This window comes from Coloeus monedula (assembly GCF_965178545.1).
Source record: "Coloeus monedula genome assembly, chromosome: 7".
Taxonomy (NCBI): domain Eukaryota; kingdom Metazoa; phylum Chordata; class Aves; order Passeriformes; family Corvidae; genus Coloeus; species Coloeus monedula.
The window spans coordinates 22930784-23396116 of NC_138787.1; the positions used below are offsets into that span (position 1 = coordinate 22930784).

The 465333-nt window shown below is 37.0% G+C and overlaps 3 protein-coding genes across 5 annotated transcripts; all 3 read left to right on the top strand.

Moving 5' to 3' along the window:
* The first annotated feature begins 164248 nt into the window (after positions 1-164248).
* On the top strand, positions 164249-381927 carry KCNH7 (potassium voltage-gated channel subfamily H member 7). Of its 3 annotated transcripts, XM_082285190.1 has the most exons (16): positions 164249-164685; positions 166672-166902; positions 293908-294063; positions 302036-302068; positions 309018-309446; positions 317062-317276; positions 336510-336935; positions 341564-341963; positions 342435-342634; positions 352227-352479; positions 355875-356080; positions 358783-358882; positions 371369-371632; positions 376327-376492; positions 379777-379969; positions 380622-381927. In XM_082285190.1, exons 1-16 carry the CDS (start codon positions 164610-164612, stop codon positions 380886-380888), a joined length of 3615 nt encoding a protein of 1204 aa, XP_082141316.1. In that variant the 5' UTR covers positions 164249-164609; the 3' UTR covers positions 380889-381927. The 3 variants fall into 3 exon arrangements, with proteins under 3 accessions (XP_082141316.1, XP_082141317.1, XP_082141318.1); XM_082285191.1 differs by lacking the exon at positions 302036-302068; XM_082285192.1 differs by lacking the exons at positions 164249-164685; positions 166672-166902 and adding an exon at positions 293563-293700.
* Positions 381928-388237: 6310 nt separating this feature from the next.
* IFIH1 (interferon induced with helicase C domain 1) lies at positions 388238-415297 on the top strand. Its single transcript, XM_082284582.1, has 16 exons — positions 388238-388761; positions 390528-390684; positions 393364-393540; positions 397589-397669; positions 401112-401332; positions 402082-402292; positions 405334-405551; positions 407053-407169; positions 407641-407764; positions 407853-408089; positions 410169-410425; positions 411859-412008; positions 412754-412915; positions 413246-413436; positions 414224-414317; positions 414416-415297. The coding sequence occupies exons 1-16, from the start codon at positions 388312-388314 to the stop codon at positions 414596-414598; spliced, it is 3030 nt and encodes a 1009-aa protein (XP_082140708.1). The 5' UTR covers positions 388238-388311; the 3' UTR covers positions 414599-415297.
* Positions 415298-420834: 5537 nt separating this feature from the next.
* FAP (fibroblast activation protein alpha) lies at positions 420835-456948 on the top strand (the record flags this gene model as incomplete). Its single annotated transcript, XM_082285563.1, has 25 exons — positions 420835-420862; positions 426842-426937; positions 428821-428915; positions 429023-429097; positions 429288-429340; positions 430425-430497; positions 431088-431208; positions 431723-431877; positions 432954-433057; positions 433385-433520; positions 436379-436423; positions 438077-438181; positions 438267-438337; positions 438935-438988; positions 439320-439444; positions 440643-440690; positions 443507-443605; positions 444318-444387; positions 445576-445770; positions 448083-448137; positions 450546-450645; positions 453618-453682; positions 455630-455702; positions 455959-456032; positions 456874-456948. The coding sequence occupies 25 exons, from the start codon at positions 420835-420837 to the stop codon at positions 456946-456948; spliced, it is 2190 nt and encodes a 729-aa protein (XP_082141689.1).
* Between the last annotated feature and the right edge of the window lie 8385 nt (positions 456949-465333).

Consider the following 465333-nt stretch of genomic DNA (forward strand, 5'->3'; position numbering starts at 1 on the left):
GAATGCCTATAAACTGTCAGTACAGTTATTATTAAATAATTTTTAGCTGTGCAATGACTTCCAGCAAAGACAGTAAAATACTTTGGTGTTAAGAGAACACTCAATGTTTTCTGAAGAAAGAACTATTTCTGGTCAGGTTCTATCTCCTGTGGGGAGATATTGCTGCCATTTGGTTTTCTCTTGTCTTGCTTCGTTCAATTCCCAGTCACACTTTTTTGTCTTTTATTATTATGATTATTACTTTTATCACAGAAAAATACACAGTGAAGAGCCTGAGTTATTTTTGAGGCACTCTCTCTTCTACCCACTACTTTTAATGTCCCAGAGTAAAAGAGCATAACTTTTGCTCATTTGCTGAATGCAAGCCATCTTTATGGGAAACAGGATCTTAGGTATAGATCTGAAATATAGATCTGATTTTTCTTTTTTCTTTTTCTTTTTTTTTCCTCCTAAAAGTGCTTTTTATAAAAGAAAGATGACAAAGTACATTCATACTCAAAGATTCTGAGAAATTGACTCATCCTATATGCTATGGGAAGGGATTTAAGGGTATGGCCCCAAAACCTGTGCTCTGACCATCAGTCAAAAGCTCTGCTTCTTATGGTGATTTGTTTTTAAACCAACAGTACCTGAGAGATGTGTTAGGAAAATTAAGATTGCATATTGATGGAAAAAATGTAAAATACTCTGAAATATAGGAGATAGGGTGATGGAGACTGACCCCAGTCACCTATTATTTGTGTAATTTTAATTACTCTCCCTTTAATTTAAGCAGCTGACACACACTTTCAGTGGTGTTCAGAAAGTTAATAGGGCAGCTGAGTAAGGATTTTAAGGTCATATTCTTGTCCTTTGGTGCTTATTTTATTTATTAGCTGCTGCATTAATATTGTTATGATTACAGAAATGATCATTTATGTATATAGTGCATCTTACAATAGTATACAATGATGAATATTGTAATATCTATCTCTTAATATGTCTTCTCATTCTTGATTCTTTAGCACTAAACTCACAAAAATACAACAGCATTCAGATCAAGCTGCTTCTTTCCTTACATTATTTCTTAATTATGGTATGTAGTCATCAGTTTGCTGACAACAATTTTCCTGGATGTCACTCTTTCTTTGATTCCACCCCTCCCGACTGAAATTAAAATATTGACATAAATAATTTTGCATGAGCAGTGGAAAATTCAAAGAGGCATTTAAAGTAGAGGAGCCTCTAAATTTATTGCTTCTATGTACATGCATTTGTCTGTGGTTTCCAGGTATATAAACAGTAATTTAAGCAAAATTAGTCTGCTTTCATCCATGCCTTGCATGTACATAAATGATGACACTTACCTGCAGTTAATTTTTTTAACTCAAAACCCCCATGATTTAAGTTAGAAAACTAGAGGGAATGTGGTGGGTCTGGGCCTTTTTACCTTTATAGGCAAAAGGAATGGGGATTATTAGACTACCAATGTACACAGAGTGGTCTGCTCATTTCTATAAATTCCTCACCCATTTATCTGCTCCCTCCTTTACACAGCTCTGTGCCTTGTGATCAGCAAGAAAAGACAGACAAAAATGGATCGTGGAATTGGCTGAGGACCTAGCTGCAAGTCACAGCAATGGCTTTCAAAAATAAAGGCAGGCAAGGAAAGCATCCTCCAAGCACTTGGTTGTCAAGCTGGAGATGATGGTGCTTTTCACTCAGGAAGAAATGGTGATGTGGAGACAGTGCGGCTCTGGGGCAGCTCTGCTGAGCCCATTGCAGCAGGGACAGAGGGAGCTGCCTAAGTCATTTTTCTTGCACATTTCTGCCCCTCCAGACAGGTTCTGCTCATCCACTGCTTGGCCAGGCATGCATCCTTCCAAGGGGAGCTCCCTGCTCCCAGGCAGAGATGTGCCTCCATACAACGCCAGGCCTCTCCCAGTGAGGTTGGTGATCACAGTATAAGGCAATGGGCATACTAATGAAATTGGTCAGAAAAATTTAAGCTAGATTGATGACTGTTAAATATTGTAATTCTTTGTGAGTTTTCAGGAATACTGAGGGGTTTTTACTGAATAGGCACAAATCATTGCTTTTCTGTTCAAGAGGTTATCTTATGATGGACCTTGCAAAACCTTGTAGGTTTTATAAACAACAGTGTGTATGTGATGTAGTGACACACGTCAGTAAGTATTCTCTGTTTTAAATTCATTGCAGTGAATTGATCTCATAATGCTAACAAATCTTTTTACATATCCTCCTGAAATGTCTATTCGACTTAAACAGCAAGGTTTAGACATTGAGCAATGGCTAATGAGATCATGGTCACCATTAGGATCTGAAGAGTTATTGAGATATGAGGGGGAGTATGTTTTCCTGTTGTCAATAAATGTTGTAAATCCTAAATCAGACAACACTGCAGTAATATCAAGACCCAGAAATCTAAAGAGGGCATAAAAAATTCAAGAGCAGGAAAGGGACAAACTACTAAGAGTCAGAACTGTTTAGTACTTCACAAAATGTGCCTGTGTGGTCAAGGCAAATTTCAAATATGATGTACTGTCATCCTTCTATATTTACTTGCACAACTGAGTGAAAATTCAATGTTCAGCCCATAATACAGATAGGCCTGTGGAAACACTCATCATTTTAATCCCAACATGCTAATGCCCCCATGTGAATATAGATTTCTCAATTAAACTGAAGTAATTTGATCAAAGAACAAATCTCACAGATGCAAGTAAAGGTTTCAGTAACAACAGCCTCAGCTATTCATTGCTGGAGAAGTGTTTTCCAGTGAATGGTGCATGGCTGAGGCTTAGAGCTGTACATGGCATTGGACTCAGAAGCACTCAAAAATGCGCGTGTTTCAGTGGGAAAGCCATGAAACAGTCCACAACTTGGCTATGCTATTGAGAATGCATCTCTAGATCCCACAGAGCTAAATTTCTGAGGCTCCCTAGCACAGTGACATGAACCTCTGATGCTTTTTCTGGGATCTCCTTTGATCCTGTGCCAATTTCTTTCTAAGAAATCTCCAGACCCACAGACTATTTTAAGGAATAGGACAAAATGTGAGTCTCCAGCTAAAAAAATAGGAATCATAAATGGGTGAAATGATCGCCCATTAATACAACCCTTGTAGCCTTATCTACTTACAGCATTTTATATTTTTAACTACTGGATATTTGTAAAAAGTCACCATCTCTATTGGCATTTGACAAAGGACACAGTTAAATAGACCTGGCATTTTCTTATTCATGTTGTTGAGCTACTTGAATTAAGGTTCAGTCTCCATATGATACAATGCATTTCATGGATTAAAAAAGACCTAATTTCCATGTAGACACCAAGATCTAACATTTCTTCCTGAGAAGTTTGACTTCATTCTTTTTTATAATTAGAAAAATAGTTTTGCCAACTCTTCAGTGATGACCTTAATTTTAGTGCATTGTCTCACACATGTGCCTTGCTTGCACATCTTTACAGATGCACTTTCTGGAATACATGAGAATTTTATTTTAATTACATTTTTCTCTGAGTTGTACCATGTAATTTACTCACTTTCTTTAGTTTGTTCATTTTTAGGCCATAAATATTATTAACCCACAGAGATTTGTTTCTGCTTCCTTTAGTTAATTAAACACAACGTTAGATTTATCTTGTGCTACCACCAGGAGGGCACAACAAGTGAAATACTGTATCAGTAGATGTTAGTAGATTCATTAGCATAAAATAATCAGTGCTTTTGAATACCTGCACTTCAATGTCTCAGGTTTAGGTTTTTTTGTGATTGCATCAGGGAAGCAACAACATCAGTAAAGGGATAAAGTAGAGAGATACAGAGAAAGAAAAGAAAGAGGGAAAGAGAGAAAGAGAGTGAGATAGAAAGAGTGAAGGAGAGAAAGAGAAAAAGAGAAAGAGAAATAAAGAAAGAGGAAAAGGAAGAAGGAAAGAGAGAAAGAGAGAAGGAAGGAAGAGAGGGAGGAAGAGAGGGAGGAAGGGAAGAAGGAAGGCAGGAAGGCAGGAAGGCAGGAAGGAAGGAATTCGGAAGGAATTCGGAAGGAAGGAAGGAATTCGGAAGGAAAAGAAAGAAGCCCAGCTGTTAAAATTAGCAGGTTTCCTTAAGAAAAGAAACAGGGAATTTGACAAAAAAGGAAAGTCCACAAGCTTGCCTGGAGGCAGATCTAACTGGCACCTAGAACATAACATGGGAGTAATCTAAAGTAATTCCCTACTCTGCTACTAACAGAGATTGAATAATTACAAATGCATTCTTTCTATCAAACGACTTCTTCCTTTGGGGGAAAAAAATCCCTAACTAACATATGGTCCTGACAAATATTTCTACTGATTCTACCTAATGTTTATCAATGCAAAGTAATGTTATTTTTCCAAAAAGAACAATGCCCCAGGATAACATACATAAATACATAATGACACATGCAGATATTTAATACATCTTGCACCTACTTCGAGAGAGCTTATCACAGAATGTCAGAGAATACAGATTTCTTCAGAAGCTGTTCATGGTCCCCCTTATTCCTCTGGGGTCACAGTCTCATTTGCCTTCATCCTGGGACATAAGTCTACTGTTTGCCTAGACTTGATGGAAGACTTTGGATCACCTGTATAGGCAGCACACGCCTAGGCATTACCTTGGGCCTCCTTCAAAACCCTTCTCCCTAGGTATTTCTCCACCCTTTCTCTCAGGTTTTCATGACTGTATAAAAAATTAATAGGGCTCTGATCCGTATTGCCTTTTCTCCCTAATTGCATCAGAATGTAGGAAGGAGAAGCAATAATATAAGAGGGTAGGCTGAGGCTCCCTGCCCAAACTAGGGAAATCCACTTACAGAGAGGACCCCTCTGTGTACAGGTGTAGTTGGTGTGACCTATTTCTGGGACCTTTTTCCATTTTTGGAAGAGACACTATTAATTCATTCTTTCCTTCTGAGGAATAAAATAAGAACCCAGACACATTGATTATTAATCATTCATTTGGGGACTCTCCTCCCTCTTGACCAATGACATAATCTTCAGTGAACAATATGTATACTGCAATTGACATTTGCACAAAAAAAAAATCAGGTTATATTGTATGCATCTGCACTAATAAAAATAGTCATCTTTCAAATCCTCCTTTTCAAACTCTCACTGAACAGACTTCGATATCTATATAGTATTTATTCTGACCTTCGCCTCTCTGGTCTTCCTGCACTGGGGAAATGTACAGCAATACAATAAAATAGAAGCATACTTTATGAGAAGACACATTTAGACTGCAGTCTTCAGAAGCTCCAAAGTCAGGTGTGCAGGAACCATTGCATCCATTTGGAGGTTCAGCCTCTTTAGGCCTCGCATAAATGCCAAGTATAAATGTCACTCTGAAAGTCTGTTGCATAATTATCTTCCAAACAGCACTGCTGATGTGTTGTGTGACTGCAGCAACTCCAAGATTCATCCCAAACTGAGTCTACACTTCTGCTTGTTTAAGATCCCTATTTTTGATATCATAGGTGATTTAATGCCCTCTGTTGTGGTGATGAAGAATCATAGACAAAGATCAGTCACTCCTACTGGCACATGAGTCATTCTTTCAGCATGTCCTACTTCTAGAATTTTTTTTTTTTTTGCTTCAGTTTGCTTTGCTTTGAGGGAGAATGAGGATATATAACAGTTTCTACTTCAATTGCATAAGCTCTTGTATTCAATCATAAAAGACATCCAGATGCATATGAACATTTGAGTAATTAGGAGACAGATATGTTCACTATTGTTAGATCAGTTCAAGTAGAGATTCTGTTTTGGTTTTAGCAATTGTAATGAAAAACATCCAGGCTTAGAGCAACCAATAAGCTCATGAAAATTCAGGCTTTTGTAAAATTAGCCACTAGATGTAAATCTCAGTATTCATGTTAAAAGAACAACATTTAATTTGTGTTCAGGTGTGCTAAATAAAGCAACTATCTTTGAGGCTGATGGAGTAATCATGGAGAAAGCAACATAGGCCATTGAAAGATGAAGGGCAGTGGGAAATAGAACTCTTCTGATAATAGGAAGGGCTCTGTGACATCAGTATGTATTTTCACAAGTGCAGGAATCACAATAGAAAGTGCTGCATTTTGTTTTTAAAATAGCGTCTTTAAAAGAATGCTGTTGCAAAAATTCACTTTATTTTAAAGTTATTCTCTTGGATGATGAATCATCAAGTGCTGTTACTTTAAGCAGTGACTCCCTGCAGAAACAATTGTTGAAATGTATGAGAAAGTATTAGTCCCAATGATTTTTCTTGGAAAATATTGCTCATATAGTATTTTTAATTAAGGAATAATTTAGAACTTTTATATTTTGTATTCCCAATGTCAAACTCTTTTGTTCTCACACTTACACCTCTGTTATTAATGTAAGCCATGGTTTGCAAAAGAGGAAAAGCTAGTTATCAATGAATAATTCAGGCTCCATAACTGTCAGACCTCATTATTTTAAATAAGGCCTGGTAGTTCCAGTTGTAACTGGCTAATTGCATCATTTAAACTTAAACTGTTAGAATATTTCATATAATTAACAATTTTTAAAACTTTTAATACATTCAAAACTACTGTAGTACATAGGGCAATTTCCTTTAAATCAGGCTGAAAGAACAAAGGGACATTTGAGTTGTGATATGAGTCCTCAAGTTGTTAAAATAGAAAGAAGAAAATCTGTGCTGAAACTGATGTATCCAGTAGTTAAAACAAAACCCTATCATTAGAATGAAATTATGAAAAATACTTTAAAAAGGGGAAGTCGAAAAAATTAAAACACATGAAACTAATTAAAATTTAAAAATTTAAACACCTGAATCTTATGAACTAAGTTGTAACCTGATACCTGATGGAGTTCTTGGTGGCAAGATTGTTCCAGCACTATCAGTGAAATTGTTTCCTTTTGTGTGGCCATATTCTCTACTCTGTTTTGTTTTCTGACAGTAAATGTAATTCCCAAAGCAGCTACAAATAGATGCCATGACAAACTTTTAAAAAGCCAAACCAATGTTTTTCCAAGAGGATCCAGGGAATTTTTTTTTTTTGTTAATAATTTTAATTTGTTGTTAGAAATTTGTAACAATATTTTAATTTTGAATCAATATTTACCCTTAATAATACAGACTTGATAAAGTGAGAAGAACATTACATACACATTTGTTCAGAGTGTAGGCCAAGAAGGAAGAGTCAAGGGCTATTCATAAATGAAACTAATCTTAAAATGTTGTTTTATTTTTTTCCTTTAGCCTCATTCTCAGATTACATCCAGCAGATTTTTATATGTAGCCAGCAACTGTAAAATGAGGGAGGTTAATACATACTTTTAAATGGACCTATTAAAAAAAGACAATACAACTTGGGCTTGTCCTGAAAAGTACTTGTATGTAGTACATTAAGACTTGCACAGTAAAGATTATCCCCATTTTCTAGATGAGACATTCAAGTTCAAGCTAAGCTATATATGGTTTCTGCAGTCTCTGTCTTCCCTTCCCCATACTTCTCAAACAAAGTGAGTTTATCTGGGCTTCAGAGTCTGGCTTACAGCTTTAATGGGAGGCTGTAAGAAAATATGGTAGACTACCTGAGTGCTGTAAAAAAGAAAAAAGCTGTATCTGCTGTCTCTGGAATCACTCCAGCAAATTATTTCTTTCTTTATCTAATGAAAAAAAACCCCAAACCACCACAACTTTAAGCTCTCACATTGAAACTATAAATTTCAGCCCACATAGCCATTAAGAACACCATTAAGGCTGTGGAAGTTACACAGCAAGGGCTTGGATCTTACCCGATATGTAGCAGCCTTGCATTGCTGGATATCTTGTAAAAGCCACCCCTACATTTCTGCATCATACTGGAGGTCATTACAGAATACATACAGAAACTGTGTGTGTTCTTGTGCCTGAGAGCAGAATTGGTGCACCACACAGATTAGTTTCCTAGGTTTTCCACATGCTGAAACAGAGCCATTTCTACTTGTGCAAAAACCACATCTAGCAATAATTGGTCCCCACAGAGATACAGACTATCATATTTTCACATTCTTCTGAGATCTTAAACTCAAAGTTGAGGTTTCTTGGGAGATGTATCTCTTAAGAAGACAGGCAGCATCAGGTTGAGTTTTGCAAATCTTTGCTTAAGGCAGATTTAAGGACTAAAAACATTCTCTTCCCACCCCTCAATTCTAAACTCCCTCTTCATGGGAGATTTTCACCCCCTGGGCAGGAGTCAGCATGAGGTTTCTGAAGGCAAGTCAATTAGCATTGAAATTTTCCATGGTACCTGTATTTGGATTGGAAACATTACAAGCAAGCTACCAAAATTGTAGGCTTGGAATGGCTTATTTTGACAATTGCTATATTTTTTGGGGGTAATCACAAAGACAATAATTATCCCTTCTCAGAATGTAACAAAGTGATAAGACATAAAATGCTAAATAATTCCTGCAGTTAATACTTTGAGTACCAAAGAGAAGTCATGTAATACCTGCTATGGTCAGGTAATATATGGTAAGGAAGGTGGTAGGAGAGACCAAAGATGACGTATCACACAAAATCTGGATGTATACAGCTGACTGTAAACCTTTATCATATCCTTATGGATACTTCAACACCATCAACTCCAAAGTCCTAAGATGTCCATGGCTAGAGAGCACTTTCTGCTGCTGGTGGTTAAGACTAGCACTTTGTCAGATTTTAGGTTGGCATTCTGAGGTGGAGGTGCCCCAAGAGGGTCACAGCTTTGGCACTCAAATCCTGTAAACCCCTTTCATTTCTGTGGTTTTTATCACCATGGCTCTGGTTTGGTTCATTGGAGAATTTTTATGAGGTACGTGCCTCACATTTAACTGTTTGGGAAGCCACATAGTCAACATTTGGAGACAACAGAGTAGAAGAGATGAAATGGTAAATAATGGAGCTGAGATTATGTGTATTTTGAATTATATATATTTTGTATCATAGTATGCCATTACATAGAATAATATTCACAACGCTATACAGGCAAGACAAAATAATCTAACAATACTCAAAGAAGCTAATTTTGTAAGGTTCAATAATAAGACCATTAATATCATAAAAATTTTGAAAGTTATAATGTTACAATGATATTACAATTTTAAATCCATAGTGATACCCCTTCATAGTCTTACTAGTATATTTTTCCCTGTATAATTTCATATCATCGGGACACAGTCAAATAAAAATTAGTAAAACAAGTTGCATTTCAGAGAAAGAAAATATTTGCTCATCTTGTCTTGCAGTGTCTGGAGACTTCTGCAATTGTTTACTTGTTCACTTTCTGTAAGCTGTTGTCAGCTCAGCTGTCTGAACTATAGCTTCATTTTTAAATATTTTTCACTGAAAAAATACCAACTAAGTCTCTGAATGTTTTATGTCTACAGCCACATCAGATATCACAACAAAAAGGAGGCTTATGTCTTGAAATTACTCAGTGTTGGCTTCACCCTTGTCAAGGGCTGGCTCCCCATACGGAAGCTGACAGTCAGGTTTAGGGTACAGTAGATATGTTTCATCAGTGAGAGGAATCAAGTTGTGTGTGTGTACAGAGCATGATCTTAAAGTCAGTGATTTCACTGACAAAAACCAAAAGACATCTTTTTCCTTCAGAGCTGCAGACACCTGACTGAAGGTACCTGGAGAGACACCATAAGCGGGAGGCGCAAAGACAGCGGGCAGAGTGTTCCTACTGAGCATATTCATTCTGAAGGGTCATTCAAACGCCTCTCTACAAAAAAGCCTCAATGTAAATAATGTCAACCGTCTATGAAAGCAGGTGATTTAGGTCACTGAGCAGTGTACCTTGGTTAAATTATATTATTCTTTCAAATACTTAATGTACATCTGAGCTATTCACTTTGCTTGTCTGTAAAATTTTCAGTAAGGAGAACCATCCACTGCTTTAGAAAGGAAAGCAAACAAATGGAGGCGTGCAGTGCCATTGGATATTGGAAAAAATCTTGGGTAAGGAAGACCACACATGATCTGTCCAAAGGAGATTTGAAACTAACTGCAAGTGATGAGAAGATACTGAAATTCATGTGAGCATGCCTGAGAACTGTGAAAGAAAGGGGCAAATTTTTATTATTGGGATAAAAATATCGCCAAATGTCTCATCATTCTTAGATCCATTCTTATTGCAAGGAGAAGAAAGATTGGGGGGAGGAGGGTGCAGGAAGAAGTAAAACCTTTAAAGAGTGTATAAATGCTGGAAATTCAGTTAAATTTCAAGTTTAAAAGCTCATATTTCACTCTTTGGATTGAAATCAGGCAAAAGCTTTGCTCAAGGAACTTGAAAATCTCTTGTGTCTTTTCTCCACAGTGACTGGCTGTTACATCTGCACAACTGGGCCAAGGAAGCTTCTGAAATATTGACTATTGCCAGCCTTTGAAGGAGAAAAGAATGTGGAACAAGCAACCTCCTCCTCCTCCTCCTATGTTTTGTATTTGACAATCAGATCCAGTTGCAGACTGTCCTCAGGGGCCCAGGAACTGTGATCTTAGCTCTTTCAGGAGGTCTGCATAGGAAACAGCTCCCCAGAACCACATTGACCCACCAATTAGCAGAATCTTGCACAGCACTCCAGCCACGGAGGAAGGCTTCCCTCGTTACAGACAGCTACTTGGGGCGTCAAGGTGGGGCAGCAGCTACCAGTCAGTGTGGCATCTGTTGTGCAATGTGGCTGCTTATGAGCTTAGAAATCCTGCAATCAACTGTATTTCAGCATGGCAAGATGCTGTTACTTTTCTCTGTTTTAGTGGAAATGAGAGAGAACTCAGCTGTGGCTAAATACTTACTGCTTTTTACTATGTTTTCAACACAATCCTTTTATGTGTATGTACATCTCGCCTGCAAACATTCCTACACACTCAACAACAGATGCATTGAGGATAATTCTGCCAATTACAAAGCTACTAGGAGTGCTGTAGTTGAACTCTGAGTATAGAGCAGCCAGCTGAAGTAGACAACAACAATTTTTGACACAGCTGGTCACAGCTGACATTTCTGTTCTTGATCCACTGAGTCATCTGAATCCTGTAAGAACATTCATCATGGAAATAGTCTGAAACAGAGAAATAGCCTGAGCTCTCCTGCAGAATCTATTCTTGACCCAATCTGCAATGTTAAGAAAGGGCTCTGATAGCTGCGTATTTTCTCTTCACTCATAAGTAATAGGGGTGCACTGCTTGCTGGTCCTAGTCCTTGTGGTCACAGTGGGATTGTCACTGTTTTATTAGTTACTTTTGCACTTTCTGATGTTCCTGTAAAACAACATTCTGTTTCAGGAGATGTGCCTGTCAAGGAAGCGGGGAGAAGGTGGATGACATGATAAGTGGCTTCCAACACTTTGTTTATGTCTCCATGGGGTGGAAGCATTTTGTTAACTCTGCACTCTCAATGTGGATCAGTCACTGCTGCCAACATAAATAATTTCAAATATTTCACTGAGAATTGCTGCAAAGCTACAGGAGATTTTCTGCCTATATGACTGAGATTGTGTCTCCTTTGATTTCAACTTGATTTAATTTTGTAGAAGGAGAGGCAAATACAGGATGAGTGATAGTGCAGCCCTCCAACTTGCATTATTGATACTTCCAAAGTGTCCAGTTCAAATGGGGGCAGAATGTTAACAGAACTGAGAGTATCAGTCTAGTGGCTGAAGGACAAAAATAAGCTGCCTTTTTGATCTTTGCTGGTCAACAAAAGCATGCTTTGCTAGCTCCAGAAGTCTTTCATGTGAGAGAAAATGGACAGAGATGAAAACCTGTGTCTGATCTAACACTTTGGCAAGCTTTATTTTCTTACACCCACAGGAGAAGATTTCTGGCCTTGCAGAAAAATGGACAGAAGTAAATCAGAAGTCCCTTTCTGCAATGTAGAAAGTCACTGGTAAAGTTTATTCTGTGTATAAAACACGCTCTGTATCATGCTTAAAACTTTGGCCTCCACTGAAATTAGACTGGTCAGAAAACTGGAGCCTCTGGGCATAAACCAGACCCTCAGTTCTCTAAATGGACCACAGTGCAAGATTTAGAAAAAATGTTTACTATACTTGTCATCACTTTTCTGGCATATTTTGTTTGGAGAAGCTGGATCAGGCAGAGCTAGAAGCTCGATAGATTTCTCTAACTTGGAGTACATATACCTGAAACTGAGCAAGTAATTCAAAATAATTTTTCAGATAAATTCATTTTCTTATTTATTTTCTGAATGTAAAAAACCTGTGAGAAAGTAATGAGTTCCATTAATTCACTAATTGTTTGAATCTACTCCACATACTCTAAGTGATATTTTTATTACCTTAGAATGGAGTGATTGGAAATAATTTGTTATTTGCATTAAATGTCTGTCCCTGCTTCGATGAGCATTGCTGTGATTGTGAAGATAAAAAGATGGGAAATCTCTGAGGCTTTTGTGTTTTCAGACAATGAGAACAGATTAGGGACAAGGAAAAAAAAATGAAGATTAGGGGATTTTCGAAAAATAAACCTGGGTATTGCTGGTGGTTTTCATGTCAGAAAAAGATGGAGTTTTTTTGATTGTGGTACATTTATTTCTCTCAAGTTTAGAACCCATGTAATGGTCTATTATTCTCAGTGGGTCACTCAGGTAAGGCTGACCTGGACTGCAGCACAGTGCACAGAGCAGGTGAGAGAGTTTCATGGCAAAGGAGATGTTCAACTCAAGCTTCTCCTCTGTGAGTTTTACCATTTTCATCCTGCTTGACATTTCTCAGAGTAAGCTGTATTACAGATTAGTAGCCCTTGGCAGTAGGCTGGAGAAAGATGAGATTTTAGTGTGATATGCTACACAGGCATGGAGGGGAGGGAAACAAAGAATATGTGTGAAAAATTGAAATGACAAGGTCATGTTGATAGCTTGGTTGTGGGAGCTGCCACGGTAGTTTGTTGCATTATGATTAGAGATGGGCCAACTAGCATGAATGAGATGAAAGCTGGTTTGAACTCCTCTAACCAGACTGAAGAGGAGCCCATGGTAAGGCTAAAACCCATCTAGCACTGGTAGGCTTGGTTTCTCAACTTTAATGTGAACTTCTGCTTCTAATAATTTAGCTCAGAATAGAAAGCAGGAATCTAGAAAAATATTCAGGACACTCATCTGGTCTAAAATCCTTCAATCTGGAAAACTTGATTATATAAAAACATATAAAGACATTTTCATATCATTCCCAGCCTTCCATCTATGACAAAGAGCTCCATATCCTTGTTAATAACCATCCTGTTAACAAAATGAAACAAAGTCTGCAAAGCTTTCAAATTTCAGCACAAGGTCTTTTTAATTATGAAGCACTCAGCTGAGATGCCAAGCTTCTGTCAAAGTGTGAGTGTGAGAGAGTAGTCTGCGTACGAGGACTTGCAGTGGGAACTGCACTGAGGTAAGCCTACAATCCCTCTGTCAGCTGTCTCTCTTCTCTTTGGCTTTATCCTGTGGGAAGTAGCTTTACATTCAGATTCAGACTACAAGGGATTCTGCGAAAGCTGAATTTCTGCACTGGCCGTGCTTATTCTGCAGTGTATGTCACACTCCCTGTGGTGAGGGCTAAGTTCTCCCTATTTTGTGCAGCCTCTGTCTAATGCAGACAAAATTCCTCCTTCTCACAAAGATTCCAGGAGAAAGCAAAGGCAGAGAGCAAGGGCAAGTGGAGACAAGCATTGCAGTTTACCTTGGACTCCCGGTTTTGAAACACTTGCCAAGCTCACTGGGGTAATAGCTGTGATTTGGTTGAATAACAAAATCCATATCCAGCCCATTTCTGAAAAGTGCAGTCAGCAGTGTAGGATTCTTCTCTTCCTTTTGCCTTAATAATGTCACTCCTTAGTTCTTGGTTGCAGATATTCATGATGATACAGTGGGGCAGAAATACACAGGAGCCCAGATTGTTTTGAAGTGGCTCTAGAAGTCCCTGAAACAATGACCTATATTGGTATAGGAAACTTTTTTCCTGACCATTTTCATCCTCAGTGTGCTTTACAGACCTGAGAGCTCCATCTCTTTGAACTGTGCAATGCAGAGCAGAAAGCAGCTTCTCAGCTGAGGCTGCAGGGAACATTCTGCTACATGAGGACTGGAAGGATAAGCAGAGCTTCTCACCCATATCTGGATAAAGGATTACCCCTTAACACGTTTTCCCTTTCTTCCCCTCCGTTCCATTCCCCTCCCAAAAGTATACAGCAATGAAAGGTAACAGGTCTGTCAGGCTCCTTTTCTCTTTTACTTGGAGGTAAATGAATCTGACCTAACATTTAATGAAATCTGCTTTAAACAGGATGAAGACAGCAGCTTGGAAAAACAGAAAAATAAAAGAAAAAGAAAGCTTTCTTCTTCATATGTAAATTTTCTGCAAAGAAAATAAAACTTGAAATTAAGCTTACTTGTGATTTTGAAATGTATAGTTTATTATTTACCCCCAATTATTTTCTTAATGGCTGGGTTTCCATAGTCTAGTAAAGTCACTGCACTTAAAAGGACCCTCTAAGAGAGGTGTTTGGGTTTTTTAACAAATTATTGTCCATTTCTGCAGATTAAATAATGCTTCTGAAAACATGATGCAAGGCCTCAGAATACTGTCCATTGATACCTGCAAAGTCCAATGAACTCCTTACTAGATACTTTTTTGACTTTGTAGTTACCACAGTCTGATTTATTATTGTAACAGAGTTACTTGTATGGAAAATTAACAGGCATTATATGGCTCTCTATATAATCCATAAATAATGCTTTCTTCTTCGGGGAGTTTAAAGACACATGACTTCGATGTTACTGAAGATTGTGTCATAATCATCAAATGGAGCTGGTGCCAAATAAACCAGATGGAGCTTTCACTCAAAAACCTGCATTTATTTTTGATATCTGTGGCGTATTTTTAATCCATGCAACTTTTAATAGGATAAGGTAAGAAGAAAGATCTGCTCCCAGAGAAAAAAGAGAACCATTAGAAGTTCTCATCTTATTATCTGACCTGACAGCACAAATAGATGATGGGAAAAAGTCAAAGTACAATACCCAACTCCAAGAGGAAGGGATTCATTTGATGCTTTCTGCTGGAGCAGAAGATGGCATGAATGATTATTTCATCCTCCTATACTATGAAAAAATTCAGAGTATTTTAATTTATCTGTGCACATATTACTCCTTAATTATACTTGATTACATTGCTATACTAGCACATTTCTTTTTCTGTCTCTTTGCAAGAATATATATAATTTTATTGAATACATAGCTTTGCCTCTATCTCAAATTGCTTTTATATGCATCTTTGTCTACACTGTATTATATTCTGCCTGTAGTACAAAAGAGACAAAAATAAGAAGTTTGATAAATAACCAATATGTGTCATTTTTTTGTAAGAGGTATGACATAAAAAAGCCCTACAGCTATAACTCACTTTGGCCTTCTAGAGACATGGGGAGACATAGGGAATATATATATATAAAGAAAAAATAAACTCTTATTTAATTGCTTTTGCTTTGTTTTTTTCCAAATGCCTCTTTTTTTCTCTGTTTTTTTTCTTTTTGTAGTGGTAGTCCCTGTCTTTTCTGCTAAGTGAACATGGATAATCCGAAATAATACTCCACTAAGTTTCTTTTAGCATTTGAATGTGTGAAGACTATTGTATGAAAAATTACATTGCTTCTCTGAAAGCTGTTCAGCCTTATGTGTAATTTCCTCTTATCTTCTCTTTATTCACGTGTGTTCTCCTAAGAGAAAAAAATAACTGTTTGTGGCCTAGGATGTATTTTTTTGTTATTGAGACAGATGAAAATTCTGTATGCCAAATGCTCTCATGTTTATAGAGAACGAACAATCTTACACATTCCTTCCCTGTGCCTGTACAGCTCCCTTTCAATCAGTTCCCTGAACTCCTATAACATTGGAGACTTTCTGCCCCACTTGCAGAGACTGCAGGCATAGATTGGAGCCTACTTCCTTTGCCCTTCAGAATATAAAGAATATAGAACACAGAAACCAGGATTTTGCCATTTAATTTTAATTTTTATATTTTGATTTCCCAGACAAAATTTTTGAACAAGATCTGAATTTTGCCTTACTGTGTGCAATGTTAGTAGAATTTCATGGTAATGAGCTGAATGAATTGTAAGGGGAGGTTTTCATACTGGATGCTGTAAATACATAACATATTATTGCAATTCATATCATATGTGATTTTCCAATTAAATTTCTGACAGATGAAAGGCTGGGTTTAAGACTGACATATGAGGACTCTTCCATAGAATTCAGGTTATGCAAGAGAAGTTAATATCTGAGTATGGGAGAGTCACCTCTGAGGATTGAGCTGGTGGGCTCAGTCCTGTGCCACTCACCTCTCCACGCCCAGCACTGTAATCAGCAAGTCTCTACACAGAGGAGAAGAGTTAAGCAATCAGGGTGACTTAACCATCAACTTGACCTTTAAGATCCCTTCAGAACAGGTTTGATCCACACTGATTTACTTTATCCTTCAGACCATCAGATCTGTATAAAAACCCTGATTGACCAGAAGTAATTATTTGATGCCTTATGTTAGCAAGGTCTCAAGGCCCAACATGGAAACTGGGGGTGAAAGTCACACCTTATTGAAGTCAAAGGGAGGATTGCTTTCAGTGGAACTGGGATTTCACCCAGCAAACCATACCAACAGTGTTTGGGTCCTACCTATGTCTGAAGGCATGTGAATCTTTCTGTGGTGCCCATCATACTACATAAAGGTATTTTGCAAGCTAGTCTGATATCTTCATCTAAAAATAGGAGATTCCATTTTTAAAAATGTATAGTGATGGCATAAATTATGTACTGGATTATTACAAAATGCTGTGTCACGTGGTATGATAATTATATTGTTCTGTCATTCCTTTGGTAATGAAAGACTTCACTTATTTGTGTGTTATTGTTTTACTGAGCATGAGGAATACAGCACATTGGGGGGGGGGGGGGAAATGCAAAAACCAACATTAGGCAGTTATCTTACAGACATAGGAGCAAATAACATAGACATTTGTGTTAATCACCAAAATTTATCCTTGGATTTCCGTAACTACTTCTTAGTAACTTTAGTAACTTTGTTTCCTCCCTTACAGCTCCTGCAGAGGTTATTTCCATAACCTGCCCCTTTCTGGGGCAGATGAATCAGCTGCCTTTGTAACTCCCTGTTTTGTCTCTAGGGGTAGTTTTCTACTATATCTTGATCCAAATATGTTGGATTCTTTCCAAAAACTGCTGAGAAACTAGACTTCTCTCAGTCTTGTAGCTGAAGAGCTGATATGCAGATGCCTCAGTAAACATCAACTATTATGTAACAAGATTGCTAGGCCAGTGTTAAAAATATATTTTGCTTATTCTGATTTGACTCTAATTATGTCATGCATGAAGTTCTATTTGCTTAGGAGACAGTCTGTAAACAATTTAAATTACTCTCACCTATGTACCTACTCCAGACATTGAGGATGGGCTGCTACAGAGTACTAGGACATGTATGGACATAAATTCCTAAAAATCACAGAATAATACCGAACTCAATAAAATTGTAGAAGACAAAGTTCTGAGAACACCTTTCCCAAAGCATTGGCATATCCTACATATGACTTTGTTACTGAGTTTTACACTAACATGGTGCTCCAAGTATGGCATTAAGTGGGTTTATTCACAGACATGACACTTTCTCCAAGGCCAATTCCTATTTGTGACATGCAAAACCAGAGATCCTTCTTCGCATATGATTTATTCTTATCCACCCATAAACATAAAGAAGTACAATCTAACTTCTGCTGGAAGAAAGAGAGAAACTTTTAAATTTAAATAGTCGGCTTGAAATAGTATACAACTTACAATTGGTCTTGAAAATGAAATAACTTAAATATTTTATAATTTCTTATTTTCTATATTAGGTATACAAACATATACACTACAATATGTCATAATTACACATTGCATTATATTAATACAATATACAATATATTAATTTACATGTTTTTCTATACTATACAAATAATATATAGAAAATATTTCATATTCATAGATATATATTTTACAGAGGATGTTATATAAACTAGAAATAAGTTATTAAATACAGTTATATATATGAATATGGTATATTCATTTATATAATATATTCCCACATTCCCTGATGAATGATTCACTCTCTCTCCTGGGCAGGATTTCTAGGATAATATTACACGGTTCTAGCATGGATACATTCTGCAGCCACTGAAGATACTAATCACAGAAGAAAGTGGTATAGAAACTCATATTGATGTTTTGCCTTTCCAAAGGAAGTAATTGACAGCAAAGCAAATTTCAAGGTCTGGTTGCCAACATACTCAATTAAGCAGAATTTGGAGGAGGAAGAGAAGGAGGAGGGAGATGGCTGGAAACTCCCAGTCATACTACAAATGTCAGCTATCTGTTGTCAGAGACCTGGTGACGTTGAACCAAACTGTGAAATATGTGTAATTCTTCAAACATTGCTGATGATGTAGCACCAGATTTTTATTTTTTTGTGTGTGCATGTGACTGCTTTTGACCATGACAGGTTTTCATAAATCTGGTGTCATTACAGAACACATGACTTGTGTCACCACTGCTACAACAAGAGAAATCCATCACAGACCAAAGTGCCAGGAAAAGTCCTATTCACTATATAAGCCCCACTTAAGCTTTCCAAATACAGCTTGACTGGAATTTAAGTGGGCCATAGGCCATGTTTTGCCTCCTATACAAAGGCATGCATTTTAGACTGTGAAAACAAATTAAAATATAAAGCATTTTCTACTGTAACATGAAGCTATGTGAAGTCACAAGGCCATTCAGAGCTAGACATCTTTGCTAGTATTTTACCATGAAGGCCATGTTAATTTTTGTAGAATATGAAAATAAACAATAAAACTGTCCAGTATTATTTTAATACTTTTATTATTAGACCTTCAACCTACAGACATATTAGATCTATCTGAACAGAGTTGTCTGTATCCTTCTCAGACCACAATCTCTTTGAGCAAGGATCATGCCTGTCTACCTGTTTATACGTTCCCTAGATTGTTACAGGCTACAAAAAAAACTTTTCTACTGTGAGACGTGTTGAACTCTGAAAAAACCCCACATTTATTCATCTCTATATGTAGCATGCATATATATATATATATACACACTTATATAGACACACACATAAATATAGAAACCAATAAATACATATATTTGCTTACAGGAAAGTGATTGGCTACTTCACTGGAATGCTTCCTGACTTAGGCAGCCTCTTCATATAATACTACATTCTTTTTTTTCCTTTCCCAATATTTAAATGTAATGCTAGCTGCTATTTTTAATGTGCTTTTTATAATAAGCAAAAGTCTAGGACACTTTAAAATAATTACACAGTGATAAAAACATGTAATGAGCAATTTAAAGCCTATAGAGATATTTATGTCATCCCATTCTTTGCAATGAGCAAAGTCCTTTTTGTGATTGATTTCAGTAGATTCCAGCATCTGCTTTCTTTCTTGAATTTTAAACATGTTGATTTTACTAAGCCGTGCAGCCTTTTATACCTACTTGTCTTAATGCAGTAAAGTAGGAAACTCTGTACCTCTAGAGACGCAACTATCCCCACTGAGGTGCTTTGAATTGGCTGTGTGATCCTAAAGATCATTTTTATTCCACTGATATTAATTTCTCCCTATTTCAATAAAACAATAGAAAATAAAATATTCTGTTCATCAAGGCACATGTACCTAATTTCATATAATATTTCATTTGAAATTGTCTCATATTATTCTCTCTGATTCTGTTAAAAAAATCACTATAGTGGGAGAAAGTCAAACTAGAGATTATATTAGGCTGAGGCAAATGGTATTCACCTTTTATAGTCCCTATGTTTTATAATGAAGATACTTCATTGAAACAATGATGCATACTTCAACAGTTCCCTGGAGAGCAGTGAATCCTGTTTGGAGAGATTCATGAATATGTGCATTAGCACAATCCAACTGGAACTTGCCCTTAAAAACGAACCACAAGAGAAGCTGATCAGTTCCCGCTTATGTATATAATCAGAAGGTTATCATATTATCTCCCCCTCCCCAGGGAAAAGCAGATGCATATTCTTCTACCACTACAAGAAGAGAAATGCCAAAGGAAACAACAATCTCCCCCTTCTATGCTTTCAGCAACATTTACTCTATGAATCCAGAAAGACCTTTTAGAACAAGAGGAGGAGCCTCTCTAAATGAGGATTTATTTTGCATACAATTAGTCAGAGTGTAAACCTTTTAAAAAAAATTACATCTGCATTAATTTAGTCAAGGCCATCAATAAACCAGAAGTGAGTTCAAAGACTGCTATAAATGGCAGAGAGATGAGACAAACACTTCACAGAGTCAAGGTTTGCGAAGATATACATGAAGCTCTGTGTCCTGAAGATGAATGAGGAACACTTGGCAGTTCTTGAAGCAGTAGTTTATTTAAAGTACAAAAAATTCAGTGAAAAATACTTCTGGCCAGCAGTTGGTGCCCAGCTTTCAAGAAAAATGGCAGACCACCACCAAGCTAGTGACAATGATAAAGAATAGTCACAAAGATTTGCAGATTTATCTTTAGGTTTGTAGCAACCTCAGCTCCGTGAAAAAGCGTGTAGCGGTGAGACTCCTTACCACCTTTGAAAACAAACTAAAAAGAGCTACTGCTGTGTCTTGGTGCACATTATTAAGTAGTCATTACACATACCAGACAGTAGCAATAAACTTTATCATCCAAAATGAGCAATCATTTGATCTAAGCTTGGAAAGATTAAACAGTGCAACGAAACCAGAAAGAAAAAACGAAATTATCAATCACCTTCTGGATAAAGCATACCACTGCCTTATTACCACCTCTTCTATACCCTCTCAGTCTGTAACATTTGTACCATTTATATTAGTAGGTAACAGTGCTAAATACAATGTAGATTTTGCTTAAAAAGATCCCTCCAATTTTATTACAGTCAAGAAAAATTCTGATGCCACTGACTGACATGTCTAATTTAAGTTTTCAAAAAGTCATTGCTAAGACATCTGTGAAAATGAATTTGGAAAAATTCTTGCAAGATGTAGCTTCATCTCACCGAAAGCCACAAAGATCGTAGTTTTTTTATTTTTAGGAATTTTTTCAGGTAAGTATCAGGAGTCCAGCCTTGTTTTTTGCAGCCCTAAGATCCTGCATTCAAAAGCTTTCTGGATGTCTATGGTATTTTGTGTGCTGGAAGCAAAAAACACTGCATTTCTCTGTACTAGTTTTTCCACTATTAGGGGAGAAGCATTATGCCTTCTAAATAAGATATATAGAGATGGCATAATTATACCCTCTAAAGAGGATATAATCTCATAATTGTGCAGTTGAGTTATCCTCAGATTGCACCACAAACCATTCTTGTATGCCTGATAGACTAACACTGGGCTCAGCCTCTAGTTTGAGGGTATTATTTTTACTTAAAAGCTTTAGTATCGAACACGCGTATTCGTATGTTGGTTTGTGTGTATGAAGTACCCTATTTACTAATACAGATCTGCCTATCTGGTTAGCTTTTATTCACATGCACACAGATATACACAAACCAAGCACTTGAGACACCCAACTGTTACTTTTTTTTTTCCACAGCTAATAATGACTCTTCACCACAAAAAAGAAAAACACTTTTTTTAAAATGCAGTGGTGGGGGGAAAGGCTAGCAGGTTTATTTTGTTTAACTTGCTGTGGTGTGTCACATTCAGCTCTAACACTGCAGCTATTACCATATGTCATCAAATAACCAGCATAAGCAGCTGTGTTGTTCCTCCACATTGACCCCATCGAGAAGTTTAGAGACCAGGAGCAGGGTGATACCTATTTCTAGCCCCACACAGTCATGCACATGCTTATGCACAGCTCAAGGAAGTTTTAAAATGAAAAGAAATATTTCACCCTACTGAATAGTTCCCCGCTTCTATCTCTTGTTTCTGCAGACGCATCGTTGCACAGAAATATTTGCCAAATATATGGCAAAACCCATTAAATTCTGATGTTTCTCTGGGTGCAGTAAAGATACAACACAGCAACTACATGTATGTTTTTGCATCTATATATGCTTTTGTCCCTGCTGTTTGCTGAGTTTTTGAACTTGTGCAAAAAGCAGTTTTCACCAGTGTAACAGTGATGTTTAGTGAAGACAAAGCTTGTTCATCACAGCAGGGGGATAAAGGGGAGGGGGACGAAGGTCAAAGGGTAAATTCCAATTGCTGAGACATGTTTTTATGAGTTGAATCTTAACCATGTGATAAGCAGCATTCAGAGTCTGAGCAAAATGGAGTAGGGAATCTTACTTATCTGGGGGAACATTAACAGACCATTGTTCAGGTTTGATACCTGGCTGACAAGAGCTGGGTTCTTACTTTCCAGTGGTTGCTTTCTCCTATTGTTCTAGTTGTCAAATGGAGTGTTCTTAGGTAATTAACATGTTCCTTCAGCCTCTGGAAATGGAGAGGAAAATGAGTGCTTGGTTTCTGCTGTATGCATGGCAATTACTTCTGTTTCACAGAGAGCCTTTGATTCCCAAGATACACAAAAGGTGCTCGTGCTACCTTTTTGGTAGAAACAACAAGCAAGAAGGAAGTGGTTTCCCTTATGTAGGTACAGAAACACTGTGGGAACTGCAACCACTGGGTGTGAAGGGGTAACAGCAGCAGCTGTTCCAAGGACAGGTGTAGCAGATTTTCCACTACCTCTTACACAAATAGGATAGGATAAACCTTTGCCCTCTTGGCAGATCCTTTTCCCAGTGGTGAGCAATGCTACTTCTCCTCTTTGTCCGTTTTCTTGACAGCTACATTGGTAGGAGTGCACGAATCCTGCATCCAGGTAAATGGTATTGGTAATATCCTCTTAGAGGATGGGGACACTGATTGTAGCTGTGCTGCTACTGAACTGATGAAGATCTGCTAACCACTATCTCTGCACTATCTATTAGTAGCTGAGCCTAAAGGACCTGAAAGATGGGATTTTGGTAAGCAGAGACACCACCCCTGCTGAAACTCCCTAAAGATGTGTCATTAGAAGAATTCAATGAACTGAGTGGGAAAAGTTAGCTGGTAGCTCTATATCTGGCCTTGCTAAACCGATTTCTCAGCTATTATTGTTTGATGTAAATGAGTGCATCCACACCAGTTTATCCTTGCAAAGATATTAATCTGTTGGTTTTGTACAAGTTGTAGGAGTACCGCCAGTGATACCACAAATTAGGCCAAACAAAAATAATGAGCCACTTAAATGTTGTGTTACTATATATGAAAGAAGGTTTAGAAAACAAGGTCCTCTCCTTGTCCTGTTCTTAAAGCTCTGTGAACACTGACAGTAATTTAATATAACCAGAACCCACCCACACTCTTTGATTCCTGTGTTTTGACAGACAATTTACCAGTTCCTCAGTTGCTCTAAATCTGCAGTTTCATTTCAGTCACTGGAGCTACATCAGTTTATTCCACTTATGGACCTGATCCAACACCTTCAAATAGCTACAGGAGGAGAAGATTTCTGCCTATTTTGTCCTGCTTCACAGTATCTGCTCCCTATGTTTTCTCATATAGCAAATATGACATAATTTTCTCACCAATTACTGTTACAACTACCATAAGTGGTGGAAAATATGTCATGCAAGCCTGATCCTAAAATAAGCACCTCAAATGAGTAAATGCTACTGACTTTTAAGGACAATTCCCTTGAGTTTAAGTTTATAGGATTATTGCTGGAGTTTGTACAGTACAGTCCACTTCAACAGTACAATTTATTAATGGGAGTAATTGAAATGTATCTTCTGCCTATGAACAGAGCTGTAACATTCACATCCAAATACTGATGATGTCACATATCCCCTGAAGGTCCAAATCTTTCTAAGTGCTTCAGGGGAGATAAGAGATTAACAGCCTGAAGAAATAGTACTACTATGAGCTCTCGTGTAAGCTTCATATTTGTCCTAGAAGAATCAAAATGTAGTAATGGGGCATATTTTTCCACTTCTTAGGTTTCCATTGCAATATCTTTCTTCTCTACCACTTGTATAATTGAGTTTCCCTATTTTGGAATGGGTTCACTTGACCCCAGAATAACCTAAAATATTACTAAATTATTTTCATCATTTTCTAAGGAAAAAATGATTTCCTTTACTCCTAGTGTCAGCAAATAATAAAATATTGTTGCTTTGCTGATAGCACAGCAGACAAAACCCATAAACCTAAACAGACTATTTGCAATGCTAAAAATTGACTCAAACAGAAAGCAAAATTAACTTTTTAATTTTGTTTAAAGCAGAGATAATAAATAATCTCCAAAGCCAAACACTGTTAAAAATCTTATTTTAAACTAGGGAACATTTGACAGCATTGAAGGTTTCACACAGCTAAACAAAAGCTTTCTGAGGGAAGTTTCAGAAGGCATTTCTTTATGCTTTGTCCATATTCTAAGTGCCCTCTACTGCCAAAAGAGCCGTACTACAGAGAAAACCAGCTCGGCTGCGAGAGCAAGTAGGAACCCACCCAGGGACTGCTGGAAAGGAAGAATTTAATACTTCCCGGTACTGCTTTTCAGCCTATATGGAGCTGGACTTGAAAGCTATCAGTAATAAGATGTTGCATTTTTTATAAGAAGAAAAAGGAAAATTAATCCAGTGGTGAATGGAAGTATGTAATCATTTATTTCTCCTGGCAATGTGACTTGTTCCTTTCTGCAGCTTGCTGTCCTCCATTGGTTTCTCTACCTATTTGTGATGTCTATTTCGGCATTTGAGAGAAATATTTCCCGAGACCAGCTGTGCCCGTGCCTAACATGCAGGCAAGTTTTACACTTGTGCCCAAGTACAAAGCCCAGTCAGGCAGAGGAGGAAGGGAAGCCCCTCCCTATGGAGCTGATGGGGTGCAGTGGCTGGGGAAGTTGAAGAAATGTAATCAACACTGCATGCACTCTCACCACAGAGGAAATTCTTTCTCGGGCACAGGGAGGTGTCTGAGCCAGGACTTGCTCCCCTGGGAAGGAGCTCTCCTCCTTCCAAGTTAGAGCCACTTGCTGTGCACAGCCCAGTCCTCAGTGAGTTGCTGTGCATTCCCTGTGTGCTTTGCACTGCATTTCTCAGCAGAATTACTTTCATTTTTTTTACTAAGCTTATATTGTTCAACAGGGACCAAAAGTGGCTTAGGAGTTTCTGGGTGTTATTTCCATACAAAGCAGTCAGACAGAGAAAATGCAGGTCTGCACTATGTGTAGCTGCAGATCCGATCATGAAAGTCACTTCTGAAAGCAGCAGGAAAAAAAGACTCACCTATAACTCAACTTTGGCCTTTTTTAAGTTAGAAGTGCATGTTTGTGTATTCTAGATAGTGCATTTGAAAATCTGTATTGTACGTAGTGTAAGAACATGCACATATAGTAGTGCATGTATGTGTGTACATATATATACACATATATGTATGTGTATGTCTGTGTTGTGTATTTGTGGTGATGGATAGTCCAATCACACTGGCCAAGCTGTGAACAAACATAAACCCTAATACTGAAGTCCCTGGTCAGATTAACCCTTCATCTCCCAGCACACCTGGCAGTGCACTGAAAAATTCCCTCACAGTTTCCTGTCTCCTGCAGAGGTCATTTTGAGTTCAGGTACAGCGTCGGCATTTGAAATATACAGGAATCCTTGAAAAGTGGGAATTATGGCCATTTGTTGGTGGTGGGAAGGCCTTGCTGGTTGCTGAAGTGACCAATGCTGTGGGTCCAGCTCCATCTTGGGGACTATTGAAGCTGCTGGGAGTTCCCAGTGCTGCAACAGCCAGCACTTCATTATAAAGAAGTATCTGAGAAATTACTTTTTTTTTGCTTTTTTCTTCCTTTTCTGATTTACAATATGAAAGACATTCCATAGACCTGTGTGACCTCAGGGTGATATTGAAAAACTATAAAAGCAAGAGCTCAGCTATATTCTCTGCTCTTCCTCATGAACGTACAGGATTATTTTTTACAGGATATTCTGAAGTGCCATGTCCAACCTTGTTTAAATAAGGAAAACTACAGGAATGAGTTTGCTACCTTTGGGAAAGGCTTTGAAACCAATTTCCCTTGCAAAATACGGGATAACACTTTTTAATGATTTTTGCTAGGACTTAGCAGAATTCTGAAAAACAAACAAAAAAATTAAATTAAGTCTATAGATTAATCAGATTGTGAAGTCAGTTCTTAGACTTGCTAGATGAGATTCCTCAATAAGCAGTTCATATTGAAAGTGAACAAATTTATACACTGAACATAAGGAGGCAGGTGTTTTCAAGAATCTTTTGCTTCTAGAAATACTCTCATGTTTTACCATGTAATTAAAATTATACCAGCCATATGAGATAGAGCTGAATTATCTTCCACAATATATATATACATATAGATATATATATATTTATATGACGCTTCTGTGCATGTAAGACTTATGAGGCTGCCTCCACTTGAAAGTGAGGCACTTTGTTTCAGTAACAGTAAATTTCAGCATGATTTTGATCCTTCAAGCTTTCCAAGGGCAGGACATCAGCCCTCAGTGCAGATGCTCAACAGATTTTATTGTTTGAAGCTCATGCTTAATTTGTCTTTTGTCCTCTGCTGAGTGTGGAGACAAAGGTGTTGATCATTTCTTACCTCTATGGATGGATTTTGTTCTGGATGCAATAGTTTGAGGTGACAAATTTGAGTACAGGGAGAAAACCAGACACTAAAGAGCTCTTCAATGTAGTATAGGCAGACTGAACAAGAAGCTGTGGTTTCAAGTGGAAGTGAGCAAAGTCAACTAAGCAAGAACTGTGTATAAAACAAAACCCCACAACTCTTCTCCAAGTTATACAAGCTCCTAGTATCTTCAGATAAAAACTGGATATTTTCAAGCAAGTTACACTCTTGTCAAGCAGAAGTTATTTGCTTTACTACAGAGGTAACTGGGTGGAATTCAGTGGCTTCTGATGCCCCGGTAGTATGTTGGATTACATTGGTGGATGGCAAAAATCAGAACTGATGATATTCAGTAGACCCCTCTAGCCAGAGTTCTAGGAACATTTGCACATGGAGATGCACTAGATATTAATGACATTGGCTTCTCACAGCCTGTGTCAGATTTGATTCAGGGAATAGATATGAAAGGTACGTGAAATGAGATATAAAAGTAGCTGCAAGCAATTTACTCCATCTTGAATTCTGCTAGTTTAAGTGGGTCAGTCTCCAGTGGTGAAGTTCGATTTGCCAAGTATGGCACAGTTCCTGTCCTAGAGTGCTGACCAAATCACCACAGGTGGCTGCAGAAATCCAGGACTCGTCAAACTAGTTAGCAGGAGACTGAGGCCACTGCTAAAAAGGAGAATGAAACCATACAGCAAGACCTAGCAGTATGAGAGGAGTGGAAAAGCGTCAAACCCTGGTACTCCTGAGCTATTGTCTCAATGTTTCTCAGCTGCTCAGGTCAAGCATTCACAGTAAAGGATTCAGAAGATGAGGATGAATGGTCAGACATGCCTTCTCATGCCTTTTCCTTGACTGTGGGAGCTACAATCTTTACAGCTCCCTAGTAAAAAAAGGGGCACAGTGCACATGTTGTTTATGGCAGCTCTCTCCTAGAAGACCATGAAGTTTTATAAGCTCCAGTTGTTTGAATCCAAGATATCACATTCCCTACTCCTCTATGCTGGTGGCCAGCACTTCCCAGAGACACAGCCTGATTAACAGAGTGGCCCAGCTCCTCTCTCCTGGCCGAGGACTATGCTGTGCTTTGCCTCCCTCTTTGGCTTACACCCACTGCTCTCCTGCTGGGTCTTGCTCATACACATGCACAAACTCTCTCTCCATGTGTATGATGTTATGGATACATGTGGTAAGTCATACACATTCCAGTAATATGCATTCCTTCGAGTATTCTTGCACTGCATAAATATTCTGTACATGCAAATACATGGCTATCACTAATATTCCCTTACAACCCCCTCCATTCCACTTAAGAGCTCAACCTTCAAGACACCAAGAAAATCTCAGCAAAGGATATTTTATTTAAATTTTATTTAAAAGATACACTACTTTCACTATATTGGAGAGAGCCATAAAAACCTTAAAGTCAGATTATTAGAAAGTATTTAACAAGACAAGTATTTAGAAGCTTCATCTCAGGCTGGTTGCAGAAGATCTCAATAATTCCTAGCTCAGACTTAAATAAGTGTTAGTAAAGTTTGACATTACTATGATGAAAAATCATACACAAAATCTACAAGCGACAGTCTTGCTTATATCAAGCAGTAATGGTGTGAACCTTCTCTTATTTTGAAGAATTAAACAAGATAATTTAATTAGTATTGATCAACTGCAGTTATTGACAGGAAGATTTTATCAAACTATCTGATGAAAACAAAATTTTGCTTGGTAAAAACAATACTGTTGATGCAATAAGATCTATGAAGCATTTGCTGTGCTTTTTGAAGATTTGAATTGGGGATCTAGAACTGTATAACTGTTTTACATATTATATAAGTTAGCCATCATCTCATGGCTCTTGGAATCTAATTCAAGTGGGAAATTATCTGAGTAGGATCTCACTAGAATTTTTCCCAACCTTGTCATATTTTTATTAATAACCCATAGAAATCATCTAATCATATCACTTCTGATGAAGTTTCCATATAAAGGAAAGACTGAAAAGTGATAAATAAGGATAAAACCAGATCACTAATATAAAAGGATCTGCACTGCATAGAGACCTAGAACAAACACACACTTCAATACCTATGAAAAAAGGCTCTTTATCTAAAAGAAAATATGTGTCAGAAATTCCAGACTGTAGGATTATCAGGCAGTATTTCCAATAAAGGAAGAAGTAGAACTCATGGCAGACACCTGAGTATGTGTCGCTTCTAGTAGCCATTGTGGTTTCTATGGGTAAGGATATAATTTAATGAAATAAAAAGCAAAACACTTGAGGGTTATAGTGTCTTGATATTGGAGCATCTGCTGTTAAGAGTCCAACACTGCTGTCCACACTTTAAGGAAGATGGTAAAAAAAACTCTGAGAGGCTTCAGAAAAGAGGTAGGAAACAAATAGAAAAGCTGCAAAGATGACTGTAAAGATTAAAAACAGTGGTAAAATTATGTTAACTTGATCACTAGATCAGTTCACACCTGAATATGGAGTCTTGATCATCCAAGCCATATTTCAACTCACTTTCTGTGTATAGTTTGGGATAAATCTACTGCTTACTCTGATGCAATAACTTCTTCTTGTGGTGGTTTAGAAGATCTGATATTCTTGAGCTTCACCACTACTGACTGTATAACTGCAATTTTCCCCCTCTCAATATTCTTGTGAAAAAGACAGAAAAAGAGTAAGCCCAAAGTCTAGGTGCAGATAAAAACTTGGGAAATATCACCTTAGCTATTAAAGCCATCTACACAATTAGGGCCTGAAATTTGCTGTATTTTATGCACATGTTGAGGAATGAACAATATAGCTATTTCCCCCTTGCCTTCAGAAGCATGTCTGTACACAAGTCTGTCTCTGTGCAAACATCCCTGGTGTGAGAAAGGATGGCTGGACAGTTGGGCAGGCTTGTGTTTGCCTCTGCCCTAATGAAGCATGGAGGTAAGTAACAAGAAGCAGAGGCAATGAAAGGCCCTGTACAGCACTACCAACTTGGCTTGAGCTACTTGCTCAAATCTGAATCTGGGCATTGCTACCAAGCTGCAGAGGTAACACTTTGAACTCATCAGAAAGAAGGTCAAAAGAGCAGATTTTCTCAAATCTGTGGTTATCGACATGGAGAAGAGTACTTTGAAGAATGCACAGTTGTTCAGTTCAGCAGAAAGATATGATAAGATCCAACACCTGGAAACAGATGTGAGAATAATTCAGACTAGACATAAGGCTTGCATTTTAAACACTGTGGGTAATTAGGCATTGTGAACTAGCAAGTCAGGACTGCAGTGGGTTTTTTATCACAAGAAAATATTAAGATCGGGTATTTCTCAAAAAGATATATTCAGCTCAACTGTAACTGTAAGACTAGAAACAGGAATTAATTCAGGGATGTTCTTTGGCTTATGTTATGTGGAAAAGGAGGAGAATAGAATAGATAATCACAGTGTGGCATTTTGCCTTAAAATGTGCATAATTGTGAGTTTGAACAGAGAAGAGAAAATGCAAAAGATTTGTGGAAAAGATAGTTCAGTGAAGTAAACATAGTGAGAAATTCTAATCTGTGTATGCACTTCTCTCTCTTTTGTGCAGCCAAGACTCTACCCAGTATATTGGAGCAGACTTGCACCAGTACTGACCAGATTTATTCAGGAGCTGGAAGATTATACCTCAGCTGAGCTTCCACTGTGGATCCACTGTACTTCCCTGAGTGACTGCACAAAGTTTCAGCTATAAAAAAATTGCCTGTACTCTCCAGGGCTGGCAATAAAACACAAAATAACTGAGAATGCAAACAGCTAGCTTAAGTAGATGGGAGAGGACTAAACATCTACTTAGACCTGTAAGTTACATGATGGCTCCACACTTCAAAGCAGTAACTTAACCCACAACCGACAAGTCTGTCTGCTTGATTCTCTGCTTGCCCAAGCACTGAAATGCCAGTTCAGCTGATGACCTGAACCTCTCATTCCTATTCCGTGTTGACCAAAATCTAAATTATATTTCCAGAAATGTCATATTCTTTGAGTCATTTTCCCCTTTCCAACAGTTCTTGCAAATCTCTCAGACACCTGGAACTCTCGACCAAGGACCAAATCCTTCATCTCCCACAATGGCAATAAACTATCAGAATTTAGGAATAGAAATAGGTTGCAGCTGCCACATATAATGCCACAGATAACGCAGAATGGAAAAATTCAGCTTTTACTGCTTCCCTAAGAAAAGAAAAATTAACCCTTGACTTGCAGTTCTATAGTTACCTCTTATTTGAAGCATTTTTTCTTCCAGTTATTTCCAGGAACAAAAACTCAGAACTAGAGTCTGCTCATGCTTGCTGCCAGTTAAACTTTTAGGGGTAGTTTTAGAACTTCTGAAAAAGAGAAGTTCATCTTCCTTGAACCTGTGCATTGCCTAACAATGTCCATAATCATTTGCTCCTCATTTCATCAATTTCTACATTTATTATAGTTTCATCACGTGTTAGAGATAGTTAACATTTTTTTGCATGGTCGCTAGACCCTCTCTAATGTCAGAATGAATCTGGGTACTTAAAGATTTCACAGATTAGGATCACTGCATGGCTAGTACGGTCCTATTTATTGCTAAGATATTGTAGCAGCTGAGATCAGATGAGGTATTTGGGCCAGTAGGTCAAGTTTCACTGGGAAAGAGGATGGTGCTGTCTGTGAGGGATCCTATGCCCAAGCAAACCAGGCAGTATATCACACTGCAAAGTCTCCCAAACTTCTTTCAGGGGATACAGAGGTGACCATCAGAAATCTTAGTTCTACCAGAGCTGGCTTTTAAAACCAGAAATATTAAATTATATTGCAGCTCCAAATGTGCATATAGACAAGCTGAAATAATAATTTTCATCAAGACACTCAAGTGTTATTAACATCCTTACTAAGCTTCAGATAATGTTCTGTTTGGAAAATACTCTATATCAGCAACATCTGTTCACATGTGAAATGGCAAAAGATGGAAAAATACCTTATGCCACAACTCACAAGTTTTTCCTGAATCACTGACTTCATCAGCAGTCCAGAGCAGGTGCTTTGCAGAGCCTTCTCCAGCAAGTCCCTGTTTTTCCCAGCTCTGTCTTTTGGGGACTCATGTCCACACGCTGCACTTTTTCCAGCCACTGCCAACAATGGCTCCATTCTACGAGACAGGAAGACCACTCACACACTGAAATGGCAACTGTCTGGACAGCATCCTCTGAGGCAACTCAATGAATGTCAGCCTTGTCTTGGACTCTGTTTCTCATATAATTTCTGCTTTATTTTAATTGTACCTTAGCTACACATACATAACTCTTTGAAACACAACATTTTAATTCCAGTTTTGGACCCTCTTTCTAGAGTCATGCAGTCGATTCCTCATATAGACTTGCCTAGCTTGTGAGTCGATTTAACCAAGGAAGCTTCCCAAGCTGTAGAGTCATGCAGAGGGCAGAGTCACAACTTGGTGCTCTGTGAAAATGCAAATCTTCCTGGCACATCTATGTTTTTTGTGCACCCTCTGCTCAAATTTCTGTTGTACTCAGCAATGTGATAAGGCCTTCACCAAAAAAGTAAAGCAGTTCCTGAGATTACAAGCTTGGGTTATGGCATAGAGAGGATGTCATCTGAGAAAAAGTACTAAGAAAAAAAAAGAAAAGCCACAGCTTTCATGAAGAAAGAACAAGCAACCTTCAAACCTTGAAAAAAGTGCAAGAAAATCACTGTCCGTTGCTGTCCCACTTATTTTGGGTGTCAAGGACAGAGCAGGTCTGGGTTCCTCACCCAGAATAGGGTGAGAAAACTGCAGACCAGTACAGGAGATGCAGCTGCAGAGATGAATTGTTAAGACACAGCAGAAAGGAATAAGTCAAAGCAAGCTAATCTGGGAGTCGAAAACCACTGATTTCCTCACTTTAACAAACCTTTTTCTGCCAAAGCACCTAGACAGCAAATTTTATCCTGGAGAAATCTTTCCCCCATTTCTCACTGATGTTTTTTTCTTCTTGCCCTTTTTCCCAAATAAGAGACCTTGTATTCAACAAGATCTTGGTACATACTAGTGCATATTAAGGAAAGACCAGATTCAGTTTAAATTTTTCTTGTTTACAATTTCAGGCTGAATTCTGCCCTCCAGTCCTGACTCCAACGGGAGTAACACTTGTGTAATTGAATACAGAATGCAACCCTTAGGGTTTTGGTCTGACCAGTAACAGAACTTTATGTGTGTTTAATTCATTTTTAGGTTTAGGCATTTTTTCAAATTGGGGCATAAGTTCTGCTCTCGTGTTAGGAATGAAAATAATAAAAAAAGCCAGAAACTTACATTTGGTTTCAGTACAGTCATGCATCCATGCATACATCCATATATAACATGTAGAGAGAAAGAGAGGAAGGAATGTCTGGAAGATATTATTTTTAGAGGTATATAACCATTAGACATCCTTCATTACTGTTGAAAAAGTCTTCAAATCAATGCAGTAACAAAACATTCACTTGTTTATTGATGAGGATGCTCTCACACCCGGCTGTAACAGGGTCCTGTTGTAAGGGAGAGAGCCTGCAGCAAACTCCCTTGGCTGCACTGGGAGCAGGATCAGGCCTTGCTGGTTTGAAGGTCACTGCATAATGCATTCATATTTACAGTAGTGAGCACAGAATGGCCTTTTCTGTAGATTTTTACTTTCCTGTAGGTTTTGTATTGTGAAAATATGACAATATTTAGGATGGGATAAAATATACCTGAAGAAAGACATTACTGTGGTCATAAGGAAGGATATTTTCAGTAAGGAACTTGGCCTACTTAAGTCTATGCATGAATCAGTAATAACCAACCTCCTCCTGGAATGCTGAATTAATTCCCAAAGCTACAGTAACCCCTAAATTATCAAAGTTTTGCCAGGCCAAGGGAAAGTGATTACTGTACCAAATCTGAAAGCATAATTGAGGGAGAGAGATAAAAAAGGGCAGAGATAATGTAAAAAGAGAACTCAGAGACAAATAATAATTTAAAACAAAAACCAAAATAACACTATTTTGATTTTTACTCTAAAAACACATCAGAAAGCTTGCACAAGTACTAGTCTGGAGAGACAAGGAACTGGGAAGTTTTTGCAAATTATGGTATGAGTACAACAGACAAAATGTTAGGGCATTTTAGCAGATGGGGAGGAGAAGAAATTGCCCAGGTGAGATGATATTTACCTGAGTTGTCTGAGAGCTCATATGTGAAATCAAACAGTAATGGTGCTTTGGTTTAAAGCATCCACAGAGGCAGAGAAACAAAATGTGATTAATGCAACATTGATCTTCACTGAAGTTCCTATGGTGCTAGTTATGTCAGGCCTGGAAATTTATTTCTGCGTCAGGTAAACAAGTGGAGACTGTAGGAAAATATCAGTATCATGTGGGAAGATGGGCAAGATTAACTTTGATACAGCAGTCATGCCCCAAAATCTTTCATAGTTTTTAGACCACATCAATGTGTATACGGATAGCACAGCCAGTTGATACAGTGTGACTGGATTTTCAACAGACTTTCAACAAAATCCCTCACCAAAGACTCTTAGAGAAACAAAAACTTGAAGATTAGTCATGGGCTAAATGGAAGGTATTCCTCAGGATTAGCAACTGGTGAAAAGAAGGGAAACAAAGGGAAACAGTAAGTGGTCAGTTTTCACAGAGAAGGACAATTACTGACAGAATCCTCTGGAGAGCTCTCTTGGGATTCTGCTGTTCAACGTATTCATAAATTATCTGGAAAATTTTAAGTAGCAAGTTATCACTTTACAGTTTATGAGAATGATTCAGTATTAAATCCATGATGCAAAGTGTAACAGAAAGGTCTTATGAATGATTCAACAATAAAAATAACAGATGGAATAAAGGGTAAAAACTTGGAGGTAAACAGCGTAATATATGCAGGAGGAGACATTTTCATCTCAGGAGATTTTAGATGACTGTGAGCCTATTGGCAGTGCCAGTACAATGCTATTGACAACAAAAGGCAAGGAGGAAGTTAGGAGTTTCCAGAAGAAGAAGAAAATATAGAAAATATCATTGTGCTTGTGTGTAAGTCTCTGGTACATGCATACCCAGAGCTCCATGTGCAGATGGGGTGAACAGCGTTGAGGAACAAATGGTTTCTGAGAGAGAAAGACTGAACATGCTTTCAAGAACCTCAAATACGTCTTTTGTGCACCTGCTGGCAACTTCACAGCCTGCAAACTGAGCCTAGTGTAAAACCACTCATCTTATGTATACTTCCTGTAGAGATTCCGAGCAGCACAGCCAACATGATATGCTCAGGACGTATCTCTTCCCATGAGGAATAACCATCAAGTGTGTGATCTATCAACTAACTAATCCTTTCTGGAAAGAGCTGGCTTTATTCTGTGTGTGTTGTATGGGTGGTTTGTGTAAGCAGAGCTACTCTTACTGCTACTGCTGCTCTCACTGCTGAGCCGTGTATAACTACACATTGCTGTCCAGGAAAATTGTGCTGTCAGCATGGTGATACTGCCAAGTTCCTGGGGGGATCCCCTTGCATCTCCTCATGTTTCCAGGGCATCCCTTTGGCTCCATGTCAGGAAAATCTAAACAGTAGCTAGAGTGGACTCCCTGACATCTATTTGTTCGAGGCAGGAATTGCTAAAAAGCTTTTCTGCAGCAGATGCTGTACAGTTTTACAGACTCCTACTCTACATATTCCTACACATATGTGAGCGTGTCCACCGAGGTGTGCATGTGTGTTGATACCCCTATACGGCCGATAAAGATGTTTGATACTAGATAGATTTATAGTTGTCTAATTGTGAAAATTATACCATGTGTAGTAAATCCTTTTGCTAAGTCAGATTAAAGGTGCTGTTACTCATGGCAATGTAATACTATCTATAATTTCTGTGTTAAACTTGACATTATAAATCCTTTAATCTGAGTATTTAAAAGCTGTTCTATGGCTCATCTTTCAAACAGCATTCCAGTTAACACATTTACTGCTAATGAACCACTAACTTGTTCTCTCTTTCTTGGATAAATGCTGTTGACCAACATTATTATTTGCTCGTCAAATAATAATTTTTTTTGCTTTTTAATTTAATTGCTTCAATAAAAATATACACCAATAATGCATTTTTAATTACACTCCCCAGGTGACCTATGCAAAAAGAGGTTTTATAATGAAGCCACAATAATTAGCCTGTCACAGTCCAGTTTGGGGCTATTGTGTAGTTGTCCTTTCCATGGTTCACCTTAGCCTGACTGGAATTCTAAAAGCCTTATATATTATCTCCCGTAACACTTAGAAAGGTATTAAAAATGTGCTCAGTATTGGCAGAAGCAGGCTTTCTAATTATTGTCAACTATTTCCAGTGTGACGTGGTAGATTCCCCTGAGAACTGAAACAACAGCCCACTCCAGGATTTGTAATAGGCCCTAGAGCCTAAGTAGTTGTAGACAGAGCTGTTTCCCTCAGGATAGATAATTGGTTTACATAGCAGCTCAACATCTGAACTAAATCTGTTTTTCCTATTGTCATTTCCCTGTTAAATATACATAACAATTTGGGGGTATTAAATACAATGTGGCTGACTATTTAATAGCAGAATAATTTGCATGAGCTACTTTACCTGGAATGCTAATAACTGTTATCACCCTACATTTCCATGCATAAATGATAAATACTATTAAGGTGAAATTCTGTAGTCCTTAATCAAGAACACCTTTCACTGAAGCCACTGGGAGTTTTGCTCAATTAAATATTGCAAAACATATCTCTCAGTTTGTTGAAAGTAAGATATCATCATTAAGATATTCTACCCAATGTTACTATTGGTCAGCTTATTAAATGAGTATTAATGTTGTGTACAGGTATAACCAACACTGTAGGGTGCTGATCTTTTATCATCAGTTTATAAACCACTTTTATGAAATGCTCAATTAACAGAATTAATGGTTAAGATGTAAATATATTTGCTGTCAGTGGCAATAACCTAATTCTATCAACTAAATGTCCTGAGTCTGAGCTGCTATAAAGAGAAGAGAGATAGTGAGAGATAGTTATTTTTAAAATACATTTTACTCTAAGTTTGCAAATCTAGGAGCAGTACATACAAAAAAATTGTAAAAGAAATCAAGGCACTGTAATAGTTGTGGTCTCTTTCTTTAACAAAGGATATCTTACTATTTCATGTAAGGAAGAAAACAACTGTAGATCATTTTAACAAAACTTATTTGCTCGCAGCTTTTCAAGGAACACAAAATCCTGAGCCTGCAAGTACGAAGTACTTCAGAAATTCAGGATGTTCAGAAATCACAGGATTACATCCTAATCCTTGTGGTTAAATGTGATACCCAGTTGTGCAATGCAGTTAGAGATTTCATGTCTTTGACACTAAATTTGGTCATGTTGGAGTTGAAGGACCCTAATAACAAGATTCATCCTGCATTTCCTATTTTTCCCCTCATTTTAGTGAGTATCCGGGGTGCATAAAAATTATTATTGTGCCTATAGGTTTTTATCTGACCACATATATTTCTAGTGTCCATCATTCTGCACCAGCTCAAAATCACATGGATGTCATGATTTCAAAAGCACTGCTTTGTCATTCTTTTTGTCTGATATTAAAATGTTGTTGCTAGACACTTTCTGTCCCCAAAAGAAAAAATTTTAGAAAAAGAAACAGTAGGAAATCAATTCTTAAGAGTGGTCAAAAATGTGATACCCTGAAGTTTACAATTCTTTGTAGAAATACCTAGAGATATTTCATCTCATAAGAGGTACAGGTCAGACCCTGCACACCATGACCATTGCCATTGATTTCAGTGTATAGAGCCAGTGGCTCCAATTCTACAAAATACTTGAGTCCTTGTAAAAAGCTACTAAAGCATAGCAAAACCATTAAGCATGGGCTTAGCTTTAAATTTATGCTTAAGCTAAATGGAAGGCAGGAGGATCTAAGTCGGCATTTGCCCACTACCAAGAAGTTCTTGTGCCCAAAACAAAGCACTGTATTGTGCTGGGAGAGGCAGCTCCTCTCCACCAAGACTGATGTGGCTCGTTCCAGAGATACAGCTGTCAAACTTAAGTATTTTAATGAACAGCAAACAATATTGTTAAAACAAACCTTAGACTAAAACTAATATGCCTAACATGCACAAATATGACATGGCATATGTTTTGTGTGTAAGAAGACTGAATTTCTTAGAGGAGGAGAAAGGATAAGTAAAAAAATCAGTCATGTGAGTTGTCAAATATAACCTTTTGGCATTCTAATAAACTGTTGCTTGGATAGAAATATCAAGCTATTACTAATGGCTATTAATGTGTACATGCTTCATGTAATTTTATAGTATCTTATTTTAATATCTGTAATTGTAATGAATTGCAATTTAGGAAGGAAACAATTTTCATTTACTTTATATAATATAATTATGGACCAAATTAACCTCACACTAGTCTTAATTACATTTAGTTTCATTTGGCTGATCAAGCAATTAATGTGCCACTGTATTTTGGAAGTAAAAACCAAGTTGTTATGGTCTGTCTTCAAAAAACATGTACTCATCTCAAATGTAGCACTGTGTAAAACTGTCCTTTGGAATATTTTTTTTTTTTTGGTTTACCGTACATCTGTATGTTGCAGCACAAGAATGTGAGTATAATGAGGCCCTTCTGCACCTGGGGTCCTGTTATACTATGCTGCTTAATAATCTTCACTTCATGCCACCCTTTATCTTCTGTTCTCAGATTGTACTTGTGCTTTTCTCTTTTAATTGGGAACTAATTTTAATTTTGCCATTAGAGATGATAAAAAAGCCCACATATAAACTTGTGATTTCCTCAAGCCTCTGTACTGTCACTCAGCCTTTTTTTTTGAAGTCAGGGCTGGAACTAGCTCTTTTTGCTCTTCTGGCTAAAGAATAGCAGAGGGAGAATATTTTTAAAAGCCAAGACTAGAAAACCCATAAAATATTGAGCTGCATACTGATGTTCATATTCGGGCTTTCCTCAGCACTCCAGTGAAATCAATGCCAGCAGAATGCAGCACGAAAACAGTGTAATGGCTTTAGGATCTGACCCATTAGCATTTAGTACTATCTATCAGTGTGTCTAATCCTTTTCAACTAATTGAGAATGAAAACAGCCTTTTGCAATATAGGGATGTTGTGAATCTAATTGGGGTAGTACAAGGTAATTTAAGCACAGTTCATAAGCAGGGACATTCTCACAACAGAGGCACTGTATTATCTATTTATGAAGATTTGGAGGTGCTTCCAGAATTCAAGTGACTCATGTCATAGCAATCTCTTTATTTTCAAAATTTGAAGAAGCAATGACTATTCCCACGGCCTTCACATTTCTCAGTGGAAAACAGCAGTACATTTAATAAAATAGCATTTTATTTATGCTGCTTTTTCTAGATAATTTGTGTAGTTTGGTGATTTAGATGGAGGTAATTTCCAGCAACTTTCTTCCAGTTAGAGGGTGGATGAAGCACCAGTCTGCACGGGAGCACACTATTTGCCTTGAGAATGCATGGTGTTACTACTGGGATTAAGGCTTTGCTGGACCTCAGGAAAATCTGGGTCTTAATGTACTCTTCAGCTACTTCAGTCAAACTCTAGCACTTTTTAAACTGAAGCAATTCAAAGCCATTTTTAAATCTTTTTTTAGTGTCCTTAACAGCAATTCTGAGAAAGCAATGGCTTTACGTTTTCTTTTGCTCCAGATAATGCTCAAAGCTAAATTTCTCCCCCTGAAGAACATTAGTCAAACTGACTTTGTAGGGTTCTTTACATGACTAAAATGAATTGGATTTGACCTTTCATTTTTGACTGGTCTGGATGACAATCATGAAGAATATCATATTATATTCATGTCAAAAGCTAAAAGATATTCCCCCCCTCATTCTTAGTAGTAGGAAAGACAGCTCTCTTTTTCCCCTCTCCCCCCCCCCCCCCATCTGTCCACTGTAAATTCTCCACTTAACAGTTGTACAGAGTCAATGAAAATTTGGGCAGAAGGAACTTTGAAACATCTGTAGCCATACATTTCATCAAGATTTTCCTGCATTTCCCCCATTGGAACTGGCCCATCAGTCACTGCTTCCACTCAACAGTGCGAGCAAAGCTGTTCCCAGCTGATGTGAGTGATCACGCACCCAGACAGGGGAACAGGCTGCACATATCACAGCTTGCAGCAGTTTGTCCTTTTCATGCAAATAGTCTAACCAGGGTCACCTCATTGGTGGTTAGCTGATAAAGCTCAAAGGCTGATGTGGACAATGCTTAGCAAATGATAAAAGTAAATCTGGCATAAAGTCACTCATGACTTCTCAACTGTAGGAGAAACCAATCTCTCCAAGATAGAGATAAACTCTGTATCAATTGGATGACACAGTAGATTTTTGAGAATCAGGGGTCAGAAGAAGTATATCTTTCTGCACGCTGATTTGGGTCAGATCATGTGGAGTATGCAAATGAAGGTGGAGAAATCTGGTGCTACAGGAGTAGCCTGTTCAGTTGGGATAAACGCAAAAGGAATTTCACTGTTGATTTCACCAGTATGGGAATTTTACTCGCACGTGAAGCTTCAAGCAGTTAGAAGCAGATGTTAAAGATGGAATTGATCATACCAAGTTTTCCCCTAAATTCTCTGTAGTAATATTTCAAAACCATAAGAAGGCAGCATTTTATAATGTTGCTATATACTACATTTAAGGGAAAATTATATGGTGAAGTGATACATTCTGAGGTCTAAGCACACTCATTTTCAGAAAAAAACACAGGATAATGAATTGCGATTGGTGCCGTGTATTTTCTCTATGAAAAGAAAACGTACTGACTACTGAGAGAAGAGCATTTCTTTTCATTTCTAATGCAAACAGCTGAATCCCTGTCCCATACCACTCACCGAAATAAGCAGTCCAGGTGTGGAAGTGTATAGGATTTTTAACTGCATTTTCCAGCTGGTTAGAAAACTTTGGCATGTTTACAGTGATTTAATTTTCAAAGCACTACTCTGTAGTTTTTAACTTATTAACTGCAATGAAGCACAGGCTTGGCACTTCCTGCAAAGCCTGTTGGACACAGAGATGATTTCAGAAAGAGGAAAGCACAGAGTGGCAGGTGAAGAGTCCAAGTGCAATCTAGCCTTGAGCTCAAAGATGGGGTTATGTCTCTATGTGGCAGACTGAATGTGCCTCCCCAGTTTTTCCACAGCATGTAGAACATATATCAGTAACCATTCAAACCTTTAATAAATGAGTCCAGCTTCCTTTGTAACAATTGGTGAAGCTGCAATACCCCTCCTGCACTGCCACCAGCTCTATCATGGAGTGATGGCAGTGGGAACGCCACGATGCCACACTGCTTTCAGGCTCTCTTTGCTACCCAGAGCTATCAGGGAGTCGACATATAGGGACTGGATTGACTCCCCTCTATTGTAGCAAAAAAAAAACCAAACACCAGAGGTAATAAAGGAGAAAAACTAACACAGAACAATAAAGCCATTCTGAAAAATTGCTGCTAACATGCTAAAAAAGATAACACAATCAAATTCTGTTTTAGACCTGACTCCTAATATTCTTCCAAGCAAGAAAGTATCTTTATGTCTGTTAGTGAAAACTGAGCAGCATGTTGTCAACTACCTTCTCTTATTTGCAAGATGTCATTCTAGCACAGCCTCCTACTGTTTATTTCAGAGGAGATTGAAGAGCATCCTAAATAGTATTAAACTACAACTGGCAAAACAAGGATTACACACATTTAATTCTACTTTATTCTTGATTTTTTCAAATTCTAGTTCTAGTTTACACATTGTACATCATAGCTTTGTTCATTAGTTTGCAGAAGTCAGTCATTCAGTTTGATTCCTCCAGTCAGTCATTGGTGAAAATTATCCAATGTTCTACTCTATTTCACACTCAAAGCACTTCCATTATGGTTGGATAATGGTTGTACCATCAATAAAGAGTATGAATCCAGTTATGTGGAGACCTTGGCTTAACCTTTCCATATGCTATTGATATTTATAGAGCTTCTGACATAATCAATTAGTCAGAAAACTGGCACTCGTGGAAGGTAAACCCATATAAAGGAACCATTGTATCTGCATTTTCATTAACCTTTCAGATAAGTATGTAGAAAATAAAGACAAATATATACCATATATAATGAACACTAATCCCCCAAATTTTCTAATGATATTGCAGATCAAGAATAAACTTGTTTAGTACTATCGTGATTGCTTAGTTCTGTAGCTGCTTTCATGCGTGTTTTAATCTTCAGCCAGACATCTAGAAACACTCTGAAAGTGAAATGAGATTAGCTGACTCTTGTATGATACTCCTCTGAAACTAGTGCTGAATTTAAAGTCAGATGCAAATCCCAGTTTTGCACGGTAGTAAATTGTATTTGAAGTCAGTTGTTAAATAGCTGACATAGCATAGACATGATCTAGGAAATATTAGATACACTACATACAAGTTTCAGGGTAATATAAGCTGGTTCTGTCTGGAGATATCTGGCCCTGGAAAAGGAGCTGGAATAACTGAGCTGGCCTTATTGTGGTTCATGAGAATTCGTACTCTCTTTCCACTGACATACTGCAGAAGTACACTTTTGCTTTGTTGGAAGACTTACTCTGTTAAACACCTGATTTTCGTACTCTCTTGATGGTTCAGAACACAAATCATGATATTTTAGTCCTTTTCTAGAAGAAGGATTTAGGCATAATGGAAATATTTTCATCTTGAGAGAACAAGCTGTATCTAATTATTAATTAAAACATTACTACAGTAGATTAATTTTCCCAGTCTCTATGTTTCACTCTATTAATGCAAGTCAGAAGGAAGAGATTTGTGAAGAAATGAGTAGAAGAGCTGAAAAGGAAAGCAAGTCCTTGGCATTATCACTGCCAAATCCACAGGACTGGTTCTGGGCACCTCAGTAATGACAGCCATGCCTAGTTGGGCTAGCCTTGAAAGGAGCCAAAAGGATCGCCTCCCCAAATAATGCAAATTCTCCCCTACTCTAAGAAGAGTTGGGGGAGGTACAGCAGAAGAGAAATACAGAAGTGTCTAGGTAGGCTCGAGGAAAGGACCATATGAGCAGTTACGACCATATCTGCTGTCACCTTTGGGGATTTACCACTGGACCAGTTTTAGTAACCAGTGAGGTTACCATTCACCATTGAACACGGTACTCACCTCTTTTTGGACCCAAGCCATGTGAATTACTTAGGGAGACTTAGACAGATGGGGTGAGGTTCCCCCTGCTGCAGCTGAAAAGGAAAATTCACATAGACTTCAAAGGGGCCAGATTTTCCTCAGTCATCAAAGGATGTTGGGTCCTTCGTAATAATACCTTTACATATGCATAAGTACAGGCTAAAGAAAAACGGAATAGATCATATGTAAGGAAGAAAATGTCCTCAGAGCCTGATTATTTAGCACAAATTGTTTGGTGTGAGTGGGCTGTTTGCAACAGCAATTACTTTGGTTGAAGGACTACATGGCAAGACATGCTGGTGAAAGGAGTGAAATTTGTTCATTAATTAAAGAGATATATGGCTTTTACATTTGAATAGTAGGGCTAGAAAATGTAGTAGGTGGAAGGCTTTTTAACTCATAAGATGGTGTGCTGTAACCTTGTTCTAGCAGCCTGATAGGTTTTTGTTTCAAATCCCATTTTATGCACTTAGTGCAGCTCTAGCCTTTTATTAAAATGGGAAAATATATTGTTTATAAAGGCTACTCTTGACAAATAGTAACCAAAGAAAGGTGCAAAAAATGTATTGTTTCCATAATCAGAGACACACTGTAAAACAGAATAAAGTGATAAGTACAGAGTGCCATTGTTTGTTGTTGCTATCTGTCTGTGCCCAGTGGCAAGAAAGTCCAAATGAATTACAAAGAAATTTTTAATAAAAGAACCAAAAAAAAAATATATAATGGACTCTATAACCTGGAAGAACTTTGAATAAAAAATATCCCCTGAAACCAAAAGTCCCTTTAAAATCTCCACACTTTCTCACCGTTTTCTGAGTTTTTCTTTCCCCTGCTCTTACTTAAAAGCCTCTGGGTGATTTGTCCTATTCCCTGCCCAATAACAGCCAAACCATTATTTTAGAGGAGATATTTTTAATGTTGTATATTTTAGTTTTTTGTTGCTGTTTTTTTACTTTTCCTTGGACATTTCATCCACACACTGCAGAAAATGTGAACATAAGCAGCTGCAATATGAGATGAACTCTGAACACCAAATAGGTAGGCCCTAGAGGGGAGGAACTGAAATATGAGCTGCTTATTCTTGGAGCCCTTTAAACCCTCCAATCTGTTTTAAATTATTTTGGTGCCTCTATTTAAAGGTTAAATTTTTGTTGTTGTTGTGAGCCATAGTTTAGTAATACAAAACCTGGGCAACATCAGCATAGAGTCAATTCAGAGATTACACACCCAGGGTCTTTCCTGATCCGGCCTAAAGTGAAGCAGCATGTTTATACTTAGCAACACATTTTGACATGAATGAACTTTTCACGTCTCTGCTCATAAAATAAGCACATACATTCAGCAGGAAAAAAAATCATCTCACTCAACGATCCAGCTTACATATGTTATTTACAGACCATATGTCGAAATCTAAATATGGTTATGTATATGCACAAATTATAGATATAAAACACTGACTTCAGAGTTGTGCATTAAACATCAAATCTTTTACATCTATCGCTAAATCCTTTTTTTGTGCTAAGTCTTTAGTACATTAGATTTCACTAAAAAAAACCCAAACTTATTTTCTCCTCTACCCCTTTCAACTGAAATCTTGGCACCTAAAGCATTTATGCTTTGTTTTTCCTTCTACGGTATTTTGTTTCAAGGCACTCATAATTTGAGCACTAGGGCTTAGATGTCAGCATGAACACAGTTTCGATGGCTGCTTTTTGCCATTGCCACTTTGAGTTCAGCTCTACTAAGTGCCAATGGGAAATTCCTAAAGGCCAAGGCATTTTCAATAAATTAGCATCAAGACACTGAGTCTTTGTGAAGCACTTAGGTGAAACTTGATTCAAAATGCATATTTGGGGATTTCTGACAATGCTTTCTTTGTTTTTTATGCAAATAGAAAAAGCCTTGGAATCTCTTGAATTTATATGATCAAAGATGACCACCATGAATGTGGAAGCATTACCAAATGACAGAAATACCAGAGACAGTTATACTATGAAGATTAAAATAGACATCTTTTAAAAACTGTGCCTTCTAAAGGACACTGGTTTTTTGACAATTCATTAACTTTACGTATTTTTAATCAAACTAATTTTGAAGCATCACATTTGACATGATACACATCAAACGGTTACCGCTGGCCAGGGACTCAGAGACTTCTAGAATGTAGAAATTAAAGGGTTTATGTTCCTCTCAATGGGCAAACTAAACTCCATTACAATTAATTAGAGAGAGATTTACAGATTCTTTAAAAGACGTGAGTATGGTTTCAAAGATATTAAGTAGCATGGCATACACTCCTTCCACTGTAGTCACTGCGAGACAAACTTGGTGCATGAATCTTTTTATTCAAACAATGATAGGAATGCTTTGTGTTTTATTCTGCTGGGCTATTTTCTTTCAAAAACTGCAACCAGCTAAGGAAGAAAGGGTTTCCTGCAAAGATATTTCAGTTACATAGGTCCACTTCTCTATGTAAAGATCGAAAATACACTATAAAAATGCTAAATAACTGACTGGTTTGGTAGTCCAGATGAATAAAAAGGTACATTTTGCCACAGGAAGAAAAAATGTTATCTAAGTAAAAAGTAGTTACCTTATCTGCCCCTCTAGATGGAAGATTTTTTCTTTTTATTTTATGTTAACACAAGCAACAGAGTGAAATGAAAATGCAGACTGAAGAGAATTGACATTTGTAAGGTTCTTAGAATTGTTTGAAAACAATTTCTTTTGAGCAATCATTTACTTTTTTTCTGCCATAGTCATGTCCCATAGGTGAAGCATTCAAGCTTCACCTCTTACCAGCATTTGTAGCGCACTTCAGCCCCAAGCTGTGCTGTCTGCTATCACGACAGAGAATCATGGAATAATTTAGGTTGGAAAAGACCATCGAGGTCATTGTGCCTAACCCTTAAACTGATGCCTTTTCCTGGTCTTAAAATCAAGAGTCATACAAGGTTAGAAGGGGAAAAGGGATTTTACCTTGGTATTTATTTTAAGGATCCTTAGGTGCAAACATCCAGGTCACATGCATTGAGATGCACCCCACCGAATCTGCCCCAAAAGATCTGGTATATCACTATAGGTCTTACTAATTAGCATATCTATCAAAGATTCCCTAATGAGAGGCTCAAGTGAGCCCCCCCTCCCCAAGGAGCCTTCCCCTGGATGGTTCTATCTTAGTTTACAGAATGTGTTCTGGAGAGGACCTTGGGGTCTGGGGCACACTGATCCCTAGCTACGAAGCTTCTAAAATGTTTAGTCTTAGCTTGACAAACAAGTCCAAGAATGTAGGCAAAAAGCACTAGGAATACAGAAGTTGTAAAAAGGTATAACAGGGGTATAAAAGAAAAGGCAAAAAATCTTCATGGCATCAAAACTAACACTGTGGAGTCCAACACTAAACTACTTTCCTTAGCACCAGATCTACAGGTTTTTTAAATACCAACAGGGATGGTGACTCAACCATTTCCCTTGAAGTCTGTTCCAATGGCTGAGACTTTCAAAGAATTCTGCCGATCTATGAACTGTTTAAAGGACAGTGACAACGTTTCCAATCAGAAATTATAGCTGCAAAGAAAGCCACTGTGAGGAATCAGAAAATCTCTAATGCAGGAAGATTTGAAAAGATTGTAAATAGCTACCTATTTTTTGTTCGGTAGACTGAAATTTTCTAAGTTCTGATGATATCACAAGAAGGATTTAAGGGCTTCTATTGCCCAAATAGAGTTTTGCAAAGGTCAGATATATAGTTTACCTTCTGGTTTATGGCCACATGTTTAACACAGCACTAAGAATAAGAAATTGTCTTATTGCCCTGTGGCAACAACCCTCAGTCCAATGGGACTGAATCTTCTACAAAGAACTTCTAGAAAGAGCTACTAAGTTGAAGTGAAGATGACAAGTAAGAAAAGGAGATGGAAAGCTATCCATAGCAAGCACAAGAAATATACTCTTGACAATTAAGGAACGTGAGATTTGATATAATTTACAAAAAAAACCTCTGTGTTGCTCAGCTCACTTGCAGGATGTATTCCGAAATTCTGTTCCTCATGATGCTTCTACTAAAATACATATATTCTTACTGTTTTTAGGAAAAAACTCTCTGTTGCACCATTTATGGGTCTCCATTAAAAAAAAAAATATATATTTTCTATATAATAACCCAAAGGGTTTTTTCCTAAAAATTATTGCCAAAAGTCTGCTTCCAGAATATTGAAATTATACAAATTGGAATTGCAGTGAACAAGGATTGAGACAATGGGCTATTCACTACTGCTGGATCAATTTTCTAACTGACATTAAGCTCTGTGAAGGATATTTCTGAGAATCTCACCAAAAATACATCATGGTTGATCTAAGTCTCAGGGCTAATACAGCTCATTCCTTGACTGATTCTGATAAGGAGAGGTTATCATCCAAGCAGAGTTTACTGCAAGTTCCTGAAGAAACTGAAAAATTGAAGCTTTTCAATTAAATTTAAGTTCCTTTCATTTAGTTATTCACTTTCTGTGAAAAAAAAAAAAAATTGTTTTCCCCACCCCAATCATAGGACTCAATACATTGGAAGATTTTGAAGGTACAAATTGCCACTTACTTGCTACATTATTTATGGTGCCAGCTTGGACACTGTGGATGAAAATGGAATCTTTTTCTCTTGACTTCACTGGGACATGGAACAAGCTCAATATCCACAGCAGCTAGAGAAAAGTTTGCTTCATTTAAGTTTTTCAGTGTTTTTTATTCACACATACGCTGTGTCATGGTTTTTTAAATTGTTTACCATAATTATGTCTTTACTTGAAATTCATATTTAAACCATTGCATGGTTGTCATGGAATTGTTGGTAATGTGTGATGATTACATTATGCTGTCTTTTGCCAGGACACTTGTAAATGAGACATTATCCTTGGAGATTTTCTTGGCTGAAAATGTGAGTAATTAAAAATGTAAACAAATATTATCCATTACATATGCCACAATAATAAATACTTCAATATAATGCAAGTTAATGACTCTTTAGGGATCCAAACTAATCCTGTTACAGAGTGTTTCATAGGTGTACAAACAAACAGTTAATAATTTAATATTTTAACATGCTTATTATATTTATGTAATATAGTTCTTAATTGCAAAAAAAGCATCACTACCTAATAATTATAGATCATGAAGTGTAGGAGAGGCAAATGGAGATGGAAACACAAAAGGTGTTCAGGACAGCTCTTGGTCTGCTCTTCAAACAGACATTGGGTAAGGAGGATGGATATGAAAATTGGGGCATTTCTTTTTCTTTCTTTCAGAAGAGAAGTTATTAAATCTCTGGTAAGGATATGTATATCTGGAGTCTGAAGGGACATGACCCAGGAGGGATGTGTCAGTTGCAGCCAGCCCTGCCCAGGCTGCTGCTGAGCCGGGCACGGGAGCGGAGCACCCCTCTGGCCACACAGCAGCATGGGAGAGGAGCATGGATCTGTTAGAAAGGGAGCTGGGATTCACCAGAACCTTTTGAAAGAAGGTGGTTCATTTCTGTCTTTCAGATCTTGCTCTCCGAATCAAAAAGCAAACTGATGAATCCAGATGAAGAAAATCCTCCAAGCACTGGGAGGACATTTGCAAAGGAGTTAAGTGAGAGCTGGTGTTGGCAGCATGTGCTGCACTTTTGGCAGAGGAAGAGTGCAGTTCAGAATGGTTCCATCAATAATGGAATTACAGGGGAGCTGGAGAGCTGGGATGTGCAGGGGAGGTCCTGGAGGAGAAGCAGTGGATCCTGGCTGGGTGCTGGCTCTGGAATGTGCACAGAGCTGCACGTGGTCCATGACCCACCATGGCCCCCGTGGATGCCGTGGCACACACTAGAAGGATGGATGAGCTACTGAGTACTTGGGCAGCTTCACTCAGTCTCTTCTTGGAGCTTCCAGTGGAGTGACCCATGCCATCCCTGTGCAGGTGGACCAGCTGATCATGTGGGTGCCCTGTATCCTGACATCAGGGACTTGGCTTTACTGGGATGCCAAATAGCACAGTACCTTTCCTGTTAAGGTAGTGCTTTACAGATGACAACCAGTACATCCCATTTCCCTGGGAGATAAGCTGGCAGATGCTGCAACAGGCTGGCAGTGGCAGGCGGGCTGCCATGGCCACAGTGTCCATGGCCATGGTGTGCCACAGGGGCCATAGTGTGTATTAATTGATTATCTAATTCCTATTCAGATGAAATATCATTTAATGTCAAATTCCCCCTGGCTACGAATCTTCATCCTGATAGTGACTTCATTTGTCACCTCTGTGAAATCACTAAAACTATTTGCTTCTCTCCCCCCATTTGTACAATAGGAGCTGAAGTTCTTATTTCCACATCTACTTAAGCTCTTTTTAAACTTGCTGTTCACCAGTTCCTAATTTTCATGCCTTTTGTAATGCTTTAAATAATAGCTTGGCAAAATTTGCTAAATTACCTCTTTGAATAGATCCTGAAATTACTGAAACACTCAGTAAATCTCAGAAACTTTTCAATAATCAGTTGCTGTAAAAGGACAATGATCCTAAGAATCTGCATAAGGACACTGCTGAGTCATCCTTAAACCGGGCTCTTAAGCCTTGTATGGAAATGCTCTTTAATAACTTTGAAGTCATATTAACAGGTAGGTCTTATTAACTGCTCTAAGGATTTGAAGGCTCTTCTGGAGGACAAAGCTTATAGCAAAAGTCCAGGGGTCAGTTTTGGAGAAGAAACAAAGACTCTTGTTTCTTTGATGCCTCATTCTTTTTCCACCTTTTCTCTTCTGGGATGCATGTCTAATAAAGCCAAACCACCCAGGACCAGGAAAGAGGAAAACAGCCTGTGTTCATTTAGTGGGCTTTTGCAGGAGGCCAAGATCAGCTCTCTGACAGCTGAAGATATTGTAGGTGTGGGCACTTTGTAGCTATCTTCTGCTTACATTGCTCTGAGAGCACCAGCTGACATACAAAAGCTGATTTGAGGACAGGCAGGCAGCAATCCCACCTGCCCAATTTAGCAATGGAGATTTTTAGTCAAATCAAGCCAAATAATCCCAGAATGACACAGCCATGCCTAACTAGCATATCTCTTTTACATTATTCACAGAAAACCCTATCTCCAGTTTTTGGAATGCCTCCTAAATAGAACCTCTTTTCCCTCTAAGTTTCATCTTTCCAAATTTACATTACCCATTGCCTTTTATAAGCTGCTTTGGTTTATCTATTGGAATATGTCTGTTTTTTCATCCCTAAGACGTTAAGTCTCTCCTGTGGTTCACAGCAAATTCACAATTTTTACAATGAAGGACTTACTTCTCCCTAGGTTTGAGGTGGTTTCACTCTGATTCTTTGATTTACGTCTGTTACATGATGGCACTCCTATCACAAAATGTGAGGGAAGGCTTAGTACAGATAATTGATAACACTGCCTTGAGCTTCATTACATCTGCATAGATACATAGAGATTCCACAAATCCTAACCAATAAAACTAAGGATCAGTTATTCCCTTTTTCTAATCAGTAGTTTATCAATAACACATATTTCACATGTTCAGGAGTAAAGATACTGGAGTACAACCCACAGTGTGCCCTGCACAGCATGGTAAAGGAAATTCCTGAAGACAGTTAATATGTTGCAGTCTGAAGTCAGCTAATATCAGATGTTTGATGCCTCATTTATTTTGATTAATTGCTTCGGTGGGGGTGGACCAAAAGGTAAGCCAAAAATCCACGTCAGGGAAGAGAGATCTGTGTTTCACCATCTCAGTTCTTAAGAAGTAAATATGCTATGAAGTTTTGTTTATTGACTCACTTTATCTCTCACAATTTACAAGGAAGATGCATCATACTGTTAAGGGTAACACCAAAAAACCTGACAGAACCATGGTCTCATTTGTTTTGTGCTGGTGCCTTTTTTGGAGAAAGACTTGGAACTTCTGGCACCAGTGATCTGGGATCACTTGGTTGTTTCAGAGAGGTATGATCATTCCAAGTCTCTCTGGTTTTTTCTCCCAGACTTTTTCTTTTGCTGTCAACTCTACTACAGAGTTCCTGGAGCTATTTTCAGGCGTCATGTCAATCACAACTTCTCTTCCTACCATCAATACTTTAATTTCATCCTCTGTCCCTTCCTGCTACCTCCTGTGAGTGACGTGGCTGCACAGGGACCATGGTGGAGGCAAAGGACAGTGGGAGAGACATATGCCTACCTCTCAGCTGAAATCACAGATCTTTCCAATTCAGCACCTGCTAAGCCTGTGGGCATGGAGCCCTGGGTAGTGATTTCAGCCATAAATTTCTGGTTTTTGGTGTTTACCTTTGCTATCCCCCATGACAGGTTTCTCTTCTGAGCAGTAGCCTATGGCACTCGGCTGGGGCATCGCGACTCCTGTGCGATGCAGTATACAAAGAGTGACAAATTAAAATGACAGGGCTGTCTTACAGGATTGGGATCTAGTGAAATGAAATATTTCTGGTCCAGGTAACAAAGGCAGTGCTACATGGTAATATGTGGGAAAAGCCAGTGCCATTTTCAAGTGTCTGTAACATAACTGAGTTTGTCACCGTCCCAGCACTATCATGTCGCATCTTCCCCAGGTGCAGCTGAAAGTGTGGCTGGGGGGACTGTGTTTGCAGAACTACCTCTATTTATAATAGAAACATTTCTCATTTTTATCACCTCTAGCTGTATTAATGGCAGCGGTAAAATGAATCCAAAGAGCCATCATGAGCTTAGAAAATCATATGGTAAAAACTTCTTTACTATGAAATTCCACATATTATCTGACACAGTTTCCCCCTCTTCATTTCAAACTGAATAAATAAGTTAATCAAGCAAACATACACACAATGCTGCCCTCTGATTTTCCAATTCCTATTGTCCTATTTAATTAATAAAAAGAGAAAATGTTGATCTTCTGCTACCAGCATTTCATAATCCCAAGTTTTAAATTCATTGTTCTGCATTTTAAATAAAGGCTTGAAAATTACTTTGAAGAGCTCTTTTCTCCCAATGGGTCTTCAGTGAATACACACAAATATTTTGTATTCTTAAACACAGCACTGATGTACACAAATGGGTAATTGCCTCTACAACTTAGGTATCTAAATCTCTGCCTTTCAAGTGACATTTTGCATACTCAGTTATGTGTAAGATTACAATGAGGCTTCAAGTGTCCAGACTGCATCAAAATCATTCCTGAAATGCTTATGCCTCTGTTTAATTAAGTTGAAGTGAAATTCATGTTATTCAAGCACTGTTAAATCAGGCTGAAGTTAGTGAATCTGAATGACATGCTGCAGCATGATTTTAAACTAACGAAAATATGTGGTGTTTTAAGGTGCTTTCTTTTTTGTTTGAGAAGCAAACCCCAGGTGTTTTGCAGAGCAACCCATGGAAAATTAAAGCCTGTTTTTCATATAACTGAAAGGCAAGAAATTCTGTGTCCATAGAAGAAACAGAAATTCCTCTCAGAAATAAAGACAATTCATGCCTTGCACTAAATTGGTAAATAGAATTCATAATCTCTGAAGCACTGTAGTAACTGAAAGATGCTTCTTGAGTGAAGTAATACCCAACCAGAAGTGCAATGGTATCTAAGTAGGATACAAATTGCAGCCCCCCTGCCTTCTCATTTAATTTCAACTTTAGAACAATTTCAGTCCATCACTGAACATGTTGAAAGGGATCTCATTATTAAAAATTCAAAATATATTCTCCATGATCTTTTATTCTAAGAACTCCCAAATGCCTCAATGTACAGAAACACACATTTTTAATGAACCAAATGGACTTGTTTTTATAACTGACAGGAGGTGCTGGGAATTGGAATTGGAGGGGGGGAATCAGCTAATTAAGTCTAAATCACCAACAGTGAACATAATTTCCTTGTCCAGTCACTTCCAGTTTCACCAGCTTCCTTGTACCAGTCTCATACTTTATTTCCTTCTCTAGTTTGGCTTTGTTACCTCTGACTTTTAATTAGACAGCTTCCTCCATGCTGCCCGGGTGCCACTCAGTAATGCATGTCATGGTGTGTGAACACAGCACTGACAGGCTCATTGCTGTCAGCTCCTGTGCCCTAGCCCAACTCCCCATGCTGGGAATGCCTTCCTGAGGAGGATCCAGCTCTGCTCCAGTAGCCCTGGGCTGCTGCCAGCTGCAGGGACCACACCGGCAGGATCGGGTCACGGAACACAAAAGCACGTGCGATGTGACGGGACCCTCCAGGACTTTTAGCAGCTAAAATGGAGGAAGTCTCCCATCATGTGCAACTGAAACTCCTCAAGGCTTACAGCACGGCCAGATTTTCACAGGGATAGGGAAGGCTGCCTCCCTGCCAAATTTCAAGTTGCTATTCTAAAATATGAGGTTGACGGATCTGCTAGGAAAGGAACTTGCCAGATTTCACCAGCATTTTTGTTCTTTTTTTTTTTCCTAACAATATTCTTGAAACATCCAAATCTTCTGAGATGTTGTCATAGCTAAATGCACCTCAGATGGTTCAAATTTGGCAAACACTTGGGAAACAGAGTTTTAGATAGGGGCTGCTGGGAAACCTTAATAAGAAACAGAGCTAACAACCCAGTCAATGTTTACACTGAAAGAACAAACAAATAAACAATTGTGCACTTTAGTTGCCTTGACAGTAAATCTAATCAACATAACAGATTGCAAAAGATCTTTTTCCCATTAAAATGAGAGCTCTGAGTAAGAGTTAAGAAAGGTAGACCTTAATTTTTTACTAGCTGAAGAATAGTATATACAACAATATTCCAGATTTAAATGGAGAGTAAAAAACTGTTTCGCAGAACACACAAATGTGTTAGGATATGTATTCTTTGGAGAGAATCACTTCCAAATTGGACTCCTATTATGCACTATGCCATGATCCACCCTGGCATCTGCATGACTAGAAACCTGCATATTAGATCTGCAAGAACTTTGTTCCTGCCCAGGGTTTTCCCAGATTAGAGTAAGACACTATGTCTAGCATTTAGGCAGTTGCTGGAAGTACACTTTAGGTAGCGTTGCCAGAGGAATCCTTCTCTGGGAGGCAGAAGATAGGAGAGACACAGGGAAGACCTGGGGGGAAGCTTTTACGAAGCTCCACTGATCAGCATAAATAGAAAAGGGGCATTGCTGCAGCCATAGTCACTCAGCTGCAGAGAGTCATTTTTCAGTGGGATGGAGAATTTAGGGGCTGTTCTTCCACTCTCCAGTTTAACCCAGTGTGCAGGATACCAAATATTACTCCCACATTTCCCTTCAACATCAGTCACATTAAACAAAAATCAACCTGGCCTTTTGAGTTTGTTATAAGCTATCTGGAGGATGAGGCATATTTTCCTTTTTTGTAAGAATTGGGGGAAATATGAAGCAATATAATAAAACAACGAAACTAAGAAGCCACTGCTTAATTCAATTCAATATGGCCACAAAATAGCTCAATCCAATTAAAATTGAGTAAACATTTTTATATAAATTCAATTAATTGGAGTGGTCTTACGCGTGCCTTCTACGTCGTGAAATTATGACCAATAACTTGTTCTTCCAGCACTGCTAAATAATTGCCTGAAGTCAGAGGATAAAGAATAGAGAAAGCTGAAAATCCATTATGCTCTGTAACAGTCTGACTAAAACTAATTAGCTGCTATCTAAATTTTCACACCTCTATTTCATGATCATCTTCTCTTGTAAAAATAAACACATGCACTCTGAAACGAGGTAAACATAAATGGTATTCAAAACATGAACATAGCAGGTCCAATTTTTAACTCTACTCTGGCTCCCTGGTACGTAGCAGAGACACTGGAGGGGTCAGGGGTTTTAGGAGGGGGATCCTCCCTGAAGGCAGACAAGAAGGGGAGTCCCCAAAACAGCCCACTACATTGATGCTCCAAACGTTCCCTCAGAGCTTTATATGTTCACAAATACAATGATTATTTAAAAACCCCAATGTGTTTTGCATGTTGAAATGTATGGATTGTTGCTAAGTATAAATAGGTGTTGAAAGTTTGAATGATGTCATGCTGGTGCACAAGAGCAGCTAATAATAACTCTTATTGCTGTGGGTTATGTAAAGCACTTGAACAATTTGGGAAGGGTAGTGCTTGCAGGGAGAGGAAACTGTTTAAAATGGGTTCAGACTATCTCCAACTTTTGCAGACTCACAGGGTCAGTGTCAGGCATGTACAGAGACACTTACTGTGGAAAAACTATTATCAAAATACTAATCTTTTTATACGTAATTTTAATCTCTTCAGGAAGCGCACTCTTACACATTATGAAAACATCCACTGGGTAGAGTTGTGATCCTATAACTTCATTTACCCATCAGGAAATGCCATCTACTGTGAAGAGACAAATAAGTAGTACTTATCTTGGTTTTGTATGCTGATACAGCAAAGTTTGATCAAGTTTTTCTCTAATACTATTATTTATAGGTTCACATAAGCAGAGGTTTTAACATACACTGGTTTATCCACCAGAACTCAAAAGCAACTCATTCAGCTGGTCGGGCTTGATTAGATGGGGAAACAGAGGATCACTCTATAGCTAAACTCTTTATTAATTTCCACTATGAAGTTCCTAACCTTAAAATCAGAGGCATTTAAAACACCAATGCCTTATAGAGAGAGGATAATACAGGCTGTGAACTTAGTAGAAGGAAGGCCTTTAGGGTATTTCCTCTGGACACATTACTCCCAGGAGATGTGAATGAAGAACTCTACCTAAACTATTTTTATTTAAGAATCATTTGTACAAGAGAGTTCATCTCATTGGCTTCTTCAGCTCATTATAAATGAAAGTCTTAAAAGTGCTTTCAAAAACCTGTCCATTTTCTTGGAAGCAATCAGTGAGTGCAGACAATAGTAGAACAGAGCACAGAAACATTTTATCCTTCAGCAAGATTAAGAACTACCTTGCTTATTTATCAGCTGAATAGCACTTTGGCTGCCCATGAGACTGAGAAGAAGTCACTATATTGGTAATTACTAGACCAGGGCATTCTCCAGCTCTTCTGGCAAAGGTTTGGCCTTTATTTCCTCACTTTACAGACCAGGAAACTCAATGGAAAATTGAGTAATAATCACTCCCTGTCCAGGACATGATCCTGTCGCACCCCCAAGCTGCCTTTACACAATGCTAGAGCTTGTTTTATGTTCTTCTTTTGTCTTGTAACACATAAATTTTATGTGTTATTTTATTTTATGTAACACATAAAGTAGCATAGGTACAGCACTGGACTAGACAGCTTTCCAGGTTCAGCCCTGCCTAGAATGGAGTAATGTAGACATTCATGCTGAAAGATGCTCACATGCAGGCTTAGACACTCACCCCAATGAGGCTCTGCAACCTAAAAATTCCACATAGTGAGTGTTCCTCTACCTCTGCATTTTTCTTTGAATGGTAGGTACCATCCTCCCCTCCAGCAGAGCCATGTTGTGTCCCAACCCTGTGTCTAGAGGTGCCCTCCAGAGCCGGGCACAGCCCAAGCACAGTGTTTCCCTTCACTACCCAGCCAGCGAGGGAGGAACATGCCAGAGACAGGCACCCACCGTCACTCCTCAGAGGGTGCCTCCAAGAGAGGAGGGATTTCTCCCTATGGGACTACTTCTGTAACGTTTTGCTCTTATCTGTCCAACAGTCAAGCCAGTGGCTTTTTGCCAAGCCAAGAGCCTGCCTTGGCTATCAGATCTCATTTATGTCAGTGAGCAACGGTCTCAGTAAAAGAAAATGTTCGCAGTCAAAACTATTCTCAGTGAAATCAAAATAGTCAATGCATTGTCAGGGAAGAGTGGCGCTGCCCTACCAAATAAATGTCACTTTGGAAGCAAGTATATTAACAAAAAATATATGTGTAGGCAAAGTCCAGACACTTGTTTTGACAGTGTATGTTTAGAGTGTATGATTTTGCTCCCTTGTCAAACTTCTCTTATTACACATGGAATCACACACTCATTTTCAACAAGTACATGACGATGCAGGAGATTACCAGTATATCACAGCATGTATTGGCCTTTGGATTGGCTTAGTGTATTTTTAGGCTTATCCAGCTGGATTGGAGAATACATTTGAACCAAATTCAAGCACTGCTTATGCTTTAATTACAAAGGTTTATGCTGGACCTACACTCTGCATCTCCTCTTTCCACCGGGATACGTTTCTGCAGAGTGATTTAGATACTTTATGTGCCACAATGGATCTCCTTGTTGTAAACATGCAACTTTATTTAAAACATGAATTTTTGAATTAGATGCAAATAAAATGTTAAATAAGAGATTTTCATCAGTAATTATCTACCAACAAAAATAGTTTTATATGCTTAATAATGAATATAATTGGAATTTTTTATGCACATTACTGTGTAAGTATTTGCAATTATTGGTTTACATTATTTTTCTATCAATCTTTATATCTCTATGGAATAAAAATTCAGAACATTTTTAACCTAAGCATATACATTTGTAAACCAGATAAATGTTGTGATTATCTCTTCCTGTATATAATTCCTCATGAGGGATTCAGTTAATTGAACATACCTTTCAAAACATAATCTATGGCTTAATTAAGCTCAGCAAATATAAAATTTGAAACCACATACCCTCTATTGGCAGCAAAGTTAGGGACTTTTTTTATTCCTTTTTATCCAGTGCTACTAATAATTGCTTTGCACAGGCACATAATACATGCAGGTAGCATGACTATATCCAAAACAGAAGTTAAGTTTTTGATTTCACTGCAGGGATCAAAAGTCTTTTTTTTTTATACATACATCAACTCTTTCAATAACAAAATAAGAACTTATTGACGTTGAGTAGATTTCATAGCTTGTAGAAAAGACACATATCATTGTAATGTGTGAAATTTTAATCAGAAATGTTGTGAAGGATAAAGGTAAACTGACTGCTATAATTAATGTGTTCTGCCACAGATATTTAGCTGACACATTTGAGAAGTGTGGTTTATGTTAACTATTCCACTGCTTGAATTCTGTCCTCACTAAATGATGGTACTGTTTGGCAGCTTTATGTTACGATGCTTTCCTGCCTTCAGTAAAGTTTTTCTTCATCTAGGGTATGATCCTGTAAACCAGAAACTTGCAGTAGTGCAGTGGTAGGTGGACAATGGGCATGCTGACGTAGATAAGGCTGTACTTGGTAACATATGTTAAACCTGCCAGTAAAAGTTGTCAGGCTTGAACCACTTGAATATTGCCTTTTGTGTCCCTCCCTCTTTTAGCACTTCAAACATTCTATTTATTTTATCATTCAGTTTATGGTAACTTGTACCCACAGCCATAGTCTCTTGAATAAAAAAAAAGATTATGTTACCCATGGAATGCAAATTACTAAAATCTATTAGCACAACAATAACAAGGATAGAGTTATAAGAAGATTATTGTTCTCCAAACAAAATGCCTATCTGTTACATCTAATGCATTTTTGGAAAAAGCCCAAGGCCCTGATTCTGCCACTGTTCCTTGCATTGAGTAGAACCATATGGTCCCATTGGATTTGATCTAACTGCCTTTGGAGTATGCTACCACTCAACATAAATAAGAGTGGCAGGATCTGGCCCTGAATGAGCACATGGGCTCTGCACCCTGCCCTAAAGGTTAACAAACTGGGTAAGAAAATTCCAGGGCTGAAGGGGATTCAGCTGAGAAGGCCCTCTCTGATAAAAGCTCCCACCCCTCCAGATGTAGGGCCTCTTAAGGGAAATACTCGTTCAACATACATTCACTTTAGTAGGTTTTGTAAGAAGATATATTCTTTTTACATGTAATTTATATATTGTTCTATTTCCAGAAGCAATGAGCTGCCTGAGAAACTAATTGCCTTAATGATGGAATGACAAACCTGGGACAGACAGGAAATAACAGCTTCAGAACTGCATTTGTCATTCTGAAGTCTGGTGCAGGTAATATTTGGTCTCACAACCAACAGAAGTCATTTTGCAGTCCTTAGGCACCCAGCTTCTCCCTGCCCAGTAAAGACTACCCTAAATGCATATTTTATTTTCCAAGCAAATAACATCTTTAAAAAGTTGCCCTTGCAAATAGAAAAAATTGTTAACTTTTGCTGCATCATAAACCCCACATCAGTACAGCACAGTACAGGGCATATTTTCAAAGGGTACTGGGTTATGAGTATGCAAAATAAATCACTATGATCTGTCTGAATAGATGATTAAAATGATTTTCTCAGAGTGCAAATAGAGAGAAAAGTATCATTTACGAAAAATCCCATACTAAAAGTCAGGGATTCTGATTCTTTATTTTGCTTCTGCCTCGGATATATCAGTCTTACCTGAAAAGATCTACTGCAGGCGCCTCTTGCCATGCCAGTATGGGTGTGCAGCAGACAAAAGACATACCAGAAAAGGGAAGACAGATATGCCACTTAAATTAAATAGGAAATGAATTGGCCAGCAAGTTGGCATGTCTGCTGAGACAAATCATAGACAACATGTCTCTCAACAACAGAACTTATTTGTTTTCTCTTGCCAACAGATTCATCACTGCCCAGGCAAAACAGGCAAAATACATTAGTGTCATGGTAAACTGATAAAGAGAAGTGCTTCAATCTAGCATCCTCAATGGCGAAAGTCTTAGGGCTGTATTGATCTGTGTTATATAAATCTTGTTTTCTGTCTGCAGAAGTGAATCAGGAATGACCCTTAAGGTTAACAAACATTGTAATGTCTTTCAGCTGGGGCAGATGCCTATGTGCTCCACACATTGTATTTGGTCAAGTCCCATCTTGTCATTTGACTGCCAAGGAGCTTAACTAATTGCTGGCAATCATAAGACAGTTTGATGGAAGCAAAGAATTCCTACAATTGTTGCCCCTCTCTCTTTTTTTTCTCAGCCTTAACAAGCACTCAAAGCCATGTAGCGGAAAACAATCAACACTGAATTAGTCAGCAGGAGTCTTAGCTGAGCTGGAACTTTATGTAATTGGCATGTCATGTTCGTACATACCCAGAAGCAGGCCTGATTAAGCTGATGTATTTTGTTTCAGTAAACTTTTACAAAAGCCACTTTACCTCTTCTTGTTTGGTTGCATGTCATCACATGTGCTTAACATGAGATTTTTCTGCAGAGCAAAGGCACTAGACAGTCACCACAGGCGTTTTGGATTGGAGAAGTATTGTCATACTGGCATGAGCAATATTACATAACAATTGAGTGTCTAGAAAAGCCAGCAACAAAAGAAGCAAATTCATCATCAAAGCATAACTCTTACACCAAAGTTCTTTGGTTTCTGTGCACAACTTCATTTTCTACAGCCTATTTAAGCAGGTTTGAGAAAACAAGATGATAGTTACAGTTTTCTGTTAGAACTATTTCCAATTAAACTTGCATAGTTATCTTAGGGTTTGGTAAAATGATTCCCATGCAACAAGGAATTCTTCCAGCGGAGATACTACTCACGGCACTTAAGCAGTCCACCATATCTGATCCAATAAAATTTTACTGTGTATTTTACTTTGCCCAACAGATAGATTTAGTCTTAAAATGCTAAAAATGCCTGTCTGCATGGAAAAAGAAAGTAGCTAATGCTTATTGCTTAAAGTAAATCATAAAGCTTAAGGCATGCCAGCTGTATTCTTTTGTAGCAGTGTCCTTTTTGTCATAACCTTAAATCAAAAGATATAGTTGAACTTGGCATAGATTATTAAAGCTAAAAGAGTGAGTATTCCGTGCTTCTATTACGTCATAGTTGACAATATAAAGACAAGATTCAGGGAACTAATGGAGCTTTTTTCCTTTTGTCATAGAAAGGTCAAGCTAGTTTTCCACATTTTATATGTGTGTCATTCTCAATATAGCAACAGAATCTCTTATAGAAAACAATGTAAGTAAATGTCTCTACGAAGCTACTAGTCACCTGATCAAAAGCCAATGTTGAAAAACACTTCTAATGACTTTCTCTTATGCATCAGTGCACCTACTAATGAGCTGCCAGAAAAGGCTTTGCAAAGCTTTGCTAAGATAGAGCAGGAATGTGAGAAGCCTGAGATCTAACTTCCCTGCTGTGATCCCTGCCTTTCTACTAACAGGGAGCCCAGGCGCAGAGCTACTAATGAGCATGCTGGAGAGAGTGTCCAGCCCAGCTCCGGCTAGAGACAATCCACCTGTCTGCTCTCCGACGCAGGGTATGGTGCATGACAGTAAGACACCCTGTTGTATTTTGTACTTAAATAATTTAGGTATTTATTGATTTTCTTCACATTTTTATTTTGGGGCTTTTTCTTATTGGTTTGGTTTGGTGTATTTTTTTTTGCATTGACCTTGCTCTCAGTAGCAACTCTCACTGTCTTTGGAAGAAAGTAGGCAAGTTTCAAAAGCAGGTTTTCCTTCCATAACTATTATTTGATTTGATCTAATGAAAACAGTGCTGTTATAGCACATACTGCTCTCCAGAATTTCAAGTTTATTCCTCCTATAACATAATTATGCATCCTTAGCTTAATATTACAAAAATGGTAAACCAATATTAACAACTTGAAAAAAAAAATCCCAAATGTCTTTGATTTGAAGAGGAAAAAAAAGATATAACAGCTGCCTGACACTAAAAATAGTGCCAATTGCATAAATTAGAGCCCATATTTCAAAGGCACCACACTCAACATCTTTATCTACAGTCAAAAGCCAGCAGGATACTGGTATGAAACATTTACTTAACTCTGTTTGCAGAAATTCTATATAAATGGAATAGTTACTGCAGGATACCTTTCAACTCCAAGCTGCTCACATAACACATCATGACCATACCTAGCTCCCTTTGGGCTTTTCTTGAGGCTACCCTGCCATTTAATATTTTGTTAGCCAAAGAGACAGGTTTGCGGAACAGACACTAGATAACATTGCCAGTTAGCAGTAGGATGTCACAATTACTCTGAAAGAAATACAAAAACGTAGTAACAGGAATCGGTGATAAACTTCTAGTCTTATGCTTCAGACTGTCATTGGGGAAGGCTATTCAGCTCAAACAAGCCAGCCAAATGATTTGCTATTTCCACTTGTTGTTGCCTCTGTTTCCTATCTGAGTTTTGACATTAGAAAACCTCTAGTATGTCACATCTAGGAAGAAAATGTGTCCTCAGTGCATTATTGATCTCCCATAGTTTCTTCAACTAAGTCTTCACCATTATGAAAAAGTATCTCAGGGATCTATAGTCTCCTGTTGATTCTAATTCTTACTGACATTAATGGGACTTGTGTGTGCACAGGGAAAAGAAAACACACTATTGATGTTCAGGACTAATACTTGGAAAATGCAGTATTAAAGTACAGTAGTATTATAAGCACATTTCCCTCCACACTTGTAGGCTAGTCATTCTGAGTAGGAGCTTTAATTTTCAATTCAGTAAGTTCTCCTTCTGAGAATATTTCAAAAATATTTATTTTTTTCAATTTCCTTTTTTAGCTAACACCTCGGCTTTCCATTCTTAGAAGACTTTAAAATAGTTTCTACTTCTTTGATGAAAAGAAAACTTAACAATTTTAAAAACTTTCCTAATTTCCACCATTTCAGCTGAATTTACAGGGGCACATTGAATATGAAATATTTGGAGTAAATTTTGTGCATGACGAAATAAATTATTCAGGTGTATAAGAGTTTGAGAATGCCAGTAAACTTGCTTGGGCCAGATTTTTCTGAATATGTGTAATGCATTTAATGAAAGATCTCATATAAATACTTCACTATTCTCTTGATACTTGGCCTTAATAAATACCTAAATTGTACCTTGTACAGTTTTTATTTAAGGCAGTCTAAGCATCCTTTAAAGATGGTGGAGAGAGTGACCAGATTTGTGGAAGAAAAAAGTGCTGATCGGGGCTCCTGACCAGTAAATAACCACCTTCTAGGGGGAAATTCTGGGCTGTCCAGTGCTTCTGTAAACACTTTTTGGCTGCTAAAGAAATCCTGCGGCATGGAACTCTCATCCTTCATGTTTCTACCATACTGCAAACTCCTCTCAGATCAGTGAGAAACGGTGACCTTGTTATGCTGAACTGGTTATGTTGGCTTTGTACTATCACTCCCTCTTGTTGGGGAGCTCTTTAACACTGTTGTAACATTCAGCCTTGCACACTGAATGAGCCTGAGACAGATCTGCTCTGTGGTGAGGTACAGCTTACAGACCAGAATAACTCAGTAGAAAGAAATCAAACACATAAAGGAAATTGGGTGCAGCTTCTGGAAACACACACCTTCAGACAAGGTCCAGGGAAGGGAGGAACATTCCTACTCCTCTGTTCTTCTTCTGCCCTATTCTGTTCTTCCAAACTCCCAGGATGAACAAAGTTGCCCATATCTAACACAACTCATTTCATTTCCTAGGAACATTAGGTTACAAAGAACATGTAAAATCTACCCCTCTTGTTAGACTGCAAAGCCTAGCTCACACATGAGATAACTCATATAAACTCTTTTGCTGTATTTTTCTGTAAAGCGTTCTGTGCCCATTAGTGCATCATCCCTATTCTCGGAGGATATATGGTATAATAGAATTAAAAGTGCTTTGAAATTGCCAATCATCTTTCAGTCTGTGCAATGAAGGAGATATGTGAGAGAATGGAGCTTTTCTAGCTCTATATCTTCAAAAATTAGTTTATCAAAAATTTACTGTGAAACATTTTCCCTGTGAATGCACAGATTTTTCAGAATTTCAAATAGAAAACTTCAAAGTATGTTGATAAAAATGTATTATTATACTGTTGTAAATATTTTTTATTTTATTTATTTGTATAAAAATACAGTAATATTACAAACAGAACAGAGTATGTTGTTGGAACAGATTACTTTTCAAAACATTCCTTTTATCTAAGTTTTTAACTACAGGAAATATTCTTAAAAATAATTTCTTACTCCTTCAGAATGAGGGAAAATGTTAAAATGTGAGAATTTGTATTGTTTGATCAACTCTGATTTATCATAAGCTCACACTTTTACTGGTGATTTGACAACTGAATTTTCCCTCTCACATAATCCTGGCATGAAATAAATATCCCTTTTAATAATTTTGATTCATTAGCAGGAAAGGTTGGTTTCCCCAAAGTAGCCGAAATATATGTGGATTTATGAGTCAGGGCAGAAGACCTCTCTAAATGATAGCAACAATTTACAGAGAGTTCCGAGAAGACTAATAGAAATGGTTATGAGGCTGGAAGACATGTATACACATAATTTCACAGAGTCATAAGTAAGACATATGGGGAGAATGATAACAGTCTAAATTTTTAAAGCATATTAGCAAGAGGCGATAGAGAAAAAATTAGACTGAATATTAGAAAAAAATTTCCTGAAAATGAGCTGAGTTAGGCAGTTGAATAGTCTCCAAAGGATGATGGGAACCCAACTGCAAGATACATTACAACTAGACTAAGAGGGCCATCGGGGTGACCTGCCAGGTTTTACTTTTTTCCATGCTGGTCTTCAAAGAATTGAAATACTAGAAAGACAGAAGAAAACAGAATGGAGAAGTATCAGATCCAAGGCTGCCTTGATATGATTATTTTATATCTTAACTGAGATTTGCAATTTCCTGTCATCTTATCTAGGTTCCTTGGTCAACTCTGGGTGTTAAGTTAATGAGATGCTGAATGACTTACCTTGGCTGCTGGTAAAGTTAATGTGTTATAACAGATTTTATACGTGATGATTTATATATTTAGGATTTTTATGTCAAGAATTACTGTACATGTTATACGACCATCTCATAAAATTACACATCACCATAAAATAACTGTATATGGCATATTTAATTTTGAACTTCCAAAGACAAAAAATGGAAGTAGTTACAATAATCATTATTTTCAATTTTATGTAGTTAAGTGGTTTTACAAAAAAAAATTAGCCTTCCAAATTACATAGTTATAATGTGTTAATGGTAGCATAACATGTCATTACATTATGCAGCTTAATTTCATAGATATTATATATAGTTGGATATTTTAGACTCTTTTATCCTTACAGTTATTACAAGGCAGTGATTTCTTTCAAACCATATTCTGCTTAACTCTTACGCAGTATAACCTTTGATGATCCAATTCATTTGGACACTTGGATCACAAAAGAAATTGGTGCTATTGCCTTTACTTCTTATTATGAAATGGGAACAGTACTTCAGCTCCTTGCAGTTTTCTCTGTTAACCTTTCCTTTTTTATTTTTCATTCTTATAAAACACGTTCTTCCAAGATGGCTGATGGGACAAGAGCGCTGCTCAGAGAGATGATGATGATGAAAGTCACCTTGTCTGTGCTCTTCTAATGGTCACCAGTGAGGCTTGGATTCATCCTACCTAACTTTTATAATGGGACACCTAATCTAGGTACTTCAGTTAAAATCTTGGTGTCAGGTGGGATGGATCTGGGACTAAAAATCCATATATACCCCTAAGGTATCTAGGCTACTCAGACCTTTAAATGATGTCATTGCACCATATTGTCCTGTTGTTCTTTATGTGTGACTGCAGGGGACTCAAGGGCAAAGAGTGGTCTTATGTCAAAAAAATGGAAGAACAGATGGTGCAAAAATCCACCAAAACTCTCTGATGCTTACAGCAAAAAAGAATTTCAAATACTCCTTCTGATGTTTTGCCTTGATTTCTTCACATAAACTTCATCTTTTTTGATCCACCCTCAAAGCATTTATACCCCTTTGGATTTTTAATTTACCATCTTCTTTATTTACTCTTCCTTTAAGGTGTGCTGTCTAAAACTTTTAATCAGTATGGAAATCATTTTGTCCTCAAGGTCACTAATGAATATATTGAATAATGCTGATTCCAGTTCCTGACCCCTAAGTACTCCCATCAACACAGCCTCCCAGTCACTTGCAGCTACATTTGCAATATCTCTTTACCTGCTATTTGTCATTTCTTTCTTCAGCCATCTATAATTATGGCTCTACAGGAGCATGCATCATCAGTGCTTAAAAGAATTCTCCTTGGCCAACCTGCACAACTGGAAAGGTAACTTCATGTCTGCACACTCTCTTGTCTCTGTCTAGCCAGTCAGGCTGGAAGATGGTGTACAGAGAAGAGAAGCTATTCTGATCAGTCTTCCCCACACTTCCCATTAGGAATGATTTATGACACATCAAGTCCTTCAAACATTGCTCAGGTGTTTTCTTGGAAAATGAAATCAGAATAGTCCATAAATGGGCTGGGAATTACGCAGTGTAACCAACAGTCTCTCCCATGCCTAGCCCCTCTTTCAGTTAGCATATCCAAAGCATGGTCACAGACTGCTTCCTCATGGAATAAAGTATGACTGGAAATGTTGGGCCATAGATGGTAACATAATCCACAGTACTGCAGATTTCTTCTTCTATTGATTTTTTTTTTTTTTTTTTTTTGAGAATTAGCAGCCTCTTTCACAAAAGCAATAGTTTTAGAAGAGACTACAGTTACAAGAAATTAATTACTTCAAACCTGTAAAGGAAAGCATTTCAATGTACAAAAAGAAAGCAGAAGAGAGTAAAGCATCACACAGTACACATAAGAAAACAAGATCATTGCCTAAGGACCTTCCCCTTGCAGCAGAGTAAAACAGGTATTTTAGCTGTTGTGTCAGTGTTGTGTCATCTCAGTCTTCCTCCATGCTCTTCTTGCATTGTAGTTAAAGCTGTATCAGTCTGGGATTCCTATACACCCTTTCAATATATAAAATAATTGTTTATATCTAAGTTACTCCACTAGGCCCTCTTGGACAGCCAGAATTTGCAAACAATAATTAGTTATGATTTGACAGTTTCCTTATAGATTCTCTGCTTCATGATGGAACTATGGCAGCAACCTCTGCTGAAGGCTACTTCTTCTTGGGTTTTGGCAGTATAAGACTGAATTTCCTATGGCTACTTTACACCTTAACCACCATGTCTGCAGAGTCAAACTGACCCATAAATCCCTCAACAGGTTGTAGAGTTGCTGTGCTAATGGACTCTAATAGCAAAGCCTTATACAGCAACAATTCAAACATAAAGAGAAATCTAGTCAAGTATGTCTTTTTTTATCAAAATGCATTCCTTTGATTTGCTAGTATAAAGTGATGCTTCATGAACACATCATCTAAACATTAATAAAATACACATAACTCTGGTGTCTGTCTTCAGACTGGGACTGTGCATAGGCTACTATGTGATATATAATATCAAAGGAATAAACTCATCTCTAAATTCATTATTAAAGCCCAGGTAATATTCTGTGGTTTTCCATCATCTGAAAAGTTGGCAAATGTATGCTCGGTATCATCAGTATAACAATCTTCACCTAACATTGTAATACATATTTCCATAGTACTTGTACTACATACCAACAGAAATTGTTCTACTTGACACTCAGCAGTATAGGTGTTTTTTAACAACTCTAACTAATCCCAACATTTCTGCAAGTGATTTTAATGCAGATCACAAATGAAAAAATAATATATATGCAGAACTGAATGAACACACAGCTATATTTTGAACAAATACACACTTTAAATCAACTGGGATTGATCAAAAATTGTTCTTCCAAAATAGAGGCTGTACCCTGGGCAGTTGTACTATGAAGTTCTGAATGGGAAAGTTTCATTACTGAGGTTTTTTATATTGACATTTTTCATATTCTGTTTTGTATTTTAGGGATTTTGCACAATATATTCCAAAGCAATCCAAATTAAGAATACCTTTCCGTTTTCCTTAAAATCTTTGCTGACTCAGAAGACAGATCTACTGCTTTCCCACTCCATTTAATATGTTCCAGAAAATATGCAATGTCCAGATAAAGCAAATTCAATAGAAGTACTGTCAAAACAACAAAAAATGGATCTCTTTGACTGCCAGCAAGCTGAATGGTCCATAGAGATCCTTGGCAGAGGTCCTTGTTTTTCTCAACAATTTCTTCTGAGATAAGTATTAATAACTGAGTGTTCTGTTCAAATGGATGCTCAGACATCCTCAGTCAGGACTTGTCTGATTCTCATACCAGATGTAGTGGCTTGGTTAGTCCGCAGTGTCTGCAGATTCGCCTCTTCCCAAATCCTACTCTTACGCTTCCTCCCAGAAAGGGTGGTTTGCTCACCAGGGTAACATCATGCACTTGTTTTCAGTGATAAAGCTCCGTGTCAGGCTATTACACATCACAAATATTTCCAGCTACGTAAATTCAAGGAAATCAGCACTTCAGGAATTTTCTAGGATTTGGGGTGTCTTCTTGGATGTTGTACTAAGAATCTTCACACTTCAAGATCTACTGCTACCATTGCCAAATCAGTGCAACTGTTGATTAATTGAAGATCACGACTAGTACTTGAAAAAATTTTTTACAACAATCACACGTTGACTTAGCCATTATAGTAGAAGATAAAAAGGGCAAATGTTCAACTGAAAAGTAAGTTTACAAGTATTGCTGCCTCATATATTTTTTTCTAATGTGGTGCAGGAACACTAGCCCCTTGTCTCCCCTACAAGGCAATGTGCACCCCTCTGGGTCCTGCTGTGCATACAACTGCAGACTTCTGTATACAAGTGCTATAGATACAGGTTTTCAGCTGTAGCTCTGAGGATAATCTTAACAACAACAAACCCAAAAAGGTTTGTACAAAACCAGAAGAGATTATCTTTCAATGTTTTGCTCCACAGAATTACATGACCTATGGGTTTTATGAGTATCAGCTGTTCAATTACTTTCCTTTGGAAAAGTTTTTCCCTCTTACTCCAAACTGCATATAAAGCTGCATCTTCTGGTATGTGTTTGTACATCATACATTTCCCTTCAACTCTAACTCTTCTAAAAGAGTAATTACACAATTCAAGTCTTCAGAATAAGCCAGAAATTCCAGGCTTTAGTCATTTGCCAGTCAGCAAAAGTTACTGTGACTATGACTGTCAACTACTCAGGAGCATGTTCATTTTCTTAGATATTCAGCCACTTTTCATCTTGCAAGGCCATTGAAATGTTGTTAGCACCTATCTTTCCCATAACATTTTTCATCAAAACTCATGTGCGAACCCTTCATAGAGGAGGTAAATGTCTCATCGTATTTAAGAGAGAGAGAAAAATGAAGATATAAGGAGGCTGAGTATTTTCCCCAAAGTTTTTCAGTGGATGAGTAGCAGCAGTACAGTCTAGCCTTCTTGGTGTTCTGCCCAAATAACACTACATGATGATAGCCATACCTTACTCCTTGCTAAGAATCCAGTAAAACTAGAATACCATCAGAGTTGTAGAGGGAATCAACACTTTCTTGAGACAGGTTTTAAGTAGTAGTCCCTAACATCTTGCTTGGTTGGTTCGTTTTTCATACAGTGACAACACATCACCTAAAGCACACAAGCACCCATTGGTATGATTTTCTAGCACTCGCCCTAAAAGCAGGACAAACATCAGTAAAGCAGCAAGTATCAGTAGTTGGTGAATCTAAATCTTGCTCAGGAGCAATGTTGCACTAAATAGAATTTTACCCTTTCAGGTCAACAGCAAGCTTAGTTTTACAACAGCTTAAGAAAAAGAAATATTTTATTGAATATTTTAGATGTGAAACCAAATACAGTAGTGGAAATAGCTGCTATACTTGTTAGCTCTTATACTGATATAACAGGGTCTTAAGGCCCATTTGTTTTAAATGGTGATCAATATTCTTCCAATTGCCACAGCCATTGAATTGGCAGAAACAATCCAAACAAAGCTAGGGCATGTGTCAGATGGGTCATTTAAATTTTGCTGTGAAAGAAATTAATAATATTCCCATTTCAATAATCACCTATGAGTTTCAGAATTACCAAGCCAATGAGAAAAAAAAGGGCCATTCAGATTTTCCAGGTTTTCTTTTGGCTAATGAAATGCAACAGTATTAATTTACACTTGAAATGCATTGGCAAGGTTTTACTTCTGTTTTAAAACAAAGAGCATCATCTTAGAAAAATTTTTTATGGTAGTAAAATGTGAATCATGCATATCCTATACAGATAAGACCCTACTTTTCAGTGATTAGCAAGAGTGCATTCAGTAGAAAGAAGATTTCTACTCAGATATTTTCTCTCAATTCAGCATTTAAAAAGAAGCCCAGGCATATCTGGCACACCAGTTCTTCCAGGGAAAACTCATCTAGGTCTACACAGTCATAATTTAAACATTCAGTCGCATCAAATTAAACAATAAAAAAAAAGAATTTACCCATTTTGGCAAGATTACCAGAATTCTCATTTTTAAGTACTGCATTTTTTTCATAGCACCTAATAAGTGTTTTCTTTTATTACAATCACATGCTAATACTTTTGAAAAGAGTCCGACAAAAATTTCCTCTTTTAAACTGAAATAAACTCAAGCCCAATATGCTCATGGGGAGAACCTGTCTCTTTTGGCTTTTTACCTTTAAATATAAATGCTTTCCTATAAGCACAGCCTAGCAGGGAGGCAATGCCACTTAGCAAAAAAAGTTATAATAAGTGCACTTGCTGGAACTGTTTATACTTTGTTCCTGAGAAATAGATTGAGTACTTGATAGTATAACACAATGAGAGGTACGGGTGGTGGAGATTGGATCGGATGCTTGGGCGGGGGGAGCGGAGAAGTGTTGCTACCCCAGGAATTTATTTTTAAAGTGTCTGCTATTTCATGCAATCTGGTCTATTTCAAAGGCAAACAATTTGCTCTTCAGAAGTATCTTTATGAGCCCCAAGGGATGAAACTCATCCCTGGCAGAAATGATTTAGCAGTATCCAGAGAGGGGGTGAACTCCTTGAGAGGCAAGGGAATAATTTTTTGAAGGGTGGCAGAATTTTAACAAGGGCCTCTAGTGAGTTCTTGTGAACCCCTTTCAGCACATCACTGTTTTATTAAAATATTCTTCTCAAAATACTGAAACTCTGACAGCTCCTGTAAGCTTGCCAAAAATTGAGTAAGGAATAAAAATAAAATGTTAACTTGACATGTGTGAATAATTTTGATTTGATGATAACACCTTTTGGAATTGAGGCCATATTCAAAGCTGACTCGTAACACATTCACATTTCTAACTTACATGAAATAACTCAAACTTTTCAGGCATTGTTATGGTGTGGTGAAAGAAGGAGATGGTAGGAGCCGAGCTCAAGCTTCCCTCTGAGTTAAGTGAAGATTAAAAATATTTTAGGCCTTTCTGTCTGAACCTAGAGGGGCCAAGGTCATATCTGGTATGCGCAAAACAGGTTGGTTAATGCATGTTGGCTGGTTAAAGTAACAAACTGCAATCAAACTGAGTAAACATCAAAAGAAGGAGGTAATTTTGAGATAATTGATTTCTGAATCTGGACAAAGTACTGAGAAGGTATTGTAAGGAACATCCATATTCTGATAGGATCCGGCATTGTGTGGTCTTGTGTGGGTCTGTTCCACCTCTGGGTCTCACCTGGGCCTCTCCACACAGTGAGAGGCCAGGCAAAGAGGAAGCTCAAATGAACTATAAGAACCTCTTTGGACAAACCCTTGACGTAATGATTTCTCTAAGACCAGCACCATGCACTGTTTTCCACTCCCTACCACATTAGAACCAGCAGGGTAACACTGAACTGAATTTATTTTTCCCCTCTGTCCAACCACACTGTTTTCTCTGCTCCTGAACTCTTGACAAGTAGTCGCCACTTAATGACAGCAAGGCTGGCAGGGGAATGGCTGTCAGTAGTGTTAATTTATCTATAAATCTCTGATCAAATGCTGTGGTCAGGAAACAAGGGGAGCAAAGTTGAAGGTGAACAGAAAAATTTTAAATGGATGAGCTATGAATAAGTTCTACCACAGTCAGATGTGCCTCCTCACAGCTGTAATGATAGAAACACCCCTCTTACAGAAAAAGGGCTGCAGGTTTCTACTAGGTACAAGAGTACTTGTACTCAAAAGTCATTCTCTATTTTCTTAGTGCAAAAAGAGTGTTCTTAGGCATTATATTTTTAGACATTCCTAAGGGCTTTTCAAGGGACTCTGACCTCCTTTGGGACAGTTTCTCAGCTAGACAGGGCTGCTGCATGTTGTCTTGGGGGCAGAGTGGCATTTATCTCTAACTCATGTGACTTTCTCTTGGCTCCAGTTTATAAGTCAAAGTGATTAATCAAGTTCTCCGAGCTCAGTTGATTGTGTAAAAACGTACATGACACAAACCCACCATCCCTTATTTGGCTACTGACTCAGCCAACGTGTGGATCCCTCAGCATGGCTGAGTTATGCAGTCTGCCTTGTGTTTGTGAATAGATTTAAATGCCGCTTAGGACAAAAACACAGATGAACTTGGCATATTTCCATTATTTCACTGACTCCTGTATGTATCTAATTCACTGTGGATTTGAGATGTAACATTAAAGCAAATAGTATTACTAACATGGCATAGGCCATTTTTAGGTCCTCCCAAAGGCATGAGATAACATTGATAAAGACTGGAAAACGTAACATGCAAGCAATGACTCGTATGTGAACCACCATTTAATGAGTCCAGAAAAGTTTGTTTACCAGAAACCAAGTTCAAGGGCTTTGTTTTCAAAAAGAGCATTAGATCAGACTGGTAAAAGTAAGGAAATGGGTAAATTACATGTTTTGGACCACACTTTTCTGTCATTTGGTGAACACACAAGATCAATGTTAATACATTTTAAATAGAGCTGGCTCCTACTTTAAATGGTTTCTACCTAGGTATTCTTCTCCTTCATATAAGTGCAGATTTTGTATTTGTCCTGCTACTATAGAGAGCACAGAACACACAAAACAGGTGAGGAGTGAATGAGGAAGATTCAGGTGGGCTCAATGAACAACTTATGCCACCTCTCTTTTCCCAAGTATAGAAAGTTTCTTTACATTATATGCATGAAAGCAGGTTAATAACATATTACAGCTAAAATGCTGGTCTCACTAAAGTTAGCAAATTGGACTTCAAACTCCACTGCAGATTAAACTCAGTCCTGTTAAATTACCAAAGGATCTCCGAATGTATGAAGGCATAATTTACAGACATTACAGAAATAGATGTCTTTTGACTGTATATTTAGAAAATATGTGCTAGAAGATCTATATGCTGAGGAAAGATTTAAAACTTCTATTAGGAAATTATTCATCAGTAATTCTGACAACAGGAATATTTGCCCTGATTTGCTATTATACAGTCTCTTAATTTATTATCTAATTAGTTTTCCCAAATGCCATATTCATCTGAAGTTCTCTCATCAAGTAATCCATCCTGATTAAATTTTGCTCTCACTCGCTATAATAAACACTGGTTTTTTTCTTCTTGGATGTGTCTTCTCAACTGCTAATTTATAACTTCTGTTTTTTCTTTTTCTGTGATGAGTCTTCCTTTTGTCTTTTTTCCATTATATTCTGGCACAGCCTTTTCTCAACTGCAGCCTTCCAACTAGCTGTCTCTATGTACTCACCATGACTCTCCAAAATCCTGTTTCTCTTAAAATGGAGCAACTAGTCCTGATCAGCTTTTCCCTAGAACTAAAAAGTCCAATATCCAGCAAGGTGCTACACATAGGACTAGTTTCAGTGCACAACAGTCATCTTGACAGGCTTACCTAAAAATAAAGCCAAGCACACAGCCAAGGACGGGCATGGCTCAGAACTTGCCCACATAGTCCTCAAGCCACAGAGCACTGCACAGAGAGCTCTTGTGTTGTTTCCAACACAGATTACAGGAGACATTCACAGAAAGGAATCCACTTTCAGCCTTTGGGAATGAAGCACATACAACAGCAGCAGAAGTAAGGTCAGAGGGGATGAAAGACAATAGTCAGCAGGTGGTAGGAGGGCACGAGTTTGAGTCTGCCATGGTATTATGGAAAAGCTGTAAAATTTTAGTAGGAAGGTGAATGACAGAGTTGGGCAGTGCTTCCTGTCATTTCCCAGAAAACAGTGTCCTAAATGTATTTCCCATACCTTCTCAGAAAATTGGGGCTATCCTCTCATACTTATTTTACCTAAAAAAAATAAAGTTGTGCTAGGTTCCCAGTCTGCTCTTCCAACCTCTCCAGATTTTGAGCATAAATGAAAAGGATATCAAAGATATTGAAATGAAGAGCTGCAGTGTGCCAGCACACTAGGGCAGAAAGGAACCTGGTCCCAATAAAGGGTCACTGCACAAACCCAGCTCTGTTTTGCTGCCACAGGACATCTTTGGTCTACCAGCAGAGCTGCATGAATGCCTTGTGATTTTGCCATGTGGTTGCTCAGATCATGGCAACCTGTAATCTCCCAGCAGTCTGACACTCAGGACAGAACAGCCAAGTCTTTTTTCATCCTAAGTGTTGACCCCTAAAGGGCACCTAGAAAAACAGTAGCATGTTTATGGGCTAGGGAGAGTGAGCTGTGTATCTTGTTTCCACCTGCTCAGACTTGGAAGACATCACCTCCCTTTAACAGCTCATCTGGCTGCTTCAGGCTCTGGCTTCAGGCCACCTCATGATGGTACATGCGCACAATTATGTTATCATTTCAAATGACAATTCATGACAAGCTGCTAGTAGGGTGATAGTCCTTCTTGCATGGTCCGCGTCTGCAGATTATTATAAACACTGACTGTGAGACAGGGCTCAGTGCTTCTCTCAGTCTTATCTGTCCAAATGTACCAACTTCTATGGTCTTTATCAGTGTAACTCACAGATTTTGACCCACTGCTTTTAGACATCAGAAAAACAAAATTGGATGCTATGGTATAATATGTTTCAGTTAAAAGTACTGTTTTTGCTGCTTCGCCTTAAAGTGAATTTGCCGAGGCAAGTGTCTCTGAAAGATCTATTTGTGAACTATCTTCTAGCTTGACATACTATATGAGACTAATTGAGCAATAGTGTTGCCAGTCATTGCTACTTAATTGTGTGATTGCTGTGGAATGCACAGCCCTGCAGCAAGGTTACACTTCTAGCCAGCTATGTGGGGATCCCAAACACACCTGGACTGGAAGGCCAGGGACTAATGAAGGGACCATTTTTAAACTGTGATTCATCTTGTTTACACTCACTTGTCAGTGTTTCCAACAGCTATTCACATAGAAGAAATTAGTTAGGGAAACTATGGATTTTTAATACCCTTTCTGAAGTGAATTTTGACAGCTAAGAAGTTGAACCTTGCACATTTTTTTCCCATTGCATGCTTTTTTTCCACAGAGTAGTGATTATGAACAAAGCTTCTAAAATAATATGTGCCCTTCTTGCTAGAACATCCACATTTCCATTTTAATTTCATTTCTGAAAGGCAGTAACAGAAAGAGAAATTATTTTTATGGTGAGGTCTTATATACACTGTTGTGTACTCTCACATTTGTCAGTATTACAATCATTACAGCACATATTTAAGCAAAATACACTCCTGGCCTCTGCACTGGAAATCAGATATCCTAACCTCAAACTGAGGCACAAAAACCTAAATAATATCTCTGTTTTGCTAGGAAGTCTCTAAGAGTTAAAAAAAGGGAATAATACTTTAAAGATTTGTGGTTTAGAGCAAAAGGAAAGGCTCTCACACTGGTGTTGAAAGAGGCTGTAAGATGCAGGACTTCCTCTGAGAGCATTTCTTTAAGAGAGGAGCCAGTGGCATGGTGCAAAACAAGGAGCCCTTCTCAGCACAGTGTGCTCGCAAGCACAACCAGTGCCAGCAGTATCTCTGAGACAGAAATTTTGTTCATCTGAAAATATGTCTCACTAACTATTTTTGGTAACTCAAAGAAAAGAACAGATTTGTAACACCTGTGCTTGCTGCAGGCCATGAGGCAAAAGGTTTGGAAGGCTTCCCTGAGAGGCTGGTCCCTGGTGCCATCTTGTGTCGAGACCAGATCTATCCCCAGCAGTGAGAGGCCAGTGGCAGATTTGGCTCCACTGCAGCCGCATCTCCATCTCTCTACCTTGGGGAAAAAACCCAAAATATCTCCATGCCTTCAAGAGTGAATACTGACTGATTGCTGCAGGGCGTATCTCTGCTGCCACTGCCCTGCAAGAGCTATCACTGAGCTCAAGGGTTCCTAAAGATTGGGTTTTTTTATTTTAAATTAAATGACAGTCAATGTGAGTATTCTTTTTCCCTAAATTACTCTGGTTACGTCATCAGACTGATACTGGCTCAAGTGACAAGCCTGAATTTGTAGAATTCCTTTCAGTGTGTCAGTCAGTGGTCAGTTGAATTTTTATCATTGTCCTTTAAGGCTGTTTAGAGGACAAGGTTTGAGAGCCCACCACTATTTAATACAGGTGACAACTGAGAAATATGTATCCTTTCTGTAACAAAAACACACAGCAGAAAAAAGATCAATGCCAATCACTTGAAATTTGGTGTATTTAAAAGCCAGTTATCTAATTTGCTTGTTTGCAAAGGTGCTGAGTGTTTTCTGGGAGCATTCTGAGTGCCTTGATGCTAAAAAAACCTCCCAACATACATATATAAAAATACCGAAACTTATTTAGGTTTTATGAATTTAGATACCTAACTTTGGCCACAAGCTTTATAAGGCATGGATCTTTCCATGAAAATGGGCCTCTGCCTGACCCATTTAGGAATCAGTAAAGCGATAAAAGAGTGTGTCTCGATTTTCTTTGTGTACTTGAAATGATTATATTGTATGTGACACTGTTCTAAAGCATGAAAAAATCTGGCTTTATTTAAGTATTCTATGTCTATGTGTTTCTAATATCTGTATACCTCCTAGCTTTAACTAGGCTAGCAAGCAGAAACACTGTAGTGCCAGCAGAGCTGTTCTTCTTGTCCTTTAATCTGACCCAGATGAGAAACTACTAAAGATCTCACAAGGAAATCCAATCTTTGGAAATTACCAGCATGAATTCTCAATCAAATAGGCTGAGGTAACTTCTGATAAGCCTCTGAACCCAGCCTCCAAGGCTTTTGATGTTCATTCACAGTATATAGTACCATCTATAGCATTTGCTACTTCTACTCCCTACAAGCATGCTTCACCTCTCTCACTGCATTGGTTATTAATCCTATTTTTCCCCTTTTTGAGCACATAGCTGTGGCTCACCTCTGATTTTGTTACATTGCTTTATTTTTAATCACATTTGCTGTTCGTGGTGTTACATTGACGGTGCAGGAAACTAAAGTCCTCCCTTTATTGAAAGGACAAGTGCAATACATGCATCAATGGAATAAACGAGCCCCTAGACTACCTCAGCTGTAGTTAGGTTAGTGCAAACCAGAGATGGTACCTGTTCAGACATAGGTGCCTTTGGTTTAGGAAAATCAGTGTCAAATAATACGGTGAAAATAAACCTGCTGCCTCGGAATACAACAAAAATTATTCAGATCCTAACTGTCTGTGCACCAACCCCAGGATTTAATATATTGAGTTCTCCCCTAATGCTGGAAGAAAAGTTGTGCCCACACCTGCCTCCTTTGCTGTGACTACAAGCATGTACCCATTCAGATCAACTGCAGTGTCTGAGGTGAACAACTTTATACTACATCCACCCTGCATTTCACTGAGGTTTTCTAATAAGCACTTTCTTTTGTGAGGGTATATCTAGCAAGTTTTAGCATATTAACCTAGAGAAGTTTTCTGAATTATTTTTTGTCTTTCCAGTCTCTTTGCTATACACTTCTGAAGCTGTTTCATACACGTACACACTTAAGTACAGCTGGGATTGAATGTAAAGTGTCATTATGGTGTTCTCCACAATCCCACTACTGCAGAAGGCACTAAGTACACCCTTGTGCCTAGTGCATCCCAGTGGCCTGATTCTTCACTGTCTTGCACCTGCAGGAGTTATTTAAACCACTACAAAATGGGCATAAATCACTACTGAGCCTGAATGGCAGGATTTCACACTCTGCAGAGGCAATAATGGCTAGATGAAAGGGTAAAGCAGTGGAAATATTAGAGAGGATTTTTCCCCCCCTTCTGTTCCTGCCATTTGAGTGACCAGCTCAGGGGAATTGCTCTGGTCTCATGAAATATATCCTAACGCTGTGGGTGGGCAGGTGGTGAGCAGAGGGGCCGAGGGCAGCCCTGGGAGACAGCTCTAAGTCCAGGCGTGCAGCATTGCAGTGAGGTGCTGCCACTCTGCCCCAAGTTTGAGTATATCCAGAGGGGTCTGAGTACTTCAATACTATGTTGTTGCAAATAGCTTGGCAGCTGACAAGTGGCCTTCAGCCACACACCATCTCTGTATACTGGGGCTGGCGCCAATACTTATTTCTACCTTAATGCCACCAGGAGACATCAGATCCACCAGAGCCTCTGCTTCTCACAGCAAATCACAAATATGCAAAAACAGGTACACAAGGACACGGGGGTACCCTAACACTACTCCTAGATACAAAGTTCTGAAAAAAACCCATAACCTTTAAGACAATGAAATTTGTCAATGATATACACTGTGCTTTTGCCCCTGTAGCCTGAGGAGCCCTTTAGGGCCTGATCCAAACCAAACCGAAATCACCATAATCTGTTTGCTTCAGTGTACTTTGGATCAGTCCCTGGAGATATCCAACAATAACCGACCTATAGGGAAAGCATCTTTCTAATCAGGAAATGGCTAGGATTTACATACAGAGACATTTCCAGCCTTGTACATAAACCTGTGCTTTTCTCCTTTAACTAAGCTAAGAAAACTTGTGTTCTGGATTTTGTGAAAAGTAATTAGCATTTCATGCACTTAGAAGAAACTGAAAGTACGTTTAATTATAATCAGTTACAAGATGTTATTCACCAAGTGTTTCCATGCTTTTATTCATCTTTCAAGCATAGCAAACAAGAAATTAATTAGTAAAGGTCTTTCAACTATTCCAAGCTATATCTTAAATCGTAGTAAAGAATATAACATTCCTCTGATTTCAAATACATAATTTCTAGTGAAATACTGGAATAAGGACTGAGCTGGCCAGCACTGGAAGTCCTTCACTCTAAGCCAGCCACATCTAATTATAAAAGATGAAGGCTTTGAAAATTTACATAATTGCTGGCTCTGGTAGGGGTCGGTAACATATTTGCATTAGCTACTTATGCTTCATACCAACACTTTTAAGCACCACTTATCAAAAATAAGTCTACCAAGTCAGAGGTGCGTAGGTGGCTAAATAAAACCTGCTAAATATGGGTAGCACCACCTCTTTACGTCATGAAGAGATATATACGCTTTGACACACAGGGTCTTTTCTTTGTCTTGTTTGTCACTTACACATTAGAGTAATAGGTGCATTAGAAATGCTCTTGATAGGAATTAATACCTTCTGCTCCTTTAGTGTGCATTTGTTATAGCTATTTACTGTGTTTTTATACACAGAATTTATTTGGTTTAATTTGCACTCTAGAATTTCCCTCTGTTCCACTCTCTGGCTCATTTCTCAAGCCATCAGTCTAGATGGTAGCATGGCACCTCAACACAGCAGGATAAAAACCCTGTAGTCTAAATATATGTCTCTAATTCTTCCATTATTATTTCTCTTTTTCATATCATATAAAAATTCTTCCAGGCATATAAATATATGATGCAAGAACTATACAACAGAAAATGACAGACCAGTACATATATTTCAAAGGCTGTATTAGGAAAGAGTCACATTATGTTACAAACAGGTCTTTTTCTTATTATGTTTGATGTCAGCAAGTGAGCTTTAAGGAACCTGACACTGTTTGAACTTCTTTTTTAATTTATTTTTTTGTATACGTTGATTTGATGGTTTTTGAACTCTGGATCAATTTGGTGACATTGTGGCTGATCCATTTTATCCTTGCTTTGCTGGGCCACTGTTTCGTTCTGAGGCTCCAGTCTCCCATTTTCCTCGAAAGGCTCATTAGGCCTGATCTCTTTTAGCCTTTTTGCTTTTTTTCCTTTCTTCCCCACACTGGACTCTGGTTTGCTTTATTCCTTAGGTCCCCCTATAGGTTAAGCCTAAGCTCTTATCCCCTATTCTCTTTAACTCACAGCCAGCATTTGATTCTGGTTTTTTAACCCTCTCCATGAATTACCCAGCCTGGGCACAGCCCCATCATGTTGGAGGCTCTGTCTGTGTGAGTCACGGCTTAATTTGCACAATGAAGGGTAATGATTTTATTCATAGATGCCTGACACAGAAACAAAATTGAACAACTTCCAGAGAGGCTGTTGAACAAAAAATAATCTTCTTGGTTGATACAGGCTTCTATACAGTGAATAAAATGCCTACGGTCAAAAGTTTAAGTAGTTAAGTATTTTAAAGAATTATGTGTAGAAAGACTACAAATAAATCACTCTTGCATGAATCTGGGGACATAGATTTGGCTATTGTTCTAGCACATTGTCTTGTTTTCTAACTACATCTCACACAGAGAAGATGAAGTTCCTGCATTATTTGTTCTGTACTGATGGATACATAGACATGAGGTTATACTTTTCAGAGCACACAGATGAAATACAAACAATCACATGCTGTTCCTCAAGCAGTGATAAAAAGATGTAGGGAAATTAATCCACTTACCTGATTTTGTAGAAAACCAAAACATTTTAGACTTTGTTACTGTTTTGTTGTGAGGAAAAATACAGATTTAAATTTCTGTCTGCTTTATATTTGGCAAAGTCTCTCTGCTGAATCTACTTTGCTCCTTGGCCACATTTCAATCACTTCCATCTTCTCATGTGCTGAATGATGAAAGGATCAGTAATTTGGAGGACATGTTTACTTTTAAGACAGTTAACAAGTTAACCATATCTGATATTGTTTCTTTAAGATTGGCCTGTGTGGTTTTTGTTTTGTTTTTCCTCAAAGAAAGCAGTTTGCTGTAGGAGATCAAACTATCCCCTTCACAATGACCTGTGAAAGAATCTTAAATTCCCTGTGATTGTATAGAGTAATATGATTAATAGATTAGATTAACACAACTATGAGATAACAGAAATGTTCAGAAAAAAATCTAGAAATAATTTACAAATAAAAATCTGATGTTGCCATATATTCATGTGAAAAATGCTTCGAAAAAGTTTCATCTGAAGGACATGCAAATGATCTCTGAAGAGGCCTTAAAAATCTTGCATTTCACTGATTTTTACAATACATTTCCAATCAGTGTCCAGTGTTGCAAAGCAACAATTCATGAAGTTAAATGTAGGCTTGTGGGTTTCTGTGATCTGTTGTCTTTACACAGCACAGCCTTTACAGATGGGAATCGTGACATAAAACTCCTGGCCAGGTAGCTCACAGGATGTCAAAACTCACTTTGGCTTTTCTTAGATTCTGGTAGCAGTACAACAATAACTCTTAGAAATATATTTTTCAAAAGAGATACAATATTAGTGATAAAAGGTCCAAATTAAAATAGAAGAAATCTTTTTTATTTTTAATGATGGATCAATTAATGAGGAGTACAAATTATGAGAATTTTCAGTCTTATATAATTGATTCCTTTGAAGGCTTAGCCTGCTTTTCATTCTCTGAGCAACCACATGTGTGTATATACACACACACACGGAAGAATTTGCCAAAAGCATCATACAGAGGAAGACTTCACAAACATCTTCAAAAGAACTTACATTTAAGACATTTATTTATAAAGGTTTCTATTGCTCAGCACAGCAGATGCCAGAGATGGGAACCTTCTCCCTTGGAGAGCAGAAAATGAGGAATGAGCCACCTTCAGAGTTCAAGTTTTTGAAGTTTAGTTACTCTTATTTAATGAGGGTTTTTTTTATTCCCTAGAAATAGTGTTTTCCTGCTATTGCAATTTTGTTCTATCACTTCTTCAGGAAATTATGCATTTAACCTATTTCATGAGGTAATTCTCAAGAATTTTCAATTGATCTAACTAATCTCTCTTTACATACAATTTTACATTTCTCTTTATTTTAACTGAAATTCTATATTTCGTGGCAAGCTTCTTACACAGGGAAGAATTTATAATGGAAGTGACAATACCTATGAATATAATTCTTTTTCTCTAAATGTCTGCAAAGGAGGAACTCCAGTGCTACAAAATACAAGACTGAATTTTAGGAAAAATTAACACTGTTGTGGCTCTCCATAGACTGTGTGACACTCACTGTAGTAATAAAATATATCCCTTATCTTTTAAAGCTATGTCAGAGACACCTTGTTCACTTCCATCTCCCAGAAGCAGTAGATGAGACCTTGTTCTCACAGAAATGATTGGAAAGCTCTGATTAACTTTAACAGGGACAGGACTCTCCCCACTGTGGATAAATAGCTACTAGTGGGCCCTTTGTAAGGTCCCAGCCTGCCCATTAAGCGCACAGCAGCCTCTTTGGCATACCCAGCCCTGTGGCTCTGAAGGATGATGTGGCTCCTGTGCTAGGAAGGTCAGGCAGGTTGAGGCTGGAAGAAAGAAGGGAGGAGAGCAGAGGGACAAAGAATAGACATAGGAGGAATTCAGGTGTTTTGTACCTCTCTAAAATTCAAATTGACTGTCTGTATGATGGGGAAATTAGTCTCAACCTCACTCAAGTCTTAATTAATGTTTATGAAGTTAACTATGATCTTCGGATGAAAGGCTTTTCAAAATGACAAGGGATTTGTATAACTCACAGAGTGATAGAAGCTTGCACTTCTGTAATACCAGCTCTAAAACCAGAGGTCAGAAGTTGATCCAGGAATAACTTCATTTCCCATTCACAACTAAACAGGAAAATGTATTTTGGCAGGAGCATGTCCCTTCTCCAAAGTCCCATTCTCAAGTTGCTCTCACCATCACCCCTCTGCCCACGCAGCTCATCATCACCACAGAGCTACCCTGAGTGACAGCAGCGAGACTGCAAGTAAAAGCAGGCCTTATTGTCCATCTAAAACATTTTTTACAGTTTTGTTCAGTGGTATCAGTCTTTATCTGGCACACAGTGCAAACCATAGAACACATCGATCACAGCAGCTTCTCCCTGCACAAAACAATCTGTTTTCAGCTGTTGCTTTGTGGTGCAGGACTAAGTTCCAGGTACTTTAAATCTCTTTTATTGAATAAGCCTGTGTTGCTATGATTTAGCCAGGGTGTATTATTGCATATGAATGATAAACTGTAGTTCATGACCTGAGTCTAATGGTTACTTTATCAGTTGCAGTGGACAATTAAGTGACTGAGTAGTGCAACTGACGGTGAAGAACAGATTTTGCCTCCGAGCTGCTTTCAGGAGTTAGATTTCGCTGTATCATGTTCAGAAAGGTCAGAGCTCTGGCCAGATGACCAGTATAGCAGTGCAGATGGCACTGTATGTCACCTGGCCACTCTGGGCCTCTGCAACCTGCTGCAGAGGGCTGGGGTTCAGGGAAAGGTTATGGCCATATGCAACTGCAGCACATTACCAGCTCATGAGGAAAATGGCCTTTTTTGCAAAGGAGATGAAAAATCAGTTCAGCAGCTATGTCCACAACATCACAGAAGATCATGGCCATTTTCAGCTGCTACAGAAGCAAAGGCAAAACCTTTGAATCTCTAATTGTGATCACCTTGCAAAATGTGATGGAAATATTAATAAAAATACTTATAAAAAATAACAGTGCTCTCTTCCACTGTGATACCATTGCCCTCCTTTTTCCTTCTTTAAGCATTCAAAATATTAAGGTTCAAATTTAAATGGTCAAACTAAGAAAGCATATTTGCACTACAAGAACCTGGTTAACACACGTAGTTCTGGATTTTCATGTCCAAAGCAAGTCACAGAGAACCATTGGCCTTAAGCCTCAGTGCTCTTTTTCCTTAGGAATTACCTAAACTGTATTCGTGGCTCAGCTACAGTGTAAGTTTTGCAAATAAAAGCTAGTGTACGGACAGTGAAAAAAAAAAGGAAGGCTGTCATGACTGTCTGGGCTTCCAAGAAAGTTTGGTGCAATGTAACCTATTTCATTCTGAAAAGGGATTAAGGTGTTCCCTAACCAAATGGAAAAGTTATTCTTGGCTGCAATGGTTTCTACAAAGAGCCTGAAGAGGAGACACGACCATCTTTTGGAAGTTTTCTATACTAACTAACTTCTTATACTGTTAATTATCGTATTCCAGGTGATTTAGATCTGACAGTGTTTGGATGGAGAAAACAATCTGAATTTTAAAAAAATCAAAAGAAGAAAAAAGGACTGTTCCAGCTAAAACAGATAATTCAGAAGCATGCTTTTGATGCAACAGAAGTGTGGAACCAATAGCATTTACTGATGATAGTCAGAGTAGGCAACCAAAAAGCAATTTTTTGTGTTGAACAAAGATGGGGAAGTGTTGTTTCTAATAGCAAAATAAAAATTTCTAAAATACAGCTCAGATTGACTAAAAATGTCAATGTGGACCTGGTTTGAAAAGCTTAGGTTTTAATTGTTGCTGTTTAATCCTTCCTATGCATTTAAAAACAAACAAACAAACAAAAATATCCCAAAACCAAACCAAACAGAAAAAAAATAAGAAAAAAAAGAAAAATTCAATGAAGCATTCTGAAAGTGTCAGCTTGATATTTTTCTGCTTATGATGAAATATTTTTGTGCAACTTAGTAAAAAAATTAAGCCTTCTAAACCGCATTTTTCCAAGATGAAAGATGCTATTTACCTTCCTCCTCTAATGAACAGCTTATTTTTTCAGGATTTTAGATTGGAGGGCAAAGGAACAATGCAAATTATTAATATGGGATTCAATTCTGTGTTCCTTAAGTCAAGCAACAGAACCAACTGAAATTCTCAGGAGTTTTGGTCTATGAAAGCAAGGCCACAGATTACCCAAATGACCCTAAAAATTATCATTTCTATTAATAATTCTTAGACTCTTTTGATGCTATCAATGCACCTACTACTAGATAACTATTTCTGGTTCCCTCATTCATGATGAGGATCAGTTGGCTCAAGGTTGAAATCTTGTTTTCAGCAAGATAGTTTGTGCTGGAAGACATACTAGTCGTCATGACTGTCAGTTAGAAAAACTACTTTCACATTTTACAGCAAGCCGTAGTTGTTCTCAATTAAATGCATGGAGTATGGTGACATCTATAGGACACTCCAAGTCTCTACATTTAAGTCACCTTTTCAATGTTCTCGTGTGTGCGTGTGTATATATATTCCATATATACATATATATATACACACACAATATATACACGCACCTCAGAGATCATTGCGATAATTTGTATGAAATATCAGAAAGTAAATTAATCACCAAGATTTTAACTTAGTTACTGCCTCTCCAGAGAGTTAAAGAGAACTAGAATGCATTCTGCAAAATAAATGCTCTCAAATGCAGCTGGAAAAGCTGAAGGGAGCAGGAACAATTGCTATGGTAACCATGTTATGGGATTAAAAAAATCATGGAAAGTAGGAAGACAGTGAGAGCAAGAGCATGGAACCAAATTGTAATAGTAAATGAACGTTGGAATCACCACTGAAACTTCTGTATCAAACATTGTTTATTCCAGTAAATAAGAAAGTCAAAAACACAAATCAAAACCTAGCAAATTATCTGACTGAACCTCACACAGAGACAACACATTGCTCCTTTCTCTGTGTGCGCTGCACAATACAGTAATGTCCCACTGCAGCAAACAAAGCGTCAGAAGCCAAAGGAGAGAATGTCCCCAATGTTCCTTCCCAGAAACAGTCTGGTTGGAAATATGAAAGGTAGTGTGGACCCTCAAACCTCACGGATCAGGATAAGTAACTGGGAGACCCTGGTTCATGCAGTTGTACAATAATGCTCCTCCAAACACCAGCTGAATGGCCTGGAGGGTTTCCTTAAGCTAACAGGACTCTTGCACTTGGTGATGGCCTCAAGAATATTTCGTTCAAGGGTCAGTACATTTATTCTGTATTTTCAGTTGTGTAATTGAGTATGGAAAATAACTGCAGATCCTTTTTGATTTTAGGACAAAAATACAGATACTTTTATTCTGCTTAAATAAGATAATCATGTTTATCCCTGAGAAACACTTCTGGTTCTGGTTATATCTTCATCTTTAGTTAATGTCTTTCAATTTTTCGAATTCAGGTGGACGGCTTCCAAATAGCTCTAAATGACTGAGGAAGTTTTCCGTACAAATGCTTGGTTCTGACTGCCAAAATTAGTCTTGGTGTAAAAAGAAAACCATTGACAAAGGTTTTAAAGTTCTATGTAAAGATCTTTCATCATAGAAATATAAGATACAACAGTTTTCAGAATTTTTTTTAAGTAAACAGTGGTAAAAAAAGCTGAAATAGGGTTAAGCACTGGCAAAGAGAAAAATCTAGGCAAAAAGTTCTCCTGGTCTGAAAATTTCATCCAACACTTCATCTCCAAAGCAAGAGTGGAACTGGGACACAGCTTATTCCTTTAAAAGTAGGAACCTCCACATCTCCTGGTATTTGGTGTCCACCTATTCCAAAGCAAGTCACAGTAAGAGTACTTAATTGTGGTCTCACTACTACAAATACAAACAATTTTTTTCAGGTCTTCCTACTCAAATAAAGCCCTAGTCATATTTTCACCAATTTTCTACACTCCTTTTGGAGCTTCCCAAATTTCTACTCAAATGATCGCTCTAAGCCCCAGATTCATCCTCCACTGTCTGATACATAAAATTGCAAAGACATCCTTTAGACCTCTGCAAAACTGCATGTTTACTGTAGCTGCTCTCCAAACACACCTCATATATGAGGTACATCACTGCCATTTCTGTCATACTGTGGCATCTCGAACTATTCCTACCTTCCCCCTTCAGAGGTCAGTGCTAAATATAACAGGGGAGTGTGAGGCAACAGAGAAGGAAGATAATAAACATAATTATTGTTCAAAAAGAAAAGAGAATGATTCAGGTATCTACAAGCCAGAAATCGATGTGAAAGACTGAGACATAATGGTGAATCTCAGGGATACTTCCTCTTGATGAGGGCACTTGTTCCTTTACAGGACTAGCAGATTTTGCAAAACCAAAATTTTGGTAGGTTTTGTTCTCTGCTAATACTGATTAATAAAGTGGTAAAGACCTAAAATTCCGTCACCTCAGGGAAATTCTACATTTCAGTCAGGCTTGGAATTAAAATATTCCTACATTTCTCCTCTTAAAAAAAAAAAAAAATCATTTCTGTTAATTTGAAAACCTTTTTATTTTGGGGTTTTTTTCAAAAATTCAACCCAGCATTCTAGGTTTCTAAGTTTCCTTGATTGACAGCTAAAAAGAAAAAAAGATACTATGAGAATTGGAACTCCCAGCAGTGACTGAGTAGATTCTGAGTGGCTGCTGCTTACTTCCTACCAAAGGTTTCAAAGTAAGCTGACACAAGTTTGATTTAATCAAGTCAGTGTGCTCTGACAGAAGAATCTCCTGTGATACATCTTGACACACCACAGAAATGCTGTCTCACTGAAATTATTGTCACATGGGTCCTCAGCTGGTTGGAAAAGCTTCAATTAAAATGTTATCATCACTACATCTACCCTGTCTCTACCACTGCAAGGAATCCTTGCAAATAACACTCAGCAAATAATACTCACTGAAGGAAACACCAACAGGACAAGTTGGTGCTTGGAGGATGTAACTAGAATGAAAGATCATGTTGATAAATTGAAGAAATTATTTGAAATGCATAAGATAATTCAGTAAAGATTGATGCAAAATGTTGTAGTGAAGAAAAATAAATGGAATGACTGCAGCAGACCACAAAATGAATAGAGACCCAGAAAGAAAATGTAATTTGGAGAAGGATTAGTCAGACTGCAAGAAACAAGACAGAGTGGGTGATTATTCAAATCTATTCAGCACTGGGAGGTCACAGCTGGAATCCTGTGCCCAGTTTTGGACACTGCACTTGAAAGAAAATGTAAGGAGGGTAGAGATAATCCGCAAGAAAACAGTAACAATACATTGTTAGAGGAATGGCCGAAAGGATTAGCTTTGATTACTCAAGGTGTGATAGAAGGGCTTGTAACAGCCACCTTCAGGTAAACAAAGTAGTGTTGAGGATGATGGCTTAATGAGATTAATTTGCAGATCTATTAGTTAGTGCACAACATTAAATTATACTTACACAGACATGAGCAAACTGTTTGTAACATCCTTGTTACGGGAGCTATACAAGAATGTTATAAAATTATCTGTGAGCAATGGCCTTCGAGTATCCTAGTTCAGTTCAAGAGTATTAGACTAGCTAATGTCTTCTGTTTACTCAAAACAAAATTTCTTTGATTTCGGTGAATATTTTCAGCACACTACACTGCTACTGGTTATTGCATGTCATATTGCATGCAATGAATCCCATTGGTGCAGCAAAAGAAGCAGCAGTCTCTGTATAACTGCATCTCACTGAGCAGCTAGACCTGTTCAAGCAAAAAGCTCCATCATTAGGTCTCCTGACTGCAGTAAGACTGATGTTTGTTGAACGAGCAAGAGCTGAAGGTTCTGGCCATAAGCCTACACCAGGTTGATTTTCTTTTATTTTAGGATCTGTGCTCAAGCAATACTAACTCCATGAGACAAGAAATGGACTAATAATAGACAAAAGTACTTTTGCTCCAAAGAAGATCTCAGCTTAGTACTTGCATGGAAATGCTTTGTTAGGCTACATAGACTGCTGGTCTTTTTGCATTGTCAAATTAGTAGGCAAAATACCATATTGGAGATCACTTACAAATTAATCTCCCCTCTTTCAGCCTACATCCATATTCAAATTCTGTAACTGTTCATAAAACTAGTCTACCTAGCCTATCATAAAAAGGGGGCATTTTAGCTTCTGCTTTACTGGAGTCACTGCTTTACCCCAGGGAAGTCAAAGGAAGCAGGTGGGAGTGGAGCAAAAATATCTTACATCAACTACCAAGTCCCCATATTTGCTATTCAAATATGTTCCCACTCCTTAGACATCCAATTCTCTTTTGTCCATTACGCACCTAAGCCTGTTTCTCTGAGAAATTATTTTCCACCCCGTATCTTTGCCCTGTTGAGGTTCTTGGAAGACTTCATTTAAAAGGAAGAAGACAAACTACATTTTAATACACGAATGTAGCAGTCACTGCAAGAAAGATATAAAGGTATATAATTTTCTGCTACAAAATAAAAGAAAATTGCACAATGTGCAACTGTTTTAAGGCTCTTGTTATTAAAAGGAAATGCAACTAAATCCCATGGCAATAAATACCATTTGAGTGGTAGTTGCTATGGTAACTTATTAAGTAGGAAAAAAACCTAAAAGAAATACACTTTGTTGGTATGTAAGTTAAGGATGCCTCAGGGCAGCCTAAAGAACATTGGCGGGCCATCAAAAAAGCATTTAAAAAATTGAAAACAGGTGAAACATGATGATGTCAAACCACATATATTTTAGATTTACACTTTTAAATAAGAGAAGGGGGTATATGATAGAGCAGCTGCCTAGCCCACTGTGGGTTTCAATTATTACAAAAGAAATCTGGGTTTAAGTCTCTTTAGAGGAGTTTGGGAATGAACAAACTACAGTATCTTGTTCCCTGAAGCTAAACTGGCATTAAGGTACCAGTAAAGTGGAATTCACTTGTTCTAGGGGCCTTATTAAAGCACTGTGACTTTTCACACCCAACCTACATCCCTCAGGTCCCCTACCCCAAAAGCCTTGCTGACAAATTTGCCAAGAAAGAACTCTCCGCTATCACAATGAAAAGACCCCACAGAAATTTTATCATAGCCTATAATACCTGCAGAAGATACATATGTATTATTAAAGTAGCCAGCCACTGGATGTCATTGTTATTCCACAGAAATATAACGAAGAAAAATCTCCTCAACTGCAAAAATCTTTCAAGCCACTAAAAAAGAGAGGTAACATACAACCTAGCTTCAAGCATGTACTGTTCAAGCTAGTCTCAGCATCCTGCTTCCCAAACACAGTTTATCTATTTTTAAACAGATGAATAAGCCATGTGTCCTATATATGGGATTTAAAATAGCTGGTTAAACATCACATGAAAGTACAGTCAGTGGGTCCTGTATATTATCTGCGTGTCAAAGCCTTTTTACTTAATTTTATAAAGCATTTTGCTTTGATTTGGATTTGAAGTGTTTGGAAGTGCATATACTTGCAGCAGAGAATTTCTGCCCCATTTTGGGACACAGAAAAGGACAATTTTTACCCATGCTTATAGATGTTGGCTTGCTATGTCTGCCACATTTCTATCTCTATGCCTAAGACTCAGAATGCATATTTCTCACCCCGTTTTCAGAAAGGATTAGTTGGAAATACTCATTATTTTAGCTCACATGTCCCTTCTCTCAGAGTGTGAACAAAACCAGCAGCCCTGTATTTGCATGGCTGTGTGTAGACCTGGATTTCCATTCCTGTCCTGCACTGCCAGCATTTGGCAGCAAATGACTTTTTGCGCTATAATGTTGAAAACTCTTTGCCCTGATGAACTGGGATCTAGCCAGCTAGATTTCTGCACCATCCTCCACCACTTCCAGGATAAGTCTGTGCAATGCACGTGTGGCTCAGGATATTATCAAACCAGACACAGAACCATGCAGGTGAAGAGAGGTTTGGGAATCAGTGCTTGCTCCAGTGACTAGTACTGCGGACACTAGTTCCCATCTTCAGACAGCTCCAGTTACAACACCTCATACTACAGCTTGTAGCCATGCACTGCACTGAAAAGGCACCTCTAAGTCACACTAGTTACAAGATCCCTGTCAGACTGGCTTCCTATTACACCTGAGCCTATTTGCATCCTGTATCTCATTGCCTAGCCTGATTCTGTCACGTGTCCAACACTTAAACTGGTCTCAGTGTCATGCTATCCTTCTTAGAGTTGCATGTGTGCTCAAATTATTGAGAGATGGACTGAAACGAAAAGGTAATTAAGTCTGGAATGAGTGAGCCCTTACTCTTCTATTCAAGTTTCTCTATGGGATCTTTAGGTTCAACTCAGGACTGTTTCTCATTGTACTTAGAAGATGGTATTAAGAATCTGCTTCCTGGTCCTTTTCTGTACCAATAGCGTCCCCTTGAGACGTGTCAGAGGGGATGTAAGGAATGTCTAGGTCAAAAAGCAGGTACCGTCTTCAGCTGCTTGTCTAGTAACTAAGTAGTTGCTAACAGATTTCTGCAACTGGTGGTGTAAACTCCCACAGAAGTTGCACAGAGTAGTCCATTAACCCTTGGCTTTTTTCCTTGCTCATCCCAGTACTCAGAAGGGTAACTTAGAGGCAGATGTGAAAGCTAGGAAGTTTTTCAGTTTCCTCTTTTAGAAAGAAGTGTTTTGCACTGTGGGCAGTCAGATCTTTACAGTCTTTTCTCATAGCCACAGGCATCACCACAAGAAACTCACTGGGTGGTTAAGTAACTTGGTTTACTAAGGCTTGCATCTCAGCTCGATCTAACAGACATATGTTCAGTTAAGCCCACTCAAATTTTCCTGCAATAAAAGTAGGTTTGGATAGGAGAAAATGAGTCTGAAGGCTAGGATGCATTTGGAAATTGGCAAGAAAGGGTTGATATCAGTAAGTTAGTACTCGGCTTTGTGAATAAAAATAGGAGATAAAGAGAGATTTCATGCCTGATAGATAAGAGGTTAAAAGACTAGTTTCTCAGAAGTCAGCAGGAAAAACCTATACAAGAAAAATAAGAACACACATTATGTTCTCATACCCACAGAGATGAACCATGGCTGACCCAATCCTAGTAATTCAACCAAATTTGAGGGATATGATTAATCTAAAATCACACCCCAAAAAACTAGCAGATCATGAGTTCCTTTCTAGTGACTTAGATTTGGATTCAGGGAAAGTGTGGCACATTAGCTGCCCTGTAGAAGTCAATAAAAATTTACCCTCAAGTCATTTCTCGTGTTGATCAGTGGCATTTATCTTTGCACTCATACATCAGCTTTTTTTTTGGTGTGTGTGTTTGTTGGAACTTCTTTTTCCACTATTCCTACTTGTTGCCACTACAGACCTGACCTGCAATCTGCAGTATGTGAGAAAAAGGTTTTGTTTCCCCTGATATGTATCCAGTGGAAGAAGGCTGCCTGCCTGAAAAACAAATAAATTGCTTGATATATCCAAGGTAATTGGCACTGAAAGGACCTGTCTTTAGCTTCTCTTTCAATTAACAGAAAACAGCACCTCAGGGCATTTCTAGTACCACTGGAGAAAACAAATAAACAAACAAAAAACCTTAAGCACTGAAAGTCTGAAAAAAATGAGTGGCAAGATGTTATTATATGAGCTGCTTTCAGAAAGAGAGCAAGGATCTGCTTGGATGACTTTTAAGGCCTTTAGTGTTGGCAGCATTTTCTCCCTCTGAATCAACTGGCTTCATAGAGAAATGAGAACTTGAATTTATGCTATCTCAAAAACATATAAAAACAGTTCCCCCCTAAAGATACATGGGTCATTAAATTAAACTATGCACTGTACTGTGAGGCTTTGAGATGAGAGTCAGGTTTGCCATTCAGAAGTAAGAGACCACTCCTGACACATGTAATGAAATCTGGGTACTCTATCATATCATCATCTGGTGTTTTATCTAGCAATTTAGGATATCCTGGCCAATAAATTAAGCCATTGCTACTGAAGGCCACCATACCATGTGATGACTTTTGGAAGGCTATAGATCTTCATTTGAAAACCATTTTCTGCTTTGTTCCCACTACTGATAATGCATTTTGACTTCATATTCTCTTCCAGTGAAATTCATCTTCTAGTTTCTAGGTTGCGTGTATGTTCTATATCCATCCTTACTCCCTGGAACTCATACAGAGATACACAATTTACCCAACCTGTAAAGTGACTAAAATCCTGATGTCAAATACTACAGCTGAGCAGGAGCAGCAGTGAATTGCTGCAGTTGTTAGATGAAGTGCTCATGAATAAGTGTCAAATATCCATATGACTGAATAAATACATCCATGTATGCTGGATGTTCTCAACCCATAGCCTCAAACTGCAGGGCCAGTTTCCAGTTTGGATAGTGACTTCGCTGTGCTATTTTGAATTACTCACACTTTGTAACTCAGTTCTCTACCTATGAATAAGCAACGGAGTTTGGTATCTAATTTCCTTCTGCATCTTGTGAATTCCTCAGGGCAGGGATATTTCTGGTGGTTCAAGACACACAGGCACTTAAGGGCAGAACAAACCAGAAACCTCTGTCACGGATAAGTAATGGATAGTTACTCTTGTCACAGGAAATGGACTCAGATTTCCCAACACCTTTGCACATAACCTTTGTAGGCAACATAAAGTATAGGTCTATGTTTGCCGCTGGGAGGTTCTCTCTGCACTTTGGAGACATCATAACCACATCTGGGATCACAACGGAGGAAGGAGAAGGCAGACATGGGCAGCCTCAAAGGGTTTACCCACCCTATGACCAAATATCCCGTGGAAGAGACGTTCACAGAGACAGTGACCAGGAGCTGGAACACACACCCAAAGACAGCAAACTTTGCACTCCAATTAGTGCTTGGCATGTTTGCACAAGCAATGATGGTAAGGTCCACAAGCACTCAGCAAACAATACCTACCCTGTACCTTTGACAGTTTAACTTGGACTCTAGCCACTTACATTCCTTGAGTTTGCCCTTTTCAAGGCATTAAATTTCCTTGTTTTTCTGGATTTCACACAGGATCTGGCCCATCCTAGGAAAAGCATCTAATAATTTTTAGCTGTCCATGTGGATGCTTCATTATCAGCTGCTTCATCCTTTCCTACTGCAAAGAAAGTTCATACCACACTGTCTGTAAAAAGCTCATTCAGCAAGATGTTCTTTTGGTATTTATTTGCTGCCATTTTCTATGCTACAACTTTCACACAGAGAACTGTAAAGCAGAAAGTTAGACCCAAGCCCATCAGCCCCCAAAAGAAAAGACTTTCAAATTCACTTCTTGCTCTAGAAAATACTCATATACCGTGTATTTGAAAAATGACAGCTGAAATCTCTGGTGGAAAAATCTCATGAATTTAGGTTTTTTTTTTGTTTTGGTTCTTAGATTTTGTTTGTTTCCTTTTTATTTGACTTCTAGCTGGTCAGACTAGAAATAATTGGAATTTGGCATATTTCAGCAAGGAGAGAGGCAGTCCCTCTTGGAAATTGCTGCTTGATTTAGCACTATTCCCTTTAACAATGCAGTGTCTGGAGGTTTTTAGGCTGATTTCATAGGCAAAAATGAAATAAGGTTCCTTTGAAACTGGGCTGTGGCACTCTAGAAAGACAGTTCCATATAAAGACCCCAAAATAGCACAAAGTAAAGTGCAACGATTCTTTAGCACTCTCTCCCTGCCATATACACACATGGGGTTGGGCACTGGCAGTGGTTGGTCGTTTGTATGTGGTGCCTTCACATTTGTCTGTAGGAGAACCTACTATTTAATTTGCACTAGAAATTTTTAAAAATGGATGCTATCTTTTTTCCAAAGAATGTACATGATTTATGAACAGAAATTGTCAATAGGCTCATAGCATTATATCACATAGATAATATTGGAAATGTCACTTTCTTTGACAATTCTATTAATATTTTATCCTGAAAAAGGCAATTATATATTATTAATACTTAATTAGTCTAATTTGTTTAAAAGTAATAGATTTAATCTTTCAGCAAGTGTGGTTAGGCTTAAAGAAGTCATTCTCTACCTTCAAATTGCTTGGTACTTTCATCTTCTGACATTTTATGTAATTCTTATAGAAATTTGGCAGGTTTTCTAGGAGTATAAACCATAACCTAAACTATAAGTATCACTACTTGTGGCAGGCCTGGGGCAAAGTGGTTAAGAAGGCAAAAGTACTGAAAAAACCTCATGTATATTCAGCCAGAAACTTTAGGAAATTAACCTGTGGAGTTTCCTAAGTAGTGCTGCTGGTTAGATTTCCACATCCACGTTAGTGATGGGCCGAAGCGTTAAAAACACAACGTACACTGGCGAACAACAGGTTCTGGCTTTTACGAAGCTGCTGCTGCCGCCTTTCCACAGTGCCACTAGATGGCATCAAATATCCTTTATTTTGTGCAAGGGCTGTTTACACTCCTGTGCAGTGCTAGGTCAATGTTCTTTTGACCATAGCGATGGGCTTAGAGTTAGGTTTCTAGCTAGCTGGTTTTATTATAACATTTTCTCGTGTTGGTTACAAATTTTACCTTGTAAGCGAAAAAAATTTTTCAGTTATCCTCCAGATACCCTTGTATTTTACCTACTTTTCTCACCAGTGGCTGCTTTTGAATTCATAAAACTTTTGAGAATTATGGAACCTTTAAAAAAGAGACAGATCCCCACTACTTAGACTGAACACCACTGCACTGAAAAGATTACTCTACATGTACCCTCGTGTTTAATCCTGTTACTGTTTCAGGATACACCTCCTCCATAATGAAAATGTCAAGTTCCTTAAAATAAACTGTCTTTAAAGTGTCTGCTTTCTCCACTACGTATTTATGAACTTGATCAACCTGATTTACAAAATAGGTGCACTTAAACCTCACCAATTTTCCTATGGCATATCTGGAGGGTAGAGTACCAACAAAGAACCCCTCAACAAAACAAAACAAAACCAAACAAACAAAACCACAAACCCCACCACAGTTAATTAAATCACTAGAGGTGTAGGAACTTATAATAAAAAAAATGCATAAATGTGTGGAAAGATATTACGTTAATATATTTAATTTTAAATAAACCAATATTCTCTTGAAATTAGTCTTTTCTGTAATTAGGAAGAGGGGTATATCTACACTGAGAAATGGACCTTTGAATGTCCCTTCCCAAATTATTCTATGACTCTGTGACTGGGTGCTAAGGATAACACAAGCTCCCTTTGAACACATTCGTTTGTAAGCAGCAGAGCACCACCGCTGTGCCATCAAGCATGAGTCTCCAAATCCATTATGTCTACTAACACAGCCTTTAGGCTTGTGGATTCAGAGTTAGCTTGTTTGAAATGGGGCACTACACCCTGGGAAGCCCTGTGTTAGATACACTGGAAGAGTTGGTGAAAATGGTCTCTGGAGAAACTGGTGACTTTAAGCACTTGTATAACTGATGGAGCTAACTATTCTTGGAAATTGGTACGTTTGAACAAAGCACTATTCTTCAAACCTCAGAGAGCAGTGGCAGAGACAGCTTGAGACCTGCAGTGCTATCCAGGCTGCAGGAGGGCTCAGAGCTTCAGAGAAACCTATGTGAACATGGCTGCGTTTGTCTGGAGAGGAGCCACTCTTGCAAACACCGGATCAAAGACGCCCAGAGTGGGGCTGTGTAGTCCACCTGAAGGAACCTCTGCACCTTGGTAGGGTTAATCCACTCTGCAGCATCAAGCCTGGAAACTTTGCCCATTGATCACGTAGAATTGACTCCATCTGAACAGAAATTCTTATGCCTATTATTTTGATAAATTTCCCTTCTCTATTTAATCTGGAGAGATGCAAATACTGAAGTGCCTCCATAAACACTTGTCAATAAAAATATTTTCTCTGTCTTCTTATTTAGTTATGAAAGAAATAGCTTAACTACAAAGTCTGATTCAACTGTAGACTCTACTTATTAGGTTAATTGAGAGCATGAACTGATTTGAAGACATCCTTTCAAGTGGCTAAGAGAGTTTTGTCCCATACAAATCTAAGTCTCACCAGGAGGAGGACTCAGGGATTCAGAAAATGAGAAGGATCACTTCTCTTATTCCCTATTCCTATTCCCCTAAAAACATGCGCAAAATCAGGATTGTGACCAAATAGTATTCCACAGGACATTTCCTCATAAAGTCTCTCAATAACAAAGCACGCCTAAGTAACAATTGCACTCGTGCTACCTCTTATCATCCCACTATTAAAGGAAAGTCTTCCTGTGAGTTTGTTCTTAAACCATTCCTCTATCTTAGTTGTTACAATTTATTGCTGCAGCTTGGAAAACCTTTAGTAACCTCCTGTTTTCATGTTATCCTGAAAGTGTTTTGCAGCATATCAAACTGATACTGCCACTCTCCTAAGACTAGGTTTTCACTGTAAAACAAATATACTAAAGAAAATTTAAAATTCAGTGGATCTAAAGATATCTAGCATCGTGTTTAAGCCTTATCTACCATTATTCACCAGCATAAAAGGTAACACCTATCTTCTTCCACTCTCTAGGGAAGAAAGTGGTATTTCTAAAATAGGGAATTAAAAATTACTGTCTTCATTTTTTGAGCTTTAGAATACTTATCAGAACCAACTGGCCAGCTTCATTCTCTGGTTTATTGTCCAGAAAAAGGTTGTCAAGATAATGTTATATATAGATGCACAAACACCTTTTTTTTAATTGCCTTATTTCAACTAATGTATATGATGAGTACATGGCCTGGAAACACTCACTTTCACCCTTAAAATCTTATCACTCTTTCAAGTACCTGGTACTTAAGAAAATGTGTCTTCCCTCTCCTGGCATCCACCAATTCCACCATAATTCTGGTTCAGCTGACTTGCACTTAGTATCCTGCTCTATTTGCAGAACTTACACTTTCTGCTTGGCCTCATTAATTTATTTACTTTTGCATTTTCTTTCATCACATGGAAGTACCTTTGAGTTCTGAGTTTTGCAGTTTGGATTTCAGATTTTTTTTTTTACCCATTTCCCTTGTCTATTCTTTTCTAAATATCTATCTGCCTTAGGTCTTCTGAGTAAGCTGTTGTGGCATCTTTTATCTTTCACAATTATAAACGACTCTGTTTGACTGCTTGCTTGAAAACTACACCCAGCATGAACATACACTCACAAAAACAAAGCAGTGATAGAAAAGTGCCAGAGGAAAAACGTATCACAAGTCATAGAATTGCACCTAAAAAGAGGGTATCAGCAAAGAAGTTAAGGTTTAATTAGACCTCATTTCAAACCAGCATCTTTTCTCTGTGCAACACTTAATGTAGAAACAGCTTGGAGCTCAAACTGGATTTTAACTTCTTCCTGTAAACAGCCAAATTCAAAACCAAGATGATGTTTGATATATTTCTTTTTTTCTCTTTACACTTTGATTTTGCTCTTCATTGCATAGTTTTGACTAAAACCAAGGAACATTTTGTCACAAAAATGTGTGTCCTAACCACTATTAGGCTGTTGTGTTTTGGTTTTCGTTTTGTGAAAAGGCTCCTTTATAAATCCTTGACAATGCAAGGACTAAGGATCTGTGTCACCTATTCAAAATACCTGATTAAGAAATATTAATATGAAGGCTCCTCCTCCTTGAGAGGACCCAGAAAATACAGCCTTTCTACATAATTTTTGCTCTTTGCTTCCGTTTCAGCTCTACCAATGAAACATACACTATTTCCTCTCATCTTTTCCAGTGTAACTTCTGCCTTCAATGAACTAAAGACTTGCTGACATTTGCTGTCATGAGTGCAGCGCCAAGTACTCTGATGATCTCAGCTGTGGCCTGCAGTTCAAATAATAATAGTAGTAGATATGACAATGTTAGCATATGACCAAGAACAAAGACATCCCACAAAACACACAAGCCAAATTGGGGGAACATACCAAAGAACAGTAAATGCTAACTCAGAAAGAGACATTCAAATATTTCCAAAAATTAATGACGTTTGCCAAACCTATGTCTAGCATTTCCCTAAGATAGCAAGCTTATGGACAGTAGGAATTCAAATGACTCATATGCTATGATGTGACTGCTTAACATGGCTTATTAAATCAGCTCTCCTAAGTGTCCAGTACAATGACTATCAAATATCAAAGCATAGGAAATAGGGTCCTATTTTTTTCATTGGTGTGTGCACAAGCAGAATGCAAATTAATTGGAATTCATGCAACTCACCTAAGACTTATTTCTTACAGAATCTCTGCTGAGAATACCTTTAAGTGCAGCACTCAGTTCAGTAATACTTCATTGCTATGACAAAACACAGAGCTGTTACCAGAGTGAAGTAAAGAGGCAGAAGCTTCAAAAATAAAACCAAAAAAGTTCTCTGGACAGAGCACTTTAATCTCTATATCAGATTGTTCAGCAGGTGGCCTGAAGAGATCCCAGAGATTTTGACAATAGAATCAGCAAGAGGGCCACATACTGCCTCACAGACTTTGAGGTTCCTTTGGACTTTTAATTAAACAAATGTAAAACAAGTCAGAAGTAAATGTTCTCTTTCAATTTGCATCTGTTCATTGAAGCATTTATGTCCTTTGTTACCTTAGTGCTGGTACAGACTGCAAATATTTGTGAATTTTGTTTTACTTTTAGGTTAGGGAACTATTATAATTCAATTTTATGGTTAAGAGTAACTTTCAGACTGAATGCCGTTGCACAAGCATGTAACCCAGTCCTCTCTAGACCATATATTAGTTTTCAATCGTTTTGAATACATAAAAAAAAAGACAAAGTATGCTAAACTTTAAGCCCTCCTAGGAACATCTAGAACAAGTAAGCATAATGACCCAGATAGAGGGTATAAAAAGAAAATTTGGTCTTGTGCAGATTGCACCTTGGCATAACTATATCAGAACAAAACTTAAGTTGACGATTTTGAACAGCAGCGATATGGCACAAAGCAGAAAACCATGAAAAAAACCTAAACAAAACAGTAGCAATACCAAACAACCTTTCCACATCTCTGTTAACATGTACAGAAATAGAATAAAGTGAGAATGGCTCCACAGTTAAGCTGAAGTCTGCTGTAACTGTTTTTAAAGTCAAAGCCCCAGATATCTTGATAAAACCCCTTTTGGGTCAAGTTGTGTTCTTAATATAAATCATATAAATTGCCTTAAATAAAGGCTTTCTCAGCCCTCAGCTACACAATTCTTGGATATCTTCCATTAGCCTTCTGATCTTGATTCCTAGATTACCTTTTCTGGGATCAGACTGGACCCAGGGAACTGTCTATTGGGTCCTTCAAAGAACTAACACAAGTCTCTTACAAAGAAATGCACATAAAACCCAGGAGAGCTTCATCTGCAAAATGATTCACAGACATGGGAACATACATATCTCGGTCAGAGGAAACTAAATTAGAAAATCCCTACATGTGCAAGCATATACTCAGTGAAATCAGATTTTTACTACTGTTCATCCACATTAAGTAGAACTGTGCTGCCTCAGTAGCTGGGTGTGAGGCCACATCCCACAGGCAACAGGGCCAGATAACTTTCTGAGATGTCAGGGGAACAACCCTGTCATGGTAGTTGGTTTGCTGAGGTGACTGAACAGGTCCTCCACATCCCAGATTTTATGGTACAAAATAGTTAATTATGTATATTTAAGACTACTTTAGGTCAAATTTAATACTTTACCTGTCATGGAAGTTTCATGTGGGGATGGAGCAAGAAGTATGACCTAACATAGTTGTGTCTTCTGTAGCTCTGCCATTTGAAGAGCTCAATTCTTCAGAAACAGCACAGTTCACCCCACACAAATAAAAAAATAATTTTTGACACAATTATTTCCTATCATTTCCATTAGCTTTATTTCTTTTTTATCATTATTTGCATCAAAATTTTGCATCTTTTCTTTATGAACATTTTCAAAATTTGAGAAATTTGAGTAGAAGCCCAGCCAGTGAAATGCCAGGCAAAATTTTACTTATTATGTTTATCAATGGTACTTCATAATATTTTCACAGCTATTTCTCCATGAACCAATAACCATTAAGGCAGTACCATTATTCAGGTAATAACATTAGGAGGTATTTCTCTATTGCTAAAGCAAAAGATGAATAATTTTTGTCCTGAACAATACATGCAAAGAAGACAAAGTGAGTGAATTCAAAGTCTTAGTAATAAATCTCTTGAAAGCTCTCTTGGTATTAAAGTACAGTTAACCATGGAGCAGGGAAAGTCTAACATATTTGCACTATTTCTGACATTAATGCCCTGAAATATGCTTATTAATAACATAAATTTGATTCCAGACAGCAGTCTTATTCTTTGGAAAAAAACAGAGGCAGATCAGATTCTGAAAGAGCAAAAGGCAGGAATCACCTGAAATAGCTCTCCAGAAAGTGATGCCCATTGAAAAATAAGAACATTTTCTCTGAGCAAACTCTTGGATGATGACTACACATAGTATGGGGAGAAGAAAGGTCAGAGAGATAATCTATAATAATATCTATTTATACTGTCCCTTCCCCTTTGTGCAAATGTCCAGGAGGGACAAATGAAAAAGGGAAAAAGCAGAAAGGGGTGTCACACAGACAACCTGAGTTCAACACAGCAGATCAAGGAATCAAATATTTTCGAGGTATGGATAAATAAAATGAGGGTTGGCATGATTTGGCTGCTGGAGACACAGCTGAGAGCTGCATCTCTGCAGCTCAGGCAAGCCCTGCCAAGGTTCGCCTGAGGAGCAGGAAATCAGAGATAACTCCAGGTACCTTCAAGCTTCATCAGACTCCTGCTGTCCCCCAAGGGAGAATGGAAAACAACAGATACTGTTCTGCAAAGAGAAACCATTTCAAGAAAGAACATTCTGAGGTGGAAATTCACCACCAGCTGAGAGCAAGAAAGCAGCAAAGAGCAAAAGAGAAAACGTGGTTTCAAATAGCATGTGTCTCAAAATAGAGCAAATGTGTGCAAGAACGACGAGCTTTCTGTGAGTTGTGCTGGAAGCACAGCCCAGGGCCAGTGCATCTCCACTCATATTTGGGCAGCTGGCCAGAGACTACAGAATAGACTTTCCTCCCATTATTTTCTCATTTTCATTAAACTGCATTTTAGGGCATCACAAAACAAATCTACTTTCTCTACATTTTTCTCAGGCACATACCCTTTGCTCCCAGCATAAGAATAATCTCTCCTGGCAAATAAAGCAAGTCCCCATTAATTATCTCTCTCTCTCCACTCTTGCAGCTTTACTTGTAGGAATACTGCCACAACCGTGGACTGTTTGCCAAGAGGCTTTACACATGCTTTTTTCATTATTAGACTACTATAAAATTTAACCATATAAGTCTCCTGCACTGTACCCTCCTGGCAATGCCAACAGCCATTCTAAAATAGACTAATTCAGAGGGCGAAGAGACCAGGCCTTTTTGCAACTCATTAAACTGAGGTTTATTTTTGCCTTGTTAGTAGATGTGATTCTGCTCCCGCTGATGGGCGCTGCAGCAGCCTCAGCTCTCACATGAGCATTTCAAAAAACATCAGACCTTGTCATGCTCAGCAGTTATACAAAACTTCATTTAAGTAAGTGAGAAGTTTGCATGTCAGGGCTGCAACACAGCAAGGGCCGGATTTTGCCATTTAGCATTAAAAGATTTTGATTCTAAATTGCTGGGGAAATAATGGTGTATGAGAATAGAGCTTGTTTTTCATTTTCTCCTCAAATCACAGAGCCTAACTGGTTCTACAAATACAGAACTGTAAGCAAAATAAATGGATTCTGAAATAATACTTTTTATCAATAGGTAACAGAGTACTTTGCAGTGGAACGTGATACCATTTTCCCCTTGTAAAATGATCTCTTGAAGCAAAAATTACTTGCATATCCAGGGGCTCACAGCAGACTAGAAGTATGGAAGCAAATAACTTGCAGACTTTGATCACTTTAGCTAATCCTAACAAGCAATAGTTTACTTGCTATCATTAATTTCCCATCAATGGTAAAGAATCTGCCTCAGAAGGACACAGCCTCTTTTTCCAGTATGTGAAGACAACACACATGGTAGAGACTCTGGAATTTATTCTCTCAGTGCAGCAAAAGACAGAGTAAATAACACTGTCCCTAATTCAACTTTCAGGAATGTCAGCCAGAGCAGTCAGGGAAGGGCACCAGCTGCCTGTCCTCTCATTCTGATCTATTGCAGCAGCAAGGCAATAGTATCTTAACAGAAAGGGAAAACTCAAAACTCTCACACACCACAGCAAACACCCATCAAGATAAAGACTCAAGCTTTGCACCAATAATAAAAAAACCCCAAAGAGTAACATTGTAAACAGGACTGATGAAATCAGAAGAATGATGCTTCACATATGCTTGCTAGCATGTCACTCCTTTATTTTCACGTCACTTAATATCTAGGATATAATGTGTTTAACCGCTTTAAAAATACGATCAAGAGCCACCATCCTTGTTTTGAGAAGCTTGTATCTACAGCAAGCTCCTAGTGATGTTTACATATGCAGAGGCATAAGTACCAGGGAAGAAATGAAGAAACACAAGCCAGTGCCCCTTTAGCAAACCAGCAGCGTCTGCACTATCCTGAGCATCACGCAGAAGCTCTGCACAACACCCTTCATCAAACAAAATGTTTTCTGGTGGAATGAAGGAAAATAACTTGAAGAGTTGTTTGTTCACTCTCTTTTTGGAAGTGGTACAAGAACCTGGTAACTTGAGGTTGAAGAGAGCATAAAAAGAAAGAGACCATAACTGCACAAGAGCACAGACACCCTGTGCCCAATCCCTGTGCTGTCCCATCATGCTTGCATTGCCTAAGGATGTAAAGCCCAGCACAGATGGCCCTGCATGATTGTCTGAATGCGCTGATAGAGTCATTCTTTCAATGTCACTGAGATTTATTTTTCTGTCTTAAATCCCTGCTGAAAAATACCCCCAGTTTCATGAAGTTGCCCACAGCTTCCCACAAATTCCAGCCCAGCTAAGCAAAGCAGGACATAGCTCAGTCCTGGAGGCTTGTAAGGAAGGCAGCTAAGTTCCAGATTTCCTGAAAACCTTTGACGTTAGTAATTTCTTTCACCCAAGGTGTTTTATCCTTAAAAAACAAGCAAACACCCTTCTAAAAACAAAAGCAGACAGTTGGGGATTTTTTTCCCATTCCACCAATAAAATCCATGAATCCCACATTTTCAGCTTTACTCTCTTACAATTTTGCTCAAGGCAAATCAAGCTCCACTCCAGTGCCCCCAGAACTCCATAGGTGAGCATGGTATACCCTGCAAGACAAAGCTAGGACTTTTCTACTGAGAAAAATGGTCACAGTGAGATGAAGATGTCCTTGCTGCACTAACAGAAAAGGATTGCTGGTGGCTGTCACACTGTCACACACCCATAACTCTTCCTCTCCATGTTAAAAAAAAACAAAAAAAACAAAAAAACCCCAAACCTGGAAGACTTCAAAAGGTATTGAAGGGTGTTAAAAGAGCAGTAGATTGACAGGAGAAGCAAAGAACAGTCCAGACTCTGGCCCTCACCCTGGGAGCAGCCAGCAGCGCTGGAGGTGCTGCACCCAGAGCTCTTTACTGAGCCATGCTCCCTCTGAGCTCACACACCTGGCAGGGATGGGTGACAGCTTCCAACACCTCCCGCTGTCCCCATCACCTCTCAGCAGCAGCAGGGCCAGTGAGAGCAATCTCCACACAGCTCCCCACGAGGGACGGCGGGGCCAGGGCCAGCCTTGATGGGCATGTCTGCCCTTGCAGGGTGACACAAACTGTTTCTGTGCTAAAGGGCTGGGACAACAGGACCAGGCTGTGACCTGGTTTTCTGTTTAGGCTTGTAAGAAGACTGTGTCTATCTCAACAGGATGGTCTAACAGACAACATCACTGATTAGGAATGACTCCCTCAACAATATTTTTTCATTCCAAAGCTATATAAATACATGCAGTAGCCCCTACTTATCTGGCTACACAGGTCCCCGCTAGCAAACAGGTAAATGGGGATTGGACTGAATTCTTCCACTGAATTTTGGTAGCATTTCAAGACCCTAGTTATCCCATTGGCCCAAATAGTCTGTTTAAATTCACAGTAGAAGAATTAGCCAGCTTGGCTTTTAGGCCACAGTATGCTGTACCATCTACATAGACAGACACACACCAAAGAAATATTTTTCCCCTGTTGATTTATTAGCAACAGATTTAGTTGCATCTAAAAAAAAAAAAAATGAAACAAAAACCTCCCCAAAAGTCAAACCAACACAAACACTCTCTACCTCCCCAAAAGGAGGAGCCACCTGTGCAACTTCAGCCACAATATCTCAAGCAGCATCTTTCCATAAGAATTTAAGGAAAAACAATACTGTTACCCTTGCATGCCTTGAGCAAAATCTGTTATGTGAGAAGGACCATTAATGTCAGCAGGGATACAAAGCAAGCAGGATTTGCTCCATGCTCAGTAATAAAGTCTTCTCAAGGAGATGAAATCGGACTCAGTGTAATGTAACAGGAGTGACTGGAAGCCACAGTGGAACTATGTGGACAGTTTGTACCACACTATTCTTCAAGGACTATGAAGCAGGTAGTAGATCTGTTGTAAGATATTTCTGGAGATGATATTAATGAGCAGTGACTGTCTGGTGCCAGTGTTACTTCAAATTGCTATTTTAATACAACTCACATCAACAGTAGCACTGACAAACATAATCAAAATGGCAGTCCATTCAATACAAGGTAAGAATACTGTTCTCACTAGGAAATGAAAAATAAAGCAAGAGAGATGGAACACTGGAAAAGGAGGAAAAATGCTAAAGGAAGAAACAACCAGTACCATTTGGAGTTAAATCACTATGCACAGCTACAGTCTGACAATCCAAATGTGGACTTCATGTGCAATAACAGGGATACAGTCATTAGAATTATATTTTTTTTTTTTGTATAGAAATGAGATCAATGTATGCCACAACATATGGAAAGCACTGCCACAAATGAGTTCCTGCTGTATATTTTTGGAGAGTATGGGCCTGATTTTGAGCACAGCATTTATTCAGTTTTCCCCTCCCTCCCAATCAGGTTATCATTATGTCGTCTAAAACCTTGATTCAGCCAAGCACTTCTGTATGTGCTTTGTTGGAACATGTAATTACTTCCCATTAAAGTCAACGGGACTAAGCAGCATGGTTAAGTGCTTTGCTGAATCAGAGCCTAAATGACATCAGCTGTGCCAGTAAGTTACAGGTGTAAAAAGAACACAAACAAAACTATCCGCCCCTCCCCCTGAAAAAAAAAAAGCCACCAACATATAAAAACAAAACAAACAAACAAAAAAAAAATCCAACCCCATGTTTTAAAAATTTGACCTTTTTCTAAGTAAACTTTTACAATAGGCACATTTGTGATTTTTTTTGTGGCTTTGACTTAGTTGACTGATGATATACTACTTCGTACCTTTTACCTCTCTCAAATTTTGCTATGCTCATCCTTGCTGATTCTCTAGAAAATAGGGTAATTTTTAGAGAAGAGAAAAATAGAGTACTGAGGTGACAAACATTACTCTGGCTTGTCAAAACTGAACAGAGAAATAGAAGGAAAGTACATAGAGTTATTTGCCCTTGAAATCTCTTACTGTGACAGATTTAGACAAAGGTGCATTAGTCTTTGAAAAAAGACACCAAACACACACACACAAAAGCAAAACCCACAGTAGCCCACAAAAAGCTTCCTGAGCCAGTTTATTCAGGAAAAGATTATGCAGGGTTTGCATCTCTCCTTCACCAGTAACAGATTTAAAGATAGCTGCATGCGGCCTGAACAGCAATGAGGAGCACTTAACAGCCCCACCTAAGACACAAACAATTCAGATCTGTCCCAAAGTCCTCCCTTAAAAACATGCAACCCTTAAAACTGTTCACCCAAATGACGCTTTTCCAGGGACAGGTTCACAATGTCATGGTATCTGAAGCAAGGATATCTTAGACACACAACTAAGGATGTGTTACTCAGTGTTCTGGTTAAAGTCTTGTTTTGTGACTCTCAGCATGAGGTCTGCCTGCATTTGCAGCAGCGGTTCTGAAGCATAGCAAAAACACAGTCATGAGTTAATTGGGTAGAACTCGTATCAGATAAAAATGTGTTTAACTGGGAAAAAAGTACTGCTAACAGCTCCTGAAAGACTTTGAGAAGTTGTGGGAAAATACATCAAAGAAAAAAATTCATACAAATTCATCATTTGTAACTGTCATCAAAAACAGGCTTACTTTGTTCTATTTGAGTTGTGATGCTGTGAACACGGCCTCGGTATCTGAATACCTAGATGTCATATTCAGGAGTCTAACATGGAAAATCTTATCTGTGAGGAAGCAACATCATGAGTTCCACATGACACAAAACTGATGGATGCACTCACATCACAGAGGTGACAGAGGGGACACACTGAAATGCAAAGGAGTGGATCAATGGGAACAAAATGACGTCTCAAAGTGGACAAATAGCTCTTGGCAAACAGCCAGTAGTGGCATAACAATAGGAATGCCTATAAGAAATTAACTATCACCCCAAAATTTCAGTCACAAGCTGCACAGACATAACAGGCAGCATGAGAACTAGTACCTTAAAAACACCCAAGCAAACACAAAAGTAATATTACAACAGAGGTTAACCTTTAATCACTGTTTCCAGACCAAAATAATTTAAGTGGCTTCTCAAAAAAAGCCTCCAGTTGAAGAATTTAACATATATCCTATTATTTATTCTATTTAGTTCTTTAGATTTTAAAATGTGCCTCTCCAAAGGTCTAGGGAAAATATACAGAAAAAATATACATTTAAAATTACACAAAAAATTCCAGCTAAACCACTGGTCAAAATAAAAAAACTTCCCAGAACCCTGACCCTAACCCTTCTCAAAAAAGAATCCCACCTTTTGAACCTAGTAACTATCACTCAGTCATTTTCCTAAGAAAAAGCTTGGGAAAATAGTTGGGTTCTCCCTCTACCAACCAGGAGGTTCACAATTGGCCCATGTCTAACATCTTAGACCATGACATGCAGTGACAAAAATTATTCCTGACACTCAACTTTCCCTTCTCATCCTCTCTTTGGTATTTCTGCTGTATGTGCAAGTTTATTTTAACAAATGATTTTTATCAGCTGTTTATCTTCACCCCTTGGTACTCTTTGAGACGTCCAAAATATGTCCCTGGAGGTAAGACGACCACCATTCTTTTTCCATCTCTACTCCTTCCCTTTCTTTTTTTTGGCTTCTTTTATCCTCAGAGATGGTCACCCGACATAATGAACTAAACAGAAGTACAGAATATCAGTTTTTCTCAAAGCCATAATTAAAATTGCTCTGTTTCTTTCAGCTTGTAGAGTGCCCTTTTGTAGATGCACAGAGACAGAATAAGAGTCAGACAGAAATAGAGTCAGCAGAAGAGCTGGGAACATAATGCAGATCTCATTTCCCTTTGCCTTGGTTGAGGAGTTGAACTAAACAATAGGGACAGTCTATTTCAGCCTATTTTCAGGTACAGTATCTCCAAGAGCTATTTTCATACCAAAGGTAAAACCAGGTCTATAAATCTCAAGAATTTTTTTTGTCCTTCAGTCAGTGGAAAAGAGACAGGAGCACTTAAGACCTAACACATTAAAATGAAGGGGGAGGGTCAGCTTTTTTCTGTGCTGAGCAGCAGAAATGTTGCTGTCACGCTCAGATGAGCTATCATAGCCGTTCTGGATGACAAGTTGCAGATAATTAGAAAAAGAACTCTTTAACTGAATGTTATAATCCCATTATTAATTTATAATTCATAATCTGTACCTTATTGAATGGAGCAGCCATGCTATAAATTTGAAACACATTGCATGATAGCCCACTCTTTCCAAAACTTCATTTGTAATGGGAGCTGCGGTTCTTAGCTGCAGTAATTCACAATAATCATCAGTAAATATTGCACATAATTGATGCTATTTGCCTTGTGCAAAACAGGAGTATCATACTTTAGGCCAGAATCAGTCACACTTTTCACAGAAAATGATTTATTCTTTACACAAACCTGACAGGAGTAGAAAGATACTGAAGGCAGAATTTTGTCACAAAAGGCAGCAGGCAGGTCTGCGTATTGAAGGAAGCCTTAACTTACTGCAGGCAGCAGTTCAAGGTCTGTACATTGCCTTGAGGAGAGAAAACTAATTCAAGACTTCCCTATTCTCATCTCTAAAGTTAGATCTTTTTCCACCCTATTTCTATAGATTTACTGAAGCAAATTACCAGCTGGACATTTTCATTGTTATGTGCTTATTATGCCCTTACTGATGATGCTTTTGATTTCACTAGAAGTTGACTTTTTCTTGAATGCAGATTCTACCACCTAAGAATGAATGCAAATGTCTCCCACTTGGTCTTATAATGAGTGCTATTAATTTTATTTTGATTTATCAGCAAATAAATAGTAGGCCTGCAAGTGGGAACAGTAGTCCTCAAATCAACCAACAGACCAACCAAAAAATGCTGGAGCATCAAGGAATTGACAGTCAAATATTCTAAAGAAGTTAATGGTTTGGAGACTCAGACTATGCAGAGCAAGAGCAACTGCAAGTCAAGTTTAGACACTTTAAGCCATTTTCCAATATTACTCAGATCACAGTGATAATGACTGTGTGTTGGTATAGCAGAGCCCAAAGATCATTAGAAAAGTGTTCTTCAGCACTCAGAATTTGTTGCACAGATGAAAAAAAAACATAAAAATGTGTCAACCCAACGTCAAATGAAAAGCCTTGGCAATCTGACCCAGGGAGTCCTTAGAGCTGAGTGCATTTCCATGTAAACAGGGACAGAAATACATCATTTTCATGTTCAAAATTGCATGCATCTTTCAGGACAAAACAAACAAAAACATGCAACTACATGAGATATGTCAGAAAAAGCAACATTCCCATGGCAATGTGACCACTCAAAATAGAGCTGCAACAGCTCAGCTTGGAAACCACCTCGCTGATTTGGAGAGGTTCTAGCAGACTACTTGGTGCAAATCAATGGCTACAATACACAGGAACACCTTCTCAGCCTGCATGGAGTTGGCATTGGGCTGTATTTCTCTCTCTGCTCCAAATCCTTTCTAAACACATCTGAAGACACATACAGTACAGGCTGTAAACCCAGTTAATGCATGCTCATTTTTTGCAGTTTATTCCAAATTCTTCAACACTTCAAAATGTGTGCCCAGCATTGATTAAAGACACAAAAAAATTCTGCTACCAACTTCTGCAGAACTCTACAGATCTCTTGTGATTTACAGAGCACAATTTACTTTTCCTCCTTCTTCAGAGGTCTTCCATTAACTAACTTTGAGCCTGAAATACATAAATTACATGGATTTTCTTTAGGTGCAGTTTCCATTGCAATGAATCCTAGAGATTTTGGTTCCAAGGCAGCAGTTTCCTGTTGTCCTTCTTCTGCCATTGGGACTGGCTGCACCCTGCATTGATAAGTGCTTATATCTTATTCAAGGAACAACCACAATCCTTGGGAAATATTAAATTTTACACGTATTTCACAGTAAATCGTCATCAGATAAAAACCAGAAGATGACTTTGGAAGAGGGAGTATTCTGCCTGTGAAATAAGAATGCTTTAAGCAATAGGGTAAAACAGCACATGTTTGTTCACTTTATCTCGCTCCCTCTCTTCCTTGCTGCACTTTGACTGTTTTTCCACATGCAAATTCCTCCATATTTATTGCCCAGAGTTCAGGGCAAGTTAAAGCAGGCTTTCTGTTTTCTCAGCACGTTCTCTGACCACTGGGCTATGATAAAGGTAGAAGCAAATTCTCTCCCACTCTCCCACGCTTATTGCTAAGGCCACCAACAGGCACAGGTATAAACAGGGAATTTGGTTGATGCTTCTGGAACTTAGAACTATCTGTTTGATCCCTATTTGTGAAAGGGCCTAGATGAAAAGGCACTCTCCTTTCTAAGTCAGTATGCATGCACATGCAACCTCTTGTGTCAGTGGAAGGCTATTCTTGGGGTTCAGTTACAGTGCTCCCTGTAATTTAGGAGCTCAAACCTTGCCCAATCCTCAAGTTGCACAGACCTGAATGCCTCTGAATCTTGTCCTGAGCTCTCGAATTGCAAGTTCAGTAGATGCAACAGCAGTGGCTTATGCTAACTGTGAGGCACCATGGTCTCAATGATCAAGTCATAGGCAAATAGCTGTAAAAACCTGAACTAAAATGAAGTAATCTCTAGTCCATAGGGATTACACAAAGCAGCTGTTGCATTATTCTCTGGAGTTTTCTGTAGCCTCCTAGAGCATAGGTGCAGTTTGCAAAAGCACATTAAGCTCTTGCAATTAAATGTGTAAATATGAGGGATATTTTTTCAATATGAACCAGAGTCCTGTGCTTCCCAGATGCAAGTGTTGCTATATTCAATAGTTTAGACAGAGATCTTCATTAAGGGGGTTAATGCATTTAATATGAATAACCCAAGGGGTTGTCTTCTACTAAATTAACCACATTTTAAGCTTTCTTGATAAAGAATTCATTTTTTAAATGCCTAGAAATTAAGGTCTTTTAATTTCATACTTGAGGTTATTGGCACTTCTTCGTCTGAACAGTGTTCTAGAAAGATTCAACAGTGAATTTTGAATCCATGAGAACTTCTGTTCATACCTTATGAACCACTGCATAGTGCACATTTATCTGCAAACCCAAGGCGGGTTCCCATGGCCACTGCATATGACATTCAGATGCATCAGTCTTGCTGCCTTTATGCTTTCCAGTTAAGATTTTTAGACTTGGTTAAGCTTGACTTAGCTTTTGGCATCATGAGCACTGCTCATGAGCCTTAATGCCATGCTCAGTTTGGCCACACACTCCTGCATGCACTAGGGTTGTTCATCCCAGTTCGGCATCTGCTGCTGCTGCCCCTACTTCCACCCTTTATTCCAGGTGAGAAGTTGCAAAGGGCTCTTTCCAGAAATGTAGATAAAGTTCATACTTGTAAGATCCTTCACACTGACCCTGAGCAAGATAACCCTCAGCTGGAGAGCAGGACAGGATTCCCAGGATGCTCAAATCTTTATACTGGCTTGAACTACTTGCTGTCTTCCACGCTGAGAATTTGCAGGCTCCATTTCTAGGTATGTGCTATAACTTCACACAGACAGAAAGTTATCTTAAATCTCCGGTCCTTACTAACTGCTGTGCTGGCTGCAAGGCAGTTGTTGTGGTCTGTGCTTGAGATAACATAACCTGGCAGCAGCAATATGGCAATAGCTCAGGCACAGGGCAGTGCTCTCTCCTAAACCAAGCTTAGGAAGGCAGTTCTGCCTGGGCCAGACTGTACTGTCATATCCTGCTTCTCCCCACATACTGCGTGAAGTCTGCTGCACTCCAACTTGGGTGTTTAAATCCTTCCCTTAATCTCTTCCTACAAGTCTAAAAAGTTTTTCCACAGATGTTACCTAACAGTTACAGAAATGCTCACACTGGTGGCTTTTAAAGGTATTTAAGTGAGTTACTAGGTTCAAATTCAGTGTCTCATTAGGTAGAGATTATTTTTTCCATCTGAGTAAAAAGTACAAGCAGAGAGAGTAAGATCATACATTAAATTCCAACTGGAGAATGGTGCTAGGAGGGCCAAAAAGCCCAACATACCAGTAACATTTACAGTAATACCCTCTCTGTATATGCTGAAAGATGTTCCAGACATCCCAGATTATAGAAATATAAAGCCTGAAAATATTTTTCATGAAAAGCACAAAGGACTCCTTAGTACAAATGTTTCTCCTCCCTTGTCTCAAAATTGAGAACTGCTGAAGTCCTTCCAGCACCTGGTCAATGGCTAGGTGCAGTTTCAAATACATGTCACACAGTAGGTGGTCTTGGGGGAAAATACTCAGTTTATCATTATAGCACATGAACATAAGAAAAGTAAACAACTATTTCTCCTCACTGCAGATAGAAATGAGACTAGAGAGCTGGTAGAGTGCTACTGCAAAACAGCGTCCTGAGGATTCTTGACTGTCAAATAAAGACAGCAATTGCACCTAAAAAAGTGAATACTTCCCATGAAGACACAGTACTTTTAAGAACAAATTTTCAAAGTGCAGGGCAGTGTGTATCTGCACTTGTTAGAATAAAAAACTGATTAAACAGATCTGCATTCAGCTGCAGCAGAAACATCAAAATAGGTTCAGTTCTCACTCTCTCGTTATAGTCAGTAATTATTTATTAACTAATGATTTGCATAATGTTTTATCTCTCCAATTATCAAAGGACAGTGAAAATAAAGTGATGCACAAAGTCTTTACAAACTGTCTTCATCAAAGAACTCTGTCCCTCAAGATTTACCGTCCCCAGAGAAAAACCATAAGCTTCATGACCATGATCAATCTGTGTCAGACTTAAAGTCCATCTAGCTGAGAATTTAATTGCTCCTACTGGCTAGGAGCAGATGCTCAAGAAGTGTAAAAATAATCAGTTAGTGCTTCAGTACATTGAATGCAAGGATCACATCTAAACCATACTTTCAGCAGCCACTAATAGACGTATCCTTTATGAATTTGTCCAAATTCTTTCTCAGCCCATTAACACTCTTGTCTATCACTGCTTCCTGTAAAAGGATATTCCATTTTAATTCTATGTTGCCCAACAAGTACTTAGTTTTAAAGTTGCTGCTGGATATTTTTATTCTATTTCTGTCAAAAAAAAGTGAACATTTCCTTCCTCATCCCCATACCCCCATCTTCACTAGGACACTCAAAATTTTATACACCACAGTTCTCCTTCAATCATCTCTTTTCAAAGGTGATATACTTATTTAGCCTGTCCTTACAGAGGCTTCATTCCACGTCTTATCAACACTGTCTTTTTTTTTTTTTTTTTAAATTCAGCTCTGTTTTAGCCTTTTCATATAAGGAAATCAGAATTGTTTGTAGTTATAAATATGTGGGAGCACCACAGATTTATTTTGTTGCATAATAATCCTTTTATATTTTGTTATCAGTCTCCTTTCTAATAATTCTTAGCATTCAATTTGGTTTGGGTTTTTTTTCCTGCTGTGAACAACGATCTAATGTTCATTGAAATCTCTTCTGCAATGTCAGGTTAGAGCCCATATGCATTCATAAATGTTATTTTCCAAGTGTCTCACTTTGCATTTATCAAAACTGATCTCCCCCATCAGCTTAACATCAATTATGAGAATTTTCTGCAATACTTTACAGTTAGACTTTCCTATTAGGCTTCTGTTTATTCTTTTCATATTATAAATGGAATGTGTGAAAACACTGAATATGCAACAAAATTTTCAACGGGATCACATATCTAATATTTCTTTTAGAAAAAACTAACCATTTATTCCCACCCTCTATTTTCTAGCTTTTAACTGGGAATGAATCCACAAAAGGACCTTTCCTCTTATCCCACAACTCTTTAATTGCCTGAAAAATCTGTTCTTGTTGAATCTGCATGTGCTATTTTGAGCAGGTGATCCACAAATCAACTTATTAGGACACTAACAGGAGCTGATTTCACACAAAAATCCATAAATAAATTGCAAGTAATTATGTAGATTTTGTTCTGAAACTCAAACTCTTCATTAACTTTGTGCTAGCCAGAACACTAAGGAAGGTTTACTGGAGTGAACAGGAGCTGCACAGATAACTGAAATGGGGGAAAAGGCAGCAGTGCTTTGAATCACTGTCATTAACACTCTCATTATAAGCTCGTTATGCATGTGCTAGGAGTCTAACTCTCATGGGCAATATCTGAAAAACATCATGGTATGTTTCTGCTGTGAATGGGAGAGGACAGCTCAGCTCTGCACCTGGTAGCCCAACCACCACTGTCAATGACTGATGCGAGTGCAAATGGAGCTTCACTGTCCTCCATACCTAATTAAATTAGGTGTCCACTACACTCTTCAACACACTTACCTTTCTTTAGTTCTCCAATAACTTACAAGTCCCTGAGCCCCATTTTTCACTGCAGAAGAATGAAAACAAACATAAGCATACACCTAAGTACTGATGGCATAAGGTGCTGCTTACCATATTGACATTTTTAGTGGGCTTCCCAATATTTCCATGCATTATTTGCCCTATATCAAGATTCCTCAACACTCAAATTCTCTTTTTACATAGTCTAAACTGTTATTTAGATAGAAGACCATTGTGTTTAAAATTACCTGCGATATCTCACAGGATCAAGTCTTAGCTTTATCTATTCAGTAGATGTTTTTTAAAAGCTTAGAGAACACACATCATTCAAAATACAAAGGAAAACAAAACTACAACTACTATGAAACAAGAGCTATGCTGTAAACAACACCCTCTACAGAAAAAAAAGCAACAAATAAACAGCATAAAGGGTTGAACTCCAGCTGAACAGTGACCTAATTTTTTTTCAACGTTTGTGTAATAGCAGCAGCTAAAAATCTTCTGTGCAAAATGTGGGAGGGGAATTTTGATATAAAGATGAACTTGGAGAGGCAGTATGGAAATACACCTTTCTCAAGGTTATTAATTTTATTGCAAAGAAATTCATCAATACAAGAAGATCAACAGAACTGGTTGATCTAGCACTCACAAATATGTTTCTCTTGTGGCCTTATGTCTGAGTGTTTTAACACTGTGGTCTGAGTCTTGTTGCTAACCAAAAGTTAGAAAAAGGAAATTACTAAGGATAGCAAGTTATTAAAATGAGAAGATGTTAATGTGCCTGCTTGTGTCCCTCAAGAAAATAAAAGGAAGCCTTATTTCTTGGCCTGCTTTTCCTGTGCCACAGGCTAATCTGAATATGTTCAAAACTCACTATGGATCAGTCAGTAAACTATTTTATTGCTACTTTATTATATCTAAAATATAGATTTCTTCTTTAAGGGACACCATCTAAAACCAGAACAAAATCCTATCTAAATCCTCACACTTTAATTCTTTAATTCTAGCAAATAAATAGCATTTTCAGGGGCTTGTTCCGTCCTTGGCATGTTGAACAGAGTTCTAGCTATATTTACCACATTAGTATATAAAACTATTCTGTCATCACTCTCCTTTTATGCTTTTAAATAAAGCTTACATAAAGTACTGCCACTTTATAATTTTGGCAGATCAATAAAGTCAAGAAAACAGCAGCCACATCTTTCTGGTAGCAATTACTAAGATTATATTAGTGGTATTTCGTGCATTTAGGCTATTAGAACAGCAATACTTATATTTTATATAGGTGGGGCTGGTAATACCAGCTATTAGCAAGATTGCTTAACCGTTCCTATTTTAAGATCCTGTCTTTGTTTTAGTTGCTTATAACTTTGGAAGCTTTTCTGTAGACTGAACTGGAATTTTCCATCCTAAGTAGAAGAAATATCAAATGCAGAAATATCAAAATAATTTCCCTGCCTCAAAAAGCAAGGTAAACTCTTCTGTCCATGTTTAAAAAACTAACTCACCAGCCCCCAGCTTGATGTACTTGTCTAAGAAATGTTCTGGTGTCTCCAAGATTTTGAAGAGTGACTTGAAATTTCATAAGAAAAAGCTTCATAAATTCTGCTCCTATTCAGTAGAGATTTCTTCGGTTTTGGTAGAAGTTGTCCATGGAAGATGTCTCCTGCAACACTAAGGCCAGATGTAGAAATTTAAGAGCACATGCCCTGTGTCTCCATGGATCTCAGTGAGCCATTGCTATAATCAGATACAGAAAAGACAAGAGAAAGGGGAAAGAAGATGAGACTACAGAGAAATGGGATTGGAATCCATTAAAAGGAAAATTGAGATTGATGTGCTGCACACAGACTGAGGCTAGCCCTTGGGAAAAAAGTAGGAAAAGACCAAGAATGCAAAAAGCAGGAGGCATGAGAAGAGATATATCAGATAAGACACTTGTGTGCAAAAGAACTGAAAGTTATTGGGGCAAAAAAAAAGGTACCAGAGAAAGGGCCAGAGTTCCAGAGGCTGCAGGAGGTTCCTTAGGCAAATTTAAGTTTAACTGAGGAATCAGCTGGGATTTGGACCTAGTATTTAAAATGTATTGAATAACCCAGTCACCAGAGCAGGGTTTGAGTTCACAAAGAATGCCGGCACAGGGTGGACAGCGTGGGAGGAAACAGAATACCATTTAACAGCTGCCTTCACAGGCACCATCCTGCCTGTGGCCTGGCTGGTGTCAGACACCCATAAAATTAGAGGCCAGATCAAAACAGCACAGGATGCTTCCAGAGATCAGTTTTGCATTCTTCGGATTGTTCTTTGATTAAAACTTATGTGAGTGCACATGTCTGTATGTTGTTAAGTGCACACACTTAAGAATAGTTTTTTTCTCTCTTAAAAAGGGAGTAAAACAAACCCCATAATATTCATCTTTCTGATAGAAAGGTATTTTCCTCCCCAGCATCCTTGAAACCTCACTGGAAGCATCAGAAACAAAAAAATATACCAAATCAATCTCGCAAAACTTTCCATCCATGTTGCTGATTCAAGAACCCTTCCCAACCCATTAAATCAATCCCACTCACTTTCAGAACACAAAGATGGAAAATATCTGAGATTACTTTCCTGTGCAACCTCTACTGAGGCTTGGTCAAGAACATTGAGACAGAAAGAGATCAATTCATGTCCCAGGCTATATAGACCCTAGCTATAGAGCAGATGAGTAAATACCACTGATGAAGTCACTATTGGCTTTGACAATGGGTTAAAAGCATCTCCACTTTCAAAGCTGTTCCATTACTGAGTGAGACATGGCAAAAGAGAAGAGAAATTCTAAATTTGTATTTTATTATTTTCCATTCTCTGTCTACTCTGATACAAAAAATGAAAACACACACTTTTTTTTCCTGAGGAGTATTACTGTTATCCATAGCCCATCATACATTAAACTCTCAGACTGCCGTGTCAAAGTAAATGAACAAGACTGACATGTTTAAACAAATCAGAGGTTACTCTTAGAGGCTCTGTACAGATTACCCATACTGCATCAATTCTGCAAATGAGTATACATGGACAGGGATTTATATTCTACTAGTTTCTGTATAACCAAAACTGAATAAAAAGAAAACCCTTAGTTTTGCCAGCATTTTGCTTCTCGTTTCTTAGCTGAGGTCACATTCCACATTTGGTATTTTATCCTTGACTTTTTCCTTTGACTTTCTGTTCCAGGTGCAGGAGGATAAGGGTGAGAATCATTAAACTTGTTCTGGAGCTTATGAGGTTTGACCACTACTTCCATTTAGGAAAAGTACACTTGCATAAAATAGCAATAGCATTTACATTAAATAACAGAATAGAGCACTAAGGTTTAGTTTTCTTATGTTGAACATCAGCACTGCTGTTAATTAACGTTGCAGAAAATTGGTATCTATCACATTCGGAACATTACATTATTTATCAATAAATAAAGCAAATACATGGAGTTAATTTCCAAAGAATCTCATAAACTATGAGGTTTTAGAATCAAACAATGGAGAGGTGCTGAAATAAGCAAGGAATTTATAGTTCATAGACAAATTAAAGATTCATAAAGGATACCAACCCTTATTTTTTTAAGATAGAGACTGGTTCCTAATGTCAGAAGAAAAATAAAAGGAACTATTTCAAGTTAACTCTGTGAGAGTGACTGACACAAAGTTAAATTATAAAACCAGTGAAACTTTGTCAGAAGGAAGTTATCAGATAACTGCCAGTCCAGTTTTGGAGAGGTAAAGTGCTATTTAGTTTTTTTCTTTCCCTAAAGATCTGTAAAAAGATAAGACACATATATGAGAAGAATATCATCTTGTCTGGACCATAAATCTCCACTCTGAAAAATCCAATGTCTTTCAGGCCTTAAATGAATATTCTTGTCTGCATCTTTGAGATTTCAAGGATGATGTGTTTGAGGACTTCAGTTGGAAAGATGTCTAGTTCTTCATTATTTTCCCTAAAATCTTGAAGGGTCTGCCATATAATAAAGCTTAGAAAAAAACAAACAAGAAGTCAACCAACCAACCAAAAAAAATTAGTGAGAGAGGTATGCTCATCAAGTATTGAAATCTTTGCTTTCAACTTCTTGCCTTCTAGAGTTCATGGAGAGAGCAATGTATTTCTGTTCAAGATTTCTGAGACAGCCACCTGCATTAGAAGGGTAACTCAGTACACTGTATTACACAAGGACAGTGAATCCACACCAGCCAGCACAAACCACTCACGTGTGAAGCAGCCATTTGCACTGGCACTCCAAATTTCTGGAGGTACCAAATAAACTGACCAAGTCCTCTATTTTCTGCTTGGAGAAAGCTTCTGGTGGAACGACAACTCAATTAGATTGACAACCAGCCAGGAAGACAATCCACCAAAATATCTTCACTCAGGAGGAGACTTGCAGAACTAGGCATATATGACTATTCAGTAAGCAAATCCTTCCCTTATTTCTCTCACGGTGCTTTTTTTTGCTTGGTTGGCTGGGTTTGGGGTTTTAGGTGAGTTATTTTTTCCTCTCCTCCCTTTTGAGGCAAAAAGGAATAGAGTTGAGACAGGGCTGAATTTTGTGATCAATAGGTCCAGTTGTCTGCAGGCATCCTCTTTACTAGCAGTGTTTTGGGAATATTAGCATTTGTCTAGCAGAGAGGCACCCAGTCTCTTTCCAGGCAGCATTTCTAGAATTTTGAGTTATGTGAGGGTGGGATGGGGATCTGAAAATCATGAATTTAGAGAGATTCCAGCATGTGGAAGACAACACGAGTCAAGAGTTCTCATAATTTTTAATTAGGCACCTAAACTCCATTTGTATCTTGTTTTAAGGGCCTATGTCCTTTTCAGACTATGAAGTTATTAAAAAGTACTTATGTTTTCATCTTTAACAAATATGATTTCAAACCCTGATCCTGAAATTATTTTAATGGATCTCTTAAACCTAAGCTAGATTTGGAAATTCCTCCTTGAGTTATGCCTTCTTCACTCTTCTCTAATTAGCAGTGCAGTCAGGCTATTGATGAAAAGCAGGTTGTTTCTTCATGTGAAGACCATCTTCCAGCACATCACTACTCCTACCCCAGATGGCAACTCCTTGGTAAAGCTAAGAGGTGCAATTATTCAATTGTTCTATAATCAGACACACACTTCCATTAGCTACTGATTATTACGATTCAACAGTATTTCTGCTACTTACTGTTCCATTTGTCGAGATATTGTGTGATTTTTGCAATCATTGCAGTGTTAATATTCAACAAGTTTACCATGTTTAAGCATTTTAAAAGACAAAGTGCTTAAAGGGTTTGTCAACTCAGAAAGAAAACGTAATTTAATTCTGCCTAAACATGAACTAGCTCCAGTATAATGGCAAGCACTTGAATGTCTGTAACTAGGATTAGGGCCAGAATTCTCTGAAAGGATGTGTGTCCTGAGAAGAGATATATAATGCAGCTGAGCAAACATTTTTGCAAGTCACACAACTGAGAAAATGAAGCAGATCCAAGTAGGTCTAGAAGCAGTAAAAGCATTTGTAATTCAAATTGAATCCACTCTAGCATCACTCTCACCCAGTCACAGCATTTAGCTGATACATTTATGAGAGGGGGGAAAAATAGCCTTTGTGTTATTAACTGTAATGGTCTCCTCTATGCCCTCCCTTTGCAGTCAGCCTGAGCTGCAATTTGGACTTTTCTGTGAGTTGGGAGAGACAGCCACATCCCTGCTCCGAGCTACAGCAAAGGGCCATGTGTGCACCAGGACTCTGTAACTCATTTAAACTCTTATGAGGAAAAGAAAGAAAAAACCCTGAAGCTCTAGAGACTTAGTACACTGCTACAAGTTTGTAGGAGGTTTGCAATCGAGCAGCTATGAACAGCACTGCCTTGGTGTTTGCCACCTCACAACACTGGTGAGACAGAAAAGCACAGAAGCATTTGAGAGAAGTTTTTAAAGTTCTGGTGAAGACAGATCATTCCACCCCCTGGATAAGAACTGCCATAAACACACAGATGCAGCTCTGAGGAATTTCTCCCATTATGGTAAGTTAGGGTATTTTGTGCAACTTATTGCAACACATATTTTTCCTTATTTTAGAATTACCATTATTTTATTCTAAAAACCCTGATATTATTCCTATTTTGAGGCTCCAGATGTTTTCCATCTATTTCATTTTCGTGGGGTAACAAAGAGAATGCATCCTTAGGTGACTAATAGGTCTTTCAGCCCATACAGTCTGTGCTCAGACAGATCTGCAGTGCTATAATGGATTTTAGTGAGGGCTGCTGGGTGTAGCTGAAGATAAAAGCATGTCATATGAACACCAGGAAAGGGCTAAGATTACCTTGTGCAGATTTGCTAAGACATGAGAGTAGAGAGCTGAGCTCTCCACCAGTCCTCTCATCAGCTACCCAGCATGTGTGGCCACATCTAGTGACACAGTAGTACAGCTCATTTGTTCACACTGGAACTGAATTTTCCCTGGCAGCTATGGGAACAGTAACTCGTTCATTTTTCAAGTGACAGCCTTTTACATACTAAAAAAACTCCCAACAATTTCATTGTAATAATAATTATACACTATATTAACCTTACCGTAGATTTCCATATAAAATATAGGTGAATTTATAGCTACACATTCATTTATTCAAACACAGAACAAAGAATATTAAGGCTGAGGTATATTGAGCCACAGTGCCCCAAAGGAGAGATTGGTAAACCTGAAATTACCAACATAACCTTAATTCTTGTGCTTCTCTTTATGATACAGTCTCTGAGTGAACGGTTTTACAACAGTTTTTACAGTACAAAGTACTTTATTCAGGTCATCACTGCTGACCATTTCTTTCTGTTCCACTGTGGGCTGTGCTACTCATTGCATACTATCCAAATGCCGGTTTGGCTACAGAATTTGGGAGTTTCCCCTGGTTTTCCACAGGGAACATATTCCCCTGAGAGAAGAAAACAGATCAGAAAAAAATTGCATTTCTATGCTTACTCTCAAAATCCAAAAAAAAACACAAAAAAGCCCCAAAAAAACTAGTACTACCACTTTGTGTGGTTGAAGATCACGGTACAAAGATAGTCTTAAATTTCAAACCTGGGACTCATCCATTTTTTTTAAATGTGGGTGGTGGGTTATACACAAACTTGAAAGAAAATAAACTTAAGAGTGAACAGTAGTTTTATCCCACAGAAGAATACACAAAACCTACACAATCCTAACTACTGGAATTAAAATCTACCTCAAAGATATACACACAAATAATGCATCTAGATTTACAGCAGTAACTTTGTGTTTTAAAGCTTTATATAGCCAAACATATAGTTTACATTATGAAACCCTCAGATTATTCCTCAGTAGAATCTCAAAGTCTTAAATCAATAAACATTATAGCCATTTTTAGGAGCTACCAATACTTATTAAACCTCCCAGTGGGAGAGAATATATATTTGTGATGGCTCCTCTGAGTCTGTGCACTATTTATACTGCTAATGGACACTGAAGACCGGCAGAAATTTCAGTCAGCTGAAACAAGTTTTCTTTTTACTATTTGTTGATTACCCTCAACCAAGCCTGTGATTTGTTTTTAGGTACTAGACCCAGATGCTGAATTGGACAGCCTCTGGGTCTTGTGGCACTCTTTTGCTTGCCTCTTGTAAGTCATCCCTCGCTGCTTTCTTGGGCTGCCAGTTACAATAGGTTTTGTCCCCCTCTTCTCTAAAAGAGTTTGTCCTGATGACCATCATGAGACAAGCTCTCTTACATCCTGATACATTATTTCTGGCATAGGGGCCACACAACACCAGTGCTTTGGGAGAAATCACCAGAGAAACCTCAAGGACGGATCACTGAATCCAAATTCCTTCTACAGTTGTTTAGACTTCTCAAGGGAGTATATGTGATCTAACTGATCCCTGAGTTCTTTTCCAGGTGCTCTCCTGGAGAGATATTTTTATCTGTACAAACGTGGGTTTTTCTGCAGAGATACTCAATTGTCAGATGCCCTTGATATATTTTAGTATCCACATATACTCAAGTTTATACCATGGGGACTTTAAATGATCTTGGTATTATAAAGACCACTATAAAGTCCTTTGATCTTAGTATTATAAAGATACAACTGACCCATGTGGACAGATTTGCTGATCCCTTATAAGAACAAAGTCTGACATATACTTGTGATAATTTTAAACAAATATTTCCTGTATAGGTTTGCCTTTCAAATCCACCAGGCAATGCTAGAAATTGTTCCATACTTTTGCAGGATGGAATTTCAGTGGCAGTTTAGAAGACACTCAGCAATGCTTTAGGAGTTGGGCTCCACAGTGCTGTACAGTTAATGCTAATGAATACCCTGAATCTACTGGAAAGTCAGAGTTTTCAAAAATTATCTTAGTATATTGGCAGCAACATATTCTTAATGTTTGAAGGCTTCTGAGAGTAATAATAATAATAATAATAATAAAATCTCCAGTGAATGGCTGATCACCCTTTCCTTCAAGAATGAGAATTCAAGCAAACAGAGCTCTGCACAGCTCATGGGCTCCTTTTCTCCAAACCCAGTCTCTCCAGTCATGAAATAGCTGGACCTGACTACGAAGTAGAGATAACAGGACAAAACAAAAGACTGTTCATTGCCAAAACCCCACTAAATCATGATGTCAGATGAAATAGAAACAAGATGACCATAGGTATTCCCATCCATAAATGTCAACACACTGTAAAATATATTTTTTAAATTAATCACTTGGTTGTCTCCTAAAAATGAGGCCCAGAAAAATGCAGGGACTATCTGTGTCCTACTGCAGTGTGTTGATGGGGAGGAAGGGGAAAGCAGTCTCCCTGCTCTGTGAGTTTGGACTTGGAGACAGAAAGCAGCTTTCATCCTGCTGAGCTCAGCTGCTGCAACAGCAGAAAGTTGTTCTAGACAGAGTGTGTACTCATAATTTATTGTTTCTGTCTCCTAAATGCATTACTTGTTGCTCTTTCAATTTTTCCTTTAATAATCCTTTCAGATATTGACCTTCCCTCCAGCAACCATGATCTTGTGCGATCTTTCTCACTTGTATAGAGTGAGTATAAAACACTATTCCATGAAATTGGCATTATTTTTCAGCCCTTATTGCTGGGTACCAGAGAAAAGAGAGGGACAAATTAAGATTTTTGTCATGTTTTTAAAGCAGGAACACAGAAAGATACAAAACTGAAAAGACAGTAAAACTCCTGTTACCCCAGCATGCCACGAGTTTATAAGGAAAGCCAGAGCCTTTAGGCTGTCAGGTAGGAGCGGTATTATATGTGACACTTTGTTGTCTCTGCAATGTATCTCTGAAAGCCTGAACCATCAGGATAATTCCTATTGCCAAAATCCATAACAAGGTCAGTGAACCAGACTTTCAGCCTCTATTTTCCTCCACTAAATTCAGAGACCCACAGTCTAAGGCTGAGATTAGACCAGATTTAGACAAGTGTAAGCAACAGTTCACACTGCAGGGCAAACTGCCTCCATCAGAAAATCCAAGCAGAAATAAGGGTTCTAATTTAAATAAGTTCAACTGCTGCTTTTCCACACAGTGGTTTTTTTAATTCTTCCTTCCTTTAATAGATGCTTGGTGGCTTATAGCAGGTAGCTGAGTCTGAACATGTTGTTTTTGAAGTTTGTTTACTGTGAGGAAGCCAAATAACCAGGAAAAGCTGTACCTTGCTCACCTACTCCAGTCCTGTATCTGTTCTAGCACACTTATACCTTTTATTTCTTCCCCTCCCCATTTCAATCACTGCCAAGTGCCTATCTCTGTAAAACCATCCTTGGTCTATATTTGTCTGTACTGAAGTGTCATTGTCCTCTATTGATTTTAAGTAAGTCTGTAAATAGCTGGCAATTGTGTTCTTCATTACTTACAGTTTCATTCATTTATAGTATCATCCATCTGTGATTTTTGTTTTTCCCTTACTTTCTTTCCTATTTTTTACTTCCCTGAGCCAATTTTCTTCTTATTCTATAAACCCACAGAACTCTGCTAAAGCAACAATCTGAAGTTAAAATAGCATCAACAAATTTGCACTCAGCATTTGAAGTATTCCTTATGCACTCTCTACAGTTGCAGAAATTGCAAAAAACCTGGAAGAACTTTCTACAGATCATATAGAGTATTTATTATTAAGTTGATTGCAGTAACAAGACACACACACTGTTTCTCTTTTGCTCAAGCCACAAAGTTATCATGATATGAGACAGAAATCAAGATAGTTTGTCTCAAGCATAGATATAATCCTTGACTCTTACCTCATGCAGGTCTGTCAGGCAGTACTCTGTTGTATTCATCAGATTTTTTCACCTGTAAAATATCCCCAGTAAGACATGATTTTGAAATGTTCCCACTTTTTAAAACAAAATACATAATACTTATTTACAGCTACAAATATGTAAAAAACCAAATTTACTCCTATACAGTTTTTACAGACAGATGAGAGGATCACAAGTTTATCAGTGGTTGCAAAGTATCTGTCTTGATCTACTTTATAAGGAGCTCCCCAATAAGACCAAGAGGCTTAAAATCAATTAAAGAAACCAAGGAATCAGGTTCTTCAGTGCAGGAGCTCTAATGATGACTTCATCACTAGAAAAAGGAACTATTGAGCAATGACAAAATAACAACAAACACCTGTCTGACACTCCTCACCCCTCAACCATGTTTCATCCAGCTCCAGTGACTGTTGGGATCTAAGCAAGTCTTGCCATGGCTCCAGGTGGATTCCTCTCCACCACACCTGGGACTCTGGCTTCATCTTTCCCATGAACTGCCTGCAAAGGGAGCCCTCAGCCCCAGGCCGCTCTTGGCCATACAGCAGCTGCTCTCCAGCACCACTTCAGCCTTTCCTTAGAGCAAAACAACAAAATTGCAACCATAAAAGGAAAAATAAAAATCCTATCTCTCCAAAAGGAGAGAGATGGCTTCAGTGTTTTGAAAATGAAACTTTTTTTTTTTTTTTTTTTTAATTTCAAGAGATTTCATCACTTTCTTTTACAGAAACCATGAGTATATTAGAATGCCTTGAAAGGAAAAACAGTACAGTTTTGCCACTTGTAGAAGTATTAAAGCATTTCAGTCCAAGCAAGGTACAAAATTTTATACAAATCTATGTTCAGGAGCTTAAATAAGGAACAGGAAGGAAAAATGGGAAAAGAATTTTTAACTTCTCAAAATATTCAATAGAAACTTCATTAAGAAATTATTTGCCAAAAACTTAATTTGTACATTAAAGACTCACAGGAGAAGATCTGCAGATGTAGATCCTCATCCACAAGAGGTCTAGCTATGCAGGAGGGCTGGCCCATTTACTGATTACTTACACGACAAAACAGAAATCTTTGCCCACGCTTTCTCTGGAGGTTGCCTTGCTTCTGCCCAAGACACACACACAAATATTTTGGCACTGGGGTTACAGCTAATAAGGCCCACATCCTTCACCTCCTGTTTAAACCAGGCTGGCTCTGCAGATCAGCACCCTGCAAAGACTAACACCTGAGCAGAGGCACAGCACTGAGCACAGCCTTGACCTATTTTCCAGGGCAGCTCAGCTTGTTTGAAAATCGTGTGAAGAACAGGGGGAAAGGTATAGCTCATGTAGGCTTTACAATAACGAGTTTCATGTACAGGAAGGGGAAATACTAAAATTATTTATATGGTTTTACTAATAAGATGCAGGTTTGGAGGTTGAAGGAAGTTATTTTCTTTCGTAGAATAAATTCCTTATGGTCATAGAAAGTAAACAAGTAAATAAACCAATATCCCTGAGTGTTTAAATAAAAATGGAAAACAAAACACACCAAAGTCATGCCTCAGCAATTACTTTGTTCTCATTATGTGCAAAGCAGGTTAATTTCCACATAATTTATAAAAGCCATAAGTTTTGCCAAGCTTTCACAAGTGCTATGGAATAACTTTCTGGAAACCAAATAAATCAGTCCAATCAATACCAAATAAGTTCCTTAGTTCTCCATGATCAGGGATGAGTAGAGGAGGATGACTTGGATGCCGGAAAAGTAGGCAGTGGGTGCAGAGATGGGCAGGCCAGGCAGCGTGGGCTTCCCAGAGCTTGGAGTCTGGTGAGTAACCCTGGCTCTCCCAAGCGGGCTCTGTGACTCACCCCACTGCTGGTAGATCCCCCTGTGCTGGGATGAGTAGGGAAACAGGGCTGAGATTGCTCTGCAGGAGCTGCTCCCAGTCTGGAAGCAGCAGTCTTATCTATTATTCAGATAATGGGCAGCCTGCTAAAGAGTAGAGCAACCAGAAGAGCACTGGTCCATCAGCACTTTGAATTGGTTTTTCACTATTGAGCTGTAACAAAAAGTTATTTTTGGAAGACAGAATTTTACTCCTTACCTTTACTTGAAATGAATTTTCACTGCTGTGCTGTAACAAAAAGTTATTTTTGGAAGCAAGAACTTTACTGCTTACCTTTACCTGTTGTTTTAAGAAATGTGCAGCACAGTTTTATTTTGTTTGTACTGACCCCAAACTGTCTTCTGTTTAAAAAGAATGATATTTTAATAGATATTTATATAATAGTTATATAAAGCCAAAATGGCAGTAAACAGATAAATTATAAATGAATTTTAATCATTAATATTCACTCAACTAAATGGATCAGTATTCTGAGAACATCGTTATTTTGTGTTCAGCATTTGTATATGACAGGTTTTATTTACTTGTGTACTTGTGTCTACAAACCCCAGCTGAGTCATGGGGTTTTTATTACCCTAGGGAATGAATAAACACAGGAAAAGATGGTCTCTCAGGGACGTTACAATCTGAGAAAACACATCAAGTGCAGAGCAGAGGTGCCTAGTGCACTCTCAGGCCTTTCCAGCATATGAAGAGTAGCTAGAAATTCAGCTGAAAAGCAGTGCAAACCCCCAGAACACATCCAGTGTAGCATGGGGTACATTTCTGCAAGACACCTGCCCAACAAAAACTTGTAGCAACCAGGAGAGCGAACGATTATAACTGCAACACTTCTGCAGATCTGTCCCATGTCCCTTGTTCAGGACCTGTTGCTGGGACCCAGTTGGATCTATGGCCAGAACAAAGTGTGGAGGATGCTGTAATAATTAAATGGAGACAGAATTTCTCATGGAAGTCATGGTTACTGATGTAATTTAAAATACATCAATAGTTATCCTGCAGGCTTTTGGAGAAAGTAAGTGACTCAGATGACTTTATTTTCCAGAAATGACCTTTCTCATCTCAAATAAATACATATCATTTTATATACCTAACCAGTACTTTTAATTACATTTGTTACATATAATTCCATTCAAGGCTTCATCTTTTTAATAAAATACGTTTTTTCCTTTCTAAACCATAGTTTACACATTGTTGTATTCATGCTTAGTTCTAGTTGTCCTGGAATTCTATTAAATGCAACATGAAATTAATGTTATTAAGAACAAACATCAAGGTGTTTTCTTGGTCATTGAAACAATATTTCAAGGTAGCTTTGCCAAAATTTTTAGCAACTCTCTATTCAGTAACCTTTAAATTGCAAAATAATGGTAAAAGCAGCATTAGCAGAGACATAAATGGTCTCAAAAAGGGCACACTACAGAAAAAAAATCTAAGTGCAACTCCAAATTTCTTGATGCTTGTTCATTCAAACTCTAAAAGTCCCAAAACTCAAAAACTGATACTAGTGTCTATATTCAGAATGCTAACGAAGAGAATAATACTCTCCTCCTATGCTTTTACTTGCACAGACATTTTGTGAATATAAACCAGTTCTCCATTTTTCCACCTCTATGTTTTTAGCATCACTTTTTAAAAACAAAATGGAAAGTAAAAATAACCTTGGCTACATTATGCAGCAAATGTAGGCAAACCTTTAGCTTCAGCATGACTCCATAACAGAAGCTGTCCACTGGTGTCCCTACAAAGACCTTTTTGCACAATCAGCTTAAATTAGTAAAGACATATGATGCATTAAGCCATGCACATTACACTGAACAGTGGTTCAGGCTTGAAAGTGCCTAATGTTGAATAAAGTTTCCCACCAGCTGTTTTTGTGTTCTTTTGTGCTCTCATTTGAGCTATTACATAATGTGTTGAGATGAAAAATTTGCATATAAAGGTATAAAGGTTTGTTTTCTAGAGACAAAGCAGTTTATAATTTTAGTTCATATTCACAGAATAAAGCAGACATTTAGATCAAATCAAAAGCAAAGAAAGGTATGGCAAATGACATTACAGACCAACACTTTCAGGAAGTATTCTTATAATATGAAGACATATTTTCATCATTTAAGAGTCATAACTTATGATAGATCGAAATGAACATTCTTCTGCCTGAATTATCATAGTCTAAAGCCATTATGTACACTGACTTACTGCAACACATGAAAAGGAGGGGAGAAAAATGATAACTGATATATTGCACACCATTTTTTACTCCAAAAATACCCAGTGAATGATACAAAGTGTGTGCAATATTGAATCAGATAAATTAAATGAGTGTGAATGCACACACACAAGATTTATTGCAACAGCACTAACATTTTGTCCATTGTATACTTGTGCACACAGAATGCAATCTACTCTGAGGTGGAAAAAGGAAACACAACAATTAGAAGGCATGGCAAGTGCCCCAATGATTAGAATCTCACTGAGTTATTACAGAAATGGGCTGCAGTTTTGAAAAGCTTTGCTGCTGATTAGGAAAAGGACTGAATGTCTCCTTCCAGGAGAAAACCTGGGGATAAGGGTGCATCAGTAATCCCATTAATCTTCTGGGAAAAAGTCTTACCTCTCCTTTCCATGAACTACATCAAATGGTCTCCTCCATGCTATGCTGGATTCTGTGGATCCCATGTCTTTGCAGTGGAAAGGGAAGAGGAGCATCTAACTTTGACGGTTAGACTTAACGATCTTAAAGGTGTTTTCCAGCCTTAATGACTCCATGATTCCATGATCTAACTTCTGTGTTGCAAAATTCGCTAGTGGCCCAACCTCATGAGGTCTGTCATGGTTTAACTCCAGCTGGTAATTAAGCCCCACACAGGAACTCACTCATTTCCACCACACCAGGATGGGAGACAATCAGAAGGGTAAAAATGAGAAAACTTGTGGGTTGAGGAAAAGGCAGTTCAGTAGGTAAAGGAAAAGCCACTCACACAAGCAAAGCCAAACAAGGCACTCATCCACCAGTTCCCATGGGCAGGCAGCTGTTCAGCCATCTGCAGGACAGCCAGGGCTCCACCACACATAACAGCGACTTGGGAAGACAAACACTGTCACTCCAAACATCCCCCCTTCCTCCTTCTTCCCCCAGGTTTGTATGCTGAGTATGACACCATATGGTGTGGGGATATCCCTGTTGTCAGCTAGGGGCAGCTCTCCCAGCTGTGTCCCCTTCTAACTCCTTGTGCATTCCCATTCTCCTCAGTGGTGGGACGTGTGAGGAGCAGAAAAGACTCAGCAATAATGAAAATAGTCCAGAATTACCAATATTGTTTCCAAAAACATCCAAAACATAGCCCCATGCTACATACTGTGAAGAAAATTAACTCTATCCCAGGCATATATAACCAGCACATAGTAGCAGATTTTCATATCAGAAAGTTTTGGCTACACAACTCACTCACAACATAAATTGTTCAACTTCCACAGTGGTCAAACCATAAAAGATGAAAACAAAATCTTCAGTGGGCATTAACTGAGCCTTTTATTGGGAAGACACAAGAGATTTCAGCCTTTAGTCCCCATTGCAATGGGACTTGCGCCACTATATACTTTCATTACTGTAATGTCCATGGGAGACATATTACATTCAGAATGAAAACCAAATCTATTTTTGATAAGAGGTAAGTCCAAGGGCTAGAACCCTTAGTAAGTAGAAAGGTCCAAGAGGATGAATCTGCCATGATAAATTAATCTTACCATGAGGCAGCTGAAAAAACTTATTCTTCATGCTACCTAATCTCAGGATATAAGTGTTTTTGCTAGAGATGATTTTGGGCTCAGTCTCAGAATCTGTCACTGCACACACATAACACGGGCTTTTGGGATAGGGAGAGGCAGAGAAGCCCAGAATTTACAGTGGGGTTTAATTTAAGCACAAAGCAATTTTAATGGGACTCTTGGAACTGGTTATCCCTCTGGCAAAATAGCAGCAGCAGGAAAGATTAATACACACCTAAGCGTAGATTTGAAAGTGAAACAAAACCAGTGGTTTGATTTCTCTTCCTCCCAGATAAGAAGTCCAAATGATCTGCATGACCCATACTTGTGCCTAAGTGGTACCAAGTTTCAGTACAGCTAAAAGTTACCACTGGCAGAAAGCTTGCACCCAGAATCAATGGAGAAACACTATCCAAGTAGAGACTATCCATAACCTCATTTCCAGGGAGTTATAATTTGTTTCAAGTCTTTGAGCACTGATAGGGGTGAGAACACCCAGAGTCAAGCAGAGTGAGATGACACTTTTTCAAAATAAAGAGGTCAGAAATTCTTCAACATCAATTTCTCTGTACTCAACACCCTGTTTTCTATTTTTAAGCACTAGGCAGACAGGCATTTTGCTGGTAACACATCCACACAGGTTTCCTTGGCATCCCTCAAATCCTCACAGCACTATTACATGTGAATGCTGCAATTTTCCATCAATGGAGAAACTACTCTGTTTCCACTCCCTGTAATTTTACACCCTCAGAAGACACTTTTGTTGACTGACACATATCTCTTCCTCCTTCCTTTTGCTGCACTGGGATTGGAAGCCTGTTCCTCATAAGAGTTACTATACCTGGCTTTCCCACTTACATAATTAAAATGCAGTAACACGGAAGAACAACTTTGTGCAAGGGAGGACTGGTTTTAAAATACAAAATCCCAGGAAAGAGAAATATGGAGAAGTACTTCAGCATCTTAGTTTAAAGTCGGCCCTGTAAAAGCTCACATGAAATATTCATACTTTAATGTCGACAAAGTAGTTTAATCTGATCTGCAGAATCACAACAGGCAGTATAATATGTCCCATGGCCATACAAAATGCTGAAGTGAGCGGAATACATCCGTTTTCCTCTGCCAGAAAAATTCTGACCTGCAGGCTCTGGTGCAAAGCACTCACTAAATACCCTGTATAACTATTTAATATATGTGCCCTCTGGAAATGCTGAAGGCTTTTCTCCTTAGGTGTCTGCCTCTGATCCTAGCAACAGACACTGTTTCTTTGTTCAGTGACCTTATGAACAGAACTGCTAAGAGCCAGATAAATTGCTAGCAGCATCACAGTCTTTAGTGAAGGCCAGTGATTTCCAAATTTCATCCTAAACATAATTATGTGGAGAAATCTATCTACAGAACTTATGGGTTCCTCAAAACACTTAATCTGTCATCACCCCATTGAACCAACCCTATTTATTTGCTTTCTAAAGGAACTCTAATTGATTTATCTGTTACTTGGAATAACACCGTGATAAATAAATTATCACTTAAACACGATGGATTACTAACATTTCCTTTTCTAATTATACTTATGACATATTACCAGGTCTTGCTTCATTTAAAAGCTTGCATATGTTTTCCTTATCCCTGTAATCTAATCTAAGGTGCAAAACCTGGATTTGTGCCAGTGAACCCCTTTGTTAATATACTGCTGCGCTACCAGAGTCCATCTGGAGTTACTGTTCTGCTTGATGTCACACGGCAGATCCTACCTGCATGGAAGATGAAAGGACATTCAAGGCACGTATCTAGGGATGACAGTTTTCTTTGTGATGAACCACAGAGTCACAGCTTGTTAAGTAAGACTGTGACAGTGATAAAAGACAAAGCCATCATTTTATAGCAGAATATGGCCTATCGGTACATGACAAGCCATACTATCTCTGCTCACACATGCTGACATCTCATAATGCATTCTCCCAAGTGCTGGACAGAAATAGTCCCTGAAGACAGCACCACTAGAGAGTCATAGCATACTGCTTATCTGGGAGCAAATGAATGGAAAAAAACTGAAGTGTACAATGTGTCCCTACTAAAATCACAGATAAAGGGAGCTTTCAGCTGAAAGTATTTTCTGATTTCATTAGAAGTTCAATAGCTTTAGAATCAAACAATAAGGACAGTTATTATATCTTCACTGTCAACTATTTTCACCCTTGACACTGCGATTTTTTTTTTTTAAATGTTGAAGGTAAATTTACAAAAATCTGTTGGGAGACTTCTTTTTTTGAGGGCTGTGCATCCATACTGTGCATACACTCCTGCACTGTACTTAACATTCTTCACACTCGACATCTTCCCAGCCTGTCCAAATATCACTAGCTGGTGCTTACAGGTTCCTAAGCTGCCCTGCAGGGTGAGAGCCCATGGGAATGTAGGTTATGGTAAGAGGTTAACAGCCAGACACCCCCCAGAGCAGGCGGCATAGAGGGACAGGGAGGGGACACTGTCAGCAGAGGTGGCAGTAGGGAACTTGAAGCTGGTACCTTGATGGAGGGAATAGGAAGACCTAGTGGTTTCCTGGGGAGAAAAAACCCTGAAAGGAACATCAAGAAAGAAAATATTTAGCTTGAAAGAATAGGGAAATATGCAAAAGGGCAACAGACCAGCAGGGGAGTACAAGGAAAGAGAAAATACCTTTTACCTCTAAGGATACTTCTCAGTTAAGTCAGGCTCTTCTCTTGGTTTTAGCCCAAGTCTTTTGATAGACCCCACACAAAAGTTTTCATTATATATTTACGTTGCTATTGGAAGAAATTGCAATCCACCTGAATGGAAGAAATGAATCCATCTGCTCTAGTGATTCCTATGAAACCTCTGGCTCCTTACACTCCCACAAGGACACAGCAACTCTTCTGCAAGTGCAGCTCATGGAGAGGGGCAGGGAACACCAATGCAATAAAAAAATAAAATTATGTTCACAGAGGTAACCCTGTGTGACTGCAAAATTAATGGTGTTGTGTTGATGTAAGTGCTGTTTATCAGCAAGAAGCTGTCGATGTGGTTAACAGGGGTGTTCAGGCTGAGCACTAGTCACATGGGCAACCTGAGAAGTTCTCCTGGTGCTGTTGTACATTTGAGATGCGTTGGCTGCATTGACTGGGGGTTGTAAGTTTTCAAAAGTGACAGTGAAAACCTGTCTGGCACTCTCCTCTCAAGCTGCATAGTGCACAGATGTCCCCTTCCTACTGCACATGCAGTCATCCCCTCATAGAGCCTGCCCATCTAGCACAGCCAAGCATCCTGTTCTCACTTGCCCTGTAACCAATCCATAAATACCTGCAAAATTCACTGGTTAATCACCTGCAAAATTTTCCTCTGTGACACCTATAAAATGTTAGTCACAAAGGTGAAACAGCCCATGACTTGAGTGGTGCCTGCCATACTGACCAGCATGTACTGTTTGCTTGTGCCCTTCCCATCTGTTGACTGAATGTCTCTTTATCTTCACACATAGATATTAAATTCTTTGGTATAGTTGTAATACAGTAAGCACAATAAATAGCAGTGATGTTAACCAATGTATTTAATAGTAAGACTCTTGATGATCATTTATGTCACTACTATAGTTAGCTCACCATTTCTGATCTGTGTCACAGCTTTTGTTAAATAGATTAATCGATTTTTTTTTCAATAGTTGTTGACATAATTGAATAGACACTTTTTAAATTTCCCCTCATCTGTGTTCTGGACTTTTAAACCTATATTGGCACTCAGGTTTTAGCACCTTTATCTCCATTTCTATATTTAGAGTACCTTCCTCACTTACCCTTCTTCCATTCTCATCTTCATGTCTTCCTTTTATGGGAATTCTCAGACCTGAAACTGCTCTCTACCTCCTCTGATGTTGTTTTGCAGGAAGCTCTCTTTGTTAAATGAAATGAAACAGAAAAATTATATTCAAAACCAAGATATTTCAGAATTAAACACTGAAAACATTTCAGGCACTACATCTGAAATTTGACTGTCACAGACTCATTAAGAACCAGGTTGGAAGGGACCTTAAGGATAAACTGGTCTAACCTTTCTTGGCAAAAGCTTAGTCAAGACAAGATGGGCTCTGCACTCTGTTCAGCTGCATGTTAGAAGTGCCCAGTGTTGCGAAAGGTGTCCAGTATTGGGGAAGCATCTATATTTGAGTCATACAGAACATGTATACATGACCACAATGTGGCACATAGAGTTGTCTTGATAACAGATTTAGAAAGCTCAAATAATACAGTGCTTTTGCAGATGGAGTCCCACCATCTGCTACATCTCAGCTAATAAATCCTATGCCTCAGCTTCATATGAGCTCGGACAGATTGCTTCCCATTCCAGACCAACCACTCACAACAAATTTGTTGTCTCCACTCCTTCACTGGTGCAGTACAGACTGAGTCATAGTTAGTCAGAGGCAGGTCTCCATCCTGTAAAATCTTAGGTATGCATTTACCTGGCTATAAAGGATATGCAACGTTTTATCTCTTCTAATTTTACTATGCCCATGTCTTTGAAAGCTCTTAATCCTGAAGTTGTGTGATTATGTGAGAGTTCCAGTATTCATTTGAAGAGAAACTCTTTAAAATTTAAAGAATATTCAAAAATCTGAATTCATAGAGAGAAAAATCACTTTTTCTTGTTTTTAATTTTTTCCTGACTTTTCAGCCATTCTAATGATTTTCGCATATTCTGTTCTAGATGATTTACAATTGGAATTAACTCTACTAAAATACTTCATTGACTTGAACCAGACTGAAGTTTTCGTTTGTAAGCTCATTACAAAGATCATGCTTTTTCACACATTCTGACATATGCATAAATTTAAAAAGAGTATCAACATTAAATTCTCAAGAAATGTATAGCATCTCTTTCTTCTAGCCAAGCCACCACATGATTTTGAAATTGGAAAGGACAAGTCGTTTTATGAAGACAATCACCACTTCACCTGAAAAAAGACTTTATTTTTAGAAATTCATAAAGCATAGCTAGCTTTTTGCTAGAGTTTTTATGCTTTATGCACACTGCAGTTCCAATAGGGACTACAAGTGCCAAAATGCCACAAAAAAAGATTATTTCCTCAATACTTTCACCTAAGTGAGGGACAGAAAGTGCTGGAAATAGTGTAAGAAGAGAAGCCACAGTGAGAATTACCACTCAGCTTTTAGATCAAAAAGGCTGATTAAGCACTGGAGGTTTGGGGAAGATTTTCAAACACAACTGATTCCATAAATAATCAGAATTTTGCTGATTAATTTGGTAAATTGATTGAATATTGTCTCATGTGGGATTGCTTTTAATATTCAGGGGGGCGCTTCATATATATTCAGAAAGAGAGAGCCTACAGCCTAAACCTGCCCCTGGTGACCATTGCTATTGGGTAAATATGAAAACACAGAAAATATGTATGTTGATGACTGAACCCCACCACTGCCGTTTTTGTTAGCTCTTCATTGTTTATCTTATTAAGAAGCTCCTAGAATGACACGGGAGAGTGTCAACAATTCAAGATGTTTCCCACGCAGGGCAGGAGCTCTAGACTCTTTCTGCAGCTCTTGAGGAGGCAGAGGCTGCCAGAGTGGTCAGGCTGCACTCTGCCAGCCATAGCCTAGGACCTAGGGGGCTGCATTTACCACACATTCTGTGGCAGGTTGCAAAGAAGCAATCTGTAATACCAGAACAGTTCCTTTAACAGAGCCATGGGATGGAAAAACACATACTAGAAGCCATGAAGGACTAGGGTTAGATGCCAAATGACTAAAATATCCCAATTTCCTGTTGTTTCTCTGCACAAGTTTGTTTGGGGTCACTGGTGTCTTGAAACAGGAGCAATAATGAATGTCAGGAGGACTTTCTTCATGACTCAGGAACAACCACTGGAATATATTTGAGACATCTGGTCATTCCTTTACCTTGGCCTTGATCATGTCTGAATATTCAAAAATGTACGAGGGGTTTTCATGCAGCAACTCTGATCAGAGGTTTTGGATTTGCAATGCACAAGGAACTCATGTAAGGCATGAAATGCACAGTGAATATGAGATAACCTCCTCCTTCTCAAAGATAAGGTGTGAACTTACTGATGCTTTTCGGAAGTGGAGTAAATTACTTCACACATTGCTAGCTAAGAGAATTTGCAAAAGGAGTTAGTGTGGAGTAGTTTATGAGCTTAAATTCACACTTCCATTTTTTTCTTCATGGTAACTTTTAATGTAGAGAAGCATTTAGCCATCTTAATTCTGAGAGTCTTAGTTCAAAAAATGACCAGTGGTTTAAAAAATTTAATGTAATGTTCTTGTATTTTCTTCTTCAATCCCACTCCTCCACAAGCTGTTACACACTTTTCAGTTAGTTCTGATTTCAAAAGTGATAGTATGATATATTTTTCTTGAAAAATAAATTTAGTGTTAACACGGAGTGTTGACATATGTTACAGACACCTGAAATAAGAAGAAATTCTAGGGTTAGTAGACTAATAGTACTGAAAGTCTTATGTAACTTCTTATACTTTAGGTCTTGCATCTTGCCCAGCATCTTGCCTGGCTTAATAAATTCAAAACTGAGGGAATCCTGCCTCTTGTAAAACTGGAACTTCTGAATCCAGACCTCTTTGGCACATGAGGAAGAACCCAGCAAGAGAAGCACTTCCCACCAAATCCTGCTGTCATTCCAAATGCACAAGGATTTTTAAAAGCAAGAATCTTGCTCAGGGCTTTATGCAGTCTGATTTTGACACCCTCTAAGGATGGCAACTGCACAAAACCATCTGCAAAGAAGCAGGCTTTTAGCCACATTTTTAATTGTTTTGTTCAAATTCGCACTTCATTTAAAATGCTCATGGAGGTGGTGTGCTAGTGAACTTGCCAACCTTTTTGAAATGTGCTGAATCACAAGAAAAGTGAGGATGCTTACTTAGAGAAGGTGTCCTGGGCTACAAAGCTTGATAATATTAAACTAGGTAAAACAAGATTCTTTCAGAGTCCTCATAGGATCACCATCATCACTTTCCACAGGGTCCTAATTCAAAGCATTTTATCCAAAATTCTAGGCTTTTCAACCTAGTAATAACATACCTGCAAAAACTAATTTCTATGACCACAGAATGTGGTTAAAAATAAAAAGTCAGTCAATTGGATAGAACTCAGTGACTCTAAGCAGAAAATGAGAAAAAAACAGTAAAAAATAATACCTTGACTTTAATTCTTTCAATTTCAGTGCTCTATTAGACTGCTTTAGGTAGGACTTCCTTTAAATATCCCATACAGCACAATTTGAGGTGTTTAACTGATTATTAATCAACTGGTACTCTTCTTAAAAACTGTTCTTTGCAAGTTCAGCTTTATTACTTGATACCTGATTTTCCAAAATGCTGAGCACCTGCAGCTCCCAGTGGCTTCACTTTCACAGTAACCACAGTAACCCAGGAAATCAGGTCAGAGCACACTTGTACTCACGTGGCAAGGCCCCAGGTTTCAGTGGAAAACTATACATTTTGAAGACTAAGGCATTTTTTTATTTTGCTACACCTTCTACTAAGAAGTGTCTATTTTTCCACAGCAGATGCTGGAGCCCCGTCCATTTGAGCTGCCAACATCCCAGATCTGTTTCCAAGCGTGTCTATTTAAAGAGTGAGGGTTGTCATGCTGGAAAGTACCTTAAAAATAGGGGTCTGGTGCAGGACCTAGCCCCAGCTCCCCATTTATTCCATTCTGTATGCCAATAGCAAGGAAAAATAAATTATGAACAGACACCTGCTTCTGCCCTGCTCTGGATTCTGGCCAGACTATCTGAAAAGGTGTAATACAAGCAGCTGCTGCTTTCTAAAGGTAGATATTTATTCACAGGAACAAGAGAACTGTGATGAAAAAGGTAAAAGAAATAGGACTCTGGAAAATGCAATTTCTTAGAGATACCTACAAGGTGACACAACTTTCCACCTCTCCATATGCAGAGGGACCTTCTACAAATCCATCCTTGTGCTACATAATCTGAGGCACCTGGACAAATCAGGTTAACCCAGGGTTCCTTGTTTCAGTGACTCTGCAGAGCACAACTGGAGATTAGGAAAATAATTATTCACTGTAAAAAAAGAGTGTATATGACATTAATCGAGATTATAAAAAGCTAACGGCATCTGGGGCTAAAAAATGGTGTTATCCCAAATCCTCATTAATAGCATCCAATTACTGTCTGTGGTTATGTAACTGTTCATCTCACTATGTGGCCACTTACTGCTGGAGTCTGTTGCTGCTCAGCATAAATTGCACAGAGCACAGTGTGTAAAGGCACTAATGGCATTTGCTTTGCATTTTGCAGGACAAGGATAAACAAAAATATATTCTGAAACAAAATTGCAATTTGGGGGGAGAGGTCTTCCCAAGCACATTTTTAAATTTTTTTATGTTTTAAAATTAGTTCAGCTGGAGGGGTTGGGGGAATTTTGTTTGGTTGGTTCGGGTTTTTTTGGTAGCAAAAACATATGATTGTCATGGGTTATAAAAGAAAGTAAATGTTTTCTCTTTCAAATACATAATAAAAACTAGTACACTATCACATAAAACATACCATTAATTTTAGAGGGTTTATATCCCTGAATGCTACATAGATATTTCAGATCTCAAAGCGCACATCATTAGAATATGGGAACTTTTACTGAGCAGTCTGTGTATGGGCACTGACCAAACAAAATGTCAATGAGCCTCTACTGATAAGAACAAGCAGAGATAAAGTGGACGGAAAGATCTGTGAGTCAGTAAATACTGCAAACGACAATCATAACAGGTCAGGCAATTACCACAAGAAGAAAAAAACAGTGATAAGTCCAGCAAATAAAATGTGATCCCCTCATAAGCCACGAACATGAGAGAGAATGACAGCAGACTAAAGCTGGGGTTCACAGGACATTAACCTTTCTGAATGGAGAGCTGACTATTGCTGTGGCATCAAATCCAACAGCCAATCTGTTTGTATAGCAAATAACCTATTTCCTTTGTAGAAGGGAAAACTGTTTGAGTAGTAAAGCTACTGTGAGAACCAAGGAAACAAAATCAATGAGCCAAAACATGAGGGAACAGTTGCAAACTGAAACAATAAACAAAAGAGTTATGAAAGATAAAAGCCATAGACTGAAGCAGCAGGAGAAAAAAAGAATAGGCTGCAATGATTTCTGAGGGGATAGTTTTTCATTTTCTTCATGGTTAATGGCGAGATTTCATTGACCCCTGCTGGAGCAGGGTCATGATTCTTAAGATGGAAACAAAAATGGCTGAAAAAGGACAAAAAGCAGCACAAGTAGTGAATGCATTCAGTGTGAAAAAAATCCAATAAATACTAAATCCTCCCCCATTACAAGCTTAATTTCTGCCTATGTTGGAATGGAGATGTCAATTTGCTGCTATCTACTGAAAAATAATAATTTAGCAAGCAGTCACCACAGGGTTTTTTTTGCCATAAAGAACAAAACATTCAACAACTCATTGTCACAATAATAACATTTCTTAATCCTCAGCATACTGTCTGGGGTCTGAAATCACACAGCTGATTCTCAGCTCCTTCGGAAGTGCCCGCAAAATATCCTTCCTAGAATATAGTGCATAAAGGTAATCCTAAGGAAATAGAAATTATAGTATAATGGTGGTATCTGCTGGTATTGAGCTTAACTTCTGAAATTTTCTACACAAGGAAAAAAAAAATGCCTTCCGCTTTATATAAATGAGTATATATAAAGTTACAATGTGAGTTGATAGACACAATCATGAATTGACAGGTAGTCAAACTTATTTTTGGAAATAACCCAGACACTCTATTTTATTCCAAATATATATTTTTACTAGCCCTGAAAAATGAATAACACCGTTTTCTGGAAAAAAAGCAGTATTGTAAAATCAGAATTAAGCCTTGTAAGTTAGCTAATATTCTGCTCTATCCAGCAGAGCTCCAGTGCATAGGTCTAATATCAGATATTCAATACATTTCTTTCAAAACACATATTAGCTTAACAAGGATCTATGTTATAAGCCATATTAATCATGTGTTTGCAAACAACAGCTTTTATCGACATTGATTATTTTCTTGATAGAACTACAAAATCAATAGGGGAAAGTGAGACAGTAGATTTAATATATTAAAAATTATGATGTATTTATGTTTAAATTTCAAAATTAAACTTTAAAGAGCTTGCATGAAATTATTTTGATAGATTAAAGTCATAAATGAGGGATATCAATATGTGTAAATGCATCAGAATAGTGTAAGAGCCTAGCCAGAAAGAGAAATCATTAATAAGAAAACAAGTATGATGAAATAAAAAAAATTAAAGATCATAGCTTCAAGAAAACTATTTCATATATACATATAAGTAAGAAAAGGAAAAAATCTGTGAGGACAGACATCTGTGACAAAAGTGAGCAACAATTAAAATGTAAGTATTCAGTGTAATATAAGGACAAATTAAACAGGTGCATGTTGCTCCATTTTTCAAGCAATGTAAAAACGCAATACCAGATAGATGTACAAACAAGAAATGGCCCAGAAAAAGATCCCTACCATGATCAAAGGCTCAAAAAGAAATAACCAACGTGTAATGCTAACTGCAATGTTCAGGGAAAAAAAATAAATGCAGCAAAGAATTAAAAAGAAAAGAACAAGAATGTTTCTCATATGAATTTCCCCCAGACTTAAAAATACCTTCTTGAAATCTGAGATATTTCCAGAGCAGAAGTAAAGTAAGTATGGGTAAGGAAATAGACTAATGTGAGTGCAGAGACTGACCACATGGGTATCAAATATACATTTTGAGCATCCAAAACTAATAATGAACCCCCAAATCCACATATTGCATCCCTTGACTTCTGCACTTATCAGGTCAGGATGATTTGTAGATGCTTTATCTGGAACACTGCAGGCTGCAGCGTGGCAGGACCTCTGTGGCCAGAGACCCTGGCACTCCCTGCCACAGGGCAGCACAGATGCAACCAAAGGTGTAAAGGTTTTCTCCTCTCTTTTTCAAAAATGCAGCTGAAATCATGATTAGTGGTGAAGGCACTTTCCTTTGAGACAGAATCTGCGTGTTTACTGCTTTCTGAGGAAGAAACTGAACTCACATCCTAATTTGTGAACTGATGAACTCTAGAATCTGACAGAAAAGGTGAACAGCACCGTCATTTTCTTCATTAACTTAAAGAAAGGGAGACTGCAGAAAAATGCAGCCTGTTTTTGCAGATATGCTTTTGGCACTCTGCAAAGAAACTTCTTAGGTTAAGTCTCAGAGTCAGTTAAAGTGAAGGAATGTCTGCTTCTGGGGTTCCAGTCACATTTAGAAGGAAAATAAGTAATAAGATGGCTACATAGATATCATCTGCTCTGGGCATCTACAGAAGCACAAGCCTATGTGCTTAGGGATTTTAAGATGGAACAGGGAGTTCCTTATTGAATTTAGGCTCCACAAAGGTTAAATAGTGGCTGAATAGATTTAGATAATTTGTATCTACTCAGCTGTTGTCTTAGGTGCCTAAATCCTTTCCTGGAACTGGACCAGGAGAGAGCAGAGCACTGTGCTGTTAAGTGCTCTGCTTTTACGGAAAATCAATGCTGAACTACCATACTTTCATTTCGAAGATCCTCCCCCAGCATTTGTATAGCTTGCCATTATACAACTAATTGGACACATTATAAACGCTTAAAGATATTGAAGGGCTTTACCAAGGAGAGAAAAACAATTATTTAGTTTAGTACAAGAGTATGAAAATCAGAAGAAAATTCATGTGTGTAGGAATTACTGAGAATTAACTGTATTCAGATGAGGAACTACTATAAACTTTAAAAAATAGCAGAAACTTCAGCATTTCTACTATTTAAAAAGAGAATAAACATATCACTGATAAGTAGAAGGAACATGGTATTGCCAGGCAGCTGATGTTGTGTGTCATCTCTTCTTCTTAATGATGTGACTCGATAGAATCAGCTGTCTTTTCCATTTTGAATATGTGATTTTGAAGCAATTAGTGATTATCAGAGAAACCTGTGGGAACATGACCTGGCTGCTGTTCTCTTGCCAACGACTTCTGAATTATCAGGTTTTACTCATTTGATCCAGGACAGTAAATCCATGCCTGGGACCTTCTGAAGATCATATTTTTCTCAGAAGTAAATAAAGTAATGAACATAGAACTAGGTGAGGTAACGCTTTTTGTAAAAGTGATAAAGCCTATTACACAATCAATAGCATAATGCTTTAAAAAGGGAACATCCATTATCCTGTCTTAAGATCCAAGGGAGAGGAAATGTTGAACTCCATTGTTCTCCAGATACATTTCTCCATACTTTGGGAACATTTTACAGTACAGAAGGTTGACCAACAAGCACTAAACTCTGAGAACTCATCTTTGCTCAGAAGGTCAGGATCAGAGCCACACCTCATGAAAAGAAAATCACCCAAGTCTGGGCCACTATGGAATCTCATTTTCCTTACTTCTTTGTAAGATGATTGGGTTGGTCCCAAAAGCCAACCATATCCTGGGCTGCATCTAAAGCAGCATGGGCTGTAACTCAAGGGAGGTGATTCTGCCCCTCTAACCTGCTCTGGTGAGACCCCACCTGGAGCACAGCATACAGCTCTTGGGTCCCCAACATAAGAAGGACATGGAAGTATGGGAGCAAGTCCACAGGAGGCCATGAAGATGAGCAGGGCTCTAGAACACCTCTCCTGTGAAGACAGGCTGAGAAAATTGGGATTTTTCAGCCTGGAGAAGACAAGGGTCTGGGCAGACCTTATTGCACCTTCCAGTACCTGAAGGGAACCAACCAGAAAGATGGAGTGTGACTTTTTCAAGGGCATGTGAAAATAGGATGAAGGAGGATGAGTTCAAGCTGAAGGAAGGTAGGTTTAGGTCATATATTAGGAAGGAATTCTTTATTCAGAGGGTGATGAGTCACTGAAAGAGGTTGCCCAGAGCAGCTGTGGATGCCCCATCCCTGGAAGTGTTCAAGGCCAGGTTGGATTGGGCTCTGAGTAACCTGGCCTAGCAGATGTCCCTGTCCATGGAAGAGGGTTGGAACTGGATGATTTTTAAGGTCCCTTCCAACCCAAAACATTCTATGCTTCGATGGTTCTGTGAAACACAGGACAGAAAAACTATCATGCAATTAGAGAAAGTCACTGACCTCTGGAGATACAAAGTCTTTTCTTCAGGGTAACTTCTTTGGTTAAGGGAGTTATCCATTGGCCAGTTTGTCCAGCAAAGCAAAAAACTTTTAGAAAAATATATTCATATATTTCAATACAAATATTAACAAGAATTTAAGCAAACACATAATTGGCAGGCATTATATACAAACTTGGTTAACTTATTTCACTGAAAATATATTTCCTAACAAATAAAATTTTTATTAAAAAAAAAAATTAGAAGTTATTCGTATTATTAACACTTTTCCACTTCACATTTTTTCTACATATATTTAAAATTTTTATTTATTAAAGTCTTATCTTTTTACTGAAATACATGGATTTTCATAAAATGAAAATTAAAAATGTGAAATTCATATTGCTAAAATATAAACTGGAAAGAAAAATGGGAAATAGGTCAGTCTTGAACTCTATTGAATGGGAAGAGCTTTAAAACGTCAGAACACCAGATGCATTTTGACAGGTAAATGTAGTTAACCATATCAATAGTGAAAAGTTCACTCTATAGGCTTCCGAAAAGATAAATAAACAAAAGAAACAATAACCTTTTTTCCTCCTAATTTCTCTTTTTTTAAGCCAAGCTTACCTTTTCTTGCATCCTGACTTAGTAGTTTTAAATGCTTGGAGATGGGCAAGCTGTAATCAGTTTGCATTTAAGATGTAGAGTGCACTGTGAGTCTGATAATAAATTATTTAAATGAAAATTACTTCCATTTCCAGGAGATCTTAGGAATCTGTGAATATAAGCCTACTCAGGAGCATTTTAAAGTCTCTATTTATTCACAGCAAAGGCTTTTAAAAACATTGAATAATAAGAGTCAAAAATGTTGATTCTCTGTCCTTCTATATTTATTATATTAATGGTTTACTAAGCAGTATAAAGGAAGGTATTTTCTTTGTATAGCCCACTGTAAGTCATCAGAATAACTTCCTGAAGGCAATACACATTCATTTTCAGACAGGGAATATTCCCCTTTAAAGATACTTCATTAATTTTCCAAGTAATCACCAAGCTTTTAAGAAAAAAATTCAAACAATCTCCAGGATTTGCACAGCCTTTTTAACAAGGATATCTGGATGACTCCTTACTTTTTAAATATATTTATTTTACTAATAGGAAATAGAGACTCACAGAAACATAACTGGCCTTTGGCTGCATTGGCTGCAGACTGCCAAGTACACTCGGTCAAATCCAAGCCACATCCTAAAAGGCCAGGACAAAGCTGCAATGCAAGTGGAGGATGCACAGCAGCACAGCCTCTCTCCCCACATTCCATGTTGTGAGCTCTGTTGGAAAATTTTAGGTATGAGGGCTGCATCTTCTTCACCCATGCCACACCACCTTTCTCCTTCTGAAGGCAGTGGCTATCCTAAGCAGTCTCCTGCTCTGTAGAGGCAGAAGAGCATTTGACACAAAGGTGACAGGCAGACCTCACAGTAAATACACGAGTTATATATAAAGGAATTAACTCAGCCTGTTTCTTGTCTTCATAACAGTTCTTTTTCAGTAATAACAGGAGAAGGACTGAGAGGAGCACTGTGCCTACAGTGTTGTTTTCTGATCTGCCATGCTATTCTGAAACAACAATTTCCCAACAAAATATTAGATGGCAAATGGCTGGTATAGATAAATTTACATTATCCCTTCTTCATTCTTAAAACACAATAAAATAGAGCAAGCTCGTTATGAGCTGGCAGAACATGTATGGCTGCAGAACCTCTGCTCAGGTGCTTCTGTGCTCAGAGGCCCAAGGGAGCTGGAATTAGAAAAGTCCCAGGCAATGAAAACATAAAATTCCACCAGGAGAACAATTTATGTCTTCTAGAGGACTGTTGTAATCAAAAGCACATGACTTGTTCATGCTCTTTACTGCTGAATAAATGTAATTCCTAAACAGTTTTGAATATATTACATACATTGACATGAACTCTGGGAAATCTTAGGGCTTTCTATTTACTGTATTATCACACATCTCATGACAGATATAATATTCCTCCTAAAATATACATTATTTGAACTACTGCCCTGTGGAGAAAGAGGCAGTCACAGGCTTCTTTACATTAAAACCCAACATTTGAGGTTTACACCTGAATACGTTTTTGTTTTCAAGGCTACAAGCGGTTAATTCTATGTTAGTGATAACCAAGACCACTGAATGATTATTCATTATCTCTCAGAACTAGTCAAATAAAAATGTCCATTAATATAATCAATAATTATATCCCACATCAATCACCAAGCGAACTATTCAACTTTTGTCCCTGTTCCACAAATTTTCTGTACATAATAGTCACCAAACAAAAATAGAATCTTCTTCTGAAAATCTCAGATAAATTATCCATAAATATTTGTTTAATTAACCAACCTTATCACTTGTCATGTCTCCAAGCAGATGTTAAGTATTTCCCTGACTCCTTTCCTAAGTTAATGAATATCTGGTTACAGACCTTTTTTCCTGTGTGCCACAGCAACATGATTTTAACGTCACTTTCTTACCTGTGGTGAGGTATCAGTTCAGAGTAAATGACATCCAGTCACAGGTCTTTATGGCCATCCAAATAAAGTTTCTCCAACCATGACCAAAGAACACTTTTTGTTCTTTCCTTAGCACTCTTCCAGCTTCATTTGGATTAAAAATACTGTTGTATAAATACCTTGCAAGGCAAACAAAAAGGCCAGAAACCTGATCTGTTTAATTACCTTCTGTCTGATGGGTTATTCACTTTCTCTGCTCAAAAGTGTTTAAATGTGTTTTCCAACCAGCAGTATGGTTATCTTATATGCTGGTCTTTAAAGAGAATATCCTAAAATCTATTTTCAAGTCTAAGACAATCAGGGCTGGGTCGAGTTAGCTCAGGATATTTCCAACTCCTAGCCTTGGCAGCATCTCTTTGCCCTATTGAAGTGATAAAGGCAGAAAGACTTCATCGTTTCCCACAAATACACAGGTATTTTTATTGCTTCTAAAAGAATATGAAACCTTCTTTTTTAAGTAACTGGGAGAAGAAATGAGTGTTTCTAGTTCCAACACTTAGCCTAAGCAGCTACAGCAGCTCAGGGGCTCAGAGAAACAGGAGGACAGGTGATGAGACAGTTCCTGTTCTTGAAATTCAGCAGAGAGGACCCTCTGTTGGGCTGGTAATAGCAGAGTTCCCCCAGTGCCTTACTCAGATTTCTTAAGTAGCATCACTGGTTTAAGCATACATTACTTGGGGTTCCTGCTAAAAGAGAAAGTTTTGTCCTCCACCAATTTTTTTTCTAGGTTGATTTCAACCTGAACTGTGAGTACATGAACACTTGTTCTGGCATACGGGAGTAGGCGGCACAGGAGCAAAACAAGAAGACAGAGATGGGAAAGGATAGATTTTTTGGAAACATACATAATTAGTGCCAGCTTCTGAAGCCATGATGTTAAAGTCAGCACCCCAAGACAGCGGTGCCCTGGAATCATCTCTCTTAGAGCTACTAGGTAAGATGTCAACAAACTCAATAACCGAGATTTGTTTAGCTATCACGACAAAGTAATATTTATGTTGATTTATGAAGGACAAGGCACTTAAGTCCTGTTAGATAATTCCAAAATCTGATGGCCATGCAAAAAATCTAAAATTGTTTTGCCTTAATCCAAAGCTGGATATTATAAAGTCACTGTTCTAATGATCTGTGTGGAATCACTTATAGAATCATAATCATTAAGGTTGGAAAAAACTGCTGAGTTCATTGAGCCCAACCAACACTGAAACTGTTGTGTTTCAGTGTTAATACAGAGTCATAGATTTCTATCTTCTGATGCTTTATATGAGGGGTATCTTAGTCCACGGACTTTTTTTAGTGTCTTTCTGAAGGTCAACATGAGCTTTCATGTGGTCATATTTCCAAAGTTTTATTTTTCAATAAACATTAAAGAATTCGGCCAGGTATCTGAGTAACATAAAATGGCACAGCTCTGATGAAATCAGCACATCCGTGGTCATTTATTCCAGAGAAGGATGCACTTTGTAAAAATATTCTTTAATTATCTTGTGACATTTAGGGATTTAATGTAGAAGGAAATAGATTTTCCATCATATTGGTGGCCACTGAAGAAAAAAAAGCATGAATAATGTTTATAATCCCTTCATATCCCTAACTGGTCACAGTTTTCAATTGATGTTATATTCTTGGATGTTTCAGCGATATCTGACACCACTGAATAACACTGAATTGCTCAGAAGTTATGCCAAGCTGATACAAAAATTCATTAATTTTCTTACCTGCCCATGTACATGACGTTTCTTCTGGCAATTTTTATTCTTTTTTCCCCCATATTCTTTTCACGTATCCAGGGAATTATCATTTTGTCTGTTGTTATCCATTGTTTCTATGCTTCCTCTGTGTGAAATGCTCTAATTGCACAGTTTTGATTTCACTTATTCAATTGCCCCATTTTGTGATCAAAGTTGAAGTCTATTTATCTTGCCTATATTTTTAATCTAAAGCTAGCTAATATTTAACTCTACAGGTCAGGTAAAACTTTCCTGTTTAATGCTGTCTCACTGTGACAAAGTTCAGATGATAATTAGGGAATAGGCATTTATAAGGAGTGTCATATTTATATTCTACTTTGCTATTTGCCATAGTATTTTCATAGTGCTTGGCATGATTTAACTGGCAGCTCTGTGAACTCTTAGTTATCTAACTGAAATTGATCCATTTCTTTAAAAATAAAGCATGATCAATGTCACAGAACATCACTTTCACAGATGTAATGGTACTCTACCTAGCAATGTGTAACCATACCTCAGAAATAATTTCCAAGTTCTTGCCTATTTAAATACCAAATTATTTGTTTATTCAGAAATAAATTTTAAAAAAGGAGAAGAATTATTTTCTAGTTTGCTCTATGATAATGTGAATCAAGAACAAAAGCAGTACTAACATAAAGAGAAGAAATCTGGGTCATACATAAACATATGGCAACAAGTATCTGAAAAATTTAATTTATGTTCATCCAAGTAAATAGTAGAAATAACCTGGCTATCCCTATCAGCTTGCTGGTTTTTTTCTGTTGGCAGTTTACATAATGAAAATTATGACATGAAATTTAAACTGTACACATCCTACAAAGCCACACCCTTTTTTTTGCTGCCATTTCACAGAATCACAGAATATGCTGATTTGGAAGGGACCCACAAGCATCATCCAGTCCAACTCCCTGCCCTGCACAGGGTCATTCCCAAGAGTAACACCATGTGCCTGAGAGCATTGTCCAGATGCTTCCTGAACTCTCTCAGGCTTGGTGCTGTGACAACTTCCTAGGGAGCCTGTTCCAGTGCCCAGCCACCCTCTGGGTGAAGAACCTGAGTCTGTTCCAAGCAAGGTATCAGAAACAGTGTAGCCTAAAGGACTATGGCTGTCCCTCTGTACTCAGAACTGGTGAGGCCACACCTCAAATCCTGCGCCAGTTTTATGCCCCTCTCTCCTAGAAAGACACTGAGATGCTGGAACTTATCCAGAAAAAGGCAACAAAGCTGGTGAAGTGACTGGAGCACAAGTCTCATGAGGTACAGCTGAGGGAGCTGGAGTTGTTTAGCCTGGAAAAAAAATACAGGTTCAGGGGGCTTCGTTGCTCTCTGCAACTCCCTGAAAGGAGGTTGTAGCGAGGTGGGGGTCAGCCTTTTCTCCAGGTAACCAATGATAGGATGAGAGTAAATGGACACAAGTTGCTCCAGAAGAGGTTAAGGTTGGATATTGGGAAAAATCTCTTCACTGATGGGCTGTCAGGCATTGAAATTGGCTGCCCAGGGAAGTGGTTGAGTCACCATCCCAGGAGTCATTTAAAGGACATGTGGTTGTAGCACTTGGGGACATGATTTAGTCGTGAACTTGATAGGTTAACAGCTGGACTCTGTGACCTTAAAGGTTTTTTCCAAACTAAATGATTCTATGATTTTAAAATTAATTTAAAATTAAAATTCTTGTTTATTTCTAATGCCTTTGGTTGGTGACTGACTTGACTGGCAATAGCCTTGCTTTAAAGTGTAGATCTTATGTACTTCCAAAGTGCTAAATTATCACTGCTTGGTTTCTTTTCAGATTCCTGGGTACATGCCATTTAAGAATGTAAACACCCTGCAGACACGATGTAAACATGTAAGGATTTTAGTCAACACACTGTTTGAGATTCCTCTCACATTAGCAAGGACAGCACAGACAGCTACCAGCTCCAGGTGTTTAGATCTTTTAAAATATGTAACACATATGCAGGTAAACTATGTTTCTCTTTAAATAAATATTTTCTATCAGAGCTTTCTTACTCAGACTTGCATAGCACATTTATTTCCCTGGGTCATTTTCCATTTTACAGCAAATAGACTATAGACAGAGCATAGCAATCTGACAGCAGCTTTTCCCTCCATCAATAGTATTTCTATTTAAAGATGAGGATTCAAAATCAGTATTGAAGATACATGCTCTCTCTCCTAAGGGGAGTCAGTGTACCTGTACATAATTCACCTCTTCTGTTAGTTTAGTAAGGACAAGTTTAAAATTCAAGGAAGACCTGGCACTAAGTCTTTTCATTTAAATGTCTGTTGCTCTGCAGGTGTGAGTTCATATCTTCACTTAAAGCCAGCTTTACTCTCTGACCATATTACTTGTCTACAGGAATGCTGTTGGCACCACCACTGCTGGTTTAACCAGTATCCAAGAAGACGGTCATCCCCACCATACCTTGAGAATACAAGGATCTTCCATGACATTGTTGAGCTTGAGTCATCAAAAATCTAACAAAAGTAGACAAAAAAAGAAGGACTCACATAAAGCTTCTGCATCCATTGAGTTCGCCTGAGCCCTAGATATTCCTGGAAGGCATTCTGGTATTGTTGCTATCAAACTTCTTTTGCCTCTCTTCTCTTTCCCATTTTCTTATTCTCCCACTTTGTCCTTGTGTTCTCTGTTAAAAAAAAAAGAGCTCAGTTAAACTGTTTAACAGGTATGGCCACATAGATAACAGTATTACAACAAATTAGTCAAGCATGAGCTGGTATCAAAACCAGAAAGTGAAGGAAATTTTCTCTTCTTATAAGAAAGTAAATTTTCATACAATGAAACTAAAGAAAGAATATATGAATCCCAAAATGCTACCATCACACCTGGCTAATGCTATCATGCAGTTTGCTGCTGCTTCTCAGCGTGAGAATACAGAAACCTGCTACAGTTATTAAGTTGTGAAATGGAGACTTACCATAAAATACATATAAAGTGCAATTACTATCATAAAACATGCTGGAGTGCAATTTAATTTCTCTGATAAAAGTTCATATTCTGCTTCCTGACATTCTTGACTGATTGATTTAAGCAATGCAGCCTTCACACTATTTTAAGAGATTAAGCTCAAACAAATAGCCTGGCCAGCCATGATCCGTGACCTTCAGTACCTGCCACGGGCCTTCATGGATGATTTCTGATGAACACAGCCCAGAGTAAATACACTCTTGTAGATTGCTTGTTCCTGTGATCATAATTATAGGCACACTGTCTTTCAAGGATTAATTACAGTGTAACTTGCAGGTTTTTTGCTTTTATAATATAGTTAGCTTGGAAGAAAATACAAATATAATAGTGACATTGTGATCACAGGGACATTGAAGAGCCATGTGTTTCTATGTCCAAAAGTAGGCAGAATTTTCACAAAAAAAATACTGTCCTTGAGGCAGACATCTGTATCTAATTATAAGGTTAAATGTTTGGGCTGTGAAGGTAGAGGACCACCCCTGCTCTTAATAACCTACTTATTTGTTTTAAGTATTTGTAAAAGAAAATATCACAATAGCAGCAAGTGGAACAGTACCTAATTTATAAGAAAAAATGAAAACAGAATTAGGCATTTTAATGAGCCTCTTACTGGATTCTTTCACTGTTTCCTCCATCTCATTTTAAAGAAATAGAATTCCCTTGGAAATTCTAATTTTAAAGATAGAAATAGTATTCAAATTGATTTTGCTTCCTTTGCTCAACACTTAAGAGGTATCTAAACTCAGCTATCAAGACCCTGTACAAAACTGTCTGGTGCTTTACCTTTAAAGGGCAAAGTTTTAGAAACTGGTCTAACAGATATCAGAAAAACTCACTTTTTGTAAACTCAGTTGCCTAATTACAGCTGTAGACTAAAACAAAACGTTTTTGGTATCTTTTTATTAACTTGGGTATGTATAAACCAGTTAATTTCTAATCCCATGGCACCTTTTCTTTTCACCGGAGGATCAGGAAACAACTGGTCCCCTTTATGACTCTAGTTCTGTCCTATATGGCAGTACTGACTTCAGTGGAATAACTCTTAATTTACAGAACTCTCTGGAGAGAAACAGTATAATTAGATCCCTTAAAATTATTAGAAGTGGGAGAGTAATACGAGCCCTAAAGAGCTGTTTTTCTATATTGAAATGTTTTAGTAGCAGTAGGTTGCAGGGAAGTCTATTGTCATGTGCTGCCTGTTTTTGGCATTATTCTGCTTAAAATGCATACTTGCTGGGGATTTTGTTACTAGGGAAGTATAAGTTACTAATACATATATAAAAAACAGGATAGCGTTTAATAAAAAGAATGAGAAAAAATTTATATCAAGAAAATCATGTAAATACCTCCCATCTAAAAATAAACACAGACTGCAAAATGTTTCATGAACACAAGCTGGAAAAGTGCCTATTAGAATCTGACTGATGCATCAACCTGTGGGAAGAGGGGGAGAGGAGGGATATTTGTCTGTGAAAAGCTAAGAGTTCTGGAGACATTTATAATAGGTTAGGACCCCCTGAAAAAAAGTACATCTTTCCTCTTCCTTTATAAAAATCCAAGCCCTATAATTTCCTTTTGTTTTACTGAATCACCCTTGAAGTGATTTGCCTAACAGAAACAAAGGAAAAAAATTCATCTTTAAAGGTTGAATCCCTTGCTACCTTTCAGAAATTTCTTACTATTGAAGAATATCCTAAATATTTATATCTGAATCTCAGCTATCCAATCAAACATTGGAAAAATAGCAACAGTACAGAGACATTATATAGCATAGAGAGCAAAACTAAGGTAAAATAAATTGGCTAGTAGTTATAAGACAGAAGATGCTAAAACGTCTTGTAATCACTAAACACACAAGTGATTGACAATTTGTTATTTATCCAGAAATAGTAAAAGTTTTAAAACTAAATAAGGTGTAAAATACAATTATTGACATAACTGATTATATATAATGCTAGACATTTTTAATTCTATATATTTTTAGGCAAAAATAATTATTATTTTCCCCCTTAATCTAACTTCCTTTCATGTTCTCAAATAAGCTAATTTGGCTTGAACGAGATGTGCTGTTAAGCAGTGATTGTCACATATCACTATAATGTTGCCATCTTTCCTGAGGTATTTTCACACAGGAAAAGCAGATGGCATTATAGCCAGGGTTCCACTACCATATTATCATATGCCATGATCTGTCTCAAGTGTGAACTATTTTGGAAGAATTTCAATGCTGTATAGATTCTTAGATTCATAAATTGATAAAGTGTTCCAAGATCCACCGCTGTTCACGTCCTTGTGGATTAAAAATACATGCAATATTTTTGGCTGATCAGGTATGTTCTACCTACTGATACCTACTGGCTTGTCTGAAATTCACCCATGAACGTGTGTGTGTTCAAGCAGCAGGAGATGTAATTCTATTGATATAAAACAGAATATTGATAATTTCTTTTCCTTTTTCACTTTCAGAATTCTTTCTGGCAGTAAAATATTCACTTAGAAGATCAACAGGAAAGATTAGAACATATGAAACAGAGTCCTGAGGTTATTCATACCTAAAGTAAATTACACAAATGGGACACCCATCTTGGAATCTTCTGGGTGACAAAACATGGTTCACAAGTTAGTTTATGAGAACTGAGATGAATAAATCATTCTCTTATGACTATTTAGTCTTTTGAACATGACTATTCCAATCCAAATTATTCTGACGTGCACACTTTGGCTATTGCTTGTCCATACACCCATCTCCTTTGAGCGCTGGCTGGTGCACCCGCCTTCGCTACTTCTCATGGAAACTGAACTAGAACTAAGTGAGTTTATGATCCTTTTTCAGAATTCATCAAGAGCAGCACGTATTTTTTTTAACTCTAAGATGGAGAAGGCCAAGTAAAGCTATAGAAAGCAGACAGTTTTCAATTATTCCAGGTAATAAGATCTACCTAACACTTGTCATCTGCACAGTGATTCTACTACTCCCTATCAGATTACATTTCATTTACTAACATTTAAACAAAATTAAATCAGACCCCTTGTGTCTTTACCTCTACAGCAGTTATTCAAATTACCCTGCTCACTTGACTACTGAAAAGGCAAACATGTCAGTGCTGAGGATAGAGAGACACAATAGAGGGAAATCTGGTAACCAAGCAATGTAGTCATGAGCTTCCATCTGTGAGAAGGATCAGCAAAGTTCCTGTGCTATGTCAGCACAGGGAGAAGTGGAAGAAATAAATGTCTTATCCCTGAACGTAAAGAAAGAATTATAGAACTGGAAGTACTTTATGGTAGATTAACAAATATTACTAAAAGACATCTAACTCTCATGAGAGAAAAGCAGTACTAACGCAAAGGAGCTGTGAGAGTTGGGAGAAATGTCACTTTTGTCTAGATAGTTAAGAAAGAAGAATAAAGGGTACAAGCAAGTACTCTGGATTTATATTTAATGTTTAGTCTGAAAAGGTTTCAGGTATCACCGACAAGTATCCCGCTAGCATACATGTGTATGACAGCCTTTTAAAATGTAAATCAATTATGTATCACTTATGGAACATCTCAAGCCTAGGGAATGCTATTCATACCATTGATGATTTCAGCTAATGGTAGAAATGGAACCACGTACTTCAGGGAGCCATATGAGGCCAGCACATAGATATTAGAGAGAGAAAGAAGTGGCATAATTAAAACCTCATCTGCACATTCTGGATAACCAGAAACCAAATCTCAGTATATCTGAAAATATCAAACATACCATCATGGAATCATATGACAATACAGTTGTGAAAAACCTCAGAAGGTTCAATTTCCTGCCCAAAACAGTGTCAGGGAAACTGTGAGACCTGGTGGTTTAGGAGTTTATCCAGCTCAGTCTTGAGAATGTCCAAGGAAGGAGAATGCATGGCTTCTTTGGGCAATCATCATGACTATGTGAGATTAGCAGAGAAAGGACTATTGAAGCACTAAATGGGATTAAATTTTTGTCCTAAACTGAAGATGTATTTGGTACCCCTTAGCCTCAAAGGATGTATAGCCCTAGACTGGGATACTTTACAAGGTCTGAAAACTGATATTCACTTTCAGGTGAACCACAGCAGTCTTGACTTTTCAGGTGCCAGTACAATGAAATCACTATTTGAGATTATCACAAATTCTCCCTCAGAACAGTCCTCTGATTTGGAAAGTTCACTTCCCATAATGTCAGTATTTGCTGGGGATAAAAATCATCTTTTCCTGAGAAAAAGTAAAAATGCCTTTAGGAAATATTTTCTCTCAATATTCAATATGACTTCATGAATTTATTTTTTTCATGATGAATTGGATTAAAAACAAGGCCTATGTTTTCAGCAGTACAGTTCTGTGTCTGAATCTGCCCATGGATCTGTCAGGATGTGGAAGTCTGGAGGCAAGTTTGAACAGGAAGTCATCTGAATTGTGCATTATTGTCCTAACCTGACACAAAAACGTGGTGGTTTCTAAAATCCTGGATGTGCTTTCTTTCCCGCTATTGACACAGCATATGAGTAAATCAGTAAATGAATATTTATCTAGCTCAAATCACATAAAAATTAATGTCTGCCTATATCGATTTTTTTTCAAGAGTTGTGAAACCAGACTTTCAAAATCACCTGTGAGTAGCCTGATTACTGAGCTAAAGGACAGATTCTGAGTGATTGCTTCAGGTGCTACAGCATGTACAGAGGAACTCCTCTTTCAAAAAGCATATCTGGATAGTTAGGCTGTGAAAATTAGTATAAAGTGTAAAAATAGTTAAAATTATCATAATCATCAACAGAATTAATGTCTCTACTGTGATACATCTATCTTAAATAACTTAACAAAGAACAATAAAAAGAAAAATTAAAAATAAATGGATGTGTAATAATGAGATAATCTTGCTATTTCTGAATATATATTTCAGTATAGCAGTGCTTTTATTACTCTTTACCAGCAGAAAAGTTGACTTTCATCTGAAACTATTATTCATGCTGATGAATAAATTGAACTGGATGGAAGACAAGAGCTAGAAAAACTAGACTGAAAATATACATCTGACTTGTATTGCAATCAAATAGACATAATGGCAGAGATGGGAAATACAGGAGAGATTATTTAAATAAATTCTGTGTTAGGCAGCAGAAGACTTTCACAAAACAACATACATCATCGATTATCTCTCTCTCTCATCACAGATCAGGAGCAAAACGCTCACTTGCCAAAGAACTGCCATTCATATTGGCTTCAGTAGGGTTATTAAATACAGTATTTAGCACTGATGAAAAATCTCCAGATTCAATTGCAGCTGTATCAATACAACTCTGGAGACGTTAGCTCCAAACAGGCACCTGGGTTTGGAAATGTGGCCCATATTACATGTATTTTAGCTGCACCGACAGCAGATCAGCTGACTACCTTTGCAGAGGAAAATGCTGTTTCAGGATATGGGTATCTCTTCAAATGAATTAGACAAATGCTGATTTTTTTCATATAATTAGACATGATCTCATGCTATGATATTATGAAAGAAGAGTGGAAATATTGAAAAAGAAATATGGGAACTGGATATTTGCAGATTATTTTTGACAGCAATTTGAACAAAAGCACTGGTAAGTACAGTGTCAGGAAGAATTAGTCTACATGATTCTGGACTCTACACAGTTTCAGAAAAATATTATTACTGTGAGAATAACACTGAAAAAATAAATGTGGAAAAATACAGTTGTAGGGAGAAAATATACATGCCAGGTGGAGAAAGCTTCGCCTACAGGACTGAGTGTTAGAATATGCTAATAATAAAATCGTTAATGACTAAGTGAGCACAGTGTAGAAACTGCAGTTACCTTATTTAGATGAAGTGACTGTGTAAAGTATGTTAACAGAATGCAGAAAGAGCAAAGAAGGTATGGAATACTAAAAATGAAACACCAAACTCTGATTGCAGGGGCTTTCTAATTAACATAGAAACACAATACACTACTACTGAGATATTTAGGAAAAATAAATTCGCCTTCATCAAGACTGTATGGAACCATTGACACTAAAGCCTTGTACTATTTGGGTGCAGTTTATTTCTTATGAGTGAAATAGGAATTTGCTATGCTGTGTTCTGGGACACATATCCAAATTTCTCAAGCTTACTGCACTTTGACTGAGGTCTACAGGGTCTTTGGGGATATATAACAAACATCCTTACAAATAGCAAAAACATTCTCAAGCTGGAATAAACATCTGAAACTGTATTTAGAGTTGATGGAAGTTATTTTTTTCCCCCTGAACTGTTTGAATTTATATTAAATTTTGACTACTAAATTTCAGTGCATGTTATAATTTCAGACCAGTTTCAGGTCAGTTTCTGATTAGTTTCTGGTCCATCTATACTTCCATCTCTCTGTTCCCTCTATTCCTCTGCCTTCGAGGCTGAAAAACACAAATAACTGACTATAACTAGTAGGTAGAGTAGTAGTATTGATAGTAGTCAAGCAGTGAAGACAGAAATCTGAAACCAAGGGCAAACATGACACAAAAGGCAAAAAGGAACAAAATTTATGCAAAACCGTATCATAGCAGATCAGCCCAAGAAAAGGGAACAAAAGAACCCCATATTTATCTATTAAAATAATTTTTTCTCAATCTGCTTAGATTATTTGTACTACCAGGACACCAGTGTCCAAAAGGAACCACTTACATGCTTCAAATCTGTATTTTATTGACCTTAAAGTTTATCTTTGCTGGAAAGAAATTTGTACACGATTACTGATTGAAAGTACATCCAATTTGATATTGTCCAAACGAGATAAAAGGTCTCACTGCCTCTTGGTCACTCTCAGGAAGAGTGTTACCATGAACCAAGTTCAGAGCAGCTGCTGTCCTTTTTCGCCCCTACAGCTGCTCAGCAATGCCTCACTGCCAATTGCTTCAGGGCAGAGGAAGGGAAAACTGGAGTTCTGGCTATCTACTGCTTGCTAAACCAGCAGCATATGGAAACATTATCCAAGGAGGAATTCAGCTCCTATATGCTGATCTGAGGAAAAAGGCTGAAGAGCAGAAATAATCTTCTTCATCTTGTGACCTCTCTTGAAGCTAACCTTGCCAGTAGAGAGGGGCATCTACAAAACCGCTTGGGAACAGTAATTTCATTTTGTGAAAGATTTTGATACAGCCCATTTTTATTTATTATTGCTTAGAAACTAAACTGTTTGAAATTTGTGAAAGGAAATTGGGCCAGCACAGAATGTGCTGGGGCTACTCACTTTAGCAGACCTGGTTCAGGCTACTTTTCCCTGAGGACACACACGCCAGAACCCTGCTGCAACTGAGCTGGGAGGAACTTCAGGCAAAACCAGAAACCTTGTAACCTCAGGAAGGTCTAGGCCATTGCTGTACTTTTCATTGGCATCAGGGTGAGAGCCAGAAATCACCACAAATCTGCTCCAAATGCAAGGTGCAGTCTTTTATTATTATTGATAAAAACACATTCAGAACATGCAGATGTAGAAGAAGGAATTCTAACCGCAGTTTATTCAAGTGAGAAGCTAAGAAAAGGAATGTGCCTCACCTGACAGATGGCAGTCCTAACACTTAATATTTGAATACACTGTGGAGAAGGCAATGGGAATTTGAGTACAAAGATAATTAATTTTAGAAATGGATCTAGCTCAATTAGTAACTTACAGATAATAACTTAATTTTTTTATGCTTTAGCAATTAATTTTTTCCCTCTCCCAGCTCATTTGGTATTTTCCAGGCATACACTTCTGAAGAGATTAAAACTTAAGATTTGTGATATAATAATAATAAGCATGATAGTTCTTACATGAGTTTGCATGAAGTATTACTATAAAATATCATACCTGAATTTATGTTATGATGGAAGACAGATTATGGAGAATGCATATATTTATCTTCACGTACATTTCCTGTGGTACAGAATTACTCACAAATATATGGAGCAGCATACTGGCTTTGTATACCATTAAAATTCTTCTATATATAGTAGGAGGAAACAAATAAATTAATAGAAGTATGTTTCATGTCTAGCCTAATTACAATCAACGTTCTTTCTGGACTGACAGCTGTCAGAATCATAGAGTCATAGCACTGTAATCCAACTAGAAACTCTTGAAGAGGATCAGCACATGCTAGGGTCATTCCTGATGCTCTAAACTGGCCAGAGAAGGTCAGCACAGAGTAGACCGAAGCACCCATTGCAGGCCAAGAACCCAGGGAAACACAGTGTGCATCTAAATGCTGTAAACCCCCAAGGCAAGAGCCCACACCAAAATTGTGGCTTAATATGAGGGAACAAAGCCCTGTGGTGAGACAGAGAGATACTGAAAGAGTCTCTCAGAGGAAGAAGTGCAAACCTCATTGCTTTAATAATTCAAATCCTAAATGAATAATACAAATGCAAATATACTAAAGGGAACGATCCACTGGCAGGGTATTGAGTAGATGGATATATTGATGGTTTTTGTAATTCTCTTTTCATACCCGTACCTGCTAAATCCAAAATGATCCTAAGTCATGAAGTTCTGAATGCCTAGGCATTCTCATATAGCACATAATAATAGCAATGGATACTGTAGAATAACTAACAACTTCTTGTGAATCCTTACAGAAGAAAGTTAAGTTGCTTGCTGTCCTACTGTTTTCACATGTGATGTTATCTTTAATAGACTAGGAAATTCAGCTTACAGAAGTTCTGCTCTTATGGATTTTGCATTTATAATTCATATTCTTGTCATTAAATTCCTGTCTCTCACAGTGAATTACATGTAAAATATACATTGAATGAAATCCAAAAAATAACTTTTTTTTTATTACTGATTAAACTAGCTGTAAGATTAAATAGAAATTTTTATTCACTTTTTAGACTGTAATTTTGTGCAGACACTTCTTTTGTCATCCTAAAAACCTGACAATCTTTCTCCCATGTATATATCTGATGTCCTGAATACTAATAAGACCCATATGCAGATGCAATGATGACGTATGCCTTAAGGCCAAATACAATAATTGCCTCTGTGCAATCTCATTGACATTAGGGGTCTTGCCAGGAATAGGAGCCTTTTTTTCTTAGATAGAAAAAGTGAAACACAAAATAACCATAATCAGACCTAATTCGAGGTGAATTTTGTAACACCAATAATAAAGCATTCCCATTTTCCTATGTAGGTAGCTGTGTAGATCATGTGGCTTTAGAATTAAGAATGACCTGGTGTCCTGGGGCATCAGCACAGCGCAAGCGAAGACAAAGTACTGCTTGAAGGAGCCAGCTCTGGCAGCAGCAATTGCCACCACACTCACCCTGTGCCTTTCTAAGCAGCATCAACAGAGATTTGCTGTTTGGATGTTCATGATGTTCAAGAAGCTGATTTCTATCTTCTCCAACAGAAGTAGTTTGGCAGTCTGTTGTCCCAGGCAACTGCATACTTTTCCTGTGCATAAAGTGCAGACAGTCATAATCTAAATGATGGTCATTATTATTGTGAAGGATTAAAACAAAATCTAGTGCTATAACTTGAAATTCTGGAGAGACATTAAAGAGATGAGAAAGCAAGACTGATAAAAACTAAAGGAGATGATAAGAGACATCAACCTGTCAGGGAGTCACAAAGGCCATCTTAGCACAAAATGGGATTAAAAATAAAGTTTTGGTATTTCTCTTGACAGCTCTGAAGACAATTCCAGCCTTATTTAAAATTCTGAGTATATGTAACATAGATGGATGAATAAATTACAGGGGCATGCAGGATATACATGGTAAAAGCAACACAAATATCCTATGCTATCTGGAACAATGGCAGGGTAGGGCGGAAGGAAGGAAGGAAGGAAGGAATTAGGAAGGAAGGAAGGAAGGAAGGAAGGAAGGAAGGAATTCGGAAGGAAGGAAGGAATTCGGAAGGAATTCGGAAGGAATTCGGAAGGAAGGAAGGAATTCGGAAGGAAGGAAGGAATTCGGAAGGAAGGAAGGAAGGAAGGAAGGAAGGAAGGAAGGAAGGAAGGAAGGAAGGAAGGAAGGAAGGAAGGAAGGAAGGAAGGAAGGAAGGATTAACTGTATTTTGCTCCAGTACAAAAAGTGTTTACTCAACTAGGAATGCACTTATAAACTGTGTACAGGAGAGCAAACACAGGATTTTGAAAAGTCGAATATGATAAGAATGCTGGACTAAATCTGTGTCCTTTTTTTCCCACCAAAAATATGAGGGGAAATATGATTAGACCATTTGCCCAAAGATATCTTTTCCTGACTATACCAGGTTTAATTGCTAACTGCCAAGATGTTGAAACAGATCAGTAACATGTCTTTAGGCATATACTCGTCTAAATTCTCTTAAGGAACTTGAGAAGGAAGCAGTTAAAAGTGAAAACCTTGTAACCACTATTTCAAAATCAGCTGCTCTCCTTGAGGCCAGGAAATGCCATATATAGTTCTGCTGAGGAGCAGCAGCGCTCTCTGCGGAGCTATCCTTGGGCTGTGGCGAGGGTGGTGCCACAAGGGCCAATGCCACAAGGGGGCAGAGGACACGGGATCGGCCACGCCGGATGGACTTGAGCTCCGCAGACACTCTCCCTCGGTATTTTGGTCTCTTGCAAAGTTAGCAACTGTACAACTTTACAGATAAAACATATATCTCTATGGCATTCTCCATTTCTTTAATCACACTGGAGACGCATTTTTATAATGAATTCAAACTTCCCCACTTGCCTGCATATTTTCCCAATCAAATGCAAATTCTTCCACATTACTTTCTCTGTGTTTGTTGTTAGCTGTCCAATTTTAATATATTTTCCTCTCACACTTTTCTCACTATTGGCTTGCTGCATAAAATTATCAAGCAATATGCACTAGGAGTATTAAGCACTCCAAGGGCAATAGATCATCTACAAGACTGCAGGAGTGTAAATCACCACAACGAAAGATTTTCTGATGTCACCTATTGCTCCTGTAGTTATTACAACCCATCATTCTTGTGAATTCATTCCCTGCTAAAAACCACATCTCAGATCTTGTCTTTCAGCAGCAGTTATCTTGCTTTGACTGGGGTTATCTTGATCAGCTCCAAAACAACCAACCAACCAAGGTGGATAAAAAGGGGAAAAAAAGAAGACTCTAATATGCATTCACATAATCAACACCAAAGTTCAAGCTACATAGGGAGACAGAACAAAAAGGGTTCTCCAGAATCATGGAGTTCTGGTGCCTTCAGTTTTCAGGCAAGCATAGTGTGCCTCTCAAATTTAACATGAAAAGATGGGGCTTCAGTGAAATTTGAATTCTTAAAAGTATTTTATATTTTTTATTTCTTGGTTTTTTTCCAGACAGGCATCTAACCCACTGGACTCTGGACTCTACTGGCCTCTGCTTGATCTAGTTTGCTACTAACTGTTAAATACTAGAAACAAACACTGATTGTTCAGTAAAGGTCACCGTTTTATTGTGATTATTTCTATTGCTGTTATAGAAGTATCAAAGTGACATTTTTACTGTAAAAATGAGAATGGCATCACTGCTGGCCATTATGACTTGACTAGATGCTAGGTGCTATAGAAAGTTAAAATAAATATGGTCCTCTTCACTCTTTCTACTACTGTCTTTGGGAACTTGAGTACATTTTCAGATAAATATATGTTCTTCATCAAGACAAAGAGCAATACGAGAAAAAGTCAACTTGAAGACTCATCCACTGTCCACAGGAAAAGTATTTAAAAATATTTTAAGAGATTTTTTTTCTCTAGTGTTTATCAGAATCAAAAAAATGGCTTCCAAATATTATTGCAAAAAAGTACATGGCTGTTTTTCCTTTGATTCATACCTCTGAATATAGAGATTTAAACATTTGCTTCTGGAAATAAGCAATGTTCACTTCCTAAGATTGGTTATGTATCTCATTACATATCACTTAATGTAGCTGAGGCTTTGTAATTAGTATAGAGTCATTAGTGTATGAAGCATAAATACAGTTTATGTATATATAAATTATATTTTCAGACATCATTCACAGTTGTGATCCAGGATGATTCCACTGAGATTAAATTAAACTAGTGCAGAAATGCACCTTCATACTCAATAGACTGTGCCCCACCTCTGATAAATGTAGAGAATGACACACGGTAACAGTGAAACAAAGGCCACACCTGAGAAAAGCTCACGGGAATAAGGAAACACCTGTTCATGCCGTGGAAGAACAGGTGGGAAGCGGTGGCTTGCCGGCTCAATATCCTGTGCTTGTCATTACAAAGACCGGTGCTCAGGTGCCTCTCTTTCTTGGCCCTATGAGTTTATTAAGAAGCCGGCGGTGCTTTGCACTACCCTAGAGATGCCTTTCCAGCATCGCATGGCTGCCCCCCAGCTCCTTCCCCATGTCACCTCGCCGAGCTGTGCTGAACGCACACCGTTCTGCCTGCTGGGTAGCGCAGGAAGCCTTAATTACAGCCTGAAAATAATACCCGCTCCCCCCGGGAGCCTCCCCAGCTATTCCTGTGGGATGGGAGAAGCCGAGAGGATCCAGGTGGGGGAAGGCTGGCGCTCCCGGGGCCCGAGCGCGGGCAGCGGCGCCTCCGTGCGAGCCGGCGAGGCGGCCCCAGCACCACGGCCAGCTCCGAGCGGGCGGCGCGCCCCGGCCCCGGCCCCGGCCCCGGCCCCGGCCCCGGGGCGGAGCGCGGTGCCGGGCAGCGGCTCAGCGACGGGGCGGCCTCGGCACCCGCTCGGTGCCGCCGCGGCCCGGGCGAGCGCTCCCTGCCGCGTTCAGCCCCCGCACCCGCGGGACCCGGCGCGCCCTCCGCGCTGCTCGCTCGGCCCCGAGCGGAGGCTTGCACCTGCTCGGCAAGCGGGGGGCAGCCTTCGGCGCCGGGGGAATCCCGCTTCCTCCCAGGAGGGGGTCGTGCTGCGAGGGAAAGCCCTCGCCTTGGTCACACTGCGGTAGGAGGGGGCTATCCCTTCCACCGGGGAGAGGAAAGATGCCGAGGGCTCTGGTGGTCCCTTCCCCCGCTTCCCCATCGCTCAACATCGACCCCTACTCGCGCCGCCCCCCGCCCCAGACGGGGCGTGTACCAACTTCCCTCCCTCCCCCGGCCCTGCCAGCGCCTGGGGCTCCCCGGCGGGCCACGCTCAGGGGCCGCGAAAGGGCTGGCGGTGCAGGGAGGGCGGGGACGCCGGGGCTACCGGAGGTGGCGGGGCCCCCCCGCCGCCAGCGCCCTCGGTCCCCGCTGACCCCTGCAGCCGCCGCGGCGGGGGACGTGGCACGTCGCGGTGCTGCTGGGGTGTAGCTCATTCCTGATGTCGCTGTTTGTCGCTGAGTTTTGAAGAGATTTATTGGCTGGCTCTTGCTAAACCACGCTTGAGTAATCCGAGCTGCTGCGCGCCGTGGTGAAGCCCGGAGGGGGGGAACGTCACTCCCTCTGGCAGCGGAGCAACATTAGTCTTCCAGCCCTCAAACCACCACTACAGCGTCGGAAACTGCCGGGTCACAGCCATTTGCTTTGGAAAATTGGCGATGTTTGGTGCTAGAGATTGATTACCCTTGTAATCTTTCCCCACCCGCCACCTCCTCCTGCTTACCCCACCCCTACCCGCCCCAGACAATAGCGTCCGAGCTCCTCCAGGAAAAAAAAAATAGAAAAGAAAGCAAGGAGAGAAAGAAAGAAACTGGGGGATGAATCTGACTCCAATAGGAAAAGCGTGTCTCTAGAAGTGGTGCTAATGGGAAGAGATTTCCGAGCTCCAGAGGACGATGATTTGTCACAAAGGGTAGCTGGCTCGGTGCTTTGGGCTGGAGCCGTGTAGGAGATCCTTGGAGAAGTCATTGTGCACAGAAAACCGAAGACTTGTACAAACATGCCTGTTCGCAGAGGTCATGTGGCACCACAAAATACATTTTTGGGTACAATCATACGAAAATTTGAAGGGCAAAGTAAGTTCTCGCTTTCTATCTATTTTGCTATAGTAGTTTTATTCTGCTTGTGACTAAATGGACAGCAGCTCCAGACTATTTTTAAGTTTGTAGCTTGTAAAGAAAACCCCGGAGGTAAGGAGGGGATCCCTGGCAGAAGTAGCAATGTTTTTGATCTCGAATACAGATTACCAACTTGAATTATTGGCTTGTGGGCTTGGGGCCGGGGGAGACTTGGGAGGGGGACGGGAGGGGTTGGGGCTATTTTCCCACACTATTTCAAGTTTTTATCATTGACTGTATCCGTATTATATAGCTGTAGAAGTTACATCTCTTACCTTCTTCTGAACCAGTGAGATGGCTCTAAAAGCAGAATGTAGGATCTTGCTGTCTGTGCAATATCTAAAAAATAAGCTAGATTTATTATGATGATGATTGTTAATGCTGTTAATTATAATTGCCTTTTCAAATTAAAGCAGAATTTCAGACTTTGATTTAGAGGAAACAGAAAATATGCAGAAGAGTTATTAAAGAGGAAATACTCTCTTACCTTGTTGTCATGACTGCATTTTAATATAGCTGTCAAATTTCTCTCTTTTGTTTATGTAAGTCTAAAATATCTATCAAACCAGTGCAAATGCATCCTCAGGGAGAGTCTGTGAGATCTTTTCCAATGCAGCAGTTTACTACCTGTCGAGGAGGCTGAAGCTGAAGTGTTTTTTCCTGGCCAGAATTCTAGTTTCCTATTAGCTGTAAGAAGGAACACTTGATGCTTAAAATGAATTTCATTTAGAAGCAGTAGTTTGATATATGTACATTGATTTAAATATTTAGCATAATTTTAGTATCAGCCTGGTATGAATACTTACAGCTAATTCCAGTTCATATACTTCCTTATACTTAAACCCATATTAGCATTTATAATATTTATATTATTTGAGAAAAAAATAAAGATAGTGCTGCTCTATATGCTAAGTCAGTATTGCTACTCATAGTTTTTATCTAGTGACGTGTATATTTTTTGACGGTAATAAAACACCAGGTACTAAAAAGGCAAGTGATAGTGAAAGTTCAGCATGATTGAAAGACAGCAGAAAAAGTAAGAATGAAATCTCCAAATATGTCACTGTGTTCAAAAACCATATTTAAAATTTTGAAGACTTGGACTGTTTACTTGGTGTCATGTAAGAAATCTTTTATAAAGCAAGCAACCTCCTAGTACATCTAAGTAAGTAAAAATTAATGTTATTAGCAGTAAGTGTATCAAAATTGCACATTTATAATTACAATGAGAATAGTGTGTTGTAAAGGTAAACAGAAACAAACCAATAAGAGTTGAAAACTTTTGAAACTTTTTGAGATGAGAGTTTGGGAAAGGAGGATGGATGAAAGCACAGAAGTTCAGTGAAATGTGTAAAATGTTTCCAACATAACTATAATTTCCTGTGCCCCCTTTTTTTGTTTCTAGGAACTTCTTTTTCTTCTGTTATTTTCTAGATAGAAGTTTTAAAATACTGACTATAAATTTCCTGTCATTCACCTCAACAAAAATCCATACAGAGTAGATTGAGATGATTGAACCTTACACCAGGAAGTCCTTCACTTGAGTAGAACCCCCCTTCCCTGAGGCTCTTCTTCTCCCCAAAAGAAGCTACTAACTTTTCAAGGACTTTCCTGGAGTTGCGGCTGACAGGATGGTGCTCATCACTTGGGCTTCAGTGAAGCCTGAAACAGACAAAATTTTGAAGTCAAAAAGAGATTTACAGAGACTTGCTGAATGTGGTTTTATTTCCTAAAAAAAAATCTATATTCATCTTTAATGTATTCTAAATTAATTCAAGTTTCCTTAAAAGCTATGGATCAACTTATCTTCATGAAATTACTGAAAATCTCTGTATTTCAGGCATTCTCATGAAAAGAAGGGTTGTTCAGCATTCATCCCTTCAATCGACCCTATAAGAAATGTTGAAAGAGTACTAAAAAATGCATCACTTTCTTTTATTGCAGATAAAAAATTCATCATTGCTAATGCTAGAGTGCAGAATTGTGCTATCATCTACTGCAATGATGGGTTCTGTGAGATGACCGGGTTCTCCAGGCCAGATGTCATGCAGAAACCTTGCACCTGTGATTTTCTTCATGGGCCAGAGACCAAAAGACATCATATTGCCCAAATTGCTCAAGCCCTGCTGGGGTCAGAGGAGAGGAAAGTAGAAGTCACCTATTATCACAAAGATGGTAATGTCTGGTTTTATTTTCAAAACTTTTTGTGTGTTTGGTTAGCAGTTGATTGGTAAAAGAAGTGTGTATGTTGTGCTGGCCAGCCCCTTTGCTGGAGGTGTTGTAATTTCTCTGAAGTCCAGTGAAATACATTTGTGTGTATCAGTAAGGGAATCTGCCCTGAGAGTAGTGGGTGTATGGAGTATATCACTGTACGCTCACTCTACCAGCTGAATGAAGCCAGCACAGTGTTTGCAACTCTGGAATAGAAGTTCTCCTCTTGGTTGGTTTAAAGATGTAAATCATGTAAAGTAATCAGCATAGAGAAAGCCTAACTTGCTTTAAATGCAGTATTTTACCACAAAGTTAAAAGTAGAAAAAACCAGCCTATCATAAAGAAAGCATTCGCTTATAAAGAAAGGGACAAGTCTTTTTCAAAGCTGATATATTGTGAAGTACTTGCAATTGAACTACCAGTATTGTCCTAGTATTGCCAGAGTCAAAATTCAGGGTTGCCTAGACTATGAACAGTTTCCCTGTTATTCAGTAAAGACTCAGTACATGCAGAATGGCTGAATCTGCTGACACTTTTTTTCCTGTTCAGACCACAGAATGAATAAATGTATTTGTAGATTTAAAGATGCATACGCATGAGAAGTAATTATGATACATAATAGTGATATGTAGTGTTTTGTTGTTGGTTGGTTTGTTGTTTTTTTTAATTGCCCAGAGATATTTACAGAAACACCCATCTTTCAAATGAATTCAAGTAATTGATAATTGTGGTGTACCTTGTTTTGTCTCTTGCTGTGTACACTCTTGGGAGAAGGAAAAGGAAATTCATATTCAAATGCTGAGCTTAAATTAGTTCTGGAGAAGTGCCAGTGTGTTGTTTACATCAATTTTAGAATCACATGCAATGTGCTCTCTCATTTTAAAGTCACAGAGTTAAATCCTGTTCTCAATAATTCTGTTGTTATCTTGGAGCGACTTAAGTAATATTATTTTTAGCTTAGGCTGGTATAATTCAGATAGGACTCAGGCCAACCATTCTACCCACGCTACCAATATTTAAGCATACTCTTTGTAGCAGATTCTCAGTAGAGTCCTTTATTCTTAGATCTGGTTTGGTGGTCTGGAGCAGATTTTGGTCAAGGTTTGTTGTTGTAGCTGTGCCTTGGACGTAGATTTCTCAGGACACTGTGTGTCTTTTACACATCTATCCTGTGTTTGTATTAACTTGGCATGTGTTAAAAATAATACTGCAAAAGGAGAATGTCATTGCTAACTTTCACAGCCATCGGCCTGGAGCACTGTTTTGAGATGTGGTAGTTTAAAAGTCCTAAAGTCTCCCAAAACATTAGGAGGGAGGGAATGGCACTTAAAAAAACTGCTTATCTGTCAATTACCAGAGAGAGAGAGAGATCCTTTTCTAAAATGCTGAATTCTGGCATCATGCAATACAAACCAAAGTAATACTGTCCATAAAAATTGCTGTATCTTTCATAGTTTAGAATGCTGAGTTACAGATTATTCAATGTAAACAATCTTATACATAAGAGTTTTCAGTAACTTCACTTCTGTGAGTAGTTTCTTTATTTGCCTCAATATTTTACTTGTCTAAATGTGAACAGGATTTGCCATGTGCACTATATGATCTGCTAAATTTAAACAAACACAGGTGAATCAGGAAAAAATTGTCAAAATAAAAGATAGGTCTGACACTCAAATGCATGGCTATCAACTTGATTGTTTGTATATATAGATTTTTTTTGGTTTGCTCCACCTAATGTTCAATTTATTTTCAATATGTGATAGAAAATCTGAAGTCTGTTTGGTGTCATGAAGTTGAAACTACCCCTATGATGAATGTAATGAATGTTAGTAAACATATTCTATAGTTATTCTAAATAACTCAAAATTATATACCTCACTTTTCATCTTCACTTTTGCAAATTTTCAAATTTGATTTTTCAATACATAGCATATACACATATAGCTATATATAACATAGTCTGTGTATTATAATAATATACAGAATAGTGATACCTAACAAGAACTTCCTCCAAGTTGTGGAACAAAGTAAATATCAACAGTTTTCTAAAAATGTGAGAGTCTAGTGCCTGGTTAGTGGCTTATTTTGCATGTGTTCTGTGACTAAGTATGAGACTTGAGGTAAATTTCAGCAATTTTCAATTTTAGAGGTGAATTCTAGCACAGTCAGAAATGTAACTTTCTCCATGTGAGTAACCCAAGTTACTCCAATGAACTATCCACTGCTTAAAAGTTTGATTTGACACTTTATTTCATAGCAAGCCATTGTATAATATTTAACGTAATAATAAGCATATGGAGGAGGAAGACACCTCAAGAAGGTGTGAATTTCTTGAGGTTCCACTGATAAGAGGTTCTGAAGACCATATTACACACTCCTGACTAAATGGCCAGTGAATTGCAAATAAAACCTTACCCCACATCACACTATCATTTACTCTACATAAGCCACTGATTATATTAAAAATTATTTTACTATTTTGAAGTAAAGCAAAGGTCAGTGGGATCACTTATAAAGCTAACCTGTCATCAGAATTCCAGCAATGCAGATATCAGAAAGGGAATCACTCTATAAATAATGCTTTTTCTTTTTGATTCTAAATACCACCTCATATAATTTTAAAATGTCACAGCTTTGAAGTTCAGCTTAAAAGAAAATTCTTGCTATAGAAAAATGGTGTTGCACACATACATGGGAATTAGGATTCTGATGTTCTTTACTGCTCTGTAGTCTACTTTTCTCCATGAAAGTGCAAGATCTTGAGTTTTAAACATCTTGATGATGCAAGACTGAAAGCTGCTGTTTGTTCACTGCTTTAATCTTTTGGCCAAATTACACACTCAAAGAAGATGGGACAGAAGGATGGGAAAAAATTTTGTAGCAAGTTGATATTCAGAAAACGGCAACTGTTTGAATTTACACTGCCTTAAATATGACAGACAGAAGACAGAGTGGTCAAAGGAGAAAAAAATGCTCTGCATCGTGGTTTTATAAAGGAGTAAGCAGGATGGAGCCTGTTGCCCTTTTCACTGTGCAGTGTGGGGAGGGTGCAGAGCAGCGTTGAATGCCTGTGATAGCTTTGTGTAACTGTGTAGATGTCCTGCACTTGGGCACCCAGTAGGCCCTGTCCCAACGACACCAGTGCTGTCTCCACAGCAGTTTTTAATATCTGCAGCTAAAAGCCTTACTAGCTACTCTTGGAGTATTTCTATCAGAATTAGACTCTTAATATAGCTTACTTTTGGTTTAAATTTCTTCTTACTCTTTTTCATTCTAGAAGGGTATCTGTGCAATCCAAGCAAAGTTCTAGTTCTCTGTCCTGTTCAAATAGTGCCACAATAGGCAATTACATAGCTACCAAAAGAATTAATTACTGAGAAAAATGGTTAATGGGAACAGATGGTGCCAAAACTAAAGGTCCAAGTTTACAGGTTCTTATAGCACAAGTAGCTCCACAATGGATGTACTCAGGGACTAAAGACACAGTAAATTTCTTTTTTATGTAAATATCCCTTTTAAAAAAGAGGAGTAGATAAACACACACAAGTCACAAGAACTATTATTTTTTAACAGATTTTTTACTGAGGATTGCCCATTAGGCATTAGCATCTGCTTAATTAAAAAATTATACTCTAATATCAAAGCAGTAATAGCATATATTCCTTACTATCTCACAATTCTTTTTCACTAATCTTATAGCTATATGATCTGAATGATACTTGAAGGCAAGATATTGTTTATACAGGATATCAGTTCTTATTTTAATAAAGTTATTTATGGTGAAAATATTTGACAGCTCTTCCTTTGAGGACTCCATTTTGCAGTTTAAGCCATTATTGCATAAATCATTCTTGACAGATGTAAAATATTGCTTGAGGTGGTAAAGCTGTAAAACTTTTGAGATAAAAAGTATAATTATTTTGGGATTGAGAATGGATATATAATAATCAGAAAGTATTGTACTATACAGCACACATTTTTAGTTCTTACTGTATGCTTTGTGGGCAATGATGGGATATGGCTAAGCTTGCAGATGATACCTGTTAAAGGAAAGTAGGATCATTTAAGCTTAGCCTATATGCATCAGATATTCTAGGGCTGAGAAGAACTGTGGTGGAGTACAGCTTTGAGCAGAGATAAAATCAAGCATTTATTTGCAGAGTGTGTACAAACCTCACAAACTACTTGCCGTTTACCCAGTTTCAAAAAAATAATTTGCTATGACTGACTGCAAATTAAACATATTTGCATTTTCAAAGCACATGTCCAAACAAATATTTTAAGGCCTTTTCTGCTCTTTTTTGAGGATAAGAAAATAAAAATTGCGCAAACATACTGACAAAATAAAGTGAAAAAGGTATTAAGTGTTCTTAAATAGAAAGATCAGGAGTTCATTTAGACTTCAGTCAGCACAGGCGTTTTACCACCTGTTTGTGTGAACCTACCAGTCAATAAGAAATACAGCTGAAAAGAAAGCTGCTTACATGTGTGTCAAGTCCCCTTAGGTTTGCTCTAGCATGACGGTCAGCAACTGCAGCCTTGACCATAATTTCAATGCCTTATCTAGAGCTGTTAAGAAAGGTCAATGAATCAAATCTCTCTGATACCCTACTGGTGTAGGACTCCTTGATACAAGAAATACTGTCTGACTGCATTTTGATAAAGAAAGTGTTACCCCCCACAAAATCCTGTCAAAAACCCCTTCCTTAAAGCAGGGGTTTTTTCCAGGCATTCTTAAAATAGCCCTTGAAGGAAATCCAGAATGTTACTGAAGGTGTTGAACTATTGGAAATGAATGAGGACATCCATTCTTATGTCTGTAGTGCAGTGTTTCTACCTTAGGCTTTAGTACTTGTTGAGAAAACACCATCCCTTGCCCCATTCAGTAGTGCTGATTTTGCAGCAAGGAGAACTGTCAGCAGTGAGATAATACCTCAGCAATCTCATTTACCCATCCCCATTCTGATACGGCTCCTATGTCTGCCCAGAACTGTGGGTCACTTCTTATTCACATTTCATGTAGGATACCTAAAGATTATGATAAAGAACCTCTTAGATATCCTAAGAAAGCTTATTTATGGGTCAATTTCACTCCTATTTTTCAACTCTTTGACTTTCCAATATATTCCTTTTTCTTCCCAGGTAAAGATGAATTGATTTTAAACAAGGAGGGGACTTTTATAATGAGAGATAGTATCTGAATAAATAGGGCAATTAAATTGACTTCTAAATTATTCTCTTTGTCAGTGTTTAGGGTCAAAAAGGTATGAGCAGATACATATAATTTTAATAAGTAATGAAGAATACAATTGCTATTATTATAGGTACTGCATCTTTAACAGAAAAAAAATCTTAATTTGGAAAAATACATTCTGACAGTTTTGAGTTCCTCCATGGCACAAATAAAAAACCTGCAGGCTAGTGGATCAGGAGTCTTTCATTTCAGTACAGTGTTAAGACAGAACTCTTCTTCCACTGGACTTCCATAGCACAATTTAATGTCAGGATTCAGAATGTCACAGGGCCAACCTATACCAGTCAAGGGGCCCAAATTTCCCTAGTCTGATCTAAAAAGAAAAAAATGATTGCTGACTTTCAAAAAGTGTGCTGTAGAGGTAAGAAAGGTGACACATTCTAGAGTGAAATGGTACTATAAGGTTATGATATGATACACATACTCAAAAGAGTTTCATTTTTTAATTAGGCATTCCCGACAAAATTTTTTATCTGATTTGAATATGCTCCTTTTAGTTGTAGTGAAAGCTATTTTGGTTTTGGGTTATGAGACAAAAAGAACAGATGCTGTCAGTCTATTTTTGGTGTGGTTTCACATGATTTATTGTGTCCTCTTTCCATCTTCATAGTGCATCCTTTCTAATGTTACATTATGAGAAGAGAGTTATTGCATACTCCTAATTCATGTTATTGATTGGTTCTTTCCCTTTGCCACTGAATTGGCCCATATATCAAAAAGAGATGCAGAGAGAAAATCAGACATCATACCTTACAATAGACATGGGGGAAGAGCCACTGCTTTTCTAATAGCAGCCTTTTGCATATTTGATATGAAACAAATTTCCAAACTTGGCACTTCGAGTAACACCAATGTTGACATCAGTGCTGTTCCCTCTGGTTCCAAGCAGTGGAAAGAGGACAGTGGTGTGGGTTAGGTTTTATGTTAGTGGTTTCAAGTCCAGTTTTAAAGTGTTTCCTACATATGTGACTTAGCGTATGACTCAGTCTATGTGCTAGGTAACTCTTCCCTAGTATGGAAAAAGCTTAATCAGGCAATATAGGATTCAGAGTAGGAAGACAAAGCTGACTATGGAAATTGCTAATTGACTCTGGAAACCGCATATCTCAAAAGCAATCAGAACTGTAGCTGTGAACCTCAGTCCCGGCAGAGCGGATAAATGACAATGACAGTGGGGTATTGTGGCTCTATAGTTACTAGCTTGTTTCACATTGTCTGCAACTCTGAAAGTTCACATCTCTGAGGCGGGAACTATTTGTCTTATGATTTTGTACAGCCTGAACTTTTTAGTCTGGTATACTGGGGGTTTTTTAAAGGAAGTAACATACATATTTGAATAATTTCTTGGATATTAAACTGAAATTTCATTTTGAAAGCAGAATTATAGCCATAACTAGTTAAAAATGCTTTTTGACCTCCAGAATTTCCACAGATACTCAGTTTTAAGCTTCCTCACCAACTTTCTCAATATAGCCTTTTCATTTCTAATTTCCTTAATTCTTTAATACTAAAACCACAGTGAAATCTTATCAGGAAAGATCACCACAAAGGATTCCAAAATTCAATCTGAAAAAATGTCAGAGTAAACAGTGTAAAGGGAAGGTCTTGTCTTTTTCTGTTTCATTAACTGGATTCCAGTTATAGATCTTACTATACCTAGTTTTGATACTGCCTTCAATTATAGCATTGAAATGTTATCCACACAAAGAGTATAGTCCGGCTTATCTGTTAGCAAAGAGCCATCATATCATGAAAACCTAAAGATGGTATTTAAGTGTCAACATTATTAACTATTTCATTACTGATAGTGAGTGGAAATGACCAGAAGAAAGCATAGGCCAGAAATCACAGCTGCATTCAGTACTTGCCTACCTGCTGAAATTTCTTGTTTTCCTGTCCTTGTTCCTCCATAATAGCACAGTCAATAAAAATATTTTCACTTACATTTTGCCATTACCTCATTTAAATCTCTGATTTGTCAAATTAGACCGCAGTGGAAACCAGAAGGTCTTGCCTAAATGGTCAGTTCAGAGAAGCACAACAACCAGTTTTCCTCAAATACTAGGAAATTATTTCTATCACAAAATCTGAATACTGATCCTTGACAGCTTATGAAATCTTGGCCTTTTTTTGAGCAAATGCACAGGACTATATGGCAACTGATTGTTTCTGTGGCCAGAAACACTCCTCCTAAAGGTCTGACAGCAAGATATCAATACCTACTGACACAGGACTTAGCTTGTACACCAACAGCTTTCATAGAATTAAATTGCAAAGTTTAAGTTTTGTAACACTAAGGAATCCTGATCTTTAGGCATTGGAACACTGCTCGTACAGACACAGAGTAGATCTTTGCTAATTAGTTTTAGCTGGATCTCTGTTGCTGCATAAAAAGACAACAAATTATGAAGAAGACATGCAAAACACAGACAAAACTTTCCTCCATTTTTATCCACACGATAGACAGGCAGAGAGAACTTCAGAACAAGGTCTTATACCTAGGCTGCTTGAAAAGCTGTTAATCATCACATAAATGTGTTTCATCACTAACATGCATGTGCTAAAGCACTTACTCCCAGCTGTTCTCAGACTTTGGCGTCTGTGCCCTTTTGAGATTATTTCTTAGAGCATTATTTGCTGATTTTCATTCAAATCAATGCAAGTGTATCTCTGAAAATAGCTTGCAAATTTCCTCCTTTCAAAACTCATTTATGCCAATCTGCTTTACTCCTTCCTCTCTGGGAAAAAATGCCAGATAATCTCATTAGTATTTTGTGTTTATGGCATTTCTTTTTATACTTTCAAAAGAACATGAAACTCGGTAGTCCATAAATCCTATTGTCATGGTATTTAAGGTAAAATACTGTTGCAATTCTGTCTACTTGCTTTAAAAATGTCTTCCAATTCAGAAAGAAAGAAAGAAAACCTAAAGTCCATGCCATTTTAAATAGTGAAAATAAAAAAAAGGAAAATGTGTTCAATTTTTTTCATTTTAAGTGCCCAGTGTTATTTTTGCTTGATAAAATATACCAGGAATCAATTTAACACCAAAGTCTATCCAACAGGAAAAACAACACTTCCCAGAAGGACTATTTCCAGAGTCATGGACAGCATAACCATATTATGTGAGAGAGTAGTAGCAGCCTTGAAGTACAAAACTATTTATAAATCAACATCTGAGCCTTCTGTGTGGATTAATGGAGCAGGTCACAAACTTGTATGAAAGCCTGTGTATAATGTCAGTCCTGAGCCTGGCCATGCTGGTTCACCATTCAGAGCATCCTTTGCAGAGCATCCTTAGTCTTTCTGTAAGTTACACTGTTTATGGCAACAAAAATGTGGGTACATAATGCACAGAAGCATCTTTAGTGTTTTACTCACAGAGTTTTAAAGAAAAGTTTTGTAGAGGGATAAAGAAGAGTTTGAGTACTGTTTGTGGATAACCACAAAACGTAATAAAACCGTGTTCCTCTTTATCCTGAAACTTACAAATCACTTCTCATGTCAGTATTAGAAGTAGGATCTAACAGTGCTCCCAAATGCCTAAAAAGTTAATTAAAAACTACTCACTGCTACTGCAGCTGCAAGCAGAATTAGTGTCTGATTTGTGTGATGTTTGTAGATCAGGAGCTGGGTGCACGTGGCTTCCCCCTCCTATGTTCACGGTAACTTAAAGAGGGGAAAAGAGGAAGGAATGCATGTTTCACAGACAACTCTTCTTCCTAGCTGATGGGTATGCAAGGCTATTTTATAGAAACAGCTACACAAACTAAGAACATTACAGCTAAGGGAGCTATTCCATAGACCGTGCAGATCTCTTTACATGCATTTCTGGTTGTCTTTTGACCTCATTTGTAAAAAGCCAGATCCTGCAGTAGCAGAATTACCAGTAGCATCACTGTCTCTGCAGAACTCGACATTTGCAAAACATAATTATTAGCCCAACAAATACATTGTGTGGCTGCTTGCATTTCAAACATAATCTCTTTAACATCTGAATGTGCAAGAGCATTTGTCCCTGCTTTGTGGGAATAGATTGAATTGCTTCCTTTTTAAATAATATTTAATTCTTATCCTTTTTCACCTTGGGATCATTTTCCTGTAAATAAAAAACAAAAAAATAGGATTTTATTTTCACTTTCTGAGGAGTATCTGAAGAAAAGATGTCAACTCATTTTTGAAATTATGGAGAAAAAAATTCTACACATTTAATCTCAACTGTTACTGGAAAGTAGATGATCTAAATGTTGGGGAGGGGTGTGGCCAATTGCCCCTTAGATCTCACAGGCACTAAAATATCAGATATAGCTAAGTTATTGTAGCTATGAAGAGCACACTGAGGTTCAGTTGCTGCAAGAGAAATCACTGACCTGAAGTTTTACATGGAAAATCAAATTTAGGACTAGATTTTCAATTATTTGTATATATTATAATATATGCTATAGAAGTGCATTTCTTCTTCTCAAAAGGTTTGAAAATCACTTTGAGGAGCTGCCAAAATGACCTCCTACCCCATCATAGAATACAAACTGATATTCTATAGTTCACAACAGTTTTGCTAATAAAGCATTTTCTTCTTAAATACATTCAATCACAGGAAGTTTGAACTGAACAGCGAATTAAAGTGGCTCCTAATGAGCTGACTGACTAATGTAGTCTTTTACCTCCAAAGATGTATTATTCTGGGAAAGCTCACAGTTCCAAACCATCCTTCTCTACTGCATTTTTGCACTAACCTCTTCTCTTTTCCAATACAGTACACCAAAGTTGCATTGTAGCATTTCCCAGTGTACATATATATAAAAATGCCACAGAAAAGCCCCAAAATGATCAAGTCTAAAAATGGATAACAGAGTGAAAGTATAAAATATATTCAACAGGGGATAAGATAGTTCTGTAAAACTACCTTTAATAGGAATTGCATTTAATAGGGATTATTCTTATATGAGCCTCTCAGACTACAGGTCAGGTCCAAGACAACACCCTAGGTAGTGCAGTTGGGTACATGTCTGTCCTGTCATAATAAACAATAATTTCCAGAGAAATGACTTCTTCTTGTAGAGAGGACACACATGACCCTGAAGTGCCAGAATGGGGTTAGAGACAGCTGGGGGTTGTACTGAATGGCAAAAGTGTCCAAACGGTGTCCTTCTCTTGACATAGGGTTAAAAGAACACAAAGGTGGAATCAAGTCCTCTGTCAGCTTCAGCCCTCAATTTTTCCAAATCTGATACAGAAAACAGAGCTGCCAAATAAATGACAAAGAAAAAATTCAGGGGGCATGGTTAAGAAAGTCCAGTGGCTGCTAAGCTCATGCTTTTTTCAAACAGAAAAAAATTATCATTTCCCTGTCTCACATTGAACTTTGTTGTGATAATCATAGCACTTATTCAGGTGCTACAACAAATCAGTCATACAGAGACTGTACATTATTATTTCAAAAAAAGCAAAATTTACCTAAGTATTATTTGTTTTTAACTGTTGCTGCATGTATTATGCAACAAACAGGGCTTTATTTCCTCCTCAAAACAAAAAACTTCCACTTTTCAAACAATCAAAGGATTGAAATTTTATCAGACTCTAGCTTGATTCAGCTTTTTAGGTGTCTATAATGGATTCTGATCTTCATGATCCTGAATACTTGTGAGATCTACGTAAAGTTACCAATGGAAAAAATTACATTTCTGCAGGATATAATACATCTGTTTAGATTCAACTAACATCTCTAAAATTTATTATTGACCAGGGATATCCTCATAACCTAGTTTAGATTGTAACTTTTTCCTCTCCTGGACTTCAGTCTTTGTTTGTATCTTGTTTTTTAGAAAGTGGCACAATCTGTATGACAAGTAATGCTTTGTTTCACATGGGAATCATTAAATAGCAATCACTCAGATGTATTTGCTTTCTGAAGGCATTCTGTTGGCATGGCACATACTCTAATATGTAGCATTTTACCACTCCAGTATAGCAGAGAATCCTTTTCTTAGATTGGTCTTTTATAACCATCATATTTTCATAGAATCCTGAAGCATTTAGGTCAGGAGGAAACCTGGGAAGTCGTCCAGTCTCCTGCTGAAAGCAGGAGCAACCCAGAATTCAGAGTAGATTGCTTAGGACTTGTCCGATTGGATGCCAGGAAGGAGTCTCTCTGGGCAACCTGTCCCAGTACCCTCATATTGAAACTGTTTTTTCTTTATACCAATTTAAAGCATTGTCTATCATTCTTTTGCTATGTACCTCAATAAAAACCTGCCTCCATCTCCTGGTAATTTCCTCACATCTATTGAAAGACTATTATTAAGTCCCTCAGAGCTGTCACTACTCTAGGGTCACAGCCAAGGCCAATTTTCTCAACCACTCCTCAAAGAACATGTGCACTAAGTCCACATACATCTTGGTGGCCTCTGCTGGCCTCATTTATCAGCATTTCTCTTGTAGTAGGGTTCCAAAGCTGGATTAATTATTCCAGGTGTGATCAACTGAGTACTGAGTAAAGGGGAAGTATCACTTTCCTCAATCTACTGGCAAAGCTCCTGATGGTACAACCTGGTATGCTTTATCCTGGACACAGCTGGACTCAAATTTCTCAACAGATCACTGTCTCAGTCCTCTTCCACTACCTCAAGATTCAAACCTTTCCCAGACTGAGGTGGTTAATGTTTAAGGTACATCAGCTTATCTGCATCCACTGCCTCTAAGTCACCCTCCCCACTCATCAGCAGACTCAAGTTATACTTGTTCATTCTTTTACTGCTAACATACTAGAAACACAAGCTCTTCTTGTTGCCCTTGATATCCCAGGAGTTTCAAATCTAGCTCGGCCTTTCCTTTTCCGAAACGATCCCAGCACACCTGGGCAGTGTTTCAGTGTTCCTCTCCTGTAGCCTGCCCTTGCTCCCACCTCTTTGAAGTATAATTTTTGTTGGGGGTGCTTGGTTTTGTTTTTTTTTTCCACTGGAGCTCAGTCATGAGTTTAATGCTGAGCCAAATGTATTTGAATACATTTACTAATTTTTCAGAGTATTTGAATGGACTGCTATTATGCTTGAGAAAGCATTCGAGCTATACCCTCTGTGATGCTTGAAGAACTGATGAATTAGACAACATACTTCTTTCATTTTTCCTCTCAATTCAGTAACCCATATGTGGATATTTTACATATATTTTATTATACTAAGTGCCATCTGTGCTACTTTTATACATTACTCTTACTTTTTCTTCAATGGTTCAGTATCATGTGAAGTTTCAGACATTAAATTTTACGTAACTTAGATACACTTATTGATGCATTAGGAAATCATTTTACATTACACATTAAAGATGGTTGAAATTGCTACCTAGGTATTTTTTGATGGAAGACCTTTTGAAATATCATAACTGATGTGCTACATTGTATAAATTCCATGTTGGTACACATTTTGTTACGAAGAACTCAGTATTTTCCTGTAACAGAGGCCAGTTCACCTGGCTGTTAGGCAGTTGCCTGGTTTTCTTTGGCAGATTTTTTACAGAAAAGTGTTTGAGTTTAGAAGAGAACAAACATCCTGATGCTTATTTTGCTGTGGAGTACAGTCATCCAAACCAGCTTAATGCTAAAGAAAGTTGCGATGGAGTACTTCTAAGTTTTAGAAGCAGCTGATCAATTGTCTTACTCTAGGAGATAAATGCAACTGCACTGGCAACTATCCAGTGTCCCTGGGACACATTATTGAGCACTTCATGCTCATCATTAAAGATATGAAAAGTCAGATCTTCTGAGAGAGAAATATTTTTCACACTGTCTAATTTCAGAGACTTTAAGTAGTGAGGTAGCATTATTGAAAAACTGTCTTATCTCAGAAGAAAAAGTTTGTTGCTAACATTTCCTTATCTAGGTCCTGCAAAAGACATTTTCTTCTCCATTTCTCTTCTGTGACTTTTAATTTCACATTTTCTTCAAAAAATGATAGATTTGTCCTATACTCTTTCTTCCAGGTTAGTGACTAAGGGAGATAGAAGTCTGCTGTTTTCTTCAAGGGTTAATACTGGCTTTTTCCTTTAGGACAATGCCAGCTACCCTTCTCCTACCCTGTGGGACACCACAATCAGTATGGAAGTGTGTTACCTCCTCAGGAGCTCAGCACATCTGCCTGCTGGCACTGATGGCACCCAGTGTCCTGCTGGAGCTGGCCCCTAACACAGAGCACAGCAGCAGAACATTGGGAATCCTACACTTTGTGTGCCACTGCAGGGATGTCAGACCCATGGGTTTAAGCAGTACCTCTTCAAATACCCATCATTTAGGGATGCGATTCCATCTGAGCATATTAAAAAAGATAACTGAGACATAATCCTACTTGTTTAAGTCACCCCAGCTGGGGAGCCTGACAGCCTATTGCGATTTGTAACTCATTTCATATTATCTTTATCTATAGACAAGGACTGTTAAACAAGCACAATGTGACAAAGCATATTTAATGAATATTATTAATGATGAATTCAATTGCTGCTTGAAGGTGCTGATAAGCTTCATCAAATACACTTCCACTGACTAAACCAGCACTGACAATATTTTTAATTTTATTACTAAAATAATTTTTCTCCATATTGCATACATATTTAACACTTGCAGATCTCTCTGTTTCACGCTGGATTTTATTTTTAATCATACTAATGCGATGTTTAAAAGTTCATCAAACCTGCTTTACTAACTGCCTGGTAGGAACTGTCTTTTACTCTCTTCCCATGCGACAGATAAAAGCATCTTGAGGGTATACAGCAGCAGTTCCTGGCATTACATTTGAAATGCTGGCTGGTTGCCCCTACATCAGTTAATTTGTTGATGCAGGAGAGAACACATCTAAAATATGCATTAAAATATAGTATTATGCAAGGGTTTTTCAATTTGTAACTTTTTATTTAAGTGTGTTTTTATTTCAGCTCAGATGCAAAGCCATTCCTATATCTAAGGCAGTCGGTGAGGGATTTACAGACTGATGTTTTATTTGCACCCATTTCTGCATGTAAACAATACAGTGTAGTGTTCAGGGTAGCTACTTGTACGTGCTTTATTTCTGCACAGCGTTAATTTAGTGTGCATAGTACTGGGACGTGTGCCTTATTTTTAATTTAAAGGAATGAGATTATACAAATAATTTCTCATTCTTGGACTGGACCAAATACTCCTTGTCAGATTGCCCATGACAAGCCAATTGCAAATGTTGACTTGTTTTTGTCAAGAACGGTTAAAGATACTTGGCCCTACAAGGCTCGACTAAAGTCAGAATGTGAGCAAGAGCCAAAAGGATGGCTTTTCTATCCTTGTTTCTGATATTGTGTTTTTCAGAGAAACACAGTTATCTTTACACACAGGTATTACAAAACAACTTTACTTTGTGAATAACATAACTTTCAAAACTCTGTTTACATCCCATTTATTTATGACCTTTATCTAGAAACAAAAGAAATGTAAACCAAACCTTCCAAAGAAATTGAGTTTCATTTCTAAGGTTTTTGAATAACTGAAAAGATTTTATTTTTTTATCTGGATTTGAAATGCTTGAAAATATTCAGTAGTTACATATTTGATAAAGGCTTTACAAATATATGCTTTTTTGCAACTCTTTTGAACAGATCACCTTTTTAATGATCAGCAAGGCATTGTTTTTTAGATACACAATATATTATAATGTACAGTTTGCTATCAATTATGAGAGCAAAATAGCATGCAGGTATTTTAAAACTGAAGTATTTTCATACTAACTTCAGCCCTAATATATAGGGTTATGGCATATTTATTCTTTGAAATTACATTTTTAATTCTGGTACCCAAAATAGTCATAGGAAACTTTAGAGATCAGGGCAGTGAGTTCAACCACCGAACTGCCCAGATCTATTGGCTGGGGAAAAAAAAGGGTCTTATTTTAAAAAAGTGTTAAAGCTAAACACTTTTAAAGTGTTAAAGCTAAATAGAAGCCTTTTTTGAGTACAGGATTGACAATTCCATTAAGTCTACCTAAGCAGCCTTTCTGAAGTGCAACAAAAAAGGTAAGCAGAACCTCTGTCTAAAGAGGTACCTTGCATCACCTCAAACTGCTTTTTCTAAAGCCTGCAATGGTAAATTCAGCTTTCCTTTCAATATTTTAGGCAGTATAGAGGCCTTCATGCATATCTTTGTTGGAGTTTGATAGCGTTTTACATTTTACAGGAATAAAATACCAGAAATGTATGTGATGCTGAACTGAGATCAGCAAACAAAGTTAACATTCTATCTCTGAGATATTATCTGTAAAAGGAAACTTTCCGAAAGGAATTGAAGAATTGTAAAGAAAGCTCATTATTACCTGTTGTGGACATATCATCTATATATTGTAAAAGAAAAAAAAAATTACTAAAGAAAAGCCAAACAATCAAACAAGCAAAAAACCAAAACCCAAAAACAAAATGAAAGGTTTTGGAGTCTGTCCTGTACTACCAATACTTTGAGCAAACTGATAATATTCTTATGCAACAGCAGTGTACAAAGGAAAACTTTGCTAGGATTGAATCAAGTTAAAATCTGTTTTAGTTGTGCCAAGTGTATCAGTCTTCAATCAGTGATGGTCAAATCAAAACTATTTTGAGAAATTTTAGACTCTCAGGGCTACAGTCCTAGGGTCTCTGAGAAGTCTGAGTTTAAGCAAGTGAGAGACAAGCATGCAAAAACCTGCTGAAGAGGTGTCCCATTAGCTCCATGCATAAAGCTCATTTCACCTTTAATATTACTGTAATTTTCAGTGGGGAGAAGAAGGGAAATGTGAATTCTCAAGAGTACCTAGAATTACATTTTTTCTTCTATTGAAATTATCCTTCAACTCAAGTAAAGCATCTGGTACGGTCACATGCTGAACATGAATCAGATGAGTACACCTAACAAGTAGCTGTTTACTCAGTTCTGTGGTTTGCCAGTTAGCAAGAATCCCAGTCTTTCTTTACAAAGGTGCCCATACATTTAACCCTCTAATTTTTTTTTCAAATTATAAGATATCTTCACCTTTCCTTCAGATTTTCAAGAAAAGTGTACTGATTCAGTTATTTGTGAGGATTTTGATTATTTATTGGGTGTGACATTATGGCCTGCGTTCTATCCCTAAATAAGAACCTTTCTGAAAATCTAGTCTGAGCTACAGATTTAGGAAAGTGATAACTCCGATTTGTTTAATAGCTCACGGATGGTTTTCTTATTATATCATAGAGGATCTATCTTCTAAAATAAATATCAGAGTATGGGACACAGAAGGGACAAATTACAAATTCACTACTATTACACACCTTTTTCCTTCAGAGAAACTAGCAAAATCCAGCAGTGAATATTCATTGGTTTTGGTACCAATGTTGATTTTTAGCTTCAATACAGTTTATGGGAAATACAGTAAATAGCTTCAGATATATTTACTATGGTGGTTGTAATCACTTGTAATTATATAATTGGATGCCTAACACTGTTTATCAGAGATATAGTCAATATTACATATTAAATTGGCTTTGCTCTGTATTAAAGTGAAAAAGTCAAACAGAAAGCTTGATGTACTCCTTGAAGTGGAGTCCTGTTCAGACTTCAGGAATGAGGATCCTCTGGAGAAGCTGTATATTACAGGCCACTCCAAAAGGAAAGAAAGCAAATCTAGGTTCTGTAAGAAACATATAAGCACAATAAGAAAACTTGTGCATAAATGACTGTACAAGACAGCATGAAATATTTTGGTTCTTGGCCAAACTGGGGAATAAACACAATAGAACTAATTTTTATCAAGCTCTACCCTACTAACTTTTCAGGTCATGATTCAACTCAATCATTTTTGCAAATGCTGAATTTCTCTGTGAAAGCTTGGGAAAAAGTGAGCATTATTTCAAGGCACAGAGAATGTTGCGATATCTACTAAGCCAAAAAGCTTGGCTTCAAACTGCCAAAACAAAATTGAGTATGACTGAAATTTAAAAAACTTAGGATGAAAGCTTTTACTTAAACTTTGATCTTCTGGGCAGGAAAAAAACCAATCAAACAAACAATGGAGAAAGACGGACATATATATTATTAAAATATTACTTTAATTTCATTAACTATTAATGAAAAAATGTGACTAGTCCCATTGTATGTCTCATTAATATCAACAATTAATAAGGCTTTATGAAATGTTCAAAGAGGAGTGTAAATAACTCAAACACTGATCCCAAACATCCTGTAATCAAAAAAAAATGGGCATTGAGTTTCTTAAACAAAACATTCTTAAAAAATCTCAAGTTTCAAACTTACAATAGCTTTGAAATCTGAAATGTTGTTGAAAGTGAGTTCTCCTTAAGATCTATGTTATATTCTTAAAATGTTCACTCTAAAGCAATTGAAGCATTTTTGTGAGTGACTGATGAAAACTGGTAAAAAAAGCTTTTGACCTAAAATGTTTAGCTTCAGATTATCTGAAATTCAGTAAATTATAATGGCTGATATATAATTAGAGATAAAATTTGCATTTTTGATCTTTATTTTTTACACACAATGTAGTATCTTCATATGATTTTTAATATATCTTACAGGGAATATTAAAAATACTTACAAAAATAGGTCTATGACATACTTATTGTAAGATCCTGTAGTATCCTTTGTATTACATAGAAATCAAGAAGAAACAGTCTATGGTGGTTTTTTTTTAATACATATATTTATAAAGTGGGCAGAAAAATTAAAAAATTATTATTTAGCTATCCATCATTATTTTATGATATAATTCTAAAAAATTTATAACTACTTTTTGAAAATTTCAGAAAACTTAAATGTCTGCCTTGTTTACCAGAGACACCATTCTGGTTTTGTATTACCTCAATGTCTAGGCCATACTTTAAATTTCTGTTTATCTAAGTGAAGGTACTGATACCTAATATATCTAAAGATATTGTTTGTGCTGCAAACAGGAGACCAATTTCCAACTACCTTTCCTAGTTCCCTCTCTCTGTTTAATGCTCTCCTCTCCAACCTATCACGTATTCCTGTAATTTGTTTAGTTGCCCTTCAATTTAATCCAGCCAGAAAAAACAAGATTTTCCTAATTGTAGAGCCATACAGGCAAATAGATATTTGATCGTTTCATGGAAAACTGGATTACAATTCCCATTTAAAAATTAGGTTTTATTACTTAAAGCACTATTTCTGCCACTGCCCCTGAACTCTATGCTCCCAGGTGCAGTATACATTAGTCTATAAGGGAAACATCATCTCAGGACAAATCTCTGACCTTTTAATAGATACTGAAGACATCAATTGGTCATTGCAGAGCTTTTATGAGTGAGCTGCAGAAACAGAACAGGTCAAGACCAAAAATTAAGTCATGATCAGCTGTAGTACTTATTTCAAGGTTATATACAGAAACCAAAGATTGAGCACATATTCTTATGGGGAAGCTTTTCATCAGAACTTACAAGAACAGTCACTTTTTGGAAAACATAAAATAGCCACTGTTTTTACATATTCTTCCTATTACAAAATTTCAGACACAATTTTTCACTAACTAAAACAAGGTAAATTGTAGTTCCAAATATAAATTTCCTTAGAAATAATCTATCCATTATGTCTTAAATTATTTCACTGACTAAAATTATTCCATGCCATACTTAGGCAAATAAGCAGGTGGTGGAAGTTGAGCAGACAACAGATTAAGAACAAGATCTGCATGAAGCATTCAGATACTTTAGGGACAAGGACGAAATCTAACTAGGTACCCATATATATGTTAATTGATTTTCCAGTCTTCCACTCATGTAAAATGAGTAGATGGAAAATTCAAGAATCTTTATCCTTTGTATCCTTATGCAAGAGTTGGTGGATGGTAATACAAGCTTGCCTATTTATCAACACAGTGCTACATTTTTACCAATTTCAAAGATGGCAGGACTTTTACTGCCATGCCCCAGATCACCAGAACTCTTCAGTCACTTCAGTGCACAATTTTTCTTAAAAACACTACAGCCCAGAGAAAGTGTTGGAAGTGCAAAACCAGAATGTGACCTGATACATTTATCCTCATCTCAGAGTACTTCCCAAAATAGGGACATACCTATCAGATGTGTAAAAGAACAACTACTGTGTGCTCACTAACAGCTTGTAAGAGAATTTTTGAATACTGAGTAGGAGGAGAAATGACAGTTGACCAGGAAATAGGGTTATTATATGTTCTTTTTCAAAAGCATCATTTTGAAACATTTCCACAAAACCACTGCTCAAGGTTAATGAAGCAAACACAAACTTAGCTTTCATCCTAAAGAACGAACATCAAATGCAGTATTGTCTCTAATACTGCATTGCGGTATCACTTCTGGGTTTCTGTCCAAGTCTTGATGTGGGACTTGAACTCATGGTTTTCTGGCCAGGTTAAAAAACCTACTGTGAGCTCAACCATAAAGGCGTTCACCCTACTTTGAATTATGCAGCAAAATACTTACTGTTGTAGCACAAATAGTAGGAATCTGATACAAATAATTGAAATTTTATAAAAATAGTAATAAAAAATAAAAGTAAACAAGGGCCTAAATATTACAGAAAGGCAATTTAAAGACTAAGATGTACTGCACTGAGTATTATTGTTTCTCTTAGAAATATTTGCTGTATTGCTGCAATAGGATAAATAGATGCTAAATTACAGTGCACAGTGTTGTTACATCACTTAAGAAATTTCTTCCAGCCTATTGCAGAAATAGGACTAGACCCATTAAGCTAATCATCTTACTGAAATTGCATTACTAATATTTAATTTAATGCTTCTTTTAAAATTTAGCTCCTTCAAGAGCTAAATATTCATGTGGATGGCACAACTAATATGTTATCTTAGGACTTCACTTGTAGCATGTGGCTTATTTGTAGTACTCTATTTGCAGTAAAGGTGACTAGTTTTAAATTCTACTGAGATTGTTATGACTGCTAACAGCTACCTAAATCCAGAGGTACAATTTAGCTCTGCATCCCAGCACACAAATGCAAATAAGAGAAGACAACTGAGGAATGAAATTTTGACTAAGGGTACAGATACCATAATGGCTTATTTCACGACAGTGTTAGAACATACAGGGAGCAGCCATAATTAGTGTTGTTTCTATCAAAAGCTACCACTGGCAACTCTCATCATCATTCTTTTCTGAAAGCTGCCCCAGAAGTAGAAGCCACAGACAAAAATTCCCTGATATATACAGCATTACTCAGAGAGAGACACCCTAGTACCTCTGGATCCCAGTAAAATGTTAACCACTCAGGTTGGGAATGGATGAGTGTGAGCTACTCATATTATGAATGAGTATGAGAGTGATGTGAACCACTATTTGGTGGTTCTTTTATTTGGTGAACTGAAAACTGGAGAGAAAAAAAAGCTGAGTCAAACGAAAGAGCAGAGTTGGGCTGGGAGAAAGATAGTGAGTGACAAGGAAAGGTAAAGTCAGTGAGACAAAAAAGATCCAGAACTTCTGCTACAAGGTGGAAAAGTTGTCAAAAAGAACCTTTTTAGCCACAAAAGGTTTCATCAATGGTGCGATTTACAATTGCATACCATGAAGCTGTCTCAAGAAAATGTACTCACCTTCTAAAATTCACATCCACTTTCTTTGGCTGAAAATTTCCCCAAATCAATGCAAAGTCATAAATAGTTTCTGGGTTTGTTCTGCATTTACTATTCATTTTTGTTTAAAATAATAAATGTCACAAATTAAATTTAAAAGCTTCTTACATTGAACTTTAGAAACATTTTTGGCTTAAGTGATATATATTATCATTCTTAGTAATAATACATATATATTTATATATGTATGTACACACAATAATACCAAAACAAAGAGCCTAATAGTATTCCTGATTTTGAAGGTCTCTGTGCAACAAAGAATTAAGGCAATTGCCTTCTCCTCCAATGTATTTGGTAAAAATAAAATTATAAAGCCATTTATAATGCTGTTATAATTGACAGGATCCCTTAGGACAACAAAGCTGCCTAGATTCTCTGTAAGCACCTTGTATTATGCTTGTAGAAAGTGCTGGCCAAAAGAGGAGGTGGAAAGAGTTTGTACAGCTGGATGCCAGGTTTCTGGCAGCTCTTGAGTGTCAGAGCAGTCTCTGATATAGCCCTGATACAAGATTAAAGCTGTGCTTCAAAGGTCTGTAGGTATAACACATTTGTACACATGCACAAAAACAAGTAGTTCAATTCCTGACTTAACTGTCTTTGTTTTCTTGCTAATCCATATCAATACTTTTTAAGTAGGTCTTTAGATATGAGGATTATAAACACAAAATGTTCGGGATGCTATGCCAGCAGGCAGTCAGGAAGATCAGAGGAATAACAAACAGCAAAACCCACATCCACAGAAAAGTTTGGTTCCTTACTAATTAACTACAACTGTGATTGAAATTACTTGTCTTGAACAAATCTATTCACATTTCTTCTTTCAAATTTCCTAGAAAAACTGTTTCATAACAGACTTTGTTAGGTGCAGAAATGTGCAACTGAGGCCTAATGAAAGGATTAGTCTCATACAACGCAGATTGAAGTCACTTAGGCCTTTTACTGTGACAGGATAAACTGAGAATAAAACTTAATGCCATTCAAGCTGTTAGGCAAGAGCTCAAAAGCACTTTCTACAAGTTCCAATCAAAGCCTGCAAAGTTCTGATCCCTTTAATGCAATAGTAGAATGTATTTTAAAATATTATTCTGCAATCTAACCCCAAAACTAAAGATATCCAAATTTCATTTGGCCTTTTTCAGTCAGCATTTCTCTGATTTGAATGTATCTTTGCAGAAACTCCACTTAACTAAAATTGTCTCAGATGTGTGCATCGGTTTAACTGGATTTAGAACTGGGCTTAAAAACTGCATGCAAGTACATATTAAGCTAACTTGGATTGGTATTTAAAAATCAAAAAGACAGGCCAGGAGAGGGCTTGTCAGAACTGACACTGATGCGTTTCTTCCTTGCTTTTAACTTTGGCATTAGAAAAATGAAAGAGATGCTTAGCTTTGGAATTGGCCTATTTGCTTTTGCTTATTAGTGAGGTGAAGATCAAAATGTACCTCACCCTCTTATGGTATCAAAGCTGCTTTACTTTGCTGATGTTGCTGGATGATCTTTAACTAGGTTAGTCCTTACTTGTATCCTTGTGTAAGTTTGCAGTATAGTGCACTGTTGAAATATTTTCTGGTTTTAACAAGAATTGTGCTTTACATTGCAGTGAAGGATTTGGGGGCAATGAAAATAAATTGCTACAGTAAACTTTTAGCACCTGCAACTATGAAAGAAAAGAAACACATTGATGGAGATACTCAAATATTCAAGACAGCTTCAATTCAATGAAATTGTAGCAAGAAAGCCCTAATTCACCTTCCCTTTTAATGGCATAAGTTTCTAGCTGTATCATCTGTAATAATTTATTCTGCTGTTGTAAAAAGAATAGCTGTATATTTTCCTTTATGTTGCTCAGTTACAGAATTTTTTTTTTTTTAAACTGCAGCGTAATTGTGTTGCCTAATGAATAAATTATGTAACACGTTTAATCCTGATTGATATTGCAGTAAAGCTCAAATTATTCCTGCTACTAATTAAGGAGCACTTCTGTATCTGCAAAAGATGATTTAACTAATCCAATGTATAGATTTTCTTGAGGCTAATTGTTAAGTTTAATGAACCAGATATCTCCCACTGAAGCAAGTGTCATGTGTCCTTACACCAAGCAGCTAAAAGAGTTGTAAATCCCCTTGCACAATAGCAGTAGTTATGGACCAAAGCTTGTTCTGAACTGTCTTCTTCTGGGATGCTTATGCAGTGTCCTTGACTTTAATGGGAATGTGCAAGCAGAACACAGTTTTCCACTCTGTTTTGACTTCAAATGTGATTCTCTTTTCCTAAGTTGTGTTCTGTTTAACTTTAGATCATTTTAAGTACCAAAACTAAAATAAATGCAGTGAGGAAACTCAGATATGAAATTGAGTCTGTCTGAAAAAAAAACCCAGACAGGGAGGCATTGGTGAGGATCTGTTACAGGGAATGCATGGATTACTGACTAGCAAGCACAAACCACAATAAAAGCCTTTTCAATACACAGTTTCTGTGGAACTTTCACATTTAAAGCCACGGGCAAATTTAGCAGGAAGGAAATCTATCAGTAGAACAAAATGCAGCAAACAATTGCACACAACCAGAGTCCCAGACAGAGCTGCTCTCAGCTGCCATTACTGGCTTGCAGCACAGGATAAGTTAGAGACGGCTGACAGTGAATTATAATGACATGGGGAAATGGGGTAGAACCTCTCAGCCATGAACAGCAGGGCACACACAAGATTAAAAGAGCCATTATTTGCTTAGTCACTTTTTTGCTTCTCCTTGTGGACTGCAGTGCCAGATCATCCCCATCCAGAGGTTACTTAGGATGTTGACTTTTTTTCTATAACTTAGTCAAAATGTCAGATACCTGGAAAGGAAAAAAACCCAACCAAAAGAAAAACAACAAACCAACAAAACCTAACAACATCAAAACCAAAAACCAAAACAAAAAAGCAAACTGATTTGAAATAAAACATCATGTCTGGAAAAGTGGCAAGTTAGAAATTTGATGTTACCTAATTAGTGATTTATCACAACAGGCATGTTTAGAGGGTTCTCTGTCGTCTCACAAAGATATTGCCAAAAAACTTCTCATCTGTGCCACTATCATCAGCAATAGCATTAACAGGAAGGGACTATAATGAACGTTTTTTCTTAGGTCTTTGACTAAAAACCATGTTGATATATATAGATTCTATTTATATTTTTCAAACTATAACTTGGATAATATATTTTGGTTTTTTCGTTTCAGTACTCCTAATTTTTTTTTTTAATTGCAAGCTACATTTGAAAGACATTTCCATAACCATGAAATTTACTTTTGGCTAAAATCTTGCCGTGAACTGCAGTATCAAGTTATCTATAAACTGTCCCTCTAGAATTATATTAATTATTATAATTTTTTACTGTTTACCATGAGGCCCCTTGAAGTGGACTGAATAAAGGGAGTGAACCTTCCCTGTTAGACTTCAATGACAATTTTTGTTTCTCCCTGGCAGTCTTCCTTAATCCATTTGGAAAGGACTGAAAACACTTAAGTCAGGGAATAAAGAGAATATTCTTTAATTTTTTTTAAAAATTATTCCTCTAACTCTCAAGCAGTATTTAATTCAGTCAACTTATACATAAGACTTACTTTTAACTATGTTTTCCTCATTTGCCAACTTAGATACACCAGTTTATTTTCACTCTCTTTTTGAGGTCTAGGCTCTGAAACATTATTCTCGCATACCTTAATCTTGGCTATATTCAGATCTTTTATATTTTCACTTTCACATTATGCAACACCAAGCACAACAGGCACCAAGTACTCTATTACAGCCAGAGGATTACTGCTTCTGTGCCACATAAAAAATTATGTAAAAAGCAGATTACTACCTAACTGTATGTTTCATAATATGGCAGTGTTGCCAATATTTCTGTGCCTGGGTATTTAAGAGGTATCTAAATGATTCTTAGAAGCCATTTCTGTCTGTGTCAAGGAACATGGTTTCTTTAGTACAGGAATTCTTTTCTCAGCTTTTGCTTCAGGGTATGGTTGGGCATACCCAAGCACAAGGATAAGCTGAGGAGAAATTAGAAATAAAGCACATCTGTATTTTCCTGATCTTTTGGGAGGTTGACTCTTAAAATCAAAGAACAATGTCAAAATTGTAGGACTGTATCACAGTAGTACATCATTCAGCTCATCAGCCCTCTATGTAATGGTGAAGTTATATATACAAAATTGGAAGGAAAAGTCTGACAGATTTTAGCACATTTGAACTCATGTGGAAAGGGCCTCAGGACAAACTCTGTAAAAGAATCCAGAAGCATAAAGAGTAGTAACTGCAGCATGTGTATTGAACTTTGCTTGATACCTGCCATCCAAGAATCTTGGTTAACTTTTGTATATTAGCCTGATTTATCTGACTCCTCTTAACCAGATGGAAAAATATAACCAATGTATTCTTACTCTTGAAACAGTTTTCTCCCTTAACCTATATATGTATAACCTATATATAACCCTATTAATGATATTTCCTGATTATCCAGCAGTAGCTTTGCACGCATAAAACTTCTCTTTCCAGCAATGTGAAGTAAAGATCTTTCCTTAAATCTATGTGCTTTCAAAAATTTTCTCCCTCTTTTTTTCCTCTCTCTTCTCTTGATTATGGAGCTTTAATAAATGATTGAAAAATGGGTGAAGAGTTCTACATTTAACAACTGACATAACAGCCAGTGGTCTTTGCTACAGTCACTGAGAACATTTTTAATGAACAGGCATGACAATTTTCTTTTTCAACACCAGCGTCAATAATAATAATAAGCTCAAGACAGAGAACCTGGGAGGTAAGCCACAATTTGTGGTTGTATAAAAACAAGGAAACTCAGGAATGCAAAATCTAACTTTATTACCAAAAGTTACTGGACAGTAAGTTAACCAAATGCATTTTCTCAGTAACAGCTGATGAATTTTGGTAATCATATACTGTGTCTGCAGTGCTTTCCCCTCTCATCTGTGTATAGTTCCATGAGATAATTTGCCTTTTCCCGTAATATATAGTTTAACACTGATGAATCCAGCCCATCTACCACCTTCATCCTGAGTAGCAGCTGTCTTGTGCCACAGTCCACCTTCCCAAGAACTTGGTCTATGATACAGTCAACTGAGATACCAACAGGTGTTAATGAAAGATTTGAGCTGTGCCAGCACCAATGGTTACTATGACTTCTTGGAACAATGTTGGGCCAGCAGGCTGGATTGTTCTGAGTTTAGAGTATTTTCACTCAGTTCAAAAGGCTGCTCTGACCTACCTTCTCTACTATTAACAGATTTTTAATGCGACCTGGCAATGTCTGCTAGTTTTCTCTAGCAAAATACACACTTCCCATGTCCTCTGTTGCATTCAAATAACCATATTGCAGTGGGTGAATTGCTTGTAAATAGCACTTTAGGGTGGGCGTGAGAAGATTGGTTCCAGGCTGCTGTGCCATACTGTTTCCTTGCAAACAGCTTTTTGGTATCTACGTGTAGCAAACTTCACCTCTCAGATCCCAACTACTTCACAGCAAGTGGCTTTCCATAAATTAAGTGGCAGAAGAGCTATTCCTATGGTCCACTGCTTGTCATTGCTTTCCTGTGGAAGGTGCATTTTGAAACTGTGCTGCTCTTCCTAAAATTTCTATGTGTTTGTTGCTCCAGCATTACTCTTCGTTTTTCCCTATCACCCATTTTTCCCTAGCAGGATTATAGTTATTCCTCCCATAGTCTCAATATTATCTTGCCTTAATTGCAAAACTTAAATTCTTGACTGATCATATCAATGGTTAAACTAACTAGCAAGGCTCACTTGGGTGGCATTTAGAAAAGTTTTGCATGCTTACTTATCCCCAACTTCAGCATTAGTGGATGTTATTTTTGGTCACAGAGGTTATTTTCTCCTTCCCTCACCCATCTATTCTTCCCTGAACCTTCAGTAATAGTGTCAGCCATTTCCCTGTTTTAGCTCAATTTTCAGTGCATTTGTTTTGAGCCAAGTGGAAATTAGAAGAGTAGGAGTAGTACTGTTTAAAATATGTAAGATATGATCTTTTCAATGGGCCACTAATTTATTTTACAAATACTGCAGTGAAATATACTTCCCTGTGTAAAAATAAATTTAATTCAGACAATTGCTGTAGCACTTATAAATATTTCATGAAACTCCTGAAAGCTCTTTCTTATGTATTTGAGTTTGTGCTTGACAAAATAAAAAAAAGAGAGAGTTCTTTCAGTGATCTTGTCATACTCTACAAGTAGGATTGGGTATAAACAACCAGCAAATTGTCATGTGAAAAACCCCGAACACATCTATGTCTGTTATATGTCAAGGGGAGAAAAACAATGTTACAATTTGGTTTTCAAGTGTTTTCTTCTCTACAACTTCAGTGCCTTAAAAGATAGTGACACAAAAGATAAGATCAGACTTGGTAACTCCCCCAGATTTTTTTCATGCATTTCCTTATTTACCCTGGCAACAGCTTTTCAGACAGAGGTTGCTCTGCAGGCAGAATCAGGAAAAAAAAAAAAAAAAGCATTTTGACGAATTATAGAAGGGTGATATATTTGGCATTCTTATCTGAAGTCTTCACTTTGAGGAAAGGCAATGTGAGCAGGTGGTTTCCCCATACTACTTCAAACACAGGTGAAACAAATTAAAATAGGTCAAAACACTTACACTATGCACATCTACACTAGAAGGTTTTTTTTTTTTTTCCAAGCAAACACTTAGTCTCCATCCCCTACTGTCCTTTTATAAGGATTGCTAGGACAACAGCCTAGTTACAGCCAGCTGTGTAAAACAAACTCTTCTGCCTATGCTAAGTGTTATTTAAGATATTGTCCATTGTGGGTGGAGATAACGCCTGTGTCTCCTGGGAATTGTACAGCAAATTATGTACATCTGAAATTGCCTGGGTCCCCAGCTCACTGTAACAAGTCCCAAATTGATTGGTGATTGTGGCATCCACATATTTAAAGTCAAAATTGGGCAGAAAATTGAGAAATTGCCAGTGCACGTTTTCTTTTCTCTGTGGTGATACACTATCTGATTTTTCCATCAAGGCATTAATTAGCATTACCTTTGCACATAAAGTAAGGAGATAAAGGCAAGAGAAATAAGAAAGTCCTGATGTTCCTTCAGGATAAGAAATTCAACCTTTTAACCAATGAAATATGTATAAAACAGTCTTTGAACATTGTAACCTTTCCTTGTGACGTGATCACAATGGCATCTGATCAGTTGCTACTTTTTCCAGTCATCAAACCATTCAGAAAATTAGTCAGAGCTAGCCTTGCTTAGGAGTGGGGATGCCAAGTGGATTTCTAGAAGGTCACAGTACCCAGCACTGCCCCCTCCTCATCCTAAACTAGAACTATAAAGCTCAAAACCTCTTTACAACAGAGGCATTATCAAGGCTATTTCAAGCATGTGCGCATGGGCTGCAGCACGCCAGGGAAACTCTGTGCTTTATATGTCTTCATTATCTATTTTCAGATATTTGTATGATTACTGCAAAGACCTCACTATTTTTCCTTGTTAAATATTTGTTTATGCAACCTTCCCCCTGCAGGCAACTGTGTTCATGGGATCCTTACTTTATAAGGAATTTCAGTCCCATATGTTGCTCCTGGCGCTTTTTGCTGCTCTACTGGCACCTCTGCTGCTTGCCCTTTAACTGAAGTGACAATTAAATCATAGAAAAACAAATCTTAAGCTGTAACAGAAATCTCTCCAAGCCTGAGGCTAAAGCAACCAAGACCCGTTTTAGATTGTATTTAAAAGTTATGGACTGAATCTGGCCACATGACAGCAATGACATAAATCCATACATTCCATGAGTATTTCAAGACTGACTTTCTTCAGCTCACAGAAAGCAAGTTTTGCCTGATGTACAGAACTGCTTTGATGTTAGCAGGAGTAAAAAACATTCAAGATTAATTAGAGCTCAAAGTATAAATGCAACAAAGGGAATTCCCTTCCCTTCTGTTCTTTCCCAATGGAGAGAGGGAATTCCCTTCCCCTTCTGTCTTCTCTCTGAGCAGGGAGGGAATCCCTTTGCTATTCTTACTCATGATGACGATTCTTTTCTCTTCCTAAAAGCAATGGGTGGTTTGGGTTTTTTTTCTTTGTTTCCCCTTTCCCGATAAGAGGGTTGAGAACTCCCAGCGTTCCCTTCATTTCTCTCTCAGAGGTGAAGAGGGATTCAGACACTCACTGTACCAGTTTTCTGCTTTAATATTTCAGTACAGGAATTACTTTTATGTGGGGTGGGGGTGTTTTACTTTTTTTCCACCCCTCTGAGTGCAACATTTTATCCTACAAAAATATGAAACCAGAAAACCACTTGAAATTTGGTTACTGGCAGCTGCAATCTAAATATAACTGCATCCACTTCAGTATGGCTACTTAATAATTAATACAGGGAATGGGGTTTAAAAACAAGGCTGAGCACCAGAATCCATATTTCATTAAAGAGGCTTCTCCTCCAGTCTAAAGCACACACAAACTACAGCTTCTAATATAAGAATTTAGTTATTCTCACTAGAACTGACTAAAATAACCTGTCTCCCCACACGCCCAGGAATTACAGAATACCATAAACTAACAAATTATTTCAAGTTCACTTTGATGTAGGTTGATGGCCCAAAGAAACCACCACTAATGCACAGATTAAGTTCCGTTTCAGTTGTACACCACTGAAGCGAGCTTTGTGTTTCCCTTCACAGGGTAGTGAGTTTCACCTGTGTGATTAAAACCAAAGAATAATGGATGATGATGTGAACTTAGTTCATTTACCATAGTACTTGTTGTTGGGTTTTAATAATTTAAAATATTGCAGATCATAGATGGAGCTATTCTATGATACCTTTGCTAAAAAATAATGAGGTAATAATAATGTGAAACCTCATTGTAATTTATGTCCTGGGCTAATTTCTCTTTGTTAGGATGGGGCCAGTAGATTTGCCTGGAGAATTCTCTGCTGTCCTTGCCAAAACATGAAGTGAGCTGCTAAAGGCTGAATTTCTAATGAAGAATGCATTTTCTCCAGTTTTAAATGAAATGCTCTTTTTTTCTCCCTAACTGGTTTTCAACATCAAGGATGCAGTCAACAAATTTTAAATGTCAATTTCTAAAAAATGAAGCCAAGTATAGTAATAATTAAAATAAAAGAAGTAATACAGGAAAATAATTTAAACCCCATAGAATATCTGCAGGAAAAGACAGCCTTTACTCCTCAAACCTATCTTCTCCTGATTGACTGTTCACTGTTTCTTTCTTTAGCCATGGCCGTGATAGTACTAAAAATATCATTAATATTTCACTATAAATGTTCATAGGAAAAGATTGTCTTTTAGGAGCAAATTCTTGTGCAAGAAAAATTACAGGCCTGTTGATTCTATCCACTTTCTGCCCAGATTAGTTGACTAGGGTTTCCATTCTCATAGACAAAGCACCACTATTGACACAAAACCCCTGCTTACACTTTAAGGATTTTCCACAGAAACAAATAAAAATTTGTGATAATGTCACCTTTAGCTATATTGTCATCAGCTATTCACTCATATCTTTAGAAAGATACAGAAAATCACTGTAGGATATCACAAATATGGTAAGAACAGGTTGATAAAACAAGTGAAGTGAGTATAATCAGACAATTTTCAACACTTTTATTTTAAAAATATATAATATTTTACTTGCCTCTTGTGAGGGTAAATAGATATAAATCTTGTACTGCTGAAGTCTGCATCCTCTACGCAAAAAAAAAAAAAAAATTGGTCAGTCATGTTCAGGGAAACCAGTAATCTCAAAGTGGCAGCAAGCACCATCAAAGAACTGAGAGCAAGACAGGAGCCAGATACATCTGAGTGGTAGCTTACTAGTTTTGACTTTCACAGTCTCAGTTCCTTCTCTTGAGACAGGGTTCGCTATGAGATCCTCAATACATTTTAAGCATCTCTCTCAGCCAGTCTCAGCTGGCTAGAGTTTAAGGCTCAAATGATCTCATTGGTGACTAGACTAGGTATCTGAGTAATGTGTTACTCATAAAAGTTGGGATTTTCAAGTGAAACCTCAGCCAAATTATAATCCTTCGCTATGCTGTTACCTTCACATCTGTGAGGTCACAAGCATTGTTACAGCTGGAACAGTATCACTTCAGTAGAGTGGTACACTATCCTCCTCTCCATACATGATTGTAATAAAATCATAATCAGGAACATTCAATGTAATTTTAATTTGGTTTGGTTTTGTTTTTGAAAATTACAAGAATCCCAGAAGTTATCATTAGGCTTTTCATTTACTGCTAAATTACCATGGCTTTGAAAGCCTTTTATTTAAAGAAACACTCATAATCTGTATTTCTTTTAGTATCACATCCTCAGAATTTCCCCCAGTTGTCTCCAGCTCTTAAAACTGAGTAAAATCAACAAACCTTCTTCTTTTTTTGGTGCTTCATGCAGTGAAGAAAAGGTAAAAATATGTGAAGGTCACATGAAGGTTATGTCTCCAGGGAACTCTTGTTAAAGGTGTGCAAATACTGTGCATGCAAATGTGCATGCAAATAGTCAACAAATTTTCAATCTGGTTATTCAATTATTGTCAGCCCTCTGAGGGCTGCTGAACTAACCCTACTGTCTCTGACTTACAACAATTGTTACATGAAAAAGACAGTGTTGTCTGAGAACTAATTTGCTGTGAGCTTCTTTGCTCCTTCAAATATATGTTTATCCAGTCACATTTTCGAAAAGAATGTTCTGGCCACTGATACAGGTTTGCATGTTATTGAAAGGGCACTCAACTTTGTGATGACCATCTTCAAATCTGTTTTGAAAATCAGCTCTCCAAGGCCTACACCAATAAAAATGTGATGAATTTTCATCTTTCATGAACAAATATTAGTGGGTTTTGCTTTCTATTGATCTGTTCTTAAATTATGTGAATGGTAAGGTAAAAAGGACTGGATTAAAGACAGTATCTTCAAAGATGCTTGCAGAATGAGGAAATTCCCTATTACATTCTGCTGTTAGCCTGTAATACTGCTGGTCCTCAGGCATAAGTTTTAGTTACATTCTCTGCCTTGAAATGGGATGGGCCACTAACCCAAACCTTCTGGTACACAAATACCCAAACAAATTACAAATACAAAAAACAAATACACAGATAGCACAATACCAGAAGGAGTGCTACTGTTTCAGATGGCAGCCTTTTTCTTTCAGTAGGACTTGATCTCTCCAAGCACCGGACACATCCTTGCGGTCTAATGTCCCGCTGCGCAGTGCCCTGCCAAGGAACGCCCCGCGGCGGAGGGAGCGGCCGGCCCGGCCCTGCCGCAGCCGAGCGGGGCGGGAGGGAGGGAGGCAGCTGCTCCCGCTATGTACAAACAAAGCCCCGGTTGCTGTAGCAACCCGGCAGCCCTGAGCGAGCTCCCCGGCACGGCACGGCCCGGCATCCTCCCCCGCGCCGCCCGCGGGGCTTCTCGCACGCTTCATCCCCTTTTGGACAACACGCTTCGGGATCTGCGCTGAACAGCCCTCCAAGGTGAACGGCGTCGGACGCGCTTCAGCTCCGGCAGATGATAGATGTGTGCGGCTCTGCGGGCTTGTCACGGCCCCAGCTCTGCAAGAGCCGTCATAAAATACCTACCAGTAGGACGTGCTTAAATACATATATTGCGTGTGTGCATTGGTAACGTAAATGGTAATCTATTTGGTGAAACTGAATTTTAAAAAATACATAGCCTCTGAAAAGGGAGATGGACTGTATACAACAGCATGCTGTGAATTCTAATGCTTTCTTTTTAAAATTCAGCATCTGCGAATTAGGTTCTGTCACCAAGCTTGTTTCATTCCTCAATTATCAAGACAGCATTCCTGGATCCACAATACCTAATATTTGTGTCAGCTTTTACTGGCAAGAAGCCAGAATAAAGAAACACACAATTTTTTTTTTCTCTTTGACAAATATATAGGACCTAAATAACAGACCAAACTTAAAAAAAAATCATTAGACTCATTATAATGACATTATTTAGATTGTTATTATAATTAGCATTAGGTATTTCAAACATTAAATGTATGTTTGCATTAATCATGCTAAAAACCAGAAGAATGTCCCTCCCTTGATGAGCTTGGAACATAATGCTTTGAGCAAGATGATCGAGAGAGATTTCATGTGCTCAATTGGATACTCACAGCTATGTGGAAATCCCACACTGTACTTTCAGTTCATTGTGAACAGTTAATCTTTTCATGTCTCTGACAAGGAGTATTTTAATTCATTGTCTCCTTTCAATTGATGGCTCCTATCAGTGACAAACTCATGTAAAAATATTCAGAATCCAAGTTCACCGTATGTTACTTCATTATAATATTGTTAGCACATGGGAGGAATTGTAGCTTTTACTGAACATTTTTTTCACAACAGATCAGGATAGAAACACTGCACTGGCTAAAAAAAAAAAAAAATATATATATATATATATATATAGTAACACTTTCACTGATATCTGAAAGTGTCCAGCCTGTCATGAGAGAGCTATTGGCAGGAAGAATGCTAATAAAACATCAAAACTTGGCATATAGGAAAACTGATAGTCTGGGCAACATACATATTTTCATTATGCTTATTTGGACTAGCTCTTTGATAGCTGGATCTGCATATCAGGAGGGACCAAAATAAAAATTGATATTTTCAACTGAGTATTGGTGAGACCTTCTCTGTACCAACATTGTTCAAAAAGTTCTCCTGTATTCAGTCATGATTTTTTTAGACATTCATTGTGTCTGATATCTTGAGCTAGAAATTAGATGCCTAACCTCTAATGAAAGGCAACAGTAGATGGATGTCTTACTTTTAAGTACCGGCCTTTGCTGGGACTTATAAAATACATCCTCAAATGTAATTAGTTCCAATTTATTTAAACAGTACTCAGTTCAACAGCAAATGCTTCCACCGTTAAATTTTTAACATGAATTGCTCATCAAAATTTCCTTCAACCCCCTGACATTTCTTCTCAACAAACAGTAAGATAAAATTTAGATAATTGAGTATCCTTACCATCAGGATCAGTTTCAGCAATTTGAGCTCCTGTAACCAAAATGTTCTCAGTTGTGTAACAAACAATATCCTAGCCTGTCTCTCTGCATCACTAGAAAGCATCCAGCTCTACTAATGCCTTACATCGAAGAGAAGAGTTTGTTCTTAAAATCAAGATATATAACACACAGCCTGGCTACCCCCAAAAATTATGAGACTCCATAAAAGCTTCATTATTATTAGAATTGGTGTTAGTATTAGTATGCATCAGTACATTTAATATAAGGGGGTCATTGACCTGTTTCCTTTAAAAGCATTTTACAGTGCTTATGGAAAGTGACACTGAGTTCAAATCCTTTCAGTGCATTTGAAGACCTGGATGAAACAGATCTGCAGGAACAAAGAAATCTTTAACTTATTTAACATAGATTAGCAAATAGTCATTAAATTATACGGAAAAAGCACTATTACCATCCTGACCAGATGTAAACCAATGAACTAGAAGTGAATGCACCAATTTTCCATTACTATTCTCCTGAGCTAAGTGACCACACTGTTAATGTATAAAACTTTGAGGGATCTGATGAAATTAATTTCATGCTCAGGCTTTCCAATAGTTGCTTTTCAGAGAAATCTTTGTAGGCTGAAAAACTCTTCTAAACTTTCAGTTAGAGTAGGATTCAATGGCAAAGTGGAATCAGAGCTAGTGTTTGCATTCAGGTCAAATACTATCAAACAGTAGCTTCACCTAGAAATAGTGATAAACATTGACTTTGCACTTAACTACGACTGATACGTAAATAACATATGTACCTACATGGAAAATACAATAGAGAGACCGTGATTTTAATGACCCTATTAAATAGAGAGTATTACCTTCTCTGTCATCATCTTGAATTTAGAACAGATCTGAGTCTGTTCTAAATTACAGAAATGTAATTTTAGAGAACACTAAGGTTATGAAGCCTCCTGGGCACCACACCTCAAAAAACAGTTCCAAGATTCAATGTGTGGCCTCAGCTTTGGGATCTGTGAATACACAAGCACCAGTCACCCTTTTTGAGCATGACATCAGCGATGGCATCTCTAGCTAGGTATCAAAGCTTGCTTTTCAGTGAGATACATTTCTAACTTTAGACTCTATATCAGCAAGTTCTCTAAAAATATGACATATTTCAAACACACAGAGTATGAATAAAGAAGTGTAAAGTGCATATAGAAAAGTAGCATAATCATAAAGGAAAAATCTTAAGCCTTGCATCAGTACTTCTGCTGCTGTAAACTGTACCAGATGTAGGTGTCTTGTGGCCCCAAAACTGTACTTTCCCCCAAAAAAGACCATTATGTAATTTATTCTTATTTATTGTTCTAATACCTTCTTGTCCAGACTTAAAAAATATACAACAGCTTCCTGCAGCAAAACCTACAATGTGTAGGAGACCAGAGTCACCCTCCCATTCACACCCTGTAACTGGCCAACCAAACAGGTCACAGATGCTTTGACAGTGCTGTGGCTGGATCAGGAAGTTTGACTGTGGCCAAGTCCTCACTTGAAGTCAAGTATAAAACAGACCCAAACCACTAAGACATTACTATTATCCAAATTAAAGGTAGTAAGGAGTCTTAGATGGATTAACTGAGCTTCTGAAGAGCTTCCTAACACTTGTCCTGTCACACTATAGCAGACTGCACTACCAAGGAAGCATTTATTTTTAAAAATCAAAAGTACTAGTACTTTTTACAGTTTACTTTCACATATTTTACTTCCATGATAAGTATCATAAAGGATCACTTCAGCTGAAAAGACGGGATGTCCCCTTGATATACCAAGAGACAGAACGGCTTGTCTGTGCACCCACTCCCTGGGCTCATGGGAGCATTGCTCACAAGTATGCCTCATTACATTGAGGAGAATCTCTTGCATTTCTAGTTTTAAGGCACTATAACTATGAAAAGATCAGGGACCACATTCTGCTCTTGTTTACACTCCTTTTGGTGCTAGGTTGGTATCAAAGTCATGGTGAGCTCCATCTCTCATGCTAAGGTAAATTGAACATTTTTAATGAGTCTTGTAATGCCTAATCCTAATCCCTCTATGGAAGCTTCTCTCTCTGGAGACATTTCAAATGTGTTTATTAGGAAGACCATATTTATATCTTCAGGGAAGCCTGTATATAAAATGGAAAAACCTTGTAGGGCAGATGTTGCAATTGGCTAAAAGATTGAAACTGAGCTGTTTTCTGCAAACTAGAGCGTGAACATTTATCATGTAAGTAGGATTTAAAGGAACAGAATGAAAAAATAAGAGGATAAAATTTGAATGCCTCTTTACACTCCTGTGCTACATTATGAAAGCATTAAGAATGTAGCAATTGACATTTTATTCTTGCTGGTCAATGACAGGTTTTAGAAGCTACTCCAAAAGCTGGTTCAGCAAACTATATTTAAACTTATTATTCTATGGCACACACCAACACTCCACCTATATTAAATGTCATTAAACTGTACTTTGTCCAGCATAACTAGAATAATCAATCATATTCATTCAGCTAGCATGGCTTGCAGGGCAGTGGGGACTCTGCTGTTGGAACTTAAGGTACACATGAATAAAACATAAAATGCTAACATGTCACTAATGTGCTCAGATAATCTAATGTTATACCCCATATTGCATGACAGACTTTTGGAACCTTCACTCTTGGAAACAGCAATGACCCATTAGACTCCAAAGCCTGGAAAAGAAATTGAATTCCTTGTTAAGAGTTTAACATAAAAGGGTAAACTTCTGAATTTCAGAAATCAGTCATTTTGCAGATATTCTGGACACATCTATTAGTAATGGCTAGCATTAAAAAAAAACCCACCAAAAAAACAAACAACCAACAACAACCAAACAAACAAAAACAAAGAAACAGAATTCCCCAAACAACAATAACAAAAAACCCCAGCACACTACCAACCAACCAACCCACCAACCAACCAACAAACCCAGCTTTCTTACATTTGTGATTGGGAGCATCCAGATGGCCTGTCACAGCATGTTTATACCCAAGTTCCAAGATCTTCTGTGATCTTGTTGAGATTATTTTGGGGTGAGGGAAGAATGAAGAAAAAACAAGGTGAAAAGAAGTGTTTGCCACAGAACAAACCCCCTGGACAAGATCAGCAAGATTTTTCAGAGTTGTGGCTGCACAGGTTTCACTTCAGTGAAAGGAAAAGTGAAAATAAAATGCAGGATTCTCTGAATACACAAGACCTGAGACAGAAAGACCCACACAACCACTACTAGCTCAGAGTGAGTTTCATGTTTACCCCATGGAGAAAAACTGTTAAACATTAACACCAATCAACATACTAGATTGATCACTGTAAACCATATAGAACCATACAGCTCATATTTAGGTCAGAGCACCTGCTCTTAACTTCCTATCCCTGTTTCTGGACTTTTGAAAGGCCTTTTCTTCATCGGTGAGATAGAGGGAAAGATTGTTTTTATTATTCTGTCATCATTCATCACACCCTAGCTGTGTAGGCAGTTGATGCTTTATTTTTTACTAATCTAAGCAAAGAGAAAAATCTGGTGTTTCTGCTTTTGATTTGCCCACAGGTGAAGTACAAAGGGCCAAACTGACACTCAACATTTAAGTCATAGTTATATTGCAAGAGTGTTTACAGCAGCAAGGACTGCCAGCACTCAAAAATCACAGAACTGATGATAACTGAGTAAACAGTTTTGGGAACACTGGGTCATCCAAAAGTCATTATTTGGCATATCAATACATCTCATTACCTCTCATGTACTACTTCAACTCGACATGAAGACAACTATAGAACACATAGTTTTATTGCATGAACAATGCAAACAGTTTGGATCATGGTCCTGCTATTCATTATTTAAGAAAGTCTCAACTCCTCTACCAAAACTTCTTACGGGCTTTTCAGAATGGAAGTCACTTGTGATATTGCTGTGGTGCATCATAAAACACAAGATTAATTTTCTCTCTTTAAATGTCAGTGCTGTGTAAGTAAATTAAGTTTCCATGCTTTAGCATGATGCCACCTGATGGTTTAGTTCTGTTGAGTGGCATATAGCTAAAATTTTTCACAGGACTATCTGTTCAGGGGCAGCACTGGCAAAAGCTGAGATTATATTGTTAAATTTGACAGTCAGGAAGATAAGAAAATAACATACTTAATATATAAAATATATGTGCTATGTTTAACAAATGTACTAAAGTGAAAGAATAATGGCTGGAAATAGACATTCTCGGTATTTATATTCTAGTAAAAGAGTCATATTAAAGTCATTTTGGTTTCTAATAAAAAATCCTAAATATTAGAGTAGTAACATAGATGACAGCAAAATGACTTTTTTTGGCCCGTTAGATGATTTTGATGGTGTGTATTCAAGTCAGCAATGCTCAGACCAGGACATCTTCACAGGAGATACCTTTTAGGACAATTGTTGACCCTTTTTAATTACATGCCAAACAATGAAATCGGTACTGTGGATGAATCATGAAGGACAAGGACCAAGCTATATGACATTGACATATAAGTTTGTAATTCAGTTATTTACATTGAAACTCCTCTACAGAGATTCAAGGCTGCCAAGCTCTATCAGTTCAGCAGGTAGTACTCAGAAGCAAATAAGAAAATAAAGTAAACAAGGTGTAATCAGAGGAAATAGAGGAAAAGTGTGCCAAGTTTCTTGGTTTTTTAAACTGTGAAACACATCAAAGAAACTTTCACTTCAGTCTGATTTCTCTGATGATCACCTTTAACCCTATTGTTATTAATATCTTGCAGAAAAATTGAGAATAACCAATAAGAATCACAGAAATTAAATTATTCTACCAGTGTACTTTAAAAACAGATCGAAAAGGAGACAAAACCTTTGGTTAAAAAAGGAAAGATACACTACTGAGCATAAACTTAGTTGGCTTTTGACATACTTTCATGCACTGAGTTGGACAGATGAGGGAGCTGTATTCCATAATTTAAAGCTGGACAGTGCGTTTAACATACAATTTTTATATAGAAAAAGTGTGAAGCATCATTACTCCATGGGAAAAATATATGGCTGTACTAAAGAGAATTAAATTGTTCTTTCCAGTTTCATCAAGATACGTTTCTTACACGACCCTTCAGTTCTGCGAGCCTGCACAGGAATATAAAAGAGTAGACTTTAGCCAACTGGCCACCATTCCACAACTTGTTCCTGAAAGAATACTAGGACATGACATTCTTGGAACAAAATGCACAGAAGAGCTGGGAGAAGACATAGTCAAACTCTACAGGACACTGTTTTAGATCTTAAAGCCAAACTCTAGTTGTCTATGGAGTGATGCCTATAAAGAGCATTACAAACTCATCCTTACTTGAGGCAGTGGATGCTCCCTTCTTAGATGTTTATATGCTTGCATTTTTGTCCTCCCCCAAAACTCTATATCTATCAACGCCTCAGGTTATTAATTTGTAGGGTCTATCATAAAAAATAAAGCTGCCTCTAACTAAACAAAATATTTCTGGCCAGTTCAAATATTAACAGTACTTTACCTTTGTAAACAACAAAATGAAGGTATTTGCTAGATTGCCAGTGAAAATTCCTTAAAAACTTATTTAATGCCATCTCTATGGAAAGGAGCCTTTGGTTCATTATAGGTTCACACCAACACACTCCATTTTGAATGGATAATTTGTTACCGTATACTTCAGTATCAGATGCTGTTTTCAGGCCAATATAGTATGCTCTTACTCTTCTTTTTTTCCAAGGGAGCAGCAGATAAACCATTCTGGCACTAAAAGAACCATCTTCTTAGCTGAAATATTCTACAGAGGACTTGTGCTACCTTGGAAGAAATATGTATTAGTCCATACTGCAGAGACTGACTTTATTCTTTTCTCTGAAACTGTTCCTCTGCAACTGTGCAGATCCCACACAGCTAAAGAGTGTACACACTTACAGTCAGTGTGTACTGCTCACCAGTTTGGGATTTTTGTTTTCTTTTAAGACATCAGAAGAGAAAGAAGAACTATTCTCTTGTTAAATTGCTAGTAGTTAAGCTGGGTGATAAATGCACTTTTTTACTGTCTTTTTCCCTGTTTCATTTATGTTTATTATCTGAGTACTCAGGTAATATTGAAGTTACTGTTACTTTGGGAAAAACTTCAAAGTAAAAGGAAAACAAGTGCTTTCCTTACTATGAGTCATGATCCATACGTGTTTTCATCTCGAATATTTTCTTTTACACAACTGATTTTTTTTCCATCGTATTGAAAAAGAGTATCATCTTTTAAAATGCTGTCTCAAGGGAATCTTAACTCTTGACTGTATTGTGTCTCAGCCTAGCAAGAGACCATTAAATTTACCAACTCAAACTCTCAATGTACATAGGGGGGAATTTAAATAATTAATACAGAATATTTTATATAATACAAAATCCTCATAGTATATAAGTCAAGTAGCACCCACCTAACTCTAAGAAAATACAAGTTTCTCTTTATGCTGACACTCAAATATGTAGGAATGATATTCTGTCTATTATTACCTGGACCCAATCATAGTCAAAGCATCTTAAGAATTTGCTTCAGATTGCATTCCTTGGCCATTGACAGGTTTCTGTTTGTTCTGTTTCTCAACCCACAAGTATCACTGAGTTCAATTTAAATCTTACCAGTTACAGCAGATGCTATCTGAACTGCCTTCCAGTCAGTTGCCTTCATTCTAGGGTTCAGTTTTGTATCTACAGAGTACAGACAATCCTGAGAAGTTAGAGCAGCCTCAGGCAGCACTTCCAAGGATGTGGCTGACTTTTCTCAGAATAATCTTATTTACTTTTCTTTGAATCATTTCAGTAGTCCAATATTTTGATTCCAAATAGATGTTAGTTTTCTACATTTATGTTTTATTCTCATTATCATCTCCACTTGCCTTTTAAAAGTGAACAAATACAGCAGAGTGTGATTCAAATGAAAAATAGTGATTACATGTGTTCCCTGTGCAGTCCTTCCACTATATAATTATCCTCATCTTCAAAAACTTTTCCCAGCACAGCTAAGCTAAATCTTTCAAGCCACAGATCTTGTATTTTTGGACATAGCGACGGGTTTATTAATGTCCTTTATTCCATCGCATGTCACATGTGTAAGCAATTGGTTCCTTTTAGTGCTCCAGATTAACAAACTCAGTTTGCTGTATCTTCAGAAGTCATGCTTCTGTACCTCTAATTATCTTTAACCTGTCTCATCTCAACTATCTTCAGTTCATCCACATCGGGTGTTCTGCAGCCCTTACCAGCCTGCTATCATCTACAAATTGAAGTGGACTTTTCAAACCATTAATGAACTAAGTTAGATAGATTATTCATATATTATTAATAATAAGGCATGTTAACTTCTCATCTGACTAGATAAGAGATCATTTTGCATATAACCAAAATTTTCCTCTGTAATTTATTTGAAAATTTTTGTCATTTTTGATGACCTTGAAGTTGTGCAAATCCTAATATTCTGTTGCAGTTTAAAAAGCTTCATGTGAAAAACTTCTACCATAATGAGATCTTTTTTTCCCCCTTTTCAGCCCTTGAATGACAGTATAAGTTTAGGATCAAATGACAGCTTAGCTGGGTTTCAAAGTTTGTGGGATTGGGTAATTTTCCTCTATATTTAAACACTTACATACTCACTTTTGAGTTCCCTTATGATATATACATATGCTTGCCTCTATAAGGCAGTAATGTAATATTAATGAAATGACAATTCTCCAAATGACAGCTGAAGAATTTGACACATTTAAAGTACTTTCTATATGCATTCTATTTTCTGTAAAAGTTCCTTGACTATTTGTGTATTTTAGTTAATTTTCATTGTTTATTTGTTATCTAGTCTTGATGCCAGTAATTGGTCCCATCAGTCACATGGCATAGCTCTTAGCTGCACATCTTAATGGCCACAACTTCGAAAACAGGCAAGTCATGAATAACCGGTAGGGAATGCTGATGAATGAGGACCTGCTGAATTATTGCATAAATATACTGCATTTGAAACAAATACGGGAATTCCTAAGGCCTAGCTATTTTTGAAGTATTGCTACAAATATCTTTTGGTAAGTAAGTGAAAATATACAAGCCCAGAGGTAAAACATCATGACTGAGCCATCCAGCTAGTTGGATTTTGAATTCATACTTGCAAGTAGTAAGCTTCAACCAGCTTCCCCTAGCTCTAAAACCTAACACCTGGACTATCAATATTAAAAAACGTAAGGTTCTAGAAAGTATTGTAGCTGCTTTAGTAAGTGAACAAGTAGTTAGTTAATTAAAAAAATAAAAATTCAGAAAGATTCATCATGAAAGCATCATTAATCTGAAGCATACTACTCCCAGCCTTGAGTTATTGATGGAAGTTCAAATACCACTCTAGCTATCACAATCAAAACCTGGTTCTTTTAAGTTTGAACAACTCAAAGATTAGCATGAACATTTGTTGGGGCCCTCCCCCTGCCATGTGGTCCTGAGAGAGGGGCCCTGGGGGGACAGACACGGGGTTTCCCTGCCCCTGCTCAGCCTCGTTCCCCATTGGATGTTTTGTGTTCCCCTGCACGGGCAGAAGGACCCTCGGGTCCGTGATTGCCTCAGTTCCTCGGCAGATCCCGGCCATGTGGCTGAGAAATGAACATCTCTGAAACATCTGTCAAGAATCCGTCCATAGATATTTCTTTCCACGGGCCTCGTTGTCTGATACACGTGTTGCAGTATCCCCACTGTAACAAACATTTACTACTTAGCTATGCAAATCATGCTTTATTGGGAATAAGGGGCCAGTATGAAAAAACAATAAAGGTAGTGTTCCAGTAAGAAGACCTAAATTCTAAGTATGCTTTTCCCATTACTCATAGGAGATAAGGTTAAAATGAATATTCTAGCATTCCAGACAAGTATAATAATGGATTTCACATATTTTTTTTCTCTCCACCTTAGCTTGCATCTACTCACTTTAGTGAGGGTGACAAAACTCTTGTCAAGTTTTACAGGTACAGGAACAGACCCACTTTTTTGCAAATGTCACTCAGACCAACTAGAGAAAAAAGAAAAAAAAAGCCACTACAAATCCCACAAAACTCACCACTCTCAGAGTACTCTAAGGAATCTATTAAATAAGTATCAGAGCAAATGATTGTTGGCTTGGGTTTAAGTTGTAATTTTTGTCTCATGAAAAGCTTCTTTATTTCATACCTTGTACAATACAGGGGAACTAAACATTTTTTGGATTTTAATCTTTGGTGGCAGACAGACAATAAGACACATCTAAGGACAGAAGTGTAATGAGTAAAACCTCAAAGCTATTTTGAAAAGTAGTTAGGCTTACCTTCTAGTTTTATATCCAGAAAAAAACCCAACATACAAACAGTCAAAGTAGGGAGATGTAACAAAAAAGTTAAATCTTCCTCTCTTTGCTCTTCCTTACCTGCTCCAGGGCGTAAGTCAGTCATTCAAAACTTAGCCAAATGAGGTCAGGGTTCAAAAGGATTTTAAAAGTTGTCAGGTCCAGACCTTGTTGATACAGGTGTTGCTGCATATAGACTGGTTGTTTGCTTTGAATTGTTTTAGAAAACTGTTATTCTGTGGTCTAGAAGATGTCAAAGAACATTTCTAGATGTATCCACTGTTGGAATAAAGTGATGGAAAAAGAACATCCCAGAGCATGAGAGTAGAGAAAAGCAGATTTGAGTGAAAAAGTGATAAAATATACTGGATGTTAGAAATAGAAACACATACCAGGAAGAATGAAAATTAATGAAATATTCCCATAAACAAACAGTCTGCATAAACTGTAAAATCCCATAAGGGAGAACTTACCCATGGGAAACAAGAAAGCTGTTCTTATCTTATGAAATCTTTGTTAAAGATAAAATTCAATAGAGAATTCCAGGCATTCATGAATACCAAAGCATATAATTTCCTACAACATTGTCTGTCTATTTAGACAGAGAATTTATAGCAAGCTCCAGGCAATACAGTCAGGGTGGAGTGAAAAAAAATAATGTCAGAGTTTCTCTGATTTCTCTTTGTTCCAGGTATGAAGAGTTACCATTGTCCTTTCTGTTGTTTAATTTCAGTCCTTGACAAATTCAGAAGAGATGATCCAATACAAAGCAGAAAGCAATTGCTATTTGCCAGCAAATAATACTTTGGGATTTCTTATCATGAGGCTGATTATCTGAGAAGTGGAGTCTTTAAAACTTCTGCTAAACAAAAGAAGCTGTCTCCACAGTTGGGTGCTTCTTGATATTCAGTGCAAACTGATACTTTGGGGGTTTTTTTAATTTTAAGTTTTAGTAACGTATGAAATAATGTTTAAAATACAAAACAGGCTTCATGACTACATTTTCTCATCAAATATAGCAAGAATTCAACTCTCTGCCTGCACGTTATTTTTATGGTATGTTTGTTCCATTGAAAACAGATCTAAAAATACAGTGTCTGTAAAAGGCAGCAGAGCGAGATGCAACTATGTTAATTGAAACGCAAAAAGAATGGATGGATTTGGTTTAAGTAATACACTTTCATGGATAATATATTTCTCAGCTTAAGGAATACATTTTTGGGGATAATATATTTAATTATTTTAGTAATATATTCTGAAATGCTGCTTTCATTTCACAGTCTTTAGTTATTACAGAGCTATAAAGGCATCCCTAATCCATTTTAACAGGGCTCTGTTAGAGAACTGGATTTGTAAAAAGAAAGCCAAGGTATTTAGATCAAGGTACATGACATTCTGAATGGAACAATAACAATAACAGCAACAAAACAAATAACAAAAAAAACCCCAAAAACCCTAGAAGACAGCTGTGCCAGTGTAATATTAGATACTTCTGGGAATGGACCAGAAATGAGTTTCAAGTGGGATTATGAGAGTGTCATGGGGCAGAAGGAAGGTTGGCTCAAAGATTAGTCATTAGTTCAAATGGCTTTTAGTATCTGGTGATGAAAAGGCTGTGTTTGTCTAACAGTCTGGATTATTCAGCTTCTTAATGTGACATAATTATCCAATGGACTGCAATCTTCAAGAAAAAAATATTATATTACTGTCTGTATTAATAATTTGTAGCTTGTCTCTCCACAAGGACAAAAGATCAATGAGGATTATGAACCTCCCCACATCCTTAAAATTATATGACAAAATTAAAGAGGTGATTTGATACTCTTGGGTACATAACACTCATGCATCACTTAATCTTTTTAACCTAGAGTGACTCTGTTGGTCCCTGAACAGGTCTAATTCCAAATCTTTATCAGTTGTTGGTGGAGGATCATTATTTTCCTCAGAGAAAGGGAAGTAAAAATCTAGAATATCAAAAGATAACACTGGACTTTTTTTCAAAATAAGAGATACTTTTCTTCTTTTATGTTCCCTTGCCCTTTCTCCAACTATCAACACAAACTTAGCTTATTTTTAAAATTAAATTCTATCCATATATTGAAATGAGAGAATATTTTCACTTTCACGTTTTCTCACAATGAGCTACAATAATTAATTATATCCTTAGCACAGTTCCCACTGATCTTGAAAGGAGCAAAATATTGTTAGTGAGACACAGAAGGCACTGAAAACTACTGCTAGTTAAATAATACACTGCAATTGCACGTCCAAGTTTGTAGTACATATTCAAACTCATACTTAGCTGTAAAGGCCTGAATGAACATTTTCATTCAAATAAAGCACAGCATTTTGTGGTTAAAACACATCATACTATTTATCCACTTGGAGTATTTTTTTAAGTTAAAACTGAATACTAACATGAATGTATTTCCTAGGTAGAAAAGTAACTACCTGTAAGACAGCTTAAAACAATGAAATGATGTTCAGATGCTCACATGAATGAGTACCCAGCCAGCCTAGAAAGGTCAGATGTGGTTAGAGTACAATCCACAAAGTGTAGTTTGTTTCAGCAAGATTTGGTGTGTTTGACTCAAATATTTGACTGGCTCATTAGCATTAGTGCAAATGCAAGGACAAGTCTTTGTATTTAAATAACCAAGGAAGATGCACAGCCTAGTTCCTCATATATTTTCCTGATTTATACAATTACCCCAGACTTTCTGGTGCATTTTCTCAAGTAACCTGTTCAGATCTCAAATCTAAGCACATACTCTAAGCACTTGAGCACATAATACATTTCCTTACATGATAATAAGGCAATGATATTGTTCTAGTGAAACCGTATGTTCTTGAATCCTTATATGCTTAAAGACTTGAGTGATTTTCCACCCTATTCAACGTATGGTTTTTAAACTACAGCCCAGATAGCAATATGAAATAACAAAATTTTTAAATCAAGCAGAAAATACCAGCAAAAGCCAGAAAAGAAATGTGAAAGGCAAATCTATTGACAGCTGTATTACAGAAGGCTGAAGTCTTCCACCGTGGGCTTTGAGTACAACTAGTGACATAAACACAGTTTTTTAGTCTATTTTGACAATCATTTCTTCCATCATAAAAAGGAATATTTTGATCACTCTTGCAGTAATGTGTAATATCATATTGAACTTGGTCTGTCATATGATACACTTCAGTTCCCCAAGCCAGGGTACATCCCTCTTAAGAGAATTGCCATGATGCTGCACACATTTGTCAAACAACAATCCATTGTATATTGTAAAAAACTTAACTCTTAAGGATGATGACTTCCAAGTCCCATCTTCACTTGGTAACTCCTGTAAAGATCAGGAGATATATGGCTTTTTTTAAACCAAACTGAAAGTTATATGTGGTAAACTTTGACTGAAATGCAAAAGAAAGAGTTTATCTTTAGTCAAAGTATATTAAATTTAAAACCAGAAAACCCATTCACAAAGAAGAGTTTTATATGGAAATTCTCAAATCCTCTGCTTGTAAAGTTACCAAAATGGAAACAGGTTCAGTAACCACTTATACCATCTAGCTTCTTGCTCTCTCTACAATCTCCATAAAACTACAACATGCTCTGATGGTCCTTTTCTTCTTGATTTGCATAATCCCACCAATTCCTCCAGGATGAATTCCTGGTTTACATGAGTAAAACAAGCAAACAAACAGACAAAAAATCATTAGAAATATCAAAATGTTGACTGAAGTATTTGAGAATCATCTGACCAGGCAAATTTTTGATCATTAGATCATTAAAGGATCTAACTGGGGTTATTTACAAGTTTCCTGCCCTCCCAGTTCCCTCTTTCCCCCTTAGCAAAAATGCTCACCTTATAGATGGGTATAGAAGGTTCCTAATGTCTGCCATGCCTAGCCTAGAAGAAAATCTTGAATATGGTATTCTATGGTACTGAATACCTTCACTACTACTGTAATTAGTTTTTCTGCAGTGGATTTCCCTTGCTTCAATCCTTCCCCCACATTTTTCTTTCAGAAGCATCAGTGCATTCAAGTTCCTACTCTATAGAAATGCCCCTCCACAGGGAGCTTTTTGAAGTGAAAACATTGCAGGACAAATATATTGTTTTCTTAGCTAAGAGGTCTATGTTTTTCTCAGGGATACTCTCATTTGGTTTTTGCTTTCCTCCTGATAATGCCTTCTTACATTGTAGCAGCATTTCTGAGTCTAGATTTTTGTCAGCTTGACCTTTCCAGCTTACTGGGTCCAACTGTTTTTGTAATAAATCACTTGGCTTTTCAACATCTTCCTTACTTACAAGGCTTTTCACTGGCTTTATTAAAAGTTGCAGAAGGTCAGTCTGAACCATTGGTTCTTAATACTAAATCACACAGTGTACAAAAGATATTTTTACAATCAGCATTTGTAGGAGAAGAAAGCTTACTAGAAAGTTTTTTTTTTCAAATTTCCATGTAACTCTAAAAAGTATCAGCATTTGAAAACATATAATCAAACCATAAGGCTGCACAAAACAGGGAAAAACAGAATTTGAGGAGTTATAGCATTGGTAAAAGTCAAGTTTTGCCTACGTGAATTACATACAGTCTACAAGTCCTTTGGGTTCTTATCACCATGTATATGCTGACATATCAGTAATAGAGCTAGTGGTAAGTGAATTATCTCAGTGTGCATCTCTTAGTCAGCAAGTCACTGTGGATTTACTCAAGTGAACTCACTTTTGATGTACTCGCTCTACTTACAGAGGTATTCCAGCTTTCAATACACCTGCTTGTGCAGCATATCTTTTCTAGTCCAGCTACCATCCTAGACAATCCTGCTACACAGTAGAAGATACCTACAACTGTAGCTTTATATCCTGAAGTGTAGATACCCTTTCTCCTGGCAAAGACAGTTTCCCATAAAGAAGTTTTAGCCAGTGTCACAAATAAACAAAAGTTAACACAGCAAAACTCTTTTGAGCCCCATAAGTACAGCCATACAAGGCCTTCTGCCAGCATGGAATTATGCAATCAAAAGCCTAACCTATAATTCTTGTAGCAAAAAAATCTAACACAGGTTTGACCTAAGAAAAACATCAAGTTTCTGTTCTCAAGAACAGAAGGCACAATGCTTTAAATTTTCTAAAAAATGGAAGATAAAATTTCAATAAATGAAGTCCCAGAATCTCAGTAAGGAGAAGTGGTACACAAAGGCCAGCAAGGAAAAAACATTCTTCCCCAAACCCTGCTATTTATGTACCACATATATCATTAGAAGGGTATATTACAGTATATTCCTCCAAACATGCATGAGATGAATAAACTGATCAGCACAAACTTGGACTACTGAGCTGTGGTCCAAATTGGGGAAAGCATGCAGGAGACCTAAGCTGTCATTCACTCCCTCCACCACCACCGTTGCCAGTTCCTGGCATACAGAGGAGAAATGGGCAGATGACACTTATTTCTAGCTGAGTCTTTAGGTATTCAGTTACTGAGGAAATTGCACAACAATCCAGACAGTACAGATTTAACCCTTAGTCCTTCCATACAGGCTCAGAAACACAAGGCTGAGAATTGTCACTTGGCTGGGAACTTGACTTTGATGCTGGGTTAGCTAAGGCTGCTTTATCAGCTTCTCTCTGCTAGTCTATGAATGACAGTTTGAAAAGTCTACATTACCAACATAAGATTAGCATACACAAATCTCAGATTTATTTCAAGTTATTTAGATTAACATTCATGTGTCCTACGTGTAGGATTTTAGAATGGCAAGTTGATCTAAACCATTTTTCTTCCTGCCTCCAAATGTGAAATGTGTATCTGTCAAGAAATTAAGATAAAAATGCAGGTCAGTATTGGTATATTAGGAAATTTTTAAAAAATGCAAAATGCATACATTTCCCTAAGGGAACTACAGAATTAAGAAATGCAGAAAAATGTATGTAAAAAGCCAACAACAGTAATTGAGACTAAGAATAAATCTTAGATGCGCTGAAGTTATGTTGAACGCACCTAAAAATAATTCAGAGTTTATTCAAAAGAAGGTCTTAAGACTTATGTTCACAGTGCTTACAACATAATGTGTAAATATTAAAATTGTAGTGGGAGTTGAAAAAGAGTGAAAACTCTTAAAACCCAAAGGCATTTTAGGTGTAGAAGGAAGAGTCTCCAAAAGAAACAAGATAATTAACATGTGAAATTCAGAATAAATGACTCACAAGGGAGCACTGCTGACCTAGGAAGAGTTTAAATACAAAGTATGGGAAAATTGGCACAACAAGAAACTTCCCCCATGAAAATATTAGAGAAAGCAGCTGTTTGTAACTGTAATGCTACCACTGTTCTCTGTGACATCTTTCTTCTAACCTGTTGTAAAGGTACACTGATGGTTTTCTTTGACTCCAAAGTTTCTTGTCTACAGACAAGAGCAACAGAAACCCCAAGCAGTTACTATCTTGAGATGATGCTTTATATACTGGAATGGAACCCAACTGTAAAATGAACGGCAGTGTTAACTCTCAGTTCATGGATGTTGGAATTGATTTTGATGATTTGCAAAGCATAGCTGTCTGGGGGGCCCTATCTGATTTGATTCCATTGCCAGTGATGCAGGCTACAAATATTTAAAACTGTTCACCTCCTTTCAAGAACTGAAAGCATGGAAACATGCCCTACAATATTCTGTAACTGTCAGAAATGTGGTAGGATACAAGGAAATTAGATTTATACATAAAGATTAACTACTGTAATATTTAAGATAATGGCAATATGAGTCCAAATATTCATCAGTATTTCATTAACTTTCCAATTAGAAATCTGTCTATAAATCTGATGGTAATACTTGCACAAAACATAAGCTGCCTGTAGTATTTGTGAATCACAAAATTCACCCTGAAGGCGTTCATTTCATCATTCTTCCCCATCCTCATTTCAAGATTTCAAGATAGTACCATAGAACTGTCCAGGTTAGAAGAGACTTTTAAGATCATCAAATCTAACTATCAATCCCCACCACTACCACTTTGATAGAAAGCCCAAACATATCATCACCAAGAAAGATTAAACAGAACATACACTAAGAGCTAGACATGCAAAATCCATCACAAATATTAGAGTTTAGGAGAGAAACAAGTATTAAGTGAACAGGCAGACAGTTCCATGACAACCACTCTGCAGATAGCTGGCCAGCTGCAGGTCTGGTTAATTTAGGGCATACAGATGTTTGATTATGTTTGTTATGTAGGAGACCATCATGCAGCGAGGTGTTCACAAGGTCAGGTAATGAAGCATTGTTTGATTATGAAGAATTCATGAAGTGTTATTATCACAGTGTTAAGGAAACTAGCATTATTCTTTATTTCTACTTGTATGACTAATTTGAGATCATTTTCCTTGAATTGTCACCATCACAATAATCAAAATTCTGTTGAAATGTTGCAACACAAGCATATTTCACACACTGAACCTACTATACATTCTTATTACATAGTGTTTGTAATCACTATGGAGGAGACAGAGAAAGAATGAGAGTTTAGTGACATTAAGCAAGAGCTTTTGCTTCTGATCAGCTCAGAATGGGAGGTCACCTTGGTGAAGGCTTTTCTGTAAGCTGCTTAATTCTTCAGGGACAAATATGTAATAGCATCACACTTCACATCTCAGACTCTCCATATGAAAATCAATTGATGAGTCAGGGAACTAAGGCCCTCACGGTATTTATGGTTTGAGCTTTCCCTTTTTTTTCAACATTTAATCTTTCAATCTTGATTGAAAGAGACAAGTATGAGCCAAGAGCATTAAGAAAGACATTTCCTGGAGATTTACAAAAGCATATGAAAAACTGCCACTCTAAGACTTCATTAGTGGGCTACAGACACAACACAGAAATGAAATTCACATTTCAGTTGATTTCTAGACAATAAAATGAACAACTGCAGTAAAGTATGGTTAGCAGTAAGTAGCTCTAGAAATTTAACACAGTAGACATAATGCTTCCTTATGAGTAGGCATTGTGCAGCCTTCAGGATCTTCTGCCCAGCAAAACTGAAAACCAAACAAATATTGTAAATACTGTTGAGCCCTAACATTAAATACAGACTTTTCCCCTATTCTAGATTCCTTTTTCCCTTGAAATCTCCCATTATCTGCTGGGCCTTCTCCCTGAAAGCACTTGCCAATGGATTTTCCAATGCTACACATCCAAAGAAATTTCTATTTACTCAATAAATTTTAACCTTTTGCCTATATATGGCTTTCATCTTCATCTTGAATATTTCCCAAACTTGCTGACACTCTTCAAGAGCAGCAAAGCTTACTCCCTCACATGCTGTCCTCTTCAGGAAGGTCCCACTAAACATACTCTTCCTCTGTAATCAAAACTTTTACTGCCTGCCCAAAACTTAAATAGGACCCTTCTGTGGTCTTCTAAACAAAATCCTGTGTCTTTTCCAGGTCATCCCAATAACCAGATTTAATGGCAGAGATCCAGGTGCACTTGTCAAGACTTACTAAGTCTTTTAGTTTCTTGTATTCTCCAGTTATAAGTAGAAATTTATTCCTCTTAATACTGAAGTTGCTATTTAGAAACACTATTGGCTCCCTAAAATGAGAGACAGGAAAGAATTACAAAAGGAATCAAGCAGTAAATAAAGTAGTAAAAATTGGTGATCTCCTATAATACCTCAACTTGTCAGTTTACACACAGTGCATGGCATAACTTTTTTTTTTATTAGGCCATTATGTCATGACGATTATTTTATTTCCATAAAACGTATGTTAATGTCTGTTAATGTGCATACATATCAATGTGTACCTGACAGGTGGAGTAAAGGTCATCAAGCACAGCAACCCAGAGGCTGTGGAGTTTCCTTCTCCTTTGGAGAACTGGGCAGTGTCCTGAGTAACCTGCTCTTAGTGACTCTGCTCAAGGAGACGAGTGGGATTAGATGATCCCATGTGCTACTTTCCAACCTTAACTGTTCTGTGATTCTGTGGCTTTGTCACTCTCTGATCATGTCCTACTGAACACTGAGAGGCTGTGGAGGGTTTTCTCCAGAATCACCACCTTTTTAAGTAGATACAGCCCTTCCAAGCTTTTCCTCTAAATATAAACACTTTTCACACAGTGACTATACACATACACTATTATCTAGCTATTATCTAGCTCTTCACAGTGACTATTTCTGCTGGCATTTCAAGTCATGCTGAATGATCCACTGAAGTCATGACCTACTGGAGCACCAGAGACTCTCATGTGTGAGATAAGCTTGTGGGCTGCTGTGCCTAGGGCAACGAGAAAAACAGTGAGCTATTGGAAATTCATGTTAGTGCATTTTTTTCCATTATCTTCTCTTTACTTGTTATACCTATGCACTTATGTGAAATCTAAGTTAAAACACTGCATCTAACAAAAACAACATTCATGTCCATAAGATAATATATAATAAATATAAGCATCTCACATGCAACTCAAATACAGCTTCAAGAACAAAAGCACCTGTTTGTTGTCCTAAGGATTCAAAGGCATTTAGGTAATCCATTTTGAACCAAACTTTTAATTTCTCTAGTCTGTCTGATAAAAAAGTCACTGATCCAAAGTCCACTGAAATAATTTCTTTTGATTTGATTCCAGGACGTGTTTTCAGAAATATCTTTTAAAAGTGTACAAATTACTACCATAAGTGGCCAGAGGAAGTGCTAAGAGAAATTAGAAATTCTCCAAACTCTCTGCAAAGCAACCTTTGTAATCATTGCACTACTTCTATTTCAAGGGTCGCTCAGTGACATATATAAGACATAATTACAAAATTAATAAAAATGCTCTCAAATAAATACATCGGTAGTGTAAGGTACATGAGGTAGAAGAAAAACTAAAATATAACCATTAAAAAGATCAATGCGCTATCTTCCATTGACCTAAGACTCTGTCATTTTTTATGACACCGAAATAGTTTAATCATACATTAACTTACTGATCTCATAACCTGTTGATTTCCACCACCTCTAGAATCATGAAGATGGGAAAAAAAAGGCTTAAAAGAAATTGCCCAGTGGAAAAACATAAAGCCTATAAATAGAGTGCATATTACTAGTTGTGTAATGTAAGGATGCTTGGTTTTGATACTAAATTTATTATGTAACCTAACTAACTTAGTAACCTAAAACTCACTGCAACTGTCAAAGCCTATTAAGTAATTTGAGGTGGGTTTAAGGATCTCATGAGATGGGGTATTGTGAATGATGAGATGTGTGAGAGATGGTGAGAAAATCATGATACTCCTGATTTCAATAAGAGAATGAACTATAAAGACTTTTTTTCTTGACAGAACTGCTTTGCATTTTCCTGTCAGTGTATAGACCAAAATTAGAAGTGAAAATTAATTTACAGATACATGAAGAATTGAAAGGTTTGATGTTCAGATATTTTAAGAATTTTTTTTTTTTAAAAGGTGATTCCTGGGACACTGGAAGGGCAGTACTTTATAATATTCTGTATTCCATGTCTTTAGTTCTATTTTGGTACTAGAACTGCTTTTTTTGTGATAAAGATCAGAAGGCATTTGCTTTCAGATCTCTCTAACTTTGCAGAATATAATCAAGCTTAGCGAATGAGAATTAACTAGCTGACTGATTTGAAGTCAGCTAGTTGCAGCCAGCCATTTTATGTATCTAGGATGATCTGGAAGCCAGCTGCTTTCACGTGGTTTCCACAGATTCTCAATGTGGAATAAAGGGTTGTCTGAACATATCTGCTTTAAGGTACTCATAAGAAAAGCTTTTATCAGCATGTCAAGAGTAGTGAAATGGTTTAAATGATTCAAATTTTTGATTAAATTACTTTGTTATTTCTTTCTAAGGTCTTTCTTGGGTCTATTGGTCTATGAAAGTAAAATAGGGACAACTTTGTTGAGCAGTTTATCACAGTTTATCATTCCAATACAGCAATTCTGTGCATTACAGAGTATTACCAGTTTTCAGCTCACCTCTCTAATCTCATCTTACGAACTAGAACAATAAATAAATCTGACCATTTCATTGCAATTTATGAGTTTGAAATTTAAGCTCTGGGTCTATTTCTTTATGTTCTGTTGGCTGGTATACAATCTGCCTCCTGTTACAATAAACTGTACTAACAGCCTTCAAATCAGTGAAATCACCTGTACACCATTCATTTCAGATTACTTTCTTCCATGAAGACTAGGAAAACTTTCTTCTTGTACAGAAACTGTGTTAGACTGAACTGGGCTCCATAGGGAATCACTGGAGACATTATGGGATATGCTGTTCTATCACTCCAAAAGTGAGCAGCACATGCCTTTGGCAAGCTTGTGCTGCCAGTTGTGGGATTGGATAGATCTCATGGCCAAGAAAGCTGCTGAGTGTTAGGTTTTATTTTTGAACACTAAAGAGTGTCTCCCCTGCAAGACAAAGGGAAATACTCTATACAGGCATAACTCTTGTGTAAGCAATTGGTTCAATTGCTCTAGGCTAGATATGATTTTAAGTTGGAAATTGGGATAAGCGCAAAATTGGGCAGGATAATATTTTCAGTTATTTGGTCCAGTGCCTATGATCATGCTCCTATTACTACCATTATTGATCCCCTTTCCTAAAATCAGTAGTACTCTTTCTAGAGTAGTTACCTGTTCACTGCTCTGTAGTTTGCTATCCTCTGGATATGTTTGGATAAGCACAGAAAAGATTTCATAGCTTACATATCAGTTTTTCTGAAAAGCCCAAGGGTTATGATTAGTGTGAATGTGCTATGAATAATGAATCTCCATTCTTTTTTTTCCCATTTTTATGCAAGTAATTTAAACTACATTACAACCTTCCTGATAGTTGTCAAGAGCAGCAGTGAGGCCCTGTCAATCAGTGCATAACTTGTGACTGTTTCCTAAGCAGCAGCAGACAAAGCAAACCCTACAGTGAGAGTATTCTCTGCTTACTTATCTTGGCAGTAGCCAACAGCTCTTAGTATTTTAAACATGACTAAAAATATCCACCAATTCAGAGAATTATATAAATGGCCTTGCAATAGACCACATAAGGCAACATTATTTATCAGCAGCAGGTATAGAGGGGAAGCACTGAAAGCAAATTCAGGAAAGATGTATCTCCAAGCTCAGTTATAAATAAGCAAATAATTAAAAATAGCAGACTGCCTTAATGTTTTGTTATTAAGTAAAAAACCCACAGTTTCCTATTTAAAAATAAACCCTGCAAACATTTGGTTAATGGCTGTCCTCTGGGCAATTCTGCTTGTCTCTTTAAGGGGTATGCTTAGCTATAATTGTCAGGAAAGATTTATTTTAAAAACCTTCACTGCAATTCTACGTTCTCTAAATTAGGGAGAGTTTATTCTTTCATATAAATCAGAAAGAAAGCATACTCATATTCACCTCATTTGAGGATTTTACAAGGAAACAAGAAAAGGTTCCACAGTATCCACAGTGAGTTTCATACCTTGGTTAACATTTTGCTTTCTGAAACCAGTCTTAGATTACAATATCGCGTACACAAAGGGATCCCAGGAGTTTGCAATTAGGACAAGAAAGATACACATCTAATTTATATTCCTGAAGCTTGGGAAGACTAAAATAGCAATATGGAATTATATAATGCAATCAAGAGTAAACCATGTAAAATTCATCCCCAGTATTGGTATAGTACAAAAATGTGAGAATGTGGGGGCAAAACGCAGTCAAAAACTCTTTCTGCTGCATTTTCCCAGAAAAGACAAACAGTAAAGGCAGTTGACTATGAAAATTTACTGTAAAAAGAAGTAAGGAATAAGGAGATATTCAGAAAAAATATTTTCTTTATTTTTCAATTTATTCTCCATATGGGATTTTAATAGTTTTTTACCAGCATAACACTTAAGAATTACATTAAAATCAAATTGCTTCATCTTCACTCCTTTCATCCTCTATGCAGACGCATTCAATATTGTCCCCATTTCAAAGGTGAGGAAATGAGACTAAAGGGTGAACATGCACATAGTTATTCTAAAGACCTGATATATTAAAAGGACTAGCACTGGATTTTGTCCCCACCATCCTTTATGCTCTTTCATAAAAATCTGTTTCTCTGGCTTTTGAACTGCTCTGAACATCGCGCTCTTGTCAGGTGATAAAATGAGCTAAGAGTTTTATTAGAAGCCTGGCTTTTCTCTGGACACTGTTCAGGACACTGTGGGAGGCTTGATTTCAAGCAATTCATCCAACCTCATAAAAGGGACCTACTGCAGTGATAGGAAGCTCCCATCACTGATTGCAGAAATTTAACCACAAGATAATCTGCCTAATTTTCTATAATAACTTGCCAGGCAGAGACAAGACTACTTTCTGCTGTTGATATGGCTGACACAATAAAATACTGGCTATTTTCCTCACCACCTAAAGAACTTGTTAGGAGGAAAACAGAGCAATAACACACATAAATCTGTAATGCTATAAAATATTACTTTTGCAAAACAGAATGAAGTGCAGTAGAAAACTTTAAGTTAGTGGTCATCATGCACATTCTTAATATTGTTGTTAGCATGGCCAGTGTACACTGACGACTCATGGTAAGAGAGAGCTCTGTTCTACATAATTTTATAATAAAAATTCTACTTGTCAAGCTACTGTTTCAATTCAACTAGATCTTGCTTCTGGCTAAGCTCTTACATGACCAGTTATTGATGAAGTTATGTCTCTTATATCAAGAATCATTAAAATTACAGGAGCAGTATAAGACAGAAATATTTTCATGATACTGTACCTAAAATACAGGTTTACAGCCGAAGCTGTAACTTGTCATTAAGGACCATTTTGTGCATTTGGGGTTTTTTAAGGTAATAGCAGTGTAAAGTGTGAGAGATGAAGGTTGGAAACTTGCTCTGTTTGTTGCTTTGAAAATAGAAGATACAGGAGGAACACAGCATTCTTTTTAAACTGGCAACATTACTGCTTTGTTCAGTCAAGGCACAATCAAAATGTTTGCTTTGCTTTTTGAATAAACTGTACTTCAGTCAGTTTTGCTTTTGGAATAGACTTTAGGGAAAGAGAAGTATTTCAAATATACACCACCCTTTAGGCTTAAAAACTTCTGTTTTGAAGCAGCAGGAAATACTATTTTTTGTAGCATGCTTATTTAATTATTTTACATAAATACCTGAAAATTATGTCATCTTTTTCTCTAGTAAGCATCTTTCTTATTCCTCTGTTCACTCAAGTCACTCAGTATAGTAGTTGTCAAAGATGCACACATTATCACTGAATGAGGCACTTTTGTAATTAGGAGCAGGGTCACTGTTTTAGTGTGGTTCTCTGCCCACACTTATTTACCTTGCTGAATGAGTAAATGAGTGCATGCTCCTGATAAAATCACAGCTGGATATATGCTTACCCTAATTACAAGTCCTCTTTCCATTCTTCTGCAATTTTTTTTACTAGTTACTATATTTGCTAGTTTCCTATTTATGCATATATCTATTCTGACAATATCTTTCAGATTATAAAGACATCAGTAGCTATTACTACTTTCAGTATTTCAAACTGAAAATTCAAAATTGTTGGTTTTTTATAAAGATTCAAGTCAGAATCTTCCAGTAAACTTGCCAGTTTCTCACTCCAGTTCCATCCCCAGACTAAAATCTTACCAGACTTGCTTAGATTTTTCATTAGAGTGTTTGTATAAACTCATTTTCACTTTGTATACTTAGGAAATTAGGATAATGAGTTATCTGTCTCTTTCGTATTATCATTTTATGCAGACTGTGTTTTTATAACAATATAACTTCACAGTCATCTTCCTTGCCAAGGCTAACTGAAAAACATGAAACTCATTAAACTCTATTATAAACTAAGACTACCTTCAGTTTTTCTGGTACACTCTGTCTGAAAATAGAGAATGACAGTGCTGTCTAAATTTCTTTACATTGGTTTCTCATATCTAGAGTTCAAATATGATCTCCTACATTTAGAGTTTCTTGGGAGTTTTTATCTCTTCCATTCTTTCTCCCAGGTTATTTTCTTCAGCCTGGATTTATTCCTGGTAATATGTGCTATCCAGTTATAAGGTTGTACCAAAGAGAACAAAAGGCTGAAGCAGTTCTAATGGCTTCACCTTTCTATGGTCTCTGTAGTGTTCTTTCTGAGTCTGCCTGGATATTAAACCAGTTGCACGTGAATCACTGTCACCATGATGTGTAGAAGACATTTCCCTATGTTCCTGTACTATCTACTTCGGTGCTGCCAAGATCACTAGGAAAGTTAAACTCATGGTGCTGCACTCCGTAACTTGAACGAGACTCAGACGAGGCTCATGGGGCATGTTGCCTGTGTTTCCTTTGTCAGTGTACTTGTAAAAAGAAGGGGCAGTTCTCAGCTGCAGGATAAAGCAAAGGTGCTAAATCAGCACAAGTGGACTTCAGCAACAGCAACTTTTAAATAATACAAATTCTTAAAAGCATCCTACAAAATTCCCTACAGGGAGTCATATCCGAAAGAGTCAGTGGGCTATTAGATACATTGTGAATTTGTAGCATTAATTAGAAAAAGAGAAATAATAAGCAAATCCCAAACTCATCATAAGATCTGAGAACATGAGCTGAGCACATGTCTTAAAGGTTGAAGAACAGTGGAAAAAGGACATAACATTGAGAACTTATTTTGCATTTGAAAACTGTCTTTTCCAGGGTGTGAAGTGAATCACGTACCCAACCTGTCTACCTATCACCCGCTAACTAATAGGGCATCACAGATTTGGGCTAATTCAGTATGTTCTTCCTGCTCTCAAATATAAGAAACTAAGTCAATAATTACTCTGCCTCTGTGTATTTTTCTCGTTCACAGAAGACTGAATCCATGTAGCTGCATCAATATCAGTGTTACCACTAAACCCTTAATCTCTGTATATTCATTTTGTTTCATGCAATGCCAAAGAGATCAGCCCTGCAACCAGTTCCCTGGTGTGTAGGTGCAGACTTTTCATTAGGGCCCAGGCCCCAGCTCTGGCCTTTCCCTCTTTTTTCTGGCTGAGCTGTACTTATTTGGCAGCTGTCAAAGTCCTTAGCAATCTCAGCCAAGAAAAGCTGGATTGACACATTTCAAAATACTCATGGTATCTCTAAGGAATATTTTGCAGACTAGCAAGTAGGATTTGATTTTTTCCAGACATGACTGTCTTACAAGTGGTAGATACCATTGTCATCTTAAAATCTCTTGTTTTCCATTTTTAAAGGCAGCTGTGCAGTAAGTCAACACTGCTATCATTCAGCAGAAACCTGGACTCAGAGTGTGGGAGACATGAAGGAAATTTACAAGGGGAGAACAGAGTGGCAAAAGAATAATCTTCCTTCCCTTTCATCTAGTTTTTCAAAAGTTTGAACATGTGCCAAAGTCAACAGAAAAGCCATCATACTTGGAGAATGTTTCATTTGATCTGTGGGAATGTTGTATTGAAAGACATTCTGTCTGTGTCAATATTCTGTAAATGTTAGGAAAGTTTTGGTCAAAACATCTGTCCAATTCTGCTAGGAATATGTGATCTTTTCTTGCCTTTGTACTCAAAACAGTGACTTTGCCATGAAGCTCTTCGGGATGACTAATCTTAGGCACCAGTACCTGCTGGGGACTGACCAGCTTGAAAATGGCTCTGTAGAGAAGCACCCTGGGCTCTTGGTGAAGAACAAGCTGAGCATGAGTCAGCAATGCATCTTCACAGCAAAAAAGTCCAACTGCATTAGGAAAAGCATTTGCTGAAAGGTCAAGGTGGGTGATCCTTCCCCTCCACTCAGCATTCACACTTGAGACAAGTTTGGAGCACTGTCTTCAGTTCTGGGCTCCCCAGTAAAAGGAAGATAGGGGCTTACTGGAATGAAATGGGCCAGAAAGCTAAATAAGGGACTGCAGTAACTAACATGCAAGGAGAGGCTGAGAAAGTTGACTAGCCCTCTAGAGAGAAGGCTTGGGTGTGTCTTAAAGAGCCGGCAAAGAACAGCCACCCAAGACACTCAGAACCATGGAGATACTGAAAATGACTTGGACACAGTCCTTGGAAACCTGCTTTAGCTGACCCAGCTTGAGCAGAGGACTTGGGTTAAATGCCCTCATGAGGTCCCTTCCAACCTCAACAATTCTGTGACTCAGTAAAACTCATGAGGGTCTCCCTCAAGGCACCTGTCACTGGATACTTCTACTTGTACCAGAATCCAAAAGGCAGCACGAGCTCCGGGGAGCTTCCATGAGACAGCTTTGGTTCTGTACTGCTTTGCTTAACTTCAGCTTGACTCCAGACTTGATAAGAAGGCTAAGCATCATCCATAGGTGATGGATGAAGACCTCTTTAAAAACATAATTGTCATCTGTTGCTATGACAAGTGTTAGACTCATCAGCCAAGACTTTACCTAAAATACTGCTATCTGATTTATGGGTCCAGTTGTCTAAATAGAAATACCTACTTTACTGAAGTATCACTGAAAACATGATTTTATTCTCTTTTTAGTATTTTAAATTTTAGGAATTTAGTTTTAATTTTATACAAATGCTGTGCTAGAGAATAACAAAAATAATTTCTTCAAAAACTGAAAGGTGAACTTTACTAGAACATGGAAATAGTTTTCTTTTGCTCTCTATATAGCTGTTAAAGTTTTTCCATTGGTCGTTCAATTTTCTGATACAGATTTAAAGAAATAATGCTTATATCGAAGCAGACAATATGCATTCTGAAGTAAATAAAGATGCAATTAAAGAAAATTTTTGGAAACCAGATGCATATAGATTAAGACTAAATTAAGAGACACAAGAATGGTAAAGAAAAGAATTTCAGAACAGAAGTTAAAACCTTTATAATTGTTTCCTTTTAGATTTTCCTACATGTTTTTCTCATATCTCTGCTTTGTGTGTGTGTTTACAGTTTGATGACCTTTATTCATGTAGAATAATTCATCTCTCAGCTTTGTTATTACCTTGAAGTTTTTGATTTCTGGATTGTGTAATATCTATGAGTACCAAGATCACAGTTTTCTAACTGAAGTTCATTACCGTATCATTTGTCTGTTTTAAGGAAATAGCTTTGCTTTAGATACAGCATCAAATCCATGCAGATTCATTTAGGTTTTGTGAGTAGCAACCTGAATCTTCATGCAAAATTGCAGAACACAATGTTTAAATTTGTATCCAGTTTCTGTCTGTTTTATAATTTGGCTCCAAACCCATGTTTGGTACCAAGATCACAGTTTTCTAACTGAAGTTCATTACCGTATCATTTGTCTGTTTTAAGGAAATAGCTTTGCTTTAGATACAGCATCAAATCCATGCAGATTCATTTAGGTTTTGTGAGTAGCAACCTGAATCTTCATGCAAAATTGCAGAACACAATGTTTAAATTTGTATCCAGTTTCTGTCTGTTTTATAATTTGGCTCCAAACCCATGTTTGGTACTTCAGAATGTAAATCTCTTCCTTCTGTGAAAGGAATGGCGTCCCCCTCAATAATAACATAGCTCTTGTTAGACGTGTCAGTGGATGTTTCAAGAAGTTTTAGATGGGAGCTTGGAGGCATTCTAGAAGTGGTGGCAAGTGTAAGAAACCCCACACCAGAGTGACCATTCCTTGGCATGTGCTTAGAAATTGCAAATGTGATAAGCAAGTGTTACCTGTGCCACTGCACAACATCATTGCAAGAGGGAGGTAGCGGCAGTAGAAGTCACATAGAACTAGAAGAAAATGAGACTGGCTAGCACAGCACAAAGTGTAGAGCAAGGTTCTGTGTCCATGTGGAAGGATCTTTCCTAATGGTGGTTCTACTACAAGGAGTAGAATTTTCATCTAGGTTTGATTATTAATTAATAATTAATTTCTGAACTTCATAAATTGCAGTGTTTCTTTAACTGAAAGATATTTTTCCTAACTGGCTATACAGTTGGATAAAACAAACTATACACTAAAATATAGCTACTGTTGGTAGCTTTCAGAAGAGTTTTTATGTGACAGCTACAAAGAGAATGATGCTGAACTTTTTGAAGCTTCAAAAGGACAGGCCAGAGATGGAACTGCTTGCAATTAGTGTTCTGTCTTCTTTCTTCAGTCCTCCCTCACTAACCCATAAATAAGACTTCCTGAGTACTATGAAAGTCTAACTGTACAGATTAAGGAGAATTAAAATAAAAATATTAAGGTTCAATTTTAATTTATTGTTTGTGTTATGTCATATTTTTTGTAAAAATTGGTCTCATACTATGCTAGAACTGTATACTATGCTTTCTTAAACTACTTTTTTTTCTTACAATTTATACCACAATCCATCAAGTTTGTTTCCATCTAGCTCTGTAAATTCATGAATTTTAAAGAGCTCCTTTAGCCTAGTTCCTCCATAAATGTACCCCCATGTGTTCAAAGAACAAAAACAATGTTGCATGAAAAGCTAAGTGGAAAGAAGAGTCTTCAAGATGGGATCATGTTTTTTCTTTCAGTTGTGGCAGAGGTTATAGCCAAGGTTTTGGTATGGTGACAGGATACTTGCTCAGGAATGGTAAAACTTTCCTGCACAGACTGTAGTGGTGCAAGCTTCAAAACAAAATACAAACCAGAATATTCCCAGTCTCAGAAACCATCCTAGACTTATGGTACAGAAATTCTAAATGTAACAAAGAAAATGTCAAATCAGAACTGATTCTCCATTTACTTGCAGTGTTTACACCAGGGTATTTTAACTGATTACAACAGTGTTAATATTTTATTTTCACATTTACAAGTCAGAAATCAACACAGTGGCCTGAAAAATAAGATTCCATAGATAAAACTATCTTTTCTCTATAAGCCACAATAAATGGAAACATACTGTCATCAGTTCTAGTCAAATAGAGAACAAAGTGATCTTTTTTAACTAGTCCTGGGCAAATGACACATAAATAATTCATTATTCCAGAAATCTCTCTCCAAAACTACTGTTTGGTGCTTTGAGAGATTCTAAGACAAACTTCAGTATCTTCTTTTGGTCTAAAGATTTCTTACCAATGAAATTGTCTGTACTCAGAACCACAGACCCACACATAAATGTATCAGTCTGTCTTTCTACACCTGGACATTTGCATGATTTTTTGGGGTTAAAAAATAAAAAATACCATAATTTAAAAGCATTTTAATACTTTTTTATTTTATAATTGCAGGGTAGATTGCACAACATAGGTGGACCCCACAGCAAATGTTTGTAACTGTCAAAGGAAACAGAACATTCCTAGGAAACACCACAATACAATCTCAAGATTCAGCACTATTTAAGCCTCAAAATGCTCTATGCTCATTATCCTTAAAATTTTTATGAGACCCTTGGCTGAGCAGGTCTACAATTATTCTGTTCTGAGTTTAAAAATGAAATAAGATTTCTTCAAATAAACTGTCAAACATTGCTTCTAGCTGGAGCATTCATGATGTGATAAAATTAGAATGCTAAGAAAACACACTCAACACAAATAGGATTGATTTAAAAGTCAGACAACACATTTCAGCATCTCTGATGATATCAGCTGTGTTCTGCTCGGTGATATCTGCATGCAGCAAAGCCTGCTTGGAATTGTGAAACTGCACCGAGCAGAAAACCCTTGTGAGGGGCAGGATGGGCCCAACAATAAATGCCTGGTGTTTCCTCAAGCTCTTTCAGCATTTCCTAGGTTCATGCTAGGCTATAGGAGCTTGGGCAAATGTCTGTGGTGAAACTTCAATGAATCAAAAAATGAAATCAGCAAGAAAAACAAACACAGACATTAAAACCATTAAATTATAACAAATTTACACCCTCTGTGAGGAAGAGGAGGGCTGATTCTTCTCTCTGACTCAAAATCTATTATCTCACTCTTTAAATATGTAAAAGGCTGTGACAAAGAGAAATATAGACCAGGAATAGTCTAATACGTAATAGTAGAAGGTACAATAGTAGTAAGAAAAAATTAGGTTAGACATAAATAAAACCCCAAAAAACCAATCCATGAGAAAAAAAAACCCCCAAACCCCTAACAACACCATTAGTGATAAATACCCTGTGAAAGAAACTCCTTGTGAGACTGTAAATCCCTTATCACTGGTGCATCTCCCAAACAGATTATACAAACAATTGTCAGGAATGATTTGATACATCTGAATCTGCCCTCAGCAGTGAGCTTGACGAGACAAGCTCTTACATACCCTTAGACTGTACTTTTATGAATAACATATGAAAACAGGGACAAACAAAAATATTTACGTAAGATCTCCTGGTTTAGTATATAAGCCCACATACAAATAAGGCAAGTTTTTAAAAATATTTTTTCTCCTACTAGAAACATATAAACAGCTGGAATTTGGTAGAATATGGCATGAGCAATGAATCTTCTGAAAATCCAGAGCTAATTTATTGGACACGAGACCTTAAAAAATATGATTACTAGAGACTAACTCCATTTCAATGGAGGGAGGGCAATTCAATTTCCAGCATTAATCCTTACCAACATGAAGCTTAAGCCTAAAAGGATCTTAGCACTGCTTATAAGGGTAGCATAAGTAATTTTAATTTCATAGGGTATGATTCTCAGCAATGTGTCTTAAATAATTACAGGGGAAATCTCTGGGCTTTCATGGTTTGAAGCAAGTCACTGTCATGCCAGTGGATGAACAAATCAGAAATTATCAGCTTCCAAAACCAAATTGAATTCATTTTAATAAATGACACCGAACCCCAACATACACTAAATTCTTAGTCAATAATTGGCAGACAGGGACACATCTTGGGGGAAGTGGAGGGGGAGGGAAGAGTATAAAAGTTCACTTTAAAATTTTAAAATAATAAGGTGTATTTCTCATAGTAGGCCAGTAACCTAGGATACTGAAGATTTAGTGTCACTGGGCAGCCCTAAGAAGTGCTTATCTGAGTCTTCATATATTTGAAGTTCCTCTGTCATGGTCTTATGCCACAATGACTTGCTCAAAAATAAATGAAAAATCTAAATAAGACTAAAGGCCCATTTATTAGAGTGTTTGTAAAAATTTTTATTTTTTCAAACTTTAAAAATTTTTGACAACTGACTAGTGCAATACTAAGACTGAAATCCAGTCTCCTGTGTACTTCTAGAGTACAGCAGTGTCAAAACTCTCAAAGACTTCAGTGTGACTGACACTGGAATGTTGCTCCTAAATCCTTCTTCTTGAGTCCACTTTTCATTTTATATCAGTGTTTCTCATAAGGAGAAAACTGTTCCAGTTAGCAGACATGGCAGGCAGTGAGAAGGTACTAGCTGGTACACTACGGTCTGCCCGCCTCCTGGAGCCCCTCTTTGATTATCTCTCAGTAAAAAATGGGAGAGAGACTCTTCCAGTTTCCTGCCTGGAAGTCAAAGATTCTTGTATAACTTGTTCTGCCAATGCCAATAATCAGCTTTAGCTAAGTGAGACAATCCTGACCAAGCATATTCTGAAAGAACAGTGTTTAGTCATCAGGTCTAGGTTTCCCTGGTGTATCACACTTTCTTATACATGTGAGAAAGTCAGCATATTTTAAAATAGAAATTAGAAACAAATATTGGAAGAAAGAAAGTGCTTTTACATGAAATGTATAAATTTGGTAACCAGCCTTTCACATGGTTTCCATATGGGTGTATATGGTTTTATTTGCCAACTATCTTCAAGGTTTTTCCTGAAGTACAAGTTTTGTTGATAAATTCAACTGGTAACTTTGAACATTTTATTCTTTACAAAGAGAGGAATTTTGAGCCCCCCCAAAATATTACCATGTGCACTAGATAGTAAAGTGAGTGTTTTTATAGATGGCTTTAATGTATTTATGAAATGGATGGGGTTTCTGCTTACTAAACAGAAACCCAAAATCCTGTTAAAAATCATTTCACGGCACTTAAAAGCAAATTCTATATTAAAGCTACTGCACTGGATTATTATCACAGAAATGCACGGAGTGATCTGTACTTCAAAAATTAACTTTGTTCAAACTCTGAATGTTCATGAGTGATGATCAGACATGCATATATTTTGAAAGATTTCTTTTCAGTGATTTTGTCCAATGAAGAAATTTGTAATGCCTCAGAACCCAAATGATAATGTTCATGTATATTAGGAAAAAATATGTACTAATAGATGATCACACAAAGTTTTAAATCTCTTAAGTAGTTTTTTCAGTGAGCTTAAAGAGAGCAACAGATCTTTGAGCATTTTGACAAGGAAACCCACCATTATGAAAGAGAGGAACAGATTTGTTTGAATTTATACAACCCATAAAAAAATGAAACCTACTTAGATGAGCAGGAGTCTAATTTATTTTCTTCCCCAAAGTCTTTGACAGAGTTAAAAAAGAAACAGACTTTCAAATGTTAGGAAAAAAAATTGAGAGCAACAGTTATCTTTTTTTATGCTTAAATATTTCAGATACAACCAGGAAACAGATTTCTCTAGCTTAAAAAGAGAAGCTGGAAAGATTTGCTTGCTCTGTCACTCAGATACACAAAGACAAACTAACAATCAAAAGAGCCAGAGTTTGTGTTTAGTATTTTACATTCCTTAACCAAATTTTTCTGTCTTAACTCTGCCACAAGTAAATACTCACTGGCTTTCTGAAGCAGAAAGTGACACTGAATCCAACTGGATTGATGGAGGTACAGTAGTATTATCTATTTCATACAAGCTGGTTTTTAACCTCTTAGTACTCACAACTACAGCCACAAAACCCAGAACAGCTGCTCTAATATAAGAGCCCCATTGTGTCCCAATCCTACAACCCTGACTGAAGATACTCAGCAATTTCTTCAATTCACCAGTGAAGTGACTCTGTACCTGTATCTTTCTTCCCACTGTGTGAAGTTAATTCCAAAAGCTTCAGAGAGGAGCTAGGCCAGGGATCTGCTTTGTTTAACAATCATTTCAGAAAGCACCCAACTCAATCCAAGGAACAAAGGACACTTCAGTCCTCTCTGGCCAATGGGGTTCACTGGCTGTGAATTTATTCTTATTCATATCGTTTTCTGGTGCACTTATACAAGAGCCAGGCATTTTAGGAACTTAAGGTAGGTTACCCTGATTTTACTGTTGGCAAAGCACTCAGACAGAGTAGGTTTGAAAGCAAAACCCACTCAAACATGCTATTATTAGAACCAGGTGGGAAATAATTTTCCCAATATGGGAACACTTTTGAAATTAAGAAAAGAAACTTCTTTCCACTATAAATTGGGACTAAAAGCCAAAATATTCACAAAATCTGCAAATTGGAAATCAGTGGAAATCAGTAGAAAGAATTTGGCTGACTAGAAACTACTAAAAGTTTGGGGTGAAAAGTGATCAAATTTGGAAAAAGTATTCAGAAGATACATATATGGTAGAAAACACACTGTCGGAGAAAGGAATTGGTAAAAACATTGTCCTTAAAATTTTGGTCATTAATAATTACTCAGAAGGTTAAATAAATATATTGGTGAAGAGCATCTACATTTCTTGAAAACATTAAACTCATAGAGTTTTAATTTTCTTTTCCCTTTAAATTCATATGCTTGCTCACAGAAGTCAGTCATGAATTTATATGCTCCCAACATGGTGTAGATTTGGGTTTAGAAATAGCAACATCTGAATCTTCAGTATTTTGAACTCAAATTCTTTCATAAAGCCCCTGAACTAAAACATTGAGACTGTATAGGTTCGTATGCCTGCTTTTCAGCTTCAAACAGAGGTACAATATACCACAAAGACTATGAGACACTGGAAAGAAATATCACCTTCAAAATATGTCTGCAAATGCAGGAATATGAAGAATTTCACTTCACAGAATCAGATGTCATGTTAATCCCATAGTATGGGTGAGTATTTCCCCATAAGCATCCCTTTCTGTGTTAGGCAACTTTAAAAATTTGAGTAAAAAAACATACAAATAAAACAACTTCCATTAAAAAAACCAACCTCTGAAAGCTGTGTAACAAAAACTCAACATGGCTGTCTACATGCATTTCATGATTATTTGTTTGGCTGCACAAGGTCACACACTGAATGCAAGGTCAAATTCATCTGTGACACTGGAGGAAAAACTTAACTGAGATCAGTAGATTATGATCACCTATTGTAGTGGTAAAACTAAACTCCCATTTCCTGCACTTCCACATAACAGAAAAGACACAGATATTCTAAAACTCAAGGTTTGTAGTTTCTGCAGGTTTTGTGTTGTTCTTCCAATACCCCACAGATGTTTATGAGATGTATGTTTAACAACAGTATATTTAACTAGGCAACAAAGCTCCATTGTCAAGAAAGGATGGCCTTATGGCAGAAATTGTAACATGCTTTCAAGTCTGGTGATGTGTTTTCCAGTTTCATGATGAATCTTGTTTACATTTCTCTAGTTCTTTGTAATGCCACTGCAAGAGCAGCAGAGCAGGATACCTAACTCAACTTTCAGTGATACTGGGATTGACTAGGTGTGTGATCCAATTTTAAATTGATTTTTTTGCTCTAAGAATGTGGTATTGATGTCAAGAATAGAGTTAGAGCAAAAAAGTTGGAATCAAGAGCAAAATTACCCCCATAAATTCAAAGGTAGGTACTACCTAAACCAGCTAAAATAAAACGTGTTGCCTCATTTTTAGTACTATTTCTCTTTTGTGTTCAGTAAAGGAAAACAGAAAGGTTAATATAATCTCAGGGTAAGAAATCTTCTTTTTAAAAATCATTTTCTGAACATTTTGCCATTAGACATTTCTAAGATGGTAAAAGGTTTCACAACAGCAGATGATAAGCAACAAAATAGATATTCTTCAGCATAATTATTTTAAACTGATGGCTGTAAATATTCTAAGAAAAGACAAGTGAATCCAATATGACACAAGAAATATCATCATTTCTGTCCTTGAATCTTAAAATATTTTCTAGGCAGCTACCTCCTTGTTTTGGAAAGTCTACACTGTTTTAAGCAACAAAATATTCTGGATTTATATGCAGCAACTCTAACATGGTTCTTCACTGTATTTTGCTAACATCCTGATTTTTATGTGCTGCAATAATCAATCATTCCCTGCTAGAGAGAAACGTGCTATTTCTAACGTTTTATTTTTAACAGCATGTTTCATAATAGATCACATTCAATTCCATTTGTGAGTTCCCCAAAGCCCAAAATAGCTGTAAAAGATGGACAGTTTCTGGGTAAGAAAAATATTTTGGCTGAGGATATTTACAACCTGGAAATGTTTAATCCTTAATAAAATAAAGGTTAGCTGCTCTGAAACTGATAATTAGAGCTCAGAAACACTGAGGCTGCCTAATAAATTCTGGTATGTAGGTACAGAAGTTCCATCTATGCTTTGATAAATCTTATTCTGTTCTCCAAATGCTGACTTGAACCAGGAGGCTCGGGCTGAAAGCATGAAAAGCTATTTTTAGCTCTCATTCCCTGTGTGAGGATCTAAATGGGCTACATATAGACCCCAGTGAATGGTGCTTATAAAACATTTGCATGGATAGTCATGAAAGCCAGAAGTACAAATCTAGCAGAGAAACCTCTGTCCAGTAGACATATAGTTCTTAAATTGTCCTAAGTAGCTTAGATGCCTACTGCAATGATCCTAAATTACACGGAATGTACTGTGAGAATAAGCAAAGAGGAAATAATACTATTTGAGATTGCCAAAAGTTCAGCAACAGGAGAGGCCATATTCACATTTTCTATGTGTTTAATAATACCAGAGAGATGATTCAATATACCTTGACTGTCTAGGATTCAGTGACCCTTTGATCTGTGTGGTCATGCTGTATTTTAGTACATTTCGTGACAAAATAAAGAGTCAAACAATTAACTACTCAAACTTCAGAGTCAGTTTCAAGTCTTCATACTTGAAAACTGGTTCAGGTTTTCAAAAATGCTCACTCTTTCTGGGAGCTGAATACTTTTGAAGTCTGATTGCTTAATCTGGTGCTAAAAGTGAGTTGAACAGAGTTGTATTGATAAATGATTAGTGATTAAACCTACTTATTAATGATTAAACCAGAAAAAGAAAAATGAGAGCATGTGGAAAATTATATCTAAAGAACTGATAGTATTTATGTTCAAATAAAGTCTTTAAGTTCAAATAATAATGTTCAAAGAAATGTGTCCTTCCACCAGAACATATTACAATTATAGAAAAGGTGGACAATTACATAGAAATGCTGAAATTAATCTATTGATCCAGAATGGTAGTAAGTTGGAATAATAAAAAAGAGGATGACATCTTGAATCCTCTCTTAGAATTGAAGAACCAAATTACACTCTGCACGAGCTTCTAAAACACTAAAATAAGCATGTGTCTGCTGGAAGCAGGTAGAGTTTTGAGAATCTGTACTGCAGCCCCACCAGATAACTAAAGAAATTTACACTGTGTCTAGAATTAAAGAGAAAAAATTGTCCTTTTAAAGATATTTGTAATGCGTAATTAGATACTTTATTTTTTACTTTCTCTGATGCTTTCTTAAGGATGTTTGATAGGATTCACCTCTATTTTCATTGGCTAGCCCATAGCAATCCTTTGGGGACTTGGGTAGCAGAGTCTATGAAGAATATTTGAAAATCTCATCTCCAAAATTTATAGTCAAGGAGATGAATTTCTTGTTACTCTTATATGCAGCTCTTTCAAATGTGTACTTGGGCATGTATTTTCTTACTGCTTAACACCACTGAAATGCTTTGTTTGCTTGGCAGGGTAATCAGATATTTTACAGAAGTACTTTAGCAGAGTAAAGCAAACTGGTTTCCCTACAGCTGTCTGATAGATTTGCCAATGGCAAAGTGTCATGTTATTAGCAATTATTTCCAAGTTATCATAACATCTCTACAGCATTTAGCAAGCCACTGTCTTCATTTACATTTTTAAATGAAGCAGATTTTTTAGATACATTTTAGATACATGAGTGTGTTTGATAAAGCTTTTGGACATTTACTGCAGTGTTAAAAGTGCTTCTGGGTTTTTTAAGTGACTGTATAGATCTGGAAAATTCTCTTGAGAAAGTCAAGATTTGAGCATTTTAATAAAACAGAAAATCTAGACTTTTTATTTCTCTCTGACAAAGGGAAGAAAAGGATATTCGTGCCTCCCTGTTTTATACACGATGACATTGCAAATTGTATGTATCCAACCAGGAGAGGCTGTCAGAGCAAAGAGTGGGTTTATTTATGCTATATGTGAGCTGAGGCATATGATGATCAGCCAAAAGCTCAATGGATTCTGAAAACTAGAATATTTCAATTGAACGGTGTTTAAATGAGTAAGTGCAGACTCTCTCATCCTTTCTACTGTGATAACAATGGAATTTAAGGCTTTTCTAGAAAGGACGTAGAACATACCTGCTCCTTTTACCCCTCTGAGCATTATGGCAAATAGGTTAGAAGGAATCATCACTTGGATCATTTTACCAGTCATGCAAGTGAAATTACACAGTAAGTGTGTGATCTGGTGGGAAGGCTCTAGATTGTGTTTCACTGGTTTCAAATACATTGCACCACTGCAGGAACACACAACATGTCCATTGGAAAGTCAAGCTGATGTACGTTTGATTGAGTATGAATGTGTGTTTATGGCAAGATTTCCTTGCAGGAAAACACATTGGCCTCACCTGACTCACAGCTTCTAATTCCAGTATTTTGATAATAGTAGCCATTCATAACATGTGGCCTTTTCATGCCAAATGTAAAAGTTTTTCTTACATTTCCATGAATACATGTCTGTTCCAGGATTTCTCTTACGCTTTTTTCAGACAATGTAATGAACTTCTATTTTGATTTTTTGCTGACATTTTCTTTCCAGTGACCATAGTTAAATGTCTTCTAATTTCACAGCATGATATAAAAGACAAGGAAACTTCTGCATAACTAAAAAAAATTTAGTTTGTATTGACATTAGCCTAATATAAATTTTATGCATAAATAATATTAATATAATATAAATTTAGTACATGAAATTTCATAGATTACATAAACATTCTTTATATTGTAGCATTGCTGGGAGGAGGACATCAAATGTAGTGAATTGATCTGTTTTACTTTTTAATTGATAACCTTGGCCATAGGATATCAATTTAATGGAGTTACTTCTGAAACGAATCCAGGACTCCACATAACTCCAGGATTGCAGACCTCTATTCCAGTGAGTTCTCTCTAGCTTCCTGGTGTTATCCTGTGTGGTATGTGTTAACATATCAATAGTTTTAAGATCTAAAAAAATCTTTGTACTGACTTCCCCATTCTGGACCATCTGTTGTCCTCAAATCACATATGCAGTTTACTTTTCCCTCCAGCTCTACATTTGTTTCTACAGTCAGCTTGGGCAACAAATTCAGAAGCAAGGTATAGGGTATATGTACTTAAGTATCTGATTTTTGTTGAATTAATTATATGATTGTATTTTGCCAATGATGCAAACAGAATTCTCAGTCAGAATGAAAATCATATTTTAATCCTTTTGTCCAGTGCATCAATTTAGTTTCAAATACAACAGGTTTACAATATGACTCTTCCTTTTTTTTTTCCCTGTTTTTTTCTTCTTTTTTTTGTTGTTGTTTTTTGTTTTTTAAATGCTGAATAATCTGATTAACACAGACCTAAGGAAAATACTTTTAAGCTCTTTAAAGATAAATTGCAAAATCATGATCAGAATTATGCTTATACTCCCACAACACTGCAACATACACAATGGCAGTGCGTAGGTAAAAGCACAGTCATTATACACTTTGTAACCTTTTCTTGGTTTAGAAAATACAGATTAACAAGTAAGGAAAAGAGGAAAAGAGCAGGCACAGCAGTTTCCTCTTTCGTTCATTCACTGCCATTACTGAGTCAGGTTCTTTATTTTTGAAGACTGCCTTTTTCCAGCAAAGTGAAATGCTAAATTGCTCAAACCACAAGAAATAATCAGAAAGAACTACATTCATCTCAGAGCACTGAGTCAATTTGTAGTGGAAAGTGAGTAAAAGGGGTGACCTGTTCCCTCTCCAATATAAATAATATGCCTGATTTTGATCTCATTTATATTGCTAAGAGAAAGGGTAAGTTCTGCTGAAAACTTCCACACCATCAGTTATGTGTCACTTTCCTGGGAGCAAGAAGACAAAATGCAAACACATTTTATTTTTGTATTATTGGAAGAATAAAGTTGTCTTCATGGTTTCATATATAGCAATAATCCTAAACTGAAGTATATATTTAGTGCTACCAAAGTTTCTGTGAGAGAAATGTATTAATGTCCTCTTATATGGTGAGCAGTTATATACTTATAGTGGTACAATATTACTAGTAAGAAGTTTGGATATTTCTACGGCTCCGCTTTGAAAATGGCAAAAGACAAGTTCAACAATCCACTTGACAATCAAGCAATATTCTTTCCAGTTTAGTTCACCCAAACTCTGAAAATAAATGTGCTAGGGAAAAAAGGGTTTGTATGGGAAATTTAGTAAGTTTGAGGAACTGTGGATATGTTTATCTTCAAAGTGAAAAGAAAAAAAAATAGCATCAATTTAAGAAGAAATTCTGATTCATGATGTAAACAATAAGAGTGACCACACAGATAACATGTGCCACCTTCAGCATGTGAAACTAGTTGTAACCAAGATTGTCTGATAAAAGATTGGTCTATTGGTTTACCTATCTCCATAAAAAAAAAAAAATTACCCAATCTTAACAGCTCAGGTCTCCAATTTTTAATTTAAGACTCCTGTAGGAGGAAAACAGCACTGATTTAAAAGGCAGGAAAGAGAAATTCTCTTTCTGAGAAAACCGTATCAAAGCAGAAAACTACAAAGCCACCTCCCATTCCTTCTCAAATTTTTTTTCACAACAACCTTGCTTTTTTTGCTGCTAGAATGCCTTTGAAGGGCAGGAATTTTTTTTTTTTTTTTTTTTTTGGTTGTGATGGATTTGCCTGTTTCATAAGGCAAATCAGTTTCTGGACTCCTGCTCTGCCTGTATCTCACAACTCAAGACTTTTCAGCAGGGAAGCTGAGTTTCTACAAAGTAGAAATTGAATATAAATCTGTAAAGTGGCAGGGTAGAACACTCAAAACTAATGCTTTTTTTTTCCCACTCTAGCAAATTTGCATTTGTTTACAACCTAGTTTAAATCAATCTGATTAAATAAGAACATAGCGATGACTCAGATGAACATAACCTACATAACCTTGTCTGGAACACTTACATTGTTATTTTTGCAGCTGAAGCATCAGCTGCAAAAATTTGACAAATTAATACCTTAGCTAAATCTGTATGGCTTTTAATGTTAATGAAGACTTTACCGTTCTTATTTCTTCTCACTAAAGTGTCTGTATTATCTCATGAGTATACATCAATTAACCATAAGGATGTAATTCAGAATAAAATCTTCTTGACAGTGAGTGTAATCCTGCCTAATATCAATTCTCCTCTTGGTTAAAGCTATTTCCTGTCCTGGACTTGCCACTGTGCAAACAATCCTAATCAATACCACAAGAAGTCTTAGCCAGAGAAGTCAACCTCCCACAGAAAAAAAATGCAGCACTAATTATTGCTGAGAATGATTTTCCTTTAAATGCTTTATTTCCATTCAACCTTGAAAAGAATTGGATCCAAAATTAATCTAGAAAAACAGTTGCTTACATCACAAAAGCATTATTATTTATTTGGAAATTATATCAGCAGAAAGAAATTATAAACTAAAAATCTTGTAATGTTGGTGAAAGTGAGATTTCCTAGCCCTTTGGATCAAGATAAATTTTGAGAAGGTCTGTAAGTGAAATACTGTATCACTGCACTGTGGTTCTCCTTAACTCTTAATATTCAAGCTGCTGATTTCACAATACATCATAAAATGTATATTTTTTAAATGCGAATTTTTAAACTAGAATCTAAAATTTCAAAGCATTATAGATAGTATTCATGGCCTAATATTTGTACTGTGCAGGTAGGACCTCAGACTGACATTATTCCTGATGGTTTCAAAAAGATTTTTTGGCTTCTCTGTCCGCAGTTTCAAGGTACAGCCTGGATGCTGAACAGAGCTAATCTTCAAGGCCATCCAAAATACAAATGAATTGTGCAGCTTCAACTGTATATCTACAGTGAAAGAAGAGTGTAAGGACAGTGTGCCTTCCAACCTGCCTAGCCATAACAATCATTCCCATATAGTGCCACTATCCATCTTGATTTCATTCATTTAGGTAAAATTGATATGGAGAGTAAGAGCTCTTGTTCACTTACTTAGTTTCAGTGCCCATAATTACTATTTGAAGAATTTTTTGCCCAGCCTCTGGAAATCATACTATTATTACACGTAACAGCTGGCTATATCTTCATTATTTCTCACAGTGGATTATGCTGATGCCACTCTTTTCCAAGCAGCTCCATTCACTTGGTTTCCTCAGGTAGCCTTTTTTTCTCTCTAGCACTAAAGCAACAGGAGAACATCAGTTTCAAGATATTGCAGATCACCTGCTTAACTTATTCCATGTGCACTGGTACAGCTGGTGAAAACAGGGAGCAAGTAGGTACCTTCCTGAGTAAACAAGTTCAGTAATGGTGTCCTGTTTGGTGTTAGATCCAAAGAAGGACTAAGACAAATGAGCAGAGAAACTTTTTTTAAAAATCTAATAATATAACCATTACTTTCACTAAGGAACAATCAATTCTTGAATTGCCCATAAATCTCCAGAGAATAATATGCAAGTTTTTCAGTATTTCATAGCTGTATTATTCCCTCAGAGTATGTGGGCAGCTCTATTCAATTACAAAGGATGCAGATGAAGGGTATGATATGTCCTGAAGTGATGACAATTTGATGATTATTGTGTTTGATTTGAAACTCTACCCTTACCATTGAACTTATATTTCTTTTATAAGGCCTATTTTAATGTGGTTATAGAAACCTTTGTCTCATTGCACCCAAGGCAGAAAATAGCATATAAGCCTAAAAGAAGTATTTTCCTTTTTTCCACCAAAATTAGAGACAGAACATAAGAAAAAACCAAACATGTCTACTCTGACCTCCATTTTCTATTAAGGCCTTGTTTTCTGAGATTTTGACACTTCAGTTTAATAAATCAGGAAATAAGTAGCCTGATGTGATCCTTTTCAGCCTTAAAAGATGCTTCATGAGTGTAGCTAATTTTTCACAAAAAATGTTTTGTCAGCAGTATATTTTGAAATCAGCTATGAAGGATTGATACATCAATTTGAAGAAATTCTGTTCATTTGAGGAAAGAGAAACATCCTTCCATATTCCTCCAAATCTGAAAGTTTGAGTTTCATCTTTGAAGTCAAATATTTGGTTCCTCCAGTTTGCAACAGCATTTAATTTCATATTTCACATAGTTTTAACACATGAAATAACCCCCAAATATTTTCTTAGATTCAATAACAATATATGGTTCAATATTAAGACAATCTTTCTTTCTGTTTCTGACTCTTTGAAATTTGTAGTGATTGGATGCTCCTTTTTCCCAAAATTTCTACAAAAGATTCAGAATTTAGCCATAAAATCCTAAAAGGCAAATGTTCTAAAAAGCTATTTGGTTTGCTGTTTGCACACACCTACCTTTTGGGTTTAGTTTTGAAAACATATATGTAGCTAACCATATTAAATATTTCCAAAACATAAATACTCTCTTCTGGGTTGAAAAATAACTTTGCATTTGCGCAAGATGTTTATTGTTGCCACCATACATTCAGCCAGAGAACCCCATATCAAAAAAACCAAGCTACACCTTGTCAGTGAAATATGACTGTCTATGGTCAGTGATGTTGACTTTCAATTTAACATGTACTTCCTAGCCATGAAGAGGTGAGCTTAATTGTTCTCACTATGCATGGAAAACATTTACTGAGTATTATGTCTAATCAGTGTTTTAAGGAAGCACATGCACATAGGGGATCTGTCTTCTGTATGACACAATGATTCCTATCTGAATAATTTAATAGAGTATAGCAAAATTTAGACATCATGCAAAGCAATAAATTGACAATTCCCATCAAAATAAAATGTAATTTAAACTAAAGCAGAAGCTATAGCTGATTTCCTGGCATGAATACAGTGGCATCAAAGTCTTCTTTAAAAATAAAGCAAAACAAACCACAACAAAGTATCTGTAATTTTCAATCTTATCAGCACAGACTTATCTAATTAACTTTTTTCTTTAAATTATGAGGCAAATTTTGGATAACTGAACTTTGGTAGTCTTGTAAAGAAAAAGATTGCACTAAAAATAGAAAAGCTGGATGTTAAAAAGGGAAATATTTATATATTGCATTTCATTGGGAAACTTCAAAAAATGTACGATTGAGAAGTAAGTAGCATTATGGTGTATACAAAAAAAAATCTGGACCTATTGTTAATTTCTTTCTACAACCCTTACATGTACTTTCTTGCTTTACAGTGAGCTTCTGATTTAATTACCAGCTCTGAGTCTTTTTTTTTAATGTATGATGTTTAGTCACGTTACATCCAACAGACCTGATATTTTTGGATGTGTACAAACAAAAAAGATAAACAGAGCAGACAGTAGAATTCAAGCATTGTTTGCTAAACTTCATTATAATAAACTGGTTTTATTTACCTCAGCAAAATTTCACATAGACTTGAAGTCTAAAAAATTCCACCTTTCCTTTGGGTAAGAAGTAGCTTTCATAGGTAATCAGTGCATTTTAAGAGAATTCACCATTCAATCAGTGGTTTACCAGGAAAATTACATAAAATAGTAAACCTCTATGAGCTTATGTAGGAAGTGTTGAAAGGAGAACCCTCTTCTTCACATATTTACAAACTCAAGGCCAAGAACTTACTGGTTTAAAATGTTTTCTAAAGGAACTGGCAGCTTGGGATCTTCCATTTTTTCAATGTTCAGTTTTAGAAACTTATGGGCTCATTAAATCCCACAGTAGTAAGTACTTATCTCATTAAAATCCTTCACAGAGATACTCATAATTGCATGTGCTTATAAGAATTAGTTGTCTATAAATGTTAAGTGTTAAATTATAGAACATTCCCCAGTAAAGATCAGATGTTTGGATATGAATGCTCATTTTTTTCTTCTCAAATCATAAGGGGTTTTTTATGCATATACAAATCACTATCCAGTGGTTATTAAAAATCTTTAAGAATATAGAGAATCAGGAATTCTAAATCTCAAATAACACAGGAAAGTATTGAGATGATTTAGGATTTTTTTTAATTTAACTTGGCTTTAGCAGCTGGACAACTCTCAGAGATTTTTTTCAGGTCTTTCAGTTTCTCTGGTCTTTTCTTCCTACATATGTTTGCATAATTATAGGGAAATTGTCAATTGTTTCATAGGTTTAAATGCAGAACAGAAAATTGCTTGGATTTTTTTTTTTTCCTTTTTAATTTGCTTGAGCATTCATTTGATATCATTTTCTGGTCCCTATCATCTATTTTTATTTTCTTCAACACAGAAAATATTTCTGTTTCTAGATGTCTTCCTTTGTTCAGTAGGTTCTCTGACAAATATGTATCATAATGTTCTTTTAATTTTCTTCCATTTATATTCTGGAAATTGGTCTTTTAATAGCCTTCAAGATTTTCCAAGCTGTGCCAATAATTTGCCACTTAACAGTGGAAGTGCAGCAACTGATCTTTCATCATTCTCCTGTAGAGGAATCATTTTTGCTAGTCAAAACTGCCTTTCAGTTATTAGAAACTAAAGTTGTGATATGCATTCAGAGACATGAGGATAAAGAATTGCAGAATAAAATGAGAGTTAAATTCCAGCTTAATGAATCATTTAGAAACAATACATCTTTCCCAAATAATCAGCAATCCTCCCTGTCAAAACATAACTTTGCCAGACTTTTCATCTGACATGCTGTTTAAAAGGAGACAAAAGTCTTATAGTCTAATTTTCTAGTTCTTTTGAACACTTCTCATTTTACAAAGGGAATATAAGTCATTCACAATTTTCTAATCCATAAGTGATTGGAGAAGTAAAAATGAAAGTAGAAACTGAGTATGTTGCTTGGTTATAGAAAACACCAACTACTTTGGTAAGTGGCTAAGTGAACACTCTCCTGTTTTCACTTGGTGCATACATGGTTTGATGTAACAGAGCAGACCATTCCTGCAGTCACCTTCATTATAAACTGAACCCAATTGTATCAAAAGTACAGTTAACATTATTTTGGTCTGTATCACCTTATTTTCTTGAATGGGTAATAGCCTGTTAAGACAAGCTCAGAATTCAGCTTTTTCATAAGCAGTTACGGTTAACCAAGGGTCTGAAAGTAACAATGATTATTTTTAAAAAAAAATACTAAGTTCCAAAAAGAGTATACAGACTAGCTCAATTATAAGTCATTTTCCTTGAGCAGTTACTCCATTTTCCTTCATCTGAGTGCTCTGTTCACTTGGCAGTGATAGTATCTTTCTCCTAGAGTGGCTTGAGAACATGATTTTCCTCAATTTCCTTATGTAAAACCATAGAAAATAACCAATGCACATTTCTTCCAATACAGACACTTTACTCAGAGAAGCATGGATAGAGGATAAATCCAGAACAGAACAGATGTGATGGATGACAATCTTGCTCTGCTAAGTCACATCAACATACTAACAATGTGTAATATATAATGATGAAATGGGAGAAGAAGCAGGATAATTAACATCCAGCCAAATCAGCTAAAATGTTCCCATTGACTTCAGATGTGATTACAGTCACGAAATGTCTGATCCTTGTCATTTTCCAGCCAATAAAAGAGATGTGAGATAAAGACAAATTTCTAGCACCCCAAAATAATCTTTCAATGGGTAGTGTTATTGAGAAAATTGAATAGTGGATGTATAATGAGACTGTAAACTGATTAATGGTAGACAGGATTTTATTACTAAATATAAGCCTTTACCCACTTGGAAAACAGGGATTTGATTTTTGCAGTTAAAGATATAAGACCAGAGATCTCTGCCACATTTATTAATCACAACTTAAAATCATCTTAGCAATTCATTATAGCACCATATATCAAAAAACTTCAACATGGTCCCAGCTCATTTCATGATAAAATTGAAAACTACCTGAAGATTACACTGGAATTCTTCAAAAAGACAAAGTGTCATGGTTTAAACCCAGCTGGCAACTATGAACCATACAGCTGCTCACTCTCTCTCCCCAGCAGCAGGATAGAGAGAAGAGAATTAGAAGGGTAAAAATGAGAAAACTATTGGGTTAGGATATGAATAGTTAAATAATTGAAATTAAAAAAAAATAATTAATAGTAACAATAATAATAAATTGAAAGGAGAAGGAAAGAGAGAAAACAGACCCAGGAAAGGCAAGTCATGCACATGAAAACAATTTCTCACCACCATCCAACTGATACCCAGCCTGTTCCTGAGCAGTTGCCCCCTGGCTAAACTGCCCCCTAGTTTTATTGCTGAGCCTGCTGCCACATGGTCTTGAATAACCTTATGGTCAGTTGGGATCAGCTGTACCAGATAGGTCCCCTGCCAACTCCCTGAGCACCCCCAGCTTCCTTGCTGGTGGGGCCACCTGAGGAGCAGAAAAGGCCTGGATGCTCTGTAAACAGTGCTCAGCAAGAACAAAAACATCCCTGCATTGTTAACACAGTTTCCAGCACAAATCCAAAACAGAGCCCTACACTAGCTACTATGGAGAAAAGCTGAGACAGTTCAGACTGACATATTTGATGAATGTTACAATAGAGGGCAGTCCTAAGATGCTAGTCCCATCCCTGTTTCTTCCTGCTGAAAAGATCCTCAGTGTGACTGGTGAGCTTTTGCAAATGTAGATCTCCATCTATCACCTACACATTTTTTTGCAACTTCACAGACAGCTCAAAAGGTTTTACAGTCACAGGATTTCCCACTCTGTTATACAAACTTTTAACCCTTCAGTCCAGAATGTCAGAACAAAGTGGAGTCCAGCACAAGAGCAAATGTATGAGCAGAACTGTGTTCAGCTCCTCATCCCAAATCAATCTATGCCTAGTTCTAGTTGATGTAGCCAGTTCCACTGGTTTCTAGAAGTTTCAGTCAATTGTTATGTTAAGGAGAGAGGGAGAGGAAGGAAAGGTCACCAAGGAAAGTTATCTATTGACATAAGCATATGTTCAGTATGTCAGAGAAGGAACAGCAAACTGGACATTTCCCATCTATGGCTTTTTTTCTAGATTGTTTCTTAAAACTCTATTCCCAAATAGCAACAGTCTTGGTAGCATTAGTGACCTTTGGCAACAGCCTTTCTGTCTTTTGGGATTAGATTGATCTTTTTTTCCTCTGGCTCCCATAGAGCAATTTGGCATCTTATTGACCCAGATCTACAAAGTGGGCAGTATCACTAGCAGCAAGGGAGTTTGAGAGATTTTTTTAGTACAACAAATTAGAACATGAGCTGGCACAGGCTGCAGTGAAAAAGCCTTGATAGTACTCTCGATTGAGGCAGCTCTAGTGGACTGACAGCCGTGTTTGGTGGATGTAGCATTGGCTGATTTGTCTCAAGATTAGTTTGTTAGCCACACACAGTACTTGGCTTGCTGGTCTTCCAGAGTGTGTCTAGGCCTCAAAGGCTTTAGCTTCAGTTTGCAAAACTCCCAAGTGAGTAAAGGCTTACGTGCTTGTATAGTGTATTAATATATTAACACATAAGAGCACAGAAATTACGAGAAACCTCTCAACTTCTCGTCTTTTCTTGTAATTATTGAAACATTCCTAGGGATTTCTTTTATAGACAATGGGACTTGTACATCCTCTATATTTTTCAGGGTTTTTTTAGTAAAGGTTAATGCATATGCCATCTCCCTGTAGAATACAAAAATTCTGTCAGCAGTAAATGTTTGGAATCCTTATATGGATTTATTCTCATAGTGAAATTAGCCAGTATTCCTATTTAAAACTCTGTGCAATGTACCAACTTACTAAACACTTGAAATTCATTGCTTTGAGCTACATCTTGTGGAGGACAGTCTGCAGCTATCCAGCCTAGTTTATTTTAATCCTACTCAACACTATTACTCAGTAATTACAAATTAAGTTGGTCTAAAACTGACTGGTTCTATCTCCTTCCAAAGACCCACACTGATGCTTCCCAAGAGAATATTATTCCCCAAGTACTGTTTGAAGGTTCTCTTATTATTATTCTGTTAGAGGAAACCAAGGCTGTTTTGTAGACTATTTATGAGAAAACGTTCTGTTTAGCTTTACAGTGTTGTAAAGAACAGCATGGGTCATGCACAAATCACAACTTTGAGATTAGATTCTTGCCATCACAGCAAGCAATGGGCTCAATCCTAGGGCAACTTTTCTTTCTTTCACAGCTGTTTTTTTTTTTACAGTTACATCAGCTATACAGTTCTCTCCATATTCAAACAAGTGTACTGCAAAAAAACCCTCAAAAAAACCCCCAAAAAACAAAAAACCTCAAAAAACCCCCAAAAAAACCCCAGAAAAATAAGAAACAGAATGACCAGCCTCAATGAGAAAATAAAAATGTGAGCTATCTTTGAAAATAGTGACTTATTCCAACTAAAAAATGTGTAGGTTTGCGTATTTCAGTTGAGGATACATTTTCATTCAGAACAAGGCTGTTTTGAAGTCTGTGTATGGATCAAGCTAAAGGAAGATAGAACATAAAGGACATAGGTTCTAAGTATTACACAGAAAGTATCTGAAAGTTTATGTTAGTGTTAATATTCTCCTTTCAAATTATGCAGATAAATTGTTGGAACACCTACTATCAGAGACTGATACATTTTTTAAATCCCCAATTTTACACTCTTTACTCAGTTGCAATTTTTCCAGATGTCTGCCTGAGGGTTTAAAAATTCACTACTCCCTGCTATCCATTTTCCAACTCTTCTTTGTATGTTTAATACAGTTCTGCACTCCTTTGAAATCAGTTCATTCCTGAAAAGCATAAGCATCTGACACATAATTTTAGTGAGGTACTCCAGGAAATACCCTTGGCACAAAAGGGATATAATACCTCTTATTTCCAAATCTGCTCATGCATAACCAGGGTTAGCATACACTTCCTCAGAGTATATTTGTCTTCAGTAAGGCAAGAAAGGAAAAGACTCCAGTGAATTTATTTAATAATTGATAGTGGAAATAGACTCTAATGAAATTTCCATCATCCAGAAACATGAACTCTACTTCATATATACTGTCATTCATTTGTCAGCTAATAGCTCACTTGGCAGCTTTCTTGAATTCCCTACTTGGATACTAACAGCCAGTCCAGTCCTCTGATGATAAAGCTCTTCAAATCTCAAGGGAACCAGAGAACTGTTAGGGCTGTATCCATAGAGGCTGTGCACCTCCACAGCAGCACAGATCTGCGAGGGAAGCCACATTATAGAGATGAACCTGAATGTTTCAAAGTGTATTTATCTTTTTCTTTGTAAATCCTTTAGGGGGTGGAGCTAACAGATGACCTTCCAGACAAACACTGAACCCAGTCCTTTTTCCAGTCCAGATTCCAAGTCCTCTTAATCCCTATTATTTACACATGGAAAATTTGTGGGCTGGAAAGTGGATATATTGAAACAGAAACTCCCAAAATATGACAAACTAATTTTCTCCATAGCACCCATCCTTTATCTTTTTGTATCAGGTGGAAAGTCTGTAGCTGCTGTGACTTCTTAAGACACCAGCAGGCACTGTGTAGGTATTAAATGCTGTATTTGCATAAAGCTTTAATATTTATATAACTTCCTGTGAATAAAAGTGCATGTATTGTGTATATGCCATGAGAAGGATGAAAAATACATGCTTCCAACTGTAAAGAGCCAAAGTATTTGGAGACAGTGATACTACCTGAGACTTAATGGCTGCCTAATGAAATATATTTTACAGGAATCACTGGTCTTAAATTTCCTATTTGATAACGTTTAAAATTCTAAGACTTCCACTCTTTCCATGATTGAAAGAGATGAAAACTATACAAAAGACAATACTTCACTAAAATAAAAAAAAATATTATTACCACTATTTTTTCTTTTAATCAAATATTTCTTATCTCAGCATTCCACTAGTGTCCCATCTTACTATAAATAGTTTAACTAAAATGTACAAAGTAGAAAAATGAGTCTGTTGTTTTCTCACAGAGTATTTTTCATCTAGGTTCAGGCCTCAAACATGTCATCTTCTTACTGCTCATACAGATTTCCTCTTTGATTTCAGTAGGACTAATCTTCTGCAGGTGTCTGCAGAACCAGGTCTTTTAAAGCAGTCATATCAAATACCTACAAAAGACAGTCTAACTATAAACTTGTATCAGCTTTGTCATACAATAAGTAATCAAAGATCTATCTGTGACTACAGATACCAAATTTATGGTGAATATTTAAATCTCTGCCAGCAGGTGTTCAATACAAGCTTTATACACCTCCTTAGTCAGAGAGATTTCAGGGCTTAGCTTAATTTTCCATGACAGCTAAGCTCTTCCATGGCTGACTACACAAGGTTGCTATTAAAATATGTTTTCACCTGTTACACTCAGTAGTCAATAGTCTGCTCTAATATTTATACTGTCAAATACCTCAGCTCATTATTGTAGCTTTTGTATTACCTGTATGTCAACAACATGTACATGTGCATGTAAAAACTCAAAAAATGATACTTTTTGTAATCTCTAGTCATTCAGTCTATTTAAATAATGCTTTGGAAGCACTTTTAAGACTTCCTAAGATCAGAAGGTCCTGAGGAATATCCAAAATTCTTAAACTGTAATTAGAAACCCTAGAGGAGCATTTCATGCGAAAAATACACTTTGCATCTACTGCAATAGGTCAGGTTCATAGCAAGCACCTTGAGGTCAGAAGCAAAGTGAGCAAATTGAAAATGTGAGTATTATGAGACAAAAGAAAAAACCTTAGTAATGCATTAAAGAAATAGAAATACAGCAAAACCAAAAAGAATTTAATAGCCTCCATATAGTCAAACAAATGTATGTTGATCTGGTTGTCTTCCTTTTAAAGCCTTTAAGGAAAGCTTTAATTATTAAAAAATGTTACAGACTGAAAACAGAAATACCTCATTTTTTCCTTGTACATACCAATTTTAAATAATTTCAAATAAAATGTGATAAGAACAGTAGCTCTGATCTACAAGGAAAAAATTATAAAATCTATTACCACTGACTGCACAGAGTAAAAGTGGGAGAGGACATGAAAAAGCTAGTGCTCAGCTAATATAATTATGCTTTTTCTGTAAAGAAAACAGAAACCTTGCCCTATAGAAATTTTTGTCTACTTCTCTTCAACGTTGTAGTATCCTAGATACCAAAATTATTGCCAACTTTTGTCATATATGCAACAGCTCTGAAGCACTTTAATAGTCTTTAAAAGATGTATAATTTAGATATGATACTGAAAGGTAAAGATGTACACAAAGCAAACATGGATGAGCTAGGTATTATGAAGGTGGAATGCAAGACTTAGTGATGTATGGTATCATGAAGATCAGGAAAATTAACTGAAGGCTGAGCAAACAGAATGTTTGAGTGACAGAGGAGACAGCAGCCTTCAATATACAAGTGGATTTGCAAGTGACAGACACCAAGCAGCAGATGCAACAGATATCTTATGAGCTGACAGTATGATCCAGGTGAAATTTTCCACACTTCATTGGAGCATTTAATTCAGTCAATGCTCTCAGCAAAACAGCAGAAGAAAATCAGAAAAGAAATAAAATACAGGAAATTTAAGCACAAATAGAAGTGATAACAAACTTATTTGCAGTGAATATTTTAGAATTTTTCTGTAGCCAATGGTAAATCAAGTTCAGTATGTGCAGCATAAACATTTTATTTTGACACGAGGCAAATACATTTTGGAGTCACTGAATCTTCACTAAGAGAAAGAGGACTTCAGGCACAGACAAAGTTCTATCCCTTATTGTCATTCCTAAATGGAAATCTTTATTTAATCAGGAGCTCTGCTAGTATAAGTCAGACTACCACCATTGATAATAATGCCATTATTATGATTTACTTATCAAGAAATTGATGCATTGAATATTTAAAAATGCTAGAAAAATAATGTTTCCCTAGACATATGCATGACTTAGTGGTTCCAGCACTTCCAGATCCCACATGTGAAACTGTCTACATGTCTGCAGATACTCTGAGAGTCCCTGTGCAGTGTAACTGGAGTGAGGAATTAAACAGTGAAGAACACAGAGGCTGTGGTTACATACCTCTGGTTGGTGCATATCCACTTTAAGGACTGTATTTCTTTCTCTCTTCAAATCATAACCAAATCAGCTGACAAGCCAGCTATCTGTCAAGAATACATACAGAGAGTGGTGAACACTGTGACATGCTCTTATGGAAATAGGATTAAGTTTCTGAACACTCTGCAAGGCATGCTCTGGATTTTGCCAGCCAGGGCTTTCCACTTGGCATTGACTGCCTCTGTGTAGCTGGATTTTGTCTCATAGCCTGACAGCCAAGCTTTGAGTGTTACTGAGCATAAGGGAACCATTGCAAATACTTTCAATTTGTTGGTAAAGTCACGAAAGTCCATACATTTCTGAAATACATAGGCGCAGGACAGGATCTGCAGACTCAGAAACAAGGCAGAACCTGCAATAGAACTAGAATGGACCAAATGTTCAGCAGCTGATAAAACCAGATATAGTCTTTTGGCCAAACATAGCAAAGCAGAATATGTTTGTCAATATATAGTAGCAGCTAAAAGGCCAGAGAGGATGTATCCCCAAAAAGAAGGAAAAGAGAGTAGATGCATTTTACTCAAATAAAAACAAACAAAAAACCCCTAGGCTTAACTCACAGCTCCCACTGATGATATCATGACAAAGAAAAAGGCAGAGCCAGGAACCCATTCAGGAGCTATTTGGTTGCACTCATTAGATCAGGAAAGGTGATGCTAAAAATTAAGTATCAGATCAATATAGATGTATCTTTATATCCAAGAAAGTGTAAATCACATTCAGATGCTTGAACGGGCTGGTAGAAATTGGAATTAACACTTTCCAAACTAAGTGTTCGGGGCTGAATTAAAGTCTAAAAATTACAATAGAATCTGCAGCGATTTGGGGTTATCCAGGGCAGGAATTTCAGCTAAAAATGCTAGTTAAAGCAGCATGAAGATTAAGCAGTTAATGCTTGTAGAAAACTTAAAAGAAATAATAAACAATCTACTGTTTTATGTGGTTCTTATAGAAGGTGTAACAATGGATATTTAATCTTACTATAACATCATGTAATCAAATTGTCAAAAACATATTTTTTTATATTTAGCCAAAAATTTTTAAAAATTTACATAGATAAAAAACTACTAAGAGTTTAAATTAAATGCAATAATTTTTACTATATAACATTCAGATCAAGCATACATTCCTAATCCTAATTCTCTGTTTATATCCTGGGCATGGATAATTTCCTGGTCTGGTATTATGTTGAATAAACACTAATTTCACCACCAAAACCAAGAATTTCCTAGCACTTCTTACAGAGAACTGTACTAGAACAAACATGGGTAGCCCTTTGTAAACACTGTTTTTAACATCTGGTTTGTTAGCAATGTGACTCTTAATATAGATTTACACTCAAAGTCTTTTGTTAGTTTAGCTGCTAACACCCAATCATCTTTTGAATACACAGTCATTACTGACCATATCTGCACTTAGAAATCTCCAATTTTCACTAAAAGATGGTAATGTGGTTTGTAACAGAGCAAGGAATGAAATGTTTCTTTATAAATTTCAATTTATAAAGAAACATTTCATTTTTTAATGGCTGATTTTAATGGCTTTTTCCATAGTACGTAAGGCACTTTTAGTAGTGGTAGTTCCATGGGGAAACACCAGTACAATATGTATCAGTTCCTATAGTCCTGGACTCTTGCTTGTGCTGTATAAAACACATGGGCATCTGTTATGATTAAGGTACACATTTCTCCTATTTAACATTCAGTAATCTTTCAGTATTTTCCTTCATAATTTCAGAAGGAATAATGCAACCTGAACCAGCACTTTCGCCTCAGTGTCCCCATCCACACACAGTAAAGCAGATGGTTAAAACAATCCCTTTTTAATTATAAGTTTTCCCAACACTGGGTAAAAATCATGGTTGTAGGTCAGTGTTAGACAGTAAGAAGGGAACCATTTTAGGTTTCCTGCAAGAGTTAGTATTTATGCTTTATGAGTAAGTCAAAATACAGTGAAATAATATTATTTACCCATACTTAATAACAAAATACAAACTCACCCCTATTATCACATTATTTGAGTTATTGCATCCAAAGTGTCCATGGCAGAGCATTTTATCAGAAGTGGGAAAAGTGTTTGCAGTGAGTTAAAACAGGGCTCAAATTTGTAGGATAAGAAATATCACTGAAAAAAAAAAATGCTCTGTGTTAATATCTGCATCTGAAATGATAGGTACTTTACTATATATTTCAGAAAGAACAAAGAGGGGGTTTTTAATGTTAATATGTAAAGTGCAAAATTCCAGTCTTGTATCTAAAAGGAATTTTAAAGGTATATTTAAAGTTCACAGAATGGAAACTGTGACAGAATAAAACCAAAACTGACATTTTTTGCAATGTGAAAATTATTTTTATAGTCATTTGTCCATTTATTCCCCTTATCCATCTAAATAGTATGGCAGAGTGAATATATTTATCATACTATGTGATTCAGAAAAGATTGCTATTTGCACAGAAGTGATATCTGGCTGAGTAGCTAAGCACCTGAAACAGTGCTGTGTTTATTATTTATTTATTTATTTATTATAATCCTTTAAGGATGATCATAATCATTCTTCAAAGGGAGTGATTAACCAGAAGTACCACTCAAACATACATGGAATCATAAGAGTGGGCTTTTTATTATATATTGCTATTATAATAAGCAAACTTGCTTTATTCCCAACTAACATTTGGAAAATTTTTGTTTTCTACAAATAGTTGCATTAGTATAAGCCAGTACTGATATTTGGTTTCAGATAAGAACACAATATTATTCATTGTTCATTAATCTCTATTTGCTGTTTGTAATTCATTATTTTCTAAAGCTAATGATTAATTTCATTTAAGCAGGAAGGGAAGAAAGTAATACTATACAACATCATTCACTCATGAGAAATAAGAATTATTCAATAGGCTAAACAAGTAGTTCATCATCTGTTAATTTAGAGATAATTTACTTGTCAATATTAAAGAGTTAAACGTGCATCTTCCAAAACATAAAACTAAAAGAAAGATAAAATCAGAAGTTCACATACTAAAAAAAAAAAGGGAATTGATGTTTCTTGCTAGATTTACTGTGATATCAACTGAGATGACAAGCTGAGAAACAGATTTCTATTCCAATTCCAAAATCTAGATAGTAGAAGTATAAAGAGGAAGTGTTTAAAAAAAAAGGGAACATTTTTGAGGCAGAAATAAAAGTAGGAAGTTCCATAACTTTTTAAATTTTTTTGAATAAACATTCCACATGGGTTTAAAAAAAAAAAAAAGTTAAAAAAGGAAAAAAAAAAGGTGGGTTATTTAATTTGATAGCTTCATGTCCAGATATTGGTCAGAAAGTAGCATTTAAGTGTTTTAAATAGTTACATTTTTAAATGCTTTACCCGTTCAACAATCCTTTTATAGTTTATGCATATGTTTGTCTATACCAGATCCTTTTCAGCTAACCAAAATGTAAGCCAGAAGAAACACAAAAAATAAATCATGTACTCAGAACCTCTCTGACCCCTGCTACTCCCTCCACTGTTACTAAATATTTCTACCTTACTTTCCCTGGTATTCATTAGTTACTCAGCCAGTGCTGATTGGCTTCCATGGGTCTTTTGCTTATGAATTAATAGCAAAGAGACCCCCTGTGTGGAGCCATGACTGACTGTACATAAGAGTTCCATAAGCAGAGATAAATTAGACAATGACATTGCTTTGCTTTTGTCATGCTCCATCTGTTCAGGTCTGTTTATTTAGCCAAAAGCAAAAGGCAATTTCCACCAGCAAAAGTGCTGTAACTTTAAGAAACAAATGGGAAGCCCGCAGTGGTAGGTAAAAGCAGAACACTCAGCTGGCTCTGTAGGACACTTGCCCAGACACCATATGCATCAGCTCTTAAGCTTCTGCTGTACAAACACAATCTCCCATTGTTGAACTTTATTATGTTTTTTCTATGAGCTTTAGATCCTTAGCAAAAACTCTTTTCTTCAGCATTTCAGCATGACTGGAGGGAGTTTTACACTGCAGCACATCTTTTCTTTCACATGTATTTCCCCACTGGAGCAAGGATCTTCCTGAATTCTAATGAGAACTACATTTCAGAATTTATCCATGTTATTTTCCTTTATTTGGGATAACTCTGGACAACAAAAAGTCTTCTTAGTGGTTCCCATGACAACAACCTTTCAGTTACTAATCCTGAACATATGCCTGGAGTAAAAGAATATTTCAGGAAGCTGTACCACTACTTACAGGAAGTCAAGTAAACCTTAGGGGTGGCTTAAAAAGCCCCTCCAATCAGTGGAATGTCCCTAAGTCTGAAGGAAATTCAAGCAATTACTGCAAACACTTCTCCCACTTAGTCTAGTTGAGAGATTATTTCAAAACTATTTTCTACCTGCCAGAAATTGGTGTTGGTTCAGTTGACTCCCTGAATAAATAGAGCAGAGAGTAAGGTGCTAGGAATTTTTGCAAAGGGGCTGGCTAAAAAAACATGTTTCAGGAATGACTAATACAATTTTTGTCACAGAAACTTCACCTAAAGATACAAGCAAATCACGGTTTGCTTGGAAAGCATGGAAAGGAAATACCATGTATTAGAACAACTACTGTAGCTGGAAAAAGAAAAGTCTTTTGTGCACAAAATCGTTTAGAAAATGAAACTGATTCTGTTTTAAGTATGCAACAGGTCCTGGCCCTGTGATTCACTAGTCCATAAACCTACGACTCTGCAGTCCATATGCCTTAAAAAAATGTTTCATAAAATTACTCCTTTCTCATTATCAATATTTCATCTGCACATAGACTGCAAGGCTGAACAAGGTGGTTATTAAAATACAACTTGTTAAGCTTGAAATAAAATATCCTGGGGTTTAGCCAAGAATTTTAGCAGAGCAGTAACCTCAGTGATTCAGGCAACTAACATTGATCAACCAGCTACATAAGCTAATCTTTATCTAAAGGATTTGGTGATTAAATGCGTGAGTGAAAGGTGACTTGAAGTTGAATTTAAAAAAAAAAACCAGTACTCGTAAGAAAACATTTTATTCAGATTTTAAATGTGTATCAAGGGAATATAAATACAGTTACTCTCGGATTATTTTCTAATTAATGATCATCACTTGTGATTCATAGTAATATTCTTGTCGATAAAAAGGTTTAGCATCTCAGACTTGGCTCTGAAGCAGTGCAAGCTTTGAAATGCTATTGAATTAAATGCTTTTCCTGGATTTCTCATGATCATCCAAACTTCCATTGTGATGAAATACCTGAATACACAGCACATTCCTGCAATCAGCATTGCATTAAATCTTTCAAATAATGGACACAAAGGAACTGTATATAGAAAACTTTGGCCAAGGACACAGTTAATTGTGTTAATTAATTTATACTTTTTGTATTCTTTTTTCCTTAATTTAAGGGGGAGCAGGCATAAAGCGTAATATTCTCCATGTATATTTTTTGTTGCAGAAATAAAACTGCAACGCACTTTTGTCAATGAAGTCTGGAACCCAACTTGCAAAGATGAACATAAGCAATAAAAAGAAGAATAGCGCATGACTTCCTGCAGGGCCAGCAAGTTGCAATGGTGATGCAAGAGGCCCTTCCAAATCTGTCTTAAATTTATTTATGCTAACTTAAGCATCTTAATTACATAAAACTGCCTCTATTTCATTCAAAATAGGAAATAGTGAGTAGTTATCTACATCAGTGTATTTACATACAAAACATGAAATACTTTATCTTGTTGCCTCAGTTTCACACTAGTTAAAGAAAATGGAAGCTTCTTTTATTGTCTTTGAATGTGGTATGTTCACCCTTTAAGTACAAAGAGCTGGTGCCAGTGGTACAGAGTCAACAGAGAGGCTTGGTAAGTTATACAAGCCTATTGCAAAATATTATCACACTGAATTTCTATTATGCCTATGAACTAAATCTATTCCAACATTTGTATTTAATCATCTCCAGTTCCAGACAGGATAGGTACTATGGATTATCATTATGACTTAGGTAAAACAGAACCTAATGACAGAAGGTCTCTGTTAGAATTCAAAGCCAGCACATGCACTCACGTATCTGTATCAGTTGCTTTTGCCTAACTTTCAATACAAACCCACCTTTAGCTGAACTCTGACAAGGTACCTGATATAACCCCAGTTGAATGGATCCCTTATTTACAAAGCATTCATGGGATTTAATAATTAGAAATATTATTTATTTTTATATGAGCCCTTTGAAGCTAATTTATCTATAAGAAAATTTTGAAAACTTTTTCCTGTCCAATGTAATTTCCAAAGTTTGAAGAACAGAGATCTATACAGTTGAGTAGGATTGAAAAGAATGGTTGAGCCTCTGCTTCCTAGGCTCATAAGACTTTTTTTTCTTTTACAATGCATCCTGACTGTAAATTATGTGATTATGTGATTCCTAAATCCACAGAAGTATAAAGTAATAGCCAGGAGAGTAAACTAATCCAAATTACTTCAGCAAGTATTGACACAGAGGCCAGAGATAATTTAAATGCCATCATTCATCCAAGAACACATTGCAAAAAAGGGAAAATATTGCAGACAACTACACAAAAGCTAAAGATCGTCCTAGATTACAGCACAGAGAACACCAGATTTATCAGTCTGAATATTGATTAATCATATTCCATCAGATTAAGCTAACTCAGATGAGCTATGATTGAAAAACACATCCAATGCTAACTATTAACACAAAAAAAATAGGTAAGTCCATTGTAAGCATTAATTTTGAGCAGCTTTTTAATATTATCTAATTTATCACACATACAGTAAAGTGGCATAATGGGTTTGTTTTCCTGAAGGACAAAGCAGGTTGTCAGATTTGAGGCAGTAGAGCTGAATAGAAATTAACTAATAAAATCTGGTATTTATTACTGCAATTGCCTTTGGTGGAGTAGGTTTTTCATGTTCCAGAGTAAAATTTTGAAGAATTTGCACTATAGTCAATTGGGAAACAATGCCAAAATGGCTTTGCATTCAAGTTACCATAAAGTGCATACAGACAAGATTTGTCAAAACATTTTTAAATCTATGATGATGTCTTTAATGCATGTCAAAGAGGTATTGAACTATGACAAATAAAGTTAAAAAACATGAGCTGTGCTTGATGTGCTAAAATGCTGCATACATATCTAAATAGATCTTTGTATTAGGCTGATTCTCTGCCAGACTGTCACAACCAAATATAATATAAACAGCAATTATAAAAATATCTTCAAAAATAAAATCAGGATGCTGGGATTTAAAAGTATCATCTCTTTTTCTTCAGTCACAAATTTCCCCATTTAAGAAGACTAAAGTGAATTAAAATTGTAGTTCACAGAGCTAACTTGGAAACTGAGGGCATCATCTTTGTTATTTAACATTTCCTTGCTCATAGTGTTGTCTTTTTAAGGTGACAAGATACATTAACAGTGTCTGAATGCCTTGTCTTTTACATCTAGTCTTAATTCACAATTATGAATAATGTTCTATGACTATTTTCAGAATGTGCATTTGTCATGTTTGACTAATCCTTTTCATTCTCTTTTGTAGTCAGAAAGGTCACTACTGTGTAATGGTGTCTTTTCTACCACCAAGATAGAATGCAGTTGGAAGAGCTATAACTTTTTTTTTTTTTCTTTTCTGGAACTATAAAAGCACATCCAATTGCAAATTATTTCTTTCTATGATGAAGAATTTAGACTGTTTACTGCATATAAACAGTGAAACAAGAATATTAATACATCACATAGCAGGAAAAAATTCTACATTTTGTATAATACTTCCAAAAAAATTAGAAGTCTATAGGGGATCAGAGTCTCTGAGGATGTAATGCTATTTTTTTAATGGAAAAAGTAGAAAATTTAACTCAAGACTGACTTGCATATGACCATTGCATAATGGCCAGAGTAGGAATGTATTTATAAACAGACATTAAAATAATCTTGAGCATACTCTTGATCAATCAAGAACATACTGAGGCTACATTCCTAAAGAGACCCTCCAGGAGAAATTGTACCTCTGATATCTTAGTGTCAGTCCCCAGAACTCAAGGGGTCTGCTTGCTCTGCCCCAATATGATAAAAAAATGATATAAACTATTATATTCCTGAAGACTATGACTCTTGCTATGCATACAGTGGGACAGACGGAACTGTTGACTGTTGTTTTATTACTATTTCAGACTATTTTCCTCATGGTCTCTATTTCTGCATCTCTCTTGTATGCATCCTGGTATAGTATTACATCATGAGTTCTTGAGGGCAGTCCTCAGCCACAAAATTTTTTAAGCTCTTGTAGCTGGCAGGAAATAAATCAGATTAGAAGGGAAACTATAGCTTTCCTCTTGTACAAGAAATTTTTGAGTATCATAAAAGCCAGGTGAGTACTCAACCTCCATTAATTCAAAATAAAACACATGAATACACCATTCCAAGAGCAAATATAACTGATTGCACATTTGACTTTGAACACACAGCTGGTTTTCCATACTACTTAGTGCATGGGGGCTTCATATACTACTTAGGTCTGTGTTGCCTATTACAGATATGATCAACTGAATCCAGATGAGAAACTATGTTTTGAAGTTTAAAGCAGACATTTAATTCTGAATGTGTCTTTTGTGCTGCGATGTTGCTGATGCATATACACTTGACTGAATTTTTGTAGTAATTCTGAATTTCTGACTTGTTCATTTTGAATCACTTCACTGCAGCTGGATTTCATAGAAAGCAGACACAAGACTTTCTTTTGAACTCAGATATTTCCTAATAACTGTTTTCATGAAAATTTATTATTGAAGAAAACCTTAATTCAACATTCTACTTTTCGTTTAATTTTACTCACATTTCATTATGTTTTACATTACTAAACCACCAGATATTTGTTTTTACATACTCATCAACTTTTCAAAGACTACCAGAAGGCATTTAGTACTGGGTCTTTTTTAATTCTCCCACTTTAGCCATAAAGAAGAGAATGACATGAGAAACCAAGATGAAATTTAAAAAAATATTTTAAAAGGCTAGCAGTATTGCAAAGAGAAATCTGGTCCCACTGATAGAAGCATCAAAATGTCTCCTTACCCAAATGAAGCCAGAATTTTGTATTTTCTATCCTGCATAGTCTATTTTTGACCTTATTGGTCAAATACATAGAAAGCATAACTGGATCTCTATTAATGTCTTTTCAAGGTATAAATGGGAATACAACAGATAGTACAAATAGATTTTAAACTCCAGAAAACTTAGACACCTGATTCCTTCATGAACAAGACCTACTGAAGCTTTCTGGGATAAATATTTCCTTAGCAATTTGGACTGGTTTTAAATAAAGTCAGAATTATGAAAAATTTGGTTAGAATTATTTGCCCAAGCTTGTCTACAGCATTGCTGGACAATCTGTAACTAAAACAAAGAATCCTGTTAAGTCCTTGATATGTCCTTTAGGAATCTTGGGAAAACCTTAAAGCAAATTTCATTTTAAAAATAAGATTCTTTAGGGAAGTGTGTAACTGAATATTCCTGTTATCAGAGTAGTCAGACACATCTCTACTGATCTTCAGGAAACAGACATTTTTGATTAAGGTATCACTGTCTCTTGGAGGAGCTGGGGTCTGGATCTTGCCATAAACCATGTTTTATGTTAGTCCAATTGTTTAAATAATGTTTTCATATATACTAATATTAATTTGCCGTGGAAATTTCAAGATGATTGGACAGAAATTTCTTTGAAAACAAATCTGCATGTGATTAGATCATGAGAATGTTTAATCACCTGTAAGTGTTTTCAATTCAAACTGGGCTAGAATCTGGCCATAATTGTTACATGATTCTCCTTAAGGTATAATTGGAAGTCTGTACTGAAGCTGACTGAAACCACTTGAGAACTACAATAAATTATTAACAAAGCAAGGAGCTGCCAAAGAACACATAAACCACCTTGGCCATAGAGGCAAATCCTCAGGCTTTGAAGACAGCCATGCTTGTCAGCTGAGTCCCACAAGCCATATATTTTTAATGGAAATGCAAAATTCTTTTGTGTACAGGGTCAGGAAAGTGTAGTGTCTGCCTATCTTATTTTCAAGTAACGTCTTTTCTAATAAAAGATATTTTGCTTTGACAAGAGAAGCATTTTCAGAAGACAGAGGAAGTCGTTTTAGTAGGCAAGTCTGTATTTTCCACTTCCTTATATTTTTCACAGGTAAATATACGTGAGCAACTGCAGCTGCTCTGTGTACTGTAAATATGGCTTTATTCTTGTAAAATATCCAATCACAACAAAATTCAGATTTGTAATTTTTTTTGAGCCTTTGAAAGATAACAAGAGTTTATTCCTAATTTGTAATTAATTAAATAATCTTATAATTTATTTTGTCTAAATTTATAACTCTGGATCCAAAACCTGGCTCAGGACTATCTTCAGCTTCTTCTCTGTCAAATTACAGTCAAAATACTGGATGAAAGAGCAATGATTTAAGATAGGTGATTTTATCCAGAAAATTTTGCAATACTTTTAAAGCAAATACATTCTGTGCTGATTCACTGTTAAAAGTTTTAAAGACTGTCACAAAATTATAACCAGGTGATGAAGCTACTGATAGGAAAGTGAAAATTTGTACTTAACTCTTACCATAGAGCTTTGTTTCTCTTCCTTCTAAGCTTTTAAACAGTTATGGAGGTATGGCACATTTACAGCAAGCAAGCTTGGCACATAGGTCAAGTCAGCCCTAGAGGCAAGTATATGTTGCTGCTTATGATGTACTAAATCTATGAAAGCAAATATGTTTGGAGCCTTTTTGATGATTAATGCTTCTTGCCTTTCTCAATTAGAACAATGCTGCATAGCTGAAGGAGAGTGGTATTCACTTACTGTAGAGAATATGCAAAAAAGTATACACCCAAGCAGGCATATACCATTTGGGGAGAAGCAGAAAAATAGGCACTTAAGGAAGATGACTTCTTCCTAAATCCAAGAAATGTATGGAATATAAGATGAGGAGTGGATTCCTTTTAGATCTACTTGCGAGCAAAGTAAGCTTTTCCACATCTGCAACTTTTTTGTTTAATAAGAACAAGGAGACCAAGGACCTGAAGCTCTTTTATGAAGGCATGTCCAGTTAAATACTATATATAGGTCTGATTATTGAGGAGTAAAGGTCAGGCTTTGCACTACCTTCTGGCTGTCCTCCCAAAGCTAAAAATACAAGCAACCCCAAGTGACAGAATAGATTTTCAATCATGATACTCATTTATGTCTTCTGAGCCTGTGATATTTTCTTCAAATCAATAAATCTTTATTTAGTATCTTAACAGGAGAGAACAAAAGGTGTGTTTACTGGAAAACAGTTGTGTTCGAATGTTTAGCTAAAAGTGTCAAACAGATACATTCAAACTAGCATCAAGATAACACACATACAGGAGCATGAGTCTATTTCTCTGCAGAATGACCTTCCTAGCCTCACTTAACATTACAGGTAATTTAGGATATGACATAATGACTCTTAATGACACATAGGTACTGTTACAGTTCTTGACAAGTTTTCAGTAGAGGGCATAGCTAACGGTTAATGACTGTCTATCCCTTGCCCACTAGCAACTTCTGCCAGCAAATATTCTTAATGTATAATGCAAAAATCTACAGAAACATCATTTTTTCAATGGCAGTACTATTTGTGAAAGATTTGTTAATAAATTTGACTGCAGAAGTTCTCAAGTACTGTATTATCCACTTATTCAAAGATTGTTTTATAAAATTATCTCCATATTCCATAGGTATGGTTTGGTGACTAAGAAACCATTTCTTAAATAAAAATGGCACTTCAAAAATTGTAAAGATGTGACTAGCAATTCAAAATATACTATTCTGAGGAAAAACAGATCTAAAAAAGATAAAATAAGTTTACAAATCAGAACCTTCATACAATATTATCTCACAGTCCACAGATGGAGAGTTCACTCTGGACTTCAAGAAAAAAAATGTACAATTCCTTTCTGTGTGTCAGAGGAACTAATTGATAACTATTGTGTGTCAGCAGCAGCTCACATCTATTTATTCCCTTCTAAATGGTGCCATGGTTTTAGCTACTCTTATGCCTTTATTTGTATAAAGGAAATCTGTGGACTTTGAGAGGCTGTCCTTCTATTCATATATAAACTGAAGCTTCTAAATAACAGCAGATTTTCCATGGTACTCCCAAAAATGGTAGACATGGAAAGAACTTACTTCTCAATTTTTCAATTATTTTCATTTTTTTAGTCAAATTGTTGCAGCAGGAAAGAAAACTCTAGTCTGAACAGTAATGACAGTGCATAATGTAATGCAGGTATATTTAATCATCATTAAGACACTGATGAAGAGGTAGATGGAAATAACCATTGACTTGCTATTAATACCATTGCAAAGGATAGAAATAATCCTATGAGTTTATAAAAAGTATTTGAAGGGATTGGAAAGCTAACTGAAAAGCAGATTTAAGAAGGTATTTCAGTTGCAACAGGAATGTTAAGGCTGAAAGTACTTCAATGCGACCAGTGACAGGACTCAAGGAAATGGCAGGAAGCTGAGTCAGGAGAGGTTTAGGTTGGATATCAGGAGAAGGTTTCTCACCCAGAGGGTGGCTGGGCACTGGAACAGACTTCCCAAGGAAGTGGTTACAGGACCACCCCTGACAGAGTTCAGGAAGCATTTGGACAATACTTTTGGGCACATGGTGTGACTCTTGGGGTGTCCTGTACAGGGCCAGGAGTTGAACTCGATGATCCTGATGGCTCTGTTCCAACTCAGCATATTCTCTGATTCTATGATTCTATGAAGTCCAACCGGCTTCTATTGAAAAGAATCACACCAAATAAACTGTTTACTAAACTTTCATAATTTCAACTTGAACAAGATTAGGGGTTTTGGATCAACTGCTTGAAAGGCTATTTCAGAATTTGATTATTGCTATGATTATGTACATTTATTTAATTTTCTGGTGAGGTGTGTACCTGAGTTATTAATAACCATTCCTTCTGCTGCTGATGTTGACTTTGGCTCAAATATTTCTTATCTCATGACCATTGTGCTTCCATATAGGACTTGTCTGCTTTCTTAACCTAAGGCTAAGGCCATATAACACCTTTTCTTAGCAAGATAAGCCTCTCATTCTCTTGCCTACATTTCTCTGCATCTATGCCAATTTCTGTTTAATTTTCTTGAACTAGGAAGTCCAGAATGGTATTTAAAATTTCAGATCAAGTGTCAACAGTGTCTTGCAAGTGAAATACATTTTAGGATCTCATTTGTCTTTTATACAGCTTGTTTCCTAGTTCACTGCTAGATTTGAGTATCACCATTTTTAGTTATGTTGGAAGGTATCCTAGACAACTTGAGCAAAACCACTTTATGGAACTAGAAGTTCTTTCAAGGTTACAAAATAATTTCCAAACTCCACTTATTCTATAGATTAGTATTGCACCAGTATACATTTGTGAATAGTTCCCCAGAGCCATTTAGACACCTACTTAACTAGGGTTTTAGTAATCATAGTACTCCTCTTTACACTGTCATATCTACTTCATTGATCAATGCAGGAAGCTTCATAAATGTAGATAACATATTTTCCAGACATTTTGTAATTAGCATTGCAAGATGAGCTATCATAATTGCTTCTTTGACAGTAGTTTCTCATAACTTATGTCTTGATATATAATGCATATCCTGTAATGCATTTCAACTAATCTGTAACTATTACAGTCAATCATCTTGAAACAGTGTCATAGTGTGAGCTGCTTTTAAGTCTATAATAAGTGTTCTGTTTCAAAAATGTGTTGTATTACAGTAGGTAGCATTGTTTTATAACCAGGTCTGCATAAACCCTGTGGGTATAAATGAAAGCAATCAAAGACTAATTCAAAATTTACACTTTTCTGCTGTTAGTGGAATATGACTGATGTCAACAACTGTGTTATAAAATGAAAGTTTTACATTTGCCTAGAATACAGTTGAGTTCTGACAACTGTTAATATTATCATTTAAGGAATAATCCACACTGCCTTCACAAACAAAAGGTAATCACATTGTAGGAACAAACGATACACAGCTGAGGCAAAACTTAAGCTGGACTTTTGGATATTGCCAAAGAAATGCTCAGCACTGGCAAAAGAAATTGACCCTGTATAATCTATTTAATAAGGTGATTAGGACTAGCTGTTTCTGAAAATGTATCTGTAACCATAAACAGCTTGTCAGTGATACTGAGACAAAGAGCTTTGTACTCAGTCTGCTTCAAGTGCTTATTCTTGACGCCAGGTTTCCCACTTACACAATGGCATACGCGTCTCTCTAGTGATCTGGAAAAGGGAGGAGAATTGAGTTAATATTAGACAGCCAAAAACCAGTTTAATTTTATTCACTCTGGTTTCACAGTCACATAATCATCTGTATTTGCATAAAGAAAGGAGTTGAATGAAGTGGAAATGAGCAACCCAAGACTAGCCAGGACTGTTTCTGTTAGCAGAAACTTTGGCTCATGTTGATATAAAGCTTCTGCAAAATTTAGCCTTTAGCTTCACTGCCCAAAACTTCACATAGATAGCAACTGATATTTGAAATTGTTAACACTGTAAATATATACCAAAAAATATTTATGGTTAATAAATAAGATACTTCTAAAGATGAGAAATTACTACCTACTAGCAATTTCTAAACACATACTCATGTATAATGATTGTATGCATTTGTGAGTAAATTTGACCACTGGGTATTCCTATGCTTTGTCAGTATATATGAATAATAGCTCATGTATAGAGGCAACCTGAAGCTTCTCTCATCCTTCTTTCACTGTTACCAGTCTGCCTACTCCTGAATGCCTGCAATCTGTACTGGCTGATGCTGTGTACTGGTTTCATTCATCTGTATCTAGAATCCTTCCTCCACTTTCAAATGTAGTAGAGACAAACAGAATATCTAAGAGTGGCCTTGGCATCTTGTAGTACAAAACTGACATGAAAACCTATTTTAAAGAAAGCAAAAATAACACTGGGTTGAAAAAATGCAAATCTAGGCTAAGGTGTGGAGGCAACAGCATGAAATAAAAGTGTTAACTAGGGAACAAAACTCTTGATTAAAAAAATGCTTACAGTCTCCTTTTGTGTATGTCTGCACATCTGTCTTACAGACACGTCTCTCCCTCTTAGCCCTGCAGCATCAGCTTCATCAGTGGCTCCCTCAATCATCATTTTTTCTCTGAAAATTCCCACCAACCTAGCACCTTGTCAGCTTTAGCTGGTCTAGCAATTGTAGCCATGGGGTTTCTCAATTTGCTATACAGGGTAGTTCTGAGCACTGAGATAAATCACAGTGATAAGATGCAGGCTGCTGCTCTTCAGTAGCATCTCATTGATGGAGATGCTCCAGCATTAGAGCAAAGGTTAAACAGTTAGAAAAAAACTGTTAAAGAAATATGTTTCTCCCAGCTTTGTGATTGGCTTATTTTTAGGTTTAGGCAGAAAAATAACTCATTTCCATTCCAGATAAATTACTTTACTTCATATCAGAACAACTACTTTCAATAACTTTATTCTTTCTCACACAATATCTGCTGTTTATTTTGAAATAAAAATTAATATATTTGAATAGGGTAGTTATTTTTCATTATCCTTCATTTGACAAGAAAATAATTGCTCTTACCATGTTTTTGTACAACACTGAAATATAATAAAGTCCACTTACATTAATTTTCTTGTGGCAAGAATTTCATTCTTTTATTCAGTATTGTGCTGGATTTTGTAAACCTTCCCCCAAGCATGTCTCTAATTGCTTTCTGTTGAAAATATTTTTAGCTTTATTTGAAGATGTTATAACGAATAGTCTGTATATAGGATTAAGTAATCTTTTGGTTAACAAGACCTTTTTACAATAGTTCTTTTAACACCAGTATATATTAAAAGAAGTCTAGTCCAAATGTGGCATTTAATTTGTTATCATGATTGACTATGTGTTTTTACTGAAGGAGTATACTAATCAGCAAGAAAATTTATAAATACATAGTAGTTTGGTGTCTAATTTTCTTCATCTTCTGTAGCAAAATAATTGAGGTTCAGACACCTAATTTCCATTTTAGTAATTTAATTTCTCCTCCAATATGCTTTTGGAGTTGTATTTAGATATCAGGGTAGGTTTGAAGGTTGACAGTGACAGGTAGATGCAAAATGAGATTTTCTTCCATCGTTCAGCACCAATGGTTTCTGAGTAAATATATGGACAGCCTAAAAGGATTATAAATGCCATTTAATTTACTAACTCCACTAGAATGGATTTTTTTTAAATCTTACAGTGTTGTTCTCTTTCTTCATAAGCATTTAAAGATAATGAATATGTAAACTGAGTCAGATATAGTCCATAAAACCTGCAAAGTATTATTTAGAAGCAGCAGCTACCAGATGCAAGCAGCTAATGATGATGGAATTAAAAATCTTTCCTGCTGAAAAAAAATAGCTGTCTGGCTAGACTTCATCCATGATCTGTACTTCAGGGACTAAAGGTGACTGCTTTGGTAAAAGCTATTTGTATATTTTAACCATATTACAAAACAAATATTTAGCCCATACTTATTACTTTCTCAAATATTGTAATCATAACAAGGTAATGCAAAGATATAGTTACAGGAAAACATACATTGGAAGGCAATTCCTATATGTACAAAACTGAACAGAAAAGATTGTTACGTATGCCATATGAAGTCATCGTGTCATGCAACTCTTCCAGAGTTACTGCAAGTCTGAGCTGTTGTGTGTAGACAGAAAAACTAACAGTGGAACGTTTTCCACATAGAACCACATTTTTCTTTTATTCCTACTATACTAGAAGCTATTTAAATTTAGGCTCTAATTGAGGCAGTCAGTCAGGGCACTACCAGCCAGGGGCCAAAAGCAATGTGGTCTCTTTTTGATCTGTGGAAGCCAAAGCACAGGTACAGAAGTAGAACATACTACTGCATAGCTGTGTCTCATCCCAAAATACAGGAAAATGTTTCAGTCAAGATAAGTATCTGCCTAGAAAGTCAGTAGTAATAGCAAATAAATTTTAGAAATGTTTTCAAGCCAAGTTCTGCTGTGGCTTAAATGCATGGAGTTCAAAGGGAGAAGCCAAATTGCACATTCCAGTTTACACTGTAGTTACAGAGATGCTAAGTTGTGGTGAGGCTGCACCATGTCCCACATTCCATGGGAAGGGCTGCTGTTGGCATCCCAACCACCACTAGACTGGCAGGCAACTCCTTTTAGCCATGCCAGTATCTTCTGCATATAAACTCATATTTCTGTTGCTAAGCACTCAGCATAGCTCATACTCATATAAGTCATGACTGTTTTATTCTGACATTTTAAATAATCACCTGACACATGAAGCAATGTCAAAATAATCCAACATAAGTATTTTGATAAGAAGGTAGAGCATTTCTATATTTCTATGTCAAATGACTCAGCACAAAAAGAAAAAAAAATTGCTAGTTTATCAACAACCAGAGCAGTAGGCTTTTCTGTTATTGCATAAAGCAGAAGGAGAAAATAATAACAAAGTAAAGTGGAGCAGAATCCTAAAATTTAATAAAATTACTGTTGGTAGTAGTGTCTGGAAGCACTGTCTCACAAACTATGTTTTGTGACTTCCCAAACCATGCTTTCCCATCTGTGTGATGTTAAACACAGGCAAGATGTATGCAACTGGAACCAAAATACTTTCATATCTACTGAACAGTTGGACAAAGTATTCTCAGCTATCACAATAATATAAAAAAAACCCTCAACCACTAGTATAAGCAGGAAAAATATTAATGTTTTCGCAGTCTGAATTCCTTCCCATTTCAAAACAAGACTGTTAAATGACAAAGGCAAAGAACTGCTGAAGGGTTACACAGAACTAAAGGATGGAAACATACAGTCACACATGTTTATGTGCATTCAGCTCAAACCATCTGCTGTTCATATGTGCAAGTTAGTAAATATGATATTGCATCATAGCAGAAGTTCTTGGGGGCAGGATAATGACTGTTCAAGATCAACCTGTTAGAAGAGGACCAAGCTGTATAACAGATAAGGAGAAAATAATTCACAGTATTTTTAGGAATTTGAGACAACAGAAGGATACAAGAGCAGACGGGTGAATTTACCAGTTAACCACCATTCACTGAACTGTCACTATTTAATGGTAATGACATGTTCAGGCAAACTCTTAGCTATCTATATCACTCATGAAAATACCACTTCAAATAACATCTAAGTTTTAGGGATTTTACTCTGAGTCCTTTCCTCTGAGGTACTAATTTTTAACTTTTAAAATTATCTATACAGCTAACAGGGAAGTCATTTTAAAGTTTTAGCTAGTACCTTATAATTTGTACCAGCATGTATTGGATTTGAGAGGAAAAGTACTGTTATTAATATTAATATTTTATTTCCTAACATGTCTCCAACTTTTCTAGGAGAAGGACCAATATATACTTTTGTTCTAAGATTCTTCTTTCAGCCAAAGTTTAGGACTTAGTCTGGCACCTGGAAAACTGTCAAGGAAATTATTTCTGACTCCATCTCATCAAACAGATGAGAAAATTTATTAGTGTAACTGATTTGCAAGATAATTTTCATTTCTTTTTTCAGTGGAAAGGAAAAGATTGGAGGACAAGGTACATTGCATGTGCCACCACCATTGCTTTTCAGTAGCATGACTAGTTTTCTCACATTGGCAGAATGCACAGATGTTATGCTGCCCCTTAGGGAACATTCTGTCTGTAATAGAGGCAAAATTTCAATATATCTTGACTGTGCAGAAGATTCTCCTGGTGTTTCCTGAGGGTGTGAATAAAGCTGAATATTTCTGGCAGATGAAGTTGGAATGGGAAAATTATAAATAATGATGTATTAAATAGTGCTGGACAGCTTAAAACAACCCTGTGTGATTCAGAAAAAGAATGCAGACAGTTATTCACATTTTGTATCTTACTGCATGACAATTGCAGATATGTAGTATTGTGCTCCAATGCAGGCACAAAAGGATGAAGAGTTCAGAACTAGAAGGAATAAGACATAATTGAATGTTTACTATAAAAATATAAATTTGTCCTTCTCTGCATTAAATACCATGTCAGCTCATAAAATTAGGTACCAGCCTAAGCCATTTGAAGGATACATTTTGACTTCACACCCACAGCATTCTAAGAAACTAGGAAGAATTCTGCCTCTGCCATGTGAAAAGAAATACACATTGGATGATACAAGTCCAAAGCATCCTAGCTGAAACTGCAGCAGAGCCCATACACTGGACTGGACTGGAGCTCTGACAGTAACACTTTATTTATAACTGATAAAACAGTGATATTTACTCTTCACATGGGTGGGAAATATAGGCAACAACAAAACAGAAAAAAATATAACTTACAACTTTTGTTCCAGGTGAAAGGATAGGATTAGTGAAATAGAAAGAGTACAAACACCCTTTAGCAAAGTATTGTATTCCTACCTTCATTTCCCCACCTCCTTAGTACTGCATCAAGACATAACCCATATGATATTTCTGTAGGAACAGGTCTGAAGATCACAGTCTAGTAAAAAATTAGTCCTCAAGTAGTACATACTATTCTTTGCATTTCTGATGTTGTAAACTATTAGATAAAGTTATCTCTATTATATTGTATGAGGTACTTATAAATATTCCCTTTATTTAAATTCTAATAGATCTTCAAAATTTCCACTGACAATATATGCACATATGTTACTTTAGACTACATATATTAATTTAGACTGTGCAAGCAATACTGTTCGTCATTTTCTAATGTATAGGTTTCTAGTGCTAGTCTTTGGCTTCTGTCAACTTTTATACTAACTTAAATATTTTATAGTATCATTTAAACTGCTAATGTATTCCAAAAGTCTAGTTTAGACAAACAACAAATGAAAATAAAGATCCACTCCACCCATCCCAATCACCTCCCCAGTTAGTATAACTTTAGTCTACACTTTGGGCAGCATATACTGCTCTTGGTCTTCTGACATACTTTACTTCTAATTTTAGATACCACTGTCATTAAAAGACATAAATTCACATTACCAACAAGTCATATAGACAGGTGAAAATAATGAAGCTTTCTTGCATGCCAGTATCTGTTTGTGGGCTTATGCAACTCAAGGACTTGCGTAGTTCTGCTACTTAAAGCCTTCTGTTTTAGGAAAGCATTACATGCAAAATTCAATTGTAGTTCCACATCTGTAGTATCACTGAAAGGAGCAGGACTTCAGTCTTTGTCAAAACTTGGCATAGAATAGCACTTCAGATATCATTTGTGGTGGTAACAAATTAAAACAAGACACGTATTTTACATTGCAACAAAACTCATGAGAGTAACATGAACTGAGCTTTCCAGACTATCACCAGGGTCATCCAATGGCAGAACTTTTTAAGAATAATATCTATATAACATAGTTTAAAATACTGAAAATTAAAACCTTCCCATGAAAATTATTATTTTAAAGTGCAATTTAGCAACAAGGGAATGCCAGCAAGTGCCTAAGTAGGGTTTTTACTACATGCATTTTACTACCACTTAAAGGAAGCCTCATGGACAAATAATATCATTTTCAGATTCTTGAGGGAGGAATTACCATGAAAGCATTTCTATGGTCTATTGTATCACCCCTCAAATATTTCCCCATTAAAGAAACAAGGTATATATAAACAAGGTAAAATAATAAGCTACAAAGTGTTTCATTAAATTAATATAAATTTTTAATAGCAAATTCCAGATAAGCGTAGAAATTGAGTTGGGCATGCTAGTGTGCTAACACGAGTAATGAATGGATTAGCAGAATATATTCTGAGTGGCATCTGAACTGCCTTTTTACTTTGGAGACATACTTTAATCTTGCTTAATGCTTACCTTGGTTTAGGCAATAGGCTTTGCCAAGGAAGAGAGAGGAATTTTTTTTCTTTCCCATTGACTTTTACAGACATCTTAATCTGTAATGCTTGCTAGACTTCCATTTAAGCCTGAGAACTGCTGGCTTGCAGAACATGTAGTGTTCCTCCTCTTTTTTCTCATTTAAGATTGATTTCTCCTTTTATCCACGTCTTTGCTTCCCTTGCTAGTTATGATTTAGTGAAGTCATTCTCTCTGCTCTCCTGGGGTGTCAAATGGCAGCGCAGGGTTGAAAGGGAGTTTCAGAAGTCCACTGCAGTAGGAACACAAGATTAGCCAGAACACACAATAAACTTGAGCATGGGAAGAGTAATATTGTACCACTTCAAAGGTGCATAGACTTGCATTTTCTGACAGGAAATAATGTATTTCTTCCAAACGGTATGTATACTCATTCTAGAGTTGTCCTGCACTTGAGCCTTCTGACTTCAGAGTTGCTCAAGAAAAGAGAACAGCCTGAGTTTTACAGTGAGAGAATTTTCACCCTACCAGAGCTCTTCCCCTAGTTGAAGGATGTGAATTTGGACATGTTATTTACAACTGCACAGCACAGGTAAAATCTATTAAAATCAGTATTTTGCTGCTAGTCTCAGGTACACTAACATAATAAAACTGAAGGAAGCCCAAACACACAGTGCAACTACAAAATACAGTCTGTCTAAAAGAAGCTAATGTAAAACTTTTTGGAAAGGAGAAAATTAGTGGAAATTTTTTAATGTTTGATAAAGATAGTCCAAATTTATACTTTCCCATTCAGAAGACATGAAAACAAATATTTAGACCTGTATCAAACCAATGCATATGGAATTATTTCAGTTTTCTCAGACATTGTCATTTTGGATGGTTTAGGGTTTTTTGAAAAATCTGTACAGTACTTTGTCAATTCAAAGAATTACTACATTATAAGGTATCATGGGAGATGAAGCACAATCAGAGAATCCAACAAATACAAGGAGGGGATCAATAAACTACAACTTACACCTGGCACGGTAGCAGTTTAGTATTTCCCATTTAAAAGACAGCTTTTTCCCCCAAAAAATGTTTTTATTTGTTACTTTTATTTGGTTCTTTTCCCAAGAAAAAGTTCTCCTTAGATAACTTCATAAAAATTCTACATTAATCAAAAATGTAGATTCATTTCTCTCAAATGAAAATATTTCTGTAATAACTTTCAGCCAGTCCCTAGCCTAGTTTGAAATCTCAAAAGAGAGATACAAAGTTACTGTGACACTGGTTTTGAAAATGCACAGCATGGGTATGAAACCCTGTCTCACATCTGCACAGATCAACTCATTCAAGATCTGTGCTAATGAAAGGAAAATCATGATCGTCATTTGGACACTGAAATTAATTTCAAAAGACCTGGAACTGAAATTAAATTTTTTGCTGCACAGACAACAATAGACTTGATTTTCTATCTCTTTGCCCTGGGGCACAAAGCATGACTTGCTTCTGAGTTAAGGGAGCACTACAGTTTCCTTATATCCAGATTTATAGGGAGATATGGAATGTGTTGTAAAGATAAGCAGAGAGATCAGAGTAAGCACATAGAGTTGTATGCCGAAATTCCGATACTCTGCTGATCAACATGACACAATGGCATTTAGGGAGGGTGTGGCCACGATCCTGATTGAGAGAGTGAGCCTCACTGGGCTGTGGTGCTGCACCAAAAATGGGGAGGGCTTTACCTTTCTCTGCCTTTCTTGAAGTCAGTGCCCAATGTAAGTAGAAGTGAAATACGAGGAGTGAGCTCCTAAATACAAGTTTTTCAAAAGTAGAAAAAAGCCCGGGCAGGAATACAAATTTGACTTCAAATTACATGTTTCTATGGATGGATTTTTTTCCTAAATTTTTTTTTTGAAATCTTCCTTAATTTCTCATATTCACACTGGGCTTGGTAAATACTTCAGTTCTTCCACTGTCATTTCAGATATCTGCACAAAGTCTAAGATTTTAATTGTAATGTCTAAATAATATAAAGATAAACAAAGTAATACACAAAGTACAAATTACTGACATATTCCCGGACACTTAAGTCAAAGGAGACTTCTCACAAGCTAAATAATTGTCATCTGTTTAAGTGTCCAGCTGAATCACAGCCAATGGGCTTCATTATACTCTTTATTGGTTTTATCACTTTGACCTTTATTGCACAGTAAATTTTGCCCTTCTTGTGGTATTTATAACATGTTCTATGCCATACTTTCAAAGGAGATTACCACAGATTTAGCTACTGCAATTTGAAAAGGATGAGCTTACAGTAGACTGTAATGGTTTCACCCCACAGAAAAATGCATATTGTGTATATTAAAAAATTATTACCATAAAATAAATAGACCATTTAAAAATTGTCAGAAATTACATTAATAGAATGTAATATACACATTTTAATTTCTTGTGGTAAAGGTGACTCAATCAGCAAATAAAATCTGTATGACTCATTAATATTAGAAAAATAACATAATCTCAGGCATTTAAGAAAATAAATCTGGACTTCATCTACCAAACTTTACTGTTACAATGAAGGTACAATGTGAAATTTTGACTGTTATTTTCTACACTCATGTTTATTATTTTACTGTTCTTTTTTTTTAACTGTTCAGTCTTGCATATCATGAATAAATTATTCAAGAATACATATAGGGTATTTAACTATTGCCTGTTAGGACCGGTTTGCCTAAGATACATCTATGACCTGTAGAAGATAATTCGGAACACCTGAAGTCAAGTTTTGTTTCCAGTTTCTCATCATAAATGCCCTCTTGTGTTATTATGATGAATAACTTACTGATTCTATGCAACACTCCCACATAGAGCTTTGGAAGAAAAAAGTCAATCTAAAAATTCAAGGTGAACAATGCAGCTGTAAACAGGACAGTTACACAATAAAAGGTGTCAGATGATCTTGACCTTTGATTACAGTGCTTTGTGTATAGAACACATGTGCTTTTAAATACAAGCGCATGTGCGCACGTGTATGCTGGTATATTTTTAGTATCTGTACGTTCAAGGGCACTGTATAGGTAAAACACTGAAGCCCTTAAAATTGCCAGGCACCAATTTACATGAGTCACGCAGCTGCATGTAAGTCACACATCCCTACTTTTTATGAAGTTCAATAGAAGAAAAAAATCTAAAATGGAAAATTGGAAAATACTAGTAAGCATTGCTCAGTTGCTAAGGGTCATCAGTCTAGCAAGCTGAAAGATAACCAATATCTACAGTTATTAAACTTCCAAATCAACAAGGCCTAAATGCAGCAAATAGATTATTATGAGAGAAATACGCTTTGACTTACATTTGACAGGTTTCTGCTAAAGGATATTTTCAAGACTGGATACGTGATGACTTAGCATCAACATTTTTTTTTCTTGATTATTAGCCAGGATTTCATTACAATTTTGCCTATTAAAAAAAGAACAAAATTATAAGCAGAATTCATTTCTCATACAGATACCTAAACAAATTACTAAAGTTGTCTTAAGAACCAGAACACGGAACACGCAGTTTGCCAAGAGTGGGCTGTGGCTGTGAACACTGCATCATTTAGTATTATGAATTCCATTTTGCACTGTGCCTGAAGCATGCTATGTCTTAAGCAAGTTACTGTAAGGCATTTGAAACAGATGTCCAAGGAAGGCTGACAGACTGTTACAGGAAACTGAAAGTCAAGATGGCAAACAAAAGACCTTAACCTCAGAGTCTTATTCATTCATTTTCCTACGGAAAGGTTCGTGAGTGGGGTGAATGTGCCATAGCCTCCCACAAGAGTATAACAGGCAGACCACAGTCTTTCTCTCAGCAGCAAGCAAATGTTCATCTTCCAGGAAACGTTAGAAAATATATTTCAGGAAAAACTGTATTCATTTGCAAAAATATTCATTTGGTTTTTAAGTGATTTTGCCCCAGAAAATCCTCTACTACATCTATACTTCTTCCTTTCCTCTGTTGTCCAAGTAGTAAATCAGAAGTCAAAACTGTGTGTGCTGTGCAGTAAATTTGATATGAGATGCTAAGGGGTCTACAGCCTAATAGGATCTCTGAGAAGGCATGCATATGTGATAGAAAGGAAAAGCAGCAGGCAGAGCATCTCCTGGAGGAGAGCCTGAGTCAATAGATGTAGGGTTTGCAGAGACAGGACTTTGGAATCACACATTTTGCTTATGTGGATTGAGCCAGGATGTGTGCTCTGAACTAGATGCCACTCAGAAGCAGTTGATAAGAGAAGCACAATTACTCAACTTGAAAAACAAAGCTGGCAAAATAAAATCATGACAAGCAAGCTGAAAGTCTATGGGAAGAGTTTCGAAAGTCCAGCCCTTTTAGGAAGATACCTTTCTAGACCCACCTCCATTTAGTGTGGAAAACTTCATTCTTGTGTCTGTTAATGGGCTGTCTCAAAATTACTAAATACCATTGATTTCTTTTTTTCCCCCGTAGAATTTGCATTTCTTTTGAAGCAAAAGCAATGCTTTGCTAGTAAACAGTTTAGATTTAGGTACTCAGCTTGGAAAATCCAACTCACTCCATGGAATTGCTTACCATTTTTCTATCAAAAACACCCCTATCTAAAGATGTTCTGGGTTACATTTAGACTGCTTTGCCTGAAGCAAATTAGGCAAATACCTTCTATCCTGCCCATTAGAAGCAGGAGGGTTACAGCACACACATGCACACGCCCACACAGACAGGAAGTCACATAAGTATTTAAGTAAGCATTCAGTCCTAGGGCCAAAGTCCAGCAACTTGTGGGAGGGCACCATGCCAGCCTAACAGATGGACATACATATGGGTAGTCAGGACATCATGTGAAGCCATCAAGTATGGATACTAAGGGCACAATTCCAACCTAAGAACATGAGCTTTCTGTGAAGGTTAGGGGATGTTAAGCTGGATTTACTTTCAAAAATAAAGAATAAATTCCACTGCCATGTCCAGGAAGAGTTACACTCTTAGTTAATCAGGTGGAGTTGTTAGTAGATAAAAAGAGCTTTTATTCTAAAAGAATTATTGCAAAGGAAAGTTTTAACATTTCACAAGGGAGATTTCATTCTGACAGATAGAGATGTATTATTTGTGGGGAGATGTAGTTAATGATAATGATTTTGCACTGGCAGTGCTTTCACCCAGCATCACCATCTGGCCTGTGCTTTTTTCCTAAAGGAGACAGGAAACTGCTATTTGAGCAGCGAATGCAGCCCAGACAGGCAAACACATTCTCCAGCAATCATTATTGGGAGGGTCAGTGTTGGGAACTGGTGCCCTTTGCTGATGGGGAGAGAATGAGAAAAACAGAGGCACAGCACCTCCACACACATTACCCTGGAGAGTACTGACTTAGCACTGCTGATGCATCTGAATGAAAAACAGGCATGCGCATCCCACAGCCATCTGCTGCTATGTCCATCAGCAGGAGAGAGGAAGAGGTTAGGAATCATGCTTTGTGAAGTCAATCCACTGCTACACCACCATTACAAAAGGATGTGCCAAAACATGCTCAAATGGGATCCCATGGAATCATTGAATCATAGAATATGCTGTGTTGGAAAGGACCCATCAGGATCATCAACTGCAACTGAGCTCTGGGCACACAAAATATCTCCCCACAGTGGCAAGTAGCATCTCTATTCTTCCCATGTCACCTGGCCTTGCTTCCACTGGGATCCCACCTCTTACTAAGAGCAGAATATCAAAATCTGACGAAATCATGAACAGCTTTTGAAATTTTACCAGTTGACTAAGGAGAACACATGAAATTTTAATCCAAATTACATGGAGGGCAGAGGCAGCATCTTGGTTTATGGAGCAAAGTTGGGACACAAAGCACTGAATTCCTCCTTGATTGAAAGAATTCAGAATATTCAGAAGAAACATTAGAACTTTATGAAGATGAATATTACATAGGTAGTTTTGTTGGATAAAAGGACTTGTCTGTTTCTTCCAGTCTTGACTTAAAAACATAAGGAGAGGAAGAACTACTGCTTCCTCTGATCCTCTGTATCCAGAGGATACAGCTGAAATTACCTGCTTTTAGCTTCCAGATATTTAGGTTCTTTTTGCTAGACTCAACAGCTGTTTAGTATTCAGCACTCCTTCCATGAAGTTACTGATCGCAATGCAAGTCACTTCTCAAACCACTTTTCACTAAACAAGGATTGACATTTTTAAGATTCACACCATTCTGAACAATGTTATTCCTCTGGTCATTTTTGTGCCCCTTTCCATTTTTCAATGGACTTAAAGAATTCAGATGCCAGAAAATGTATGCAGCAATCCAGTTGTAGTCCCCTAAGTGCTACATATGTAGGGAAAGGTTGACTTCTTCTTCTATTTCTTTATGCAGGCTACGTTCACCATTCTTACATACTATCCTATTATTTCTTTTGTGAGACAGTACATTCCAGGATATAGCTATCTTTTTTCATTTCAGACTACATGCCCTGATTCTGTAACTGTCTGACTAAATTTACCATTTCATAATGCATTTTTTGCATTTAATGTCCCACTTACAGAATCATTTAAATGCTTCTATTTTGACTCATTAGCATATCATTAGCCACTTCACAACTGGTTTATGAAGCATCCATGCATTTCATAGAAGGATTTTATATTTTCTTCAGATCTTTTCGAAGCAACTTAATGGTACTGTGGTCATTTCTGTGGACTTTCACTAGAAACTGGCACTGAATTATGATCCTCCGTTAATGACTTTTTGGAAGCTCTCAGACAATTCGTAAATCATGTAATGAGCTTTTTATAAGCACAGTGCTATTACTTTATTAGAATATTGCATAAAAATCAGTAGACTACCTTACAAATGCATATGTCTGTAATGACTACTTGGTTGGATTTCTTATACAAAGAATATAATAATCAAATGAGATTTCTTGTCCATTAATAATGTCTGCATTACCACTCTGAGTGACATTAATTACATTCCTGTCTGGTATTCTTTATTAAATTAATCTAACATCACAGGTTTCCTTATTTCGCTTACAACTGATGTCAGGCTCACTGCCATACAGTCATTTCATTGCCACTGTATACCTTTTATGGATGCTGGCACAATCATAGAATCATAGAAAGGCTTGGGTTGGAAAGGACCTTAAAGATTATCTCCTTCCACCCCCCTTGTCATGAGTAGACACACCTTCCACTAGAACAGGTTGCTCAGAGCCCCATCCAGCCTGGCCTTGAACACTCCCAGGGATGGGGCATCCACAGCTGCTCTGGGCAACCTGTTACAGAACCTCAGTACCCTCACAGTATGGAATTTCTTCCTATTACTGGAGTTATTTTTTTGCTTCATGTATTCACTAATGAGTATTCACTTACTCTCATTAGTCTCCTTAGTTGTCACATTCCTCTCTCCACTTGGGGTATTTCATACCTCTCAGTTTCCCCAGATCCAGATGTGTATTTACTTTCTCCACTCTCCATTCACTATATAGCTTGTAATCCCTATTTGTTACCCTTACTTTTGCACTCAGTGCAGATGGACTTGCTAAGATCTTCAGCAACTTTTAATTGCTACTCTTTAGTTATGTAACATTCTCATTAAGAATTGCAATTTGTCATTCATATATTTGTCTGACTTCACCTCCCAATTATTTCTGCTTTCATTTTTCTCAACCATAGAAAATCACCCATTTAGAAAGACCACTACTTTACTGCTTGGGACTGTTCTTTGTTTGTCTAAACTGACTACAATCAGGTCATGAAAACCACCCCTAGGGCAGCCATGAACTTCTAGTCCAGTAAGTTATTCATATTTATCAGTTCTAATGAGAATTTAAATTAAAAATACATTATCTTTGGCTTGGAGATTTTGCACCAGGAAACAGGTTCTTTTTCTTTTTACAGGAAGTTTAATATTTTACTGGTGTGTTTGACAAATCTTCAGTACATATCTTCCTCCCACCACATTTATTAATATGCATTCAAAATCCCATGATTTTTTGTTACGAAGAACTCCCAAATCCACTACTTTGTTTGTCCTGCGAGGTTACATCCACTTGTTTTATGATCCGAGTAGCCTGACTACTTCCATCAGCTTTCAGTGTTGACTTTCTCACTGATGAGGGTTTCCACATCATTGTCCCTGTTAACAAGACCTTATGATAGCTACTGCATACAACAAGAATCCATCATTTTGTGTCTGGCTGTTCTTCCCCTTTAGATACATTTTGCTGGATTACAGTAAAGCACTGTAATGTGCACAATGACTTTACATCTGACCCTGTATATGATGACACAATTTATTTTTTTCTACAACTTTGGCTTGTGTATTTCAAGCTACTCATGATCAATTCACTTATAAAACATCAGGAAGGGTATGTTTCCATGAGTGTGATTTTCCAAGGGTATGATTTCCATAAGAATAGCACCTATATTTAGAAAATGGTACTCCTTCCACTTGGCCAATGGAACTGAATGTGCATTGCACTTGCAAAAGTTTGCAGAAATGACAGCATTTCCCTCTTGCCTCAGGGGTCCTGCTGTTGATCTGTTTTTCTATATCACCCTTCATACTGTATGGCCATTTAATGCCTTCTTCTTTGTGATATCTTTTAAGAACTGTCTCATAAAAAAACCCTTAATCTCCCTGAAATGGCACAGTGTCAGTGAGAACAGAATCTGGATCACTGTTTTACTTTACTTCACAGTGTATTCTGGACCAATACCTTGAATGAATTAAACAAATTGCTAAAATGGAGTTCGGGGGGGGGGGGGGGGGGGGGTGGTTTGTGGGCTTCATTTTGTGGTTTGGTGTTGGTGTTTTTTTCTGTTCTGTTCTACATTACAAGACAATGCAGTTAGTTCTTAAAATAGTTTATGTAGTTTAATTTGGGAAAATAAATGAGGCTACTTTCACAAAAAAAAGTCTTAGTCTGCACATTTTCTGCAAGATAGGCAATATTCAACAAACCTAAGATCCCTTTTCCCATGAACATAATAAGACATTTCTCAGTTGAACACCCAGAAGTCCATAGCTTCTAATGAGGGTTTAGAAAAGAATATCTATGAGGGAAAAAAGAACTAGAGAGGTGGAAATAAAGAAAGATTGAGGGGGAAAAGTAACAAAAAAGGCATCTTCAATTTTAGCACGTGTAATTAAATGCTTCCTAACTCTTGGCCAACTAGCTAAAAATAAGAAATTAGAACCATTATTTCTCACCTCATTGTTTTTGCAAAGATTTATGTTTAAGGTATATTTAAATTTGAAATTATCACAAAATGTTTATCAACAGACATTGAGATTCTGTAATTCTTTATTTTTCTGTTAAAAAAATGTGAGAGAAAATGTGTCCTACCAACATTTGTCACTTTGAGCTGTACCTCTGGTATTTGTTTGGTGCAATGCTTTAAATAAGCTTACTGAAAATGTGAACAAAAAAAAAACCAAAGCATTTTCACAATGAAATCCAGTTGTTTTCAAAGCCATTCTAATTGCACATAGTTCTGCTGAATTCATGCAATTCCTATTATGACCTTCCCTAATTAAAAATCCTCTGTCTTGACGAAGACTGCAAAGTTATTGAAAATTGCTTAAACTAATATAAATGCCTATTGGTACCACTTAAAACATAGTTCTGCATTATTATTATTTGAGCCAAATTTTTTTTTTTTCTCCCATCTCTTCAATTTCAGAAATGAATCTGATTTCTCATCACTGACCCTTCTCAGGTGGTACTGACCTACATCCAATGACACTGGACATTGGTAATTTTTTATTACTGTCCCACACTGGGATGCTCTATGTTTTAAGATATTACATTCTGAGTTCTTTTGTTAATAGACAGAAAACCCTACTCAAATATATCCACATTTTAGTATCTAAAAAAAATCTCATCTTTTAAAATGTCCTCAGTTCAAGTGTATCACACAGTTGAGCAAACTGGATTTACTATTCACTGTTAATCCTGAAAACTATTTCTTAATATATTTTCAGTAAAATACACATTTAAAAATATTTTTTCTCACAACAATGATGTGCAATGTAGAAAAAAAATCACTTTTTAATACTGTCCTTTAAAAATAATAAATACTTAATTTTGAAAATTTCTCGGTGAAATATTTCAGTTCCTTTCTTTCTAAAATAGCACTGTTTACAATGTTTCCCTGTTAAAATCTTCAGTTGTGAAATTCATCAAGTGTAGTATATCTTGCATTCACTGTAACTATACTGCAAGTGTCTGCAAAGAAGTATTTATACTAAGCAAACAAGATGAGAAGCATTGAATTTGCTTAATTCACATTGTCTATAACACATACAACACAAAAGAATGAAAGATCTTCTTCAGTTATTCAACAATTGACTTGCGAAGGGTTTACAGGCTTAATAATTAAGTTCTTTTCACAGATGTAGCCCTTTGTGCAATCTGCCCTGATCTTCCATGTTTGACTTCTCAGCATCAGGTAATACACTGTGTGCAATGCACTCAGAAACTTGACATGGGTGCAAGGAACTGGGCCAAAGATGTTCAACTGCTTATGCAGAGACAGAAATATCCCCATTGACAAGTCACAGACATTGCTTTTCAGAAATATTATATGCTATACACAACATGTAAGATATTTTAGACTAATTTAGGGCCTGAACGATTCCAAGTAACACTCATGTTTGAACACACCATCTTTGCAAACTGTCAGTAATGAGAAACCATCCAGAAACAATTTCAGACCCAGCTTTCACCCCACTATGCACGGACAAGAGTGTATCTCTGAGAAAGATCAGCTTGAGCGTTCAAGACTGACTGTCAGAACCAGGCCTTCTGACTTCAGTCTGTGCTCTAGACAAATTCCCTCTGACAAAACTCAAATGTAGTTTTAAGGTGAGCTGAGACAGAAAGAAAAAAAGCCTATCTTGCAATTTTTGGCCCATCTGTGGTTTCAACAGAATTATTCTACAGGCAGCCTGGAACCAAAGCAAATATTCACTCTCCATGTACATTTTTCACTCTATGCTTTTTTATTGGTCTTTTCTTTATAAACATATCACTGCTTGTTTATTTTTCATTTAATTTCATTTTTCTTTCCTTGCCAAATATTTAATTGCTCTGTATCTTCTGCACATGTTTATATATGCTTAAACAACAAAGCAGGAAACTGTCCTCCCATACAAAATGTTTTCAGCATTACAATTAATCACCATAGCCTATTAGTGTAGGTGTAGATATTATAATTAGGAAATTAGCAATAATTTTAGCAATGCAGTAGCCTAGGAAATGCTGGAATGCACAGTTGAACAGTATTTATCTACCAATTCAATTATATTACAAATGGGATTAAAAGGAGAGCAAATGAGATATTCATACATATGCCAGTCCAGTAATGAACTTGTCCACAGACTCCAGAGGGCAATTTTTTTCTTAGCTTGTTACTTTAAAAATTCTTCTCTCACCTTTAAACAATGTAAAGCTAATACCTTACAAAACCTAAATGGTCCTATAAATCAAATTCTTAGTATCAGCAACCATTTCAGTGATAGAATGAATATTTACTAATGAGGGTAGAATAAAATGGCAAAGATGTAGGTCTCATTTAATCACTGTAAGGTCCTGTTATGATCCAGTTTTAAGGTTCTTAGAAATGCCTCTGCCCGAATTACGGTGCAAACGAGACCATATGCCAGTGACAATAGTAAGGGTTTTATTTGATGGTAAATATGAGAGAGAGAGGAAGAAAGAAAGAAAAGGGGGGGAGGGGGGAAGAAACAAAAAGAGGGACAGAATAAGGAAAATATCACCACTCCATGGATCCCAAGATGTTCCATTGATCCTCTCCAGCTGGTCTTCTTGGTGGTAAAGACACCCCAGAAGGCAGAGAGTCCCATGGGTATATATGCTCAGGCTAGGTAGGCACGTCCGGGCTTGTCCCCCTGGGGTGGGGTCAGTCTCTCACGGCAGACTCTGGGTCTGTTGCACCACGTGCAGCCCTGTGGGGCTGAGCCTCAAACGTGAAAGTCCCATGGATGTGCCCTGTGGGGCTGGGGGTTCCACAGCTGGGCCAGTTTGTGTAATCAGAGGATGGGTGTTTATTGCCTCTCACCAGAGGTTGCACCATGCACCCAAAACCTCCTCTTCCACCCTCAGCTGGAGGGAGTCTGTGTAAACCTGGCTTCTGTGAGCTGTGCTCTCCCCCCACCCCAAACTCAGCCGGGGATAGTTGCAGCTGGTGGCTTTGGCTTTTTGTAGATGCATACCTTTCACTCAACCTGAGACGATTGAACAATGCATTTCCCTTTATCTCATCAACAGTTTGACTTTCAGTTCAAAGTCCCACTCTTCAGGGAAGCTTCTTCGGTTGTAGCTTCTTTATAATGAGCAAAACTTTATATCAATGTTTGAGGCATGAACTATTTTCAGTCTCTGACAGGTCCCTAATAAATATCAGCCAAATACATTTTTCTTGTCTCTACACACCCCCCTTAAAAATAGCTATTCCATTGAAAAGGAATATAATACATTTCAACCTGCTATCTATTTTTAGTTGTTCTCTGCAGTGAGTCTTTCAGAATAGACAGTCACAGAGATATAGGAAGTGTGTGAATTCCCCATCCTTACCACTCACGGTGGCTCATTTTCAGTCAGATGGAATTGGAAAATGGTGACATACAGACACAGCTCAGAAGATACAGGTAAAACATAAAGAGAATTGTATAACCCGTTGCCCAAAGTTCTGTATGGAAATTTACAAGACAGTTTAATATTGTGGGGCTGTTATCTACTAATTCAATTGTGAAAATGGGATCAAGAGTTTCTTTGAGTTACCCTTAATTTCTTCATTCATTTTTAATGCTGGTTTGATTAAAACCCTTTTCTTTTTATGTCTCAGTCTTAACACCTTTAGAAAAATTAAAATTATACCTGTACACAATGAAAGGCAGCAACAGGCAACACTTAAAATGCAAACTGGGATTCCCAGAATAGATGCTTTTTATGGCTACCAATATAATCATCTTTAATCTTAGCATCAAGTTTTCTCCTATTCCTTATGTGTGCAGCTACAGAAAAAATGCAGGGCAGGAAAGAAAGGAACATCCAAGGGTAATTCTTTCCTATAAACTAAAGTTTTGACAAAATTTAAATAGGGTGTTTACAAATCAGATGTCTCCAAAGGTCTGAATAAATGACACCAACTGCAAAGATGCAAAGAGCTGCAGGTACAAACAGACAGAAGTATTTGTCCAATATTTTCTTCATGGCTTTGTTACTGAGTTGAGCAAGTAATTATATGGTATCTCTCTCCAGAGATCTGGTTCTAGATCACAAAATGCTGGGAAATATTCTCAGGGCAGATTCAGTCCTTCTTCCACTCATTTTTATTATCTAAACAAAAAGACTAAGTTGTGAAAATCTGTTAATAAGTACTTAGTTAATGCAAAAATAGGTTTGCAAAGGTATTTGCTGCTAAAGGAGTCCTTTACCATAAAGCCATGTAAAATTTTGCATGACTATTTCAACATATCATTACAGGAATAGCGTTCTTAGCATGATTTTAGAAAGAAAGTAAACCTTTGCATTGTTGAAAAAAATATTCCTTATGACATACTGTGTTGTTCCTGGCTTGCACTTTAATAGAAACAGAAGAAATTGGCTTTTCAGTCCTTGGTTGGTCATGTTGAGTCCCTATATCACAATACACATCATGCCTCATTATTTGACAAACTGGCTTTGCTTGAATATTCAATACACATCCCCAGTGCAATTGTCCCTAAATGCCAACTAAACATCACCTAATGCAGTGTTTGCTTAGAGTGGACCTCAAAGTGGAGGTAAATAGGCTTCTGAATTTTAAGCATAAAAGAAAGGACTTTCTTCAAGGATAAGTCACAAAAACCACACAAAGCAGAGCAAATAATCCCTGGATACTGCTTTTCTTTCAATTTCCTTTTCTTTGTAACCTTTCAAGAATAAAAAATGCTTTGCTATACTGGTCTCATTAATAAATTACAACCAGTCATTTTCAGATGTCATTCTTCTGCACCATTACCAGTATTTGTTTTCTAAAACAAGTTTTTAAACGTTTGTTACTAGAATCTTGACAACACATAGGAAAAACAAAGGTTTTGGCTTACTTCCATTTCTTTTTTTAAAGTTTGGCTGAAAGTTGTTATGGAACAACAGGGAATAAAGCCATAGTTACATCTCAGATGAAGCTGTATCAAATATGAATATTCTCCTTGGGACATTTCAGGAATGTGAAAGTCTTAGCAGCTGTGTGCAAGAGACAGCTTTATTTCACGACATCTTGTTTCCCCCTTCCCATCTTGCCTTCCAAGTAATTCCCCTACCGCACAGTTCCTGTGACTCTTCCTCACTCCATATTAGAAGCATGTCTATATCCTTTATCTGCCAGCATTTAGTGATAAAATGGATTATAAACAGCAGTTTAGGCCAGAGAACAAGACTTCCATTAACTGCATTTCATATGGTCCTAAGGGGCTTGTTACTACTTGTATGCTGGGCATGGTGGGTAAAGCTCACTGTCTCAGCCTTCCTGAATGTCTGCACAAAGTGGGACAGTATTTCCTTTCCCAAGACCAGCATATGTATTTCATTTCATTAAATTCCCTTTATGTTCTGCCTGGACAAGTATTACACCTTCCCAAGACCTTCTCCAAGCTGAAAGAAGTAGAAAGTGATGGGGTGTTTTGACCATTAGGAAGGAAGAGAATATTGAATTTGTGAAGTGTAGGAGTTAGTAGAAAGCCATGCTCTGGCTTCTCATCGCAAAGATGGAGACTCCATGATGGATAGGCAAAGACAGAGAAGGTCTTCTGATCTTCCACATCAATTCTCCCTCAGATTAGCTCTCTTTACTTTCCCCAGAGAAGTTCTTATTAACATTGGGCAATCCCCATAAGCCATGCTATGATGAAAGGACAAATAAGGCTATAAACATGGACACAAGATAACAAAATGAGATTGGTTATGTTTTATTGCATCATTTTCTTTGTATTTATGGAAGTCAACTCTTGCTTAACAGATAAATATACTATTATACTACTTAGTATAATAGTGAGCACACTCTAATGATGTCACAGTAACTAGTCAAAAAATGAATCTATGAAAACAATATTTCACTTCACTACTAACAAAACTGGAACTATGTGGACTTTCTGTGCCCCATTTCAGTAAAACAATGATAGAATTAAGACTAGGCTTAGCACACAATTGAATATGAAGCATATTAAATTGCACTTCTACAATAATTGGTAGTTGTAAGTTTATGTCTCTGAGAGAAGGCATTTTGAGCATTTGTTTTGATGACAAAGTGTGAATCATATTGAGGGAAGTGGAGGGTATTTCTTTCCAAAATAAGAATAGTGATTATTGAATAAAAGTGCAAAGAATATCCAGCTTCTTTCTCTTGTACCTGTATTACCATAAAATTGTAGTACTGCAGATGTGTTTCATTCAGAGCTGTCTTGCAAACAGCAAACAGGACTGTCTAGATCTGGAAATGGAGAGTATCTCTGCCTCTATTTTTTAACTGTCTTTGGTCTTGTTCTAGTAGGCAAGCTGTTGTTGGCTCCTCCTTTGTTATGTTTTGATTTATTCTTTGTTGCCTTCAATTTTAGATGAGCAGAAGTGGCTATGGACTGTACAGACACCTACTCCGGACTACTTGTAGGTCATAGAAGTAAAAAATTATCACAGTCCTAGGAAACTCTGGTATGAGGTCACCCTGCCCAGAAATTTCTATATGCACAGAGGACATGTTCAATATTTTTCTTTCTATAGCCTTAGTCAGTTGTCTACAGCAGCTCTAGTAACAAAAAATTTCTGAGAAGTCATAAATGCTTTGGCACAGAGAGCCAAGATTGGTTCCAAAATATATTGAAACTAGTCTCAGCCCTATGAGGGCTGTCCTGAAATTTGTGCTGAGTGGGGGAGTCTAAATTTTTAAATGGTGAAATGCAGATAGCAACTGTCAAACCCACTCAGGGCAAGAGGGTTCCAGAGCCATCCTGTAGAACCATGATGAATTTTGAAAGGTCCTTTTACTGTGAACCATGGCAATACTGCAGAATTAGGACAATTACTTAAATGCCAGTGTCTGATTTTTCAATGATCCTTTGAGCTTGGCATATATGATAGCCTGTGAAGATTTTGTTCCCAGGAAGGCTGAATCAAATTAGTTCTTTGGGATTTGTCACTTTTCAAAGTTTACTTCTCAGAGCTTTTCATACGAGAATTTGGAATGTCTTCACTGTTATATATAATTGCATTGTGCCCTCCAAATTGCTTATAAATGGAACTACTACAATTCAAATAAATGAATGCAGTTGTATCTAGAAGATGCAGTCTAATAAAAGTCTGCCCTAAAATCTTCCATACAAATCACTGGAAAGGTAAATAGATTTCATGAACCAGATTAATAGGCTTGATGTGCCTGCCTTGCACTGCTTTCTTGAAGCAAGTCAACTCTAAACACTATGTAGAGAGATAGTTAAATAGGCTTTCCTTCATCAGAATTGCTCGAATGGTGCAATATATCCTTATATAACCCTAATATACCCTAAGTCATTATTTCTTAAATATTTATTGTCACTTGTGTATGTATTTTGGCAGTTACTTGTTTTGCACAAGGCTGTGTGGTCTTGTGAAATCATACTGTTGAATACATAACATGGAATCATACATCATATCCACACTGCAAACAGGGGAGTGAAATCTGTTCTTCCCATATGGATATTATTCCACTAATTTAACTAGATGAAACAGTGGGCTTTACAATGTCATAAATAAAAGAAAACAAGTCCCTATAACCATGGAATTCAAGCTGACAAGAAAATATCCAGCTTGTCATCTATCATCTCCAACAATGATAACAAGAGAGCAAAACAGGTGTATTTCATGATCACTCCTCAAGAGTAATTGTGAGGAAATTCAGATATATTGCTGGATATTGAATTTGTTATTTATAAAGGTATAATTTTCTTAGTTGTTCTCATTAAATCATCCACTTGCCCGTGCTGTTAGATAAGAAATGCAAATTCCAAAAAGTACATTACCATTTTAATTGCTCATCGGAAGCATATCTTACTTTTGAAATATTCACCATAGAGACAAAACAGGAAAAACATGCTGAGTGTAATGAGGAGCAGTGGGATGCCAGAGTGAAAATACTGAATAAGATTGTTTGTAAACAAGCTGCTTCTTATTATTTCTTTATTTCTATCAACTCTAACAACTCAAAGCTTATCTTCTGAATTTGCCAATGTTGTTTCTTTGTACCTATCTCTTCTTTTTACCCTTCACAGTAGGGTATTCCTTGCTATTTTCAATTTTGTATTTCCTTATTGTCACTTCAACAGAGCTAGAAACTGATAAGTGTATAGCAGATAGCAGTGTCTGTAGTAAAGACAAGCACTAACAGTGTCACTAACAGTGACTGAGACTGTCACTATATTTTGCTTAACTTGCAGCATTCCACTTTCAGTCACACAAAAAAAAGTAAATACTCCTTTCCTTTTAAAAAAAAGTAAATACTCCTTTCCTTTTTAAAAAAACCCCAGGCTTCTTGGAAAAACTTCAGACTAATGAACTACAGTGGACTTACTAGCCAGTGGCGTATTTGGTCTTCAAATAAACTATGCTAAATTAAACCACATAGGAACCTTTCCCAGTTTTTGCTCCTGAAATATTTCTACATACAGCTTAAATTTTCAATCCCCTGCTCTTTTTGCCATGTTCTTAAGCTGTGGACTGTCAAACAACTTCTGCATTTCCACAGAGATGCAAATCCCTAGCTCCAGTACAAATGAGGTTTGTAAATTCTTGAGGGTGGAATGTTCTACACAAATGGGAGATCGTGTCATCACTTAGCACTGTGAGAAGCATTTCAAAAGCTGAAAAACCCTTGCCTTCAAAAGCAGGAAAGTTTTTAAAGAAGTGTCCTTATCCTCCTCCTTTACAAACACTGACAAACATTTGATCCACTGAAGTTCAGTGTTATTCAAAGCCATGCATGCCTCAGCCGAGCCCCGATTCCAGATATTGGGGGATACCTGCTCAACCTATAAATCTTCATGGCAAAACAGTCCACATAATTTCCTTCCAAGCAAATCAATATAGTTTCGACTTTTTAAACTCAGTATGTATATTATTTGTTTGCTAAAACCACAAAGATTATTCTAAATTCTGTCCAGCCTTTCTGTTTAACCAGTCTATGTTGCAATGGTTGGCCTGCAGCACTTCTATTTTTAGCTCTAATGGAACAGTCTTAAATTGCTTATTTTCTGTTTACTAAAGACATTGAGCTTGTAACCATGGAAACTGTGGCAAGTGCCACAGCTTAAATGTTTTATTAAATGGATGGAACTTACAGCTGCAAAACTTGAAAGGCCAGCATGTCAATTTTATATATAACTCAAATTGCCATATATACCACATAACAGCAAGTACTACATTAAATACAAGAAGCTGGAAACTGATCTTGGTTATAATGATATAAATGGTACTATCTCTCTCCTTAATGGAAGCAAACAAAAAAAAATAATCTTGTGCAATCCAGATCAGGATCTGTTTTTGTCAAATTTCACAGTCTGTCAAGTTTCAGTGATTACTGCATTTGAGTGCCTAAATTGCAGATGATGTAAATTAAACCAGTCCCTAATTATCATGGAAAGACCCCATCTCACAGTTATGTCTGCATGAAGCTTTTAGCACATTATTGTATTGCTTACAGCAATCACATTGGTTTTGGAACCACTATGTTCTGTAACATTAATAGAAGGAATTAAATCAAAACTAATGACCTTGTCAACTGAAACTTCTAAAGCTATACAAAGAACTCCTTAAATCTGTAATTAGGTTTTTAAACAAGAACATCCTTAGCACCAGAGGTGTTGAAAGTTTACACTCTCTATTACTTTCAGTATAGGCTGACTATGTTCCATATATGTGAAAACTAGGGTATTTTTAAATTCATACTTTAAATTGTATATAAAACTTAAGTCAAACACTTCTGAAAGTTATTGAAAATTATTAGCACAGTTTAGAAGATTTTTGTGATGGAGTATAAAACAAATAACAAATACAATTTTTAACACAAACCTAAACATTTGACAGTCCCAAAAGACTGAGACCTAAAATAAGAATAGTGGTATATTTACATCCATAAATACTTAATGCATGACTCATCCTCTGTAATAGAACCAAATGCTTGAAGAATGTTCAACATTTAGAAGAATCAGATTCTGCTTTCTTTGCAAGGACTGTGGTTGGAACAGTGTTCACACTTCTACTTTTGGTGGTAAATGTCTCCATATTGCAAGTCTGTCTACATAGGCACTTCCAGTGAACAAAAAAACCCCCAAAAGTAAAATGGACATCTTAAAGGAGAAACCTTTTGGTAAAGGTAAGACTCCAAGAAATTATGAACAGTGGTATTTCTTTCTATGAAAACATTCCTGTTCAAATTAAAGAATAATATGTTTGATGGTCAATTATTGAATTTAAAGAAATATTCTTCACTGTCTGTTGGCGTAACTAGAATTACTGAAGTGAAAAAAAGATGTTTGCTTCCATTTATATATTTCTTTCTCTTCTTTTAATCCATCTGCAGGATCTACCTTCATTTGCAACACCCACATAATTCCAGTGAAAAATCAAGAGGGAGTAGCAATGATGTTTATTATTAATTTTGAGTATGTAACAGATGAAGACAATGTGGCGTCTCCTGAGAAGTGCAAGCCAATATTACCATCTAAACTTGTAAATCGTAAGTTACTCAATGAAATTTCTCTGCTTACCTCTACTTTTATCTGGAGAAGTAATTAACATGGGCAATAAGGTCAGCAAAGGATGCAGTCACATTGATTGACTCAATTCAGATAGAATCTGAAATCATAAGAAGCTAAATGTAGAAAACCTACTGCAAGATGTTGGGAAAATAATCTATTAGATCTTTGGTAGTACTAACAGCATAGATCTTGTGAATAGTACTAGGACATATAAATTCATAAAAACTAAAACCTTTCAAAGAAATGCATTACCCTTGACAAAAATCAATTACAAATGGAAAACTGAAAAAAAGAAATTTGATATAGCCCAAATATTTCATCTTAGCCTATTCAAAATTGAATATTTCTATATTATAAAAAATAATTTGTGGCATTTGATTAATAGTTGGTGAAATGTGATTAAAATAGACCAGAAAATATAAAAATCAGTTAAAACATTATTAAATACCCTTATTTTTTCAAATTGAAGTATTTAGATTAACTTGAAGGATCAGGGGCGGGGGGGTGTTGGATGTACAGGAAATGCTTTTGCTTTCATTCCACTCTGGAACATAAGTATTGTCAAAATTAGAAAACTCAACACAAAAGTCCACTTCTTATACAGCTACATTGTGCAGCTTTCTGTCCCACTATCTGCAGAACACATGCTCTTTTGCTGACCTTCACTGTGCAGCAGCAGCACATGATCCTTCTGCTTTGTATCTCCACTCACGTAATCTGCTCTTACTACAAGATTTCCCAGAACACATCCCATTTGTACAAGCTCTTAGTAAAGCACAGCATGCTCTAACAGTGAGCATTAACACTCACCCCTGGCTGGCTCAGCAACAGTTGGAAAATACCTTTTCACAGTGAGATAATCTTTAACATTAGTACAATAAAGGCACCTAAGTATTCCAGTTGTTAAATCAACACTTCAGCTTTCTCTAGTTAGGAGATAAAGACTGGTATAATTCTCACTGTGAGAAGCAAGGAGAGAACTTTCTTGATGCAAACACTACACAGTACCTGAAGTGTACATGGAACGCTACAATGACAGGGTGTATAAGAATGTGGCAAAGAAAATTTCCAATACAGGAAACTTGCAGTCTGCCAATAATTATTGTTCACAGAACATCACATGTTTTTTAAAAGAGCCTTTGTAAATAGTCTTTACAGTACATATTTTAAATCTTGTGCTTTTATGCTTCCTTTTATTATTCTGTTTTGCATTGGGTTTGGGTTTTTTTGATAACCAGTACAGCAGGTTTTTGTTGGGGTTTTTTTGAGATACCAATAAAACACTTTTTTTTTTCTGCTAATGATATGGTTAAAATGCCATTAAGGCCTATCAGCAAAAAATAATAAAATTGCTATTTTAATTGTTATAAAAATTTATAACAAGCGCATCAGGTACACCCTACTCATAGTCTAGTTTTATCTTAGTATACCATGATTTTGTGAGTTTGAAACATCCTATTTCCTCCATTTAAAAAGCAACTTCATAACATAGATAAAATTGTTCAGCTTGCCCATGCTTACTGTGGTTTTATTGACAAAATAGAAGGTAAAATACCAATTGGGAAGAGAAAACAGAGCCTCATGTCTTGAAAAAGAGCGTTTTGTTCTGATATCTGTGACACATCACTGTACATTTTCAAGCGTTATCACTCACCGTATTTTAAAGTGAAAAGCCACTAAAGAGGAAATCTGAAAAAAAAACCCCACTCTGTCAAAACATCCTGTGCTTGTTTTATGGTATTTACACCTGACGTACACAGGGGATTTCCTTGCTGAGAGTTCTTGAAAAATAATGGGTGGGCCTCCAAGCTCAGTACGTAACAGAGAGAGATCAAGGTGCAAAAGGAGGCAAAGAAAGGTTACTTGAACCATTTTCCTGCTAGTGGGCACAGCCAGATGCCAGAAATTGGCAGAAACTAGAGCAGGCACATGGCTGCTCCATCTTCTACCAAGCTGCTTATGGTTTCAGAGCAGACTGTTATGTGGGCTGGATGGGATGTATGGTGATACAAAATATGCTACATAGTCAAAAATTCCTCTTGGCAGGAAATCAGCCAAACTATGCAAAACATCCAGAAATAACTGCAAGATATTGTTCAATGGTGGTTTTAAATTAAAACAAACAGACAAAAGCCTTGAAATCTAGAAAAGGCAGAGAGAGACCAATAAGCTAGAAAAGAAGTTAAAAAAGGTGGATTGTAAACCAGTAAAAACATCTTTTTTAAAGTCATGTTCCCAGCATAAGAAAGGTACACAGCAGATTCCCCAGAATATAATTAGGTTTTCATCATTGTACTCTATTTAGAACATGCAAACCAGGTGATCTCTTTTCACTGGATCACACATAAAATGGACAGTAATGGGTACCAGTTCAGGGTTCAGAGAAAAAAAAAAAGTGAAACAAAATCCCTTCAAATGCAGCAACCAATTTGGAGAATAAAAATAGAGAGGGAACCAGACATATAGCAAGTGTAATACATCTCTGACAAACACCCAGGATAAGCAACAGCTAATGACAAAAGACAAAATATTTCAGATTGCATTAACATCTACTACCCAGAAGCACACAGATTATGAGATTTCTTTCCAGAGCTCCTTAGATTGAGTTTTCTCATATTAGAATGCCTTTTCAACATGAGAGAAAATAAAAATGACTGAGTCAGGTTGCATGAGGGAAGTAAAAGTTATTAGGAAGCAGAGTATATTGCAGCTATTTTCCTGACCCTAGAAAACAAGATAACTTTTCATACTTTCATCCTTCCTCTAATTGATTTATCAAGAGTTCATCAAATTTATTAAGTGTATCTTTGAAAAGCCTTTTCTTTTTCTAAAAGCATCTATTCCACAAGCTGCAGCCAAGTTTTGAATGCTACCACTTACCATAAGGTTCCTCATGACAGAAATTGCCACTGAGGTGAGCTCAGTGGGTTACAGCAGACCGCTAGTAACCTCAAGGTTGTGGATGGCTGTTAATCCCTGTATGAGTCATTCACTTAAGAGTTGGACTCAATGATCCTTCCATTTCAGAATATTCTGTAATTCTGTAAAATCTAATACAATGTAATAAAAAAGCATTTCATGTTGTGAAGAAAAGAGTGATTCCAATCTGTTGAAGGGCTGAGGGCCGTCTGAACAAGTTAAGACCTATGGAAGACAAGTAACATTTTTTAGGTTTAGCTCAGTGACTGCATTTATCTCTGGACAGGCAAAAATTTAAAAATTTATCAGCTGAATACTGACAGATATTTTCAACAGTATTTGTAAGCTCTCTAGTACAAGGATCCTGTATTTTGTTATGTGCCAGGATGATGGCTAACACAGGTTCTGATTCAGCACTGGGCTTGGCAGTGATGATGATAATAATAGATTATTAAAAAGAAAAGGTATGTTGTCAGGAGTTTGTGAGCACATTTGAGTATAAATAGAATTCTTTCTAGTCTGGTGCCCGAGACATCTTATATGCAGCAAATGGCTGAATAGGCTGTAATGTGAAAAGTGAAGGTAGTGATTTCACAATAGCATCATAGAAGTTCTTTCAGTTGATCCTTTTCTTCCCTTAGTTTTTTCTGGCAAGAATTTATCACCAGTTCTCACTGGCAGCTCTCACAGCAGGAATAGTGTTTGTTTAACCAAACAGTGAAATTTTGGAAGATTCTAGCATGCACGGACCCTGTAAATAAATACTAAATCACAGCCAACTGTTTTATTATTCTTTTCTGTTTCACTGCTTTTGTTGTTTGCCGCAACTCTATTTTCCAGTGTATGCCAGTTCACTAGTAAAGCTAAGGAAGCCTTTGTTCGTATATAACTCTTCCCCTTTTTGAGGAAAAAAAGGTATAGCCCAAAATTTTGCCGTATCTTTTAGTTACTTCTAATCAAACTTATTTAATACTACCCCTCTTCCATCTTTGTATTCAGAGACATGCGGAAATTTCTTCTGTACATATTTATTCCACAACTGGGTAACATCCTCTTCTCCAGTGAGAATACATTGGTACAATGTGCACTTAAATTGAGACTTAGAGAAACTGATTTCTGCTATAGATACCCATTCATCATTCAATCTTTCTAAGCTTTGTCTCATTTCCATATATGAGAATTCTACTCATTCTTACTTCAATTCTTTTCTAATAAGTTTGCTTGGTTTTTGTGTTGCCTTTTCTTAGATCATGTAAACATTTTATAATTCCAGAAATTAGCATCTTAACCAAAAGATAAAAACACTTAATTACTTTACCCCACCTCATTTTACATGTGAAACACTTGAAAATATAAATACCTGCTTTGTAAATGAAAAAATATTTGTGCATTGTATTGAAGTGTTAAGATTTATAGTCTTGAGCTACATAAGCCCTAAAAATGGATTTTACTCATCTCTAACAGTTCTTATAGACTGTTCTCTCTTACACCTTCTAAGACGCTAACATTTTCTTGATTGTCACTATAATGATAAAAAAATTATTCCCAAAAATGTAGTCATAAATTTTCATGAATAGAAGCATTTGCAAAGCTGTATAAAATTTTGAACTCCAACTGAAATAACACATAAATAATGTATATTTAACAAGATACTCTTAGTAAAGGAGAACTCCTTCCTGTTAGACTTATTGTAAAAAAGAAAACAGAGCTTTGTGTAGATTTTCTACAATGAACTAAATTAAGAAAAGATGTGATTTTATACCACCTTAGCAAAAAAACTTCTTTGAACACTAACAAATTATAATTTAAATTTGTCTACTAGCAACAGTTGTTAACCAAAATAACATACGAATTCCCATGCAGTATGTTGTACAAACTTCATTAAACTCCTTATTATAAAGTGTTAATCTGTAACTTCTGTGTGTAAATACATCTTTCAAATCAATTGCTGAGGAAAGGGACCCTTAGTGTCCAGTTTTATTCCTAAATCTCTCAAACATTCCCATCTGCATGTTCATCCACTCCTCTATTTTATGAGGAATTTTTACAGCAATTTGCAGAAGTAGTGGCATAAATTAATATTTGCTCTTGGCACCTGATTCTATTCCTCAAAGCTGTGAAATACTTCATGTCTGTAAAACAAGTGACTACAAGATATCAAAATCAACCATGACACAGATTGAACTCAGAAAATCAGCAGCCAACTCACACTGACAGAAACCCATAGATTTGAGGATACTGACTTCAATATGAAGAATGTGGCAAGAATTTTTCTACTCAGAAGAGACCATTCGTGGGATCGCAATGGGAAAAACCTTTCAAAACTTAATTCTGAGTTGTCTTCATTTTCTGCCCCACCTAGATACTTTTTTACTGACCTATAAGTGCTTTTTCTAACATTTACTCCAGCCCTGTCTGGATCAAAACTTTTTTTAATTGGTAGGCTAAAATAGCTAGTCAGATGAGGTAACTTTATCACAAGTTTTATTCCTTTAATTTCAAAACACTTTGACTAGCTAGAAGTACTAACCTATAAGCTAAATACTGGTTCCCAAACACAGTATTCATTACCTCATGGGAGAAAGCCCAGAAAGTTATTTGATTAAACATGTAATTGCACTGTGCCAAAGAGGGAAATTCAAGGATTTTCTTATCATTTTATCATTTCAAAATCCATAAGCCTAATAAAGACACCTGGAATAATTTATTGGGTGGAGGAAATGGGATGATCTGTTACGCGTCCAATAAATGGGTACTTTTTGGATAAGGTTCAAATAAAATGAAGAGGCTAATAATATTCTTAAAACAGCCAAAACTGTAATCAGAAAACCTTTGACGCACCTTCTTCAAGGTGCTTACTCTTCAGCAAGTTTTCCTCTTTCCTGGCCCTAGCAATGGAGTTACATCTGAGAAGCAGAGAACACTCCATACACTGATGTTGCAAACAAGCACAACTGCAATTTAAATCAGGCCTTTCCTTCCAATCAAAGAGCTAGCACAAAAACGTGATATTTGCTTTCCTCTGTGCAGAGCACTTTGCTATATAAGTAATTGCAGTTTAGTGAAAGTCAAGCATATATTTTTAGTCCTAAAAATATTAGGACTGCAACATTGTAATGAAATACTGCGTACTGTTTGATGCATGCAATTTTGCCTCATAGAATATGGCAAATAAAAGTAATAGTAACCCCCTGACTGTGCCCAAAATGTAATGAGAAATTTGTCCAGGATCTTATTTTTAGCTGCACCACTTGAAGCAAATTCATCTTCAGTGAGGACTAGTCAAGAAAAATTGTGTTCAGGAGGACAAAGGTTTCTATCCAGCCAACCAGCAGCATAGTTCTGAAAGCCCCAGTGTCAATTATGTGTATTTGTCTCCAAGGTAAATTACAGTAAATATCAGGCAAACTGAAACAGTCTTGAAATCTTAGCAAAGGAATACGGCCAAACACCAATCGCCAGTAAAAGACAGAAGAACCTCTGCTATTATCACCTTCCATTCTCCACATACACCTAACTGCCTAAATTAACAGAACAGTCACTGAGACAAATCATTTTTCTTAGTCTTCTTCTACAAACAGAGAAATACAAGTAGGGTAGCTCTACTTCTGTTTCCTCATGATGGCTGCTGTTGGGGCTCAGCTCAGAAAGGAAGCCTTTCTGGATTCCACAAACTGTAATTAGCTGTTTACATTACAGCCTCACCCAGCTACGATCACAGAGCTGTTTTGCTACCTCTAGTACAAACATTCAATAGAAAAAGCAATCTCTGCTTAAGAGATTGAAAATGAAAAAGAAGGAGTGACACAGCTTTCAATAGCTTTCCATGGTGGTGACTTATGCATACCATACAGGTCTTCCAGTCATATATTTTTATTAATTTTTAACAGGTCTCCTATCTATCTGTTCCTTTCAGGACATTTAAAACAGGGGGGTTCTGTAAGGTAACTTGAAGACTAGGATAATGATTTTCTGAAGTCATCCCTCATTATAATACATACCCTCAGGAAAGTATAAAGGTAGTGAGTTTTGCTTCATTCTCTGATGGAAGAAAGAGACACGTCTCTATTATTCATAATAAGAATTAGCACAGAGAACTTAACACATCTGTGCACTTGCTAAATTGAATTACAGATTTTGACCTTGAAGAGGAAAAAATCAAAACTATCAGGGTATCTCAAGCTATGACAAAAATGACTACTAGAAAGCAGGAAAAAAATTCAATGGATTTGAGAAGCTTTTAGAGGGACGTTGTTTACAAGAAATATGATTTTTTATTTACGGTCTTCAACATGAAAATGTTCGCTTTTAGATAAGCAAACAAAATATATCTATAGATAAAAATGAGGGAATTTACCTCCATCATGTCTTACTTCTCAAGCATAGAATCCTACCATTATAACTTGACTGTTTTAAGCACCCAGGAAAGTTGGGCATTTCAAAGACCTGAGAGCAACTGACAAGGACACATAATCTGAAGAGTTCTTGCCATAAAGACATGAAATAAGTGAGGCCTATCAGGAATGTGAAACTAAGCTCACATTCTAAACAAGTGTCAGTGAATAAAGTCTATTCTTCCAATGGAAATTATGAATTCTTCAACTTTTAGTAAGTTTCATCCAAATAAAATTGTCATTGTCTAGCAAAAAATGTATCACTAATTAGAAGTTCCATTTCAAGAGAAATAGCATGTTAGTCTGTGTACACCTGCTTTAGTATTCTGTCTGGAACCTTAGCCAACTTTAAAATTAGGTAATTGAAAACATATATTGATCTATTAAAAAGAAACATAATAATTATCAAATATTTCTTAATTTAATAGTTCTTAAATTTTCCAAATAAAAAGTCAACATACTTTCAGAAAAATTCTTCTGCATATTACACATATTGTATGCAAATTCAAGCTACCGGACTTTGCTTCTAAAATGTTTGGAAATTTCATATTCTGCCTTCTTTTCTTAATAGTCTGTTTATTTTTTGAATCCGTTTCAAGCAAAAGCTTTTTGTAAATTTAGTTTAATTGTATTTCAGATGGTAACAACCTTTCAAGTGGCTCTTCGTCAGGTAAATCTATCTTCTAAAATTCTATCTACAAAAGTCCTTTTATTGCTTTGTTCTGGCTATATTATTTCAAGATCTCATTACATTTTATATATTTCTAGAAGAGTGCAAGTCATAACATGGCTCTTGCTCTCACTGTCTGATTATTTATTTCTGCAAAACTAAAGATATAGCAGGTAAACGATTAAATTTAGTATAATTATATGACATATAAAATCCAAATTTAATGATACTTCTCATCTTATTATTACTGAAAGTTGCATTATGCAGAGCATAAAAAAACTTCAACCAGTATATGAGACAAAACACATTGCAGAAATTGATAGTGGTATATGAATTCAGTGTTAAGACACAGAAAACATCTTCAGGCTTCCTGTCTCAGAGAAAAGCAATATTTTTTATCCTATGAAGACTGGCAGCCAAGGTGATGAGGGTTTGAGATCTTCTTGAGAGCTTGATTTAATAGATAGAAAAAATTCTTTTTTCCAGCTGCCAAAAAACTCACCATCTTCTCACCAAGACAACTAAATATTGTGCTAGGTAACAAATAATTTAAATATTATATTTTCTGTGATGCTAGTTATTTTATTTCATTGCAGTTATTTACTTTTTTTCTTCTTTCCTACTTCTTATCATATTTAAGAAATAAAAATGCAAGAAGTAAAACCTCTTTCTGAGAGGACAAAAAATTCTTTTTTCCTATGGCTTTTTTACAAAAACACTTCAACTCCTGTAATAGTAATGAACAAGATATAATAAAATGACATCTCTGTCAACAAGTGGGAAGAAAACCAGGTAAATGTACCAATTCATGTTAACATTCCAGGATATAAACATTTTGTCTTTTGAGGGAGACCCTTTTAACATTGTTCTGACTAAATTCACTGGTCAACCACACACAGCAGAGCCCTAAAAGCAGTCAGAGATGTCATTCCCTTCCTTTCATATTCTGACAGGGTCCTATGTGCAGATATCAAAGTGAAATCTTTCTCACTTACAAGGGAATATAAAGAAGATTTCTGGTTTCTTATACCAGTAGAAGACATGTGTAATCTTAAATTTTAGAGAAAACTAAAAGAAGTGCCAAAATTAAAGGAGACCATACCAGAGGATAAAAAAAGAAGTGCATTCAGTGTCTGAGAATTATGAATTCTAGCTTCTAATGTTAATAATTGCCTTGTTTTTTGTGTTTTTTTTTTTTTTTTAAGATTATTACTATTAATGAGCAGAGCAAGAAAATTATCCACTTAAGTATGCTTCAATACATTTTGGGGAAAAGAACTGAAAAAAACCATAATTGTCTCTCTGTAATTTTCTGTCCCAAGGCCTGCTGTGCCCAGACAGAAAATAAGGCATCATCACATGCCACAGTGTTTGCATAGAGTACATTCAAGTATTTGCTGCTATTTTAGACTGTCAGTGTTTAGGGATTCCATTTCTCAAAAGCAATTGTTTCCTTCAGTCTGTTGCATGAGTTGCTAGATGGTATTTCTAAGCCTTTGAGCGGCAATTCAATAACTGTCTGTGTCTGGATTTCTGATAACCTAAATCCTGGAATTCTGTGACAGTAGATATTCAATTATGAGAAAATATTTCAGCAAAGGTCTGACTTGTGCTACTTTTGTGAAGGTAATTTTGCTTATTGTTTGGGGAAGAACAAAGGTGTTACTGAATTAGCCCATGCTCCGGAGGACAGTCTGTCATAATTGACCTATCTTACCTGCCCTTGTCAAGGAAATCTGTTTAGAATAGGTTGGTCATTGTGGATATGTATGTTGTATTCTTTAATCTTATATATTGAAAAAGTAACATATGTTTCATGTCATAGCTAGACCACTCAGTCACCATTGTAAAACTACCCAAGACCTCATTTTCTTCAACACAGATAACAGGTTGTACAGGAACACAAGCAGCTCACTTTGGTTAAGCTCTCAGCCTAGAAGTGGTACATCGCACCAGGAAACAGTTCTGACAGCTTCTACACCTCACTTAGATAACCTTCTGCAAACTCTTTGTGCATTTGAACTCCTTTGATTTGATTCTGGAAAGTCTAAATCTAGAGAAGGTTGAGACAAATAGACGATCTAGCTGCCAGCGAAGGAGCCTGAGACCAGCTAGTATTTCTCTTCCTTTTGCCTTCACATCTTGGGGTTTGGATAACTGCTTTGAACCAGCATGAAAATAACAATACTTCTAGTGGTGCTACAAAAACTGGCTGAGCAATTCTTTGAGGAGTTATCACAGCTTTTCAGCTGCTATCTCTTAGGATTACCCTTCTGCAGCGCTTGGGATAGCATTGCAGGGATCCCACTGACACGGGCTAAACAGACTTTGGGAGGAAACACATAGCATCTACCACTACCCAGAGACCACTAAAGAAATTGTAGTGAAGGTAAAACTCTCTCAGTTGCTGGCATTTCTCTGACTTTGCGACTGTGTCTTTTATGTAAATATACATTTTCATTGCTAGAAATTTGCGAAATACCTTCACTGTATCAACGCCATATTCAGGCCAAATATAATTTCCCTTCCTTTTTATGGAATGTTTGCACAGAACAGACACAAGAATCACTAGCCATGCAAGTGCATTGGGTTACAAAAGAAATCCTTGTTCAGATAATTTTGCTGCAATATCCCATTTTGTATTGATGGGGCAGGAAATTTGCAGCCATGATTGTAGCTGTTGATAAGGTCTTTTGGGAAATAATTTTCATTCTTCCTTTTTTTTCCCCGACACAAAATTCCATACGGTTGTATTTAGTGTTTAAGAATAGCAATTTTCCATTAATGTTAGCACTTCTTATTTCAATACTTACACAATAACAAGGATATTAATTTTTGTTATCAAGATGGGATTTTTCCCTGCATTTTTTTCAAAAGCTATTAATCAAAACATTTTATTTCCATGAATTCTAAGTCTTCTCCTTTGATCTCCCAAAATATGAGACAGAATTAAAAAAGGCTTCCAGAACACAAGAAAAGTCAATTTGAATTTGAGACTGTGGAGATAATTCTATCTGCAAAGAGTTTAGAAGAGTCCTATATCATCTACAGTGTATTTTTGGACTGAGTTCTACTATTTTGAACAGCTAACAGCTGAGATGGCACAGAGACTAAGTGCAACCAACAGATTAACTCATTTGCAAATTGCTTATTCAGTGAAGCAAAGTTTGAAAGGAGGAGATGGAATGTAAGTCTGGAATTGTGATTCAGACTCAACTGCTTTCCTCAATTGCTCTTAGGAAGACACAATCTTCAAATCTCTGACTCAGCATTAAGAAGAATTTGGCAATCTAGTCTTTAATAAAACATAAGGATTTTAATGTAACGTTATCTCTAGATTCATAGTAAATATCCGGTTGCATCTCAAACATGTCTGAGTACTGTAAACCAAGATAAATCTGCTCTGACATCATACCTACACAAAGCAGGGGTTGTCCATTAACAAACAAAGGATTTCTCCCATATGCAGTATGCCAGGAAAGCTTCCACTGACACTTTTAGTCTCTACTGGGACAGCAGGCCTAAGGCTTGAATGAATTTTGCTTCATGACAAATTGTACTATTACACTTCCTTGCTCAGCTCAGCTCAGTAAACTACACAAATTCTGAATGGGCCTCCTGATAACTTTAGCTGCAGGAGAGAGATGAATGTCCAACACACCATGTAGCTCATTACCTGTTCACTGAAGAATAATAGCAATACTCCTTCTCTTAAGAATATTCAAATTAAAAATCAGGAAATAAGGTTTTAACTCTGAGACTATTTATTACAGTCTATAGAAGAATAGCAAAAAGCTGCTCATGTAAGTTTTCTATTTCATGCCCAAAAGTCTTAGCAAGAAGCAAAATTCTCACTGAGTATTCTTTCCAGCTGAACTGCAGTTAGACAGCTAAATTAGTAATGCAATATAACATGGTCATATTAACGTGGTGAGGCAGAAAAGACCATCTGCAGCAGCATAAACATGACTAAAATAGAGTGCCAACAAAAAGCCTTTAACAGTGTCTAATGCCAGAAATCCTTATGAATGGTATTTTTAAGAACTTCAATGTAATTGATAAAAAAGAGAATTATAGTATTAGTTTCATTTTGGATGCAATAAGCCTTCAAAATTGATTTATAAGCTGCTTTGCAGCTCAATTCTATGTGTATTTTAAAAAAAAATTTTTTTTTTTACATTCTTCACTAATTCCTACTGTGAGCAGTTGTAGTGTTCAAGCATACTCAGTAAGTTAGAAGTACACACATTCCCAAGATGCACTCTGCTGAGTATCACTGTGTAGACTGAAAATTTGCACCTCTAGCTGCTGTTTTAAAGATGCATGACTCTGGTTTATGTTACAGAGATTTCTGTCTATTGTGCTGTTGTGTGTATATGCCTAGAGTAATAAATTCAATGCTAAATATTTAGAATTCAACAAATTTTTCAAAAATTTTCAAGGACAAAAAAGTAAGATCGTTACATGGATTTATATTTTAAAGTAGGGAAAAAAGGTGGAAATAAATCTCCAGATTTCTAAATACTTGGATGTTATCAGTAGAGTCTCATAGGTTATTTTATAATACATTTTCAATTATTTGGATAAAAAAGGTGCCAACAATGAGGTGAGAATGTTTGCATATGTCACTACTACACAAGATTTACAGACATGCAAGGATGCTGAGTGGCCAAGTGATAAAACAGGAAAAAAAATTTTTACAGACATAATATTAGAGACTAAATTATCTATTACCAATCAACAACAAAATCTCTCAGCTGTTGTAAAAATAGCTTAAATTAGAACAGTTAGAAAAATAATTCAAAAATGCAATGAAATATTGGAAATTATAAGGAAGATAACTAAGATTGAAACAAAAAGCCATTATGTCACTGCATTGATCCCTAAGTCTGGGAGTAGCACAGGCCACTGTCAAAAAGGATTACATTAGAAATAAAAAGTAACTGAGAAGAGCAAGAAGGATGTACAGAGGTACACAGTACAGTTACATAAGCATTCTTCAGCTTGCAGAAGAGGTATACAAAGCAGTTCAGGAGATGTATGAAAAACTGTAAACATATTGAGACTATATTAAGACTATAAAAAGGGAGTAATTATTAGCTATTTTTTTATAGGAACTAGCACCCTCCCCAAGGCAACAAGTTTAAAGCAAGTAAGGGGAAGTACTTTTTCACAAACATATGCTAAAATTATGGAATTCTTTCCTATAGAATTCTTTGCAGATCCAACTAAAACCATTTTTAAAAAGCACTGATACAAATTCATAGAAGAAAGGTACACCATTTATTCAGTTTGTGGTTTGAACAAATAATCTCTAGCTCAGGAAGTTTCTGAAATTCAGATATCCAGAAACAGAGTAAATTTACTCAGAGAAATAACACAATTTAGTGACTCAATCTCCTTCACGTATCCACTACTGGAAATTATCAAGGTCCAACAGTGTGCTAGATGGACCTTTGGTGTCATCTAGTCCAGAAACTTTAGTTCTTAGACAGGTTTTCCTGAGCAGGGTACTCTCACCTTCATTCAATTAGGATTCAAAATACAATTCCATGTTCAATACTAAATATATCGGACATTAATTTCAAAACATTAAATGATTAAGCTAGGTCATCAATTGCTCTACAATTACTGTCGGCCATATGCATAAAAGAAAGACTATTTCAAAACATTTCAGTATGGAATGATAGATTTCAATGTTAAATATTAATAAATGCTAGGTAGCTACAAATGCTAGGAATTTAAACTGAATGAAAAAAAAAATTGAATCTTACCCCAAACAGAACTTCTTATCCCAGCGAGAAATAATAAGAAGGTACTTTGAAATGTTCTCCAAGAAATCATTTAGCTATTGATTCACTGTTGAAAACACTTATGTAGCAAAGTGATGAGAGACACAAAATTATTTAATAAGTCAGACTGTTTATACAATGACACCTGATCATTTCAATTACTTAAATTATTTTATTTTGTTAAACTTTCTTTAGCATTTCTTTTTTTAAATTGTTTAATATGTTTTCTGTACATCTGATATCCCTGTGCCTCTATCTGTGAGCTGTATTACACAAAACCTTACAATATTTCTTATTTAGGTTTGATTTTTTAGAAGGATATTCTGTAAATTTTGCAATTCTTCCTCTATAGTTTCTTTATAGGCACCGTATTATACTCTTCCTCTCAGCTACTGATACTTCTTACCATTACACAAAGTGTTCGTTTTCCACACACTCAGGATAGTCTACACTGCCATTAACCATACCAAGCCCAACTCAGCCCATCCCATGCAATGTAAACAATAATTGCATTGTATAGGTGCAACTGAGGTTTGAGAGCTGTGTCGCTCTTTTTTCTTCCACTTTCGTCCTTTACTTTTCCTTTTAAACTCGTTAAAATTGTTTCATCTAATCATCAGATGTCAGTATTGGAAAGGATTGTAGCAAAACTGATATACAGCTTAGTTTTCTTTCCCAAGCAATTAGCACTGGTATCTTCCTGTTTAATCTGTAGCCAATACATGCATATATCAGCAGTATATTCATAAGCACATGGAGTTCCACTAATAATAGAATCCACAAATATCTATTTCCAGATAACAACTACCAAGCAAAGTAGTTAGACGTATCCTGGCTGTCTTTTATAGATACATAGAATTTTAATTTAGAAAGGACCATCTGAACCTCATAGCTTTTAAAATAGGCTGTAGAATTAATGCTGCTATTCCCATACTAAGCTCAAAAACTTAGGTCTGACTGAATTCTGGAATCTTTTAACACCCCAACTATAACAAACTTGGAGTTATATTATATTTGTGTATTTATGTATTCCACTACTAAGCATTGTCATTTATTAGGAATAGCTGTTAACATGTATTGCAAATGAAATATGCTCATTTTAATGACCAGACACTAATGTGTAGTATTTTCTTCTGTTTTTATGTATTTGCATGTAGGCAGACTTTTTGGGTTCCGGCTACCTGGACTGAGACTTCTAACGTACAGAAAGCAGTCCTTGCCCCAGGAAGACCCCGATGCAGTGATAATCGATTCATCTAAGCACAGCGATGACTCAGTGGCAATGAAGCACTTTAAATCACCTACAAAAGAAAGCTGTAGTCCTTCAGAAGTGGATGATACAAAAGCACTGATTCAACACAGTAAATGTTCACCTTTGGTTAATATATCTGGACCTCTTGACCACTCATCACCCAAGCAGCAATGGGACAGACTTTACCCTGACATGATACAGACAAGCAATCCACTGACCCATTCCAGATCAAAGGAAAGTATTTGTAGTATACGGAGAGCGTCTTCAGTACACGACATAGAAGGCTTTAATGTCCATCCCAAGAACATTTTTAGGGACCGTCATGCAAGTGAAGGTATGGTAGAAAGTCAATCACTATTCTTTGATGTTCTAAAAAAGGAATTATTTCAATTTTTCATAGCAATAATCACCACTTTGTAAACAAATGTAAATATAGTCAGCAAAATATGATGACTCAAAGGTGCAATGAAAATGTTAAGGGCCCAAATACACCAGGCTTATTATGTACACTAAATATTGGTTTTCATTTCCAAGGAGACTAATGGAATCATGGTATTGATCTTCTCTTTAGGGATATAGAATATGTTGGGGCCAGCATTCCTAAAGCTAATATTGGTGTTTGGGGGGGGGGGGGGGGGAGGGGGGGGGGAATCAGGTGATCAAATTATAATTCCATGCCCCATTCCCTCCTATACTTACATATATCAGGTGGTCTTTGACTGTATGAAATCCTACTTCAGAGACTGAGACGTTTATTTTTCTTAAATCTGTAATGTGCATATTGTACATTCACTGATGCAACATTGAGACATGCTTTTTCTCTCATGCTGAAGAAAATACCCTCAGCAACTCCTTTGACATGCTTTGTGTAATGAATAGTGAAATACTTAGTGAAATGGTGAAATGCTTAGTGTAAACTTCATTTAAGTGTGATTTTCTCCTTGTGCTAGTATATTCATGCAACCAGCAAAAGTTACAGAGATGTTTCCTCTCTCTTCATTTTCACTGTCTCTCCTAAGTCCATGGAGTGTAGTCCATGATTTCTTCTTGAAGACAGGGAGTTTAAGAAACTTGGGAAAGAGCTTAGCAAACAGAGGTTTGAAAGCCCTGTGAATTGCGAGGTCCCATTGAAAGTCACTTTTGAAGAAAAGTGCCACATATACAATGATTTCACAGCTACTGATGGTCTAATGTCTTGCATTACTCACCTTTATATTTAGGCAAGATGACAAGGAATGTATGGTAATATTTTAAGATTCCAGAAACATATGTCATGAAAAACTGTGTATAGATTCTTAAATTAGCAGGAAAATTATTTTTCATTTTCAGTGATGGTTTGTTTATGTCTTCTTACTGACCACAAGTGTAAAATCCCTTTAAGTTCTTCTGCCTTCTGGAAAGTTTACCTCAAGAACCCTTTGCTTCTACACATTTCCTAAAATATAAGTCTGAATGTTCCTCTGACACCCAGTTTAACTTGTAGAATAGCAAAACTGATCATTCCTTCCAATCACTCTGCCTGTATTAAATATAATATGTAAGTACTTTTTTTCATTTCTGTTTCTTTTGGACCATGATTTTTTTTCAATTCAAATGAACCTGAAAATTCAATTAAATCCATCCTAAACCATACCATTTTGTATAGTTCATGTTCACAGTAAGCCAAGATGTCAAAATCAGGAGGCAAAAACCTCCAAGATTGAACTGCGGCATGTCCTTTGGACCTATTGCATAAGCTTTATCTTGATTTAAACTTCCCCATGTATTTAAACTCATCTTTCACAGAAAACACATTTTAAAATATCTGGGTTTTCAATTTCTATTTTCAGAACATTTTTCATTATAGTACTTCCCAAATGATCATTCTTCATCCAGTTATATATATATATGAAATGTGTAAAAATCAGTTTGAACATTAAGTGGTTTTGATTACAGTGGTTCAAACCTGATGCAGAAATCACCGCATAATTTAATACTTGCTGAATGGATGAGCAGAAAATTTTATCCCCATTTTATGGAAAAACATTTTTCAAATATTAAGTACTAAGGAAAATAAATTTTACTATGAGGAGTCAATAATCCAGTTGAATTCCTATGGCCTCTCACATGATGTGATCATTTACAAATAGACGAAACACTCTTACTCAATTTTCACTCGGTATAAACTACAAACTAGTAGAGAATCAGGCCCTAAGTTTATATCATACACAGCATTCTAGAAAAACTCAGCAGAAGAGAGAATGGCTCTCAGAAAGGCATTAGAATTAGTAACCATCCTTGATGCCATCTGCTTACAATCATGTTAGAATTGGGCACCTTATGCTGAAAAGATGTTTAAATTTATCCAGCAAGTCCAAATTGCCTTATTCAACAGTGAACCATAAAACCCTATTATTGCTAAAAAATATTCCATGCAAGTTAGGCAACCAAGATTCCGCTTAAATCATCTTTTCTGGGCTTGTAGATTCTGAACAGGGAGAATGCAAAGCCCTAAGTACAACAAGTAAAAGTAAACCAAAGTCCCAAAGGGCTGAACTATTACCAAAGGAAACGCAGGGTTTAACATATTTTCCCATTCCGTTTTTATTTTGAGTTTTCTTAAATCATTCAAAAACTACTACTCTATCTGAAAATGAAAGTCAGGATTCAATTTTTTCCTATCCTTTCCAGTTCAAATAATATTAATTGAATCAGTAAAGCAGAATTCTGAAGGAAGAGAATAACATTATTTAGCTTCATACTAACTACAGTAATTTATCCACAGTCAAATTTTAAGATAATGCAATTGAGAATAGAAATTATTTCATGTGTTAAATTAATTTATGTAGCCTCGTTGCCTATCACTTTAAGATTATCTTCACTGTGCCCACTATATGCCAAAAGATATTACAGTAAAAATGACAGCTTAGGATTTTAAATTCATTTGAGTGTAGTGTTTCAAATTCCATTCTAAATATTCCTATATGACAGCAAAAACAATAGGGCGGGAACTGCCTTACACTCACCACCCAAAATGCAGCCAAGCTAGCCTCACCTGAAACACCAGCAATCCAGATTTTGCAGGCAGGTACAAGTCCACAGGGACTCTTCAGAAATCTTATTGTCTTCAGAAAGTGGACTCAGCAAGATCGCTGCTGCCTTCTGAAACAGCAGCAGACTTTTGAGCCTAACTCAGCCTAATCTCCAGTACTGCTACAGATGCCAGGTACAGGCAGGTGTTGGTCTGGGAGGAATTAACACTCTTCCACACCCTGGGTCCAGAGGGCCCAGCTTGATGCGCCGTGCTCCTCAGTGCTCGGGAAGCTGAGGGGAAGCCAGCGAGGCAGCAGGTGTGACGAGGCCCAGCACCGCCCCTGATGCCCCCCTGCAGGCCACGGCCTCTGTCCAGAGCAGGGCTGACCACTCTCCACAGGGACAGGGCTGCTGTTGGACAGCCAGGCCACGAACGCCTCAGCCTCGGAGGTGGCCTGTCAGCCCGGCACAAGACAGGTGAATGTCTGTGTGAGCCCAAAGCACCTTTGAAAGCTGGTAAACTGGTCACAGTGGGTATTGACACCAGGAGCAAGGCCCCATTGCCTGCCAGACCCACCTCACACCCCTGAGAGCCAGCCGCGCAGGGGCACGACACAAGGGGCCGGTGGTTTGGGGATCACATCATTACCACGTGAACCGGCGTGGTTTTTACCTCTGCACCTTTGCAGCTTCTTTAAAATAATAATAACAACAGCAATAATAATATTCTCCCTGAAAAGGTTTGATGTCATGAGAGGATTCAGGGCCAGGTGTGCCTGTGAGGACAGAAAGCTCTGCCACTGTTTCCTTGCGGAAAGGCACCTAAGACCTGAAGAAAGGTTTAAGGTATATCTTTCTCCAGCACTTACTCAGAAGGGCATTGCTTAGCTTGCTGCCATGTTAAAAGCTTTTCCTCACGTGAGTCTAGGCAGGCATGGGGCCTGGGGGTCTGTGCTGGGCCTCCTGTGCAGCCCCACACCCCATGCAGCCACCCTGCACTTCAGCTCTGGGTGCCTCAGCTTCTCTTAATTATGTGGGACTAATTGCCTCTTCTTGGCACTTTCATCCTCCAACCCAGTGCCAGACTTGTGGAGAAACAATTTTATCATGTTTCTGTTGAGGCAAGTTAGCTAAAGCCAGTTGTACTGCCTGATGATCTACTCCAAACACTTTTACATATTATCTCAATTGTCAAAGTGACTTCATCTTCACTCAAAGTCTACATAATACAATCAAGGAAGTGCAACAATATTTCAATTCAAACCATGCACACTTTGAAGATGTATTTTCTGCTTTTTCTGGTGTAGATTTTAGTTGTCTTTTTTTCTCTTTTTCTTCACTTTTATTATGCTGAAAACCAGACAATGGTCGCAATGTCAAAGGTAAAGTATACATCTACACTGTACCTTCCAGTGTTTCAATCAGCCACACTTTTTGGCATGTTACTTTGCCTGCTGTATGAAATGTTCAAATGCAACATTCTCATGTTGACATCTTTAGGGCTAGGTGCATTACATAAATTATATTTGTTAAACATGCAGTTTGTAACTCTTGTCTCAATGCACTAACTATGAATCACTGGAAAAAGTGAAGGCATAGTTAAACAGCCTTTTGACTTGATTATCTGTTAATTCAAAAAAGGAAGGGAGGGAGGTAGAACATATCACAGTTACTTAACTCAGTGCTATTGTCCTTAAGCAGTCAAAACTTCTGTTGAAGCTACCAGGAGTTTTACCCGTAAAAGGATATATGATTGTATGGGGATATTAGCAAATGATTGTTACAAGGTGCTTAGTTTTCGGTTAACTCTCTCAAAAATTAAATAACTGATAATCAGGACCCTTATGGAAGTATCTTCACTTATTCCTCTTTTGTCTCTTTAAAACTAGTTTCACGTTCCTGGATGGCAGGGGGTATGGTTTCAAGCTTCCTGTAGCATCAAAATGTGCATGCATGAACTTCATTGCCAATTTCATGTTTAAATAATATGTAGTGCAATTACAAAACTGTTTCTTTTCACCAGCACTGAGATACATCTTTTATAAACAATTTGAACATAATCCATAAATTACTTCCTCCATTTCTGAAGATCACTTACTGAAGTGTTCAGTTTTAACTGCCATATTTCTATCTGTGGGAAAACTGGTTTGTGACTTCATGCATGATGCAAAAAGTGTGTGTACCTGGTAAAATCTCTCTAAACTGCATGCAGTGCATGACCTAGATTCTGTAAAGCAATTTGTGGACTACAAAATCATTCCGTTTGCTTCATGTGTATGTTGGCAAAATCTTGGGGGAAAAACACGCAGTTTCTGTGCTATACAATAACTTTTATAAATGTATTTACTGCTGGTGGAAGATGATGAATTGGGAGCTCAGGAGAGTGAAATCATTTCTCAATGCATTGTGTAAGCAAGGACAATGAAATCCTACCATACGAATGGGGAGCTCAAACTTAACCCGAAAGATTCTCCTTTTTTAGGCTAGGCAGAAGCAAGTCATTCTCCCTGCTTATTCAATTCTTTGCCTCTCTGTTGAAACTGTCAATCACGGTGCCAATTAGTGTCAATTGTGATTGTGATTCGTTATGGCCCTCTTTTTCTGCTTCCTGCTCTGACACAGTCCACTCGCTCTCCAGTATCAGCTCAATTTCTGTCAGCGTGGGCTGTACTTAAGCTAATACTGTCTTTCAATCAATTACCATTGTCAATTATACCTTTCACCACTTTCTAAAGCAAAAGAAGGTGGGGGAAAAGAAGCGAGGTTTTATTCTCATGTGCAATGAACTAAGCCTAATATCATGCTCTAGGGCATGAGTATTAGGTGGCAAAAGAGAGAGTAATCCCCTTTGGAATGGAAGCAGTAAAACATGTAAATCCCTGAAACCAAAAGTTCAGTGCAATTTAAGCATCTATAAAGTTACTAATAAAACAAATTCTTGCCTACTATCTAATCCCAGATTTGCCTAAGATATCTTAGTTTCCTCTTACCTTTGAATTCCTAAGGTATCAAGAATCTTGTTCATCTGACAAATGATTCCAACTTGATATCCTGTTTGCATCTAAACTAATTCAATACTCAGACACTATTGCTACAACTAATAGGGAAGCAGGGCAGAAAAACTGCGGTCTGACCGTATGAACGTAGCACACTCCAGCCACATTAGTCACTTCACTTATTTGTGAGGAGATTGTGAGCCCTGATATATTTTGAACACTAATTTTTAGTAGACTCATGTAGGTGATGTGAAAGATAGATTCAGGTCCCACCTGGGCCAAAAGGCATTTGAGTATAGTATCACAATCCCTTGGTGGTGTCCTCAGTACCAGGCTTTTTACCATTCCTTGCAGGTGAAAGGTAGTGCTTTCTTCCCTTTTCCCATGAAGCTGTGCAATAAAAAATACACTAGGAGAAAAAGAAGAACTGGTTTGCAGTTTAATTTTTAGAGAACTCATGCACAAATTCTGGTTTGCACCCAAACTTTTAGTCTAGAGCATCATGCACTCCCTTGTCTCTTAAATTCCTTTCTGTGCAGTGGCAAAATTTGAAATGCAGTGATAGAGATTTTCTGTCTCTGGCCCAGATTAACATACAATTAGCATGAGTTTAGGAGAGAGAAAACATGTAAAAATCCCTATAAGCTTAGAAAGAAAATTAAACATCTGCTTCAGCAAGCATTTGAAGCCAGGTGTGATGGAAAATCAGCCCTCACTTCAAGAATTTTGCCAAAAAAAAAAAAAAAAATCAGCACAGCCTAATGCATTTCCCCACAGCCATCCCCAGGCAGGCAGCTGGTTGATTTGAATTTCATTCATTCACACATTGCAAATAAAATCAGTGCTGACTTTGCAATTTACCCCATAGGCTTAATCCTATTCCATTGCCTGTTCCAGAATCAACATACACATTCTTGTTCTCCTCCCAGGAAGACAAAAGAAAACCTCAAAAAGCAGTACAAGAGAAAAGCATCACATTGTTGCCCTTAATAGAATTAAGATGCAGTAAGGTTCTCATGTAAATCTGAGAAATACCCTTCAACCCCACACTTTAGGTACATTGTTACTGACTGCAAGACCTGGGTTTTTTCTTAAATCCCTAAGTGGATTTATCTCTCATTCTAAACACCTTTATAGTTCTTTTTTCCGGTATTGTTCTCAAAAGCAACTTTTTCTTGCAATGAATACTTTTGGCTTCCCAATGAACCTTATGATGACAGTACAAAACAAGTATTCTTATCATTTATATTGCTTTCTTGTTAAAAAAACTCTGTTCAATAATGAAAAGAATATTTATAAAGGATATGTACCTCATGAAGTATGCAAACTTCATATTTTTTATCATGATGCACTAAAATAGTATAAAAAGTCTATTTATACTCCATTAATATTCTACCTATGAGTATCCCTATAGTTTCCAATATTTTGTTAGCAATGACAATTGAAGAAACATATTTTGTGAGTAATTCTACTCAATTTTCCAGTTTCTTTGAATTATGTGAGCATGAGCAACGTAGGGATGTGATAATAGAGCCTTTGCTAATTCCAGGCACTCATATAATCATGTGTCCTATTTCCACTCTTATAAACAAATGAGCATATAGTCTTTATATTCAGCCAGAATTACAATAAGAGCACACCAGCATTCCCAGTAACATGAAAACAAGTAAGGATAGATGCATTATGCAATTTGGAATCCATTGATTTTATAAAAAATATTGAGGGCTACCTGTAAAGGAAATGTCATATTTATGGCCAATATTAGATTTGAATCTTATTAGAAATAAAGTTATTTTTAAAACGTAGATAATTTTTATTATTAACAATTAGTATACAGAAAAATCATTTTTAACAACCCTTTTAACATATCCCACCTAAATATTAATGATAATTTATTTCTCTGCGTTTCTCAGATAATAAATGTGTGTTCTGATTTTTCAGGGCCTTTTAATCATATCAAGTCAAGTCTGTTGGGATCCACATCAGATTCAAATCTCAACAAATACAGTACAATCAACAAAATCCCTCAACTCACACTGAACTTTTCAGATATCAAAAGTGAAAAAAAATCTTCATCTCCTCCTTCTTCAGAGAAAGCAATTATTGCACCTAAGGTGAAAGACCGAACGCACAATGTAACAGAGAAGGTTACACAGGTAAGGTAATACACATTATTTTAGTACATTTTCAAATTTTTTCAGTGTATTCAATAGTTTGCTACTCTTTTAATGAGTGATTTGGCTATCTCCAGGATAATTTGAAGACATTACTTAATTTACCTTCAATTCAGTTGCTTATGAGGTAGTCTACAACATTAGATGATACTGCTAACAAACAAAACTTTTCAGCTCTCTATTTTTTATTGGGAAAGAAATGTAGTATGCACCAGGTGTCCCAAATAAGATCATTAATTTCAGTGATTCCTGTCATTCGTAAATGGTAGTTTCATGCTTCTTAATTTGTTCTCAGCATTATGAATTGCTGATTAGTGTAAGGCACAACATGATAACAAATGGTAGTTGATTGTGCCTCTATATCATAATTACATCTCATAATTTCTGTTCGAGTTCTTTGGCTTTCCATAATACTTTTTCTTGTAGGTATCTTTTCTACATCTGTGCATCAAAAAGGCTGTCAAATGAAAAGCAGATACCTTTGGACTGGATGTATGATGTATCTTGTGAACAAGGCATATAACTGAAAAAAAAAGAAAATAATTTAAGATAGCATATTTCTTCACTCTAACACACATGCAGTGCCCTCTGAAGTCAACAGAACTTTTCAGCTAATTTCAGTATTATTACATTTGTGTTATAGTCTCATATGGAGAGTGACTGGGCTAGCAATGTGCAACATACTGAAAAAAAGTATCAAGAGATGACAGTATCCCAAATAACTTTTATAGGGTTAGTAAGCAGAGGGTTGGCCCTTAAATGCTCAGACAGACTGAAAGAGGTAAGAAGTTCTTTGTAGTAAAATGCAGATAAGTATTCTATAAGGAAGATCTTGCCAAGAGCAGCTTTTGAATTAGTCACAGAATGATAGAATTTAAGATCATCAAGTCCAGCCATTAACCCAGCACTGACAAGTCCACAAGTAAACCATGTCCCCAAGTGCTGACCCACCTTCTATAGATCAGACTGCAGCTTCTCTACACTGGTGCTATGAAAGATTTTGTCCATGCTCCTACTCCCTTTGACAGATATAAAAAGGAATGTATTGTACACCCTCCTAGAGAAATAGGGATAAAAGTTCTATCATCTCTATTTTGAGATCAGTTAGTGCCTAAAAAGTAATTGGATTTTTATCTTTCATATATTTTGTCTGTAATAGCTAACTTGAATCTGCAACCATTGTCCTTTGTTCTCTGGTCAGTTTTGAAAGATATAATCTCTTCTGGACCCATTTTGATATGTTTTAAATTATTCATAGTAGTTATACATAGAAATCTTTTCACAGATAATATGGCAAAAAGTCAAGTTACATTAAAAAAACCTAATTTTTATAAGTTATATAAGCACGAGGCAAGGTAGGTCTTTGGGGCTTGTTTTTTTCTTTGTTTTTGTTGTGTGGGTTTTTTTTGTTTTGTTTTTTTTTTTAATTCTGACTGGCTAATTAGTGCCAGAGTGATGAGTTTCTATATACTAATGACACTGTTAGGGGTAGAAGGGGGGCAGAAATTATTTTTTAAATCTATGTTTATTCTCCATATAATTTAGATTTGATGAAAACTGCAATGGAAAGGGCATGGATCAGCTAGTCTTTCCAGGAAAATTGATACCAACTAAATTCAAAATTAAATTTGAAATGCTCTATAAATCTTTACACTTCACAAGAGCCTTCCAATTTAATTTGACATTGGTTTATGTCCTTTTCTAGAATGATCTCAACCATTGTGCAGAGCACAATTTGCATAGCAAACTTTGATGTCATATCATTCATTATAATTGGAAATAGTTCCCTGCAGCTGCTGCTTTTTATGCTATTACGTTCACTCGTCAATGTTTTTAGTTGCTGCTGCATCCTAAATTCTAGAATTAGGTACAAGTAGAAACTCCTAGGAGGTATAAATAAATGTAGGTCTATGGTATTACGATGATCAGGGATCTAGTTAACTAGTGATTCATGAATTAGATGAAAAATAGACATTTAGAAGATAAAAGTGGCTAGTTTGAGTTCTGTTTATGTTTCTATTCCCAGTGATTTCACTATATTTCATAAGAGTCAGCTCTTTGAAGGTTCCGCTGCATGTCTGGCTATAAATTTCTTTGTAAATCTTTTCCTAGGCCATGGATCCATTATGTATCTGAAGAATAGTGCAAAAGTGGGCTTGGAAGGTTTGAACACAGTGTTGAGAATAGAATATGGTGGAAATGTTAGATGAGGTAGTTAGGATATGTTCATGCTGGCACAGCCTCTGATAAGGAAATCTGTCAAACAGTATCAAAAATACACAGAAAGCAATATGACCTATTTAATCTATGGGGCAATATCAGTAAAAGAGCAAATGAGTATAAAACAGCTATGGTAAATTTAAAGGTCACTCTTAATCAGAGTTGTGACATTCTGAAACAGCCTTCTAATAAAAGAAGTAGGGCAGGAATTCTAAGTGTTACTAGAAAGAGCCTGAGAAATGTAGTGAAAGGATACATAACATGCTGTATTTTCGGGGACTGCAGGACTTGATGACATAAAAGGCTTCTCCCAGCCACATATTTTACCATTCAAACATACATACATACATCTCTCCCTTTGTAGTCCTTACTGTCTATCTTTCTCCCTTTCCTCATTTTTGCTGAGAAGTTTGATCCTGCTGTTATAATCTGACAATTCCACTACTATTACTCCTCTCCTTACAGAGACTCTGGTACACACCACATGAAAGTATCAGTGAGCTTCCCTGTTGGATCACTGCACTCTGGATTCTCTCTCATTTATCAGTAATATCAAACCAAGTAGCAGCATCACAGGATGCAACAAGTTCTTTCCAAAGACAACAGCTGTAACTTCTTTAATATCCACAAGCTGGAGAGGTAATTCAGGTCTTGAAGACTGAAAAAGGAAAGGGTGGCACCTAGCCACCTTCAGAGGGCAGACGAAGAATAATGAATAAAATAAATAAGAGTCGTGGCCACTGTGTTTAGAGGAAGTGATGCACTTTGAGAAAGCATTTAAAGAGGAGTAAGATACTTTAGTAGAAAGATTTTAGTGGAATAAGTTAGAAATAGAAAGTAGAATAAACTTTAGAAAACAATTTCAGAAGAAATGGAAGATGCTGCAGGACAGTGGTTTATACTTTGAGTGAAAAATCTGGGTTATAAATTCTACTGCAAGGACCCTTCCAATACTGTTTTACCACTTAACAGGAGTGTTCAGGACATTAGGTAGAGATGAGAACGGCCTTAAGGTATAGCTTGCGGTGAAGAGGTGCACATGTGATGGTCCTGAATAAGTAGACTCCCTGACTGCTTTGCCTGGATTTTCACCTCGGGCTTCACTGATCATAACTCCTTGTGTAATGCCAAGAACCATAACATCTTCGGGATGCTTGTTTCTGCATAATATTGACTTTTACTCAGAGCATTAGCCAGTAGTAGCTGCTAGATAGCCCTGATTGATAAACTGGCATTGTTATATTCCAGTGCAGATATTTGTCATTAAATTCACATTTCCATTCCACTTTAGAAAAAATTGTTTTTTAAAATGTTTTTCGTTATAATTTCCAGAGGTGTTAATGTCACTCTCTTCTAGAAGAATCTCAACTTACTTTCTTCCATTATTTCTTTTTTACAGTCTGTTCAGGGGGACAGTGCAATTTCTGCACTCTTTTGTACTGACAGGTTCAGTTGGGGTCCTGACACTGATTGTTAGAAGGAGACAAGTCTTCCTAGAGGCACAAAAAGTAGACTTTTATTAAAGAAGGCAGTAGGGCAAAAGTCTGCCATCTGTCCCTTAACATTTTTTATGAACTCATAAAGGGAACTTCTGGCCTTAAAATTGCAATGTGCAAAGACACAGCAGGAACTATTTTATCTTTTGAATAAATACTGATTTATTGTAAAGCTTCTTACACATCCAGTTTCCACTGATGTACAGCTGCAAAGTTGTGAACTCTGTTGTAAACAGACTCATGAAGACTAGAATAGTCAGTATCTGTGCTTATTTTTAAAGAAAAGAGAGAATTCTGGAATGCCCATAACTTAATACTGTCAACAAATAACTGTTCCAGTTAATAAAAGTATAAATTACTGGTCTCTTTATTTTGTTGCTTAAGAAAAACTGCTTTGTTGCTTTCGATCACTAGTGTTCAGAGATTATTTATCTCCTTGAAATTCATCAGTCTGAAGGAATATGTAATACGCAATATGTATCTGTTGTTTCTGTTGTCCATGATTTATCTCAATAAATTACTTACAGGAAGGTAAAACTCTATGATCTTTAAACTTCTTGTTATAATAGTTTTCAAAACAGTTTCATTATCCACCCACCTCTAGGAAACATATATATACCCAAACTGGTCATATGGCTGATGAAATGATAAATATATACCTTGACAGGCTACACAGAATATTGTGATCTGATTTGCAGACATGGTGAACACCCACACATCTTCTGAAAATAGAGCTGCCAGTGAAGGGGGGGGGAGACAAGGTGTGGGGGGGAGGGTAGTGTTCATGTATGAAGTGATAGACCTTGTAGTTTCACTGCATGTTTTTGTAATCTGGCCAGCCTCTATTTAGTTCCCCAAAAGATTAAGAAATAAGTAACCATATTCTCCCAAGGCCAATAATGCTGTTGATATAAAAAGAACTATTATATGATCATGACTTCAAACTGACCTTCAGGTTTTCAGGCTAAAGAAAACTACCAGCATCTAGGACAGAGAGGGGCAATATAAGACCTAAAAATAAACCAAATTATCGATCTATACGTTTTCAGCAGTCTGATTCAGCTGACACACTGTGCTGTTTACATCCTGCAATAACTCACATACACACAACATTTCAAGGCTGTTCATTTTGCATTCTGCATAAAGTAGAAAATTCTGAATACAGAGGAAACAATTTTGATATCTTCCAATTACGCAGCAAGATTATATATATAATAGTGAAATGAGGGGGTAAGCAGAGCCAACATTTCCTAGTTAATGTACGGAAAGTTTAAATTTACTCTGAAGTGAGAATCTGCTTTTTCCTGCTATTTGTCAATTGACATAGTTTATACAGGAATCATTCCCTTTCTTTACAATAATGCTTAGCACCCTCATGCAATAAAATTTCATCTTTTATTGTCTTTATATAATTAGGCTTTGTAATTACTATAGATGTAATTACAGAAATAGTATAAATGTGTGTAATTTCATTGTCATTTAGAAGGTGTGACACACTCTATGAAACAAAGAAAAGCAAAGAAACCGTGGTGAAAACTAATAAAAATACTTCAGTCCCAGTGTGGTCACTGTGCAAAGGTGACCTGTGACCTGTGCAAAGGTGTCACCACAACTGGAAAGTAATATCTTTTGCACCAGAGCAAATAGTTATTCCAAATGCATGGAAGCAGAAAATAAAGCCCACTGTTTTGATCAGTTTCAGAAGAAAACATAGTATTTTCATTATAATTATTTAGTGTTGCACCAAGTAATAAAAATAAGATCCATAACAATTGTGAAAGATAAAATATTCCTTCCTTAGAGTAGAGCCTCTTCTTTTTGTGACAGCAGAATAGGCTCAGGCATCTGAACTGCTGCAGTGTTTTGAGAAGATTTCACAACATATGGTAGAAATGGAGCAGTCGGAAAGCCCAGCTGCTTTGCAACATGCAACCTGGATGCATCCTTAATTAGTCCATGTCCTTCCCTCAAGATCTACTCTTCTGAAAAGGGGATTACCTGATTTTGCTGAGTTGGGAAAAAGTATCCACTATCTTCTATGAATTACACTTTTGAGTAATCAATGTTTTGTGATCTCTTTGGTTTTACTGCCTTGATGCTGACCTTTGTTAATATTAGATCATTTGCCAAAACATCATTCCTCTTCTGATGCTAAGAAGTGGGAGAAAATAGGCTTTCAGACTGCATTGTAATTTGTTCTGAAAATAAGGAGTTGGGTGTAAGAACCAATACTCTACAAAGCGAGTAAAGCTGATTGAAATCATGCAAGCAGCATTTAGGCAAGCCTCATTTCTCTGGTCTAGAGCTATAAACGCCCACTTCATGGTGGATTGACCTTGGAAGTTTCTAAACTTCATAGGTTACTCTGCTGAAACCAACAGTTTTGACGCCCACCAGTACAGTCTCACCATGAACTGCAAGTCAAGCCCCATTAAGATCCAGAGAACTGTGAGAATCCTCTGATGCATTTGGCATGCACAGTCTGGAATAATAGCTTTCACACATGCAGTTATAGTTGCCTTAAAACAGCTATGAAAGAAGTCACAGTCCCTCCTTCATGTAACCTTAGACCCATACAAAAACGTAGTGTGGAAGAGACCTCTAGAGGCCATCTAACCCAACCTCTTACGCAAAACAGCACAACTGCAAAGTTAGATCAGAGTCCGGTGGTTACCACGTTAACTCAGGACACAGTTTCTATCTTTAGGACAGCATAAGTATATGTTTTCCCAGACACAGACAGCAATAGCAGCTGACGTGTGGAGAGAGGAAGGGAAGAGGGCCGAATGCTGTGGATCTCATGGGTCACAAAGAGCTGCTATTTTTCAAGAATACTGCTGGTGTAGCTAACATTCAGGACAACCTCTTAGAAAGAGGCAGTCCTGGGTTGTAGTTCCAGAGTGTTTTGACTGTTATTCATCTTACATAAATGACCATCTGTTAAAAAATCCACAAAAATAACCCTGGGCATCACGGACTCAGACTCAGGACTCCCTCCCTCTCTAAGTGCCCTTACCCTCAAATGGTCTGAACTCTGCTCTAGTGCCAGGCACCTCACATGTACATACTGAAGGACCATTGTTGGATCTAGCCACAAAATGCCATAACCTGGACAGGCAATGTTTAGCATTTACCTGAAATTATATAGTCACACATATTAAGGGTCATTTTCCTCAGAAAAAAAATGGCAGGTATGGTCAGCTAACAATTTAAATTCTTTTCTCTTTAGTGTAATATTAGCTAGTACGCAAACTGAAAAACTGGTGGGTAATCCAATGATTAATTTTTTCAAGGAAGTTTGTACTCTCCCACATATCACTAATGAGAGAAATTGTGCATAAATTAAATTTTAAAGAGCAGAAAGTTCCTGCAATTTCCAGGTAGTATGATGATTATAAAGCAGCTATGTTCTAGTACTGATTATAAATGAGATCCTTAAGCATATTAAGTAGAAACAGCAGTGAGGTTATTATTCTATTGGCCTGGACGGGGGGGAGGAAAAAAGCATGTGGATTAGTTGTTTTTGATGCACTGGAGCTGAGGAAAATATTTTCTGGTTAGGGTTTGATAGGGTTTAGCATTTTTTTCCAAGTAGTAGAAATAGTAAGAAAAAGACCATTAACCCAAATCAGCATAGTGTGCTGTTTGATAAATTCTGAATGCCCTCAAAATTAATAAGCCGAACGAGATCATTTTTCTCATTTATTACCTGTCATGTGTTAGAACTTGGATGATGCTTTCAGGTTGTAACTTGTAACAGGATCAATAGAGAAGGGCAAACCCAGGATAGTTGAGTTAATGCTTGTACACAAAAAAAAAAGAGGGAGAAGACTCCTTAAATTATACTGAAATATCAATAAAATCAGTAAGGGAAAAATCAGGGATCAGATGTATGAATCAAAATTCAAAGGTTTGCTGAATTCCAAATATTATGTTTAGGAAATAGATATAGTTAATAGATAGCTATAGTTAATAAATGTGGAAACACGTATTTTCAAAGCATTTTTCGAGGTTTATGGGTGGTATTGGTGTTACTGAACATAAAATTATTGAGCATAGCACTGTTACAAACCGGTTTAACACAGCAGGCCAAAGGAAACTAAGTCTCTGTGAATAAAACAAATCGGACCCAGAAAGGTTCGAAATACACCCAAAAAACCATTATTAAAACCAATGGAGGTTAGATGTTGGTGCCAAAAAATTGATATATTTTATTTAATAGTAAAAGAGGCAAAGAGAGAGAAAGAAAGATATAAGAAAGAAGGAAAGAAATAAAGAAGGGGGGGGGGGGGGGGGGGAGAGGGAGAGAGTGATAGGGGTTAGGTAGAAACACATCTCCCTTCCAGGGGTCCCAACGATGTCTCGTTGCTCCCCTCCATCTGGTCTTCTTGGCGGTGATGGTCCCCCGCTGCTGCCACGCGCCAAAAAAGTGTAGAATCCAGTGGATTAATATACGTTTGGGCCAGGTGGGAACGCCCAGGTGCCTCCCTTGCAGGGGGCCAGTTTGACACTGTCCCTTGCAACACTGTGGATCTGCTGCATCATGCTGCAGTGCTCTGGTGCAGGGTCTGGGGACCCCTTGGGAGGGTCCTTTGAAGGGCCATGACACCCCTTCAGCTGGCCTTCATGTGGACGTGGCTTTTCCTGGGGTGAAGGGGCCCCTGCAGCTGGGCTCCTCTGCACAGTGGGGGATGGGCGTTCACTACCTCTGACCAGATGCTTTTTCACCACACACCCAAAGCCTCTCCTCCCCCACACCCTTTGGTGTGAGGGTCTGTTCGAGCCTGGAAGCTGATAGCCCCGGGGCTGTGGTCTCCACCCAGAAGGTGCTAAGCTTGATCCCTCTGTGAATGCATTCTTCTCCACCCAGCCCAGACCTGTGTCACTATCTTATCTCCATCAACGAGTAGTTCAGGGCCTCAGTCAGAAGGCCTATTCAGGGTATGGTGGTCTTCTCTCCGGCTTTTGTAATACAGTTTTGCTATAATAGACAAAAGTCCTTCATGGAGACATTTAAGCCATAAATTATAACATTCAGTCTCTGACACCATCTAAAGTGTAAAAATATACTATAAAATAAAAACCTATCTGAAATAAAGTACAGAAATGGTATGAATATTTAGTTGATATTCGTAGTACATAGCAAGCTCAGAGTTTCTTCTTGATATTTATCTTCGGTAAGTCTGTTTTTCTTTGACAATTGAATAAATCTTGCATTGTAGCACATGGTGAAATTGTCTTTAAGGTATTTTGGGTTTATTTGCAAGCATAAAAATTTCTTTTTTTACTCAAAGAATTGACAGTTTTGTATTAAGACAGTATCTTTTTAAATATGGAAATTGCAGTAGCTAGTCAATATCCTGGAAGCTGGCATGAAATGGTATGTTCAGCTTCAGACAAACTGTTGAGTATACTACTACTAATAAATGAGAAACGTTTATAAAATGGGAAGAAAAGTTCTTCATTTCACAGCTTTGCTTTTTTTTTTCCTAATCTAAGTATCCATCTTCTTTGAAAATGTTCTACTTTCTAAATGAATTCTATTAATTATGAAGAAACCTACTTTCTTTTGAAGCAAAAGAACTGCTGAATGATATGGGCTCACATCTGTACCAATTTGTTCTGTTCAAAGAAGTTTAGTTTCACTGGGTTTGTAGGTGAGTTCCAAATGGAAGACTATAACCAAAGGAGAATAACACCTTTTGCTTCAGCTTAGTCTCTAATGCTTTTAGTTGCTGGGTTTGGAATCGAGGAAAAGTTCAGAGCCTGTGGCTCATGGCCATTCTGCAGAACTTGTTAGAGTCCGGCTAATTTATTTTGACAAATAGTGTTAGGATAGGATGCAGACTGTAGCCTCCTTCCAGGTTTTCAAAAAAGCTTGAAAAATAAGTTTTGTCTAGGATAGTTATTTCCAGATTTATTGTGCTGTCTGTTTTCTCACTTCTTTACACCTACAATATTCAGGAAGCAAAGGAAACTGCAGTTTGCACAGTGTGATAAATTAGTCAATATATCTAGAAAACAATGAACATTAAGGCTTACAGGCTTCTGTCCTAGGCATTTTTTCCACTGGATTGAGGTTTTAATGTCTGCAGTAGCACCAAAAAGATTCCCATATCTCCCTGTTTGTCACAGTTTAACCTCAGCTGGTGACTAACTATCATACAGCAGCTGCTCAGGTCCTTCCTGCACCCTCAGTGGGATGGAGGGGAAAATCAGGAGTGATACTAATACTAAAAGCAATTGTAAACAAAAGGAGGGAGGAAGAGAAAAAGGGAGAAACAGACACACAGAGGAAGAAGACCCAAGAAAAACAAGTGGTACAATACAGTTGCTCACTGCCTGCTGACTGATGCCGAACCCATTCCCAAGCCATGATCAGTCTCTCTTCCTGGTAGCCCCCTCAGTTTATAGTCTGGGCATGATGTTCTATGCTTTGGACTATCCCTTTGGCCAGATCAGGTCAGCTGTCCTGGACATGCTTCCTCCCAGCTTTTTGTGCACCTGCTCACTGACAGAGCCTGGGAAACTGTAATGTCCATAACTTAGGGTAGGGTCCATCACTTAGCAACCAATGCATCAGTGTGTTGTCAACATTATTCCCATACTAAATCCAAAACAGAGCACTGTGTCAGCTATTAAGAAGAAAATTAACTCTCTCACAGCCAGAACCAGGACACTGGTTAAATCCGTAAATAAAACATCTTGTTCTCTTCTATACATGAGCTTCATTTAGCATAACATGGGCAAGGTAGAGCCTCTCAAAGACTTACTTCTGTCTCACTGATTTTGTGCTATTTTTGTTTTGTTATTGTTTTTGTTGGAGTACTAGAGTATTTAGTGAAGAATTATTATGAAGGTCACACCATGTCTTGCCACAATTCCCCAAAAACAAAATATATTTTTGCATTGTAAAAAAAATGAAAGTGTCTAAAGTAAGATCCAGCAACTTACTGAACAAAGGCAAGTTTGTCTGCCCAGTTCTCCATGGTCACAAATTCACCTTTTTTCTTTGCCTAACCAGCATAAATTGAATGGATGGCCGTAGAAATCTGGATCATGCTTTTATAGGTTGGTTTTACTAATGAAATGTAATTTGTATCATCAAATTATCTGCATCTATGTATGCAATCTGTTCCATCTACCCTTGCCAAATGGCTTTTTGGTTAAAATACTGATGATCAAATTTTATGGAAGTTTGGGTAATGCACTGAACTTTCCTAAAAGTGGTGTTGAGAGGGGAACTTGGGCAACCTGGGCAGAATGCTAAGACTAAATGTATCCTTTAAGTGAACAAGGTTGGAATGTGCTCATTAAGCACAAACAAGGAGAGCCACAGGGAAGATGGTAATTTCTAAAGTAAGCTTTTCTCCCTACCAGAGCAGTTTCAATTGCAGTTCATACATTTTTAAACACTGTGGGGTCTAATTACAAAAAGCAGATTTTCTAGAAACTATTGTTTGCTTATTTTGCATAATATAGAAAAAAAATTACATATACCATGAAACTGAAAGTTAAATATGAATATATACATAAGGATCTTTTCTCCCTTTCTCTTGTACTCCTCACAGTTCTGTCAATAAGTACTATTATTGTAGAACCAAACTGGGAATGTAGCTACTTCATTTTCACTCCATGTACTTCAGAAATTCTTACAGCTTTTATGCTTTTCTTTATCTGCATCAAAGTATTTGACAGCTAGCAAGCCAGTCAAAGTGTAAAATAATGAAAAATACTTTTTTCATAAATATTCTAAGGATGACATAACATCACCAAGCTCAAAATCTGCTTGTTTTATTGTCATGCCATAAATAGATGATAGAAAATATATATTTGATTACTAAAAACCGCACAATAATTTAAGCCTTTATAACAAATTTGACCCTTGATATTTTGTTTTCAGACATATAAGTGCTTGTCAGCAGCTTAGTGTTGCCAGAAGAGCAACGAGTAACTCACAAACTCACTAGGATGTTGAAGGATAGCATTTGCTGTCTTCTGAAATAATATCTCATAATGAATTTTAAAGAAGAGTGTTACACAACTTTTAATACATATTCTATCATTAACTTTTGCTAAAAAAAGTCAGTTGTAAATATCTTCTTTACTGATCTGTATATCCCTAATTTAAGATTTAAATTTCAGTAAAGCACTTTTAGTAAATCTGTATGCTTCTAACTGTTACTCTGACCATGCATTACCCACTAATGTGAAAGTAATTATATACGGACTGGCAGGAAGAGGCTCCTGAGGTTTAAGATTATATACCATTTCTTAATATTTTCATGGAAAATGAACTATAAAAATATCTCCTCTCTTTTAATATCTAGCTTAATAAAAATAAACTATAGGTTAGAGATATTACATGTATTCAATTTTGGGGAAAGAGTTTTGTTTGATGGCAACATCCAATAAATATTATTTCCCTGAAACCTAAAAATTTTATTTTACAAACAGGAGAAAAAGGCTGTTCTACTCCTTTAGTCACAAGACATGCTTTCACACATAACTTTCTTTAACTATTTGAAGATTTTGGGTGGCTGTGTATGTAAATATGCTTAGCTGAATAAGATTCACATAATTATTTGATAACTTTATGAAAGTTTGGCACTTCATGGCCTCAGCAATGAAGTTAGCACTCCCAGGAAGTCCCATTGCTCTCAAACAAGCTTCAGGTAGTGACTGATATCTGGAACAAAAAAAATATTAAAATACACTCAGATCAGTTTTGAATTTCCAGGTTCAAATGTTTTTGTATTCAGCATTATATACAAATAGTCATACTGCATAATTTTAAAGCCTTTAATAAAGACAAAGGATAAAGACAAGAAGACAAGTATTATTAACATTCCCCACCATTAGTATCTCAGGAGACATTCTTCAATAGCTATCCTTTGAAAGACATGTAAAAATACCTTTTACATGTAAAAATACCTTTTAACACTGATGTATGAAAAACCTTATATAATGCTGTGTTTGGAGGGTTTACCAAATCAAGAGCTCTTCAGCTTTCTTTCAGTACTGGTGTAACCTTCTTAGTTGTTCATGTCTGCATAAGGAAGACAATCATCAAGATGACTGAAATACAGAACTCCTTTAAAGTGTTTTGGGGAATTAGGTAATGCCTACTATCAGAGAGCCAATGTTAATTTAAATTCCATTTGTTCATTAATACTCGTGTAATATTTATTTTTAGTTGGTTTTAAATTCAGAAATCTCCTTAGGTCCAGTCTGTAGATGTCTCATGGTAATGGTATGAATACAGAGGAAAAGGAAAGATATGTACTTGCTAGTTATAACTTGGCATCTTCAACAGAACTAATACACAGGAGAAAAGAGAGCCAGGAGAGGTTTCATCAAGAGAAGACTGTTCCATAAAATCTATTTAAATAATTTTAAAGCTGAAGTAATACTGCCTCATTTTTTGGGTGCACTATAATTCAGATTTAAGGTCAGGACAAAACCAGTCAATTACAAGAATACTGCTTTAGCTTACGAGTCTGATTCACGTTTCTCATTTCTTTTCCTTTCCAAGTTTTTCCTGTCCAGTACTGTTATTAGCCTTGTTGATAAAGATCTGAAAATTAGTTCAAAACTACATGTTAAAAGGAAGAGACTGTATTGTGTATTTGGATTAGATCTGAAGAGACAGATGTTCCATTTCCTTCCTTTTTTTCCACTAGCTACAATAATGTTTCCAATACAATTATCCTGGTTCGGTTTCTTCTTTACATTTTCACGTAAATTGCCTATTTTGATGTTGAATATGCTTTATACAATGAGTTTCTTAAATCACTATTCATAGTAGATATTCAATCTCTCAGCATACAAGGAGCTGATGTGTTTCTAGATTTGCTACATCCTTCCTGGCTTAACGATGCAGGAGTGATCATCCACTCAGTTCTCAGGGCTGTGTGCCTAGCATTGGGCTGCTGCTGGAGTGAGTCCAGCAACACATTTGCAAAATAATATTTTTTCATGTCCTATAGTATTTCCTAGAAATAAATATTGCAACACTGTATTTGAACTGGTACCGTCTTCCATAGTTCTACGCAAGATGTTTTATGGGTGAGATAAATGTTTATTTTAAAGTCCCCAAAGTAATTTGGGACTATATTTATAGTTTGAACTTTATTAAATGTTTATGAAATTCTCTTAACATAAGAGGTGCTATGCCGTAGATAATCTTGGTAGTACAAGATTTACTTTAATTCATCTGTTGCAAAAGCAGCAGTGACAAAACAGTATTTAGTACAGAATAAAACTACATCCTTTAAATATACATACACTTCATATGAGGCACACTTGGTCATGAGACATAGCAAAGTACCATCTAATATATTAAGGTTTGCAGCCATCAAACTTCTACGTCTACTTTTCACACAGATATCTGTCCATCTACCTTAAAGCTCTTGGGTTTTGCTCAAGCCTTTATACCTCTTTCGGTATTTTGTCACCTGTAAACATTGATCTTCATTCAAATTTTCTGGATGTGCAGTACTTCTGTCCAAGATGAAAGTTCTGTTCTCATGAAGTGGTAGAATAACCAGGAAACCATGCTGTTAATCCATGCAAGGGTTTGACAGAAATATTTCTTTAACAATTTATGGTGGCATTAATCATTTATTATTTCTGCTATGATTTATTCATATACTATTATGCTTCTTTTTTTCTGGGTCTTTGGTTTTTGCTGTGTGCATTTGCATCCTTTAATAAATTTAGATTGAAAATGCCTCAGAACAAAATTTATGAATATACATGTGATAGTAATACAGGTCTCTCAGAGTTTCTTGAAACTGTACAGTTTGAATAGTAGAATCATAGAATGACAGAATGGTGTGGGTTGGAAGAGACCTTAAAGATTATCTCCTTCCAATGTCCTACCGCTACTCCAGGCTGCTCAGGCCCCATGCAGCCTGGCCTTGAATACTCACAGGGCTGAGGCATCCACAACTTCTCTGAGCAGCCTGTTCCAGTGACTCACCACCCTCACAGTAAAGAATTTCTTCCTAACATCTTATCTAAACCTGCCTTCTGTCACTTTAAAACCATCCCGCCTTGTCTGCTTGCAAAAAACCTCTCTCTGACCTCCTTGTAGACCCTCTTTAGATACAGGAAGGTGCTGTAAGTTCTCCTTACAGCCTTCTCTTCTCCATGCTGAACAACCCTAACTCAGCCTGTCTCCATAAGAGACATGCTCATCTTTGTGGCCTCCTCTGCACTTGCTCCAACAGGACCACACCCATCTCATGCAGGAGGCCCCACAGCAGGATGCAGCACTCCAGGTGGGGTCTCGTGAGTGTGGCCTAGAGGGGAAAAATCACCTCCCTCGACCTGCTGGTCACACTTGTTTTGGTGCAGAAGAGGACAAATATTTGTGTGAATTCTTAAAAATTTAAACAATTAATTAATTTAGAGAAGTAAGAATTATGGTAGCCCATTGCTGTTGCTGTTGCATAAAACATTTTATGAATGTTTTCTGCTCATTATCCTTTAGGATACTTTCAGTTGTAGATATTATTCTCTCTACTTGACAGAAATTAGAGAGGTTGAACAACAGCTTGCATAAGATTACTGAGAAACTCAGTAACAGACACCAGAGCAAAATTCCCAGATCATCCAAGATCTTGTCTAACATTTTGCCTACATATTCTACTTTATAAATGAACCTGTACAGGGAAGAAGAACAGTCAAATACTGTTTCTGCATGTGATGCTGCGGAGCTTATAGCAAGAATCCCCTACACAATCCAGTTACCCAGTGAAGCATATGGCCAATGTACTGCAAAGCACATCAACCCAGTTTGGCTCTTTGACACTTCATCAAAAAACACTATGCGAAACAAGGTCTTTTAAACACAGCACAGGGCAGAAATTATACCTGGTACCAGGCAGGTTTTCTCAAGGGGAAAGATGATAGGACGGCCCAAAAAAAGATTTTACCATAAACAGTGTAACAGTGTAAAGTGATAAGGCTTACTGAATCTTTTTTTTGTAAGTAACTGTCACCTGATAGTCCCTCTGGTACACCTCTGCTACCTACACTTCCTTTCTCCTCTTGCTTAACAGAACAACAGCCAATAATAAATTTTCATTATCCTTAGATATATATTTTTTTAAATTTCAGTGAACTACTGTTATCTTTGAGAAACTGAAAGCTACTGAACAGTTCAGAAAGAAAAATCTACCACTATTAATTTATGAGTTACTTTGATCTCACTCCATATTTTTCTGGGTATCTGATTGCAGCCCTTCTATAATAAATGCCACCTTGAACTTGTGATCTTAGGAAGTGAACGCATGAACCTAAAAACTGTAGAAGGTGTTCACCAGCCCTATCTTTGTGAAACACTTCAAGCAAGATTCTCAGAGTAAAAAATGAGTTTGAATGAAGTCTTCTAACTTGCAGCAGTGCTGCTTCAACAGTGCACGAGATAAACAGGAACACAGAAAAGTTGAGATTTATATCAGCATTTTTTACTCAAAGACAAAATATAGTACAGTTTATTTAACCTTGAAATGTTGTCATTTAAAATAGATTAAATCTTATCACCTAATACTGCTTGTAAAGCACTCCAGTAATAAATACATTCCTGCTTTCCCCAGGAAAGCCAGTGTGAGGTGGTATTTCATCAAGTTTGAATACCCCTAATTTTCTTAAGAGAAACCTACTGCAGCTAGTATGATTTTTTCTACTTAACATTATAGTCTTCTTTTTGGTAGGATGCAAGGAAGCTTGGCTTTTCTGTCATGTCATGTCCCAAGGTTCAAAGACATTTTAACACTACAATTCTTCAGTCTTGTCCCACTCATATTTCTTACTCTTAAAAATGTTTCATTTCCTAAGCTGTTTTACAATCCTAAGTATGAGTTTTACAGTCCAGAAGAGAAAAGCTAATACATTTTCTTTTTACTAACAATAAATGTGACAACATCTATTTTAAGTAAGTGGAAATATTAAAGGTCTTCTGAGTGGATTTCTAAGTAGACTGAAGTCTTCCATCTAGCTAAGATGGCCAAAATTGGCCAACGGCAGTAGCCAAGCTTTGCAAGGATGTTACACAACAGCAAAAGGACAAATTCATCTCATAATCAATCAGTCTCTATTGAAACTGCCAACATAAAACTAAATAATGTATGTTCTCTTTTTTCTGTATGTGCAACTGATTTTTTTTATTTGAGAAATGAAGTCACATCATCTTTCTCAAGATACAACAAACAAAATAGCTGTGTTTGTTTTCACTTCTCATTGCATGGGTGTAAGCAATGCAGAAATGTAAAGTTCTGTATAACATTATGAATATGAAACTCACAACCATCAGTTCAGCCTCTCCTGTGTTGTATGTCTAAGAAACTATCACCAAAAGAATTGGATCCATTTCTGCTATGATCAATTTTATACTGCATTCCCTCATTTTGTCCAATTGTTTATGGTTTTTAACTCCAGTTTTCCCCAACTCAATTTAAACCAATTTAGGAATAAATGTAACTAAAGTTACATTAGAACTCAAATTTCAGGGGAATAAGTCCAATTTACATTATGCGTTGTTCTGAAATTAAGCACAGGGTCTGGAATTTTCAAGCAACAGAAAGAAACCTGTGAAGTAAGCTTTGTTGTCCTTGTTGCCTAATCCATTCCCTTCATTGTCTGAAATGAAGGAGAACAGTGATATAAATTTTATGAATAGCAATTCCCTTGGCACATATACTCACTGTTCTCAAATATTAAGAAAACATCCTTGTCAACTCATCAGGTGGGGGACTGAAAATATTAAGACTGCTAAGAGACTGAGTAATGCTTCAGCTTGCTGCCACCTAATGTGTTTAATGCATAAAAAAATAGCCAGCACCATTCGTTAAGTGCAAGTCTTAGTTACAATACAAAAAATTGATGAACAGCCTCTACCACCAGCACAGCACAGTGCTTAGTGGCTGCTTGAAACTAGCATATATTCTTTTGGATGGCTTAATCACTTCTTTCTTCAAGTTCAAAGAAGAATGGTTATTAACCCCTGTGTTCTCACAACATTTTCAGAGTAGAATTTGACTGTATAAAATTAGCGACACTTAGATAAGGATAGGATCTAAGGTTTATACAACACTTGCTGTTGGAAATTTAAACAGAAATGAGTGTGCTGACCCTCAGAATTTTATAAGATTATGTTTGAGGAGCATGGACTCCCTCAGTCTTGAACAAGCTGAAATCTCAAATCCCAAAATACTAACTGTTAAAAAGAAGGCAAATAAAAGCAGACAATAGTGCTGACAAGGTATTTCTCCTTCCAATAATCATTTCATTTGAGTAGAATTATTCATTTTAATAGCTTTTGAAGTAACTTTTTTTCTAAATATAATTGTTTTTAATTAGCAGGAGAATAAGGAATAGGCAGAAGTAACTGGTGAAAAAAGGGTATAAGATTTCTTGAACATGAATATTGCCCAAATGGGTAATAACTGACAGTCGTCACCATCTGATGTTTGTTCACTGGTCTGTGTAAAATGAAGTGGTGATCTGAGTCCCATAGGATTTGGAGATCATTTGCAGCACAGAAGGCAATAATTAGCATCATTGCTGACAGTCCCAAACGCTGAATAGGGACAAAATATAATTTACCTTCTTATTCTTAAAGGTTTTGTTCTTTCATGTCAGAGTTCAGTCAGACTGAAAGAGCAGCCAAAGGAAATTTGTTTTATCTGGTGCTCACACAATGCTTGCTCTCTGCAACAAAGCAAACATTTCAGCTTCCAGAGCTAGCAAATTAAGCAGTGCTTACAAACATAATCCTTCCAAATAAAATTGAAATCCAGCTTAGATAAGACCAGCAGGTAACAAATCCATACTTTTAAAGGAATAAGCTTTAGGCATTGACAAAAGTAGAAGTGGAGCAAAAGGCAATACTCCTGTGGTATCCTTTGTCACACCTTTAGCTGAACTAGAATTATAGCCTCAGTGAAATTTGTCTGTGCATGAAGGTTTTTCACCACAAAACTCAAAGCATAGATAGCTGTTGAAGACACTAACAGATCTTTCTCTAACTTTTTTTTATTTTTGGTTGCCTACATTTTCTAATGAGAGTAAACTCTTTTGTAGGGAATTCAAGCCAATGATAATAGATTTGCTTTGGGAGAAAAACGCTACATCCTGCAAGAAAAGTCATTCACTGGCCATGAGCAAGCTGCCAAGGTTATCCTGTGGAGGATAAATGAATTTGATGACATGCTTAATAATGCAGATTTTATGGATATAAGATATGCCTCTTAATGTTTGCTACAGGGGACAAGAATCAACCCACAGTGCAAAATTGCCAATGAATTTATTGGACTTGGCAGACACTACAAATTTCACAGAAGTTTATTTTGCCAAAACACCAAGTAATTGAAGCTTAATCCTCAAAACTACAATGAATTACTTTTTAAGTTTGTCCTGTATTTGCTATGTTTACTGGAAGTTGGAGTAGATACACTGTCTGATTATTGATGTGGTATATTTCTTATTCTAGGTCCTATCCTTAGGGGCTGATGTTCTACCAGAATATAAGCTCCAGACGCCTCGCATCAACAAGTTTACTATATTGCACTATAGTCCTTTCAAAGCTGTGTGGGACTGGCTCATTTTGTTGTTGGTGATATATACCGCCATATTCACCCCTTACTCTGCTGCCTTCCTTCTGAATGATAGTGAGGATCGGAAGAGGAGAGAGTGTGGATATTCCTGCAGCCCACTGAATGTTGTAGATTTAATTGTGGATATTATGTTTATCATTGACATTCTAATAAACTTCAGAACAACATATGTAAACCAGAATGAAGAAGTGGTAAGTGACCCAGCAAAAATAGCAATTCACTACTTCAAAGGCTGGTTCCTAATTGACATGGTTGCTGCAATACCTTTTGACCTGCTGATTTTTGGCTCTGGCTCTGAAGAGGTAAGCTTAAATTAATTAGAAATCTAAATCTTAATTTATTACTTCACAGTGGTATTCTATGTATCCTAAAGTATTTTTTGCTTGTCATTTAATAGGCTGCTTAGTATTTCCATCCCATCTTTTAAAGTTAAACTAAAATTAAATGTTCCTTTGTAGAATAATGTACAATATTAGCTTTCATTGACAAGAGCTAATATCATTGCTGAATCGTTGAATGATTTAGCTAGTATTTTTCAGTTATACCATATTTGATACTGTCTTTAGAAATAATAAATATATTGTGTATGGATGACTTGGTCAAATGTTTTTATCTAAGAACTGCCGCTTTGATTTGTCGCTTACTTTGTAAAAACTGCCCATGATGCATATAAGTGCTGTGTTGGCATTGCATCATTAAAATAAATTTTCTGTGTTCAAAATGTTGAGATCAGATGTTTACTTAGCAGAAAATAGATTAGTTGTAACATAAACTATACTAGTTTTCAAAGAGATGTGGCTGTTGTCTATTTTATCAAGAAGATGGACTATCAGAAGAAGAAAAAAAAGATTACTTGGGGTTAGCCTTGACAGACGTGATCTATCTCCTCACTCTGTCTATACATTGGAGTAAAAAACTGTTCAATATATGCATCCAAAAATGGCCCAAAGGTGTATAAAATATATGCTATATTCTGGATTCCTGATCCAGTTCTTCCAAACAATTTTATTTAATTTAAGAAGGGCTAAAATCATAATATATTTTTCCTGAAAAGTGAACTAACAAGTAGAGAGTTGGGTTTGACTTTTCTGTGATGCACAGAATGAAGAAGTTGTTTTTTTTAAAAGCAGCAAACCAAGCAAAAGGTAAATAAGGAGTCTAGAGAAACATGAGATAAAACCATGCAGTAAAAATAAATTTTATTAAGGAAAGCAGTAAGAAGAGAGACAGTAATATAAAGGACAAAGGGAACATGTTAATAGTTCTCTTACCAGAAGAGAACTTTTTTATTCAGAAGGTGATTAAAAGGATCAGAGTTTTAAGAGAAAATTTGATCACCTGTGCATTCATTATCTGTGGCTGGTCTCAATCTTTCTGCAGATAATTTTCTTCTGTGGTTTTGAAAGCACAGGTACATGAAAGACAAACATTTTCATAATGGCATTACTTCTAAATCAGACTAGAGCATTCCCCTTCAGGCATGGTCTGCATCCCTTTCTGATCATTGAGCACTTATCATTGCCAAAAATTATATTCAATGATTAGAAGTGAGGAACATAAAGGATTACAACAGGGACCAATTCCAAAGTTCATTTAAGGAGTCCTTTTTGGATTTGCCCCTGAACATCATTCTTACACACCTCCCCTGTTACAGATGTGCTTAAGAGTGAAATGCCAGGTGCTAAAGTCATGCTAAAGGGATAACTTTAACATAAGATAATGTTACAGATTACAGTAACAAACAAGTGTATTCTTGCAGATAAATAGACAAATATAAAAATGTGGAATTGGAAAGAGAAATTATTGGACCATGTAATGACTTTTTCACTATTGCAGGTGTAAGTAAATTGATTCTTTATCCCCTCAAAATCTAGTAATTGACCTGAAAAAACTGGTTTGTGTATCTAAGCAGCAATGACACTATATAGATTATGTCCCATTCACCATGCCATCACGGCTTCTCTCTCATTCATGGTATTGAATATGTCAATCACTTTTCTAAGCTGCTACTTACTGCAGTTTTTCTTCCTACTTTGCTACCTATAATATTTCACCAATAATCCCTTTTTGATAGTTTAGCAAGAAGCAAACGTAAAACTGTCAGAATGGAGCATTTTTCATTTAATAGAAATTTTCAGTCATAAGGGTTATCTTTTTTATGAAATAGCTCTTTTTTTTTTTATCTAGAGATTCTTCAAAGAAGATCCCCAATGAAAAATTGTATTGAATAGGTTTTTTATTAAACAACGTAAGCTCTAAAGAGAGCTCCATATGTGCTCATGCAGCTTTAAAACACCTTGATACCAAATGGAGTCTTGAAAGGACAGGAAATAATAATCCAAATACCACATGCAGCACTATCTGAATGCTTCTATTTGAGCCATACATTTTCAACTATAGGAAAGCAACAGAGTTGGACCGTTAACTTTCCAATTTCTATAATAGGGAAATAATGTAATTTTAATTTTTTTTTTTCTGCTTAAGCAGACTCAACACAAAATGATGATGGTTGGTAGCAAATAATTCTCTCTTTTGTGTGTGTATGTTGTAAAAGTTAGGTGGCTTCCCTCATACTTGGGAAGATAAAAATATGGAGTAGATGGTGAGAAAAGAATAGAAAATAAAAGACTCTGATGTGATTATAATAGTTGTGATCAACTATTCTTGAACTTGTAGTCCAGCAGATAGGTATGATGAAAACAGAGAAGCTAGCAATCCAGAGAAGAGAGCAGCATCTATCAGATTGCTCTTTGCAGACATTAATTGTTGGCACCAGATGAGGTAAGGTAACTAACAGAATAGGACCCCTGCCTCCTTGAGTGTTGTGCTGATCAAAATATTCCAGCACACCAACAAAGTTGCATTGCATGAGATGTAGTTCTGAAACCAAGAACTTCTGTCCCTGGCCAAGTGACACATGGAAGGTGTACTGTTACTATATGAAGGCTACCTCTGTGCTGGGACAGCATGTAAGGCACATTAAAACTTGTGAACCATGCTTTTCACCTCTACCACCAGCTGTATTTTGGTGTTAAAACCTCTCCACTGTGTTAAAGAAAATTAGAACTCAGGATGAGTTTCTTGATGTTTTAAAGCATATCAAGTCTCATTCATGTTGATTTTATCCTTGATGAGATGGAGTTTTCTTGTGTTATATACCTTCCAAATACTCCAGAGCTCAAACTGATGTATCTAAGTATAGGATTGACACTGAGGATGAATAATATTAGCAAGTTTTAACTTAAGAATGGGGTGGAACAGTGCTGACATATTGTAGATTCACAATCTACCATCCGATCTATTTAAGGGGCACTGTAAGAATATGCAGCCTCTTGCATGATGTAGAGATATGACTACATCTGTAACAGAACGTTTCAAACACCCCACTAAAAACAAATCTTAGCTTTTCTTGAAGGATCGTAAATATTTAAGCCTGATCTACCTTACAAAAAAAATTACCTAATCACAATATTCACATGCTTCTGAATCTCAGCCTAGGCATAGCATTTTGAAGGATATGGTCTTTCAGACTACTGAGGTCACTAATCTTTTTTATGTGGTAATGAGAAATTCACCCTGAAGTTATTATTTGGGATGTTAAACTGAACTAAGGAGTGTTACCCTACATTATCCTCTTGCTCATTTACTCAGAAAATATGAACAATTTATTGAGTTGTCCACTGATAAATGCAGCCAAGAAAGACTCTTGTTTTGTTCCAAGGGCGTTGGGGTTTTACTCAGAAATATGGTAAATGCAAGGATTTAATAAAACATAAAAACTAGTTTAGTACTTGTTGCAAGAAAGCTTTAATGTGATGCATACTACTGTCAGAGTGCTTTGTGAGGCTTGGAAAACTTTTCTTGTTAAGTGTCATGTGTCATGTAAGTGTTAAGTGTCATGTAATGACATGCATGTTAAAAAAAACCAAACCAACCAACTTATTAAAAATGTGTTCAATCTTGGCATTTACTGAATACTTCAATATCTGTTCAGACTTGATGCAAGGAAAAAAGGTAGCTGAGGGGGTTTTTTAGTCCAGTTGTCCTATTTACAATGCTGTCCATCCCTTCTACAAGGAATTAGCAAGTATGAAAATGATTTATTAATTGAAATTTGCAAACTTGTATTAATAACCTTTAGATTCCTTTAAAAAGATCAGAGCTTCAAAGAGGCTGCAATGAATAATAGCACAAGTCTCCACTAAAAAGCTTGGAATACATTCCTGCTTAAAACTGCTCCAATTTATTTTTCTAGTGGTATAGTATTTTTATTACTGGCTCTTGCCACTACACCTGAAAGATGCAAAAAGATTCATCTGGAGTAACTTTTCCATGATTTTCTGTTCACAGTGCTTCACCTTTTTTACTTGTATGAGTGTTCATACCATTACAAACAGGAAGAATCTTGTAGATATACTCTTTGGGACATTTCTGCCCTAATACTTCTCTTTTCTAGAATATGTGTGCCAGAGCATTGCAAGGAGTTTCTAAGCTAGGATCAAATACAGTCACACAGCTTTGTTCAAAAATACTTATTATCTATGTGGACAGTTATATAATCATGAGTAGTTCCAATAACTTACAGATTTTTTCATGTTAAAAATCATGAATCTATTGGATCATTAAGTCCATTATGGTGGATTGAAGAGTCCAGATCAAGAAAAATATTCAACATGGAAAAGTATCTAGTGCATAATAATAACTTCAATATATCATGATTTTAAATGTACATTTCTTATTTTATTCCCTGGTTTTATAATGAAATTGATAGTTTAAAGAAAATGAAATTAAGATTACATTGAAATGGATTCTTCTACTTATTTTGATGATTTCTCAAAATAATGGAATTTGAAAATGGTTTATTCATGCTTACTGTTCATGAGAATACATTTGCTGATGGGGAAAACTAATTTCTGTCTTTTTTTTACAGACAACTACATTAATAGGCCTTCTGAAGACAGCTAGACTGCTGCGTTTAGTGAGGGTAGCACGGAAATTGGACAGATACTCTGAATATGGTGCTGCAGTTCTGATGCTCCTCATGTGCATATTTGCACTAATTGCACACTGGCTTGCTTGCATTTGGTATGCCATTGGAAATGTAGAAAGGCCTTACTTGGCTCACAAGATTGGCTGGTTGGATTCTTTAGGAGAACAACTAGGAAAGCATTACAATAAGAGTGATGCAAGCTCTGGACCATCCATCAAGGACAAATATGTTACAGCACTTTATTTTACCTTCAGCAGTCTGACAAGTGTAGGATTTGGAAATGTGTCTCCAAACACCAACTCAGAGAAAATCTTTTCCATCTGTGTCATGTTGATTGGCTGTAAGTAATTTTATCGTGGATTTTAATCTTTTTTTTCCTCTGTGTTTGAGCAAATGGCTTAACATTCTAAGCTAATAAGATTATAAGCATGCAGCCAGAAGGGCAAATTCCTAGGGAAAGAATGTTGTATGCAAAAATATGTTGTGACTCATTCAGTGTCAGGAAGTAATCAAGTTGCTTGACTACTCAAAATCTGTTATCCAAACTGTCAGAAGATTTGTGTTGTATATCTGTGTCTGTAAGCAAATCCTGTATAGGTTAAGAAAGTGAGTTTTGAGTGGATTTAGGAAATTATAGCCCATATAGTCCATATTTGGATAATCTTTTTTTTTTTTTTTAATTTAAAACTGAACCTATAAATGTATGCATACCTTTTTAACTCTTCTCTTTGTTCTTAACTTTTACTTAGCCATACTCATCTGCAAAGCCCAACGATATGACTTAAGAAAGTTTTGTTTCTATTTAATCCAGCATTAATGTACGCTAGCATTTTTGGAAATGTATCTGCAATAATCCAAAGACTCTACTCGGGAACTGCACGGTATCACATGCAGATGCTGCGAGTGAAGGAGTTCATACGCTTTCATCAAATCCCAAACCCTCTGCGGCAGCGACTGGAGGAATACTTCCAGCATGCGTGGACATACACCAATGGCATTGACATGAACATGGTATGTTCTTCTGTTTTTCAGGCAGAGATGCTGAGGAATAGATAAATGCATGAGAACTTAAAAAGAGACTGTAAGTCTTTAGTATTTATAAGCTGTAAAAGTACAAGCTTAAGAAGGTGGATATATACTCAATTATTGACAATCAAGCCACTACATATTTGACATCCAGACATTTCACTGCCTAGGTTACCACCAGGTATATCAGAAATCTCAATTTTCACTATGTATCGGAAAGCTTGAGAACTGCAGGTGACTCCTATAAGCTTAAATAGAGAAAAAAAAAATCATAGGTTTCTTAGTTCAGGCATAGCTGTTCCAGAATTTTGTTTGTTCTTTGCCCTGATTTTCCACTTCCAGTATCAAACAAGAGTACCTGTGTTAATATCTGTAGAGTTACTGTTCTATAAAACCCACAGAGATCAATTCTTTTCAAAATACTTCTGTGTAATCTTGAACAGGTATATTGGGAATGGGTTGAAGAGAGGAGCAGGCAGGTGTAGCTGCTCTTTTCAAAGAGAAATATTTGAATCACATGATAGCCTGAAAAGTAATTCACTTGCATATACAAGCCACATAATTCTGCACTGAAAATCAACACAGTATTACTAACCATTTAGCCATCCACAGAAACTCATTTCTAGGAAGTGACAAGGAATAATACTCATATTTTCTGGTTTTGATAAAAAAGCCCCTGTAATCTCTCCTTCTATAAATATATGGCTAGCTAAAAAGGAATGACAATCTGCTAGTGAGCAAAAGTAAGCATCTGTATCTCTGGCTTTTTTTCTGGAGATAAGATTTTTTCTGAAAAGTCAAAGAAATATGTTTTCTGAAAAATCAACATCAGTTTGAAGACATTGAGGGGACTGTGGATCTTGAGGACCTGTGAATCTGTGTCTCTGTAGGGATGCTTTCCAAAGCTGTTCAGAGCTGGAGATTAGAAACTTTGCAGAACTCTGCAGAAAGCTGTCAAGGACAAGAAAATCTATACACTTTTGTAACAATTTAAATAGAAATCAACTTCCAAAATTTTGACATACATTTGAACAGTTTTCACATGGTATCTGTACATACATTTCCGAATGATGGTCAGAGTACTATGCTTTTATGCAGTAAGCAGAAACAATGGTCTTGATTAAAATCTTCTATACAGGTGAATCACTGACAGTTTGACTTTATGGTTACCATTAAGTAAAGCAGATCTTAAAAATATGATAGAAAATTAATATATTGGGCTTCACCTGCCACTTCCATGAGTGTCCCTCCAGAGGGATAATATCCCCAGGGCAGGACAAGGACACTTGTATAAACCTCTTCTGGGGATTACTGCAGTGGAAGGCAGCATCAGTAGCTTCATCCTGTGTGGCACGGAATAGCCCTTATTCCTTCTGATGGCAATGGAATTGTGGGGTACTCCGCACTTTGCAGGATCAGGCCCTTAAGTGTTCAACCTAAGCCTAAAGTAGCTCATTGAATTATTTCTGAAGATATTACAAAATCATGTATGCCTTAACTAATTCATTACCACTAATGGATGTACTAAAAACTTATTTCACATGAAATAATAACTATAACTGCATGTTGTCACGTGAAAAGTTGCGTAATTCAGAAATTGGTGTACTGAAATTAGTCTTGGATTTGTCATTAATGTGAAATAAGAATTAAATGGATTAAATAGCCCATATTCTGCAATATGATTGTGAGGCAGTATGGAGGATTTGTTTTAAATAAAGTGTGGAAAAACCCTCAAGTTTAATATCTTGTTTTGTTGTATTTTATTCCTTATTCTGTTCACAAGTTCTATCCCTCAAGTTTTATGTCAATCACTTAATTTCCTTTAAAACTGAGTTTGAATGTATTACACTTAGTACAAGGATAATATGAGAATTGTGTGATTTACGTTGTACTTATGAAAGATTTATCTCTTTCCTGTCTGCTTCACACCTAAATACATGGAATAACACCACCCACTGGTAAGAGCAGGAGGTATTTATATCAAATTTAATTCCAGTATAAAGTGTGGAGAATATCCATGTTATCTGTTGGGTTTAGAGCTTGTTCAATGCTTTCTAATTTTAATCGTAACTTTTTGCATGATGAAGGGGTAGATAGCAAAGGGAAATAATCAAAGTAGAATCAGATGTGGGGCAAAATGGTTACTAAAACTTAGACATTAAAAAATGCTAATCTAACCATGTTTATTAATCACTGTTTTACCCCACAACTCAAGTCATGCTTCTCTGCCCAAAAAAGGTCATGTGCATATTGGTTTGCATTAGATAGTTGCTCTGTAGGAATGTCACTGACAAAGTTGCCATGCTGCTGATCATTCTGCATTTTCCTTTGTGTGAATGCTCTTAGTTTAAACCATATATGCATGTTAACACACGCACCAATGAAGTTTTCTTGGCTATTAGCCATGTGCATATGAGTTGGACTTGCATGTGTTTTTTACTTAATTTTGCATGAAATATTTGCATTTACAAAACAAAGGACTAATATTGTCCTCAGACAAATGTGTTTGATTTCCTGCCCATGTTTACTTGGAGTTTTTGCAAATTCTGAAGGCAGAATATCATCCGATTTTTTTTTCATTTCATGACTGAAAGCTGAAAAAAATTCAAAAATGAAGTCCTCTTTTTCCGTTGAAATATGAAATGCATAATAATTTACATATTATATATATATATATATGTACGTGCAACATATACACACACATACTCACATATATATATATAAAAATAACATTGGAGAATATATTTCAAAAGATGTTTTAAATTATCCTCAGTAATATATTTAAGAACCCAGGTAAAGTGGAAAATAAAAAATGTTAAAAAGCCATTAAACAGAAACCCTTTTAGTCCCAGGAGTAATAGTGCACTAAGACTAAACTTGATTTTCTAAACAAAATTCTACACCTTAGATTGCAAACTGGAAGATAGAATTTCATGCTTATTTGAAATGGTTAAACTTAAAATTAGCTTTAAAGACCTGCAGGTGAAATATGCTGAGACCTTGTTTATTTGTTCATTTGCTCCCTTCTGCTCCATTTCTACATCTTTTTGATTATATTCCATTACATAATGTATTTTGGTTAAAAACAGTTCCACATAATTATGCATGGACTGGATAAACAGGATTTTGGATTTATTATAATCTGGATAAAAATCTTGAGTCTACAGAATAAGCATAATTTAAATCATGTCCCCGTGATATACACTGGCAAAGTCAAATTACAAAAAAAAGTATTTACAATGCATATTGTTTCATGAAAGATGTCACCAGTCCCAAAGATTCAAATTCTTGTAATATTTTTTTAACTATCCTGTTCTGTTTTTCCTAAACTCTTTTTGCCTTCTTTTTCCTCTTTCATTCCCATATTATCAGTCCAGCACTGATAATAGCATGCCTATGATGCTTACCCTAAAAAGATTAGTTACATAGTATTTGAAGTGGTTTTTTAAGTTATGCATGTATTTTTTACAATCCTGTCCCACCCCTTCTTTCCATGGATCTTCTGTGCATCTGAGTAGCTTTATTGGTTTATTTTACATTTGAAAAGAGTTCAAAGAACTAACTAAGTGGGACAAGCTGAAAAGTGTTTAGCCCAATGTGAACATTAATTAAAACTTTGGATCTGGGACAGATGTCTTTTTGTTTTGGGTTTTGCCCAATATCATGAAAGGAGAGAGCAAGTCATAATTTTTGTAAATAAATGTACAGTTTCTCCTGCAAGCATCCAAGCAATGATTAATTTTACAATTGTGATAACTGTCTTGGCCACTGTGATTATGCAAGTACAGTAGAGCACACACCTATCTTAAACCAGGAATTCTACTGTAGCAAATAAAGGGCAGGTTCACTATTGCCTTGTTAAGGCTTCTTTTGTAAGAAATTGGCCACTGATACCTGGTTGACATCGCCAGTGCCACTAATATATTTGAAGCAGAGGATTACAAAAGTAAGGTAAAATTTAAAAAACAGCAAGGAGAAATTCTTTGTACCATCAAAAGCCTAATGCAAATTAGATGTGTTTGGAACAAAACCTAGCAGTAAATTCTTAAACAGAGGTAATATGTCATCATGTTGGAAATTCTGTTTGTCTATTTGTCAAAACAGAAATCGTGATATATAAACCAGACAGGAAGTACCTTGTGATTAGCTGTAAACCTGTTCTTCCATTTTCTGTAACAAGACCACTTAAAAAATGTGATTGTCTACATTGAATTGAGTTATAGAAAAGAAGACCTCATAGAAAAGAATGTTTTCAAGAATGTCAATCTATTGCTAAATGATCCTTTATCAGTTTCTCACTGCATTGTCATCTAAAATCTCAAAAACAAGAGCAATTAATTTTTCAACTATCATATTTTTTGAAAAATATGATCTGGTCAATCTTCAACTTCTACAGACTTAAAACTTTTCTGTTGGTAAGGGAGTCAACAGCTGAAGCAACTGAAATAATTTTCTGTCTTCCTTGTTCAGCAGTGTATCATATCTCAGAGATCACTTCTCATATGTACTCAGAAACTGTAATAAGATTATAGAAGAATGGTCCACTGCAGTTTCACTAATTTCAGCATAAAGGTGTCACACATCTGTGTTGTGGCAATGACTGAAAACAAAAGATCCTGTTCTTGATAAGGCTTCAATCTCACTGAAAGGTGAATTAGCTCATTATCACATACTGCTTCTCTTTTCTCTCAGCTGTTATAATATAGTGCACATTAAAAAAAAAAAATCATTCTGTATGAAGAAGAGGATTTTTCTTAAACAACCTTTCTATGTGGAGCCCAAGAGCTTCTGGAGCAGAATTATTGCCACCTGTGACCTTGTTCTTTCTTTCCTAATCAGAGGAAAGAGCTACTGCAGGACAGAGTTCCTAATTCAAAATCTAAGCAGCACAATTTGTGCAGCTAAAGAGTCTCAAGTTAGCCTTAAAATTATGTGGCTAGTAGAAAGGTGAAAATTAAATACATAGGTTATTTCACCAAATATATGAATTAATATTAATTAATTTCACTGATTCGTACCAAAGACAAAAGGTTAGATTTTAATAGAAAGTTCAAATTTTATTATTCAAATATTTTGACAACTTTATTTGGCACTTAATGATGCCAATGTCAACATAGCCTGAGATCTCTCTTATGCAGGTGAGAACCAAATAGATACTACATATGTGTGGTCATGACACAAAGTGAATTTATTTCTGCCTCTTTGTACCTTCAGCTGCTCAATCTTTTGCTGCATTAATTTTTTGCATGGATCAGTTTCTCAAACCATTTCTTGAGGAGGGATCAAGACAAGGCAGGAATAAACAGATAATGTGGAGAAGGACCAGAATCCTCTTTCAGTTTATGCCGTATTAAATTCTCAGATGAACTTGGCAGTCTCCCTTTATCTTTCCCTCTATATGCTGGGCACCTGCCACTCATAAACAAGTCTGACTGATTCTAGGACAAGAAAGCCTCAGTCACTAGTTTCAACATACCCCAAACACAACAAAACACACAAGAGCCCTCTTGTGCTTTCTTCAACTGCTGCTTGGTATTTAATGATCCCACCTATATTTCAACTGAGAAACTCACAACAGAAGATTAAATGCAGAATTAAAGGAGTATCTTTGATTGTAAGGCTGCAAACAGTCATCTCTCATGCTAGGAAAGGCTGAGAGAGCTGGGACTGTTCAGCCAGATGGGAGAAATGAAGGCTTACAGAGGATCTCATCAATGTGAATACCTGAAGGGAGGGTGTAAAGAAGGTGGAACAAGTTTTCAGTGGTGCCCAGTGACAGGACCAGAGGTTATGGGCATATACTGAAACTGGAGGCTTCGTCCAAACACCAGGAAGCACATTTTTACTGTGAGGATAACAGCACTGGTAGAAGTTGCCCAGAGAGGCTGTGGCACCTCTGTCCTCAGAGATATTTGAAAGCCATCTGGACATTGCCCTGGCTACCAGCTCTAGGTAGACCTCCTTGAGCAGGGAGGATGGACCAGATGATCTTTCCAACAAGAAGTCCTTTCCCACCTCAATCATTCTGTGGTTTTGTTGGTATGGAAAGCGGTATTTCCATGTTTAATGAAAATTATTGTAGCTAATATCCTTCATATTTACTTCAGTTTATATACTTTCTAAATATCTTCTGTGGGACATATGTCAATACCTTCTCCAGAACTAAGGATAGAAAATCTAAAAATTGTCATGAATTTTATTATTTATCCAAAAACCCCAAAGTTATCTTTGCCCCAAACAGTTGCTTGTTGCCTGAGATTAAGGCACAAAGATGTGTCCAAGTCTGTTGTCACAAATGTAGCTGATGCATGTGTGAGTGATACCTTACTGTCATCTTGAGAAAAGAAGTTAATGAAGCTGGATTCCCTCTCCTCATACAAAAGATCACGTTCTTCAAGGCAGTATGAATCATGCATGTCCTGACTATCCTCACGAAACCTCAATCACTTATTCCATGTAAAATGTTTTACATCTGTCTGGATGAATATCCTCCTCTGTAAGCAGGCCAGTGTTATTTGACGTGGAGTAAGTTTTATTCCAGACAAGAAGAGATAACTGAACTTGGACTTGATAACTACCAATGAGAGACAACTGGAGCCTGTGGTCACAGCATCCTAACTGATTTTATTTTACTTTATTTTTTCTTTTTGAAGGGGGGAGAGCTAAAGCTGATTTTATGCCTTGTTACATGTTTTTTTAAAAATACCTATATGTATTTCTTGAATTATGCATGAGTTCTGATTCCAAACATGATTCTAACCATGAGAATCCAAGATTTTTCTCACCAGGGCCCCATGGAATCACAGCTGAGGAGATATTGTGTATAACAATAGAAACATGTTGGAAAAGAATGGAACAATTGAAACTCAAATCTGTATTAAAATTATTTATTAGTTTTGGATTTTTCATTGATAATAATGTTATTAAAGAGCAATTCTAGTTTTATAATTTTCAATTATTTATTTTGAAGACTGCATGGATGATTTTCTAATATTTAGTATAGGCAGTGTGGGTACAAATTTGATGTTGATGTTGATTCTCACATTATAATAACATAATTTTCAATGCAATTTCATAATGAAAATCAGAATATGAGAATAAATGTAACAAATAGTTGGAGGTTTGGGTTGGCAAAATGTTGTCTGTATTGCACAGCATAAAAATTAGTTTGGAAACATCAAATTCTGTATTGTGTCAGCTACTGGACTTAGATTTAATACCTCACTACACACAATGTGTGCAATATGGTAAGCTCTTTTTAGCAGTGTAGGTTTTGCCAATGTTTTAACAAATTTTTCTTCAAATCAGCTTCTTTCTTGAATTTCTAAGCGTGTATTAATGGAGTAATCTCCAAACTCCATTGGAAACAAATGCTATTTAGTCTTCTTTCTGGGCATTTTAAAATTGTGATATTAAAGAGTAGATGTCTTTCCTCTCTGATGTATGAAACTATTTTAGAGTGTAAGCTCCATGGAGCAGGGACTTTTTAATCACAGGTGCTTGAAAAGAGCCTGGTATCTGTCAGATGTTATTGGCATATAAATAATTATTAACTAATATGAAATGATTTTATAACAGTTTCACGATAAGTATAAATTAATTATAAAAATAATTGTTTCTATAAAGGAATATCCAAAGTATCTTCAGAAATATAAACCAACACAAATGGTCTGCATGGGTTTTGCTTAATGGTAAAATACAATCCCTTGATAGATCAGATAAACAGCTGATGTGAAAAATTAAAACAATTTATTCTAAGTGCTCATGACTTCCTAAAAATTCAAACACACTTTTCTTGTAAGAACTTCTGAATTCAAAATACATTTCCTATTTCACATCCTATAAAAATGGAGCTCTTCTAAATTGTGTTTAGCAAACAAATTAATTCAAAATAGGTCTTTTATACTCACATGACTAGAGAACAATTTCAAAATAAACACAATTTTTCTCCACCTGTATCATTTGGTAAACATACTTGTTTCTCAGTTTTTCACTATCATTCAGTAAATAAGTTACTACAATCTACAGCCTTTTTATTTTGATATAATTGCATTAAACTAAAGAGCATAATTGGATACTAAGCTATTTCTAGTGGTGTGATAGGTACTGAAAACAGAGTGACACCACAGAAGCTTTTCATTTATCATATTTTCTTTTGCTCAGTGTTGTTGAATGCTGGCATTTTCTGAGGATGTATAAATTTCATGTGGTAATGTCCTAAGGCTCAAAAATTGTTGTATACATGTGTATTAAAACATTGTTTGTTATTTCACAGCATTGATTTCCATTAACAATCATAGAAATATTTCCACTCTGTTTAAGGTTCTAGTATCTCATTTTTAAAACATAGCTTGGCTTGTGTGGACAGAAGCCTCATATCAGAAATGGGTTCATCTTCACTAGCAAGGGATTTGAGTTGTGAATATATTTCTGCAAAGTGAGTGAGTGCCTAGACTTTTTTGTGCTGAAGTACAAATTAATACAGCAACAAGTGAATGCATTTTGGATATGTGTTTTCTCTGCAGAAATGTTTACATGTTTATAGAAAAAACAGTGCAGAAGATAAGCGAGGGCTAAATAATAGACTGGTCAAATAACAAAAAGACACATCCTGTTCACATATTCATAAGACTTGTAGCATCAGTACATATTTTGCCTTTAGTAATATGCAACAGTTGTAGCTGTCCCCAGGGAAAGCATATGACCCAACCACATCACTGACAGCAGATAACAGGACATAACAAAGAAAGGTGGTGTGTCATAATGTGTCAGCAGGCAGAGTCACTCACAGTATTCCCATGAAGTCAGTAGCAGAAATGTTTATAGATTCTTAAAGAATCAGAGGTATATTATCCTAGGCAATTTAGAAAAGCTTACACGTAATGACCACATTGTAAATAGCTCCCTTCGTTCCTTCTAAACAAAATTAACATGTTGCCATGGTACCCAAGAGGAATCCCATGATTCTACTTCAGGCAAACTCCTGTTGTTCTGGTAAGAGATGAGCAGGGACCACAACAAGTAGCCCTGTAGTTTGCTGAACTAATCATCTGCCTATGTAAATCTGCATAACATTGTTGTTTCAATAGCTCATGTTGCTTTTTCTGATAAAAATCAAAGACCTACACTTGCAAGCAGAATATATTTATTGTGAAAATGTCATGTTTATTTCAGCAAAATCCTCTCTTATAATAAATGTAGTACTTTGACAATTGATAAAAGGATATAGATATATGAGTCCAAATAGGTGAAATTCACTCGAGATTCTCCCTTTAGCTGTCTTACTTGTTATTTTACTGCAGTATAGTCATTCATATACCCTGATACCATTTTTTGCAAGGAAAGAAATCTTAATAGCATATTTTGTAACTACTATATAGATTAGTATTTATATGAGTGCTCACATCGTAAAAGCTTTGCAATATAGATTACACTATGCATTTGTTGAATTTTAACAATCCTACAGCTCTTAGAGCCACATAGGTCACTTCTTTCTCTTTGTCCAGGAAAAAAAAATAAAAATTATAAAAAGAACTTTCATAGCATTAGCATGAAATCCTTATGCTTGTCTTTCCAGGTCCTGAAGGGGTTTCCAGAATGCTTACAAGCTGACATTTGTTTGCACCTCAACCAAAATTTGCTTCAGAATTGCAAAGCTTTCCGGGGGGCCAGTAAAGGCTGTCTTCGAGCTTTGGCTATGAAATTTAAGACAACACATGCACCTCCTGGAGACACTTTAGTGCACTGTGGAGATGTTCTCACTGCTCTTTATTTTGTGTCAAGAGGCTCCATTGAAATCCTTAAGAGTGACATTGTTGTAGCCATTCTTGGTAAGTACATTATTACAAGGCATATTAAAAGAGTACGATTTTCAAAAGAAATATTTATTGTTGTTCCTGGGACAGGAAATTTGTAAATATTTTACTCACTATTATTTGAAATCAAGTAAAAAAATAATTTAAGAAAAGTCTACATTACTGTAATAATTCATGAGCACCAAAGAGCCCACTTCTTTGGATTTCTAAGATTTATCTTTAGTCACATTAATTCCTAGGTAAAAGGTAAGCTGCAAGTTGAGGCAAGCAGATACCCAGTTATTCCAGTTCTGATTATGTTGCAAGATCAAAAGTCAAGACCCACCTGTTTTTTAACAGTGATGAAGGTATTGAGACACGTAGACTCCCCTATTTGCTAACTGGAGCAATCTACTCTGGGCGTTCAAAATGTCTTGTAGAGATTTTCAGAAATATCTGTTTCTGCCCACTGGGCATAAAGGAAAAGAAGAGAATAACATTAATCTGATCTAGATGTAGTAACACCGGTGTTTCCCCTATGTTTCTTATTAACACATTCTTGTTTGTATAGCATGAGAGTTACTTGTTTTCTTTCCTAACAAAGTTGGCTCAGGACAATGCTCAGTCCAGCTGGGAGCTCACCTGCAACTGGGCATAGCTCTTATGTGAAACCAGTAAGACTTCATTAGCTATAGCAATATTAAAAGTAAAATAACTAAAACCTTACCTAAACTTGACTATGGATTTTTTTTCTCCAATTTTATATTAGGTAATATAAATGGAAAGAATAATTGAATAGATGAGTAAGGATTTTGCTGTACAGAACCCTATACCAGCTGTAATATCATTCATATGTTGTCTTTCTGTTAATTGGCCACTGCAGGAACTTACAGTCTGAAAAGTAGCTGAAGCAAGAGGTGGACTGGGGGCAGAAGGTTGCTATTAACCCACTTTTGACTGATTATTCTGTTTGTACTTTGCAGGGTGGATATGTGAGCAGAACAAAGGTGTGCCTAAAGCAATCCTTCCCTAGGTTTAGATAGTGTTATCAAGATAATTCATCATGTCATGCTGTTGCATCTCATCAGCTGGGCCAGCTTTAGGCACAAGCAAAGTAGGGAGCATGCAAGTATAACACTGTGAGGTTTTTACTTAACTGTGTAAGAGTCTTTCCCTGATTATGAGCAGTGTGGTTCATCAAGGAATTAATCTCTCACATCAAAAACATGTAAATTTCTGTACTATTTCTGTTGCACTTGCAATCAAGACAAACTGACAATTTTATGGATTCATCAATTCCTTCCTGGGCCAAAGATGCAGACTGGTCAAGTTTTTCATATTATGCACATCAGATCCCTGTGCTCTCACACTGCAGCAGAAACCCAGGTATTTGCAGGGCCATGCCACTGTATCTCTTCTGGCCTATAGCTGTTCACACCAGGGGCTGCAGTTTGGAGCCTCACTCTCCCAGGAATGGTAGGTCAGACGTAAGGACAGGCGTGCACAACTGCATCCAAGAGAAACTGAGCCCACATCTGTTGCATGATCCATGAGGCAGGAATCTGCCCATACCTGGCTCCAGTGAATGAGTCTGTGGTATCTTGAAGAATGTGCAGAAAAAGGATAGATGATTCAAAGGAAAATTACTCTGCATTGAAATCACTCAGAAACCTAACAAAGTTTATCAATACTTAGTCAAATATTTTTAGTTAATTCCTCTTTCTGAAAAACCCACACACAAAAATGGACATAAAAAACACTCAGTGCTTTGTGCTCTGGACAACAGAGTATTCCAACAGCGGTAGCATGGATGAAATTTTCACCCTTAACAAGTATTGCAACATCATCAAAGAAATCAAAGTGTTCTGAGAAATGTTGTGTCTCTCCACCAGTTTTCTTCAAATCATCAGCACTGCCTGATGTGGATGAGTTAAGTTTCTTTAATACTGATCTGGCAACAGTAATTCTGCATCAAATCCTTAGAAAACACAATGTCTCTGAAATCTACTGTTTCAGCTTTGCAGACAAGATATAAAAATACTGCAACCATGTCAATACTCTCATTACACAGGTTTTATATGCCTTGAATAGGGACCTCTGATTTCATAAACATTTAGGACAGAAGGACTATATTGGCAAACCCCTGTTACATTACTGACTCCTGTTACATTTCCTATCTTTGACTGTTACGTCTAATGAACTGTGTTTGACGAAATAAAAACAAGAGGTTTTGCTCTGAAGATATGAAGAGATGAAAAAAGGATCACTTTTGTTGGCAGTTTATTTCCATAGTTAATCACCTTTACTGTTAAAAATGTGTGCTTATTTCCAGTACAAAATTATCTTGCTTCAATTTCTTTCCATTGGTTCTTCCTATGCATTCCTTCTCATATTCCAGAGGCATTGAAAGAATATATGCAATATAATCAGGTTATCTCTTAATCTTCCCATGTTCCTTAAGACCCTCACTGTAAATCAGCCCTTAAATTATTTTCTGTAATTTTTAGCTGTAGTTTTCAGCTTCCTTTTTAGAAAATGGAGAAACCAGACCTACTCTTAGTAACCTAATTTGAAAGGCACAAATGTTTAACAGAGTCAAAAAATCACCACTGTATTCTTTTTTACCAATCTGCTGCTTCTCCCATGCTATGATCACTGTTCTTTTCCGCAAGTGTTTTCTTAGTTCCTCCCCAAACCCCATTTTGCAGGTAACCCTGAAACCCTTAGTTTAGAGCATATTTTCACTGGTTTACAGGTGCAGCTGCTCTGCATTGATGAAGGTTAGGTGCAGTTTGGCAAAAATGAGCAATTAAATAGAGATGACAATCCTAACAAACACCTATTGCAAATGTGTCAACATTGATTGGAAGAATTGTAATGGTATCAAAACAGACGTGTTTAAGGGGCTTATTCAAAAGAACGCCTGCATCTTAGACATTTTGCATTCCCTCCAAAAAATATAAAAATGAAGTAATTTTCTACTAAAATATATTTCAAGTATGGTTGGTTTCTTCATGTAATTCTTAACAAAATGATTATTACAGGCCAGACAAATGCTGTACTGGACTGAACAATAGAAATTGCATCTTTGTGCTCATAACAATATGATTGAAATCACCAAATAATGCTTTTAGAAGAAAGGACAAAGGAACCTGCACAAGTCATGTTGTTTTGATGAAACTGAAGAAAAATTGTGATGAAACTTTCACTTAGTCCAGTTATATGCCTATGTATTTTCATTGATCTTAATAATTTCACTTTTAATACTTAATAATACTGCTTCCTCTTTATATATGTGCAATGGTGATTTGGTTGTATCACTTCATGTAAAATCAAGTATTCTATGCCACTATCATAAAGAAATACATCATTCAATTTAATGGCTTATTCATGTTGAAAATAATAATCTTTGTTTAATTTTCTTTCTGCAGGGAAAAATGATATTTTTGGAGAGATGGTACATCTTTATGCAAAACCAGGAAAGTCAAATGCAGATGTAAGAGCTTTAACTTACTGTGACTTACATAAGATCCAGAGAGAAGATCTACTAGAAGTTTTGGATATGTACCCTGAATTTTCTGATCTCTTCCTCACCAATCTAGAACTAACTTTTAATCTGAGAGATGAAACTGCAAAGGTACATACAATAAGTGATTTTTCTTTCTTAGTATTGGGCCAAATCTGTCCCACAGTAACAAAATTTGAAAACAGCATTTGAAAAACCAAGGTTAACAAAATGAAAAGCTAAAATCCTGAGGCCAAATCCTATATTAAAAAAATATACTCACCTGATTGCTTCTACTGAAGTCAGTTAAACTCAGCAGAAGTCAATGAAATTATTCAGATGATGTTAATCTAACAGGATTTGGTTCTATATTTAAATAGTATTAAGGCTTCGCCCAGAGGGATTTTGTTAAAGCCATGGAAAATATGTTTTTTTTTCAGATGACTATAGCCTAGGTCACCACAAGGGGAACTTTTGACACTAAATGTAATTGTACATCCATAAAATAAGGATAAATCAGATTATCCAGATTCATTCTGTGTCTAGCAATAGAAAATATTTAATTGCCTTTCAAATACCAATTGTTAATTCCCTTATCTTGGCATGCACTCTACCTCCTAGGAGACCAAAAAGTTACAAGGGACTTTTCAACTTTCACTCAGTCTTCAGATTTGCAGGCATTTCTTGGTCTCTTGTTCCCACAGTGACTGTCCTAAGTGTCCCCTTTTGCACAAATTACATCTTCAGGAAGGTCAAAATACCACCAGTGTTTCTTCATGTCAGACTGACAGGGTTAGTCTGACTGGGAAAGAAAGTGGATGTTTGGCCAGAAGGGGAGCGGGGAAATTCTCTTGCCCAGCTCATGCTGCTGAGGCTAAAATCTTCCCCAGAAGATTGCAGGTCCACTAGCCCTGGCCACAAGCCAGGGACTACACTGCCCACAGAATGACTGGTTTACATTTAATTATTTCTGAGATACTGCTGTTTTGTGGTTTCTGACTACACTTTAAAGAACAACAGAGCTTCAGTGAGAAGGAACTAACATAATTTAGCCTCAAAGGCCTTCTAAGAAAAAAAGAGAAAAAGAACACTAAGTTTTGGGCTGTAAATCATAGAGAAATCTTTGCTAATCATATGTGGATCTTTTTTTAAAAATTATAACGAATAAAACTTCTGACAAGAAATGTCACTTCTTTATATTATGAGCCTTTTTAAGTAAAATATCATTCCAAAAATAAAAGACCAATTATATTCTTTTTTTCAGTCATCCTTACGTATGCATTGTAAAGATCATAATTATTAATTACAGGTGAAATACAACAGAATGAATGTATAGTCTAGTGATAAATTTAAGTTAAAACTGAATGTCCATATGTTTGAAAAATTTCTTGAGGATAATTTCACATTAATGATTTAAGTCTGAGCAATTATTTCTTGCAATTACATTGTCATCAATGTTTTATCATTTTTCTTTCCTCAGTTCTGAGAAATTATTTTTTTAATCTATCTTCTCTTTTGTGAGAATACAAAGAAATTTCACACTTCTTATTTACCTCAGAAATTTTTCAGTTGTTATTCCTTAGTTTTGTACCAGCCACTGATTAAAAATCACTAGTCTTCCCAGAGACAAGGAAGGCAGGAGAGGCTTCTGAGCTTGCAAAATCACCATTTTTCTCTAGAAATTCCACTTACTTTCCATTGTCTATTGCAAGCCAGAAAATCATCCCCCAAAAGAAGCATTGAGCACATTCTCATCTTCAAAACATCATTCAGATCTGAATTAGTTATCAGAATAATAGGTGCTTCTGCCTCAACCTCTGCTCTTGCCCTCCTATTTGTGTAAAAGTATAATTTCCTTCCTGCAGTTATTCTATCAATGGGCCACCCCTGAAGCACATTACTTGCCAGGTTTACAATGAAGGGAATAGAGAAAGATGTAAACACTTCCCAGTGCCCCTCTGCCCTTCTCCCACATGCAAATCTGCTTATATGAGTGGTATGGGAAACCTCACTAGCACAGGGAAGGGAAGTAGGCTGAAGCCAATGCCATGGGTATGTATACAAAGAGCAAAACTGGTGTTATATTTGCTAATTTGTACATTTCTTATTTATAAGTAAGTAGAAAAAATAAGGGTTAAATGCATCTTGTATCTACTGAAAAAAAAAAGCACTGCAGTCTTAAGATGGATAGAAATAAACTACATTTTGTTCTGCTACAGAAATAAATACCTGAATGATCTAAATCTGATAAAGAGGTAGGGAGGATCCAGAAAGATAAAATAATGAGAGGTGAAGTGCCTGATGCTTGTCAGCATTGTATTTATTGTAAAATATAACCTTTAAAATTATTGTTTAAATTATTGTAACCTTTATAATCATTACCATGAATTAAGTATAAATATAATTGCAATCAGTCACCACTTCTTGAAATAGTATACATTCTCTGTTAGAGGTAATTTAATTTTTTTCATTAATTTCTCTAAGATTATGTAAACCATATCTGTGCAAGTTCAGAGAAGCTGATAATAATAATGAAAATAATACATGAACACATGTATTTCCATGTAAACTTACTATCAGGATAATTGTATTTCACCATTAGGTGATGACAGTGTTGGTTTTGCTCAATTTGCATAATTTTTTTTAATGTTAGCCTTGGGCAATTCCATTCATTAGCTGCTGATGGAGAGCCTGATGCAGACTGACTTTAATATTGCCTTTTTTAAAGCTTGAACGTGATTAACAGTCAATCACCTATTGCAAATAGGGCAATCACCTGCCCTCTTTAGATGGGACTAATCTGTCTTTTTTTTTTTCATATTTCGTTAATCAAGTCTGACCTCGTAATAAGATCACAAACTACCAATGATACGGATGGAGATAACTGCAAACTACGGAGACGGAAATTGTCCTTCCAAAGTGAAATAGAGAAAGGTAATTAACTTCATTTCTTACATTAGACAGCACCACCTCATTATTCCTTGGTTTTTCACTTGATAATGCTGGGTACATGAGGGTCCTGATGTTGGCTGTTACTGGAGCAGCCCTTGAGAATCCAGCTGGGCAACAAAAATACTCTCTGCATCCTATATGCTTATGTATAACTAGAAGATACATGTTTTACCCTTCTATGACTTCACATCTATCAGTGAAGAGCCATTCCATTATTAAGCTACTTTATTGCCTTTGAGGCATGCACATATATATGTATATTATCTCTTAATAGCTATTTTCTGAGACATGATGTTTTAAACTGTGTGGAGAACCTAGTCTAGTGGATTATTTTATTTCCCCAGCAAAGTTCATTGTTGAACTTGATGCTAGGTAGTGTTTCTCCCTGGAATTGAAATATTTTAAAGCTTAAAAATTTTAAATATTTCAGGACACAATAGATTCACCATAGCCCAATTTCGATTCACATGATAATGTGTAAAAGGTTGTTCTGGCAAAAGTTTAGGTAACATTTTATGTGCTTACATTCACATTAGTGGCTTTTGGGAGTAAACCTAATGAAGGAAAATTCATTGAAACCTTAAACCTTTTCACCAATTTTCAGTACTGCTAAATACCAGGAACTGAGGACAGTAGCTATGGTCAGACAGCAACAGTCATGAAGACAGCTAAACTGATACTCATAGGATATTCATGTTTATGTAGGGAAAACACAATTCCTTGAATACCATTACACTTCTATGGTTGAAGGGTTTGTCTGACAAATTACTGTTTCTGTTATGCCTGTCTTCCACACTCCACAGTTAAACCTCAGTCCTAAATGCAGCATAATACCAATTTATAGAGAAGCAGAGTGGCTGATAATAAATGGGAACAGTTTAAATATACATAGCAGGAATAATGCTTGATGAAGAGACTCTAATCCAGAGTGTGGCTATTCAGAACAATGACATTCCTGTTCGATCAAAGAAGCATCTTTAGGGCAGGAAGCCAAGACTGACAACAAATCTGTCAGGAAAATGTCCCCATGAAATATTCAATCTGCTCTTCACAAAGAATCTGTTGACAGAGATACTTTGCCTGACTAACCTTCACATTTCTTATGAGAAAACATATGCTGCTACCTAGACAAGATGGAAGTGATCTTTTATGTTGTGCCTGCTGCAGAATTTCAAATAGGCTACTCAGGTGTCAGGGAGGTTCCAAGACCCCTAGGCTTTTATGGTTCTTCCTCAGTCAATTACACTGAACATCCTCTTTGAAATATTTATTTGCATTACTTTTGAAAAAATGTAATTTTTCATAGTTTTTTCTCTGAAAAAAATACTTGGCACCAATGGGGAAGAAGAGACAAGACTGGCAAGCTTCTTAGTCCTGGCAATGATTGTACAGCACCTAGTAATACCTGGGTTAGGCAGAAGTGAGGTACACTGGAAGTCCATCTGAGGAGAAGATAAAATAAGTAAGAGTCCTTTGCCAAAAACTGAGTACACTTTTTGCCCAGTGGCTTCCTGCCCCTCTCTGGTCTCTTTTCAGATTCTCTACATGTTCCCATGGCCACAGCAGACACCTCATAGTCATAGATCTTCAGTGTCACTTTTCTGTGGCCATTCCTACATCCTCTATGAGGCTGTAGAGTACTAGAGGAACTACTGGCTTGTAAAGTAATATTCTATTGATTTCAACCCTTTATAAGTAGGAGGGAGTGGCATCTTATTTTGATCCAGCATAGTTAGTCTACAATGATAAATATTTGGGGATGATCCTGCAGAGTTTTTCAGAACTGGAGGACAAAAGACAGAGTTCCTGAACAAACAGCTGGAAAATGCATTTCTGGACAGAGTATGCCAAAAGATAAAAAAATATATGTTATATGACAATCATATTTTGATTTCAGAGCTACAGTTTGAACAGGATAGAGACTCCCAGAATTCTTGCTGTTATATTTTGATATTTTATTTTGCAATTATTAGAGGCATGCTTATGAAATGGTCTTCTTTGTGGCATTCTTTACTTTCAGCTGTTGACCTACTAGCATATTATGCAGCTTTAAATTGTATTTTTTCCATCCTTAGTGTGATCATCATGTTTCTCTGTTTTGGAGTGCTAAAAATGGGATTGTGTTATCTCAGCCTTTAGTTCATGCTAGCCTGATTTGGGCCTTGTTGCCATGGCAACTCTTCCTGCATGAGTTTTATCAGGGGTTAAACAAAATCAACACCGCGCTCTGTTATGCATCTGCAGTTAGTACCACTACTTCTTCAATTCCGCACAAGACCTTTTCACTCCACATATACATAATTACACCATTTCTATCCTGTGTCAACAAACACTGATCTTAGCTAGTAAGGAAGGCTAAGAAGAGCTCTGTCATAATGTGATTTTAGAGGCTACAAGACTATTCGAGGGACCAGCTTGTTCTCTGGCTTCTAGAATGGGTTGCAGTATCAGAACAGGTCCTCTGCAAAAATTAATGCACTCACTACATAGCGACTTATACTTGCTCCCATCCTAAAGAAATTCACTGCTTGTCTTTCAGAATAACGGATGGTACTTCTTGCACAGGTGCAGATGCAGACTCAGCCAGTTGCCATAGATGCTTGACAGTCAGCCAAGAAACTCTCTGTGACTACTTAAAATTAGCAGCATTCCTGCCTGGCAGTTCCAAACAAAGCTCTCAGCTGGGCTGGCAAGTTAGTCTCCTGCTGAAAACTTAGCAACAATGAGCTGCTCCATCTATACTCAGTTGTCATTTTTAGCAGTGCAGAATACAATTCTTTCTTGCCCATTTCTCATTTACTTCTAGCAGTTCGGTGTGAGTTAGCTAATTTCAAGGGAAATACATTCAGGCAAGAACTTTCTTTTGCTCTGCGAGTTCTATTATCCCATGCTGAATAGGGCATTTCTAGAGTTGCTTACATCAATATAAAATCCAATATATGGGTGAAAAATGCAGTGTAAGGAGACTTACTGAAAGGCTGAAAACTTGAGGCTTTGAAAAGACTGTTCTGGAGTTCAAGCATTATCACTTTTGCTAGCATCTTTTTTAACTTTTTTTTAATGTTGGCTTTAAAATCTTAACCTTCTTGGGACTGTTCTGGTGTCAGCTGGCCCAGGAAATTCATAACAAGAAAATGTTAGTTCCATGGATGTGACTTTAAATGGTCACAAAACAAAGTCCTCACAGACTCTTGTTACCGTGGGGCTTGCACTTGCCCATGTCAACACAGACTGTAACAATCAAGTGGGATATAAAATACATTTTGCAGTGCTTCATTCTTAAAATATTGTTGACTAGTAAACTCATATATTGCTTAATTTTAATTTGAAGAGTTATGTTTCCTGATCAGACTTTTCAAAAAGTGTCTAGTGATCAAATCTCAGAGTAAGCACGAAAGCCAGAGTTCTAAAGAACTTCTGACACTGTTGGGGCTGCCCGAGGCAGCACAGCATCCAGCTGCAGACGTCCTTGGTGTCAGCTGCAGCAAGCAGGGAAAGCTGGCTCCTTTGCAAGGAGCGAGCCCCAAACAAAGATGATGTAACAGCGTCGGCGGAGGCAAAGGATGAGAGAGGGGCCTTTTATATGAGTTCCAGCTGGTTTATTGCAGGTGGAGAGTCCAGGGACAAAGACCAGGGACAAGGGAGAACACAGTATTTATACGGGGGTGGAACAAAGGGAAACAACCAATGGGGAGCGACTGAGGAGGAGGAGACAACAGAGGAATATCCAATAGGGATAACTTAAGGGAGAGAATTACATGAGTAGACCAATGGGGACGTCGAAGAAGGGAGAACTTTCCAAATCTAATACATAGGCAATTAAGGTAAATGCATAAACATGAGCTTTTACATAAAACTAGGTGGAGCTCTCCTAAACCAATAAACTTAAAACATGTAAACTAAGAACCACTAAGCACATGGGAACTCACTGTAACCAGTGGGTAAGGATTAGACCTTGGTGTTCCGGAGGCTTGTCCACCAGTCCTCTGAATGCTCTGCTGCAGTGGCCGCTGCCACATGCACTGCAACAAACTTTTAACTGAATCTTGGTTAGTGTAACTACCTTCAGTGTGCACTGCTTCTAGGTGTTACTCAGCCTAAGAAGCCAAGCCATATTAACACAGCTTTATTACACAAAGTATCTAGAGGCCATGGCTGTTGATTTAGACAAAAAAGACCAGGAAACACGTCAGGAACTGATTCTCCTTCTGAAAACTGTAAAGTGGAGCAGTACTAAGAGAATGGGGAAACACCACCTGCCCTGTTCTTTCCCATTCTTGTCCCCTCCCCCAGCTCATTTATCTAAATGCTTACTTTATGAAAAGATGCTTAGCCAAGCACTGTGTCATGTCCCCAGAAGGAAAGTAGAGTAAGAATGTGGAGAAATATTGAACTGATATTAAGTCTTACTTACTTATATGAAGTCTTACTTAACTGTGTTAAACCGTTAGTATTATGCTGATGAAGTTGGCTTGGGCTTAATTAGAAGAGGGTTTCTAATATTCAACCAGAGTGCTAGGTCATTAAATGGCCAGGAAACAGCTAATATGTTGGCAGGCAGCATATGGCTGGAAACAAGACCTCATGTCCCCAAAATCTTACCTTAATCATGAAACCCCTAGCAAAAATGTATCTGGTCATCAGAGAACCCACTAGTGCAGTGTTCCATATGCTCCTATTAGTGTTGTTGCTGCTACCACAGCGCCTGGGAGCTTCCACAGAAGAGTCTTATTTCCTGGAGTTACTCCCAAAGAGGCTGTTTCCAAAGGCCAAATCTGATCAAAATGTTGTGGGCAGTCACACATGCCATAGCCATCCTTTGGAAAAAAAAAAAAAAAAAAAAAATAGTACCGTGGTGAAAGCTGAATTCCTTGCAAAAGAGAAGAGAATTCTAAACTTGATAAGAGAACTGTTTTGACCTGTACCCTGAATTCGTTCTGAGGTGCATTGTTATAATTCTTTGTTTCTGATTGTTTTGAAGTATAACATTATTTCCTGAAATATAAAATAAGAATTGTCCTTCTATCATTATTTGATTAGCATTAAAGTTGACACAAAAACAGACAGAGCAAAGACAGTGGAGATAGAAGGCTGTCACTCCATCTCTAACATCTCATTGTATTGAAAATGGCACAAAAGAATAAATGAAGGACTTCATATTCCCTTCAACTTCGAAATTCTTGGCTTTTTAAATGTGTCTCAAATTCAGTTATTCAAAAAGTACCTGTTTTCTAAGCCTTTTTAAAAGTAGGAAATGGATCCTTATGGAAAAGTCCATAAGGATTTCAGTCCATCATGATGGGGGAAGGTTTCAGTATCTTCAGTTCCCTATTTCCAAAATCACCCAAACTTTCATATCTCAGAGATGAAACACAGCAAAGGACACATTAACTTACCAAACCCTCACAAGCAGCACTGATACAGAACAGTAATTCAAACTCTCTGCAGTACAGTGAATTTCCTCCACCATCACTATTGAATCTACTGGAACCTTTCAGCAAAATTGTCAGAAATTCTGTAACAATGGAATCTCATTAGTTTATATCTGTGTTTATATCTAGCTTTATCTATCATATGCATACCCATGGTAGACTTAGGACCTCCCAAATTATGAATGAAATTGGAATGAAACAAATCTTCCATCATTAAAAACAATCACAGAAAAAAACCTTTTTACTACTGAGAGGAGAAAATGTTTTAGCTTTCCCAAAATACTTCCAGCAACCTACTTTTCTTAAGATTAGGGATCTTCCTGCATAGTTACTAGACAGACAACATTTTCCCTTGGTGTTAGTCAAATACCACACACACATCTGACAGTACATTTTTAAGTAGGGGGTCCTAAAGATAGGTGAGAAACTTTCTAGAAACTCTTCTATTTGAAGAGAAACATAATGAGTAGAAGTGAGGAAGAAGGAGGAAAACAACCCTGTGCTGAAGAATGCAAGAACTTCCACAGCTCGGGTTGCAGGAGCCATTGTAAGCCTTTGGCATTGTTTCAGATTTTGAGGTCTGACAGGTCTACAGACATGTAATTGAAGGTACTGAAGCAGGACTTCTAGATACACAAATTCATGTGCCTGGTGGAACTTCAGACAAATTCTTTCTACCAGTTTTAGAAATGTCTTAGGAAATGTATGTGCACTTTTAAGACCTCTTGTCTCTGCCATGTGCTGAAAATGGCCAAGCTTTGATATAACTGCATCTGTTTCAAAAGATTGTTTTTAAGGACAAAAGAAATCTCTGATAGAAAATATCTATTTTCAGTTGTTCTTTGTTTCACTTTATTTCTGCTGTATATTATGCTGTAAAAGAGCATAACTATACTATGATGTTCACAGAAGGAGAAATTGTAGTAACGTAGCAAATTCTCATCACAAAAAATCTGGTGCTGTTACTAAATTAATTTTTTAATAAATATGTGATGGCTTCAGGGTTCATTACATTACTTTCTTAAATTTCTAAACCGTATAATCCTGTGTTCCTCAAATTTGACAAAATATCTGTATCACTGAATAGGCACTGTGTACTTTATCTCTGACTGCAACTAAAAAGCTGCAAACATACCTTTCCACTTTCAAAAGTGAATTGCAGTGCAAGAATCCACCAGAAACGATGTGATTATTTAGATTACCAAAAGAAAATAAAGTGTATGTGAAAGATAGCCTTTATGTTAATTGTCTCATTGTACTAAGTATTATTGCTATACTATATGTGAAAACCATACAGATGGCTTTCCTTTTGGGAGACAATTGCTTTACAAAGTGCACTGCAGATTTTAGCAGTTCAGTTTGTTTTCAGAGCTTTAGGACCAATCACTTCTCCTGACCATACCAATTTCTATTTTTCCAGATGGGATAATTTGGAAAATATTTAGATCTGAGTTTCTCAGGTTATCCAATAGACCCTGTGCAAAGCTTTCAAACTATTTCTCTTTTTTCTTGTGCACTAAATTTGTGATTTTTCCATACAGTTTTCATGCAGTAAGACCCATCCAAAAAGTAGGTAATTAGACATTTTGTAAACTTGAACAGTGCTATAATCCTCTAGAGATACCAGTTTTTGCTTTCTTATCACTTAGTTATTAGTTATAAGGACCTTATGGTTTTACTCTCCTTTTTTTTTTTTCTTTTTTCCCCTACTATTTTGTCCTCAGGGATGCATTGGTTGTATGTAGATGTTGGAGCAAGCTATGCTTTCTGCAGGCACTCAAAAAGGTTTATGAAGGCAACACTTCTCAGTTTACCTGATCACCTGTCATCACCTGAGATGATCAGGACAAATTGAACAGACAAATTTCTGTTCAGCTGAAAAGTGGTACAATGCTTTGTTCAAGTTGTTAGTCTTCTGGAACAGACTTTCAGATGACCTTTCCTGGAATGTATTCCTTGTCAGAACATGAGTTAAGACTGGCATTGACAAACATCCAGATGTCATGACATGTCGGAACTCTAAGGCCAAGTCGATTCTGAGACAAGAGTTCAAGTGCTAGAATTCAAGGTTCATAAATGTCTTAGGTTTGTTTAAGTGGATTTGGGTAAATTGTAGTACTTTCTGAAACATCAGAGACATAAGGGTTAAATATTTCCACAGAAAAGAGCAAAATCAGTTTTCAGGCAAGTTTTCTGGTAGCAAAGGTGGAGTAGCTCTCATTTCAAACGCTACATGCAAAATCAAGTGCTGAATTTTACCGATCACTTGTCATGCATTTGAAAATATTATGGGGATCATGTCCTTCTCCCAGTGGAAAATAAATCCATGAAAATTCCTTATACTGTTTACCATAAGACTGCAAAGGAATGCACATAACTTTGTTCTTTTATTCTTAGATAAAGGAACAATATGGCAAAAAAAAGTTCACCATACCAACATTTATCCACTGAATGACCAGGCACTGGGTTGCTTTTCATTTCCTGTGTACAAGCAGTCACCTTCCTCCTTTTTGATATCTTCCTTTAGCCAGTCTATCAAAAGGCACTCAGCTATATTTAGCAATGTACTCCATACCAGTCACATTCGACTAAGTATGAAGCAAACAGCAAGAAAAAAAATTGAGTAGCATTTCGCAGTTTAATGATCCTAAACTCACTGACTGGCATTCTAGAAAGTAGTTTATTCTGTGTACAGCTTGAGTAGACTTCTCTGGATTCTCATATATTGGTCCTGCTCCACAGTACCAGTACTTTTTGATATTAGCTAAATATTATGTATGGCTTATAATGTTCTTGCACCACTAAGTGAAAAGCAGGGATTTCAGGAATTAGGGTTACCATTTTCCCTGACTGATTGTATACTGCTCCCCATCTATATGATGGAAAACATAGATATGGTTTGAACACCAGTGTGCATCAACACCTGTGCACCAACAGCTTTTGATTTTTTTGACATTTTGAAATTTTGCACTCTTTCAATCCTGTTTGTGGTATTATATTTAACATACTGTCTGAAATGCTTGGTCACTGACTTTTCATTCAAAATATTTGCTGCCTGTGGCGGGCACATAAGGCATTTTTCTGCTCTCTGACAAGTTAACAGGCATTCTTAAATTAAAGAAGAGATAACAAATAGTCATGATGATTAGCAAATACTTTGTTCATACATAGAACCACCATGGGAGTACCTGGGAATATCACACAAGAGAGAGCTTGTAACAGTTGAACCAAAATTCTTGCTGGGAATCTGAAGATCTTCAGACCTTTTGAGCCATTAACCAACCTTCCATCTAAGTCACAGTGTTCATTTCTCCTTACCAACGCATGCACTTGTAAAGTGTAGTGTAAAACAATTTTTTCAGGGGTTAGGGAAGATGTCATTTCTGCTGAATAGATTTATAGGTGTGCAGATCATGTTAATGATGAGGATTGTCTGTGCTATAGTTTGGAATATAAATTGCTGTATGTGGCAGTGAGGAAGTCATTCACCTCATTTCCTGCACAAAATCGAATTTGTCTCAGCATATTATGGGATTTTTTTATTGGACGGCTGAAAAGGAAGTAAAAATTTTCTACCTTCTGAAACACTAGGCTACATAGCTAGCTTGATTAATGATGACAAATTCCAGTTAATGAAATTACAGCAGTATTAAACAATGCTGCTCCATAGGTAATATATTGCTGACACTTTCACCAATATCGTTTGCAGCAGACTGATACATTAAGAGAAAATACATCTAGATCATGCAGACTGGCACTACTTGAGCAATGCAAAATTTCAATATTGCAGACCATGTCACACAAAAGAAATTGTCTGACCTCTGATAACCATCCTGTGAAGTAGGATTTTAATGCCAGTATTTCTGTGAGTCACTGTCATAGCTCTATGACCCAGACATGTGACAACCCCATTTCTTCCCTTCCTTTGCCAGTGCACGCACGAAAAGCAGGACACAAACCTTCTGATAATTACTTGAAGATTTTGGAATTTCCAGACAGCAAATGTCAGAGGACACTGCCTGTAAACTTGGCGGGCACCCAAAACATACGACAGGCTAGAACAGTCCCATAAAGAGTGTAAATTATGTTTGTACATTTTGGTTAAGCAGGAAATTACAGAAATAATCATCTTCAGTAAAACAGATTCAATCAGTCAGAATCAGAAAGTGAAATTTGTCTTACTGGAAAAGGAAAGAGAAAACGCTAGAACTGGTGTGGGGAGGGGAAAGGAAGGTGGGGTTTAGTGATTACATTTGGAAGAAGAACAGAAAGGGATAAATAAAACTTTGAAAACACTTTTCTGTATGACAGAAAGTGAACATATCCATACATACACAGATAGAAAAGTCTTCTCTTCTGGAAAATCCATTCCAAACCATTGACTGGATTTCATTACAAAAGGAGGGAGAAATTGGAGAAATTCACATTCTGAAAAAAGCCCTACCTATATATTATTTGTAACTTATTTTCCACTGAGCTGCAGAGGCACTGCTAAGGTGTTGAGCAGAGGTATGGAGCTTGCACCGTTACCAGGTCCTGAAGAGTCAATAAAATAGAGCAGTTTCTATTTTTATTCATACCCTAGGGGCAAAGTATCACAAGATTATCCTCCAGAGAGAAGAATCTTTAGGATTAAATAGGAGTCTTTTAAAAGAAAAACAACTTTTGACTCTCTGTGTATAGCCAGATGCCTAGAAGATAACGCAGTGGCAGTAAAGCCAAAGATGTCTGGTTTGAAATAGATCTGCTGATGAACAAATCTTCCCTGATTTCAATAGGCAGGAGCCTACATTCAACAGATCTCTGCCTTCCTTCTCATGCCAGTGAGTTCATAATACTTGGACAGCATTTGGAAGATAGTGTATTCTGTTGTTCTGATATAGATGGAGACTAAATGCAGGGATATCAACTGAATTACCCTGGTTTTACAGAAGAGTAGTTATTAGCAGAATCTGGATTCATGTTTCTGAGTATTTTGTCATTTTATGAATATAAGAGATAAGACAGTCTGCTATACTTCAGCTGCTAAACAATTTTTTTCACTCAATGACCCCTTCTTAAAATTAGTCCAGTGCTTGATTTGTATTCCACAGAGTGCTAATTACAGCTGCCGTTAGTGCACAAAATCCCATGAACATACAAAATTACCCTAAAAATTGGCAATTTCAAGCTTTCATTAGGTCTTTTTCCCAGGTTGAATTCAGTCAAACACTAAGTAATTAGGACAATTTACTGTAGCGTGACTGTATGTTTTCAATATATTCCCACAAGAAATACCATGGGAGACATCTATAATAAAATTTTCTTATGAAGCTTTCTTTTGTTTTTGTACAGTTTTGGAGATGGAATTGCCAAGAACATGGCATTTGACTCTCGAGTCTGAGCATCCCTCAAGAACTTTACAGTGCCAGTCCATTTGCAGTTGTTTTGACAACTTTGCAGTAACTGAGCATCACCAGTATCACGTAGAGCCCGTAGTCCTGCTTAACAGAAGCCCAGTAAAGTCACTTCCATTTGTGGTTGTGTTAATTGCCCTTGGAGACTCTAGAGGGTACAGGTACAGGTACAGGAGGCCTGTCATTGGGTTTATTTTGCTTTGTTATTACGTTTATTTTGTTCACCATTACCTGCCCTCCCTGCTCACAGATTTCTGGACCCTTGAAGGGTGCGCTTTATAGGTATTGCATTCTTTTTATGTGCAGACAAAGATGATTGGATGAAGCCACACTTCCATTTCCTTATAGTGAAAACAGAGAAGAATAGGGAGTATACGGAATGGTGTATACAGCCACTGCTGTAGGCTATAAGGACTACAGACATTCCAGAACTCTGTTGATTAGTAATTAGCACAAAGCAGATGGGAAATCATGCTGTCTCCCCAGGAAGTTAATGCAAACTCGTTACAGTATTTATATGTTGTTGAGACTACCCTGCTAGAATGTGTTTTAAATAAATAGCAGAACTGAAATTATCTTGACATTTCAGTTAAAAATAGGTAAAACCAAATTTTGAATTCAAAGTTAGCTTCAAGTTTATGCTGAAAAGAGATCAAGACTTCTCTGTATTAAGAAATTATCATTCTTGGGTTTAAATCCTTTTAATTTTTACAATATGTTTTTAAAGGTATCTGCTTTTAAAGGTATCTGCTTTAAATCTAGGCTTACTTTCCGTCTCTTAAGAGGACTAAATCTGCTGCTGCTCACTACAGACCTTGAATATGATTAATAAAAGATTTATTCTCAACTTGACTGCCACCATATATATCACAGAATATTGTTTGCTTTTGTTATTCAAAAGATTGGATGTTCAGAGAATTGCAACTCTAAAGGCTAAGGAATTTGAGCTACTTTGCAAAGTTGTTTTGAGGAGATCCCATGAAGTCAGACTAGGAACTCCCTTCTTTGTGTTTCTCTCTACCATAGCAATCCTGTAATAAATATGGAGAAATATGCTCTCTGGTTAGGTGGGCCCAGAAATTCTGGGGATGAGTGGTTGATTAACATATATGCCTCTTCTGGGAAAAGAATAATCAACAAATATGCTTTCATGTGAGAATAACTTAAATGAGTATTTCTGATACCTAGTCTAACATACATGATGGTTAGCCTGTCAAGACTGTGATAAATGCCCAATAATGAGAGAAATTGGAAGACAGAATGAAATAGTTCATATTTTGTAGACTTATATAAAGCTTCCTTAAATTTTGTCCTTATTGAAAAATAAAAAGTGTACACAGGAGGGCTGTGTTGGATAAATCCTTTGTTGTTTCGATATAAGCAAGTTTTTGCAAAACGAGTTATGGTTTATGGACTAAGAATCCTTACTACATACATGCAAATATCTTCTAGGACTTCAAAAGAAATATAAATCTCCTCTGATAGAAGACTCAAAAAAAGGCTTTAACCTTTTTTTTTTTTCTAACAGACGGTGAACTTCCTACCTGATATAAGAATCATGTCCATCCTCAGACCATAATAAACTAGAATAAACTTTCATTAATTGCTTATTTTTGTATACAATTATTTCTGTTTCACAGATTATTTCAGAGAGAATGATCAGAGTGATCCTGAACCCTCAGGAGACAGCACCAGATACTACCAATCTGTTAAGAAACATTTTGAGGAGAAAAAAAGTGGGTCATCATCTTTTGTGTCCTCTATTGAAGATGAGCAAAAACCCCTGTTCTCTGGGATAGCTGATTACCCATCTGTAACAGAGAAAACCACAGAGGTGGACTTTGAAGAAATGGATCATGATACAGAAAAAATTCTTATTGACAAAAGAAGCAGTTCTTGCAAAGGTAATCCAGCTGTTGCTATTTAGAAAAGTTTGAGCAGACATCTTTTTAGTCTGATTAACAAAAATAATTTTCTGAATGGTTCTCTTGATTCTTTACATAATATTTACTCCAAAAAGCTTAAGAAAAAATATTTTTGATCAAAAAATTATTATTTCTCAAGAGGCTTAATGTAGTTTAATTCAGTGGGAACTGGATTACAGTTCTGTGGGACTGGATTGTAGAACCTCCAGAAGGCCATTCTAGGTTTTACTGTAAATCATCTTGTAACTGAACTACCTAAGTAATTTACAGAAACACTTCAAAATTGTCTGCTGGTACTGGACTTCACTGAGTGCCCATTGAAAACTGCACTCAAAGCAGTACAGAATCTCCCAAAGGGTATTTGATGTGCCAGGTTTGGATGACAGTAAAAAATTCTAGATAATGAGAGCTGGACTAACTAAACCTAGTGATAGTTGCACATGCAAAAAACTTTTTCGGATAACTAATTTTATTCATTGCATTTACAAGGCACAACAAAAATTATGTGGAAAAAAAATCATAATAGCTTGGAAGAATGCTATCCTGTCTTGCTGCACCTGTTGGTTAAAGGAGTACCATTACACTACACAGAAAAATTATGACTTCCATAAGTAACACACAGAATAAAGATTTGAGCTTTTGTATGTGACAAATAATCAGGAAATATTAAGCAATCTCAGATACTTTTACAGAGAGTTAAATCATATAATTAAAATTACATCTAATATACTAAAATATTAATTTTCTCAGTGATGTTAAAGGAAATTAATGAAAAACTCTGTATTAATATACAATTTAAATATTGCTGCAAGTTCATTTGTAATTCCTTCAGTCCAAAGGGAAGAATTACATGTTTATTGTTTAATGCTGTTTCCATTGAGACAATTTAACCACTTGACCATCATTCAATAAACTTTAGGCTTTTAGGCTATCATTTTAAATAAACCTAATGATTAATCAGGCCAAACAATGATTTTAACATCTCAGAGGTATGAATATGTGGAGTCTGGTCTCTTCAAGTTAAGGCCCTATAAATCTGCATCACGTGAACTTGTTGCATTCATACTGCAATTGGAAACCTTACCTTTCCCCTACCAATAGCCAGAAATGTGTCCTTGCAGGTATAGCAACATTTTCCAGGGCAACCTACTGCAGATTTTATTTGAGCTAAATTTAGCATATCTAAATGTTACATATTTTGATTAAGACCACACTCTTTTTTCCACTTTATAATTTAGCACTTCTAGTAATGTTATGCAAGGTAATGAGCTTTCTTGCAACATTTATAAAACCTAAAAGGTGAATAAGATTAGCTTTTACTGATATATGTTTTAAACTAAATTCTTATTTTTGCTGTTAGAGATTGATTATAATTTACCAGAAGAGTAGTTACAAACATAATGAACTTGTGAAAAAAATTCTGCTTTTATGTATCCTCATATATTATGGTACCTTATAAATCTTGGATACAAATGCACTTGTATAAAACTACTCCAATTCATTACCACTGTGACTGATACATATTTAATTATCTTTTGTTTTGCTTTAAGCTTTGGTCATTACTTCAATGAATGGAAAGACTATTAATAATGTATTGTATAATTTGGCAGAAACAGTGTAAACATCTCTCTCCTAACCCTAGAATGCAACTTTTAACTTTTAAACATATGGCTCTTTTTGAAGACCTGAGAATTTTACTGTAGCTGTTAGCTACCTGTTAAGGAAAAATGCTATCTTCACTTGGTCATTATTTGGGCTAAAAGTCTGATTCTTTAATTGTTCCAGTGAATGCAGTTATACATTTATTGACTTAGTTCTCAGTCTAAGATTCTTCAAGTCCTGGAAGACCAGAGTTGGTTATGAAGTTGTAGCTGCTGGTGGGCTTTCCTGGGGTTACTAACACATACGGAATACCTGAAAAGATACTTAGATGAGTGAAACACCATATTTTATAGAGTATTCACTTACTTACTGTGTGTGAACTTTTGTCATTATAGTGCCAATTCATTTGCTTTGTCACAAATTAAGCATCTATTATAACAGTTTCCAAATACGTATTCTGGGACAAAAACCAGCTGTGATTTCCCTAGGATAAGCCATGGCATTGAAAATCTGTGATTTTAATGAATGACTTATTGTGTAAAGTAACCAATGTCTTGTTTTTTACAGGACATTAAAAAGCAGTGAAATGCTCTTGAAATTCACTGCTTATAAATCTACTGGATTTACAAAATCCATTGCACCTAAATCCATAGTTTGAAACTTTACCCCAGAATTTTTCATAGTATGCTCCCTTCAGTTTCCTGAGAGCTTTCCAACTTTTCCTTGAACACTGCAAATTGGGCCATGTGTGCCTCCTAAAACCAAATTACATGCTTCTGTGACACCCTTTATCTCTTTCTTTCTGTTGGCTTAAGTTCCTGAGAAGCAGAACGGGTTTCTGTGTAGCAAAGATTAAATCTCTTTCCTCTTCCTTCTGCCCAGTGCATAAAATCCGTTATAGGTCGTCACATGAAATTCAAACACTCTCTACAGCTCCAGGAAACCTTCTACCACCTGCTAATGTAATAACCACCTTTGTCTGATTAAAAAAAAAAAGAGAGACAGAGAACAAAGTCTCCCCTTACACTTGGAATCATGTAGTGAGAGCTCCCCTTCCTGGCTAAATCTACTTGAAATACTAAATCTGAGCAGGAACTTCTTTTTTTTTTTTTTTTTCCTTTTTCTTTTTTTTTTTTTTTTTTTTTTTTTCTCTTAGAGAAACACTGCTCAAAGACATGTTTGAAAGGGATTAGCTATTAGCATTTGGACAAAGCTCTTACATGTCACCCACACTGTGGGGTTTTTTCTCTTCTCTTTGAAACATGGCTCTAGCTGCTGTGGTTGCTTAGAAAAATTTCACAAGTGTGAAATGAATGTAACCTAGGCTGAGTTAACAGCGTGCAGTGCCAAGAGAAGTGTTAGGAGAAGCTCTGCGCAAATCATTCAGGGACTGATGTGGGATTCAAATCCAGCTGCAGATACCTTATAAGCAGTCAAGGATTTTGCCCAGCTGTATGCTGAAGTAGCAGCCTAGGTGCAATAAGAACTTTAATATGTTCTATAACTTCATGTAGTTAAGTAATTACAAATACAACTCTGAGCAGATGTTAGCGTTTAAACAGTCTTTTTTATCACATCAAAGAAGAATGAGTGATTCTGACCAATTTTGACTGTTTTCATGACAGATTCATTCAAAGTAAACAAAGGCTGTGGGGGGCAGAGTGAGCTGTAGAAAAACCACTGTTCAACCTAAAGTCACCTGTAGGCTCTGCAAAGGTCACAGCAGGATCCTCATTCTATACTTGATAAGTGCAACAAGTATATCCCATGATAATTGATGTGTAACCTTTCAACAGCTTGGTGAACAGGAGAAATGGAAGAGATCCGAGAATGTAAACTAATTAATAAATCTACAGAGGGGTAGATTGAGTAAACTGAGAAAGAAAGGAGAAATATCCCAAACCAGAAGTCCTGGAAAAAGGAAAGAGTGTCCCTGAGCTCTGTTTGGTAGTCACAAGCAGTATTTGGTCATAGAGATCCAAGAACCAGGAGGGTCAAAAGGGATGAAATTTGGGCACAGCAGGTATAGGGTGAGACCTGGAGTAATCATCATCTTTTTTTTTTTTGCAAAGGGCTGGAGATAAATAAATATAAATTACTCATATAATGAGTGGTTTCAGATACTTCATGTTTACCATGAAGCTTCATTTAATATCAAAGTGATTTCTGGCTGACCCAGCAATGCTGAATATTTCATTCTTTTAGGAGTCCCAAAGAATTAAACAAAATGGACAGGCAGCTTTCACCCCACAGTACTGTAAGAGTTTCAGAGATGTGCTTTACACAGTGATGTAAGGATTGGGTGGGAGAGTAGTGATGCTAAAAGCTACATCAATGAAAATCAATTTCCTTTATGAGAAAAATAAGCAGTATCCTTTTTCAAGCAGTATGAGCTGCATTAAATGGCCCTTGTCTCAGAGAAAACATATTACACTTCACCTAAGACAAGTAGTGTTACAGTTATGGGTAAGAAAGGCAGCTGCCTGAGGCCTGGCACCTTTCTCTAGAGGGCACATTCCAATACACTGTACCACATGCCCACTGCTGCAAATGCAATGCAACAAATCCTTCTTTTACACCACAAATTAAGCATTGAATACACTTCAATAGCACATTCAAGAAAGAGAAGGGGTCTTAGTCAGGCCTCTGAAGTGCACTATCAAAGACATTCAAGTACATCATTTAATGCCTTTAGGTTAGAACAAAAATTTCTATTTTCAGTGAATAAAAAATTGCTAAAAAAACACCTCTAGAAAATTTGGGATCCATTTGTAGAATAATAGAAATAAAACTAAAGAGAAGCCATTCAGTGGCAGAACTCTGATGATGCTGTCTAGACAAAGCTGCTCGTTTATCTACAGCTTCAAAATGTTAGCATGAATGTGACCACTTTTATCTTTCCTTAAGGAGTAGTAAGGAACAAAAAGAGATGTTCAGTCAATGTGCCAGTGTACCAATTTGCCTTTCAAGGTTTTGAGAAACACGAGTAAGTGGGATGCTTCAGAGGTGCCAATCCTTCTCTAACTCTACATATATAAATCTATGCTTTTATATGTTTTGTTTTTCATCAGACATCAACAAAAGAAACTGGGAAGAGGAGAACATCCAGGAGTACCAGGACTCCCCAGTTCAGCCAGCATTATCCCATGTTACATGGGGCATCTGTGAAACTGAAAGTGATTTTATATACGGGGAAGTGGAGAATCGATTAGATTTACTTCAAGAACAACTCAACAGGTAAGAATAAAGAGAAAAAAACCTATATGTGAAAGAGTACTTAATACAACTGATACTGATGATGCTACAGGAGGAATGAGTTTGTGCAGGAAGTTTCCAAAAGCGTTCAGATCTTCAGAAGCTCAAAAGTACAAAAATATGCCTTATGGGACTATCACTGTTTTGTCTGTAGGTATTCTGAGGAGCCTATGTATCACCTAAGTTGGGCTTTCCAGAACCTTGGAAAAAACAGTTCTGGGAATTCTGGGTACACAATTTTTGATACGTTGCCAGAATATTCATCTCTTTTACCTCCAGGGACACACATTAGCTACTCTGAATGGCCTTGCAGTGGAGCCTTTCCCCTCAGCTGACTGTTTTAGAAAACCCACTTTTTAACCAAGAAGTTGTACTGAGGCACCTCAGATTGTTAAATTTAAATCTCACCTCATCAAGAGAGCTGTCCCAAGATCATAGAACCATCAAACAGTTTGGGTTGGAAGGGACATTAAAGATCATCTAGTTCCAACCCCCTGCCATGGGCAGGGACACAAAATGGCAATTTTCAGTATCTTCAAGATCTGAAGTACTTTTTCTTTCCTGGAGACTTACCAGCTGCCTGCTTCTTAAAATGTATTGCAGATGAATTCCCTTTTTGATGCATTAACTTTTTTTGCAACTCTATAATAAGTAAGACATGGAAGTATGCAAAGGCACAATACTTATACCTGTTACAACAGAAAAATGATGCTTTCTTTATCAGAGTCCAGTATCACCTTTGCTTAATACTGATATATTACTCTTTACTGGCAGCTAAGCAGCATAGCTTAGAGCATCTTAAAAATATGGTTACACAATTTTGATCCATCCTGCACTGTAATTTACCATGCAACTTCACTTAATTTTAAATTGCCCTATGCTCAGGAACGTGGCTTTTTTTCATTATTTTCAGTCTGTAATTCCATTACTTTCATTATTTTTCCATGACAAATACTATGACACACACTCAGTCCTAATTATACTTTAGTAGCTCTTCACTGGCATTATGTGCTGCATATTTTAGCAATCAGTTTAAAGCTAGGTTAACTGCATATTGATTCCTTCATCTATCAGAAGCCAATCAAATGAGTATTTTTCATTTCTGAATATGACATAATGCATTAAAAAGAGATTTTTAACACTTAACCCTAAACTGCTGTAATTTCTAATTGCAGCAAAGTCAAGTAATCTAAGTAACTGTAAATGTCACATAACTAAATGCCTGCAGGATCCCCATCAACAGTATGTAGTATTTTGGTTACATTTCATTTTCTGAAACTTTAAGTTCTCAAAACTGAAGTTATACCTCAAAGTTACCCATACTTTTATCATGCAAGTTCTCATTATTTTCTTCTGTGAGAGAATATAATTCTTGCTGATAAACTAAGAATTAAGTTGTTATGTATTTCATTAAATCACTTTATTCTTTAACTCTTCTCATGTTTTTAAGGCTTTTCATACTTTTGGGATTTGGGGCCTTGCTGGGTTTTCTATGAATATAAGAGACAATATCCTTTCCCGCCTTTGTCAGATCTGACCTGCCAGGTTAAAAAGCGTGGTCGCTTCTCCCTGAACTTTTCCATGCCAAGTTAGAGAATTGGCATAACACTCAATTATTAAAGAGACACAGAGGGCTGGAAAGCCACTGTTCAGGGAATATGTCCCTGGAGTTATCTCTGTTTAAGCAGTTGGAATTTCATGGAGACTATGGGCCAAGCATCTAAGGTTCTCCTGTTTGTTTGGGTAACATGGATTTGTTTTAAATTTTGGAGAATGGAAAGCAAACCTTTATATGCAATGATGATGAATAAACACTGCCAGAGATACTCTTTCATTTGAAGTACCAGGAAATTTTCAAGTACTAACAAAGTAAGAGGGGAGCAATTTTAGAGTTAATTCAAAGTCAAAAATAATCTTGAATGCACATCCTCCAGTGCTGCCTTTTATTCAATGAGGTGTTAAGGCCCAGGTTTGGCAGGTGGAAGTTCTCTGGATGGTGGCATGCTGCTGTTCCTGCAGCATGATGTGGCATCAGCACCATGCTTGTATGAGAATAGCACATTTGCAAGTAGCAAAGAACCCAAGGGAGATGAACAAGAGGGTGAGTAGGGCACGTCTGACTCTAACAGTAGTCTGGGTTTGGGCCTTTTTTTCTGAGAGCTAATTCCTCAAAACCAGCTTCTCCTGATAAAGGAAGGAACAGCATTCTAAACATACTTTGGGCATATCTTTTGGATTAAATTCACAGATGCTTTTATAAATGACACAGGCAATGGACAACTCCAACAAGATACAAAATAACACTAGTGCAGCACTAGCTGGTAAAAGCAAAAATCTGACAGCACAGGATAAATTCTGCTACCATAGGGAGCCCAAGTAGTAACACAACATTAAGGGCTGCTGGCAAAGACCTGTTTACTCTGTCAGAAGCTGAGTTGCTGTACAGAAGGCTGTATATCTGCATGACAGTCTGTCAGCGTGTGCTTTAGCCTTCCAGCAGCTGGGAAGGCACAATAGGCATTACCTTTTCCTGAGTTTGTCACAGATTTTGACAAGACCATTTAAAAATTATTTCAGTGCTATGGAATTGTAAGTATGAGCAACATAATCAGCTCAAGTATTTCAGAAGTCATATACAAATTTTTGAAAAGGCAAAAAAATATTTTAAAGGTACAAAATTTGAACATCAGAAATGCTGACATTGATTCTGAGGTCTGCATAAGTTTGAATAAATTTTCACAGTAATGAGAATTGGGCAGTTGGATTTTTAATGATTTTGGAAGCATCTTTCTTTTTCTAACTGTGGAAAAGCACAAATGTGACTTCTGCTTAGTTCAGTGCATTGTATTAGCATGTCAGAATTCACTGTCAGATGCATCAAAATAATGTCCCATTCTCAGCCAGCACAAATCAATTTCGTTAAAATGAAGAGAACACATTTATTCCAGTTATTTTCAACCAGATACCCAGTCCCCCGCATTGCTTCTTGTTGCAAACCTACGGCCCAGTGATGAACTCATTCTTAATATAGCAAAAACCAGAGAAAAGCTCGCAGGTATATTTTGCAAGGGAGAGGGAGAGCCAGAAGCTTTGGAAGGGCTCCGTACTCCCTCTACTGTTCTCTTCTATTTAAGACATGGTCATGCCACAACAAGCATCGGTTTTACTGGTAAAGTGCAGGTCCCTCTTGAACACCTCTGTAATCAGTGTGTAAAATATATCTGTTCCTGGTATATGAGTTTACTGATTTCATGTTCCTTCTCTAGGCTTGAATCCCAAATGACTGCTGATATCCAAACCATCCTGCAGCTTCTGCAAAGGCAGTCAGCACTCATTCCACCTGCCTACAGCATGGTGACAGCAGGTGCAGAGTATCAACAGCCAGCAATCCAGGTCATACAAAAGCTTCAGCCTGCAGCATCAGTTAAAACAGACAGAAGTTTCAGTCCTTCATCTCAGGTAAGTACATGTCCAATAAGAACAAAAGAGGTTTCCTAGTTTATCTTATGAGGAAGAAATGCATACCAATCTAGGTGCTGGTTCACTAGTTCAAGGAATACAAAATTATTATTTTGACCTAGCATCTCCACAGAGGGCTTAGACACCATGGTTTTAGAGGCCACATTTTCTATGAGGGTTTTAGAGATTCGTACAATGATTGTATAATCAGACAGATCTACTTTATTGTCATGTTTTTCACAAAAGTTATCAGAAAAGAAATCCAAATGGTTAGAATGTTCAGAATTATGCAATTCTGGAGTTATGCTCTAAAACAGAACTTCATATTTACGAGTGTTGAGATCAATACTCTTAGATTGGGTCTCAAGAGTAATCGGTCCTTTATAAAGGGCTGCATATATGTGTATCTTGATGTCATATTAGCAGGTCTGAGGGGAGGAAAAGATATCCAGGCTTCTACAATTAATCAGCAGAATCGCATTCAAATACATTAAATCAAATACAGTACCATGTAAAAAATATTTCAGTACACTGCTTAATTTTCAAAGATGGTTTTCCATGAACCATCTGAATGTGCTAATTTTGAACAGAACAAAAGCCTGGAAGAGACCAGTTTAATTATTACCATCTTGTTTCTTCTCATCCCTTACAGTGTCCTGAATTTTCAGACATTGAAAAATCAAAACTTAAATCCAAAGAATCCTTCTCAAGTGGAGTGCATCTGAACACAGCTTCAGAAGACAACCTGGCTTCTCTTTTAGACCAAGAACACGACCAGTCTGTAGAGTGTCCCCCACAGCCTCGTAAAACTTGTCTGCCGCCAGTTCGGCACCCTTCCTTGCCAGAATCTTCACTAAGCACTGTAGGAATCTTGAGTCTTCATAGGCATGTTTCTGATCCTGGTCTTCCTGGGAAATAGTACTTTTATACTATTACTTCACATAAAAGTGCTTTTAATGGCTGTTTCTCCTTTTTTTTTTTTTTTTTTTAATTTAAATCCTCTATACTTGACTCAGGGGCTACAAGGAATATACCATTATATGCAAAAGTACTGTATATTTTCCTAAATCTGAAGCTTGTAAGGTAAAGTTGAGCAGTTCTGATGTAAATATATATATACACACACTAACTGTATGTTCCAAATGTAAAACTGCCAGCATTCTCAAGGCACCTTATATTTTTTTTTTTTTTTAATAACATGCATGTTCTGAAATTACAGTTTACGTTGCATGGAGATTACCATTTACTGCTGTCATGGAAATAGTATTTTATTGTGGATATGTCTTCAGAGCAAATAGGAGACCAATAACAATAATTCACATAGAAAAACTCCAACCTGACCAAGCTAAAATTCAAGAAAAATGCTCTTCTAGCTCACTTTTGAAAATTGATTTATCTTTCTTCTAGTGAGCTTTTTATAATAAATCACAATGAGTCTGAATCTAAAGAAAGAATACGGTAACCAAGTCTTCTGGGCTTGAAACAATTAGGACAGAGAAAACAGCCTCCTTCCAAACTAGTTGAAGTAGGGCAGTATTTTAACAGAGAGGAAAACTGCCATATGCTGGAAAGTATCACCATAGGTCACATCCACAAAACTTCATTAAATTGAATCATTTGTTTCCACTACATTTTGGTTTTGGGTTTTTGTATTGTTATTTTTTTTTTTTAATTGCATCATAGAATTCAGCTGTGATGAGCAGACAGGTACTCTTCATCTGTCACACAAACATAATCAAATGCAATAAACCTAATTTCTATGTAATGCAGAAGACTGTGTTCCTTTTGTTCAATACAAATTATTAACAATCTGTTTTAATTTAAAAATATTTTACACATTTTTGTTTTATAATTATTAGGGTGGCTGTTTGCAGTTACCTCTTTTTACTGACTGGCCCCTCTCCAATTCTCATACACACACCGCCCACACGCCATTCCTGGATGTGTGCACATGTGTATTTTATGTATGTACATAGGTGTGTATGTATGTGTATGTGTATATATATTTATATGCACACATACACACAAGTGTGTGTATATACCTACACTTACATGTAGGAGTATATATATAGAGCTATATATATATATATGTATATATGTAAAATCACTTTCAGAAACAATTGTAAACTTTCTTATTACAAAATGAGTAAGCTTAGCTTGTGTCCAAAGCTGACTACATTAGAATAAAATGATCTAAGGTCTGTAGGCTTTAAATACAGTATGTACTGTATGTTCATAATGCTTTGTGAATACTTAGATTTAATTTTATTAAAATATTATTCTGCTTCAAATGTCGTGGTTTTTTAGAAGGAAATTACCTTTTTATTGCTGCTTTCAAATATTTTTAAATGTTCATATGATTTTCTAATCTTACAGCTTTAATGTGAAGTTCGTCTAGGGTGAGAACTGATTACAGAAAACCATGCAATCCAGTTAGAGGGGAAGCACTTAAATTTTACCCAAAACCAAACTAAACCCTCTGTCCTAAATCAGTGCTACAAAGAGATGCAATAGTAGCTGTCCTTCCCATATACATTCGTTGTATGTTGGGGTCAGCATGAAGCATGATGCTTTAGTCATGCGCAGCTGGTAGATAAACCCAAGGTGGGTGAATCTTTCCTCATTTAAAATTAGTGTGAGTGTTGAGCTACTGAGCATGGCTCTGCTATACCTTTGCTTTTAAAGATACCAAAATTAATTAAGTCAATACCTTTGTCACTGAAAAAATAAACCAACCCTTCCCATACAAGATCAAATTTTCTACTGCCTCAAGCTACTGTTGATTGTTGAAAGGTCCAAATGCTACAACAGGCTGACTGCTCTTCCACCACGATGACAGGAGGGCTGCACTGCTCAGTGCCTTGCAGGAGCAGATCCTAGTGTCAGGAAAATTAATCCACAAACGCCAGAGGTTTATGTCCAAAAAGGAGACAGAGGAGTCCTGCAACTTCATTCGAATAAAGGGAGAGAGTCCACCGGGGCACACGCCCACGGGGTTTTCTCTCTCTCGGTTTCGGAGGGCGCAGCCTCCTTTTAATCCTAAACTCCCGGCCGTGTTGCCCTCTTCCTTTCTCCATTGGCTGAGGTACTCGGAAGGTACAGCCTGCCCGAACCGCCTCCCACATATTCCCCTCCTTGAACCTGTTATTTTACCCCAAAATTCTGAAACTCAGGCTTGTGCAGACCTTTTTTCTGTTTCAGGAGTCAAACTGTCTGGGTTCTGTAACAAACCTGTGTCTTGAAGTTGGTGGAGACATTAACACCCACATCCTCACCCATGGAATTGTTTGTAAAGACATTAGCAAACATCTTTCCTCTCACTAGGGACCAATCAGAATCTCTGCCTGCATATACTCCATTGAAACAGGGGTGCTGGATAACAGGATAACAAATACCTTCTGGGGGGTTTTGTTGTTTGGAATTTTTTTAATAGCAAGTGTTAATGACTTCCGATCTATCTCAGCCTAGTAATTAACATTCATGTCTGTTACAACAAACAAGGTAGCACATTTTCTAAAAAGGTATTTGTAGTTATGCTACATTCTAAAAAGTCTGGTATAAATTAAAAATAAAATTAATGAAAAAAGTATAATGCATGAGCACTGCTTTACAAAAGGCCTTTTCCAATTTCATCACTTGGTATTTCTCGTTATTGCAAAGAGACTGAGCAAAACAGGTGGCCTGGGGAAGGAGCATTGGGGAAGAGGAAGAGTGACAACTACTGCAGTCAGTCGAAGTGAAGGAAAAGCTCCACTTCTTACTCCATTTTTTTGGCTCAAAGAGGCTTTGTTCCTTTCCTTGTCCTTGCACCAAGAAGAAGAATATCAAATGGATGCAAATAAGGGAGATTTTATAATGTTATGGAGATTCTAAGCTCCCTGCCAAGGAATGCAGAAACAGAAGATGAAAGTTTGGTTGCAGCACTCTAGCTGCCCCTTCCCTGCCACAGAAAGATCTGCCTTCTCAGGTCACGTCTTTTCTTGTTGAGATTCAACAACCAATGTTGTTGTTTCCAAACCACTGGGTTTGGAAATGTGTTGATTTTATAAACAGCAAAAATTGCCCCTTTTATTTGCAGGTGATTTTGTTGAGGGTTTTTGTGGGGTTTTTTGGAGGGGCGGGCCTCTTCAAAGTCCAGTCTGGTTTTCACTTGATAGAAATGGGTCTTTGTTATCCAGATTAAGCTAGGAATGATGTAAAGGGTTGTATACCCTCACGGTTGTAACATAACCATAGAAGCTTTCAGAACTATAGGAGGTAGGTTTTGGGTTTGCTTGGACTTAGGAACACTTGGCTATGTGCATTAAAAACCTGTAGCTAAAAATTCATATAAATTATAAGCTGTAGATACAGATAAGTCTTCTGGAAATTCAGGAAGAGCTAAAGTAGCTGAAGTACAAAAGCAATGTGGACAATCACTTCAAAGGTGAGAGGTGAGACTGTACAGATGAGCAGAGCTCTTAATGAAGTTCACTGGCTCCTACCGGGTAAGGGTTTAGTTCAAAGCAAAGGAGAGGTTGTGATGCTTTTCGATCATTAAGCTGTGCAGCAACCTGAACTATTTGGATGTGCACATTCACCTACAGGTACAGATTTACAGTAACACACAGTAGTCATGTGTCTTGACGTGCCCAATTCTGCTGTTTCCTGGAAGCATACGCCCAAATGCATGTCTCTTTCCTTCCACGTTCCCATGCATTTCAATTTGCAAATGCATTCTCTGGTCTCCCACCTCACTGCTGGCTGTCTGCAGATGAACCTGCCTTCCCTTTTCCTGCTGCGGATTGTGTCCTAGCAATTTCGTCTCTCTGGTGAGCACTCATCAAAGCTCCTGTCTCATTCACCGGCATCATAAGTAACATACAAAAAGCAAAAAGCACTGTTTTTCATGGCCTCTGGCTGCCTGCTGAGGTGAAGCAACTGGAGTCTTGCCCACTGATAAATTGTATGTCCTCTCATTGGAGCTGCTGAACTCTAAAATGCTGGACACAAATAGAATCACAGCACACTGCGATACCAGCACAGCAGAAGGTACAACTCCCGTGACAGTTGTACTTAATACCACACCTCCAGATCAGCGCCCCTGATCTTTCCATCCTCTCCTGTTAAACATTCTTACCCTGTAAGAGAATGTGTGAGAATGTACACTGCACGGTGCGGTGCCGTGCTATGCAGTGTGATGGTGGGCGGTGCGGTGCTGGGCGGTGCTCTGCAGTGCGGTGCAGTGCTGTGCGCTGATGTGCGGTGCTGGGCGGTGCTCTGCAGTGCGGTGCAGTGCTGTGCGCTGATGTGCGGTGGTGCTCGGCGCTGTGCGGTGCTCTGCAGTGCGGTGCAGTGCTGTGCGGTGCAATGCGGCGCGGTGCGGGGCGGTGCTGGGCGCTGATGTGCGGTGCTGTGTACTGATGTGCGGTGCGGTGCGGTGCGGTGCTGCAGCCTTTGCGGCTGGGCCACGTCCCGGCTTCCCCCGTGCGCTCCGGCCGAGCAGGGAAGGGCAGCGTCGGATCTGTAGCGGGGCCGAGCGGTGGCACAGCGCAGCCTTGGTGATAGCCAAGGGGAAAGCCGAGTGCTCCTCCCCTGCCCTGTCAGAGCGACTACTATGAACCCTGACACTAATTTCAATCACATCTGAAAGGGACAAAGGTCTCAGCAATCAGTGTAAGATTCCAGGAGAAGAGCGATTAAGTCAGGGTATTTGAATCATCCGTGGACAGAGCAGGAGCTCAGCCATCATCTGTGCAACCTCACACTAGCTGGAATAAACAAGAGGCATTCTTTAACTCTGGAAGTGTCAAATGCCCTTTTAATGTCTGCAAACTCTTAGAGCCAGTAAAGGATTGTTTTGGGATAAATGTACAGCCTGATTTACCACCACAGCATACACAATAAAGCAAACATACAAACAGCCCATCTGCACACACTGAGCCCAAGTAAATCCTGCGGCCTCCTGAGACTGAGCAAGGAAGGTTCATGTGTCTTCCAAATAAGGTGCTGAAGGCAGAAGAAAAAGTAGTGTGGGAAACAAAATATGCTTTTTACAGAAATCTTTCAAGGGAAACTTGCATAAAGCAGAAATGAAAAAGTAATGATGACGTAACAGTGAAACCAGAGATAAGCAGAAAGAACAATGAAATGAAAGTGAAACCAAATTAAATTCTTCTACAAAAGAAGCCTCCAGCTGAAGGAGGCTCCTCTGAGAGCAGACTGCTGCAGCACATCTCAACATGACAAGCAGCTGAGGGTACAATTTGAACTACAGAAAATTTTAGGCTGAGAAAGGACCTCTGGAGATAGCTGGCTTCCTTTTAAAAGCAAGACATTAAATCAAGGACACTGTCAAGCCAAGTGTTGAATATTTCTATTGAGAAAATTTCCACTACTTCTCTGAGCAATATATTCCAATGTCTAATTGTTTCTAGAGTGGGTAATAATTTTTTCTTGCACCTGGGCAAAATTTCCCCTGAAGAAACGTGTTCCAATTGCCCTTTGACTTGTTTACTCCAGTGAAGAATCATCCAACTTTTAGGAGCTCGAGAACTGTTGGTGTCCCAAAACAGATTCTTTAAGCCAGTTTGCAAGAGGCTGATCCACACACAAAATCAAGGTATTGGATTTATTGACAGTTCAACTGTCCTGGGTTGCAGTGTATTCTATTACCATCCTCATGAGCTGTTGAAACCAGGCCCATGGGGCAGTGTTTCCTTGCCTCCTCCCTCCGGACTATCTTCTGTTAATGAGCCCATCAACGCCTGGCCTCATGACTCATCATCCCATTGTGAGATGCTCCACCCAGAAGGAGGAACCAAGCATTCCATCCTGGATATAATTTGAGATTCCAAACACCACAGACACCCTTTCCACTGGATTCCCAGAGGACAGGAGCTACACAGCCACCACTGGACCTTCTGAGGAAGAGCAGGGCCTTTCTACAGGATCATTTCTTTGACAGAACCACATCCATCACTTCAGGAGGACTGTAGCCACCACCTTATCAGACTAACAGGGTGTCAGGTTGTATCTTGGCCCTGTCAGTTTGAACCAGTGGTTTTTGCCTTTTTTTTTCAATTTCCCTATTAAATTGTTATTCTGACTTGGTGCCTCCCACTGGTTTGTTTTCAGACTAGTACATCAGCACAGAAGGGGGTGCTTGGTGGCAAATCCACAAAGCCAGCACCATGACTATCAACTTTTTTTTTATGTTATAGCAAAGGCATTAACGCTCATTGGATACAGGCTACATAGTTTTTAATATTAATTAGTACTCTTTCTTCTGTTGGTTAAATGATTCCCTTGCTTCTTATGCTGATTAGTCCCACATGCTCAGACTTTCTCTTGAGTCAGTGGTTTCCTGAATCGGTGGTCTGTGAATCGGTGGTCACAATCTCCCCCTACCAGAATTTCCTCTGCCCAATCAGAGCTAATCTGAACACAATTGCTGAGATGGCTTTATCAGTTTCTTCCTTACCTTGGGAGTTCTGCCAAATGTCCTTGAGGCCCATAAATTCTGTATTCTCTGTGTCTGCTATCAGTGATACATCCTTATTCCCAAGCTTTGTTAACCTCCCTCAGGTCTGACATCATTGAAACATGCCAAGCCCTACACCTTAACAAAGGCAATTCTACCAATAAGTAATTTATCTTTCTAACACCTGGACATCACTGTGGTTGGATCTCGCCTGACCCTTCTTTTCTCCACATTTTATAAATACAGTTCTTTCAAACATACAGCAGGCTCTCCAATCCTGTTAGCCTCTGGACTCTCCAATTTTTCAGTCTCTTGAACTTGTCCCAGACCAAAACTGAACACAGTAATCTAGACACTCTGTTTACCATTTTACCTTACCTCAGAATCACACTGAGGTTCCCCAAACCCCCACGATGGAAACCAAGACTGCTTCTGAAGCTCAGTGACATGTACGATATGTGTGAAACCACATCTCAGGGAGAGACCTTCCAACAGCCTCAGACACCAAGGAAGCACCTCATTGCTGCCAGTGCGTGCCTGGGCAGCAGCCAGTGCCCAAAACACAGATATGCTGTGAGTAGCCCGAGAATCTTTTGAGCTGGAAAGTGAAAGACTTGTTTGCGTTTATGACTGGGTTTTTCAACCCACGGTTACTGTAAAAGGTTTCGTTACTGTCAAAGGTTTCGTATTCCACGCTGAGGAGTGGCGCTGAGCGGTGCCGGGCGCGGTGCCGCCGCCCGGGCCCAGCGAGCCGGGCCCTCAGGCACCGCCCTCCCGAGCGAAACCGAAAGCGGCGCCGCCGCTGGGCCGAGCGGGGCCGGGGCCGCGCTGCTCGCCAGGGCCCAGGCGGAGCCACCACCAGCGGCCCGCGGGAGCGGCCATGGCAGACAGCACCCGGGACGAGCTGTTCCTGTACATGATCTCCTGCTTCAGACCGCGGCTGAAACAGTGCATCCAGGTGCAGCCCGTGCTGGACCGGCTCCCCTCGCTGAGCGCGGAGGACAGGGAGAGGGTGCGTGCGGCCGCCCTGCAGCGGGGGCAGGCGGCGGGGGCGGAGGAGCTGCTGCGGGCCGTGGAGCGGGGGCCCCGCGGCTGCGGCTGGATCCGCGAGTTCCTGCAGGCGCTGGAGCACGGCGGCTGCAGCCTGGCCGCCTGCTACGCCAACCCCAGCCTGAGCCAGCTGCCCTCGCCGGCAGAGGAGGCCGAGCACGACCTCTGCGTGCACCTGGTGCAGCTGCTCCACGGCACGCTGGTGGACAGGATGCGGACCGTGCAGGTGGCCGAGAAGTGCCTGGAAATGGGCATCTTCCAGGACGAGGACATGGATCGGGTGAGTATGGGCGTAGGTAGTGCCACAGACACTGGCCAGCCCCAGTGGCTGTGGAGCAGGTAGGAAGCCACACCTACAAAGGGCGTAGTAAATGCAGAAATGAAAGGAGAGTTCCCAGACTTGGGGAAGGAGATAATGGGTAAGCCGGGTACGCCGATGAAGACCCTTGACAGTGGGGCAGCAGGTGGGATGCCAGCTAAGAGCCTGGCAAAGAAAAGTGCCAGTATCAGAGGGTTGGACCAAGACAGTGGCTAAGTGGAAAAAATATGTCAGACTTTACTGTTACTTACTATTTTGACACAGACCTTAGGCTCAGAAGATCATTGCCTTCTGGCCCTTGAACCATGCCAGGAAGTAGTGATGGTCTGTAAAGTCCTAAAGAATACTTCAGTTAAAATAAAGCAGGATTTTCTGTCTTCTTTTTTGCTATAGGTTCAGTAAGGACTATCACACTAGACAGTGAGGTGAGAGAAATACCAGTTGGATAGGAACAAAGAAGTGTTGACTCTTGATGAAAGTATTTCCCAGTGTTTATTCCACTTGGCTAAGGATGACTTGCCTGCAATGTGAAACTTACTTGAAACTCAAAAAAAATGGATGTCCTGAAACAGTGCTAGAACAAATTAAAACATAGCAATAGGGGGAAAACTGGTAAACTAAGGGTGGAACTACATCACATGTGCGCTCTGAGCCTTTGCATCCACTTTTGAGGGAGTTTTATTCTCCATCTCAGTTAAATGACTGTAACACACGTAATTTTGTCTTGTGACTGTCAGGTAGCAGCAATGATCAGCCACACCCTAATGAGTGGGGAGGCAAGCATGGTGACACAACAGGCAGATGCAGAGGCCTTTCCAGAAGTTACTGGCTCTGTTTCCTGGGAATGGGTCCTCATGTTCCCCCTAAGTCACCTTTTTGCTGCTGGTATTTCCATCAAAGCATTCACTACCCTTCACAGTCCTGCCAGTTTAAACTCCAATGGAGTTAAGGCTTTCCTAATGTCTCCCACTTTCCATGCACTTCCTTTTAGTCACAAATCTCAGTTAGGTGTTCCCACTGCTCTATGCCTGCCCCTTTCCTTGCATGTCAGGGTTAGTGATTCTCGAGCCTTGAAAGAAAGTGCCCTTGAAGACTGAACACCTGTCTTAGGCTGCTTTGCTCTTGGGATTGTTGTTTGTTCCTCATGTGATCACATGTCAAGTTCTGCTTGTGACAGCCTTGGGACACTGTCCCATAGCTTCTTTGAGGGCAATGCCCCTTACTAGAGGCTTAGCTATGGTGTTTTTAAGTGGGAGTTGAGATGATGAAGCCAGAGTTTAAGAAGGGAAATGTTCCAGTTTATGTGTGAGGTCATGTTACAGAATAAGTCTGAGCTTTGGTAAACTGTGTGATATAATTTCTCCTTAATCATGGTTGCCTATTCCCTAAACCAGTCTGAACACCAATTATTATTCCATAATATTAATAATTATCATGTAGTGGTTACTATTGTAACCCTTGTCTAGTACTACCAGTCTCTCCAATTAAATTTCAGATTTCATAGGTTTTATATATCTTACCCAAAACAATATGGGATGAACATGAGGTTGGACAAAGCTGCGGTAAGTCTCTTCTGATGAGTAGCAAGCCAATTTTATATTTTTATTTTTCAGTATGTCTTTATGATGACAGGGAAATGCTTTTGCACGTATACTATTCGTACTAACTTCCTCAAACCATTTCTGAAGTCTGTGTGAGGGTTGTTTCTGGTTTTTTATTTTTACCAGATCCAGACAGTTGCTGACAATCGTGGGAACAGAGATGGCGCGAGGGAGCTACTGAGCAGAATAGTGCAGAAGAAAGATTGGTTCTCTTCTTTTTTGATTGCTCTCCGTGAAACTCAACATGAAGACCTTGCAGATGATTTAAGCGGAAATACAGGAGGTAATCATCTTATTTCACTGGTACTGATGTGTGGATTGTTAATATCTCTTTTTATTTTTTTTTTTTGTACTGTTATTTGAGAAACAATGCAGGACTCCCACCATATTGTTTTACAGTGATACCGGGACTAATGCTTTTGGTTGTCCAGGGATTTCAAAATCAAGTTATGTAACAGCTTAATCGATAGATTTTTAAATACTAAAAGTCCTTATTAAACAATATGAGAACTACAACAGTATGCATTTAGTTACAATTTAACTGAATCCTTACCTTTTAAAACCCATTGGTTTTCAGTGTGCTTTTTATAATCATTCATAAAAAATATTCTGAAGATTAATTTGAACAAAAAAATCCAGACTTTACCTGGATTTCTTCTTCAATACAAGTGTTTCCTTTAAAGATTGGTTTACAAATATTGTTGGCATTTTAAAGTACTTTGCATACTTTAAGACATTCATAAGTCTCAAAACATTATAAAATTTACTAAAAATAATGAACTATTAAAGCAGCTACTCCTTTTCATTCCTGTATAATACTTATAGTACTGTAAAGTTATTCCAGTGCTCTCCTGTATTCTTAAATATAAAAAAGGAAGCAGCCCTCAAGTAATTTATCCCTTGTTTTTACTCCCCATATGTTTTATAAAATTTTTGAGACTAAATTATTTTGACAGATTTCCCATTTAGCAGCTTCAGCCTGCTCACTTGCTGAGCTCACCAGAACTTTCTCTGTACTTTCAGTTGCTGCATGTGGGTCAATGCATTAAGATTGAGGTAAGAGGGACGTGAAGGTGTGTCTTCCAGCTTTGGACAGGAATCATCTGGTGTTCTGCCAGACACAGACAAGCAGTTGTGATATTTGAGGGTGCAGTTCAAAGATGGCTGAGTGTTGTAGTCTGCAGGACAAGACCAACCAAGTCAGAGCCTCAGAAGACCATTCATTGTGTGGGAACTCATGCCTTCTGATGAATGAATCAACATGATTACACAGAAGCATGTTATTGTTTAAAATACACTCCACTCACACATCTCACAACTCTGACATAATACCCTACTTATACACTTTGCTTACTTGTACATTCTACCTACTTATACATAACTTATACAGTTCAGTTACTTGTACATTTTATAACTTATAACTTCCACATATCACTACTTGTACATCTTACACCTTTTACAACTTCTACATAACACAGTACTTTTACATACTACTCTACTTATGCATTTTACAACTTATCCATAACACAGTACATATACATTTTGCAACTGCTGTGCATGAGACCACACATTGCTTGATTGGTCTCTCTATTTTGTCCATGAGCTCTGCACACACTTTTCTGATAATATGATTGGTTTTAATCTAGTGCAGTACAGTCCTTTTTATCTACTCCTTGCTATCTTGGTATTTAGTTTTTCAGCTTCTTCTTTCCCAATTCTTTTCCAATTTAGCACAGCTTACCTTTCAGTCCTTGATGAATTCCTGAGGGCTCTAGCAGGTGGAGCTCCTGATCCAGGCAAGCAGCATCGAGATGATGACAGCAACAAAACCCATCCAGTGATCAGCAGCCAAGATAGCCCAGGAAATCCAAACAACAAGACAGCAAAGAGCAGGGAGCAGATATAAACCTATCCCACTTCTCTCCTGGAACCTTCAGGCTGGAGCTTAAAAACCCTCCTGGGGCTGATGTGCTGCAGCTGAAGGTGGAAAGGCTAGGTGAAGCCGGTGAGGGTAATTCCAGCCTGATCCCACTCTGAGGGCTCTGGTAAAAATGGTTTTGCTGGGGCACATTATCAAGGTTCAAATACTTTACAACAATTCTGAGTGAAACTCAGATGCTGGAAATAGCTCAGTAGCTACTGTGATCCTAATTTTCATTCTGTGTTGCAGCTTTGTGAGATTTAAATTCTTGTTTTCACTACTTTGCTATCAGTAAGGTAAACAAAGTAATAAATATTTCACAAATATGCAGATTATTAATATTCTTTTCACATTTTTATTTTCAGTTCTTTTCAAATTTTGTATTTCTGAATTTTCAGTATAGTGCAGACCATACAGGGTAAAACTGAAGTTTAATTCAGTTGTTTGATGAACTACTGAATGAATGCATTTATCCCACAGTTTCTCTGTAATCTTGGGCAATGCAGGCCCCAAACCAACCTGTTCAGACTGCTACATGAAGCGTAAATGGTGTTGCTTTTAGCAGAGGATAAGTAATTTTCCATGTACATGGTGCTGTATATGTGTAGATACCTAAAGTGTGGGGTTGCAGGAGCATCCCCTGACATAAGGGCATAGAGAGGAAACACTGAGAACAGGTTCATTGCGACCTGGGGAAGAACATTGGTGCTACATTTTATCACTGCAACTTGACCCCCTGTGATTTGTTAAAGTAAAATACATTGTTATTAGGAAACACCTACACACAAAAATTGAGAGCTTCATAAAATGAATCTATTAATCTCTCTAAATTTAGTTTCTAATTGTAAATTAGTGAATTCTTAATAAATAGTTATACAAAGGTCAAAATTGCAAACTATAACATTTGAGTCAAGACCAAGACCATATGTTATATTGTTATGTATGTGATGAATAGAGGTTAGTTCTGTGTTTTCTGTGCTCCACACTAAAAGAAATGAAATCTTTTATTGAATTGCCTTAGAATTTTTCTATATTTTCTAGGAGCAGAAAATAAACAAAATGGGATGGAGAAGAGTACAAACGAAGAAGCAGAAGTTACAAGCCAACCAGGATACCTCAGAGCAGATAATTTGAAACAGGAAGAAAATGTGGATGATAGTTTCAGCAGTGAGAACAGTGTATTGGAAACATCCATAGAAAAGAATTCTGTGGTGTCAGGTTTGTCCACTAACTGCTATTTTGATCTGGTACCTGTGTGAATAAATGAGTTGTTTTCGAATATATTTAATATTGTTGATAAAAATATTCATATTGTTAGATTAATATTTTATTTCAGACCCATCCATGGTAGGCTTATACTATCCAATGACAACATTAGGTTAACATTGACAACTCTGTACAGTGTTGACAAAGTTTAAGACAAGAGGAATGTTTTTGTACCACTAAAACTGCAACTGTATTAACTTCTTTCTAGAAGGCTGGAAATTCTATATTGGAAAGCATTTTCTGTTTTGAAAAGTCCTTTAGTGCTGTCCAACAAGTAACTTTTCTGTTTATTTTAAGGTATTTACAGAGTATCAAACAACCTTTCTCACGTCACATACATACTCAGAAGTACATTTTTAGTAAAAATGTTTAGGAGTTGTTGTGGCCTGTTGTTCATATAGATCCACTCTTAAAAACATGCCTTGGGAGTTGAGTAAGAGCAACAGCAATGACCAGCAACACCACCTAAACACAGCTGTGAACCAGTGATACAAACATACACTGCATGATTCAGGAGCCATATGTGTTCCAGGTTCAGATGGAACTCGAAAAAAAGTTACAGCTAAGGTAAATCCTGCCTGGAATTATACTGGTGGGTTCTCTTTATATTGAATATGAATAATTACTTTTTTTAAATGGCTTTGAAAAATTGCAGCCTTTCAATGTGCAACAGTAGTAGCCTATTTCTCATTTAGCATGGTATTAATAGGATATCACAATGCTTTGTAGCAAATAGTGAATTACTAACTACAGCAAAAATATCAGCTTGGTTTTCTTGGGTTGGAACGTAATTTGGCAGTATAAAGAAGAGGTGCCAAATATTTAATGATAATTTAAAATGGATCAGACTGAGTTATCCTCATTGTTAGTTGGAATCCTTTCTGGGCAAAGCTAAGGCTCTTATTGGGCCTCACTAAGGGTAGGTTTTCAGTGCTGTCAGCCTGATCTTCTGCTTGCGTCTTGTCAGGTTGAGGGTTGCGGATAATTAGATCTCCTAGTTATTAACTAGAGTGCCACAAGCTAATTGTTGCTAAAAAAACTGCGGTCTCAGCACAGAACTGAAATTCATAGATGATGGGTATGAGCAGTTTGGGCAGTTGAGCAGATCTGTGCAGTGAAATGGCTGAGGGGGTGCAGAGTAGATGGATTCCATCAGTTTGGTTCAGATTGACTTCAGTCTCATGCTGTGTGCCTGCAACTAGCTGGAACAAATCTCATTCAGTTTCAGCTGACAGTTCATTTATTCTGATCTAAATCAGCTCTGTGATGTGAATCAAAGTAGTGTAAGTGGGGAGAATTGACAGATTTACTGTAAAAATGCACTTCTGAGATGAACCAAAGCAGCAGTGTAGATGCAGGATAACAAGGGCTGCCAGGAGGCAATGCTGCTTGGAGATCTCTGCAGAGGAACTGGCTCACATTCAGCTATCCTGACGTGCAATAAGCTTTGATATTGGTGCACTTGTACACTCAGATTTAACTGCACTCAGGTCTTTTTCCATTCCCTATTTCCATCCTTTCTCATGATTTCATAAGACTTTATTTTTAGACCAGGCAGATTAAAATACAAATGGAACCCAGATTCGACTTCCACATGAGCTGGGAGCCCACCTAGTTTGTAATTTGATACTGTCAAGTGTTGTCAGTTTTGCAGTACACTCCCACCATTCCTTTGTCTTGAGAAGGACATATTTCAAGAAGAAAGAAGCTTTTTCAAGTCTCTTGAAATTACTGCAGTTTGCATTGTATCTGAAGCCTCCTCTATCCCTTTTATTTAAGTAGATGAAACTGAGACAATCAGAAGGTATGAGAGCAGTAAGGTCTTGAAAACAAAGTAGAAATAGATCATTTAGCCTAAGAGATAACTAGAGAAAAACTGAACATGCAAAAAATGCAGGTAAGAAACTTCATACACACAAAATAACACAAAAGCAAGTAAGTTTGCAAGGTCAACACATGGATTAAGTTGCTGCAGTTACCTGTATAAACAACAATTTAAATAATAACAGCTCTCTTTTTCAAGGCTTGCCTTTCATTGCATTCCATTGTTTTTATACTTATTTAGTAGTCAGTGCAAAGTGACTGAAGATCTTCCTGTGAAATATTCTGCATTACAATGTGCAAACAGGGAAGATTAGCAAAAGTGGTAAAAATAGCTGTTAGAATATTAACTCTTTTATCTTCATTATGTTGGAAATGCTTACTGGTTTGGGTTTTTAAAAATTTACTTTGTGTTAAAATAATTGAAGAAAGTTGCCACAGCTGAAAAAGGAGAACATTTTTCTATTCACCTTAATTTGGAAGATGAGTATTTTGCATTTCACTTCACTACTGATGTTTTCTGTTGAGAGATTGTTGTATAATGCATGCTGAACATTGTAATTTAGATAATTGTGTACAAAACTCTTCATGGATTCATATTCTCATGTCTTTCAGAAGGTCATTTTAGATCGGAGTCCATATGGAATAGATAAACAGAATTTTAATTTTGTCCTCTCTTTCCTATCATCTGTGGATTCCTAGAAAGTGAAAACAGGAGATAGCAGTGTCATCTTCATAGCTGGGAGTTCCCACTAATGCTACTTAATAGTTTGTCACAGGTCTTTGAACATGGCTTGGAACTGGTGAGGTTTTCTTCTTTTTTGTGCTTTTCTGTTGATTGCATTCATTTCTAGGAGAATAGGCTTAATTTAGGTGCTTAAAGGCTTTAATGTCCTTGTCTATCATAACAATTTCTACAGATGATGGTGATTAGTAGTGGGATCAGATTCTGATGTCTGTATGGAATAAATGATGACAACTGTAAGACAGCAAGACAGATGTTTGCATCAGTTTCCATAGTTACGTTAGAAAAACTAATACCTGACTCCTAGTGGTAGCTAAGATAGCTACATAACTTCACTGAATGCAGACTAGGTTTAATTTCCACCTCACCAAGACTTTATACTGTGTATTTCAGGCTTTCCTTTCGAAAGACACTGTAACTTCCATTCAGTGCTAAATTCTCATTCACAGAAACTACTTTGCTTTATGAATAATTTGTTGGGGACAGTAAGTTAGGAAAAATGCGGATATGGACCATAATAGCATATTCACTGGAAAGAACTTGATAGAAACACAAGTTCACTAGCTAGTTAAACAGAACATTGGTCAACACTATTACTCTGACTGATTCCATAAGCACACGGTGGGCTCCGTTGCAGAGCGCTGTCGGTAAGCTGATAGCTCAGGATGATGCTGTTTGCAGCAGATTTTCCCGGAAGAACTGGGCATCCCTTTAGATACCAAAAGGACTGAGTTTTGGAAAATCGAGCTTTATGAGTTGTACTGGCGACCCGAGAAGATAAGCGCGTGTACGGCATGGATGGCCCAGCAGAGGGCGAGCGGAACACGAGGATCTCCGCAGCGGAGCCGCCGAGCGGCTGCGGCCGCGCCCGGCCTCTCGCGGGGTCGGGATCGCCGCTTTTGCTCCGCATTGTTCAGTAACTCATCACTGCTTGTATTTATTTACTTGGTTTGCTCTTCTGATGTTACACGAAGGAACTTTAAAAAAAAAAAATTCGCAGTTCGGGCTTTGTTTTTTACTACAGATGTAGCTCTCGTGGCTTACAGGGAGTAAAAGAGAATGTTCGGTTGGCCAGCAGCTTTTTTTTGGCTTTTCACCTTTCTGAAAAGATACAGTAAAATAAGACTAAAGGGGATTAGGCAGGTGATCATGTCTGGAACCCCTGCTTTCAAGTAATGAATCATGACCCACAGTGCCTCTGCTATGCTTTGGATATTAATCTTCCACTCCGTCTTTTCTTCCATAAGAAAATGAACTATGTTGTTCATATTTTTATCTTTACCAAAAATAGAGAAAATTAGATCTCAGCCATCCCTGCCTGACATTCATCTAACCTACTTTGACAACTTAGGGGGAGATCAAACAATATGCATTTGCTATTAATATTTGTGCAGCAAATACATTATGGTACATTTCTATGTGTTTTTCATTTAGAGTCAGATGTCTCCATAGGAGATGGAAGTGTCAGTAACTTGAATGAAAACCTGGGACAGAGCTGCACAACCAGTGATTCAGGTACATTTCCCTTCTGTTATTATTTAGTAACTGCAAAGTAAGCTCTAGGGGAAGTACTCTGTGTGTGGGCTAGAACAAAACTCAATGGAGGGTTTTCTTTCACTGTAAACTCTAGTTCACTGTATTTAGATGCCAGACTTACTCTTATTTTGTTGGAAAAAAGATGCCATTTTTAAGGGTCTGGACCCAAGTCCTAGCCCCAAAACAGTCAATTTACTGAGATCATCTGAACAGGTCTCTAGACATCATCATCGTACAAACTGGTCAGTGAGGCAGAATGATAAAATCACATAGGCTGAAGGGACTAGATGTCATCCAGTGCAGTCACCTGGACAGATCCTCATAGTGCTGCCACACAGACGTGTTTCTTTTGCTCTCAGAGAGAAGTTAGATTGTGCCTGGCCCTCACATAGGGTGAGAGGGAATAGGAATGTTTTAGAAGCAACAAAAGGTTAGCAGAAGTATCTCCTGGGTACCTGCAGAGCAATAGTGAAGGTCCCCTTTGGACCCCAAGTACTTTAATAGCCTTATTTGTAAAAGCAACCTAAGCAATGGCAGTTGCTATCTGAAAACCTTTGTGAATCTCACATTAAAACACATGTGCATGTTCTAAATACAGTTTTAAACTAGATACTGGACTGTGTTTACGTAATACTTAGCAAACAGGTATTATCTTGCTATGTATATAGTCTGAGCCAAACTAAACACTGCTCTTGTACAAGACACCCCAATATATTTTTGTCTTTTTTTTTTTTTCCAAACCTCAGGCAAAACAAGTTGGGAGCTGTCCACCATGGTAATCAGCCTATACAGAGTTCAAGAAGTAGTTTTTGGAATCTAGCCTTTATAAAAGTTGTGCTGGGACTGTGTCTTGGACAAGGGCTAGAAAAAATCCAAGCGCCTTTCAAGACAGCTGGGCCTAATAAACCTAGTATTACATCAGTAAAGTCACTGTAAATATTATATATCATATGCCTGCAAAGTGTTTACAATAGATACTTTTAAAATAGTTTCAAGCTTTTAAAATATCAAAATGCATGTATTTTGTAGGTACACAGAAAATTCAGGATAGCTCAGAATAAATTGCTACACTACAGCAATCTAGCTAAGCTAAGCAATTTACACTTCAGCTAAGATTCCAGTCTGTGTGTTGCTAACTCCAAAGAATATGCTTTGCACCTCTGCATCAACTGAGGACACTCATAAGTCACATTGTATTTTTTGATTCACTCTGTCACATGAAATGTCTGGGCATGGGAGCTTCTCTGTTCTGTGGACAGGCAGGCACACTGTATCAGTTTGGTCAGGCTGAGCCAGGCTCCTGATATTTGGCAGCACATACGTATGTATGGCCTGATCCTTTAAGATTCCTGAAGTATCTCTCATTAAGTAAATTGGGCATTTGCTGCATCCAGTAATCCAGAAAAAAAAAAATCACTGCAGTTTTGTGAAGAATGGAGAACAGATTTTTTTCCAGTGTTTACTTGCTGTATGTTCTGTTTACATGTGGGTTTAAAAAACTAGTTTAAAAGTTTTTGAAAACATTCATGCTTTTTCATCATGTCTAGTAAACTCATTGAAAGCAATAATGAGAAAAACATGCTAAGAAGATGCAGATGCACTATTTATGGATTTTATAATTTGAAATTTTGCAGTAAGGCTGTTGTATTAACAAAGATGTTTGGATGGTGTCATTAGACACTAATATGATTTGGATTTTAATGCAAAGAATCGTATGGATTCAGCTGCATTTTTATGTGCCAAGCTCATTTCACATTTTAAAAAATTGTGTAGTTAGGACAATAGAATAATTATCATGTTTCTTTTAGCCCAGAGCAGCAATTCATGTGGGCCTTGTATGAAGGCAGACAACTTCCCCAATGTTATAGTGTGCATGACAAAAAATCTTTAATTATTTAATTCTTTAATCTGTGAAAAGATTCCTGTATTAGCCTTTATCTAAACAAGGGCTGAAGAAGCTAGGAGAGAGCTAAGTTAAATATATTTCAGGCCTGGACTGTTAATTGAGGATGTTAAGGATCTGAAATCTAACCAAACAGATGGGTGATAAAGTGCTAGTTTCAATATGATTGAGCTATTGAATTTAGCCAACCAGAAAGCAAACAACATTCTTCCTCAAAAGAGAGAAGTAGAAGTCAGATAAGTAACAGCAAGTACTCTCTGGTGCAAATGTCCCTGTGTCCAGGTAGCACTGCACTCACTAAAAGGCAAAACAAGCAAAAAACACTTAAGAATGGCATTCAGATGTTTCCATCAGCAGTGTTTTATCAAGCTTCATTACTTTTTGTTAGTTTAATTTTATTTAATGGAATCAGGAATACTAGAAAAATATACTTTGTGTGTAATGTATCAGAGATAATAAAATCCTCATGATTCTTCATTGAATGATATCATCAGGAAACAAAACCAGGGTTTTTCTCCCCTCGTTTTTAGTCTAGTAGAACGAATTTGTGCCTTTCCTTCACTGAGGACAGTTAAGACTTGAAGAGTGATCTAAACTTATTTGTAGGAAAAAGAAACCCCATGAAAACTCAATTGAAATAAATCCTTCTGATATTAAGATATATGTAAGTTCTGACTCCCTAAATACATGTAAACTCAAGGGACTTGATATGCTTTTCTTACTGCTCAAAATAATTCAACAGCTTTTTTTTTTTTCACTTTTACATTTATAACATTGTTTGTTTTTTCTGTGAGCTGTAGATCTAAACTCTGCCATTGCATTTTCAATAAGAGATGGAAGGCTTTGGCCTTAGGTGGCAAATGTCTGTGGCTTTTTAATGAACACTCAATTGCATTATGTGTGAGTCAGGCTAAGAAGCAACGTAATCTACCATGAATAGGTGTGATACATTCTGCAGTTAGCTCCATCTTGTATGGGCAATTGAATTTTCTTATCTGTCTGGTCTTTATACTTTATAACTCCCTTGACCGTTTTTAAGTGTTCCATATCTTTTTTTTCTTTCTGTGGCTCCATTTTTCATTCTCTTGGAAGTATTTAAAAAGGCAGCTCCCTTGTAACCAAATAAATTTCAGTATTGATGAAGGAGAACATCACAGAAGCTTGGCTAGATTATAAATACTGCAGCTGCAAACAGAACCTTTGTTGATCCCAATGCCACTGAACTGCATCATTTGAATTCATACCTAATAGTAGGCATTTCAACATAGATGGGTGAAGCCATACTGTGGCTTATTCCACCTGCCCTGAGTGGTGACTGGGTGGAAGTAGTTCTGATCCAGAGTTGCACAGGTCCACAGACCAACACTGTCTATGCTAGTATGCTGTTTCTATTTATTCACATTTATTCACAAGATGCTTCTAGTAGTAAATTAATATTTCTCCCTTTGACATTTTTTTGCTCGTCTGATATATGTTCTATGCCTCCTATTTGATATTTATATTTCTTTGTACCCTTAGATGAAGATGAAGGGGAGAGGAGAGCCTCACCTGAGCCAGATCTGACCCTGAGAGATTACCAGATGGAAGTTGCAAAGCCAGCACTGAATGGGGAGAATATTATAATATGTCTCCCTACGGGCAGTGGTAAAACCAGAGTGGCTGTTTACATTACCAAAGATCACTTGGATAAGAAGAGAAGAGCATCAGAGCCTGGAAAAGTCATAGTACTTGTTAATAAGGTAAGTTGGTCCATTTTTTTAAGAATAATATTTTTCAGACATCATGCATTGTTAATACAGGCATTGTAAAATGAATGTAAACACAATTCCCTGCTTCTCCAGGTGTACTGTGTTTAAAGACATACAGATCTAGACAGTCATCTCTATTGCACCATCAGCATGGTGCAAGCACAAATTATTTTAGTGTACCCCAGTGCAAGTGAAAATTTAGATGTGCTAATAACCACATTATTGGAAAAAGTACAATTTCATATTGTAATGAATTTTTAAAAATACAAATATTTTTCACATTCTGTGTTTCAGTTTGTTAATGAAGGCCACCTAATGAGTCTCACAGTAGTTAAGGAATGTTTTGTCAGATTTTCTGATAATTGCTGTAATTTTTGCAGTTAAATTTAGCACATATAAATTAATCTTATATTTTAATATGAAAATACAGAAATGCATTTAAGAATTTTATTGAAATTGTAAACAATATCCATATCCTCTTACAAGAATAAATGTGAAAGCATGTTATAAGCTCAGTTAAAGAGCCGAAGAATGCATGGTTTTTTCATTCTTTCAAAGGCCAGTTAAGCCAAAGTTCTTGGGACAAAAAGGTTTCACAGGAGAAGTTGGAGGGGAGAAATTGGTTTGGGGATGTTTGCTGCTTGATTTTCTTTTGTTCACCTAACAACATTTGTGGCAGAGGCATGTATTTTTAATCCTGTGTTTAATATGTTTTAAATTCTTTGGAAACTTTTGTTCAGGTGCCATTGGTAGAACAGCATTTACAAACAGAGTTCAGTCCATTCCTGAAGCGTTGGTATCAGGTTATTGGTTTAAGTGGTGATTCTCAGCTGAAAATCTCATTTCCTGAAGTTGTCAGAAGAAATGATGTCATCATCAGTACAGCACAGATCCTTGAAAATTCACTGTTAAATGCATCCAAGGAAGATGAAGAAGGTGTCCACTTATCAGGCAAGTTTTTAATTATGACGTTTTTCCAGTGAGAACAAAAGTATGTCTCTATTCTGGAAAATTACAGAGTAAAAATGTGCCACATTCTGTAGGGTTTTTTTCAATTTACTCGTTTTATAAATGCAAGCTGTAGTCAAAATCAGATCTTAATTAATAGGCATGCAAGCCAAAATTAGACTCTATAGTTTATTTGTACTAAATATTTGTTATGCTTTCTATTTTATCTAGCTTAAGCACAACTTTGTGCAAATGCAGTCGTACCCGTTCCACTTTCCAAGTTTGGTAGAGCATTGAGTTATATCACGTAGAAGCCTTATACAGGATGAGAAAAAACTATCAAAATTCAAATACACATGGTAGTTTGAAAAATACAATGGAACACAAGATAGAAGCCAATCTGTTGTAAAAGTTAAATTCTTTAAAATTTTGTAGTTTTGCTAATGTACAGTGATATGATTGCTTAAAACTGTGTCTCTCTGAGCCCAGCAGATATAATGGTTTCCTACAAAAGATGAAGGAAGTTGAAGGAAACAAAAGATAAATAAGGCAAGATTGTTTTCCCAGAATGCTAAAGTGGCAGGTATCTCTGGGACATCAGAAAGGAAATGGTATTATCTGCCAGCGATGTACAAATAGAACAGCCCATGATGTCAGCTCCAGGGCCTGGGCTGCAGCAACCTTCCTCTGGGAGATGTTAACTCCTCCCTCTGTTTGCCTGCAATCATCTCCTTTTTAGATGTGGCCGGGTATAGGGGAGAGCTGTGATATCCAAAATAATTGCCCTGAGATAAAAGAAGTTCTGGTCTGGGTGTTACAGAGACAGCAGAGAAACCTGAGGAGTTGGTCTGTGTCTGTCAGTGCTCAGTGCTGACTGGAATACTGCTTGATCCAAACTAAGTCCTGCAGAGCAGCTTGGGTACCACAGAATTGCATCCCCTCCTTCAGAATGCCTTGTTATTAACCTAGGCAGAGTACCAGCAATTTCCTTACACTTACTTCCTTTCCACTGCATCAAAGTTAATAAACTTTCCTACATCTGAGTCATTTTGGAATGCTGTATGGAGGCATCTGAACATTTCTACTGGAACTGCTGGCCTGTTTAGAATTGGGCTGAGTCCCAACCAGATTGTGTAATGAAGTGGGTTGAATGGGTTTCACACTTTGTGAAGTTCGTTCATAAGGAGCTCCATTTTTTCCAGAACTCAGGTGGCCCTGCACCTCATTCTTTTTCTGTGCTGTTACACCTGTGCTACTTAGTTCAGCTGGGCCAAAGCCAAGCAAGCATGAACACAGCCAGCTCCATTTCTATGGCTGTGACTTGGTTAACTCGCAGCCTATATGAATCATCCTAATTAGTTACAAGTTCTTTCCAGATTTCTGTGCATACTTTTTTCATCAGTTTCCACAGAGGTCTGTGTTACACGTAATATGGACTTCCAGCCTCAGGGAAATGGAGGGGACTCTCTTAATTGCATTTTTCCAAATGTTTACCCTCTTTACCAAGGGCTGAAGTCACTGTATGGACTTTCTAGAAGCTGTCTATCACTTCCTTAGTAGAAGAAACACGTCTTCTGGTAGGTTAGTTTCTTCACAAGTAGTTATAGGAATATGCATGATGGAGATGATGGTCAAAATCAAAGGGAGTAAGTTCATGTTGGCAGAATAACTGAGAAACTGCCAGCACTGCTTCTGAAATCTTGCAATATCTAGAAATCTTAGAAATAAATCAGAATTTAGATTTGAAACTCCATCACTCCTGTCCAAACTGGCTTCCTGAACTGCTGTGAAGGCAATCAGCTTTCCCCAGCGACATGGAGCACTGGCTTGTTTTCCTAGCAGAAGTTTTTGGTGTAGCCTTTAAATATAACTTCCCTTGTTTAGTCTCCATCTTTCTTTAGATTCTTCAATACCAGCTGAGACTGATTTAGCTCTCTGTTAATTTCCAGCTTCTGCTGCCAGTTATTTAAAAGTGACTTGTAGTGGTGCAACAGTTTGAGCACATCAATATGTTTACACATCAATGTGTAAACAAGACCATGGAAATTGTCCACATAAAAAAAACCCACATATAAAAGTTTAACCCTGATCATTTCAGTGATCTTCTTTACAGTCGTCCACAAACTTCCTTCAAATTGTTGGAAACAGTGTCAAATTAGGGAGTTACTGGCCAGCTACAGAAGGAGTGGGAGCTCTATGAACCAGTTTTGTTGTTAGAGAAACAGAAAAATGTTCATGAATCTTCCAGCTCAGAACCTTGAAACATATGTCACCAGCTGCATATGCAGATAGATTAAAGATATCTTTTCTATATTTTTTGAGAAATTTGAAACAAAAAAAAAAATTATTTTTCCTTATTGTATATTGCTTGTATGTAAATACACTGTGACCAAAAAGCATGTAATACCTGTCTGAATCTTCATCAGTTTCCTCCACTACAAAAGAGAGAGGAGTGGCAGTGCTCCCACTAATCTGTTTGTTCTTTCCAATAACACATCCATAAAGTAATATAAATCTTTTATTTGGACACTAGTAGGGAGGAAATCTCTGTGTTGCTACAAAATGGAAGCATATTTTGACCACAACAAGCCTTTCAAGAATGTTTGACAGGCTTCTAACATGTTATTTATCTTCTAAAAGGCAAACAATGTGTAGTTTGTCAGACACAGTTATGGATATAAAAGATAGTATTGAGTTCAACTATGATATATTCTTACCACTGGTAAGATATGCAAATATTTCTCTGAAATACTTTATATCATCAGATTGCTTTTGCAAAAATAGAAAGTCTTGTTTTCCATTACATGAAATGTAAAACTACTTGGCACATCAGGACTGTAGCAAAGGTTCCAAAGTCCATTAAATATATTCAGCTTCCCTCCATGCCTTCCTCCAGCACTTCAATTTCCTAGTACATTAGTTCTCAAACAAACTGATGGGTTCTTTTCAACACCATCCTTACCCGTTACAAGATTTAGTCACACAAGTTATGCATTTGAAATAAAATTCTTCACTTTAGGAGTCTTTTTTTTTTTTTTTTCCAGATTTTTCCCTCATCATTATCGATGAGTGCCATCACACTCAAAAGGAAGGTGTCTACAACAATATAATGCGACGTTACTTAAAAGAGAAGATGAAGAACAAAAAGCTGGCAAAAGAAAACAAAGCACAGATCCCACAGCCTCAAATTCTGGGACTGACAGCCTCACCTGGTGTAGGAGGTGCAACATCCTACTCAAAAGCTGAAGAACATATTCTGAAAGTAAATAGCCCTAACACTTGCAAACCATCAAAGGGATATTGTCTTGTTCAAGGAAAACTTTTAGTCAGTGTTAGGCTCCAAAGAGACAATCTGATTTTTTTTTTTTTTTGTGTACATGGGAGTTTAGCTCATAGCCATTAAATTGACCCTCTAAAAATAATGGTAATCCATGTACAAATAAAGGTTACTTTACAGGAAAGTAGGGTTACTGAAAAGGGACGTTAAAAGATTGCCTCACTTGAAAAAAACTCTCAAGATCAGAGGCAAAAAATCCACAATGTGGTATGGTTTTATGGTTATTAAAAGTCTTATTGTTCCATTGATGGCTTGTAATTTACTAATTAGTATTCCTAGAGACACGACATATTTTATATTTCTATTTCTAGAGTGACTAAGCTGAGCATTTTTGTGAGTCCAAGAAAATGAGAAACAATGTTGAATACTTAAACAAAGCAGAAACCACTTGTGAGATTCAGGTAGCATATAAATGTGTTTTGTTTTTTCAGTCAGAGTTACTCATTGAGGTTGCATGAACATCTGATTAGAGGTAATCTGTTAAATTCTATACTTAAAGAAACTATATTTTACTTGAAATTAAATGGTTTTGCATTAGTAATAGAAAAGTAGAATTTAGCCCAGTACTGCAGTGAAAACTCGTGACTAGTAAATTACACAAGAACAGAATGTGATGCTGAATAAGTGGGCCTGCAAGAAGGTTTTATGCTGTTTTGAAGTAGACAGAATTGCAAGGAATTTTGACACAAAAACTTGCTGGCAGTGGAAAAAGCAGAAAATTCCTTTTCATCAGCTCTGAAATCCTAATGATAGGATGCTGGGGTTTGTATCTGAAGAAATGTAATCTGAATGTGCAAGCTCAAATAGACAGCTACCACTGAAGACATTAAAAAGATCACCTGGCAGACATCCTTTACTGTTTCCTCTGCTCAGAATAATGTTATGTTTTCCCTTATTACTTAATGACATGCACGTATTTTCTCCTTCAAAGAGGTCAAAAGCAGAAAAGTCCAGTTCAGTTGTGTACTTAGCACAGAAATTCTATGTCTTCCTGTTCCAGGAAAGATTATCTCAAATTTTTTTCCACTTTCATAATAGCTCTTACTTTTATAATTATTGCTAATGTTTATTTTCTTTTTCTCTTTCACCATCACTTTATTTATTTTGTTCTCCAAAATCTACTCTTCCAAAGTACTGATGCTGTATTTTCCTTTTCAAAATACTTGATTTGCATCCTGATCTGCCATTTTTTTTCCTGTATGCAAGGATCTCTTCCGGCTAAAAAGCAACTTGTGCAGCTTATCTCAAATGCTGTTCAAGACTTGGCCTTTCTTATGCTGATACTGCTTTTATCCAGATTTTGTGGGAAGAAAATCAAGTTATATAAACCTCAGTATCTAAATAAGAAGTTCTGTTGCATTAATTCAGTTTTCATGTGGAATAACTCATTCAATATTAAAAGAAGTAACATTTTGTTTTCTCCCAGATCTGTGCCAATCTTGATGCATGTAGAATTATGACTGTTGAAGAGCATGTCTCCCAGCTGAAGAATCAGGTAAAGGAACCGTCTAAGAAGACTGTGATTGCAGATGACAAAAAAAAGGTATGTTTTTTCAAACAGATCAGTATTAAAGTTATATTGCCCTTTAAAAGTGTGTTGTACGGTATCAAGAACTTTTGCCTAATGCTCTTTTTCTGTAGACTTTTGATGATCCAGAGTGCTAATTTGAATATTGTTGTTTTCTCTGTTTCAAAAAGTATCACTAAAGTAAAATAGAATTAAATTTTTACTTATGTCAGTTATATTTTGAGGTGTTTGGTCAAAAGACCTTCTAAAGCTGAAATATTTGTATTGAAGTGATGATATCATATACTGCTAAAAAAAATGTTACTTCACAGTATAATTTTTGTAATATTCTGAACTGTATATTTCCATAAGACTAAACATACTTAACAGCCTTACTTGGTTTTTAATTTAAGGTTTAATTTTTAAAAAATGGCTCAGTATGGTACTAGCCAATGTTTTTGTTGCCAGAAGATGCTTACTTACTTTGCCTAATCAATTTATTTCTAGGATCCATTTAAAGAGAGAATTACTGAGATAATGACAGAAATACAAAATTATTGCCAGTTGCATCCAAAATCTGAGTTTGGAACTCAGACATATGAACAGTGGGTGATCAGAGAAGAGAGAAGAGGTAAATGCATAGCAAATATACCCCAGCTTTGGATTTCTTTGGGTCGTTCTATACACAGACATGTTTTTCTATTTTTGTTCACTTCTAGCTGCAAAAGAAGAAAAACGCAGGGAACGTGTCTGTGCAGAACACTTGAAGAAATACAATGATGCTCTCCAGATAAATGACACCATCCGAATGGTGGATGCCTACAATCACCTAAATAACTTTTATAAAGAGGAGAAAAGTAAGAAGACAGTAAGGAGTGATGATGATGATGATGATGATGAACCAGCAGTATCAAAACAGGATGAAACAGATGAATTTCTAATAGGTTTATTTCATGGTGAGTTTGAAATACATTGTAATATTTAATACTTGAAATCCATAATTATGCACTAACATGGTTTGCATGGGCCCATTAGTTATTATATCCTAGAGATTGCTGTGTTTATTATCACAGTACCTTAATATCCCAGTTCATATAGTTCTGAATGCATTAAACAGTATCATAGTGGGATTATGTCATAACATGTAATAGAGGTTCTTCAGCTCCAGTCTAAAGGCAGTTTTTTTTGCTGCCAATAAGTACAAGCTGTTCTTTGCTTTTATCCAGTGAAGTCTCCCTGAGGACACTCTTAACAGATACATAATATCTGTATTATATATATATTTCATATATATTTCAGTAGACACTCTTGGGGGGCAAAAGGTTGAGCAAATGGAATACAAAAGTAATGAAATTATGAGTTCTTACCCAGCCCTTTCTGCCAAAGTTTGTTTGTCTATATACTAAGAAAGGAGAGTGCTTTACCTAGTTTCAGGTAAAGAATATTTAGTTAGTGAATTAAACAAAAGATCAAACTGCCAAAAACCAAATTTAGTTGCCTTTTTTTCAGATCATTCACATTGGAACTAGGATTCGTTCAGTCCTTGACACACAAAGGTTTTTTGCTTGTTTTTTTCCCTTTACTGCCTTTGCAATGAGAAAGAGGTAGACAAGTTTGCTCCCATCACCCATGGCTCTCGGGTGGTGCAAACAAAAATAGATTATACTGTAGAGTGTGGCCCAGCTTCATGTATCCAATGAACTACAAATTTAGACTGTCATCATTGAGAATTCAGGAAATGGTAAAAAAAATTAAAAATACATGTTAGATAATGTCAGCATGTTTTTTTAATGACTCTTCATACCTGTCTATTCCCCCTTATTTAGAATTTCAGTGTTGAGCTGTTGCTGAGAACCAAAATTTTAAACTAACTAAAAATTAAACTTAGTTTCATTAGTATTGTTGATGATCGCTTTTATTTCTGCAGGTAAATGAAGTTCAAAGAACCTGTCAGTGAAAAATAAATTCCATTTTGTTAGGATTTTACCACTGAAAGTGCTAGGAATAATAGAAGAAAATCTAAAATTTTTCAGCTTTTAGAGCAGAATTCATCTTTGGGTGATAAAACCCCCTTGAGCGATTGGTGTAGGTTTAACTAAGGGGGAAAATTGTGGGAGTTTATGTCTACCTACTTTTTGTATGTGTTTCTGTGTTTGATTACATTCTAAAATACGAATAAGACTAGTCATAAAGCCACTGTCTGGGTGGTGTAGTAGTTTGTGGTGCATTGAGTATGATTGCCTTGGATTAGGCACGCTGGAGTAGTCTGCACAGGGTCAGGGCATCAGAGTGTAGTAATACACAAAGTCCCTGCCTTGAAGTGTTCTTGTTGTGTTTGCACAATCATCTGATAAAGGCATAGGTTTTTAAATATTAGAAGTTTTTTAAAAAATTAAAAAACATGAGGAATCCTCCCTCATTAGGGTCAGTAGAGCCAGTTGAAGAGAGTCATTCATTTGATGTTTCACTGAGTACATTGAAATGTCTTGGAACTGCAGTATCAATAACAATGTGCCCATGCTGGTGTCTACAGTACTGCATGTTTCCAGTGAGGATTCCTACTTTAAGTCATGTCCCAAGGACAATTTATATCTAAATTTATAAAAACATTATTTGCTCTGAGGTTGTGCATATTAATCTGTTTCTACTTGTAAGATGTTTTTCCATGATTTTAAAATAGTTTTGTAAATATTACAAGCTGTGATTTAGCTCTTTATTACAGTGCATTTAACTCTGTACCACCTCTTGTGTGTATAGGCAGTTTTTTTCCTTTGGCTTATTCTCACCATGAAATATAGGCAAAGTGTATGATAATGGTAATTAATTTTGATTGATTACTGTGTTTTTAATGAAATATAAACCCACTTCAAAAATAATTGGTATGCCACAGCTCTTCAAACTGAATGTGAATTAGCTATGCTGAGAGAATTATATAGAAAGTTGTGCTTTGTTTTGTTGGTTTTGGGGTTTATTTTGTCTCAAACTGTTACTTTACATGGTTACATTTTCTTAATTTACATCTGTTCTTTTTAAAGCAAAAAAGAATCAGCTGAAAGAGTTGACTAGACAGCCAGAAAATGAAAATGAGAAGCTAATAAAGTTGAGAAATACTCTAATGGAGGAGTTCACAAAGACTGAGGAACCTCGAGGAATTATTTTCACAAAGACTCGTCTAAGTGCCTGTGCTCTATTCCAGTGGATTAAGGACAACCCAAAATTTGAAGAAGTGGGAATTAAGGCCCATTATCTTATCGGCTCTGGTCATAACAGTGAGATGAAGCCCATGACTCAGGTACAGAACCATGCATGTCAACATTACCTCTTGTCCATGATTTTGGAAAACAACTTGTTACAGTACTGGGCCAATGGACTGAAGTTCAGAGCCCAGAGTTCTGGTTTCATACCTGCCAGCAACTTACCTTCATAAGCTGCAGGATATGTGAATAATAATGTTGGAATAATTTTATTTCCACAAGTAACAAGCTTTTTTTTGTTTTGGATTCTATGGCAATAGGAGTAGCCAGCATCCATTGCCTAGAGTAGTGTGTAGTCAAAAGGGACACAAGTTGTAGCAAGGCATGGGAAGCAAAAATGGAAAGAACAAAAATGCAGTCGTTAATTGAGTTTATACTTATTAGGACAACAGTAATTCACGTTATATTTTAGCTGCTGGATTGAAAAATAAAACTACAAAGTTGATTATGCCTGTCTTTTTGTAATATCATTGCTTTAATCAAATTACACCAATTTACATGCATGCTTCACACTGACGCATAACCATTGAAAGAAAACTTGCCAAAATTCATACTGAAAATATCACAATTGATCACTCAATTGTGTCCGTCTTGCACCATTATGTTGATTTCATACCCCACATCTCTCTGGTGATTTATACATGCAATTAAAACATTTTCAAAACAAAGTACTTCGCGTTCTCTTCTGTTCTGCTCTTTACTCCCCGTAAAAGCATTTAAGCAAAAATGATGTGTTTTGCTGCTGGGCAGAGTCCTTTTCCTTCTGCTGCACTCAGTTTCAAAAAAAGAGTTCTCTCAAAAAATTCTCTCCAAAAGTTGCTTGAGTTCTGTGTTCTATCAAACTTGGAATTTCATTTGTGTGCCACATTGCACAAACAATAGCTTCTGCATTTTGAAGCTGAATATAGCAAATAGCAAGTTTCGTTTCCTTTGCTCAAGCTGGTGACAAACACCCAGTTGATTCAGAAGTCTGTGATTTTAGATGCTTTCTTTTTTAAGTGTATCATTGTTCTTTTTGGTGCTTCCCAGATCACCAGAGTTATGGTCTCCATTTATTATGGGGAATTTTAAGTGCTTTAGAACTAGAGTTGGAAGTCTATATTTTAATCGGAAATTACTGAAGTGATAGAAATCCAGACTTATGAATAAGTACTTAAAGCATTTGAAAACAATGGAACAACATATTATCAAATCCTCTAGTACCTGTGACATAGGCTATGAAGTTCCAAGTTCAGTTACCCTAAAAGGATTGGCTTCTGCACTCTCCTCCCTCAAAATATGGTGCTGAACACCTATTATATTCAATAGGAACTTCTTGTTTGCATGATGCTTAAATGCAGTTGTTAAAGCCACTTGATGTTTGGCACTCAGCTCAGAAATGATGGGACTGAAATTCCTGAAACTACTTAATTAGAAGAAACTGGTAACAGAAACTAATACTGAAAGTTAATATAATGATTTTAATTTACAGAATGAGCAAAGGGAAGTTATTGATAAATTTCGACGTGGAAATGTAAATTTACTAATTGCTACTACTGTGGCTGAGGAAGGCCTGGACATCAAAGAGTGTAACATTGTTATTCGCTATGGCCTCGTCACCAATGAAATTGCTATGCTGCAGGTATGAGTTTTCTGCATATGTAGCTTATTTTAATAGTGCTTTTCTTTATGGAATGGGCAAATGGTGAATCATATACCTGACATTTGGAATTAATTTTGAAATACTTGAATGCTGAAAGAGAAAATGCTCTTACAACAAGGCTCACTTCCAATTGCCATCCTCAGTCCATATGCAATATAAAATTTGCCTCTCTCTGTAATGGTGTGTCATCCATTCAAAGTTCTACACAAACAGTAAACTCTCTTAATAGAAGAGATACAAGAATATGGTCATCAGACTAGTTGATAAAAGAGGTGTTTGTACCACCAGTGTATGGACACCACGCCATCATCAGCTAAAGAGAGATTATTATGTATCAGAATACCAGTTGGATACATGCTCTCATTTAGCTTGTGAACAGAAATATTTATGTATTTAAATATTTATTTTTATACTTATTATATTTAAATATTTTAATATTTAATAAGCATGTTTATATTTTGGTGACAGAATATAGTTTCAGCATTGCAAAACATGCTAATCACAAACCTCCTGAGCAGCTTTCACAGTTATCATAGATGATACTGCAGCAATAGTATGTGTTATTCACTGATTCTTTATCTGAGATAAATGGAAAAAAAAATGCTCTTTGGGGATAGTGCATAGGGAATAGTGCATGTCTTCCATTACAAAACTAGGAAAAAATGTTGTGTGATGTAATAGGGAGCATTGTGCTGTTTATTGTTGTATTCCTTGCAAATTGTAGGCTCGTGGTCGAGCTCGAGCTGATGAAAGCACCTATGCTCTTGTGGCTTCAAGTGGCTCAGGGGCTGTTGAACGTGAAGATGTTAATATTTTTCGTGAGAAAATGATGTATAAGGCCATTCAGCGTGTCCAGAAGATGCCACAGGAAGAGTATTTAAATAAGGTATTCACTGCAACTCTGCACTTTCCTTTTAAAGAAAACTGATTTATATTGTATGAAATACTTTTACTTGAAATCTACATAGAGGAGAAAAACTTAAAATAATACTAGTTACTGCATATGGCTTTGAATTGTTTTGCCAATATTTGTTTTATAATCTGTTTTCTAGTCCTTTAGAAAAGTCTGGTTTTCTGTTGGTAAGGGGGAAGCACACAAGCCAGGAAAATTGACTAGAAGTCATGTTGACAGTGAACTCAGTAAAATAACTGAGAAAGAAAACTATTATTGTCATTCCAGCAGAATGTTACAGTGCTCTTACTGATCTATTTCTAGATTCAGAGTTACCAGTTGCAAAGTATAGTGGAAAAGCAAATGAAGGCAAAGAGAGATCAGCGCAAGACATACAAGAAAAATCCTTCACTAATAAAATTCTTATGCAAAACTTGCTACAAGCCAGTATGTTCTGGAGAAGACATACAAGTTATTGAAGACATGCATCATGTCAGTGTGAGAAAAGATTTCCAGTAAGTGTTTATGAACTACTTTATCTCTTTCAGGCAGAAACAGATTTTCTTTTCATCAAGGCTTTAACAGGGCCTGTAACCCTCTAGGCCCTGTGAGAAAAAAATAGATTATTCCAATATTGTTGGGTCCTAGGCTCTATGGAGCTTACAGTTAAGGAGCTTGAGCAAAATGTTTGTTCTTATTCCTGATTTCAAGGTGAATTGAGTTTAAAACTTTGAAGAAAGGATGCAGCTTCTGCGGTAATATTAGCTAGGTCACTTACAATGCAGTATGGTATGTATTCTACTCTGCACAGGCTAATAGTAACCATCAGAATCAGTACTCCCTAAAGTAAATGATGCAAAAATGTGCACATATTCTGCAGGTCTAGATAGTCAGAACCAAATGATTCTGTTAAGGGGTAAGGTCGAACTATAAGGAATAAAAATAAAACCTTTAATTTTCAGGTATTATTTCTTTGACAGCTCCATGGCATCTGAAAAAGCCAAGCTAGATCTGTCTCCTATTAAAACAAGAACCTGCTTCTCCTACTTTAAGATGTGTGAGGGAGGATGCAGCTTCTGAAATGCAATGAAGAGGGACATGGAGTACACGTGTATTTCATCATTACTTAGGAGCATGAAGTATGATCTTGCATTTCCTCAAACTCCTCAGTGTGTCAACAGTCAGAGAGTTTATGACATTTTAGGTTTCCTGTCTGATTTCAGTAATCGTAATCACTGTGTATATGTCTGTATGTAGCATGAAATGACTAATGGATTCTGATGGGTGCTGTCTGTTTTTCAGAAGTCTTTATCATACAAGAGAAAATAGAACACTGCAAGATAAGCATGCTGATTACCAGACCAATGGGGAAATTATATGTAAACACTGTGGACAAGTGAGGAACACCTTATTTTCATATTATTCTTCTTGTCTGTATTTATTTCTGTCTAATGATCTTATTTTATCTGAAATGTAATTTCCTTCTTCTTGCAGGCTTGGGGAAATATGATGGTACACCGAGGTCTTGACCTGCCTTGCCTAAAGATTAGAAATTTTGTGGTTGTGTTTGCAGACAAGAAAACAACAAAGCAAATTTTTAAGAAATGGGGAGAACTGCCCATCAGGTTTCCTGGTTTTGATTATGCAGCTCATTGTCCTTCAAGTGATGAATATTAAGGACTTAGAATGAAAATAAAAGCCCTTTTCAACTTCTCTGTTGATCAGAAGCTCCTGTGTCCCATAGAGAGTGCTACATCATAAGCACTGTGAAAGCTCCTGGACATAAAGAAACTGTCTTGAAGACAAAAAGCAAAAAAAGAAAGGAGAAGGACAAAGTCACACAGCTTCTGTCTGCTCTCAGATTTGCAGTCCTGGACAAAGATGGCAAATGCCTTGCAGTCGTGTATTCATGGAACAAACTCTTGTCTCTTTTCACTACAGGGTGACAACACTGTCAAAAGTATGTTAGATGACCTGTTCTCAATCCCAGAACACTGAAGAGAGATCTTAAGATATGCCATGGTCATTATTTTCTTCATGCTATAACCGTTTTGAAGAAAGTGTCTCAAAAGAGGAGCCATGTAAAGAAGAGATAACCTGTTATTTCTGAATTACTGTTGCTATGTCAGTGTTTTTATGACTGAGTTCCTCCCTCTATTTATACATAGCTGTAAGCTCATACATTTTGACAGACTAAAATTAAGTTTCCATTAGAAGACATGTCAAAAAATCAAGGCCTTAACATGAAATTGATTATTTTAATGTCTAAGAAGCACATTGCCAAAATAACTCTGTTTGTTAGTTTCATGAGATTGTTAGACTGGCTACATAATGAGGTGTGTATTTTTTTCAATAAATTGCTATAACTACCCTTTATCAACTGTGATACTGTTAATTCTCTTCCACTTGAAGTATTTAACAATACCATGGTTTCACCTTAGAAATTTAAAGGATTCTGACTGTAAAAATAGCATAATGTTTCTCCATATTTATCTCATGGACAGATTTATTTTCCCCCCCACCATTTGCAAGTAAGATATTGGAGAGTGGAAGGAAGGTTTGTTTGTTGTTGCAATAGTAAATAAATTAATTATTAGAATAGCTCGTGGGAAATCATCCAGATATCATTCATCGTCTGGATCATCTCTGGATTTCTTTATTAATGAGTTGTTACAGGTACATAAATGCAATACAATACACTGTACATAGCATCTTTAAGTATCTGAATTAGTTTATTCACTACTTTTAAAGAAGTGTAAAACACTGGTAAAAATACTACATCGTTTCATAGATTGCTGCTGGGTCTTCAATCAAATAAATTTCCATGCTGAGTAGGTTTGCTGAAATCTGAGCTTTTAATACTTCCCTTTATTGAAGCAACAAAAGCATATGCAGATGAATTTCTCCATATGTACTACAGACCTGTATGACAAACATGCCTGAGCTTCTTATAGTTCACCTGTGTGCTGTTGTTATACTCCCAGTTCCTAACGTGACTCGGCCACAGACTCACCAAAGCTTAAAGAGTGTTTGCATGATCTCACTTCAGCATAATGCATAATGAACCTCAAATTAATCCTGTTGATGTGTAGGATAACGAATTTCCAGTCAAGTTATTTTCTTTGAATGGGGTTGTAAAACACACCTATACTTCCCATCCAGGAAGTGTGAAGTTGTAAAAAACAAGCTAAATTGCCGTATTTTATCTGCTGCTTACCACTGCATTTACTGCCTTTAGGGACCCAAAGTCCTCCAGGGAGTGTGACAAATCCTGATTGTATTTACTACTTACAGCTTTTATTAGTTCACAAATGTGAAAAGAAGAAAAACTTGGTCACTGGGGATTTGTCTAGCTGTGTGTGTGACTGCTTAAGAACTGGTTCTGCTTCAATTGTATTTTCATTACTCTGTCTCCTTTTGATCTGATGTCATGCACAACCTACATCTGTAAATCTGCATTTCCTCGTGTGTGAAGTGTAAACACTTTAGTAACCTTCAAGTAGTTGCATAACTGGTTGGATAGCTGCTGGCCAAACTGAGTATGTTTTCTGTTCCATAATTTGCCCATTTCTCCCTCTTTCTCACCCTCTTTCTATCTTGCTTACACTTTTATTTCTCTTACATTATGAGTTCCTTATGTTGTAGAAGTTAGGAGGAGTTTGGCTGTTGAAAGAATTGCTGTTTGCTTCTGCACTGGTACTAGTCTAAACTCTCCAGAGAAGGGAGTTCAGGCATTAGCAGTAGTTCTACAAAGCTTGTAAATGTCATTCTCTGACATGTAATCTTTTTCTTCTAATCTGCAACCATTGTGAATCTTATTAAAACACATGCCTAAATAATGTTGTTTCTGAAGTAGAAAAATACATAGTATGCAGCATATAGTCATTTTGTAAAGCCTTTTGGATCATGTGAGTTTGAATCATTTCCTTTGAAGCATTCTCTAAGTATGCATTCATTAGAAGAAGCTGCATATTTGGAATGGAAAACTAGCCCGATCAAAACCTACATTTGCAATTTTGTGATGTTCTGGTTGTCAGAAATATCCAATGATGTTAGGAAAAAATGTATTTCTCTGAACCACGTTATTGAAAATACAAATGGCATTAATTATGGAATGCTAGGAAATAAGTAGCAGTTTGGAAATGTGAATATGAAGCATGAGTTACATGGGGAAAAAATCATCACAATTCTTTTCTGTTAATGGAAATTTTGAGTAGCTGCAGTTTTATCTTGCTAGGAAAACTACTGGTTTGGAGCTCAGTTCAGCCTTTATTACACAGCGTATTTTAGCATAACAAAAGATATACATAAACAATGTATATACAAACATTGTATAAACAAACATATACATAAACAATGTATTTTAGCCTTCTCAGCCTTTTTGTCCTGCATGTCTTACATCTCCAGGAGGGATCTTATTCAGAAACTTCATCTTGTCTAACTTGTAATTTATTATTGTGAGAAGAACTGCAGAGAGAGGGGAATTGAGTTTTAATGGGAAAATAAGGCATGTTTCATATCACTGTTTTTTCCAGACAATAAATTTGAATATTTTTGAAAATTCCCTCTCCAAGTCTAATGCAATGAATATTGCCAAAATACTGCCCAGATCAGTTCTGCCTCACCAAGGCTGGTGTAACAGTTAGGATTCAAATTCCAGCCCATACTGTTAAGCTGTGATAACTTGGTGGTAAGGTGGTAACTTGGCCACTTGGGGGATAATACATTAAATGGTTTTTCTTTGTGATACTCTGTAATAAATTCTCTGTAGTTAGCCCAAGTTCTGCTGAACCATTTGGTGTGACAGAAAACCATCTCATCTAGTACATTTTCAATTTTCAGAGAGGACAGAGGAGTTGATAAACCCATCAACTACTGAATTTCAGTAAGATCTGGGTGCTTGGTCCTTGTTAACCTCTGAAAAATCAGTCCCAGTGCCTGACTTTCCCACAGAGGCACCACCATTGCGGGCTTCTTTCCTCAGAAGAAAATGAGCTCTGTCCCAGCAGGGAGAAAGGTGAGATGAGTCATCAGACTCCACATGCAAAATCGACACACTTAAGCCCAACCCGCAACTTTCAGTCACTAGCCCTAAATTTAATGTGGCCTTCTTTGGCAGGTAGTATTTCCCATGTGTGTCAGATGTGTGTAATGTGTGTGTGTGTCTATGAGTATGTGTACACGTGTGTGTGTGTGTGTACGTGTGTGTATATATGTCAATGTCTGTTGTGTCTATGTGTATGTGTCTGTCCATTTATGTGTGTGTCTGTATTGTGTCTATGTCCAGGGATCTATGTGTATGTCCATGTGTATGTGTTGTGTGCCTGTGTCCATGTGGGGATGTGTGTGTGTGTCCCTCTGTGTGTGTGTACATGTGCAGCTCTGTGTGTCTGTGTCCCCCTGTGTGTGTGTATGTCTCTGTCCCTGTGTGTCCATGTCCCTGTGTCCATGTCCATGTCCCTGTGTGTCTGTGTGTGTCTGTGTCCCCCTGTGTGTGTGTGCCTCTGTTCCTGTGTGTCCATGTCCCTCTGTGTGTCTGTGTGTGTCTGTGTCCCTGTGTGTGTGCCTCTGTTCCTGTGTGTCAATGTCCCTGTGTCTGTGTGTGTCTGTGTCCCTGTGTGTGTGTCTGTGTCCCTGTGTGTCAATGTCCCTGTGTCCATGTCCCTGTGTGTCTCTTTCCCTGCGTGTCAATGTCCCTGTGTGTGTGCGTGTGTGTGTCCCTGTCCGTGTGTGTGTCCCTGTCCCTGTGCGTGTGTATTGTGTGTCTGTGTCCATGTATCTGTGTGTCCACGTGTACGTGTATGTACGGTGTGTGCCTATGTCCGTGTGTGTCTCTGTCCCTGTCCGTGTCCCTGTCCGTGTGTGTCCCTGTCCCTGTCCGTGTCCTTGTCTGTGTGTGTCCCTGTCCCTGTCCGTGTCCCTGTCCGTGTGTGTCTCTGTCCCTGTCCGTGTCCCTGTCCGTGTGTGTCCCTGTCTGTGTGTGTCCCTGTCCCTGTCCGTGTGTGCCCCTGTCCCTGTCCGTGTCCCTGTCTGTGTGTGTCCCTGTCCCTGTCTGTGTCCCTGTCCGTGTCCCTGTCTGTGTGTGCCCCTGTCCCTGTCCGTGTCCCTGTCCGTGTGTGTCCCTGTCTGTGTGTGTCCCTGTCCCTGTCCGTGTGTGCCCCTGTCCCTGTCCGTGTCCCTGTCTGTGTGTGTCCCTGTCCCTGTCTGTGTCCCTGTCCGTGTCCCTGTCTGTGTGTGCCCCTGTCCCTGTCCGTGTCCCTGTCCGTGTGTGTCCCTGTCTGTGTGTGTCCCTGTCCCTGTCCGTGTGTGTCCCTGTCTGTGTGTGTCCCTGTCCCTGTCCCTGTCCGTGTCCCTGTCTGTGTGTGTCCCTGTCCCTGTCCGTGTCCCTGTCCGTGTCCCTGTCCGTGTGTGTCCCTGTCCCTGTCCGTGTCCCTGTCCGTGTGTGTCTCTGTCCCTGTCCGTGTCCCTGTCCGTGTGTGTCCCTGTCCGTGTCCGTGTCCTTGTCCGTGTCCCTGTCCGTGTGTGTCCCTGTCCCTGTCCGTGTCCCTGTCCGTGTGTGTCCCTGTCCCCGTCCCCGTGTCTGCGTGTGTCCGTGCGGCTGTGCCGCCAGGGGGCGCCGTGCGGCCCCGCACCGCTGCGCGCGCCGGGCCCCTCCCGCGGGCAGCGCTGGCGGGGCGGGCGGGGCGGCTCCCTCAGGGCCCTGCCCGGGCCGGGCCGGGGTCACCGCCAGCCGCGGGCTCTGGGGAGCGTCGGGGACGGGGCACGGCGGACTTTTACTTCTCTTTTCGAGCCTGTCTCCGCTCTCCTGAGGGATGGATTATGTAACTTGACACTGCGGTCTCCGGAGTTTTCTCAGTTTTCAGCTGACCTCATTTCAGTGGGCTAAATAAAATAGGTGTAATTGGTGGTTTAAGAACTATTTCAGAATTTCCGCTGGGCCTGTATGTATTTACTTCTCTAAGCTCTCCTACGTAGCCTATAGATGTGCACAGTTTTCAGGGAAAAACAATAATTCTCTTCACATGTGGAAGCCATTAAGCAGTGTCTGTTTCTGCTGCTTGTTTTGCATTCTTGTGCCATCATTTATTATTTCTAGAAGTAAACATGTGTGAATTCTACATAAACAATAAAGCTATGGGATTTTCTTCTAATTTCTCTGTAGAGAGTAGAAATATGGTCATGACTATGTCCTGAGAATGTGGAGATTGCCAAAAAACACAGTAGATACTTTTCAGAGAAAAACAGTGCATGTCAAGTATCTGATGAGTCATAAAACCTCAAGTTAGTGTAAGCAGATGTTGGTTACAGCTCACATTGATGGGAAGTACATAATCACCACCCCGATAGCCACCCACTGTCCATTTCTGGTCCAAGAACTTCCCCAAAAGTGTGGTTTCAATTTTATGGAAAGCCTTTGAAATTTGGCACAGTTTTCAAAAGTATGTAGGAAAAAAAGTCTGCCAGAGGTTTGGCCTCCGACTGTGAAAACAGCCACTGCCTTTTCAAACTCCTCTCCTAGATCTACTGACCAACACCCAGAAGAGAGAATTTCCCTTCTTTTAGAATACGACAGGAAAATGAAGGTCTGTATGCTCCCTAATTCAACTTTTGGTAGCATTTCCATCCTTTGTTTTAAACTGTCAGCTGTTGCACAAGGCCAGGCTCTGACGTAAAAATATTTGCTTTAAAGAAGAAGGAAAGGGAAGTCTTTTTGTATGTACAGCAGGGCCGTTTTTGCTTGTTGCTTGAACGGGTTACAGCAGTTAGAGAGTAGGAGGATTTAATTATTTGCCAGCCATGGAAGCAAACTTCAGGCAATATTGAAAATGTAATTATTGTTTGTTTCTGTTCTGCAGACCCGGCTAAAAATCATATTTGGCGTGGTTATATGCCTTTTGCTTTCCTTATTACTTATGTGTATTATACTGCTTCCATCAAGAGGTAAGGTATTTCTAATATAATGTAGTGTAAAATGCAGTATCTTTGGCTATTGTGGCTTCTAAAGTTCACAAGTTTGTCAAATCATCTTTAGGATTGTCCTGTCAGAATTGTTATGGCTTTATCACTTTACAGAAATGTACTGACAGCTGAAATATCCTGAAGGTAGAATTGAAATGCCAGCAGATGTTGAAACAAGGAACTCCTTGAAGTGAAAAGCACCTGAATTAACTTTATTGTGCATGATCTATAATGTTCTTAGTAATGGCTGCAAAAATAACTCTCAGATCTTCTCATGTTATTTTTCTGTGTTAGGGGTCAGGAGACTTTGTCCCAAACTGTTAGTAATTTTCTTTATCTTGGTGAATTTGCATTTGGTTTTAAATGGTTGTATAATAATTACAGAAGTTCTAGACCCAATTACAAGTTACACTTTTTTTTTTTTTTTTTGGTAGATGGGGTATGATGAGCTATTTGTGAATATATTCAAGATTGCATTTGAAAATGAAAGTCAGCATTGTATAAAACAGGGATGGATAGTTTGCTCTAGTATTATTATGCCAGTTGTAGGTAAATCAACACAGTTGTGGTCTGCTGAGTCCTCTGGTGAAGCTTGAAATGAGTTTTGAAATTTTGAACATGAGTGGCACTGACTTGATGGTAATTGTTTTCTATGAGAAGTGTAGTAAGGGCAGTAGAAGTATTTACATGACCCTATCCCTATAGCAGATTACCCGACTGCCTCTGAAATAATTAAAATATTAGTAAAAGGCTTGTATTCCAGTAACAGTATCTATTTAAAGGATGTTTTTCCTGTTATTATTCTTTCTTCATGTGTGGGCAGGGGGACTAAGATGGAGAAAACAGTTTTGTATTTACAACTAAATGTTATAAAATCAACCATCTGCTTAAGTCTTGTGAAAGTTAAGTCCTGCAGTTAATATGCAGGTTTTGTGAAAGGTGAAAATCTCTTTCGTATCCGATATTTCTGTGAATAATGTTTATCATGGGTTGTTGAGGGGTTGAAGGTTTCTGAAGCAGTTAGGGATGATTCTGTTATGCAGCATTTGCATATGAGGATAGATTATATCAATTATATGCATATATATTATGCAGTGCTGGAAAAAGATAGCACCTCAGAGTGACAGGTTTGACTATTACTGTCAATAGTGGGGTGCCAGATTTTTTGTCTAGCTAAGCATGGTCAGATATGAACTTTCACTACAAGGTAAATGCATGGTATCAAGTCAGACTTACTCCCATCAAATCTGCATTTTATGACAGGGAAGGCAGAATATTTTTATGAGATTTAAATAAAAAAGTAGTACTGAGGAAACAAAGAGGTTGGAGTCCAAGGATCAGTTTGGCAGCCAGAAGAAATTGTAAAGATGATGGGAGGTACTGCAGGAAAGAGTGAATGTGTTTTTTCCCCTCTCAGGTTCTCACATACATCTCACTGGCCTCTTCAGTACCTGAGCAATTATGGAGAACTCTTGTAATCTCTCTAGATTCTTGGAATAGTGACTCGATAACCAGTCATCCCAAACATCATATTTAGATCCAGTTGGATGATAAAGAAATTGTCTTATTTCACAGGGTGCTTTTGGAGGAGCATTTTAGACGATTGTGGAACACACAGTTGTGTCTAACACACAGTTATGTTGGATGTGTCAGATTATGGCTTCTTACTCTCAGGTGGAACTGCAAGTGCTGCAGTTACCTGTTTGAATGCCTTAACCTTTTTGAATTCTTAGTGGACTACTGGTCAGTTGTAAATAGAAGAAATAAATTAATTTTGTGGTCACAAATTTTGCAAGGTGAAGACAGACAGGAAATGGCTACACAGATGGAGTGTTGTTTGTACATTCCACCTTTACCACTGTTTAGCTGAAAGGACGTGGCAATCTAGAAAGACAATTAATTGCATATGAGAAATGTATAGACACAGACCAAATAAATTTCTGCTTAAGAAATCAGCAAAGAAAAATGTAATTTGTAATTCTGAAAGAACTGGAAGAAGCATGTAGTTCTGCTTTTGTCTGCTAAGTTTCTAGTCATTTCATGTTCTTCAGACTTCTCAAAATGTGATAGGTGGTTTCGATTTACACATGCAAATGTGTAAAAATGTCAAAATTTCCAGAAAGTTGCACTGGAAAATAATTTTTTGGAGAGGATATTAAGAGGGAAATGCTTGCAGGTATTAGACAATTTCTGTGGGGCTCAGAAGAAGAGGGTGGGCAATCTCTGTGTAGCAAACAGCATCCATGCCTAAGAAATTACTGACCGTGTTTTGATGCATCTTTGAGGTAGGAATGTGTGATAGCATTTAGCTGACAGTGCTAAACCAGCTATGGCACTGCAACTCCAAACAGTTCAGGAAGGTGCTTTTCACTTGTACACTGGTGTACCCAGTCCTGTTCTTCTGCAGCATAAACATGGAAGAAAATACCTGTCTGCAGTTGAAAAGCAATAGCGGAACCACAGACAGAGTTATAATTAACCGTATGTATTGCTTAGGCTCCAAGTTAATCTCTTCTGCTACTTTTAATGAATGTCCAAAGTCATGTCTGGTGAAGTTTCTGTTCCCTCTGTACACTTGGCCCAGTCCCTGTTTTTCTGATGTCACAGATGAGGTCAGAGGGCTTACTGCTCAGCCAGGAAGTGGTGAGCAACCAGTTTCTTAGGAGGAGATAGTGTTCTCTCAACAACTCAGCCAAATCCAAAAGTGGAAAAGCAGGTTCAGTTGATGTGAGTTGATGCTGAGTGTGACCGAAGTTCTGGAGCAGGGTCAGGAGTGTTGGAATTAATTTCTGATGCTGAACTGAGTTTTGGGTTTCCTCATGTTGCAGGAGCTTGTGCTTCAGCTATTTACTATCAGCCCACAGAGATGAGAATGGACATTCTAGTCCAGAAGCAGACAATAATACCATGCTAACCAGTTTTCCTTTGGCATGTCCTCTACTTGATGTTCAGCAGTGGATGCTAAATAAAATACATTTAAAAATACATATATGTTAAATACATATAAAATACATATATATATAACTACATATATTAAAAATACCATATACAGAAACAACAATACTTTGTGATTATTATGTATGCTTACTTTAATTTGGCAGGATTAGACACAATTTATAAGGATGCACATGAGAACATGTTGTGGAGTAAGCCAGGAGAGCTTTGAAATATAAAGGGTTGTGTTGGTTTACCCACATCCAGTGTTTGAAATTGAATAATCCTGGTAATACGAACAGAATTTCACAGGGATGGAGTGATGTGCATAAAGTTAATCTGAGTTTAATATAAAGTTTTGCTTTTTGTGTTTTATTAAGCTCTCTCATGACAGTGAACTGAAAGGTAAAGGAGAAGGTATCTGCATAAAGCCAGTGACAAATATTAGATGTTTACAGACTTTTATCACCACAATTATACATGTAAGCCCAATACACTCAAATGCATGAGTGAATAATCATGATCATTGAATATATAAAACAAGTTACACTGTGAAGCAAAATAACCAATTCAGTGCACAGAGAAATGCAGAACTGCACCCTGTAAATGTGTGGAAATGGACCACAAAGGATTAAAACTGAGACAGGAGGGTGGTGAAGCGAAGTGGGCAAAGCTGAAATTTGGTAAGCTTTCATTTCTGTGGTTGGCTCTGCTACTTGCTTCCTTTTCATCCCTGGGCATCTTTTTTCATCTTTATTGTTTCATGGAGAAACAAACCACAATGAAAGAATTTGCCAACAGCCATCCAAATTAATTTCTAGAGAGTGCTGCTGATATGTAAAGTACTTTTCATGTTTGTGTCTAGTTTGTGAGCAGAGATTTCAGATACTGTTATTGAACAAGTCTTTAGTTCCAGAAGAAAGAATCAGAAACAATTGAGGGAAATTATTGGAGATGCTGCTGCTATCTTCCATTACATAAAAACAAGCATTCAAAATTAAAAGTACTCAAGTGAGAAATAGTTGTGTTCAAATTTTTTTCAGTGCAGTGGTAGAAGTTCAGATCTAAGTGGGCACATTTTGAAAATCATTAGTAGTCATAATAAATCCTCACAGAATATTAAGTATGCAAGGGTGAGATGGCTAACAGAGGGAAGGTTTAAATTAGAGCTGTGAAAATTAGACCGGTGATGAGAAGTTTGTGTTATTGCTTGTCTTGAGATGAGAGAAGGAACCAGGTAATTTTAACAGATTAAAGTATCAAAAAGGACTGCAAATTTTAAGCTTCTATACAAACTACCTTGGAAATAGATCTTGCCAGGCGATTTCTTTTGTTAATAGGCTTATTCACTTAGAGAATTTTAACGGAGAGATAGTGGTAATTAATCATCACTTGACATAACTAGAATTAGATTCTTTGGAATTATCTTCTCTGCATATTTTTTTTAAGGCGGTCATCTTCTATGTTTATCATTAGTGTATCAAAGATCTCTAATATGCAGTCATAGTATGAGCAAGAGGAATTAACTTCTTATTGACCTTCCTGGGATATTTTCTGGACTATTGCTAGCTCAGAGTTTATACGGACAGGTTTTTGCCTCTGGATTGGCATTCAGTTTTATTCCTTGTGACAGCTTTCTTCTGCATTAGTGCAGACAATGCTTGTGTCAACAGTCAACCTGACATGTGTATTCTACAGTAAGTAATAGTCACTTAGCAGAAGAAAATAAGTATTATCATTTCAAAGTACTATAGAAGGCAATATGAAGAAACATTTCCCAGGCAGTCAGTGTGATCTTAACAGAGAGGGCGACTGTAATGAGCAAGTGATGGAGCATGATATGAAACCTGAGAGCAATGAGTCATCTTGATTATCTGACAGTCATCTGAGAGCTCTGAAGGAACAAACAGGGGAAGTGGCAGAGATCTACTAAGCTGCAGTGTGACATCTCTGCTACCTCTGAAAACCCTATCAGAAGTCCCTTTGATTTTAAAGGAGAAAGCATAGCATCCAGGGTGCCTAAACCTGAAAGCTGCCATTATTATTGCTGTTGAACTTTAAAAATTTGCCTTTATCAGAAAAGTTCGTGCATCTTTTGAAGATTAAATATTTTGATTGCTCTCACTCTTGTGAACTGCATAGGTTCTACACAGGAACTGCACAGCATAATCCTCTTCTCATCCAGCTGATTGTCCTTCAGTTTTCTTTTAAAATCTGCCCTAACTTAAGTTGTTTAGCTTTGGGAAAAAATATAGCCAGACAAGAGCCACAAAACTAGCCTCCACTTCTTGCATTATTTTAATACCTTTTTCTGACCTGCTTAGAAATCAAATATTTGAGTACCTGTCTTCTTTCCAGAGTCATTGTCAAGTTTTTTTTGCAGCATTAAATAAAATGTTCAAATTTGAGTTCACTCATTCATTACTTTTCAGCATTATTTTTACCTGCATTCCTTCATAGATGTTTTTCATGTGACTACTAAGAAATATATGTGGATGGAGATTATTTTGCAAGCTTTACATCCATCTTCTAACAATAGTTAAGGAGGCATGTACAAAATTTGGAAGTAAGGGTTCGTAAGCACATCCTGTTGTTTGACCATTTGCTGAACATGTGAAGGTCTTGATTAAAACCGTTGTCTTTACAAGTTCATGAAACCCATGCTTTAAAAAAAAACCAAAAAACCAAAATAACACCAAATAACCTTTAATTTGTCATTTGTGTGAAAAAGGCTTATTTAGACTTGCAGGGTCTTCAGGTAAATGTGTCTGAGTGAATAAGTGGTTGAAATAAATTAGTTTGTCTAGTTAATTTTGTATTTCCAAAGATGAGTCTTTCAGAGGCTAAAGGACCTTATCAGAACAGTAACAAAGAACTTGCCTTTCTGCTGCACCTACTCTTTGCATATCTCCAGGACTATGGTATCCTCACAGTTCCATGGCACTAAATATAGAAAAAAGAAAATGCTAGATTAGTAATTTTTTTTCCCCACTTTTCATTAACAGAAACTTTTTTTCTTATTCTTAGTTGTCAACACAGATGATGGTCCCAGAGCTCTTACATTGGAGGATTATTTGAATGGAAACTTCCAATACAAAACATTTTTTCCATATTGGGTGTCAGGTAAGTAAAACCTTTTCTCAAACACAGAGAAGCCTTTCTAATATGTCTTTCCAGACTGATTTACACAGACTGAAAAAAGTATTTTCCTTCCAGCTTTATTTTGAATGAATGCTAACTATGAAATTAAACAATGTGTTAGTCAAAACTTATGGTTGAAATTTACTATTCTGTCAGTCATTCTAGAAAATCCAGGTATTTCATGTTTCAACAGACATGTCTGAGTCAAGTATAAAGTGTAATTTTACAGAGGCCTTCAGTGTTTTATTTCTTTTACTGTCATATTCACTGCAGCAAGTGAAAGAAATTTGTCAATGTGTCAGTCATTCTTTAAGCAAGCTCCTTTTCATGGTTTTCACAGCACTTTTTCACTTACCACTTGTAAAGATTGAGGTAGTCTGTTTTACAGGCCCTGTTCTTTGTTTTCAGTAATTCCATGGCTCTGCAATGATGCCAGCTGTTCTTATCTCATTTAAGGAAGTGCTGACACTGCTGAAATTCCTGAGTTACAGAATATTGTAGAGAAAATAAAGTTGAATTTCTAAGTTCCTTAAGGTAGAGACGTGAAATTAATTGCTGCTGATATAAATGTATCTGTATGTGGCTGAAGTGCTGCTCTTGTTATCACTGAATTGCACAGCCCAGGAAGGCTGGAGCTGGCCTGGATTACATTCTAGCACACATAATACTACCACTCCCATCTCTGTGCTGCCTCAAGCACTGTTTTCTGCCAGTAGCAAGAAGCACAGTGCCCATTCACATGGGGTCTCACCAAGCTAGTTTTAGCCCAAAATTTTAGAACTGAAATAAAGCCTTATACAGCATTGGTTGCAGCAGTTCAAATTTTACAATTAATAGTTTGAAGTATGTTGATATCACTCGTATGATTTAAAAATTAGGTCACTGTTAGAATTCTGTCTGAATGTCTGAAGGACATAGGCAGCATATCACCTAAACCTAATATTATTCTTCCCCCTTTATAGCTTTCTCACTTAGACTTATATTTCCTTTTAACAGTCACAAAACTCACACAAAAGTCATGCCAAAGATTCCATAGATAGTCATGCCTACAGCATTCCATATGTCTACTTCTCTTCTGAAACAAGGAGTTAAAATTGTATATCTCATCCTAAGGGTGATTTGAAACACAAATACTGTTGCACAAATCACACAAGAGTGCTCAAAAGATCCAAGGGTGATCTAATTTCCTAAAAAATTAACATCTTCACAATGTTTCAGGCTGCTTTTTAACTTTTAGTCTTGTTTTCTAGCTACACCAAATATGTAATTCCTTCTCTCTGTTTATAGCAGTAAAAATAATAATCTGAAACTAAAATTCTGATCTTCATTCTCCACTGAACTATAGCTCAGCTCTTGAGCACAGGTAGGGTTAAATTCCATTTTCAATGAAGGCCACTCACCCTCACTTTGTATGACTTGTGCAAGCAAGGGCAGAGTCGTGCAGTGTCAGTTGCATGGTAATGCTGTTATCTGCAGAATATACAAATGAGAATGTTATGATAAAATGATAAGCAAAGACCTTTTTCTTTAAAACATTTACATTTTGACACTGACTTTCTAATAGGTCTGTCACTGGCATTCTTGATCAGACATTGATGAGAGTAAAATCTGGCATTGACTTGTAAAGTTAAATAGTTGATCCTCTGTGCTGTGTATAATCTGGAGAATGTACTCAAGAACACTGAAGACAGTTTCTTGATAACTCCGTACCTCAGAATCATTAGAAAAGAAACATTTTTTATGTAGATGCCAAAAGATATTTGCTTAAGACCTATTCTTTGAAAGAGGTGTGAATTCGTTGATAAATAGATTTGTTCTCTATTATCTTCTGTGAAGGTAACATATATTTTATCTTGTTTATAAAGATAATGAATATCTTCATCAGTCTGCAGAAGATGATATTATTCTTTACAATGTTGAAATTAATTACGCAACCACCATCATGACAAACAGCACAATGGTATGTACCTTTTTCATTAATAAAAAGGCTGAAAAGTGCAGTTGTATTTCAAGTCCCAGTTTAAAAGTGAGTGAGACTAGAATCTAATCTACTTCTTAATTTTTCAGAAACAAGTTAATGCTTCAAATTATGTGATGTCATCAGACCAATATTTCATAGCTCTGGAAAGCAATTATTCAAAGGTAATTATTTTAATATACCTCTTAATTAAATGTTTAATTTTGTTTAGTATTTTGTTGATTGTGTTTACCATAGATAAATGTTTCTTGGTACTCTCTTGAGAAAGGGGTAGGCTGTAAAGAGGCAGCTGATTATTTATAATTAGATTATAATTTTCAAGGCTAATAATATTTTCTTGCTTAATTTATGCAGCTGTGGAGATACTCTTATACGGCATCATACCACATTTATGATCTCATAAATGGGTAAGGCCTGATATTCTTAGTGACAGCTGTGGTGAATACACTGTAGTGATGTACTTCCAAGCATTCCCTCCAAAACTGTAGTAATGTGACTACCAATTTGCTTTGCTTCTGCCTAAATCTGTCAGGTTACTTGTTTGCTTGAGAAAAAAAAAAGTGTTCTCTAAGAAAATCATACATTCCTTTCATCTGGATTGATTTCTATTTCATGCCCAACAACCTTGATGGCTCAAGAGTCTCTTTTTTTTCCCTTTTTGCATGATTTTTGTCCACCCTATCTTGGCTGCTTGAGTCTGCTTCAGTCTCACATCTGATGTCTCCATGCCCTTCTGCTAATTAATTCTTTTCATCATTGATCTAACCTTTAGTTTTCCTAAAAGTCTCTCATGTCCTTTAGGGCTCCCGTGATTTTGTAACAGTCCATCCTGCATTCCTCAAAAGTTTACAGCTTCTCCTATGGCATTTGGTCTCTTTCCCAAGATTGCCCAAACCACTTCCCTTACCACCCAAATCCAAAGGAGGCCACCTGCCTCTGCAGTCACGTTTTTATGCTGTAAGGAGCAGCATGATCAAATGCTTCTTAGTTCTGAGCAACAGGGGCTGCCCTGAGCTGTGCCATTCTTGGGAAACTGTTGGCTCAAGGTGACAGGAAAAAGCTGCTGCAAGCTAATGTGAGTAGAGAGGTTCTGCATGTGAGTTATGATCCTTAACAAGTGCTGGACATGCTGCTGTGGCTCTTGCCTCAGCATGCTGTGTGCTGAGTTCACATTTCCCAATAACCTGCTGAGACTGTAATGCAGACTGCAGATACAGCAAATGACTGTAGGTGCCTGTGCAGCATTTGGAAAGAGATAAGGCTGTCTCCTTAGGCTGTTGAATAGGTTTTCAAACGACTAAGTTTAAGCCTTTGCCAGCACTGGTGCACACCATCATGTTAACTGCATGTCTCTGCCTGCTTTAATTTTGCATTGCTTGAGCAACAATAAGCAGTTAGAAAATGACTTTTTGTCTTTTTTATTAATGTACTGTATAATGATCCATTTGCACTGTGCACAAAAAGCCATCTCAACTTCTTTCCTTTTGTCAGTGGTTTTGTAAGAGAAAATCAGCTTCCACATAAAATTCAGTATATATCCTGGTCACCCGTTGGACACAAATTGGTTAGTAAAGATAATTAAGTGCTAGAATTAATTTGCTTTGTGTGGCTAAAAGACATTTATCTGCCTTTGATTTTTATTTTATTAGGCCATATTTTTGACAGGCCTGTGTTTATTAATCTTGATTATAAGAAAGAAAGACAAAGAAAACAGTTTTAACTTGTTCAGATTTTACTGTCTGTGTCTCAGTAGAAGAATAATCCATGTTCTCAGGTACATTATGTGTTTCAGTTTGCTCACCAGCCTCTATCTAAAATTGGCCAACATAATTTTATATCTGATTAAATGCAGTTTCAAGGCCTGAAAACCAATTGGTTTCCCTTTAACACTGTGTAACGCATGAATTTAAAATGGGGATTTACAGATGCAATATTTAAAATCTGTTCTAAAATTTTTACTGAACACAGAATTTGGCCTGAAATGTATAACTTATTTACTGAGATACCAACTCTTGCAGAATTTGCAAGGGCTGTTACTGTACCATTTATTTCCCATTTTGTCTTGCTAGTGTAATGTAGGAGTATTGACTGCAGAAGATCTTGCTCTAATCCTGTTATTGCCTGTGCTCTTAAAAAAAACTTTCTTGTCTTTAGGTATATGTATATCAGAATAATATCTATTTGAAACAAAGTCCAAGAGAGGCATCAATTAAAATAACTAGTGATGGAAAACAGAATGAAATATTTAATGGGATTCCTGACTGGGTCTATGAAGGTAAGTAAATCTTGAAGAGCAGCAACTAACATGATAAATGCTTTGTTTAGATTACCTGGTTCCGGTTTTCGCAATCCATTCTAAAATATCTGTGATGATACTCATTTTTTAAAGCCCTAAGGATTACTTCATTTCCACATCTTATTTGCTGTACAATATATGAATTTTGTCTTCATAGCACGTAACCGAAATCCTGAGTCTTTGTTACTGTAATTTTTCAGAACTCTACAAAGTTGTCTTCCTTCTGATGCAAAGGCAGAGGCTGGGAATTAAACTTTAAAGGAAGTTTTAATTTCAGTGAAAATTTGGCACTTCAGTGCATCCAAAAAGAATTAAAAAAACAAACAAATGCACACAGGAAAATCCCAAGTGAGTTAAGTGGGATCTGTGTGCACATTTTGAGATGTTTGATGTTCTTTACTTAGTATAACTGTCTTTATGTGTCTAGGTTGCTGAGTAGAATGCTAAAACAGATTGGAAAATAAATTGCAGTTAAAAACTTTTTTTTCCTCAGAGGAAATGCTAGCAACAAAATATGCACTGTGGTGGTCTCCAAGTGGAAGATATTTAGCATATGTACAATTTAATGATTCTGACATACCAGTTATTGAATATTCATATTTTGGTGAGGATCAGTATCCTAGGAAAATAACTATCCCATACCCAAAGGTATGTTTTATCATTCTTTTGACTTCCTTTCTGTTGAGAAATGAGTTATGACAATGAGAAAATTAACTGTTCTTAATTTCTTGAGTATTACCATGGTTAAATCTATTGTGACTTAAATGAAAGAAAAAAAGCCTGGGTTAAGTTCTGAAAAGCTGTAGGTACATTTAAAATTTAAATATCAGCGAAATAGATGGAATTACTCGCATAAGTAAAAAGCACGTGCTGAAGTGCATGCTTGAGTTGTCAAGCCTTACTTTTTTTCAATTCAGTTTACTTATTCTGATGTGTAAACTATGCAGTTGTTATTTTTCATTATAGTAAATAAATTATGAGGCTAAATTATTTTTAATTTTTAAAAATAGAGGCTATGGCAGCTTCTGGTTATTTGCACACTTCATAGACTCCATAGTGCTTTTTGATCTCAAGGAGCTTTGGATTTTAATTGCTTTCAAGTGCCAGATCTAAGGCAAGAAGGTTTTGGGTTGGCATTTCTTCAGCATGTATTAGAGAGCTCTCCTGACTCTTATCATGTTCATTTGATTGCAAGGAATCATATTAATGTATCTTAAGAATTTGCTCACCTGTCAGCTCGATCACAGTTCTAAAGTAAAACTGGATGGTTTAGACCACACATGGAGAAGAATTAAAAAACTGATAACGTATGCAGTGAAGAAGCAGCCATGAAATCAGTTTAAGCAACCATTTTCCTGCTGTGATGGCAAACAGCACTTGCACTCGTGAATAAACTGGAGTTTTATGCTGAAGTCAGTGTAATGTGTGCTGCAAAGATCCACACTGCAAACAGAACAATGGTTTCCATCAAGCACGTTTTCTGTAGAGAAAAGCACTAAACGTGACTGTTTAAAAGGTTTTCTTCTTTATATATTAAATGATACACAATTAAGTATCTACTACTGCTGTGTCACTCTGAGATCTTATGAGACTATTTGCTGTAATATACTCAACTGAATTCATATTTTGTAACCTGTCTACTTTCTGGCAAAAATTGCTTTGATTTTCCTCTATCTGAATTATTCAGAGCCTGGTTTTACCAACCTAATACATTTTCTTTGAAGGCTGGAGCTAAAAATCCTACTGTTAAAGTGTTTGTTGTAGACACTATTTACTCTGAAGCTTTTGGTCCTAAGGAGGTGCCAGTTCCTGCAATCATAGCATCCAGGTAGTGTGCTCTCAAATATGTCTTTTCTTGTTTAAAAAAGGTTTTGTCTATTTGTTTTAAATGCTTGGACCTCTGAGTTGTATTGTTTCTAAAGTGGACTGCCATATTAAACTCCTAGAAGGATCAGAGTCTAACTAGAAGTACTGTATTTTGATTTTGGCTGTCCATATGATACATTGTTATAAAGGATAAAAAATACCCTAAAACAGTGGATGCTTTGCTGTTGCTTTTCAGACAGTAATGGGGGGGATGCAATCTGTAGCAATGCTTCTATACTCCTCTGGTTTAATAACAACCATTTCTTTCTCTTTTTCTTTTATATTTTAGTGATCACTATTTTACTTGGCTTACTTGGGTAACAGATACTCGAGTCTGTGTGCAATGGCTGAAGAGAATACAGAATTTTTCAGTCTTAGCTATTTGTGACCTCAAAGAACATTCAAATACTTGGGATTGTCCAGAGGTAAGGAAGTTGGAAATATAAATCTAAAACTACTGAAATTAGCATTTGTTAATCCCTGCCATAATTACGTTTTTCAGTGTTTTATCACAGTAATCTTTTCCTAGTAGTGATACCTCTTTTAGTATTTTAATTGCTGGAACAAGGGTGAAAAATATTAATCACTCCAAGAAATAAAATCACTGAATTTTTTCTTTGTGAAGCTTAAATAACAACTGAAACAGCAGAAAAAAACCCAGAAGAATACTATTGAGAAGCTTTCAGGAATGTTGTTTATTTCCTTCTTGTGTTAACATCTTCAAAAGTGGAACCATATAGAATCTGTATTTTTTTTAAAGAAAATCTTATTATGCCATATTGAAATTCCATACTAAGTCTGGCTAAATCATGTCCTTTTAGATTAATGTTAGATTAGTTGAAAGAACATACATATTAATAGTAAGGCAGGTTTTCAGGAGGAAGAAATTGTTCTGTTTTATCAAATCATGCAGTTCTAGACAGTAGGCAAGTTTTCAGAAACACAGAGCTGAAAAGAAAACTTCAGGCTAATTGCAACAGTAACCGTACATTTTGTTTCAATATGTCATGCTAGGATTTAGTCAGTTTGGAAAGAAGACTGTGCTCTGCTGAACAGAACAGAACTTTTTAAAGCTTGAAGAGTGTACATGCAGATAAATTCGAATAGATCCTGAAGGAAAGACAACCCTGAATTTCAGTAACTCTAGTACAGAGATCTCATCTGTTGTCTTTTAGTATTGATGCTTTTGGCTTGTCTTGTTCTTAGGGTTCAGAACACCTATTAGAACTAACACTAGATGAAGCTTTGAACTAATGGGAAATAAAAGGCAAGAATATTTAGGAAAGCATTCAGTATAACTGATAAATTATAAATTCAGAGTTTATTGATACAGCCTTTTGAAGCTGAAAATAATTTTTATTCCTCTGTAATATGACAATTGCTGCAAATATAAAGGGAATTTAAGGTCCTGTTCTTTCAAGAACATTGTCATTGAAGTAGTTTTCCACTACTGTAATATTGTAATTTATCAGCAAAAGACCCATATTTAATGCAGCATTTTATATATTTCCTAAGTAACTGTTCCACTTTATAGGTACATTAAAACTGAATCTCTACCTTGCCTCCAAGTAATGTATATTTTAATAATTGTGTATTTTATTGGAAAGTAAAAACATTTAAGGTTTCTATGATTCTACCACAATCCACTGAAGTACTTTAACACAAGCTTAACTTTTAGCACACAACCAGTTTTATTTACTTCAGTAGATCTGTTTATGTGTTTAAAATTAAGCATGTGCTTAATTGCTTTGCTGGAACCAGACCAGACCAGACCAGACCAATTAACATCTTTCAGGACTGTGTTCATGATCCTTGTTTAATTGCATTTCTCCGTGAAACCTTATTTATGGAGTCACTACTGACGTTTCTATAATTCTATATTTATACAGTGATACAATGCTTTTATCACATTAAAGTTTGCACAAATGGCCAATCGAAGGAGTGTGAACAGATGGGAGTGCTGCATTAGCTCTATTTGCCATTAGAAAGTATATCTCTGAGCATTTCCTTTGGCAAAAATAGTTCTCTTGTTGAATTCAGATTACATTGAGTCTCTAATGTACAATAAATGTGCTATGTTTTGTGTATTTGAAATTAATAACAAAATAATATCTACAAGATGTTCCTAAAGTGTAGATTCATCAGAAACGTTCACATGTTCAACTCTTGCTCATGTGAATAGACCACAGAAAGCAATATGAACAGTGGAACTATTCATGTGAGTAAAAGGTAGGCATGTCTTTGTGAAATTGGGACTACTCAAATGAGAGAAGTTAAGTATATCTCTAATGTACTATGCCATCAAGATCTGAGTCTTAATTTAAAGAAAGGAAAATAATGTTAGGATGCAGACATAAAACAATACATCCCGTTTTTATTATCTTAAAAAGAAATAAAGTTCATCTTTTGAGTTAATAGCTCGGTGGAGCCCTTGCAAAGTACTAAATAGTCTTCTAAGGGACAAGTACCTGCAACTTTTGCTCAAGTCACTTTCTGGGGATTAAATTAAAAGGGAGAACACATGATTTTAAATAGTAATGAGATTATGTTGAGGATAAGAAATACAAAGCATATTCCTTAGAAAGCAAAAATACAAAGCGTATTCCTTAGAAAGCAAATTTGTTAAATTTATTTCAGACTGTGAAGAAATACTGCAGTATAAAGAAAAGTTTGCACAATAAAAAAAAGAAATACATTCATCAAAAGCAGAATTTTTTAATTTATCACTAGAAACTTTACAAGAAAAGATAAGTAAAAATGTAAAAGCACCTTTAGCTGCATCATTCATGCTCAGTCTTTTCCAAAATCAGCTTCAAGAACAAGGAGTTAGGATCTTCTAAATTTATATTCATAGTCTCAGGATGCCTAGTAGTCACATCATCCACTGCTCTAAATCAACATCACAGCTCTGAAATGAAAAAAAATATAAACCAGCTGAAAATCTAAACCAAATTTTTAGTATTAATATTACTGATATTATTTTACTTGGATTTTTGCCAAAAATTAATGAGGTTAAGTAGTTGTTCATTCTTGTTTTCAGTGAAAAAGTTGTGTAATTGCTTTAAATTTTTTTATGTCTGATGATAGCTGTTAAAAAACAATAGTTTAATTAATGTAATGACCTTAATACAGCAATATTTTTTACTCAATCTCAAGTTCCCTGAACCTTCATAGCAAATATTCTAAAATTCTCTTTTACAGGTGGCTACTGATTTATTTGAAGATTTTGAATCTCCATAAACTCAATCTTCTTAAAGAGTGTACATTTGCTTTTGTTTTTCAGAATCAACAGCACATAGAAGAGAGTCAAACAGGATGGGCAGGCGGAGTAGGTTTTCTTGTTGTGCTCTGCTTTAATTCAGTTAAAAGCTACAGCTTCCTGCATCTTCCCATCAGTGTTTTGAAACATGAAGCACCCTTCTGAGTCATACAGCATTACTGCTTAGACCTGTTGCACTCTGTAGGACTCAGACTTTTAATGCTGTGCTAGACATAGTATCTGGCTACCTGCTTTCTAAATTTAAAAACCTACTTCTGTCCCAACCAACTGACTAGACAGGAAAGTAGGTCGAGACAGAAATTAATGAAGGGAGGAAAGTAATGAAAGAGGTAGATTTATAGTGCAATGTAATCCTTAAAAGCATCCTGGACTCTAAGAATAGATGTAAAATTCCTCTGATGACACTAGGACAAGGTATAAGATGGGCTATCATAGTATCTTAAGAATAAAACCTTACCATGCAGAACAGTTTTAGTGCCAGGTGCTGCACATCTTCAGCTAGCAGGGAACCTTCGAGGTTCTTCTTCTGTAGTTACCTCTTAGCAAAAGAAGTTTTCTCTACCCAGTAACCTAGACAACCATATACCTTTGGAAACTTGCAGTAAAAACAAACTTATGAGGAAATTGTAAGGGCATGAGATCAGTATTTGCATACATATAGTCCAACAGTGAATATGTTGTGTTGCTTATGTTTACTTTCAGGCAGGGGAAGTTAACAGAATCAAGTATGTGGAACCTCACACTGCCTGAATATCCTGCAGTGGACTTAACAGTTTGCTTCAATTTTCAGTACACTGTCCCTTAAGAGATGTTTTAATGTGAAAATCATATATTTACAAGGATTAGTTATTTTACTTGGTCCTTTTCTCTTTTTTGACACTTCATTTGAGGTTCTGATGATAGACTTTTATTGCAGCTAAAGAACGTGCACATGTGAATAAATCCTGGCTTTTGCCTTTATGGGATTTCAAGTACTAGGAATCACAGATACAGTCTCAAGGAGAATTTAACATGTGGTCACATGTCCTAGTTGAGCTTGAGTTAAAATTATTCAAAAGTTATATTCACTCAGGAATGTTTGAAGGTGCTGTTTGAAGTGCTTGCATGTCGTTCCTCTGTCTTCATGTTTAGAAAGTAAAACTTACAGTTGCAGTAGCTCAACCTTAACTGACAATTTTAGTAAAGAAGTGAGGTTTGAAAGGAAGTAAAAGTTGAATCTGGTATAATCTGTTCTTTAAAATTAGTGGAATAGTATGGGAAACTTCAGATATCCATTTCTTTGATGCCTTGTTTGTTCAGTGAAACAGCCAAACTTTGTGGTCCACAGAATATTCAGTCTGGCGCCATTCATGAACATTAGCTTTATTCAGAAACTTATTTGTTGAAAATCATCTCTGTCTGTTTTTAAATAACTAAAGGAAGGTAATTTAGAATATACAAATTATTCCACTTACAAGTAGAGAGCTCACATTTGTGGGGTGCTTGAGCTATCTATGTTATCAGTTCAACAAATCCCACATGACAGAAATTGTAACGTGATCATGGGGAGATTGAATATCACAGGTACAAACTTGTGCAAAGTAGTTTGTCCCATTTGAACTGACTAAATAATCTTGTTACTTTTAGTAGGTGTAGTATAATCTGCTAAACAGCTTGGACAGTTTTATGTCTCATCTACTGTTTTTTCTTCCATTGTTTCAGTTCTTTGTTTCTGCACCATATTTTACATCAGACAGCAGTTCATACTACAAAATTTTTAGTGACAAAAATGGTTATAAGCATATTCATTACATCAATGGCTCTGTGGTAAGTCAAGCAAAGTGATCTACATTGATCTACTGTCCTGAAATAATTCTACAATATTCAGTAACTTAAATGTCTCACTACACAGGAGAATGCAATCCAAGTTACAAGTGGCGAATGGGAGGCAATATACATATTCAGAGTAACAAATGATGCAATGTAAGTGGCATGAAGTAAAAAGGTTGTGAGTCTTGTCAGTAAAAGCAACACAATCATTTGAACACTGTTTGTTAACTCATCAGATTATAGTTAGGTGTAATTTGGTTTTTATCTGAATGAATCCACAACAAATTTGTGTGCTAAGGCACTGCATAGGTTTGTAAACATGGTTTCCTTATGAAAGATTCTTTGCAAATTGCCCTCAGTTTTCTATTTATTTTAACCACCTGTTTTAGAGAAACCTGTTTAAAAATACTTAATTTAATCATGTGGGTAACCCTCACACAATTTGCAGTAACTTGTCTTTTTACGATCTCTCATTCAACTTACTGTATAGATAGAAACAGCTTACATAATTGGAGAGATTAGCTCATGAGAATTAAGATAGAACTCCTATTTATATGGCTTATGTGTCATCTAATCATAGTTCGAGCAAAGATTTGTTAAGATGAAAGGTATATGAGCTTAACTACTCTTCCATCGCATGCAGAAATCTCAAAAAGTCTAAATTAACTTCCAAGACGGCTTTTCATCTTGATGCTTGTTCATAGGTCATCACTTTATGGATTATTTATTAACATATAAATGAATTTACAGTTTCTATTCAAGCAATGAATTTGAAGGCTACCCAGGAAGAAGGAATATTTACAAGTAAGTGTTACCAACATTATTTTAGTGATACTAGGTTAATAGAAGATGTCTGTGAATTTGTCAATAAAACAATTTAGTTTCAAGATGCTTAATGTGCAATTTCACAAGCTATTTTAACTAAATCTTAACCTCAGATTATATCCGACAATTGAGGAGAAACGACATCTAACATTTAAATATACCCTTGGGGGAAAATTGATTAAAAGGTCAAGCATTTATTTTTAAATTAACTGTTCTGAAAGTACAGTTCCTGTGTTCAAGAATGTGAGACAGACACATGTAAAGTTAATTGCAGCAAAATAACCATTGCTTTATTTTATTTTTCTTCTAGAATCAGTATTGGAAGTAAACCTATGAGAAAACAATGCATTACTTGCAATTTAAGAAAAGAGAGATGTCAGTATTATACAGCAAGATTCAGTGAACGTTCTAAGTATTATGCCTTGATCTGTTATGGTACGTAAAGCATGGGAGCAAACATATAATCAAATTTATCAGCACTGTAGTTAATACTGATTATCCCAAATGATTGTTGCATGAATCATAGAAATGTCACAATAACCAGGAAAGATTTCCAGAAAGACTTTCCATGTTCAAAAATTTTGTGAAAATGTTTTGGTAAATACAGATATTTTCGGGATTTTTTTACTTTTTCAACAAGAATCTTGGGATTTTGAAGATTTAAAAAAAAATTGACATTTTTTAATGTTCTTCATGTCAGTAAAAAGATTTTAATCCAGCTCATGAGAGCCATGTTTTTTCTTGCTGCAGCCAGAGCAGGATTTAGAAACATACACTGATTTCCAATTTACATGATCAAAGTTAGCTCTGAGAAACTGCTTTACTGTGTTTCCCAATTGAAATTATTAAGAACTGTGTCCGCCATAAATGTCGGCTATGTAGCACCTGAGAACATTTTTAATAACTGATCTAGGAAAAATTCATGATGTGTGATCATTGAAACCACTTGCAAGACCACATGTATTAAATGGAGTCTTAACTCTTTTGTAATAAGTTAGGTGATTTCAGTGATCTGAGGTTTCATCCACTGCTGTATTCAAAAAACAATGACATCACAATCAAAAAAAAGGGGGAAAGTAGCCAAGGTTTTCCTTTTGTGTACTTCTTGTAAAGTTTACTGTTCTGATTCTGCACTGACTGATCAGCTGAAAAGTTCCTTAGGACTTCCATTGAGCAGAGAACCAAATGTAGCAAATTACAACACCTTTCAATCATTCTTGCACAAAATAGTCAGTAAGGTCGTCACCATATGAAAGGCACTCACCTTCACAAATACAATGTGACATGTTCTCAGAAGAATGTTTCACATTGATAATTCTGCGTTCACCTTATGTAATCACATCTCAGGTATTAACTAGATGTCACTTCATCTCTAGGGAGGAAGCATTAGTAGATTTAAAGTTGCTTCTGTTCTGTTTGTTAAGCAACGCCTGTATATATACAAGTCTTTGCACACAGTAGCTTATGTATTGCAGCAGGGACTAGTGAGTTATACAGCAGAGAAAATTCAGATTTGTGTGTTGACTTTGAACTATTTAACTCCTGTCAGTTGCCAAAATGTTAATGTAATACACACTGCATCGCCAAATTCCAGCTTCAAACTGTAAACTGACTTTTTATCATTCTTAAACAGGTCCTGGGATTCCCATTTCTACTCTTTTTGAGAACCATGGTGATAGAGGTACTGCAAGTATCCTGCCTATTTCTGAGCAATTGCTATACTCCTTTACGTCTAATCCAGATAAAGGCCTTCTAATACAATATTTAGGATTGCGATCAAGAAGCCTTTCATCTTGTTTGCTATTAAAATAACTAGTGAATGAGCGCACAATGCCTTTATCTCAGTTCCTTAGTCCAGCACTTTTTTTCCTGTTTACCCACTATGGATAAAATAAACATGGCCAACTCTTTGTCTACCAAATTTTGAGTCAAACTTTGTAGAAAAAATTATTGTGATTTCCAGACTATTCATTTTCACATTTGGATGAACACGAGATTTTCTTTTTCATGAGGCAACACTACCTTATACAAAAGACAACAGTGTACTATTTAGAGTTTACAGTTTGACCTGTTGTGCTGTACTAATTAGAATTTGGATCAATGACTTGCTCTTCAGCCAACAGTAAAGATATCAGAGAAGAGCAGAAGCTCTTTCAGATGATCAGTTCAAATAACTGCTTCAGACAAGGTGTAATTATTGATACAAAGTGTGGTCTTCAGCAAGAAACATTCAGAGCCCTTATTCTTTAAGTAGCTTGTTAGTGAAGACTGTTTGCAACCAAGCCAAGCAGGAACTTTCTAACTATGAAAATATTAATTGTTCTGCAGTGCATCTTCTCTCTCTGTCCCTTGTTTTTTCCTTAGAAGTTCTTCTCCAACTTTAAGCTCTCAGTTCCTGAAATGTTATGAAAACTAGCATGGTCCTGTATAAACTTCAGTTATTTAGCATTCCCTTCATTCCTGAGTAATCAGTGGAAATAGACTGATATTTTTAATGGTCCTTACAGCTCAGCCTGCATTGATAACCCACTGTTAACTGAGTTTTGTCTGACCAAAAGATACACAAAAACATAAGGAAGACAAATGCCGCAATATTGTTAAATTAACTTAATCCATGGTGATTCATGTGGAAGTCAGTGAATTGCAACATAATATTATTTAGACTCCAGAAGTAGTTGGTACATCTTATTTTATAACCACTTAAAAAATTTTGCAAATGGAAAAGATAGGTTAATATGTCTATTGCAATTATGGTGTAGAAACACTGTGTTCTGGTATTTCTCTTGAAGAAGGTTTAAATAGATTTAAAGGTTTAAATACAGTTCATGCATGGATTTTTTTTTTTTTTTTTAAATATTTAATCCATTGTTATAGGTCTCTGTTCTTCCTGGTTCACTGTTACCTTTTATGTAAAGGGACCCTACTATCTTACCAAACTATGAATTACATGAAATGCAACTAAGTGTCCAATTGCAGTTACATGTTTCTTAACCTCTCTACGGGAGAGAACAGTTTCATGTAATGTATTTTCACCACTAGTTTCATCATTCCTCCCTCTGCTGTGCTGTTATTCTCAGGAATAAAAACAAATTCAGGCTTTTCTTTGACTTCTTCGTTACCTTTTTTGAATTAATTTTCCTTAAGTTCCTTGCTTTCATAATCTCTTCTGTGGTGCAAAACTATTTTTAGTAAATCCATTTTCATTGCAGTTGGCAGCATTTTGAAACTATATCACCCATGAATTTTAGTAGGACACAGTTAAACTGACATAGACCAGTTTGGAATTTCCTTCCAGGATGCCTACAATTCAGTTGTGGTAATGGGGAAGTTTCAGGAGTTTTGAGAAGAAGGATGAAAAAGGGTTCAGCTGAGTTTGCATGAGCATCCAAAGGCAGAATGATCTTTCAGCCATAAAAAAACCCCACTTGAATCTGCAAAACTTGCCAAGAGTACCTTGAAAGAACAAGTTCCAGTATTATATTTCTGGCACGTCCTAAGGACTACCTAGCTCAATGTATGTTGCGAGAAGAATATTTCTTGTACTTTTTTTGAACATTTCCAGAAACAAGGAAAAGGGAAATGTAAAGGAAAAAAAAAAATCTCATGCAGTTTTAAAAGGTTTTTTCATTCTGAAAGTAAAGCTAAAAGTCACAGATTTTCATTAAGTACAATATTCTTCATCACTACTCATGGAAAAACACATAAACAAGACCCAATGGATTCATAATATATAATTCTACAGCCTGTGCTGTAAATTAACTAAATTTTAAATAGTAATTTTTAAATTATGTAACTGTAAATTTGGTCTAAAGCAAGTAAAACAATAAATGTTAGTACTGTTTAGATTTAAAAAAGGGAAAAAAACCCAAAAGGTTTACTCAGTGAGCAGTACTAAGGACAGTTAGATGGTAAGTCTGGTGTCTTTGTGTAGGAATGTATAATACAGTGGTTAAGTGAAGCTTTGCCATAACCCCTTGAGAAACTGAATTCCTGCATTACCCAGAAACAAGATATTCCCTGATGACTTTGTGCTTAACCACACTGCCCAAGGGTCTCAGAGGTTAAACTTATGTTAGTCTGTTAAGTACGAAAGGAGATACAGGAGATACAGGACTCTGTTTTGTGCGATGCGACAAATTTTGCATTTCTAGCTCCCACCATTTTACAAAACTGGGATGAGGGCTCTGCAGGAGAAAGCTGTTTCTTCATAACATGCGGGGCTCTAACACTCAGAGGCAACATGTGAAATGATTTGCATTGCAAAATGTACATCCTATAAAAATCTAACGAGTATTTGTGCACTGCAATACCAGTGCTTTTCTTTCATTTAGCTATGTGATCGAGCCCAATTAGAAGTGTCTGAGTGGATTTCATTACTCTGCTTGTAAAATTCACAGATTTCCTTTCTGTTCTAATAACACAAAGTAAAGGAATCTTAATTACTGAAGAGAAATTAACAATAAATCAGTTAATAATTCAGGCATTTCTTTTACTTAGAGCTCAGAGTATTGGAAGACAACTGGGAATTGCAGTCTGCTTTGCAAGAGATCAGACTGCCAAAAGAAGAAATTAATAAGCTTGAAGTGGATGGTATAAGTAAGAAATACACATCTTTATTGTACTTTTTTTTTCCTACCATTTTAATATTTTGCCCTAATTTTTTTATAGTAAATACTGTCTTTCTGTAGAACAAAGTTGTTAGCCTGTCAGATTGGGAAGGAGAGGCCTGGTTCTGCCCTGTTCAATAACAGCTAATTTGTCTATGCCTCAGGGTATCTCTCAGTAAAATAGTTAAAATACATTTGTTTCCCAATGCAAGTTTTTTAAAAATCTTTAATACTATTGGTAAAGAGTTTAAATATTGTGTAAAAACAATGAAATATGGTGGTAATAAAATGTGAAATGTAAACTGCTGTTCATGTGTTATGCATTATATTGACTTGCACGCACTGTTCTTTTCAGTAGTGACTTTACCATGGTAATAAATCAGTGTAAAGTTTCCAAAACTAACATCTGATAATCCTACAACAGTTATGCTTTTCTAGGCACCTGGGAAAACTGAGAACCTAGACTTTTGTGAAATAATAATTTAATGTATAGCTAAATTAAAGTGGTTACTTTATTTCTTCAAAGCTGTTCTTCAACAGCTCAATATAAACAGTTAATTGCATCAGTTCTGTGATTCACAGTTCATGTGCTGTGTACTATGTGCTGATTCATGTTCATATACTGCTACACCAGACTCCAGATTATGCTTAGAGGAATCATTTCAACCATTAAGAATCTAATTTTAATTTGTCTTTTCTAGCTTTGTGGTACAAAATGCTTCTACCTCCACAGTTTGATAGATCCAAGAAGTACCCTCTGCTTATTCAGGTGTATGTAACACTTCTTTTCTATGAACGCTGTTGCTTTGTTAGAACATACTTTTTCTAATTTAACAAAACCTGGGACATTTGCAACATTTTATGAAGCAAAACTACTTAATTCTGTTTTGTTTGTTGTTGTTTTTTCAATGTATTTCTGGAATAGAAGTTCAACCAAGTGGAGATTGATGAGGATTTTAATGTTAATCTTAGCATGATAGGGATTACTCTCTCAGAGAAAGAGAAAGGCTAAAATCATGTAAGATTTATCATAAGAACAGAGATCTTAGCTCTGTTACTGCTTCTGTTTATCATGAGATAGTCTGAAAGTATCGATTTCAGCTCTGCTAATATGAAAATTACAAGAGCCTATTTCATTTTTTAAGAAGAAAAAAAATCTAAGCCATGTGGACTTGCTTTTTTAAGAGCATTTGACATAATTTATTGCAGGCAATAAAAATTGCAGTGGTGAAAAAAAAGCAAAGATTCAGAAAGGAGAGCTGAGTGGGTGGAATAAATTTACATAATTTTTTATTAACCAGTGATGATCCAAAGGTCCAAGAATGCTAAGTATATTTGAAGGTTAGAGTAGAAGAGGCCTGTCCTTGAGCTCAAATGTGTAATTAGTGTTAGGATCTTCTCATGAGGATTGTCTCTGTATTGCTCAGCTATGTGGGGTGTGTTCTGCCTGCAGCTCCAAGAGCACATGATATTCCCTACTGAAACAAATGAGGTCTGGGGATAGCCAAAAAGTGTAAGGAGCTGTATTTCTTTCCCTTTTATTCTTTGGCATTACTGACTGCATGTGGAAGTCAAATTCAGAAACGCACCAAAAAGTGCTGTTACACCTAAGGAATTTGGAGAGAGCAAAGAATTGAATCTTAGAGGGATGGCTCTTCCAAGGATTCCCCTTAGGACAAGCAGCTGATACTGCACCCCTTAGTCTGAGCTGAAACTAATTATTTGCTTTAGGAATAAGACCTAAATGATTAAAATGGATTTTAGATAGCATATCTAAATCTCATAAATACATGAAAATAGTAGTTGAACTGTTTGTCTGCTGAGCTCTCTGAACCACGGTCATGTAGCAAAATATATGTGGAGAAAATGTTAGAAGTACTGATAGTTATAGTCCAGTGTCCAACAACCATTTATAAATTTGTAAGTATGAGTGGAAAATGTGTGAATTTTCATCCTCAGGTATGGAGGACCTTGCAGTCAGAATGTAAAGGAAACATTTAGCATTAGCTGGATAACCTATCTTGCAAGCAAAGAGGGAATAATCGTTGCTCTGGTGGATGGCAGAGGGACAGCTTATCAAGGTGACAAGATTTTGCATGCAGTATATCGAAGACTTGGAGTCTATGAAGTTGAGGACCAAATCTCAGCAGTCAAGTAAGTAGACTATCTCCCTGTATGGCTGTTGTATTTCCATGCCTAGAAGAGGTAATGCGAAAGAAGTATTAAATTCTCACCTTTTCTTCTGAAGAGCTGAGGTCTCCAGGATATAAGACAAAAACACTAGTAAAAATAAAATATTAGTGTTTGTTTGATGTCAGTGAGGTTTTGTCTGGTATATTAAGTCCATATACCACGAAGTCCACATTTGGACCTCACCACTTGCATTGTACAAGAGAATCATCAGAGGCTTCAATCCTAAGCCTAAGGAAATACAATTGTCAGTGGTGAGAGGTAAGCCAATTATCCATTTTTCTGAAGTTATTTCCTGTAGGGCAAACCTACCTCAATGACCATAGAGATTAGCCAGACATCTACAGTGATGTGCTTCACTGATCAGCTAAAGGTCAAATGAGAAGTTTGTAGCAAAACTGAACCTGACACAAACATTCTAGAGGTCAATTAGTCACAAACTTGCATTCCGTGCTGTTGTAGGATAGTTAAGAACAGAAAGTACCTGTGGTCCCCTGATAAATGTTCCCCAACAGCTGCTCCTTTGCATGAAAACACTTAAAAGTGTTCCAAGGGAAACCAATTCCCTCTGCAGAGGTTTTGGGACAGAGTGGAAGCTGAGGATTGTGAAGAAAGGTTGTCTGTTACAATCTTACAGATGCAGTAGCACTGCTAAAGTAAGCATTTGAAGAAGCGTTAGTTTGAACCCCACAGAGATGACTGCAAGGCAGGAATTTGGCCTAGCCTTTGGTGTGGAATTTGGCCCATCAGAGTATGGAGAGATTTCCAGGTGCAACAGTAAATACCCTATTTCCTCCAGACTCGACTAAGTATCTTTAGCTAGAAATTGGATGTAGCAACCCAGGTTTTCACAGCTTTCTCTGTTTGTTTGAGAGCACTGCCTGTACTGACAAGTCTGTGTAAGGAGGATATCGGTTCCTTCCTCTTTCTGCTTTGTGGTAATTCATTTCCTCCTCAATGTTATAAACGCACCGTTATCCTTTTCAGTGATAAATGAAACAGAATAGCTGAATATCATGTCAAGTTTTTCTATTATTCCATTATTTTATTTTCTATCCTGAAACTTTTAGGAGAAGTGACATACTTCAAAATACCACAAGAATGATTCTTTGTTATTTTGAATTGTCACCCAGACATAAAATATCAGAGGGAACCTAAACTGATTCTGCAGTTGCAAAATCTGCTGAGACAGACCACGAAAAAATGACCTCAGACTTCACACTTTCCAATTTTCTGTCAGCGCCTAGACTAAATTTTTATTCAGTTAAATGTAGTGCATTCCATCTTCCTGATCTAACACATGGTTTAAGACGCATGATTTTTAGAGAGGTTCTGTGCTCTGGTGGGAAGTTCTTGGAGGGGCTTATACTGTAGGTGGAGCCCCAGGGATTAAGACAGTAATATAACAAAGCTGAATAATTTTTTGGCATTTCTAACTCTGTCCCACCCAGATAGTATCCATCATTTCTGGTGTTAAGTCGCTTGTGCTTGTCCTAGTAGATAAGGCTACGGATGTGTCCTGATGTGTATCTGAACCTATTCTGTTTATCTGTCACTCTCAAACCTTTGTGGTCTTTTGCCTCATCCTCTTTTCTTTGCTGTTGCTAATACATCTTTAGAAATACAGTCTCCACACTCTGATGCAGGATATTTGTAGCAGACCTAATATTTGTGATTCTCTTTGACCTGCTTGACTCCTGAGAGCATAAGAAGGGTTGCACGTTTCATACATTTCAAGCTTATTTCCTACTTGGAGCATTAGTAGATGATTCCTTCATTTTTATTTTTTATTAAAGTAGCCGCAAGAACTTTTTACTTTCCAGGCACATAAAAAAACCCCCTGATTTCTTCTGGAAATCCCTGATCTCCTCGGAAGTTGATATGGTTCCTCTTGAGAAATCAATTAACTCACTGTCACATCAATATGTTGGCTATCTTGCACAATAACGTCTGGATGTTAATGGTAATGCAGCACCTTTGGCACTAAAGCAATGAAAATGATCCTCACCCACTGGCACAAAAATAATTATGATGAAAGTGTTAATTTCAGTATATTTTATTCTTTCAGGAAAAATTCTTCCTTTTCCCTTTCAACACCTATTTATTGAATAATAGATGCTTTGTAGAAATCAGGCATGCTATGTTCATTGTCAATTTGCTCAGATTGCTGGGATATGTGGTAAAAAAGTGAAAGAAAAACTATTTTGTGCTAATTTTATTGTACTAGCAATTTTTTTGTAATAATGCATTTATTTCTGTGATTTTATTTTCCACAGAAAATTTATAGAAATGGGCTTTATTGATGAGAAACGAATAGCAATATGGGGCTGGGTAAGTGATTGGAGCTCTTATATCTATCTTTAAATACTCCTGCAGCAGAATTTTTTCATTCTTCCTAGTTCTGTCTTAAATATGTATAAAATTTCTTCTGCCCATGTGTGATGGTATTGCCAAAGGGGATGGTTCCTGCTGGTACTTACTTACATGCAATTGCAACTGTGCAAGCCCCTAAAAAGGAATCTTTGGCAGCTCAATAGGGAATTTTGAAAAGCTCATATCTAATACATTGTTTGGACTTGAAGTTAAGCCAGATTGAGACATTTTAATTGGCTTACTTTTAACTTAGGGACTTACTGGCCTGGTGTCAAAATTCAAGTATTGTCCTTTCTGATCTGAGATTAAAATAGTGAGAAAAGTCCTATGACTATCTCTCATCAGAAAATGTGACCCCTGCATCATCCTGAATCACTGTGTGCTTGACTGGCTTTGCAATGGTCATTAGGGATGAATCTGGGTCTGAGGGGTATACAACATTGACAGCTTTACCGAGTGGAAAAATTGGACAGTATGGGAGTCATTCCAAATTATTAGCCAGTCTGTTTTTCATCTTTGCTTTTTTCATGTATTTTGCTTTGTAATGCTCCCAGAACCTTAATAGCCAGATGTATTGCCTGATCTTAGACAGTACATGAGCAGAGCAGAGTTGCTAAAATCTTTCTATGAAGCTTCTACCAACTAATATTTAAGTTACTTTGGTACAGTTACTACTGTAACACCAGAATAAATTTGGTACCATATGGTGAAATTAAGTGACACAGACACTTAGAAGTGAATAATTCTAAAGTGACATTAGGTAATTTAAGGCCACAAGAAAATATTTTCGTTTTTAAATCACATCATATTTTATTTCACCACAATGTTTCCAGAACCAACTAAGAGCTTGCACACATTGTGTCCCAGTAGTGGACATAATATTAAAATAAAGGCACTACTGCCAAATCCATCAGTCCTTTTTTCCAATTTTTTTCCAATTTATTATACCATTTCCTGGTTGGTAAACTTTGAAAGGAGTTAAAAGGTCTTTCCTCATTTATAGGCTGCAGCTTGGTGGGTGTGCATGAACTCGTGCTTTCAGACTCACCAAGCTCTTCAAGATAGCAAAAGCTCTTAAATAACCACTAAAGCAATTTGTGTTGTGAACTCTATCTCTCGGCCTGTTACAGTGCATAGGTTTATCTGTCCAATCCTAATCGCTTTTTAGCCTTGTGGACTGATTTTTTGAAAGATCAAATGAGCAAATCAAATGAGTTGGAAAAATGATATTAAATTACTCTTTCTATCAGTATATCCCTCACTATCATTTCAAGCTGGAATATCAAGAGGAAGGATGGACTAACTTAACTTATGTACAAAAAAAAATATTTAATAGTTCTGCTTATTTCCCTTAGTCTTTCATATGCTACTGAAGTAATCTTCAGAATTTTTCATGACACACCATATTTTTGTCCCTTCCTCCATTCCAAGGTAAACAGAAGCCCATTGTTTTGCAAAGACTTTATATGAGTTTTTCCAACGACTTTATATGAGTTTTTCCAACCTCAGTTCCACATCCTGTGGAGAGACAAACCAAAGGCTTTTTATTTATATTATTTTCCTGTCTCAGCAACTGGCCTCACTCAGTTTCATAGATCTATTCTTATATCCAGGGTTACTTATTACTTTACCCTACTTCTGGCCATGAACTTATTCTTCCTTTCTGGGTCCCAGTTTGAGGAATCAGGCCAGAAAATACAAGGAACAGTGGTAGGCAATTGGGAGGAATTGCTCCTTCCTGAAGTAAATGAGTATATTAGTACTGATGATTGAGTTGGTTCAATATGCTAATCTTTAGCAAAAACTCAGTAGTTTGTTAAAGGAAGAAAAAACCTATAACTCTTCTTGGAGGTGCACCTTGAAAGGATGAGAGTCAATGAATACAAGTTGCCAGAAGGAAAGTTTCCTTTTGGTTTTAGGAAAAAAATGATGCCAATAGTGATCATTGTTGAAGCAGATTGAGTAGAGAGGATGTGTACTATGGATGTGACTGTGATGGGTATCATTTACATCTGAAGTTAGCCTTGTTTTGAGCTATAGATTGCATTAGATTACCACGAAGGACACTACCAACTTAAATTTCTCTGTGATTGTAAATGGTAATAAAAGCAGTATCCTGTGATAAACATTGAAGAAGTAGAAAAAAGAAATTATTCTATAAACTTTTCTGATCTCTCTCACAAGATATTACATCAGATCCATTTGAAATCAATAAATTAATTTCAGAAAACCTCAACCTTTTGTTACTTTGTCCTTCATGCATTCAAAGCAAATTAATTAATTTGGCATTAATTTATATGAGTTTGATTCAGAAAACAGAATGATACTTCACCAGGAATTTTAAACTGTCTGTGATTTCTTCCTAGTCCTATGGTGGGTATGTAACTTCTTTGGCACTTGGATCTGGCAGTGGAGTATTTAAATGCGGAATGGCTGTGGCTCCTGTTTCCAGCTGGGAATATTACGGTATGGAAACTTGTCATAAATACTGACTTGGAAAGCAAGACGTAGCATTTAATGACTTCTTAAATTAAATCATTGCAGGAGATTGGCAATTTGAAACACAAAGTCATTCAAATTACCTTGATTTAAAACTTTTAAGACCTTAAGTTTAATGTTTTTCTTGCTTAAAATAACTGACTGCAACTGGCAGTTTGGAACTGACTTTGTCACAAAGAAGGTATGCCTGGATACTTCCATATGCACTTCTGTAACAGTAAGTGTATAAAGCCCTCTCAATAAACTGCTATTAAGGAGTGATCTGCCTAAAAATCCTGTTAAAACATTATCACTGTATTCAGAAACAGCTGAACTGATTTATCTGCCAGTAACAGAATCGCAGTACGTTTCAACTTCTGACACCACAGATGACCTCTGTCAGGAGTCAGTATTTCTGATGACTGCAAAGTTGTTTCCCAAAAGCAGTGGAAAAGAGAAGGGCTATTGTGTTTGATACAGTATTTTTTTAATTAAATAAGTTTTCCTTTAAATATTTCTCAGCCACCCCTCCCTGTATTGTTGTGTTGCAATACATGTTTTATTTATGTTTATGGAATTAGGCTCCAAGCTATTGAGAGGAAAGAACTCTCGGAATGTATTCCCAAGGCCTTCCTGTGTGTATAAAGCAGGCACATAGTCATACTTGCCGACCTGTTAAGCTTTTGGCATGGTGTAAAGGAACCTTAGTGTAAAAAAAATCATGGCATGAATGTTTTCAATGAGTAAAATGTAGCACTTTGAACACATTTACTTAGCATATGGTCGTTTTCTAAGAAGTCTTGGTTATGAGAAAGTTTTTTGGTTAAATGGGAAAGATTCCTTCCCTGACTGCTAGCACAGACATTCCTTGTATTTATGGTGTTTTGCAAACAAAGGGGAAAATATTTGTATGACACAGGAAGCATAGTCTTCATGTTTTCACTGGCATCAAGATATTTTAAGACATTTTTACTCATGATCACAAAATTATTTCCAGAATGCAGGCATAAAGCACTGATTTTGCAGAAGTACCTTAATAGAAGACAGGTAATAAAAATTTTTCCCAGTATTACAATTCAAATGAAGTTTTTAAGTAGATTAGACCTGCACCATTGAAACCTTTATGTCAGCTGAATTTTCAGGAGGCAATTAAAGAATCTTGCTGAAAACACTATAAAATCCAAACAGGCAAATGTACCTCCACTAAGGAAGGAAGGAAACAGAAGGAAGTCATGAGTCATAAGTTTTGGCAAACAGATCATGCTAACATTAGGGTGAACTGTGTTAGGGGCAAAACTACAGGATGTTACATCCTTGAGTCTCTGAGTAGTATCAATATGTCAGAGGATGCACTGGCCCCTAGAGCTTCTAAATTCTGTCCAACCCTCTTTCAGATGCACAGATGAGATTCTGGACCATAATCTTTTGTCAGAAGCTGTCCCACCCCCTCCATTTTGAGTCAGAGTTCATAACAGCTGAACAGTTATAAGATGGAAAAGAAAATTCCATTCAGGGACAAGGTATAGTTAAAAGAATTATATCTGTGACTGTTTTATTAAAATTTATTTAAATTCATCTGTTTTTCCTTCTTCAATAATTGACAAGCTGAATCTTCCACTTAGTCATTATAATGCAATTCAGCTGACCTCTGTGGACTTGTTGTAGCTATACTGGTAGAAGTGAGTGGAAAAATTGGCTCAGAATACTGTAGAAATGCCAGCCATTCTGAAAAAGTCTATTTTATTGAAAACTTAAGGCCAATATGGTTGTTTGACACTGTGTTGACAACAGATATTGCACATTTTCTGTTTTCATGGAATGATAAAGGATTTTGATAAAAGATAGGCTACTTAAATTTTTTTGGTACTTAGTTTATTATAAATTATCTTCAGACGCCTTGCTTGGCTGATCTGGGAGACACAGTACATATCTTTAGCTCTCAGTGGTAGCACATGTTTATGATACATAATGAACCATGGGAACAAGAGTATATTGATTCATTTTCTTTTCCTGGGAGGATTCTCATTTCTATTTTTTAACAAAATTTTTCTAATACAGTGTATCAAACTGGGCAAGGTAGACAATCCTAATTCCTTAATGATTACAATGACCATCACCTGACTTTTGAGAGGGAAAGATGACAGCTCTTCTTTGTCAGAAAGCCCTGACTCCATTAAATAAATAAAATTCTTGTAATCCTGCAGCTTGACTGCTGAATATGTGTCAGTTACTCTTTCAAGGCAAGGTCATAACGAAAGTATTTTTCTGGTAGTAACAGCTGCTGTGTCAGTTTTCCATCAATTTTCATAACAGCTCCCAGTTAAAGTACAAATACCAAGGCAGCTCAAAGAGAGATGTTTCTACTGATTTCTTGGTGATGGATACTGTTCAGTTATTCACATTTATTTTGTCAAATCTGTTACCAGTCTTTGTTATAGTTAGAAAAAGGAATTGAACAGAGACCTGAACAGCAATGGGCCACCTTTTCAGTTCATGCCTGTATCCTTTCCTGTTCTCCCTGGTTGCTGCATATATACGTTCAATAGGAAGAGGACAACATGCATATCCATATTTACTGTTTATACACATACAAATCCTCGCCTCCTGTTTTTAAGGTGTTAGAATTAGTCTGTGTCATCTTTCCACCATGTGCCTTTATTGGCTCATTGCCTCATTCAACTGACTTCTGGAGTTCAACTCAACAGCGTAAAACAGTATCAATTAATTACCTTTATCCACAAAACCTACAGATGAGTATAAAACCACTATTTCTTTGAAGATGGAAAACAGTAAATAATTATCCTTCATAGCTGATTTTTAAAATATGCTTAAATTTGGTGTATTATGGGGAAACCAAGCAGAAGAGACACAGTTACGCATCATTTATTTCCTATGTGTCACTGAAGCCACAAAATATCTGCACTTTCTTTATCTACACCTTTTTTTTTCTTTAATTTCAGCATCAATCTACACAGAACGATTTATGGGTCTTCCTATAAAGTCCGATAATCTTGAGCACTACAAGGTGAGAATTCTGTTTCTGTGCTGATCTGCCTTAAATTTGAATCACACTTCCATGGATAAGTGGAACAGTGAAGAAAGAAAGTGGCCCACCAGCTCTCATGGTACAGCTCTGCTGTAGCTAAGCTACTGCCGTGAAATTCTTGTCTACATAATTAATTGTGGGTTTGTATTTATAAATCCAAAAAATGCTGAATGGAAGTCCTTCTTTTCTTACTTGGATAAGTCAGACTGTTCTGCCAGTGCAAACCATTAGCCTAGAAAAGAACTCAAGTGAGAGGGATTAAAATGTTGATGTTGATAATGTTTTGGTTGGTACTGTTAGCTGTAATATGCAAAGTGCTTCACGCAAATTTAGCTCTCTGATGGTAAGATCATAAGCATACTAAATTATCAGAGCAGCTTCCCCTACCTGGAACAGGTTGCCATTCTTTTCTTCACATTGATAAGAAGTCTGTAGTTTCCTCTAGCAGCACATACACCAGCTCTGGATACAGAGAGGCCTGAATTAACATCCAAAGAACTTAGTGGAAAGACTCCTGTTAAAGATTTGAATTGTGTTCTCAGTACGTATTTCCATCCCAACTCAAAGAACAGAAATGCTCAATACCAAACAGCTCTGGTAGAACTGTCTGTGTAGCTGGGAATTAGAGCATTCTGGGAATGACATGACTAGTGCTGTTCTTTGTATGTCTTGGCCCTTAGAAATGACATTAAATATCAAATCTGTTTCTGATAGTAGAGACATTTTTGACAGCACAGAGAGCTATCTGCTGCAAGCCAAGCTTGCACAGGGATCTTCTATGGACAGACATCATCAATATGACGCAGATTAATATTCTTTCTCCTGCTAGTGTTTTTCATAACACATACAAATGATGTAAGAAAAAAACAGTACTTATTTGTAGGTATTCCTGTCCTGAAGCCAAAGTCACAGATCACAGATGCACAGAATCATTTAGTTTGGAAAAGACTTCTGAGATCATCAAGTCCAGCCATTAACCTAACACAGCCAAGTCTGCCACTAAACCATGTCCCCAGGTGCCACATCTACACGTCTTTTAAATACCTTCCCAGATGGTGATTCAACCACTGCCCTGGGAAGCTTGTTCCAATGCTTGACAACCCTTTCCCATGAAGAAAATTTTCCTCATATCCGGTCTAAACTCCTCTGGCACAATTTCAGGCCATTTCCTCTGGTGTTGTTGGTTGTTGCCTGGGAGAAGGGGCTGACCCCCAGCTGGCTACAACCTACTTTCAGGGAGTTGTAGAGAATGTTAAGCTCCCTCCTGAGCCTCCTTTTCTCCATGCTAAACACCCTCAGTCATTCCACACAGGACTCAGTCTCCAGGCCCTCCCCCATCTCTGTTGCCCTTCTCAGGACACACTCCAGCACCTCGATGTCTTTCTTGTAGTGAGGGGCCCAAAACTAAACACAGGATTAGAAGTGTGGCCTCACCAGTGGCCAGCACAGGGGGATGATCACTTCCCTGGTCTTGCTGGCCACACTACTTTTGGTACAGGCCAGGATGCCACTGGCCTTTTGGCCACCTGGGCGTGCACTGGCTCATGTTCAGCTGTTGTCAACCAACACCAACAGGTCCTTTTCCACCAGAGATCTTTTCAACCACCCTTCCACATGGCCCCTAGTGCTGCATGTGGTGGTTGTATCCCAAGAGAAGGACTTGGCACTTTGCCTTGTTGAACCTCAGACAATTTGCTTTGACTCATTGATCCAGCTTGTTCAGATCCCTCTGTAGCGGCTGATATATATATACCTATACAGCCATATACAAGGCTTCTATTGTAATCTCAGATTGATACGAAGTCATTGCTGTCATGTCAGTTCAACTGTTTGATTGTTTTTCTACTAGGTAATGAAAGCCTTTCAGCACTGTGAATGAGTGGTTTAAATTGAAGTTGCTGAACTGTTCTTTTTTCCTCTCAACAGAATTCAACTGTGATGGCAAGAGCAAAGAATTTCCAAAACGTAGAGTATCTTCTCATCCATGGAACAGCAGATGGTGAGGTTTGCAAATGGCAGAACAAACATAGAGCCAGAATCACTTTGTTTGAAAAACATTAAGCATCTATCTTTGATTGGGTCAGGACTTAGATCTTTGGTAGATTTCCATATGACCTATCATAAGATGCTTGCTCATTCTTACTAAAGTCAACTGTGTCTCTTGATAATTAGTGGACACAGCTAAATGCACTATAACTTTGTGCTTTTGTGGTATTAATATGTTTCAACAGACAATCTCTTTTTTCATTTTTTAGATAATGTACATTTTCAGAACTCAGCACAAATTGCAAAAGCTCTGGTTAATGCACAGGTGGATTTCCAGGCAATGGTAAATAATAGACTATTTTTTATTTTGAAAAGTGGTTTGTAACTTTATCAATAAGCTTATCAGATATTTGGCAGTGTTTTTAACAACTCCGTTCAACTGAACATGCTTCAAAATTTGGCAATTGCTAGTGCATTTGTTATTTTTTTCCCCTTGCCCTTTGGATGCTAGCAGGATTTTCCTCTTGTCGAGAATAACTTGGAGGCTTTTAAAATGAGCCAGGGAGAAGAATAAGAATCCAGCCTCCTTATGAGTGTTTTTAATACCTAGTAAAAGAGGAAGATGAAAGAGCTGGTTTCTGGAGCCAAATTGTCACTGGTTGTGGTAGACTCTATCTTGAATTGAACTTGCCTGCCACAAGCGCAAAGTGAAACAAGCAAAAAGGGTGTAAGGTATTCAAATAGTATATCCAGAATCAGCAAAAAAAAGTTCTCTGAAAAACTTATATGGGATAGCAGGTCCAGGCAAAGAGAGAAACATATAGGCAAGAGGTTGCAGAATATAAAGGAGAAATAAACAGGGGAAACGTAGTTCCAAATTATATGCTAACTTCTACTTCCAAACTGTTTTTCCCAGGGCTAATAACCAAAGTTATCAAACATCCTGGCCTTCTGCCCAAGTCTGGTTTTGCAGGGCCATGAACTCCCCTAAAAGGGATCACAAGGATTTGTAGGCCCTTTTGTGTATTACACATTTTCTGCCTCCTTCATTGATATTTAGCAAATCTGGGTTATTTCTTAAGTATCTGGAATACTGTATGCAATTGTAGTCATTCTGGTTCAGCTACTGTGGAATGGCAGATACTTCTGAGTTAGCATAATTCATATGTGTGTTTTATTTCCAGTACACCATTTACAAGGTTCATGGCCCTGGTGCAATGCAGGATGTTTTGAATAGAATTCAAACAACATTTAGCTGAAATTTTGTTGCTTAGAGCCCAGTATTCATTCCTAAGAAAGACTCTTACCCCTATTGCCCAGGCCATGGAGTAGGTCAAGAGTATTTCATCCCTAATAGCATCTCAAGGCTCTTTTGTCTGACTTGATACAACTGGCTTGTAAGTACTGAGGCAGTACTGCTCACTCTTAAGTAACAGAAGGCTTAGAAACTTTTTCCAGCAAGAATATTAATATATTAAGGAATTATCAAGTTCCTCTGTTTTCTTGAGCCATCCACTTTCTTCTGTATGGCAATGAAATACATTTTCTGTATTGTTTAACTCTTGCAGAATTGAAAACATAACATAAGGAGTTTATGTTTTGTTTTTGTTTTTTTCTTTCAGTGGTATACTGATCAGAACCATGGAATTCCAGGCCTTTCCAGCAAACATCTCTACACACATATGACCCACTTCCTCAAACAGTGTTTTTCTTTGTCAGAATAAGTAGGCTGCTCAGATCACACTAAGGCATCTGAGACATCTCTGGGAGAATGAAATGATAGCAGTGCCCAAGTTGTATAGCTTTCAGGTGAATTGATCACAGGAACTTTGAAATTTTAAACTTGATGTTTACATCCACTTTTGATATTATATATTAGCAAATGTTATGGTAACAAATGTTTTGACACATTTGGTATCTGTTTGACAGAAAAAAATAAATCGGAATGTAAAAGGTCTTGTGCATCTATTGCCAACTTGCTTAAACTTACATTCTGCAGTCCGCAAAAGGTGGTTCATTGCAAGTGCACACTGTCAGATTAATATGATTGCATCTGTTAACTAGAACTGTAAAATGGGAAAGGACAAAGGAAGCAGTGCAAGCATCCTAACAAGATCCAGTTTCTCAAAATTTATTTCCAACTTCTTGTAAAGAATCCAAGCAGGGATAGGAACACACAGTATTTAACTCTTATTAAGAGTACTGAATGATTAGTTCAAATTTTATTCAACTCTTATTTGAAACCTTGATTCTACAAAACTCTCAGTGTTCGGGTTTAAGCATGAAAGCAGGACATTCATGATAACTATTATATATCAGTGGCTTTTTTACCTGTATTCAAAGTATGTGAGCCATATTGAACCGTTTTTAATTTCTAATTATCACCTCAGCATTCAAATTGATCTCAGTGTCATTCATCCCAGACTGGAGGGGAAGGATCAAAGGATTGTGCAAGCTTTCTTTGCTTTGTTTCTAGAGAAACTATTCTAGGGAGTCTTTTAAAATTGCTAGAAGCTAATAATGATTGGAATACTTGTATTCTTTTGATTAGTAATTAAACCAGTCCCGTCATAATATAAGAATATTAACAAGATAATTGGCAAGAGATCCATTGTAGATGAAAAAATTCCTTGATGATGTGTTTGAAAATTTCTGAATTAGTCTACTGCATAAGAACCATGGTCTTTCTGACACAATATCTCATCTTTGCTATTAGCTGTTGAGAGTACAAAATAATCTGAAATAGATTGTGTTGACTTCCCACAAAGCAAGTGGCTTCAAAACTCTCAGTCAGAGACCAGTTGCTGCTTTTTTGTCGAAAAGCAAGGGTTTTCATTTGACTTTCTTGACAAAAACATGGGGTTTGGCCAAAATAATTAAAATGTGGAAGTGATTTGCTATGTAACAGCTTCCTTCGTTTGTTAATGGCAATATCAAATCTGATTTTCCACACATGAGAACATTCCTTAGATACATCTTTATGTAAATGTAGTTGCCAAGCTGTTTGTAATGGTTAAATTATACTTTGATGGGAACTCTTCAGAAAATACTCAATTAGTTCAGGTTTTTTTGGAAATGCTGCCAATTACGTGACGTTAATGAGCTTTTTGTTGGTAATGTAATTAAAATTCAACTGCTATAATGGCTAAAGGAAAAAATTGTATCTCTAAGAAAGTTAACATTAAGAAAATTTAACATGAAGTGGGCCTAATTAGATGTTGATTATATGGTCCTATGTGCATTTGCTGCACACAACACTAGTCTCAGAAATGTGGTTATCTTGCAAATAAGGAATACAATTCAGTTGAAATACTGAGATTTAACTCTCAATTTTTTATATGGATGCAACACCAAGGAAATCATTGCAACATTGTGGTGAAAGAGAGGAAAAATCAAGCTCTTATCCCAGATGCTTGAAGGTTTAAGATACCTGAATATATCAGTGAGAACCTAGAGTAATTTCCAAAAAAGCACGGTATCAATCTGACATAAATATCAATATATTAAGGTCACTTTCAATTTCTGCACCTTTATTTTATTTATTCTTTTGAAAATCCTCTAAGTTCTGGAAATTTGGGCAGATAGATTTGCCTGTTGTTGGTACTCTAAGTAATAAAATGATGCAATGTGTTGTTCACACCCTGCCCACGAGTCTGTTGTCTGAAGCTTTTGAAAGTATTTGAAATAAGGGACATTTCAGGAAAATCTGCCAAACAAAATAACAGAAGGTATCTCTTTCACAAGGGGTGCATTAGATATTTCATTATGAATCTGCCCTGAGGTCTGTTTGTTTCCTAAGGCAACCAGAGTACATATCTTCCAAACTGTCCACCATCTACTCTGGCTTGTAGGTAGCAGTTATGGGGAGAAAAAAATTTTTAAATAAGTGCAGTTTACTGCCATCATTGTTCCGTCATTGTTTTTCATGTTATTTATTTTTCTGCCTTACACAGTGTTCTTGCCAAAGAATGGGAATATGTCTCCAGCAGAGTATGACATTTACACTGAGTTGCTGAAATAATGTCTAACCTGAAAGCTTTATGATTGAGCAACCACGTGTTTTTGATGACCTAGGAGAAAATGTCCTAGGATGCTGTGAGTGTCAAAAAAAATCCTCTTAAAAATACATCCAACATCAGATTACTGGCTGTCCTGTGCTTATAACAGGTAACATCACAGTCAATCACTAGAAATGGTGCAGAGCACTGCAAACCTACCCCCACACTATAACAGAATTGCAGAATGGTTGGGGTTGGAAGGGAGCTTGGGAGGTCTACTTATCCCACTTCCCTGTTCACACAGGGCTACCTACATCCTGTAGCCCAGGACTTTGTCCAGATGGCTTTTTAATATCTAAAAGCCTTCTGGACACTCTACAACCTCTCTCGGCCACTGCTGCCAGTGCTTGGTCACCCTCATAGTAAACAAGTTCTTCCTTATGCTTAGACAGAACATTCTAGGTTTCAGTTTGTGCTGGTTGCCTCTTGTTCTGTTGCTGGGCACCAGAAAAAAAAAAGGCTGGCTGTCTTTTTTGGACTATCCCTTCAGATATTTATATACAGTGATAAGATTCTCCCAAGCTTTTTCTTCTCTAGAAGGAGAACATGTTCCATTCTGCCTTGTTTACAAACACAATCCATGTTATAAGCATTACCCCAAACATTCACCAGACAGTTATTTGCCCCATTCCACTTTAACTGAAGGGAAGAGCCTAAAGAGGCTACAGGATAGGCTCTTTTGTAACAGATCTTCAATAGTTCAAGTTGAAAGGGCTTGTCCTGAGGTATCAAGCTGAAGCTAACAAAGTATGTGAATAAAAAGTATATATTACTATACTGCAAACAGAGAACATGGTGTGTAAGAGCCAACACCAGGACACAATTTGAATTAAGCTAAGCTCTTATGACAAGAGTGAACATCCTCAAAGTTTTGCTTCCCACTTTCAAATGTTTTAGAAGATCTGGTTTTCAAAAAAATGCTGAGCACTTTCTGTTCCTTTCTCTTTTGAATAACGCTCTCACACTTCAGATACTCAAATATACCACTTCAGACAATGAAACATTAGTCTTCAAATACCTGCCATCTAAACAAGGTATTCAGGCCTCTGAAGATAGGATGTAGTTGTTCTGAATTAAGTAGACAGGCCCTTGATAAATAGCCACAAATACAGTTGTTTACAAGTCAGTTTCCACTGTGAATCCTTTCTAGCTTTTACAAATTGAAACTAGAGCTGAAAAGTAAAAATTGCTTTATTCTAGGAGGTGAAGTGTACATAAATAGTAGACAGTCACTGATTCCACTCCAAACCTGTTTTCATCGTCTACCTCATTCGTGCTGTGTGAGCTGAACACATGAAAGAACCTGCAATCCTTATACTTCAAACACAGAGCTACATGCTTTGCTTCACTTGGGATTATTGCAGCTGCAAGGAAGAAAAGGCCTGAAGAGGAATTTAGCAGAAAACCAGCCAGGTTCTAGAATATGGTTAGTGTTATACTCATTTTACTCAGATATCAAGTCCAATTCAGACTACATTCAATACTTTCCAGTTTGTCAGTCAGTTCCAATTACAAGGCACAGCTGTTTAGAACATTTTATAGAGTCATTTGAAGGCTCTATATTTAATCTGAATAATTCATAGTATTTGCTAAGAGCATTTGGTATTACTTTCAATTATGAACATTGTCTTCTCAGAATGTAAAATAACTGGTACATATTTGGCTAGCTCTTCTACTTGCGCAAATTGATGCAGCTCCATTGACTTGCAGTGGAGCGATTCCAACTTATGTGAGCAGACAGTGTGGGCTACAGCACGGTTACAATGGCTGTCACTCCTGAGGTACAAACCACTCAGCATCCGTGGCAGAGAGCATGGAGCTGCATGTTGTGGAAGGGCTGAGAGACCCTAAACTAACCCTCCATTTGGGAAGGCCGTTCTTGCTTCCCAAAGGGTAGCCATGGAGTTGGATATGTACATAGGCACACATTGTGTGTGTTATGTACAAGTACGCATTTATGGACGTAACATGGTGTTTTATGTGTGCATGTGTTCACACATACTGGTTCCCATTCTCAGTAGGGGAATGCTCTTTCAGGTGATTATGATGTAAGAAAGGTAGCAAAACGAGAGGGGCTGCAGAGCCCAGCCCTCTGAACTCACAGCTGGCACAGTTAGGAGAGAATGCTTTCTGTATAATATAAGAAAGTAAAGCGTGTGGGCCTGTAGTCATACCCCAAGATACATCCTCCTCCCTTTAGACATGTAATGGATAATAGTACAATAGTATAAATATGTAATGAAGAAATACACAGAAGAATTTGGGGAGGTCACTTTTTTGAAAGCATTTGATGAGTATTTTTTTATTTCTTACTGTCAAAAGTCAGCGAGTTCCTAATTCATTAAAATGTTCAAATCTTGTCAATTTTAATCAGACAATGGTGCAGGAAACTTTGAAAAACTCCAGATACAGTGAACCCAACAACTCCAGGTGAATCATGAGAAACATGAAAATTTCCTGGAGGCAGGCCACTTTCAGGTTCTGTCTCCTAGTCTGATTCAAAGTATTGTCTCATTTGAGAGCAATGATCTAGATGAGAGTTGCCCTCGATTTTTGCCAAGAGGTGCAAACTAACCGGTGTATTCTAAAATGTGAGAGGAACAAACCTGGGTACATATGCATGTTTCATACACTTGATGTAATTTTCCGCTTTTGTTTGTTTTCCGCTTTTGTTTTTTGAGCAAACTCTTGTTTGCTGTGCTCCTGAAATATATAGCATAGACTCAGCTATGGCAACTGAGGGTTGCATGTTTCTTGATGGCAGTTCACCTCTTTCCCATACATTTTATTTTCTGTGTACCATTTGAAAAACAAATAACCAGTCACCTTCTAGATGCCAGATGACCTTCTAGATGATACAGCTCTGTAACAACCTTCCCAACCAGGTGCACTAAGGTGCTCTGTCTAATTTTTTTTTTTCTGGAATCATCCTACTGTAAACAAGGAACTTTATATGACACAGGAAAATAAACTGAGCTAAACAAAAAGAGAAAAACTAACTGTTTGCTGGAGGAGAGGATACTGTCTCACATTCTGTATTGCTTTGTTCCAAAGTATCTTTAACTCAGCATGTAGAGAGATGATTGCAGCAATCCAAGTCAAGTGTGTGCGTGTCCTCCTGGTGCAGAAGCGGTGGAAAGGGCCCTTTGATCCCCATCTGCTGCATTGCCCGGGTACTGCAGGACGCGCTGGTGGCCTCTGCAGGAGCGGCCAGGTGGCCCGCCCCGAGGACTAAAAATGGAAAAAATAAACCGTAAGTCTCAGCAGATGGATCCAATAGCACAGAAAAATTATACCCAAAAAAATTAAATTTGATTATGACGACTGTGTAGTGAGACTTAACGTTTCCCTGAACCCCTACTGTGGTACTAAATACAGCCAGGTGTTTAGGATAGAGTTCTAGGAAGGATCCAGTAAATTTTGTTTGCCACTCTAACGTGGTTATTAAGTTTATACACTACCTCAGTTGTATCTTATGTGCTATGCCAGTTCTGGCTGTGGCCAGTCAGCAGACAATTACCTCACTGAAGCATATTCTTTGCTGGCTTGGAGGAGTAGTACTAAGGGAAATAAGGTTTGTTGTAATATGTGCCTTGTACCACAAACCAGACCATGAGCCACTCCAGACTGGAGTACAGGCTGTCCTTAACATTTAATGAGGTGTCTACTACTGTGATTCCAGAACCTTCCTCCTACCTATCTCCCCTACCTGTCTCAGTCTCTGTGTTGTCACTGGCTGGCTGAACATGGCTTTCTTTGGCAGTGCTGCCCCACCACAGCTATGAATTTGTCTCCAATATTGAACAAGAGTTGCATAGAACAGGCACTAGTATAAATATCAATATTTTGTTTAATTTTTTTTCTTGTAGGGAATTGAAATGTGAGCAAAAAGTTTACCTTGCATAAATCTATAGGCCACTGTGTTAAACTCAATTTATAGTGAATGTTTGGCATATAGTTCTCAAGTGAGTATGAATTTTCTTACAGTAATATTTGCAAAGTGGGAATTTTACATCTAAGGCTGATCAAAACATTTTTTTAAAATTTCACCTGTGCTAGGCATTGCATAGTGGGTAGCCATCAGTGCAGTATTTCACATCTCTTCATATTCATTATATTGGCACAAGATTACTTGAAGAATCATTCAAGGGCTTTGGGGAAGTTGTGCTGGTTATTTTTAACAATGGGTTAAGTTTATAAACCCTGATTTAAAATTGATAAATGGAAACAATTCTATTGATGTTAACAGAATCAGGATTCTAAATGTTAAATGTGGCAAATCAGAAATTGGAGAAATTGCTGCCTTGATCCCAGGTACCTTTTGCCCACTGTTTGTCAAGTTAATGCCCTTCTGTTTGATATTTACTTCTTTGGACATTGCTACCTCACTCCTTTTGCAAATCCATGTTAGCATTGATGTCATAAAGTAAGCAGAATGAATGTGTGAAATTGCTTGTAAAATTATCAAATGAAATGAATAGCAAATACGATGACTTTTTTTTTTAAGTTGAATAAGGAAACTGTCAGCAATGATGCACTCCTGTAATGCTTACTAGAGCTGAACAGTATATATATAAGTCTGTGCAAAAGAGGCAGCTAGGCAGAGCTCAGGATCTTCAAGGCTTGCCATAGTTGCAGAAGAGAGAGTAGCTCTTTCTGCAACTGCCACGTATTACTTCAAAGTATAATAAGGTAAGATTTATATGAATTATCAGCTATTTATTTGAGAAAGCCGAGTGCATTATCTGCATTGTGTTGCCCGAAGTTTGCAATAGAGGTGTGGATCTTTCAGCAAATTGGTGTTTTCTTCTGAGGTTATACTCACTGTTATTTGGAGTCAATGACATCATCATTTAAATCTTTTAATGTATTGATTACTTCAACAAAGAATGATCCGAAAAAGGGAAATCAACAGTTTGTGTTGCAGAATTAATTGAAAGAAGGAAGAATAGCCATGAGAACATGAAAGACAAGAATTGTAGTAAGAATTTAAATGAGATACACAATTATTGATCTTTATATTTTTATCTCCTTTAGTACCTTCTGTAGAGATATTTAATTAATGTGAGTTTAAAACTATTCACTCCTTAGAGATACTGCCTAAATATGAATCAATGGGGATTAAGTTAGAAGCATGGAAACAAATTCAGTGAGTTTATGTGGACACTGATTTCAAACTGTCCAAGACAGATTGTCACTGTCACCCTACAGACTGTCACTCCACTGCCCCACTTTTAGATTAGTTTGTCTCAAGCAACTATTATTTTCATACCACTGTAAGATCAGAAAAGGAAATTTTATAGCACAGAAGTAAAATTAAAGCCTTTCAATAGTTATTGTGACTATTGTATAAAATTTAATTTAGTCTTCCATCCTACTATGGAATTCCTTAGACTAGAACTGTTGTATTTTACAGAACTTTCCACAAGGCATGTTAGGTAAATTAGATGTAAAATACACCTACCTGAAAAAGTAATTTATTTGTTTCTAGAAATTACTGCTATTTGCAGACAGTTTCCTGTCAACAGAAATTTATTTTATTCATTCATACATGTTCATATGAAAATATTTCCTTTTTTTACCACT

Bases quoted from the DNA above. Each gene is read 5' to 3' on its own strand.
- IFIH1 (XM_082284582.1), top strand. From the start codon at position 388,312: ATGGCAGACAGCACCCGGGACGAGCTGTTCCTGTACATGATCTCCTGC. The intron at 408,090-410,168 runs GTGAGTTTGAAA...TTCTTTTTAAAG, and splicing joins TCTAATAGGTTTATTTCATG to CAAAAAAGAATCAGCTGAAA. The intron at 412,916-413,245 runs GTATTCACTGCA...ATCTATTTCTAG, and splicing joins AGGAAGAGTATTTAAATAAG to ATTCAGAGTTACCAGTTGCA.
- KCNH7 (XM_082285190.1), top strand. From the start codon at position 164,610: ATGCCTGTTCGCAGAGGTCATGTGGCACCACAAAATACATTTTTGGGT. The intron at 294,064-302,035 runs GTAAGTTACTCA...ATTGTATTTCAG, and splicing joins ACCATCTAAACTTGTAAATC to ATGGTAACAACCTTTCAAGT. The intron at 309,447-317,061 runs GTATGGTAGAAA...CTGATTTTTCAG, and splicing joins GGACCGTCATGCAAGTGAAG to GGCCTTTTAATCATATCAAG.